General features: G+C 39.1%; 7 protein-coding genes across 12 annotated transcripts; 3 read left to right on the top strand and 4 right to left on the bottom strand.

Annotated features, from left to right (window-relative positions):
• The first annotated feature begins 16289 nt into the window (after positions 1 to 16289).
• ube3a (ubiquitin protein ligase E3A) lies at positions 16290 to 41310 on the top strand. Of its 3 annotated transcripts, XM_057840891.1 has the most exons (12): positions 16312 to 16457; positions 19480 to 19526; positions 19610 to 19851; positions 24220 to 25316; positions 27726 to 27870; positions 27962 to 28167; positions 30814 to 30978; positions 31892 to 32047; positions 32131 to 32204; positions 35588 to 35731; positions 35792 to 35928; positions 41203 to 41310. In XM_057840891.1, coding segments are annotated over exons 2-11 (2352 nt in total). In that variant the 5' UTR covers positions 16312 to 16457; positions 19480 to 19524; the 3' UTR covers positions 35913 to 35928; positions 41203 to 41310. The 3 variants fall into 3 exon arrangements, with proteins under 3 accessions (XP_057696875.1, XP_057696874.1, XP_057696873.1); XM_057840892.1 differs by lacking the exon at positions 41203 to 41310 and having other exon boundaries at positions 16290 to 16315; positions 35792 to 40637; XM_057840890.1 differs by lacking the exon at positions 41203 to 41310 and having other exon boundaries at positions 35792 to 40637.
• Positions 41062 to 324439, top strand: LOC130918806 (zinc finger protein GLIS1). Of its 2 annotated transcripts, none has more exons than XM_057840888.1 (10): positions 41062 to 41500; positions 151722 to 151914; positions 157143 to 158526; positions 253605 to 253766; positions 264528 to 264638; positions 275305 to 275446; positions 294843 to 295023; positions 318728 to 318867; positions 321794 to 321946; positions 323456 to 324439. In XM_057840888.1, exons 1-10 carry the CDS (start codon positions 41230 to 41232, stop codon positions 323590 to 323592), a joined length of 2874 nt encoding a protein of 957 aa, XP_057696871.1. In that variant the 5' UTR covers positions 41062 to 41229; the 3' UTR covers positions 323593 to 324439. The 2 variants fall into 2 exon arrangements, with proteins under 2 accessions (XP_057696871.1, XP_057696872.1); XM_057840889.1 differs by lacking the exon at positions 41062 to 41500 and adding an exon at positions 146360 to 146473.
• Positions 324440 to 327799: 3360 nt separating this feature from the next.
• On the bottom strand, positions 327800 to 348676 carry LOC130919345 (elongation of very long chain fatty acids protein 4-like). 2 transcript variants are annotated; one of them, XM_057841951.1, is made up of 9 exons: positions 347602 to 348676; positions 343121 to 343249; positions 342862 to 342926; positions 342153 to 342340; positions 337096 to 337176; positions 336964 to 337020; positions 336736 to 336850; positions 335029 to 335156; positions 327800 to 328451 (listed from the first exon to the last, which is right to left on the bottom strand). In XM_057841951.1, the coding sequence occupies exons 3-9, from the start codon at positions 342917 to 342919 to the stop codon at positions 328287 to 328289; spliced, it is 792 nt and encodes a 263-aa protein (XP_057697934.1). In that variant the 5' UTR covers positions 342920 to 342926; positions 343121 to 343249; positions 347602 to 348676; the 3' UTR covers positions 327800 to 328286. The 2 variants fall into 2 exon arrangements, with proteins under 2 accessions (XP_057697934.1, XP_057697935.1); XM_057841952.1 differs by lacking the exon at positions 347602 to 348676 and having other exon boundaries at positions 343121 to 343480.
• A 4469-nt stretch (positions 348677 to 353145) lies between these two features.
• LOC130918419 (elongation of very long chain fatty acids protein 4-like) lies at positions 353146 to 364366 on the bottom strand. Its single transcript, XM_057840103.1, has 8 exons — positions 364264 to 364366; positions 364018 to 364082; positions 363493 to 363692; positions 363183 to 363263; positions 363051 to 363107; positions 359984 to 360098; positions 358146 to 358273; positions 353146 to 355139 (listed from the first exon to the last, which is right to left on the bottom strand). The coding sequence occupies exons 1-8, from the start codon at positions 364266 to 364268 to the stop codon at positions 354975 to 354977; spliced, it is 816 nt and encodes a 271-aa protein (XP_057696086.1). The 5' UTR covers positions 364269 to 364366; the 3' UTR covers positions 353146 to 354974.
• Positions 364367 to 367684: 3318 nt separating this feature from the next.
• On the bottom strand, positions 367685 to 385443 carry mutyh (mutY DNA glycosylase). Its single transcript, XM_057842329.1, has 14 exons — positions 385236 to 385443; positions 384941 to 385071; positions 379119 to 379158; positions 378975 to 379048; positions 378857 to 378898; positions 378714 to 378785; positions 378495 to 378608; positions 378334 to 378431; positions 372168 to 372312; positions 371817 to 372102; positions 371577 to 371725; positions 371331 to 371480; positions 370166 to 370216; positions 367685 to 370037 (listed from the first exon to the last, which is right to left on the bottom strand). The coding sequence occupies exons 1-14, from the start codon at positions 385348 to 385350 to the stop codon at positions 369903 to 369905; spliced, it is 1602 nt and encodes a 533-aa protein (XP_057698312.1). The 5' UTR covers positions 385351 to 385443; the 3' UTR covers positions 367685 to 369902.
• Positions 385444 to 386727: 1284 nt separating this feature from the next.
• Positions 386728 to 404036, top strand: mpnd (MPN domain containing). Its single transcript, XM_057840476.1, has 13 exons — positions 386728 to 386950; positions 389494 to 389690; positions 393110 to 393331; positions 393397 to 393499; positions 393671 to 393749; positions 393821 to 393917; positions 393992 to 394064; positions 395216 to 395292; positions 395671 to 395839; positions 395909 to 395979; positions 400271 to 400360; positions 400429 to 400521; positions 400580 to 404036. Exons 1-13 carry the CDS (start codon positions 386947 to 386949, stop codon positions 400664 to 400666), a joined length of 1362 nt encoding a protein of 453 aa, XP_057696459.1. The 5' UTR covers positions 386728 to 386946; the 3' UTR covers positions 400667 to 404036.
• sh3gl1b (SH3-domain GRB2-like 1b) lies at positions 403359 to 453666 on the bottom strand. 2 transcript variants are annotated; one of them, XM_057840479.1, is made up of 9 exons: positions 453309 to 453666; positions 422340 to 422408; positions 421413 to 421485; positions 421175 to 421318; positions 420966 to 421099; positions 420737 to 420895; positions 420543 to 420646; positions 418433 to 418566; positions 403359 to 410018 (listed from the first exon to the last, which is right to left on the bottom strand). In XM_057840479.1, the coding sequence occupies exons 1-9, from the start codon at positions 453351 to 453353 to the stop codon at positions 409825 to 409827; spliced, it is 1056 nt and encodes a 351-aa protein (XP_057696462.1). In that variant the 5' UTR covers positions 453354 to 453666; the 3' UTR covers positions 403359 to 409824. The 2 variants fall into 2 exon arrangements, with proteins under 2 accessions (XP_057696462.1, XP_057696460.1); XM_057840477.1 differs by having other exon boundaries at positions 403360 to 410021.
• Between the last annotated feature and the right edge of the window lie 5046 nt (positions 453667 to 458712).

Consider the following 458712-nt stretch of genomic DNA (forward strand, 5'->3'; position numbering starts at 1 on the left):
GTTCAATCAGGGGGCCGGACCAAATGTGGAGGCAGGCCGTATCCGGCCCACGGGCCGTAGTTTGGGGACCTCTGATCTATAGCTTGCGATCTATCTCAGAAACAAAAAACAAGGCTCCAAACCCATTTTAAAGCAATAAAAATGGCCACTGGAGGGCAGTAGCGCATTTTACAAGAACCGCAACCTGATTCAACAGCAATGAACAGCCGGGCAGCACGGTTAGAGCGCTGGCGGCATGATGCCAGGCCGCCAGGTGGCGCTCGGACCGAACTAAACCAAGAGGACGCCTGGGAGATCAGGCGCTGGACGACCGAGCAAAACGAGTGGAACCCCCAGTGCAGCGGCTCGCCGAGCAGACCCCGCAGAGACGCAAAAATAATCCATCTTTGTGAGACAGACAACAATGAGGGAAAAGTTCACACGGCTGACGCAGCGACAACGGCGTCACCTCGGCGACAAAGCGCCATCTCTCAGTAGTCATGTGTAAATAAATTGTTACTTTGCTATCAAAATCTCTATTTGTCAGGTTGTTCATGGTATTTTGTAAAATGAAAACATTATTCAGATGTTTAGGATGTAACTAATGTAAAAAATAGCTTTGTTAATATCAAAGTTATGTTTGAAATGTATGCATTTACAAAAAGCTAATTTTCTCCGTTTTTTCATCAGAAATTGGAAAATTGCTCAAACTAAGCTATTTTCTAATGCTGATTTCTAAGGAATGGAAAAAGATATGAACTTACTTTTTTTCTGCTGAAAGAAGAGAGTCTAATCTTTCTTTTGGTGGGTTCTATGTATATATAGCAATAGAACAGAATTTTCTGTGGGCCTTGCAAAATCAGTCAAAATCCAGAAAAACGGCCAGGAGCGAAGGGCCTTGCTCTGGTGAAAATAGCTTGGAGTGAATGAGTTAAACAGTTGCTGTAGCAACTCATTGTAAGTGAGCAGCTTGAGTGGATTTGAGTGGACTCACTCAATGAAGCATTTAATAAAGACGGGCATTTTAAATTTTATTACTTTATTCTTGTTAAAAAATAATTTGGTGGGAAAAAATGTTTAAAAGTTATCATAATTGTTACATTTGAAGTGCTTAAAAACCAATTATCAAAATATATAAATTTACATAAAAGTTTTTTAAAATTATGCTTTGGGAAAAAAGTGAAAAATATATATTATATATATTTGATTTATCTCTTTCCTATATAAAATCCTGTCAAATCTAGTCCCCCCAATTTTTTTTTTTGGGGGGGGGGGGTGGAGGGGGTGCTACTTCGCGGTTTTTCACTTATCGTGGTGGGTTTTGGTCCCCATTAACCGTGAAAAACGAGGGATCACTGTATACAGTGTTTAACCCTTCAAGGGTTAAGGCTTAGCTAATGATAAACATTCAATAGAAAAAATTTAGATTGAATAGTTTTATGTTTGACAATTCAACACAAACAGCAGGTATGGTCGTAGCCGTTTTTGGCCTTTACACATACTATGGTCAAAACAGGTTATATACGGTGCAAAATAGTGAGAAAAAAAATTATGTCATCTAACACAAAAAGGGTTTGGAGGATATCGCTTTGTGAAGTTAGGTGTTGTATCCATCACCTTATCAAAAGTATATACCTACATGAAATCACGCTTCTCGAACACACATCTACATAAAAATGGAAAAGATTAAAGAAAAAACATATATAACATTGAAAAAAGTATTTAAAAAAATATTGACAAGTAGTTCAGTTCAATTCAAAATTTCCAGGCATGCGACCCAATAAAGTTTTTTTTTTTTTTTTTGCGCACTCAATAAAGCTTGAACAGGTCACGGAGCTGCGTCACACACAACGTCACACAGCCTACTCTTTCGCCGTTTGCGCGCTGCCGTCACCTCTATTCGCCGAGACGCCGACTAATGCAAAGAAAAAGACAACAAATACGGCTCATCTTCTTCCCTGAGTTAATGAAATAATGCATTAGCTTGCGCTAAATGTAGTTTTATATTCATTCTGCACGTTTCAAAGTCGCTCGCTCAAACCTACCGGCCGTTGCTTGCGTCGCATGCCTCCCTTTCATTAGTTGGCGCCTCGTTCGGAAATTTATTAAAAATGATCACATTCGGTTCGTCCTTCTTGACATCAGAACGGCTCTTGGGATGTGTAGTCTTTTGTGCTGCTTTCGGTTTTGAAAAAGGACAAGAAATGATGGAAATATGGAGATATATACATGGTCCATGCAGCGTTTTAATGCATATTTATGAGTGCAGTAAAACTATAAAACTCAGATGACATTATCTCCCGTTTTTCTTGGTCGATTGACTTCAAATAAAAACTGGTGTGGACATCAACTTCCGCACTTTCAATTGAGACCAACCAGCGGCACGTGGGTGACGTAATTACAGCGTGACGAAGCTTCAAAGACGATATGTGTAAATGCGTCGCTGCCGACACGTTCGGTGTTAAAGGGTTAACAGGCTAAACGACTCACCACCTTTTAAAGTTAACGCTCCCAAGCTTCTCTAGCAAGATCAAAGCAGCACCCTTGTCACTTATCGTTAACTTCAACAAGCTGCAGCTACATGCTGAGCAAGAAAAGAAGCAGGAGGGAGAGTCAGAAGCTGTACGTGATCTGATAGGGACATCGCTATAAAATACTGCTTTTTGTTTTTTAATAAAAAAACAATCCGCGATGGACTGACGGCTTGATGATTGAAGCGCGAAGCAGCAAGGGATCACTGAATTATGACTATGGATATTTTCAATCATTTATTGTTCATTTCATTTCTGCACCATTAAAGCAAATGGTCAGCTCACATAAGAAATCCCAAGCATTTTAGTTCGAAGATACAGTGCCTTGCAAAAGTATTCGGCCCCCTTGAACCTTGCAACCTTTCGCCACATTTCAGGCTTCAAACATAAAGATATAAAATTTTAATTTTTTGTCAAGAATCAACAACAAGTGGGACACAATCGTGAAGTGGAACAAAATTTATTGGATAATTTAAACTTTTTTAACAAATAAAAAACTGAAAAGTGGGGCGTGCAATATTATTCGCCCCCTTGCGTTAATACTTTGTAGCGCCACCTTTTGCTCCAATTACAGCTGCAAGTCGCTTGGGGTATGTTTTCTATCAGTTTTGCACATTGAGAGACTGACATTCTTGCCCATTCTTCCTTGCAAAACAGCTCGAGCTCAGTGAGGTTGGATGGAGAGTGTTTGTGAACAGCAGTCTTCAGCTCTTTCCACAGATTCTCGATTGGATTCAGGTCTGGACTTTGACTTGGCCATTCTAACACCTGCATACGTTTATTTTTGAACCATTCCATTGTAGATTTGGCTTTATGTTTTGGATCATTGTCCTGTTGGAAGATAAATCTCCGTCCCAGTCTGAGGTCTTGTGCAGATACCAACAGGTTTTCTTCCAGAATGTTCCTGTATTTGGCTGCATCCATCTTCCCGTCAATTTTAACCATCTTCCCTGTCCCTGCTGAAGAAAAGCAGGCCCAAACCATGATGCTCCCACCACCATGTTTGACGGTGGGGGTGGTGTGTTCAGGGTGATGAGCTGTGTTGCTTTTACGCCAAAGATATTGTTTTGCATTGTGGCCAAAAAGTTCAATTTTGGTTTCATCTGACCAGAGCACCTTCTTCCACACGTTTGGTGTGTCTCCCAGGTGGCTTGTGGCAAACTTTAAACGAGACTTTTTATGGATATCTTTGAGAAATGGCTTTCTTCTTGCCACTCTTCCATAAAGGCCAGATTTGTGCAGTGTACGACTGATTGTTGTCCTATGGACAGACTCTCCAAACTCAGCTGTAGATCTCTGCAGTTCATCCAGAGTGATCATGGGCCTCTTGGCTGCATCTCTGATCAGTTTTCTCCTTGTTTGAGAAGAAAGTTTGGAAGGACGGCCGGGTCTTGGTAGATTTGCAGTGGTCTGATGCTCCTTCCATTTCAATATGATGGCTTGCACAGTGCTCCTTGAGATGTTTAAAGCTTGGGAAATCTTTTTGTATCCAAATCCGGCTTTAAACTTCTCCACAACAGTATCTCGGACCTGCCTGGTGTGTTCCTTGGTTTTCATAATGCTCTCTGCACTTTAAACAGAACCCTGAGACTATCACAGAGCAGGTGCATTTATATGGAGACTTGATTACACACATTTGGATTCCATTTATCATCATCGGTCATTTAGGACAACATTGGATCATTCAGAGATCCTCACTGAACTTCTGGAGTGAGTTTGCTGCACTGAAAGTAAAGGAGCCGAATAATATTGCACGCCCCACTTTTCAGTTTTTTATTTGATAAAAAAGTTTAAATGATCCAATAAATGTTGTTCCACTTCATGATTGTGTCCCACTTGTTGTTGATTCTTGACAAAAAAAATAAATTTCATATCTTTATGTTTGAAGCCTGAAATGTGGCGAAAGGTTGCAAGATTCAAGGGGGCCGAATACTTTTGCAAGGCACTGTAATTACAGCCTCTTTTGATTGTGATTTATCATAAATCATACCATGTTTTCTTTGTGTTTCAGGCAGTCTCCTGCCTTTTCTGGTTCTATATTGAGACCTGGACTGTGCTGTTAATTTCCCAGTGAGTATTCAAGTTAAAATGGATAATAATGCAATGTGTAGTTCTTCACAGCCGCTTCATTTTTCTCTCAAAGTGCACGAAATTGATGCATTTTACAATAAAATGTAAAAAAAAAAAAAAAAAATTGCTCCCTTGGGGGTATGCCCCCAGACCCTCCTGGAGGGTCTGTGTTTCCCTTCCTACAGCGATTCTTGTTGTCGTATCTTTCCAGCAAAAACCATGAAAAAGCAAAACTGAATGCCGGACAAAGCTACAGTGACATCTGCCGTGACAGTCAACTCGGCGGTTTCACGCTAATATAAATGTTCCAGATGATAAATCAAAACTGCGGATTTTGTGTCGCAGGATGCTTGCAGAAACACATTTGCCACAGCTGGAAGAAAAGCCTCCTGGGCTTCGATCCCATCGAATCAGTCTGGACTATTCCAGGTATTTCCCTAATATGCAACAACTCCGTGTTGAGATTTTACAGACTGTTGCAGTTGGAAATCGTCCCGAAAAGACAACATGAAATATATTCAATACAAACATTAAATTATAAAACGCTAAGGAGCGATCCGTCAAAGGTTAATCGGAGAAATATTACAAATAAAAACGGAGGAGTTCTTCTCGGTCTGGTGAAGAATGCCAAATATCCCCTTGAGCGAGGTGCATGTGAGATATGATTCTGGCCTTGAAACGTCAGGAAAGAGAAAAATTGAGTTGTTGCTGTCAAATATAAGATAAGAAAAAACAGAAATTATACTCAGCAGTACAGCGTTTTAACTCATTGGCTGCCATACACGTGCATTGCTTTTGTTTTTTTTTTCCTGTGAATTTTAATTAGTTTATCACTAATAGACGTCCAATCCTTCTTCTCAAGGTGTAGGCAGTGGCGGACTTGGCAATTTTGGGGTCTAAGGCGAACATATCCAGGGGCCCTCTTCATGGGTCAGGGGTTAAAAAGGTGAGAAGGGTGTGAAGGAAATATGTTCAGGTACACTAGAGCAATCCTAAACGACAAATTTTCTCCTGATTAGTCAGCCGACTAGTTTTACGATTAGTCGACTAATCTAATAATGTTCTTTTTTTTTTACTAATTTAGCAATAAATTTTTTGTTGACGCTTATTAATTCACAAAACCATTTTGGAGCACTTAAATTCTTTTTTAAAGTACAAATAATCATGTAAATAACAATAATTAATCACAAATAAACAATGAGGTTAAATGCTGATAGCATTTACTAGTGCAAAAGAATGGAAAGTAATCAGATTCAGAACACTGACTTGCCTTGCCAACATTATTCAAAACAATTATTAAAAAAACAATTCTAACATTATTATTATAGTATACTGCTATATAGAGATGTCCCGATCGATCACGTCATTTTCAAAGTATCAGAATCGGCAAAAAAATATCGGCCATGCCTTTTTTTAATATATATATATTTTTTAATTAAATTGTTTTCTAATTGTATTTAACGTTACAGACATAATATGTTACACTTATCCAGAGTCTTTAGTTTAGGTTTAAGGTAGGCTTATCAAATTTATCCCAATAACAGCAGTAATTAAATTTTTAAAAAATATATCACGTTAAAATATTTAACGCAATTAATGTATGCGCTGCACATCCCACTCACGCATTGTCGCGCTCCATCTGTAATGGCGCCGTTTTGCCTATATAGAGAGCTAAAAGGCTGCGTAAAAATGAGTAGAGTGAATTATGGCAGCCTTTGGAGCCTTTTTTTTATTGGCTAAAGCCTTACAATCCCTCTCCCTACAATTAGAAATATCGTGGGAAGCAATTTGGGGAAGAAAGGTAGTAATTGATCTTTTTCTTAACACCCTGTTATTTCCCAACGCAGAGAAGATATATCAATTGGTACAACTTCGCACAGTCATGGTTGCACTTCCCATCATGCATTTGGGCAGAACAGTTAAATGGCTACAGTATCATTTACTGAAAGCTCAACAAATACACTAGATGGCAATATTTAGTCACAATATACAAAGTCACATTTATCCTTTAAGAATTACAAGTCTTTCTATCCGTGGATCCCTCTCACAGAAAGAACGTTAATAATTTAAATGCCATCTTGAGGATTTATTGTCATAATAAACAAATACAGTAGTTATGTACTGTATGTTGAATGTATATATTCGTCCGAGTTTTATTCATTTTTTTCTTAATGCATTGCCAAAATGTATTGTATATGATCGGGAAAAATTATTGGGCATGATTGGAATTGAATCGGGAGCAAAAAAAAAAAAGCAATCGGATCGATAAATATCGGGATCGGCAGATACTCAAACTAAATCGATCGGGATCGGATCGGGAGCAAAAAAACATGATCGGAACAACCCTAATGCTAACTCTGATGCAGGTCAGACTTTCAGTAGCAAAATTTGTGGTGTGTTCCCCACCTCCACAACATTGCCGTCTTTTTACATAACTTACAGTGTCTGCTGCTGCTGGCCGAAAAAAAAAAAAAATCTTAATATCCCCTCCTCTTTGAAGGGGGGCTTAGGAGGCGGCATGTTGTAGACATGTTGTATTTCTGTTAGGGCTGTGTGGTGAGTCATCATACTTGCATTTGAGGGAAAAATGGACTGGCACATTCAGCATGTGAAAAGGGATAAATGTAACTCTGAACATAATGAAAATAATTCACTTAAGAATGGTAGGGTCAATTCTATCCTTACAACATATGGAAAGACAATCTAAATGACCTATATAACCGCAGTCAATACACAATGTAAATAAGGTTGCTTAAAAGTTGATGGGGACAGTCTGAGCATCCTTAAAAGTTGCAAGTGTTATGTCCCTACCGTCCCTATGCAAACTTATGCCCTTGCTGCTACTTCAAATGGCCTAGACATCCGTCACTGTCAATGGCAGTCAATGAGTTAAATGAAGTAGTTGTCAGAACTCAGATTTTTCTGTCATCGGTGGAGAAAGAATTAAAAACTTGTCCTGTGATGATGGATGTGTCTACCAAGGGCGGACTAGGGGGGCGCAGTGGCGCGGGAGTCATTGAAAGACCGGCCCACTTCATGGACTGTTGGAAGCCATCCAGCCAGCAAAACAGAGAGGTCTACTACTAATATTTACCAACCTTGGCCAGAATTTATTCAGAACTGTAGATTTACAGTACAACAAAAATGAGAACTGTAACCAGATCAAACTCCAGATTTGAGGACATTTAATTCATATTTTCTAAGTATTAGTACAGCAAAAATACAGTTTTGAGTCTTGGAGTAGTCAGAGAGGTCCACTAGTAGTATTCACCATCCTTGTCCAGAACTTATTCAGAATTGTGCATTTACAGTACCACATAAATGACGACGCTAACCTGATCAAAGTATACACTGCTGACCAAAAGTATTGGCACTCCTGCAATTCTGTCAGACAGTGCTCAATTTCTCCCAGAAAATGATTGCAATTACAAATGGCTTGGTATTAATCTTCATTTATTTTGCTTGTGATGAAAAAACACAAAAGACAAAGGTACATTTTTTAAAATCATTATCATTTTACTAGGGCTGTCAAAATTATCGCGTTAACGGGCGGTAATTAATTTTTTAAATTAATCACGTTAAAATATTTGACGCAATTAACGCACATGCCCAGCTCAAACAGATTAAAATGATAGCAGTGCAATGTCCGCTTGTTACTTGTTTTTTGTTGTTTGGCGCCCTCTGCTGGCGCTTGGGTCCAAATGATTTTATGGGTTTGGGGAGTGAGCATGGTGTACAGTAATTATTGACATCAACAATGGCGAGCTACTAGTTTATTTTTTGATTGAAAATTTTGCAAATTTTAGTAAAACAAAAACATTAAAGGGGAAATGTGAACTAAGGTTGGCCAACCATGTTTTTGAATAATATCAATGGCTAAACAATTATAAGCATATTTTCTTTTTCTTTTTTAACGCAACCCTTCCAGATTCTTTGTTTAACCCATAGCAACGCCCTTGACAAAGAAAATGCTTTTCTTCGGCAATCTTCGGAAATCTTCGGAAATTACGTCCCACCTAGACGTGCGAGGGAAGTCCACCATAGAACAGTATTGTTTGTTGCATTGCTTCTCGGTAAGATGCCACAGCGGTGTGAGGCGATGTTTTGTTCTCGCTCAAACGAAAAGTTGTATGAGTGGCCAAAGGATAGCAGGGCACGTAAATGGACATCTTTCGTTCGCACGAAGCGAATGAATTTCACGCCATCATCGAGTAGTGTTCTCTTCTGCAAACACTTCGAAGATGCCTGCTTCCTTAACCGGTCTGCTTATGATCAAGTATTTGCCAAAAAGTAAGTGTGATTTTTGGATAGATGACTGATGACTTTGTCAAAGCAGAGCTGCCAACTGTGGAATGTACAGTAGAAGCTAGCGACGTTAGCCGAAAGCCAACTCGTGGCAATAGTTGTGGCATAGTTGTTGTTGCGTTCGCTAGTGTTGCGTCCCAAGGACGGCTCGCGAAGGGCGTAACATAAAACGAGCCACACAATTTCACAAGTGGCACAAATTTATTTACACAACAATCAAATTCGCAATGAATATGTACAAAATGTGGATGAAGCGCGGCTTCAGGGTAAGCCCAGGCCAAAACAACAAACAAAAGGAGTCTACACTTGAACCCCACCTGCTAACTAAACCCTGATCATGAAAAAGAACAAAGAAAAGACAGCCACTAACCTAGCTTCTTACACTAAACAAAACAGGAGAAAACGGGTTGAACAGAAATGGCGACTTACACGTATTGCTTCAGTGCTCTTATTTACTGTGGTGAACAAAAACAATCCAATAATGAATAAACACAAAAGACCTCACCGAAAAAGTGGGAGTGTATCAGACTAGCGATCAAATGCAAACGAGCGTGAATGGCGAGCAAACAGCTGGCGAGGAGGACCACGTGACCTGTGAAATGCGACCTCCCAGAGCGTTGACAGCGGCAGGTTTACACCGCCGGTGAGTTTGTGCACATTTATTTGTATTTGTATTATGTATTTCCACCTTCATGCTTCAAGCATTGCATTGCATTTGTAGCGGCGTTTCTTTCACGGTGATCGCTTGATAGCCTTCTAGTTTGTTTTTCGCAAGAGCCGCTGACAGGTGACAGCGAGCGTGTTGGCATTGAGTCAATCTCACAGCGAATCAGCGAGCGGCTCAAGTCACGCAGTGAATAATGGGAAATGTAGTCTCGGGACAACACTGAAGTGGTGCTTTGTAATCCGTTCGCGTGTTTCCTCACGCCATTAGACGCCACTTACTGCCGAGAGCCCCAGCTACTGTTAGCTCCATGTGTTGATAAAGAAATTTGTAAGCACGTCGTGTGTTCGATACCTTTGTCAACAAAACGCTCATAACAAGACACTATGCATGAGCCGTTTAAGAGACGCTGGGACTGGAAGTAGTAGCTGGTAGTACGAGGCGAGGCGGAGATGGGCGGGAAGCAAAACTTCGCGGTCGAATGTGGCGGCAGTCCGCTATTATTTTGTTTTCTTATTGTTGCCACAACAAAGTGGAGAAAGCCATCAACGACGCAACCCCCCCCCCCCCCACCCCCCACCCCAACGTTTTTGTATTATTATTTTATATGCATGAGAGCTGCCGGATCTGATTTTTATTTTTTTAAACAATGTCATCAGATAGACAAAAACATAAAATTATGTGCAAATGCCTGCATCTTCAAATCATGAAAATAATAACAGCCTATATCTTACCAATCTTGTAATCTCGATGGGTCTTGTCTCCATTCCATGTCAGGTAGTCGAGGCACATTGTTTGCATCCTGATTAGCGTCTGGCTAATACATGTACGACCCAACATAAAATTCCAACCTCCTCCTCCTCTTCCTCCAACTCTTCAAAAACTTGGGTCCCCTCACTTGCGCTTGATCTATCACTTATATCGCTGTTTGAAGCATTGTTTGAAGGGCTTTGAAGGGCGGCCGTATGGAGCGCTCCCATCGCTGTTCTCGGTGTGACGTATCACTTCCGGGTTCGTCCCCTTTCAGGCTCGAACTTCGGAAACGCGATTATTTTGTCAAATATACAACATATAAATTATTTTTTTCATGCTTTATTTGTTGGACAATGTTTAATTACTTTAATTGTGACCCTATTTGGCATGTTATGAAATTACTTCACATTACAGCTTTAAGAGGGGTTTTAATATAAAATTTCTATAACTTGTAGTAACATTATCTTTTAAGAACTATAAGTTTTTCTATACATGGATCACTTTAAGAGAAAGTTGATAATTGTAATGCCATCTTGTTGATTTATTGTTATAATAAACAAATACAGTACTTATGTACCGTATGTTGAATGCTTACATCCGTCTTGTGTCTTATCTTTGCATTCCAACAATAATTTACAGAAAAATCTGGCATATTTTATAGATGGTTTGAATTGCGATTAATTACGATTAATTAATTTTTAAGCTGTAATTAACTCGATTAAAATTTTTAATCGTTTGACAGCCCTACATTTTACACAAAACTCCAAAAATGGGCCGGACAAAAGTATTGGCGCCCGTTGAAAAATCATGCAATGCTTCTCTAATTTCTGTAATTAACAGCACCTGTCACTTACAGTACCTGTGGCACATAACAGGTGGTGGTAATAACTAAATCACACTTACAGTTAAAATGGATTAAAGTTGACTCAACCTCTGTCCTGTGTCCTTTTGTGTATCACATTGAGCATGGAGAAAAGAAAGAAGACTGTCGGAGGACTTGAGAAGCAAAATTATGAGAACGCATGGGCAATCTCAAGTCAACAAGTCCATCTCCCAAAGATCTGAATGTTCCTGTGTCATCAATAAGTGTAAAGCCCACGGCACTGTGGCTAACCTCCCAAATGTGGACGGAAAAGAAAACTTGACGAAAGATCTCAACGAAAGATTGTACGGATTGTGGATAAAGAACCTCAACTAACATCCAAACAAGTTCAAGCTGTCCTGCAGTCTGAGGGTACTACAGTGTCAAGCCGTACTATCTGTCGGCGTCTGAATGAAAAGGGACTCTATGGTAGGATACCCAGGAAGACCCCACTTTTGACCCAGAGGCATAAAAAAGCCAGGCTGGAGTTTGCCAAAACTTACCTGAGAAAGCCAAAACCACTTTGGAAGAATGTTCTCTGGTCAGATGAGACAAAATTAGAGCTTTTTGGGAAAAGGCATCAACATAGAGTTTACAGGGAAAGAAATGAGGCCTTCAAAGAAAAGAACACGGTCCCCACATTCAAACATTGCGGAGGTTCCCTGATGTTTTGGGGTTGCTTTGCTGCCTCTGGAACTGGACTGCTTGATCGTGTGAATGGCATTATGAAGTCTGAAGACTACCAACAAATTTTGCAGCATAATGTAGGGCCCAATGTGAGAAAGGTGGGTTTTTCTCAGAGGTTATGGGTCTTCCAGCAGGACAATGACCCAAAACACACTTCAAAAAGCACTAGAAAATGGTTTAAGAGAAAGCAATGGAGACATCTAAAGTGACCAGCAATGAGTCCAGACCTGAATCCCATAGAACACCTTTGAAGAGATCTGAAAATGGCAGTTTGGAGAAGGCACCCTTCAAATCTCAGACACCTGGAGCAGTTGGCCATAGAAGAATGGTCTAAAATTCCAGCAGAGCATTGTAAGAATCTCATTGATGGATAACAGAAGCGGTTGTTCACAGTTATTTTGTCTAAAGGCAAGTGAAAAGGGATAAATGTAAGTCTGACTTTAATGAAAATAATTCACTTAATAATGGTAGGATCTATTGAATCATTTCAATTAGAGATGTCCCGATCGATCGATCGATTGGGTCCGATCACGTCATTTTCAAAGTATCGTAATCGGCAAAAAAATATCGGACATGCCTTTTTTTAATATATATATATATTTTTTACTTAAATCGTTTTCTAATTGTATTTAAAGTTACAGACACAATGTGTTACACTCTTCCAGAGTCTGTAGTTTAAGCTTAAGGTAGGGTTATCAAATTTATCGCGTTACCGGCGAGAATTAATATTTTTTACATTTATCACATTACAATATTTAACGCAATTAATGCATGCGCTGCACGACCCACTTACGCATTGTCGCGTTCAATCTATAATGGCGCCGTTTTACCCATACAGTATATAGCGCTCAAAGGCAGCGTAAAATGAGTAGAGTAAATTTTGGCAGCCTTCGGAGCCTTTTTTTAAATGACTAAAGCCTTACAATCCCTCTCCCAACGATTAGAATAATCATGGGAAGCAATGTGGGGAAGAAAGGTAGTAGTTGATGTTTTTCTTAACACCCTATGTTATTGCCCAACGCAGAGAAGATACATCAATTGGTACCACGACGCACAGTAATGGTTGCACTTCCCATCATGCATTTGGGCAGAAGTTAAATGGCTACAGTATCATTTACTGAAAGCTCAACAAATACACTAGATGGCAATATTTAGTCACAATATACAAAGTCACATTTATCCTTTAAGAATTACAAGTCTTTCTATCCATGGTTCCCTCTCACAGAAAGAATGTTAATAATGTAAATGTCATCTTGAGGATTTATTGTCATAATAAACAAATACAGTACTTATGTACTGTATGTTGTATGTATATATTCGTCCGAGTTTTATTCATTTTTTTCTTAATGCATTGCCAAAATGTATATGAACGGGAAAAATGATCGGGAATGATTGGAATTGAATCGGGAGCATAAAAAAAGCAATCGGATCGGGAAATATCGGGATCGGCAGATGCTCAAACTAAAACGATCAGGATCGGATCGGGAGCAAAAAAACATGATCGGAACAACCCTAATTTATAATATATGGGAAGATAATCTAAATGACCTATAGAACTGAACTCTTTATATCATGCAAATAAGGCTGCTCAAAAGTTGGTGGGGACAATTTGAGTATCCTGAAAAGTTAGTAGTGTTATGTCCTTGATCAGAAGCTACCCCATTCTTGTCAAAATGCAGTCTGATGCACAATTTAGAGTTGAACAAGCAAATTGTTCCGAGAGCCTCTAATGATATCAGATCCACCTTAATTGGGAGTCAAATGATGGCCTAATGACTTCCAATAGGCTCTAATGCAATGTGGAGAAAAGATGATGAAGGGAGCCGCAGGGGAATGAAGACTGATGTTTGTGCCTTGCAATCAGACGTAGAATATGCAAAAATGTCACCGTATACACAAGATTTGAATGCCTATGCAGTATATACTATGATATCCTCAGAGGTTTAATTATCGTGTGTAGGGCGAGCCATCCTTCAATTTATCACTCGATAATAAATAAAATTTTTGCTTAGACTGACCTCTAGTGTTTGCATAGGATAGTGTAGCAGCAGGTATAATACATATTTAGACGCATTTAAACATTAAATTCAATTATCATGTCATCGATAAAAATATGAGGGAAAAAACAGATCATGACATGATTGATATTTTAAAAACGGTGAGGGTTTTGCTGTGCTTGTAAAGTATTTGTCATTAAATTTGCATAGTTATGCAAATGAATGTATACTGTAAAATAATTAAGGATATTGACTGCCCTAATTAATTCACACAAATAAGTGATAAGACAAAGTATAAGAAACATACATAATTAAACTTAAAACAAGATGTTAAAAAAATGTGATTTAAAAAATACAATTGAGGAATTAAGCAATTAAAATTAAATTACAGATAAAGCAAAACTTACTTTGTATATTTTTAATTAACATAATTTTCGGATTATATTTTCCCTAATTTTGAATCCTGCAGTTTATAGTCCAGCGCATTTAATTTTATTTTTTTTATTTTTTTTAATGTGGGTTAATAGGTCACCTTTTATTTGACAGTGGCGTCATAAGACTGTCATAAGACCGTCATAATTATGACATGACATTATCATGGTCATTACTGAATGCTTATTACAGATGTCATAAAGTGTCATGCGGCAAATTATGCCACTAACTCCATTTATGTCCAGCTTGGATCGTTTACATCCAATCAAAAGTGAGATAAAAATTAAATTACAGATAAAGCAAAATTTACTTTGTACATTTTTAATCAACATAATTTTCGGATTATATTTTTCCCTAATTTTGAATCCTGCATCTTATAGTCCAGTGCATCTTTTTTTAAAAAAAATTTATGTGGGTTAATAGGTCACCTTTTATTTGACAGTAGCGTCGTAAGACTGTCATAAGACTGTCATAATTATGACATGACATAATCATGGTCATTACTGAATGCTTATTACAGATGTCATTAAGTGTCATGCGACAAATTATGTCATTAACTCTATTTATGTCCAGCTTGGATCGTTTACATCCATTCAAAAGTGAGATAATTTGCCAGATGACACTAAATAACATCTGTTATAAGCATTCATTAATGCTCATGACAGTGTCATGTCAGAATGATTGTCTTATGACAGTCTTATGGCGCCACTGTCAAATAAAGTGTTATCAAATACCATAACTAGCAGTTAATCAAACAGTAACTGAAGAAATAATTAGCATAGATGATGAATTTTTATTGTTATTTACATATGTAGCGCTGCAATCCATGCTAAGAGGCATGTTGGACGACAACAGCGTTGACAGCAAGTGGCAGCAGAGGTTGACTGTCTCCCCCAAGGGAGCAGTGATAGCCAAATGAAGCTTCTTGAAGTAATGAAGCTAATTGCAGTTAATTGGTTAAAAGCTTCATGGTGGTTCATTTGGTCTTCTGACAGTCTTATTTTGTAGCTGTCAAATAAATTGTTAGCGGTTAATATCTTTTGGTGTAAATATCCCATAATACAGTGAAGACAGCTGCAACTTATGGTCCAGTGCGGCTTATCTATGAACAAATGTCGTTTTCGTGTCAAATTTGGTGTGTGGCGGCTTATAGTCCAGTGCGCCTTATAGTCCGAAAATTACGGTACATGGAATAATAAATAAATAAAATAAATAAAAAATTAAAAAAACCCACTAAATACTAAAATACAACACACACACACACATATACATGATCACAATAACTACACTGAAATATTTGCAATTAAATTATATGAAATGACATATATTTCATATATGACTATGACTGTCTCCCCCAAGGGAGCTGTGATAGCCAAATGAAGCTTCTTGAAGCAATGAAGCTAATTGCAGTTGATTGGTTCAAAGCTTCATGGTGGTTCATTTGGTCTTCTGACAGTCTTATTTTGTAGCTGTCAAATAAATTGTTACCGGTTAATATCTTTTGGTGTAAATATCCCATAATACAATGAAGACAGCTGCGACTTATGGTCCAGTGCGGCTTATCTATAAACAAATGTTGTTTTCGTGTCAAACGTGTTGTGTAGCGGCTTATAATCCGGTACGCCTTATAGTCCGAAAATTACGGTACATGTAATAATGAAAGTTTAGATTTAAAAAAAAAAAAAAAAAAAAAAAAACACTAAATACATACAACACACATATACATGATCGCAATAACTAAACTGAAATATTTGCAATTAAATTCTATGAAATATTAAACGCAATATCTAAATTTGATTAGAGAAAATTAGCTAATTACATATTTTAAATAAAAAAACATTAGATATTTTAAATAAAAAAACATAACCATGAGCGCTATGCAAAAAGGACCATTTAAATCGGGGAAATAAACATATAATTAAAATTAATTACATGATTTTTTCCAGGCTTGTGTCTATGGGAGGAGGGGGTGAGAATTGAGTGAGGGTCCTCGCGTTGCATGCCGGGATACTATCACGCTCTCTCTGACAAGATGGTAGAGATATTCTTGAGTTTTATTGACAAAAGTAGTTCACCTTGACGTTGTTGTCACTTTTTACCACTAGTTTCAATTCATCTTACTCGAAAAGTAGTGCTTATTTCGTTTAGGTTTTAAAACGGAACAACATAAATAAACAGTGAGTGGACGGCATGTCGCTAAAACGTGTGTTTTTGCAGCGTCACGGACACACAAATGCTCGTATTGCCTGTTCACCTTGAATGGTTGTTGTGGTAAAGTGTGCGTGTGTGTTCAAGTGTTTTTAATATTTATGAAGCCGGGGTAAATATGACATTTTTCGATATATTTTTGCCGGTAGAAAGTCGAGTGAACTGTCACATTGCCCGCGTGACGTCACTGTTGTTTGGGGAGGAGGTGGTTGTTCAAGACAAGTGTTATTAATTTATTTTAGACAAGTGTTAAAAAAAAAAAAAAACACTTGTAAAGAACAGAAATTGTGTCATTTTAAACCGTTTGCTATTTTTGCTGTATTTATTTTTTTTACTAACAGAAGGTGCTTGTCATCTCGCCATTTTTGCATTTTAAAATTCCATGTTTTTTTTGTTTTTGTTTGTTTTTTTGCTCATTTATGTTGTAAAACAACAAAAACAAATACAATACTAAGTACGTGTATTGCTAATGGTTAGTTTTTTCAACAGCCACCATAGAGCGCTTCTACAGTAGCCTACTAGTTAAATTAAAATGTAATTGTTCCCTGTGGTCAGCTGAGGTTATTGCCACTTATTAAAAATCCAAACTGTGTCATTTATCCTTTGGATTGCAGCAAGCCATTAAACGCCTCGTTCAGAGACTGAGAGCATTACAACGAATTGCACCAGTCTAAAAATAGATGGAAAACATAAAGTTTTGAGTCTAGAGCAGTGGTTCTTAACCTTGCTAAGGGTACCGAACTCCACAAGTTTCGCATGTGGATTCACCGAACCCTTGGAATTGGATAAAAAAAGCCTTCTTTTTTTTTTTCAAATTCAAAACCGATATATCTAAGCTAGCAAGCCAATCATTCAGCAAATTCCTGTTCAAAATTCTTTTCATTTTGACAGCATGTTTTATAAACAGGTCAAAATTTGAGACGACGCTGTCTGTTGTATCACTACATACCAAGTGCAAGTCAACCTTCCACTGAGCAAACCAGTGCCTCCGGCCATCAGATCGAGACTACAGTGGTATGAAAAAGTATCTGAACCTATTGGAATTTCTTACATTTCTGCATAAAATCACCATCAAATGTGAGCTGATCTTTGTCAAAATCACACAGATGAAAAAACTGCTTTAACTAAAACCACTCAAACATTTATAGGTTTTCATATTTTAATGAGGATAGTACTATGCAAACAATGACAGAAAGGGGAAAATAAGTAGGTGAACCATCACATTTAATATTTTTTGGCCCCCCCCATTGTTAGCAATAACTTAAACCAGACGCTTCCCGTAGCTGCAGATAAGTCTGGCACATCGATCAGGACTAATCTTGGCTCCACAAACCAGCTGTAGTTCAGTCAGATTCCCTGGATGTCTGGCATGAATGGCTGTCTTTAGGTCATTCCACAGCATCTCAATGAGTTTCATGTCTGGACTTTGACTTGGCCACTCCAGAATGTGTATTTTGTTCTTCTGAAACCATTCTGAAGTTGGTTTACTTCTTTGTTTTGGATCATTGTCTTGTTGCAGCATCCATCCTCTTTTTAGCTTCAACTGTCTGACAGACGGCCCCAGATTTTCCTGCAAAACATCCTGATAAACTTTTGAATTCATTCCTCCATTAATGATTGCAAGTTGTCCAGGCCCCGAGGCAGTAAAACAGCCCCAAATCATGATGCTCCCTCCACCATGAGGTGTTGATGTTGGTGAGCTGTTCCATTTTTCCTCCACACATGGCATTGTGTGTCACTCCCAAATAATTCAACTTTGGTTTCATCAGTCCACAAGATATTTTGCCAAAACTTCTGTGGAGTGTCCAAGTACCTTTTTGCGGTCATTAAACGAGCAATGTTTTTTTTTTTTTTTTTTTTTTTTTTTAGAAAGCAGTGGCTTCCTCTTTGGAGTCCTCCCATGAACACCATTCTTGGCCATAGTATTACATATAGTTGATGTGTGCACAGAGACATGGTCTGTGCCGGTGATTTCTGTAAGTCTTTACCAGACACTCTAGGGTTCTTTTTTTACCTCTCTGAGTATTCTGCGCTGAACTCTTGGCGTCATCTTTGGTGGACGGCCACTCTTTGGGAGAGAAGCAACAGTGCCAAACTCTCTCCATTTGTAGACAACTTCTCTGACTGTCGATTAATGAACATCCAGACTTTTAGAAATGGTTTGGTATCCTTTCCCAGCTGAATACAAATCAACAACCCTTGATCGCAGATCTTAACACAGCTCTTTTGACCAAGCCATGATGCACATCAGACAGTGCTTCTCGTCAAGACATTTCTTACCAGGTGTGTGTTTTTTAAGTGGGCAGAGCAGCTTTAAACTACTCATCAGTGATTGTGCACACACCCTACTGAAAATGTTTGGAGAAAAGTTGGTTTCAATTGCTCTTTAAGTCTCCTTAGGCAGAGGGTTCCCTTGCTTATTTTTCCCCCTTCTGTATTTGCTTGCATGCTATCCTCATTAAAATATGAAAACCTACAAATGTTTGGGTGGTTTTAGTTAAAACAGACACTGTATTTTCATCTGTGTGATTTTGACAAAGATCAGATCCCATCTGATGGTGATTCTATGCAGAAATGTGAGAAATTCCAAAAGGTTCAGATACTTTTCATACCACTGTAGCAGTTTAAAAAATTAAGTTGGGAGCAAACCAGTCCAAAACCTGGTCTAAAAAGCCACTTAGCCTTATTTAATCAGCGTACAAAAATAGGGCTCTGCGTTTCTTTACATTTGCCGAACCCTTAGACTTATTGAACCCCTGGGGTTCGATTGAACCCAGGTTAAGAACCACTGGTCTAGAGTAAAACAAATCTTTCCTACATTTTATGATTCAAGACAGTAAAACTACGGAGCCTTAAAAGTTTTTTTTGCGTGGCCAAAATGTCGTCAGAATATCGGTGCATTTTGCTATAAACTATTGAATTCTACCAAAGAACCAGGTACTAAATTCAAAACCAGCGAAAGTAATGTATTATGTATAATTTTTCTTTCAGGGGTATTGTCCACTGGGCCTTTGGAGGGTTTCCTAATCCAGCCGAATGTAAGTCATTTTGCATTGTTCTTAATATGCAAACAAATCAGACTAAACCCATCTAAATACTGTAAATATCTTTTTGGTAACAGGAACAGATCAACAGCAAAGAATCTCATAGAGCGCTACTTCCGGCAATTGACAGAAGGCTGTGGTAATGACGACTGCGACAATGAGTTTTGCGCTTCATGTCGGCATTTTAGACCACTGGATAAAAACATGGCGGCGGTCCGAGCGGTACGGCTGTGTAAGAGTAATGCCAAGCTTTGTGATGTCAAAGTGGCGCAGTCTGAATTGGACGTTGAACCATTGGATCAAAAGGAGGACTTTTCAGGTACTGTGGAACTGATTTTGACTCTTTAAGAAATTTAGAAGACATTTTTTGTAAACACTGTAGATTCCAGGTGTCAAACTGAAGGTTTGGAGTAGAGGTCGGCCAATAACGATATCTAAAAAAAAAAAAAAATTGATTGCACATTGCAGATATCCAAAGCCGACTTCGTCAGTCAGTATACTTTTACAACACATAGATTATGAAAGGCATTTTTTTAGAAAAAATGCTTCAACAGCTTCAAATTTACAATGACCTGAGACCTAAAGGATTGGTGTAGAGTTACCAAACCAACAAATGCACACTTCTTTTTATGATTATACACACTCAGCAAGAACATTACATTATTTTGAAATAATTAAACCCACCAGGATGTCACCACGAGGTGTAAAGAAGTGATACTTGAAGAGGATGCTTGCCATGCTAAAGCTAATGCTAACATGAATGCTGTCCTAACGCTATGAGTCACATTTAGAGTGTAAGGATCACTCAATAAACACCTAAAAAGGCTAAACCAACATTGCATATTGTCTAATGCAAGAAAAATGAAAATCTGTATATCAATATTTACAAAGCGGGCAAGCCTGATCCTTTCTTTAGTAGCCTGCCATCAAGCTGCTGTAGGGTCCTTCCGGGGTTGTACCATCAGTTAGCGGCGGCCACAGATGTCCACACAGATGCCTGGTCAAAATTAGAGATGCCGCTCGATCGGGTCCGATCACGTCATTTTCAAAGTATCGGAATCGGCAAAAAAATATCGGCTATGCCTTTTTTTAATATATATCCTATATATTTTTTAATTCAATCGTTTTCTAATTTTATTTAACGTTACAGACATAATATGTTACACTCATCCAGAGTCTTTAGTTTAGGCTTAAGATAGGGTTATCAAATTTATCCCTATAACGGCGGTAATTAATTTTTAAAAAAATGTATCACGTTAAAATATTTAATGCAAGTAATGCATGCACTGCACGACCCACTCACACATTGTCGCGCTCAATCTGTAATGGCGCTGTTTTACCTATATAGAGAGATAAATGGCAGCGTAAAATGAGTAGAATGAATTTTGGCAGCCTTTGGAGCCCTCTTTAAATTGGCTAAAGCCTTACAATCCCGCTCCCTACGATTAGAAATATCAAGGGAAGCAATGTGGGTAAGCAAGGTAGCAATTGATCTTTTCCAACGCAGAGAAGATATATCAATTGGTAGCACTACGCACAGTCATGGTTCCACTTCCCATCATGCATTTGGGCATGGCTACAGTATCATTTACTGAAAGCTCAACAAATACACTAGATGGCAATATTTAGTCACAATATACAAAGTCACATTTATCCTTTAAGTATTACAAGTCTTTCTATCCGTGGATCCCTCACAGAAAGAATGTTAATAATGTAAATGCCATCTTGAGGATTTAATGTCATAATAAACAAATACAGTACTTATGTACTGTATGTTGAATGTATATATTCGTCCGAGTTTTATTCTTTTTTTTTTTTAATGCATTGCCAAAATGTATATGATCGGGAAAAATTATCGGGAATGATTGGAATTGAATCGGGAGCAAAAAAAAAAAAAGCAATCGGATCGGGAAATATCGGGATTGGCAGATACTCAAACTAAAACGATCGGATCGGGAGCAAAAAAACATGATCGGAACAACCCTAGTCAAAATCCTTTTTTATATTTCATGAATACTCTTATTTTAAAAAGGGAATATTTTCAGATTTTTCCCATAGTTTTTTTTTTTTAAATAAAAAATTACAAAATGACTGAACCAAAGACAATGTTTTTTCCATTTTTTAAATTTTTTAAATTAAAAAAAATGTAAATGTTAAAAAATAACAAGAGAACATTTTTTCCTTTTTAAATAAAAACAAAACAAAATATGAAGAGAATATTTACTATAATGTAGTGAAAATTATATGGATATACAGTGATCCCTCGTTTTTTGCGGTTAATCGAAAATCTGCGAAGTAGAGGCGGAGTCTTTTTTTTTTTTTTTTTTTTTTTTTCAATTCAGATTTAGCATTGGAAAGAGATACATATAAAACATGTTTTTTCCCCTTTTCTACCCAAAGTATAATTTTAAAAAAAGTTTCAAATTTAAATGTTACTGTCCCACTGAATTATTTCTAAACAAGAATAGCGTAGCAAAATGCTTGTCTTTATTCAGCTTCATTGAGTGAGTCCACTCAAATCCACTCACACCGCTGAGACTAGCCTCTCATCACTCTCACTCTCTTGTCACAGCACATTATCGCTATTGTTTAACAAGCTAAACGATGATTGACACATCTGCGCTATTAAACTTTTTTCTGGGAAGATGAAACCAGCACCCCTGTCACTCATCATTAACTTTAACAAGCAAACTTAGTCTCCAGTTGCCTGCTGAGCAAGAAAAGCAGCAGGAGGGAGAGTAAGAGGCTGTATGTGATCGGATCGGGACATCTCTGTAAAATACTGTATTTATTTATTTGTTTTTTATTTGAAAAAAAAAATCCGCGATGGACTGAGGGCGCCAACTTTAAAGCGCGAAGTAGCGAGGGATCACTGTATATGTAAATCTAAAACGAATAAGGGAATATTTGCAAGTAAGAGTCTACCAAAATGAGAAATTTAGACAATTTTTATGTCAACAAAGTCATTCAATTCTTTTGACAATCAATTAGTTGTCAATTGATCGATTCATCATGGAAGCCATAGTTAGTAGAGCCGATCGATCGGGTCCGATCAAGTATCGGAATCAGCAAAAAAATATCGGCCATGCCTTTTTTTAAATATATATATTTTTAATTAAATCGTTTTCTAATTGTATTTAACATTACAAAAATAATATGTTACACTCACCCAGAGTCTTTAGTTTAGGCTTAAGGTAGGGTTATCAAATTTATCCTGACAACGGCGGTAATTAATTTTTTTACAAATGTATCACGCGTTGCTCAACCCACTCACGCATTGTCGCGCTCAATCTGTAATGGCGCCGTTTTATCTATATCGAGAGATAAAAGACAGCGTAAAATGATTAGAGTGAATTTTGGCAGCTTTTGGAGCCTTTTTTTAGTTGGCTAAAGCCTTTTTAAATTCCTCTCCTTACGATTAAAAACATCCTGGCAAGCGAAGTGGGGAAGCAAGGTAGCAATTGATCTTTTTCTTAACACCTTACGTTACTTCCCAACGCAGAGAAGATATATCAATTGGTAGCACTACGCACAGTCATGGTTCCACTTCCCATAATGCATTTGGGCGTGGCTACAGTACCATTTACTGAAAGCTCAACAAATACACTAGATGGCAATATTTAGTCACAATATACAAAGTCACAAGTCTTTCTATCCGTGGATCCCTCTCACAGAAAGAATGTTAATAATGTAAATGCCATCTTGAGGATTTATTGCCATATTAAACAAATACAGTACTTATGTACTGTATGTTGAATGTATATATTCGTCCGAGTTTTATTCATTTTTTTCTCAATGCATTGCCAAAATGTATATGATCGGGGAAAATTATCGGGATTAATTGGAATTTAATCGGGAGCAAAAAAAAGCAATCGGATCGGGAAATATGGGGATCGGCAGATACTCAAACTAAAACGATCGGGATCGGATCGGGAGCAAAAAAACATGATCGGAACAACCCTAGTCTGAACCATTTGTTAAGAACATTCTAAAAAAACTATTTTTTAGCATTTAAGCTAGCGGAATTTTACTATTTAAATCAGCCAAAAAAATATTCAAATTAAATTTTGTTGCTTCGAGTATTCGTTTAATTAAAGTGACGTTGTAATGGTTTATTTGGAAAGTGTTTGCATTTAGTTTTATTGATTAGGGTGGATACACTGCCCTACGGTCTGCCTCTTTTCACATGGCTGAACCCAACTGCTCACTGTTAAGGCCAACGTAAGCTAGGTTTTTGGTCGCGCTAATGTTTTTTAATGCATTCATAATTTAGTTCATATGTATATTTGTCTGAAACATATGTTAAGAGCATTCTAAAAAAACTTTAGTATTTTATAGCATTTAAGCTAACGGACTTTTTCTATGTAAGTTAGCCAATTGTTCTTTTGTTGTACATAGATCCTCATTTTTTAGAAAAAAAATATTATACCGTTTGAGGCTCAGCTCAGGTATTTTAATTTTTCATGTTCCTTATCGGATTACTCGATTATTTGAACTAACTAGGCCATCGATTAATCGACTACTAAAATATTCTATAGCTGCAGCCCTAATTTATTTACTTATTTATTGTGTTAATTGAAAAAAATACTTCCGCGATGGGCTGACTACCACCTCAATTTGAGTCAGGAAAACTGCTGATTAAAGCCAATCTTTGTTCATTTAGTTTTCACTTTGTTTTTGGCTCTAGATGTCCATTACTTCACAGAGAACACGGTTTGTATGATTCTCAGTTCGTGTGAAGAGGACGGCGACTACTCCGCCCTCATCCGCGTTGTCGGCCGGGTTTTCTCCAATGCCAACGCCCTGATGAAAAGTTTCCGTAAAGATGAACCAGACTCTGCCGGGGCTTCAGCTGAACTGGGCGCCTCTCTTGACATTGACTCTGTCCGGCGTTTCTACGAGCGACTCCAGACCATCGAGCTGGCCGAATCTGCTCTGGTCAACGCTCTCGTCTACCTCACTCCCAACGTAGAGCTGGACCTGGAGTACCTGGAGGCGTATGAGACCAACCCGGATTATTTGAACATCTTCATAATTCTGATGGAGAATACAAACCTCCACAGCCCCGAGTTCCTGGAAGTGGCGCTACCGCAGCTGTGCAAGGCAATGAGTAAATTACCAGTGGCCGCCCTGGCCCGGCTGTGCAACCTGTGGTCCGGATACGAGCTTCCGCATGTTCAACGCATGATGGAGACCTTCCAGCAGCTCATCACATACACCGTAGTTAGCCATGAGTACGACAGTGAGCACCTGGTCAACGACGACGAGACGGTAGTGGCCGCCTGCAAGTGTCTGAAGGTGGTCTTCTATGCCAGCCTAATCGGCGGCGAGGTCGATGTCGAGCACGACGACGAGGACGACTTAGACGTGGTCAGTTCAGATGAAGTTAGTGTACATGAACTTCTAGGTGAGGAACGGCTCTACAAAAAGGGTCCTCATGTGGACCTACTGGGGAAAGAACTAGGGGTCCGAGCAATCGACAGCAGGAAGCCCCTCATCCCGTTTGAGGACTTTGTCAATGAGTCTCTGAACGATGTAGTGGAGATGGACAAAGACTTTACCTTCTTCAAGGTGGACGCTGAAACCAAGTTCTCTTTCCAAACCTGCCCATTCGTCCTAAACGTGGTTACCAAGAATCAGGGGCTGTACTATGACAATCGGATCAGGATGTACAGCGAACGGCGCCTGACGGATCTTTACGGCTCTGTCCCGGGACAGCAGCCCAGCCCTTACCTCAAGCTCAAAGTGCGGCGAGATCACATCATTGACGACGCGCTCGTCAGGGTGAGCGATTAAATGTACCATATTTTTCGGACTACAAGTCGCACCTGAGTATAAGTCGCACCAGCCATAAAATGCCCAACGAAAAGAAAAAAAACATATATAAGTCGCACCGGAGTATAAGTCGCATTTTGGGGGGAAATTTACTTGGTAAAATCCAACACATAGAACAGACATGTCATCTTCAAAGGCAATTTAATATAAAAATTAGGGCTGTCAAAATTGACGCGTTACCGGTCGGTAATTAATTTTTAAAATTAATCATGTTAAAATATTTAACACAATTAACGCATGCGCGAAACGACCCACTCAAGCGTTGCCGTGAACAGACTAGAATGGCGGCGTTTGAAGTATATTGAGAGCTAACGGCAGAGACAAGCAAGTGGTGTGGACACAGGTGTTACCGGCACCCCCCACGGGGGCCGCTGTTGTTTTCAATGTGACCGGCATTGTCAGATTGAGCAGTGAGGAAGAAAGTGGTCGAGCGAGAGAGTAAGTGCGCAGTTAGCGCAGGCTCAAGTGCTGCGTCCCCCACATGCTTTTGTTTTGTTAATAAAAGTACCCAAAAAAAGCCATCCAATGCCTCTCGATGTTTATATGTACGAACCGAGCCAAACGACGACATTGAGCCAACATGAATCCGTCTATAGCACCGCCAATTACCAAGAAGGGTGAATTGGTAACCCAGGCATCTATTGGAGCAGCACTATTTAATGGAATAAGCGGTGGCATCTCTTCCACAACTGTTATAACTATTGTGGCAAGCAACATGGGGAAGAATAACTGGAAATGATTTTTTTCTTAACAACATGTATTGTACTCAATGCAGAGAAGATATACCATTTGCAGCAACCACTGTGACTCATGGTTGCTCAAATTCCCATCATGCATTTGGGCAGTTAAGAACATTTAAGTCGCTACAGTATCATTTAGTAAAAGCACAACAAAAGTAATATTTCCTATTTCCTATATTTCCTATCTCTCAAAAATAAAATAATGTTCACAAAAAGAAAAGCGCTCAATGCAAAGAGATCTGGCATTCCCAATCAAAATAGCTATGCAAAATAATACTCTATTCAAACATTACATTTAGCTCAACAAATACACTAGATGGCAATATTTAGTCACAATATACAAACTATTAAAATTACTATAACTTGTTTTCACATGTATCTTTTAAGAATTATAAGTCTTTCTATCCGTGGATCCCATTCACAGAAAGAATGTTAATGTTAATGCCGTCTTGTGGATTTATTGTTATAATAAACAAATACAGTACTTATGTACAGTATGTTGAATGTATATATCCGTCTTGTCTTATCTTTCCATTCCAACAATAATTTACAGAAAAATATGGCATATTTTAGAGATGGTTTGAATTGCGATTAATTACGATTAATTAATTTTCAATCTGTGATTAACTCGATTAAAAATTTTAATCGTTTGACAGTCCTAATAAAAATACAATAGAGAACAACATGCTGAATAAGTGTACAGCGTATACAGTGCATGAACAACGAAATGCGAATATACTGTCCTCACCAGGACGCTACGGCTCGGTCCTGGCTATTCAGCAGGCTAAACTCCCAAATGACGACACTTGGCGTCTGTATAATTTGCTGAATCAATATCGTCCTCGATTCCAAACAGGTTCACTTCAACGTAAATAAATGATAATTCGGTGCTTTTACAGCAATGAAAAAAACGCTTAGCATGCGTTCGCTAGCATTAGCACATCGTTCAAACAACAACGCAACTGGCTCTAAGTGTCCGATCGTGGGTGGAAAACACAACAACAACAACAACAACAGAAAAGATGATACACACAGGCGTTGTCTCTGTAGAGATATTTTACAAGCATAAACAATGAACGTAGGTTCGCAGCCGTGTTTCTCTCTCGCTAACTCGCCCACTCACTCAGAGCTACGTAGCTGTCGGTCTTCTTCTGGCGTGTGAGCGCTCTTCTTCACGTAAACAAGTGCGAGTGCGCCCTCACATGGGCGTGAAAGCGCCACAAACTAAAAGCATGCATTTCAATATAAAAAAGTCAATAATACAATTGAACACACATTGCCAAAGGCAGAATGCGAACGTGGCCATCGCTATTAAGAGTTATTCAGATAACTATAGCATAAAGAACATGCTAACAAGTTTACCAAACCATCAGTGTCACTCCAAAACACCAAAACAACATGTGAAATGATATCATAATGTGTTAATAATTTCACACATAAGTCGCTCCTGAGTAGAAGTCGCACCCCCAGCCAAACTATGAAGAAAAAAAACCTGCGACTTATAGTCTGAAAAATACGGTACACCTATTCAGTTTTAGAGTTTGTCATTCATGCCAGGATTAAAGTCCTTGCAGGGATTGCTCTACTATCGAAAAGTTTCTCATTACCTTTGTCGTAGCTGGAGATGATCTCCATGGAGAACCCATCCGACCTTAAAAAGCAACTCTTTGTCGAGTTCGAGGGTGAACAAGGTGTGGACGAGGGTGGCCTTTCCAAGGAGTTCTTCCAGTTGATCCTTGAGGAAATTTTTAATCCTGACATTGGTAAGACAGAAGTGTACAATCAACCAACAACTGATCTCATCGGTATTATATCGTAATCTAACTTATCCGCTGCTTTGACTTTGACTCATAGGAATGTTCACCTACGATGACGACACCAAGCTTTTTTGGTTCAACTCATCCTCCTTGGAGACGGAAGCCCAGTACACTTTAGTGGGCATCGTGCTCGGCCTCGCCATCTACAACAACTGCATCCTGGATGTGCACTTCCCCATGGTGGTCTACAGGAAACTCATGGGCAAGAAAGGCACCTTCTTGGACCTCCTTGACTCACATCCAGTACAGTTGCCTTTGCTTTTCTTCCATGTACAGTACACTCATTTTAGTAGGGCTGCAGCCATCGATTACTTTAGTAGTCGATTAATCGATGAACTAGTTAGTTCGAATAATCGAGTAATCGGATAAGGTACATAAAAAAATTAAAACACCTCAGCTGAGCCTCAAACGGTATGAAAACTAAATAAATGAGGATCTAAGTACTAAGGGTGTCAACAATAATCGATGCGGCGATGCATCCCGATGCAGGGCAGGGACGATTCGATTCGATGCGGGCAACACACTGAATCGATTCAGCGCATTTTAAAATATATAAGTACGTTCAAAAATCTTCCCTGCGCAATTCCGGTGATGCAATGGATTTGGTTTCCCCATTTGTATTGTTATTTTCATGTTTACCTGTAGAGAGAGCTACTTTACATTCAAAGCAAGCCAGAAGAGGTTAGATCGGGCCTAAAAAATTCCAGCCCAACCCGACACGGCCCGCTGGTATTGAAGCCCGACCGGCCAGATCAATTAACTATAGATTTGCATGCCCGAGCCGAGTGATGCGGAAAAAAAAACGCAGCAGCAGCAATTTATTTTCATTTCTTCAAGTTTTCTTACTGTTTAAATTGTCTACATATTTTTATAAGAGTTATAAAAGCATTTACACAACGAAATAACGCTGGGAAAGTTTAATATAAAAAAAAAACACGGTTTTGCAGACACACAGAGGAGAAGATTCGAAAGGATCACATTTGCCTTTGTGTGCATAAATAAAAGTGTCTTTCCTAACAAATTCTCAGTTGGCAGACAAAAAACGGAAGTTTACACAATATTTAAATAGTCTACATATTTTTAAGAGATTCATAAAAGCATTTACTCAACAAAATAACGCTGGGAAAGTTTAATATTTAAAAAAAAAACACGGTTTTACAGACACACAGAGGAGAAGATTCAAAAGGATCACATTTGCCTTTGTGTGCATAAATAAAAGTGTCTTTCGTAACGAATTCTCAGTTGGCAGAAAAAAAAAAAAACGCAAGTTTACTCAATATTTAAATAATCTACATATTTTAAAGAGATTTATAAAAGCATTTACTCAACAAAATAACGCTGGGAAAGTTTAATATTTAAAAAAAAAACACGGTTTTACAGACACACAGAGGAGAAGATTCAAAAGGATCACATTTGCCTTTGTGTGCATAAATAAAAGTGTCTTTTGTAACGAATTCTCAGTTGGCAGGAAAAAAACGCAAGTTTACTCAATATTTAAATAGTCTACATATTTTTATGAGAATTATAAAAGCATTCACACAACGAAATAACGGGAGGAGGAGAAGAAAAAGAGGGCTGCGCCACAGCCCTCTGCGCATTTAAAAAAAAAAAAAAAAAAAAAATTTATTAGTCCGGCGCGGCGGCCCGACCCGACCCACCCAAACGTGAATGCTTAACATTTTGGGTCGGGTCGGGTTCGGGCACAAGATCTAACCTCTATGCAGGGGGGACGAGGAACCCAAATCCGCTTCCTCACCGGAGTAACGTCACAGACAAGCGCAGTTGTAATCGAGAGAGCAGAGAGAAAGGACATAACATAACAATGGCTGAAACGGAGAAAGAGGGAGCGAGAAATATTATAGATATAAGATAGGCTTGGCCTACATTTTACTTTTGTTCTACATTGCAATTTAGTTGATGTTTTGTTTGCAACTGAACTGATCCCTGGATTGATATTGCGATAAAGATGCTGCTGCACTACAATATTTTCTTTGTCGTTTTCTTTAATATTTACTTGAATATTTTTATTGATGGGTCGTTGTGACTAAAATACTGTGACTGTTATTACTGATTTTGCACAGGAGTTCAGATGTTGCACTGTGTGAAAGGCTGCTACTGTGTGTAAAAAAAAAAAAAAGAGAAAGCCCTGGTCTCATTCAAAGCACCAATTAAATGCTGTGATCTTTTTTTTTTTTTTTTTTTTTTTTTTTTTTTTAATATATATCTGAAAGTATTTTCATTTGACTTCAACCAGGAGTGACACAAGAGCCAATAAAAAGTTGTTTAATGTCCGTCCGCTTGTGTTGGCTCATGATTCACGAAAAATATGCTTTGCTTTAGAATTTTAATGCATCCCAGGCTTTAATGCATCGCAATGCATTGCCGAATCGAACCGAATCGAATCGTGACCCTCTGAATCGAATCAAATCGAATCGTGGCCCTCCGAATCGTAATCGAATTGAATCGTGAGGGTAGTGTCGATGCACACCTCTACTAAGTACAACCAAAGAACAATTTGCTAATTTACATAGCAAAAGTCCGCTAGCTTAACTCATTCACTCCCAGCCATTTTCACCGGAGCAAGGCCCTTCGCTCCCGGCCGTTTTACTGGATTTTGACGGATTTTGCAAGGCCCACAGAAAATTTTATTCTATTGCTATATACAGTGGGGCAAATAAGTATTTAGTCAACCACTAATTGTGCAAGTTCTCCCACTTGAAAATATTAGAGGCCTGTAATTGTCATGTCATGTCATTGTCAATGTAACTATGTACGTGTAAATCCACATTTTTTTGTTCTTAAAAAACATTGGAGTAAGTCGTGTCTTATGTCAAAGTCAATTTAGCATTCTCAAGGACAAATCAAGTAACAGTCAACTTTGTGTTGCAGGTTCTCTACAAGAGTCTGAAGGAGCTGTTGGACTACACTGGCGACGTGGAGGCGGACATGTCGCTCACCTTCCAGATTTCCCATACAGATCTTTTCGGAAGCCCTGTGTTGTATGACCTCAAGGAGGAGGGCGAAGACATTCCTGTTTCCAAGGAGAACAGACAGGTAACATGAAACTTTTCAAACAAAATCTTGAGCAGGGCCAAAAACCAAAAGTGTTTTTTGCCATGTGGCATTTTTTTTTTTTGCCATTTGGCAATTTTTTTTGCCATGTTGCAATTTTTTTTTCCCATCTGGCATTTTTTTTACCATGTGGCAAAACTTTTTTGCCATGTGGCAATTTGTTTTTTGCCATATGGCTTTTTTTTTTTGCCATGTGGTAAAATGGATTTTGCCATCTAGCATTTTATTTTTCGCCATGTTTTTTGTTTGGTATGTGGCAAAATGCATTTTGGTTTGTGGGGGGTTATATGGCATTTTTGGGGGTGTATGGCTGTTTTGCAGGCCATACAAGTCCATGCCATTGACGGCTTCTGCACGTCCAAATTTTACTTTCATTTTAAATGGCAGAAAAACATATTTGGCTGTGATTTTTGACCATACACTTTACATTACAGCGTATTGACAACCATCTGACACTCAAGTCAGGCTATGCCATTTGGGACGGCTATGCACGTCCCAAATTTTCATTGATTTTAAATGGCAGAAAAACATGTGTGGCTGTGATTTTTTACCATACACTTTACATTACAGCGTATTGACAACCATCTGACACTCAAGTCAGGCTATGCCATTGACGGCTATGCACGTCCAAAATTTTCATTGATTTTAAATGGCAGAAAAACATGTGTGGCTGTGATTTTTGACCATACACATTACATTAAAATGCCACATGGCAAAAAAAATTTGCCACATGGCAAAACAAATGCCACATGGCAAGAAATGCCACACATCAAAAAAATCTTTGCCACATGGCAAAACCCATTTTGCCACATGTCAAATACCACTTTGGTTCTCGCCGTCTCTCAACAAATGTGTGAAAAATCATGCTAAATTACTCGACACATTTTTTTCACAGGAGTTTGTGGACCTTTACGCCGACTACATTCTGAACACAAGCGTGGGGAGGCAGTTCCGTGCGTTTAAGAAAGGTTTCCTCATGGTAACCAGCGAGTCCCCGATGAGATACTTGTTCAGGCCCGAGGAAGTGGAGTTGCTTATCTGTGGAAGCAGGGTGAGGAAGTACACTTTTATTATGTAACCTTGCTTTTTTTGTTGTTGCTCTTTTTATAATGTGTTTCCCTCATGGTATGACAGAAACTTGACTTTGAAGCCTTGGAGAAGACAGTAGAATATGACGGAGGTTATAGCAAGGACACACAAATTATCAAGTAAGGCATGTTTGTCACGCAGAATAGTTGTATCTCTATTGAAATGAATGAAACCAAACGACCCAAATTTGGTTTCGGTGGAATGGTTAAGAAATGGCTATGAGTGGGGCTGCCATGACTAATCAACAACTAATTGGCTGCTGGATTAATTGCTGAGGTTTTTGTTAGCAAATTGATTGTTTGGAGACATTATTGACCTAAAAATTTCCAAAGGGTTTAGGGTGTTTTTAAAGACTTGTAATTGTAACCATTCTTTGTTTTTAACTTCAATTTTTTTCCGTCTTTTTTTTTTAATTTCAATTTTTTAGTCTTTTTTTTTTTCCCCATGGAGATTTTCTATTGTTATCTGAACCTTGAGTCTGTTCCCTACCCTACCCTACCCTACCCTACCCTACGCCTACCCCAACCCCAACCCCGACCCTTACCCTCGTCTTCTTTTTTTTTTTTTTTAACTTCAATTAACTTCAAGTTTTTAGTCTTTTTTTCCATAAAGATTTTCTATTGTTATCGGAACCTTGAGTCTGTTCTTTACCCTACCCCAACCCCTACCCTTACCCTCGTCTTTTTTTTTTTACTTCAATTTTTTAGTCTTTTTTTTCCCATAGAGATTTTCTATAGTTATCTGAACCTTGAGTCTGTTCCCTACCCTACCCTACCCTACCCTACCCTACCCTACCCTACCCTACCCTACCCTACCCTACCCTACCCTACCCTACCCTACCCTACCCTTACCCTTACCCTTACCCTCGTCTTTTTTTTTTAACTTCAATTTTTTAGTCTTTTTTTTCCCCATAGAGATTTTCTATTGTTATCTGAACCTTGAGTCTGTTCCCGACCCTACCCTACCCTACCCTACCCTACCCTACCCTACCCTACCCTACCCTACCCTACCCTACCCTACCCTACCCTACCCTACCCTACCCTACCCTACCCTACCCTACCCGCTCAAAGAAATGAGAAACTTGAATGTCTGTCTAATTATATAATGTTAAAATTAAGAAAATAACTATTATTATATAAATATTCTAAAAATAAAAAATAAAAAATAAAATAAATAGTCCTTTAGGTAAGCCCAAACCCACAGTCACAGCTCAATATTATTACCATCAGAACAAAAACAATTGAATTACTTTTCATAAAAAGCACGTGCGTATGACTCGTATCATGCTTACATGATACACACACTCTCCCTCTAAACTCAGACAGTTTCGAGAGAGAAAAAAAGACACATTTTACCACCGCTAGACACACTAAACACGCTGGAGTTAACTCTCGTAGCTGGTGCGAAACGTTCATGACAGTGTTTGCTAACCTTTAATTTTGTATAAATGCGAAATCATAATGGAAGTATTGCCTCGAATATATACATTCAACATACAGTACATAAGTACTGTATTTGTTTATTATGACAATAAATCCTCAACATGGCATTTACATTATTAACATTCTTTCTGTGAGAGGGATCAACGGATAGAAAGACTTGTAATTCTTAAAGAATAAATGTGACTTTGTATATTGTGACTAAATATTGCCATCTAGTGTATTTGTTGAGCTTTCAGTAAATGATACTGCACCCATTTAACTGTTCTGCCCAAATGCATGATGGGAAGTGCAACCATGACTGCGTAGGGGCACCAATTCATATATCTTCTCTGGGTTGGGAAAGAACGTAGGGTGTAAAGAAAATGATTAACTACGACCGTTTTTCCCCACACTACCTCTCATGATGTTTTTAATTGCTGAGAGAGGGATTGTAAGGCTTTAGCCAAATTAGTGCTGCAACGATTAATCGATTAACGCGAGTATTCGATTAGACAAAAATATTCAAATTAAATTTTCCCGCTTCAAGTATTCGTTTAATTAAAGTGGCGTTGTAATGGTTTGTTTTGAAAGTGTTTGCCTTTAGTTTTATTGATTTAGGTGGATACACTGCCCTGTAGTCTGCCTCATTCACATGGCTGGATCCATTTGCTCCCTGTTAAGACCAACATAAGCTGAGTTATAGTTTGAGCTGTTTTTGTTCATGCATTCGTAATTTAGTTTAAAGGTATATTTAGCCAATTTTTGTAGGAATATGTGTCTGAACCATTTGTTTAACAGCATTGTATAAATATTTTTTTTTAAAAAGTTGGTATTTTTATAGCATGTAACCTAGCGGACTTTTACTATGTAAGTTAGCCAATTGTTCTTTTGTTGTGCCTCATTCACATGGCTGGATCCATTTGCTCCCTGTTAAGACCAACATAAGCTGAGTTATAGTTTGAGCTGTTTTTGTTCATGCATTCGTAATTTAGTTTAAAGGTATATTTAGCCAATTTTTGTAGGAATATGTGTCTGAACCATTTGTTTAACAGCATTGTATAAATAATTTTTTTTAAAAAGTTGGTATTTTTATAGCATGTAACCTAGCGGACTTTTACTATGTAAGTTAGCCAATTGTTCTTTTGTTGTACCTAGATTTTTATTTATTTATTTATTTATTTATTTTCTATACCGTTTGAGGCTCAGCTAAGGTATTTTAATTTTTTATGTTCCTTATCAGATTACTCGATTATTCGAACTAAGTAGTTCATCGATTAAGTGACTACTAAAATAATCGATAGCTGCAGCCCTAAGCCAAATAATAAAAGGCTCCAAAGGCTGTCAAAATTCTCTCTACTAGTTATACGCTGCCTTATAGCTCTATATAGGCAAGTCAAGGCAAATTTATTTATATAGCACAATTCAACACAAGGCAATTCAAAGTGCTTTACATCACATGAAGATCATAAAAATCACATTTAAATCAATACATCGTAAAAACCAAGACAAAAGATCGCATTTAATCACAAATAGAATAAAAATAAATAAATATAAATAAAACAGAGATAAAAATAAAACAAAAACTACTACTACTAATAATAATTTAAATCAGCAATGGAGAATATATAGATAAAACTGCACCTTTATAGATTGAAAGCGATAGTGCGTGAGTGGGTCGTGCAGCGCATGCGTTAATTAATTAACGTGATTAATTAGAAAACATTAATTACTGCTGTTAACGCAATAAATTTGATAGCCCTACTTTAAGCCAAAACTACTCTGGATGAGTGTCAGACATTTTGTCTGTAACGTTAAATACAATTAGAAAACGATTTAAATAAAATATATTTATAAATTAAAAAAAGGCATGTCCGATATTTTTTTGCCGATTCCGATACTTTGAAAATGACGTGATCGGACCCGAACGATCGGGATGCCGATTGATCGGGACATCTTTATTGATAAGTGTTTTATCGCCATATCGTGAGATCATCATTATCGTGAGCCTTATATCGCAAATCATATCACATGATGAGGTACCCAGAGGTTCCCATCCTTACTCATGATGTTTGCTGTTCTAGGGATTTTTGGGAAACGTTGCACTCATTTGGAGACGAACAGAAGAAGCTGTTCCTGCAGTTCACCACCGGCACGGACAGAGCACCTGTCGGCGGACTTGGCAAGCTCAAAATGATCATCGCCAAAAATGGCTCAGACTCCAGCAGGTATCCTATACCCCTCCCGATCCGAAAGATACCACATCACACCATGGTTTTGTCTCGCAGGCTGCCGACGTCGCACACCTGCTTCAACGCGCTTCTCCTTCCGGAATATTCCTCCAAGGAGAAGCTGCGAGAGAGACTTCTCAAGGCAATCACTTACGCCAAAGGCTTCGGAATGCTGTGACGTGGCTGTCGTGGAGGTATTGTTTTGGGAGTACCAACCAAGTATTCCTTCAATTCACTAAGGGGTGCCTACTTCTGCGAACCTGTGCCTCAACAAGCTTTACGACTTTGGAACTCTTTTTTTTTTTCTTCTTCTTTTTTTCTTTCTTGTTTTTTGAGTGATTTTCTTGTTTTTTGAGTGATTTTTGGTTCTTCACTGACTGCCGTTGGCGGCGATCGCTGCCAGCTCCTCCCAGTTCAACTGGATTGGACGGCTAACGCCATCATTGGCACTAAAACAATCATTCACAAGGTCAATTGCAGTGCAAATTTTCTGAATTCTGATCATTTGAAGTGAAGTGTTTAAGGGGATGTTCAGAATTTTTGACATCAGGCTTAGGTTTAATTAGTCGGTGGGAGTGATTTTAACAAATTCCGTGTAGTTTGTGAGTTATTTGTTAGTTTCAGGGCTCCAGAGTGGCTAAGCTAACACGAGTCAATTGGGCTGACTTAGCATGCCAATAAAAAACAACATATGCACACATTGTTGGCTATGTTTTCAGCTAAAGTTATTAAAACTTAGCTTTGCATGTCAATAAGTGCAGTATGAACAGAAACATTTGTAATCCAGCAGCTCTGCATAGGCGCAGAGTGGAGTGTTATCACCAGAGGTTGCGCTAGACTTTTTCGTTGTCTGTCATTTTGACTGACAGGGACATAAAAATCCAGTCATAATCTATTTTTACCCGTCACTTAAATTTTTAAAATGACTATATCTTGATGCAGTCACTATATCTATATACACAATAATACAATAATACTTTATAATATAAAGTAACTAACTAGTGCAGTCATGGATTACAGTAAGCAGGCCAGTACTGTGTTTCCAGATATATTTTTATTATATTATGTATATACAGGATATATATATATTTTTTTATTCCCCCAAGTGGGACCTTCCATGATCCTAATACATTTAATAATACCTAATACATTTACCGTAATTTCCCGAATATAAGGCGCACCCGTGTATAACGCGCACCCCAAATTTACTTGTAAAATCTAGGGAAAATTATTGTACCAGTGTATAACGCGCACCCTAATTTTAGCACCAATAAATAGAACAATACAAGAAAACAGAGCTCGTGTACAGATACAGAAATGTCATTTTACTGTCTGGTGAAACACAGCACAAGCATAGCACATTGGTAGTTAAAAACATTACCGTAAACTGACAAAATGTACAGTAATAATATGATCTGATAACTTCTTCAACTTACCGGAATCCAGGAGAAAACAAAACAGATATGACTTTTCTTTTAAAGGCTGCTGTATAATTTGCTCGTTTCATCATGTTGAATAAATGTTTCATCCACGGATTGATACGGTAAAATGAAAGTGAGAACGTTAGTCAGAAATCCGAGAGAGCTCATCGCTGTAGACACGACAGTAACAATAGAAACTATTGTTATTTGGGTTTGAGTTTCCCGAGGGACAGATACAGTTGACGGACACAGGAAGTCTGTGTTGTATTACGTTTGTTATGGTCCGAGTTGCGGAGCTGCAATAAACATTGACTCAGATGAGTTCAAGAAACTAAATTCTGTGCTTTATGAAGAGTGAAAAAAGCAGAATTTAACACAGACGAAATCATTCGACCGATCAGAGTGAAGTATTACCGAAAGAAAATAGTGACATCACGTACCGTAATGGTCGACAACGGATCGCCGCATAAGTTTCTTCAACACAACATGGCCGTGTCAATTAAAAACAAATCGGTTTTTATATATATGTAATATATATATATCTCTGTCTCCATCCATTTACCCGTGTATAATGCGCACCATGATTTTACAAGTTGATTTTGGGGGAAAAAAGTGCGCGTTATATTCGGGAAATTACGGTAATAATAATAAAATATTATATAATTCCATTATATATATATATATATATATATATTTTAAATTTATTTATTATTATTATTAAATAAAAATGCACATTGATACGACGCACATAAAGGCAACTTTCAATTTTAAAAAAAATCGTTAGAAAGTTGTATGGACTTACAATCCGCTAGCTTGTTGTTTCCTGTTGTCTTCCGAAATACACCTGGGTGACGTCGCGTCAAGTGTTCGTTCATAGCCGACGTGCTACCGTGGTATGCGAGCTCAGCTTAGCAAAAAGAGTACACACAGTGGTGGCACCCTCCATATTTTCCTTGAAATAATTTCAGGCTCTGGCTAGTCTGGTCCGCTTTTTTGGCTTTATGCCGCTTTCACCGTGTTACCAATTCTGCCCTTCTTGGTAATTGGCGGCGTTTTCAACTGCTCGCCGCAGTGAGGAGTGAACCGGCGATTCACTTGATTCGTTGTCATCCTTCACTGCATCAGTCCCTGTTTTTTCACCTCTTTTATCAACACCATCGTCGTTTTGGGGCTTTTTGAAGAAACTTCGGACACTCAGTTGCCTTGACATTTTTGCGAGTAAGGCCAACGACGTCATGCATCAAGAGAGACAATTAGCTAATTAATATGCTCACTCGCCACCCTGTGGTCTGGGGTGTGAATTGCAACCTGTCAAAATGACGGATTGACTTCAGTTTTTTCCGTCACCGTTGTAAAAAACCGGTCAACGACGGAAAATATTCGGTTAATGCGACCCCTGGTTATCACATCGTTTTTTTCCCCGCTTATTTTTTATGTCCTTGCCAGCAGTAAGTAACCAGTTTATATTATTCCCTGTTCTTCATAGAGAATTTGTGGAAGCTTTGCTTTGCCCTTTTCTTCTGTCTGTTTCCACAGCATCTTAAGGCACATTTCGCCATGTTGCCAGCTGTCAGTTAACTCAGCACACTGATGCTGCATCCGAGGAAGGTGGGAAGTCAGAGTTTCTAACCTCTGATCTGGAAAAATAACATCAGTACGCCTCTGCTATTTGATCGCTTATGAGAAATCAGGTTTGCTGGAGCTCAAAATCTCTTTTGATTGCCAAAATAAAAAACAACTTGTCGCGATCAGCCATCTTTGCTGTTCACATTAGCTTGGAACGCTTTGAGGTCACAACTGGTACCATCCGAGCGGCATAAGTCCGACTTCCCACCTTCCTTGAATGCAGTGTGAGCACGAGTGGCTGAAGCACTCCTCTCTATTGCGGTCGTATTACGTATCTAAAAAAATAGGCCTGCAGAATGAAATGAATTACGGCAGTTTGGTGTGATATTGTTTTGGCCGCATGGGTGTTTTGGAACAATCATCTGCAATATGAATTTTATTTGACTTTGATGGATCTGTTAATAGATCTGTATCATTTTTTATTGGCATGCTAAGAAGGGACCATTGACGCATGCTAGTTTAGCCACTCTGGAGCCCTGAAACTCACAAATAACTTCCAAACTGCATGGAATTTGTTGAAATCAACTCCACCAAATAGTTAAACACCCGCTAACTCAAAGATTAAGCCTAATGTCAAAAATTCTGAACTTCCGCTTTAAGGCTAAACCAAGTGTGTGTGTGTGATCAGATGGTGGACTCTTCTTCTGCTTGTTTGTGATGAAGTACCGTGATTTCCGGACTAAAAAGCGCACTGGACGAAAAATGAAAAAAATCAACAGAAACGCCGCACCTAACTGTAAGCCGCTGGTGTCCACGACTTGAACCTTGTTATATTACCGCGTTTCACCCATAAAATCCCCCCAAAATCCAGCTGTGGCCATTCACAACTGTGTCTTAACACTCAGTGATACATACTACATTGAGTTTTTGGATCGAAACAAGGTAAGTACGCGATAATATCTCGTTAAAGTCATGGCGTCTTTAATTCTGCTCTTTCATACTCTCACCTCCAGATAGGGTTTTGCTGTTTAAATTTAATTTTTTTTAAAATGCCATCTTGTTCAAAAATTTTCTTCCCCCAGAAAATTGAGATTTTAAGCTTTCCAATGATGTATCACACATGCATATCGGACAATTTTGAAAGTTTGCCAAATTGGGGGTCTCAGAGCAGAACTTCATGTCACATGAGTGTTTTCCCGCCATAAGCATGTTGAGTCGCTATCCAGCTTGTTTTCCATGTCTCCCTCCTTTAACACACCTGAATCAAATAATCAGGATTGTTATCAGGCTCCCACAGAGCTTGTTGATGAGCTGATGACCGGACTTGCAGACCCCCTGTTCTTTAGAACATAAATCCAACAGTGGGCAGAACACACGCACAAATACAGTAACACTGTGTATCTGTGGTTTTTTTTGTGTGTGTTCAATTTCACTGATCTCCAAAAAATATTGCAAAAACGCTTGTTCTTGAATAATTTTGGGATGCTGAATGCAAATCCGACTGTAGTTTTTTTTCTCCCTGCAAGTGAAGATTTTAAAAAAAAAAAAAAAAAATACAATTAAAAAATTATTGCAAGGCGGTATTTTTAACACAGCGGTTTTATAGCTGCCACTAAAAGAGAAACAATATGCAGCAAAATACCTGTAATTCCATGGTTTGACAACTGCAGAAAATATGAAAAGTGCTGTAAACGTCACTGCTGCCAATGTGCTCCAAATGTTGAAATCAGTCAGTTATGACAAACAAATGCTGACAACGGTTCAGAAAAAAGGAAACGTTAAATTAGTATTGGGTAAAAAAAAAAAAAAATAATATGAAGAAATGTTGACCAGTTTTTTCACAGCGTCAACTCTATTCTCTGGCTCAGTGTCCAAATACGCTATGAACGCTAGATGGTGCTGCAAAACAACATATGAAGACGAACGCTTGTTTTTACGATGAACTAAATTATGTTAAATCACAAAAATGCTGAAATACTTTACGTCATTTCGAGAATAAATGACATTTTGCCACTAAACCATTTTATTTACTATAATAAGACACTCACACAAAGGCCAAACTGAACTAAACTAACACCACATGAAATGTGTTCATATACTCTAGTTCTATTATTTTTGTTGTTAATTTATTATTTTAGTCGCTAAAATTGTTTCATCCAAATGTAGTTCATTTTTAAACGCGCGCACACACTCACACAAATCTCAGCCTTCGTCGTCATTGGTGCGCCCTATGGTCCGCATATCTGGTGTCAATCAGAACCGACTAGAGAGAGAGGGAGCGAAACCTTCAGAGAAAGGGAAGTGATGCTGATTTTCACACACAACAGAGGATGCTATCGATCAGCCTCCCACATCCTTCCAATTGACGGGCACATGCGTAAAAGCCCCCCACCTCCTTAAACCCTGACGATGAAGCGCCGATCGACGTACCCCACCTCGCCCCAAAACCCGAGCCCCAACTAACAGCTTCGCACCTCTCAGGTAACTCGTCCTTGGGAAAAGTTTCCGATGCAGAACTCCGCTCCAGCGCCGTCCGGGATGGTCAGCCACTGTCAGCCGACGTTCCCCGACTTCGGCGTCGGACGAGCGGACACGTGGGCGCGGCGCGCCGGGACCGTTGGCTTCGGAGGAGCTCACCTTTACCCCCAGCACGTCCACAACCACCACCGCGAGGACTCCGGCGCCAAGCGGCCGGTCGATGGCGCCGCCGCGCCGGCTGTCAAAGCGCATGTGGCCGCTAAAGCTCCGCGCTCCTGCTTCACTTTTCCTCAGCTGCAAGGTAGGAATACCGAGACGTCGGGTTCTGACCGTGACCAAAATGGATGGACAATTTGGGTGAATTTAAAAATTTGACAACATTTTAAGTAAATAGTGTTATTATATTAACCCTTTCAGGTAGTGGTCACCTCAAAAGTAGAAGACCTCTAACCGTTTATAGAGCAATTGACTATTTTTGTCAAGAAAACAGTAAATATTAGCAATTTTTATTTTGTTTTAAAAATTATTCATAATTTTAAATATACTGTAGTTACAAATAAACTCATTAACTAATATGTCAATAAAAGCCAAACTAATAGAATTAAAATAAATAAAAACAAATACACACTGGTTCAAACTGCCCTCAAGTAACACTCTAGATCCCCCCATCTCATTTCATGACATCGACGGCAATAGATGTCCAATTCCTTTAATTTGGGAGGACTGACCGTGAATGCTCCTCTTTCAGTGCCATAGATGTCGCTTGACTTTCAAACCAATATGACTGGAAGGTGATCATTCGATCTTCGCAGTCAAATTAGATTGGACGTCTACCACTGTCAATGGCCGCCAATGAGTTAATGATTGAAAGGGTAAAAAAAACAGTCATAAATTCGTGAATAAAAGGGTTAATACAATTTTAAAAACTAAGTTGTTGAGATTACAGCGTATTAACACTAAACAATAACACTAAAGTTGATTTTTTTTTTTTCTCTTCATAGTTCTCATTGCATGCCATTGATGGCAATAGATATCAAATTCATTCAAACTGGGAGACCTGGCCATAAATGGTCGTCTTTTTGTGACATTGACGGCACTTGACGTCCAATCTGACTGGAAGGCAATCAATCGCACTTCGCAGTCAAATTGGATTGGATGTCTAGCACCGTCAATGGCTGCCTATGAGTTAAATGATTGAAAGGGTTAAAAAAAAAAAGGTCATAAAATTATGAATAAAAAGGTTAATACAATTTTAAAAAGTAAGTTCTTGAAATCAAAACAGAAATGCACACTAGTTATAAAACATTAACACTAAACAATAACACAAAAGTTTTTTTTTTCTTTTCATACTACTTTTTGCATGCCATTGATGGCAATAGATGTCCAATTCCTTTAAACTGTGAGGACTGGCCGTGAATGCTCCTCTTTCAGTGCCATTGACGGCACTTGACGTCCAATCCAATAGACTGGAAGGTGATCAGTTGACATTCACAGTCAAATTGGATTGGACTTCTAGCACTGGCAATGGCAGCCTATGAGTTAAATGATTGAAAGGGTAAAAAAAAAATACATTTGTGAATAAAAGTTAGTAGAATTTTTGAAAAAACAAGTTATTGAAAATAAAATAGAAATACACTCTAGTTATACCACATTAACACTTACACTAAAGTTGATTTTTTTCTTTCATAGTCCTCATTGCATGCCATTGATAGCAATAGATGTCCAATTCCTTTAAACTGGGAGGAATGGCCGTGAAAGTTCCTCTTTCAGTGCCATTGACGGCGCTTGACGTCCAGTCCAATATGACTGGAAGGCTATCATTTGACCTTCGCGGTCACATTTGATTGGACGTCTAGCACTGTCAATGGCAACCAATGAGTTAAATGATTTTAAGGGTAAAAAAAAATTAACAAATTCTTGAATAATAGGGTTCGTACAATTTTAAAAACAAAGTTATTGAAAATAAAAACAAATACACACTAGTTACATCGCATTAACACTAAACGCAAAAGTTATAACAACCCCCCCCCCCCCTTTCATCGTACTCATTGCATGCCATTTGCGCCAATAGATGTCCAATTCCTTTAATTTGGGAGGACCGACCGTGAATGCTCCTTTTTCAGTGCCATTGACTTCGCTTGACGTCCAATCCAATACGACTGGAAGGCGATCAATCGACATTCGCAGTCAAATTGGATTGGACGTCTGTCACCGTCAATGGCAGCCAATGAGTTAAATGATTGAAAGGGTAAAAAAAACAGTCATGAATTTTTGATTAAAAGGGTTGATACAATTTTAAAATGTTCTTGAAATCAAAACAGAAATACACACTAGTTATAGCACATTGACACTAACATTGACCTGTTTTTACCATAACACATCCGGTGATGAAAGATTATTCGCGTAGTAGTAGTAGTGTAGTTCAAAAAGTGTTTTATATTCTGCACCCCAAAATAATTTAAAAACAGCCATCTGACCTAAAACATTAAAAATAGTGTTCCCTAGTGTAATATTTACCTTCAGAGATTATGAATATTGTTTATCACCGACTAAAAAAGTGTAAAATTTGAGAAAAGTCCCGTGAATCGTTTTCTGACATGTGAATCGTGTCACCACTTTAACTGTTATTGAGAAGAACACAAATCAACATTGAATTTTTCATGCATTTTGACCGCTTTTCTACCATGACTCACATCTCTGGTGATGAAAGGTTACTCGCGTAGTAGTGTAGTTCAAAAAGTGTTTTATATTCTGCACCCAAAAATAATTTAAAAACAGTCATATGACCTAAAACATTAAAAATAGTGTTCCCTGGTGTAATATTTATCTTCAAAGATTATGAATATTGTTTATCATCAACTAAAAAAAAACTTACATTTGAGAAAAGTCCTGTGAATCGTTTTCTGACATGTGAATCATGTCACTGCTTTAACTGAGAAGAGCACAGATCATCATTGAATTTTGAGTCCATTTTGACCTGTTTTTACCATGACTCCCATGTGGTGATGAAAGTTTTTTTCACGAAGTAGTAGTAGTGTAGTTCAAAAAATGTTTTTTTATTCTGCACCCAAGAATAATTTAAAACCAGCCATCTGACCTAAAACATTAAAAAGTGTTCCCTAGTGTAATATTTATCCTCAGAGATTATCAGTATTGTTTATCATCGACTAAAAAAACATAAATTTGAGAAAAGTTCCGTGAATCGTTTTCTGACATGTGAATCACGTCACCACTTCAACTGTAATTGGGAAGAACACAAATTAACATTGAATTTTTCGTCCATTTTGACCACTTTTTTTTTTTTACCATGACTCACATCTCGTGTTTATCATGGACTAAAAAAAATGTAAATTTGAGAAAAGTCCTGTGAATCGTTTTCTGACATTTGAATCAATTCACCTCTTTAACTGTAATTGAGAAGAACACACATCAACATTGATTTTTTTCGACCATTTTGACCTGTTTTTACCATGAATCACATCTCGTGTTTATCATTGACTAAAAAAATGTAAATTTGAGAAAAGTCCCGTGAATCGTTTTCTGACATGTGAATCACGTCACCACTTTAACTGTAATTGAGAAGAACACAAATCAACATTGAATTTTTCGTGCATTTTGACCGCTTTTTTACCATGACTCACATCTCAGGTGAATAAAGGTCACTTGCGTTGAAGTATTCGAAGTGCAGTTCAAGAAGTGTTTCATATTCTGCACCCAAAAATAATTCAAAACAGCCATCTGACCTAAAACATTAAAAATACTGTTCCATAGTGTCATATTTATCTTCAATGATTATGGATTTTTTCTTTTATCATGGACTAAAAAAATGTAAATTTGAGAAAAGTCCTGTGAATCGTTTTCTGACATGTGAATCACTTCCCCTCTTTAACTGTAATTGAGAAGAACACAAATCAGGATTGAATTTTTTGTGCATTTTGACCGCTTTTTTACCATGACTCACATCTCAGGTGAATAAAGGTCACTTGCGTTGAAGTATTCGAAGTGTAGTTCAAGAAGTGTTTCATATTCTGCACCCAAAAATAATTTAAAACAGTCATCTGACCTAAAACATTAAAAATACTGTTCCATAGTGTCATATTTATCTTCAGTGATTATGAATATTTTTTTTATCATGGACTAAAAAAATGTAAATTTGAGAAAAGTCCTGTGAATCGTTTTCTGACATGTGAATTACTTCCCCTCTTTAACTGTAATTGAGAAGAACACAAATCAGGATTGAATTTTTCGTGCATTTTGACCGTTTTTTACCATGACTCACATCTCTGGTAATGAAAGGTTACTCGCGTAGTAGTAGTAGTAGTGTAGTTCAAAATGTGTTTTATATTCTGCACTCAAAAATAATTAAAAAACAGCCCTCTGACCTAAAACATTAAAAATAGTGTTCCCTAGTGTAATATTTATCTACAGACATTATGAATATTGTTTATCATCAACTAAAAAAAACATAAATTTGAGAAAAGTCCTGTGAATCGTTTTCTGACATGTGAATCATGTCACCGCTTTAACTGAGAAGAGCACAAATCAACATTGAATTTTTCGCCCATTTTGACCTGTTTTTACCATGACTCCCATGTGGTGATGAAAGTTTTTTCACGAAGTTGTAGTAGTGTAGTTCAGAAAGTGTTCTATATAGCCTACTGCACCCAAAAATAATTTAAAAACAGCCATCTGATCTATACCATTAAAAAAATTGTGTTCCATTGATTAGTATTTATCTTCAGATATTATGAATATGGTTTATCGTCAACAAAAAAAAAAAAAAAAGGAAATTTAAGAAAAGTCCTGTGAATCGTTTTCTGACATGTGTATCACATAAACATTTTAACTGTAATTGACAAGAACAAAAATCAACATTGAATTTGTCGTGCATTTTGACCGCTTTTTACCATGACTCACATCTCAGGTGATGAAAGGTTACTCGCGTAGTAGTAGTAGTAGCAGCAAAGGCCTTGCGTCCCATTAGGCAAACTAGGCAATTGCCTAGGGCCCCCAGCCAGCAGGGGCCCCCAGATGGCCAACAGATTTAGCACACGCAGCTTTACTGCACTATCGCAGCAACAGGTGCGACAGTACCAGTGAAAGCCTTGTGTCTGAGTTCCATGATGGGGCCCCTTCACTCGCTCTACACCCCCCCCCCCCCCCCCCCCCCACGTGACTCAGAGTGAGAGTGAGCGGCAATTTGGCCTTTTTTTAATTGGCGTATATCCAAAATGAAGAGAAGTTATCCTTCTGGAAGCGACAAAAGAAGAAAAAAAAAAGCAGACGAGGATAAAAGGAAGCAAGACAGTGGTGAGTGTATTATGTTACTGTAGTTTTATGTCCTAATGTAGTAGAAGCCGGGCACTTTGAGTGTCCTAAAAAGCGCTCTATGAGACCGAGGCGTTATTTTACTTTTATTAAATATGCTATTGCTCTATGTCCAACTGTCCCCCTTACTTGCACACGCTCGAAGGGCCCCATGTTGCCTGGGGCCCCCGGAGACCCTTGCAACGCCTCTGAGTAGCAGTAGTGTAGTTCAAAAAGTGTTTCATAATCTGCACCCAAAAATAATTTAAAAACAGCCATCTGACCTAAAACATTAAAAATAATGTTCCTTAGTGTCATATTTACAGTATCTTCAGAGATTATGAATATTGTTCATCATCGACCCAAAAAAATTTAAATATAAGAAAAGTCCCGTGAATCGTTTTCTGACATGTGAATCACGTCACCACTTTAACTGCAATTGAGAACAACACAAATCAACATTGCATTTTTCGTCCATTTTGACCTGTTTTTACCATGACTCACATCTTGGGTGATGAAGGGTCACTCGCGTCACTCTCCACTCTGACGGCCTCCTCCCCGATTAAAACAGACCGCAGCACTACTACTGGCGAGTTGCACACATTCATCACTGTGACAAAGGTTGTAACCTTTTATAGTTTTGAAACAAACAGTTTATTTTCCACTCACTTTTCCCAACAGTGAAATGAGTATTTTCAGTGGAAAGCATGCATTCTGTGCTCCATCCTGAGAGAGCGGAGGTAATTACCTCGTCCTAAATCATGATTAGACAGAACAGACTTTTATATTAGCAGTCATCCTTGCAGCAAGAAGGGGAGGATCAACGTATTTGATTGTTGTTTCTTCTTGCTAAACACAAACCATATGTCCTCCCAACGTGTCTCCGTGTTTATTACCAGCTTCAGCGGGCCCGGGGCCCTCCGTCCCGAGCATGAATCGTCCCATTGTCCCGCTGCCGCTTTTGAACCGGACCTCCGTTGCGGATTATGCCGTGCGGATTAACACTGAGCAAGACGCGCGTGTGTTTGTGTACTGGTTTGTTTGTGGGATTGTTATTTGAAAAGTTCGGGTTTTCTTGACTAGACGACTTCTATCTCCCAACGAGCGCTGAGAAATATCACCGACATCTGCTTCCGTCATCAAAACATAACAATTTGGATGTCGTATATCTTACTGTTGTGCTGCTTCATTGTTGTTTTGCTGTGTTTAGCCCCTGTTCTTGATTGGAAGATTTTTTTTTTTTTTTTAAGAGCAAGAGTAAGTAAAACTGTTCTTGGTGACTTTAAGTCTTCCAGCAGCTCAATTCCCCAAAATATAAATTTTTATTTGTATGTCAAATCTCATAGAGATTACAAGATGTGAGCCATTTCGACGAAAACAACCACTTGGGTCAATAATAGAAAGATAAGATTTTCAGATGATTTCTGTTCTTAAATAATTTTGGGATCGTGAAGCATAACCTGACCTTAGTTTTTACTGTAAGCTCTGATTTTGTTTTTTAGTTTTGTTACAATGCAAACTTATTGCAAACCGATATATTTTTTAATAAGGTGGCTACAGTGCTAGCCAAAAGTATTAGCACCCCTGCCATTCGGTCAGATAATGCTCAATTTCTCCCAGAAAATGATTGCAATTCACTCTACTCATTTTACGCTGCCTTTTAGCTCAATATATAGGTAAAACGGCGCCATGATAGATTGAACGCGACATTGCGTGAGTGGGTCGTGCAGCGCATGCATTAATTGCTTTAAATATTTTAACGTGATTAATTTGAAAAATTAATTACCGCCGTTAACGCGATAAATTTGATAGCCCTACTTTAAGCCAAAACTAAAGACTCTGGGTGAGTGTACGACATTTTGTCTGTAATGTTAAATACAATTAGAAAACGATTTAATGAAAAAAAAAAATATATATATATATTAAAAAAAGGCATGTCCGATATTTTTTTGCCGATTCCGATACTTTAAAAATGACGTGATCGGACCCGATCGATCGGGATGATCTTTAGTTATTAGCAATTGCTTCTAGAAAAAGGATAAGCGACAAGACTTTTGTCAGGGACTGTAGTTAAATCCGGTAAAGTCCTTGCTAATAATTCAAGTACCAAATGCACGGTCCGCCACTGCTATGTGGCCCTCGGGCCGTATGGTTCACCACCTCTATTTTACTGTTTAGTGATCTTGTGGTGAACGTGAACATCGGTAAAGCCAATCCGAGTGCGCATCAGTCTTTTCTATCGTGCCTCATTTCACATTGATCATATTACTGCGTTCCCTTTGGGGCATCTCAAGCTGCAATTGAAACTGCAGCCCCTCAGCAGTTAGTTTTCGACTCACACTGACAGGAAACGCTAAAAAAACTTCGCCTGTCATGTTCATCCCAATGGAAGTGAGACAGTTGGATTCAAAGGCTTTATTGGCAGTTATGGACATAAATCAAAGCGATGGAATTCCTGCTTTGTCACTTATTACATCCAGTACCAGTGGTGGGAAGTAACAATTTCAAAATATTTTGTTATTGTACGAATCTTACTCAGACAAATACGTTTTATGGAGTTTAACAAATCGACGCTTGTGAATATTTTTCCAATCGTTCACCCGTTTGTGTTTTCTACAAAATTGTCTAACATTACTTTGCCCAACACGGAGCTATAAATATTAATAGCTACTCATAAAAAAATAAAAAATACCCGTTCCACCCCTTGAAAAAGAATTTCTGGTTTTGAGTGAAGCGTGCGCTCTCGCATCATTTGATACCTCGCTTGAGTTTTTCTGGAAAATGTTTTGAGGTAGAGCAGTGATTGGCTCACCTTTTTCCTCTCGGATGCATTCTGCTGTCTATTGACTGGACTTATGAGAGGATGACTAATGGATCTTTTTGGATTGGAGCTCTGTTGGCTTTTCCCATCTTCTTCCAGTTGATGCTTCCTGTTTCCCATGCCTGTTTACATACCATGTTAATGCTTGTAGTCTACTTTACATGGGTTGAAGTTTGAACTGAACACAGGCATTTATATTTACCATTCTGTACAGATGTAAAGTAAAAACTTATATGTGAGTAACTGACTCAAAAAGGATCATGATTATCTTTATGAATACTGTTGTGTGTTGAGAATTGTTTATTATATTCTGTAAGGCTGGGGTGTCAAATTCATTGTCGCGGGCCACAGCGTGGTTATGGTTTTCTTCGGAAAGCTAAAATGTCTGCCAATTATGGCTACATGTGATGAATTGTCTAATCGACCATTAAATGAATCGGCAACTATTTTGATCGACGAATAATTGTTTAGCAGCATTGTAAATCTAAAAATTAAAAACAAATATGTTTTTTTTTTCGTCAGTTTTTTTTTAATAAATGATTTTCAATTTTTCAAATGAAAGCAACACTAGGTAACTTTTCAACCAACTGTAATGTTCGCACTATAAGGCGCACCTGACTATAAGCCGCCACCCACCAAATTTGACACGGACACGACATTTGTTCATGGAAAAGCCGCACTGGACTATAGGCCAGGGGTCCCCAACCTTTTTTGCACCACGGACCGGTGTGATTTGGGTCTTTTTTTCATGGACCTGTGTCCTGTCAAATTTTGCAACCTTATAAAATTTTGCTCCCAAAGCTTTTGTGGTGGTGAAAAAAGCCCTCTTTTATATTCAGTTGGACTCTCAATGTTATCCAATGGTGCTAAAAAACTATTTACATCATAAACATACAAGTGCAACACAGAAATGGCGTAAATTAATGCTTAACGACACGGCGAAGTCATGGCAAACGTAAGTTAACCCTTTAACACCGAACGTGTCGGCAGCGACGCTTTTACCCATGTCGTCTTTGAAGCTTTGTCACGCTGTAATTACGTCACCCACGTGCCGCTGGTTAGTCTCATTTGAAAGTACGGAATTTGATGTCCACATCAGTTTTTATTTAAGTCAATCGACCAAGAAAAACGGGAGATATTGTCATTTGAGTTTTATAGTTTTATTGCACTCATAAATATGCATTAAAACGCTGCATGGACCATGTATCTATCTCCATATTTCCATCATTTCTTGTCCTTTTTCAAAACCGAAAGAAGCACAAAAGACTACATATCCCAAGAGTTGTTGTGATGTCAAGAAGGACAAACCGAATGTGGACAGTTGTTGGAAAAAAATAAATAGATAAATTTCCGAGCTAGGCGCCAACTAAGGAAAAGGAGGCCTGCTGAAGCAAACAACGGCCAGTTTGAGTGAGCGACTTTGAAACGTGCAGAATGAATCTAAAACTAAATTTAGCGCAATCTAATGCATTATTTCATTAACTCAAGGAAGAAGATGAGCCGTATTTGTCGTTGTTTTCCTGGGATGAGTCGGCGTCTCGGTGAGTAGAAGTGACCGGCTGCCAGCAGCGCGCAAATGGCGAAAGAGTAGGCTGTGTGACGTTGTGTGTGACGCAGCTCCGTGACTTGTTCATGCAGAAGCTTTATTGAGTTCGCAAAAAAAAAAAAAAAAAACTTTATTGGGTCGTATGCCAGAAAAATATGAATTGAACTGAACTACTTGTCAATATTTTTTTAAATACTTTTTTTCAATGTTATATATATTTTTCTTCAAGAGAATTTTTTAAAGATGAGTGTTCGAGAAGCTTGGTTGCATGTACGTAAATACTTTAGATAAGGTGATGGGTATAATACCTAACTTCACAAAGAGATATCCTCCAAACCCTTTTTGTGTTAGATGATATATATATATATATTTTCTCACTATTTTGCACTGTATATAACCAGTTTTGACCATAGTATGTGTAAAGGCCAAAAACGCCTATGACCATACTTGCTGTTTGTGTTGAATTGTCAAACATAAAACTATTCAATCTTATTTTTTTCTATTGAATGTTTATCCTAACAAGTAGAATAAATATTATCAGGCTTCAAAACGTTTGGTCAAGCATGTTTGGTTGTCAATGGGACATCAACATTACAAATTTTGAAAAAATATTTTGGGATTTTTTTGTCTTTTTGGGTCCAAAATGTGGATTATAATTGGTCAGTGAAGAAAACAACAGTTTGGACATGAAGTTCAAGGTGTCCTTAAAAAAGTGACCCAACTTGGCCATTGTGAACAATTTTTTCTTTGAAATATAAAGGCAACATCAAATGCATGCAAATTCGGACAAAATAGGGTTAGGTGTTAAAGGGTTAATATTCCTTTCTTTAAAGAAAGTTTGTAGTGTGTACTTTAGAATCGCTGCATTCGCGGTCCTTTTTAACGTTACGCGCATGCCAACTTTGTCAGAACACCGGCATTGTGTGGCAGAAAAATACAGCAAATATAAAATAGCATTTGTTTTTAGCCCCGTCGTTTTAAGTGCAGGGAAAAAATACAACTCACCCGCTGAATCAGTGGGAGGCCTGAGTTTGTTTCATTGAGACAAGATGGTCCCGAGATGGGAGAGTGAGAGAAGCTAGCATCACAAATACACGATGTTAGAAATTGTAGCAGTTTTCAGCGCGCTCCTAGCGATGTCAGGATATTCCGAAATGACTTCATTCCAGAACTTTGGAAGAGTCGTTGTCTCAAATGTATGTTTAAGTCGCCGTGATTTGCGATCTCTACAAGCTGATATTCCTGTTCCACAGACATGCTCGAATCACTCGGTTTATTCACATACGGGTCACGAATTCACTCCTTCGCAGTTCGTGGGTCTTTAGTGATTGGGAAGTAGCATAAATTTTGTTTTCTTCGAGGTTGTAGGCACATCTTCTGGCTCGTCAGGTTCCCTTTTCCCCGTAAAAAGTCTGTCCAAAGACGTCTGTTATTCAGTCATTCTAGTGTGGGGGCTAATTATTTCCGGGAAGAAATGTGATTGGCGACGACCTACGTCATACGTTATTATCGAGTCCAAGCGCGCATAGATATACAAAACGTGATTTAGTGCTAACAGCCCAATCAATGCATTTCTATGACGACATCCTATCCTGTAGTTGTATATCCAGAGTAGACAGGGATACAGTTGGTGCAGATTTGTCCGCTGCACATCCATGATGCGAATCTCCCGTTCCGCCACATCCCAAAGATGCTCTATTGGATTGAGATCTGGTGACTGTGGAGTCCATTTGAGTACACTGAACTCATTGTCATGTTCAAGAAACCAGTCTGAGATGATTCAAGCTTTATGACATGGCACACTATCCTGCTGAAAGTAGCCATCAGAAATTGGGTACATTGTGGTCATAAAGGGATGGACATGGTCAGCAACAATACTCAGGTAGGCTGTGGCGTTCCAACGATGCTCAATTGGTACCAAGGGGCCCAAAGAGTGCCAAGAAAATAATCCCCCCCACCATTACACCACCACCACCAGCCTGAACCGTTGATACAAGGCAGGATGGATCCATGCTTTCATGTTGTTGACGCCAAATTCTGACCCTACCATCTGAATGTCGCAGCAGAAATCGAGACTCATCAGACCAGGCAACGTTTTTCCAATCTTCTATTGTCCAATTTTGATGAGCTTGTGCAAATTGTAGCCTCAGTTTCCTGTTCTTAGCTGAAAGGAGTGGCACCCGGTTTGGTCTTCTGCTGCTGTAGCCCATCTGCCTCAAAGTTCGACGTACTGTGTGTTCAGAGATGCTCTTCTGCCTACCTTGGTTGTAACGGGTGATTATTTGAGTCACTGTTGCCTTTCTATCAGCTCGAACCAGTCTGGCCATTCTCCTCTGACCTCTGGCATCAACAAGGCATTTCCGCCCACAGAACTGCCACTCACTGGATATTTTTTCTTTTTCGGACCATTCTCTGTAAACCCTAGAGACGGTTGCGCGTGAAAATCCCAGTAGATCAGCAGTTTCTGAAATACTCAGACCAGCCCTTCTGGCACCAACAACCATGCCACGTTCAAAGTCACTCAAATCACCTTTCTTCCTCATACTGATGCTCGGTTTGAACTGCAGGAGATTGTCTTAAACCATGTATACATGCCTAAATGCACTGAGTTGCCGCCATGTGATTGGCTGATTAGAAATTAAGTGTTAACGAGCAGTTGGACAGGTGTACCTAATAAAGTGGTCGGTGAGTGTATATTTACTATTCTGTACAGCTGTATAGTAGAAACTGATATGTGGGTAATTGACGCAAAAAGACTCATGACTGTCTTTATGAATCTTTCGTGTCTTGAGAATTGTTCATTATATTCCGTAAGGCAGGGGTGTCAAATTCATTGTCGCTGGCGACAGCGCAGTTATGGTTTCCATTGGAGAGCCATTATGTCAGCCAAATAGTGCTGCCATGATGAATTATCTAATCGACTATCAAATTAATGAACTATTTTGATCGACGATTCATTGATTAGCAGCATTGTAAATCTAAAAATTAAAAACAGATATTGTTATGTTCTTCATTGTTTTGTTATAAATGATTCTTTTTTTTCAAATTAAAGCAACACTAGGTAACTTTTCAACCTACTGTAATTTTCGTACTATAAGGTGCACCTGAATATAAGCAGCCACCCACCAAATTTGACACGAAAACGACATTTTTCATTGATAAGCCGCATTGGACTATAAGTTGCAGCTGTCCTCACTGTATTATGGGATATTTACACCAAAGGTTTTTAACCAGTAACACTTTATTTGACAGTGGCATCATACGACTGTCATAAGACCAAATTAACCAACATGAAACTTTGAACCAATTGGCTGCAAAGCTTCATTACTTCAAGAAGCTTCATTTGGCCATCTCCCTTGGGGGAGACAGTCAACCTCTGCTGCCACCTGCTGTCAACAGTTATTGTCCAACATGCCTCGTAGCATTCATTGCAGCGCTACAAATGTAAATAACAATCAAAATTCATATTCTATACTTATTATTTCTTCAGTTACTATTCCAGTTTTTTCATTAAATGCTAGTTATGATATTTGTTAACACTTTACAGTAGCGCCTTAGTCATATTTTAGTCATTTCAAAATTTTACCCTCTTTGTCTAGTTTTAGTTGACAAAATCTCATACAAATTTTGTGTAGTTATAGTCGACAGGTACTCAAAACTTTTTTTTCTGTAAAATTCACACGTTTTAATCCGAAAATAAAGGTTTCCAATCATTTCGAATGAACATCGACAGACGACCATTGTAGCATCACCAGCAGGGTTGCTCATTGTTTTTTGCGCCAAGATCTACTTTTCAAGGAGACAACCTCCTGCGATCTACCTTTTTAAAATTTATGTATTTTAAATGTACATAGGTAATTATGTTGTGTGAGCAACATGTGAGGTTATGTTGCTCACACAACATTAATTATGTGCATTTAGCTACCCATATAGCGTTGCGATTGACTGGTCAAGGGGTGCCCAGTCTACTGCGTGCCCAGTCTACTGCGTTGCGATTGACTGGTCAATCGCAACGCAGTAGACGTACTGGGCACCCCTGGTCTACAGGGACAATGCCAAATTTGGAATGATAATAGACACTCAGCAGGAAAAGCAGTAGATTAGTTTCAATTAAACCCACTGAGAAGCAGTGGCGCCTCCAGAAATTTTTCATAGGGGTGGCCAGATGGGGCCACTTAAAATCTTGGGGTGGCCAAAACTAAAAGCCATAATTTCATGTTTTCATTATATTATTGCAGTAAAAGGGTCAGGGGAAAATTATCAGAAATACTTAAGGGCACGGCTACTGATATACTTTGGTGTATTGTGTAATATTTGATGTTACTAATGATTTAATGTGCATAGTCCATAACTGTCCAGTCAACATTTTGAGTTCCACAAAAATTGTTTTATTGTGTTATGTACAGTATATATTAGGCATAAATTTAACTAGGGCTGTCAAACGAATAACATTTTTAATCGAGTTAATCACAGTTTAAAAATTAATTAATTGTAATTAATCGCAATTCAAACCATCTCTAAAATATGCCATATTTTTCTGTAAATTATTGTTGGAATGGAAAGAAAAGACGGATATATACTTTCAACATACTGTAAATAAGTACTGTATTTGTTTGTTATAACAATAAATCCACAAGATGGCATCATTAACATTCTTTCTGTGAAAGGGATCCACGGATAGAAAGACTTGTAATTCTTAAAGGATAAATGTGTTTGTATATTGTGACTAAATATTGCCATCTTGTGTATTTGTTGAGCTTTCAGTAAATGATACTGTAGCGACTTAACTGTTCTGCCCAAATGCATGATGGGAAGTGGTGCAACCATGACTGTGTGTGGTGGCTGCAAATGCTATATCTTCTCTGTGTTGGGTACACTACTGGGTTTTAAGAAAAAGATCAACTCATGTCATTCTTCCCCATGTCGCTTCCCACAATATTTATAGTTACGGTGGGAGAGATGACAAAGCTTTTGCCAAATTAAAGCACGGCCCCAATGAATGCTTGTATCTACTCCACTCTGACTCTTATCTCTGTATGTAAGTAAAACGGCGCCATTGTAGGCTGTTTGCGGCAATGCGTGAATGAGTCGTACCGCGAATGCGTTAATTGCAATAAATATTTTCACGTGATTAATTTTAAAAAATTAATTACCGCCGGTTAACGTGATCAATTTGACAGCCCTATATTTAACAAAACAAAATAAATGCATTCATTTGGGATGAAATGCATAACTGATGGCACAACAATATAACGATATACTGGCAAGCGGGGTGGCCAGTGGGGTGGCCAACCAACTTATAGGGGTGGCTGTGGCCACCCCCTGGTGGCGCCACTGCTAAAAAGCCACGAACTGTATGTAGAAAAAAAAACAAACTTGTCCGAGCGTTCAAGATTATGCTCACCACGCTAAAGTATATGCTAATGTTGACACGAATGCTACACTAACGCGATCAGTAACATTTAGTGGGTGATGATCACTCAGCACAGACCTTTAAAAGCTAAAGCAACATGGCATATCTAGCCAAGATAAGAAAACATCTGACCATATGTTCCCAAATTAGCAAGATGGAGCGCAGCCTAGCTTGAAACACATCCTAAACTCCGGTGAGGAGAGTGAGGGAGAGGCGCAGCACATCTTACATGAGTGACATGATCCAAACACTGCTCCGATGCAAGCTGACATACTCCACGTACAATATGATAATGTCACGCATTGTGAACATATGACAGAAACTGTCGCATTTTTGTCTCGTTGTCATCTTGTCCGATGAAAAATGGCATTTATCTCATTATGTTCTAGTCCCCCAAGCCACATTTTAGCTCACACGTCACAGTCATGGAAAAATGGTAAATCGACAAAATATTTTTGTTAACGTCATTGTTGACGAAAACACCACTGGTTTGACATCTGTCGTCGTCAATAGCAGCCATTGAGTTAATCCTAAGAACCAGCTCAGCAATGATTTATGTTTCAAACATGCCAGTTGCTGCCCGGGAAGCACGTTAAATAGTGCTGCGTGTTCCGCTGATTCATAAAGGCCGCCTCACACTGATGATTCCTCAGCGGTATTCCAGTAAAAGTCTCACGTCTGGCGCAGCAGACGAGGGGGAACGCCGGGTAATGGAAGGAGAACGTCGCCTGAGTCAGAGCGGAAGGCGAGAGAGGAAACACCGCTGATCTAAGTGCTTGAATCACCTCAATCTTGCTCCAATACGTACTATAGCGATGAGACAAGCTCTGAGGGTTTAGCTTTTACCGTGGGAACAGTATCATCAAATGTAAGGCTGTACAATCTAGCCCAAAAATGATGACGGGTTTTTTTTTATATTGAACAACCACCATTATTTTCACATTTTTTACATTTTTATGTTTTTACATTTTTCAGATTTTTTTTTTTTTTTTTAATTAGTAAATTTTAAGAATCTGCAATTAAACATGAAGCTAAAGAGTTGGTAAACATTTTATTCACATATGAAGTAAAATTAGCATGAAATTAGCCCTCCACAAATTTTTCATATGGGTGGCCATATGGGGCCACTTAAATTCTTGGGGTGGCAGACAAAAACTAAAAGCCATTATTTCAGGTTTTATTATTTTGTGGCAGTAAAAAGACTAGAAGAAAAATGTCAGAAAGACTTAAGGACACGCCTACTGATAAACTTAAGTGTATTGTGTTATATTTAATGTTACTAATGAGTTAATGTACATCGTCCATAACGGTGCAGTCAATATTTTGAGTTCCACAATAATTCTGTTTTGTTGTGTTATCTACTACCCAAAAAGTCCAAAAATATTGTATTTTGTTTAATGATGGAGGATACACTGCCCTCTGGTGGCAGCGTTGGGTCTGGCTGGATTGTTGTCGTGTATGACTCAGGAGCAGACTCAGACGTCTGACATTGATAAAAGACAGCTGCGGTCTGGTTTGGCCCACATTAGGCTGTAAGTTGTTTCAGCTAATATATGTTAGTGTATTCACTTGTAATTAAGTTTAGAGCTGCAGTTTGTGGAGTTATATGTGAGCGACTTGCTATGAGAATTGTAAATACGTTAGCATTCGTAGCATTTAAGATAGCGGACCTTTGTTATGCAAGTTACGCTAATTTAATGTACTAAATTTACTTATTGATCAGACAACATGGACGTTCGAACACCAATTTTTTTTTGTGTCAAGTCTTTTGTTGTTAAAATGCGGGTCGTTTTGAACATAAGTGTGCATATGTGTTACCGCTTTACAAATTGTCAACCGAGAAGGAAGTCAAAAGCTTCAAAAAGCACAATTGTTCGTTTGCTGTCTGTCAAGCTGAACAACTTCACGAGGAGATGAGGATTTAACACGTCAAATTAATAAAGTAAAAAAAAAAAAAAAAAAGGATACTGTGAGGTACAATAATGTACTGTTTATGCGACCCCCCAAAAAAATGACTGGAGACAAAATGATGGATGAGACTCCGGCATCATAAAGTTGAAATTGCGTAAGTCGAGTCTGTCCTAACCCTGGGACTACCTGTATGAAATGTATCAGTGATGGTACTACAATCTAACGACATATTGGCAAGTGGGGTGGCCAACACATTTATAGGGGGGGCCTTGGCCCGCTCTTGCCAACCTGTGCTAGCGCCAGGGGAAATTAGCCTACGTCTTGCAAACAAAAATTCTCACGGTGAATATTTGAAACAGCAGACGCAAAATTACATACATACAAAAACAATAATACATAAAGTAGAGCTGAAACGAATACTCGAGTAACTCGAGTTTAAAAACTAATCCGATTAATTGTATTCACCTGGAGGAATCGCTAATTTTGCCAGCTCTAAGCATCGCATTTTGCCCGGGCTACTTTTAATGCGCTGACGTCACGAGCGTAGAGGAAGAAGCAATAAAAAAAAAAAAAAAAAAAAAAACTTACTGCAGCCGACAGCCGCTACAAACTACGCCGACGTTGCTAAAAACTACGCCTGCATGATGCTAATGTGGTAGCAGGTAGTGTCCGATGCGTCTCTTAGATATCGCATGCATTTAGAACTAGATGTGAAATGACAGACTCGGCCGCGTCTGGGCAGTGTTAGTAAATAGCCGCCATCTTTAAGCAGTAGACTTCCCACCGCTAATAAATTTAACGTTACTGTCACTCGCACACGTAACGTTAGCCCTTCGGAGGGCTAGGTTTCTATTGATTATGACCACTGTCGATGCTTTGCTAACGTGTCTTACATACAGGCTTTATCTAATCTGTAAAAACAAAGCGCTATAGAGTGATGAGGGTGTAAAACTAAAACATAATAAAGCTAACTGTCAATTTTAGCTCAGTAGTCATTGCTGAATAAAACACCAAGTATCACTGGTCCCTAATGTGCTCCAATACAGCAGGTATCATACATTTATTTTGAACACTGCAAAAACTCAAAATCCAATTAGTACTTGCAGTTTAGACTAACTTAAAACTTAACTAGAACTTAAAAATAGCTTGACACAAATGGAAATTAAATTGAAATACATGGGAAAAACACGTAGCTTTCAAGCGATGTGTGTTATCAAACGTAATTACATTTTTAGGTAAGAAATATATATTTTTTTTATATAAGATCTAGACGTTTTTTGAGTGAAAGCAGTGATTTTTTTTTTCTAGTCACATCTGAGATGCAATTTACAACAATGTACATCGGAAATAAAGACATTGATTGACTGAAAATGGTTCAATATTGGATTAAATGTCTTTTTTTCTCATGTATATTTATAATTGCTCTTTGCCTAAAAAAAAAAAAGTTTTATCCGATTACTCGAGTAATCGATAGAATTTTAATTACTCGATTACTGAAATATTCGATAGCTGCAGCCCTAACATAAAGTAAATGAAATTAAAATAAATACAGAAATACATAATAAAGAAATTCACTCAACAATGCAAGAAATGTTTTTAAAAAATGTATGGAACACAAATTAGGGATTTTTTTTTTTTTAACTAAAGAAAAAGAAATGAAAATGAACTGCAACATTCGGGATAATAAATAGATCCTCAATTGTAGAATTTTCCCTGGTCATGATTGTGCATGCACCTTGGCCAGTTGGAGAAGCACTAAACAGTAACAAAGTGTAGTAGAAGAATAGGTCCCAATATAGCTTTGTTGATCTAACTTGTTTTTGTCAGCATAAAAAGAGCGTTGGCCTGTGAATATTGTTCTATTTCTTGTCTATGAATGTTCCCGAAGCATTAATAAATGGCTTGAAACTTTGGACCGCCAAACTAATAAATCCAAGCTGCATTGGCTTGATTAAGTACGTCGCTGATATTCAGCTTCAATTTTGTCTTGATCAATGATCTTAAAACATTCCACAAGGCAGGTTAAATAGCATAACCAATACTTTCATCATTCTTCTCAACAGCCGTAATTTGACCTTTCAGTCATAAAATATGACGTTGCGAGAACTAAGCTGCTTGGAAGATGACAGGACACAAATGTAAAAGATGAAACCAGACAAAAAAAATGTCTTTTCCAGGAGCCGAATGTTCTTATGACTTTTTTGAGTTATTTTTGAGCTTCTGCCTGACCTAAGTTGTCATTTTTTTGTTATCATTAGGCACGGTTAACCAAAATCTCATTCTCGGCCCGTCAAGAAGGAAAACAAACAAAAAAATGATACTGTTTTGAATAAGTGCTGAAATGTCTCTGGAATAGCAAGTGAAAAAGTGCTGGAGGCCTCAAGTCTAATCAAGAAAACACTCCAGAGTTGGCTTGGAAGTGCGTTGTAAAAGATTTATTTTTAGTTCGCATCATGTCTAAAAGAAGTGCTTACACAAGCGCTTGGTACACTACACTTTTCACTGATGAGGGGATCAAGCTGCCAGGGTTTGGGAATTACAGACACGTGCACAATCTAGATGGAGCTTGGCTGCATGCAGAAGTTGCAAGAAAAGAAAGACTTCTAAGTTTAAATGCAAGTATTTTACTTACAGTAACTGTAAAAAGAGAAATTTAGTATGAAAGTAAAATTGAATGAATTGAATTGAATGAATTTAAAGGATTTCATCTGAAAAAAAAATATATATATATTCCCGAGGCTGACGGTTTGCCTATAGAGTACGAGATCTGTTTGATTTTTTTATTTTTGGGGGGAGGAAGTTGCCCGAAGCAAATCACTGCCAGTTCAAATATATTTGACGTACAAGTTCAAATTCATTACAAATTCTGTATATTGCCGTCAATGACAGTCAATTAATCTGTTGATATCTTCTTTAAATAATCAGTTAATTGGCCCTGAAACATGTTTATGAGCTGCCAGCTCTATAAGTTCAAATTCTTTAAAATACTGTATGTTGCCGTCAATGACAGTCAATTAATCTGTTGATATCTTCTTTAAATAATCAGTTAATTACTTAATTAATAATTAGGAACGATACATAATTTATTACCGTATTGGCCCGAATATAAGACGGCCCTGATTATAAGTAAGCTAGAGAACGATAAACCTTTACGACCGGATATCCGGTTTTACAGGTGAGAGATACAGCTGTATCGATAGTAAACTTACCATTCAACAGTAATTAGTAAAGATGTTCCGATCGATCGGGATGCCGATCGATCCGGTCCGATCACGTCATTTTCAAATTATCGGAATCGGCAAACAAATATCGGCCATGCCTTGTTTTAATATATATATATATATATATATATATATATATATATATATATATATATATATATATATATATATATATATATTTATGTATATTTTAATTAAATTGTTGTCTAATCGTATTTAACATGACAGACATAATATGTTACACTCATCCAGAGTCTTTAGTTTAGGCTTAAGGTAGAGTTATCAAATTTATTCCGATAACGGCGGTAATTAATTTTTAAAAAAATGTATCACGTTTAAATATTTAACGCAATTAATGCATGCGTTGCACGACCCACTCACACATTGTTGCGTTCAATCTGTAATGGCGCCGTTTTATCTATATAGAGAGATAAAAGGCAGCGTAAAATGAGTAGAGTGAATTTTGGCAGCCTTTGGAGCCTTTTTTTAATTGGCTAAAGCCTTACAATCCCTCTCCCTACGATTAGAAACATCATGGGAAGCAATGTGGGGAAGCAAGGTAGCAATTGATCTTTTTCTTAACACCTTACGTTATTTCCCAACGCAGAGAAGATATATCAATTGGTACTATTACGCACAGTCATGGTTGTACTTCCCATCATGCATTCGGGCATGGCGACAGTATCATTTACTGAAAGCTCAACAAATACACTAGATGGCAATATTTAGTCACAATATACAAAGTCACAAGTCTTTCTATCCGTGGATCCCTCTCACAGAAAGAATGTTAATAATGTAAATGCCATCTTGAGGATTTATTGTCATAATAAACAAATACAGTACTTATGTACTGTATGTTGAATGTATATATTCATCCGAGTTTTATTCATTTTTTTCTTAATGCATTGCCAAAATGTATATGATCGGAAAAAATTATTGGGAATGATTGGAATTGAATCGGGAGCAAAAATAAGCAATCGGATCGGGAAATATCGGGATCGGCAGATACTCAAACTAAAACGATCGGGATCGGATCAGGAGCAAAAAAACATGATCGGAACAACCCTACGAGCAGGTTTAATTTTTTTTTTCTAGAGCTGCTGCATATAATTAAAAAAATTTGTTTGTAAGATGTTTACGTTGAAAGTTTGCACTTCAATAACTTACCTCTTTTGTTCAAAACACCAGGAATTACAGTAATTGAATTACTGCACTGTATTGTTGTCTGTCACTGGAGTTTTATTTTATTATCAATCCCATCCAACAAAATGACGGTCATATAGTAAGCCTTTTTTTTTTCATAAAAAAATAAAACATAACATTGGTATGAAATTTTGTTGTTTAATTTTGCTATTAGAAATGTGCTCTTTTTTATATGTTTAAAATACTGTACGAACACACACAACAAATGTTTACTGTCGTATCGTTTTCACTCTGAATCGAACCGTATCGTTCTTAAACTGTATCGAATCGTATCGAATCGCTTGGCTTTAAAAATGTATCGTTTTTTTTAATCGAATCGTAACCTGTGTATCGAGATACATATCGAATCGGCTTCATGCCAGAGATTCCCAACCCTAATTATAAGATGACCCCCTGTTTTTCAGGACTCAAGTTTGAAAAAAGACTTTTTGAACGCCAAATTAATTTTTATACAGAAAATAACTAAAACATCTAAATATGTAAACTAAAGTGCAATCACTTTCGTAAATGAATGACTTCTGATTTTTGAAATGTAAATAAACCAAACCATTGTGATAAAACAACAAAATTGCAATAACTGCATTAACCATTAAATTGAAGTCTAACTGTAACTGTAGTCTTGAAACAAATCTGAAAAGGGAAAAACATTGCAATAAAATAATGCAAACTGGTTAACCTTGAGAGTAGCTGAGATCTGTCATGACAGAACATCGCTTCAATGATATCTGGCACCATCTAGCGTCGTGAATGAGGAGAGTAGCTGAGATCTGTCATGACAGAACATCGCTTCAATGATATCTGGCGCCATCTAGCGTCGTGAATGGGTATAATGTCTAGACCGCGAATATAAGACGACCCCCTCTTTCTCAGTCTTATTTCAATGCAAAAAACACTTATATTCGGGCCAATACGGTATATTTATTCACTTCCAAAATGGATTGCAAGGCTATTGCCACGAATGGCAGCCAATAATTTATTAATACAACTAAACTATCACCTCAAAGTGAAACATTATCATTTTCTCTCAGCCCTCCAAGTTGAAATGCATTGGACATCTATCACTGTCAATGGTTTAGAAATAGACTTTCACCTCAGAAACCTTCACTCGCGCTGGTCATTTTCTGTCAGCAACCCGCGGCTCGAGAGCCACATGCGGCTCTTTAGTGCTGTCAAAAATGTTTGAAAATGGAAAAATGTGGGGGAGGTGAATATATTTCTAGTTTTAATATGGTTTCTGTAGGACAAACATGACACAAACATTCTAATGCATTAATATTGTAATGAAGTTAAACTTGAGGCGGCATCATACAACAGAGTAATCACTTGATGCGTCATTTTCTATAGGATGCACTGCAGGAAAAATAAGCATTTACTGTATTTTCCGTTCTATGAAGCGCACCTTCAATGAATGGCCTATTTCAAAATTGTTTTCATGTACTGGACGCACCACTACAGTGCCTTGCAAAAGTATTCGGCCCCCTTGAATCTTGCAACCTTTCGCCACATTTCAGGCTTCAAACATAAAGATATGAAATTTAATTTTTTTGTCAAGAATCAACAACAAGTGGGACACAATCGTGAAGTGGAACAACATTTATTGGATAATTTAAACTTTTTTAACAAATAAAAAACTGACAAGTGGGGCGTGCAATATTATTCGGCCCCTTTACTTTCAGTGCAGCAAACTCACTCCAGAAGTTCAGTGAGGATCTCTGAATGATCCAATGTTGTCCTAAATGACCGATGATGATAAATAGAATCCACCTGTGTGTAATCAAGTCTCCGTATAAATGCACCTGCTCTGTGATCGTCTCAGGGTTCTGTTTAAAGTGCAGAGAGCATTATGAAAACCAAGGAACACACCAGGCAGGTCCGAGATACTGTTGTGGAGAAGTTTAAAGCCGGATTTGGATACAAAAAGATTTCCCAAGCTTTAAACATCTCAAGGAGCACTGTGCAAGCCATCATATTGAAATGGAAGGAACATCAGACCACTGCAAATCTACCAAGACCTGGCCGTACTTCCAAACTTTCTTCTCAAACAAGGAGAAAACTGATCGGAGATGCAGCCAAGAGGCCCATGATCACTCTGGATGAACTGCAGAGATCTACAGCTGAGGTGGGAGAGTCTGTCCATAGGACAACAATCAGTCGTACACTGCACAAATCTGGCCTTTATGGAAGAATGGCAAGAAGAAAGCCATTTCTCAAAGATATCCATAAAAAGTCTCGTTTAAAGTTTGCCACAAGCCACCTGGGTGACACACTAAACATGTGGAAGAAGGTGCTCTGGTCAGATGAAACCAAAATTGAACTTTTTGGCCACAATGCAAAACGATATGTTTGGCGTAAAAGCAACACAGCTCATCACCCTGAACACACCATCCGCACTGTCAAACATGGTGGTGGCAGCATCATGGTTTGGGCCTGCTTTTCTTCAGCAGGGACAGGGAAGATGGTTAAAATGGACGGGAAGATGGATGCAGCCAAATACAGGAACATTCTGGAAGAAAACCTGTTGGTATCTGCACAAGACCTGAGACTGGGACGGAGATTTATCTTCCAACAGGACAATGATCCAAAACATAAAGCCAAATCTACAATGGAATGGTTCAAAAATAAACGTATCCAGGTGTTAGAATGGCCAAGTCAAAGTCCAGACCTGAATCCAATCGAGAATCTGTGGAAAGAGCTGAAGACTGCTGTTCACAAACACTCTCCATCCAACCTCACTGAGCTCGAGCTGTTTTGCAAGGAAGAAAGGGCAAGAATGTCAGTCTCTCGATGTGCAAAACTGATAGAAACATACCCCAAGCGACTTGCAGCTGTAATTGGAGCAAAAGGTGGCGTTACAAAGTATTAACGCAAGGGGCCGAATAATATTGCACGCCCCACTTTTCAGTTTTTTATTTGTTAAAAAAGTTTAAATTATCCAATAAATTTTGTTCCATTTCACGATTGTGTCCCACTTGTTGATTCTTGACAAAAAATTAAAATTTTATATCTTTATGTTTGAAGCCTGAAATGTGGCGAAAGGTTGCAAGGTTCAAGGGGGCCGAATACTTTTGCAAGGCACTGTATATAAGGCGCAGTAGTAGTAGTGGTAGTTGCTGTAGTAGTGGTTGGCTTTGCGTTATGCATCCACAAGATGGAGCTGAGCTAAACGCAATGTCATGCCATGATTACCCAATATTGATTCATATATAGGGTATAACGGATTATAAGGCGCACTGTCAGTTTTTGAGAAAATTGAAGGCTTTCAGGTGCGCATTAGGCAAGGCAAATTTATTTATATAGCACAATTCAACACAAGGCAATTCAAAGTGCTTTACATCACATGAAGATCATAAAAATCACGTTTAAATCAATACAACGTAAAAACCAAGACAATCAAAATAGGAAATAAAATTATACATAAAAGTCGCATTTAATCACAAATAGAATAAAAACAAATAAATAAAAATAAAACAAAAACTACTACTACTAATAATAACTGAATTCAGCAATGGAGATAAGCAGAAGAGGAATAGAAAGCAAGTAGATTGAAATATATCGGCAGTTATGGATATGCAGTGCTAAACAAAAGCGTTTTTAGCCTTGACTTAAAGCAGCTAACAGTTTGAGCATACTTCAGACGTTCAGGTAACTTGTTCCAGAGGTGAGGAGCATAATAACTAAATGCTGCCTCACCCTGCTTGGTTCTTGTTCTTGAAACATGCAGGAGACCGGTTCCAGACGACCTTTGGGGTCTAGATATCTCATAGGAATCTAACAAATCAAGCATGTATTTTGGTCCAAGGCCATTAAGTGTTTTGTAGACGAGCAGTAGTATTTTATAGTCTATCCTTTGACTCACTGGAAGCCAGTGTAGCGATTTCAAAACCGGTGTAATGTGGTCCAGCTTCCTTACATTTGTGAGGACTCTGGCTGCAACATTCTGTACTAGCTGCAGCTTCCTGACTGATTTTTTATCAAGACCTGTAAATATAGCGTTGCAATAGTCCAATCTGCTGAAAATGAATGCATGCATAAGTTTTTCCATGTCTTGTTGAGTCAGAAGCCCCTTAATTCTGGTTATATTTTCTAGGTGGTAATAAGCAGATTTAGTGACAGACTTTAGATGGCTATCAAATTTGAGGTCTGAGTCAATAATTACGCCAAGGTTTCTGACTTGATTTGAGCTGTAAATGACATTGTGCTAAGGTGCCTACTTATCTTTGACCTTTCCTTTTTTGGCCCAAAAATGATCACTTCTGTCTTGTCCACATTTAACTGGAGAAAATTCTGGCACATCCATTCATTGATTTGATGAATGCATTTACTCAGGGAGACTAAGGCACTATAATCATGTGGGGACACAGAAATGTACAGTTGTGTGTCAACTGCATAGGTGTGATAGGAGATGTCATACTGTTCCATAATCTGAGCTAAGGGAAGCATACAGATGTTAAATAAGAGTGGTCCAAGAATTGACCCTTGAGGGACTCCACACGGGAATTTGGTTCGTTCTGACTAATGGTTTCCCACTGACACAAAGAAATCCCTGTCATGTAAATAGGATGTGAACCACTGAAGAATAGTGTCAGTAAGCCCTACTCACTGTTCCAATCGCTGAGTAGTATGTTGCGTAAGCCTTATTTTGCGAAAAATATGGTAATCATGAAGGCTCATTGTGTTTTTGCGGCCAACTTAGTCATTTTGATCGTACTCTAGTATAGATAATTTATATACATACAGCATTTGTTGCCTTTATGATAAGGCATATATATATTTCTTTTTTTTTGTGGCTCCAGACGTATTTTTTTGTTTTTTTGCTCCCATATGGCTCTTTCAACATTTTGGGTTGCCGACCCCTGCCCTATCCAGTTCCAATGCATTGGACGTCTACTGCCCTCAATGGCAGCTAATAAGTTGATGTCATGATTACATTTTTTGGACATATTTCTTGCTTCGTTTCAATGGATACTGCATTGCTTCCTCTGGTGCGCGCACATAGGCCACCAGGGGACGCGATACCACACACAAATTGATTTACATGATGACAACCCCTTAGTAAATTGTAGTAATACATTGGCTGCCTGTTGTGGACCTAGCAGCCACAGTCATAGGGCGGTTGGTGGGTCCTACACTTTTATTTATGGTGGGGCTCCTGGGGCGGGGACTCCTCTTCGTCTGTTGGGGTCGGGGCTCTGGTCCTGGACTGCCTCGCAGCGGCCTCTCGTTGTTCTCTTGCTCCCGTCTTCGTCTCTCTTTCATACCGCAACATCTTCCTTGGGCCCCGATGCAGATTGACGACTGAATACCGGCGGGGCGGCGGTGTATCGCCCCTTCCGCGTGGGGATCCTTTCCTACCTTGGGCCTCGTGGGTTGTGGGGATCCTGCGGTGTGCCGTGTCAGTTGGACGGTTGCAGCAGTGGCTGGGGGTCTAGGTGGGCGGGCAGGGGTGGTGGCGCATCCCTTTATCCCTTCCCTTAGGGCTGGTAAATGGGGGACCACCTGGGTGTCGGGGGATGACGGTGGCCCCTTTGCCGGGGCTGCGGGAGTAGGGGTGGGGCGTGCTTGCTCGCGCCCCGATCGCCTGGGACGATGTGTCCAAGCAGCTGAACAGGACACGTAAAAATAAAATGTCTTAAGATTAGTTGTTCTTCAGACATGATATAATAAGCCTGTGAATACTGTAATTTTGCCTGTCTACATGTGTTGCTTCACTCCTCACCGTTAAAGTCTTGCAGATAAAATAATCAAACAATTGAAAAAGTGCAATCCAAAAGTATTTGTACGTGGTCATCCCCCACCCCACAACCCCCCACTGACCGCATGTCTATAGCGACCGCATGACTCATGCATTTTTCAGACGGCAGCCGCTCAGCTCTGCGTGTGACTTAGCGAGCGCCTGGCTTTTGGATTTCCATCTGGCCTGTGCCACTTGCTTTTCTTGGCGCCGACGTCGCCGTGTTTCATCCAGTAAGAATCCGAGCGCGGCACTCGAGACGGCGCTGTCATGCGGCTGTCACCGCTGCCAAGTAACTGAGTACAAATACTGTACTTGACCTGTATATTTATTTTTAGGACAACCTTGTATTTGTACTTCCTACATTTGAAAACAGAGATCTCTGAACTTTATATTCCCTTACTTTGTCAAACCTTTTACTCGCAGTGAATGATGGAAATAATTGCAATGGTTTTGACTCTCGCTACATCAATTGACATAATTCTGTCTGACATGGCTTTTTATAAGCACCCTCATGTTTTTCATTAATCCAACTCTGGTTTCAAGCGAGCGGTCGCAAACAAACGACGTGAGCCGAGGTAGTTTTATGTCTTCATTAGAGCAGAAATATCCAGTTTTATTCTCACTCTTGTTCACGCGTTCGCTTTGCCAGGAAGCTACTACGGGGCAGTGCCCGGGGCTGCGTAATGCCATTGGTTGGCGCTGCCCTGAAGGACTTTGAAAAACATTATAAAGTCTATAGTACAGTTTATAATGGTTTATTAGAGCTTGTTAATGGAAAGCCAGCATTTCGAAGGAATGACTTATTCCTTATGTTGGTTCCAGTGCAACGCTTGGAGTGTATTAACTGTGTATCAAGTCTAGTAAGTTAACCCTTTATAAGGCACTCATTGAACTCATTGGTTGCACATTCAATTCAATTTATTTGTATAGGTTGTCTCGACTGCGTTAGACGTCCAATCCATTTTGACTGGGAGGGGCGAATGTTCGGTCACTGAAACATGAGCATTTACAGTAAGTCCTCTCAGTTGCAGTGTTGTTTTTGGCAATCCTTTTAATTTTTTTTTTTAGTCTTCGTTGTTTGGACCAAGGGCGTAGGTTTGGTCTCAACATTGGTAGGGACGATATAACAGCTTAACCTCCATGTACACTTTTTTCTGGGGACGGGACATGAATAAGACCAAACAGATTGGGTGAACGGGGGTCAGGGATACACTTCTTATGTAAGATAGTCCGATCACGTCATTTTCAAAGTATCGGAATCGGCAAAAAAGTATCGGACATGCCTTTTTTAAATATATATTTATTTTTAATTAAATCGTTTTCTAATTGTATTTAACGTTACAGACAAAATGTCTTACATTCATCCAGAGTTTTGGCTTAAAGTAGGGCTATCAAATTTATCGCGTAAACTGCGGTAATTAATTTTTCAAAAATTAATCACGTTAAAATATTTAACGCAATTAACGCATGCGCTGCACGACCCACTCACACAATGTCGCGTTCAATCTATCATGGCGCCGTTTTACCTATATATAGAGCTAACAGGCAGCGTAAAATGAGTAGAGAAAATTTTGGCAGTCTTTGGAGCCTCTTTTTAATTGGCTAAAGCCTAAAAATCCCTCTCTTAACAATTAGAACTATCGTGGGAAGCAATGTGGGGAAGAACGATAGTGGGTGATCTTTTCCTTAACACCCTATGTTACTTCCCAACGCAGAGAAGATATATCAATTGGTGCCACTACGCACAGTCATGGTTGCACTTCCCATCATGCATTTGGGCAGAACAGTTAAATGGCTACAGTATCATTTACTGAAAGCTCAACAAATACACTAGATGGCAATATTTAGTCACAATATACAAAGTTTGTCCTTTAAGAATTACAAGTCTTTCTATCAGTGGATCCCTCTCAGAGAAAGAATGTTAATAATGTAAATGCCATCTTGAGGATTTATTGTCATAATAAACAAATACAGTACTTATGTACTGTATGTTGAATTTATGTATTCGTCCGAGTTTTATTCATTTTTTTCTTAATGCATTGCTAAAATGTATATGATTGGGAAAAATTATCGGGAATCAATCGGATCGGGAGATATCGGGAAATATCGGGATCGGCAGATACTCAAACTAAAACGATCGGGATCGGATCGGGAGCAAAAAAACATGATCGGAACAACCCTACTTCTCATGAATATGAACCTGATCAATTGATAGGCTAAATGATCAATGCAAAATAAATCTGTATTGTCTTATACTAACTTTCATACAGTAGGGCAAATAAGTATTTAGTCAACCACTAATTGTGCAAGTTCTCCCATTTGAAAATATTAGAGAGGCCTGTAATTGTCAACATGGGTAAACCTCAACCATGAGAGACAGAATGTGGAAAAAAAAACTGAAAATCACATTGTTTGATTTTTAAATAATTTATTTGCAAATCATGGTGAAAAATAAGTATTTGGTCAATACCAAAAGTTCATCTCAATACTTTGATATGTACCCTTTGTTGGCAATAACGGAGGCCAAACGTTTTCTGTAACTCTTCACAAGCTTTTTACACCTGTTGCTGGTATTTTGGCCCATTCCTCCATGCAGATCTCCTCTAGAGCAGTGATGTTTTGGGGCTGTCGTTGGGCAACACGGACTTTCAACTCCCTCCACAGATTTTCTATGGGGTTGAGACCTGGAGACTGGCTAGGCCACTCCAGCACCTTGAAATGCTTCTTACGAGGCCACTCCTTTGCTGTGTGTTTGGGATCATTGTCATGCTGAAAGACCCACCCACGTCTCATCTTCAATGCCCTTGCTGATGGAAGGAGATTTTGAGTGAAAATCTCTTGATACATGGCCCCATTCATTCTTTCCTTTACACAGATCAGTCATCCTGGTCCCTTTGCAGAAAAACAGCCCCAAAGCATGATGTTTCCACCCCCAAGCTTCACAGTGGGTATGGTGTTCTTTGGATGCAATTCAGTATTCTTTTTCCTCCAAACAAGATTACCTGTGTTTCTACCAAAAAGTTCTTTTTTGGTTTCATCTTAACATAACACATTCTCCCATTCCTCTTCTGGATCATCCAAATGCTTTCTCGCAAACCACAGATGGGCCTGGACGTGTACGTTCTTCAGCAGGGGGACACGTCTGGCAGTGCAGGATTTGAGTCCCTGGTGGCGCATTGTGTTACTGATAGTAGCCTTTGTTACTGTGGTCCCAGCTCTCTGTAGGTCATTCACTAGGTCCCCCCATGTGGTTCTGAGATTTTTGCTTCTGGTTCTTGTTATCATTTTGACGCCACGGGGTGAGGAGGGAGTTGAAAGTCTGTGTTGCCCAACGACAGCCCGAAAACATCACTGCTCTAAAGGAGATCTGCATGGAGGAATGGGCCAAAATACCAGCAACAGTGTGTGAAAAGCTTTTGAAGAGTTACAGAAAACGTTTGGCCTCCATTATTGCCAACAAAGGGTACGTAACAAAGTATTGAGATGAACTTATGGTATAGACCAAATACTTATTTTCCACCATGATTTGCAAATAAATTCTTTAAAAATCAAACAATGTGATTTTCTGGGTTTTTTTCCCGACATTCTGTCTCTCATGGTTGAGGTTTACCCATGTTGACAATTACAGGCCTCTAATATTTTCAAGTGGGAGAACTTGCACAATTAGTGGTTGACTAAATACTTATTTGCCCCACTGTATGTAACGTGTATATGCAAGTGATACATCGTTCGATTCAAAACTTCCAGAATAAATGTCTGGATTTAAATGGCAATATTTGAACAGAATTTAAATTATATTAACATACACAATAATCTCTTAACTATCCATGAATGCAAAAAATAAACAATTGTCTTAGGACCACCCAACATTGTCTGTCGAAATAAAGAATTTAAATACGACTGAAAAAACATCTTAGTTAGCGAATACCAAAAATAAATAAAAATGGAACATTCTTTCAGGTAAAATACCACTGGTTTTGTCCACAAACACTACCAAACTCAACAACAACAAAAAAAGAAATCTCCTTTTGGCTGCTTTAGGACCACATAAATAAAATAAAAATAGCAAAATTAGTTGTGTGTTCCCTCCCTCCACTACATTGATGTATCTTTACATTACTTACAGCGGTTGCTGCTGCTGCTGCTGCTGGCCTAGATAAAATTCTGAAATCCGTCATCTTCGAAGGGGGCGGAGTAGGTGGTATGTTGTTGACATGTTGTATTTCTGTCTGGGTTGTGAGTGCGTGTGTTTGTGTGTGGGGGTCATCTCATCAGCCAATCAAATGTGTTTGAGGGAAAAAATTGACTGGCACATTCAGCAAGTGAAAAGGGGATAAGTGACAGCATGAGCATAATGAAAGTAACTCACTTAATAATGGTCGGGTCAATTCTATCCATACGACATATCGAAATACAATGTAAATGACCTATATAACTGAAGTCAATATATAATGCAAATAAGGTTGCTTAAAAGTTGGTGGTGGTAATTTGAGCATCCTGAAAAATTGTCATGTCCCACCGTCCCTACGCAAATCTACGCCCTTGGTTTGGACGATAATACTTGTTAGTCTTAATCATATTATAGTCATCTCAAAATGTGTTTGTGTAGTTTTTATTGACGAAAACTCAAGACTAGTTTTGTCTAATTTTAGCCGACGTTTACTAAAAATGTTTTAGTCTGTAAAATTAAAAAACATTACTCAAAAAAAAAATGTATGAATAAATTAGAGATGCCGATCGATCGGGTCCGATCACATCATTTTCTAAGTATCGGAATCGGCAAAAAAATATCAGACATGCCTTTTTTAATATATATATATATATATATTATTTTTTTTTTTTTAATTAAATTGTTTTCTAATTGTATTTAACGTTACAGACAAAATGTCTTACACTCATCCAGAGTCTTTAGTTTAGGCTTAAAGTGGGGCTGTCAAATTTATCGCGTCAACGGTGGTAATAACATTAAAATATTTAACGCAATTAACGCATGCGCTGCACTACCCACTGACGGATTGTCGCATTCAATCTATAATGGCACCGTATTACGTATACAAAGAACTAAAAGGCAATTTAAAATGAGTAGAGAGAATTTTGGCAGCCTTTGAAGCCTTTTTTAAACTGACTAAAGCCTTACAATCTCTCTCTCAACGATCAGAAATATCGTGGGAAGCATTGTTGGGAAGAAAGGTAGTAGTTGATTTTTTCTTAACACCCTATGTTATTTCCCAACGCTGAGAAGATATATAAATTGGTACCATTACGCACAGTCATGGTTGCACTTCCAATCATGCAAATTTGGGCAGAAGTTAAATGGCTGAATTATCATTTACTGAAAGCTCATAAATATCCACAAGATGGCAATATTTAGTCACAATATACAAAGTCATATTTGTCCTTTAAGAATTACAAGTCTTTGTATCCGTGGATCCCTCTCACAGAAAGAATGTTAATAACGTAAATGACATCTTGAGGATTTATTGTCATAATAAACAAATACAGTACTTATGTACTGTATGTTGAATGTATATATTCGTCCGAGTTTTATTCATTTTTTTCTTAATGCATTGCCAAAATGTATATGATCGGGAAAAATTATCGGGAATGATTTGAATTGAATCGGGAGCGGAAAAAAAAGCAATCGGATCGGGAAATATCGGGATCGGCAGATACTCAAACTTAAACGATCGGGATCGGATCGGGAGCAAAAAAACATGATCGGAACAACCTTAGAATAAATAAAGATTTCCAACTCCGTATTTCGAATAAACATTGACAGACGAGCACATATTGTATTGTCGACAACGCCAACTCTGCAGGAAATAAGTACATTATTTTATATAAGTGTTTGCATCAATGCAACAATTTTCTGTTGAAAATACAAAATGCTGTATCTCTAAATTGGAGAAATGTATGATTAAAATATGAGAATTTTATAATTATTACTATAATTCAAGAGTTGGGGTATCGGTTTGAAGTTTAAATCACTCAAGAAAGGAGGACTATGAAAGTAATCCTGTAAAATATCTCTGAATTTGTGAAACTTGAAAATTATAGACCTCTAATAAATAATTCTGTTTGCGTCCCGATGAGCAGAACACTTTCAAGACGTAATATTTTACTGTTATCACGCCCATCCCTCGTTCCCTCATTGTCATGAATTGAAAAACTGGCAAATTCAACAACAGGTCCTCATGCGGCGCAAATGTTCCCACACAATAAAAACAACATCACATCATGGGAAATTGCATCTTCTTATCTGCAGCGTGATCTTACTCAGCGGCCTTTCCTTTTGAATATCATCGTCTGTTCAAATAACCCCGAGCCATGCAGATCGCCGGACTGCCAGGGATCCTCCGAACTTTATTAACGGCTCCCGGCTCGCTGTATTTTCGATGTACAAGGAACGTGGACAGCGCATCTCGAAAACCTCTACATATTCACATTAGTCACACATACAAAGTAAAAAAATATATATACTCTTTGCATTTTAAATATGTCATGATTGAGCAATCCACACGAACAAGCAGACCTGCCTACACGCACAAAATAACAGCGTCACGAGCCCTTCTGGTACATTCACAGCGAGGGTGAAATCACAAAATCACTTAACATTAACTAAGTGATTACCATCTGTTTTTAGGACAGCAAAATCCTAACTGGCTACATTTAAATGGACACTTTTATTCTGATTAACAGCTTGATCGGAATAAAAATGCTTCGTGTACATTACACACCCAAATCGGAATATTCTAAGCCGATCCAGCCCGTTCCGATCAAGATTCTATTCTGAACGAAAAGGGTGTTTAATGTCGATTGATAATCCGATCGGTGCGCATGGCGGCAAGGCAAGGCTAATTTATTTCTATAGCACAATTCACCACAAGGCAATTCAAGCTACTTTACGTCATTACATGAAGATCCACAAACAGAGATAAAATGATTCATAAATATCGCAATAAATCAAAAAGAAAGTTAAAACCAAAGATAATTGAAACAGGAAATAAAATGACAGGTAGTCCCCAGGTTGATGTGCGAACTAAAGGAGTTCCAAATAATTGAATTTTTACATGCATCGCGATTCGACCCGTGACGATTTGATTACGATTCATAAAGGTCCAAAAACGATGATTTTTCCTCATAACTTTATGACAGCCGCTTGTAGCGGAACAAAATTCAAGACACGTCTGCCGCCCGGACACCGTTAATGGACGCACGCACAATTTTATTGTTGTCCTGGTTACTGGGAGAGAGATTTACTCCTTTTTAAAAGACTGGAAAATAAATTTGTGTATGAGACAGGCTGGAACAGAAGCGCTACCGGCACAACACCGGCAGTCGCGCTTTTGTGCGCAAGTTATTTTTTAGAGCGAGAGGGGAAGAGAGATAGTTCGTTGCTCCTTGTCTTTCAGATGTCCAGCAGTAGTTTTAAGGCATTTCAATTGAAAAATGTCCTGAGTGTGATGCTAAGACCTGTGTGCGTCTATAAGAGGTGAGTACACGAACCCTCTTGTACTTTTTAGCCTTTATTGTTGTTGTTTTTGAGATGTTAATTGTAAGCGCCGAGCGCTAAGCTAATGAGCTAATTTGCTAACGTGTATTTCATATGCAGAACGTGTAAAACCATGATTTAGTACAGCGGTAACACTACAAACATGTGAAATAGTAAAGAAATCTGTTGTTGCAAGTGCTGCCTGGGAGCCGACAGACCTGTGTGCGCGTGGGCGGGCAGGGAGGGAAGAAAGTGCGCGCACTGTAATGAGTGTGTGTGTGCTCAGCAATAAACGCCACAAGTTAAAAGTGATCCAGAGCAGTTGTGATTTCCACCTGTCACTCCAAGAGTTATACAAGAGAGGTAATACTACAAACAAAGCATATAGGTTAAAAGTCTTATTTCTAAAGTGTCTTGTTTGTGTCCAGAAAATGTGGAATTCATTCCACCAGTGTAAATTTTATTGTATTGTTGAGAGAAATAAGTACTCCCTTTAAAATGGTTAATGTTTTTGCACTTTCTTGTAAAAAATTTTGACGAAGATCAGATCACATGTGATGGTGATTTTATGCAGAAATGTGAGAAATTCCAAAAGGTTCAGATACTTTTTCATACCACTGTAGCTCCAACTTCTTGGCGAGGACAGTACAATGATGTATAATACATGTTTTTGGATATTTTTTTTATTTAGAGCAGGGGTGGGCAAACTATTCCACAAAGGGCCGCAGTGGGTGCGGGTTTTTGTTCATACCCATCATGAGGACAGCCTTTCACCAATCTGGTTTCTTACAAGTGCAATCAGTTGATTGCAGTCAGGTGCTTCTTGTTTCCACTGAAACCTCATTGGTTAAACTGTCTGTGCTGAATCAGTTGGAACAAAGATCAGGACCCACTGCGGCCCTCGAGGACCGGTTTGCCCACCCCTGATTTAGAGGGTGTTTAGAGGTACTTAAAGGGTTAATTCTGAGTTATGCGGAAATCCAGGTTTCATCGCCAGCGCAGGAATGGAACTCGTTCGTAAACCGGGGACTCCCTGTATACATAAAAATCACATGAAATCGTCAGAACTAAAAAAGAAAAAATTGAAATCGGAAAGGGAAATAAAACGCAAATGAAAACACTTTAATCCGAAATTTCAGGACAAACCGTCTTTATCCCGCATGCCTGTGACCAGTGTTGGGCACGTTACTTTAAAAAAGTAATTAGTTACATTACTCACTACTTCTTCCAAAAAGTAACTGAGTTAGTAACTGAATTACTCTATAGTAAAAGTAACTAGTTACCAGGGAAAGTAACTATTTCCGTTACTTAAAAAAAAACTTGTTATATGTCAAAGAATTTGAAATTTTCTGAGCAGTATTCGAGTCAGTGGAATAGAGAACAGACAGATAGTTAACTTGTTAGGTGCTTCAGCAGATTTGGATTGCTTACCACAGATGTCAACAAAAGCTTTGCCCCGGGACATAAATTACACATTACATGCAGGTTCTTTCCTTTAATTTCGACAAACTTGAAATAGTGTTTATATCTCCACCTCTTAAAGGACAATTTTTCTTCTGACTGCTCTGCCATCCCGACCCTGTGCATCTGTTTTGCGTGTGTGTTTGCCGCATGCGCTGTTCCGGTTTGCTTGTGAAATCACTGGCTCTGATTGGCTTACCACGACACATGACTCTAACCCTAAGCCAATCACAATCACTTCCATCGCATCTCTCGAGGGGCTGCATTCAGGTAGGCTAGTTTCCCGATAATTCACGTCACCTTCAAAGCGTCTGCCGTCCTCAAGATGGAAGCAGAATTATTGCTGGCTGACAGTGGGAGATGGGAACGAGGCTAGCATCAGGTGTAGCAAACACAGAAACGTTACCAAAGTTTGGAAAGCATTGTCTAATTGGAGTGTGTGCTATTCTCGAACCTGAACGCACCCCAAGTCTTGGATGACAAATCAACAGAGCAGAGAGTCGACTGGACACGGCTGGTAGTTTCTTCAATTTATTCAGAGTAAGTAACGCACCGCTTTTGACCGTTAGTAACGGTAACGGCGGAAAAAGTAATTAGTTAGATTACCCCGTTACTGAAAAAATAACGCCGTTACGTAACAGCGTTATTTATAACGGCGTTACTCCCAACACTGCCTGTGACGTCAGTATATGCGTTTCTGTTATTCCCGGAAGCTAGTAGAAGCAGAGCAAGCGGAGGACAGGTTAGGCGCAAGACTAAACTGGTCTGTATCTGAGACCAATATGTTGCTGGAGACGTTAAAAGATGAAAAAGTTGTTGAAAGAGAGAAAAATACACAAAATGAAAATCACACCCCATGTGGTATGTACAGTATGTAAGGGTTAACACTAGGGCTGTCAAAATTATCGCGTTAACGCGCGGTAATAAATTTTTAAAATTAATCACGTTAAAATATTTGACGCAATTAACGCACATGTCCCGCTCAGACAGTATTCTGCCTTTTTGTAAGTTTTACAGCAAGGCTTTTTGTGCTGTCTAACAGTGAACTCTTGTGGTCGCTTTGCGACATGGTTTATTGTTTTCTTGCCAGTTCAATATGGCTGCACGACGTCTCGGGCTGACGCCTACGTTGTAATGTTGTGCTTATATGATCCTTGGACAAGATTTGTCCGTAAGTATGGTTGTTGTAAAGAATGTACATATTATGTTAGTAAGCGAAATGTTATATTTTTTGTATGAGACGCTTTTTGTTTATGTTTAGTGAACCTGTATAGCGTGCTAAGCTAACATTGTTGCTAATGCAATGCTTGTGTACTTTTTTTTTTGTAGTTTTACGACGGTCTAAAGAGGACAATGCTTTGTGGCCATTTTATTAATAAATCAGATGAAAAAGGAAGAAGTCTGATTATTAAGGCGTCGTTCACTAGCTGTCTAACTTTGGAAAAAGTAGACGCTTCGGAGTGAGGACAGCATAGACAGATTTAAATGACAGTAGAGTGAAATGCCCACTACAGTCCTTATGTACTGTATGTTGAATGTATATATCCATCTTGTGTCTTATCTTTCCATTCCAACAATTTATTTTACAAAATATATATATAATTTACAGAAAAATATGGCATACTTTATAGATAGTTTGAATTGCGATTAATTGCGATTAATTACGATTAATTAATTTTTAAGCTGTAATTAACTCGATTAAAAATTTTAATCGTTTGACAGCCCTAGTTAACGCACTTGGTTTTTGCTCAGCACAAGCGAAATAGGTTTAAATAAGGAAACACGGTCCCACACTTAATCTTAGCAGCTGTAAATCAAAGAAAGAATGACTTGTGCAAGGGAAACAAAACTGCTTACAGAGGAATCATTTTCACGTTTATGAGGACAGGAAAAAACTGCCAAAGCACTGAGTTCCTTTTAGACACAATTTGATGTGGTTCATATAAAGCGGGTGAACGTGACCAGGGGATAGCAGATGTCTCTTGTGTTGCCAGTGGAAACTCTGGAGCAACAAATTCATCGGTGGCTTGTGTTTCTCCATTTCCAGCAGGTGAAATAAAGCACAGTTCCATAAGTCAACGTCATTTTTAAATTCGTTCAGCTTTCCAATTGGCACGCGCGCCGACAGCGAGCTGATATATGGTTTTGTGAATACAGAATGCTGTAAGGAGATTGTGTTTTTACTTAATTAACCCTTAATAGGGCACTCATTTAACTTCTTTACTGCCATTTACAGCGCTAGATGTCCAATCCATTCTTATTTGGAGGGGCAAATAAACATCTAGCGCAGTGGCGAATATTGGTCTTTCAAGGAAGGGACGCTCAAAGTGTGTCTGCCAATGAGAGCTTTGTGACGGTGGAGGGGCTCAGCGACACCTGCTGCTCGGTAGGGAAAGAAACCAGAGCGCCAGAAGTCAAGTCTCCAAACACAAGCAGCTACAATTTAAAAAAAAAAAAAAACACCAGAAATAAGTTTGTTTTTAACAAAGCAAGTGTCGCTAGGATGATTATAAAAGTCTTCGGTTCAACTCAGAACAGCAGAATGAAAATGTTAATACGACAAGATCACTGATTCGCTCATTTTGCTGTCGATCAAAAAGTTATTCAGCCTCAGACAGATCATCCAATCATCATGCAGAGAACCATGGCATCCGGGCCAGCTGAACCCCGCCAACTGGCCATAGACCCTCAGAGATGCACGCCGTCTGACGGGCGGGCTAAACCCAGCCTTTAACCAATGATTTGCTTTTGCTTTATTAACAAGACACTGGAAAAGCACAGTGTCCACATTGTTTAAAGGAATCTGTGAAGCAGCGCGAATGAATGAAAAGCAAACGCTATCGTAAGCAATGATAAAAAGCTAATTCTGAACAAAAATTGAGTGCGCTGTAGCCAGGGTTGGTAATCTTACTTTTAAAAAGTAATTAGTTACAGTTAAAAATTAATTCTCCCAAAAAGTAATTGAGTTAGTAACTCGGTTACCTCAATGTAAGAGTAATTACTTACTCAGCAAAGTAACTGATGTTACTTATCATGTTGTACAAGTTAATACATGATCCATTTTATAATGTCTGTCACAACAGATATGTTTATATTAACTGATTGAAATGAGCTGAACTGTATATTTCATTCCCAAAAAATAAGTGTAATGGTATACAAACTTTAACATTTAAATGCTGTGAGGAAAAAGCCTTTCTGGTTTTTTGTTGTTGTACTGAACTCGCACTTGTGTATACCAACATACCCCGAATGTACAGTTGTGGTCAAAAGTTTACATACACTTGTGAAGAACATAATGTCATGGCTCTCTTGAGTTTTCAGTTATTTCTACAACTCAGATTTTTATCTGATAGAGTGATTGGAAGAGATACTTCTTTGTCACAAAAAACATTCATGAAGTTTGGTTATTTTATGACTTTATTATGGGTGAACAGAAAAAAGTGATCAAATCTGCTGGGTCAAAAATATACATACAGCAGCGCTAATATTTGGTAACATGTCCCTTGGTCATTTTCACTTCAATTAGGCGCTTTTGGTAGCCATCCACAAGCTTCTGGTAAGCTTCTGGTTGAATCTTTGACCACTCCTCTTGACAGAATTGGTGCAGTTCAGTTAAATTTGATGGCTTTCTGACATGGACTTGTTTCTTCAGCATTGTCCACAAGTTTAAGTCAGGACTTTGGGAAGGCCATTCGAAAACCTTAATTCTAGCCTGATTTAGCCATTCCATGACCACTTTTGATGTGTGTTTGGGGTCATTGTCCTGTTGGAACACCCAACTGCGCCCAAGATCCAATCTTCGGGCTGATGACGTTAGGTTATCTTGAAGAATTTGAAGGTAATCCTCCTTCTTCATTATCCCATTTACTCTCTGTAAAGCACCAGTTCCATTGGAAGCAAAACAGCCCCACAGCATAATACTACCACCATCGTGCTTGACGGTAGGCATGGTGTACTTAGGGTTAAAGGCCTCACCTTTTCTCCTCCAAACATATTGCTGGGCATTGTGGCCAAACAGCTCGATTTTTGTTTCGTCTGACCACAGAACTTTCCTCCAGAAGGTCTTATCTTTGTCCATGTGATCAGCAGCAAACTTCAGTCGAGCCTTAAGGTGCCGCTTTTGGAGCAAGGGCTTCCTTCTTCCACGGCAGCCTCTCAGTCCATGGAGATGCAAAACACACTTGACTGTGGACACTGACACCTGTGTTCCAACAGCTTCTATTTCTTGGCAGATCTGCTTTTTGGTGATTCTCGGTTGAATCTTCACCCTCCTGACCAATTTTCTCTCAGCAGCAGATGATAGCTTGCGTTTTCTTCCTGATCGTGGCAGTGACAAAACAGTGCCATGCACTTTATACTTACAAACGTTTGCACTGTTGCTCTTGGGACCTGCAGCTGCTTTGAAATGGCTCCAAGTGACTTTCCTGACTTGTTCAAATCAATGATTGGTCAAGTCAATAATCACTCACAAGAAATTGCTAATTCGTGTTGCTGTATGTATACTTTTGACCCAGCGGACTAAGACCCACTTTTTCTGTTAACCCATAATAAAGTCATAAAAGAACCAAACTTCATGAATGTTTTTCTGACAAAGAAGTATCTGTTCCAATCACTCTATCGGAGAAAAATCAGAGTTGTAGAAATAACTGGAAACTCAAGAGAGCCATGGCATTATGTTCTTCACAAGTGTATGTAAACTTTTGACCACAACTGTATATACAGTGTATCACAAAAGTGAGTACACCCCTCGCATTTCTGCAGATATTTAACTCATTCCCTCCCAGCCATTTTCTCCGGTGCAACCCCCTTCGCCGTTTTACTGGATTTTACCTGATTTTGCAAGGCCCACAGAAAATTCTGTTCTATTGCTATATAAACATGGAACTCACCAAAAGAAAGATTAATCTATACTTTCAGCAGGAAATAAAAGTTCATATCTTTTTCCATTCTTTAGAAATCAGCATTAGAAATAGCTTTGAGCAATTTTCAAATTTCTGATGAAAAAACAGAAATTGAGCTTTTTGTAAAATCATAAATTTCATACACTTTAATATCACATGGAAATAGCAATCATGGAAAGAATGTTTTGTGTGGACTGGTCACAGTCCTTGCTGTTAACGTAGCAACGTGTAGTCAGAATTTTTGGGAGGCGCACATCAGGCTATAGACCCTACTCACATGACGTCACAACCACGCCCCGGCGCCATATTATCCGTCAACTCGTCGTGTTGATGCATTACCGCTACGTAAATTCCTCCTATTATGGCGTGTTTTTCTGCTCGTTAACATTAATAATCAAAATGGTGAAGGTGTGTGTGGCGGTCGGTTGCAATAACAGAGAAGATAGACGGAGAGACTTGAAGTTCTACCGTATTCCGAGAGACCCGTAGAGCAGAGCGAGATGGACTGCTGCAATTCGACGAGAAAACTGGGCTCCAAACGATTACCATAGATTATATAGTAGTCATTTTATATCTGGTAAAATGCATTTAATATATATTTGGAAGGTTTTGGGCTGACAACCACAATTAAGATCATTGCTAGGCTAATCGCCGACAACATACACTCAGACGTTGTGAATGAACTACCTGAAAATATATCATTATAAGGGGATAATAAGACATTTGTCATACAATTAATTTACAATTTCACTATTGAGGTCAAAAGCCAATAAATTCAACTAGGGACAATCTGGAGTAGTGCTATCGCACTTCATATTTATTACATATTATATATGTATGTAGTGAGAGTGCTATCGCTAAACCATATAAACATTAAAAGCCCTAGCTCCATTGACAAATGACATGAAATACATTAGACTTGACAGTGGATGTTAGCAAGAACAAAAGATTTTGAATTGAAAATTTCGTAACTCACCTTCCCGAGCACAAGATAGATTCCTGCCGAATTTTCGTGGACGAGGACCTGTTTCACCCAACCAGCAACGAAGTATTTATAAGCCTCCAAGGTCAAAGTTTTTCAAACTTTCGTGAGAATAAGCTGATTTTGTGTGGACAAGATAGTTGTAAATATCAGGGTCAGGCAAAAATGGCGAAGACAGCGGGTCGAAAAACATCGATTTTGGCATCAAATACGGATCTGGCGAATGGATAAACTGAAGCTTTTCCACAGAACGCCTTTTATGCAACGCATCCAATGAGTTTACAGCGTCAGATGACACCGGGGCTTCCGTGAATTGCTCTATAAATTGCACGACTAATTGAAACCATTGAGAATAGGGCTTAAAAATGACGGACAATATGGCGGCCGGATACAGCGACACGTCATTTTGTGACGTAGGGTAGTAGGGTCTATAGCATAGGATCCAAGCATGGTACTTCGTTGACGGCGTAGCTCTAACGCAGAAGCATTACAGCCCCTTCAGAGCAATTGCCTTTGGTCTAGCGCCATCAATGGTAGCCAATGAGTTAAACTTCCCATAAAACAAGCATTGTCTGCACAATCTACTCCTTCTCAGCAGTAAGCGTGTTGCCGAATCTGTTGCAAATTTAGAAGCGTTTAAACAGCTTTCTTCTGTCCTGTTGCGTTGCTTCGCTTTTCGGCGAATCTTGTTGATTAGAGCGGATAAAAAGCCCAATCAGGATCATTCAACTGGTTTGGACTCCCATGTAATTGCTTTGAAGATTGAAATATATTAGAACGCGTCAAAGTTGTGACAACCAGGTGCTGAGCACTTGGCCCGGCGCGCTTTTGCCTCAGCCAACTGGAACAAAAAAAAAATGCTCTTCACAATTTATCTGCTCCCTTCTCCCATGACAAATGATTTTATTGTTCCCTCACAGTTGTTTTTCATTAGATTTCTAGGACGGGACCATGTGGACTATTGTTGTTCCTTTATTTAGCGCAGATACAGACATTGGAGACCACATAAAACAGAACGTTCCTTGCTCACAACAAAGCAAAAATTGGCCAAGTTGACTTATTGCTCTTGATGAGACCCGAATAGTCTCTGCGGTAAGATCGGGGTTTCTGTCAAGCGGGATCACGCTCGCTTTTTACGAACGACATCTTTACTAAGTCAACTCCAAAGCCGGCTCCCCGAGCTTTTTTAATCTGATTATCCGGCTGCGTCTCACCGACCCGGACGAGCGGGCGTCGTGTTGCGAGATGAGCGGCAGATGGGAGCGATAGGGCTCAACCCGGCCTTGCACTTTACCTGACCCGCGCTCGCAACATCGGGACTCGCCGGCTAATCTTTTGCAAATGCCGCCGAGTCTCTGTGACCGGGCCCTCGCTGAGACGCTTAGTCAAAACAGCACCCCCGCCCCCGCCGCTCCTGAACGCAACCCCCGTCCCCTGGCTTAATTTAAAGGCTGATTAACTAACAAATACCTGCTGCTTGTTGTACAGCATTACACAGGCCGCCGCCTTCCGCGCCGCTCCATAGGCTTTGACAGTGTGTCTTGCCGTTCCACTCCACGACGCGCAGACATACTGTGTTATAGGCTTTTCACAATTTGTTTGTAAGATGATACTTGAAGTGCTAAGTGTGCCCGAGCAACTGCAGTCATTCAGAGTTTGTGGCTTGGATGATCTTAAACCAGCTGCATATTATGGAGGTGAATTTGGAGTGAAATTGACTTATTTTGGGAGTCGCTTTTTGTAATTGGAGCAAGAATAACATGTATTTGTAGAAAACTAAATGTAGTCAAAATTAAAAATTTACAGTTGAGGATAAGTTCGTCTTTAAAGGGAACCACGGACTTTAAGACTTGTAGGCTCTAATAAGCAGTGTTGTTAATTAACGGCGTTACAATATAACGGCGTTATTTTTTTCAGTAGTGGGTAATCTAATTAATTACTTTTCTCATCTTGGCAACGCCGTTACCGTTACTGAGGACGGAAAGGCATGCGTTACTATTCATTCATTCATTCATTTTCCATGCCGCTTTTCCTCACGAGGGTCGCGGAGGTGCTGGAGCCTATCCGAGCTAACTACGGGCAGTAGGCAGGGGACACCCTGAACTGGTTGCCAGCCAATCGCAGGGCACAAGGAGACATACAACCATTCACACACACACTCATACCTACGGACAATTTAGAGTGTTCAGTCAGCCTACCATGCATGTTTTTGGGATGTGGGAGGAAACCCACGCAGGCACGGGGAGAACATGCAAACTCCACACAGGAAGGCCGAAGCCTGGGATTGAACCCTTGATCTCAGAACTGTGAGGCAGACGTGCTAACCACTCAGCCACCGTGCCGCCGCATGCGGTACTATGCATTACTAAATTGGTCGAAAAGTCTGAGGGAAACTGACTCACCGAGACGACAGAGCAGAGCAGGAGTGGGGAGGAGGCAAGAAAGTTGTGACGCCGAGCAAACGCGATGCTAGGTAGCTCCAATAATACATGTTGTAGCCGATAGCCTACAAACTACGCCCGCATGTTATGGTAGATATGGTAGACATGGTAGATATCACATGTACTGTATATAGATAAAACTAGATGCAAAATGACAGACATGGCATTAAGCGCGTTAGTAGACAGCCGCCATCTTAAAGCAGTAAACTTTTTAGGACGGCTCTGTTGTAGAGAACCTTCCTAGCGAACCTAAGTAACTTTTTATCTAAAATACTTCTAAATCGGCAAAATCTTGACTTGAATCTATCTTTAAATGATGAAACAGTTTTAAAACTTTCATATGTCGAAAGTAGAGAGAAGGGAACTAATGCAATAATGGGAGCAATTTTAACAACTTTTAACAGTTGATTCAGGGCAAAGGGTAAATTAGGGTAAAGAATTGGGCTCGTGCCAATTGTACCAAAAACCTTCACAAAAAACTTCACATAGTGTGGCCAATGTTTTTTTTTGTTTGTTTGTTTTTTGAGGGGAAAAAAAAAAAAAGTAATTATCACCAATTACTTTGCCAAGTAACTAATTACTCTTACATTCAGGTAATTGAGTTACTAACGCAATTACTTTTTGGGAGAAGTAATTTGTAACTATAATTAATTACTTTTTTTCAGTAAGATTAACAACACTGCTAATAAGCCACAATTGGGTAACACTTTACAATAAGGGTCCTTTAGTTAAGATTAGTTAATGCATTTGTTGACAATAACTCATGTTTAAGTAACATGACAATAATTCATTGAATCCCTTATCTAACATTTATTAATATATTGACATGAGTTAATGCATTTTAAGACAATAATGTTCAAGTAACATTACAATAATTAATAGAAGTGCTTATCTAACATTTATTAATATATTAATTAACATGAGTCAATGCATTAGTTAATGCATTAGTTAATACATAACCAGACAGTAACTAATAGTTTGTTAAAATAAAAAATAGGCCTATATAGGGTTCGGGTTTAGAGTTAGGGTTTGTTAACTTAAGCATTTATAATTTCTTAGTTAAGGGACACATGTGCTACACTTTACAATAAGGGTCCGAAAACCATTCAGTAATGGTTAATAAAGGTTGGGGGTGGGGGGTTAAGCATTTATAATTTCTTAGTTAAGGGACACATGTGCTACACTTTACAATAAATGTCCAAAAAGCATTCAGTAATGGTTAATTAAGGTTAAGTAATACTTATGAGGTACATTCGGCGAGGACAGTACAATGATGTTTTTCGATAGTCGCCAAAGTATTTTTCTTCTGTTGCTTTCCGCTACTGGTAATATACAGTCCCTGACAAAAGTCTTGTTGTCCATTTTGTAGAAACAATTGCTAATAACCTGACTTTTAATTATTCGATTGCTTTCAGAAATAGCTCATATGAAAGCTAAGACCCTCCCAAATGATGTTGAATGTACAAAAATATATTTGTTTCACTGAAAAAACATCAATCATTTAATGAAGAGATAAAGGTCAAATTTTGGGAAGACGAAAGTTTTGTCGCCTACAGAAATTAGCGTGAAAATTGAACAAAAAATCTACTTCAAATACAAAAATATGTTACATAACGTAAGCGAATTAAGTAATGGTGCTGTGAAATCCAAATTTAACATTTTGTATGACTTCCATGGGCTTGAAGGACTGCATTCATGCGGTTCGCAAGGATTCATACAATTTATTGATGAAGTCATCAGGAACATCAAAGAAAGCAGTTTTGCATGCCTCGCAGAGTTCATCAACATTCTTGGGTTTCGTCTTCCATGCTTCCTCTTTCATCCTACCCATGTCTGATGACTGGGCTGGCCAGTCGTGGAGCATCTTGATCTTCTTTGCCTTGAGGAACTTTAAGGTAGAGATTGAAGTATGTGATGGAGCACCATCCTGCTGCAGAATTTGTCCCTTTTTATGGTTAGGAATATAAGAGATAGCTAAGATTTGTTGACTTTTCAGACTATTTATGTTGCCTTCCACCCTTCTGATCTCTCAGGGTGCAGACAATTAAAAAACTGTGTGGCATTTTCCAAGGCCCACAGCCTGACAAAAGGTGGATTTTTCAGATGAATCTTCCATTGAATTACACCACAGTCGCCGCAAATATTGCAGGAGACCTACCGGAGCCTGCATGGATCCGACTACTTGTCAGGTACGGTGGCAGAGAGGTGTCAGGCAAAATGCAAAGTCCAAACACTTTGCAAATAGAAAAAAGCACGAACCCAAATTGTAAACGCTTTGCAAAAGTAAAAAGCACGAATGCAAACTGCTACAACACGATCCCCAATTCCTAAAGCGCGATTGCAAATTGGCAAAAGCACGAATCCCAACTGCCACAACACGACAGCAAATGGCTCGTAGCACGAATGCAAACTGCCACAACACGATCCCCAATTCCTAAAGCGCGATTGCAAATTGGCAAAAGCACGAATCCCAACTGCCACAACACGACAGCAAATCGCTCGTAGCACAACAGCAAACGGCTCACAGCACAGCAGCAAAATCACGCAACACAACGGCAAGAGGATGACCCGGAAGTTAAAAAAAAAAAAGACACTTTATACACTTTATATGTGCTTTGTGACCATCTATACGGACCTCCATGAAGTTGCCCCCCCCCCATCAGACGCAAATGTATATGAAAATGATGTCAATCGTTTGTGCTGCAACGGTTTTGTTGATACAGTATTATGCTTTTATAAAGATATTAAATTCGAGTGGTGACGTCACTCGTAGCTTTTCCTCAGTTTAGCTCCCGCGGCTAATAGAGCGTACCAACTCTCTCAATAACAGAGGGGTGTCCTAATAACTAGCACGAGCATAGCACAAATTCGGGTCCATTTTGCAGTAAAGTGGGGGGCTTGAGATATTGATTTCGAGTGATGACGTCCCTCTAAGCCCCCAATTTACTGCAAAATGGACCCGAATTTGTGTTATGATCGTGCTAGTTATTAGGACACCCCTCTGTTATTGAGAGAGTTGTTACGCTCCATTAGCCGCGGGAGCTAAACTGAGGAAAAGTTACGAGTGACGTCACCACTCGAAATTAATATCTCAATAAAAGCATAATACTGTATCTACAAAACCGTTGCAGCACAAACGATTGACATTATTTTTATATAAATTTGCGTCTGATGGGGGGTGGGGGGCAACTTAATGGAGGTCCGTATAGATGGTTGGTCACAAAGCACATATAAAGTGTCGTCCTTTTTTTTTTTTTTTTTTTCATCCTCTTGCCGTTGTGTTGCGTGATTTTGCTGCTGTGCTGTGAGCCGTTTGCTGTTGTGCTACGAGCTATTTGCTGTCGTGTTGTGGCAGTTGGGATTCGTGCTTTTGCCAATTTGCAATCGCGGTTTAGGAATTGGGGATCGTGTTGTGGCAGTTTGCATTCGTGCTACGAGCCATTTGCTGTCGTGTTGTGGCAGTTGGGATTCGTGCTTTTGCCAATTTGCAATCGCGCTTTAGGAATTGGGGATCGTGTTGTGGCAGTTTGCATTCGTGCTTTTTACTTTTGCAAAACGTTTACAATTTGGGTTCGTGCTTTTTTTCTATTTGCAAAGTGTTTGGACTTTGCATTTCGCCTGACACCTCTCGGCCACCGTTGTCAGGGACTGTATATTCAAAATACATAAAGCAAGCACACACAAAAAAAAATCACTCGTTTTTAAGTACTGAAAACTTTTCCCCTTTATAGTACTAACACTCCTGAATTTCATGAATTCTCTCACAGCCGAGGCCACATTTCTGGCCCATTGTACTAACGCTAGTGAATCCAGTACTTACTTCACGTAAAGCTCCAAAAGTTTGTAGCAGATGACTTGGCACACCTGACGCTCTGAATAAAACATCACCGCTTGTCATCTTAGAGAAATGTCTAAAAGGCCCAAGTGTTTAGCATGAGTCAGATGTGCAGCCAAATCCATGTTTTCAACACTGCTTGAATGCTCTCAGCGCCGACTTGAAATAAGATGAATCACGTTGCCTTTGAGTGATGTTAATGTGCATTCGTGCTGCTTTCCTTATCTTGCCGCTCATATCTGATTCCGCACAAATGGCGGGAGTGTCATCCCGCTGCCAGTATTTGTGTTTTTTATTATTTGCAAATGTTCAACAATGATCTGATACACTGGGAACAATAAATATTCCCGACTTTTCCAACAGAACAGCTATTGTTGTTCAAAAGAAGTGTCCAATTTTTTTCCACATACATAAAAATGGGAGGAGGCATGCTAAAACCAATCCATCAAGTAATGTTATTTTTATTTCACATGTGTATATATTATAGTTATTTTGGGAGCACGAATGGATTAATCGACAACTCATGGATGACCAAATAAATCTGAACTGCTGTTTTGACAGTTCATGAATCGTTTCAAGACATTGTTGACCTAAAAATGGTTCAAATCGTCTTTTATTGAGACTCTTAACAGCAAATACAGTGGACCTCAAGATACGAGCACCTTACCTAATGAGTTTGTTATGAAATGAGTCTAATTATGCGAGCAAATTTTCACTATACGATTGCCAGAAAAGCTTCACTCTCTTTTGGCGTATCCTAGTGCCTGGGCATTCGGCTGGGCGGCATGCGAGCTGTTTCTTTCATTTTTGTGTAGTCTCCCCAAGTGTCTCGGTGTCCCACAAGGGGCCATTCGAGCATCTGCCCACCTCATCCTCATTATCTAATTTTGCATCAAAGCGCATCCAAAACATCTGTGCTTACAAGTGAACATTACCTACAGTGGGGTAAATAAGTATTTAGTCAACCACAAATTGTGCAAGTTCTCCCACTTGAAAATATTAGAGAGGCCAGTAATTGTCAACATGGGTAAACCTCAACCATGAGAGACAAAATGTCGGGTAAAAAACCCAGAAAATCACATTGTTTGATTTTTAAAGAATTTATTTGCAAATCATGGTGGAAAATGAGTATTTGGTCAATACCAAAAGTTCATCTCAATACTTTTTTATGTACCCTTTGTTGGAAATAACGGAGGCCAAACGTTTTCTGTAACTCTTCACAAGCTTTCCACACACTGTTGCTCGTATTTTGACCCATTCCTCCATGCAGATCTCCTCTAGAGCAGTGATGTTTTGGGGCTGTTGTTGGGCAACACAGACTTTCAACACCCTCCACAGATTTTTTATGGGGTTGAGATCTGGAGACTGGCTAGGCCACTCCAGGACCTTGAAATGCTTCTTACGAAGCCACTACTTCGTTGCCCTGGCTGTGTGTTTGGGATCATTGTCATGCTGAAAGACCCAGCCACGTCTCATCTTCAATGCCCTTGCTGATGGAAGGAGATTTTCACTCAAGATCTCTCCATACATGACCCCATTCATTCCTTCCTTTACACAGATCAGTCGTCCTGGTCCCTTTGTAGAAAAACAGCCCCAAAGCATGATGTTTCCATCCCCATGCTTCACAGTGGGTATGGTGTTCTTCTGATGCAATTCAGTATTCTTTCTCCTCCAAACACAAGAACCTGTGTTTCTACCAAAAAGTTCTATTTTGGTTTCATCTGACCATAACACATTCTCCCAGTCCTCTTCTGGATCATCCAAATGCTCTCTAGCGAACCGCAGACGGGCCTGGACGTGTACTTTCTTCAGCAGGGGGACACGTCTGGCAGTGCAGGATTTAAGTCCCTGGCGGCGCATTGTGTTACTGATAGTAGCCTTTGTTACTGTGGTCCCAGCTCTCTGTTGGTCATTCACTAGGTGCCTCCGTGTGGTTCTGGGATTTTTGCTCCCCGTTCTTGTTATCATTTTGACCCCATGGGGTGTGATCTTGCATGGAGCCCCAGATCGAGGGAGATTATCAGTGGTCTTGTATGTCTTCCAATTTCTAGTAATTGCTCCCACAGTTAATTTCTTTACACCAAGCTATATATATATATATATATATATATATATATATATATATATAATATTAGGGCTGTCAAAATTATCGCGTTAACGCGCGGTAATTAATTTTTTAAATTAATCGCGTTAAAATATTTGACGCAATTAACACACATGTCCCGCTCAGACAGTATTCTGCCTTTTGGTATGTTTTACAGCAAGGTTTTTTGTGCTGTCTAACAGCAAACTCTTGTGGTCGCTTTGTGACATGGTTTATTGCTTTCTTGCCAGTTCAATATGGCTGAACGACGTCTCGGGCTGACGCCTACGTTGTAATGTTGTGCTTATATGATCCTTGGACAAGATTTGTCCGTAAGTATGGTTGTTGTAAAGAATGTACATATTATGTTAGTAAGTGAAATGTTCCATTTTTTGTATGAGACGCTTTTTGTTTATGTTTAGTGAACCTGTATAGCGTGGTAAGCTAACGTTGTTGCTAATGCAATGCTTGTGTACTTTTTTTTTTGTAGTTTTATGTCGGTCTAAAGAGGACAATGGTTTGAGGCTATTTTATTAATAAATCAGATGAAAAAGGAAGAAGTCTGATTATTAAGGCGTCGTTCACTAGCTGTCTAGCTTTGGAAAAAGTAGACGCTTCGGAGTGAGGACAGCATAGACAGATTTAAATGACAGTAGAGTGAAATGCCCACTACAGTCCTTATGTACCGTATGTTGAATGTATATATCCATCTTGTGTCTTATCTTTCCATTCCAACAATTTATTTTACAGAATATATATAATTTACAGAAAAATATGGCATATTTTATAGATGGTTTGAATTGCGATTAATTGTGATTAATTACGATTAATTAATTTTTAAACTGTAATTAACTCGATTAAAAATTTTAATCATTTGACAGCCCTAATATATATATATATATATATATAATGTATTTACCTTTTTTAATAAACAAAAAGGTCGAAGTAAATATTTCCTTTTTTCATTTTTGACTTTTAAGTTTAAAAATATGAATAAGTAATTTTTTTTAAGTATTTTTATTTTTTCATAAAATAAAAAAAGAGATATATTAATGTAAATATTCCCCTTTTTGTAATTTAGAAAAAATATACGTGTACTTTTAAAAAATATTTTTATAAAACGAAGAATATAATAAATATTATCTGATACATGTACAGTATTCCTCAATTTTTCTTTTAGGATTAGCAAGAAACATGAAGTCGATGCATGTGATTTTCTTTGGTGGACCACACAAAATGATGTCAGGGCCCAGATCTGAACCCCGGGCCATGAGTTCTGTCATCTGTCACGACCAACGGCAGCTAATAAGCTAAAGATAAAAGATCAAAACCCATTGCGAGCCATAGTTTTGACACCCTTGTTTTAAAGAATTCTCAGTTTTTCCGCCCCAACAATCAAAACTGAATTGCCTGATTATTTCAAGGACGCACAACCATTCAAGGCATGGATAGCTTACGAAATATTTCATGTTCTTCTAACCACAATCCAGCTAAAGTCAACATGCCTTGTTATAGCCGTGTCCTTGATCGCTTTAGCTGTAAATGAAAATGCACAGTTGACCACATTACCCAGTTTCGCAGTGCCAAACCTGTCATTTGACGTGAAATTATTACCAGCGCTGGCCACCGTAAAAATGCCCGACATGAGTCCGGCGTGAGTGGATGTACACGCCGCCTGCCAAGGTACACTTATTTAACAGCACACTCTGAGAAGCCGCGTGTTTATTTTAGGGATGATGTCAAATGGCCAGAATCCATATTTCACATCGAATTGCTTTTAAGGATTTTTTTCTACACGCGAGGAAACAAACATTTGCATTTCAAAGCTCTTCAAATACAAAAACATAAACCGAGAGCAAACCCTTATGGTTTTGGAAGGACATGTTGGAAAATAGGTCAGGGTTAACATGAATAATTTGTTTATGGTGCCTCACAAATGAATGCCAGGTTATGTGAAAGGCGTGACACTTCATTTAGCTTCAACGTTCGCGGGCCGAGCGAAGCCAAGTACTACATGGCTAAGTCGGAGAATATGATTTCTTCATTTTCTGCTTATCATCATCTGATTTGCACTCCGGAATTCCAGCAAATCAAAATCAACCACTTTGTTTGGAATACAGGTCATGAGTTACGAACTAGTCACGTTCCAATGCTGGCGATGTAACTGTTAAAGTCGAAATTTACGTCAAAATACTGTAATAAATGGGGTTGCATGGATTCTTCAGATTCATTGCATGGAGGTAGATTTATGTCTTTATTATTCAATCAAAAAAAAAAAAAAAAAAAGTAAGTGCTTCAATCAAAAAAAAAATTCACTTCAAACCCCCCCAAAAAAGTGTTTGAATGCAAAAATAAAATTGAGGCTAAAAAAAGCACCTGAAAACTGTTTTTGTTTGATTGAATTATTATTTTTTGATTGAAGTGAGTTTTTTTGGGGGGGATTGAAACAACTTTTTTGATTGAAATAATGTTGGTTTGTGTTTGGACCAGATTTTGGCGAGGACATTTGTGTCTTTAGTATTCAATAAAAAAAAAAAAGTTGCTTCAATCAAAAAAAGTCACTTCAATCAAAAACAAATGTGTTTGAATACAAAAATAATATTGAGGCTAAAAAAAAAGCACCCGAAAACTGTTTTTGTTTGATTGAATTATTATATTTTGATTGAGGTGTTTGTTTTTTTTAATTAAAACAACTTTTTTTGATTGAAGTAATGTTGGTTTGCGTTTGGACCACATTTTGGCGAGGACATTTGTGTCTTTATTACTCAATAAAAAAAAAAAAAAAGTTGCTTCAATGAAAAAAAAAAATCACTTCAATCAAAAAAAAAAAAAAATGTGTTAGAATGCAAAACTAAATTTGAGACTAAAAAAGCAACAGAAAAATTTTTTCTTTGATTGAATTATTATTATTATTATTATTTGATTGAAACAACTTTTTTGATTGAAGGATTGTTGGTTTGCGTTTGGACCACATTTTGGCGAGGACATTTGTGTCTTTATTACTCAATAATAAAAAAAAGTCACTTCAATCAAAAAAACATGTGTTTGAATGCAAAAATAAAATTGAGACTAAAAAAGCACCTGAAAACTGAAAACCTGAATTATTATTTTTTGATTGAAGTGAAGTTTTTTTTTTTTTTTTTATTAAAACAAATTTTTTGATTGAAGTAATGTTGGTTTGCGTTTGGACCACATTTTGGCGAGGACATTTATGTCTTTATTACTCAATTAAAAAAAAAGTCACTTCAATCAAAAAAACGTGTTTGAATGCAAAAATAAAATTGAGACTAAAAAAGCACCTGAAAACTGAAAACCTGAATTATTATTTTTTGATTGAAGTGAAGTTTTTTTTTTTTTTTTTTTTAATTAAAACTTTTTTTGATTGAAGTAATGTTGGTTTGCGTTTTGACCACATTTTGGCAAAAACATTTGTGTCTTTATTACGCAAAAAAAAAGAAAAAATGTTGCTTCAATCAAAAAAAATCACTTCAATCAAACAACGAAAAAAATGTAAGAATGCAAAACTAAATTTGAGATTAAAAAAAGCAACAAAAAAAACTTTCTTTGAATTTATTTCTTTATTTATTTTTTTAAACAACTTTTTTGATTGAAGGATTGCTGTTTTGATTTTGGGCCACATTTTGGCTAGGACATTCGTGTCTTTATAATTCAATTAAAAAAAAAAAAAAGTTGCTTCAATTAAAAAAAAAAAAAAAAATCACTTCAATCAAAAAAAAAAAAATGTGTTAGAATGCAAAACTAAATTTGAGACTAAAAAAAAGCAACAGAAAACTTTTTCTTTGATTGAATTATTATTATTATTTGATTGAAACAACTTTTTTGATTGAAGGATTGTTGGTTTGCGTTTGGACCACATTTTGGCGAGGACATTTGTTCTTTATTTCTTTATTTTTTTAAACAACTTTTTTGATTGAAGGATTATTGTTTTGATTTTGGGCCACATTTTGGCTAGGACATGTATGTCTTTATTATTCAATTTGAAAAAATGTTTCTTCAATCAAAAAAAGTCCCTTCAATCCAAAAGAAAAAAATGTGTTAGAATGCAAAAATAAATTTGAGACTGAAAAAAAAGCAACACAAAACCATTTTTTTTTCTAACTGAATTATTATTATTACTTTTTTCATTGAAGTGAAGTTTTTTTTTTTTTTTTTGATTGAAACAACTTTTTTGATTGAAAGATTGTTGTTTTGCTTTTGGGCCACATTTTGGCTAGGACATTTGTGTCTTTATTATTCAATTAAAAAAAAAAAAAAAAAAGTTGCTTCAATCAAAAAAAGTCACTTCAATCCAAAATCGTGATCAGCCATTTTTGCTGTTTACATTCGCTTGGAACGCTTTGAGGTCGCAACTGGTACCATCCGAGTGGGATAAGTCCGACTTCCCACCTTCCTCGAATGCAGCGTGAGCCCGAGTGGCCGAAGCACTCCTCTCTATTTTAGTTGTATTACGCGTCCCAAAAAATAGTCCAGCAGAATTAAATGAATTACGGCAGTTTGGTGTGACATTGTTTTGGTTGCATGGGTGTTTTGGAACAATGATTTGCATTGTGAAGTTATTTGGCTATGTTGGATCTGTTCGTAGATCTGTATCGCATGCTAAGTCAGCCCAATTTACTCGCGCTAGCTTAGCCACTCCCGAGCCCTAAAACTAACAAATAACTTAGAAACTGCATGGAATTTGTTGAAATCAACTCCACCAACTAATTATTAAACCCCCACTAACTCGAAGATTAAGCCTTAAGTCAAAAATACTTCCACTTAAAGTCAAAGTACAGCAGTATAAAAATTTCCAGAGGATGAGCAGTCATTATTTTCACTATTCCCATCCCAGCGCGGTTTCCGATATTACATATGAAGCACTCAATTGCCCTTTTGCACTCGCCACGGTCTTTTCTTTCTGACAGGATTTTGCGCGGCTATTCGGTCAGACGGTTTCAAGAATCCAGATCGTTCTTCGTTCTATTGTGACCGTCCCGAGCGCGTCGTCCAGGCCGCGGTGGCAGCTTGAGATATTTTGGCCGCAAAGACAAAACCAGCGTCCCGCCTCGGCCGTAAACCCCCTAGCCGCCTCGTACGGTCGGCGCCCGAATCATAACAAAGGCAATCTTATTACAACCATTAAATAAGAGGAGGCAAAACACAGGAGGGCTTTAACGCCCGCATATCTAAAATGCTTACACTGTGAGAACGTATTTGCCCATAAAGCTCTTTGATGGTGGCCCTGTCTGTGTAAATAGCTGTATATTGACCACCTACCGCACAAGATTGAATGTGTTTCCATAGGTGTCACTCGGTAACGTTTAGGGCTTTTGAACAGAGCCCCGCTGTGCCTTAGTCACTGGAACCGCAGGAGCTTGCCGGTCCTGCCATCCCTTCGTGAGGCGACGGCGGGCTCATCTGGAGGTTAAAGAGGGATGGAGGGTCTAAGGGTGTTGTGCTCGGGGGGCTCGGCACTACCCAAGCATTTGCTGAGTGACGGCATCCCGCGTGGTAAAAGAGGGCAGTGTCTCAAGTTTGAAAACAATGTTTAAAAATGAAGAATGCCATGCAAATATATTGGCTTGCAAATGGTTAAATTACCTTGTTGATCAGCTTAATGAAAGCAGTTTAAGCTTTTATTCAAAATATTTGATATTCGAATTAAAGCCCATGTACAGTGGGGCAAATAAGTATTTAGTCAATTGTGCAAGTTCTCCCACTTGAAAATTAGAGAGGCCTGTAATTATCAACTTGGGTAAACCTCAACCATAAGAGACAATGTGTAAAAAAAAAAAAAACAGAAAATCACATTGTTTGATTTTTAAAGAATTTATTTGCAAATCATGGTGGAAAATAAGTATTTGGTCAACACCAAAAGTTCATCTCAATACTTTGTTATGTACCCTTTGTTGGCAATAACGGAGGCCAAGCGTTTTCTGTAACTCTTCACAAGCTTTTCACACACTGTTGCTGGTATTTTGGCCCATTCCTCCATGCAGATCTCCTTTAGAGCAGTGATGTTTTGGGGCTGTCGTTGGGCAACACGGACTTTCAACTCCCTCCTCACCCCGTGGCGTCAAAATGATAACAAGAACAGTGAGCAAAAATCCCAGAACCACACGGGGGGGGGGAACCTAGTGAATGACCTACAGAGAGCTGGGACCACAGTAACAACGGCTACTATCAGTAATACAATGCGCCACCAAGGACTCAAATCCTGCACTGCCAGACGTGTCCCTCTGCTGAAGAAAGTACATGTCCAGGCCCGTCTGCGGTTCGCCAGAGAGCATTTGGATGATCCAAAAGAGGACTGGGAGAATGTGTTATGGTCAGATGAAACCAAAATAGAACTTTTTGGTAGAAACACAAGTTCTCCTCTTTGGAGGAAAAAGAATACTGAATTGCACCATACCCACTGCAAAGCATGGGGGTGGAAACATCATGCTTTGGGGCTGGTTTTCCGCAAAGGGACCAGGAAAACTGATCTGTGTAAAGGAAAGAATAAATGTGGCTGGGTCTTTCAGCATGACAATGATCCCAAACACACAGCCAGGGCAACAAAAAAGTGGCTTCGTAAGAAGCATTTCAAGGTCCTGGAGTGGCCTAGCCAGTATCCAGATCTCAACCCCATAGAAAATCTGTGGAGGGACTGGGGGACAGCCCCAAAACATCACTGCTCTAGAGGAGATCTGCATGGAAGAATGGGCCAAAATACCAGCAAGTGTGTGTGAAAAACTTGTGAAGAGTTACAGAAAACGTTTGGCCTCCGTTATTGCCAATAAATTGTACATAACAAAGTATAGAGATGACCTTTTGGTATTGACCAAATACTTATTTTCCACCATGATTTGCAAATAAATTCTTTAAAAATGAAACAATGTGATTTTCTGTTTTTTTCCACATTCTGTCTCTCATGGTTGAGGTTTACCCATGTTGACAATTACAGGCCTCTCTAATATTTTCAAGTGGGAGACTTGCACCATTAGTGGTTGACTAAATACTTATTTGCCCCATTGAATAATTATTATAATTATAATACTACTATTATATATAGTAAACTATAATAATAATGCTAGATTTTTTTTTAAGAATTGTTTTGAATAATGTTGGAAAGGGAAAGTCAGTGTTCTGAATCCGTTTACTTTTCATTCTTTTGCACTAGTAAATGCTATCAGCATTTAACCTCATTGTTTATTTATGATTAATTATTGTTATTTACATGATTATTTGAAGTTTAATAAAAAAATGTAAGTGTTCTAAAATGGTTTTGTAAATTAATAAGCATCAACAAAAATTTCATTGCTAAATTAGTCAAAAAAAAATTATAGAAAATTATTAGATTTGTCGACTAATCGTAAAACTAGTCGGCTGACTAATCAGGAGAAAATTTGTCGTTTAGGACAGCCCTAGTGTACTGGAACATATTTCCTCCACACACTTCTCACCTTTTTAACCCCTGACCCATGAAGAGGGCCCCTGGATATGTTCGCCTTAGGCCCCAAAATTGCCAAGTCCGCCACTGTGTATAAATTAGTGAGTTCTTTGTCCTCACAAACAAAACAAAACAAAATCCAGCATACTCATAAAATAACTTAATATTTTTACTAGCATGTTTTGCACTACTAGTATAATACTTTGCTAAACTAGTAACCCTACTAGACACATACTGTAGGTAGTGTGTAGGAATGCCATAACAAAACAAAAAAAATTATAATAATACTAAGAAAATTAGAATTGTCCGATAACGACTTTTTAACCAATATCCCAGTATTGTCCAACTCCAAAAATTTGATACCGATATCAAACGGATACGGAGGGCTGAAATAAAATCATAATTCGTGCATGAAGGGATTATCCATAGACTTCACTATCACTTGACGGCACACAGGGCTCGGGGCTGGTCCGTATGGAGGAAGATTTGTGTCTTTATTAGGGCTGTCAAAATGATCGCGTTAACGGGCGTTGATTAATTTTTTAAATTAATCACGTTAAAATATTTGACGCAATTAACGCATTCACTAAATGACCCGCTCGCACATTGCCTCAAACAGATTACAATGAGGCCGTTTACGGACATTAAGAGTGAAGAGAATGCCACTGGCCGCTTGGGGGCAGTGCCGTTCCATACTCATGTTATTTCTTCTAAACGTGGGAGAATTAGTAGTTGTGAGACGTTTATGCTGTATTCATAATGCAATGCAAATTGCTATTTGTGCTCCACACATATTTCGGTAAGTTTTCTTTCTTTTAGTGGCAATTATGTGTCTCTTGTTGTATTTTGGGTAAGATATGTACAGATATATGTTATACAGTAAAGGCGAGTGGACACAGGCGTTCTTTGGACCGCGCCGTTTATTGGCATAGGCTTCTCCTTCACAACAAACATAAGTATCGTTTAGTGAAAGCACAACAAAAATAATATTCCTATCTCTCCCCCAAAAAATAATGTTCACAAAAAGAAAAGCACTTCAGTCTATAGTAATGAGGCCCTATTCTGACACACAGTTAAACAACAATGCAAAATGAACTGGCATTCCATATCAAAATAGCTATCCAAAATACACGTAAAACTTAGACTTTGGTCACTCTATTTTTATTATAGTTATTTTTATTTTTATTCTTATTATTATTATATTAACTCAACTTTTGATTGAAAATTTTACAAATTTTATTAAAACAAAAACATGAACAGGGGTTTTAATTAGGGCTGTCAAACGATTAAAATTTTTAATCCAGTTAATTACAGCTTAAAAATTAATTAATCGTAATTAATCACAATTCAACCCATCATAAAATATGCCATATTTTCCTGTAAATTATATATTTATATATATTCTGTAAAATAAACTGTTGGAATGGAAAGATAAGACACAAGATGGATATATACATTCAACATACAGTACATAAGGACTGTAGTGGGCATTTCACTCTACTATCATTTAAATCTGTCTATGCTGTCCTCACTCCGAAGCGTCTACTTTTTCCAAAGCTAGATAGCTAGTGAACAACGCCTTAATAATCGGACTTCTTCCTTTTTCATCTGACTTATTAATAAAATGGCCTCAAACCATTGTCCTCTTTAGACCGTCGTAAAACTACAAAAAAAAAGTACACAAGCATTGCATTAGCAACAACGTTAGCTTAGCACGCTATACAGGTTCACTAAACATAAACAAAAAGCGTCTCATACAAAAAATAGAACATTTCGCTTACTAACATAATATGTACATTCTTTACAACAACCATACTTACGGACAAATCTTGTCCAAGGATCATATAAGCACAACATTACAACGTAGGCGTCAGCCCGAGACGTCGTGCAGCCATATTGAACTGGCAAGAAAACAATATACCATGTCACAAAGCGACCACAAGAGTTCGCTGTTAGACAGCACAAAAAGCCTTGCTGTAAAACTTACCAAAAGGCAGAATACTGTCTGAGCGGGACATGTGCGTTAATTGCGTCAAATATTTTAACATGATTAATTAAAAAAATTAATTACCGTGCGTTAGCGCGATAATTTTGACAGCCCTAGTTTTAATATAAAATTACTATAACTTGTAACTATAACAATTAACTTTTAAGAACTACAAGTCTTTCTATCCGTGGATCACTTTAACAGAAAGAATGTTAATAATGGCATTTGTGGATTTATTGTTACAATAAACAAATACAGTACTCATGTACGGTATGTTGTATGTATATATCCATCGTGTGTCTTATCTTTCCATTCCAACAATAATTTACAGAAAAATATGGCATATTTTAGAGATGGTTTGAATTGCGATTAATTACGATTAATTAATTTTTAAGCTGTAATTAACTCGATTAAAAATTTTAATCGTTTGACAGCCCTAGTCTTTATTATTCAATCCCAAAAAAAGTTGCTGCAATTAAAAAAAAAGTTGCTTTAATCAAAATATTTATTTTCAATCATAGAAAAAGTCACTTCAACACACTCATTCAAAACTTGAAGCGATGGGGCTCCCGGCGCGGACGCCAGCGACTCGCCGGCAGTCCACTCGCTTACTGGGCAGGCTAGTGTCGGGCCACTCGCCGGCCACTCCCGTACCAGCGCCAACCATCACGTCAGACCCGGCTGCAGAAAGAAATTACAGGGGGGGCATTACATTTTTTGGGGGGGGGGCGACTTCTTCAACGTAAATTTAGCCGTAACAGTGGCATTTTTACCCGTTATATTTTCTGATGATATTGTCAGTCAGTGAAACTGCAGGAGGTGGCAGCGCTATCCCTTCATATTGACTTTCGGCCGCGTCTTTGCCATGGCTTGAGTGTTCGTCTTTAGTTTCTTGAAAAAAAACACGTATGTCCATTCCAATGTGAATTAGCAACGGAGGAGCCGCTCAATCGCCATTTCTGTAACTGGAGCAATCCCTATCCAATCGCAGTACCCAATGGCCGGCTACTCAGCCCGCCCCCCATATCTGTGATTGGCTAGAAATTGCCTACATTTGCTGCTCAGATTGGTTGAATTGAATGACGACAGATCAAGATAGGATGACTAGAGCAGTGTTTTTCAACCTTTTCTGAGTCACGGGACGTTTTTATGTTGGAAAAAATCTCGCGGCACACCACACGAAAATTACTTTCTATACAGTATATTAATTATAAAATAATTTCTCAGTATTTATACTTACTTTGTGTGAAACGTTTAGCAATTAGGCTTGAAAACCTATCAGACTGGGGACTTGAGCAATGTCTTTAAGCACATCAGGGCTGGTCGTCTCGCTGACAATGGCTTTGCAGGCAGGTAGTATTAACGTCTCTGCCACAGTTTGGGACTTTTGGGATTTAGCAACAAAGTAACTGGCTTTCAGGGCTTTCTTATTTACCTTTGTAGTTTTTCTCAAAAAAGTTGCCTATTTCTCTGTTTTCACGAAGGCGTAAAAAATAGTCCATCGACTTGTTCTGAAGCGACGGGCGTTCATTTGGAGATGACGTTTAAGCTTGTATGGCGCCATGGCGCTAGATAGACGCTCGTGTCGCGTTCAAGAACTGCTCGGATTTCTAGCCATCTCCCACCTTGCTGTCCTCGATAATGTGTTGGAATAAAACAAAGAGGGAGGATTAACAGTGGTCACATATGGATAAAATGTAAAGGACACTTTTTGTGTATATCGACACTTGACGAGTCAAATAATGAACAGTAGATGTGCTGAGGTCCACATTGTTGCGGAGAGCAAGGTGGCTGATGGCTAGAAATCCGAGCAGCTCTTGAACGCAACACAACTCCTCTGCAAACAACCGAGAACTTTTTGCCTACTCCTTCCTTCCTACTGCAACTTTGCCCGACGATGTTAAAAAAAAGCGACATTGGATAATTTCTCGCGGCTCACCTGACGATCTCTCACGGCGGCGGCACAATCGGTTGAAAACACTGGAATATAGGGTTCATTCTCTCCGTGTGTGTGTGTGTTTTTGTGGAAGATTAAAAGAAATTACACAGTACAGTTTAATCGAGCTAGGGCGGGCACAGCCGTCCCTCAGGGCGGGCCCGGCCCCCTAATGCCCGCCCACGCGCATCACGCCAGGGCAGCGGGTCAAGTTCCCTGTGTTGAATCACATTAAGCAGCAGGGCACCGAACCGTCGCCGGCACTCCGGTGAGATCCTGATGTCGCACCCCCGTACCGGTGCCCTATTTTCGACTTAGACTCAAGCAGAGTCCGAGGCCTGGATGGAGCCCTGGTGGACATTATTTTTGCTTCATGCTTTAATGCCATTGGCGTAGACACCTGCCACTCAAACGTGCCGGAAGTAGCGTTGAAGTTGCATCTTTGTGTCAAAATGATTCAATCGAAAAAAAGTGCCTTCGAAACTTTTTTCTACTTCAAAAAAAATTGTGCGTCCAAAACTTTTTCCACTTAAAAAAAAAAAAAAAAAAAAAAAAAGGAATTTAAAACTTTTTGCTTTTCAAAAAATTGACACTTAAATATATAAATAAATATTTAAAATAAAAAAATATTTTCAAAAGAATTATTTTTACAAGTGATTTTTTTCTTTGATTAAAAATAGTATTTTGATTGAAGCAACTTTTATTGGGATTGAATGATTTAGACACAAATGTCCTACGCATAATTTGGCTCAAACACAAAAAGGAATGCTTCATTCAAAGAAAACCTTTTGCAGTATTTAACAGTATATCACTTTAGAAAAAAACAATCAAATTGGACATAAAAGTACATTTATATTAATTCATTCCTGACACCTCATCCAGCACTCGAGTAAAAATGTTTTCGTTTTATGTTTGAACAACATATGGCTTTCATTAAAACATTTTCTCTTTTTTTACTGCAAACCTGTTTTAGTCCAAACCTGCTTAAATACAGGATTCTAAATACTCCATGCCTCCGTTTTTGCAGTTAAAGGCAAAATGAGCCCAAAATTTAGATGACTAATCCGAGCAAAACAACCGGAGTTACCCCGTCCGCCATTGCTGAAGTGTGTCGCCCGCAGCACATAGCCAATAGCAGCTAACGTTTCTGTTAACATTGACTGACGCTGGGCAGCTATAGGTGTGTAAACACCCCAGTAATGGCAGCCAACCACAAGAGAGCAACGTACACAAATCTCCACTCGGATTAGTCTAATGTTGTTGTTACTTCAGCAGACTGAAAGGCAATGCTGTTGGTCGCTGCCAACTAGTGGACGGGAGTAAGTGCTGCCACTGAATTGTTTATTTCCACCAAAAACACACGTGTAAGGAATTGCGTGTCGTAATATCGCGATATATCTTAGAATCGATTTTTTTTAACACCCCTAAAGTCATTCAATAACAGGTCAGGCCCAGCGTAGAAAGACTCCTCACTCCACTTTTAGTACATAACCTCAAGCAGCCCCATTTTGGAGCTCGGTTAACCTCACATGATCCTGATAAACTAATCCCGATTGTGGCCACTGTGACTAAAAAGAAGACATAAAAAGTTCAAGCTGTTCTGTATGTTTTGCGGCCGTATTGATTTCAAAGATAAGATCTGGTTATTGGTGCTGATGTAACATAGAAGTAGGAAGTGAAATCGGATTCCCTCCTATCGGTTCTCAAAACATCTGGTGTTTGGAGTCTTTTTTAAACAGCATCTCTCGAAAGAATTAAACATAATGCTGGGTTCATCCTGCCTCGAAATTTTATTTTTAAACAACGGGTCTTTGATAGCATCAACTGCACTTTGCTACACGGGCAGTTGAACTCTTCCAGTGCCAATTAATCACTGATTAGTTTTGCAATATTCGAAAATTCGGCTCATAGATGAATCACGTTTCATAATGTTATATAACTTAGGACTTAACATTTTAGCTTGAATGCATAATTCCATTAAAAAAAACAACACTTTTATAGGACAGGGGTCTCAAACCTGCAGCCAAAGGGCCAATTGTGGCCCACGGGACAATATTTTGCGGCGCACATTTGACATCCATCTGTAGTATTAGTGTTGCCTGCACGTCTTTTGTGATGGACAATTAAATTATATTTATAAAATAAATAGAAATAAGTAAATAAAATGAATGACTTCATTGAAGGATCAATTTTGGGAAAAAATTTTTTAATTGCAATAAAAAAGAACTTTTAAAGACTGCTAATTACAAAAATCCATGAGTAATTATAAATAAATAAAATTAAAAATGAAATGAATAATCCAATAAATTTAAACTAATTTTTAGTTGTAGCAAGGGAGAACTAGTAGAAGCAAAAAATTCATTTTGTGGTTCAAAAGAGTAAATTGTAGTGGTAAAACAAGGTACAGTCATGTGAAAAATTAGCATCCCATTAAACATTGGAATGGAATTTATTGTCATCATCATCGGTATCATTGATAATCATTGACAATTACAAAATGTGATATGATTTGCCCGAAGGAACCGAAGAAGAAGACAAAGGCGGACGGGATGAAGCATATGCTTATCAGTTTCCCGTCCCCCATACAACTAAAGACGCACATTCAGGCTTGGAACATACATCAAAAATGTACAATAACACAGTCAACAATCTGGCTTTAGTAACTCAGCGTCCAGTCAAGCAGCTTGATTAATTTCAGGGCGTACAAGGTTATGGCTTTGTCATGTCCCTGACATTTTTGCATGTGTTTGCTGTGGAACATTTTGTTGTGGCTATGTGTAAACATTCATTTGTTTATTAAGAAATGTTCACATATCATTGTCTGATCTTGTTTTTCTTTATCTCTGGAAAAGAAAGTGATTTACCGTATTGGGCCGAATATAAGATGGCCCTGATTATAAGACGACCCCCTGTTTTTCAAGACTCAAATTTGAAAAAAGACTTTTTGAACACCAAATTATATAATATATAATATAAAATAATCTATAATATATAATTATATGATATATAATAAAATAATTACAGTACATCTGAAACATGATTATAACAATATATTTGAGAGAAAAAGCATGTTATTTTGCCTCATTCTAATCTTAATATCTGAACATTTCAATATGTAAACTAAAGTGGAATCACATTCGTAAATGAATGGCTTCTGGTTTTTGAAATGTAAATAAACCAATCTATTGTGATAAAACAACAAATTGCAATAACTGCATTAACCATCAAAGTGAAGTAGAGATGTCCGGCGTCCCGATTGATCGGCGTCGCAATTACGTCATTTTCAACGTATCGGAATCGGCAAAAAAATATCGGACATGCCTTTTTTTAATATATATATATTTTTTAATTAATTCGATTTCTAATTGTGTTTAACGTTACAGACATAATATGTTACACTTATCCAGATTCTTTAGTTTAGGCTTAATGTTGGGTTATCATATTTATCCCGATAACGGCGGTAATTAATGTTTTAAAAAATGTATCACGTTAAAATATTTAACGCTATTAATGAATGCGCTACACGACCCACTCACGCATTGTCGCGCTCAATCTGTAATGGCACCGTTTTACCTATATAGAGAGCTAAAAGGCAGCGTAAAATGAGTAGAGTGAATTTTGGCAGCCTTTGGAGCCTTGTTTTATCTTGTTTTAAATGGCTAAAGCCTTACAATCCCTCTCCCTACGATTAGAAATATCATGGGAAGCAATGTGGGGAAGCAAGGTAGTAATTGATCTTTTTCTTAACACCCTATTTTATTTCCCAACGCAGAGAAGATATATATCAATTGGTAGCACTAAGCACAGTCATGGTTGCACTTCCCATCATGCATTTGGGCATGGCTCCAGTATCATTTACTGAAATCTCAACAAATACACTTGATGGCAATATTTAGTCACAATATACAAAGTCACATTTATCCTTTAAGAATTACAAGTCTTTCTATCCGTGGATCCCTCTCACAGAAAGAATGTTTATAATGTAAATGCCATCTTGAAGATTTATTGTCATAATAAACAAATACAGTACTTATGTACCGTGTGTTGAATGTATATATTCGTCCGAGTTTTGTTCATTTTTTTCTTAATGCATAGCCAAAATGTATATGAACGGGAAAAATTATCGGGAATGATTGGAATTTAATCGGGAGCAAAAAAACGCAATCGGATCGGGAAATATCGGGATCAGCAGATACTCAAACTAAAACGATCGGGATCGGATCGGGAGCAAAAGAACATGATCGGAACAACTCTAAAGTGAAGTCTAACTGTAACTGTAGTCTTGAAACAAATCTGAATAAGGAAAAACATTGCAATAAAATGGTGCAAACTGGTTAAACTTGAGAGTAGCTGAGATCTGTCATGACAGAACATGGCTTCAATGATATCTGGCGCCAACTGGGTCGTGAATGGGTATAATGTCTAGACCGCGAATATAAGACGACCTCCACTTTTTCAATCTTATTTCAATGCAAAAAACATCGTCTTATACTCAGGCCAATACGGTAATTGCAGGTAAACAACAAAAATTAACATCATTTTACTCATTAAACCATACATAACAACAAAAATGCATATTCTAACTGAGGAAAAAGTTAGGACACCCTACCACTTAATATTTCAACTTTATGACGCCGGAGTCTCGTCCACCACTGTATCCTATTTTTTTACTTAACTACAGGCCCGGATCTAGGTTTCCCCACCAGAGTGGGCACTAAGAAATCTTGAGGGGGCACCCACAATGCAGGCTTTTTTTTTACCCATGCACAGGTAAACATCCGTAGACAAACGTCTGAAATTCATATATTTCAGTTGTGTTTTGTGTCTTTTTTAAAAAAAAAAAACTTCTTAAAAATGACTTATTATTATCACGAGTCACTGCCGACAGACGCGAGGAGGCGATACAACTTAAAATTAGCATGTATTGGCCTGCAAATCTGCCCATACAAAGTCGCAGCTGATAGCTGGATAAACAATCCGAAGGAATGGCCTGCAGTGGCGTTCGGAAACATCTACAACTACCTCATAAAGTCACCCAGTAAGTTGACCTTTATCAATTACGTGGAATATGTACTGTGTGGAACTAAGAAAACTGGTATTATATACGGAGTGATTATTTCTGCCGTAACCGGTAATTCGCCTCCAAGCGTGTGAACATGTCACGGCAAAATAACCAATTCCCACCAGGCCAATAATATACCGATTGACCGATCAGAGCAGTTCACAGCAAAAGAAAAATAACTAGAGATGTCCCGATCGATTGGCGTCCCGATCGATCAGGTCCGTTCACGTCATTTTCAAAGTATCGGAATTGGCAAAAAAATATCGACCATGCCTTTTTTAATATATTTTTTAATTAAATCGTTTTCTAATTGTATTTAACGTTACAGACATAATATGTTACACTCATCCAGAGTCTTTAGTTTAGGATTAAGGTAGGGTTATCAAATTTATCCTAATAATGTCGGTAATTAATTTTTTAAATAATGTATCACGTTAAAATATTTAACGCAATTAATGCATGCGCTGTACGTCCCACTCACGCATTGTCACGCTCAATCTGTAATGGCGCCGTTTTACCTATATAGAAAGATAAAAGGCAGCGTAAAATGAGTAGAGTGAATTTTGGCAGCCTTTGGAGCCTTTTTTTAATTGGCTAAAGCCTTAAAATCCCTCTCCCTACATTTAGGAATATCATGGGAAACAATGTGGGGATGTATTTCCCAACGCAGAGAAGGTATATCAATTGCTAGCACTACGCACAGTCATGGTTCCACTTCCCATCCTACATTTGGGCATGGCTACAGTATCATTTACTGAAAGCTCAACAAATACACTAGACAGCAATATTTAGTCATAATATACAAAGTCACAAGTCTTTCTATCCGTGGAACCCTCTCACAGAATGTTAATAATGTAAATGCCATCTTGAGGATTTATTGTCATAATAAAAAAATACAGTACTTATGTACTGTATGTTGAATGTATGTATTCGTCCGAGTTTTATTCATTTTTTTCCTAATGCATTGCCAAAATGTATATGATCGGGAAAAATTATCGGGAATGATTGGAATTGAATCGGGAGCAAAAAAAGCAATCGGATCGGGAAATATCGGCAGATACTCAAACTAAAACGATCGGGATCGGATCGGGAGCAAAAAAACATGATCGGAACAACCCTAAAAATTACTATAACTTTTACTCACATTTATCTTTTAAGAACTACAAGTCTTTCTATCCGTGGATCCCTTTCACAGAAAGAATGTTAATAATGTTAATGCCATCTTGTTGATTTATTGTTATAGTAAACAAATACAGTACTTATGTACCGTATGTTGCATGTATATATCCGTCTTGTGTCTTATCTTTCAATTCCAACAGAAATTTACAGAAAAATATGGCATGTTTTACTGATGGTTTGAATTGCGATTAATTTCGATTAATTAATTTTTAAGCTGTGTTTAACTCGATTAAAAATTTCAATCATTTGACAGCCCTAGTTTTAATATAAAATTACAATAACTTGTACTAACATTTATCTTTTAAGAGCCACAAGTCTTTCTATCCATGGATCGCTTTAACAGAATGTTAATGTTAATGCCATCTTTTTGATTTATTGTTATAATAAACAAATACAGTACTTATGTACAGTATGTTGAATGTATATATCCGTCTTGTGTCTTATCTTTCCATTCCGACAATAATTTACAGAAAAATATGGCGTATTTTAGAGATGGTTTGAATTGTGATTATTCACGATTAATTCATTTTTAAGCTGTGATTAACTTGATTAAAAATTTTAATCGTTTGACAGCCCTTGTAAATACACGTCTTTGGCACTGAATGATGATATACTGTAAAAGGTGTCTGATAGAAAACGCTTAGCAGCCAATCGTATCATTCGGAGCATTCCGCGGGCACTCCGAACCTCGTCTTCTGTGGTTTGGCTGACGACTAAACGATTTGTGATTGCCTCTGATTAATCTTGGCAACTTCTCCGTTTCTGAATAAAATCCAGTTTTAATAGTAATTGTCAGATTACCGTCTTTTCATGCGGTTTGCGAAATGTGCACATTGTGAAATTATCTCCATTTGTATGATTACAATAATCAGGTTGGTTTTAGTGCAGCGTTTTTCGGCATTGACAGTAAATCCCAGCCTCAAAGCCAATAGAGAGGGAAAAAAACGACGAGCCTTAATTGCCACTGTAACTGTTGTGGTACCTTGACTTATGAGTTGAATCTTGATTGTGCTTATAAATTAATTTACTCATATATCAAATAGATTTGACTCATCGCAGTTAAACGAAATGCCATTAATCAAACAAAACATTAATTCATCAAATGTTAGACGATGTTGCGGTCTCATGATGTCATAATGGGAACATCATAAGAAGTGAACTAAATGAACCAAGAAACCAAGAAGCTGTTGTCAATTTAGCAAGTTAGCTCCTTGTTAGAGAGCAGCAAGTTGTGCAAAACCTAAAGAGTTTGACATTCAGAAGTTTAGATTGTATAAAATTTATTTTCACTGTAAAGTTCCCAGTGTGTTTTACGTTCATCCCAAAATTTTGATGTGATGTCACAAAATTTTTGTGAGTACTGTGAGTACTGAGCAGGATTACATGAAGGTTGCAAATCAACGTTTTCGTTGACAGTGGTCAGTACAATGAAGAACTCCTCGAGAGTTGGCAATTAAGACCTTAACCCATTTTACGCCAAGTGATTATTTTTTTGTCATTCAATAAACTTTATTTATCCCTTGGGAGAGTTCTCTTAGGGAAATTAATTTCCAGTGCCCATAATAACACAGATATATAGAGGTATAAGATATAAAAGTATAAGGTGCAGGATAGTAAAAAAATGCTAGAGTAAAAAGGATTAAAAAACATAAAATTAAGTAAAAAAAAAAACAACAAAAAAACAATGAAATAAATACAATATGCTACTACTTAAGAAGTACAATAAAAGGAATAACAACACCACGCAGACCGTAGCAGGAGAACCGAGCTACATTTGATTAAAAAAAACAAATAACAAGGACTATATATATGGTGGAAAACACAGACAAGACTGAAAAAGCAGTTTCTGCTCTTGCACCCCTCTTTAAAAAAACTGCTGTATTTTAAGCCAAAAGAACTGTTGTGTTCGATAGAACAATATGTCTATATGCTGCCCAGGGATCGCTTTAACCGAATATTTTCTGTCGTTGACCGTTTTTTTACAACGGTGACGGAAAAGACTGAAGTCCATCTGTCATTTTGACAGGTTGCAATTCACACCCCAGACCACAGGGTGGCGAGTGAGCATATTAATTAGCTATTGTCTCTCTTGATGCATGACGTCGTTGGCCTTACTCGGAAAAATGCCAAGGCAACTGAGTGTCCGAAGTTTCTTCAAAAAGCCCCAAAACGACGATGGTGTTGATAAAAGAGGTGAAAAAAGAGGGACTGATGCAGTGAAGGATGACAACGAATCATGTGAATCGCCGGTTCACTCCTCACTGCGGCGAGCAGTTGAAAATGCCGCCAATTACCAAGAAGGGCAGAATTGGTAACACGGTGAAAGCGGCATAAAGCCAAAAAAGCGGACCAGACTAACCAGAGCCTGAAATTATTTCAAGGAAAATATGGAGGGTGCCACCACTGTGTGTACTCTTTTTGCTAAGCTGAGCTCGCATACCACGGTAGCACGTCGGCTATGAACGAACACTTGACACGCCATCACCCAGGTGTATTTCGGAAGACAACAGGAAACAACAAGCTAGCGGATCGTAAGTCCATACAACTTTCTAACGATTTTTTTAAAAACTGGAAGTTGCCTTCATGTGCGTCGTATCAACGTGCATTTTTATTTAATAATAATAATTAAAACGAATATATATATAATGGAATTATATAATATTTTATTATTATTAAATGTATTCGGATCATGGAAGGTCCCACTTGGGGGAAAAAAAAAAAAATTACAATTACAGCTGCAAGTCGCTTGGGGTATGTTTCTATCAGTTTTGCACATCGAGAGACTGACATTCTTGCCCATTCTTCCTTGCAAAACAGCTCGAGCTCAGTGAGGTTGGATGGAGAGTGTTTGTGAACAGCAGTCTTCAGCTCTTTCCACAGATTCTCGATTGGATTCAGGTCTGGACTTTGACTTGGCCATTCTAACACCTGGATATGTTTATTTTTGAACCATTCCATTGTAGATTTGGCTTTATGTTTTGGATCATTGTCCTGTTGGAAGATAAATCTCCGTCCCAGTCTCAGGTCTTGTGCAGATACCAACAGGTTTTCTTCCAGAATGTTCCTGTATTTGGCTGCATCCATCTTCCCGTCAATTTTAACCATCTTCCCTGTCCCTGCTGAAGAAAAGCAGGCCCAAACCATGATGCTGCCACTACCATGTTTGACAGTGGGGATGGTGTGTTCAGGGTGATGAGCTGTGTTGCTTTTACGCCAAACATATCGTTTTGCATTGTGGCCAAAAAGTTCAACTTTGGTTTCATCTGACCAGAGCACCTTCTTCCACATGTTTGGTGTGTCTCTCAGGTGGCCTGTGGCAAACTTTAAACGAGACTTTTTATGGATATCTTTGAGAAATGGCTTTCTTCTTGCCACTCTTCCATAAAGGCCAGATTTGTGCAGTGTACGACTGATTGTTGTCCTATGGACAGACTCTCCCACCTCAGCTGTAGATCTCTGCTGTTCATCCAGAGGGATCATGGGCCTCTTGGCTGCATCTCTGATCAGTTTTCTCCTTGTTTGAGAAGAAAGTTTGGAAGGACGGCCGGGTCTTGGTAGATTTGCAGTGGTCTGATGCTCCTTCCATTTCAATATGATAGCTTGCACAGTGCTCCTTGAGATGTTTAAAGCTTGGGAAATCTTTTTGTATCCAAATCCGGCTTTAAACTTCTCCACAACAGTATCTCGGACCTGCCTGGTGTGTTCCTTGGTTTTCATAATGCTCTCTGCACTTTAAACAGAACCCTGAGACTATCAAAGAGCAGGTGCATTTATACGGAGACTTGATTACACACAGGTGGATTCTATTTATCATCATCGGTCATTTAGGACAACATTGGATCATTCAGAGATCCTCACTGAACTTCTGGAGTGAGTTTGCTGCACTGAAAGTAAAGGGGCCGAATAATATTGCACGCCCCACTTTTCAGTTTTTTATTTGTTAAAAAAGTTGAAATTATCCAATAAATGTTGTTCCACCTCACGATTGTGTCCCACTTGTTGATTCTTGACAAAAAAATTACATTTCATATCTTTATGTTTGAAGCCTGAAATGTGGCGAAAGGTTGCAAGATTCAAGGGGGCCGAATACTTTTGCAAGGCACTGTATATATATGAACTTCCGGTATCAATATCGACGAGCAGAGGAGTCGAGATACGGAGCGGGAGCAGGAGGGGGGAAATGAGCGGCACAGAGTAGATTTTTTTTTTGCTCAACATTATTTTCTGTGCTCAAATTCTACGATTGCTCGCTTAAAATCTTTAACTGCTCACTCAATATATTTTTTGTGCTCGAAATCTAGGTTATTTTTGCTCAATTTCCATTATTGCTTGTTCAATATAACCCCCATATATTTCCACCTAAATCCGGTGTTCGAACGCAGTGTGTGTTTGAGTTATCACAGTGAAAGCCAACTGAACGTTCTGCCTGGGTCGGCCCCCTATGGGAAGGCGTTCTTTACTTCACCTGCTGGAAATCCACTGTCAAAAAGCACTCACAGGGGGACACACTTTGTGCTTCCCTTCATTAAAAGACCAGCATCCGCCACTGAATAAAACACAATTTCTGCTAAAATGTCACTTTCTAGTCCTTGTTGTATAAGGCCTCACACGTCGCCATCGTCCCGCTCGTCTTCTCGCGTTTCGTCCAGAGGCCCTGAGCGCACGACGACATCAGAACAGGTCGCTTGTCCGTTACAGATGTTGCGTATTAAGGTCCAAAGCCCTTCCCGGCTTCTCCGAATTTCATAACTCGTGTCTGTATTTGTGTCTGCGGCAAAAGAGCTCCGGAACTTATTTGTTGGCTTTGTAATAGATGTATTATTGAAACAGCTCGGGGGTACGAGTAAATGAAAAATAACAAAGTCTCAAGGGAAAGCTCTTCTTTAAAGCAGGTGCGGGGGGAAAAAACTCGACGAATTGACTCGACGGCCGCAGAAATGTCGGGAGTTTTTTTACGGCGGCAGACATGAGAACTTTCATGGGGATCAAAATCAATTGGTTCAGCCACTCTCAAGCGGACGTCTTAACTCGCTCGATTTTTCTCATGGTCACTTGACCAGGAAAGAAAACTGTCAAATTAACAGCAAATACGAAAAATAAAAATTCTAAAATCATCCAGAAGCAGTTAATTGTTAGAAACTGGGCGGGAAAAATGGCAAACTCAAAACTTTCTTGATACAACCCCTAGCAAAAAGTATGGAATCACCAGTCTCGGACGAGCACTCTCACAGACATTTTATTATGTAGAACAAACTCAGATACAAAGCTTGTAAAAATAATGAATTAGTTCAAAAGTGCAACTCCTTGGCATTCATAAACACTAAAACAAATGAATAAAAACATTGTGGTGGTCAGTAAATGTTACTTTTATAGAGCAAGTGCAGGGAAATAAATATAGAATATAGAAATGGAAATCTCACTGGAACGGCACACAAAAGGTTTGGTGCCGTTCCAGTGAGATTTACAAATTACGTAGAACAAACTCAGATGAAAAGCTTGTAAAAATAATAAATTAGTTCAAAAGTGCAACTCTTTGGCATTCAAAAACACTAAAGGAAATTAATAAAAAACATTGTGGTGGTCAGTAAATGTTACTTTTATAGAGCAAGTGCAGGGAAATAAATATAGAATCACTCCATTCTGAAGAAAAAAATATGGAATCACTACATTTTGAGTAGAAAATACTGACACACCCAGTCAATTTCCTTTCCTTAATTGGGCCCCTGCCTCAGATTAGATCTGCTCGTTAGTCAGCAGTTAAAAACAGTGTAGTTATCACACCTTGGAGGGCTGCTGGACCAAGTAGATTCACAAGAATCATGGCTCCAACAAGAGAGATGCCTCTTGAGACCAAGGAGAGGATTATCAAACTTCTTGAGAAGGGTAGCGCTACACGTATGGTTGCCAAAGATGTTGGCTGTTCACAATCAGCTGTATCAAAAATCTGGACCAAGTACAAACAGCATGGCAAGGTTGTTAAATTTAAGCGTAATGGTAGACCGAGGAAGACATCCAAACGTCATGCCAAACAACTAAAGGCCATATGTCTTGAAAACAGAAGATGTACAACAAGACAAATGACGAAGAAATGAGAGGAAGCTGGAGTCAAGGTATGTGACAGAACTGTGCAAAATTGCCTAAAGGAAATGGGATTTTCATACGGGAAAGCTAAAAGGAACCCATCATTGACACTTAAACAGAAAAGAACAAGACTGCAATGGGCTAAGGTGAGGCAATCATGGACTGTGAATGACTGGATGAAGGTTATTTTCAGTGATGAGTCAAGAATCTGCATTGGACAAGGTGATGATGCTGGAACTTTTGTTTGGTGCCGTTCCAGTGAGATTTACAAAGATGACTGCCTGAAGAAAGCATCAAAATTCCCTCAGTCCTTGATGATATGGGGCTGCATGTCAGGCAAGGGCACTGGGGAAATGGCTGTGGTTAAATCTTCAATAAATGCACAAGTTTACATTAAAATTTTAGACAGCTTTCTTATCCCTTCAATTAAAAATATGTTTGGGGATAATGAAATCATTTTCCAAGATGACAATGCATCATGCCCCAAAGCTAAAACTGTTAAGGCATTCCTCGGAGAAAGACGTATCCAATCAATGTCATGGCCTGCAAATAGCCCAGATCTTAACCCTATTGAAAACCTGTGGTGGAAATTGAAAAAAAAATGTCCTGCAAGGATGATCTGGCAACTGCAATCATAGGGAGTTGGCACCAAATTGATGAAGAATACGGTTTGTCACTCATCAAGTCCATGCCTCAGAGACTGCAAGCTGTCATAAAAGCCATAGGTGGTGCAACTAAATACTAGAGATGTGTTTTGATTGTTATTTCTTTGTTTGTTTCTCATGATTCCATATATTTTTCCTCATATTTACCTGCACTTGCTCTATAAAAGTAACATTTACTGACCACCACAATGTTTTTTATTCATCTCTTTTAGTGTTTCTGAATGCTAAAGACTTGCACTTTTTACCTAATTCATTATTTTTTTCAAGCTTTTTATCTGAGTTTGTTCTACATAATAAAATGTCTGAGTGACTGCTCGTCCGAGACTGGTGATTCCATATTTTTTGCTAGGGGTTGTATAAGGCAGGGGTCTCTAAACAAGTCCTCAAGGGCTGTTGTGGGTCCTGGTTTTTGTTCCTACTGGTTGAGCACAGGCAGTCACAGGCACCTGACTGAAATCGGGCGAACCTTTTAATTTCTGTGTCAGTCTTAGTCGGACGAAAATACTTATTAGTCTTAGTCATATTTTAATACACGTAGTCCCTGGGTCACGAGCAGTGTTGTCAGTAACGCGTTACTGTAATCTGATTACTTTCTTCAGTAACGAGTAATTTAATGCGTTCCCTTTTCCAAGCCAGTAATCCGATTAAAGTTTGTTTCCCTAGTGCCTGTGCGTTACTATTTTGTTTTTGCCTCATAATGGATGTAGAATGAAAACTACTGTAGTCATGTATGAAGAGCATTTCTCATCGGGGGGAAAAAAAAAACGGTCATGTGTATTACGATGCTGTTTGAGGCTGTCTGCCACGGCGGTCAACAACATAGCATTCTGACGAGGCAGCGAGGCTAACAGTGAAAGGCAGGATATATACCGCAAATGGATGCCTTTGCTCACTGGAAATACATCCATTACTTCACATTTCTGTCCAGTAAAGATGACAAAAATATCTCCGTGCGTTGCAAACTTTACGCTGGCTGAAAAAGACTGTCGGCCGCTAAAAACGCTACATCCAATTCAACAAGGACGCACTTGGAATTACAGGACAACGCGACAAAACTCGAAACAAAGCCTACAGGTTACAAGACAGCCTGCACTTCTACAGTTTGTAACCAGGCTTTATGCACATTTTATTGTCAGTGTTTGTAACCGTAGGCGGAGTTTTACTTTTGTGGGGCTGGGGGCAAAGCATGTTGATGACTGAAACAAAAAAAAGTTTGGACACACCTAAACATTTTTACGTTTTAAATATTTTCCCTACTATTGTAAATCCTCTCTGAATACATCAAAACTATGAACGAACATGTGGAATGGCAAAAAAACTGAAATAAGTGAAAACAGGTTTTCTACATTCTTCAAAGTGTCTCACACAAAAATACACACGGTCCCAGGCTTCAACCGGGACCGTGTGCTTTGGCCAGATGAGACCAAGATTGAGCTTTTTGGCACACTCTAAGTGGGTCTGGCGTGCCACGAAAGATGCGGATGCTGAAAAGCACCTCATACCCACTGTGAAGTATGGGGGTGGGTCATTGATGCTGTGGGGCTGTTTCGCTTCCAAAGGCCCTGGGTGCATAGCATCATGGATGCTTTGAAATATCAGGACATTTTAAATCAAAATCTGTTGCCCTCTGCCCGAAAGCTGAAGATGGGTCGTCACTGGGTCTTTCAGCAAGACAGTGACCCTAAACATATGGCCAAATCTACACAGAAATGGTTCACCAGACACAAAATCAAGTTCCTCCCATGGCCATCTCAGTCCCCAGACCTTGTTTTGTTGGCAAAAGGGGGTTGTACAAAGTATTAACACCAGGGGTGTTAATAATTGTGACACACATTATTTGATGTCAAATAATTTTTTCTTTATGTGGGATTTTTTTCCCCACTGAATGAATGCACTTGAATTGAAGGTTGGATTTTTCTCTTTTTTTCCATTAGGGTCCCATATTATTTGAAAAAAAAAAAAAAAATTTGTTGTCATTTTTATGTTGAGGCAGCAAAAGGAGAAAAAATGGTAAAAGGTAACTGATAAGTTACTTTTAAAGTAACTTACTTACTTTGATGATAAAGTAATCGGTAAAGTAACTAGATTACTTTTTTGAGGTGTAATCAGTAATCAGTCATTAAATTACTTTTTTAAGTAATCTGTGACAACACGAGGCACGACGGACTCGACCTACTCGATTTCGACTTTACGACACGCGATGTGCTCATTAAAAGTAGTCCAGGCAAAACGTCGTGCTTAGAGCTGACAAAATTAAAAGATTCCTCGTGGCAGAGAAAATTCCTCGATCAATTTTTAACATCGAGTTACTCGAATTATTCAAGTAATCATTACAGCTCTAAACCTAACCTAACCTAACCTAACCTAACCGTTACTACCTATAATGAAGTAGATAATAGAACATAATGCGAAGGAAAAAAGAAAAAGTCTATATCTTACCTTTCGAGTGAGGCGAAAGTGTTACTGCTGTGCGCGCTTCCTTGATGGTGCCTATCTCACTTTTCCTGACACAAAAACGCGAGGAGACCTGTGCTGTAATATGCTACCAATGTCGTGAAACGTGTGTGACATGGGGAGACTTGTGCTCTTTTGGCAAAGACGTCGAGCCAGCTATCACAACAACACTGTCGCGCCTGTGTAAGTCATCATACTGCGACACCCAAATTGAAATGTCATCAACAATAGGCCGATAGGAGAGCAGAATTGCATTACCGAAGCATGATGGGAAAGATTATGACCAATAAGGCAGCAGGATCTTATGGCGCAACATTTAAAAGCTAAAAGTAGGAAGTGCATACCAGAGGTTGCGCTAGACTTTTTCGTTGTCTGTCATTTTGACTGACAGTGTCATAAAAATCCGGTCTGTCATTTTGACTGACAGTGTCATAAAAATCCAGTCATAATCTATTTTTACCCGTCACATTTTTAAAATGATAATAATGACATACAGTGCCTTGCAAAAGTATTCGGCCCCCTTGAATCTTGCAACCTTTCGCCACATTTTAGGCTTCAAACATAAAGATATGAAATTTAATTTTTTTGTCAAGAATCAACAAGTGGGACACAATCGTGAAGTGGAACAACATTTATTGGATAATTTAAACTTTTTTAACAAATAAAAAACTGAAAAGTGGGGCGTGCAATATTATTCGGCCCCTTTACTTTCAGTGCAGCAAACTCACTCCTGAAGTTCAGTGAGGATCTCTGAATGATCCAATGTTGTCCTAAATGACCGATGATGATAAATAGAATCCACCTGTTTGTAATCAAGTCTCCGTTTAAATGCACCTGCTCTGTGATAGTCTCAGGGTTCTGTTTAAAGTGCAGAGAGCATTATGAAAACCAAGGAACACACCAGGCAAACACACCAGGCAGGTCCGAGATACAGTTGTGGAGACGTTTAAAGCCAGATTTGGATACAAAAAGATTTCCCAAGCTTTAAACATCTCAAGGAGCACTGTGCAAGCCATCATATTGAAATGGAAGGAGGATCAGACCACTGCAAATCTACCAAAACCCGGCCGTCCTTCCAAACTTTCTTCTCAAACAAGGAGAAAATTGATCAGAGATGCAGCCAAGAGGCCCATGATCACTCTGGATGAACTGCAGAGATCTACAGCTGAGGTGGGAGAGTCTGTCCATAGGACAACAATCAGTCGTACACTGCACAAATCTGGCCTTTATGGAAGAGTGGCAAGAAGAAAGCCATTTCTCAAAGATATCCATAAAAAGTCTCGTTTAAAGTTTGCCACAAGCCACCTGGGAGACACACCAAACATGTGGAAGAAGGTGCTCTGGTCAGATGAAACCAAAATTGAACTTTTTGGCCACAATGCAAAACGATATGTTTGGCGTAAAAGCAACACAGCTCATCACCCTGAACACACCATCCCCACTGTCAAACATGGTGGTGGCAGCATCATGGTTTGGGCCTGCTTTTCTTCAGCAGGGACAGGGAAGATGGTTAAAATTGACGGGAAGATGGATGCAGCCAAATACAGGAACATTCTGGAAGAAAACCTGATGGTATCTGCACAAGACCTGAGACTGGGACGGAGATTTATCTTCCGACAGGACAATGATCCAAAACATAAAGCCAAATCTACAATGGAATGGTTCAAAAATAAACATATCCAGGTGTTAGAATGGCCAAGTCAAAGTCCAGACCTGAATCCAATCGAGAATCTGTGGAAAGAGCTGAAGACTGCTGTTCACAAACACTCTCCATCCAACCTCACTGAGCTCGAGCTGTTTTGCAAGGAAGAATGGGCAAGAATGTCAGTCTCTCGATGTGCAAAACTGATAGAAACATACCCCAAGTGACTTGCAGCTGTAATTAGAGCAAAAGGTGGCGCTACAAAGTATTAACGCAAGGGGGCCGAATAATATTGCACGCCCCACTTTTCAGTTTTTTTATTTGTTAAAAAAGTTTAAATTATCCAATAAATATTGTCCCACTTGTTGTTGATTCTTGACAAAAAATTAAAATTTTATATCTTTATGTTTGAAGCCTGAAATGTGGCGAAAGGTTGCAAGGTTCAAGGGGGCCGAATACTTTTGCAAGGCACTGTATTCAATAGTATTTAGTTTTCATTCATTTTTAATTAATATTCTGTCCGAACAAGGTTAACCAGAGGCAAACTGACAGCGGAGTGCACCAATCAGCGACGGGAAGACATGCCGTTAGCAAAGCGACGAGGGCAGGACGAGGGACTTGCGCGCGGAAGTAAACATACGAGGAGAACGGAGTTTATTCAACATGGCTAGCGCGACACAGACTGTTGTCAATATCTCGTGTCGATGTGTTTTAGCTCATTTAAAACTGAATTTACCGCAGATTGGAACATATTCTCGGCTCTCCCGCCATCCGTGTTGTTGTAGAGACGACTTTCGGCGCACAAGAGCGACGTTGCTCGTGAAGAACACGTCACGCAAATAAACAAATTGATTTGTTGATTGATTTTGTACCTACTCGAGAGGCTGTGTCCCAGATTTTTCTCTCAGTGTTTGAAAAATACAGGGAGAACAGTCTGGCCGTGCCAGGCAAACACTCAGTTGCCTTGACATTTTTCTGAGTAAGGCCAACGACATCATGCATCAAGAGAGACAATAGCGAATTAATATGCTCACTCGCCACCCTGTGGTCTGGGGTTTGAATTGCAACCTGTCAAAATGACGGATGAACTTCAGTTTTTTTCCGTCACCGTTTTAAAAAACCGGTCAACGACGGAAAATATTCGGTTAACGCGACCCCTGGTGCATACATATCTTTTATAGGCCTGTACTGTATTTTTTGCCTGTTGTATCATGAAATTTCTTTTGTAACAAGATGCAATATTTTTCACTTGAAGTGTGTCGTAACCTAAAAATTCAGTTTGTAGAGAGGTTCATAAGTAGAGGTACCACTGTGAACATAAATCGCCATATCACCCAGCTCTAATTTTTGTTTCATAATCCTGAATTAGTCAATCTTTGTCAAAGCTTGAATAGATTTTTATTTCGGAACGTGATCCCAATTCTTCTTATTAGCCGTTTACGTGCCGAATGTTGTGATTTGTGGAGCCAAAGTGGGACCGTTTGAGGTGTCACATTGGATTTCCAGACACATTTGTCTTGCGGTTTTGGCAGCTTGTTGCACTTCAGGTACAGATGTTAGCATCAAACTCGTGACATCCCCTTTCCCCGAAAAGGGGGGGCCCACTTGTGATGCCCCCCCCGCCCCCTTTTCCTCTCCTTCCAACCACCTATCCATCAGCACATCTGCTTTTCATTTGGACTGTACGTCTCCAAAGATTCGGACCTTTTAAACGCCAACACAAGCGCTCTCACTCCAGCACTTAACACAATGCTTTGGTGATTTAAAAGGGAGAGGTGAGAATTATAGAAAATGAAGTGTCACACCTGGAAAAAAAGAAAAAAAGATTACCTGCAATTACATGCAATAATAGCGTCCTGCTGTTGTCTGTGTGAATACTTCACCAATATATGACTAGATTAGCACACTAGCTGCCATTGACGGGAATAGACATCCGATCCATTTAGACTGGGAGGGGTCGAATGAACATTCGTTCATTCGCCCCCTCCCAGTCCAAATGGATCGGACGTCTATTGCCGTCAATGTTAGTCAAATATCATTCGTTTGAATTCAAAACAATAGTCGCCTTTTTAAAAAAGTACTTCATTGCTAATGCTGACATCAGCGACTGTTTGGGAAGATGAGCCAACATGTGTGTTGAATTTGCACCAGGTGTCTCTTGACAGTGTCCTGCCTCTGTCTTTCTGTAATATCCGTCTTCAACTTTCATCCTTGATCTTGCACTCTTGTACTATTGCCGCTAATTTTTCTCGTAAGAGCGCCTGGCTTCGTCTGTGGTCCTCGTTCACACCCAAATGAACCTTGAACGTTTAACTGTTTAACTGCAGCTTGACTTTGATACTCATAGCTCCGAAATACAGTAGTGCCTTTAGGCCTTGTTCAGACTGGCAGCCGAAATCCGATTTTTAGCCCGTCCAGATTGAATTTGTGTGAAATCAGTAGTCAAATCTGCCCTACGATCCGCCAAATCCAAATTATTCCGAAAGAAACACTGATTGGTGGACTACCGACCGCAATGAGTATTAAAATTGCTAATAAAATCGTTTAGTATAATAAGTATTTGGTCAATACCAAAAGTTCATCTCAATACTTTGTTATGTACCCTTTGATGGCAATAACGGAGGCCAAACGTTTTCTGTAACTCTTCACAAGCTTTTCACACACTTTTGCTGGTATTTTGGCCCATTCCTCCATGCAGATCTCCTCTATAGCAGTGATGTTTTGGGGCTGTCGTCAGGCAACACGGACTTTCAACTCCCTCCACAGATTTTCTATGGGGTTGAGATCTGGAGACTGACTGGGCCGCTCCAGGACCTTGAAATGCTTCTCACGAAGCCACTCCTTTGTTGCCCTGGCTGTGTGTTTGGGATCATTGTCATGCTGAAAGACCCAGCCACGTCTCATCTTCAATGCCCTTGCTGATGGAAGGAGATTTTCACTCAAAATCTCTGGATACATGGCCCATTCATTCTTTCCTTTACACAGATCAGTCGTCCTGGTCCCTTTGCAGAAAAACAGCCCCAAAGCATGATGTTTCCACCCCCATGTTTCACAGTGGGTATGGTGTTCTTTGGATGCAATTCAGTATTATTTTTCCTCCAAACACGAAAAAAAGGTGTATTTAGGTTTCATCTGACCATAACACATTCTCCTAGTCCTCTTCTGGATCATCCAAATGTTCTCTAGCGAACCGCAGATGGGCCTGGCGGGTACTGGCTTCAGCAGGGGGACACGTCTGGCAGTGCAGGATTTGAGTCCCTGGTGGCGCAATGTGTTACTGATAGAAGATATATCAATTAGTAGCACTACGCTCAGTCATGGTTCCACTTCCCATCATGCATTTGGGCATGGCTACAGTATCATTTACTGAAAGATCAACAAATACACTAGATGGCAATATTTAGTGACAATATACAAAGTCACAAGTCTTTCTATCCGTGGATCCCTCTCACAGAAAGAATGTTAGTAATGTAAATGCCATCTTGAGGCTTTATTGTCATATTAAAAAAATACAGTACTTATGTACTGTATGTTGAATGTATATATTCGTCCGAGTTTTATCCATTTTTTTCTTAATGCATTGCCAAAATGTATATGATCGGGAAAAATGATCAGGAATGATTGGAATTGAATCGGGAGCAAAAAAATTAATCGGATCGGGAAATATCGGGATCGGCAGATACTCAAACTAAAACGATCAGGATCGGATCAGGAGCAAAAAAACATGATCGGAACAACCCTAATATACAGTATATATATATATATATATATATATATATATATATATATATATATATATATATATATATTGTTTTTAATCATACTTTGGGGGGAAAAATTGAGAAGAAACATGTCTTATATGTATCTCTTTCCAGTGCTAGATCTGAATAAATACATTGAGCGCACACACACACATAAAAAACTGGGGGTGGGGTGGGGGTGGGGGTGGGGTGAGGTGGGGGGGATGCGCTACTTTGCGGTTTTTCACTTATCGTGGTTGTCACGAAGCGCGGGCGAGCAAGGTGGACCCAAATGCAGGGAAATGTAGGCGAGGCAGATAACGGTGCAAAAATGATTTAATTGAAGCCAACGAAAAACAAAGTGCAAACAAAGGCTGTGATAATCCAAAGAAGGCACTAAAGCAAACAAAAACTGTCACCAACAAAAGACTGCTTTTCAAAAACTCACTTGAACACAAGGGCTTGGATAGGCGTGAATACTGTTGATGAGAACTTGACATGGACTTTGACGTTGACATAGACATTTACATTGACAATGACGCAACAAGGGGTGACAAGAAACTGGGTCTTTATATACACACGCAGACAAGGGGTAACGAGACGAGGAACAGCTGGGTAACACAGGTGGATGCAGATTGCAGGATACACTGGGAGAACACACACAGGTGAAATCAATGGGTAATCACAGAGACAAGTCACACTAGGAAAAACCCAACACAAAACCTAACAGTGGTGGGTTCTGGTCCCTATTAACCGCGAAAAACGATGGAATACTGTACACTGTGGTCATGATGAGTCATCCAAAGTCTTTCCAAACAGCTATTCAAGTCATCTAGTAAAAATGTATTTAAAAAAAAATATATATATATATATATATATATATATATTAGGGCTGTCAAAATTATCGCGTTAACGCGCGGTAGTTAATTTTTTAAATTAATCACGTTAAAATATTTGACGCAATTAACGCATATGTCTCGCTCAGACAATATTCTGCCTTTTGGTAAGTTTTACAGCAAGGCTTTTTTTGCTGTCTAACAGCGAACTCTTGTGGTCGCTTTGCGACCTGGTTTATTGTGTTCTTGCCAGTTCAATATGGCTGCACGACGTCTCGGGCTGACGCCTACGTTGTAATATTGTGCTTATACGATCCTTGGACAAGATTTGCCCGTAAGTATGGTTGTTGTAAAGAATGTGCATATTATGTTAGTAAGCGAAATGTTATATTTTTTGTATGAGACGCTTTTTGTTTATGTTTAGTGAACCTGTATGGCGTGCTAAGCTAACGTTGTTGCTAATGCAATGCTTGTGTACTTTTTTTTGTAGTTTTACAACGGTCTAAAGAGGACGATGGTTTGAGGCCATTTTATTAATAAATCAGATGAAAAAGGAAGAAGTCTGATTATTAAGGCGTCGTTCACTAGCTGTCTAGCTTTGGAAAAAGTAGACGCTTCGGAGTGAGGACAGCATAGACAGATTTAAATGACAGTAGAGTGAAATGCCCACTACAGTCCTTATGTACCGTAGGTTGAATGTATATATCCATCTTGTGTCTTATCTTTCCATTCCAACAATTTATTTTACAGAATATATATATAATTTACAGAAAAATATGGCATATTTTATAGATGGTTTGAATTGCGATTGTGATTAATTACGATTAATTAATTTTTAAGATGTAATTAACTCGATTAAAAATTTTAATCGTTTGACAGCTCTAATATATATTTTTTTTTTTCATATCGCAATATATCGCAAACCCCAAAGAAATCGCAGCAATACTTTTTTCCAATATCGTTCAGGCCTACTAGCGAGATTTGCCAGATGACAGTAAATGACATCTGTCATAAGCATTCATTAATGCTCACAACAGTCTTATATCATAATCATGAGTCATGTGTCAGTACTCCTAAATACCAATCGTATTATTGAATGCCGTATTTGTACCTATACCGATATTGGTACCGTTACCTATACTATTATCAGTCTCTGTGCAACACTAGTTCAAACAATACTCGGCACAATTGTGGCTAGTTGCTGACAGCTAGCATGACTGTGTTCGAAAATGTGGCGGTGCTGAAAAACAGCAACTTTGAGTGAAAGCAGGGTCGCGCCTACCATCCCCTTGGTGATTATGCGCTGTTTATATTTCTTGCGTTGCCTTTTCTCCGCTTGTTTGCGTTGACGCCATGACTCACGTCACCGGCAAACCAGCGGGCGCAATCCAACGCCACAGGCTTGTACTGTACCAGTGCGCAATTCTGACGTGGCTCACAATGTCCTTTTGTTTTCTCTCCCCTCTTTTGTTAAAAAAAAGAAAGAAAAACCATCAGATTTTCCAGATTTTCGGTCTTAAACATTTACTCTACCTCTCCATCTGTTATTACTTCCACATTGGAGGTGATGTTTTCATCACAATGTGTTTGTTAGTTTGTCAGGATTACACAGAGAGTATTGGATGATTTAGTTTTACAAAAAAATTGTGGTGCAGCTAGTTATGGAGCAATGTGGAAACCATCAAATTCATGATTAATAGATTCATCATTTTGTGTGATGCATGCTTTTGTACGGTTTATTGTGCATTTTCCATTTTGGTCAAAATCTTGGAGCGAGTTTATGTGATTGTTTTTGATGATCTGCCGACACTAACTGACAGATGCTAATCGTTTGTGTGGATTGTTATTGCTGTATCAGCAAGTAGTTATAAACGCAAATTTGAATTGCTGTTATTAAAGATGAAACTGCTTTAATTTTGTTTTTATTTTAGTTTCAATCTGCAAGTGTTGATGTCACAAGCAGCTGAATAAAGTCAGCAAACCACACGGACGTTTGACATCGTCATTTCGGAGCTTAGCTCGCTGTTTAGCTAGGACTTAGTTCCAAACATCTTGGCGAGAATAGTACAATGACGTATAATACATGTTTTTGGATGGTCATTTTGAGATTTGAGGGGTATTTAGGTTTAATTCCGACTTACATGGAAATTCGGGTATGTCGTCAGCGTAGGAATGGGGACTACCTGTAAATTAGGATCGAAGTACAATAAAAGAACAATTGGCTAACCTGCGTAGCAAAAGTCAGCTAGCTTAATTGCTATAAAATGCTTTCTTTTTCTACTACAATGCTCTTAACAAATCGTTCGAACACATTCCCATAAAAATCTGCTAAATATACCTCTAACTTAAATCTCGAATGCATAACCAATCATATTAGCTCAAACAAAAACTTATAACCTTATGTTGGTCTTAACAAGGAGCAGATGGATTCAGCCATGTTAGACAAGTTGCCACTAGAGGGCAGTGTATCCACTCAAATCAACTGAAAAACCTGAGCTTAGCCTCAAACAGTATAAAAAAAGAAATAAATGAGGATCTCGGTACAACAAAAGAACAATTAGCTAACTTGCATAGCAAAGGTCCGCTAGCTCCAATGCGATAAAATGCAAACTTTTTTTTTTTTTAAAAAGCTCTTAATAAATCATTCAAACAAGTATTCCCACAAATATTAATATATATTATATATTATTATAATATTTTTTTAATACATTCATCATTTATTTTATACGTATATTCAGCTGTTTTTTGTGGGAATACGTGTTTGAACGATTTGTTAAGAGCATTGTAGAAAAAAAAAGTTAGCATTTTATATCATTTAAGTTATCGTACTTTTGCTATGCAATTTAGCGAATTGTTCTTTTGTTGTACGTAGATCCTCATTTATTTCTTTTTTTATACCGTTTGAGGCTAAACTCAGGTATTTCAGTTGATTTGAGTGGATACACTGCCCTCTAGTGGCAACTAACTTGCATAGCAAAGGTCCGCTAGCTCTTAACAAATCATTCAAACATGTATTCCCACAAAAAACAATTCATAAACAAACATAATAACTCCAACAAAAACATACCTTATGTTGGTCTCAACAGGGAGCACCAGGATTCAGCCATGTTAGACGAGTTATGAATATTCACTGTTGCCACTAGAGGGCAATGTATCCACCCAAATCAATAAAACTAAATTAAAATACCTGAGCTTAGCCTCCAGCGGTATAAAAATAATTATAATAAAGAAATGAGGATCTAAATACAACAAAAGAACAATTGGCTAACTTGCATAGCAAAATCTGATAGCTTGAATGATATAAAATGCTAACTTTTTTTTTCTACAATGCTCTTAACAAATTGTTCAAACACATCTTCCCACAAAAAATGCTAAATATACCTCTAAACTAAATTAAGAATACATGAACAATCGTATTAGCTCAAACAAAAACATACCTCGTGTTGGTCTAAACAGGGAACAGCGTGATTCAGCCATGTTAGACGAGTTATAGCATATTAACTGTTGCCACTAGAGGGCAGTGTATCCACCCAAATCAATAAAACTAAATGCAAACCATTATAACGCCACTCTAATTAAACGAATCCTCGAAGCAGCAAAATTTGATTCAAAGCTTTTTTAACAATTGAATGACTCGAGTTAGTTAATTAGTCATTGCAACACTAATTTTGTTCTTTCGTTCATGGACATACAATTGTAAAGTTTTATATACAGTATATACCGTACTGGCACGAATATAAGACAGTGTTTTTTGCATTGAAATAAGACTGAAAAAGTGGGGGTTGTCTTATATTCGCGGTCTAGACGTTATACCAATTCACGACGCTAGATGGCACCAGATATCATTAAAGCGATGTTCTGTCATGACAGAGCTCAGCTACTCTCAAGTTTAACCAGTTTGCATTATTTTATTGCAATGTTTTTCCTTATTCACATTTGAATGAGGCAAAATAACATGCTTATTCTCTCAAATATATTGTTATAATCATTTGTTTCAGATGTAAAAATTAATTTGGTGTTCAAAAAGTCTTTTTCCAAACTTGAGTCTTGAAAAAAATGGGGTCGTCTTATAATCAGGGCCGTCTTATATTAGGGCCAATACGGTATGCACTTTTAACTAGGGATGTCCCGATCCAGGTTTTTGCACTTCCGGTCCAATACCGATACTGGTCCATACCGATACTAGCCTATCTGAGCATGTGTTAAAGTTTAAAGTTATTTAGCCTCCTTACTTAGTTGTCAGACTCATGTTGAAAATAGTTTTAGTACTCTTGATAACAACTAGCCAGCTGAATTAGGTGAGTTTGAATAACCCACAACGGTTGGTAACAAGAAACTGACCTGTTTGTTCAGTGACAAACACAAAACATAAATAACAAACAGAAATGGCATAGTCAGTCAGTAAAACGTGCAAATAATATTGTCAACTGTCTTAAAAAAGCAAAACACGCAAACAACCTCAGTGGAAAATCCCACAAACCCCCCGGAGCTATTAGATGCTTTTAATGTTTCGTGCATTAGTTACAATAATTGTATAATAAGCCTCTCGGGTTTAAATAAACGACTATTTCAGTATCAAGTTAACATTTTAAAACGGTAAATAAAATACTCAAGTCCCCATTCTGTATCAGCAGCTTTAAACTACATTCAATTCATTTAATTATGCGAATCAACTGTTAAAGTTGTTAAAATTGCTCCCGTTATTCCATAATTTCCCTTCTGTCTACTTTCGACGTGTGAAAGTTTTAAAACTGTTTTGAAGATAGATTCAAGTCAAGATTTTGCCGATTTAGGAGTATTTTAGATAAAAAGTTAATTAGGCTCGCTTGGAAGGTTCACAACAACCTACTAGGGAAGTCTCCTGCTTTAAGATGGCGGCCCTTTACTAACGCATCTAGTTTTCCATACTTCAATGTTGCTAACGCTGTCGAGTCTGTCATATTGCATATACATATGATATGTATTATCTACAGTAAAACGATGTTGACGTAGTTTGTAGCGGCTGTCAGCAGCAGTCAGGTATTCTTGTGTTTTTTATCCAGCGGCATGAGTTGAGCTAAAGCCGTGAGTTGAGCATTGGCATTACCCGGGTCTATGACAAGCATGATGTTTATTCTCGGGACGCAATGCGGTCCGTTTCTCATTGCGTCCCAAAGACCGCACAGTGTATTAGTTCCGCTTTACTCGACATATTTCAATAATCGGAATTTGGATGTTTGTGAATCGTTCTAGAATCTTCCACGGCCGAATCGCTCAAGGATGTTATGACGGCTCGGCATGTTGTACCGTGGTTCTAAGTGTTGGATGGTGCGTCTTTACTCACGAGAGATAATGGCTCGTCATCCAGAATGAATTCTTCGGCAATGACTCTTGTTATTTCCGGGGCTTTGGGAATTTCGAGTGCCAGTTTGTCACGCATAGCAAAAGTTTCTGCCAGTGTTAGTTGCGTAGGACCTTTCTTTTTGTCTTCGGTTTTCCTAACATACTCCTTATATTGTTTGTGGTGGTATTTCGCTAAATGCCTGATTAGGTTGGTTGTATTAAAACTTCATACAGCTTGACTTTATCATGGCATATGTTGCACTCTGCCTCTTCGTCTTTGTCGTCCTTTAAGGTGAAATGATCCCACACAGCTGACATTTTTACCGATAAAGTCTCTCGGTAAATTGGGAGACGGTAATGTAGTGTGTTGAAGGTGTGCCGTAAAATGCGGACCGGATTTTAGGGAAACCGAAGCAAAAACTAGAATGGGATATGTAAATCGGTGCGCTGGGAAAACCCGGACCGGATTAAAAAAAAACTGGATCGGAAGTCTGGATCGGAATTTTTCCATGTCGGCCGATCTGATACCGATGTGCATTTTTTTGCCCATATCGGCGTCCGATCCGATCCAAATATCGGATCGGGACATCTCTACTTTTAACCTATATTTTCTTTTGCAGTTTTATAGTCTTACTACATACTTAAATCTCTTACACTGGTGACGTTATCCAGTTTCATGAAGCATGTCTTCATTAATATGAACTTCAGCGGTGGTAAACCTACTTAAACTGCTAGCAACCCACTGTTTCCCAACCACATTCTTCTACTTTGTAGGCTCTTGTCAATGAAGTGTGTCAGAGAGACTCCATTACTGCATGCGCGTGGTGCGCTCTGACAGTGCCGGTGACATCTTGAGAAGAAAATGCTGTTGCGAAATTGAGTTAGGCAAGCGGGAACTGGGGACACGTGGCGCCTTCCATTCCAAGTAGTGGCAAGGGGATATTGGCTTACCTTTTGTAAACATTTCCTCATTTAGTCCTCACTCTGCTGTCTCATTACTAATAATGTGGTGTTGTGGATATAAAAATGAGCATCTAAATGTGCGAGAGTTGGGGAAAAAAGAAGATTCATCCTGTCTTCCACACCATCTGATTATTTGCAGATGGGATTCACATATAAAAGCTGTTATTAATGATTGGAGGGTTAGGGGAAAATCCCGCCATCAATCATTTGGTGAATACTCAATTGGGCAAAAAAATAATGATTTACCTTAAAAGTGCAAACAGGATCAAGCATTGGTGTTATTTATACAAAATGACTTATTACATTGCGCTTGGCTGAATTGATTTTCCGGTCACATGTAATTTGAGTTTCCCTTGCTTGTACCAACATTAATATTGGATATTATTTGACATTACTTTGCCTGTCAGTAGAATTTTTTTTGCCAAATATTACCAAATATATCACTTAACAATTCGAACTGAGATGGGCTTGCAGTGAATAATCATATTGACAGCGATACACATCCAATCCATCGCTCCCAGTTCAAATGGATTGGACATCTATCACCATCAATGGCAGCAAATGAATTAAAAGGAACGTCGGACATAAAGGGTACCACAGATAGAAAGACATGTAGTTCTTAAAAAATAATGTTGTTGTTTTAATAAAATTTGTAAAATTTTAAACCAAAAATTTTAACTAGTAGCTCGCCACATGTCACATGGGTACGCTGCCGTATTTCCACAGTGTCACTCTATGTAAGTTAGTGATTGAAATACACCACAAGGAGTCAATGGCGAGTTTTAAATTAGAGATCAAGCCAATGAGTGCGTTTTGTCCCTCGACTGACGCTGTAGTTTTCTTTTAGTGCGGTCCATGGAGGAAGTCGGCGTGATGTCACGATGACGTCACCTCGCTTAGCAACATGTCGCCATTTTGCGAAAGGGGCACGCACATCTTAACATTCCATAGACAAACGTCTGAAATTCATATGTATTTCAGGTGTGCTTTGCGTCTTTTTTCATAAAAACGTCTTAAACATGGCTTACTATTATCACGAGTCACTGCCGACAGACGCGAGGAGGCGATACAATTTAAAATTACCGTGTATTGGCTTGCAAATTTGCCGATACAAAGTCGCAGCTGATAGCTGGATAAACAAAGGAATGGCCTGCAGTAGAGTTCGGAAACATCTACAACTACCTCATAAAGTCACCCAGTAAGTTGACCTTTATCAATTACGTGGAATATGTACTGTGCGGAACTGAGAAAATTGGTAGTATATACGAAGTGATTATTTCTGCCGTAACCGGTAATTCGCCTCCAAGCGTTATTTAGCCGTGAACACGGCACGGCAAAATAACCAATTCCCACCAGGCCAGTAATATACCGATTGACTAATCAGAGCAGTTCACGGCAAAAGAAAAATAACGCTTTGCGAGTTGCCGGTTACGGTAATAATAACCGCTGCCTAGTCTATTGAATCCTAGCTGCTAATTGGGGCAAAAATTAAAGTTTACTCACCAGTAATAAAATGTCGGCTGCAAACGTAAATGTGCTTGGATTTAGGTTCCCACAGGCGAAAATAGTCCACGGAACCGTCTTTTACTGTTCCTCGATTAATTGCTCTCAGCCATTTGTTTCTCCTTTTCTTCTCACGTGGAAGAATGAAGAACTTCAAATGCGGCTCCGAACTCTTCCTTGTGTGACAAGCCGCAACACAGCAACTTTTAGTCATTCCGACGGAAAAAAGACCGCAAATAAAATAAAAGTTAAACACATTTGTATTACAATGCACGACAGAGCAACTGCTTGTGACTTGTCTTTTGCCCCATTTTCAATATGGCGACGCTTTGTTGTGGCTGGTGACGTCATTAAATGCCCGGATGTCCGACTTCCTCTATTGGGCCTTACATTCATTTGTATGTTGTCTTCACGACATACGTACATGACTCCTAAGAATGGCTCCTAGCATCATGGTTTGTATATCGTGACTAAATATTGCCATCCAGTGTATTTGTTGAGCTAAACGAGTTGCTAAAATGTTTAAATGGAGTTTGACCAAGTCTGCATAAGTTTTATGTGTATTTTGTAGAGGAGTTCCAAAAAATCGATTATTACATGCATCGCGATTCGACACATGACGATTCGATTACGATTCATAAAGGTTCAAAATAGGGCTGTCAAACGTTTAAAATTTTTAATCGAGTTAATCACAGCTTAAAAATTAATTAATCGTAATTAATCGCAATTCAAACCATCTATAAAATATGCCATATTTTTCTGTAAATTATTGTTGGAATGGAAAGATAAGACACAAGACGGATATATACATTCAACATACTGTACATAAGTACTGTATTTGTTTATTATAACAAGAAATCCACAAGATGGCATTAACATTAACATTCTGTTAAAGCGATCCATGGATAGAAAGACTTGTAGTTCTTAAAAGATAAATGTTAGCACAAATTATAGAAATTTTATATTAACCCCTTAACGCCGAATGTCGCGATTCGGCATCATACCGTTCCCGCTTTGAAAGCGGCCAAAATATCGTCTGCCTTTGTTCACTGCCGGTACATTAATGTCAAACACATGCCTAGGAACCTTTTTCAAGCATTAGTTTCAGTCGTGTCCGTCCAGAGACAACACCGCTTCCTTTTCCGGACCGTGATATTCAAGATGAAAGCCACGTCGAAGTCCTGCGCACCAACTTGACTAATTCATTCAATTCAAGGTAAGTCAGCTAAAATAAAAAAATATGTACCGTCTTATTGTGTACTTGTGTTGCTAACACGATGAGATAGAGTTTCTATGATGAGTATTTTTGAAGCTCTATGACGATTTTGGTTTGTAGCGATATCGCTACAGCCGGCATCATCGGAAAAGCACCTCCCCCCTCCCCCGCCACCCCGCAAACGTAAATGCGTTGTTTGTCGAAGGTTTGCAACACTCGCACGCGTTTTATCTATAAACTATCACTCTCGTTATCATCTGTAAACATTACAAAAGTAATGTGTTGCATAAAAAAGGGCATTTGTGGTTACTATTTTTCTGTAGAACAAATAAATGAACGCATCCTTTATATGCAACGGTGCACACGGGTGCCTCCATGTCGTTCCACTTTTAGACACGTTTTATTCAGACATTGCCACACTTGTTGTCATCTGTAGACATAATAAACATAACGTGTTGCATAAACAATGTCATTGCTATTGATTTATTTTTCTTATTTCTATATAATGAAAAATGAACACAGCATGAGCTGATAACTACCAAACAGAAGCAAATGTATGTATGTTGATGGTTTTCAACACATTTTGTTTTGAAATTATAACAGTAATTTCTTTACCTTATTTTTCTGCAGAAATACAAATGAATGCAGCAGCTTTTTACGCAAAGCTAGCACACCGGGCCAAACCACCTCCTGTTGAGAGTGCTCTCAGTGAGAGTGAGGGCTGCGATGAGGAGTACAATCCTAATAAAGCAAGTGAAGGTGAGTTTGTGTCAAGTTTGAGCTTGTTTTACATCTATGGATGTAACTATGTGAACACACTGAAAAGATAAAAATGTTTGGTGTTTCCTAAAGTGATTTGTTATTTTCTGCACCAGGTGATGAAAGCAGCAGCAATGACTCTACAGTGGACATTAGCAGCAGTGAGGAAGATGATGATGATCCGCCTCATCCACCTCCAACCACCAGTGCTGCACCTGCAAGACTTGCAAGAGCTACATCAAGGGCAGATCGAGCCTAAAGCAATATATATTTAAAAAAAAGCCATACAAATAGGGATGCAAGATTTTTGTACTGTGCGACACAAGAGGTCTGGTGCACTCATTTGACATATTCACAGGGAAAATGGATCCGGTACCAGGCCAACCAGACATAGGAGCCAGTGGTAACATTGTGCTCAAGCTTGCACAAGTCATTCATCCTGCTGTTCTTTGATAACTGGTTCTCATCTGTAGATCTGTTTGTTGCTCTTGCAAAAAAGGGCATACCTGCACTTGGGACCGTGCAGCACAATCGCCTGCGTGGGTGCTGTTTCAGTGCGGACTCAAAGATGAAGAAGAAGCGAAGAGGGACATTTGAAGAGCAAGAGGCTCTTGTGGACAATGTCTGCATAAGAGCAGTCAAATGGTTTGACAATAGAGGGGTGATTGTTGCCAGCACATTTGCCAGTGCCCTGCCTGTTATGATAAAAATCATCTTTTATTACCTTGGTCTTTCCAAGGGAAAGAACAAGGTAATGTTATTGTACAACTTTATTATTACCTTGGTCTTTCCTATGGAAAGAACAAGGTATTGTTATTCTGCAACTTTATTCGCCTTATTATTATTATTTATTATATCTTCATCTTATTCTCCGCGTTTTTTCGGCGCGCCGCGCAGCCCGAACCGTACCACCGATCGGCACCGTTGAAGTATCGGCACGACCGGATTTTTCGCGCGACGCAGGGACTTTTTCAAAATCCCCCGAAAAATTTTCCGTTCGCCCGTAAACGGCAATTTTCCGAAAAAAAAAAAAAGTTAAAAAATGTATCTAGTCCTACAATTTTTGACCAAATCACATAATTTGGGTATCAAAAATTCCGGGACGATGAGGGGCATAAAAGTTGTATACAGAATTTGGCAAAAATTTACGGTTCCCCGGAAATTTGCCAAAAACTTTCCTATTCATTTTGAATGAAAAAAAAACGCACGCTGCACAGCCCGAACCGTTTGACCGATCGGCACCGTTCAAATATCGGCACGACCGGAATTTTCGCGCAACGATGGGAATTTTTCAAACGGACCCGAAAAATTTTCCCTTCGCCCGTAAACGGCAATTTTCCGTAAAAAAAAAAAAGTTTCAAAATGTATCTAGTCCTACAATTTTTGACCAAATCACACAATTTGGGCATCAAAAATTCCGGGACGGTGAGGGGCATAAAAGTTGTATACAGAATTTGGAAAAAAATTACGCTTCCTCGGAAATTTGCCAAAAACTATCCCATTCATTTCGAATGGGAAAAGTCCCATTCACTTCCAATGGGATTTCCAATGGAATTTACATTGCATTGATGCCATTGACGGCCATGCATGTCGAATCTACTGATGCCAATGTACTTGGATTCAATTGACTATATGGATGTCGATGCCATTGACGGCCATGGACGTCCAAAATTTTTCCCATTCATTTTCAATGGGGAAAAAACTAAATTTCCCCAAATCAACAGAAAATGACCAGATATCAATAGGACGTGTCCCCCAAACTTCCCCAATTCCATTGACGCTTATGAAGAGTGCCGCCATTGACTTCCATGGACGTCCAAAATTTTTCCCATTCATTTTCAATGGGGAAAAAACTAAATTTCTCCAAATCAACAGAAAATGACCAGATATCAATAGGACGTATACCCCAAACGTCCCCAACTCCATTGACGCTTATGAAGGGTGCTGCCATTGACGTCCATGGACGTCCAAAATTTTTCCCATTCATTTTCAATGGGAAATTTTTTTTTTCCCCAAATCAACAGAAAATGACTAGATATCAACTTCCCATTCATTTCCAATGGCATTTCTTCATGTTTGTTCATTCTATTGATGCCAATGTACTTGGTATCCATTGACGCTTATTTAAGTTGATACCATTGACGTCCATGGACGTCCAAATTTCCCATTCATTTCTAATGGCATTTAATTATGTTTTTTCATTTTATTGATGCCAATGTACTTGGATTCCATTGACGCCTATGTAAGTTGATACCATTGACGTCCATGGACGTCCAAAATTTTTCCCATTCATTTTCAATGGGAATTTATGGGACGTCGGCGTCATCCGCACGTTGGACTTCGTCGACTGGACGTCGGCGTCATCCGCATGTTGGACGTCGGCGACGTTTGCTAGTTGGACGTCATCACCGTCCGCTCATTGGACGTCGGCGCCGTCCGCTCGTTGGAAGTCGGCGCCGTCTTTATGTTGGATGTCGGCAGCGTCAGCACTTTGGACGTCGGCAGCGACAGCAATTAGGACGTCGGTGACGTCCGCTCGTTGGACGTCGCCAAACTTTGGACGTCGGCGTCGTCCACTCTTCTGACATCGTCACCATCCGCTCGTTGGACGTAAGACGGCGCATTCTGCACTTTTGACGTTTGCTTGTTGAACGTCGTCATTGTCCCACGTTGGACGTCGGCACCGTCCGCTCGATGGACGTCGGCAGCGTCAGCACTTTGGACGTCGGTGACGTCCGCTCGTTGGACGGCGCATTCTGCACTTTTGACGTTTGCTTGTTGAACGTCGTCACTGTTCCACGTGAGATGTCGGCACCGTCCTCTCGATGGACGTCGGCGTCATCTGCTCTTTTGACGTCTTGGACGTTGGTGACGTCCGCTCGTTGGACGTCGCCAAACTTTGGACGTCGGCGCCGTCCACTCTTTTGACATCGTCACCATCCGCTCGTTGGACATAAGACGGCGCATTCTGCACTTTTGACGTTTGCTTGTTGAACGTCGTCATTGTCCCACGTTGGACGTCGGCACCGTCCGCTTGATGGACGTCGGCAGCGTCAGCACTTTGGACGTCGGTGACGTCCGCTCGTTGGACGTCGGCGCCGTCAGCAGTTTGGAAGTCGGTGATGTCCGCTCGTTGGACGGCGCATTCTGCACTTTGGACGTCGGTGACGTCCGTTCGTTAGACGGCGCATTCTGCACTTTTGACGTTTGCTTGTTGAACGTCGTCACTGTTCCACGTGAGATGTCGGCACCGTGCGCTCGATGGACGTCGGCGTCATCTGCTCTTTTGAGGTCTTGGACGTCGGTGACGTCCGCTCGTTGGACATCGTATTCTGCACTTTTGACTTTTGCTTGTTGAACGTTGTCGGAGTCATCTGCTCTTTTGACGTCGGCCTCTCACGCTAACTTTTGACGTCGGCGCCGTTTGCTCGTTGGACGTCGTCACCATCCGTTTGTTGATCGTCGGGGACGTCGGCGTCATCTGCTCTTTTGACGTCTTGGACATCGCATTCTGCACTTTTGACGTTTGCTTGTTGAACGTTGTCACTGTCCCACGTGGGATGTCGGCATCATCTGCTCTTTTGACGTCGGTGACGTCAGCCTCTCGCGCTAACTTTTGACGTCGGCGCCGTTTGCTCGTTGGACGTCGTCACCATCCGTTCGTTGATCGTCGGCGCCGTCCTCTCGATGGACGTTGGCGTCATCCGCTCTTTTGACGTCGGCGACGTCCAATCCACTCTGAGGTATACGCATAAAGTAGGAAACTGACCGGGGATCGAACCACCATCCTCTCGTACCAAGGTCAGCGATATTAACACTGAGCTATCCATCTGCTAAATGCAGTGTTGTGTGATATGTATATAAAGTTATCATGTATGTGATACAGGCATTGACAAAAGCTAATTTGGTATTGACAGAGGTTCGATCCTACGACCTCCCGCATCAAAGTCATTTTCAATGGGAATTTTTTTTCCCCCCAAATCAACAAAAAAACGACCTGATATCAATAGGACGTGTCCCCCAAACTAGTCCAATTCCATTGACGCTTATGAAGGGCGCCGCCATTGACGTCCATGGACGTCCAAATTTCCCATTCATTTCTAATGCCATTTAATTATGTTTTTTCATTCTATTGATGCAAATGTACTTGGATTCTATTGACGCTTATGTAAGTTGATACCATGGACGTCCAAAATTTTTCCCATTCATTTTCAATGGGGAAAAAACTAAATTTCCCCAAATCAACAGAAAATGACCAGATATCAATAGGACGTGTCCCCCAAACGTCCCCAACTCAATTGACGCTTATAGAGGGTGCTGCCATTGACGTCCATGGACGTCCAAAATTTTTCCCATTCATTTTCAATGGGGAAAAAACTAAATTTCCCCAAATCAACAGAAAATGACCAGATATCAATAGGACGTATACCCCAAACGTCCCCAACTCCATTGACACTTATGGGGAGTGCTGCCATTGACGTCCATGGACGTCCAAATTTTTCCCATTCATTTTCAATGGCAAAAACAAAAAATGTCCCCAAATCAGTAGGAAATCACCAGATATCAATAGGACCTTTACCCCAAACGTCCCCAATTCCATTTACGCTTATGGAGGGTGATGCCATTGACGTCCATGGACGTCCAAACTTCCCATTCATTTCCAATGGCATTTCTTCATGTTTGTTCATTCTATTGATGCCAATGTACTTGGATTCCATTGACGCCTATGTAAGTTGATAACATTGACGCCCATGGACGTCCAAAATTTTTCCCATTCATTTTCAATGGGAATTTTTTTTTTTTCCCCAAATCAACAAAAAATGACTAGATATCATAAGGACGTGTCCCCCAGATGTCCCCGATTGCATTGCCGCTTATGGAGGGTGATGCCATTGACGTTCATGGACGTCCAAACTTCCCATTCATTTCCAATGGCATTTCTTCATGTTTGTTCATTCTATTGATGCCAATGTACTTGGATTCCATTGACGCTTATGTAAGTTGATACCATTGACGTCCATGGACGTCCAAAATTTTTCCCATTCATTTTCAATGGGAATTTTTTTTTTTCCCCCAAATCAACAGAAAATGACTAGATATCGTTAGGACGTGTCCCCCAAATGTCCCCGATTGCATTGCCGCTTATGGAGGGTGATGCCATTGACGTCCACGGACGTCCAAACTTCCCATTAATTTCCAATGGCATTTCTTCATGTTTGTTCATTCTATTGATGCCAATGTACTTGGATTCCATTGACGCTTATGTAAGTTGATACCATTGACGTCCATGGACGTCCAAAATTTTTCCCATTCATTTTCAATGGGAATTTTTTTTTTTTCCCCAATTCAACAGAAAATGACTAGATATCATTAGGACGTGTCCCCCAAATGTCCCCGATTGCATTGCCGCTTATGGAGGGTGATGCCATTGACGTCCATGGACGTCCAAACTTCCCATTCATTTCCAATGGCATTTCTTCATGTTTGTTCATTCTATTGATGCCAATGTACTTGGATTCCATTGACGCTTATGTAAGTTGATACCATTGACGTCCATGGACGTCCAAAATTTTTCCCATTCATTTTCAATGGGAATTTTTTTTCCCCCCAAATCAACAAAAAAACGACCTGATATCAAAAGGACGTGTCCCCCAAACTAGTCCAATTCCATTGACGCTTATGAAGGGCGCCGCCATTGACGGCCATGTACGTCCAAATTTCCCATTCATTTCTAATGCCATTTAATTATGTTTTTTCATTCTATTGATGCAAATGTACTTGGATTCTATTGACGCTTATGTAAGTTGATACCATTGACGTCCATGGACGTCCAAAATTTTTCCCATTCATTTTCAATGGGAATTTTTTTTTTTTCCCCAAATCAACAGAAAATGACTAGATATCAATAGGACGTGTCCCCCAAATGTCCCCGATTGCATTGCTGCTTATGGAGGGTGATGCCATTGACGTTCATGGACGTCCAAACTTCCCATTCATTTCCAATGGCATTTCTTCATGTTTGTTCATTCTATTGATGCCAATGTACTTGGATTCCATTGACACTTATGTAAGTTGATACCATTGACGTCCATGGACGTCCAAAATTTTTCCCATTCATTTTCAATGGGAATTTTTTTTCCCCCCCAAATCAACAAAAAATGACTACATATCATTAGGACGTGTCCCCCAAATGTCCCCGATTGCATTGACGCTTATGGAGGGTGCTGCCATTGACGGACATGGACGTCCAATTCTCCCAATCTTTTCTCATGGCTTTTACTTTGTTTAGTGCCATTGACTGGCATTATGGTCCATTCTATTGATAGACCTGAGTGGGGCTAAGATCTGTATCTCCACAGAGGAAAGACCAAGGTGTGTAATTTCTCCCGAAATTGCAGTTTCTAGTTATTATTCAATAATTCTCCGCGTTTTTTTGAGCCAACGCACAGCCCAAACCGTAGCACCGATCGGCACCGTTGAAGTATCGGCACGACCGGATTTTTCGCGTGACGATGGGAATTTTTCAAACCGCCACGAAAAATTTTCCGTTCGCCCGTAAACGGCAATTTTCCGAAAAATAAAAAAAGTTTCAAAATGTATCTAGTCCTACAATTTTTGACCAAATCACATAATTTGGGCATCAAAAATTCCGGGACGGTGAGGGGCATAAAAGTTGTATACAGAATTTAGCAAAAATTTACGGTTCCCCGGAAATTTGCCAAAAACTTTCCTATTCATTTTGAATGGAAAAAAAACGCGCGCTTCACAGCCCGAACCGTTAGACCGATCGGCACCGTTCAAGTATCGGCACGACCGGAATTTTCGCGTGACACAGGAAACTTTACAAATGGCCCCGAAAATTTTTACGTTCGTCCGTAAACGGCAATTTTCCGTGAAAAAAAAAAAAGTTTCAAAATGTATCTAGTCCTACAATTTTTGACCAAATCACATAATTTGGGCATCAAAAATTCCGGGACGGTGAGGGGCATAAAAGTTGTATACAGAATTTGGAAAAAAATTACGCTTCCTCGGAAATTTGCCAAAAACTATCCCATTCATTTCGAATGGGAAAAGTCCCATTCACTTCCAATGGGATTTCCAAAGGAATTTACATTGCATTGATGCCATTGACGGCCATGCATGTCGAATCTACTGATGCCAATGTACTTGGATTCAATTGACTATATGGATGTCGATGCCATTGACGGCCATGGACGTCCAAAATTTTTCCCATTCATTTTCAATGGGGAAAAAACAAAATTACCCCAAATCAACAGAAAATGACCAGATATCAATAGGACGTGTCCCCCAAACTTCCCCAATTCCATTGACGCTTATGAAGAGTGCCGCCATTGACTTACATGGACGTCCAAAATTTTTCCCATTCATTTTCAATGGGGAAAAAACTAAATTTCTCCAAATCAACAGAAAATGACCAGATATCAATAGGACGTATATCCCAAACGTCCCCAATTCCATTGACGCTTATGGGGGGTGCTGCCATTGACGTCCATGGACGTCCAAAATTTTACCCATTCATTTTCAATGGGAATTTTTTTTTCTTCCCCCAAATCAACAGAAAATGACTAGATATCAATAGGACGTGTCCCCCAAATGTCCCCGATTGCATTGCTGCTTATGGAGGGTGATGCCATTGAAATCCAGGGACGTCCAAACTTCCCATTCATTTCCAATGGCATTTCTTCATGTTTGTTCATTCTATTGATGCCAATGTACTTGGATTCCATTGACGCTTATGTAAGTTGATACCATTGACGTCCATGGACGTCCAAAATTTTTCCCATTCATTTTCAATGGGAATTTTTTTTTTTTCCCCAAATCAACAGAAAATGACTAGATATCAATAGGACGTTTCCCCCAAATGTGCCCGATTGCATTGCTGCTTATGGAGGGTGATGCCATTGACGTCCACGGACGTCCAAACTTCCCATTAATTTCCAATGGCATTTCTTCATGTTTGTTCATTCTATTGATGCCAATGTACTTGGATTCCATTGACGCTTATGTAAGTTGATACCATTGACGTCCATGGACGTCCAAAATTTTTCCCATTCATTTTCAATGGGAATTTTTTTTTTTCCCCAAATCAACAGAAAATGACTAGATATCAATAGGACATGTCCCCCAAATGTCCCCGATTGCATTGCCGCTTATGGAGGGTGATGCCATTGACGTCCATGGACGTCCAAACTTCCCATTAATTTTCAATGGCATTTCTTCATGTTTGTTCATTCTATTGATGCCAATGTACTTGGATTCCATTGACGCTTATGTAAGTTGATACCATTGACGTCCATGGACGTCCAAAATTTTTCCCATTCATTTTCAATGGGAATTTTTTTTTTCCCACAAATCAACAGAAAATGACTAGATATCAATAGGACGTGTCCCCCAAATGTCTCCGATTGCATGAACAATTATGAAGGGTGCCGCCATTGACGTCCATGGACGTCCAATTCTCCTGTTCATTTCTAATGGCTTTTTGTTTTGTGCCAATGACTGGCATTATCATCCATTCTATTGATAGACCTGAGTGGGGCTAAGATCTGTATCTCCACAGAGGAAAGACCAAGGTGTGTAATTTCTCCCGAAATTGCAGTTTCTAGTTATTATTATTATTATTCATCTTATTCTCCGCGTTTTTTCGGCGCGCCGCACAGCCCGAACCGCTGCACCGATCGGCACCGTTCGGATATCGAAACGTCCGGAATTTTTGCGCGACGATGGCTTTTTTAAAAAGGGCCCCGAAAAATTTTCCGTTTTCCCGCAAACGGCAATTTTCCAGATTTTTTTTTTTTTTTCAAAATGTATCTAGTCCTACAATTTTTGACCAAATCACATAATTTGGGTATCAAAAATTCCGGGACGGTGAGGGGCATAAAAGTTGTATACAGAATTTGGCAAAAATTTACGGTTCCCCGGAAATTTGCCAAAAACTTTCCTATTCATTTTGAATGAAAAAAAAACGCACGCTGCACAGCCCGAACCGTTTGACCGATCGGCACCGTTCAAATATCGGCACGACCGGAATTTTCGCGCAACGATGGGAATTTTTCAAACGGACCCGAAAAATTTTCCCTTCGCCCGTAAACGGCAATTTTCCGGAAAAAAAAAAAAGTTTCAAAATGTATCTAGTCCTACAATTTTTGACCAAATCACACAATTTGGGCATCAAAAATTCCGGGACGGTGAGGGGCATAAAAGTTGTATACAGAATTTGAAAAAAAATTACGCTTCCTCGGAAATTTGCCAAAAACTATCCCATTCATTTCGAATGGGAAAAGTCCCATTCACTTACAATGGGATTTCCAATGGAATTTACATTGCATTGATGCCATTGACGGCCATGCATGTCGAATCTACTGATGCCAATGTACTTGGATTCAATTGACTATATGGATGTCGATGCCATTGACTGCCATGGACGTCCAAAATTTTTCCCATTCATTTTCAATGGGGAAAAAACAAAATTACCCCAAATCAACAGAAAATGACCAGATATCAATAGGACGTGTCCCCCAAACTTCCCCAATTCCATTGACGCTTATGAAGGGTGCCGCCATTGACTTACATGGACGTCCTAAATTTTTCCCATTCATTTTCAATGGGGAAAAAACTACATTTCTCCAAATCAACAGAAAATGACCAGATATCAATAGGACGTATATCCCAAACGTCCCCAATTCCATTGACGCTTATGGGGGGTGCTGCCATTGACGTCCATGGACGTCCAAAATTTTACCCATTCATTTTCAATGGCATATTTTTTTTTTTCCCCAAATCAACAGAAAATGACTAGATATCAATAGGACCTGTCCCCCAAATTACCCTGATTGCATTGCTGCTTATGGAGGGTGATGCCATTGACGTCCATGGACGTCCAAAATTCCCATTCATTTCCAATGGCATTTCTTCATGTTTGTTCATTCTTTTGATGCCAATGTACTTGGATTCCATTGACGCTTATGTAAGTTGATACCATTGACGTCCATGGACGTCCAAAATTTTTCCCATTCATTTTCAATGGGATTTTTTTTTTTTTTTCCCAAATCAACAGAAAATGACTAGATATCAATAGGACGTTTCCCCCAAATGTGCCCGATTGCATTGCCGCTTATGGAGGGTGATGCCATTGACGTCCACGGACGTCCAAACTTCCCATTAATTTCCAATGGCATTTCTTCATGTTTGTTCATTCTATTGATGCCAATGTACTTGGATTCCATTGACGCTTATGTAAGTTGATACCATTGACGTCCATGGACGTCCAAAATTTTTCCCATTCATTTTCAATGGGAATTTTTTTTTTTTTCCCCAAATCAACAGAAAATGACTAGATATCATTAGGACGTGTCCCCCAAATGTCCCCGATTGCATTGCCGCTTATGGGGGGTGATGCCATTGACGTCCATGGACGTCCAAACTTCCCATTCATTTCCAAAGGCATTTCTTCATGTTTGTTCATTCTATTGATGCCAATGTACTTGGATTCCATTGACGCTTATGTAAGTTGATACCATTGACGTCCATGGACGTCCAAAATTTTTCCCATTCATTTTCAATGGGATTTTTTTTTTTTTTCCCAAATCAACAGAAAATGACTAGATATCAATAGGACGTGTCCCCCAAATGTCCCCGATTGCATTGCCGCTTATGGAGGGTGATGCCATTGACGTTCATGGACGTCCAAACTTCCCATTCATTTCCAATGGCATTTCTTCATGTTTGTTCATTTTATTGATGCCAATGTACTTGGATTCCATTGACGCTTATGTAAGTTGATACCATTGACGTCCATGGACGTCCAAAATTTTTCCCATTCATTTTCAATGGGAATATTTTTTTTTTTCCCAAATCAACAGAAAATGACTAGATATCAATAGGACGTGTCCCCCAAACTTCCCCGATTCCATTAACAATTATGGAAGGTGCTGCCATTGACGGACATGGACGTCCAATTCTCCCAATCTTTTCTAATGGCTTTAACTTTGTTTAGTGCCAATGACTGGCATTATGGTCCATTCTATTGATAGACCTGAGTGGGGCTAAGATTTGTATCTCCACAGAGGAAAGACCAAGGTGTGTAATTTCTCCCGAAATTGCAGTTTCTAGTTTATTTATTGATTTACATCATATGTCTTCTAGTCTGACTAAAAATGTGATGTACATCTGTGTTTAAACAAGAACAATAATTGTTTTTCAGAATTTCACAAGCAGTGAAAAAAGATGTTGCGATAAAAGTGTGTTCAGACCTGAGATGGGTATGTGCCTTTTTTGCCATTTGTTTTCCTTTATTGCCTGTTGTCGCTAATCGGCATCATACCTAAATGTACGACTATTTTATGGGCTATATTCAAATTAACACTTTCAATTTAATTTAGCATCTATTTGAAAGTAAAAACACACCCCAATTATTTTTTTTATCATTGGAAAAAAATTTAGGCATTAAGGGGTTAAAACCCCTCTTAATGTTATCGTTTTAATAAAATTTGTAAAATTTTCAATCAAAAAATAAAGTAGTAGCTCGCCATTGTTGATGTCAATAATTACACAATGCTCATTGTGCTTAAACCCATAAATTCAGTCACACCAAAGCGCCAGTAGAGGGAGACAAAAAACACAAGTAACAAGTGCACATGACACTGTGCTGTCATTTTAATCTGTTTGAGCGGGGCATGTGCGTTAATTGCGTCAAATATTTTAACGTGATTAATTTAAAAAATTAATTACCGCCCGTTAACGCGATAATTTTGACAGCCCTAGTTCAAAAACGATGTTTTTCCCTGATAACTTTATGGCAGCCGCTCATAGTAGAACGAAATTCAAGACTAGTCTGCCGCCGGGCACCGTTAACAGACGCGCACACGTTATGATGGATGCTTTTGGTTACTGAGAGAGAGACCTACTCCTTTTTAAAAGACTGGAAAATAAATGTGTGTATGAGGCAGGTCCAGAAGCGCAACCCGGTGGTCGCGCTGTTATGCACAAGTTATTTTTTTAGAGCAAGAGGGGACGAGAGATAGTTCGTTGCTCCTTGTCATTTAGATGTCCAGCAGTAGTTTTAAGGCATTTCAATTGAAAAATGTCCTGAGTGTGTTGTTAAGACCCGTGTGCATCTAAAAGAGGTGAGTACACGAACCCTCTTGTACTGTTTAGCCTTAATTGTTGTTGTTTTTGAGATGTTAATATTTAGCGCCGAGCGCTAAGCTATTTAGCTAATAGGGAATGGGACGTACTACGCCTCCATGCTGGCAATATGATTCACTTCCGGGCCGGCAGAGTCAATGCGGATTGTAACGTGTGGTAGTGCTAAGCTAACTCTTTCGGTGTTTTAGAAAGAAAATATGGGTGCTTATTGTTGCATTACGGGTGCAACAGCGTCTCCTACGACAAAAAAAGGGGTTAGGAAAAATGGACTCACTTTTCACCGTTTTCCTGCATGGAGGACCAAATATCAGATCACGAAGGTACGACGGATGGCTGGATTGCAGCGGTTCGTCGGAAAAGCATTTATGATCATATTTCTGCTGGAATGAGAGTGTGTTCCTGTCATCTCTACTCTTGTAAGTTGAACGCTTTATCCACTTTTGGTTTCAATACGTTTTTGTTTTTTTACACCGTTGTGTAAATCTGCCTCGGTAGCAATGCTCGCCTACTACGACTCACCTACCTGTTGTGTTCCTAGGTAAACCTGCTGACAACACATCCCGATTGGTCACCATCTCTCTTCTTGGATCATTTGACAAAGAAAATTTGTTCAATGGAGTGGTTCCATTTGTCCTGTGTCGGACTCAAACAAGCCCCTGCAGCAGACGCCATCTGGGTCTGCCCTTCTCGTCGATGAACTGCGGGCTTTTAACTTGTGAAAATGCAAGAACTTTAATGCACATATTTATTCTGCCTGGCTATTTAACTATGGCCAGTGACTTTTTTTTTTTTTTTTTTTTTTTTTTTAAACCACTTTGACAAAGACACGTTTCATTGTAATGTTGAATTTATATATTCTATTATTATTTTTAAATTATAATATTCTTATTTGCACTTATGTAGACTTTAGACTGTCAATTCAAATAGTGTTGGAAAAGTTGCAATACCTAAAATAGAAATGCAAGAACTGTAAAGTACATATTTATACACCTTTATTTACCTAAGGCCACTGGATGTTTTTTAACTGCTTTGAAAAATACAGGTTTTGTTGTGATCTTGTATTTATATAGTATATAGCTTTTTATAATGTATTATGTATTATGTATTATAATATTTGCTGCCCCCTGCCAGAGTGTGGGCCATTTTGTACTAAAAGGATTTTAAACTGTCAGTTCAAATACTGTGTTGGAGACTAGTACTTGCAATACTTAAAATGGAAATGCAAGAACTTTAAAGCACATATTTATCCTGTCTTGCAATTTACCCAAGGCCAGTAAATAGTGTTTTCAACTGCTTTGACAAAGACACGTTTATTGTGATCTTGTATTTGTGTATTACTTATAATTATATAATATTTGCTGCCACCGTCAGAGGGTGGGCCTTGTTTGCACTAATTTAAATATTTTAAACTGTCAATTCAAATATCGTATTGGAGAAATTGCATTACTTGAAATAAATCTATTGCAACTTATCAGTCCCAGTTCTTGTCTACAACACTGTCCAAAAATTGTCAATGCATATTCCAAATAGAATAACAAAATTAAGTCACCTGACTTTGTAATTATTACACCTGTTTATTATGAAGACCTGAAGTAAACAACAAGCAGTTACAGTTTGTCAAGAAGTTGTTCAAGTCATGTTTTGGTATTCATATTTTATTGACTTTTCACAACAACACTTGGGATCGTGTTTGTAAGAGCAGAGCAAACTGAAGTTTCAGCGTGCACTCTTCGCCTTTCCAACCTCTCATAACGCTCCGATGTGGTGCGCTTGACCTCAGAATAACCCAAGAAGAGATATGGTGACCAATCGGGATGTGTTGTCAGCATTTCATATGCAGGTTTTCCTAGTAACACAACAGGTAGGTGAGGAGGAGGAGAAGGTTAGCATTGCTACCGAGGCAGATTTACACAACAGTAAAAAAAAAACCCAAAAAACCGTATTGAAACCAAAACGGATAAATCGTTCAACTTACAAGAGTAGAGATGAGGGGAATACACTCTCATTCCAGCAGAAATATGATCAAGAGAAATGCTTTTCCAACAAACCGCTGCGCCCCAGCCATCCGTCGTGCCTTCGTGATCTGATATTTGGTCCTCCATGCAGGAAAACGGTGAAAAGTGAGTCCAGTTTTCCTCGCCCTTTTTTTAGTCGTAGGAGAAGCTGTTGCACCCGGTAACACAACAATACACACCCATAATTTCTTTCTAAAACACCGAAAGAGTTAGCTTAGCACGACCACACGTTACAATCCGCATTGAGTCTGCCGGCCCGGAAGTGAATCATATTGCCAGCATGGAGGCGCGTCCAAACAATGACGTAGTACGTCCCATTCCCTATTCGCTAACGTGTATTTCATATGCAGAACGTGTAAAACCACGATTAAGTACAGCGGTAACACTACAAACATGCGAAATAGTACAGAATTCTGTGAAAACAAAGTATATTGGTTAAAAGAAGTCTTGTTTCTAGACACCTTGTTTCCCGCAAATGTGGAATTCATTCCACCTGTGTAAATGTTATTGTATTGTTGAGAGAAATAAGTGCTCCCTTTAAAATGGTTAATGTTTTTGCACTTTCTTGTAAAAAATAAATAAATAAAAAAGCAGCTTAAGGGCAGCTTTTTGTTGTATGGGCATGTTTCCATGGTACCTATGGAAACATTAGGATATTTAAATAAATAATGGACATACATTTGTTTGGCTACTGTATTAAATAGTAATGTACGATGCATCGATAATCGTGATAACCGCGATCATAGTCAATACAGCGATCATCGTTTAATAATCGGATCGTAGCGCCCTGAATCGTAATCGAACCGAATCGTGGGGTGGCTAAAATGGCACACCCCTAGTATTTTGCATATTTATTTTGATTGTGAATTTGTGACAACCAGTTCTCTTTGCATTGTTGTTTAACTGTGTGAGAATAGGGCCTCATTAATACAAATTAAAGCACTGACTTAACACTGACTTCGCCTTTCCAACATTATTCAAAACAGTTCTTAAAAAAAAAATCTAGCATTATTATTCTAGTAGCTATACTACTATATATAATTATTATTCATTGCCATTTTTTTCATAAACGGTGTAATTTTAAAGCTATTCTTAGTGTAGAATCTGAATTCTGTTGTATTATAGTATTTACATATTGTAGTACTAATTCTGAAGTATGTGGGATTACCTCCAGAAACAGTTATTTATATGACGAACATGACGTGCTTTTATTTTGAAATGTTCACCGGTAGTACGTCCGCTAAACCGCTTACCGCAAGCTTTGCACTCAGATAAAAAAACACTTTTCGTCATGCTTGTGGTGTCACAAAAATATTTTTTTTTCATTTTTTCATTTGCAAATGCTGTTAAGCAGCGATTTTTCATGTTTGGAGTGTCACCTTTTAACCGGAAATTTGCGTTTTAGAGAAGACTACAAGTGTTTTATAGCAGGCTAAAGTAAGTTGTCTGTCTTTTTAGAGTCAATGTAGCAATGCTAACGTACAGTGTTTAATATGGATGTGTTTTCTTATTTTGTATGTCTGAACTGTAATTCTACAGCGTGTTGATGACCAATAAACATCTGCAAAAAGAACTGGAGTCGCATATGTTATCTACACGCACGCACAAATGTATGCACGCACGCACGCGGTGATAAAACACAGCCGTGAAAATTACCGCCCTCATTTTTATTTACCTTGCGATAAATGGACTCATTGCATACCGCGACAGGCTTAGCAACTTGTCGTATAGTAAAATAAAACATGTCGTTAGTAAGTTAGATGGACTTACGACCCCCCCCCCCCCCCTAAAAATGTTCTCCTCGGATGTACACAAATCACGTAGGTCACCCTTTTTGACTTCAAAACGGCGAATTTCGCCGAAAGGTGAGAGATTTTCATGCCTGAATACTTTTTGCATGTTTCCTTCTCATACTTTTAAGCATTGTGTTTTCCTGTGGTAGCTTTAAAGCAGATTGTTGATCTGTTGACCACATTAGTCACGTAGCGTATTTAAACCACCCTAATTTGATATTGCCACATTTAAGTATTTTCTTATTCATCTTTAGTATTTTCTGTCTGTATGCATCTAAACAAAATAAGCTGAAAGTGCACGGTAGTACTTTGGGTGTCAAATTTGCCTCTTGTAGGACGTTTTGCCGGTGTAGCACATTTTGGCAGAACACCGTTTTTTCCCCCTTACTCTCGTCTCATCCCGTCTTTCCTGTTCATTTTGCTTTTGCTGCTTGTTTTGTGAAATATCGACAGTGCTGTCATGACTCATTAATGTTCCTGTGAGGTTCAGAATTAAAAGGAATGAACAGATGACATGTTTATGTCACTAGAGTCATACTCTGGAGGTAGGGCTGCAGCAATCGATTATTTTAGTAGTCGATTAATCGATGCCCTAGTTAGTTCGAATAATCGAGCAATCGGATAAGGAACATTAAAAATTAAAATGCCTGAGCTGGGCCTCAAACGGTATTAAAAAAAAAAATAATAAATAAAATAAGTAATCAATGTACAGCAAAAGAACAATTGGCTAACTTACATAGCAAAAGTCCGCTAGCTTAAATGCTATAAAACGCTAAGGTTTTTTTTTTTTTTTTTTTACAATGCTCTTAACAAACGGTTCAGACACATATTCCCACACAAAAAAACGGCTAAATATACCAATAAACTAAATTACGAATGCATAAAAAAAAAATTAGCTCAAACAAAAACCTGGCTCATGTTGGTCTTAACATGGAGCAGCTGGATCCAGCCATGTGAAATGAGGCAGACTAGAGATTAGTGTATCCACCCAAATTAATAAAACTAAATGCAAACACAAAATAAACCATTACAACGCCACTTTAATTAAACGAATACTTGAAGCAGCATTTTAATTCGAATCTTTTTTTCTAATCGAATACTCGAGTTAATCGATTAATCGTTGCAGCACTATCTGGAAGCCTGGCAGTGTAACCCAGTGACACCACAGCCCTGCAACGTCAACAACAATGGTGACTTACTAGTTAAACTAATTTTACAAATTGTATAAAAACAAAAAGAAGGGTTTTCATATCAAATTTTTTTAACTCATAATAACATTTATCTTTTAAGAACTACAAGTCTTCCCTTTAAAATTTGTTAGGTGTTTTGGCTCTCTCGGCCAAAAAGGTTCCCGACCACTGATATACAGTAATCTTAAATCAAATTTTGGTTGATAATAGCGGTTGCTCTGGTTCCAGGTAACAGCGGTTACTGCTCGGACAAGAATGGCGACGCGGAGCTGGGTGGCGCCCAGGATACCATGATGCCATGTGGGCAGAGTTTGCCACTGCCCTTGGGGGGTCACCCAGGAGGGCTTTACCCGCAGAGCCTCCACTGTGACAGTCCTGCGCCTGATCTTCTCCTGCAAGACAGCCCGCACCAGGACGCGAGGTAAAACACCCTTTACCGATATTATTTCTCTTTGCCCTACTTGGAGTTAGCGGGTGAGGGGGTTGTATGTGGGACAAAGGCAATTCCTTCATCACGAGACAGCAGCCTGGAAAAAAAAGAGATCTTCTCACATCACTCAGGGGCTCTGCACAAAATCCATAATGAGCCAACTGACAGGAATTATTATGTCGGGGATGACGGCGACGCACGGGGAAATCCGACCGGGGTCCCCCATTCAACCGGGCAAAGATTCCCACCATAATACATGGCATTGTAATGAGCAAACCTTTCTGAGGCTGCAATTACGCCACCAAAAACAGGTGACTCCCGTATTTATCTCCAATCCTGGCTTGGGTTTAACCCCTATTGTGCCATCAAAGGATGTTAGATGGACACACTGGCCGGTTGCAGTCTGCCCCCCTTTTCTAATCTTAGTCGTAAATGCCCATTTATATTCTCGCATTACTAGATTTAGTTTCATCTATTGGGATGGATTTAAACATTATATGGACCTACACGTGAAAGTATAGATTATTATGTAAAGCAATAAAAGTTAAAGAAAAAGTAGAACAACTTTTCTGCAACAAAAAGTTTTTTTAAATTTACATTTATGTTATTATATTATATTATATTATATTATATTATATTATATTATATTATATTATATTATATTTAGGGCTGTCAAACGATTAAAATTTTTAATCGAGTTAATTACAGCTTAAAAATTAATTAATCGTAATTAATCGCAATTAATCGCAAATTTGCAATTCAAACCATCTGTAAAATATGCCATATTTTTCTGTAAATTACATATATATTCTGTAAAATAATTTGTTGGAATGGAAAAATAAGACACAAGATGGATATATACATTCAACATATGGTACATAAGGACTGTAGTGGGCATTTCACTCTACTGTCATTTAAATCTGTCTATGCTGTCCTCACTCCGAAGTGTCTACTTTTTCCAAAGCTAGACAGCTAGTGAACGACGCCTTAATAATCAGACTTCTTCCTTTTTCATCTGATTTCTTAATAAAATGGCCTCAAACCACTGTCCTCTTATTATTGAAATGGGACAAATCATGTACCGTAATGTTCGGACTATAAGCAGCTACTTTTTCCCACCGCTTTGAACCCTGCGGATTTTACAGGCCGATTAGGTGTGTGTGGGGTTTAATAGGGTTGTTAAAAGTATTGAATTGTATTGATACTGGAGTGTTGTATCAGGGTACGATGTTTGATTACTCAGTTATCTATTAGTGTTTGGGCTACCACAGGTTAAGAGAATTTTGTTGTCACGGCTCTTGAGAGTAATGAAGGATTAATTTGCATTTTCCTTGTTAGCTCATTGGCTGCCGTTGACTGCGCTTGACATCCAATCCATTTGAAGTGTACGGAGGCCCTAAAGGGACATTGACAGGAATAAAATTAATTTAAGCAATCTGGTGCGCAACAGAAACTATCTGGTAAACATTAGCATTCTATAGCAATTAAGCTAACAGACATTTGCTATGCAAGTTAGCCAATTGTTGTAAACATTAGCATTATATAGCATTTAAGCTAGCGGAATTTTTCCATGAACGTTAGCAGATTTTTGCATTGTTGCAATTAGCATTATATTGCATTTAAGCTAGCGGAATTTTGCTATGCAAATTAGCGAATTGTCGCATTGTTTCAATTGTCCAATTGTTGCATTTTGGCAAATAGCATTATATTGCATTTAAGCTAGCAGACTTTGGCTATGCAAGTTAGCCAATTGTTGCATTTTTGCAATTAGCATTATATTGCATTTAAGCTAGCAGACTTTGCTACACAAGTTAGCCAATTGCTGCATTGTTTCAAATGGCCAATTGTTGCATTTTTGCAATTGGCTAACTTGCATAGCAAACGTCCGCTAGCTTAAATGCTCTATAATAGTAATGTTTACAACAATTGGCTAACTTGCATTTCAAATGTCTGCTAGCTTAAATGCTATATAATACTAATCTTTATAATAATTGGCTAACTTGCATAGCAAATATCCGCTAGCTTAAATGCTATATAATGCTAATGTTTACAACAGTTTGCTAAATTGCATAGCAAATGTCCGCTGGCTTAAATGTTGTATAATGCTAATGTTTACAATAACTAGCTAACTTGTCTAGCAAATATCCTCTAGCTTTAATGCTATATAATGCTAATACTTACACCGATTAGCTAACTTGCATAGCAAATGTCCGCTAGCTTAAATGCTATGTTACGCTAATGTTTACAACAATTGGCTATCTTGCATAGCAAATTTCGCTAGCTGAAATGCTATATAATGCTAATGTTTACAATAATTGGCTACCTTGAATAGCAAATATCTGCTAGCTTAAATGCTATATAATGCTAATGTTTACAATAATTGGCCAACTCGCTTAGCAAATGTCCGCTAGCTTAAATGCTATAAAATGCTGATGTTTACCAGATAGTTTCTGGTGCGCACCAGATTGCTTAAATTTATTTTATTTCTGGCCATGTCCCTTTAGGGCCTCCGTAGAAGTGGGAGAGTTTCAAGCAAATTATTATTGATTCGCTGCCACCCTTCCAGTTCAAATGATTGTCAATGGCAGTGAAGGGGTTAAGAAAAAGTACACATTTATTTTCAGGGCAACAATACAAAAATTGCCAATATTACCAGTGTCATCATTTGATTTGATTCAAGAGCCATCATCAGACGCTAAATGCATTCGCATTAGCTCCAGAACGGCAAGCATCCTCTTTAAACTCTGGCCAGTCTAAAGCAGAACCACTTGGCTTTGACTTTAATAGAGCATATGACACGAGAAAAAAAGTCTAAAATGTCATTATTATGTGAATTAGAATCATATTTTGAGACGATTCGACTATATACAACAATTTAGCAAAGCACAGATGGCGAAAAATTAGTCTTTTAATCTGCCGGTTAGCCACGCCTACCATTATAGGGCTTTAGCGTCCCCAACAGGTGGATGACGTCAGCGGTAGACTTGGCTCATCGATTTTACTATTCAGCCCATTGAGGGGAAATTATTCAGAACGAGGAAAACGCGACGAAGAGAGCCGCAAAATGTCATTGTTTCAGTCTCTCTACTCCAATATTTTTACAGGATATTCTTTTTACCCAAGTATTTTTCCCCAATAGCTATATAAATGGCTTGAGAAGGACCAGTCAGCCCGTCGAGGGGGAACTATTCACAACGAGGAAAACGCGACGAAGAGAGCGGCAAAATGACATTGTTTCTGTCTCTTTACTTCAATATTTTTACAGGATACTCTTTTTATCCAAGTATTTTCGCCAATTGCTAAATAAATGGCATGGTCATGACAAATAACAGTCTTGTGCTGAATGGAATATGAAATAATAAAAATGCATTTATTCAGGACGACATGGCAAAATTACTCCATAATGGTCAAAACTGTCGACTTCACCTTTACTGTCGCACCTCCCGAACGATATTTTATGACACCTAAATCGGACATATGTCATTTCCCTTCCCCGGCTTCGGAGAATGTAAACAAACCAGAAGGCGTGACAGCTAGCCGACATGCTAACCCGAACCGAGTGATGTTTCAAAGTCTTCAAAGCGGAAAATCACACATAGCTATCCTGGATTATTTGACATGACGACCCGGTTGTCGAATGTCTTAGCGGATCGGCAAACCGCCCGGCGGAGAGCAATTTACAGTTCGTTCCCCGGAGGAGGGTGGCTGGAGCTAACGCAGCTAACGTGCTGCTGCTAATGCATTAGGAGAGCTTTTTACATGCCAATCAATGATCAAACGTAAGTAGTCCTTCATTTAAAGGAAGTTTGTAGTGTTTACTTTGTAATCGCTGTATTCGTATTTGACATAATTCAAAACAAGATGTTTACTCACTTCATCGTAAGTCCAATGGTCCCACAGTAAATATCCACGGTGAATGGGAACCTTTTGAAACTCCAAAAAGGCGCATACGCCTCTCCCTCATACAGAATGATTTTTTCGCAGCCGTTTGGCTGGCGTGATGCGAAAAATAAACGTATTAATCCGCAAAATCAGCTGAATCCTTCGTCCTCATACACAACAGTACACTGTAACGTGAAGAGGACGTCTTCTACCGTACACGTCACAGCGCCCTCCTCCTTAATGCAAGACCGAAGCCGGAAGTCACTCATTTTCCTGGCGCGGGATTCAAAAAACTAAATAAATATAGCGATCGCTTCCACACACATCCAAGCGGTCCATATCATTCAGGAGCATAAAATACCGCGTGTATTATGAAATAAACATGCTTTTTCGTGTCACAGGCACTTTAAGGTTAGAGGACTTTAAACGGACATTTTTTTAAAACATACAGTTCGTGGCTTCTAGGTAGGTTTAATGAAAAATGACGTACTGCTTTTCCTGCTGAGTGTATTATCATCACAAAGTCGGCGTTGTCCTTGTAGATGCTACAATATGTGCTCATCTGTCTATGTTGAAATTGTTGGAAAACTTTATTTTTGCAGAGGAAAAAAAATTTGAGTAACTAAAACTAGACGGAATTTGTATGAGATTTCGTCGACTAAAACCAGACGAAGACGAAAACATTTTGAAGTGACTAAAATATGACTAAGAATAATAAGTATTTTAGTCCAAAAAACTCAGACAAAAATTGAAATTGAGATAATGCTTATTCACCATTAGATGATTAAAGTGGTGCAATAAAGCCACTTTTTCCAGAACTTCAGTTGAATTTGTTGTGTTATTTTTCACAGAATGTTTATTTGGAAAACCTTGAACTTGTTACATTTATCATTAATAAAGCATCCAGTGGGGCAACACAATACAATTAGCTATAAAATGTTAAGTCCACAACCACACATATACTGTAGGTATCCTTTTGATATCTGATTTTTTGGAGTTGGACAATATCTGGATATCGGTTATCGGCTAAAAAGTCATTATCGTTCAACTCTAGTTTGGATCATTTGAAAATGTATGAAAATGGAAAAAAAGAACTGTAGAAAATTTTTTAAAACTCAAAATTTTCCCTTCATTTTTAACATTCACTGTCCCAGAAAGACACCAAACATTTTTCATGTACCCTTACATGGTAATTTCCCACCACTGCTAAATATTGCCGTTTGCCCCATGAGTTTCATTTCAATGAATGGAGAGATGAACCACCCTGTCTGTCAACAGTTACTAAGCTGATGGAGCTCATGTTCCTCTCTTTGTGATATCTCCCCCCCTCCCTGCAGATCATCCACTTTCCAGAGGACCCTAACTGAGGCCTCGCCCGGCCTAGGTCCGTCGTCTCTACCGTTTTCGATCAAAGAAGAGGACGCAATGGGCTACGGCGTGTCAGGCACGGTCCCGGGTGTCCAGACCGGGTATCAAGCCGGACTACTTTTACGCAGGGACGACGTAGGTCACGTTGGCAACGACGGCGGAGATAGCGTGTGCGCAGCGGCATCACGGGATGCGTCGCAAGCCTTTAATAATGAAGACGGCTCCTCCCCGTCGGCTTTGTCCCCGGCCAGCTCCCGTCAATCGGCGCGTCCGCTGAGCACCGGTGGCCTGAAAAGACGTCGTCTTTCTCCGGTGTCCGCCTCGGCAGATTCTCCGTCTGTGAGAACCGCCTCCGAGGAGATCAACATCACCGCAATCATCTGCGCGTCCTCGCAGATGTCCATGGTGGCTCGTGTCAACGGCATTCGCGCCAACCTCTCGCCCGGTAGATTCTCTTCGTCCTCTTCTTCCTCGGCCTCCCCTCCGACTGTTCCCTGCTCTCGGGAAGCCCCCCGCAAACCCTTGCAGCATCAAAGCCCTCAGCGGAACTGTCAACTATCAAACTCACCCGCCACCTGCCTGCTTTCCCTGTCCTCCTCTTGTTCCTCATCATCTTCCTCCGTGTCTTCGGTGGAGCCGGAGCAAGGCCGGGGGCCGTGCGAGGAGCAGGGCTCCATGCAACTGGGGCGCGGACCCGGACGAGCCTCCCTGGGGAACGCAGGCTCGGACGGGTCGGGGTTATTCATGCTCATGTCGGGGACTGAAACTGGGGCGCAACTGGAGAGGACTCAAAGATCTGGAGTGGAAACTGTGGCTTTGCTGGACAGGAGTCAAAGATCAGGGGTTGGAACCGGGGCTCTGCTGGACATGAGCCAAAGATCGGGGGCCGCTCTCAAGCAAGAACCCGCGGATGACTTCCCCCCTAGTGACGATGAACTCTTGCAGCACCGCTATCACGGGCACCTTCGTCACCTTCAGCACCCCCGCGCTGCCATGCCGCCGCCTTACCATCTGCACCAATATGCGGGGGGCAGCCTTGTGAATACCCATCCGTCCGCACCGGGCGCCTCTCTGGGACTCAAATCGTCGTCCGGCGGGCCACCCGAAAGCGAGGAAGTCGGGGCAACCCAGGTCGATAAACAGTCGTGTCGCTGGATCGACTGCTGCGCCGCGTACGAGCAACAGGAGGAGCTGGTGAGACACATCGAGAAGGTCCACATCGATCAACGCAAAGGCGAGGACTTTACGTGCTTCTGGGCCGGCTGTATTCGGCGGTACAAGCCTTTCAACGCTCGCTACAAGTTGCTCATCCACATGAGGGTTCACTCTGGGGAGAAACCCAACAAGTGTATGGTGAGTCAAGCTGGAAACACACTTTAGAAAAACATTTTAAAAAAAAGTAAAGGTCATTGCTTTAAACTCATTGGCTTACATTGACGGTGCTAGAGTTCCAATTCATTCAATCCAATTAATCAACGTTCGCCCCTCCCAGTCAAAATGAATTGGAATGTCACTATAAGTCAGATATGACACCTGAGATTCATTTTTTGTATATAAACTCTGACACCTGAAACATTCCCTTGAAAAGTCAAAAAGCTCTTATTTTGACAGCAGCTTTGAGAAAACACTTAAAAATGAAGCCGTAGTTTTATGTCCAAAATGGCGGCACAGTTGCTAAGAACTTTTGAAAGGCAAACATATCTTATTGTCTTTAGCCATTTTTAGATTTTTTTTCATCTTGAATTTCCTCAAATTTGAAGGAGAAAATGAAATTTTGCCAATTCTAATTAGATTTTAAATGTCTTTGAAGTTTTGGAACACTTGGAAGAATAATAGCAATGACTATAAAACTAATTTTGTCTGGTTTGGTAGGAATGGCTCAAACTAATACAGTGCAATCAACATATGGAATACATTCAGACCTAATAGCAGGAAATCCATAAACATTTTCAAGTTCTATATTTACGGTAGTTCTACGGAAGCGTTGAAGATGAATTGTGTTTTAACCATTTTTTTTTTTTACCATTCACTGATTCCTAATATTTTGGGGCTGAGCTAAAAACGCTTTACATTGGAGTACTGTGTCAAGGAAACCTCCGTGAAGTGGGCCCATCAGACGCAAATATACATAAAAATTATTTCAATCGTTTGTGCTACGTTTGTGCTGTAAAAAGTTTTGTTTGTGCTGCTACGGTTTTGCATTTATTACAAATAATGTTTTTTTTTAGGTAATCCAGAGTCCACCCACCCTTACCAACCCAACTCCAATCGACCCGGAAATGTTACCTTTAGTTAGAGCTGTGAAAACTGCCGACTGTGCTGCTACAGTTTTATAGATTATACACATTTATTTTTTTAATTGATGGCATGACCACCACAAACAAAGTTTTTGTACGTTTATGCTCATTTCATTCCATTGTATAGGGTGCTAGGCAGTGTAAATCATAAGGTGCCGGAATGCAAAGTACATATGACAGTGCAGGGATGACGAGACGGGCACAGGGCCTGGAACATACGCAGAAAATGGTGCTGAAAACAACACACAAATGCCCACTTACCATGCTGTGGGACTTACAAGCCTCAATTTCAGATAATATCCACGGTATAAATGTGATGACAGCAATTTACAATGATTTAGTTTATACTCTGCACAGCACGGGCAATTGCCCACATAACCACAGGTTGGGACTTACAGTAACATACAGTCTTTGCTAAAACATAAAAAAATAAAAATAAAAAAATCAGAGATTACAATAAATAACACAAACCCATTCTTTTGCAAATCTCATCCCCCCCGTCTTCTCTGGCCCCAAAGTTTCCACCGCCTCAAAAATTGTGCAGCCCAAACCTGAATTTCCCACAAGGGTACTGGCCTGTTGCTCCTGCTGGTGGTGGTCTGCTGGTGCTGTAGCTGGCCCCCACTCTGGGTGGCGCTGACCAGCTGCTGCCACTGTAACAGCCTCCTGCCCCTGCTTGGCTGGCTGTCCGTGAACCTAGCTAGCTGCTGCGGCGCTAGCCTCCTGCTGCACCAGTTAGCATAATTGCTGCAGCTCTATTCTATTCTATTCTATTCTATTCTATTCTATTCTATTCTATTCTATTCTATTCTATTCTATTCTATTCTATTCTATTCTATTCTATTCTATTCTATTCTATTCTATTTGAAAAAAGAGAGTAAATGCAATTGTCTTTTTTGCATGATGAAATACCGTTTGATCCTGGCTGCTTGCTCCCTAGAAGCTGCAATTTTATTAAAAAAAATTTATTTTCATGTCAGGGGCGTGATTTGTTGGTCCAGCTTCTCAGTGCATCAACAAATCTCTGACTTTTTCAAATGACAAATTTTTATAAACAACATTCAATTCTTGAGATTTGTTCTGTAAATGAATTTATGCATATTATTATTTCATTTCATACTGTAATGTCCGTAACTAAGCACGGTCCCTCTGAGAGACGCTGGGACTTGAGAGCTGTGAGGTAGTAGGAAGCGAGGGGGGACACGGACGAGAAGCAAAAGTTAGTGGTCGAATGTGGCGGCAGTCCGTTGTTATTTTGTTTATTGTTTTCTTATTGTTGCCACAATAAAGTGGAGAAAGCCATCAATGACCCCTCTCCTTCTTTCCCCCAATTCAGGGCTATTACAATACATTTTTTAAAAACGTTTTTATATTATCATTATTTTCTATATACGAGAGGTGCAGGATAGGCCCAAATAAGTCCCGGATCACAAGGAGGCCAAAACCAAGAGGGGCCGGGCAAAAACTGCAAAACCATGGCAGCGCAAACGAAACTTTTTACAGAACAAGCCATCACAAATGTATTACAAATGAACAGCACCTTTGCAGTTCGCGGTTCCATTCCGCCGTGGATGGAGGGCTTGGGGGGGGGGGGGGGGTGGTCTAATCAAAAGTATTATATCTACCAAACCATTGCAGCACAAACGAACATTTTTACAGCACAAACGTAGCACATACGAGTGGCACCATTGCAGTTCCATCCTGCCGTAGATGGGGGGTATACGTACGTGACCTCATCACTTCAAATCCAAAAATATAATAACTGCCCAACCATTGCAGTACAAATGACCTTTTTTACAGCACAAACTAGCACAAATGTAGCAGAAACGAACGGCACCGCGGTGCCATTCCGCCGTAGATGGGCGTTCTTCAAATTAAAAGCAGAATATCAATAAAACATAGCAGCACAAACAAACCTTTTTACAGCACAAATAAAGCACAAACTATTGACAACATTTTTGGCCGGTTTAGATCAAAATGTGGGGCTGGTTGGCCTCAGATAGACCCATAAAACAACTGTAAATATCTCAAAAACGATGGTAGCACAAACCAAACTTTTTACAGCACAAACTGGCACAAACGATTGACATAATTTTAATGTAAATTTGATAGGGGGCTAACTTCAAGGAGGTGTCTTGGAACGATCAGTTAAATTTTAATCGATTCATTGAGCAGCTCTTTTTCAGAGCGCCTCATTGTCAGCCACGAGTGCGCGCACTTCATAGAGAAATGGTTGGATTTTTCACGATTATTTGATATCGTGAAATCACGATTTAAATAGAAAATCTAGCTTCCGTTTGCAATCAGATACCATTACAATTCCCGTATTTTTTTTTGTGGAACATATTAAGCGAACATGTTGTTTTTGCGCACCAAGAGGTGAGCCGCTCCTCGAGTAGCACTACTTTGCGGTTGTGTGCTTTACAGGTAAAGCTCCAATTCCGCAAGTCAACACACTGATCAATGTCAAGCTGTCACTCGCCTACACCCCTTAGCAAATGGAAAAAGCCCTCCGACTGGAAGAATGATTTAGTCCAAATACACAATTAGTCCACAATTTGTGTAGGGCCAAGCCGTGTTTATTTTCACAAGCACTGTGTTTTGGGAGAAGGGATTGGGATCCCGAAAAGCCAACACATATGGTGAACATAACCAAACAATGCCTGCACTTGATCCTTTTAAATGGGGGCTTTACGCGTTTAGCCGTCCCACAAGTATTAAGTGAATTGGCCTCGTATCCAAGCCAAACATGAGAAATGTAGTAGTCTGGAGTTGCGAGCCACACAGGGATAGTTGCTAACGTTGCCGTCTTCACCCCGCGCCGCCGTCAGAAGTGGTGCTCCTCACGTTCGGGAAGACGTCCAGATATTAATGATTGACCGGTCTGCGGGATTACTACGACACCTGTTTCATCTTAAGGAGTCCATTTCTACAGGTTATTTTCAAAATAAAAGAAGTAGTGGGGCTAAAGTCACGTGACTTGACTTGAGTAACTCGGCAATTTTAAGGACTTGGCTTGGCTGCCATTGACGACGATGGAGTCCAGTGGTATGAAGAACTATCTGAACCTTTTGGAATTTCTCACATTTTTGCATAAAATCACCATCAAATGTGAGCTGATCTTTGTCAAAATCACACAGATGAAAAACAGTTTCTGCTTTAACTAAAACCACCTAAACATTTATAGGTTTTCATATTTTAATGAGGATAGTATGCAAACAATGGCGGAAGGGAGAAAAATAAGTAAATGAACCATCACATCTAATATTTTGTGCCCCCCCCCCCTTTTTGGCAGCAATAACTTCAACCAGACGCTTCAACTTCAACGCTTCCTGTAGCTGCAGGACTAATCTTGGCCCATTCGTCTCTACAAAACTGCTGTAGTTCAGTCAGATTCCTGCAATGTCTGGCATGAAACGCTGTCTTTAGGCAATGCCACAGCATCGCAATGGGGTTCAAGTCTGGACTTTGACTTGGCTGCTCCAGAACGTGTATTTTGTTCTTCGGAAACCATTCTGTAGTTGATTTACTTCTATGTTTTGGATCATTGTCTTGTTCCAGCATCCATCCTCTTTTTAGCTTCCACTGTCAGACAGACGGCCTCAGGTTTTCCTGCAAAACATCCTGATAAACTTGAATTTGTCTTTCCGTTAATGATTGCAAGTTGTCCAGGCCCTGAAGTAGCAAAACAGCCCCAAATCATGATGCTCCCTCCGCCATGCTTCACGGTGGGGATGAGGTGTTGATGTTGGTGAGCTGTTCCATTTTTTTACCACACGTGATGTTGTGTGGATATCATTTTGAAAAATGGAACCAACAGGTTGCTACCAAAATCTTCCATTAGAATAGTGTCTACGTTAGCTGCCATTGACAGTGCTAGACATCCAATTCATTTTGACTGGGTTGGACGTCTAGTGCCGTCAATGGCACTAAAACCAGAGAATTCACAGCCAGCCTTTCGTGGGCATTTACTGGTCACTTCCTGTTGATTTTAGGACATTTACATGTTACTTTCTGTTGATTTTGAGTCACTTCCTATTCATTTGGGAACATTCTTGGTGTTTCCGTAACCCAAAATCAACAGAAAGTGACCTGTAAATGGCCCAAATTCAACAGGAAGTGATCCGTAAATGTCCCAAAAGCAAATGAAAGTGACCGAAAATCAACAAGAAACGACGTGAAATGCCCCAAAATGAACTTGTTGCCTGGCATTGACTGCCATTGACGGCCATAGATGTCCAATCTGTTTGGAGTGGGAGGAATGACAGCGAAAGAACAATTCACTGTCACCCTCTCACTTTAATTGGATTGGACGTCTACTTTACCAGTGATAAACTTCAATTCATAGCAGAAGGATGAAAACAGCTGGGTTTTCTTTTTATGAGTTGTTTTGTAGAATGCTTTCCTGACCCATGTATCGATTATTGTTCTATTGCTATATCGTGAGATCATCGTTATCGTGAGCCTTGTATTGCAAATCGTATAGTATCGTGAGCTACCCAGAGGTTCCCACCCCAAAAATCAATTACAATCCATCTAAGCTTATTTCTACTCACGACCAGTTTTTCAATGCAATTCATTTCTTCTTTCTGTCCAATTAGTGTTTACATTTGTTTACCATCAAAACAATGTTATTTCTGTAGTAAAGCACTGTAGTAGCCTTGCCCCTTTTTAGGTGTGATGTATACAGGTAGTCCCCGGGTTACGACGTACCTGATTTACGTGATTTCGACTTTACGATGCCGAGTCTCATTCCCCATTTTGTCACCATTCGTTTTTTACACGAGTAAGAGCGCATATACACACGAAGAAGAACATATTTGTACACACGAAGAAGAGTGCACGACCACACAGGAGGAAGAGCGCACTTGCTCCCAGGAAGAAGTCGCGCAGCCGAGTAAAAGAGAGAGAGTGGGGAAAGAATACTACTACAAGACTGCGCGCTTGTTTGTTGCTTGTGACGCATCCACAGAGGCAACACATGTATATAACCCCTTTTGTACTGTTTATTGTGCGTTTTCAATTGTGGTCAAATACTTGGCGCGAGTTTATGTGATTGTTTTGGATAATGTGCAGACGCTAACTGATACATGCTAATCGTATGTGTGGATTGTTATTGCTGTATCAGCAGCTCGTAATAATCACAAATTTGAATTGCTGTTATTGAAGATTAAGCTGATTTAATGAGCAGCTGAATAAAGTCAGTAAACCACACGGATTTCTGACATTGTCATTTCAGAGCTTAGCTTGCTGTCGAGCTAGGAATTAGCTCCGTCTTGGCAATGACAGTACACTGACGAATAACACATGTTTTTGGTTAGTTATTTTGTATTTTATGAGGAATTTAGGGGAACTAAAAGGGTTCATTCCGACTTAAGCAGAAATTTGAGTTATGTCGCCAGCGTAGGAACGAAACTCGTTCGTAACCCGGGGACTACCTGTATATGGATTCTTTATTTCAATTTTGAGAAATTTGGGCTGCGTGGCTTATAGTCAGGTGCACGTTACAGTGCAGAAATTGACGAGCTTTTTCATTATATAAATAAATGTGTAAATAATACAATACAAATGAAAACTAAATGAATAAAATTAAAAATTAATAAGAACAAGACACAGTGGTTACGGGCCCATGTGACACTCTAAAGTAGATATTTTTCCCCTATAGTATTTAACTCATTGACCGCCATTCATATCAAGAGAGCCAATTATTTAAACCTTTTTATGGACAGTGGCTACTACAGAGTATGTGTTGTGGTAGTTGGTAAAAGAGAAATTAATATTTAAAACACTTATTGACGACAATACTGTAGACGTCCAATCCAATTCAACTGGGATTTCAACTACCAGTTAGAATGGATAAGACGTCTATTGACGTCAATGGCAGCCAAAAAGTAAAGTTATCTCAGGTCACAAAACAAAACAAATGAATAAAATTGTCAGAGAAAAATACACGTGGGCCAAACTTATTTTAATTGATGTTGTCATTCTTCTTCTCTTTTTCAATGTATTACCATTTGATTTAATTTAGTTTGTGAAGTTTTTATTTATATACATTTTGTTTAGAATTATCTGTATATTTTTCATTAAACATAGCTTTTTTAAATTCATATATATACAGTATATATGGTATATACAGTGCCCTCCATAATTATTGGAACCCCTGAAAAAGATGTGTTTTTTTAGCTTCTAATTAGGGATGTCAAACGATTAAAATTTTTAATGGAGTTAATTACAGCTTAAAAATTAATTAATCGTAATTAATCGCAATTCAAACCATCTATAAAATATGCCATATTTTTCTATAAATTATTGTTGGAATGGAAAGATAAGACAAAAGATGGATATATACATACGGTACATAAGTACTGTATTGCTTTATTATAACAATAAATCAACAAGATGACATTACCATTATTAACATTCTGTTAAAGCGATCCATGGATAGAAAGACTTGTAGTTCTTAAAAGATAAATGTTAGTACAAGTTATAGAAATCTTATATTAAAACCCCTCTTCATGTTTTCGTTTTAATAAAATTTGTAACATTTTCAATCAAAAAATAAACTAGTAGCCCACCATTGTTGATGTCAATAATTACTTACACAATGCTCATGGGTCTACACAGAAATGGTTCACCAGACACAAAAATCAAGCTCCTCCCATGGCCATCTGAGTCCCCAGACCTTGTTTTGTTGGCAAAAGGAGGTTGTACAAAGTATTAACACCAGGGGTGCTAATAATTGTGACACACATTATTTGATGTCAAATATTTTTTTCTTTATGTGGGATTTTTTCCCCACTGAATGAATGCACTTGTATTGAAGTTTGGATTTTTCTCTTTTTTCAATTAAGGTCCCATATTATTTGAATTTAAAAAAAAATTATTAGAAGCTAAAAAAACACATCTTAACCAGGGGTGCCAATAATTATGGAGGGCACTGTATATATATATATATCTCCCATATTTTTCGAAGAAACTTTACTTTTTTCCCCCAAAATGGATCGCTAAATTAATAAATTAATTTCTATTAAAATAAAATTTGATCAGCTTTTTATTTCCTATCAAAAAATACAGGCGGGCAACACTAACATTACAATTTTGGATTTCATGAGGGCCGCAAAATATTGTCCTGCGGGCTAAAATCGGCCCATTGGCCGTACGTTTGATAGCACTGTTCTGTATAAATGTACGTCTAGCGCCGTCAATGAGAGCCAATGAGTCAAATAATTTCTCTGTAACAGTTAAGCAAAAATCATAATTCATGCATGTAAGGGTTACTTACTAAACTAATTTCAACAAAAATGTTACATAGCGTAACATCAACATAATACAATCAAGTTCAATGGGAAATCTATCATTTGAAATGTGACGTCTGAAAGGCCCCCACTTGGCCATATTGAATTATGGATCCTCGAGCAAACGGATTTGAGTGCTGCCGCCTACCTTTTCGTGTTGGCCGCGGTCATAAAATGGTCAAAGACAGTCAAGAATGTGAGCAATTGTTATAGAGGAAATACATCAGACATTCGCAGGAGGAAAAGGACGACTAATCTCCTTTATTATCTTTCCAGCAGCAGATTCCATTGAACCCTTGTGAAGCGTAGGTCTCCACGTGTCCAAACATAACACTCCCCCCTTCCCTTTAAACATATAGTAACTGTACGGCTCTCTCGCTTGCTCTTTTCTTGGCAGATATAAATTGTTGGCTTGTGGCATGCTGTGTCTTGGCAGGAAAAGTCGTCATTATCGCAGGGCACAATTCATGTCCGACCCCCTCGCTACGCTGTCAGTGTTTTTAGACGGCTAATATTTTAAGAGATGCCATATGAAGCAAAAAAAATTACTGAGGCTCCTTCCATAAAGTTTGTGACTCGTGACATCGTTTTCACATGACAGATGAGAAAAATAGAGCATATTTCTCTCAAGATGTTGCAATCGACCGTACGTGACGTTAATGCTAAACGTGCCGTGCGGAGTTTTGCTAGCATTTACGAAGATTGTTGGATTTTAAAACAATTTTACTTGGGTTCTGACCAATATTGGCGATGCATGGACACTGTATTGAGATATATATGGCGGAAAACACTCAGGTGACTTGAAGTTCCGCTCTGAGACCCCTAATTTGACCAACTTTCAAAATTGTCTGATATTCATGTGAGGTATATCATTGGAAAGCTTAAAATCTCAATTTGGGGGGTTGGTCAAATTTTTAACAGGAGGGCATTGAAAAAAAAACCAAAAAAAAAAATTTAAACAGCGAAACCCTATTTGGAGGTGAGAGCATGAAAGAGCAGAATTAAAGACGCCATGACTTTAACGAGATATTATCGCGTACTTACAGTGGGGTAAATAAGTATTTAGTCAACCACCAACTGTGCAAGTTCTCCCACTTGAAAATATTAGAGGGGCCTGTAATTGTCAACATGGGTAAACCTCAACCATGAGAGACAGAATGTGCAAACCCCCCCAGAAAATAACATTGTTTGATTTTTAAAGAATTTATTTGCAAATCATGGTGGAAAATAAGTATTTGGTCAATACCAAAAGTTCATCTCAATACTTTGTTATGTACCCTTTGTTGGCAATAACAGAGCCCAAACGTTTTCTTTAATTCTTCACAAGCTTTTCAAACACAGTTGCTGGTATTTTGGCCCATTTCTCCATGCAGATCTCCTCTAGAGCAGTGATGTTTTGGGGCTGTCGTTGGGCAACACGGACTTTCAACTCCCTCCTCACCCCGTGGCGTCAAAATGGTAACAAAAATGGTGAGCAAAAATCCCAGAAGTGAATCTCTAGTGAATGACCTACAGAGAGCTGGGACCACAGTAACAAAGGCTACTATCAGTAACACAATGCACCGCCAGGGACTCAAATCCTGCACGGCCAGACGTGTCCCCCTGCTGAAGCCAGTACACGTCCAGGCCCGTCTGCGGTTTGCTAGAGAGCATTTGGATGATCCAGAAGAGGACTGGGAGAATGTGTTATGGTCAGATGAAACCAAACTTTTTGGTAGAAACACAGGTTCTCGTGTTTGGAAGAAAATGAATACTGAATTGCATCCGAAGAGCACCATACCCACTGTGAAGCATGGGGGTGGAAACATCATGCTTTGGGGCTGTTTTTCTGCAAAGGGACCAGGACGACTGATGGTGTTGGTGTTACACTTATATAGCGCTTTTCCACCTTTCTAGGCGCTCAAAGCGCTTTACACTATCTCACCATCCACCTACTGGTGACGCAGCACCAGGAGCAATGTGGGGTTCAGTGTCTTGCTCAAGGACACTTAGACGTGTTCATCAGGGCGGAGAATCGAACCCACAACCTCTGGGTTAGGGGACAATTACTCTACCACTGAGCCACGCCACCCCTGATCTGTGTAAAGGAAAGAATAAATGGGGCCATGTACAGTATCAAGAGATTTTGAGTGAAAATCTCCTTCCATCAGCAAGGGCATTGAAGATGAGAAGTGGCTGGGTCTTTCAGCATGACAATGATCCCAAACACACAGCCGGGCCAACAAAAGAGTGGCTTCGTAAGAAGCATTTCAAGGTCCTGGAGTGGCCTAGCCAGTCTCCAGATCTCAACCGCACAGAAAATTTGTGGAAGGAGTTGAAAGTCCGTGTTGCCCAACGACAGCCCCAAAACATCACTGACTGCTCTAGAGGAGATCTGCATGGAGGAATGGGCCAAAATACCAGCAACAGTGTGTGAAAAGCTTGTGAAGAGTTACAGAAAACGTTTGGCCTCCGTTATTGCCAACAAAGGGTACATAACAAAGTACTGAGATGAACGTTTGGTATTGACCAAATACTTATTTTCCACCATGATTTGCAAATAAATTCTTTAAAAATCAAACAATGTGATTTTCTGGGTTTTTTTTCCACATTCTGTCTCTCATGGTTGAGGTTCACCCATGTTGACAATTACAGGCCTCTCTAATATTTTCAAGTGGGAGAACTTGCACAATTAGTGGTTGACTAAATACTTATTTGCCCCACTCTAAATAAGTACGATTTTTTTTTTTTTTTAATTAAATGAATCCAGCGTCCGTTTTTTGGAGGGAAAAAAATAAAAATAAAAAATAATAATTAATTAATTAAATGGTAATGAATACATTTAAAATCTTTTTTCAAAAAACGACTTGAAAAATCATAATAAAAATGTTGAATAATGCTAAATATATTTTTAAAAAAAAATTTTTTTATTTAATGAATTGAAAAAAATGGGGGAAAAACTAAAATGCATTAGTTATACTCAAAAAAGCATAATAAAAGTTTTAAATAATTCTAAATGAATTAAAAATAATATGAAAATAAATAAAAATTGGAAAAAATTATTTGTGAAATAATGATAAAAATAAGGCTATAAATTCAAATAAGTTTCTGACCTCAAATATATATCAATGGCAGCCCACTCTTGGGCTCTCATTGACGGCAATATATGTCCAATCCAATCGAAACGATTGAATGAGTAAACAACTCACAAAGTTATAATGTACATTTACCCTTTTTTCTTCCCAATTTTATATTAAATTCCCCATAAAAAGTCAAGCATGATACAGAAATATATATATAATTTTTTTTATTAGAAGCAAATTTTCATTCGGTACTAAACTCACTCGAAATTTCATTAACATACTGTATGTGAAATTGTACATCCAACTAAATACACTTTAATACTTCCAGAGAGATTTTTTTTTCCCACCGTAAAAATAATAAACATCCTCGGGTTAAAGGCTTTGTTATCCGCACAACTTTCATTTTTAAATTCACCAAAAATCTTCCCAAAAAAATCTGCGGGATATCTTCAAATGAAAACTTTTTTTTCTTGATCTCCTCTAAAAGCGCTTTCAACTGAAAATCACTCTGGGTCTCCAATTAAAGATGGCCGTGGGCTTTGTGCGGTGCAAGGAGGGACACGCTGGCGAGAAGGAAACAACTTAATCTCCCCGCAATATCCTGTTGTGTTTCATGCCTAATTCGCTTGTTGTTTTTACGTTATTGCATTTTTCCACCCCCCCCCCCCCCCCCCTTATGTCTGCATAAATATTAAAAAAGAGATCCAGCAAGAGTAGCCCTGACATTGTCCCAGACTTTGATATTGTTCTCTCTAAAGCTGACCCTCGGAGCAAAAAGTGAAACGGACACACAAGTTCACATGGATTTTATTTACGACGCTTGTACTTTATTTGCCTCGTAGCCACGATTTGTTCGAACGAAACAATGCGCCGAGAGTATTATTAGGGAACGTTGCGGTATGTGCTGATGGATTAGTTCGGCGGTTTTCGGGGCTTGGAAAGAAGATCTGTGAAGCAGCTGTTTTTACAATTACTTCAGCTGAGTGTTTTCTAAAATAAAGGTACGGGATGACAGACGATGGGACGCAATGATAATATTTTACTCGGACAGTTTGGCTTCGGGTTGAGTTTGAACGCCTCCTTTTTTTTTTTATCTCGGCTCCCGAAATAATAGCGGTTTCCCCGAATGTAATCCAGTAAGTCGTTGCTCGTAATCATGATGTTTTACGGCCGAGTAACATGCTTGTTAAGTGACCGATGTTAATCAACAAATCACTCAAATCCCAAACATTTAATGACATGTTGTTTAGAGGAATGCTGTGAACTTCATTTTCCGCGGTTGGAGTTGGAGTGATGTGTTATGTAATAGAGTGTCGCCTCCCCTGTAATTTTGCGGCTCATTGAGAGAAGCATTCACACCAGATATCCCAGGAATTTTGCTTCTAAATTAACAGGAATCTTTTGGTTAAACGCTACGTCAATCCAAGGGTTCGCTTGCTGTTTTCTTCCTTCTAGGTCCATATTCACATGTTATTTACAATAGAAATAACACACAATGGTTGTCAGTTTCTTGACAGTATGACAGTGAGAATAGGCGTCAAGGAATGCTACAGTGGTATGAAAAAGTATCTGAACATTTTCGGATTTCTTACATTTTTTGCATAAAATCACCATCAAATGTGATCTAATCTTTGTCAAAATCATACAGATGTAAAAACAGTGTCTGCTTTAACAAAACCACCCAAACATTTATAAGTTTTCATATTTTAATGAGGATAACATGCAAACAATGACAGAAGGGGGAAAAATAAGTAAGTGAACCCTCTACCTAAGGAGACTTAAAGAGCTATTGAAACCAATTTTTACCCAACAATTTAAGTCATGTTTGTGCCCAATCACTGGTGAGTGGTTTAAAGCTTCCCTGCCCACTATAAAACACACACCTGGTAAGACTTGTCTTGATGAGAAGCATTGTCTGATGTGCATCACGGCTCGGTCAAAAGAGCTGTCTGAAGACCTGCGATCAAGGATTGTTGATTTGTATAAAGCTGGGAAAGGATACAAAACCATCTTTAAAAGTCTGGATGTTCGTCAATCGACAGTCAGAGAAGTTGTCTACAAATGGAGCGAGTTTGGCACTGTTGCCTCGCTCCCAAGGAGTGGCCGTCCACCAAAGATGACGCCAAGAGTTCAACGCAGAATACTCAGAGAGGTAAAAAAAGAACCCTAGATTGTCTGCTAAAGACTTACAGAAATCACTGGCACAGGCCAATATCTCTGTTTACACATCAACTATATGTAAAACTATGGCCAAGAATGGTTTTCTTCGGAGGACTCCACGGAGGAAGCCACTGCTGTCTAAAAAAACAGTGTTGCTCGTTTAATGTCTGCAAAAAGCCACTTGGACACTCCACACAGGTTTTGGCAAATATTTTGTGGACTGATGAAACCACAGTTGAATTGTTTGGGAGTAACAGACAACGTCATGTGTGGAGGAAAAATGGAACAGCTCACCAACATCAACACCTCATCCCCACCGTGAAGCATGGTGGAGGGAGAATCATGATTTGGGGCTGTTTTGCTACATTAGGGCCTGGACAACTTGCAATCATTAATGGAAGAATCAATTCAAAAGTTTGGCGGGAAAACCTGAGGCTGTCTGTCAGACAGTTGAATCTAAAAAGAGGATGGATGCTGCAACAAGACAATGATCCACAACACAGAAGTAAATCAACTTCAGAATGGTTTCAGAAGAACAGAATACACGTTCTGGAGTGGCCAAGTCAAAGTCCAGACTTAAACCCCATTGGGATGCTGTGTTATGACCTAAAGACAGCGATTCGTGCCAGACATCCCAGGAATCTGACTGAACTACAGCAGTTTTGTAGAGAAGAATGGGCCAAAATCATTCCCGATTGATGTGCAAGACAGAGCTGCAGCTACAGGAAGCGTCTGGTTGAGGTTATTGCTGCCAAAGAGGGGCCACAAAATATTAAATGTAATGGTTCACTTACTTATTTTTCCCCCTTCTGTCATTGTTTGCATACTATCGTCATTAAAATATGAAAACCTATAAATGTTCGTGTGGTTTTAGTTAAAGCAGACACTGTTATTTTCATCTGTGTGATTTTGACAAAGATCAGATCACTTTTGATGGTGATTTTATGCAGAAATGTGAAAAATTCTAAAAGGTTCAGATACTTTTCCTACCACTGTACATGTGTTTATGCTGGTCTTTCAGTGAGGGGAAGCTCATAGTGTGTCCGCCTATGAGTGCTTTGTGACAGTGGAGGGGCTCAGCAGCACCCTCTGCTCGGTAGAGAAAGAAACTAGAGTGCCAGAAGGCAGGTCTACAAACACAAGCAACTACAATAGATAAAATAAAAAGCAGGAATAAGATCAATTTTTCGCTCGTAATTTTTAACAAACCAAGTGTCGCTAGGATGATTATAAACATCTCCGGTTCAACTCAGAAATGAAAATTGAAAAATGCCTTCCGCGGATGTTAATACGACAAGATTACTGATTCGCTCATTTCGCTGTACTGTTGTTTTGGCAGCCTTTTTAATTTTCGTCTTAGTCTTTTGGACAAAAATAATACTTATTAGTTTTAATCATATTTTATCCATCCATCCAAGTATCCATCCATCATTTGCCGCTTATTCCGGGGTCGGGTCGGGGGGGGGGGGGGGGCAGCTTTAGCAGGAAAGCCCAGACTTCCCTTTCCCCAGCCACTTCAACCAGCACCTCTGGCAGGATCCCAAGGCATTCCCAGGCCAGCCGAGAGACATAGTCTCTCCAGCGTGTCCTGGGTCATCCCCGGGGCCTCCCGCCGGTGGGACATGCCCGGAACACCTCTCCAGGAGGCATCCGAACCATGTACTTTAACTAGCTCCTCTCAACGCAGAGGAGTAAGCTCGACACTGAGTCCCTCCTGGATTACCGAGCTTCTCAGGGAGAGCCCGGACAACCTGCGGGGGAAACTCATTTCGGGAAACTCTTTTTTTTATGCGGGATCTTGTTCTTTCGATCCCGACCCACAGCTCGTGACCATAGGTGAGGGTAGGAACGTACATCAACTGGTAAATCGAGAGCTTTGCCTTTCGGCTCAGCTCCTTCTACACCACTACGGACTGGTGCAGAGTCCGCATCACTGCAGACGCTGCACCGAGGTAAGAGTGTATTTATAGCTCAGTGGCTGCATTTGACGTCATCAGACGTCCAATCCAGTTTGAACTGGCAGGAGTAGCAGTAAATGATCATGTTTCAGTGCAACTGAAAGTTTCTGAGGTGAGAGTTTATTCATATGTAGCTCAATGGCTGCCATTGATGTCGATAGACGTCCAATCCATTTTGAACTGGTAAGACTAGCAGTAAATGACCTTATTTCCGTGCAAGTGAAAGTTTCTGAGGTGAGAATTTATTCGTAGCTTAATGGCTGCCATTGACATTGATAGACGTCCAAATTCATTTTGAACTTGCAAGACTAGCAGTAAATAATCTTATTTCACTGGAAGTCAAAGTTTCTGCGGTGAGAGTTTTATTCATAGTTCAATGGGTGCCATTGATATAGTTGTCCAATCACATTTTAGCTAGCAGTGAATGATAACGTTTCAGTAGAAGTGAAAGTTTGTGAAGTACAAGTTTTCTAATTTGAGTAGCTCATTGGCAGTGATAAACGTCCAATACATTTTGAACTGGCAGGGCTGGCAGTGAATGATCATGTTTCTGTGGAAGTGACAGTTTCTGAGGTGAGAGTGTACTCATAGCTCAATGGCTGCGATAGCCAGCGATGGACGTCTAATGGATTTTGAACTGGCAGGAATGTCAGTGAATTATCATGTTTCAGTGAAAGTTTCTGAGGTGAGAGTTTATTCATAGCTTATCCTGGCAGTTTGACTTTTTTTGACATTATAAATATTCAGATTTAATATTTTACTCAACAAATATTTAATATTATGAAGCTATGAGAAAACCCACATGTTTTTCAGTTTGGATTTTTTTTTTTTTAAATCATGTTTAAATGATGGCCAAATTAATGCATAAACTGTTGCATTTAGGTGAAGATTTAAAGAAAACTACAAACTAAAAATGTCAAAAAGATTTTGAGGGTCAGTTGAAAAACAGTTTAATCCCCAAACAGCACTAAAACACAGTTTGTGTGCATGTGTGAACCCCTTATAAAACTCTCATCCCCCAAGTGATGTTCAAAAGTTTGCTTCCCATAAAACATAAAAACAATTTGGAACAAACTGTACAAATGTGTGTTGAATTGTAATTTTGTATTTGCTCTTCCATGACGTGTTCCTGAGAATGGGCTGAAAACCAAAATTCCCATGTATGAAAAGTCCTTGAAGTGTAAGCACCACGTCAATGTCTGTACAATTGGCACGCATAACGAAAAACACCTAATCAAGCCCGTATACTCGCGGAGGTGGACTTCAAATACTTGATGGTCACACAGCGCCCCCTTTTAAACAACGCCAGATTTTAGCCTGACGCGGTTGACTTAATGAGTTCAACAGGTAGCTGGATAGTTCTAATTTTTTAACTGCGCAAACAAACACATCATCTTCCTCTCCTTTTGCCGATCCGCTCATGTGTGACATGAGTGTGATGAAACCACTGTTGCGCGCAACTGATGTTTTGGCAAACAAAACGATCAGCGCTGGACTTGTTTTTCCTGGTGGAGAGGAGCGAGGCCAGCTTCATGTCAGGGCGAAAAAGTTTCTCAGTCAATCTTTTGCAGTCATGTCATCCAACACTATGCATCCTTCCAAAACCACCCTCAACCCCAACGGGGCCCCTGCTACGGCACCCCCGCAACACTTGCTGCATCTGCACTGCTACAAGGTGCACACACGGCTATATTTAGGGGAGTTTACAGTATTAGAACCGACAACCCATAGATGACAATGTTCCTCAAATTGGTGCTATGAAATAGAACATGCATTATGATTATATTAGAGCTGAAACGAATACTCGAGCAACTCAAGTAACTCGAGTTCAAAAACTGATCCGAGTAATTTTATTCACCTCGAGGAATCGTTGAATTTTGCCAGCTCTAAGCATCACGTTTTGCCTGGACTACTTTTAATGCGGGACAACGCGCTGACGTCACGTGTGTAAAGGAAGAAGCAATAAAACAAAAACCCCAAAAAATTACCACAGCCGCTGCAAACTACGACGACATTGCTAAAAACTACGCCCGCATGATGCTAGTAGCAGGTAGTGTCCGATGCGTCTCATAGATATCGCATGCATTTAGGACTAGATGCAAAATGACAGACTCAGCCGCTAGGGCTGGGTGATAGGGCCTTAAGTACGTATCACGATAAATTGAGCAGATTTACCTCGATAACGATAAATGACGATAAATTTGCCCTAGCGGACTGTTAAATAATTTGAAAATTAGAATCAATGCATGGAATACAAATTAACCGTTTCTTGTTAAATTTATTTACCAGCTTTCAATTTAACAATTGCACATGCAGTCTAAACATTAAGTATTAAAAAAAATTCTAGTGTGAACATTTATAACAGCTTGTATGACTTGAAAAATGTACAACATTATAAAAATCAATGTGACGACTGTGCAAACATGTCATTCTAACACAAATGACTTGCAGCTTTAACAGTACACTTCAGACAACTTATTGGTAATGGCTGCTGTGATATAATTATTCAACACAAGTGTTTACGTCAAGGTTTCAGGTTTTTTTGTCCAGAACATTTTTTAATACATGCACCCCCCACACAGACACAACCAGATTAAAGCTGTATTGCTCTGATGCCAATGAAACATTCAAGATTTTATGATGGCAGAATAAAAAAAACACATACAGAAAAATAGCTGTGGCCATTAAACTGTCATATTATATATAGGCTTCACTGTTGGATTATACTTTATGCTGAGTGCTTTACCATCATGAAAGCTTTCAGAGAAATCACACAGAGATACCAAATAACGCGACATAATGATTGCTACATGAAGTCCATGCCCAGTCCACTCATTATTTTTAGCCGTTTCGACAAGGTTAGAACCGCTATCCGACTCCATCACGTTCATTTGTACCATTAGCTGCTAGCGTTAGCCTGTGGCTTGGCTACCAGAAGAAAGCACTGAAAGCATCCTCTCCTAAAATCGTGAGAACCAGGGAGGACAGCAGGTGAAAGCCCGTCTGGAACCTGCCAAGAGTTTACTTAATGTCGGGTGAAAGTTTGGCGAAGCTAAATTAAGCCCGACTCCATTCCGTTTACATGTAGCGTTAGCCTACCGGGCTTCTGTTTGTTTGGCGTCCTGAAAACCACGTGACTCCATACTAGTGTTGCACCGATACCATTTTTTGGGCCCGATACCGATACAGATACCTGGCTGTGCAGTATTGGCCGATACTGATACCATTCCGATACCACTCTGTTTGCAAAAAAAAAAATATATATATATATATTTATTGTGTGTGTGTGTGTGTGTGTGTGTGTGTGTGTGTGTGTGTGTGTGTGTGTGTGTGTGTGTGTGTGTGTGTGTGTGTGTGTGTGTGTGCGTATAACGGACGCAACTATACAGTTAAGTCACGGTTCTGTACGATTTTTGATACAATTCAATACATTTAATGCTCTGAAACAGAAAATACAACTGTTATTATTATTATTGGGGTTTTTTTTTTTTTTTTTTTTTTTTGCTAACAAGCAAAAATAACAGTGCCATCATATAAACAAGCATTTTAGTGCATAATATTTATGTGCTTACTTCTTACTGATCTGAAGAAAAATTTTGTATATAAGTGCTGAGAACAATTTTTACTGTTTGTAAAGTGGGTCACACTGTTGATTGCTGCAGCTCTCTTAGCAGCTATATTTAAACATCCTATTTGTGGTCCGAGTCCATCCGTAACATGTACTGAATTAACAGTATTTGCAGCATTATCTATAGTCACTGGTATGGGTTGGTTTGGCCTGCTTAACTTCCATTCAGTCATGGCGGTTTCTATTTAATCAATGTAGTCTATGGACTACGCGTCGCTCTGGGCTCACGCAGCTAATGGCATGGGATCTAATGTAGTACATCTAGGTTGCTATTTGATGATATCTAGTGTGTGCGCGCGAGAGTAGGCATGGGATCTAACATAGGACATCTAGATTGCTATTTGATGATATCTAGTGTGCGCGCTGCGCCGCTTGAGTGTTTTCTGGCAATAGAAGTCACTTCTGCTCATTACTGCACAACACCAGCATATTACAATCGACTTTCACAAACAGGACGAGTTTGAAGTACGGTGCTCTTAATTTGCCACTCATTGTTCATCATGAAACCATGAGTTTGCGGAGTCTCCCACAATCTTAACTTTTCTGATCCCATCGGCGGTCCAACAGCAAGCGTTAGCTTACGCATGCTAATGGTTTGTAAATACCATGTTAAATGCGCAGCGTAACATCGCGGAAATGTGTTGTAGTGAACATCCATAATATTGATGATGAAGGTGTAAGTTTCGTGTGGTAATTTCGAGACTAAGACACACGGAGGTTATCATTTGGGAAGTTAACTCGCGTGGGGAGGACAGTATATATGCGTTCAAATGATGCCAGATGGTATCGGCGCCCTAAATGTTGGTACTCGTCGATACTGATACCACCAATTCGGGCCGGATCGGCGTCCCCTGCCGATACTGGTATCGGTATCGGTGCAACTTTACGCCATACGTAAGCACACTGTCTGCTTTCTTACAGAGGAATTAACATGGCCGAACAACACAGAGTCAAAGCGGGATAAAAAGACTATATTTTCTTGTTTTATTAAATTACCGAATTTACTGACATGGTCAAAATTATGTCGGTCATCATGAAGAATTTCGGTAACGGTAAATTTTCGGTTTACCGCCCGCAGCATTAGTAAACAGCCGCCATCTGATTTTGGTAATGATTAGAGATTCGATCGATCGGTTGATATTTCAGATCGGATCTCTAATCATTACAAAAATCATGGTCTGGGGTTACATCCGGTATGGGGTGTGCGAGAGATCTGCAGGGTGGAGAGCAACATAAATAGTCTGAAATATCAACAAATCATAACTACCTGCCGATCGATCGGGTCCGATCACGTCATTTTCAAAGTATTGGAATCGGCAAAAAAAATATCGGCCATGCCTTTTCAAATTTTTTTTAATTTTTTTTATTTTTTTTTTTATTAAATCGTTTTCTAATTGTATTTAACGTTACAGACATAATATGTTACACTTATCCAGAGCCTTTAGTTTAGGCTTAAGGTAGGGTTATCAAATGTATCCCAACAACGACGGTATTTAATTTTTTGAAAAATGTATCACGTTAAAATATTTAACGCAATTTATGTATGCACTGCACGACCCACTCACGCGTTGTCGCGCTCCATCTGTAATGGCGCCGTTTTGCCTATATAAAGAGCTAAAAGGCATCGTATGATGAGTATAGTGAATTTTGGCAACCTTTGGTATCTTATTTTAATTGGCTAAAGCCTTACAATCCCTCTCTCTACAATTATAAATATCATGGAAAGAAATGTGGGGAAGCAAGGTAGCAATTGATCTTATTCTTCACACCATAAGTTATAATTAATCGCAGAGAAGATATATGAATTGGTAGCACTACGCACAGTCGTGGTTTCACTTGTCATGGTTCCACTTCCCATCATGCTTTGGGCATGGCCTCCAGTATCATTTACTGCAAGCTCAACAAATACACTAGATGGCAATATTTAGTCACAATATCCAAAGTCACAAGTCTTTCTATCCGAGGATCCCTCTCACAGAAATAATGTTAATAATGTAAATGCCATCTTGAGGATTTATTGTCATAATAAACAAATACAGTACTTATGTACTGTATGTTGAATGTATACTTTATATTCGTCCGAGTTTTATTCATTTTTTTCTTAATGCATTGCCAAAATGTATATGATCGGGAAAAATTATCGGGACTGATTGGAATTGAAACGGGAGCAAAAAAAAGCAATCGGATCGGGAAATATCGGGATCGGCAGATACTCCAACTAAAACGATCGAATTTATTGCTACGTTTTCCACATCAAATGTTAACAAGTAGTAAATTCCAACATCTAAACAATTTGTATTAATTGATTAATAATATTTACAAAGTAAATACTTAATAGCACAAAAATGCCTTTAAGAGGGGTTGAGGCGCAGGCGCAGAATTGGAAAAAACTGCATCGATTGCACACATTTGGAGGCTAAATCACTTATATGATTATCGGATTGCATTATTGGTTGCATTTTCTAAAAATCTGGATTATCGGTGTGATGTCATAATTGCCATTATCGGCCGATAATTATGGGTAACCGATATTATCGGGCATCTTTAATATATTCCTTTAGACGTCATGTTAAATTATACAAATGATAAATTATGAATTAGGATGTTGTTGTTTTTTTTAATCTTTCATTTTTTAAAAAAAATGCAAGGCGATTTTTTTATGATATCGTGAGTTTACAGTTGTGGTCAAAAGTTTACATACACTTGTGAAGAACATAATGTCATGGCTCTCTTGAGATTCCAGTTATTTCTACAACTCTGATTTTTCTCCGATAGAGTGATTGGAACAGATACTTCTTTGTCACAAAAAACATTCATAAAGTTTGGTTCTTTTATGACTTTATTATGGGTTAACAGAAAAAGTGATCAAATCTGCTGGGTCAAAAATATACATACATGGATCTGAAAAAGCGAATCATTGACTTGAACAAGTCAGTTGGAGCCATTTCAAAGTAGCTGCAGGTCCCAAGAGCAAAAGTGCAAACAATTGTTTGTAAGTATAAAGTGCATGGCACTGTTTTGTCACTGCCACAATCAGGGAGAAAACGCAAGCTATCACCTGCTGCTGAGAGAAAATTGGTCAGGAGGGTGAAGATTCAACCGAGAATCACCAAAAAGCAGAAGCTGCTGGAACACAGGTGTCAGTGTCCACAGTCTAGCGTGTTTTGCATCTCCATGGACTGAGAGGCTGCCGTGCAAGAAGGAAGCCCTTGTTCCAAAAGCGGCACCTTAAGGCTTGACTGAAGTTTGCTGCTGATCACATGGACAAAGATAAGACCTTCTGGAGGAAAGTTCTGTGGTCAGACGAAACAAAAATCGAGCTGTTTGGTCACAATGCCCAGCAATATGTTGGAGGAGAAAAGGTTAGGCCTTTAACCCCAAGTACACCATGCCTACCGTCAAGCACGGTGGTGGTAGTATTATGCTGTGGGGCTGTTTTGCTGCCAATGGAACTGGTGCTTTACAGAGAGTAAATGGGATAATGATGAAGGAGGATTACCTTCAAATTCTTCAAGATAACCTAACGTCATCAGCCCAAAGATTGGGCCTTGGGCGCAGTTGGGTGTTCCAACAGGACAGTGACCCCAAACGCACATCAAAAGTTGTAATGGAATGGCTAACTCAGGCTAGAATTAAGGTTTTCGAATGGCCTTCCCAAAGTCCTGACTTAAACTTGTGGACAATGCTGAAGAAACAAGTCCATGTCAGAAAGCCATCAAATTTAACTGAACTGCACCAATTCTGTCAAGAGGCGTGGTCAAAGATTCAACCAGAAGCTTGTGGATGGCTACCAAAAGCGCCTAAATGAAGTGAAAATGGCCAAGGGACATGTTACCAAATATTAGCGCTGCTGTATGTATATTTTTGACCCAGCAGATTTGATCACTTTTTTCTGTTCACCCATAATAAAGTCATAAAAGAACCAAACTTCATGAATGTTTTTTGTGACAAAGAAGTATCTGTTCCTATCACTCTATCAGAGAAAAATCAGAGTTGTAGAAATATCTGGAAACTCCAGACAGCCATGACATTATGTTCTTCACAAGTGTATGTAAACTTTTGACCACGACTGTAAGTGTATCTAACCATCCCTAGTACATAGGCTTTGAATGGACATCTGCTCTAGCAGTTGAATGTTTTCATCAGTTGCGCTAATACAGTAGCACTCCTTCCGCTACTTGCTTGTCAAAAACACATCCTGTTTTGAGAAACATGCCTTTGATAGCATTGGTTTAACTCCTCGCTTTTTAATGACCATGAAGCCTCTCAAAGAGCAGTTGATGACAGAAAATCTTAGTCCACCCTTTCATACTGTAAAACATTCTTAATCTAACATCAAATATTGTGCAAATGTCCAATTTAAGCCCCGAAAGGTCAAACAACTCCAGCTACCTCGTTTTCAACCTGGTAAGCAGTTCTCAAAGCGTGCAGGATTTTCACCGCTGTACAGCTTAATTGCATTTGCGTGGAATGCAATATTTGGAGTTCGCCTATTTCCTCAACGTTCAATGGCCCGCCTCGCGTCTGAAACCCGACGAGCCGCCGTCTTCGCTCGCATTGCACAGGGATTGTGTCATAATTGCAACCCATCCAAAACTCTAATCAATTTAACCTTTCTACTCAGCCAGATCGCTTTACGAATACATCGGAGATATGACAGCCGGTGTGTGTATGTGTTTTTGGGGGGTCTCAACTCTGTGTTTTTTTCAGCAGTGATTGCAACAGATTACCTCATTCACTGCCATTGACAGCTATGGACGTCCAGTCCATTTAAACAGCGCTCCCAGTTCGAATGGATTGGCCGTCTACTGGTGACAAACCAATTTAATAGATGTCCAATCAATTTGAATATGCAGCGGTCAAAGAAGTTGATGCTATTATTTTTTTGTGTCATCCTTATGAATCAGAGCTGCTACGATTAATTGACAACTATTGTTTGTCAAATTAATTAACTTTTGATAGTTTGTCAATCTTTTCGAGACATTTTATGACTATGACGATTCCACTTTTCGATTCCAAACGATTCTCGATTCCAATTGTTTTAAGAGGCAGGGTAAAAAAAATGGGGAAAAAAAGTTTGATTCCAAAATTTATCAGTTCATATAAATGTCTTAACTCCTTGATGACTTTTTAAATTACAGTGTATCACAAAAGTGAGTACACTCCTTGCATTTCTCCAGATATTTATGTATATCTTTAGATGGGACAACACTGACAAAATGACACTTTGACACAATGAAAAGTAGTCTGTGTTCAGCTTATATAATAGAGTAAATTTATTTTCCCCCCCAAAATAACTCAAAATATAGCCATTAATATCTAAACCCCTGGCAGCAAAAGTGAGTACACCGCATAGAAACTACATACATACCTAAATGTCCAAATTGAGTACTGCTTGTCATTTTCCCTTCAAAATGTCATGTGACTCGTTACGGGAGTGCTGCCAGCATTGCTGCAGAGATTGAAGAGGTGGGGGGTCAGCCTCTTACATGTCATCAACAAACTGTTTGCGGTAGGGTTGTTCCGATCATGTTTTTTTGCTCCCAATCCGATCTCGATCGTTTTAGTTTGAGTATCTGCCAATCCCGATATTTCCCGATCCGATTGCTTTTTTTTTTTTTTTTTTGCTCCCGATTCAATTCCAATCATTCCCGATAATTTTTCCCGATCATATACATTTTGGCAATGCATTAAGAAAAAAATGAATAAAACTCGGACAAATATATACATTCAACATACAGTACATAAGTACAGTGATACCTCAGCTCACGAACATAATTGGTTCCCAGAAAGTGTGTGTAAGGCGAAAAGTTCGTCTTCCGAACATTTATTTCCCATAAGAAACCATTAAAATGAGAATAATCCGTTCCCAGGTCCCCATAAAACATAATTTTCTACTAAATAAGCCTTAAAACTACACAAAAATATACCTTATTTTATGTATAATAAATGTGCTATTGTGTTATAATTAAAGAAATAAATTGTACTGTATAATAAAGTCGTTTTATTTACCTTTGTGATGGTAGTTGATGGCTTGATGGAATGGAGTGGGAGGAGGAGGGAGGGAGGGAGTTACTGTTTGGAAGGAGAGTGTTACCGGCAAAGTGCGCAGTTAGCGTAGACTCCACTGCTGTGCCCACCACATGCTTTTGGTTGTTAATAAAAGCCATCCGACGCCTCTGGGTGTTTGTATACACGCCGCCACCTTTCTGGAGAGGAAATCGGGCGAACCGAAGACAACCGACGACAACGAGCCAACGTGACTCGCCGGTCCACTTCTCACTACGGTGGGAAGCTGAAAGCACCGCCAATTACCAGTCGAGGGCGAATTGGTAACACGAGTCACCTTCCATAAGGACTGTAGGTAACTCTTTTTCGGTCCCATAATAGCAAAAGTACACTCAATATGGTCCAAAATCTCTATCAAACACAAACCACGTCCGCACTCAACGAAAGTGAGGGGACGAACTGGGACGCCGTGAGCGTGCGTCAGCTTCTCGTGGCGCTTTTCGACCGCGTGAATTGGTTCGTCCGCCGAAAACTAGTTCGTCAGCAGAGACTATATGCTCGCGAATTTAATGTTCTTGAGGCGAAAATTTCGTGAGCTTAAGCGTTCGTGAGCCGAGGTATCACTGTACTGTATTTGTTTATTATGACAATAAATCCTCAAGATGGCATTTACATTATTAACATTCTTTCTGTGAGAGGGATCCACGGATAGAAAGACTTGTAATTCTTAAAGGATAAATGTGACTTTGTATATTGTGACTAAATATTGCCATCTAGTGTAATTGTTGAGCTTCCAGTAAATGATACTGTAGCCATTTAACTGTTCTGCCCAAATGCATGATGGGAAGTGCAACCCTGACTGTGCGTAGTGGTACCAACTGATATATCTTCTCTGCGTTGGGAAATAACATAGAGTGTTAAGAAAAAGATAAATTACTACCTTTCTTCGCCACATTGCTTCCCACAATTATTCTAATCGTAGGGAGAGGGATTGTAAGGCTTTAGCCAATTAAAAAAAGGCTCCAAGGCTGTCAACATTCTCTCTACTCATTATGCGCTGCCTTTTAGTTCTATATATAGGTAAAATGGCGCCTTTATAGATTGAATGCGAGAATGCGTGAGTGGGTCGTGCAGCGCATTCGCTAATTATTTAACGTGATTAATTAAAAAAAAAAAAAAAAATTCCGCCGTTAATGCAATAAACTTGATAACCCTACTTTAAGCCAAAACTACTTTGGATGAGTGTAGGACATTTTGTCTGTAACGTTAAATACTATTAGAAAACGATTTACATAAAATATACATATATATACATATATATATATATATATATATATATATATATATATATATATATATATATATATATATATATATATATATATATTAAAAAAAGGCATGTCCAATATGTTTTTTGCCGATTCCGATACTTTGAAAATGACGTGATCGGCATACCGATCGATCGCAACATCTTTAGTTTGCAGGCTTTCTTGTGTACCGTCTTCAGAAGAGGATTCCTCCTGGGGTGACAGCCATGCACACCAATTTGATGTAGAGTGGGGCATATGGTCTGAGCATGAACAGGCTGACCCCCCCCCACCTCTTCAATCTCTGGACCAATGCTAACAGCACTCCTGTAACGAGTCACATGACATGATGTAATACAAAAACACTTTTAATTTATTTATTAAAGTTGACATTGTTACTTATTTATATTCTTTGATTTAAAAAAAAAAAAAAAAAAAAAAAACAATACATTTTCTCTGATTTCTGTGGTCGTCAAATCAAAACGACACGTTTGCAAACATCTGCTTTTGCTTTGAAAACCACGGTAATAATAACTCATAGTCAAATGTTTTAAGTTTGTTTTGACATTTGCTGCTATAATGTAAAGCCTAGAATAATATAAATTTAAATTACCGTAATTTCCCGAATATAAGGCGCACCCGTGTATAAGGCGCACCCCAAATTTACTTGTAAAATCTAGGCGAAATTATTGTACCCATTTATAACCCGCACCCTAATTTTAGCACCAATAAATAGAAGAATACAAGAAAACAGAGCTCGTGTACAGATACAGAGATGTCATTTTACTGACTGGTGAAACACAGCACAAGCATAGCACATTGGTAGTTCAAAACATTACCGTAAACTGACAATATTTACGGTAATAATATGATTTGACAACTTCTCCACCTTACCAGAACCTAGGAGAAAACAAAACAGATGTGACTTTTCTTTTAAAGGCTGCTGTATAACTTGCTCGTTTCATCATGATGAATAAATGTTTCTTCCATGGATTGATACGGTATAATGAAAGTGAGAACGTTTAAGTCGGAAATCCGTGAGAGCTCATCGCTTTTTACACGACAGTAACAATAGGAACTAGAGATGTATGCCGCTCGATCGGGTCCGATCACATCATTTTCAAAGTATCGGAATGGGCAAAAAAAATATCGGACATGCCTTTTTTTAATATATACAGTGCCTTGCAAAAGTATTTGGCCCCCTTGAACCTTGCAACCTTTCGCCACATTTCAGGCTTCAAACATAAAGATATAAAATTGTAATTTTTTGTCAAGAATCAACAACAAGTGGGACACAATCGTGAAGTGGAACAAAATTTATTGGATAATTTAAACTTTTTTAATAAATAAAAAACTGAAAAGTGGGGCGTGCAATATTATTCGGCCCCCTTGCGTTAATACTTTGTAGCGCCACCTTTTGCTCCAATTACAGCTGCAAGTCGCTTGGGGTATGTTTCTATCAGTTTTGCACATCGAGAGACTGACATTCTTGCCCATTCTTCCTTGCAAAACAGCTCGAGCTCAGTGAGGTTGGATGGAGAGTGTTTGTGAACAGCAGTCTTCAGCTCTTTCCACAGATTCTCGATTGGATTCAGGTCTGGACTTTGACTTAGCCATTCTAACACCTGGATACGTTTATTTTTGAACCATTCCATTGTAGATTTGGCTTTATGTTTTGGATCATTGTCCTGTTGGAAGATAAATCTCCGTCCCAGTCTCAGGTCTTGTGCAGATTCCAACAGGTTTTCTTCCAGAATGTTCCTGTATTTGGCTGCATCCATCTTCCCGTCAATTTTAACCATCTTTCCTGTCCCTGCTGAAGAAAAGCAGGCCCAAACCATGATGCTGCCACCACCATGTTTGACAGTGGGGATGGTGTGTTCAGGGTGATGAGCTGTGTTGCTTTTATGCCAAATATATCGTTTTGCATTGTGGCCAAAAAGTTCAATTTTGGTTTCATCTGACCAGAGCACCTTCTTCCACATGATTGTTGTCCTATGGACAGACTCTCCCACCTCAGCTGTAGATCTCTGCAGTTCATCCAGAGTGATCATGGGCCTCTTGGCTGCATCTCTGATCAGTTTTCTCCTTGTTGGAGAAGAAAGTTTGAAAGGACGGCCGGGTCTTGGTAGATTTGCAGTGGTCTGATGCTCCTTCCATTTCAATATGATGGCTTGCACAGTGCTCCTTGAGATGTTTAAAGCTTGGGAAATCTTTTTGTATCCAAATCCGGCTTTAAACTTCTCTACAACAGTATCTCGGACCTGCCTGGTGTGTTCCTTGGTTTTCATAATGCTCTCTGCACTTTAAACAGAACCCTGAGACTATCACAGAGCAGGTGTATTTATACGGAGACTTGATTACACACAGGTGGATTCTATTGATCATCATCGGTCATTTAGGACAACATTGGATCATTCAGAGATCCTCGCTGAACTTCTGGAGTGAGTTTGCTGCACTGAAAGTAAAGGGGCCGAATAATATTGCAAGCCCCACTTTTCAGTTTTTTATTTGTTAAAAAAGTTTAAATTATCCAATAAATGTTGTTCCACTTCACGATTGTGTCCCACTTGTTGTTGATTCTTGACAAAAAAATTAAATTTCATATCTTTATGTTTGAAGCCTGAAATGTGGCGAAAGGTTGCAAAATTCAAGGGGGCCGAATACTTTTGCAAGGCACTGTATATATTTTTTAATTAAATCGTTTTCCAATTGTATTTAACGTTACAGACATAATATGTTACACTCATCCAGAGTCTTTAGTTTAGGCTTAAGGTAGGGTTATCAAATTGATCCCGTTAACGGCAGTAATTAAGTTTTTTAAAAATTTATCACGTTAAAATATTTAACACAATTAACGCATGCGTTGCACGACCCACTCACGCATTGTCGCGTTAAATCTGTAATGGCACCGTTTTACCTATATATAGAGCTATAAGGCAGCGTAAAATGAGTAGAGTGAATTTTGGCAGCATTTGGGGCATTTTTTTAATTGGCTAAAGCCTTATAATCCCTCTACCTACGATTAGAAATATCGTGGGAAGCAATGTGGGGAAGAAAGGTAGTAATTGATCTTTTTCTTAACACCCTATGTTATTTCCCAACGCAGAGAAGATATATCAATTGGTACCACTACGCACAGTCATGGTTGCACTTCCCATCATGCATTTGGGCAGAACAGTTAAATGGCTACAGTATCATTTACTGAAAGCTCAACAAATACACTAGATGGCAATATTTAGTCACAATATATAAAGTCACATTTATCATTTAAGAATTACAAGTCTTTCTATCCGTGGATCCCTCTCACAGAAAGAATGATAATAATGTAAATGCCATCTTGAGGATTTATTGTCATAATAAACAAATACAGTACTTATGTACTGTATGTTGAATGTATATATTCGTCCGAGTTTTATTATTTTTTTTTCTTAATGCATTGCCAAAATGTATATGATCGGGAAAAATTATCGGGAATGATTGGAATTGAATCGGGAGCAAAAAAAAAGCAATCGGATCGGGAAATATCGGGATCGGCAGATACTCAAACTAAAACGATCGGGATCGGATCCTAAAACGATCGGGATCGGATCGGGAGCAAAAAAACATGATCGGAACAACCCTAATAGGAACTATTGTTATACTACAGATATAGTTGATGGACACACATAGGAAGTGTGTTGTTACGTTTGTGATGGTCCGAGTTGCAGAGCTGCGTTCAAGAAACTAAATTCTGTGCTTTATGAAGAGTGAAAAAAGCAGAATTTAACACCGACGAAATCATTCGGCCGATTAGAGTGAAGTATTACGGAAACAAAATGGTGACGTCACGTACCGTTATGGTCGGCAACGGGTCGCTGCATACGTTTCTTCAACATAACGTGGCCGTGTCAATTTAAAAAAATCGGTTTACATGTATATGTAATATATATATATATTTCTATCTCCATCCATGTACCCGTTTATAATGCGCAACATGATTTTACAAGTTGATTTTGGGGGAAAAAAGTGCGCGTTATATTCGGGAAATTACGGTACATTTTATTCGTACTGTGTTTAAAACGATTATTTAAAAAAACAAAAAAATAAATAAATAATATTTAATCTACAAATGATTTCAGCAGCGCTACAAAGAACACTAATTCATCACCAGCTAAAAAAGGCAGCCAGAAGTCTCCATGTGACAAGTCGCTCCTGCGCAAAACAAACACCAGAGGTGACCGGCCGCCCTACGTCGCAAGAGACGTGTGTTTAAAGTGTCAAGTTAAAATTAGGCACACGCCCTCACGCGGTTCATACGCCGAGGTTAATTTCAATGTTTAAGAGAAGACGTGAAGGCTTAAGTAAACACTACCGCGTTTTTTTCCTAGTGATGTCATCCAAAAGAATACGAGGGCGAATCATCGGGTATTATCTGTGACGAGTGATTAGGCATGCGCTCAGTGTGGCTTTTACAACATTTTTTAAGCATTAGCCCGGATGTTGAACACTTAAATTGAATGATTTTTACAGACCAGGAATGAAAGAATAAAAAAAAAAATCCAGGCCAAATATGGGCAATTTGCTCATATGAAAAGCAGGAAAAGTAGAGGCCATAGGAAAAAAAAAAGTAGGTACAGACACCAAAAAGAAAATCTCTCATTTTCATTTTTCGAATCATTTGTCCTTGCCAGTCAAAATTGATTGGACGTCGAGTGCTGTCACTGGTACGAAAACATCAGCTTGTCCTCCCAGTTTAAAATAATTGGACGTCTATCCTTGTCAATGGCAGGCAAGGAGAGTTTACTATAAATTAAAAAAAAAAAAAAAAAAAATCTATGTATCATTGAGGGCCATAACCAGAGTGTATCTCAGTTTGCATTCCTTTCAATATTGTAGTAATTTGTAATTAATATTTACAGTGGTATGAAAAAGTATCCGAACCTTTTGGAATTTCTCACATGTCTGCATAAGATCACCATCAAATGTGATCTGATCTTTGTCAAAATCATAAAGATGAAAATACAGTGTCTGCTTTAACCAAAACCACCCAAACATTTATATTTTTTCATATTTTAATAATGACGATAGCATGCAAACAATGACAGAAGGTGGAAAAATAAGTAAGTGAACCTTCTGCCTAAGGAGACTTAACCATTTTTTTACCAAACCTTTTATGTCAGGTCTGTGCCCAATCACCTGTGAGTTGTTTAAAGCTGTTCTGCCCACTATAAAAAACACACCTGGTAAGAAATGTCTTTATGAGAAGCTGAAGAGCTGTGCGATCAAGGATTGTGGATTTGTATAAAACTGGGAAAGGATACATAACCATCTTTAAAAGTCAGGATGTTCATCAATCGACAGTCAGAAAAGTTGTCTACAAATTGGAAATTTGGCACTGTTGCATCTGTCCCAAGAAGTGGCTGTCCACCAAAGATGACGCCAAGAGTTAAGCGCAGAATACTCAGGGAGGTAGAAAAGAACCCTAGACAGTCTGCTAAAGAAATCACTGGCACAGTCCAATATCACTGTGCACACATCAACTATATGTAAAACTGTGGCCAAGAATGGTGTTCTTCGGAGGACTCCACGGAAGAAGCCACTGCTGTCTAAAAAAACCCCATTGTTGCTCGTTTAATGTCTGCAAAAAGCCACTTGGACACTCCACAGATGTTTTGGCAAATATTTTGTGGACTGATGAAAAAAAAGTTGAATTGTTTGGGAGTAACACACAACGTCATGTGTGGAGGAAAAATTGAATAGCTCACTAATATCAACACCTCATCCCCACCGTGAAGCATGGTGGAGGGAACATCATGATCTGGGGCTGTTTTGCTCCCTCAGGGCCTGGACAACTTGCAATCATTAATGGAAGAATTGAATCCAAAGGTTTATCAGGATGTTTTGCAGGAAAACCTGAGACTGTCTGTCAGACAGTTGAAGCTAAAAAGAGGATGGATGCTGCAACAAGACAATGATCCAAAATGCAGAAGTAAACCAACTTCAGAATGGTTTCAGAAGAACAAAATACATGTTCTGGCCAAGTCAAAGTCCAGACTTGAACCCCATTGGGATGCTGTGTTATGACCTAAAGACAGCGATTCATGCCAGGCATCCCAGGAATCTGACTGAACTACTGTAGTTTTGTAGAGAAGAATGGGCCAAGATTAGTTCTGATCGATGTGCCAGACAGATCTGCAGCTACAGGAAGTGTCTGGTTGAAGTTATTGCTGCCAAAGGGGGGGGGGGCACAAAATATTAAATGTGATGGTTCACTTACTTATTTTTACCCCTTCTGTCATTGTTTGCATACAATCCTCATTAAAATATGAAAAACTATAAATGTTTGAGTAGTTTTAATTAAAGCACTGTTTTTTCATCTGTGTGATTTTGACAAATATCAGATCACATTTGATGGGGATTTTATGCAGAAATGTGATAAATTCCTAAAGGTTCAGATACTTTTTCATACCACTGTATATTCGTACGTATTTTTTCCATTTAAAAGTTACCATATTTTTCTGACTAATAAATTGCACCTTAGTATAAAGTAAGTGGCACCATCTAAAGAATCCACAATGAAGATGAAAAATGATCTTAAATAAGTTTCATGGGAGTATAAGTCACATTTTTGGGGGTCATTTTTTTTGTCTAAACAAATCATAACAAGTTTGAGGCTGTCAGAGAGTAAAATGCGCAAGTCTTAAAAAGTAGGAAAAAACTATATAAAAATATATAATGAGTGTAACGTATTTGTCATGGTATGGTCATTAGTTTATCGGAACGTGTATCGGAACAGCCCTGAATCTTATACCGGAACTGCGTTCCTGACCGTTCTGGCCCACTTTCACCCCTGAACAAGAGGTAATATTCCTCCCCCTGAGTCGTGTTGTAATCTGAAAATTCTGTATGTAGAGACGTTCGTAAATAAAGGTTCCGCTGTATATGATTTTCCCCCCCCCTTCCTTTTATCAAGACCTAAAAAATTCAGTTTGAAAAAGATCAAAATCAAATATTTACATGCATGCACATACAGTATAATATTTGAATGTTACAGTAATTTTGACAATGAGGAAGGAATATATCATTGTGATATTTCAGGCTAGAGTCCATAAAATAATGATTGATCTTCCTATTTTCCCTTTTTAAGCGCAAGATCCCCCGCCTGGAGACTGACGCAATTCTCTCGGAGCCCTCTCGATTTTCAAAACATGTTTTATGTTTATCCACATTTGTTCCGCTTTGGACTTATTTAGCATCAAAACCTCAGCCAGGTTTTCAATTCCAATTGTTTCAGAAAAAAAAGAATCAAATCTGTATTCTTTTGTTTTCTATTCAGCCATTTCTTTAATTGCACTGAGTCAGACGGTGACACCTCTTAGTTGTCATTTTGATCCCGATGTTGCCGTCAGCGCTCCGCCAAGCAATTTAACTTTGCCTATGCGTGACTGAACGAAAAGCCAGGAAATAAAGATGGAATTCCATGGGGAAAATATTACATTGCGATTTACCGTCACGCTAACTGACAAATCCTGTGCACAAATTGTACGGCGAAAAAAAAGCGCAAAGGAAATAATCCATGAATATGAAAAGTGAACACTAACTGTGACCAGCGGAATCTCGGGATCGTTGCCATCGGCGAGACGGTCGTTTGGATTGGAACAGGATGCGGTTTTTGCTTTCAAACTAATTCGGCATCGAGGCATGTAGAAGGAAATAGATCATTTAATATTGGGGAGAGTCGTATACGGAATTGATTATCGCGAGCTTGATTTGGCGTGTCGCAGTTTGATGAATTGCGGCTCGGCTGTGGAAAAGTCAGTGATCGGAAATGGCAAAGTATTTCTGGACTTTAGCGGGTACAAGTACTGAATTAAGACACATGGGTAAAAGAAATCAAAAATAAGATAGAGGGATCACGCTCCTCAGCCTCCCTGGTAAAGACTGGATAGGAGGGTCCGTCGGGAGGTTGAATCTCGGATTCAGCGGGAGCAGTGTGGTTTTCGTCCCGGCTGTGGAACAGTGGACCAGCTCTCCATCCTAGGCAGAGTCCTCGAGGATGCATGGGAGTTCGCCCAACCAGTCTACACATGTTTTGTGGATTCGGATAAGGTGTTCGACCGTGTCCCTCGGAGAGTCCTGTGGGGGGTACTTTGGGATTAGGGGGAACCGAGTCCCCTGGTAAGGGTTGTTCGGTTCCTGTACGACCGGTGTCAGAATTTAGTCCGCATTGCTGGCAGTAAGTCGGATTCCTTCTCAGTGAGGGTTGGACTCCGCCAAGGTGCACTTGATCGATCCTGTTTTTATGGACTGAACTTATAGGCACAGGTGAGGTGTTGAAGGGGTCCGGTTCGGTGGCCTCAGCATTGCATCTCTGCTTTTTGCAGATGATATGGTGCTGTTGGCTTCATCAAGCCATGATCTCCAACTCTCACTGGAGCGGTAGGCAGCTGAGTGTGAAGTGGTTGGGATGAAGATCAGCACATCCAAATCCGAGACCAAGGTCCTTAGTTGGTAAAGGGTGGTGTGTCCTCTCCGGGTTGAGGATGAGATCCTGCCCCAAGTGGAGGAGTTAAACCCTTAGATGCACAAGTTACTGGACCCTACACTCTTCCATAAGTGGGTCAAAAATGACCCATATTAGAACCAATGTGTTTTTATGCCATGATCCTGTTCAGTTGTCTGGGTCCTCATCATTAGAAATTTTGGACACTTGAGTCCAACGCCATCACTGCCTCGCCATCATCCAACATCTGTAGGACCATTTCAGCTGTAAATCTAGCAGCTATGACATTTTGGATAAGGAAACATAAGAGTAGTGTTTTCAATAGATCAATATGTAGCTGTATAAATAAATATACACACACACTATAATGTTAGCTAACCTAGGTTAGGTTCGAATACGATTTTTTCGTGTTTTTCCGACTCGAGTGAACAGGAAAAGTCGCATAAAAGTGGACGATTTCAAATTCGATCAAGGTCACTTTCGTATGTGGTTAAAATCCCATCGGGGGCACATTTTTCAAGAATGTGGCTGTGGTCCGAACTGTCAAGTCCCCCAAATTGGAATTCCTGCAGCAATTAACATCAGCAAAGAGCGAGGGAGACCGGGTGCTACGGTAGCGGTGCAGCTGTGCATTAGCATTAGCGCCTAGCTTGAAGGCAGCTTTTGAGGAAGGAGCGGGCTTGACAACAGTCATAAAAAAATAAAATGGGTTGAGGATAAGCCTGACAATGCTCGTTTTTTTCCCTGCTCCAATGCTCCTGCGCATGCGGGCCAGTTTGCTCAGCGCATCTAGGACTGTGAATTAGAGCGCATGTGTGATAGTTGAACAGGCTCAATGGACAAAGGCAGTCTGAACGGGTACGCCAAAAAAAACATATGACAAAAAAGCGGAAATGTGCATTAGGACCTGCAGTATGAACCTAGCCTTAGTTAGCTAGCTAGTTATGAAGTAGATTAACTTGTTGATAAATAATAATAAAAAGAGTCATGAAAGACACACACACAAAATACTCTGTGGACATAATACTTACAGTACACGTATCAGCTCATGCTGTGTAAAATAATCTTCTAAAGGGATGTCACTTTTTACATACCTAATATGTGTGGTCCATGGTAAATTTATTCCTGACAGCCAAAGTTGATAAGAATGAAAGATTCCCATTGGATTCCATAGAAAATGCATGTGGGTCATTTTTGACCTACAGTGCCTTGGAAAAGTATTCGGCCCCCTTGAATCTTGCAACCTTTCGCCACATTTCAGGCTTCAAACATAAAGATATGAAATTTAATTTTTTTGTCAAGAATCAACAACAAGTGGGACACAATCGTGAAGTGGAACAACATTTATTGGATAATTTAAACTTTTTTAACAAATAAAAAACTGAAAAGTGGGGTGTGCAATATTATTCGGCCCCTTTACTTTCAGTGCAGCAAACTCACTCCAGAAGTTCAGTGAGGATCTCTGAATGATCCAATGTTGTCCTAAATGACCGATGATGATAAATAGAATCCACCTTTGTGTAATCAAGTCTCCGTATTAATGCACCTGCTCTGTGATAGTCTCAGGGTTCTGTTTAAAGTGCAGAGAGCATTATGAAAACCAAGGAACCCACCAGGCAGGTCCGAGATACTGTTGTGGAGAAGTTTAAAGCCGGATTTGGATACAAAAAGATTTCCCAAGCTTTAAACATCTCAAGGAGCACTGTGCAAGCCATCATATTGAAATGGAAGGAGCATCAGACCACTGCAAATCTACCAAGACCCGGCCGTCCTTCCAAACTTTCTTCTCAAACAAGGAGAAAACTGATCAGAGATGCAGCCAAAAGGCCCATGATCACTCTGGATGAACTGCAGAGATCTACAGCTGAGGTGGGAGAGTCTGTCCATAGGACAACTACACAAATCTGGCCTTAATGGAAGAGTGGCAAGAAGAAAGCCATTTCTCAAAGATATCCATAAAAAGTCTCGTTTAAAGTTTGCCACAAGCCACCTGGGAGACACACCAAACATGTGGAAGAAGGTGCTCTGGTCAGATGAAACCAAAATTGAACTTTTTGGCCACAATGCAAAACGATATGTTTGGCGTAAAAGCAACACAGCTCATCACCCTGAACACACCATCCCCACTGTCAAACATGGTGGTGGCAGCATCATGGTTTGGGCCTGCTTTTCTTCAGCAGGGACAGGAAAGATGGTTAAAATTGACGGGAAGATGGATGCAGCCAAATACAGGAACATTCTGGAAGAAAACCTGTTGGTATCTGCACAAGACCTGAGACTGGGACGGAGATTTATCTTCCAGCAGGACAATGATCCAAAACATAAAGCCAAATCTACAGTGGAATGGTTCAAAAATAAACGTATCCAGGTGTTAGAATGGCCAAGTCAAAGTCCAGACCTGAATCCAATCGAGAATCTGTGGAAAGAGCTGAAGACTGCTGTTCACAAACACTCTCCATCCAACCTCACTAAGCTCGAGCTGTATTGCAAGGAAGAATGGGCAAGAATGTCAGTCTCTCGATGTGCAAAACTGATAGAAACATACCCCAAGCGACTTGCAGCTGTAATTGGAGCAAAAGGTGGCGCTACAAAGTATTAACGCAAGGGGGCCGAATAATATTGCACGCCCCACTTTTCAGTTTTTTATTTATTTTACTCAGAAAATACTACCAGTGACAATTTGTCAGACCCATCGGATTTTGGTGGACAACTCACATATATTAATTGGGTCAGGTAATTAATTTACTTTCAGTAGTTGTGAAACTTCTTTTTGCCAATGTAATGTGCATTATTATTGCCTGGTATTTTCCCCATCACATGAATTAATGGCATATGCGATCCACAGCTAATTTTGGAATTTTTTTGTGTAATGAAAGATCATGTTTCAGTGCCATTCATGGTGAAAGACTGTCCGATCGCTGCCAGCCCTCTCAGTTTAAATTGATTGTACATCTATCGCCATCAATAACAGTCTTTAGTTGGCAAAAATATAATTATTGGAACTCAATGTTTGGATTCTAGTTGACATGTTTTCCTGTCATTGGCACGAAAAGAAAAATAAGATTTAAGCGCACTGGAAGTTCCGAAGTGGAACATCTGGTTTGTGGAAGTGTTGAAATTTCCCCCCTCAATTAAAACTGCGGGCAGTGATGAACAAGCCCTCAAAGACGATATATCTGAGTTTGAAGGAAATTGGAAGTTCAAGTGTGGCGTAATTGCGCCTATACATTTCTGACGTTTGGTCAAGATCTGACCTTGTGGAGTTGATTTATTACAGTTTGATGTTCTATGGCAAGTCATCAAAACTTTGCCGCCCTACTTCGCCCGCACACAAACTGAAAACTTATGATTTTTTTTCATTTAACGTCGCCCATCTGTCTAGAATAAATACATCCAATTTGGTAGCAATCAGACAAAACCTCTTGTGGTTCATATTTGAAGGACCCCTGGAAATGGACGGAATGATTTTAAGCTAACATGGCGGACTTGTGTCTTATTGTGTGGATTCATTAGATTTGTGTTTGTATATTTATTTTAGTATTGATTTATATAGTATTTAGTAAAAATAAAATCAACTGTACCTTGACTTTTTAGCTTGCAATGGACGGAGTTGCCTTAAAAGATAGGGCAGGGGTTTTCAACCCAGTCCTCAAGGCACACTGTGGGTCCTGGTTTTTGTTCCAGCCGATCCAGCAGAGACAGTTGAACCAATGAGGCTTCTGCTAAAACAAGCCACACCTGACTGCAATCAACTGATTGCACTTGTAAAACACCAGATTGGGGAAAAAGTGTTGTCATCTTGTTTGGTAAGAATGAAATCCTGCACCCACAGTGTGCCTTAGTGGAATAGGTTGGGAACCCCTGAGATAGGGTGACCAAACGTCCTCTTTTGCCCGGACAAGTCCTACTTTCACGTAGTATCCTCGTCGTCCGGGCGGGTTTTATAAATTCATAAAAATGTCCGTTTTTAATGATTTTTCACGGGACCAATTTGAAGAGGATCCCTCCAGCCGCTGGGTGGAAGTGCCTGCCTGCGATGACATGGCTCCTAGCAGTAGGGAGGGAAGGAGTAGTTCTTCTTGTTTTTGTTGGCAGTTTACCCCTATCATGAGGCATTACCGCCATCTACTGGGTTGACGATTTGGCCACATCGCCTGAAGTTTTTTACGATAAATACGTATATAATGGCAACTGTTGACTTCTGTCGGAGCTTTGACTGTAAAATCACGTTTGCTGTCGCATCGTTGCGCTGCCAATGATTGTAAACTTTTATAGCTAAGTTTGATTTTTGCCTCAGCTAGCTATCAGTAAGCTAAACCACGCTAGGCATTATGGGAAACGTAGTTTTGAACTGCTACATTTGGAAACATGCTGGTTGAATAGTTTGTCAGTTTATTTCGGTTATTGTTCGTGTGCAATCTAGAACATTAAATGAGAATATCAATTGAATGGGAATAACAATTCGCCAAGGACAATTGTCGTGATAGTAATTTATAAAAATGTTTAGTTGGCATATAGCCTACTGTGTGTGTGTGTGTATTGACTGGACTACATTTCCATGGGTCTGCATTCTATATATAATATTATTATTATTATTTTTTTTCAAACTGCATTTTTCCACCCAGAGTGAGGGGGCACACTTGAAATATATTAAAGTGATATAGGCATCTTTGAGTGAACTTCGAGTAAAATTCAAGTATCATGAGGCCGGGCTGAGTGTCCTCTTTTTTGGAAATCAAAATATGGTCACCCTATAAAAGACCCGTAGTGCTTGATGAACTTTCGGCTAACGGCTGATAGCGCTAGCGTAGCATAGCACCTTCATCATAGCACACTGTAGATGTCCATTTGTTTTTTTAAATCTGTCAAATCACACATGGCTAACCTTAATGTTTTCTTCTGCAATGGTACCAAGTATCAGACAGAAAGTTCTTTGGCGATGAAAACCTGATAGTGTCTAACAAACTCAGCTATCAGCATGTTTGCAGACCTCGGACAAAACGCTGGATGCAGTGCTCGACGTCAGTTTGAAGCTAGCCGCCACAGCTTGCTGATTTCCACCCGAGGCTAGAACTTTCTGTGCGGCATCAAAAGTCGGACAGACCGCCTCGAAACCGTCTTCTGCGTCGCCTGCCCCTCAACATTTGTATGATCAACATTTATTCAATGTTGATGAGCTGAAGATACATATTCAAGCTGAAGAAATTCTGCCCCCCGGCCAAGCCGCCGGAACAGCGACAGCTGAACCAAATGGCGTTCCGCTGGCACCGCTCCCGCAAGTCGGCCGGGAGGGGCCAAAATCCCGCGCGTTCACTCTGGTGTTAACCCTTTGTACTGACTCCTTTTTGAACGGTTTAAAGAAGGCTCACTGAAAACAGGTTGACAATTTATTTGTCGACAATGGTCAAACACGAGGCAAAAACAGACGACAGAGAGGCAATGTAAATCCAAGGTCCGCAAAACAACGGATACATCGGAATGTCCCCGAGAAGCGACCCTTGTTCGCTAAAAGTTCAGTCTTTTGAAAGCTGCGGTGGAGTGGGCCGGGCGGAAGGCGTGCCTGGGTGTTGTCTTGGGATCCTCCCTCTGTGGCAGGTTTGGGCGGTCAAGTTCGTGCGTCATCCATTGTGGCTGGGACATGGTTGCCATGTCAACCAACACATGTCTTGACGTCCAAGGCGCTGCGCTATCAACATGTTGTCCTGGCAGGACGGGAGCGTCCTGACTAGAGCTGTCCCGACTAGTCGACGTAGTCGACGTCATCGATGACGTAAATCCGTCGACGAGCACAACATGCCGTCGACGGTAAATGAAGGGTTAAAAAAATATATGCGTGGAAAGTTAGAATGTCGGATGCTCTGTTTGCAAGCAGGGAAAGCGGCACAAAGCCAAAAAAAGCGCACCAGAGTGTCCAAAACATTGACTTATTTCAAAGAAACAAAGGAGAGTACACTCTTCTGTCCTGTCTCTTCAGTGCCAAGCTAAGCTGCACGTCGGCCGTGAATAAACACCTCAAGCGCCTTCACGCAGTTTGTAAGGTTTTTTTTTTTTTCTCTTTCATTTTTTGTACACCAGAGGGTGCTGTCGCCTTACTAAATAATAATGTTTCATTGACAATTGGCCTATAAGTGCTATTAGTATTGTTCTTAATGCTAATTGAAAGGTTTATTTCATGTTATGGTTTATTTTATGGTATAGAAAATTATATAAGGTTAAAAGGTCATAAATATATACAGTATATACAGTGATTGCACTCAAGGGAGAGATTGTCAATGATAAGGTAATAAGGTAAAGGCAATTCATATAGGCAATTCATTGATATATAAATAAGGTTTAAAAGGAAAAATGTGAAAAGTTTTTGTTAATTTCTAATTGTGTTGCTTTATTTGTGTGCGCCGTAGCTCTTACGGTGTGTTTACATCAAGGATGGAATAAAAGTTGTAAACCATCAGTTTAAGAGACCATCTTTTCAGTCGGGATGCTACACTAGTTAATTCTATCAGCATTTGAACTCATTGTTTATTTGTGATTTATTATTGTTATTTACGTGTTTATTTGTACTTTAATAAATGATTTGAGTGTTCCAATATGTTTTTTTTTATAATTGATAAGCGTCAACAAAAATTTCATTGCTAAATTAGTTAAAAAAATAATAATAATAATTATTAGATTAGTCGACTAATCGTAAAAATAGTCGGCTGACTAATCGGGAGAAAATTAGTCGTTTGGGACAGCCCTAGTCCTGACCCCTCCGGAGAACTGATGACGTTTTTTTTCTTCGCTTATCAGGCGAGGGCTGATAAGGCAATCAACTTTACTGTGTCAAATGGCATGTAGTAACATCTCCCTAACTGGTTTACTATAATGAATGTGTTAGACTAATGTAGACAATTATATGGTGTCTGCGAGAAAGGTACCTATTCCCTTCAAAGTGCATTGCATTGTTTATTTTTTTTTCTCTGTTAAACTAAACTAGAGGAAGTCAAAAAGCATGCCCCAGAACCGTACAAACATAACACCACACCCCTCTAGTGGCTTGAATGAATTACAGAGCAACGCGTTCCCTCACCGCAGAACTATCGAATGCTCATTGACGCCGTAGTCACTTTGCCGTCACCGCAACGAAGGAGCATAACTCGGGCTTAAGACTAATAAGTATTTTCGTCCAAAAGACTAAGATGAAAATTAAAATGGCTGCCAAAAACAACACGGTTTTGAAGTAGCGCTACTCTTACAAGAGTCAAATTTTTGGCTACTCTACCCACCTCTGCATTTCAGCCATAGTAACATTCACTCTCTCGTCATTTGATTAGGTAATTCTGTCTCACACCACTAGATGGAGCCGACGTAAATCACTGCTCTAACTAAACCCTTCCCTTACACTTCCACAATTCCCACCAAAAGCGCTTCTGGAAATGTACTTTAGACTTTGTGTATATTGTACATGCTGTGGTTTTAATGTTTAGCTTTTTTCTGTTGGGATGGCTAATGTCAGGATTTAATGTCAAAGTTGGGGAATCTTTCCAGACTTGCGGCAATGCCCGAAGAAGCCAACGTCTCCACGGCCAGCTGCCGCAAAATGAAACGCTGTCATGAGGCATGTTGTGTTTGAGTGACTGGTTTGAAAATCTGACAACATCCTCTCAACACTCGTCGAAATTGTTCATGTTTTTTCATTAAAAAAGACAAAGCGAATCATCACAATCCGTGTATGTAAGACAATATGTGTAGAAAGAAAATAGCTTGAACGCGGAACGGTGTGGTCGTGACATTGGTAAATCGCCAAAGTAAAGAATAAGGCAGTCATCGCATTGAATTATACTGGATTAGTGGTTGTCTAGCCTGACAGAAGAGTCGTAAAGTGGATCTGTTAAGTGTAACGTCGTGTCCATCAGTGTGCAGAAAACTGGGCGGCGGAAGAAGAAAGCGGATGCAGGTGCGAGTGAAACGTGCCGGACAGATTGATAAAAGCTTCGACGGGATCGACCGCCGGTAACATCAGATGGCGTTTTCATTGCGTAAGGGCCCCCGGTCTGTCACTTTCATGGCGGGTTTGGATTTCGTGAAGGGGTGCATAATTAATGGCTCGTCGTTCGCTAATGTGGCAGTGGAAGCATTGTGTTGCACTCTAATTAGGCCGTCAAACATGGATACGGTTGCTTCGGGAGGTTGCGCTAACCGTCGCGGGACAGGAAAATTGATGGGACTCGGCACATGAATACGTGGAATTTATCTTCGCATACATGGAATAGAATCATTGAGTGATTTGGGTTTTTATGATACGATGAATCTGGTCGGTTTCTGGTTTTGGAGTGATTTATGTGTCGGTTTGGAAACACTTGGCTCAAGGTTTCCTTTGTGAAAATTCATTTGTGCAAAAACTTATTTAAAAGGCCTAGACATTTTATAATAAATGTTTTTAAAAAGGCATCCACTGCCATTGGCAACGGTAGAGGTCCTAACCAAGTGGACTGGACCTTTAGCACAGTCAATGCCAACCAATGAGCCATAAATAAACTCTCACCTCAGAAACTATCACGTTAATTGGAACGATTCACAGTGTTGTTTTTGGCATTTTCATTTACATCTCAGTCATAGACTAGGTTCATACCGCTGGCCTTAATGCACGAATCTGATTTTTTCCATGTTTTTCTGACTCGAGTGAGGCCTTAACATGCCGGTCTGTACGGGAAAAGTTGCATAAACGTGAACCATTTCGTATCTGATCTAGGTCACTTTCATATATGGTTAAAATCCGATCTGGGACGCATTTTTCCAGAATGTGGCTGCGGTCTTAACTGTCAAGTCCCCCAAATCGGAATTCATTCAGCAATTTTGTCAGAAAAGATTGAGAGAGACAGGGTGCTTCGGTAGCAATGGAGCTATGCATTAGCTTTAGCACCGAGCTTGAACGAGGCTTTTAGGGAAGAGGTGGGTTTGACAACAGTCAGAAAAAAATAAAATGGGGGGATGGGTTGGTTTCCTGAGAATGTGCGGTTTTCTTTCTGTGCTCCAAATGACCAATATTTCAAGATTGCTTACACGACCCAGAGTCTGGGCAAACTGTCCGTATATAGACAGTATCAATCCATATGAACTTTGAATATAAGACTAAACTGGGATTATTTCTGTTATTTGTGTCCTCTTTTTGGAAATCAAAATATGATCACCCTAGATAGATGTAGAGCCAGCATGGGTAGTCATTTGTTTTGATGCTCCTGCTGATGCGGGTCTCGGACTGCGAATTAGTGCGCATGCCTGATACTTGAACGGGCTCAATGGACAAAAAAATGCCAAAAAAAAAAAAAAACACATACGACAAAAAAATTGGAATTGTGCATTAAGATATTAAGTATGAACCTAGCTTTAGTCTTTTGGATGAAAACACTTAATAGTCTTAGTCATATTTTAGTGATTTCAAAATGTGTTCGTCCTCATGTAGTTTTTGTCGAAACGAAAACACAAACTGTTTCCAACTATTTTAAATGAACATTGATAGATGAGTATATATTGTAGCGTCTACTAGGACAACGGCAACTATGGCATGATTATAAACACTCAGCAGGAAAATTATAAATTAAGTAAATTAAGTAAATTAAACAGTAAATTATTTACCATTGATTATACACTCCTGGATGCCACGAACTGTATGTATCAAAACAAGTTGTCCAAGAGTTTAAGAGGATGCTCGCCATGCAAAAGTTTATGCTAATGCTGACGCAAATGTGAATGCTACGCTAATACTATGAGTTACATTTAGTGTGTGATGATCACAGACCTTAAAAAGCTAAAGCATCATTGCATATTCTCTCTTGCAAAGATAAGAACGCAAATATTACCGTGCGTTTCAAAAGAAGCAAGCCTGGAGCATAGAGAGGACACCGGTGAATGTGTGTGGGGATGGGGCAGCACGTCATATGAGTGACACAACCAAACACTGCTATGATGCAGGCTGATAACACGCACAACAAGAAAATGTCACATTGTGAACATTGGCGCAAACTATGGCGCATTTTCGTCTCGTCAGACAGAAACTGGCATTCATCTCGTTATGTTTTGGTCTCCCAAGACACATTTTTATCTCATCATCAAGTCATCATCATGAAAAAAATTATTCGTCAATGGTATATTTTAGGGCTGCAGCTATCGAATATTTTAGTAATCGAGTAATCGACTGAAAATTCTATCGATTAATCGAGTAATCGGATAAAACAAATATATTTTCAGGTGAAGAGCAATTATAGATATACATGAGAAAACAAGACATTTTATCATTTTCAGTCAATCAATGTCTTTATTTTTTATGTATATTGTTGAAAACAGCCAACAATTGCATCTCAGATGTAACTAGAATTTTAAAAAATGACTAATTCACTGCTTTCACTCAAAAAACCTTTAGATCTTATTTTTAAAAAGTATATACATATATATATATTATATATATATATATATATAAACACACCTAAAAATGCCTTTACGCTTGATAACACACATCACTTAAAAGTTAGGATTTTTTCCCACGTTTTTCAATTGAATTTCTATTTGTGTCAAGCCATTTTTAAGTTCTAGTTAAGTTTTAAGTTAGTCTAAACTGTAAGTCCTGATAGGATTTTGAGTTTTTCACTGTTCAAAATAAATGTATGATACAGGCTGTATTAGAGCACATTAGGGACCAGTGCTACTTGGTGTTTTATCCAGCAATGACTACTGAGCTAAAATTGATAGTTAGCATTATTGAGTTTTTATTTGACTCCCTCATCACTCCACAACGCTATGTTATGTTAAAGCCTGTATGTAAGACACGTTAGCCACGCATCGAAAGTGGTCTTAATTAATTGAAACCTAGCCCTCCGCAGGGCTAACGTAAGGTGAGCTAGTAGTGACAGTAACGTTAATCTTATATATTAGCGCTTAGCGCTCTTTATTAGGGCTTAGCGCTCTACTGCTTTAAGATGGCGGCTGTTTGCTAACGCAGCCCAGACGCGGCCTAGTCTGTCATTGTGCATCTAGTTCAACATACATGTGATCTCTATGAGACTCATTGGACGCTACCTGCAACTAACGTAGCATGTGCGGGCTAGTATTTAGCAACGTCGGCGTCGTTTGTAGCGGTTGTCGGCTGCAGTAAGTTTTTTTTTTTTGCTTCTTCCTCTACGCACGTGACATCAGCGTGTTGTCCCGCATTAAAAGTAGTCCGAGCAAAACGTGATGCTTAGAGCTGTCAAAATAAACGATTACTCGAGGTGAATAAAATTACTCGGATCAGTTTTTAAACTCGAGTTACTCGAGTTGCTCGAGTATTCGTTTCAGCTCTAGTATATTTTCATGATCTTCATTGTTGACGAAAACAACAATGACTACCAAACCTCCCAATTAAAGGAATTGGATATCGTTGGCCAAATGTCACTCCCATTGAAACTTATTTATACACTGCTAGCCCCTCCCAGTTCAAAATAGATTGGACATCTATCGCAGTCAATGGCAGCCAGTGAACTATAAGCAAACTCTCACCTCAGAAACTTTTCACGTCCACCGAAACGTAATCATTCACTGCTAGTTCACAATTGATTGGGCATTTTTTGCTGTCAATGGCAGCCGATGAGCGTTGAGAAAACGTTCACCTCAGAAACTTTCACTTCCAACGAAGCGTAATCATTCACTGTTAGTTTAAAATTGATTAGGCATTCATTGCTATCAATGGCAGCCAATGAGTTAAATGAATAAACTCTCACTTCAGAAACTTTCACTTACAATGAAACATTCTGCTACTGCTAGTTCAAAATTGATTAGGCATTCATTGCTGTCAATGGCAGCCAATGATTTAAATGTTCACTGCCAGCTCATCCACTTCAAAATCGTCATCAGTGGCAGCCAATGAGTTAAAAGTGCATTCAACAATTATTCTTACCAATCTGTTGCTTAATTTTTAGCTATCAGTAAGGGAATAAAAGACATGCTCTCCAAAAAAAAAAAGATGTTTTGTACAGTATGTCTCATAATGCCGACCACTCGTCAAGTGAGTGACGTACGGAACCGAAATGTGCGTCCTATCAGACGCACGAACTAAGGGCAACATCAGGGGCCAATATACCATAAATGGGGGGTCTGCATGTAAATCAAAGTCCACGAATAAAAACACGGAGCGGGAAATGAACTTAATTGGTCCCCTTTGAGAATATCAATTCAGTGACAGTCGTAACTCTCTCCCTGACAAGCCCTCATATGGACGCTATTATAAAGTTGACCTCAGACGCGCAGACCCGAACAACTCACGCGTGCACGCAGCGAAGGTAAAATTCAATCTTGCACGGCCGAGGACTTGGACACGCGTTTGAAGGCGTCACCGAGGCATGAGACGTTTCCTTTCTTGTGACCCCTTTTCCCTCAACCCGGTGAACCGGTAAACCTGAGGCTGGCCCGTTTGGGAGGAAATCACATTTTAGTTCTCTAATCTGATGCAGGGCTGCGGAGCTGGTAGACATTTGAAAGAAAGCCTCAGCATCACGGTGAGTTAAGTGCTTCCATGAAGTTGCTGTGCAGGCCTGACTGTCCTGCGTTGCCAGGCAGGGAAGAGCGCATGGGAAGCACGGCAGTAGTGTGATTAAGTGCACATTTGTATATACAGTACCAGTGGCTATTGCTCTTAGACTGCGAAGGAAGCTGAGCTTCCCCCGAAATGTAAAAAAAAAGAGTGATGAAATGTAGAACTGCAGCCATCGAATATTTTAGTAATCGTGTATTCTACTGAAAACTCGAAACAGCAATTTCTGGAGAAATTACTCTGGGTCTTTGCTGTGTCGAGATACAGATCTTTGCCCCGCCCAGGTTGGTTTGGGGAAATTTCGGGGACAATAACATGTCGCATCCTGTTGATTTGGGGACATTTCTGGGATGTGTCCAGGTCATATCAGGTCATTTGGGGGACATTTGGGGGGCGTGGCCTAGTCATATCAGGCCATTTGGGAACATTTGGGGGCGTGGCCTAGTCATATCAGGTCATTTGGGGACATTTGGTGGGCGTGGCCTGGTATATCAGGTCATTTGGGGACATTGAGGGTGTGGCCTGCCTGGTCATATCAGGTCATTTGGGGACATTTGGGGGGCGTGTCCTAGTCATATAAGGTCATTTAGGGACATTTGGGGGGCTTGGCCTGTTCATATCAGGTCATTTGGGGGGTGTGGCCTGGTCATAACAGGTCATTTGGGGACATTTGGGGGGCGTGGCCTGGTCATTCAGGTCCTTTGGGGACATGACCTTTGAAAAATTCCCAGTGTTGCACAAAAATTCCGGTCGTTTCGATACTTGAATGGTGCCGATCGGTGAAACGGTTTGGGCTGTTTCCCATTAAAAATGAATGGGATTGTTTTTGGCAAATTTCCAGGGAGCTGTCCATTTTTTCCAAATTCTGTATACAACTTTTATGCCCCTCACCATCTCGGAATTTTTGATGCCCAAATTATGTGACGCGGTCAAAAAATGTAGGTGCGACCTTTTTTCCATTCAAAATGAATGGGAACATTTTTGGCAAATTTCCAGGGAACCGTAAATTTTTTCCCAACTCTGTATTCAACTTTTATGCCCCCACTGTCTCGGAATTTCTGATGTCCAAATTATGTGATTTGGTCAAAAATTGTAGGACTAGATACGTTTTGAAAAAAAAAAAATGTTTTCAAAAAATCGGTTACAAATCAATGTTTACGGGCGAACGGAACATTTTTCGGGGTCGTTATGTGAAAATTCCGGTCGTTTCGATATTTGAACGGTGCCGATCGGTCAAACGGTTTGGGCTGTGCGGTGCGCCGAAGAAATCCCATTCAAAACAACAACAACAACAAAAACAGAATAACACTATCAGGGTCTTTTCTAAAGACCCAGAATATTTCATCGATTAATCGAGTAATCGGATCAAATTTATTTATTTATTCTTTTTTAATGTAAAGAGCAATTAGAGTCACTGACAGCGATAGATGCCCAATCCATTTGAACTGGTAGGGTTTGCAGTGAATCTGGCAGTGTTTTTCTCAATTACTTTGGTATGGTTCTCAGATCAGACTTGCAATTCTCAAATCTAATTTGAACTAGAATGGGTGACTAATCCTGACAGCATTTGAAGTTTAGTTGTTCCGATTGTCTTATTTTCACATTTCTAATCATGCTTTATGTTAATATTTCTTTGTGATACTCAGTGCTGTCTTTTGCTTTCTGTATTGCAATGACATGGTCTGTAAAGGTTGTAAAAACAGTAAAAGTAAACTGAATTTTGTCCAGTCTCTTGCAATCAATCTCCCACACACATAGGGGTAATTTGGAATTTTCATCAAAACTTACGTACACCATCTTTAGCATCAGAGCCTTCCACCAGAGTAACTGTTCAATTTAAAGCACGACAAAGCAATTTGACTGACATTGTGACAGCACTGACATGTTTATTGACATAGAAATTTACAGTGGTATGAAAAAGTATCTGAACCTTTTGTCATTTTTCACATTTCTGCATAAAATCCTCATCAAATGGGATCTTTGTCAAAATCACACAGATGAAAAAACAGTTTTAACTAAAACCACCCAAACATTTATAGGTTTTCATATTTTAACGAGAATAGTATGCAAACAATGACAGAAGGGGGAAAAATAAGTAAGTGAACCGTCACATTTAATATTTTGTGGCTGCAGATCAGTCTGGCACATTGATCAGGACTAATCATGGCCCATTCTTCTCTACGAAACTACTGTAGTTCAGTCAGATTCCTGGGATGTCTGGCATGAATCGCTGTCTTTAGGTCATGCCACAGCATCTCAATTGAGATAAAGTCTGGACTTTGACTTGGCCACTCCAGAACGTGTATTTTGTTCTTCTGAAACCATTCTGAAGTTGATTTACTTCTGTGTTTTGGATCATTGTGTTTTTGCAGCATCCACCCTCTTTTTAGCTTCAACTGTCTGGAAGACGGCCTCAGATTCTCCTGCAAAACATCCTGATAAACTTTTGTATTCATTCTTCCATTAATGATTGCAAGTTGTCCAGGCCCCGAGGCAGCAAAAACAACCTTGAATGATAATGCTCCCTCTATTAAACGAGCAACAATGAATTTTTTAGACAGCAGCGGCTTCCTCCGTGGAGTCCTCCCATGAACACCATTCTTGGCCATAGTTTTACATATAGTTGATGTGTGCGCAGAGATATTGGACTGTGCCAGTGATTTCTGTAAGTCACTCTAGGGTACTTTTTTAACTCTCTGAGTATTCTGCGCTGAACTCTTGGCGTCATCGTTGGTGGAAGGCCACTTCTTGGGAGAGAAGCAATAGTGCCAAACTCTCTCCAGTTGTAGAGAACTTCTCTGAGTGTCGATTGATGAACATCCAGACTTTCAGATATGGTTTTGTATTCTTTCCCAGCTTTGTACAAATAAACAATCCTTGATCACAGGTCTTCAGACAGGTCTTACCGAGCCATGATGCACATCAGACAATGCTTCTCATCAAGACAATTCTTACCAGGTGTGTGTTTTATAGTGGGCAGGGCAGCTTTAAACCACTCATCAGTGATTGGGCACACACCTGACTTAAATTGTTTGGTGAAAATTGGTTTCAGTTGCTCTTCAAGTCTCTTTAGGCAGAGGGTTCACTTACTTACTTATTTCCCCCCTTCTGTCATTGTTTTCATGCTCCCAAATGACCCGATATGATCAGGCCACGCCCCCAAAATGTTCCTAAGTGACCTGATATGACTAGGCCACGCCCCCAAATGCTCCCAAACGACCTGATATGAATAGGCCACGCCTCCCAAATGTTCCCAAATGACCTGATATCATTATCCCAGGCCCCATAAATGTCCCCAAATAGACAGGAAGTCACCTAATTTTGTCCCCAAACCAACCTAGGCTGGGGCTAAGATCTGTATCTCCACATGGCAAAGACCAAAAGTAATTTCTCCCGAAATTGCAGTTTCTAGTTGTTTTCATGCTATCCTCATTTAAATATGAAAACCTATAAATGTTTGAGTGGTTTTAGTTAAAGCAGACATTTTTTTCATCCGTGTGATTTTGACAAAGATCAGATCACATTCAATGGTGATTTTATGCAGAAATGTGAGAAATCCCAAAGGTTCAAATACTTTTTCATAACACTGTAATTTTGAGCGATAGACAAAGTATTTTGCACAGAAAACTAGCTTTTGCAGGTAATCCATGTTGTTTTGCTACTTGTGCGAAATGTTGTGAGGATTGAACAAGTCGTTTTAAGAATTTCAATTCTGATCTGAGAAACGTACCAAAGCAATTGAGAAAACTGTAATCGTCAATTTTTTTACATGACAAAGTCCTAGCATCTGATTAGGAATGTGTAATCTTTTGAAATCCACTGTAAATGACAGGAAAAATAATGATTTACTACCCTCATATCGAAGTTTCATAACTTTAGCTTAAATACAGGTGTTGAATCGATGCTTCACGACTCTCCAAATTGCTGTAGTGCTACTTCAGTACTTTCTGGCAACTCTAGTGAAAGGAGAGATACAGCTGTGCCGCCTCATTATGCGAGCAGCCTCATTTAGTCATCTTAAGGGAGTGCTTCCTGTTGTGCCATCCGCATAATTTCTAATCGGGGCCTCCGGACCATTCAGGCACGAGTGTGCCAAAATGGCTGTTAAGAACAATTTCTTGAGTCATTTACATGAACGCTTCCTCCTACCAATTTATCTGCTCTCACTCCCTTTCTTTTTCATCCGCATCTGGAAAACACTCCCTGCTTCGCGTTCAGTCATTCAATGTGTGAGCATTCTCATCCCGACATTCGTGAATAAAGGCTGACTGATGTGCTAAGGGAAAGAATTACAAGACAATTTAGGCACAGTTTTGGATAAATAACCATTTGAAATAAAACACTTGAATGAAACTTGGTAATCAATCATTCGATTTTTAATTCGATTGTTAATTACCAGACGTGGGTTCTCTGTTACATTTACTTTAATCATGATGTAGCTGAAGATATTGATTGTTCTTCTATTGCAACAGGTTATATGTTACAATATTACAAATAAATTCATATTATTTTAAAAACTGAGTTTTATTTTTGTTTCATATAGTGCGGTATATACAACGTTGTAAGATTAGTCACCAATTTGTAAGGGCATATGTCGCTATTTGTAAGATTGCCAACGGCCTCGGGTTGACAGGTATGTGTATCACACATTCATATCGGACAATTTTGAAAGTTGGCCAAATTGGGGGTCTCGGAGCGCAACTTCAAGTCACCTGAGTAAGGCTGCAGCTATCGAATATTTTAGTAATCGAGTAATCGACTGAAAATTCTATCGAATAATCGAGTAATCGGATAAAACAAGTAATCGAATAAAACATTTTTAGGTAAAGAGCAATTGTAAGACACTTAATCCAATATTTAACCATTTGCAGAAAATCAATGTCTTTATTTTCGATGTTTTCGATTCAATTTTCACTCAAAAAAACTTCTAGATTTTAATTAAAAAAAAGAATATTTCTTACCTAAAAATTACCTAAAAGTAATTACGCTTGATAACATACATCACTTGAAAGCTACGTGTTTTTCCCCACGTGTTTCAATTGAATTTCCATTTGTGTCAAGCTATTTTTAATTTCTAGTTAAGTTTTAAGTTAGTCTAAACTGTAAGTACTGATAGGATGAGTTTTTGCAGTGTTGCCCTCGTGAGGAAAAGCGGCATGGAAAATGAATGAATGAATACCTGCTGTATTGGCGCACATTAGGGACCAGTGCTACTTGGTGTTTTATTGAGCAAGATACTGAATCCCGCATTGCTCCTGGTGCTGTGTCACCAGTAGGTAGATGGCAATGTAGTGTAAAGCGCTTTGAGTACCTTGAGAGGTAGAAAAGCGCTATACAAGTATAACACCATTTATTCAGCAATGACTACTGAGCTAAAACTGACAGTTAGCTTTATTATGTTTTAATTTTACACCCTCATCACTCTACAGCGCTGTTTTTACAGATTAAATAAAAACTGTATGTAAGACACGTTAGCCATGCATCGACAGTGGTCATAATCAATAGAAACCTAGCCCTCCGAAGGGCTAACGTTACGTGAGCGAGTGACAGTAACATTATATTTATTAGCGATGAGAAGTCTACTGCTTAAAGATGGCGGCTGTTTACTAACGCTGCAAATGGCAAGGCAAGGCAAATTTATTTATATAGCACAATTCAACACAAGGCAATTCAAAGTGCTTTACATCACATGAAGATCATAAAAATCACATTTAAATCAACACAACGTAGAAACGAAGACAAAAGATCGCATTTAATCACAGAATAAAAATAAATAAATAAAATAAAAATAAAACAAAAACTACTACTAATAATAATAATTGAAATCAGCAATGGAGATAAAAACAAGAGGAATAGAAAGCAGGTAGATTGAAATATATAGACAGTTATAGATATGCAGTGCTAAACAAAAGCATATTTAGCCCTGATTTAAAATAGCTAACAGTTTGAGCATACTTCAGACGTTCGGGTAACTTGTTCCAGAGGTGAGGAGCATAATAACTAAATGCTGCCTCACCCTGCTTGGTTCTTGTTCTTGGATCATGCAGAAGACCGGTTCCAGACGACCTTAGGGGTCTAGATGTCTCATAGGACTCTAACAAGTCAAGCATGTATTTTGGTCCAAGGCCATTAAGTGTTTTGTAGACGAGCAGTAGTATTTTATAGTCTATCCTTTGACTTACTGGAAGCCAGTGTAGCGATTTCAAAACTGGTGTAATGTGGTCCAGCTTCCTTGTATTTGTGAGGACTCTGGCTGTAGCATTCTGTACCAGCTGCAACTTCCTGACTGATTTTTTATCAAGACCTGTAAATATACCGTTACAATAGTCCAATCTGCTGAAAATGAATGCATGCATAAGTTTTTCCATGTCTTGTTGAGTCAGAAGCCCCTTAATTCTGGTTATATTTTTTAGGTGGTAATAAGAGGATTTAGTGACGGACTTTAAATGGCTATCAAATTTTAGGTCTGAGTCAATAATTACGCCAAGGTTTCTGACTTGATTTGTAGCTGTAAGTGACATTGTGCTAAGTTGGCTGCTTATCTTTGACCTTTCCTTTTTTGGCCCAAAAATGATCACCTCTGTCTTCTGCACATTTAACTGGAGAAAATTCTGGCACATCCATTCATTGATTTGATGAATGCATTTGCTCAGGGTGACTAAGGGACTATAATCATGTGGGGACACAGAAATGTACAGTTGCGTGTCATCTGCATAGGCGTGATAGGAGATGTCATACTGTTCCATTATCTGAGCTAACGGAAGCATATAGATGTTAAATAAGAGTGGTCCAAGAATTGACCCTTGAGGGACTCCACACGTGAATTTGGTTCGTTCTGACTGATGGTTTCCGATTGACACAAAGAAATCCCTATCATGTAAATAGGATGTGAACCACTGAAATGAATGTGATATCTATGAGACGCATCGGACACTACCTGCTACCACATTAGCATCATGCGGGCTAGTTTTTAGCAATGTCGGCGTAGTTTGTAGCAGGTGTCGGCTGCAGTAATATTTTTTTAAATTTTTTTTTATTGCTTCTTCCTCTACGCACGTGACGTCAGCGCGTAGTCCCACAATAAAAGTAGTCCGGGCAAAACGTGATGCTTAGAGCTGGCAAAATTAAACGATTCCTCGAGGTTAATAAAATTACTCGGATCAGTTTTTAAACTCGAGTTGCTGGAGTATTCGTTTCAGCTCTACACCTGAGTGTTTTCTGCCTTATATATTTTTAATAACGACCGTAGTTTCCCGAATATAAGGCGCACCCGTGTATAATGCGCACCCCAAATTTACTTGTAAAATCTAGGGGAAATTATTGTACCCGTTTATAACGCACACCCTAATTTTAGCACCAATAAATAGAAGAATACAAGAAAACAGAGCTTGTGTACAGATACAGAAATGTCATTTTACTGACTGGTGAAACACAGCACAAGCATAGCACATTGGTAGTTCAAAACATTCCCATAAACTGACAATATTTACGATAATAATATGATTTGACAACTTCTCCATCTTACCAGAATCTAGGAGAAAACAAAACAGATGTGACTTTTCTTTTAAAGGCTGCTGTATAACGTGCTCATTTCATCATGATGAATAAATGTTTCTTCCATGGATTGATACGGTAAAATGAAAGTGAGAACGTAAATCGGTAATCCGTGAGAGCTCATCGCTGTTGACTCGACAGTAACAATAGGAACTATTGTTATTTGGGTTTGAGTTTCCCGAGGGACAGATATAGTTGACGGACACAGGAAGTGTGTGTGCTTATGTTTGTTATGGTCCGAGTTGCGGAGCTGCAATAAACGTTGACTCAAATAAGTTCAAGAAACTAAATTCTGTGCTTTATGAAGAGTGAGAAAAGCAGAATTTAACACAGACGAAATCATTCGGCCGATTAGAGTGAAGTATTACCGAAACAAAATGGTGACGTCACGTACCGTAATGGTCGGCAACGGGTCGCCGCATACGTTTCTTCAACACAACGTGGCCGTGTCAATAAAAAAAATTGGTTTATATATATATATATGTAATATAGATATTTTTTTGTCTCCATCCATGTACCCCTTTATAATGCGCACCATGATTTTACAAGTTGATTTTGGGGGAAAAAAGGTGCGCGTTATATTCGGGAAATTACGGTAATCATTTTTTTCCTAATATATAATGTAACGTTTATAAAGTATAATTTAATATATATTTTATGAATGAATACATTTATAAAGTAATAAATTGTTACTTAACGGGTACCTTGGATAGAAAGACATGTAGTTCTTAAAAGATAAATGTTAGTACGACTTACAATAATTTGATATTAAAACTAGGGCTGTCAAAATTATCGCGTTAACGGGCGTTAATTAATTTTTTAAATTAATCACGTTAAAATATTTGACGCAATTAACGCACTAGGCCCGCTCAGACAGATTTAAATGTCAGTACAGTGAAAGGCCAACTTGTTAATTGTGTTTTATGGAGTTTTTCCACCCTCTGCTGGCGCTTGGGTGTGACTTGCATATGTTATGTGGCGTAATGTCGCCGTCTGCTGGCGATTCAGTGCAGCTGATAGTTTGGGTTTCGGCGCGCTTTTCTGACGTGATTATATGTCCACGCGAACTCACACTAATAGACAGTGCTCTTCAGACCAGCTAACGTCCGCATCCAGTATTCAGTGGCAGTTCTCATAGCCCCATCACACTGTTTGTGTCTAATACATGCATCACTTGTGAGTTATATTCCTCCTTTGTTTATATTCATGAGCATTAGATAGTTATTGATGATGTGTATTTGAAGTTGTTCACATATATGGTGAAATGCAGTTACATTGTTAGATGCTTGTGAGCTAATTGGCTAGTGCTACTGCTCAAATGGACACGTGTGTGTACATTTTATATTATTTTGTGATTTATGCAAGTTATTGACACATTGCCTTGTAATTTTCAGTTTTACAAAAATACAAGAAAGGTGCTCCTGTCAAAAAGAGATGACTTCAGTAAAGCCCATGCAACTTTGCCACACCGTCTGATTTCTTTTTGGAACTTATGTTCGCTATCTGTCAATTTGTGTACTCACACACATTGAGGACAGAATGGGGCTACTAGTTTATTTTTTGATTGAAAATTTTACAAATTTTATTAAAACGAAAACATTAAGAGGCGTTTTAATATAACATTTCTATAACTTGTACTAATATTCATCTTTTAAGAACTACAAGTCTTTCTGTCCATGAATCACTTTAACAGAATGTTAATAATGTTAATGCCATCTTGTTGATTTATTGTTATAATAAACAAATACAGTCCTTATGTACCGTATGTTGAATGTATATATCCATCTTGTCTTTTCTTTCCATTCCAACAATAATTTACAGAAAAATATGGCATATTTTATAGATGGTTTGAATTGCGATTAATTGCGATTAATTACGATTAATTAATTTTTAAGCTGTAATTAACTCGATTAAAAATTTTAATCGTTTGACAGCCCTAATTAAAACCCCTCTTAATGTTTTCGCTTTGATAAAATTTGTAAAAATTTTAAATAAAAAACTAAACTAGTAGCTCGCCATTGCTATTGACTTCGCACAGCGGTGACGTCACAGGGCCACACTGCCGTACATTACAGTGTCACTCTAAAAAAAAGCAAAAAACGTGTCACTCTTTTATTATGTTTTAAATGTTTTAATGATTTAAATACACCACAAGGTGTCACTGGGGAGTTTTAAATTAATAAGAGCTCAAAACAAGGATTGCGTTTTGTCCCTCGACTGACGCCGTAGTAGAGTCCGTCACGACAAACAGGACTTCCGATAATTGCTCCCAGCATCATAGAGGAAGTCGGACATCCGGGCATTTAATGACGTCACCAGCCACAACAAAGCGTCACCATATTGACAATGGGACAAAAGACGAGTCACAAGCAGTTGCTCTGTCGTGCATTGTAATACAAACGCGTTTAACTTTCATTTTATTTGCGGTCGTTTTTCCGTCGGAATGACTAAAGGTTGCTGTGTTGCGGGTTGTCACACAAGGAAGAGTTCGGAGCCGCATTTGACATTCTTCATTCTTCCACATGAGAAGAAAAGGAGAAACAAATGGCTTAAAGCAATTAATCGAGGAACAGTAAAAGAAGACGGTTCCGTGGACTATTTTCGCCTGTGGGAACCTAAATCCAAGCACATTTACGTTTGCAGCCGACATTTTATTACTTGTGAGTAAACTTTAATTTTTGCCCCAATTAGCTGCTAGGATTCAATAGACTAGGCCGTGGTTATTATTACCGTAACCGGCAACTCGCAAAGTGTTATTTTTCTTTTGCTGTGAACTGCTCTGATTAGTCAATCGGTGTATTATTGGCCTGGTGGGAATTGGTTATTTTGCCGTGACGTGCTCATGGCTAAATAACGCTTGGAGGCGAATTACCAATTACGGCAGAAATAATCACTTCATATTAGGGCTGCAGCTATCGATTATTTTAGTAGTCGATTAATCGATGAACTAGTTAGTTCGAATAATCGAGTAATCGGCTAAGGAACATGAAAAATTAAAATACCTGAGCTGAGCCTGAAACAGTATAAGAAAAAAATAAATGAGGATCTATGTATAACAAAAGAACAATTGGCTAACTTAGCAAAATTCCGCTAGCTTAAATGCTATAAAATGCTAACTTTTTTATTTAAAAAAAAATTTTTTTACAATGCTATAAACAAATGGTTCAGAAACATATTCCCACAAAAAAACGGCTGAATATACCTATAAAATAAATTACAAATGCATGAAAAAAGATAAAGGTCGAACAAAATCTTAGCTTATGTTGGTATTAACAGGGAGCAGATGGATAAAACCATCTGAAACTAGGCAGATTAGAGGACAGTGTGTCCACCCAAATCAATAAAACTAAATGCAAACACTTTCAAAATAAACCATTACAACGACACTTTAATTAAACGAATACTCGAAGCAGCAAAATTTAATTTGAATCTTTTTTTCTAATCGAATACTCGAGTTAATCGATTAATCGTTGCAGCACTACTTCATATATACTACAATTTTTTATATTTTTATAACTTGTACTAACATTTTTCTTTTAGGAACTACATGTCTTTTTATCCAAGGTACCCTTTAAAATGAAATTAATGCACTTAAAATTAATAACATAACAAAGTGTCAACTCTTTAAACTTTTTAAATTCCATACTATTTAACTCCTTCCCATTGACAACGATGACAAATTCAATTAAACTGAGAGGACTGACTGCAAAAGCTCATCTTTCACTGCCATTGACGGCATTAGACGTCACATTCATTTTGATTTATTCGCCCCTCCCTGGCGAAATGAATGGGACGTCTAGCGCTGTCAATTGCAGTTCAACAAATTCCCGAAGGATTAAATTCGCCATTGAACATGATATCGGTACAAAATGTTGCAAGTAGGGTTGTCAAAATTAACGCGTTAACGGGCAGTAATTAATTTTAAAAAATTAATCCTGTTAAAATATTTAACGCAATTATCGCATGCGTGGAACGACCCACTCAAGCATTGCAGTAGCGCCGTTTGAAGTATATTGAGAGCTAGGGGCAGAGACAAGCAAGTGGTGTGGACACAGGTGTTACCGGCACCCACCAAGGGGGCCGCTGTTGTTTTCAATGTGACCGCCATTGTCAGATTGAGCAATGAGGAAGAAAGTTGTCGAGCGAGAGAGTAAGTGCGCAGTTAGCGCAGGCTCAAGTGCTGCGTCCCCCACATGCTTTTGTTTTGTTAATAAAGGTACCCACAGAAAGCCATCAAACGCCTCTCGGTGTTTATATGTACGCCACCGTTTTCCTCAGGAGGAAATCGGACGAACCGAGCCAACCGACGACAACGAGACAACATGAATAGCCAGTCCATAGCACAGCCAATTACCAAGAAGGGCGAATTGGTAACGCAGGCTTTTATTGGAGCCATGCTATTTAATGGAATAAGCGGTGACATCTCTTCCACAACTGTTATAACTATTGTGGCAAGCGACATGGGGAAGAATAACTGGAGATGATCTTTTTCTTAACACCATGTATTGTACTCAACGCAGAGAAGATATACCATTTGCAGCAACCACTGTGACTCATGGTTGCTCAAATTCCCATCATGCATTTGGGCAGTTAAGAACATTTAAGTCGCTACAGTATCATTTAGTGAAAGCACAACAAAAATAATATTCCTATCTCTCAAAAATAAAATAATGTTCACAAAAAGAAAAGCGCTCAATGCAAAGAGATCTGGCATTCCCAATCAAAATAGCTATGCAAAATAATACTCTATTCAAACATTAAGTTTAGCTCAACAAATACACTAGATGGCAATATTAAGTCACAATATACAAACTATCAAAATTACTATAACTTGTACTCACATTTATCTTTTAAGAGTTACAAGTCTTTCTATCCGTGGATCCCTTTTACAGAAAGAATGTTAATGTTAATGCCGTCTTGTGGATTTATTGTTATAATAAACAATTACAGTACTTATGTACAGTATGTTGAATGTATACAGTGCCTTGCAAAAGTATTCGGCCCCCTTGAACCTTGCAACCTTTCGCCACATTTCAGGTTTCAAACATAAAGATATAAATTTTTAATTTTTTGTCAAGAATCAACAACAAGTGGGACACAATCGTGAAGTGGAACAAAATTTATTGGATAATTTAAACTTTTTTAACAAATAAAAAACTGAAAAGTGGGGCGTGCAATATTATTCGGCCCCCTTGCGTTAATACTTTGTAGCGCTACCTTTTGCTCCAATTACAGCTGCAAGTCGCTTGGGGTATGTTTCTATCAGTTTTGCACATCGAGAGACTGACATTCTTGCCCATTCTTCCTTGCAAAACAGCTCAAGCTCAGTGAGGGTGGATGGAGAGTGTTTGTGAACAGCAGTCTTCAGCTCTTTCCACAGATTCTCGATTGGATTCAGGTCTGGACTTTGACTTGGCCATTCTAACACCTGGATACGTTTATTTTTATAACCATTCCATTGTAGATTTGGCTTTATGTTTTGGATCATTGTCCTGTTGGAATATAAATCTCCGTCCCAGTGTCAGGTCTTGTGCAGATACCAACAGGTTTTCTTCCAGAATGTTCCTGTATTTGGCTGCATCCATCTTCCCGTCAATTTTAACCATCTTCCCTGTCCCTGCTGAAGAAAAGCAGGCCCAAACCATGATGCTGCCACCACCATGTTTGACAGTGGGGATGGTGTGTTCAGGGTGATGAGCTGTGTTGCTTTTACGCCAAACATATCGTTTTGCATTGTGGCCAAAAAGTTCAATTTTGGTTTCATCTGACCAGAGCACCTTCTTCCACATGTTTGGTGTGTCTCCCAGGTGGCTTGTGGCAAACTTTAAATGAGACTTTTTATGGATATCTTTGAGAAATGGCTTTCATCTTGCCACTCTTCCATAAAGGCCTGATTTGTGCAGTGTACGACTGATTGTTGTCCTATGGACAGACTCTCCCACCTCAGCTGTAGATCTCTGCAGTTCATCCAGAGTGATCATGGGCCTCTTGGCTGCATCTCTGATCAGTTTTCTCCTTGTTTGAGAAGAAAGTTTGGAAGGACGGCCGGGTCTTGGTAGATTTGCAGTGGTCTGATGCTCTTTCCATTTCAATATGATAGCTTGCACAGTGCTCCTTGAGATGTTTAAAGCTTGGGAAATCTTTTTGTATCCAAATCCGGCTTTAAACTTCTCCACAACAGTATCTCGGACCTGCCTGGTGTGTTCCTTGGTTTTCATAATGCTCTCTGCACTTTAAACAGAACCCTGAGACTATCACAGAGCAGGTGCATTTATACGGAGACTTGATTACACACAGGTGGATTCTATTTATCATCATCGGTCATTTAGGACAACATTGGATCATTCAGAGATCCTCACTGAACTTCTGGAGTGAGTTTGCTGCACTGAAAGTAAATGGGGCGAATAATATTGCACGCCCCACTTTTCAGTTTTTTATTTGTTAAAAAAGTTTAAATTATCCAATAAATGTTGTTCCACTTCACGATTGTGTCCCACTTGTTGATTCTTGACAAAAAAATTAAATTTCATATCTTTATGTTTGAAGCCTGAAATGTGGCAAAAGGTTGCAAGATTCAAGGGGGCCGAATACTTTTGCAAGGCACTGTATATCTGTCTTATCTTTCCATTCCAACAATAATTTACAGAAAAATATAGCATATTTGAATTGCGATTAATTGCGATTAATTACAATTAATTAATTTTTAAGCTGTGATTAACTCGATTAAAAATTTTAATCGTTTGATAGCCCTAGTTTCAAGATCTTGTTTTATTTTGGAGGTTAATATTTTTCACTCTGACTAAATGTACAATTTGACAAGCAAAATTCACACCTATTGCTGGATTTCCTGCTGGATTATTTGGAAATTTCATGGAGGTACTGAAATGACCCGTGTGTAAATATGTCTTGCCAAATCTTTATCATTTGAAATGTTCGCAACAGATGAGGTGGGCCAGCTAAAAGGCAGTGGAAATGATATGTGTAAACTATGTAATGCGAATGTTTTAGCCAAGCTGCGTTTAATTTGCTATCCTGACGAAACGCATGAGAAACCTGCCTCCCTTTAGCTGTCTCATTGAATCATGTGGATATAATTTCATCCATTTACGTGTTTTCTGCTCTTTGCTGTGGTTGCCACGGGGCATTTGGAAGCGGGCAGATTAAACGCACATGTTGGTCCCCATCTGCTACTCTCCCCTTCCGAAACAGATCCCAAAGTGTCAGCAGGTTTTCCCTGCGCAGAGAAAGACACCTTGTGATGAAGTAAAACCCGTTGCACTCGACCTGTTCGGGCTTAGAAAGTTCCACAGAACACTTTTTGAGCGCGGCGGCTTTATCACGGGTTTTTTTCAGCTGCTGTTTTTGTTGGCACCTTGAATTTCAGGGCTTCATCACGTCTGTCAGAACCTGTAGGGTAAAACTAATCATGGTGGAAAGATGATTGCTGAGCTCGCCGGGATTATTCAGGACCCTTTTACAGGGCGGTGGGCCTCGGAACATGAGTAATCGTGAATTTCATGCGAGTTAACAGCCGTGTGGTTCAATCACATCTCCCGGTCATTAGTCAGAGGCTTGATCTACAATTACCTGCGAGGGTTAGGGACGTACAGTGTTAGTGCTGGATGGTGATCAAAGCAGCAAGGAAGTCAAGAAAATCTTAAACGAAAAAAAAATTTTCAATAATTTGTCTTTTGTGCTTTTTAAGTCAAAATGTGACATTTTGATTGATAATGGGCTCGTTGACTAACAAACATATAAATTCTTTCTTATCTCTTTGGGCCGCCATTTTCCGACCTTTAACATTACAATGTTGTAAAGATTTGATGTGGTAAACCTAGCAAAAATGTAAAATTGCATTTTTCGGTCTATAAGCCACTACTTCTTTCTCTCTATATAAAGCAGGCGTGTCCAAAGTCCGGCCCGGGGGCCAAATGCGGCCCGTGGTCAAATTTCATCCGGCCCCCAGCCTCTGTCATAAAATCAATAACGTCTGGCCCGCACACACTTAATAAATTGGTCAGCAGTACAGCTACCAGCATATGAAGTAGCTTACACACTAAATGCTGCTCCTCATTGACCCACTAAAAGGCAGCAGCATTCTAAGCAACATTACCCCGTGTGATCCTTTACCTCAAATTTTTTAAAATAGCGACAATCAACAAAAAAAGTTGACTGCGAAGGCCGACACTTCAAGTATAGGTGGAAATTGGACTTTTTCTTCACTAATATACACAACAACTGTGTCTGCCTCATTTGCAAAAAGACAGTCGCTGTTTTTAAAGAGTTCAAAATATGAGACGATATTACCAAACGAGACACGCTGACATGTACGACCAGATTACAGGGAAGATACGCAGCGAAAAATTGGAAACAACTTGAAGCTAGTTCAATTTCACAGCAGCAGTATTTCGCAAGAGCCCGAGAGTCGAAAGCGAACCCCACAAAGGCTAGTTGCGAGATTGTTGAAATTATGAATTAAAAAAAAAAGTAAAGCAAATGTGACACACAGAATGGGTTGCTAAAATGCTTAAATATATTGTTCTACGTAAAGGACGTCAGCCAAGGTCGGCCCCCCACATTTTTACCACACCAAATCTGGCCCCCTTTGCAAAAAGTTTGGACACTCCTAATTTAAAGGGATCCTCTATTTTTAAGACAAGTAGTTCTTAAAAGATAAATGTTAGTATGAGTTATAATAATTTGATATTAAAACCCCTCTGAATGTTTTTGTTTTAATAAAGTTTGTAAAAGTATTTTAAGTGATAGGTCGCCATTCTTGTTACGTCGCAGCGTGTGACATCACCGGGCCCGTTGCCGAAATTCCAGCGTGTCACTCGTTAGCTTTCCCAACATGTCGTCGGTTCTACCCTTCCAATTTGAACCAGATCTGAAAAGTGAGGAGCAGGACAGCACTGTCGGTCGTTCACAAGACGAGCTTCAGGGAAAATTGCGTGCAGCAAATACCTGATAAGACAAAAGTTGGGCAAAAGTTGACAATGACAACAGAGCGAGAGAGCGTATCCTGTTGGGAACTCCGGTTTTATTAGCAGATATTCAAGGTAAGCATATTGCGTTTTCAAACTTATCCCAATATAATTATGTAGATTGGTAGCATCCAGAGCTGTCGTGTGCTTTACATACAGTACAGGCCAAAGAGCACACCTTGTGTAATCCATGTCTTGTACATTGTAATGCGTGGTAGGTAGGATACGTGTATAAAAGTACCAAAAAGGGGAGAAGCTTCCACCTATGCAAATTTTATTCACAAAAAATATTTCCACCTTGACCACTTTTCACTCGGGAGCTCAGCAGTACGCAAACATGCATTCCCTGACAAACTCCCAACATTGTTGTAAGGTCCATGTCAGAGTCACTGTCGTCACTGTAGCGTGCCATAGTGCTTTGATTATTTGGTGTGATTTGGGGAAAACTCCCACGAAGAATAGTCAACAAAAAAGATAGCAATAGTAATCCAAATCCGCGTTTTTTACTCACTCGAAGATCCAGGAATTAGACCGATCCCACGGCAATGTTGCAGCCGTGATCAGGCAGTCGATTCCACAAAATAGACTGATCCGAAAAGCCGCTGTGGGACCGACGAATAAAAAAAATAGACAGATCCGAAACCAATATTGCAGACGCAGTGGGACCGTCGGATCCAGAAAATAGACTGATCCCTTACTTAACTTAGGATCCAGGAAAAATGTTCGGACGCCAGTAGTAACGCGTGGTCAGAGGCGTCGCGTCCCATTAGGCAAAGCAGGCAATTGCCTAGGGCCCCCAGCCAGCAGGGGCCCCAAGAGGGCCAACAGATTTAGCACTTGCAGCTTTACTGTACTGTCGCAGCGACAAATGTAGGGAGTGTTTCAATACCATGGAATGGAAAATGAATGAATGAATGAATGAATCATTTGGCAGATTTTCTAACGATTCTGTTATCAATCCCAATCAGCACTAACCATCTCACGTAGATTATACATGTTGTAGAAAGTCCAATCAGCTATTAATACTACATGATTGTTTAAAGTGTGACTCACCAAGTACTCTCTGGAAAGTCCTTGCCGAGTTGTTTTACGTTGATTTTCACAGGCCACCTCTTTATTAATGTGACTACTTAAAGAAATGGTGATTTTTTTCCCAAAAAAAGTATATAAATGTATTCCTCGTCGAATACTCTATAATAAAAATACAACATATATGCATCTAAAATAATCCTAAACAATTTTATTAGCAAATTTAATACTCATTGTGGTTGGTAGTCCACCAATCAGGGTTTTTTACGGAATAATTTGAATTTGGTGGGTCATAGGGCCAATCTGACTGCTGATTTCACACAAAGGTATATACAGTGCCATCTGACCAAAGCACACGGTCCCAGGCTTCAACTGGGACCGTATCTTTGTGTGGGACCAAGATTGAGCTTTTTGGCAACAAACACTCCAAGTGGGTCTGGCGTGCAACGAAAGATGCGCATGCTGAAAAGCACCTCATACCCACTGTGGAGTATGGGGTGGGTCAGTGATGCTGTGGGGCTGTTTCGCTTCGAAAGGCCCTGGGAACCTTGTTAGGGTGCATGGCATCATGAATGCTTTGAAATACCAGGACATTTTAAATCAAAATCTGTTGCCCTCTGCCCGAAAACTGAAGATGGGTCGTCACTGGGTCGTTCAGCAAGACAATGACCCTAAACATATGGCCAAATCTACACAGAAATGGCTCACCAGACACAAAATCAAGCTCCTCCCATGGCCATCTCAGTCCCCAGACCTTGTTTTGTTGGCAAAAGGGGGTTGTACAAAGTATTAACACCAGGAGTGCTAATAATTGTGACACACATTATTTGATGTCTAATATTTTTTTCTTTATGTGGGATTTTTTCCCCACTGAATGAATGCACTTGTATTGAAGGTTGGATTTTTCTTTTTTTTTTTTCATTAAGGTCCCATTTTATTTGGAAAAAAAAAATATTCGAAGCTAAAAAACGCATCTTAACCAGGGGTGCCAATAATTATGGAGGGCACTGTACCTCCGCATCCGATGGTGGTATTTTTGTGTTGCTACTCTTTCTTCTATTGCTCCAAGTCCAACTGTCCCCCTTACTTGTACACGCTCGAAGGGCCCCATGTTGCTTGCTGCCTGGGCCCCCCGGGGACCCTTGCTACACCTCTGCGAGTGGTGGGTAGGATATGTGCATAAAGGGACCAAAAAGGGGGAGAAGCTTCCACTTATGCACATTTATTCACTAAAAATAATAATTCCACCTTGACCACTCACTTCACTCTCCTTGTTTCCATTTGACTGGAAATTGCATCCAAAAGCAGCACATCGTGGCATTTTACTTCGCGAGTTTAGGCAGCAATAAGCAATTGTTGAACACGCTACACATTTGGAAAGATCCCAATGACGTCATCACTGCGAGCCCGCAAAGCATGGCGCCAACTAACGGTCAAAATATGTAGTAAATATTATAAAATATTGCCATTGATTTAACATTTTATGTGTTTCTAACAACATATTTTAGTACAAGAGAACAATTGTGGTTTATTAGAGCCTACATGTATTTAAGGGAGATGATCACTTTATGACGAAAGAATTTTACAAGCTAACATATGAGTCTCATCGTTGCACTTAGTGAACGTTCGTTTAGCGGCCGCACTGACATTGCTACTTAGGTTGCATTCAGAATCTTTACTTACTTGCGCGACACGCTTTCTGAGTTTACGAGTGTAACAGCCGTCGAACTCATTCTTATCTTCATTTCCTAGCGATAGCATTTCTGTCGAGGCCATATATATATACAGAATCGTGCCGGCTTGTTAAGACGAACCTTGGTGCCACTACAGACAGCGAACCATGGGTGCATTGACATATTTTTATTTATTTATTTATTTTTTTTATGAATGGACATCCACAGTTTGCTACAGCATGTCTCCCATTTGCTAGCAGGGACAAAACTAGCCAATTTGTCCCACTTCATCAAACACATCTGGGAATTTTATTGATGAGGAAAGCTTGGTCCGACGCTTGTTGCCACAACAGAAGAACAATGTAAGGCTAATTTACGGTAATGTGTATCCACGGCGATGAGCATAACTATGGGTGGATGACATTATGACTACATTCAGACAGCAGGTCTTAATGCCCAAATTGGTCTTATCTGATCCTTTTTTTGAGACCGTTCAGACTTCCGTTTTCTATAATGACCCGAAAAATGTTCCGGATGGGTAAAATAGCTCGGGCCCGATCTGTTGGGGGCCTATTTTTTAGAAAACTTAAAATTCAAATATTTACAAAACCAAAGCCGCTAGCGACCTAGAACCAAAACAGGCACATCCCTTAGGTATATATGAATCTCATTGAGCAGCGACAATAAAAAATTCAAAGTCGTTCCCTAATGAAATCTCGATTAATTCATTTTTATTAGGGCTGTCAAACGATTGAAATTTTTAATCGAGTTAATTACAGCTTTAAAATTAATTAATCGTAATTAATCGCAATTCAAACCATCTATAATACATGTCATATTTTTCTGTAAATTATTGTTGGAATGGATAGATAAGACACAAGATGGATATATACATTCAACATACGGTACATAAGTACTGTATTTAATTATAACAATAAATCAACAAGATGGCATTAACATTATTAACATTCTGTTAAAGCGATCCATGGATAGAAAGATTTGTAGTTCTTAAAAGATAAATGTTAGTACAAGTTATAGAAATTTTATATTAAAACCCCTCTTAATGTTTTCATTTGAATAAAATTTGTAAAATTATCAATCAAAAAATAAACTAGTAGCCCGCCATTGTTGATGTCAATAATTACACAATGCTCATGGGTGCTTAAGCCCATAAAATCAATCGCACCCAAGCGCCAGCAGAGGGCGACAAAACTCCCAAAAACACAAGTAACAATTTGGCATTGCACTGTGCTGTCATTTTGATCTGTTTGAGCGGGCCATGTGCGTTAATTGCGTCAAATATTTTAACGTGATTAATTAAAAAATTAATTACCGCCCGTTAACGCGAGAATTTTGACAGCCCTAATCTGGTAATATCGTTTTTCATTGGCATGCTAAGCATATCCCATTGACTCACGCTAGCTTAGCATCTCTTGAGCCCTGAAACTAACAAAGAACTGACAAACTGCACGGAATATGTTGAAATCAACTCCACTGACTAATTAAACCACCGCTAACTCGAAGATTAAGCTTAATGTCAAACATTTTGACAAACAATTGAAATTTTGTTAAACACTGCAGGTACAATTACAAATAGCAATTACACATAGCATAAATTCGGAATAATAATAATAATGTAACAAATTGGGTTCTAATTTGGCTGTTGTGTTTTGCATGCTGACCCTGAACGCACCGTGTGAATGTCAAGAGAGTGAGGGAGGTGCGGCAGAGATTTTACGTTCTCGTTTCATGTTCTGTTGTGATTGCCGATGGCTACGGCGAACAGTATCAGTGTTGCATTGCACAAGTTCTGAAATAAATGATTAAAAACCTGACCAAGCTGGCAACTTCCCTGTTGTTGTTACAATAATAATAATCCTCAAGATCGTAGACATATTCCGACCGTATTGTCGAGCCAGTTCACTGACAAAATTATGTTTTAGCACATAAAAAATGGTGTCTCTGGCTATAATTCAAATGATTTCCCTTTTCTATGATTGATTTTACCTACCTTTAACCACCACTTGTGAAACTTGTTAATCTGCTACCTTTCTCGCATGTCAACTCCCCGATAGCAGTTCATAATGGCCCATTTGTTCGCATCCCGCGCAACTTTCAATCTCTTCACACTGCTTCCTTTTAGCCTCGCTTGACACTGTTTGGCGTTCTCCCTGCCAGTCAGGAGTCATTTCCCATGAAGGCCTCAGGCCATCGCCACCAGTCCGTCCTGATCAGCTGCCTTTCCAACCTCACCCCCCTTTCAGTCATATCAAGACCCCGCTGTCATCCCCAATGTTTACGGAGCGATTGAACCAAACGCCCCGCGCTCGGATCGAGGCGGCGCGTGCGGTTATCTGCCGGCTCGTCTCGGCCGGAGGTCCGGGAGAGAGAAACCAAACATGTTTGAAGCAATTCTAGTGATTAGAGCGGTCCGAACTGTTTTCACTGATAATATCGAAAGGCAAGATTAATCTAGTGTCACCGCGTTTCACTGTTTGTGGAACTTAAAACCCACGTGTCCATCACTTAGCTGCAGTCAGAGTTGATTCCAAGAGAGTGCATGACGTTTACCATTGAGTGCGGTTTTGGATCCTTCTGAGACTTTTTTTGCTTCATTGTCAGTCCAGTGGAAAATAGATGCCTCAGCAGCTTTTTACAATGCTTTTCAACCATTTCAATGACAGGAAACTTTATTTAACCTTACTGCAATGCTTGTTTTGTAACAAATTGAGAAGTAGAAAACATAACTTGGGGATGTATTTTGGTCAATTTGTTCAGGTAGCTACACCGCACTGAATCAGAATTAGAGCCAGGTGGTTTACCGAAGATTTATCGTTACCGAAATGGTTCACGATGATCGACATCATTTTGGCCATGTCGGTGAATTCAGTGTTTTAATGAAACGAAAAAATTAAGTATTTTCAGCCCGCTTTGACAATGTGTTGTTTGGCTATGCTCGTTCCCCTTTAAGTACAGCCAGTGTCCTTACTTGTGACGTCACATGACTATCAGGAAATCAAACAAACAAGCTAGAGATGTCCCGATCCGATATTTGGATCGGATCGGACGCCGATATGGGCAAAAAAATGCGCATCGGTATCGGCTCGGCCAACACGGAAAAATTCCGATCCAGACTTCCGATCCAGTTTTTTTTTCAAAGTCCAGTCTGAGTTTTCCAGTGCACCGATTTACATAATCCATTCCAGTTTTTGCTTCAGTTTCCCTAAAATCCGGTCCGCATTTTACGGCACACCTTCAACAAACTACATTACCGTCTCCCAATTTACCGAGGGACTTTATCGGTAAAAATGTCAGCTGTGTGGGATCATTTCACCTTAAAGGACGACAAAGACAAAGACACAGAATGCAACATATGCCACAATAAAGTCAAGCGTGGTGGTAAAGCTGTAAGAAGTTTTAATACAACCAACCTAATCAAGCATTTAGCGAAATGCCACCACAAACAATATGAGGAGTATGTTAAGAAAACCGAAGACAAAAAGAAAGGTCCTACGTAACTAAGACTGGCAAAAACTTTTGCTACGCGTGACAAACTGGCACTCGACAGTCCCAAAGCCCAGGGAATAACAGAGTCATTGCCGAAGAATTCATTCTGGATGACAAGCCATTATCTCTCGTGAGTAAAGACACACCATCCAACTATTAGAACCACGGTACAACATGCCCAGCCGTCATTACATCTTTGAGCGATTCAGCCGTGGAAGATTCGAGAACGATTCACAAACATCCAAATTCCAATTATTGAAATATGTCAAGTAAAGCGGAACTAATACACAGCGCGGTCTTCGGGACGCAATGAGAAACTGACCGCATTGCGTCCCGAAAGGAAACATAATGCTTGTCATAGACCCGGGTAATGCCAATGCTCAACTCACGGCTTTAGCTCAACTCATGCCGCTGGGTAAAAAAACACAAGAATACCTGACTGCTGCTGACAGCCGCTACAAACTACGTCAACGTCGTTTTACTGGAGATAATAGATATCATATGTATCTAGAACTAGATGCAAACGACAGACTCGACTGCGTTAGCAACATTGAAGTATTGAAAACCAGATGCGTTAGTAAACAGCCGCCATCTTAAAGCAGAAGACTTCCCTAGTAGGCTGTTGTGAACCTTCCAAGCGAACCTAATTAACTTTTTATCTAAAATACTCCTAAATCGGCAAAATCTTGACTTGAATCTATCTTCAAAACAGTTTTAAAACTTTCACATGTCGAAAGTAGACTGAAGGGAAATTATGGAATAACGGGAGCAATTTTAACGACTTTAACAGTTGATTCACAAATTTAAATGAATGTAGTTCTGTTTGTTATTCATAATGTTTATAATGTTTTGTGTTTGTCACTGAATAAACAGGTCAGTTTCGTGTTACCAACCGTTGTGTGTTTTTCAAGCTCACGTAATTCAGCCGGCCAGTTGTTATCAAGAGTACTAAAACTTTTTTCAACATGAGTCTGACAACTAAGTAAGGAGGCTAAATAACTTTAAACTTTAACACATGCTCAGATAGGTCGGTATCGGTATCGGCCAGTATCGGTATCGGATCGGAAGTGGAAAACAATATCGGTATTGGATCGGAAGTGCAAAAACCTGGATCGGGACATCCCTAAAACAAGCCCCTTGCTGTGAACTGGTACGCTAATGCTAACGCTACAAGTGAATGTGATGGAGTCGGATAATAGTGGAACAGCTACCGGTAGCCAGGCATTTCGAGTATAGCATTAGTCGATGCACAAAGTGTGGTGTTGGTGCCAAGATGGAAGTCGACGTCGGATGTATTGTGGATTCGAGAAGGACGACGAACCATGGAGCCCAACATGAGTTTAATGGTCCATTTCTTGACAACAAGTGGGAGTAGCGCACCCCGGTTTCTCGATACAGCCTATTTCGCAGATCACCACACGGGTGAATTGACCGCTTAGGCCCCGAAACAAATGCTCTTGACGTGGGATGTGAAGTCGCCACCACCGACAGCGGCGCTAACCTTGTCAAAGTGGCTGAACTTTAACTGAATGTCGTGTCAATATGTCGTGTTATTTTTGTATTTCTGTTCAGCATAAAGTATAATCCGACATTGTGGCCTATATATAATATGACCGTTAATTGGCCACACCTATTTTAATGTATGAGCTTGTTTTATTCTGTGTCATTACTGCCATCATAAAATCTTAAATGTTTCATTGACATTAGAACAGTATAGACAAGTTACCCTGAGCAAAACATGGGCGTCGCCATCTTTGATCATTTCTGCTCCGAACTTCCAGTTAAACAGAACAATTTGAAGTGCGGTTGAAGTAAGCACTGTGTTAAAAGTTAAAGTTTAAGTTAAAACTGCAAAATCAAACCAGAGGAACCCACGGAATCTCCAAAAATTGATTCAGCATGACATAGATGAGACTCCGAGACTTTCTGTGCTGTGCGTGAACTCCTGGAAGCGCCTACATATACGGTTGGAAGTGGAATGTTTTGATCAGCGACCAGCGATTAGCAACATTGCGACGGTGTGGATCTACCTCGCCATATGCCTTAAATCGAAACCAGCTGCAAACAACAAGTCAAGGATGTGCTTTAAACCTAAGGCTCTGCTGAAAGACTCTGTATGATTGATCACTTCATTGATCATTCATGGACAAAATTATAACAACCTCTGCGGCCTGTGATAACGTGAGATGATGATTGATACGCCGGCTACTTCAGTGACCAAAATGAGGTGAAATTACAAATAATATTACTTTTGTCGAATGCCGAAGGGCTAACACGGATTTTGTTTGTTTCAAGGAAATACGACAAGGTATGTACATATAAAAAAAAATTAGTATGCAGGGATGCATCTGGGCCGCGCCCTTGCGCCATTTACACATTTTGACAGCCACTGGCGCAACTTTGTAACTCCACTGCGCCAGCACCGGTGCAAGTCTATTACGATTGGCGCATATTGCTACATGATCTGCGCCACATATGACATACTTCTGTTAAAATAGCTAAAGAAATAAATTTAGTTAAACAGCAAATGAAAACTGTTCGTTTTCCTTCAGAGGTTTTAACTTTCGTCGTCTGCCATCTTGCCTTACCGATATCTAGCCTAGAGGTTAGATCGGGCCTAAAAAATCCAGCCCGACCCACACGGCCCGCTGGTATTGAAGCCCGACCCGACCCGTGCCCGATCAATTAACTAGATTTGCAGGCCCAAGCCCGAAAAACCCGATTTTTTGTTTGTTTGTTGAAGTGACGCGAATAATAAGGCATTGCAGCAGCAATTTATTTTCATTTCTTCGAGTTGGCAGAAAAACGCAAGTTTTCTTAATGTTTAAATAGTTTACATATTTTTATGATCATTATAAAAGCATTTACACAACGAAATAACGCTGGGAAAGTTTAATATAAAAAAAAAAAACATGCGGTTTTGCAGACACACAGAGGAGAAGATTCAAAAGGATCACATTTGTGTTGCCTTTGTGTGCATAGATAAAAGTGTCTTTCGTAACGAATTCTCAGTTGGCAGAAAAAAACGCAAGTTTTCTTAATGTTTAAATACCCTACATATTTTTTTGATCATTATACAAGCATTTACACAACGAAATAACGCTGGGAAAGTTTAATATAAAAAAAACATGCGGTTTTGCAGACACACAGAGGAGAAGATTCAAAAGGATCGCATTTGTGTTGCCTTTGTGTGCATAAATAAAAGTGTCTTTCGTAACGAATCGCAAGCGCCACAGCGGGAGGAGAAGAAGAAAAAGCGGGCGGCGCAAGCATGCACAAGCAAATGCACAATACAGAGAGCCTGCTCTCGGTTTTATCTCATTCTTTTCTATATAATTTATTAGTCCGGCGCGGCGGCCCGACCCGACCCAACCCGAACGTGAATGCTTGGGTCGGGTTCGGGCACGAGATCTAACCTCTAATCTAGCCATAATCACCTTGCATTTGTTTCGGTGCGTTCCAGTTAAATTAAAATTGAATTAAAATTGTTTGTTGATATATTAGAAAAATAGATTTTACTCAAATAATGGTTTTTCATTTGCAATTTAGAAATATCATGCTCCAATGAATGTATTTTGGTTTATTTCAATCAGGCAATCTAGTTAAATCGGGCCCCATCAATTTTAGAATTTGGCTCCCTTTTCAGACACAAGGGGGCCAACTGGCCCCTTTTTTAATTTCCCAGATGCATCCCTGAGTATGTAATTCTTTTTTATTGCAGTTGCATGTGTGCGTCCGTGTATTTCAGTAAATGCGCTAGGGAAAAAAACCTTGAAACCTTGAAGTAAACACTGGTGTTGAGTAATCTGTTCAAGTCCCTCTTGATGGAAATAATTTGTGTTACAATGACATTTTTGCACAGTGGCCATAGCATTGCACATTGTTCAAGTCATACAAGCCGTAATAAATGGATAGATATAGTTAATGTTTACACTTGTTAAATATGTGAAATTGAAAGCTACTAAATAAATCAACGAGAAACAGTTTGTTTGTATTTCATGCACTGATTTAGATTTTTAAATTATATAACAGTCCGCATAGGCAAATTTATCGTCATTTATCGTTATCGAGGTAAATCTGCTCAATTTACCGTGATAAGTACTTAAGGCCATATCGCCCAGCCAGCCCTAATCTGAATTGCTGAACTTCAATAATTTGAATTAAAAAATGAATTTGAAGTACCATACTTTCCTGATTATACTGTAAATCCAGTGGCGGATTCTGGTCTTTCAATGAGGGGAAGCTCAAAGTGGGTCCACTTATGAGTGCTTTGTGACAGTGAAGGAGCTTAGTGGCACCCGCTGCTCACTAGGGAAAGAAACTAGAGCACCACAAGTCAAGTGTCCTACACAGCCAGCAACAAAAAAAATACAAAAAAACATCATAAATAGAAGTTCAATTTTTCACTGGTCAATTTTAACAAAGCAAGTGTCCCTTGGATGCAAGGGCGGAGGTTTGGTCTTAATATTGGTAGGGACGATATAACAGCATAATCTGCATGTACACTTTTTGGTGGGGATGGGACATTAAAAAGACTAAACGTATTTGGTGAACGCTGGTCAGGGCTAGATTTCTCACCAATGTGAACCTAATTAATTGATAGGCTAAATGATTAATGCAAAATAAATCTGTATTGACCTATACCAACTTTCACACTGCAAATTATAACGTCTTAATCTGATAATTAAAAAAAAAAATCTAGTCAAATAATTTTCTCCATCTTTTTTTGAGTGTTAAAGGCTAGTTAAAAGATTAATGCGTCAGATTCTTCAACTTACTTAAAGTAAATATTACTACCGTAATTTCCCAAATATAACGCGCACTTTTTTCCCCCCAAAATCTACTTGTAAAATCATGGTGCGCATTATAAACGGGTACATGGATGGAGACAGAAATCTAATATATAACATATATATATATACAGTGCCTTGCAAAAGTATTCGGCCCCCTTGAACCTTACAATCTTTCGCCACATTTCAGGCTTCAAACATAAAGATATAAATATTTAATTTTTTGTCAAGAATCATCAGCAAGTGGGACACAATCGTGAAGTGGAACAAAATTTATTGGATAATTTCAACTTTTTTAACAAATAAAAAACTGAAAAGTGAGGCGTGCAATATTATTCGGCCCCCTTGCGTTAATACTTTGTAGCGCCACCTTTTGCTCCAATTACAGCTGCAAGTCGCTTGGGGTATGTTTCTATCAGTTTTGCACATCGAGAGACAGACATTCTTGCCCATTCTTCCTTGCAAAACAGCTCGAGCTCAGTGAGGTTGGATGGAGAGTGTTTGTGAACAGCAGTCTTCAGCTCTTTCCACAGATTCTCGATTGGATTCAGGTCTGGACTTTGACTTGGCCATTCTAACACCTGGATACGTTTATTTTTGAACCATTCCATTGTAGATTTGGCTTTATGTTTTGGATCATTGTCCTGTTGGAAGATAAATCTCCGTCCCAGTCTCAGGTCTTGTGCAGATACCAACAGGTTTTCTTCCAGAATGTTCCTGTATTTGGCTGCATCCATCTTCCCGTCAATTTTAACCATCTTCCCTGTCCCTGCTGAAGAAAAGCAGGCCCAAACCATGATGCAGCCACCACCATGTTTGACAGTGGGGACGGTTTGTTCAGGGTGATGAGCTGTGTTGCTTTTACGCCAAACATATCGTTTTGCATTGTGGCCAAAAAGTTCAATTTTGGTTTCATCTGACCAGAGCACCTTCTTCCACATATTTGGTGTGTCTCCCAGGTGGCTTGTGGCAAACTTTAAACGAGACTTTTTATGGATATCTTTTAGAAATGGCTTTCTTTTTACCACTCTTCCATAAAGGCCAGATTTGTGCAGTGTACGACTGATTGTTGTCCTATGGACAGACTCCCCCCACCTCAGCTGTAGATCTCTGCAGTTCATCCAGAGTGATCATAGGCCTCTTGGCTGCATCTCTGATCAGTTTTCTCCATGTTTGAGAAGAAAGTTTGGAAGGACGGCCGGGTCTTGGTAGATTTGCAGTGGTCTGATGCTCCTTCCATTTCAATATGATGGCTTGCACAGTGCTCCTTGAGATGTTTAAAGCTTGGGAAATCTTTTTGTATCCAAATCCGGCTTTAAACTTCTCCACAACAGTATCTCGGACCTGCCTGATGTGTTCCTTGGTTTTCATAATGCTCTCTGCACTTTAAACAGAACCCTGAGACTATCACAGAGCAGGTGCATTTATACGGAGACTTGATTACACACAGGTGGATTCTATTTATCATCATCGGTCATTTAGGACAACATTGGATCATTCAGAGATCCTCACTGAACTTCTGGAGTGAGTTTGCTGCACTGAAAGTAAAGGGGCCGAATAATATTGCACGCCCCACTTTTCAGTTTTTTATTTGTTAAAAAAGTTTAAATTATCCAATAAATGTTGTTCCACTTCACGATTGTGTCGCACTTGTTGTTGATTCTTGACAAAAAAATAACATTTCATATCTTTATGTTTGAAGCCTGAAATGTGGCGAAAGGTTGCAAGATTCAAGGGGGCCGAATACTTTTGCAAGGCACTGTATATATAAACCGATTTTTTTTTTTTTTTAAATTGACCACGGCCACGTTATGTTGAAGAAACGTATGCGGCAACCCGTTGCTGACTATTACGGTACGTGACGTCACCATTTTGTTTCGGTAATACTTCACTCTGATCGGCCGAATGATTTTGTTTTTGTTAAATTCTGCTTTTTTCACTCTTCATAAAACACAGGATTTAGTTTCTTGAGCTCATTTGAGTCATCGTTTATTGCAGCACCGCAACTCGGACCATAACAAACGTAAGCACACAGACTTCCTGTGTCCGTCAACTATATCTGTCTTGTCGGGCTGTGAATGGGGTTGTTTGGGGGGCGGGGGGGGGGTTCAAGTCATCAGCCAATCAAATGTGCGTTTCAGGGGAAAAATGGACTGGCACATTCAACAAGTGAAAAGGGGTCAGTGTAAGTGAACATAATGAAAGTACTGTAATTCCTTTAATAATGGTAGGACCAATTCTATCCTTACAACACATATGAAGACAATCTAAATGACCTATATAACTGAAGTCATTATATAATGCAAATAAGGTTCCTTAAAAGTTGGTGGGGATAATTTGAGCATCCTGAAAAGTTGGTAGTGTTATGTACCTACCGTCCCTATGCAAACCTACGCCCTTGCTTGGATGACTGTGAATGTCTCCGATTCACCTCAGAACAACGGAATGAAAACTGCAAAAATGTCTCCTGGGAAAGTTTATATGGCAAGATCACTGATTCGCTCATTTCACTGTCAATTAAAAAGGCATCCAGCCTTAAAAAGAACATCAAATCATCATGCAGAGAAGCAGACTGTCCGAGCCAGCCGAGCCCCGCCCACTGCCCATAGTGCCCCAGTGACGCACAGCTTCCGATGGGCGGGATAAACCCAGCCTTTAGCCAATGACTCATCTCATTTCGCTGTAGTGGAACAATCCACTCTCAATTCTGGAGATGCACAACGTTGTTTAAAAAGACTGTGCAGCTGCACAAATGAATGAAAAGCAAGCCACATCGTAACCAGTTTAAGAAGCTAATTCAGAACAAAAGTTAGGCGCAGTGTTGCGCATATTTATTCAGTACATGTACACCAGTGTTGTTTTCGTCAACGATGACTATAACGAAAATATTTCGTCAACGAACAAAATTTTCATGATGATGATGAGACGATAACAAGCTAAAAACGTGTTAATGGAGACTAAAACATAACGATATGAAAGCTAGTTTTCATCTGGCGAGACCAGAACGAGACAAAAATTCGCTATTGTTTACGTCACATGTTCAAAATGTGTGAGATTTTTTTTGTGTAATTAACCTGCATCGTAGCAGTGTCTGGTCGTGTCACTCATGCGACGTGCTGACGCTAATTGATACATGCTCTTGTTATTGCTGTGTCAGCAGCTAGTTATAACAGCAAATTTGAATTTTTGTTTGAAACTGATTTAATTTTTATTTTACTTTCATTCTGCAAGTGTCGATGTCATGGGCATGAGCTTAGCTCGCTGTCTAGACTAAGAAAAAGACGAAAATCAAAAGGGCTGCCAAAAACAACACAGATGTACACACAATGGTATACATTTAATCACTTATTTTTTGACATTTTGGGGGAAGCTGAGCGTCCCTTGCAGTCTTAGAGCAATCACCACTGTGTACGTAACTTGTTTTATTCTTTGACCAGGCCTGCGAATTAAAAGTATACTCACATACCTGTCAACCTCGGCCCAAGGTCGCTATAGAGTATAAGTCGCTTCTCCGGCCAAACTCTGAAAAAACCTGTGACTTATAGTCCGAAAAATACAGTGTATACTGTATGTCTCAATCATTTGCTGCTAATCCTCCTATATAAAATGAATTGGAAGTCTATCGCTGTCAGTGACAGTAAAACAATCATTCACTGACAAGTTTACGCACATAATGTGAGTACATTTTGCCACCTCTAGTGTAACCCTGCAATTAAACACAACAAAAGACCTCAGTGTACCATATAATTCTACATTGCAAGTTTCTTGGCTGAAGGTGACACGACCAATCACTTTTCCAGCAGCCTGGAAAAATCTCAGTCCATCTCAGTCCCAAATAACAATCCACTCCCAGCGATTAACACGTTTTCCTCCACGGAGCCCTAACTAGAATTTAGCCACTCGTTTGTTTTACACAAAAGAAAGCTTTGAAAGTGTGGTTTTGCTCCGCCTATGTGTAAATATACATATTTGGCACAGCAATAAGACCAGTGTTTGTTTTGCTATTCAACAGTCAGCAAGGCCCGCTGATCCGGCCGAAGTGGTGTCGATGTTCTTCTACGCTAAGATTTGCATTCGACTTTCAAACCGTTTTCCACCCCTCGGTTACATCTGATGTGACGGGCGGGAGTGTTGAAATGTATATTTCCACAGCGTGTGCGCTCCTCTAAATGTTTGCTCTAGACGTTTGCTAGTTTTGGCTGTTTCTGATTTATAGAGTTTAGTTAGCTGGCTGCTGATTGGTCTGAGTTAGTGTCAGTCATTTTTCGTGTTGTTTTCCTCAACGATGACTATCACCAAAATATTTTTTCATGATGATGGCAAGACGATAACGAGCTAAAAACGTATTTTAGTAAACTAAAACATAACAAGACGAATGACAGTTTTTGTCTGACGAGAGAAGAACAACAACAAAAAAAGCGCCATCGTTGCCGTCACTTGTTAACAATGTGCAACATTTTTATGTGTAGTTAGCCTGCATTGTAGCAGTGTCTGGTTGAGTCACTCATGTGACGTGCTGCGCACCCCCAACTCACAGATGTCCTCTCCAGTCTCCAGGCTTGCTTGTTTTGAAACACATGCTAAAATTTGTTTTCTTTTCTTGGCAAGAGAGAATATGCAATGTTGCTTTAGCTTTTAACTCATTTGCTCCCAAAAACGTATAAATACGTTCTATTTTTAATTGTTTCAGTGTCCCAAAGACGTATTTATACTTAAAAAAAAAAAATTCTTTCTTTCTTTTTTTTTTTTTTTCACAAGAGACATCTCTGGGTTCTGATTCAATTTAGCTCCAAAGCACAAAGCTGAAAATCCATTTTAAAACAATAAAACTGGCCACTGGAGGGCAGTAGCGCATTTAGTAAGACCCGCAACCCGATTCAACGGCAACGAACGGCCGTGCCACACGGCCGGGGGGCCGGCGGAAGACGATCGAATGGCGAACAACCTAGAAGACACCCGGGATGCCAGGCGCCGGACGACCGAGCAGAACGACCGAGACCACCAGTGCAGCGGACGATGACGTTGAGTCCGTGCTGCTCGCCGACCAGACCCCGCAGAGACTCAAAAAAATCCATCTTTATGAGACAGGCGGCAATGAGGGAAAAGTTTACCTGGCTGTCAGGTCGGCTGACAGCGTCATCTCTCAGTTAGTTATGTGTAAATAAATTGTTACTTTGCTACCAAAAGCTCTATTTGTCTTGTTGTTTATGTTATTTTGTAAAAGGAAAACATTATTCAGATGTTTGGGATGTAACTAAAGCAAAAAATAGCTGTGTTAAAGTCAAAGTTATGTTTAAAATGTATGCTTTCACAAAAGCTCAATTTCTCTGTTTTTCATCAGAAATTGGAAAATTGCTCAAACTAAGCTATTTTCCAATGCTGATTTCTATAGAATGGAAAAAGATATGAACTTTTTTTCCTGCTGAAAGAAGAGAGTCTTTCTTTTCTTTTTCTATGTTTATGTAGCAATACAACAGAATTTTCTGTGGGCCTTGCAAAATCAGTCAAAATCCAGTAAAACGGCCGGGAGCGGAGGGGGTTGCACCGGTGAAAATGGCTGGGAGTGAATGAGTTAAAGGTCTGTGCTGAGTGATCATCACACATTAAATGTAACTTGTAGCATTAGCATAGCGTTAGGCTAATGCTAACAGCAAGCATCCTCTTAAACTCTTGGACAACTATTTTAACATACAGTTCGTTTAATCAACTGCCTGAAAAGCATCAACATTTGACTTGATTTAGAGGGACTGTGTGACAAATCAGTGCATATGTACGTGCATATCGTTGATTTTATATAACACAGCTGAGTGACCTAAATATTTCACGATCTTCAATTATGATCTTAAAGGGAACCTCGGACTTAATAAGCCACAATTGTTCTCTGTTACTGAAATATGTTATGGGAAACACATAAAATTTACCATTGATTTAAAAATAATATATAGTACATGTTTAGACCTACGGAGGGCGCCATGTTTTATGCACGCAATGGACGCTCGGAGTGATGACGTAGTTTGTCACTGTCATTGGACGAACACTGTCGGTGTTCTGCAATTCCTTCATATGCGGCGAGATGTCTAACAAATGCGCACTTCGGTTAAAAGTGGTTAGTACTTACTATTTGTGTTTTTCTTGAGTCTTTTATTACCTTTTCATTGCCTCAAAATACTTGTTGCACGTACTGTGGCCGAGAAGTGTCAGGCGAAATGCAAAGTCCAAACACTTTGCAAATAGAAAAAAACACGAACCCCAATAAAAAATAGGACGACACTTTTTATAGTGCTATATGTGCTTTGTGACCAACTCTACGGACCTCCGTATAGTTGCAAATGTATATAAAAATGTTTTTTAAAAAGTTTTTGCTGTAAACGTTTTGTGCTACTTTCATTTTAGAGATATTTACAATTCTTTTATAGGTAAATTTGAGGTCAGCTAGGTTTTGTAGATACAGTATTTTTCTTTAACTGAGATATTAATTTCGAGTAGGGACATTACTTGGTTTGCTCCCCACGGCTAATGGAGCGTACCAACTCTTTCAATAACAAAGGGGTGTCCGGACAACTCGCACGAACGTAGCACAAAACAAATGGCAACACTTCGGGACCATTTTGGTGTAAATGGGGGGCTTAGAGTGACGTCATCACTCGAAAATAATATCTCAAGCCCCCCAATTTACTTTAAAATGGACCCGAATTTGTTTGATCGTACTAGTTGCTGGGACACCCCTCTGTTACTGATTGCCTCGGTACGCTCCCTTAGCCGCGGGAGCTAAGCTACGCATCACCACTCAAAATTCAAAAGAAGAATTGTAAATATCTATAAAAGCAGCACAAACAATGCACAAACGATGGACATCATTTTTATATAAATTTGCGTCTGATGGGGGGGGGGGGGCAACTTCACGGAGGTCCGTCACAAAACACATAGAGCAATAGATAAAGTGTCCTTTTTTTTTTTTTTTTTTAAACTTCTGGATCATCCTCTTGCCGTCGTGCTGCAGGATTTTGCTGTTGTGTGTTGCTAGCTTTTTGCATTCATGCTGCAAGCTATTTGCTGTTGTGCTGTCGTGTTGTGGCAATCGGGGTTCGTGCTTTTGCCAATTTGCAATCGCGCTTCAGGAATTGGGGATCGTGTTGTGGCAGTTTGCATTCGTGCTTTTTTTTCTTTTGCAAAGCGTTTGCAATTGGGGTTCGTGTTTTTTTTCTATTTGCAAAGTGTTTGGACTTTGCATTTCGCCTGACACCTCTCGGCCACCGTATGCACGTTCCCCTCTCATACCTTCAAGCATTGTGTTTTCTTTTGGCAGCTTTACAGCAGATTTTTGATCTGTTGACCACATTAGTCACGTAGCTTATTTAAACCACCCTTATTTGATACGTTAAGGTATGCATCTTAATGCATCTTCAGTATGTTCTGTCTGTATGCATCAAAACAAAACAAGCTGAAAGAGCACGGTAGTCCTTTGAGTGTGAAATTCGCCTGTTGTAGATGTTTCGCCGGTGCACATTTTGGCAGAACACCAGTTTTGTCTACTCTCATCTCATCCTGTCATTTCCTGTTCATTTTGCTTTTGCTGCTCGTTTTGTGAATAATAGACAGTACTGTCATACTCATTAATGTTCTTCTCGGGTTCAAATTGAAAGGGCTGAACATATGATATTTTTATTTCACTTGAGTCAGAGGCGTAGCAAGGGTCCCCGGGGGCCCCAGGCAGCAAGCAACATGGGGCCCTTCGAGCGTGTGCAAGTAAAGCCTGAGTTATACTCCCGCGTTACGGTGACGGCGCAGCGACTACGGCGTCATTCGACGTTCGATAGTTCTGCGGTGAGGGAACGCGTTGCTCTTTAATTCACCGCCAAGCCACTAGAGGGATGTGGCGTTATGTTTGTACGGTTTTGGGGCATGCTTGTTGACTTCCGCTAGTCGGAGAAAAAAAAAACAATGCAAGATTGAACTCTTGAAAGTAAATATTCTGCTCATCAACACTGAATAAATATTGAACATACAAATGTTGAGGGGCAGGCGACGCAGAGGATGGTTTCGAGGTGGTCTGGCCGACTTTTGATGCCGCACAGAGAGTTTTAGACTCGGGTGGAGAGAGCTAGCTGTGGCGGCTAGCTTCAAACTGGCGTCGAGCACTCCGTTCAAGGTCTGCAAAGCCCTCCAGCCCGATTTGTTTGCCGTGTCCTACAACCAGCCAGTGGGAAGCCATAGCAGATTTCTGGCGTGTATGGAACTTCCCAAACTGCGTTGGGAGCCTTGATTTTAACGTCATCATAAAAAGCACCGAGGCACTCTCAATCAGTGATGATGTATCGTGTGTGTGAACTGTCTGTTATTGAAAATTAAAGATCAAAACAACTCTTTTGACACCAAATCTGTGCCTTATTCTTCATATACTTGAAGTGTGACACGTAAATAAGTCACAGACTCATAGCAAACATATGTACACAATAAATGATGAAGTGCACCAACCAAAAATACGACATAAAGTGATAAAAAGTTGGCAGTTTTTGGCCGACTGGGTCACCACTTCGTGTGGCCACTCGATTCCGAACACACACGTCTCGGTGGTTCTTCCTTTTTTTTTTTTTTTTTTTTTTTTTTTCTTTTTTCAATCGCCGACCTTGCCATTTGGCAATCACAATAATGTCTTCGATGATACTCCCGTCGGCTTGGTCCATTTTTGCGTGTAGAAAATAATGTTTGATTCTATTCTACAATGGCGGTGATTTCGCGCTAAACCGGAAACAACAGCCTGAGTGGACCAATCACAGTCCGTTTTCGCCACGTCATACACGTCTACGTGACGTGAAGGTTAGAAAATTCGTGAGGCGCGCGTCAGGCTACGGCGTAGGGTCGTAACTCGGTTCTTCCTTGACGGCGTAGGTCTGACGCGGAAGTATAACTCGGCCTTAAGGGGGACAGTTGGACTTGGAGCAATAGAAGAAAGTGTAGCAACACAAAAATACCACCATCGGATGCGGAGGTATATACCTTTGTGTGAAATCAGTAGTCAGATTGGCCCTACGACCCACCAAATTCAAATTATTCCGTAAAAACCACTGATTGGTGGACTACCAACCGCAATGAGTATTAAATTTGCTAATAAAATTGTTTAGGATTATCTTAGATGCATACATGTTATATTTTTATGATAGAGTATTCGTCGAGGAATACATTTATAGACTTTTTTTTTTTTTGAAAAATCACCATTTCTTTAAGTAGTCACATGAATAATGAGGTGGCCTGTGAAAATCAACGTAAAACAACTCGGCAAGGACTTTCCAGAGAGTACTTGGTGAGTCACTCTTTAAACAATCATGTGGTATTAATAGCTGATTGGACTTTCTACAGCATGTATAATCTACATGACATGGTTAGCGCTGATTGGGATTGATAACAGAATTGTTAGATGATCTGCCAAATGATTCCATTGTATTGAAACACTCCCTACACTTGTCGCTGCAACAGTACAGTAAAGCTGCGTGTGCTAAATCTTTTGGCCCTCTTGGGGCCCCTGCTGGCTGGGGGCCCTAGGCAATTGCCTGCTTTGCCTAATGGGACGTGACGCCTCTGACTAGAGTCATACTGTGGAAGGCTGGCAGCGTAACCCAGTCACGTCACCGCCATGCGACATCAACAACAATGGCGAAATACGAGTTAAACTAATTTTACAAATTTTATAAAAACGAAAACATAAAGAGAGGCTTTAATATCTATTTAAAAAATGGTTAAAACCCCATCAAGTATTTGCTCTTGAGATGCTAAAATGGATTTTGAACAATATATCAACAATTTCTCTTCATTAGACAAAAATTCAATTATTTTGATAATCAATTAGTTGTCATTTAATTCTGGCAACTCTAGTTGACACAACAACAATTATTTTTATTTATTTTTTTTTTTTTGATAACCCCATGCTAAAAAACATAATTTATTTACCAAAATCTCAATCTGACTTTAAATCACTATCAAATCAGTCTTCATCTTCAGTATCGTTTCTGAACATCTTCGCCAACTCTTTTCAAACGAAATGTTATTTTTCATGTTATTTTGTTTTTCAACTCAACTAATGTGTTTTACAGAGCACATTAACAACAACCATAGCCAAAACAAACTGCGCTAAAAAAGCACAAATCGAACGCACGACAAATGAAACGTAACATGTTTATTATCTTTGCGGCAAAGTTGCATTATGTATTTTATTCTGCGTTTTCTGCTTGGTTTCACTTGCAAACCACCGAAAAAGGAGAAAAATGTCTCAGTTTTCCAAATAACGCCCAAACACTGTAGCTACTGGACTGCAGGGAGAGTTGCAAAAGCGGCGACGGATCAGAACTTGTCACCCGAAGCGCCCGTGCCGCCACGGGCTTGGGTTTCGTCGATATTAAATGGAGCGTCGCTGAATAGAACGTTCAGGACGTGCGCTGTGTGTGTTAGTGAATGAAGACGAGCGGGGATGAAGCAGCCCATTAGGCCATTGGTGTCACTCTCTCCTTGGCCGCAACCCGATCTCATTTAGACCTGCGCAGCTTAGCACTCATGCAGACACAATGTCAAGTAACCTTTTAAACTGTACAGTAAATACTCGTTTAATCATGAAGGGACAGAAAATTCAGGATATAGAGAGATTATTTTAAAAATTAAAAAAAAAAAAAAAAACCTAGGTCTGTCAAACAATTAAAATTATTTAATCGAGTTCATCACAGCTTAAAAATTAATTAATCGTAATTAATCGCAATTCAAACCATCTCTAAGATATGCCATTTTTTCAGGAAATTATTGTTGGAATGGAAAGATAAGACACAAGACGGACATAAACATTCAACATACAGTACATAAGTACTGTATTTGTTTATTATAACAATAAATCAACAAGATGGCATTAACATTATTAACATTCTGTTAAAGCGATCCATGGATTGAAAGACTTGTAGTTCTTAAAAGATAAATGTTATCACAAGTTATAGAAATTTTATATTAAAACCCCTCTAAATGTTTTCATTTTAATCAAATCTGTAAAATTTTCAATCAAAAAATAAACTAGTAGCCCGCCATTGTTGATGTCAATAATTACACAATGCTCATGGGTGCTTAAGCCCATAAAATCAGTCGCACCCAAGCGCCAGCAGAGGGTGACAAAACTCCAAAAAACACAAGTAACAAGTTGGCATTGCACTGTGCTGTCATTTTAATCTGTTTGAGCGGGGCATGTGCGTTAATTGCGTCAAATATTTTAACGTGATTAATTTAAAAAAATAATTACCGTCCGTTAACGCGATACTTTTGACAGCCCTCTTTATACCATATGTTAAATATTGGTATTGATCCTGAAAATACAGGTGATTATCTCTGCATTTGGTGATTTTTGTGCATCTAGCGTAAAATTTGAGAATTGTATAGCAATTTTAAGTTTTGTTAAAATTTTGTTTAAGTTTGTTAGTACTTGTATAAAAAAAAAAAAAAAAATTTTAACTAATCGGGATTTCATCAGGGAACGACTGTTTTGGTTTTAGGTTACTAGTAGCTTTAGTTTTGAAAGTTCAGATCAAAAAATCCACAAGATGGCATTATTATTATTATTATTTTTTCTGTTAAAGGGATCCACGGATAGAAAGACTTGTAGTTCGTAAAAGATACATTTGAGTACACGTTATAGTAATTTTATATTAAAACCCCTCTTAATGTTTTCGTTTTAATAAAATTTGTAAAATTTTCAATCAATAAATAAACTAATAGCTCGCCATTGTTGATGTCGCCGAGCGGGCAACACATGGGCCCCCTGCCGTTCTTCCACAGTGTCTATAACTACGTAAGGTAGTGATTGAAATACACCACAAGGTGTCAATGGCGAGTTTTAAATTAATTAGAGATCTAGCCAAGGCAAAGTCTAAGTAAGTTTTTTGTTTATTTTGCATAGCTATTTTGATTGGGAATGCCAGTTCTCTTTGCATTGAGCGCTTTTCTCTTTGTGAACATTATGTTTTTGAGAGATAGGAATATTATTTTTGTTGTGCTTTCACTAAATGATACCATAGCGACTTAACTGTTCCGCCCAAATGCATGATGGGAAGTTGGGGAACCATGACTGTCAGTGGTGGCTGCAAATGGTATGCAGTATGTTCTGCGTTGTGTTCAATTAGCGTGTTAAGAAAAAGATTTTCTCCTGTCATTCTTCCCCACGTCATTCGCCACAATACTTATATTTGTTGTAAAAGAGTTTCCAAAGTTTAAGCCGATTAAAGGCGCGGTCCAATGAACGCCTGTGTCCACTCGCATTTCTCTGCCTTTTCGCTCTCAATGTGGTAAAACGGCGTCATTGTAATCTGTTTGAGGCAACGCATGAACGGGTCATTCCATACATGCGTTAATTGCGTCAAATATTTTAACATGATTAATTAAAAAAAAACTAATTACCGCCCGTTAACGCGATAAATTTGACTGCACTAAAAAAAAAGCTTATTACATTTGAGCCATTCATGGCAGTTCATCAGTTGAGAATGAACCCTCACCTCAGAAACTTTCACTCAAAGTTTTGCTTCAGTTGTGTTGAAAGGGGCTATATGGGGCAATATATGCTTCTGTACCGGGGTGACGCCGTAGCTACGTCGTCAACAGCGTACCCTGCTTGCACCCTACGACTTTGATTGACGCGCACCTCCCAAAAATCCTGACTACGCGTCGTGGTGACGCGTTGCTAACGGCAAGGCCTGTGATTGGTCCACAAAAAACGTCATTTAAACCTGTTCTTTGCTTTGAATTGTTCAGTGGTCCGACAGGCCACCTCTGCAACTTTTGGAGTAAAGCAATTCCTTTCCGATTTCCATGAGCTCCAGCTGGAGAAACAGCTGCTCGGTCTCTGACATTAAAACCAAGGAGTGCTATTTGAAGTTCCGCGAAAGCTCGCGAAACCACACAAAGATAAGGACACACCCACCTCGTGACTGGGTGGCGCACTACAGCGTAATGCGTCACTTCTACGCAGAGCTTCAAATTCTTATCGACGTCGACGCAGAAGCACAAACCATGCATTCGAGTTCATTTAAAACCCTCTTCTATGCATGCTCCCTCTACCAATGCTCAGAGTAGTATACAGAGCCCTGAAATTTTAACTGAGACTGCCCCAAAAAGTCATTTTTCTTTTGCCTGGCACGGCCAGACTGTTCTCCCTGTATTTTTCAAACACTGAGAGAATAGTCTGGGACCCAGCCCATTAACGGCCTCTCGAGCAAGTACAAAATCAATCGTGAAATCAGATTTGTTTATTTGCGTGACATGTTCTTACCGAGCAACGTCACTCTTCCGCGTCGGAAGTCGTCTCCACAACAACACAGATGACGAACAGGAGAGCCGAGAATATGTTCCAATCCACGGTAAAATCAGTTTTAACATACCAAAAACACATCGACACAAGTCATTGACAACAGTCTGTCTCGAGCTAGCCATGTTGAATAAACTCCGCTCTCCTCGTATGTTTACTTCCCCGCGCAAGTCCCTCGTCGCGTTTCTAACGTCACATCCGCCCGTTGCTGATTAGTCCACTCCGCTGTCTGTTTGCTGTGGCTTGCTCCACCCTGGAAATTTTATCCGCTTAATGGTGGCCAGACTCAATAGCTGGAACAGCGGTGAGTCTGGAGTACCAGGCTAATTTTTCTTACCTTCAATAGAGAGGGTTCGGGTCGACTACTCTGGCAAACATGCGTCTGTGCACGTCCACGCATGTCCCCGTGGCAGCAGCGGTGTTTTACCAAGCCTTCGTCATGTCTCCACTTGTCCAGCCTACTGTCCCACCTAATTATTTTTAAACAAAAATAAAGAAAAAAAAAATGTTTGTCTTTATTAAATGATTCATTGAGTGAGTTCACTCAAATCCGCTCACGCTGCTTATTTAACACACAATAAGTTGCCAAAGCTACAGTTTAACAAGTGAAACAATGATTGACGCATGCGGCGCTTTGAAGTAAGCGTCTCTGGCAAAATCAAACCTTAAACGTCTGTCAATCATCGTTAACTTCAATTAGCAACTCTAGCGCACTGCCTGACCCAAAAAAGCAGCATGAGCGAGACTGAGAGACTACAAGATCTGATCGGGACAGCTCTATAAAATACTGCATTTATTTTCAGTTCAGAATTTTTGACACTAGGCTTAATCTTTGAGTTAGCATGGGTTTAATTAGTCAGTGGATTTGATTTCAACAAGTAGTTTGTCAGTTATTTGTTTCAGGGCTCCGGAGTGGCTAAGCTAGCGCAAGTCAATGGCACCTACTTAGCATGCCAATAAAAATGATATTAACAGTTCTAACATAGTCAAATAAATTCAAAATGAAGATTATTGTTCCAAATACCCATGCGACCAAAACAGTGTCGAACCTATTTTTTTATTTTTATTTTTTTTTAATGCGTAATGTGACCACAACAGAGAGGACTGCTTCGGCCACTCGTGTTCAGTCTGTTGGGAAGTTCCTTTCATTCCCACAAAATTAAATCAGCGGTGAAAAAACGATGTGCCCTCCACCCTGCTTGCCTAGACAGCCTGTTCCCTGCAGAGCTGCTGGATTACAAATGTTGCTGTTTATACTACATTATTATTGAAATGCAATGGTAAATTTTATTAACTTTGTCCTGAATACATAGCCGACAATATTGATTGCATGAGTGCATCAGTGATTCTCATGCGCGCATATGTTGCTTTTACATTGGTATGCTAAGCAGTAGAGCTGGGAATCTCTGGGCACCTAACGATTCGATTACGATTACGATTCAGAGGCTCCGATTCGATTATAAAACGAATATTGATGCACCGCCCTCCTTTTTTTTCCTTTTTTTTTTTTCAATGTTTTATACATTATTTCCAAAATTGTTCAAAAATACTCTCAGGCTAAACCACACTACTATTTCAGTATCAAGTTAACATATAGCAGTAAACAAATATACAAAAATAACATTAAATAAAAAACTCCAGTCCCCATTCTGTATCAGCAGCTTTACACTACATTCAATTAATTTAATGTTGTGAATCAACCGTTAAATTTGTTAAAATTGCTCCCGTTATTCCATAATTTCCCTTTTGTCTACTTTCGACATGTGAAAGTTTTAAAACTATTTTAAAGTTAGATTCAAGTCAATATTTTACCGATTTAGGAGTATTTTAGATAAAAAGTTAATTAGGTTTGCTTGGAAGGTTCGCTACAACAGCCTTGCAGGGAAGTGTACTGCTTTAAGATGGCGGCCGTTTATAACGCCCACATCTAGCTTTTTGTAGATGTGCTGTTAACACTACCAAATCTAAATTGCATCTAGTCCTATATAAATGATATCCACCGTAACATTATATGGATGTACTTGTAGGAGCTTTTCGGCAGCAGTCAGGTATTTTGTTGTGTTTTTTTATCTCGTTGCATGAGTTGAGCTAGAGCCGTGAGTTGAGCATTGGCATTACCCGAGGGGCCGGGTAATGGGAAGCATGATGTTTAGCTACTCTCGCTCCGTTCCGTCCCGAAGACCGCGCGGCGCGCTGAGTGTTGTGTACTTCCGCTTTACTTCGCATATTTCAATAATCGGAATTTGGATGTTTGTGAATCGTTCTCGAATCTTCCACGGCCGAATCGCGAATAATCTAAGAATCGGAAATTTTGCACACCTCTACTAAGCAGGCACCATTTACTCGTGCTAGCTTAGCCCCTCCGGTGCCCTAAAACTAACAAATAACTAACAAACTGCACAGAGTTGTTGAAATCAACTCCACCGACTAATTAAACCCCTGCTAACTCGAAAATTAAGCCTTATGTCAAAAATTGTGAACTTCCCCTTTGCGGCTGATTATATCAGTAGACACATCATAAGCGTTAATAACTTGATAAAACTTGTAAAAACATTAAAATTCAAACTTGCATGATTGAAAGGAAACCGCTGGCCATTTTCTGGGATTTTATCTTGAATTTTCTCAAATTTTCAGGCAAGGCAAATTTGTATAGTACAATTAAAATCACCAGTAAGTTACAGTAATCCGAAATAGACATTTAAAAATGAAACGAGAAAACTGGGTTTTACTTTGCTAATTCTAATCATACAGTATTTCAAATATTGATCACACTATATTTAAACTTGTTGTCATCAGACTGTCATAAACCGTTATAATTATGATATGACACTGTCATAAACATTAATGAATGCTTATGACAGATGTAATTTAGTGTCCTAACATAACACAGTTACTAAACCCAACCCAAACACATTTGAAATAATCTCAATATTGCATCAAGAGTGACATCAATAGTTTTCTAAATAACACTCAATGACATCTGTCATAAGCCCTCATTCATATTCATGACAGGTGTAATGTCATCATTATGACAGTCTTATGGCACTGAGTTCAAATACAGTGCAACATCAATTTTTTTTCCAGCTCTGAAAAGCACACCAAGAGTACTATAACAATAATTGAAAACCGAATTTTTCAATTTTTTTTAACCCAATTAGCTGATGGATTGGCTATTTTCTGCACAGTATATTGTAAAAACCCATATAAATTCACAATATAGTGGAGCAAAACTGTTCAGTGACGCTTTGAGACATCACTGACCTGACTTGCAACATTTTCCCAATAAGAGCTGTCATTAGGCCAATTCTTCGCTTAGATTTGTGTGATGAAAAATGAAGATATGAACAACTTAAGTGACATTTCTTGCCAGAAAAAAAGCCCATTTTATACGTGAATTGAAATTAATGAATAATAAAGAGAAGTTACAGCCCTATCCAAGGCTATACCATGTGGGATATGAAATTGTCCGTAAACGTGGCTGTGAACGTGAACAGGACAAGGGAGATGGATGAAATCTGTCCTCTGCTTTCCACGAGTTTCCTGATCGCTTGCACAGCTGTACGAGTTGAAACATTCAACACCGCCGCCTCGGGAAACAGAGGGTCGCTAGCGAAACACGGGCGCTACGGTTACAAATGCGTTCACCAGCACTGAGGCACATTATACGGACAAGTGACAGTGGCTGTAAACAAGCTCGGCCTATTTGATGCCGACCGTTCAGCCGATGAAGCCCGTAGATTTAGTAACGCATGAATGATTTAGGGGGGGCTTCTCGCATGTCCAGAAAAAAACTTCCAGTGTCAAGACTCACAAAGTGGGCACTCGAGAGTTCAGTGTTACTTATAGACATATGAAACGCATCCCATTGAGGGCAAAAGCGGCTCATTGACATTCATGTAAACAGACTTCAATGCCACATGAGATTCTCTTCGCTTTATGTTTGACAGCAAACGTCAAGTACTTCGATTGAGCGTGACAATCAACATGTTAGCAGCGATCATTCATTCATTAGCATCCAAGCAATGAGTTTCAATTACGATATTCTCAACAGCTACTTTATTGAATTTATTAGATACCATTGACGGCGTTAGATTTCCCATCTAATTTGAATGGGATATAGTTTGCATCTATCACTCTCAATGACGCTGAAATGACACTCGACCTTGATCACAGCTCTTATTATTTAAGAATTAACTATCACCTCAGAAACTTTCACTTCTGTTGAAATGTGATCATTCTCAGCCCTCGCAGTCAAAATGGATTGGACGTCTATCGCTGTCAATGATATTGAAATGATACTGATTACAACATACAATCTTTGATGATTTAACTCTTACCTTAGAAACCCTCCCGTCCGCTCAGGGGGTTAATTTGAGGCGGATTTTGCCGAAACAAGATCGGCCACCTCTTGATTCACCTCTTATTTGGGCAGATTCGGCACCTCTCGTGCATATATCCATCCATTAATCCATCCATTATCTTTCGCTTAGTCCGGGGTCTGGTCGCGGGGGCAGCAGCTTTAGCAGGGAAGCCCAGACTTCCCTCTCCCCAGCCACTTCAGCCAGCTCCTCCGGCGGGATTCCAAGGCGTTCCCAGGCCAGCCGAGCAACATAGTCTCTCCAGCGTGTCCTGGGTCGACCCCGGGGCCTCCCGCCGGTGGGACATGCCCGGAACACCTCTCCAGGGAGGCGTCCAGGAGGCATTCGAACCAGATGCCCGAGCCACCTCAACTGGCTCCTCTCAACGCGGAGGAGTAGCGGCTCGACACCAAGCCCCTCCCGGATGACCGAGCTTCTCACCCTATCTCTAAGGGAGAGCCCGGACACCCTGCGGAGGAAACTCATTTCGGCCGCTTGTATCCGGGATCTTGTTCTTTCGGTCACGACCCACAGCTCGTGACCATAGGTGAGGGTAGGAACGTAGATCGACCGGTAAATCGAGAGCTTCGCCTTTTGGCTCAGCTCCTTCTTCACCACAACGGACCGGTGCAGAGTCCGCATCACTGCAGACGCTGCACCGATCCGCCTGTCAATCTCCCGCTCCCTCCCATCCTCACTCGTGAACAAGACCCCAAGATACTTGAACTCCTCCACTTGGGGCAGGATCTCCTCCCCGACCCGGAGAGGGCATGCCACCCTTTTCCGGCTGAGGACCATGGTCTCAGATTTGGAGGTGCTGATCCTCATCCCAACCGCTTCACACTCGGCTGCGAACCGCCCCAATGAGAGTTGGAGGTCACGGCTTGATGAAGCCAACAGCACCACATCATCTGCAAAAAGCAGAGATGAAATGCTGAGGCCACCAAACCGGACACCCTCAACGCTTCGGCTGCGCCTAGAAATTCTGTCCATAAAAATAATGAACAGAATTGGTGACAAAGGGCTGCCTTGGCGGAGTCCAATCCTCACTGGGAACGAATTCGACTTACTGCCGGCAATGCGGACCAGACTCTGACACCGGTCATACAGGGACCGAACAGCCCTTACCAAGGGGCTCGGTACCCCGTACTCCCGGAGCACCCTCCACAGGACTCCCCTAGGCACACGGTCGAACGCCTTCTCCAAATCCACAAAACACATGTAGACTGGTTGGGCGATGACATTAAAAAAGAATTTGGGGAGCAAGCCAGATCAAACGGTATTTCAGCATGTCAAAAAGACAGTTGCATTTACTGTCTTTTTTCAAAAAGAAGGAAGACTGTTCAAAACAAGTCAGAAAAGCACAAAACAAAGAAAAAAAAGGAAAGTCCCAAAGCATGGCAAGTGGGCATTTGCGTTTTGTTTTCGGCACCATTTTCTGCATATGTTCCGGGACCTGTCCCCGTGCCGTCATCCCTGCGCTGTCATATGTACTTTGCGTTCCCGCACCTTATGATTTACAAATTAAGCACTGCCCGCTGAAACATGATCATTTATTGCCAGCCCGTCCAGTTCAAATGGATTTGACATTTATCACTGTCATTTTCAGCCAATTAGTTAAAAATAATCAATTAGATGCGTATTATACAATGAAAAACAACATTTATGCACCTCTGTGAAGTTGCCCCCTCCCCATCAGACCCAAATGTATATAAAAATTATGTTAATCATTTGCGCTGTAAAAAGTTTCATTTCTGCAACTATCGTTTTTGAGCTATTTACAGTTCTTTTATGGGTCAATCTGAGGTCAACTAGCCCCCCATTTTCATTACAAATGGCTAAAATGGTGTCAATCGTTTGTGCAGTTTGTGCTGATCGTGCTCTAAAAATGTGTTAGTGTTGCAATGGTTTTGTAGATATTCTGCTTTTAAGTTTTAGTGATCACGTCACGCAGCCCCCCCCCCCCCCCCATTCGGTTGTACTGTAAAAATCTTCATTTGTGCTGCTATTGTTTTATACATATTGAGATTTTCATTTTGAGTGATGATGTCACTAGAAGCCCCTCATTTACTGCAGAATGGACCTGAAGTGGTGCCATTTGTTTGTGCTAATTTGTGTTGGATGTGCAAAATTTTTCGCTTGTGCTGACATGGTTTTGAAGTTATTACAAATTATTGGGGGGGGGGGGGGGTAGCACAAGAGTGTTTGTGTTGGTGACATTATCACTACAACATTAAAAAAAAAGTGTAATATCCACAAATGGTAGCAGTGTAAACCAAAAGTTTTTAACACGACAAACAAAAGTACTATCAAGATCTTGAAACTACTATATTTAATTTTTTACTCATGGATGAATTTCGAATAATTTCAAGATGAAAATGGAGTCAAAATCCCACCATAACTGTTTATTTGCGCACCCACGCATTCCCACCCTAACGCTTTCCAATCTTTCCTCTCGTCTCGTCCACAGTTCGAGGGCTGTAACAAAGCCTTTTCGCGTCTGGAGAACTTGAAGATCCACCTGAGGAGCCACACAGGTGAGAAGCCGTACCTGTGCCAGCACCCCGGCTGCCAGAAAGCTTTCAGCAATTCCAGTGACCGCGCCAAGCATCAGCGCACTCACCTGGACACGGTCAGAAAGAAATCAGCGCACCAGCACACAATGACATCTGTTTTTCATTAGTTCTATGCCATTGACGGCGATAGGCGTCCACTCAATTTCGACTACCTCAATTTTCGCACTATAAGGCGCACCTGATTATAAGCCGCCACCCACCAAATTTGACACGAAACGACATTTGTTCATAGATAAGCCGCACTGGACTATAAGCCACAGCTGTCGTCACTGTATTATGGGATATTTACGCCAAAAGATATTAACAGGTAACACTTTATTTGACAGCGGCATCATAATCAATTGGTTCAAAGCTTCATTGCTTCAAGAAGCTTCATTTAGCCATCCCTGCTTCCTTGGGGGAGACAGTCAACCTCTGCTGTCAACACTGTTGTCGTCCAACATGCCTCCTAACATGCATTGTAGCGTTTCAGATGTAAATAACAATCAAAATTCATGTTCTGTGCTAATTATTTCTTTAGTTACTGTTCCAGTTGTTTCATTAATTGCTAGTTATGGTATTTGGTAACACTTTATTTGACAGTGGCACCATAAGACTGTCATTAGATTATCATAATTATGACATGACGCTGTCATGAGCATTAATAAATGCTTATAACAGATGTCATTTAGTGTTATCCGGCAAATTATCTCACTTTTGAATGGATGTAAAAGATCTGAGCTGGACATGGTTAGTGATATAATTTGCCGGATGACACTTAACGACATCTGTCATAAGCCTTGAGTAATATCCATGATAGTGTCACTGTCATGTAATAATTATGACGGTCTTATGACAGTCTTATGACGCCGCTGTCAAATAAAGTGTTACCAAATACCATAACTAGCAGTTAATGAAACAACTGGAACAATGACTGAATCAATAATTTGCACAGAACATGGATCTTGATTGTTATTTACATCTATAGCGCTCCAACGCATGCTAGGAGGCATGCGCTACCTATTAACCCAAATAAACCAGCAAATAAGCCGCACTGGACTATTAGCCGCAGGATTCAAAATTAAGGAAAAAAGTAGCGGCTGATAGTCTGAAAATTGCGGTATCAATCGACTGTCAGTCAAAATCAATTGGACGTCTATTGCAGTCAATGGCAGCACATGAATTAACTGATTCACTGCTCCCGTGTACTTATAAAAAAAAAAGTTAGGAGCTACTTTAATTGACTCATACTTACCTGGCTGGGTTTTGTTTATTTTCATTGGTGTTTATGGGTTTCCTTGTACAGAGCCAGAACATTAAGTAGCAAACGCATTAAATTTTGGCATTTGAAAGAAATGTTGGCTTTGGAGGAAAGATGCATTGGCACTGAAAAACATTGCAGAATTTTATGGATTTATCTTAGCGTGTTTTTGAATGTCAGTTTTTAGTTTTCCATTTTTTTCTCTCAGTGGTTGTGGTTTTCACATTCAGCTTATTTTTGTTTTTACGTCAATCTATCTAAATAACTTAATATTTACTTCTGTGATTTCATAATTCTTTTAACAATTGTGGAAGGCCTACAACATACAGAGGTTGGACAAAATAATGGAAACACCTTGAAAAATCAACAACTAATTTTATATGGTGTCGGTCAGCCTTTTGCGGCAATTACAGCCTTAATTATCCGAGGTATTTATTTATACAACTTGGAATTTTAAGCCATTCTTCAGTTAGAATACCCTCTTTTAAAGACGATTGCGGTGGAAATCGGCGTCTTAATTGAATCTCTGACCATAAATGTTCAATAATGTTGAGGTCTGGGGATTGTGCCGGCCATACGAGATTCATTAGAATGTTCCTCATGCCATTCTTTAACAATTATATTCAATTATTATGATGCCAAAATCTTGGGTGTTTCCATTATTTTGTCCAACCTCTGCATCTCACTGCGATTAGTTATGGTTCACTTAGGGCTGCAGCTATCGATTATTTAAGTAATCGATTAATCTATCAATTTAGTTAGTTTGAATAATCGAGTAATCGGATTACGAACATTTAATGCATTGCAGGAGATTTTAGGAGATGTTAAACAAAGGCTTGCTTTCTAAAGAACATTAAATGCGAATACAAAATAAAATTAAAAGTGTTTTTTTCAACAATGTAGAATTGCACTTTCATTTCACAAGAGAGATAAATGCATTTCAAAATAAACCTGAGTTTAGCCTCAAACAGTGATAAAAAAAAAAGAATAATAATAATGATAATAAATGAGGATCGAAGTACAACAAAAGAACAACTGGCTAACTTGCAAGGCAAAAGTCTGCTAGCTCAAATGCTATAAAATGCTACGTTTTTTGTTTTTTTTAACCAATGCTCTAAACCAGTGGTGCTTAACTGGGGTTCGATCGAACCCCTTGGGTTCAGTGAGTAAGCCTCAGGGGTTCGGTGAAGGTTAAGAAATGCAGAGCCCTATTTTGTAAACTCACAAAATCTGTGCTAAGTGGTGTTTTAGACCAGGTTTTGGACTGCCTTCACTTTTCAGGCTTTATTCCATTTCTTTCAACTGCTAGCCCTCTATCTAATGGGAGGACAAATCGGTTTGCTCAGTGGAAGATTGACTGGCACTTGGTATGAGAAAGTATAACAGACCTACAGACAGCGTAAACTGCGTAGATAATGAAAAAAAATTTAATTGCGTCATTTTACGCCATGAAAATAGTATGTGGTGCAAGGATGCGACAATAAAATGAGAATATAGACATGCACACCAAAAAATTGAAATGAAACATTTTATTTTCACATTTCACTTTACCAACATAAAAATCAACAGCAAAAGGTAAAATTATTTGTAATAAATTTGAAATTTGGAAGAAATTTGAACAGCAACTCACTTAGACCGGGGGTCAGCAACCCGCTGCTCATTAGCGCTGCCCTAGTGGCTCCCTGGAGCATTTTCAAAAATGTTTGAACGTGGCAAAAGATGGGGGAGGGAAATATATTTTTAGTTTTGATATGGTTTCTGAAGGAAGGCAAACATGACAAAAATGTTCTTCTAATTCGTTGAAATTGTAATGAAGTTAAACTGCAGGGAAAATACACATTTACCGTATTTTCCGTGCTATATTCCGGAGTTTAAGGCGCACCTTCAATGATTGGCCTATTCTAAAACTGTTTTCATGCATAGGGCGCATTGCATAATAAGGTGCAGTAGTAGTAGCAGTAGTAGTTATCGTGGTTGGCGTTGCGTTATGCACCCACAAGATGGAGCTGGACTAAATGGAATGTCATGCCATGATTAACCAATATTGATCCATATGTATATATAAGGCACACCAGATTATAAGGCGCACTGTCAGCTTTTGGTGAAGGCTTTCAGGTGCACCTTACAGTGTGGAAATTTCGGTAATCAGGAAGGCTCAATATGTATTTGTAGCCAACTTAGTCATTTTGATACTAGGCTAATATAGCTAATATTGATACATACAGAATTTGTTGCCTTCATGATTAGGCTTACATAAGGCTTTCAATTTTTGTGGCTCCAGACATTTTTTTTTTTTGCTCTAGTATGGCTCTTTCAACATTTTGGGTTGCTGGTCCCTGACTAAAGACCGAGTTATACTTCTGCATGATCAGACCTGCGCCGTCATGGAAGACCCGACGTGCGCCTCTCGAATTTTCCAACCTTCGCGTCGCGTAGACGCGTATGACGTGGCAGAAACGGACTGTTATTGGTCCGCTCAGACTGTTGTTTCCGGTTTAGCGCGAAATCACCGCCATTGTAGAATAGAATCAAACATTATTTTCTACACGCAAAAATGGACCAAGCCGACGGGAGTATCATCGGAAAGCAAGTCTCGTCAAGACATTATTGTGATTGCCAAATGGCAAGGTCGGTGATTAAAAAAATTTTTTTTAAATGGAAGAACCACCGAGACGTGTGTGTTCGGAATCGAGTGGCCACACGAAGCGGTGACCCAGTCGGTCAAAAACTGCAAACTTTTTATCACTTTATGTCGTATTTTTGGTTGGTGCACTTCATCATTTATTGTGTACATATGTTTGCTGTGAGTCTGTGACTTATTTACGTGTTACACTTCAAGTATATGAAGAATATAGCACAGATTTGGCGTCAAAAGAGTTGTTTTGATCTTTAATTTTCAATAACAGACAGTTCACACACGATACATCATCACTGATTGAGAGTGCCTTGGTGCTTTTTATGATAACGTTAAAATCAAGGCTCCCAACGCAGTTTGGGAAGTTCCATAGACGCCAGAAATCTGCTATGGCTTCCCACTGGCTGGTTGTAGGACACGGCAAACAAATCGGGCTGGAGGGCTTTGCAGACCTTGAACGCAGTGCTCGACACCAGTTTGAAACTAGCCGCCACAGCTAGCTCTCTCCACCCGAGTCTAAAACTCTCTGTGCGGCATCAAAACTCGGCCAGACCGCCTCGAAACCGTCTTCTGCGTCGCCTGCCCCTCAACATTTGTATGTTCAATATTTATTCAGTGTTGATGAGCAGAATATTTACTTTCAAGAGTTCCATCTTGCATTGTTTATTTTTTCTCTGACTAGCGGAAGTCAACAAGCATGCCCCAAAACCGTACAAATATAACGCCACACCCCTCTAGTGGCTTGGCGATGAATTACAGAGCAACGCGTTCCCTCACCGCAGAACTATCGAATGTCGAATGACGCCGTAGTCGCTGCGCCGTCACCACAACGCGGGAGTATAACTCAGGCTTTAGACGCTAGATTGCTAGGTTTTGAATTCGTTAAAAAATGGCTTTCTGAAATTCAGAAGGGTTCGGTGAATGAACCTGTGAAACCCGTGGGGTTCGGTACCTTTAGCAAGGTTAAGAACCACTGCTCTAAACAAATTGTTCAAACACATTTCCCAAAAAACTGCTAAATATACCTCTAAACTAAATAAATCTACTGTATTTTTTGGACTATAAGTCGCACCTGAGTATAAGTCGCACCAGCCATAAAATGCCCAATGAAGAGGAAAAAATATATATATAAATCGCACCGGAGTGCGATAAGCCGCATTTTTGGGGGAAATTTACTTGATAAAATCCAGCACATAGAACAGATATTTCATCTTGAAAGGCAATTTAAAATAAAAATACAATATAGAACAACATGCTGAATAAGTGTACAGTATGATAATGTTAGACGATGCATGAACAACAAAATGCGAACGTGGCCGATATGTTAACGTAACATAGCTATTAAGAGTTACTCAGATAACTATAGCGTAAAGAACATGCTAGCAAGTTTACCAAACCATCAGTGTCTCTCCAGAACACCAAAATAACATGTGAAATGAGATAATAATGTGTTAATAATTTCACACATAAGTCGCTCCTAAGTCGCACCCCCAGCCAAACTATGAAAAAAAACTGCGCCTTATAGTCCGAAAAATACGGTAAATGCAAACACTTTCAAAACAAACCATTAAAACACCACTCCAATTAAACGAATCCTCAAAACAGCAAATTTGCTTTGAAGCTTTTTTTCTAATCGAATTACTCGAGTTAATCGAGTAATTGTTGCATCACGAGAGTCACAATTTCTCTTTTTCATTTATAAAACCAACCCTACTCCTACACCATCCTATACTTAGAGAGAAAAAGGTCAACGTAATCTGACATTTATGGCTTTAATTTACATCATGTTGGCATCTTAACTAAACTGTCCCCATATTACTCTCAATTATATCTGAGAAAGTGAAAAAAAAAGTATTTCCTTACTATTTGACTGCTCCCCACCGTACGTTTGTACAATCACATTCACTCCCCACCACATAGGTACAATATTGAATGTGGCCCTGTGTTATTGTATCAGTCAAGTTTCCCACCACCCACTCTTTCCACAAGTAGGACAAATGATACAGCTGATCCGGGAGGGCGCTGCTTAGCGCTTCGCATTAACACCCTGCTAAAAGGCCAGCTCTGCCAAGAGCACTTTAGAGGAAAAGGATTTTTAAGCTTTAATGATATTTATTCTACACAGAAGTCACGCTTGATTTTGGTGACTGGAGGCGCCGCGTCGGGCTGCAAAACAAACACGGCCCAGATGAGTGGCACTGTAAGCGCCTCGGAATAACAAAACGGCTTATTTACAGAAGGCCGTCAACGTACGTAATAAAGACCTGGATCGACTTACACTTTAATAGGCATCTTATGTTCCGAAAGCTGAAGGAAGAAGGGGCGGGGGAGCGGGCTCGCCATACGACATGCAAGATGAGGAAACTCCAACTTTACACTTGTCGTTTGTCAAAGCTCAATTGGTCGCGTATTCAAAATTAGTGCGGCAATGATTAATCCAGTCGTTCTTAACCTTGGTAAAGGTACCAAACCCCGCAAGTTTCACGTGTGGATTCACCGGACCCTTCGGAATTAGGTAATTTAGCCATGTTTTTTAAATTTAAAACCAACATATCTAAGCTAGCAAGCTAATAATTTAACAAATTCCCGTTCAAAATTATTCTCATTTTGACAACATGTTTTATAAACAGGTCAAAATTTAAGACAACGCTGGCCATAGGTCTGTTGTATTCCCTCATACCAAATGCGAGTCAACCTTCCACTGAGCAAACCAGTTCCTCCTCCCGTCAGATCAAGGACTAGCAGTTAAAAGAAAAGGATTAAGCTTGTAAATTGGGAGCAAACCAGTCGAAAACCTGGTCTAAAAAGTAGGGCTGTCAAACGATTAAAATTTTTAATCGAGTTAATTACAGCTTAAAAATTGATTAATCGTAATTAATCGCAATTCAAACCATCTGTAAAATATACCATATTTTTATTTAAATTATTGTTGAAATGGAAAGATAAGACACAACACGGATATACTATACATTCAACATACGGTACAAAAGTACTGTATTTGTTTATTGTAACAATAAATCAACAAGATGGCATTAACATTATTAACATTCTGTTAAAGCGATCCATGGATAGAAAGACTTGTAGTTCTTAAAAGATAAATGTTAGTAAAAGTTATAGAAATTTTATACTAAAACCCCTCTTAATGTTTTCGTTTTAATAAAATTTGTAAAATTTTCAATCAACAAATAAACTAGTTGCTCGCCATTGTTGATGTCAATAATTACACAATGCTCATGGTGCTGAAACCCATAAAATCAGTCGCACCCAAGCGCCAGCAGAGGGCGACAAAACACCAAAAAACACATGTAACAAGTGGACATTACACTGTGCTGTCATTTTAATCTGTTTGAGCGGGGCATGTGCGTTAAATGCGTCAAAATATTTTAACGTGATTAATTTAAAAAATTAATTACCGCCCGTTAACACGATAATTTTGACAGCCCTACTAAAAAGCCTTGCCTGAATCATAGGTGGAGTTTGAGTTTTGGGCCGGGGGGGCACAACATGTTAATGACCCGAAAACGCAGTGTCAGCAATAAAATTAACGTACAAGAATATTGATAATAATAGGTTGAAAATGAGCATTTTTTTGTTTCCCATTATTCTTGAGGGGAATTCTAAATCAGGCTGCTTAGGACAGCTAAACTTTTCTCCAAGACCGTCATCCATTGAATATGGTATGCCTACCGGTGTCATGCCAATGTTGTTGCCCCAGTCAAAAATTGTATCCCCGGGGTGGAGCCATATGGAGGTAGGTTTGTGTCTTCATTATTGGATCAACAAATGTGTTTGAATGCAAAAATACATTTGAAATTTTAAAAAACTGCATTTGTAAGCAATTTTTTTTTTTTTTTTTTTTTTTTTTTTTTTTTTTAATTGAAGCATTGAAGCATTGACATTTGTGTCTAAATCATTCAATCCCCCAAAAAGTTGCTTCAATCCCAAAAAATATTTTCAAACAAAGATAAAAATCATTTGAAAAATGGAAAATGTATCATTTATTTATTTTAAATAAATGACCGTGTAAGGTGCTGGTCACATGATCTGTTTGAATTTTTTTTTCAACCCATTATAAAAATATCATTTTTTTATTCATTTTATTCATTTGTTGTTTGCGTTATTGTTTTACAACTTTTAGTCAAAGTCAATTACATGCAATGACACTTTTTGGCCACCGGGGGGGCTGGCTCCCCCTTACACTCCACTTATGTTAATCAGCGTGCGAAAATAGGGCTCAGCTTTTTTTTTTTTTTTTTTTTTACCTTCGCCGAAGCCCTTAGACTTACTCACGGAACCCCTGGGATTCGATTAAACCCAGGTTAAGAACCACTGGATTAATCGATTAACTCGAGTAATTCGATTAGAAAAAAAGATTCAAATTCCATTTTGCTGCTTCGACTAGTCTTTTAATTAAAGTGGCATTGTAATGGTTTGTTTTGAAAGTATTTGCATTTAGCTTTATTGATTTGGGTGGATACAGCGCCCTCTAGTGGCAACAGTGAATATGACAGAACTCATTTCAAATTGCTGAATCCAGCTGCTCCCTGTAAGACTCACATTAAGTTTTTGTTTGAACTAATGTTTTTTTTTTTTTTTTTTTTTTTTATTAATTGCATTCGTAATTTAGTTTATACAGTGCTGGCCAAAAGTATTGGCACCCCTGCAATTCTGTCAGATAATGCTCAGTTTCTCCCTGCAAATGATTGATATTACAAATGATTTGGTAGTTAGTATCTTCATTTATTTTGCTTGCAATGAAAAAACACAAAAGACAATGAAAACAAAAAATTAAACACTATCATTTTGCACAAAACTCCAAAAATGGGCCGGACAGAGGTGTTGGCACCCTCAGCCTAATACTTGGTAGCACAACCTTTAGACAAAATTACTGCGAACAACCGCTTCCGGTGTCCATCATTGAGTTTCTTACAATGCTCTGCTGGAATTTCAGACCATTCTTCTTTGGCCAACTGCTCCAGGTCTCTGAGATTTGAAGGGTGCCTTCTTTTCAGATCTCTCCACAGGTGTTCTATGGGATTCAGGTCTGGACTCATTGCTGGCCACTTTATAAATCTCCAGTGCTTTCTCTCAAACCATTTTCTAGTGCTTTTTGAAGTGTGTTTTGGGTCATTGTCCTTCTGGAAGACTCATGGCCTCTGAGGGAGACCCAGCTTTCTCACACTGGGCCGTACATCATGCTGCAAAATGTGTTGGTAGTCTTCAGACTATATAATGCATGTCACAAGGTCAAGCAGTCCAGTGCCAGAGGAAGCAAAGCAACCCAAAAACATAAGGGAATCTCCGCCATGTTTACTGTGGGGACCGTGTTTTCTTTGAAGGCCTCGTTTTTTGTATGTTGATGCCTTTTCTCTGAAGATCTACTTTTGTCTCATCTGACCAGAGAACATTCTTCCAAAATGTTTTTGGCTTTCTCAGGTAATTTTTGGCAAACTGCAGCCTGGCTTTTTTAAGTCTTTAAGTTTTTAAGAGTCCCTTTTCATTCAGACGCTGACGGATAGTACGGGTTGACACTGTTGTACCCTCGGACTGCAGGACAGCTTGAACTTGTTTGGATGTTAGTCAAGGTTCTTTATCCACCATCCGCACAATCTTTCATTGAAATCTCTCGTCAATTTTTCGTTTCCATCCACATCTAGGGAGGTTAGCTACAGTGCTATGGGCTTTACACTTATTGATGACACTGTGCACGGTAGACACAGGAACATTCAGGTCTTTGAAGATGGACTTGTATCCTTGAGCTTGCCCATGCTTCCTCACAATTTTGCTTCTCAAGTCCTCAAACAGTTTTTTGGTCTTTTTTCTTTTCTCCATGCTCAATGCGGTACACACAAGGGCACAGGATAGAGGTTGAGTCAACTTTAATCCATTTTAACTGGCTGCAAGTGTGATTTAGTTATTGCCACCACCTGTTATGTGTCACAGGTAAGTAGCAGGTGCTGTTAATAACACAAATTAGGGAAGCATCACATGATTTTTCAAAGGGTGCCAATACTTTTGTCCGGCCGATTTTTGGAGTTTTGTGCAAAATAATAATGATTTAATTTTTTTTTTTTTTTTTTCATTTGTATTTTTTTTCATTGCAAGCAAAATAAATGAAGATATTACTACCAAAGCATTTGTAATTGCAATCATTTTCTGGGAGAAATTGAGTATCATCTAACAGAACCGCAAGGGTGCCAATACTTTTGGCCAGCACTGTAGGTATATTAGCTGTTTTTTGAGGGGAATATGTATTTAACCCATTTGTTATGTTTTTACAACAACAAAAAAGTTAGCATTTTACAGCATTTAAGCTAGCGGACTTATCCTGTGTAAGTTAGCCAATTGTTCTTTTGTTCTATTTAGATCCTTATTTATTTATACATACCGTTTGAGGCTTAGCTCAGGTATTTTATTTTTTTATGTTCCTTATCTGATTACTCGATTATTGGAGCTAACTAGTTAATCGATTAATTGACTACCAAATAATCAATTGCTGCAGCTCTATTCAAAATCAATAGAGAATATGACAAAAATCGATATAAATCCGTTATTTTGACACAGAATCATATTTTCTGTTGTTATGTTGTACTGAAGCCTTTTCAACTCAATTTTGTTAAAAAGATAAAAAAATCAAAGTTATTTTTATAAATGAATTCTCAAATATACTACAGGATACAGTGCTACATAATAATCAGGCATAATCAGAATTGATGCTTATGTTAAATAAACTGTAGTCTGTCTTATTTTAATAAATGATCTTGTTTCCCTTCTTCCTTTTCCTTCACATTTCCTGTCTTCTTCTCAGCTATAAGGTAAGACTTCAAACCTTTCATTCTCCTACAAATCTAACTTCCTTCCACTTTGATCCCACCGGCATTCCCCCCGTCCCGCTTTATTCCCTCCGCTGTCTAAAGAGAACTACTCTGTGCCTCCTTACAGAAACCATACGCGTGTCAGATCCCCGGCTGCACCAAGCGATACACGGATCCGAGCTCCCTCCGCAAGCACGTCAAGATCCACTCGGCCAAAGAACAACAGGTGCGTAGAAAGGTAAGATATTTTTTTATTGTTGGCTAACTAAGGCTGAACTATGTCGCTGGGGACTAAATGGCGGCAGGGGCGGATCTAGAAAAATATGAATGGGGTGGCGAGGGGGTGGCAAATATTTCATGATGATATAATACATCATCGACTCTTTGGACAATGATACGATATTGTACGATTCAAAGGCCTTCGATTGAAGGAATACAAAATTATGAAGACATTTAACACAATCCTTTACAATTGACCTAAAGCAATAAAAAATACAAATTAGTTTTGATGTGTGTGGCAAGTTTTTATGTTCATTTGTTTTTACAAAACAGCATACCGAAAATATGATCATTTTGCATTTTGATCGAATTACGTTCAATTGTGCTTAACAATTGATATATTGACCCACATGGATTCATTGTGACATGTGTCAACGTATGGCAAATGAGGACACATATTGAATCAGAGTTTGCTAAGAAATCGTATGTAGACACTACAAAAAGGCACATTTACAAACTGATACGGCGAAACGTTGCTTAATATTTGTTTAATTAATGTTTTTACATTGTATATACAGTAAGTATATACAGTATATACACACTTATACTATATTGTGAGGAGCAGAAGTATTTGCACCCCGAGTGATTTTGCAAGTTCACACACAGATGTGAAATTCAATCATACATGCATTTCCACTTTTAGAGACATAGTCTTAAAAACAATCCGGTAGTCCCATTGTATGATTTTTCAATAATTTATTTATAATTTACTGGGGTTTATAAGTATTTGGAGCCCTAAGAATCAGCAATAATTATGACACTCAAAGAGTTTTCAGTCTACCTTTAAAAAAGTCCATTTACCCCATGAGCATAGCATAGCATTAAACGTGAATGCTATGTTAACGCTATGAGTTACATTTAGCGTGTAATGATCACTCAGCATAGACCTTTCGAGGCAAAAGCAACATTGCATATTCTCTCTGGCAAACATAAAACAACTCTAACTGTGTGTGCAAGCCTGGAGACTGGAGAGCCGCAGCACTTCACATGAGCGACACAACCAGACAGTGCTACGATGCATGCATTTTTGTCTCGTTGTCATCTCGTCAGACGAAAACTGGCATTAGTCTCGTTATGTTTTAGTCTCCCAAAACAAGTTTTTAGCTCGTTATTGTCTCGTCATCGTCATGAAAAAAATTGTATGCTGACAAAATATTTTCGTGATAGTCATCATTGACGAAAACAACACTATAGTCCCTGACAAACGTCTTGTCACTTATCAATTTTGTAGAAACAATTGCTAATAACCTGACTTTTAATAATTCAATTGGTTTCAGAAATGGCTCATGTTAAAGCGAAGACCCTCCCAAATGATGTTGAATGTACAAAAATATATTTGATTCACTGAAAAAAGATTTATCATTTAATGAAGACATAAAGGTCAAATTTTGGCAAGACAAAAGCTTTGTCGCCTACAGAAAGTAGTGTGAAAATTGAACAAAAAATGTACTACAAATACAAAAATATGTTACATAACATAAGCGAATTAAGTAGTGGTGCTGTGAGATCCAAAATTAATATTTTGTATGACTTCCATGGGCTTGAAGGACTGCATCCATGCGGTTCGGCAAGGATTCATACAATTTATTGATGAAGTCATCAGGAACATCAAAGAAAGCAGTCTTGCATGCCTCCCAGAGTTCATCAACATTCTTGGGTTTCGTCTTCCATGCTTCCTCTTTCATCCTACCCCAGACATGCTCAATGATGTTCATGTCTGGTGACTGGGCTGGCCAGTCTTGGAGGATCTTGATTGAAGTATGCAATGGAGCAACATCCTGCTGCAGAATTTTTCCCTTTTTATGGTTAGGAATGTAAGAGGCAGCTAAAATTTGTTGATATTTCAGAGTCTTCAGACTATTTATGTTGCCCTTCACCCTGCAGATCTTCCGCACACCCCCATACTGGATGTAACCCCAGACCATGATTTTGCCACAACTGTTTTGTTCAATTTTCACCCTACTTTCTGTGGGCGACAAAACTTTTGTCTTGCCAAAATTTGACCTTTATGTCTTCATTAAATGATAAATCTTTTTTCAGTGAAACAAATATATTTTTGTACATTCAACACCATTTGGGGGGGTCTTAGCTTTCATATGAGCCATTTCTGAAACCAATTGAATAATTAAAAGTAGGGCTGCAGCTATCGAATATTTTAGTAATCGAGTAATCGACTGAAAATTCTATCAATTAGTCGAGTAATCGGATAAAACAAATATATATATATATATATATATATATATATATATATATATATATACTTATACAGTGGTACCTCTACATACGATCGCTTCGACACACGAACTTTTCGACATCCGACATAAAATTTGACTCGCCATTTGTTTCTACATCCGACGACATGCTCGAAATACGACGACAATGGCAGCACCGCAGACGAATGCACGGCGGATTTTCTTGTGTGACAAATCAACACAGGTTTCAGAAAAGGTTGGTACAGGTGGTGAAACAGGGAAAAAGTTGACGCTTACCTTCTAAATGAAGGTGCAAATGACAGAAAAATATGAGCGTGGGGTGAAATGGCTCAACAATACATCTCCACGGTCCTCCTCCGACCATCGTTCGCCAGTCTTTATAAGTTAAGCTGACAATTCTTATTGTGGTAACATCTCCAGAGAAATTGCCAGCTTCGCCACGTTTTCATCATTTCTTTCACAACTGATTCAACACAAAACGCCTGCTGTCTGCCGCAATTGACGATGTTCTCCAGAAAGCATTGAAAGCGAAAGTAAACTCTCACCCGCTCCCCTCCCTCTTTGTCACGTGAGCCCCGCGGTGCCTTCAGGTACAGAAAAAAACGTCCGCCTTATTAGAACCCGTTTTGTTACACTATTACAGGAATTATTATTATTATTATATTATTAATCCGATTTTTATTTATTATTTATTTGTTTTGCTATATGTAATTGCCATTTGTAATAGTACCAGCAGTATTTTTTAAGGATTTAGTGCAGGTTTTTGGGCTGTGGAACGAATTAATGGAATTATAATGTATTCCTATGGGAAAATCCTGCTCGACATACGACCATTTCGACTTACAAACAAGGTCCTGGAACGGATTAACTTCGTATGTAGAGGTACCACTGTATATATATATATATATATATATATATATATATATATATATCTAAACTGTAAGTCCTGATAGGATTTTGAGTTTTGCAGTGTTAAAAATAAATGTATGATACAGGCTGTATTGGAGCACATTAGGGACCAGTGCTACTTGGTGTTTTATCCAGCAATGACTACTGAGCTGAAATTGATAGTTAGCATGATTGAGTTTTTATTTTACACCCTCATCACTCCACTACGCTATGTTATGTTAAAGCCTGTGTGTAAGACGCGTTAGCCACGCATCGAAAGTGGTCATATTTAATAGAAACCTAGCCCTCCGCAGGGCTAACGTTACTTGAGCTAGTGAAAGTAAGGTTAGTCTTATTTATTAGCGCTTAGCGCTCTTTATTAGCGCTTAGCGCTCTACTGCTTTAAGATGGCGGCTGTTTACGAACGCTGCCCAGACGCGCCCGAGTCTGTCAATTTCCATCTAGTTCAACATACATGTGATCTCTATGAGACTCATCAGACGCTACCTGCTACCAACGTAGCATAGTGCGGGCTAGTATTTAGCAACGTCGGCGTCGTTTGGAGCGGCTGTCGGCTGCAGTAAGTTTTTTTTTTTTTTTTGCTTCTTCCTGTATGCACGTGACATCAGCGCGTTGTCCCGCATTAAAAGTAGTCCGAGCAAAACGTGATGCTTAGAGCTGTCAAAATAAACGATTACTCGAGGTGAATAAAATTACTCGGATCAGTTTTTAAACTCGAGTTACTCGAGTTGCTCGAGTATTCGTTTCAGCTCTAATTAAAAGTCAGGTTATTATCGATTGCTTCTACAAAATGGATAAGCGACAAGACTTTTGACAGGGACTGTAGTTTTAAGTCTCCCAAGACGTTTTTAGCTCGTCATCGTCATAGAAAAAAAATGTTCGTTGACGAAGTATTTTCGTTATCGTCATCGTTAACAAAGATGACACTGATCTTGTAAGTAAATTCTTTCTGACACTGTGTTTCGGGGTCATCAACATCCTTCCAACAAAAGTCAAACTCTGCCTATGATTAATTGTTCATCACTGGGGCTCTTTAATATGTGCATTTTAACTTTTTTGTGTGTGTAACCTCATATAACTTTGTGACCTGGTCCATCCGTTTATTTTTTGTTTTTTGCCCGCCTTCGGTGCAGTGCAATTTCCAGTACATATGCTTGGTTTCCTGCCCGCCCGCGTAACCTTAAACAAGTCAAACATTGCATTTTGTGCATTATCACAGTTTAGTTCGAGTAATTTGGCTGGAGCTCGGGCCTGACTTTCATTTCGTCCACAATAGATCAGGTTGGAGCGCAATTCATTGTGTTCACGGTCAAAGGCCCATTCTTCTCCCTGACTGGAAATGAGTAAATAAGAGAGAATGGACTCATTGTTGTGGATAGCGGCGGGCCGCGTGATGTGTTCCGTTAGCCGCGGGCTCGTAAAGGGAAACACATGTGCGCTCGTAGCGTCGTTAATAAGCCGTAATGCGCCATCCCCTTGTGGCCCAGATGTTATGGACAAATGTCAAACACGAGCGCTCCTAACTGCGCTTTTGGAGCGCGCTCATAGACCCGCGCGTTTTTTGGCGCCAATTACGCCTGATAAATGTTTCTCGGGGACCGTTCCCAGGAGTGGCCGCGGCTTGTGTACGCGTTGACTTCGAGATAAACAACAGCGAGCGTTGAATTTGTGATGAGGGTGGTTGTAAAAAAAAGAGTGAATTCAGTTCTTAGCAATGAGATGATTGACACACGCGCCTGATTGGGAGGTTTGGATTGACGGCAACGAATGAAAACATCTTTTAAGTTGACCTTGTCGTGTATTGCGGCACATTTTGTTCATTTTAAACATATCACATTAAGTTAGCATCATGATTTGAGGGTAGAAATTAGGGGGAAAAACTGAATTTTAAAGCTGACAAGGCGAGAGAGTGGAGTGGTGGTTGGCATGTTTCCTGAGGTTCTAAGGTCGAATCCATTCGACATATTGGCTGCCACTGACAGCGATAGACGTCCAATCCATTTTGACTGGGAGAGGCAGGTAGCGAATAATTGCTGAACAAAGACAACGCCAATTTTGAGTTTGACTTTTGGTGTAGGAGGGGCACAGCATGTTGATGCCCCCGAAACGTAGTGTCAGCAATAAAATTAACTTACAAGAATATTTATAATAATAAGTTGAAAATGAGAGTTTTTTTGTTTCCCATCATTTTTGAGGGGAATTCCAAATTCCAGGCTGCAGTGGGGCAAATAAGTATTTAGTCAACCAATAATTGTGCAAGTTCTCCCACTTGAAAATATTAGAGAGGCCTGTAATTGTCAACATGAGTAAACCTCAACCATGAGAGACAGAATGTGAAAAAAAAAAAAAAAACAACAGAAAATCACATTGTTTGATTTTTAAAGAATTTATTTGCAAATCATGGTGGAAAATAAGTATTTGGTCTATACCAAAGGTTCATCTCAATACTTTGTTATGTACCCTTTGTTGGCAATAACGGAGGCCAAACGTTTTCTCTTCACAAGCTTTTCACACACTGTTGCTGGTATTTTGGCCCATTCCTCCATGCAGATCTCCTCTAGAGCAGTGATGTTTTTGGGCTGTCGTCGGGCAACACGGACTTTCAACTCCCTCCACAGATTATGTATGGGGTTGAGAACTGGAGACTGGCTTGGCCACTCCAGGACTTTGAAATGCTTCTCACGAAGCCACTCCTTTGTTGCCCTGGCTGTGTTTGTGGGATCATTGTCCTGCTCTCCTGCTGGCGTCAAAATGATAACAAGAACGGTGAGCAAAAATTCCAGAACCACACGGGGGACCTAGTGAATGACCTACAGAGAGCTGGGACCACAGTAACAAAGGCTACTATCAGTAACACAATGCGCCGCCAGGGACTCAAATCCTGCACTGCCAGATGTGTCCCCCTGCTGAAGCCAGTACACGTCCAGGCCCGTCTGTGGTTCACTAGATAGCATTTGGATGATCCAGAAGAGGACTGGGAGAATGTGTTATGGTCAGATGAAACCAAAATAGAACTTTTTTAAGCATCATGCTTTGGGGCTGTTTTTCTGCAAAGGGACCAGGACGACTGATCTGTGTAAAGGAAAGAATGAATGGGGCCATGTATTGAGAGATTTGGAGTGAAAATCTCCTTCCATCAGCAAGGGCATTGAAGATGAGACGTGGCTGGGTCTTTCAGCATGACAATGATCCCAAACACACAGCCAGGGCAACAAAGGAGTGGCTTCGCAAGAAGCATTTCAGGGTCCTGGAGTGGCCTAGCCAGTCTCCAGATCTTAATCCCATAGAAAATCTGTGGAGGGAGTTGAAAGTCCGTATTGCCCAACAACAGCCTCAAAACATCACTGCTCTGGAGGAGATCTGCATGGAGGAATGGGCCAAAATACCAGCAACAGTGTGTGAAAAGCTCGTGAAGAGTTACAGAAAACGTTTGGCCTCCGTTATTCCCAACAAAGGGTACATAAAAAAGTATTGAGATGAACTTCTGGTATTGACCAAATACTTATTTTCCACCATGATTTGCAAATAAATAATTCTTTAAAAATCAAACAATGTGATTTTCTGTTTTTTTTTTCCTCATTCTGTCTCTCATGGTTGAGGTTTACCCATGTTGACAATTCCAGGCCTCTGTAATATTTTCAAGTGGGAGAACTTGCACAATTCGTGGTTGACTAAATACTTATTTGCCCCACTGTATACAGTACTTTTCGCCAAGATTGTCATCCATTGAATATGGTACGCCCACCGGTGTCGTGCCAATGTAGTTACCCCAGTCAAAAATTTTATCCCCTGGGCGGAGCCACTGCGCTGCACTGATTTGCTTGATTTGCGTGTTTTGGTGATGTAGTTATCTACGAGGTTTTCAAACATGGCACATTCATCCAAAAAAAAAAACTTTTTCTCTGTCTTGTAACATACTGAACATAAAAAAGGCAATGTTTCACTGTTTTACTCGTAGGATGACCTATAACAGTTATTACTGTAATTCAAGTCCTCTATGGAGTTTCTCCAGTTTAATAAACATCAATGTCCAAAATATATAACGGTAGTTCTTTTCTGGCTTCAATTAATTCTAAGTCGACGTAACTCATAACTAATGTGTGTGTGTGCGCTCCCGCGGCCAGGGGGCACAATTTTTGAAGGGGGTAACTACATTGGCAAGACACCAGTGGGGGCTCTGTTGTACAATTAGCGTCTTTAGTGGGGCAAATTGAAACTCCGCTCCCCATTTGACGGTTGTCTCTAGCAAATTTCCACATTTTCAATCTTTGGTTCTTGCTCAGAAATGTTTAAATATGTTCTATTTTGAATTGTTTCAGTGTCCCAAAGTCTTTTACGTTTTTTTTTCACAAGAGACATCTCTAGGTTCTGATGCAACTTAGCTCCAAAGCACATTGCTGAAAATTCATTTTAAAGCAATAAAACCAGCCACTGGAGGGCAGTAGCGCATTTGGTAAGACCCGCAACCCGATTCAACGAAACGAACGGTTGAGCCGCACGGCCGGGGCGCCGGCGGAAGACGACCGAATAGATGACCAGGAGGCCAGGGACGGAAAGTCAGAGCAGGAAGACCGGGAGGACGCCGGGGATGCCAGGCGCTGGACGACAGAGCAGAACGACCGGGACCACCAGTGCAGCGGACGATGCCGATGAGTGCGTGCTGCTTGCCGAGCAGAGCCAGCGCCGCCTGTGCTCGGCTGCTCGTGTCCCCTGCTACCCTCCAGTGTCCCGCAACTCAGCCGGAAACGCGCACGGCCAAACCAGTTTCCCTCCAGAAACACAACATGCCCCACACAAGTTCCCCAGGCGAACTCCGCCACGAGGCAGTGGCCACCACAAAAGAAAGACTCCAAAAAAATCCATCTTGATGAGAACGACGGCGATGAGGGGAAAGTTTACCCCGGCTGTCACAGCCACAACAGCGCCATCTCTCAGTTCAATAGTTTAGTTATGTGTAACTAAATTGTTAATTTGCTATCAAAAGCTCTTTTTGTCTTGTTGTTTATGTTATTTTGTAGAAGGAAAACATTATTCAGATGTTCGGGTTGTCACAAAAGCAAAAAATAGCTGTATTAAAGTCAAAGTTATGCTTGAAATGTATGCTTTTACAAAAAGCTCAATTTCTCTGTTTTTTCATCAGAAATTGGAAAATTACTTAAACTAAGCTATTTTTTGTAATGCTGATTTCTGAGGAATGGAAAAAGATATGAACTAACTTTTTTTTCCTGCTGAAAGAAGAGAGTCTAATCTTTCTATGTAGCAATAGAACAGAATTTTCTGTGGGCCTTGCAAAGTCAGTCAAAATCCAGTAAAACGGCCGGTAGCAAAGGGCCTTGCTCTGGTGAAAATGGCTGGGAGTGAATGAGTTAATCAAAACGAAATTGAATCATGGCAAATTAGCAGCAGAATATCGGCAAATATCGGGTCGTCATTCAAAGAATCGATACGTTAACACCACTAAATTGATGATTTACACTTCGTCTTAGTCGTCCGTCAAAATAATCGCTTGTAGCAACCCTATTTTCCATACGTGCTGCCAAGTGAAATTTTTTATCATTTAGACACCAAAACAAAATTTTTTATTAGGTTCGTGTGATGACATAATTGCTACAACTGACACAAATTTTGATCCACAAGCCTACCAAATTGTCGTGAGAAAACTCTCCCGTTGCGCACCACACGGCGGCTCGCCGATTGTGTGTTTTATTAGCTGCCTCGCAACAATGTGAGCTTTACAGCACACACGAGACTTTACAAACAATATTTGTTTATAGTATTGGCTGGAAAGTATAGACTGATTGTTTGCTTGTGGGAGCTCGCTGACAATGAGAACAACATGGAATATGGCAACGCACGTGAAAAAAAATCTCAAATGGTTGCACGTTTGCGGCCGTTTGCACGTCTTCCTCGAGAGCCTGTGGCTGTTCAACAAACAGTGAAGCATCTCGGTTACTCAAATATATACTTTTTATGACTGCATGTTAAACAGTGGATACCGCTAGTGTATACAACAAAAGGCAGCTGTTGCACTCATCTTGTTTTGTTTTATTTTGGGGGTTTACAGGCCTCTACTCCATTTGTTTCTGCTCTGCAGTTAACTCATTAACTGCCTGTATAGTATTCATCTAATAAGTGCTTTGGTAGTCAGTAAAATATTAAAAAATATTATGTACAAAAAAACCTTCTTCTTTCCTTATATTCCTCTTTTCAACATCACTTTCTTTTTGTCCATAGTGAACATGAGTTAATAAACTCAAGTAGTGCTGCAACGATTAATCGATTAACTCGAGTATTCGATTAGAAAAATTGGAATTAAATTTTGCTGCTTCGAGTATTCGTTTAATTAAAGTGGCGTTGTAATGGTTTGTTTTTGAAAGTGTTCTCATTTAGTTGTATTGATTTGGGTGGATACACTGCCCTCTAGTCTGCCTCATTTTTCATGGCCAAATCCAGCTGCTCCCTGTTAAGACCAGCATAAGCTAGGTTTTTGTTTGTGCTAATGTTTTTTTTTTAAATGCATTCGTAATTTAGTTTAAAGGTATATTTAGCCAGTTTTTGTGGGAATATGTGTTTGAACTAGAGATGCCGATCGATCGGGTCCGATCACGTCATTTTCAAAGTATCGGAATCGGCAAAAAAATATCGGCCATGCCTTTTTTTAATATACAGTATATATATCTTTTAATTAGGGCTGTCAAACGATTAAAATTTTTAATCGAGCTAGTTACAGCTTCAAAATTAATTGTAATTAATCACAATTCAAACCATCTATAAAATATGCCATATTTTTCTGTAAATTTTGTATATATTCTGTAAAATAAATTGTTGAAATGAAAGATAAGACACAAGATGGATATATACATTCAACATACGGTAAATAAGGACTGCATTTGTTTATTATAACAATAAATCAACAAGATGGCATTAACATTATTAACATTCTGTTAAAGCAATCCATGGATAGAAAGACTTGTAGTTCTTAAAAGAAAAATGTTAGTACAATTTATAGAAATTTTATATTAAAACCCCTCTTAATGTTTTCGTTTTAATGAAATTTGTAAAATTTTCAATCAAAAAAACAAACTAGTTGCCCGCCATTGTTGATGTCAATAATTACTTACACAATGCTCATGGGTGCTGAAGCCTATAAAATCAGTCGCACCCAAGCGCCAGCAGAGGGCGGCAAAACTCCATGAAACACAATTAACAAGTGGGCATTTCACTCTACTGTCATTTAAATCTGTCTGAGCGGGGCATCTGCGTTAATTGTGTCAAATATTTTAACGTGATTAATTTTTAAAAATTAATTAACGCCCGTTAACGCGATAATTTTGACAGCCCTACTTTAAATATAACAGCACAATCTCCAACAAAACATTAGTATTTCTACTAATACTCCTAATCATTTCTTCAATCGCTGAGTTTCTACAATGATTCCGAGTGTTTTATGCCGATTGTCATATTCATGTATCAAAAAGTTGTTTTTGTGTGTGTGTTTTACAGCTGCGAGCGTGTCCTCACCTGGAGCAGGATGTTCTGAGCGACTGTCTGTCCGTGCAGCATCTCCAGAACTCGGGTCATACTCAGCATCTTTACAGCAACAAGGAAGGCTGCACAACGGGGCTCAGCCAGGACGTTTTTACAGGTTGGACACTGCTAGTTAAAAATAGATCATGTCAGTGCTATAGACGGCAATAAATGTAGTCTTGCACCGATACAATTTTTTGGCTCCCGATACCGATTCCCCTACCAGGGTGTGTGATATCAGCTGATGCACCGATACCACCATATTTTTTTTTCTTTTCAGTACAAAATTACAGCATACTCACTTTAATGAAAAAAAAATCGCTACTATGGCTTGCTCACACTGCTTAAAGGGATCCACACCAAGGATAGAAAGACTTGTAGTTCTTAAAAGGCGTTAAACGTTATCATGAGTGAGAATAACCCTCTTGTTGTTTTCGTTTTTATACAATTTGTAAAATTAGTTTAACTTGTAGGTCGCCATTGTTGTTGACGTCGCAGGGCGTTGACGTTACATGGTTACGCTGCCGGGCTTCCAGAGTATGACTTTAGCGACATAAACATCAGTTCTACCCTTTCAATTTAAACCCGTGCGGAACATTAAAGGGATCCTCTGTTTTTAAGACAAGTAATTCTTAAAAGATACATGTTAGTATGAGTTAAAATAATTTGATATTAAAACCCCTCTTAAAGTTTTTGTTTTAATAAAGTTTGTAAAATTATTTTAAGTGATAGGTCGCCATTCTTGTTACGTCGCAGTGCGTGACGTCACTGGTCCCGTTGCGGAAATCCCAGCGCGTCACTCGTTAGCTTTCCCAACATATCGTCAGTTCTACCCTTCCTATTTGAACCAGATCTGAAATGTGAAGAGCAGGACAGCACTGTCGGTCGTTCACAAGACGAGCTTCAGGGAAAAATGCGTGCAGCAAATACCCGATAAGACAAAAGTTGGGCAAAACTGGTGATGCGAGAGAGTCCTGTTGGGAAGTCCGGTTGGGAGCGAGAGTGTATGCTGTCCGGTTTTATTAGCAGATATTCAAGGTAAACATATTGCGTTTTCAAACTTATCCCAATATAATTTTGTTGATTGTTAGCATCCAGAGCTGTCGTGTGCTTACAGTACAGGCCAAACAGCACACCTTGTGTAATCCATGTCTTGTACATTGTAACGCGTGGTAGCTAGGATACGTGTATAAAAGTACCAAAAAGGGGAGAAGCTTCCACTTATGCACATTTATTCACAAAAAATAATATTTCCACCTTGACCACTTTTCACTCGGGAGCTCAGCAGTACGCAAACACGCGTTCCCTGACGAACTCCCAACATTGTTGTAAGGTCCACGTCAGAGTCACGGTCGTCACTGTAGCGTGCCATAGTGCTTTAATTATTTAGTATGATTTGGGGAAAACTCCCACGAAGAATAGTCAAAAAAAAAAGATAGCAATAGTAATCCAAATCTGCGTTTTTTTTTTTACTCACTCGAAGATCCAGGAATTAGACCGATACCATGGCAATTTCGCAGCCGCGATTAGGCCGTCGATTCCACAAAATAGACTGATCCGAAAAGCCGCTGTGGGACCGACGAATCAAAAAAATGGACAGATCCGAAACCAATATTGCAGACGCGGTGGGACCGTCGGATCCAGAAAATAGACGGATCCCTTACTTGACTGAGGATCCAGGAAAAATGTTCGGGCGCTAGTTGTAATGCGTGGTGGGTAGGATGCGTGCATACAGGGACCAAAAAGAGGGCGAAGCTTCCACTTGTGCACATTTATTCAGTAAAAATAATAATTCCACCTTGACCACTCACTTCACTCCCCTTGTTTCCATTTGACTGGAAATTGCATCCAAAAGCAGCATATCGTGTCATTTTACTTCGCAAGTTTAGGCAGCAATAAGCAATTGCTCAAGATACCAATGACGTCATCACTGCGAGCCCGCAAACCATGGCGCCAACTAACGGTCAAAATATGGACTAAATATTATAAAATATTGCCATTGATTTAACATTTTATGTGTTTCTAACAACATATTTTAGTACAAGAGAACAATTGTGGTTTATTAGAGCCTACATGTATTTAAGTTAGAGGATCACTTTAAGGAGCATGACAGCACTGTCGATATTTCATCAAACGAGCAGCAAAAGCAAAATGAACTGGAAAGACAGGATGAGATGAGACGAGAGGATGACAAAACAGAAGTTCTGCCAAACTGTGCTACACCAGCGAGATGTGCTACAAGAGGTGAATTTGACACCCAAATTACTACCGTGCGCTTTCAGCTTGTTTTTAGATGCATACAGGCAGAACGTCATAAAAATGCCTTAAGAAAATACTTAAACGAAGTACCGTATTTTTCGGACTATAAGTCGCAGTTTTTTTCATAGTATGGCAGAGGGTGCGTCTTATACTCTGGAGCGACTTGGGCCGACTTCTCTCTCGCTAACGTTTTTAAAAATAAATATATATTCATATATTTATACTAAAACGATGTATGGATGTTAAATAGAATAACTTGGATAAAACAGAGCGAACGCAGTGGCTTGGCTCTCTTTTCAATCATCCCGTATTCATCCCGTATCCTGGTATTTCCTTTTCGATATGGAGCAGCTATAGGAGTGAAAAACAAACTAAAGACAGGGGAACTGAAAAGAAAACAACTGGGGTAGGAGTGGGATATGGATAGGATTCAAATTGATTGTTGAAGATACGGAAACCTGTGTCGGCTTCGCTGAATGTAAATGAATGTGGCGCTTTGGTCTCACACGAGAAATATATTTAACAAACTTTTCCAGCGTTATTTTGTTGTGTAAATGCATTTATAATGATCATAAAAATATGTAGACTATTTAAACGTTTAGAAAGCGTTATTTTCCTGCCAACTTGAGGAGATTAAAATAAATGTCAAATCCACTTTCCGCCTGTTACAACAGACACACAAATATAAACATTAGACAATGCTTCTCATCAAGAAAATTTTTACCAGGTGTGTGTTTTATAGTGGGCAGGGCAGCTTTAAACCACTCATCAGTGATTGGGTAGACACCTGACTTAAATTGTTTGGTAAAATTGGTTTCAAATGCTCTTTAAAGCGGAAATGTGAAGTAAGGTTGGCAAACAATGTTTTTGAATAATATCAATGGCTAAACAATTATAAGCATATTTTCGTTTTTTTTTTTTTTTTAACGCAACAATTCCAGATTCTTTGTTTAACCCATAGCAACGCCCTTGACAACAAAAATGCTTTTCTTCGGCAATCTTCGGAAATTAGGTCACACCTAGAAGTGCGAGGGAAGTCCGCCATAGAACAGTATTGTTTGTTGCATTGTTTCTCGGTAAGATGCTACGGCGGTGTGTGGCGATGTTTTGTTTTCACTCTAACGAAAAGTTGTTTGAGTGGCCAAAGGATAGCAGGGCACGTAAATGGACATCTTTCATTCGCACGAAGCGAATGAATTTCACGCCATCATCGAGTAATGTGCTCTGCTACAAACACTTCGAAGATGCCTGCTTCCTTAACCGGTCTGCTTATGATCAAGGATTTGCCAAAAAGTAAGTGTGATTTTTGGATCGATGACTTATGACTTTGTCAAAGCAGAGCTGTCAACTGTTGTGGAATGAACCGTAGAAGCTAGCGACGTTAGCCAAAAGCTAACTCGTGGCAATCCCCGATCATAGTTCTTGTTGCGTTCGCTAGGTTAAGCATGTTTAAATTGTGCTTCATCTATGATCTTGTCCGAAAGGGTTAATCCACTGTCAATCGAGAAAGGGGTGTGGATGTGCAAGTAAGCGAGTCGGCGTCGCGGTAATTCACGGTCACGTTGCCGTAAGAGACACACACCGCCGTTGAGTTTGTGCACATTTATTTGTATTTGTATTATGTATTTCCACCTTCATGCTTCAAGCATTGCATTGCATTTGTACGGTTCGGCATTTCTTTCACGAGAGCCACTGACAGGTTACAACTAGCTTGTTGGCATTGAGTCAATCTCACAGCGAATCAGCGAGCGGCTCAAGTCACGCAGTGAATCATGGGAAATGTAGTCTCGGGACTAGACTGAAGTGGTGCTTTGTAATCTGTTCGCTTGTGTGAAAAAACTACATTTCTTCACGCCATGAGATTCCACTTCCTGCCGAGAGCCCCAAGCTGTGTTCGTACTGTTAGCTCCATGTGTTAATAAAGAAACAAAGTTGTCTGCACGTCGTGTGTTCGATACCTTTGTCAACAAAAAGCTCATAACAAGACACTATGCACGATCCGTTTAAGAGACGCTGGGACTGGAGAGCTGTGAGTAGTAGGAGGCGAGAGAAAGATGCGCGAGAAGCAAAACTTCGCGGTCGAATGTGGCGGCAGTCCACTATTATTTTGTTTCCTTATTGTTGCCACAATAAGGTGGAGAAAGCCATCAACGGCTCATCTCCTTCTTTCCCCCCAATGTTTTTATATTATTTTATATGCACGAGAGCTGCCAGATCTGCCAAAATGAACATGAAGTCTGATTATTATTTTTTTAAACAATGTCATCAGATAGAAAAAAAAACATAAAATTATGTGCAAATGCCTGCATCTTCAAATCATGAAAATAATAACAGCCTATATCTTACCAATCTTGTAATCTCGATGGGTCTTGTCTCTTTTCAATGTCAGGTAGTCTAGGCACATTGTTTGCATCCTGAATTAGCGTCTGGCTAATACATGTTAGGTCCAACATGAAATTCCAACCTCCTCTTCTTCCTCCAACTCTTCAAAAACTTGGATCCCCTCCCTTGCGCTCGATCTATCGCTTGTATCGCTGTTTGGATCATTGTTTGAAGGGCTTTGTATGGCGGCCATATGGAGCGCTGCCATCGCTGTTCTCGGTGTGACTTATCACTTCCGGGTTCGTCCCCTTTCAGGCTCGAACTTCGGAAACGCGATTATTTTGTCAAATAAACAACATATAACTTATATTTTTTCATGCTTTATTTGTTGGACAATGTTTAATTACTTTAATTGTGACCCTATTTTCCATGTTATGAAATTACTTCACATTTCTGCTCTAAGTCTCCTATGCAGAGGGTTTACTTACTTATTTTTCCACATTCTGTCATTGTTTGCACATTATCCTCATTAAAATATGAAAACCTATAAATGTTTGGGTGGTTTTAGTTAAAGCAGACACTGTATTTTCATCTGTTTGATTTTGACAAAAATCAGATCACATTTGATGGTGATTTCATCCAGAAATGTAAGGAATTCCAAAAGGTTCAGATATTTTTTCATACTACTGTACACAGTATATTGGCCCATTACCATACTAGTACAGTATTGGTATTGGTGCAACACTAAATAGAAGTCCAATCCAATCCCAGTCAAAATGGACTGGACTTCTAATCCTGTCAATGGCAGCCAAAGATTTAAGTAGTAAAGCAGTAGATATGTTTCCCACGTGGTTTCTGAAAGTTATTTTTGAAGTTTGGCATCTGTCACCAGTCAACAATAGCCAACCTCAAGCTTCGAGCCAGTACGCAGACGGTCAAAAAGTTGGACCGAGCCAGAATTTCTACACGAGACAATTGTCAAAAAACACTGCTTGCTGCTCTAAGCAGAAATTATTTTAGGTTCTGTTGTGCAAGCTGGAGCCGCTCCATTGTTTCCTTGTGTACGCTGAGGCTGTTTCTGGATCAAATTGGAGCTAAAATTCATTTCAGATTGAAAACATGAAAAATGATGGTAGTGGTGGGAATTTTAACTCGAAGTTTGAATTCATTCAGTGACCACATTGGTGACTGAAAACAGTTGTCTTTCAAAGTATTGATTTTTTGGCGGGGGTGGGGGGTACTTTGTCAAGAAAACACCAGCGGTCCCGCGTGTCGAGCGAGCCGACCGCGAAAGGCTGGCCGCGTTTCAGGCGGCGTTGGTGCCAGAAACTTCTAAGGACACCTGGTGGAGTCATTAGCAAGCTTGTCAGCGCGATGGATGTGTAAGACGGTCGTTGCGTGCGTCGGAACGCTGGAAATCCTACGATTAATGAAGATGAAGTGATTTGGAATGCAATAGGACAGACGGAATGCGGAGGAGGCGTCCACTCAACAGGTGACGCTGTAATATCATAGGCTGCCATTGACGGCGCTAGACTTCCAATTCATTTTTACTGTGAGGGGGCGAATGAACTTTGGTTCATTGGGATATGAGCATCCCAGTTTAACTGAATTGGACGTCCATCGCTGTCAGAGGCGGTGAGTGAATTACCGTATTTTTTCGGACTATAAGTCGCACCAGCCATAAAATGCCCAACGAAGAGAAAACAACCATATATAATTCGCACCGGAGTAGAGATCCCGATCGATCGGGTCCGATCACGTCATTTTCAAAGTATCGGAATTGGTAAAAAAATATCGGCCATGCCTTTTTAAATGTTTTTTTATTTATTTATTTTTTTTTTTTAATTAAATCGTTTTCTAATTGTATTTAACGTTACAGACATAATATGTTTCACTCTTCCAGAGTCTTTAGTTTAGGCTTAAGGTAGGTGATATCAAATTTATCCTAATAACGGCCGTAATTAATTTTTTAAAAAATGTATCACGTTAACATTAGGGCTGTCAAAATTATCGCGTTAACGGGCGTTAATTAATTTTTTTAATTAATCACATTAAAATATTTGACGCAATTAACGCAGATTACCCGCTCAGACAGATTTAAATGATGGTACAGTGAAACACCACTTGTTAATTGTGTTTTATGGAGTTTTGCCGCCCTCTGCTGGCGCTTGGGTGCGACTGATTTTATAGGCTTCAGCCACCCATGAGCATTGTGTAAGTAATTATTGACATCAACAATGGCGGGCTACTAGTTTATTTTTTGATTGAAAATTTTACAAATTTCATTAAAACGAAAACATTAAGAGGGGTTTTAATATAAAATTTCTATAAATTGTACTAAAATTTTTCTTTTAAGAACTACAAATCTTTCTATCCATGGATCGCTTTAACAGAATGTTAATAATGTTAATGCCATCTTGTTGATTTATTGTTATAATAAACAAATACAGTACTTATGTACCGTATGTTGAATGTATATATCCATCTTGTCTTGTCTTTCCATTCCAAAAATAATTTACAGAAAAATATGGCATATTTTATAGATGGTTTGAATTGCGATTAATTACGATTAATTAATTTTTAAGCTGTAATTAACTTGATTAAAAACTTTAATCATTTGACAGCCCTAGTTAAAATATTTAACGCAATTAATGCATGCGCTGCACGACCCACTCATGTATTTTCGCGCTCAATCTGTAATGGCGCCGTTTTACCTATATAGAGCGATAAAAGGCAGCGTAAAATGAGTAGAGTGAATTTTGGCAGCCTTTGGAGCCTTTTTGTAATTGGCTAAAACCTTACAATCACTCTCCCTACGATTAGAAATATCATGGGAAGCAATGTGGGGAAGCAAGGTAGCAATTGATCTTAATCTTAACACCTTATGTTATTTGCCAACGCAGAGAAGATATATCAATTGGTAGCACTACGCACAGTCATGGTTCCACTTCCCATCATGCATTTGGGCATGACTACAGTATCATTTACTGAAAGCTCAACAAATACACTAGATGGTAATATTTAGTCACAATATACAAAGTCACAAGTCTTTCTATCCGTGGATCCCTCTCACAGAAAGAATGTTAATAATGTAAATGCCATCTTGAGGATTTATTGTCATAATAAACAAATGCAGTACTTATGTACTGTATGTTGAATGTATATATTCGTCCGAGTTTTATTCATTTTTTTCTTAATGCATTGCCAAAATGTATATGATCGGGAAAAATTATCAGGAATGATTGGAATTGAATCGGGAGCAAAAAAAAGCAATCGGATCGGGAAGTATCGGGATCGCAGATACTCAAACTAAAACGATCGGGATCGGATCGGGAGTAAAAAAAACGTGATCGGAACAACCCTACACCGGAGTATAAGTCGCATTTTTGGGGGAAATTTACCTGATAAAATCCAACACTTAGAACTAGGGCTGCAGCTATCGAATATTTTCGTAATCGAGTGTTCGACTGAAAATTCTATCGAATAATCGAGTAATCGGATAAAACATTTTTTTTAAGTAAGGAGCAATTATAAATATGCATGAAAAAACAAGACATTTCATTTAATATTGAACCATTTTCAGTCGATCAATATCTTTATTTTTGATGTACATTGTTGAAAACAGCCAACAATTGCATTTTAGAAGTGACAAGAAAAAAAACACACACACACAAAAAACAAACTTTTTTACTGTTTTCACTCAAAAACTTCTAGATTTTATAAAAAACAATCTTATTTCTTACCTAAAAATTTCATGACGCTTGATAACACAGTAGGGCTGCAGCTATCGATTATTTTAGTAGTCGATTAATCAATGAACTATTTAGTTCGAATAATCGAGTAATCTGATAAACATGAAAAAATTAAAATACCTGAGCTGGGCCTCAAACGGTATAAAAAAAATAAATAAGGACTACATATGCAAAACAAAAAAACAATTGGCTAACTTACAAAGCAAACGTCCGCTAGCTTAAATGCTATAAAAAAAAAAAAAATTTTTAACAACGCTCTTAACAAATGGTTCAGACACATATTCCCACAAAAATTGGCTAAATATACCTTTAAACTAAATTACGAACGCATTAAAAAACATTAGCTCAACCAAAAACTTAGCTTATGTTGGTCTTAACAGGGAGCAGCTGGATTTGACCATGTAAAATGAGGCAGATTAGAGGGCAGTGTATCCACCCAAATCAATAAAACTAAATGCAAACACTTTCAAAAACAAACCATGACAACACCACTTTAATTAACCCTTTAACACCGAACGTGTCGGCAGCGACGCGTTTACGCATGTCGTCTTTGAAGCTTCGTCACGCTGTAATTACGTCACCCATGTGCTGCTGGTTGGTCTCATTTGAAAGTACGGAAGTTGATGTCCACACCAGTTTTTATTTGAAGTCAATCGACCAAGAAAAACGGGAGATAATGTCATTTGAGTTATATAGTTTTATTGTACTCATAAATATGCATTAAAACGCTGCATTGACCATGTATCTATCTCCATATTTCAATCATTTCTTGTCCTTTTTCAAAACCGAAAGCAGCACAAAAGACTATATATATCCCAAGAGCCGTTGTGATGTCAAGAAGGACGAACCGAATGTGGACATTTTTAATAAATTTCCGAGCGAAAAGCCAACTAAGGAAAAGGAGGCATGCTGAAGCAGGCAACGGCCAGTTTGAGCGAGCGACTTTGAAACGTGCAGCATGAATCTAAAACTAAATTTAGCGCAAGCTAATGCATTATTTCATTAACTCAAAGAAGAAGATGAGCCATATTTGTCGTTGTTTTCCTGGGATGAGTCGGCGTCTCGGCGAGTAGAAGTGACAGGCTGACAGCAGCGCGCAAACGGCGAAAGAGTAGGCTGTGTGACGTTGTGTGTGACGCAGCTCCGTGACCTGTTCATGCAGAAGCTTTATTGAGTTCGCCAAAAAAAAAAAAAAAAAAAAAAAAAAAAAACTTTATTGGGTCGTATGCGAGAAAATTAATTAATTAATTGCTGACTTTATTTTTGCCGTTGTTATGACACCATCATTTGAAGAGTGACACTAAAAATAGAAATAATACAAATCCATTTCGTCCTCGATACCAAACAGGTTCGCATCAACATAAATAAATGATAATTAGCTGCTAATTCAGCAATTACACGGTTAAGCATGCGCTCGCTAGCATTAGCACATCGTTCAAACAACCACACAACTGGGCTCTAAGTGTCCGATCGCGGGTGGAAAACACACAAAAACAACAGAAAAGATGATCCACACAGGGGCTGCCTCTGTAGATAAATTATACAAGCATCAACAATGAACGTTGGTTCGCAGCCGTGTTTCTCTTTCTCTCTCGCCTACTCGCTCAGACGCTGCGTAGCTGTCAGCCTTCTTCTGGCGTGTGAGCGCTCTTCTTCGCGTAAACAAGTGCGAGTGCGCCCCCACTTGGGCATGAAAGCGCCACAAACTAAAAGCATGCATTTCAATATAAAAAGGTCAATAATACAATTGAACACACATTACCAAAGGCAGAACGCGAACGTGGCCATAGCTATCAAGAGTTATTTTCAGATAACTATAGCATAAAGAACTTGCTAACAAGTTAACCAAACCATCAGTGTCACTCCAAAACACGAAAATAACATACGAAATGATATTATAATGTGTTAATAATTTCACACATAAGTTGCTCCTGAGTATAAGTCTCTCCCCCAGCCAAACTATGAAAAAAACTGTGACTTATAGTCCGAAAAATACGGTACCTGAAAGTAGAAAAAGCCGCCATCCAGTCACAAAGATCTCTAAAGTTCAATCTTGGTCTGACACAAAAATACACACGGTGCTTTGGTAAGATGAGACCAATATTGAGCTTTTTGGCAACAAACACTTTAAGTGGGTCTGGCGTGCCACGAAAGATGCGCATGCTGAAAAGCACCTCATACCCACTGTGAAGTACGGGGGTGGGTCAGTGATGCTGTGGGGCTGTTTCGCTTCCAAAGGCCCTGGGAACCTTGTTAGGGCACATGGCATCATGAATGCTTTGAAATACCAGGACATTTTAAATCAAAATCTGTTGCCCTCTGCCCGAAAGCTGAAGATGGGTCGTCACTGGGTCTTTCAGCACGACAATGACCCTAAACATATGGCCAAATCTACACAGAAATGGTTCACCAGACACAAAATCAAGCTCCTCCCATGGCCATCTCAGTCCCCAGACCTTGTTTTGTTGGCAAAAGGGGGTTGTACAAAGTATTAACACCAGGAGTGCTAATAATTGTGACACACATTATTTGATGTCTAATATTTTTTTCTTTATGTGGGATTTTTTCCCCACTGAATGAATGCACTTGTATTGAAGGTTGGATTTTTCTCTTTTTTTCCTATAAGGTCCCATATTATTTGAATTAAATAAAATATTAGAAGCTAAAAAAACACATCTTTTTCAGGGGTGCCAATAATTATGGAGGGGACTGTAAATGAGAGCCATAATAAAGGTTTAAACCCTAATCTTGGTTTGAAACCCAAATGTCTAACCCTAAACCTGTACCGAAACCTTCATTCCAACCACATCAAATCTAGCCAGCTTGACTTGAAGTGCCTGTGAAAGCATTAAAAAAAAAAATCTTAAACAGCATTATCATTATATTTTGAAATGATTCAACTATTTACAACAATTTGGCAAAGCGCAGATGAAGAGAAATTAGTTTTTTAATCTGCCGTTTAGCCCCGCCTGTCATTATAGCGCTCTAGCGTCCCCAGCTGGAGGATGACATCGGCAAGGTCACGATTTCATCTGATTTAGAATTCAGGCCATTGCAGAGGAACTATTCAGAACGAGGAACATGCGACGAAGAGAGCAACAAAATGTCATTGTTCCAATCTCTCTACTCCAATATTTTTACAGCATATTCTTTCTAAGTATTTTCTCCAATTGTTTGTCATGACAAGTAAGTCTTGTGCTAAATGGAATATGAAATATTAAATATGCATTTATGCATTTATTCAGTACGACTTGGCAAAATTACTCAATAATGGTCAAAACTGTCAACTTCTTTCACCTTCCAAGCGATATTTTATGCCACCGGAGTTATTCCGGCTTTTGTCATTTCCCTGCCCCGGCTTCGGAGAGCGTAAACAAACCAGGAGGCGTGACAGCGAGCGAGATGCTCACCCGAACCGAGCGGCGTTTCCAAGCCTAATTCTCGCCTTTCGAAGCGAAAAATCACACAAAACTACCCCGGATCATATCACACGGCAACCGGGTTGTCGATTGTCTTCACCGATCGTCAACCTCCCTGGTGGCGGGCAAGTTACAGCTCATCGTTCCCCTGCTGCAGGCAGGAGAGCTCGTTTTCCGGGAGAATGACCACCGGACAAACCGACCGACGTTGGAGAAGCCTGTAGCTGCCAGAGCCCAACCCGAGGATAGTGGTGTATTGCCGGGCACACGAAGAGGGCAGAGGGGGCAGAAAGTCTGGACGATATGGAGAACTGCACGAGCATAAACCAAGTATAGCACTCCCCCGGCAGGCACGCGAAGAGGACGGAGGGGGGATGTGCAACAAGCCGGTTGTCGGCCGAGTGGCTTTCTCGGTGGACAATCAGCCACAAAATGCAAGCCACCTCCATTTTAAAACGTGTGCCATGATCCAAGTATTTGACATAATACAAAACATGATGTTTACTCACTTTCTCGTAAGTCCAATGATCCCACAGTTGTCTGACTTGTTATGGCCAATATTTGCGGTGAACGGGAACTTTTTGAAACCCAAAAAGGCTCAGATGCCTCTCTCTGGTGCAGCAACAAAACCCTGCAGCACATTTGGCTGGCATGATGCGAAAAATGAACAAATTAATCCACAAAATCAGATGAATCCGCAGTCCATCTGCATGCTATAAAGCAATGCTGTATTGATAGATGCTGACCCAGGTGATGTCACATTCCTTCCTCAATCCAGGAAGTTATTTATTTTCATGGCGCGGGATTCAAAAAATTAATATATACTGTATATCGATAGCTTCTACACACATCCAAGCGGTCCATTTCATTCAGGAGCATAAAATACCGCGTTTCCGTATCAATCCATATTGTTGGTTAACAGTACACAGTATTCTTAATGCCAAAATAGCAATAGCAGTGTTTTGGCATCTTATTTGTGAAATGACACAAAACGTGAACATTTGAAAAGGTCCAAGTGTGGCTTCATTGAAATTTTTTTCTACTTCCCCTCTCGCCTTGATTCGCGGTGACAAGCAGCCGCCCTTTGTTTTTATTCCATCATTCGACCGCATCTCGTTATTCGAAAAAAGCTAGCCAAGGAAACGTTTATTCATCCTCACGCAGCCGTCGATTTTTCCATCAGCGGGCGTCAACACCGCTTTGGATTAGGACGAAGACAAATGCATTTTGAAGATATTAAAGACAAAGAGCGATTGCCTACGCAGGCCTCCCGCCTATTGGACACATCTGTCATTGTTTTGGGTCCGTACGCCTTCCAGAATCCCCGCCGTTCTTTTTTATTGTTGCTGGAACTCGACGCACTTTTGACAAGTGTGGACGCTCGGCATGTCCTTTGTGCGGCCAAAATGAGAGGCTAAAATCTGGCCGGTCTGGCTGGTCTTCAACTTTGCAGAACAAATTCACTGGCATTGACGGCAATAGCTGTCCAATCCGTTTGGTCTGGGAGGGGTTGGCAGCGATCAGTACGATGCATCCCTCAACTGATCAAAAATAGCAGTCAATGTTTCTAAGAAAGATTTTGATTGAAAAAAATAAAAAAGGGAAAAAACTACTATAACAACTAATTTTTATTTTTTTTTTTTTTTTTTTGTAAAAGTATGGCCTGGTAAAACTACTAATTTTTCTCAAAAAGGTAGTCAAGTAAATATACTAAGTAATATAACGCGTTACTACCCACCTATGATTACAAGTCAGCAGTTTTTCCTGGCAGTAGGGGTGCACGATATCCATTTTTAGAAACCGATATCGATAACTTCCTACGCCTCAAAGCTGATACCGATATCGATATCGATAACCGATAAAGGAGTTTTTGAACACCTGGAGGTTTTAAAAAAAAAAGAAAAAATAGTGGTGGATTCAACATAGATTTGCCTTTGATCCCACCAGATTTTTCATAATGACATGAACAAAACAGTGCGTTTCACTTCTGCACTGCCCAACAGACAAGAATGATTGCACTTCCATGGACCACAAGGCTTAGTCTTTTCCTGCTTTTACGGGAAGACACTCATCTTAATATTGTGAAAGTACAACAGAAAAATACACATATTCAATACTCAATATACAACAAACTGCACAATACACTCACAGTGCCTTGCAAAAGTATTCGGCCCCCTTGAATCTTGCAACCTTTCGCCACATTTCAGGCTTCAAACATAAAGATATGAAATTTAATTTTTTTGTCAAGAATCAAACACAAGTGGGACACAATCGTGAAGTGGAACAACATTTATTGGATAATTTAAACTTTTTTAACAAATAAAAAACTGAAAAGTGGGGCGTGCAATATTATTCAGCCCCTTTACTTTCAGTGCAGCAAACTCACTCCAGAAGTTCAGTGAGGATCTCTGAATGATCCAATGTTGTCCTAAACCAAGGAACACACCAGGCAGGTCCACTGTTGTGGAGAAGTTTAAAGCCGGATTTGGATACAAAAAGATTCCCCAAGCTTTAAACATGTCAAGGAACACTGTGCAAGCCATCAAATTGAAATGGAAGGAGCATCAGACCACTGCAAATCTACCAAGACCGGCCGTCCTTCCAAACTTTCTTCTCAAACAAGGAGAAAACTGATCAGAGATGCAGCCAAGAGGCCCATGATCACTCTGGATGAACTGCAGAGATCTACAGCTGAGGTGGGAGAGTTTGTCCATAGGACAACAATCACACTGCACAAATCTGGCCTTTATGGAAGAGTGGCAAGAAGAAAGCCATTTCTCAAAGATATCCATAAAAAGTCTCGTTTAAAATTTGCCACAAGCCACCTGGGAGACACACCAAACGTGGAAGAAGGTGCTCTGGTCATATGAAACCAAAATTGAACTTTTTGGCCACAATGCAAAATGATATGTTTGGCGTAAAAGCAACACAGCTCATCACCCTGAACACACCATCCCCACTGTCAAACATGGTGGTGGCAGCATCATGGTTTGGGCCTGCTTTTCTTCAGCAGGGACAGGGAAGATGGTTAAAATTGACGGGAAGATGGATGCAGCCAAATACAGGAACATTCTGGAAGAAAACCTGTTGGTATCTGCACAAGACCTGAGACTGGGACGGAGATTTATCTTCCAACAGGACAATGATCCAAAACATAAAGCCAAACCTACAATGGAATGGTTCAAAAATAAACGTATCCAGGTGTTAGAATGGCCAAGTCAAAGTCCAGACCTGAATCCAATCGAGAATCTGTGGAAAGAGCTGAAGACTGCTGTTCACAAACACTCTCCATCCAACCTCACTGAGCTCGAGCTGTTTTGCAAGGAAGAATGGGCAAGAATGTCAGTCTCTCGATGTGCAAAACTGATAGAAACATACCCCAAGCGACTTGCAGCTGTAATTGGAGCGAAAGGTGGCGCTACAAAGTATTAACGCAACGGGGCCGAATAATATTGCACGCCCCACTTTTCAGTTTTTTATTTGTTAAAAAAGTTTAAATTATCCAATAAATTTTGTTCCACTTCACGATTGTGTCCCACTTGTTGTTGATTCTTGACAAAAATTAAAATTTTATATCTTTATGTTTGAAGCCTGAAATGTGGCGAAAGGTTGCAAGGTTCAAGGGGGCCGAATACTTTTGCAAGGCACTGTATGTATCGCATAGCACACTTGCTTGAGCTACTAAAGCATTGGCTGGCTTCTATAGCACAACAACTTATGAAGTTCTGTACATATGACCCTTCACCACAGAAGTAAACATAAACATAAAATACTTACAGACATATATTTCCGAGGCTGAAACGTAACAGAAAGCATTCACGATTGTCAATGCTACCGCTAGACACTGCAATGTGTATGGGAACGAACCAAACTATTGTAACAAAAAATAGATGCAGCGAATTATTGTGACGAGCAGGTGGCAGCAATGCCCCGAAAACGGTCAACTGATTTCCCATACTAGTGTGTAAACTGTAAAGCCGGCACATAACATATTATCGGTCCTATTAATAATGTTATTGGATTTATCGGGATGACGTCATAATTCCTATTATCGGACCGATAATTATCGGACCAATAATTATCGCGTACCAGTACCTGGCAGCTGTCATTAAGCCAATTCTCGCTTTAACTTAAAGTGCCTATTACAGCAAAAAGCATTTTTATTTCATATTTCACACGGTATTTTATGCTCTTGAATGAAATGGACCGCTTGGATGTGTGTGGAAGCGGTCGTTTTATTTATTCAAATTTTTTAATCCCGCGCCATGAAAATGAGTGACTTCCGGCTGCAGTCTCGGGTTGTGGACGAATGCAAATGTAACGTCACCCGGGTTAGCATCTCACAATACAGCATTGCTTTATAGCATGCAAATGGACGTCATATTCAGCTAATTTTGCGGATTAATTTGTTTATTTCATGCCAGCCAAATGTGCTGCAGGGTTTTGTTGCTGCATCAGGGAAAAGCGTGTGAGCCTTTTTGGGTTTCAAAAAGTTCCTGTCAGTTCACCCCGAGATTGGCCAAAACAAGTCTGACAACTGTGGGACCATTGGACTAACGAGAAAGTGAGTAAACATCGTGTTTTGTATTATGTCAAATAGTGGGATCATGGCAAACGTTTTAATACGGAGGTGGCTTGCATTTTGTGGCTGACAATGCTCCTTGTCCACCAAGAATGCCACTCGGCCGACGACCGGCGGCTTGTCAGACACCCTACCGCTGGGAGAGCGCTATACTCAGTTTATGCTTGTGCGGTTCTCCATATCGTCCAGACTTCCAGCCCCCTTCGTGTGCCCGGCAACAGACCACTATCCTCGGGTTGGGCTTGGGTAGCTACGCGCTCCTCCGACGTCGGCCGGTTTGTCCGGTGGTCATTCTCCAGCTTCTTCCCCGGCAAACGAGCTCTCCTGTCTGCAGCAGAGGAACGACGAGCTGTAACTTGCTCGCCGCCAGCGGGGTTGCCGATCCATGAAGACAAACGACAATCCCGCCCTCGTGTGATATGATCCGGGGTAGTTTTGTGTGATTTTTCGCTTCAAATAGCTAGAATAAGACTTGGAAACACGGCTCGGTTCGGGTTAGCATGTCGGGTAGCTGTCACGCCTCCTGGTTTGTTAACACTCTCCGAAGCCGGGGCAGGGAAATGACAAAAGCCAGACTAACTCCGGTGGCATAAAATATCGTTCTGGAGGTGCAAGAAGTTGCTAGTTTTGACCGTTATGGAGTCATTTTACCATGTCGTACTGAATCATTTTATTTTTAAATATTTCATATTCCATTTAGCACAAGACTGTTATTTGTCATGACCATACCATTTATTTAGCAAAAGGGGAAAAATACTTAGATAAAAAGAATATCTTTTAAAAATATTGGCTTAGACAGATTAGAACAATGACATTTTGCTTCTCTCTTCGTTGCATTTTCCTCGGTCTGAATAATTCCCCCTCAGTGGGCTGAATTCTAAATCAGATGAAATCGTGACCCTGCCGACGTCATCCTCCAGCAGGGGACGCTAGAGCGCTATAATGACAGGCAGGGGCTAAACGGCAGATTACAAAATTAATTTTTCGTCATCTGCGCTTTTCCAAATTGTTGTATCATAGTCGAAATGTGGCAAAATACAATTCTAATTCACATAATAATGTATTTTAGATTTTTTTTATGCTGTCGCAGGCACTTTAAGAGCAATTTTGAGATGCAAAAACTTTACAGTTACGTTGAGCTCGACTCTTTTTGAGTTACGAAAATTAAATTTGTATTTCAAGGAACAACTGCACTATATTTTTTGCAATAATGTTTGTGTGCGTTGGTTTCATCAAGATCGGTAAACAATGTTAAATGATGCAGATGTGCGTTTATTTAACAAAAGGCAAACAAAGTCAACCTTATAAGCCGCTTCCTGTTCCTTTCCAATGTTCTGATGTTCGAGCACATGTAACATTTTAGTTCATTACGCAGTAATAACGATGAACAGCTGAAAGCGCAGCCCCTGTGGCGGTACTAAAAAGCCTACCTTCAAATCCAGACTTGACATGATTGGACAGAGGTTGTCAAAACAAAATGTTTGATTGCAACAGCCATTTTAGTACTCTCTCTCTCTCAGCTCTTTTACTTCCATTGACGTTGATAGATGTCCAATCATGTAGCATTTTATCATCCTTTTGCTGTGAAAGTTTATCACTAGTAGGGGTGCAACGGTTCAGTTAGCCCGCGGTTCGGTTTGAACCTCGGTTTTGGGATCACGGTTTCGGTTCAGTTTCGCTTCTGCGTTTTTCTTTTTTTTTTTTTAAACTGCCTTTATTTTGCTTTTTAAAAATTGAAATAAACACTTAAAATGTAAACATTTTCGAATGTTAAAATGCCTCTTAGCTCTTTGGCTAGTGTAGTGACTGACTACTGAAATACACACACAGTAGTAAAAAAGTTACTTGGCAAAGTAACTGGTGATACCTTTCATGTTTTTTTTTAAACATAGTAACCTTTGCTATGTTTGGAGGTCATTTAATGTTGTGAATCAACCATTAAAGTTGATAAAATTGCTCCCGTTTTTGCATTAGTTCCCTTCTGTCTACTTTCGACATGTGAAATTTTTAAAACTGTTTCATCCTTTAAAGATAGACTCAAGTCAAGATTTTGCCGATTTAGGAGTATTTTAGATAAAAAGTTGCTTAGGTTTGCTCGGAAGGTTTACTACAACAGAGCCTTTCTGAGAAGTTTACTGCTCTAAAATGGCGGCTGTTTACTCACGCTACCGAGTCTGTCATTTCGCATGTAGTTCTATATGCATGAGTTATCTAGGCGTAGATTGAATGCTGTCGGCTAAGTCAGGTAATATTGGAGGCTGAGCCACCTAGCCTAGCATCGCGTTTGCTCCAGCGTCTCAACAAACACTCTTCCCTCTCCGAGTCTCTGACTTTTCTCGCGTCATTCAACCAACATATTAACGAACATTGTCTCGTTGCAGAAACGGTGACCAAATCCGAACGGATGAAAAAAATAAAATGTAATGCACGAAAAACGTGCAGATTTTGAACGTAACGTACGGCATACACATTTAAAAATCAGTGCTCACTTGTACAGATTACGACGAGACCGTACAACTTGACAGGTATGAATTATAGTGGACCATCACAGTTAGGTAGTAGCACTGTGTAGCACGGGACGTCCAACTATCAGTGGTCAGGGCGAAACTATGTGCTTTAGCGAAATCATCTTCGATGGCTTTGCGTGCCATTTCATAAATGTCGGGGATTACGTTGTTGGAGAAATATGTCCGCGAGGAAACAATGTAAGGCGGGTCAAGCGTTGCAAATAAATTAACGAAGCCCGCCGTGTGTTTTCACTGGTGTCATCTTCGGAGTTGTGCTGCCCTGAGAAAGTGATGTCTGTGGGTGATGCTGGCTCAGGTGCCGGAGTCATGTTGTAAAAGTGTTGCCATTAGCATGGGGAACAAGCGCTGAGCAATGCTTGCAATTTTATTTATTTTTTTCAATATTTTCTCCCCCTTCGCCTTGTAGTCCACGGGGAAACCAAAATGTTGCCACACCGCAGATTTGAAAGAAGCCGGTGCTTCCTCAAAATTCGGTCTCTCCACTCCTCCGCTCGCCATAGCTATTTGTTTTCTTTCTTGTTTCACTTTCACTTCGCTCGTAATCCATATGTATACGTTCGTTCATTCGCTGCCACCCTCCCACTTCATATAGATTGAATGTCTAACCGTCAATGGCAGCCATTGCGTTAATTCTGACTGTCTTTTCAAGGCTTGTACGCCGGCTCCGCTACCCCTCATCACCACGGGGGCCCGGCTGAGCTTCTCTCGCCCGCCGCTGTCGCCGGTACCGCCGCTGACATGCCCGCCCGACAGCACTGCCTGGAACCGGACCTCAACAGTCCGCGTCATCTGTCGCCCATGGCCACCATGGAGAGCAACCGAGATGGCGGGTGAGTACAGTGGACTTTACATTACAGAATATTTACAGTGGACTGTGTCTATAACAGTTCATGGATTTCATTGTGTGATATGGACAGAAAATTATTGTGTTGTCCTGTAATTTAGTAAATTATTTCATTTGGGTGCCATAATACTGTCTTCAGTCGGAGCAACAATGTGCAAAAGCATGGTGAAATGACTTGTGAAATACATTTCGACAAAAAAAAAAAAAAAAACATTCAAAATGATCTCATTACATTTTGTATTTTAATAAATACGAGGGATGTCCGCGATCCGATCACGTGATCGGAAATCAGGGCGGATTTTAATACACATTTTAACTAGGGCTGTCAAAATTATCGTGTTAACGGACGTTAATTAATTTTCTTAATTGATCACGTTAAAATATTTGACGCAATTAACTCATACACTGAATGACCCGCTCGCATATTGCCTCAAACCGATTACAATGAGGCCGTTTATGGACATTAAGAGTGAAGAGAATGCCACCGGCCGCTTGGGGGCAGCGCCGTTCCATACTCATGTTATTTCTTCTAAACGTGGGGGAATTAATAGTTGTGAGACGTTTATGCTGTATTCACAATGCAATGCAAATTGCTATTTGTGCTCCACACATATTTCGGTAAGTTTTCTTTCTTTTAGTGGCAATTATGTGTCTCTTGTTGTATTTTGGGTAAGATATGTACAGATAAATGTTATACAGTAAAGGCGAGTGGACACAGGCGTTCTTTGGACCGCGCCGTTTATTGGCATAAGCTTCACCAACTCCTTCACAACAAACATAAGTATCATTTAATGGAAGCACAACAAAAATAATATTCCTATCTCGCCCAAAAAAAATAATGTTCACAAAAAGAAAAGCACTTCAGTCTATAGTAATGAGGCCCTATTCCGACACACAGTTAAACAAAAATGCAAAATGAACTGGTATTCCATATCAAAATAGCTATGCAAAATACACGTAAAACTTAGACTTTGGTCACTCTATTTTTATTATTGTTAGTTTTATTCTTCTTAATATTATATTAACTCTACTTTTGATTGAACATTTTACAAATTTTATTAAAAAGGAAAACATGAAGAGGGGTTTTAATACAAAATTACTATAACTTGTAACTATCAGGCATGAAAATCTCTCACCTTTCGGCGAAATTCGCCGTTTTGAAGTCAAAAAGGGCGACCTACGTGAATTGCGTAGATCCGAGGAGAAATTCTTTTTGGGAGGAGGGGGGGGGGGGTCGGGAGGTTTTATTAAATTATTATTATTATTATCATCATGTGATTAACTTAGTACGTAAACTGATCGGTTCTTTAAAAAAGTGACACGGACAGTCAGCAAATCCTTCTAGATGCTTCGCTGACGAGAACCAATCATCGGCCCAAGCTGCGGGCCATTATTCCAAACGCGCGCACTCCTTACGTGAAACAAGGAGTGCTCGGCGAGCCTTTGGTTGCATTGCAAAGCTGCGAAAACAAAAGAGCAGGCCTTATCCACACCGGGGCAGACCAGAGCGCAGCATACACACTTGCCTGTATTTGCCAGCAGATTGAATTCGGTGAGTAATGGTTTCAATCGTTTTCACATTTTGCGATATAAAAAAGTTAATGCCATTCGTTGCAGCTTGCGTTGAACACTGACAGAGCTAGCCAAATCTCCCATGAAAAATAATAGCTCCCGTTAAATTGGTGTCAAGCTTGTGTATTTAGCGGTAATATAAACGAAGAAACACACTGTTGAGTCAAATTAAGCGGCATTCTCTCGGATGGAGGGGGCGCCTCACATCGCTCCCGTCGTCTGCCGGAGACGCGTTATTTTCGGCTTGGATTTGAGCTGACGGCCGGTGTCGGCACAACAGCGGCCCGACGAGTGGTGGGAATGAGTCCTGCTTCTTAAAGCTTTTCAGAAATACAGGGATCCCTCGTTTTTCGCGGTTAATGGGGACCAGAACCCGCCGCAATAAGTGAAAACCGCGAAGTAGCGCCCCAACCCCCCCCTCCCCCCCCCCCCATTTTTTTTTGTGCGTGTTCAATGCACATTGGAAAAAAGATACATATACACATAAGACATGTTTTTTCACTTTTTTCACCAAAGTATCATTTATAAATGGTTTTCAAGCACATCAAAATGTAAGAATTATGATAAGTTTTAAACATGTTACTGCCCCACCGAATTATTTTTAAACAAGAATAAAGTAGTTAAAAAATGCTTGGCTTTATTAAAAGCTTCATACTGAGTCTACTCAAACCCTCTCAGGCTTTGTTAAACGGTGATTGACACATGTGCAAAGTTTTTCTTTTTATATATATTTTTTGTTTGAAGCAACTTATTTGATTGAATAATAAAAACACAAATGTCCCAGCCAAAATGTGTCCCAAATGCAAAACAACATTACTTCAATGGAAAAATTTGTTTCAATCAAGAAAAATAGTTTTCAAATGCTTTTTTTGTCTCAAATTTATTTTGCAATCAAAAACAATTTTTTTTATTGAAGTGACTTTTGGGATTAAAAGTATAACTGTATTTTGATTGAAGCAACTTTGTTTTTGATAGAAGTAACTTTGTTTTTTGATTGAATAATAAAAACACAAATCTACCTCCATCGTTATTGAGAGAGAAAGAAATTAAGAAAGCTTTAAAACTAAAAGCCACCGGGGAGTCTTTTTTTTTTTTTTTTAATATTTATATTTCATTACATAGACATGCCTCGTAGGGAAAGGAGATTGAGGGATAAAAAAAGGAGTTGGATGAAGCTGCTAAAGGCAGCGGATACCTCATCAGCTGGGTGAATAGCAGACCTGGTAAGAACAGGTTTGCAAGGATAGTCGGGTATTAAATACAATTATAAACACATTACAATGTTATTTTTCTATAAGATTTTATGTCATTGCTTTATTAATCATTAGGTGCTAGAGTTGTTAAGTATGGATAATAATGAAATAATAGTTTTGAGAAAACTGTGCTGTTGGTGGCTCAGTGACCATCTGATGTGGTTTGTTCTCAGATGAACAAGTTGAGGAAGGAAGTTTTGATGCAGAGGTTGAAGGAAGAAAAGAGCTAGACTGACTGAGTCACAGCCAGAAAGTGTGGATGACAGTTTGATTTCTATTCACTGTTGCCCCCTCCCAATTAAAGTATGTCACAGTCGCAGCCAATTATTATCTAAAGCTGGTTAAAATTGAAGTTATGTTGTTTTAAGGTGTATTAAATACTTGTTGATGTGCCCCTTTTGATCTACGAGCACCCGCCCCTCCACCGGTCTCTGCACGGCCCTGCTGAAACACAGTGTGGGTCGACAGAGCTCAATATTTTGTTGGGGTGTACAGTGTACTGGAACATATTTCCTCCACACCCTTCTCACCTTTTTAACCCCTGACCCATTTTCATGCCTGAACTATAACATTTATCGTTTAAGAACTACAAGTCTTTCTATCTGTGGATCACTTTAACAGAAAGAATGTTAATAATGCCATTTGTGGATTTATTGTTACAATAAACAAATACAGTACTTATATACAGTATGTTGTACGTATACAGTGCCTTGCAAAAGTATTCGGCCCCCTTGAACCTTGCAACCTTTCGCCACATTTCAGGCTTCAAACATAAAGATATAAAATTTTAATCTTTTGTCAAGAATCAACAACAAGTGGGACACAATCGTGAAGTGGAACAAAATTTATTGGATAATTTAAACTTTTTTAACAAATAAAAAACTGAAAAGTGGGGCGTGCAATATTATTCGGCCCCCTTGCGTTAATACTTTGTAGCGCCACCTTTTGCTCCAATTACAGCTGCAAGTCGCTTGGGGTATGTTTCTATCAGTTTTGCACATCGAGAGACTGACATTCTTGCCCATTCTTCCTTGCAAAACAGCTCGAGCTCAGTGAGGTTGGATGGAGAGTGTTTGTGAACAGCAGTCTTCAGCTCTTTCCACAGATTCTCGATTGGATTCAGGTCTGGACTTTGACTTGGCCATTCTAACACCTGGATACGTTTATTTTTGAACCATTCCATTGTAGATTTAGCTTTATGTTTTGGATCATTGTCCTGTTGGAAGATAAATCTCCGTCCCAGTCTCAGGTCTTGTGCAGATACCAACAGGTTCTCTTCCAGAATGTTCCTGTATTTGGCTGCATCCATCTTCCCGTCAATTTTAACCATCTTCCCTGTCCCTGCTGAAGAAAAGCAGGCCCAAACCATGATGCTGCCACCACCATGTTTGACAGTGGGGATGGTGTGTTCAGGGTGATGAGCTGTGTTGCTTTTACGCCAAACATATCGTTTTGCATTGTGGCCAAAAAGTTCAGTTTTGGTTTCATCTGACCAGAGCACCATCTTCCACATGTTTGGTGTGTCTCCCAGGTGGCTTGTCGCAAACTTTAAACGAGACTTTTTATGGATATCTTTGAGAAATGGCTTTCTTCTTGCCACTCTTCCATAAAGGCCAGATTTGTGCAGTGTACGACTGATTGTTGTCCTATGGACAGACTCTCCCACCTCAGCTGTAGATCTCTGCAGTTCATCCAGAGTGATCATGGGCCTCTTGGCTGCATCTCTATCAGTTTTCTCCTTGTTTGAGAAGAAAGTTTGGAAGGACGGCCGAGTCTTGGTAGATTTGCAGTGGTCTGATGCTCCCTCCATTTCAATATGATGGCTTGCACAGTGCTCCTTGAGATGTTTAAAGCTTGGGAAATCTTTTTGTATCCAAATCCGGCTTTAAACTTCTCCACAACAGTATCTCGGACCTGCCTGGTGTGTTTTTGGTTTTCATAATGCTCTCTGCACTTTAAACAGAACCCTGAGACTATCACAGAGCAGGTGCATTTATACGGAGACTTGATTACACACAGGTGGATTCTATTTATCATAATCGGTCGTTTAGGACAACATTGGATCATTCAGAGATCCTCACTGAACTTCTGGAGTGAGTTTGCTGCACTGAAAGTAAAGGGGCCGAATAATATTGCACGCCCCACTTTTCAGTTTTTTATTTGTTAAAAAAGTTTAAATTATCCAATAAATGTTGTTCCACTTCACGATTGTGTCCCACTTGTTGTTGATTCTTGACAAAAAAATTAAATTTCATATCTTTATGTTTGAAGCCTGAAATGTGGCGAAAGGTTGCAAGATTCAAGGGGGCCGAATACTTTTGCAAGGCACTGTATATCCGTCATGTGTCTTATCTTACCATTCCAACAATAATTTACAGAAAAACATGGCATATTTTAGAGATGGTTTGAATTGCGATTAATTGCAATTAATTACGATTAATTAATTTTTAAGCTGTAATTAACTCGAATAAAAATTTTAATCGTTTGACAGCCCTAATTTTAACTTTAGGGCCTGAGCACCAAGTGGTGCGAGAGCCCTATTGTAATGCAAAGAATTATTGTGTTTTTTTTTCATGGCAAATGAAAATGGCCAATTTGGAGGTCTTAACATGCTCGAAAACTCACCAAAATTTGCACCGACACGCAGCTCGTCGTAAATTTCGTGGCAAAATGGCTCAGTGGTGCCCCCTTGAATTTTTCAAAAAGGCCCATCCTATTAGGTTTTTTCAATTTAGAGCAATGAAATTTAGGGAATCAGTACCTTGTGCAAAACTGCTCCAAAAAGTCTTGCACCCATATTCCAAATCTAACAGGAAATCGGGTATTTTGGATTGAATGTGAATTTTGTATCCATTTACAGGGTGCACATTTGTCACCTTGTCACCTAGGGAGTTAGTTGAATCCTCCTCAAAATTGGTGAGACTGTTCATTCATATGAGATCTCAAGTTATCAAAATGGTGAGTTTTCATTCTGGGTGGGGTGCCAAAGTCGGCTATTTTAGGCAACACGCCAAATTCAGTAAATGACTAATAACTAGGGTTGGGCATCGATTGAAATCGAACGATTCCGATTCCACGCTTCGATTCCGGTTCTAAACGATTCTCGATTCTGATTATTTTAAGAGGCAGGGTAAAAAGAACTACAAAAAAAGAGGCAGGGTCAAAAAATTTAAACTTTAAAAAATTTATTTATAATTATTTAAACAATTAAAATGAAATTTATGAATTAGATGAACTTGTCACAGGGCTATTTTTAACTTGTATATAAAGATCAGTCTTTAAAATTGAATGTGATGACGTTTCTTTCCACAGGAGTGCACTATCACAAAGATGTTTATTTTTCAAAAACTCACGGAGAAAACATTTACACATATTCTTTTGCCATACATGTACCTTAGCTGGGAGCTACGATGAAGAATGAGTATAAATTGATTGAAATTGATTAAATTTCTATTGATTAAAATTTGAAGATCTTTTAATACTGTTGATTTTAACGGAGACATCTACTGCTTTAAGATGGCGGCTGTTTGCTAACGCCAGTGAGTCTGTCATTTCGCATCTAGTCCTCTATACATGTGCTAATGCTGCCGACTGCCATTTCGCATCTAGTTCTATATACCTGATATCCACCATAGCCCCACGTAATAATATGACTTATTCTCGTACTATTTCCATTAGAGATGTCCCGATCGATCGGCATCAGATCACGTCATTTTCAAAGTATCGGAATCGGCAAAAAATATTGGACATGCCTTTTTTTAATATATATGTTTTTTAATTGAATCGTTTTCTAATTGTATTTAACGTTACAGACATAATGTGTTACACTCTTCCAGAGTCTTTAATTTAAGCTTAAGGTAGGGTTATCAAATTTATCGCGTTAACGGTGAGAATTAATATTTTTTACATTTATCACGTTACAATATTTAATGCAATTAACGCATGCGCTGCACGACCCACTCACGCATTGTCGCGTTCAATCTATAATGGGGCCGTTTTACCCATACAGTATATAGAGCTAAAAGGCAGCGTAAAATGAGTAGAGTCAATTTGGAGCCTTTTTTTAAATGGCTAAAGCCTTACAATCCCTCTCCCAACGATTAGAATAATCGTGGGAAGCAATGTGGGAAAGAAAGGTAGTAGTTGATATTTTTCTTAACACCCTGTGTTATTTCCCAACGCAGAGAAGATATATCAATTGGTACCACGACGCACAGTCATGGTTGCACTTCCCATCATGCATTTGGGCAGAAGTTAAATGGCTACAGTATCATTTACTGAAAGCTGAACAAATACACTAGATGGCAATATTTAGTCACAGTATACAAAGTCACATTTATCGTTTAAGAATTACAAGTCTTTCTGTCCGTGGATCCCTCTCACAGAAGGAATGTTAATAATGTAAATGCCATCTTGAGGATTTATTGTCATACTTATGTACTGTATGTTGAATGTATATATTCGTCCGAGTTTTATTCATTTTTTTCTTAATGCATTGCCAAAATGTACATGATCGGGAAAAATTATCGGGAATGATTGAAATGGAATCGGGAGCAAAAAAAAAAAAAAAAACGCAATCGGATCAGGAAATATCGGGATCGGCAGATACTCAAACTAAAACGATCTGGAGTCGGATCGCGGGAACAGCAGAAGATAGACGCAATTTATTGTTTTACTTACCTTTCTGACTGGTTAGAGGACTGGCGTGGCGCTCAGCGATGCTACTCAGCATTTGTGTTCCATGAAGCCGGAGGTGTTTAATCATACTGGTCGTGCAGCCACCTTTGCTTGATATAGTTGTGTTGGAAATGTTGAACTGAGCTGACTGGTCTTTTTTATTTTGTAAAGTGAAGCCAAACTTTTGAGCCCCGCCGCACCGTGGTTGTAATCAAGTTGCAGTGCACTAACACGCGCCTCTTTTGGCTTCTTCTACTTCGTGGTTTTTGGCAGCAATTTTTTTCCGCTCAGCGGTCGGGGCATCGAAACATGGAGTCGAAATTTTAAAATTCGAACAGTTCCGGAACCATCGGAGTGTTAGAACCGAGTCCCATCGATGCGCGATGCCCAACCCTACTATTAATTCCATGATCCGAGGTGTTTTTCCTATCTGGCATGTATGAGAGGTATCCCAGCCTGAACACGAATGCATTGAAAAATTACCCATTAGACCTGGCGCCCCCTGCAGGGAACAGGAATCACCCTTTTTTACTAGACAGGCTCCTCCTCCAAGGGAAAAAAAAACAATTGACCTCAAACCTGCATCAGTGGAGTCTTAAGACATACGTTCAGGTGCCTGATGAAAAATATTGAGGTTTCGTTGAAGCAGAAGGGTCCAAACCGGAAATTGAAAATGACCGTCGCCATTTTGTCTCGCCACAAATTTTGAACAGTCATAACTTGGCAGACATACAACACATCTGTGCCAAACTTCTCGTGCTTGGTGAAAGTAGTTCTCTGAAGGGTCCTATAGGTGTTATTTGCATCAACTCTGCAGCGCCAACTAGTGACAACAGAAATTCACCCATTTTACTTATACATGTCCAGTTCTTTTCAGGTTGTTCATTGTAGTTACGAGACCTTTAGCAATACTACATTTTAAGGCCCATGTCCACATGTCTCTGTCTGTTGCCATGACGACCCTTTGTTCGCCATTAAAAGGAAGTAGAGTGGTACCTCGACATACGATCGATTTGACACACGATCTTTCTCGACTTACAAACAAGGTCCTGGAACGAATTAACTTCGTAAGTAGAGGTACCACTCTACATTTCTTCAGGGACTTAGGCCACAAAATTTGGCACACTTGGTAGATTGTATAAGCCAAAGTGTTCTTAATTTCCAAATACCAATGATGCCTTAATTACTGTTTCTCTGCAAGCATTTTCATTTCAATTTAGAAAAAATCATTTTAGTTTTCAATAAGGGAATGGCTGCACAGCTCAGTAGCGCCTCCTTTTTCTAGGACCCTCTTCACTAGAGACTTTTCATCCTAGGTGTATGAATGTATTTCTAATCCCTAAAAAAGAGGAGAGTTTCGAGCATGTTATGTTCCCTTGAGATGATGAGTGGGGGACGATCTGCCACCACCCTCACCTTCAATCCTGCTTGCAGGCCTTTGGATTTTGTTGCAATGTGATGAATTGCACATTTTACCTTTATAAGCTTTACAGTTTAAAGTTAAATTTCAAGTTATAATGTGATAAATTTAAGTTTTAAATTAGATGCTACAACAGGATCAATTATTAAAGCTTGATAACTAAATAAACTGTTTTCACGTGATAGTTTTCTTAACCGTAACAATTTGTACACATATCGTGCTAGCCACACAAAAGGTTCACATATTTTCTCCAGCTAGAAAAAGTGTGTAACCTGTTTCTGCCTGTGAAAAAGCAATATTCAGAGCATTTTGGTGGTTTTACAAGGGATGCGCTTTCAACTTGAGAAATCTTAAGAAATCTATGAATCACACTGATAATATTATGAGGGTCCCAAGTTTGTTTTCCAGCGATTTGTCATCCTCGCGGGGCGATCCCGTTCGGAGGATGAACCTACGGGCCCCGCTGACAAAAACCCATTTGGCCCTCGTTCCTGGAAGCGAGTCGCGTCCCCCCCGCGCCCCACGGGGACCGCGCTGGTCACGGCGAGGTCGGCGTGACACATGACTCGCTCTATTTCTGGCACCCGAGTCTGTGTTCATAATGTCCCCACGCGCGAGCCTCTCCTTGTTGGAAGTGATTCATGTGTTAATGAGAGCAAACTGTCAAAGCACCGTGCACGGGGGGCGGGAAGGTGCGGTCGTCTTTTTGCTAAACGCTCCTGGGAGAGGCGACCCGGCGAGGGTTCTGGAAGCAGAGCCAGAAAAGCTGGTTGTGCAATGGGCTTGTACCAACATGTCATTGACACCTCATTTGAACATCATGAGCACAAACAAGTGGGTGGCGGTCAATCGGACGCCGCAGGTGGTCGTTTGACTGGAAATACAATGGATTGGCATTGGTTTGGATGGAGGATGGAAGCAATAGTAAAATTGGCTTACTTGTGTAGTGCTTTTCTACCATTAAAGCATTCAAAGTACTTCGCCTAAAAGGCTCTCCTGTCATTCACCTGCTGACAATGTAGCTTCAGGTTCGGTATTTTGTTCAAACAGTGTTGTTTTTTGCAGCCCTCCTAATTTTTGTCTTAGTCTTTTGGAAGAAAAACTGATTAGTCTTAGTCATAGTTTAGTCATTTCAAAATGTATTCATCTTTGTCCAGTTTTAGTTGACGATTACTCAAAATGTTTTCGTCTGTAAAATTCAAAGGTTTTTGTTCAACCATTCCAAATGAACATTGACAGACAAGTACACATTGTAGCATCTACAAGGACAACGACAACTTGGTAATGATAATACCCACTCAGCAGGAAAACAGTACATTAATTTCAATTAATTAAACCCACCCAGACGCCACAAACCGCATCTATAAAAAGACCAAGAGTTTAAGACGACGCTCACCACCCTACATGCTATTGCTATGCTAATGCTACGAGTTACATTTAGTATGTGATGATCACTCTGCACTAGGCATGTCCCGGTATAAGATTTTGACAGTATGATAACCTTAAGCTAAAATACGGTTTCGCAATATCACGGCATTGCAATTATAGCTCTAAAATGTGTTATTTTGAGATGTATTGGCTAGTTTTATTTCAATTGGACAGGATTGAACATTTTTGCAAATTGAAACATAAACATGGATATAATGTTAAAATAAATTAATAACAAAAAAAATAACTGAATTATTTTAAATAAAATTTAAATAAATAGAACTTATAGACTAAACCCACAGCCACAGCTCAAGTTGCTTAACATTAGAACAAGAATCCTTGGTAATATACAGTAGAACTGGACTTAAACAGTATATGATCAAATTGATTTTACTACTATTAATTAGAGGTGTGCAAAATTTCCGATTCTTAGATTATTCGTGATTCAGCCGTGGAAGATTCGAGAACGATTCACAAACATCCAAATTCCGATTATTGAAATATGCCAAGTAAAGCAGAAGTACAACACACTCAGCGCGCCGCGCGGTCTTCGGGACACAATGAGGAACGAAGCGAGACTAGCTAAACATCATGCTTCTCATTACCCGGCCCCTCGGGTAATGCCAATGCTCAACTCACAGCTCTAGCTCAACTCATGCCACGAGATAAAAAAAACACAACAACATACCTGACTGCTGCCGAAAAGCTGCTACAAAGTACATCCACATAATGTTACGGTAGATATCATTTATATAGGACTAGATGCAATATACAATTCGGTAGCGTTAGCAGCACATCTACAAAAAGCTAGATGCGGGCTTTAGTAAACGGCCGCCATCTTAAAGCAGTACACTTCCCTGCAAGGCTGTTGTAGCGAACCTTCCAAGCAAACTTAATGAACTTTTTATCTAAAATACTCCTAAATCGGTAAAATATTGACTTGAATCTATCTTTAAAATAGTTTTAAAATTTTCACATGTCGAAAGTAGACAAAAGGGAAATTATGGAATAACGGGAGCAATTTTAACAACTTTAACGGTTGATTCACAACATTAAATTCATTGAATGTAGTTTAAAGCTGCTGATACAGAATGGGGACTGGAGTTTTTTATTTACTGTTATTTTTGTATATTTGTTTACTGCTATATGTTAACTTGATACTGAAATAGTAGTTTGGTATAGCCTGAGAGTATTTTTGAACAATTTTGGAACTAAAGTACAAAAAAAAAAAAAAAAAAAGGAGGGGGGTGCATCAATAATCGTTTTATAATCGAATCGGAGCCTCTGAATCGTAATCGTAATCGAATCGTTAGGTGCCCAAAGATTCCCAGCTCTACTATTAATATTAATTAGTTGAATATTGATGAAGAGCAGGAGTGCATGTGTTTGACTCGTATCATTATTTACACATTATACACACACACCCCTCCACCTTCTTTCAACACAGAAAGTCGGCAGAGAGAAAAAAAACCATAGGCTGTATTATGAAAATGTTATTTTGAACAGATGTTCACAATAGCGGAAGACTTCACAAAAGTAGGCTAATGATAGAGAGGAAACTAGGTAGCTGTATAGACATGCTAACTAGCGACGTTATCTGCCTCGTTAACAAACTTACGTTGTAGTATTTGTTTTACCATCGCTAGACATACTAATCACGCTGGAGTGAACTCTCGTAGTTGGTGGGAAACGTTCATGACAGCGTATACTTACTTGTTACATAGAAATTTTGTGTAAGATGATGGATGATAGTCACGTAAATGAGAAATCATGTTGGAGGTGTTGCCTCCCCTGACAACCACCCGCCGCAAGCATGTCGGCTGTCCTTCTTCCTCTAAGCCACGGGTCGGGAACCTATGGCTCGCGAGCCATATCTGGCTCTTTGGACGGCCGCATCTGGCTCGCAGAAATAATTATAAAAAATTAGTTATTAAAAAAAAAAAAAAAAAAAGCTTCGTTATACTCCTTTGCGCATTGCGCAAAACGGTGACGATCCCCGGCGACTAGAAAGGCTGTACGCAGTTATTTTAGTGGGAAAGTGGCAAACATACATGTCGTTGCGTCTATCTATTTATCTGTCTATCAATCGCTTTGGCAACGCAGATGAGGCAGACACTGATTGAGTTGGGTCGCCGTATTTTGCTGTCAAAAAGAGCGGCCGATGTGCGTAGTAAATTTCCCACGGTTTTAGTTTCGTTTTCCCCGCTAATTTTAGAAACCCCTTTGAGAAGATGGCAAAAAGAAAAAAAGACGAGGAGTATCGTACTTTCAGCAGGCATGGATAAAGGAATTTGCCTTTGTGGATAGAGCAGGTTCTACGGTGTGTCTACTATGCAATGATAAAATTGCATATATGAAAAAGTTAAATATAAAGCGGCACTTCAACACCCGCCATATAACATTTGTATCGAACTATCCGGCGTGGGACAACATGAAGAAAGCATGTCAAGAGCTTCTTAAAAGAGTGCAAGCTAGTCAGTCGCAACTCCGTATTTGTGCCAAACAAGGTGACTGGAATTCGGCTAGCTTTGCTAGCACTTTAGCAATTGTGAGAAACGGGAAGCCATTCACAGATGGGGAGTACGCCAAAGTATTCATGCTTGATGTTGCCGGTGAACTTTTTGACGACTTTTCGGATACAGACAAGATTATTAAACGGATAAAAGACATGCCCTTGTCAGCAAGAACTGTTCACGATCGTACCATCATGATGTCAAATCATATTGAGGTAACGCAAGTGAAGTACGTAAATTCGGCTCCATTTTTTTCTCTCGCTTTGGATGAGTCAACGGACGTAAGCAATTTATCACAGTACAGCGTGATCGCAAGGTATGTTGTCGGTGACACACTACATGAGGAAAGTCTGGCAGTTTTGGCTATGCAAGGGACAACAAGAGGGGAGGATTTATTCAAGTCCTTCATTGAGTTCGCTAAAGGAAAAAATCTATCAATGGACAAACCTGTTTCGGTGTGCACTGACGGTGGTCGTGTATGGTGGGAAAAAACAGAGGATTCGTGTCGCTTCTTCGTGAACATGAAATAGACGTATCCTAAGTTTCTCAATGCCTGCATGACGCTTAACCTCATCAAGTATCAACCAGACTACAAAGCCATCAGCAACACTATGCAGCACCAGAAGTCGCATTAATGGTAAGAAATACTCATCATTGATTAGCAACAGCATAACAATCAGTGTTGCACCGATACCATTTTTTGGCCCCGATACCGATACCTGGCTGTGCAGTATCGGCCGATACTGATACCATACCGATACCACCCCGTTTATATATATATATATATATATATATATATATATATATATATATATATATTTTTTTTTTTTTTCTTTATTTTTTTTTTTTTCCCCAAACAGCTACATAATTGGATGTAAAATCATTGCTATCAAGGCTTTGTCAGGCTGTTGCTTACCTTTGCAAAATAGGAAAAAGTACACTAAACCCTAGAAGACAATAGTTGAATAAACCTTTGGCTCTCAAAGGCCAAAATAGTGTTAAATTTGTGAAATGAATAAAACATGTATAATACTAGCCCAACAGTAAGAAAGTAAAAATAAATTCATAATAATAAACTCTGAATGAACTGAATAAACTTTTTTAAACCTGTCAAAGTCCAAACAGTGCAACTTTCATGAAATTATTGCCACATTCTGCTGCTGGTTAGATTGTGTTTTGTTGCTGGGCGTGGGGGCGTGGCACTTGAATCCAATGCAGGCTCATCAACGCAGCATTTAAGCACGGGTGATCTCAGAGAAGGCTGCCGAGATATTTGCCTTGCTGATCGCTATTTGACATCTGGCACAATAATCTCGCTACATTTGCTTGTTATGCCCCTGCATTGGGTTTTTCTGTTAGTGTGCTGCTCTCATTTGTAACCGCTGCCTATCGTCTTAGTTTGTCCGTCGACCTGCTGTCACGGACTCCTTTTGTTATTTCTACTATCCTGCGATCGCGTGTTATTTTTTGTTTACAATCATTAAACCCTTTTATGTTTCCCCCGCTTGTTGTCTGCTTCGAGGTTCAACCTTGTTTCCGCATTTGCGGACGCTAACAATTATAAGTAATAATAATTGACCACAGCATCCCGTCTCTCTTTTTTTTCGGGAGGTGGGAGTCCCTTATTTCTATTTCTGAAAGGTGGCAACAATACTTTGGAAACACTTCCCAAATTACTGCGGCATTTCTTTCAGTAAAAGACAATAAAAGTAAAGTAGACGAAGTGAACTGACCAGAGATTGTTGCTCCGGTCCAGCGGCCTTCTTCCTCTGGATAGCAGTCCTGCTCTTGCAGACTCAAACTCGTTGTGTACGTTCACGTTTCGTCTTCAAATGTTTTATCAAGTTCGAGGTATTGAAACTGGCCGATTTAACTCCACATCTCCAAACTTTCAGGCCGCAAATCTTGCATGCAGCCATTGATTTTAATCGACGGGATTTCTATTTGGAAATATTTCCCGACCGCCGCCATATTTCCTGGTTTGTTTTTCGTCCATATGAAAAAGCCCCCTTTTGATTGGTCAGGAGTGGCTATTGGCACGCTCTCATTGGTCTGGAGCAGGCCAATAGCGATAGCTGCTTGGTGTTCACGTGTCATCACACAACACAGAGACAGAGTGTAGTGAGCGCCAGGAGGAGAAAAAGGCTGTGGTCAAATGTTATAATAATGGATCGGTAAATGGTATCGGCGCCGTCTTTGTTGGTACTCGCCGATACCGATACCACCATTTCGGTACCACCATTTCGGGCCGGATCGGCGCCCCCTGCCGATACTAGTATCGGTATCGGTGCATCTTTAATAACAATGTTATTAAAAAGAATTCAGAGACTTGTTATATTTTAAAAATGTTGAAATTACCTAAAATGCACACATTATTCGTATTTTAAGTTTTAAACATATTGTATGGCTCTCACGGAATTACAAATTAAAAAATGTTGTGCTTATGGCTCTCTCAACGAAAAAGGTTCCCAACCCCTGCTCTAAGTCGTGGCCGTCTGTTTCTTTTCGGTAGCCGAAGTACTCCTATTCTATTGACTTTGTCTTTTTTGAGGGGAGAAAAGCTCAGGTGTAATGTCACCAACAGACAGATGCAGGACAGAGCAACAGCCGGAGGGGGAGGGTTGAGCGCTGCTGCGCCAAGCCACGGATGTCTCGCTACATTTTTGGGGAAATGGAAAATAGTTAATACCGTACTACAGCATGACGGAAAACTTTAATGGCTTTGAAACCTTGACGTTTTCATGCCACAGTAAACCTTGAAACCAGTAACTGGCACATGCCTACTCAGCACAGGCCTTTAAAGGCTAAAGCAACATTGCCTATAGATCTTGCTAAGATAAGAAAACAAATCTTAGCAGGTGTTTCAAAACAAGCAAGCCTTAGAGCGCAGCCTAGCTTGAATTACATCCTGACACTGGTGAGATTGAGGTTCACCCATGATGTCATTCATGTGACACGACCCAAACACTGCTACGATGCAGGCGGATGTACGAGACGAACAATAAAAAATGTTACGAATTGTGAACATATGACAGAAACTTTTATACATTTTGTCACAATTTGTCTCGTCAGACGTAAACTGGCATTCATTTCGTTATGTTTTAGGCACGTTTTTAGCTCGTCACGTCAGGTGAAAATTATTCGTCGACTAAATATTTTTGTTATCGTTGACGAAAACAACAATGTGCTCAAGGATATGAAGGCCACGCTTAGAAGACAACGATCTTACGCAATAACGCAGAAGTGGCATTTTGCCTTATTTTAATTATGCGGTAAATGGTAACTTTAGCTCAAACAAAAACTTCTTAACAGGGAGCAGCTGGATTCAGCCATGTTAAATGAGTTTTGTCATATTTACTGCTGCCACTAGAGGGCAGTGTATTCACTCAAATCAATAAAACTAAATGCAAACAATTTAAAAGCAAACCATTACAACCCCATTCCAATTAAACGAATCCTCGAAGCAGCCAAATTTGATTTGAATTTCTAGAGTTTGATGAATTATTGCAGCATTTTACCTGTGCATTAACTAAATTTCGAAACTGTATATAACAAACAAATCCAATTAAAAAAATAAAAAATAAAATCAATACAATAACTGTGAAGGCTGGCAGTGAATGATCATGTTTCCCTACCATTGACGGCAGAGACCTCCAAATCATTTTGACTGGGAGTGGCTGTCAAAAATGATTTGACGTCCATTGCCGTCAAAGGCAACCAATGAGTTAAACTTTTTGACGTGGTGACGTGCCATAAGCTAAATTGCTCGGAAAGAATCCAAAACATTGTCCGTACTTTACATTTCAATAGTTATCTGATTCCAAAACCCTCAACTAGGGTTGTTCCGATCATGGTTTTTTGCTCCCGATCTGATCCCGATCGTTTTAGTTTGAGTATCTGCCGATCCCGATATTTCCCGATCCGATTGCTTTTTTTTTTTTGCTCCCGATTCAATTCCAAGCATTCCCGAAAATTTTTCCCGATCATATACATTTTGGCAATGCATTAAGAAAAAAATGAATAAAATTCGGACGAATATATACATTTACCATACAGTACATAAGTACCTTATTTGTTTATTATGACAATAAATCCTCAAGGTGGCATTTACATTATTAACATTCTTTCTGTGAGAGGGATCCACGGATAGAAAGACTAGTGACTTTGTATATTTGTTGAGCTTTCAGTAAATGATACTGAAGGCCATGCCCAAATGCATGATGGGAAGTGGAACCATGACTGTGCGTAGTGCTACCAATTTATATATCTTCTCTGCGTTGGGATTTAACATAAGGTGTTAAGAAAAAGATCAATTGCTACCTTGCTTCCCCACATTGCTTCCTTCCCATGATATTTCTAATCGTAGGGAGAGGGATTGTAAGGCTTTAGCCAATTAAAAAAAGGCTCCAAAGGCTGCCAAAATTCCCTCTACTCATTTTACGCTGCCTTTTATCTCCCTATATAGCTAAAACGGCACCATTACAGGTTGAGCGCGACATTGCGTGAGTGGGTCGTGCAGCGCATGCATTAATTGCGTTAAATATTTTAACGTGATACATTTTTTTAAAAAATTAATTACCGCCATTATTGGGATGAATTTGATAACCCTACCTTAAGCCTAAACTAAAGACTCTGGATAAGTGTAACATATTATGTCTGTAACGTTAAATATAATTAGAAAATGATTTAATTAAAAAATATATATATTAAAAAAAGGCATGGCCGATATTTTTTTGCAGATTCCGATACTTTGAAAATGACGTGATCGGACATCCCGATCGATTGGGACATCTCTAGTCTGGAACGTATCTCCCTGCGCCGACCGGGGTTCGTTGTACTTCCACGCGTCCGATCGTCAGCCAGAGTCAACACGAGCGCCGCACTTGTTTTTCCCCGACGTCTTAGCGGGACAAGAACCATTTGGAGAAAGCGATCAAGCGTCGGCGCGGCGGCCTCTGACCTCACAGCTTAAATGTGTTTACCCTGACTCAAACGGCCCATTCACTTTGTGTCACTTTTCCTCCGCTAATATTCAAATATGCTCGGCGGACGACTTAGCGGCCGCGCGAACGTCCGCGGGTGGTAAATGTTGTCGTTGACTGCCGCGTATTGATATTAGAGCCCCTGAGTAAATATTGGCAGGAGGCGTTTTGATACCGCAGCAGTGATTGACACCGGCTAATTGAATTAGAGTGGCAAACTGCACGACATGAAGAGATCCTACTGTGAAACTTCATGCCGCGCGTACGTCCGTTTTTCCGCCAATCCACAAACATTTTTCATGTTTTGGCTCTTCCTTGGAAGTCTCAAAGCTTGCAATGTAGCAAAGCAGCCATTCCTTCAATGTATTTATTCAGATTTAGCATACACGATATACACTCACCGGCCACTTTATTAGGTACACCATGCTAGTAACGGGTTGGACCCCCTTTATGCCCTCAGAACTGCCTCATTTCTTCGTGGCATAGATTCAACAAGGTGCTGGAAGCATTCCTCAGAGAGTTAGGTCCATATTGACATGAAGGCATCACACAGTTGGTGCAGATTTGTCGGCTGCAAATCCATGATGCGAATCTCCCGTTCCACCACATCCCAAAGATGCCCTATTGGATTGAGATCTGGTGACTGTGGAGGCCATTTGGGTACAGTTTACAGATTCCAGCTTTATGACATGGCGCATAATCCTGCTGAAAGTACCCATCAGAAGTTGGGTACATTGTGGTCATAAAGGGATGGACATGGTCAGCAACAATACACAGGTTGGCCGTGGGGTTCCAACGATGCTCAATTGGTACCAAGGGGCCCAAAGAGTGCCAAGAAAATATTCCCCACACCATTACACCACCACCACCAGCCTGAAACGTTGATACAAGGCAGGATGGATCCATGGTTTCATGTTGTTGACGCCAAATTCTGACCCTACCATCCGAATGTCGCAGCAGAAATCGAGACTCATCAGAACAGGCGACGTTTTTCCAATCTTCTATTGTCCAATTTTGATGAGCTTGTGCAAATTGTAGCCTCAGTTTCCTGTTCTTAGCTGAAAGGAGTGGCACCCGGCGTGTTCTTCTGCTGCTGTAGCCCATCTGCCTCAAAGTTCGACGTACTGTGCGTTCAGAGATGCTCTTCTGCCTACCTTGGTTGTACCGGGTGGTTATTTGAGTCACTGTTGCCTTTCTGTCAGCTCGAACCAGTCTGGCCATTCTCCTCTGACCTCTGGCATCAACAAGGCATTTCCGCCCACAGAACTGCCGCTCACTGGATATATTTTCTTTTTCGGCCCATTCTCTGTAAACCCTAGAGATGGTTGTGCGTAAAAATCCCAGTAGATCAGCAGTTTCCGAAATACTCAGACCAGCCCTTCTGGTACCAACAACCATGCCACGTTCAAAGTCACTCAAATCACCTTTCCTCCTCATACTGTTGCTCGGTTTGAACTGCAGGAGATTGTCTTAAACCATGTCTACATGCCTAAATGCACTGAGTTGCCGCCATGTGATTGGCTGATTAGAAATTAAGTGTTAACGAGCAGTTGGACAGGTGTACCTAATAAAGTGGCCAGTGAGTATATATACCGTAAATATATATACCGTATATATATAGTGAAGTTTAAAGTCCCTGTGACACAAAAAAAAACATGTTTATTTCATATTACACACAGTATTTTATGCTCCTGAATGAAATGGACCGCTTGGATGTGTGTGTAAGCGATCGATATATTTATTAAATTTTTTTAAATCCCGCATTATGAAAATGATGACTTCCGGCCACTGTCTCGGATTGGGGAAGGAGGTGAATGTGACGTTAGCGGACTAACCATCTTCACAATACAGCCATTACTATCGTGTGCAGAAGGAGATGCAGATTTTGCGGATTAATACGTTTTGTTTTTTGCGTCACGCCAGCCCAATGTGCTGCAGGCTTTTGTTGCTACACCTGGGAGAGTAGTTTGAAGCTTTTTGGATTTCTAAAAGATCCTTTTCACCACAAATAATGGGCAAAAAAGTCAGAGGGACCAGATGAAAAACTGAGTAACCTACGTGTTTTATGTTATGTCAAATACTGGGATCATGGCAAACGGTTTAATAAGGAGGTGGCTAACATTTTGTGGGCGACAATGCTCCCTGTCCACTGAGAAGGCAACTCGGCTGACGACCGGTGGCTTGTCGCACACCATGGTCGCCGGCCAATAAAGGCATACCTTGGGTTGGGCCAGGGGAGCCCCCCGCTCTCGTCTGTGGTTCTTGATTGTGTCCAGAATTCCAACCCCCTCGGTCCTCTTTGCGTGCCCGCTATACTCGGCTCGGGCTCGGGCAGCCACGCGCTTCGACGTCGCCCGGTTTCTCCACCGAGAATGCACTATTTTCAGCCTTCATTCTCTTCTCCATCCCGGCGACGAGCTCTGCCTGCCTGCCGGGGCTGCAGCAGAACGACGAACCGAAACTTGCTCGCCGCCGGGGGCTGGCTGATCGGTGAAGACAATCAACCCCGCCGCCGTTGGTGACATGAGTCCAAGACTTGGAAAAGCCTCTCTGTTCGGGGTTAGCATGTCGCCTAGCTGTCACGCCTCCTGATTTGTTTACGCTCTGTCCTACATCTCCGAAGCCGGGGCAGGGTAATGACAAAAGCCAGACTTACTCCCGTGGCATAAAATACCGTTCGGGAGGTTTGAAAAGTCGGCAGGTTTGACCATTATGTAGTAATTTTGCCCTGTCGTACTGAATAAATGCATTTTATTTCATATTCCACATAACTGTTTTTTGTCATGACCATACCATTTATTTAGCAATCGGGGAAAAAATAATTAGACAAAAAGAATATGCTGTAAAGATATTGGAGTAGACAGATTGAAACAATGATGATAATTTAGCTGCTCTCTGTCGCATTTTCCTCGTTCTGAATCTTCCCCCTCAATGGGTTGAATTTTAATCAGCTCAAATCGTTACTCTGCCGACATCATCAACCAGCTGGAGGCGCTACAGCGCTATACCGACAGGCGAGGCTAAACATTGGCAGTCTCATTTCTCGTCATCTGCGCTTTGCCAAATTGTTGTATGTAGTCGAATCGTCTCAAAATATGATTTTAATTCACATAATAATGCTACTTAAAGCAGAAATGTGAAGTAATTTCATAACATGCCTAATAGGATCACAATTAAAGTAATTAAACATTGTCCAACAAATAAAGCATGAAAAAATAATTTATATGTTGTATATTTGACAAAATAATCGCGTTTCCGAAGTTCGAGCCTGAAAGGGGACGTACCCGGAAGTGATACATCACACCAAGAATAGCGATGGCAGCGCTCCATACATACGGCAGCCATACAAAGCCCTTCAAACAATGATTCAAACAGCGATATAAGCGATAGATTGAGCGCAAGGGAGGAGATCCAAGTTTTTGAAGAGTTGGAGGAAGAAGAGGAGTTTGGAATTTTATGTTGGACCTAACATGTATTAGCCAGACGCTAATCAGGATGCAAACAATGTGGCTAGACTACCTGACTTGGAATGGATACAAGACCCATCGAGATTACAAGATTGGTAAAATATAGGCTGTTATTATTTTCATGATTTGAAGATGCAGGCATTTGCACCTGATTTTATGTTTTTGTCTATCTGATGACATTGTTAAACAAAAAACAAATCAGACTTCATGTTCATTTTGGCAGATCCGGCAGCTCTCGTGCATATAAAATTATAATATAAAAACGTTGGGGGGAAAGAAGGAGATGAGTCGTTGATGGCTTTCTCCACTTTATTGTGGCAACAATAAGAAAACGAAATAATAGCGGACTGCCGCCACATTCGACCGCGAAGTTTTGCTTCTCGCTGATCTCCTCCTCGCCTCCTACTACTCCAGCGTCTCTTAAACGGATCGTTCATAGTGTCTTGTTATGAGCTTTTTGTTTACAAATGTATCGAACACACGACGTACTGACAACTTTGTTTCTTTATTAACACATGGAGCTAACAGTACAACACGGCTTGGGGCTCTCGGCAGAAAGTGGTGTCTAATGGCGTGAGGAAATGTAGTTTTTTCACACAAGCGAACAGATTACAAAGCACCACTTCAGTGTTGTCCCGAGACTACATTTCCCATGATTCACTGCGTGACCCGCTGATTCGCTGCCAGACATTAAAAGCAACACGCATGTTGTTGTCACCTGTCAGTGGCTCTCGTAAAACACAAACTAGAAGGCCATCAAGCGATCACCGTGAAAGAAACACCAAACCGTACAAATGCAATGCAATGCTTGAAGCACGAAGGTGGAAATACATAATACAAATACAAATAAATTTGCACAAACTCACCGGCGGTGTGTGTCTCTTACTGCAACGTGACCGTGAATTACCGCGACGCCGACCCGCTTATATGCATATCCACACCTCTTTCCCGACTGACAGTGGATTAACCCTTTCGGACAAGATCGTAGATGACGCACAATTTAAACACGTTTAAACTAGCGAATGCAACAACAATTATGATCGGGGATAGCCTCGGCTAACGTCGCTAGCTTATACTGTTCATTCCACAACAGTTGGCAAAAATCACACTTACTTTTTGGCAAATCCTTGATCATAACCAGACCGGTTAAGGAAGCAGGCATCTTCGAAGTGTTTGCAGCAGAGAACACTACTCGATGATGGCGTGAAATTCATTTGCTTCGTGCGAACGAAAGATGTCCATTTACATGCCCTGCTATCCTTTGGCCACGCACGTAATTTCCGAAGATTGCCGAAGGAAAGCATTTTCTTTGTCAAGGGCGTTGCTTTGGGTTAAACAAAGAATCTGGAAGGGTTGAGTTAAAAAACAATTACGAAAATATGCTTATAACTGTTTAGCCGTTGATATTATTCAAAAACATGGTTGGCCAACCTTACTTCGCATTTCCGCTTTAAGACTTTTTTAATCCTGTCACAGGCACTTTAATATGTAGAATAAAAATAGAAAAATGTAACGATAAGTGCCAAAGTAGCGGAGTAAGAGTAGCGTTTCTTCTTCACGTATGGCTTGGTAAAACCACTCTTAGGAGTACATTTTTCTCAAAAAAGTACTCAAGTAAATGTAACGCGTTACTACCCACCTCTGCAGACTAGTAGGTGGGCCGGCCGGCCGAGGAGGCAAACGCCAAGTCCACCTTGTCCAGAGGAGATAGAGATTCATGCGTCGTATGAAAGATTCTCCTCATTCCTAGCATGGGGGGTAGCTGCCAGTGATTGGCTTCTGATTCCTTTTAGCTACACATAGAGGCAGCTTGTCAAAATATGAAGTGTGGAACTGTTTCGTGAGTCGGTGCTGACAGCGGGAGGAGGAGGCCGGCGCAACCGTGCCAAGTCCACCAGGTGCCGTACAACACGGATGGCGTTTTAGGGCAAGTGCACGTTGGGCCTCATTCGGACAGCTTGATTGATTGATTCAGCTTTTGATTTCAACTTGCAGTCGGTAAATAAAAGGCGGCAGGGTGCTGGGTTTTTTCTCATACAGGGTGACTGTATACGTATTTTGAAGTAGTACTGAAGTACTAAAGTTTGATGCCAGTTGCCAAGATGTAGAGCAGAACCGCCATTTCCTGATGTTAAACTCCAGTCGACGACATGAAGAAAAAAAATACAAAAATAAACTGACTCTACATTCCTCGTTCGCGTGATGTCACTTGGCTACTTTCTTGGATAAACACCATTTCGGCATGTTTTCGAACGGCAACACGACGCAGGCCGGTCGGTGTGGCGCACGGTTGGAAGCTCCTGCGCAAGCTCACGAAAAGAATGTGACGGATTTGGATTGAACGGTGAGTTCAATTGACGTTTGTGTGTGTCTTTTAGGGTGTCGGCGCCGCTTCTCTCTCCGGGGATGAAGGGAACCGTCACTCCGCCTCCTGCTCTTGCGCCCCCCGTGTTGGACAAGCATCACGTTCAAGCTCAGCACAAGCAGTTCGTTCATTATCAACACCAGCACAATAATGGTAAGATTTGAGTGGAAGTTTCTGAGGTGAGAGTTTACTCATAACGTATTAGATGCCATTGACGTTTATTGCTGTCAATGGCAGCTAATATGTTAAGTAGGTTTAGTGGTCACTTTGAATGAAAACAACAAAAGAAATGATTACCTAATGTTATTTTTATTCATTCATTCATTCATTCATTTTCCATGCCACTTTTTCCTCACGAGAGTCGCGGAGGTGCTGGAGCCTATCCCAGCTAACTACGGGCAGTAGGCAGGGGACACCCTGAACTGGTTGCCAGCCAATCGCAGATGTTATTTTTAGGGTTGTCAAAATTATCGCGTTAACGGGTGGAAATTAATTTTTTGAAATTGATCACGTTAAAATATTTGATGCATTTAACGCACATGCCCCGCTCAAACAGATTAAAATGACAGCACAGTGTAATGTCCACTTGTTACTTGTGTTTTTTGGTGTTTTGTCACCCTCTCCTGGCGCTTGGGTGCGACTGATTTTATGGGTTTCAGCACCATGAGCATTGTATAATTATTGACATGAACAATGGCGAGCTACTAGTTTATTTTTTGATTGAAAATTTTACAAATTTTATTAAAACGAAAACATTAAGAGAGGTTTTTATATAAAATTTCTATAACTTGTATTAACATTTATCTTTTAAGAACTACAAGTCTTTCTATCCATGGATCTCTTTAACAGAATGTTAATAATGTTAATGCCATCTTGTTGATTTATTGTTATAATTAGTGATGCACGAGAATACATTTTTCAACCGATATCGATAACCGATCATTTCCTGCCCCTTCCACCCGATAACCGATAATGTCACGCCAATAATTCTTTTCAAATATGTACGGTATGTAAAATTTTAAAGTATACAAAGATCAAATGTTACTGTGCAAAAATGTAATTTAGTGCTATTTTTTTCCACATCAAATGTGAACAAGTAGTAAATTCCAACAACTAAACAATGGCAATGACGTTGTGTAATGGTAAGCTTTTGGCAACAATTGCTTAGAGAGTAAACACCCAAGTTGCACAAAAATGCCTTCAAATGTAAGCCATTCCTAACATATATCACATTACTACACTGCAAAAACACCTCCTTAAAACTAGCAGAATTGGACAAAACTGTTGATTGCGCACATTTGGAGGCTAAATCAAGTAGACAATTATCGGATTGCATTATCGGTTGAATTTCGTTTTATCTGGATTATCTGTGTGACCTCATAATTGCCATTATCGGCCGATAATTATCGGTGACCGATATTATCGTGCATCTCTAGTTATAATAAACAAATACAGTGCTTATGTACAGTACATTGAATGTATATATCCGTCTTGTGTCCTATCTTTCCATTCCAACAATAATTTAAAGAAAAATAGGGCATATTTTATAGATGGTTTGAATTGCGATTAATTACGATTAATTAATTTTTAAGCTGTAATTAATTCGATTAAAAATATTAATCGTTTGACAGCCCTAGTTATATTAAATCAAATACTATCACATATTGGCAGAATTTTTTTTCTTATAATTAATATTACTATAATCGTATTTTTTTAATGTAGAAACTGAAATTATAATAAAAGTGAGTATACACTAATTGTGTTTTTCTAGCAATGAAAGTAATAGCAAGTGTATTTGGCTGAAAATTGTATAATAAATGTGGTTAAATAAATCAATAATATGTATTACTAATTTAATAAAATGAGTGTGTTTTTTAAAAACAACTGTTTATAAATTTACTGTGAAATCGTTTCTCTAATTAGTTATTTTTAAATTATGTTAAACTAATTACAATAAGATATAATTGTAAGAAATAAATGTTTTTTTTTTAAATAACGTGTCTTTACTGATATGAAATTTATATGTAAAATGTTATTAGAGTATTCATTTATTTTGAAATTTTATTAAAATAATGAAAATTATTTGTATTTGATAATTAAATCCTAATAAATATTTGTTGTTTTTAAAGAAATAATGTGTCATTACTGAATGTATTTTTTCCCATGTAAATTACATTTGTTTTTGTTATTTTTTGTAAAAAAAAAAAAAAAAAAAAAAAATAGCTTTCCTGAAATTATCAAATCAAATTACAGTTAATTATTTTTTAAAAATGATTGAATTTAATTTTCTTTTTTTTAAATAGAAAAATTAAATTATAAATGAATAAATTTACAAGTAAATACTTTTTAATATGTATATTTTTTTCTTTTGAAACGATATTAAATTAAACTAATAATGTGTATTACTCAATGTAAACTTACATTTAAATTGTTTTTAATGTTATTTTGAAATATTAAATCAAATAAATTCATTTAACAAGAATTAAATAAGCAAAAAACATGTATTTTTTTTAACATTCAGTCATTGCTGAATAACATTGCTGTTATTTTAAAATGACATTAAATTAAATGTAATTAATTAAAATAATGTATTTTTTTGAAAATAGTTATATCATTACTATTACATTACATTATTATTTTGAATAAATATTCAATCGAATGAAAACATAAGATCAAAAAACAATTCCTCATTTTTATCACCTATATATTTTGACCTGAAATCACTGATTTACTAAATGTACACAGTCCAATCCTATTTGCAAACACTCTTCTAACATTTTTAGGGACAGATGTTTTCAAAAACACAAACCCACACACTGTGTCATGCTGTGCTCGAAACCCCTTTTCACGCTTTAAACAGCGTTTCCCCCACGCGCGTCAACACACGGACGCCTCGTCGCCGCTTTGCGGTCACCTCCACATGTTCCAGGAACACTTATTGTGACTCTTGTGGTCCACGTGCAATGAAAACACCGACAATGGCCAAGTCCAAGTTGAGATTTACAATAGCGTGCAGAATAGGACTTCTCCAAGCTTTTCGGGAGTAATTTTACTAAATAAATCTCACTTGTGCCATCAGAATTTCAAGGTAGCTTCCAGAGCTGCTTCCACTTCGCAGACACGTACCGGATGGAGCAAACGATGAGCGGCGGAGGAGATTCTCACGTCTACGCTTCGCACCAGCAGCACAACGGCTTCCACATGGCCACCAGCAACGCTATGGGTTCCGCAGGTAAGCCACCCCATATTGCACAAATGGAAACCACAGGTGTTAAACTAGAGGCCCGTTGGCCAGATCTGGGCTACCACGTCATTCTTTGCGGCCCGCGAAGGTAAATCGTGTGCAGTGATTTAATGTTTTTTCACTAAAATCATGTTTGAATAGACTTTTGGTTGTCCTAAAAAAAAATTTTTTTAAGTAAAAATTAAAAATATATTTACTGTTTTTTCCTCTATTTAAAAAAAAAAAAAAAATGTAAAAATAAAGATATTAACTTTTTATTCCTCTTCTGTTTTTGGTATTTTTTAAAAAAATAAGAAAAAAATAATATAAATAAAAATATAACTATAATAATAAAATAGTTTTTTGCTGTTTTGGTTTGGTGAAAAAACACCGAATGATTAAAAAATGAAAGCAAATATTGACTGGTTTTAACTGTTTTAATTGTTTAGATTAGAAAGATTCGAAAATAAAACAAGTGTTTACTGGTTGTACCCTTTTTTGTTTTATTTACATTATGAAGTTTGTTTTTTAACCTTACATATATATATATATATATATATATATATATATATATATTAGGACATTTGAAATTTCCTAATTGTTTTTCTCTACTTTTTTTTTTTTTTTTTTAATTCAAATTTTAACTTTTTATTTTATATATTATATATAACTAAAATAAAAAGTAGAAAAAATAAAATTGGAAAAAGGAGAGAAAACAGTAGAGAATTTTTTTGGGGGAAATTTATAAATTTCCTAATTTATATATATAGAAAAAAAATTGGAAATCTTTAAATTTATGTAGTCTTTTAAAGATCGAAGACTGCAAAAATCAGGTATTTAATTATTTTTTAACTATTAAAACAGTAAAAAAAAAAAAATAAATAGAATATTTACTGTCCCGCACTTTTTTTTTTCATTAAAAAATGGGAACATTTTAAAATTTATGTGGGATGACAGAAATCAAATATTTACTATTTTGATTAAATAATGAAATACAAATGATATTTACTATTTTTATTATTTTTTAAAAAATGAAAATCAAAGAAGGTAAAATAAGAAATTTAATATAAAATTTACATTATTTGTTTTGTTAATTAAAAAAATTATAAATCAATATTTAGTGTTCACCCCCTTTTTTTTATTTAATTAAAAAATTGAATTTAATAGAATTAAAAAATACTTAAATTGAAAAAATAGAATGAAGAACCATCCATCATCATTTGCCGCTTAATCCAGGGTGCCTGCCGCATTTAAAAATATTTGCGACTAAAAAGCTTAAAAAACAGGATTCAGACTATTTTTAGGTCAATAATCTAAAAAAATAAAATAAAATTAGTCAACTATGGAAAATAGGTTTTGATTACTATCACAACTCATAAATCGAATAACTTCCCTCATTGGCAGACAAAATGTCGCTCAGAAGGAAACCAGAACTACAAACTATTATCTTCAAAAATGAGTTTGACACCCCTGATTTAAATCAACATGACAGTGGCACCTGTATCTCGTATCTTCCAGGCTTCAACTTGAATCAGGAGCTGCAAGGCGGCACCGGCTGTCAGTTCTCCACCGGACCAGAAGATGGCGCCTTCTTCCAGGCGGCCGGCTTTGAGCGCGGCCTCAGCCACGTGTCGTCCGTGTACACCGAATCGTAAATAGTGTTTTCGCGATGACGTCAAACGTACTTTCAGAAGTGGAAGAAGACATAAGTCTTCATTTTTTAGTCATCACTTTAAGTAGTGGCTTAATTTCTGCTGCCCAAAAGTACTTTAGCGCTTGTTTTCGAACCATTTGAAAAAGTCAACACATAACTGCCTTGAGTCGTACAGAGATGTCGCCGCCATATTGGATTTGGCAGATAGGCTCATTTGTGGAAAATGCTTCATTTTATTTCCGAAAGCCATTTCTAATAATAATTTCTTCAACTCATTAGTTGTAATTGATGGCGATAGACATCCAATCCATTGGGACTGAGGGGGTTGGCAGCAATATAATTTTTAACATTAGCAGCCCCACTTAGTTCAAATGGATTGGACATTTATCACCGTCAATAGCAGTGAATGAGAAGTACTAGTCCCCTTGGATTAGTTTGAAGGGGACAAACTACGCCACATCCAATATGGCCGATGCACCGATATATCACGGCAATGGAAGCCTATGTATTCATGTCTGTTGTGGTAGCGCATTGACAAACTGACTCCGTCCCAAAGAATATGTAATATTAAAAAAAAATTATACTGTTGTATCAAAAATCTACAAATCTATTCTTTAATTTGAATACATTGAAAAATATTTTGTAAGTTCAGTCATTTATGGCGGTAAAAACAAATATAAATAATGCAATAAAACCAAAAAAATGATGCACACTGAAGAAATTTCAAATAAAATTTTGATCCAACAACTTTAATATTATTTAAAACTCATCTCACTTCATTAAAAATCACTTCTACATACAGTGGGGCAAATAAGTATTTAGTCAACCACTAATTGGGCAAGTTCTCCCACTTGAAAATACTAGAAAGGCTTGTAATTGTCAACATGGGTAAACCTCAACCATGAGCGACAGAATGTCGATTAAAAAAAAAACAGAAAATCAGGATTTGAGTCCCTGGCGGCGCATTGTGTTACTGATAGTAGCCTTTGTTACTGTGGTCCAAGCTCTCTATAGGTCATTCATTAGGTCCCCCCGTGTGGTTCTGGGATTTTTGCTCCCCGTTCTTGTTATCATTTTGACGCCACGGGGTAGGAGTGGGAACCCGGTTTGCGATACAAAGCTCACGTTAACGATGATCTGACGACATGGCGATACAACGATTATAGATACATTGGTCAGGAAAACATTCTAGGATAACTAATAAACAGAAAAACAAGCTTCTGCTGTGAATTGGAATGAGTTTATCACGAGTAGAAGACGTCCAATCCGTTTGAACTGGGAGGGATGGCAGCGAATGAACGAATGTTCATTCGCTGCCACCCTTCCAGTTCAAACGGATTGAACGTCTATGGCCGTCAGAAGCAGCCAGTGCCAGGTAATGAGGTAATTTTGGGCCATTTAAAGTGCCTGTGACACGAAAAAGCATGTTTATTTCATAATACACGCGGTATTTTATGCTCCTGAATGATATGGACCGCTTGGATGTGTGTGGAAGCGATCGTTATATTTATTTAGTTTTTTGAATCCCGCGCCAGGAAAATGAGTGACTTCCGGCTTCGGTCTTGCATTGAGGAGGAGGGCGCTGTGACGCGTACGGTAGAAGACGTCCTCTTCACTCTACAGTGTACTGTTGTGTATGAGGACGAAGGATTCAGCTGATTTTGCGGATTAATACGTTTATTTTTCGCATCACGCGAGCCAAACGGCTGCAGAAAAATCATTCTGTATGAGGGAGAGGCGTATGCGCCTTTTTGGAGTTTCAAAAGGTTCCCATTCACCGTGGATATTTACTGTGGGACCATTGGATTTACGAGGAAGTGAGTGAACATCTTGTTTTGTATTATGTCAAATACGAATACAGCGATTACAAAGTAAAAACTACAAACTTCCTTTAAATGAAGGACTACTTACGTTTGATCATTGATAGGCATGTAAAAAGCTCTCCTAATGCTCATTAGCAGCAGCACGTTAGCTGCACAACAACTCCAGCCACCCTCCTCCGGGGAACGAACTGTAAATTGCTCTCCGCCGGGCGGTTTGCCGATCCGCAAAGACAATCGACAACCGGGTCGTCATGACAAATAATCCAGGATAGCTATGTGTGATTTTCCGCTTTGAAGACTTTGAAACATCACTCGGTTCGGGTTAGCATGTCGGCTAGCTGTCACGCCTTCTTGTTTGTTAACATTCTCCGAAGCTGGGGAAGGGAAATGACATATGTCCGATTTAGGTGTCATAAAATATCGTTCGGGAGGTGCGACAGTAAAGGTGAAGTCGACAGTTTTGACCATTATGGAGTAATTTTGCCATGTCGTCCTGAATAAATGCATTTTTATTATTTCATATTCCATTCAGCACAAGACTTATTTGTCATGACCATGCCATTTATTTAGCAATTGGGGAAAATACTTGGATAAAAAGAGTATCCTGTAAAAATATTGAAGTAAAGAGACAGAAACAATGACATTTTGCCACTCTCTTCGTCGCGTTTTCCTCGTTGTGAATAGTTCCCCCTCGACGGGCTGACTGGTCCTTCTCAAGCCATTTATTTAGCAATTGGGGAAAATACTTGGATAAAAAGAGTATCCTGTAAAAATATTGAAGTAAAGAGACTGAAACAATGACATTTTGCGGCTTTCTTCGTCACGTTTTCCTCGTTCTGAATAATTCCCCCTCAATGGGCTGAATAGTAAAATCGATGAGCCCAGTCTACCGCTGACGTCATCCACCTGTTGGGGACGCTAAAGCCCTATAATGGTAGGCGTGGCTAACCGGCAGATTAAAAGACTAATTTCTCGTCATCTGTGCTTTGCTAAATTGTTGTATATAGTTGAATCGTCTCAAAATATGATTCTAATTCACATAATAATGCCATTTAAGACTTTTTTTCTCGTGTCATATGCTCTTTAAGGTTGATTTTCAGTTACTTCCTGTTGATTTTGGGGTATTTCATGGGTCACTTCCTGTTCATTTTGTGTTACAGAAGAGGAAGTGACCTGGGAATCACCCAAATGAAATAGCAGTGACTCAAACTCAACAGGAAATGACCTGGAAATGCCCTAAAATGAACAGCAAGTGACCTATAAATGCCCTGAAAATCTGACAGAATGACTGCGAATGCTCTGGTTTCAAACGTTCCCAGTCTAAATGGAGCTGGTGTCGAGCACCGTCAAGGCAGCCTTAAGAGTTAACTGAGACACTATTATAGTGGAAGATTTTGTAGCAACTTGTTGGTTCCTTTTTTTTTTTTTTTTTTTTATTTATTTATTTTTTTTTTTAAGACATTGACACCTTTTTAAAATGATATCTTGATTCTTGCAGGAGCATATCGATAACCTTTTGGGATACAAAGTATCATGATACATCACCATTTCGATATATTTTCACACCCCTACCACGGGCTGAGATCTTGCATGGAGCCCCAGATCGAGGGAGATTATCAGTGTTCTTGTATGTCTTCCATTTTCTCATGATTGCTCCCACAGTTGATTTCTTTACACCAAGCATTTTACCTATTGCAGATTCAGTCTTCCCAGCCTGGTGCAGGTCTACAATTTTGTCTCTGATGTCCTTCGACAGCGCTTTGGTCTTGGCAATAGTGGAGTTTGGAGTGTGGCTGACTGAGGTTGTGGGCAGGTGTCTTTTATACCGATAACGAGTTAAAACATTAATACAGGTAGCAAGTGGAGCCTCGTTTGAAGAAGTTAGACCTCTTTGACAGCCAGAAATCTTGTTTGTAGGTGACCAAATACTTTTTTTCCACTCTAATTTGGAAATAAATTCTTTAAAAATCAAACAATGTGATTTTCTGTGTCTCCCCCCCCCCCACACACACACACACATTCTGTCTCTCATGGTTGAGGTTTACCCATGTTGACAATTACAGGCCTCTCTAATCTTTTCAAGTAGGAGAACTTGCACAATTGGTGGTTGACTAAATACTTATTTGCCCCACTGTACTTCTTTGACATCGATTACTACTTTTCTAATGCACTTACAGTATTTTTCGGACGATAAATTGAAGGGTTTTTTTTTTTCCATAGTTTGGCGGAGTGTGCAACGTATACTCTGTCATAGCACTGTTAAGTGAATTAAGGAGCTCCATTTAGAGAAAACTAGTCCTTTACGACCATCTTGTGGCATTTATAGCTAATTACAATGACGGTATAAACCTTTTTTAGTGGTGTGTTCCAATAAAACCTCCAGAATTCTTTCACTTTTTATTGACCCAGTCAAAAAAGGGAAAAAAGTAGTCCTTGTTACAAAAAATGGCTATAATGTGAACACTTCCTCTCGTGCTTTTTCTTTTCTTCCTTTTTTAATCTCGGTCAGTCATCGACATCTGTTTTTAGACCGAAGCATAGAAACAAACGTATCGTGTTGCCGTGTTGTTTTAAGAACACGGGAAACAATGTTTGCATTCCTCCATCTTATTTTGTGGGTTTTGGGGTTTGTCTCTTTGCGGCAGTAAAGCAAAGCAAACCTTTTACGATTGTGTATAAATGTACAGTTTGTTTACAACACATTTGAATGTTTGCCATTTTCTCTATTCAAGAAATAATAAATATCTGAGTGAAACATATCATCTCTTGTATTTCCTGTCTTTTTTTTTTTTCATTGAGAACACGGACAGACAGTGCCCTCTGGCGGTAAGTATGCACATAGCAGCAAAGGATGTATTCCAAAGATTCCGTCTTACTTCTGCTTCCTTTTATCCAGGTAGCTGCGTCGGTAGAAGTTACCGAAGAGGATGATGAGGAAGATGGTGTAAAGAAACACTGCAACGTTGGTAATGACAGGGAAATCACATTGGACGAGGAGGTTGTAGCTTGTGTGGATGAGAACCAGGACAAACTGGAACTAAGGAGGAGAGTTAGGACTTAGTTGCATGTACAAAATTCTCAAGTGTTAACCCCTAGGTTGCCATTGACGACAAATTATCGTTGTCAGCCCTCCCAGTCAAAAAGGATTGGATGTCGATTGCCGTCAGTGGCAGTGAAGGAGTTACAAAATAATAATAATAATTAGAGATGTTCCGATCAATCGGGCGCGATCACGTCATTTTCAAAGTATCGGAATCGGCAAACAAATATCGGACATACCTTTTTTAACTTTTTTTTTTTTTTTAATTAAATCGTTTTCTAATTGTATTTAACATTAGAGAAATAATATGTTACACTCATCCAGAGTCTTTCGTTTAGGCTTAAGGTAGGGTTATCAAATTTATCCCTATGACGGCGGTAATTAATTTTTTAAAAAATGTATCACGTTGAAATAATTAATGCATGCGCTGCACGACCCACTCACGCATTGTCGCGCTCAATCTGTAATGGCGCTGTTTTACCTATACAGAGAGATAAAAGGCAGAGTAAAATGAGAAGAGTGAATTTTGGCAGCCTTTGGAGCCCTTGTTTAATTGGCTAAAGCCTTACAATCCCTCTCCCGACGATTAGAAATATCATGGGAAGCAATGTGGAGAAGCAAGGTAACAATGTTATTTCCTAACGCAGAGAAGATATATCTATTGGTAGCACTACACACAGTCGTGGTTCCACTTCCCATCATGCATTTGGGTTTAATGGCTGCAGTATCATTTATTGAAAGCTCAACAAATACACTAGATGGCAATATTTAGTCACAATATACAAAGTCAAGTCTTTCTATCCGTGGATCCTTCTCACAGAAAGAATGTTAATAATGTAAATTCCATCTTGAGGATTTATTGTCATAATTAACAAATACAGTACTTATGTACTGTGTGTTGAATGTATATATTCGTCCGAGTTTTATTCATTTCTTTCTTAATGCATTGCCAAAATGTATATGATCGGGAAAAATTATCGAGAATGATTGGAATTGAGTCGGGAGCAATAAAAAGCAATCGGATCGGGAAATATCGGGATTGGCAGATACTCAAACTAAAACGATCGGGATCGGATCGGGAGCAAAAAAACATGATCGGAACAACCCAAATAATAATAATAAGATGTGATTTTCATACTGTATAGCCCCTTTCACACACATATCCCGGTAAATTCCCGTGTAAGGTGACGCGAGATTTAGCCGTGTCATGGTTTTCACACATGGATAAATAGCATGACGTGGGTTGGACACTTTCACAGACTTGTCCCGTGTTGCCAACATGGCGCTCTCTGCCCTGGGAAGGGCAGCTGGCGTGATTTTATAATCTGGACATTACGTCATTTTTGGTCTGCATTGGCAACAAAATAAACCACACATTTCAAAAGATGGACTCTCTTCCTCGGCCCTCCGATCCAGTGGCAATTTAATTTTATTATGTTTTCAGTTAAATCCAGCTATTTCCAGCTTGCTACAGTGTATGACAAAAGTGAGTACACCCCTCGCATTTCTGCAGATATTTAAGTATATCTTTTCATGGGACAACACTGACAAAATGACACTTTGACACAATGAAAAGTAGTCTGTGTGCAGTTTATATAATAGAGTTCATTTTAGGGCTGTCAAACAATTAAAATTTTTAATCGGGTTAATTACAGCTTAAAAATTAATTAATCGTAATTAATCGCATTTAATCGCAATTCAAACTATCTATAAAATATGCCATATTTTTCTGTAAATTATTGTTGGAATGGAAAGATAAGACACAAGATGGATATATACATTCAACATACGGTACATAAGGACTATTTGTTTATTATAACAAATCAATAAGATGGCATTAACATTATTAACATTCTGTTAAAGCGATCCATGGATAGAAAGACTTGTAGTTCTTAACAGAAAAATGTTTGTACAAGTTAGAGAAATTTTATATTAAAACCCCTTAATGTTTTCGTTTTAATAAAATTTGTAAAATTTTCAATCAAAAAATAAACTAGTAGCCCGCCATTGTTGATGTCAATAATTACTTACACAATGCTCATGGATGCTGAAGCCTATAAAATCAGTCGCACCCAAGCGCCAGCAGAGGGCGGCAAAACTCCATAAAACACAACAAGTGAGCGTTTCACTGTGTACTGTCATTTAAATCTCTCTGAGCGGGGCATCTGCGTTAATTGTGTCAAATATTTTAACGTGATTAATTTAAAAAATTAATTAACGCCCATTAACGCGATAATTTTGACAGCCCTAGTTAATTTATTTAATTTATAACAGGAAGGATAAAGCAGGTAGTACTTCCGCACGCATGTACTCATGAAGAACGTATTTGCGCTAGGGGTGCAACGGTTTAGTTAGCCCACGGTTCGGTTTGAACCTCGGTTTTGGGATCACGGTTCGGTTTTGGTTTGCGTTTTGCTTTTTTTTTTTAAACTGCCTTTATTTTGCTTTTTAAAAAAAAAAAAAACACTTAAAATGTAAACATTTTCGACTGTTAAAATGCCTCTTAGCTCTTTGGCTAGTATAATGACTGATTACTGAAATACACACACAGTAGTAAAAAAGTTACTTGGCAAGGTAACTGGTGATACCTTTCATGGTTTTTTTTGTTTTGTTTTTTTTTTTCATTAAAAAAAAAAAAACAGTAACCTTTGCTATGTTTGGAGGTCATTTAATGTTGTGAATCAATCGTTAAAGTTGATCAAATTGTTTTTGCATTAGTTCCCTTCTGTCTACTTTCGACATGTGAAAATTTTAAAACTGTTTCATCCTTTAAAGATACTCAAGTCAAGATTTTGCCGATTTAGGAGTATTTTAGATCAAAAGTTGCTTAGGTTCGCTCGTAAGGTTTACTACAACAGAGCCTTTTTGAGAAGTTTACTGCTCTAAAATGGCGGCTGTTTACTAACGCTACCGAGTCTGTCATTTTGCATGTAGTTCTATATGCATGCGATATCTAGGCGTAGATTTTATGTTGTCGGCTAAGTCAGGTAATATTGGAGCCAGCTAGCCTAGCATCGCGTTTGCTGCAGCATCTCAACAAACTCTTCCCTCTCCGAGTCTCTGACTTTTCTCGCGTCATTCAAGTAACGCATTGTCTCGTTGCAGAAACGGTGACCAAATCCGAACGGATGAAAAAAAAACGTAATGCACGAAAAACATGCAGATTTTGAACGTAACCTACGGCGTACACATTTAAAAATGAGTGCTCACTTGTACAAATTACGATGAGACCGTACAATTTGACAGGTATGAATTATAGTGGACCGTCACAGTTAAGTAGTAGCACTCTGTAGCACGGGACGTCCAACTATCAGCGGTCAGGGCGAAACTATGTGTTTTCGCGAAATCATCTTTGATGGCTTTGTGTGCCATTTCATAAATGTCGGGGATTACGTTGTTGGAGAAAATATGTCCGCGAGGGAACAATGTAACGCGGGTCAACCGTTGCAAATAAATGAACGAAGCCCGCCGTGTGTTTTCACTGGTGTCATCTTCGGGGTTGTCCTACCCTGAGAAAGTGATATCAGTGTGTGATGCTGGCTGAGGTGCCGGAGTCATGTTATAAAAGTGTTGCCATTAGCATGGGGAACAAGCGCTGAGCAATGCTTGCAATTTTTTTTTTACTTCAATATTTTCTCTCCCTCCGCATTGTAATCCACGGGGAAACCGAAATGTTGCCACTGTTAGGGTGTGCGACGAGAGGGGATCCAAATGCAGACAAGCAGGGGTTGTGGCGAATAATATTTTATTGGCGAGCACAAACAATAACGTGGCGGGCGTAAGTTGTTCTGCTCGGTGTAGCTGAGCCGACACGGGGTGTGGAAGCTCGGAAGGAAGGCAGGCGTGGGATCCGATAGGTGCGCGCAAAGTCAGGACGTGGTAAAACAGACTAGTTGATCGGGCGACGAGGTGGTGGCGTCCCCTGGCTTATGAAGATGGCTGATTGTCATTGCCAGCAGCTGTGGCCGCTCCACCCGTCTGGCGTCCAACCTGCAAATCAAAAACACTCACACCTGCCCAAGGTGGGCCAGGGTTCAGGAGGGAGGGACTGAGGCCCTAACAGCCACGCCGCAGATTTGAAAGAAGCCGGCGCTTCCTCAAAATTCGGTCTCTCCACTCCTCCGCTCGCCATAGCTTTTTGTTTTCTTTCTTGTTTCACTTTCACTTCGCTCGTAAGCGAGAGAGGGCATTACTCGGCTTCTATTACACAGGTGCTTGATAGCGATGGGACATTTACTTGCGGGGCGGGAATTTCTCCGCAGCGGTGCTTCACGTCACACACAGGCACACAGAGCTCGATCAATTCATTCCACGAGCGTTCGGAATACATTATTTGCAAAAACGAAAAGGCGCGGTTCATAAAGGCGTATTGAATCATACAGGGTGAACCGAAAGGTTCGGCTTTGGACCGCAAACCGTTGCACCGCTAATTTGCGCACACGAAGAAGAGCACATTTGTTCCCACAAAGAAGTGGAGCAGCTGAGTGAGAGAGAGAGGGGAAAGATTATAGCTTAGCTCGCTGTCAAGCTAGGATTTAGCTCCAATGTCTTGGCGAGGACAGTACAATGACGTGTAATACGTGTTTTTGGATAGTTATTTTGAGATTTAAGGGGTAATTAGGGGTACTTAAAGGGTTAATTCCTATTTAAGTGAAAATTCAGGTTACGTCGTCAGCGTAGGAACGGAACTCCTTCGTAACCCGGGGACTCCATGTATACAGTACAATTACTGTATTTCTGATTATGTAAATAATACTAAAATGATTCATAGTTTTAAAAATATATACTGTACATAATTGTTTTTTTTTTTTAATGACCAAATATAGTCATTTGGCCCATAAAGGCTGAAAAGGTCTTAAGTGTCAACTTTTAAATAGCTGTCCACTCTAGTGACCACTTTCCCTGAAAGGGTTTAAACAACATGAAAGATCAATTTTGATTGGCTTTTGTCAAGCACATTTCAACCACCTTGTTTTCCCAAAATATGCTAATTTTCAGGCAATAATTCCGATTCATCTCTTCAGATGCACTTTTGCTTCACCTTCGGACATGTTGTCTTGTTTCAATATGTTTTCCAAGCAGAAGTGCATCAGGAAAAGGTCAAGGTCATGACATACAGTGGGGCAAATAAGTATTTAATAAGCACTAATTGTGCAAGTTCTCCCACTTGAAAATATTAGAGAGGCCTGTAATTGTCAACATGGGTAAACCTCAACCATGAGAGACAGAATGTGGATAAAAAAAACAGAAAATCACATTGTTTGATTTTTAAAGAATTTATCTGCAAATCATGGTGGAAAATAAGTATTTAGGTCAATACCAAAAGTTCATCTCAATACTTTGTTATGTACCCTTTGTTGGCAATAACAGAGGCCAAACGTTTTCTGTAACTCTTCACAAGCTTTTCACACACTGTTGCTGGTATTTTGGCCCGTTCCTCCATGCAGATCTCCTCTAGAGCAGTGATGTTTTGGGGCTGTCATTGGGCAACACGGACTTTCAACTCCCTCCGCAGATTTTCTATGGGGTTGACACCTGGAGACTGGCAAGGCCACTCCAGGACCTTGAAATGCTACTTACGAAGCCACTCCTTTGTTGCCCTGGCTGTGTGTTCGGGATCATTGCCATGCTGAAAGACCCAGCCACGTCTCATCTTCAATGCCCTTGCTGATGGAAGGAGATTTTCACTCAAAATCTCTCGATACATGGCCCCATTCATTCTTTCCTTTACACAGATTAGTCGTCCTGGTCCCTTTGCAGAAAAACAGCCCCAAAGCATGATGTTTCTACCCCCATGCTTCACAGTGGGCATGGTCCAATTCAGTATTCCTTAGCCTCCAAACACGAGAACCTGTGTTTCTACCAATGAACAATGAAATTAACAGTTCACCTGCTGTGGCCTGAACACAGTCTCACACCTTCCTTCTGGTGCGCATGGACTTGAATTGCGTGCCCGCTTGTGCAGTCCCTCTTTTTTCACCTCTGTTATCAACACCATCGTCGTTTTGGGGCTTTTTGAAGAAACTTCGGACACTCAGTTGCCTTGACATTTTTCCGAGTAAGGCCAACGACGTCATGCATCAAGAGAAAATAGCTAATTAATATGCCCACTCGCCACCCTGTGGTCTGGGGTGTGAATTGCAACCTGTCAAAATGACAGATGGACTTCAGTTTTTTCCGTCACCAGTTTAAAAAACCGGTCAACGACGGAAAATATTCGGTTAACGCGACCCTTGCATAACAAAGTATTGAGATGAACTTTTGGTATAAACCAAATACTTATTTTCCACCATGATTTGGCAAATAATTTTTTTAAAAATCAAACAATGTGATTTTCTGTTTTTTTTCCACATTCTATCTCTCATAGTTGAGGTTTACCCATGTTGACAATTACAGGCCTCTCTAATATTTTCAAGTGGGAGAACTTGCACAATTAGTGGTTGACTAAATACTTATTTGCCCCACTGTACATGCCACGCCATGTTTGATTGATCACCAAAATCAACCTCAAATTCCTCACAACAATATAAAATCACTCAGCCCTAATTTTAAGTATGAGAATTAGTTTGCTTACCAGCTGCAGGCAGGTGAGGTATGACTTCCACCACAGATACTTGTGCATGTGAGGACCAATAGCAGCCAGGCCGTAGTAAGTGTACATCACAGAGTGGACCAAAGAGTTGAGCATGCCTACAAAAAAGGCTGTAACACATGTTGGTAAGTGAAAAATCACATGACTATTCAATGGATATAAAATGAATAATGAAGATTGGACAATGTACTGCAAGACTCACACTTGAACCTAAAACTACAGTTGTGGTCAAAAGTTTACATACACTTGTGAGGAACATAATGTCATGGCTCTCTTGAGTTTCCAGTTATTTCTACAACTCTGATTTTTCTTTGATAAAGTGATTGGAACAGATACTTCTTTGTCACAAAAAACATTCATGAAGTTTGGTTCTTTTATGAATTTATTATGGGTGAACAGAAAAAAAGTGATCAAATCTGCTGGGTCAAAAATATACATACAGCAGCGCTAATATTTGGTAACATGTCCCATGGCCATTTTCACTTCAATTAGGCGCTTTTGGTAGCCATCCGCAAGCTTCTGGTTGAATCTTTGACCACTCCTCTTGACAGAATTGGTGCAGTTCAGTTAAATTTGATGGCTTTCTGACATGGACTTGTTTCTTCTGCATTGTCCACAAGTTCTCAATGGGGTTTAAGTCAGGAATTTGGGAAGGCCATTCGAAAACCTTAATTCTAGCCTGATTTAGCCATTCCATTACCACTTTTGATGTGTGTTTGGGGTCATTGTCCTGTTGGAACACCCAACTGCGTCCAAGACCCAATCTTCGGGCTGATGACGTTAGGTTATCTTGAAGAATTTGAAGGTAATCCTCCTTCTTCATTATCCCATTTACTCTCTGTAAAGCACCAGTTCCATTGGTAGCAAAACAGCCCCACAGCATAATACTACCACCACCGTGTTGACGGTAGGCACGGTGTACTTGGGGTTAAAGGCCTCACCTTTTCTCCTCCAAACATAATGCTGGGCATTGTGGCCAAACAGCTCAATTTTTGTTTCGTCTTGACCACAGAACTTTCCTCCAGAAGGTCTTATCTTTGTCCACGTGATCCGCAGCAAACTTCAGTCGAGCCTTAAGGTGCCGCTTTTGGAGCAAGGCCTTCCTTCTAGCACGGCAGCCTCTCAGTCCATGGAGATGCAAAACACGCTTGACTGTGAACACTGACACCTGTGTTCCAGCAGCTTCTAATTCTTGGCAGATCTGGTTTTTGGCGATTCTCGGTTGAATCTTCACCCTCCTGACCAATTTTCTCTCAGCAGCAGGTGATAGCTTGCGTTTTCTTCCTGATCGTGGCAGTGACAAAACAGTGCCATGCACTTTATACTTACAAACAATTGTTTGCACTGTTGCTCTTGGGACCTGCAGCTGCTTTGAAATGGCTCCAAGTGACTTTCCTGACTTGTTCAAGTCAATGATTCGCTTTTTCAGATCCATGTATGTATATTTTTGACCCAGCAGATTTTATCACCTTTTCTGTTAACCCATAATAAAGTCATAAAAGAACCAAACTTCATGAATGTTTTTTATGACAAAGAAGTATCTGTTCCAATCACTCTATCGGAGAAAAATCAGAGTTGTAGAAATAACTGGAAACTCAAGAGAGCCATGACATTATGTTCTTCACAAGTGTATGTAAACTTTTGACCACAACTGTACCTTACATTACATGTACTTGGATGATAACCTACACTGTCCGCCAGCTGTGTACTTGATAGCAAACCACCAATTTAAGACCATGGTGGCGTGGTGGAAGACATGAAGGAAAGTTAGCTGGTTGTTCTTCTTCCTGAGGATGAAGATGAGCTGCTCCAAATAAGAGAGCGGAAGGATAAAGAATGGGAGAATGTCAAACAAAATTTCATCCATCATCAGAAATACTCTGGTGCAGATTGTTAACAAATAAAAACTGTCCATACCGTGTCACTTAGCTCAATGACTTTAGAGAAGAAGAACCACCAGCACACCCGCGCCATCTATGGACATGTGCAGAATTTAATCATAAATAATCCAGCAATTTTCCGTCAAACCGATTTGGAAAGGTCTCTCACCCTCATAGGTAGCGGTGTGTCGCTGTAGTCCACCGGCTGACAGCGCAGGCTGTAGTTGGAGAGCCAGGAAGTTGCCAAGAACTAGTAAAAGGAGGCGAAAGATTTCCAATCCAAAATGGGCAAAGAACTCAGCTAAATAATTTTATTATTTAGCTGTTTTCACAATGTTTATCGTTAGAGTCTGCTTTCAAAAGAACAACAATTTAGGATGCAAACCTTGAAGTGAAAGTTTCAAATGTGAAAGTTTATTCCTAACAATCCATTTGAACTGGAACCTCCCAGTTCAAATGGCCAACTCATTCATTTGTTAATCTTGTCTACTAATTGTGCATTATTAGTAGGGCTGTCAAACAATTAAAATTTTTAATTGAGTTAATTACAGCTTAAAAATTAATTAATCGTAATTAATCACAATTCAAACCATCTAAAAAATATGCCATATTTTTCTGTAAATTATTGTTGGAATGAAAAGATAAGACACAAGACGGATATATACATTAAACAATACGGTACATAAGGACTGTATTTGTTAATTATAACAATAAATCAACAAGATGGCATTAACATTATTAACATTCTGTTAAAGCGATCCATGGATAGAAAGACTTCTAGTTCTTAAAAGAAAAATGTTAGTACAAGTTATAGAAATTTTATATTAAACCCCCTCTTAATGTTTTCGTTTTAATAAAACATTTTAAATTTTCAATCAAAATATAAACTAGTAGCTCACCATTGTTGATGTCAATAATTACTTACACAATGCTCATAGGTGCTGAAGCCTATAAAATCAGTCGCACCCAAGCACCAGCAGAAGGGGGCAAAACTCCATAAAACACAACAAGTGAGCGTTTCACTGTACTGTCATTTAAATCTGTCTGAGCGGGGCATCTGCGTTAATTGCGTCAAATATTTTAACGTGATTAATTTTAAAAAATTAATTAATGCCCGTTAACGCGATAATTTTGACAGCCCTCATTATTAGTAAATAAGACTAAGACGTTCCTGATACGCCTCTCAGTGTGAAAAAAAAATTAACATACTTAACTCATTTAAATTCACTGCCAAAACAAAATTTAAAAAGACATTTTTTTACCCAACATTAAACCTTTTGCACTGACATGAACCATGTATGATCCAAAACATAGACTTCATAATTGTATTGATGGGTCACATCCGTCAACCACTGCGCAATGCCTTCAAGTAGGGGGCCATCCCACACTCCGCGTCAGTTCTTCGCAGTCAGTCGCAGCGACACATGCAGCGATCCAACGCCGGATTTAGGCAGAAAAAGTACGAAATCTGTATCACTTACAAACAGGAAGGATTGTCCCAGGAGTGATTTGTTCGAGGATTCAAGGTAATTATTATATTTTTCGTGCCATGCATGCATTTTGAAACGTGAAAAAAATCAATGGAATTTGCCGCTACGGCATTGGCGTCATAGTTCGCAATATTTACTTGAAATAAATGCTAACTGCACTTTTTTTTTTTTTTTTTTGCTTTTGATCAAGAATCGAGACTGTTCTACATCCATAGCTATATAGAATTCAGGGATTTAAGCATTTATTCACAAGAATTTTCAGCGGAAAAAGCTCTGTTTACATAAGGCCGCCGCTACATTTCCTTACTGACTAGCATCATAGTTTGCAATATTTACGTAAAATCAATGCTCACTGCACTTTTTTTTTCCTTTTAACCAAGAATCGAGACTGTTTTACGTCCATATCTATAAAGAATTCAGGGATTTGAGCATTTATTCACAAGAATTTTCAACAGAAAAAGCTCTTTGTTTACATAAGGCTGCCACTACATTTCCTTACTGACTAGCATCATACAGTGGGGCAAATAAGTATTTAGTCAACCACTAATTGTGCAAGTTCTCCCACGTGAAAATATTAGAGGCCTGTAATTGTCAACATGGGTAAACCTCAAACATGAGAGACAGAATGTGGAAAAAAAACAGAAAATCACATTTTTATTCATTTTTAAAGAATTTATTTGCAAATCATGGTGGAAAACAATTATTTGGTCAATACCAAAAGTTCATCTCAATACTTTGTTATGTACCCTTTGTTGGCAATAATGGAGGCCAAACGTTTTCTGCAACTCTTCACAAGCTTTTCACGCACTGTTGCTGGTATTTTGGCCCATTCCTCCATGCAGATCTCCTCTACAGCAGTGATGTTTTGGGGCTGTCGTTGGCCAACACGGACTTTCAACTCCCTCCTCACCCCGTGGCGTCAAAATGATAACAAGAACGGTGAGCAAAAATCCCAGAACCACATGGGGGGACCTGGTGAATGACCTACAAAGAGCTGGGACCACAGTAACAAAGGCTACTATCAGTAACACAATGCGCCACCAGGGACTCAAATCCTGCACTGCCAGACGTGTCCCCCTGCTGAAGAAAGTACACGTCTAGGCCCGTCTGCGGTTTGCTAGAGAGCATTTGGATGATCCAGAAGAGGACTGGGAGAATGTTTTATGGTCAGATGAAACCAAAATAGAAGTTTTTGGTAGAAACACAGGTTCTTGTGTTTGGATGAGAAAGAAAACTGAATTGCATCCGAAGAACACCATACCCACTGTGAAGCGTGGGGGTGGAAACGTCATGCTTTGGGGCTGTTTTTCTGCAAAGGGACTAGGACGACTGATCTGTGTAAATGAATGGGGCCATGTATTGAAAGATTTTGAGTGAAAATCTCCTTCCATCAGCAAGGGCATTGAAGATGAGACGTGGCTGGGTCTGTTAGCATGACAATGATCCCAAACACACAGCCAGGGCAACAAAGGAGTGGCTTCGTAAGAAGCATTTTAAGGTACTGGAGTGGCCTAGCCAGTCTCCAGATCTCAACCCCATAGAAAATCTCTGGAGGGAGTTGAAAGTCTGTGTTGCCCAACGACAGCCGCAAAACTCTAGAGGAGATCTGCATGGAGGAATGGGCCAAAATACCAGCAACAGTGTGTGAAAAGCTTGTGAAGAGTTACAGAAAACCTTTGGCCTCCGTTATTGCCAACAAAGGGTACATAACAAAGTATTGAGATGAACTTTTGGTATTGACCAAATACTTATTTTCCACATTCTGTCTTTCATGGTTGAGGTTTAGCCATGTTGACAATTACAGGCCTCTAATATTTTCAAGTGGGAGAACATGCACAATTAGTGGTTGAATAAATACTTATTTGCCCTACTGTAGTTCACAATATTTACGTAAGATAAATGCTAACTGCACGTTTTTATTTTTTACTTTTAACCAAGAATCGAGACTGTTTTACATCCATATCAAAAAAAAAATCAGGGATTTAAGCATTTATTCACAAGAACTTTTGTCTGTGATTCCACTCTGGCAGCTTTGACGGCCATGCCAACAATGCAGGCCCCCTAATAATCGGCCCCGCGTCCCGTCAATACATTATGAAGTCTATGGAAGAGCGCATTTGCTCCCACGATGAAGTCGCGCTGCCAAGTGAGAGAGAGAGAGGGGAAAGATTACAGCTTAGCTCGATGTCTAGCGAGGACTTAGCTCTAATGTCTTGGTGAGGACAATACCATGACGTACTGTATAATACATGTTTTGGGATAGTTTTGTTGAGATTTAGGGGGTACTTAAGATTGACGCGGAAATTCGGGTAATGTCACTCTCTAGCATAGGAACGGAATCGGGGACTACCGGTATGCAGTAATTTAGTACGAAAATAAAAATATATATAATAATAAATAATAATAATACATTTTATTTCTAGAGCGCTTTTCAAAACACAAAGACTCTTCACAAGAGACATGGAATCACAGTACGATAAAAAGGTATTAAAAGGATAAAAAATTAAAAGCACAATTAAAAGAAGTAAAAATATAACAGAGCTAGGGGTTATGGTAGGTAAGAAAGTGTGAACAGGTGTGTTTTCAGTCTAGATTTGAAAAGTGATAGGGTAGATATGTTGCGAAGATCAGGAGGTAGGGAGTTCCAGAGCTGGGGGGCGCAATGACTAAAAGCTCTGGAACCAAAGGTGGAGAGGTGGACATGTCATATATATATATATATATATATATATATATATACAGTGGAGAGAACAAGTATTTGATACACTGCCAATCCATTGGCAGTGTATGAAATACTTGTTCTCCCCACTGTGTATATATATATATATATATATTAGGGCTGTAAAAATTATCGCGTTAACGGGCGTTAATGAATTTATAAAATTAATCACGTTCAAATATTTGACGCAATTAACGCAGATGCCCCGCTCAGACAGATTTAGATGACAGTACAGTGAAACGCTCACTTGTTGTGTTTTATGGAGTTTTGCCGCCCTCTGCTGGCGCTTGGGTGCGACTGATTTTATAGGCTTCAGCACCCATGAGCATTGTGTAAGTAATTATTGACATCAACAATGGCGGGCTACTAGTTTATTTTTTGATTGAAAATTTTACAAATTTTATTAAAACGAAAACATTAAGAGGGGTTTTACTATAAAATTTCTATAACTTGTACGAACATTTTTCTTTTAAGAACTACAAGTCTTTCTATCCATGGATCGCTTTAACAGAATGTTAATAATGTTAATGCCATCTTGTTGATTTATTCTCATAATAAACAAATACAGTCCTTATGTACCGTATGTTGAATGTATATATCCATCTTGTGTCTTATCTTTCCATTCCAACAATTTACAGAAAAATATGGCATATTTTATAGATGGTTTGAATTGTGATTAATTACGATTAATTAATTTTTAGGCTGTAATTAACTCGATTTGACAGTCCTAAAATATATATATATATATATATATATATATATATATATATATATATATATATGCTATCAAAATATGCAATATCGGTACAGTATCGGCTGATACCACCCAGAATCAGTATCGAGAGCCAAAAAAATGGTATCAGTGCAACATTAGTTAATTGTTTATATTCATATATGATACAATTTAAATGCCCCCCTCGTCACCTGAATCTTCCATAAGGTCATTAAGCAACTGTAACAAAAAATGAAAAATTATTTCAAGTCTTATTGTCCCACAAAGCACAGCACCGTAATTACCTCATGGAACATGTAGACCGACAAGCCCACCATAGCCAAGTTGTAAGGGATGAGAACCTTCCGTAGGTCAATGGGGTCCCTATGTTTCATCAACCGTGGGCCCGCCCACACCATGATCAAGTACATTATAATGATGACAACCACCGGGATGGGCGAGTAGACCAGCAGCCATGGGTCAGTTCTCTTGTCTGCAAACACGTAGTCATTTCAGTTACGAGCTTGACAGTACAGCATTCATTCAAAAGATATCCCAACCGTTTGAACTCATCCAACCAGTTTTTCTGAACGAAAACCATGAAGTCATTCACAGAGTCAAATGACAAGCAACCTAGATTTGAAACTTGTATACGCACACTGTACAATTAATTTGACCGTTTTCGATATGTTTGTCTCGTATTTCAGCTAACTGCAGTATCAGAAAAGATAAAGTAGTAGTTGAATCTACAACAGGGGTCTCCAAACCAGTCCTTGAAGGCCGCTGTGGGTCCTGATTTTTGTTCATACCGATCAAGCAATGACCTTTTAACCAATGTGGTTTGTACTAAAACAAGCAACACCTGACTGCAATCAACTGATTACGTTTATAAAACACCAGATTGGTGAAAAGGTGTGGTCTTGTTTTATTGGAGTGAAATCCTGTGTCGAATAGTTTGGAGACCACTGGCCTAAAGTGTCAAAAGTCAAAATAGGTTGAGGAAAAGATACCTACCTCCATTGTCCTCAAGGTACTGGTTGACAGACAAGATCGTCTTCCAAGCAGACGCCATCACCGGCCTGTCACGGACAACAAGATTCCACTAAATCCGACAACATATTTTACTATTTAAACTAAATCACTCCCATTAAGGTGATAGACATACAATCCATTTAAACAGGAAAGGGCTGGTAGCCCTCCCAGTTCTAATGGACTGGACGTCTATCGTTGTCAATGAATTTTACAAAATGAATCTATAAAGCATGCTGCAAACCTTAAGTTGAGGCGATTCCAGGAGCTCTTCCACCTCTGCCGGGAGGATGGCACACTCAGCAACTGCTCGCAAGTTTAAGTCAACAATGGAGAGGAATGCAGAGGAACGAGACTCGCATATTTGGCAATCCTAAAGAATAGGTCATGTTAGGACATAGTGTCTACACTGGGTGATGCTAAAGCTTTTTTTCTTGGAAGTACAATACTGGTAAGTTAAGAGTCAGGAAAAACACAAAAGTGTTATTTTGAAGTTTAATCTAAAGTGCCCTCCATAATTATTGGCACCCCTGGTTAAGATGTGTTTTTTAGCTTCTAATAACTTTTAAAAATTCAAATAATAAGGGACCTTAATGGAAAAAAGAGAAAAATCCAACCTTCAATACAAGCGCATTTATTCAGTGGGGGAAAAAATCCCACATAAAGAAATAATTACAGCGGGGAGAACAAGTATTTGATACACTGCCGATTTTGCTGGTTTTCCCACTTGCAAGCCATGTAGAGGTCTGTAATTTGTCAACTTTCAACTTTCTTCAACTCTGAGGGACGGAATCTAATACAAAAATCCAGAAAATCACATTGCATAATTTTTAAATAATAAATTTGTATTTAACTGCATGAAATAAGTATTTGATACATTACCAATTAGTAAATATTTCGGCTCTTAGTTCTTTTTTAAGAACCCCTCCTGTTCTCCATTCATTACCGGAAGTAACTGCACCTGTTTGAACTTGTTACCTGTATAAAAGACACCTGTTCACATGCTCAAACAAACAAACTCCAACCTCTCCACAATGGCCAAGACCAAAGAGCTGTGTAAGGACATCAGGGATAAAATAATAGACCTGCACAAGGCTGGGATGGGCTACAGGAAAAGAAGCAAGCAGCTTGGTGAGAAGGTAACTGTTAGAGCGATTATTAGAAAATGGAAGAAGTTCAAGTTGACGGTCAATCTACCTCGTTCTGGGGCTCCATGCAAGATCTCACCTCGTGGTGCATCACTGATCATGAGGAAGGTGAGGGATCAGCCCAGAACTACTCGGCAGGACCTGGTCAATGACCTGAAGAGAGCTGGAACCACAGTCTCGAAGAAAATCATCGGAAACACATTACGCCGTCATGGATTAAAATCCTACAGCGCACGCAAGGTCCCGCTGCTGAAGCCAGTGCATGTCCAAACACGTCTGAAGTTTGCCACTGACCATCTGGATGATCCAGAGGAGCAATGGGAGAAGGTCATGTGGTCGGATGAGACCAAAATTGAACTTTTTGGTCTAAACTTGGCTCATCGTGTTTGGAGGACAAAAGAAGGATGAGTACAACCCCAAGAACACCATCCCAACCGTGAAACATGGAGGAGGAAACATCATTTTTTGGGGCTGCTTCTCTGCCAAGGGTACAGGACGACTGCACCGTATTGAGGGGAGGATGGATGGGGCTATGTATCGCCGATCTTGGCTGACAATCTCCTTCCTTCAGTGAGAGCCCTGAAGATGTGTCGTGGCTGGGTCTTCCAGCATGACAACGACCCAAAGCACACAGCCAAGGCAACTAAAGAGTGGCTCCGTAAGAAGCATCTTAAGGTCCTGGAGTGGCCTAGCCAGTCACCAGATCTGAACCTGATAGAAAATCTATGGAGGGAGCTGAAAGTCCGTGTTGCCCGGCAGCAGCCCCAAAACCTGAAGGCTCTGGAGAAGATCTGCATGGAGGAGTGGGCCAAAATCCCTGCTGTAGTGTGTGCAAACCTTGTCAAGGACTACCCAGTGACGACCCATTTTCAGCTTTCGGGCAGAGGGCAACAGATTTTGATTTAAAATGTCCTGGTATTTCAAAGCATTCATGATGCCATGCACCCTAACATGGTTCCCAGGGACTTTGGAAGCGAAACAGCCCCACAGCATCACTGACCCACCCCCATACTTCACAGTGGGTATGAGGCCAGACCCACTTAGGGTGTTTGTTGCCAAAAAGCTCACACAAAAATACACACGGTCCCAGTTACACGGTCCCAGGCTTCAACTGGGACCGTGTGCTTTGGTCAGTTGAGACCAAGATTGAGCTTTTTGGCAACAAACACTCTAAGTGGGTCTGGCGTGCCACGAAAGATGCGCATGCATTCAAAATCTGTTGCCCTCTGCCCGAAAGCTGAAGATGGGTCGTCACTGGATCTTTCAGCAAGACAATGACCCTAAACATATGGCCAAATCTACACAGAAATGGTTCACCAGACACAAAATCAAGCTCCTCCCATGGCCATCTCAGTCCCCAGACCTTGTTTTGTTGGCAGAAGGGGGTTGGACACAGTATTAACACCAGGGGTGTTAATAATTGTGACACACATTATTTGATGTCAAATAATTTTTTCTTTCTGTGGGATTTTTTCCCCTACTGAATAAATGCACTTGTATTGAAGGTTGGATTTTTCTCTTTTTTTCCATTAAGGTCCCATATTATTTGAATTAAAAAAAAATATTAGAAGCTAGAAAACACATCTTAACCAGGGGTCCCAATAATTATGGAGGGCACTGTATTATCAAATCAGTTTCATTGAGCCCGATAACCGTCACCTGTTAATTAATGTTTTTTTGTATGTGAAAAATTATTGTTTTTCAAATTAATAGTTATATTTTATCCAACCCTGATTTAATTTGGTACAGGTAGTCCTCGGTTTACAAATGAGGTCCGTTCGTGCACTGGCGATGTAACCCAGATTTCAGCGTAAATCGGAATTAACCCTATCAATGCCTCAAAACACCCTCTAAATTAACAACAAAAAATACCCCAAAACATGTATTATAAAGAAGTCTTCTTCCGGCCTTCGGCTTCTTCTTCCTGCCTTCGACGGGGGCGGACGTGTTTCCACCCTGCTCCTGCTTGCTGGTATCTTCGTCAGTCTAGTCTGTCTTCTTTTTTGTATTTCCTCTGTGGATAAACTGTGCTGGTCTCTCATACGAAAACGGATCTGATTAGTTGGTCTCTCAGCACAATTGACAAGATTTTTTTCAACAAGGCACGGTGCAACAGGAGAGGCGTCTTGCCCTTATGGTACCTTCGCCGCTGGATACAATGGGGCAAATAAGTATTTAGTCAACCACCAATTGTGCAAGTTCTCCTACTTGAAAAGATTCGAGAGGTGGAACAAAAAAACAGTAAATCACATTGTTTGTTTTTTAAAGAATTTATTTCCAAATTAGAGTGGAAAATAAGTATTTGGTCACCTACAAACAAGCAAGATTTCTGGCTGTCAAAGAGGTCCAACTTCTTCTAACGAGGTCTAACGATGCTCCACTCGTTACCTGTGTTAATGGCACCTGTTTTAACTCATTATTGGTATAAAAGACACCTGTCCACAACTTCAGTCAGTCACACTCCAAACTCAACTATGGCCAAGACCAAAGAGCTGTCGAAGGACACCAGGGACAAAATTGTAGACCTGCACCAGGCTGCGAAGAGTGAATCTGCAATAGGTAAAATGCTTGGTGTAAAGAAATCAACTGTGGGAGCAATTATTAGAAAATGGAAGACATACAAGACCACTGATAATCTCCCTCGATCTGGGGCTCCATGCAAGATCTGACCCCGTGTCGACAAAATGATAACAAGAACGGTGAGCAAAATTCCCAGAACCACACAGGGGACCTAGTGAATGACCTACAGAGACCTGGTAACACAGTAACAAAGGCTACCATCAGTAACGCAATGCGCCGCCAGGGACTCAAATCCTGCACTGCCAGACGTGTCCCCCTGCTGAAGTCAGTACACGTCCAGGCCTGTCTGCGGTTCGCTAGAGAGCATTTGGATGACCAGAAGAGGACAGGGAGAATGTGTTATGGTCAGATGAAACCAAAATAGAACTTTTTGGTAGAAACACAGGTTCTCGTGTTTGGAGGAGAAAGAATACTGAATTGCATCCGAAGAACACCATACCCACTGTGAAGCATGGGGGTGGAAAAATGATACTTTGGGGCTGTTAAGCGTGGTTAAGAAAAAGATAGTCTCCTGCTCTGCCCAAATGCATGATAGGAAGTTGGGCAACCATGACTGTCAGTGGTGGCTGCAAATAATATACATTATGTTCTGCGTTGTGCTCAATTAAGCGTGTTGAGAAAAAGATCGTCTCCTATTCTGCCCAAATGCATGATGGGAAGTTGGGCAACCATGACTGTCAGTTGTGGTTGCAAATGGTCTACAATATGTTCTGCGTTGCTAAAACGGCGACATTGTGAACTGTTTGAGTAAATGAAATGAAAATGCGACTAACAAAAAAAAAAAAAAAAAATACAATGAAGCGATAGTTATGAGATAGATATCCGTGACCTTTTTACGGACGGCATTTTTTTTTCATTGTGACGTAATTTGTTTAAGTTTAAAATATGCGAGTGAATAATTTTTTTAAGTCGTTTTTTTAAACTAAATATTAGACATCAATTAATGATTCTAAGCTAAAAAAGACAGACATTTCGAATAATAAATATAATTACTTACCTTCTTTTTATGGCTGGGTTGAAACAAAAGCGGTTGCGCGATGTCTGTAAACGGGGGTTTCCAGGTTAAAATAGACAAATTAAAAATAGTTCGGGGGCTTAATGTGCCATGAATCTGCTATGGCAGCGTATAGACATATTGTTCTATCAAACACAACAGTTCTTTTGGCTTAAAATACAGCAGTTTCTTTTAAAGAGGAGTGCAAGAGCAGAAAATGCTTTTTCAGTCTTGTCTGTGTTTTCCGCCCTATCTATATGAGGGGTGTGACAGTACGCAAAGTCACGGTTCAGTAATACAGAAAAAAGTTTTTTTTCTCACAGCATTTGAAACTTAAAAGTTTGTATACCATTACACTCTTATATACAGTAGATTAAAAAAAATTAAATGTAAAAAGGGTGACCTATGTTTTTTTTTTTTTTTTAATGAAAAAGTTCAATTCAAACAGTTAATGTAAACGTACTTGATATGGAGGACGTTATAGAACGGATCATGTAATAACATGTAGAACATGAAAAGTAACTTCAGTTACTTTGCGAGTAACTAATTACTCTTACGTTCAGGTAACTGAGTTACTAAATTACTTTTTGGGAGAATTAATTTAACTGAAACTAATTACTTTTTTTAAAAGTAAGATTAACAACACTGATTATACGTCACTGTACTGTCCTCTCTAAGACGTTGGAGCTAATTCCTAGCTAGACAGCGAGCTAAGCTCCGAAACGACAGACGTCCATGTGATTAGCTGACTTTATTCAGCTACACACGGCATCAACATTCGCAGAATGAAACTAAAATAAAATGAAATTAAATTAGTCTCATCTTCACTAACAGCAGTTCAAATTCGCGTTCACAAGTAGCTGCTGATAAAGCTATAACAAAAGATTAGCATGTATCAGTTAGTGTCCGCACATCATCAAAAACAATCACATAAGCTCGCCCCAGGTGTTAAACCACAATTGGAAACGCACAATAAAGAGTACAAAAGGAGTTAAATACACCCGTCGAACAAATGTGCGCGCAGACTGTCACCTCGGTCGCTCGGCTGCCCTGTGTGCGTGTGTGGGGTGGGCGCATACATGCGCTCATCTCCTGTTCTATGCTTCCTGCGCCAGAATAAAAGCATGCATCACAAAACAAAAGTCAACATTAAAAAAAAACTAGGACTGTCAAACGATAAACATTTTTAATCGAGTTAATTACAGCTTAAAAATTAATTAATCGTAATTAATCGCAATTCAAACCATCTCTAAAATATGCCATATTTTTCCGTAAATTATTGTTAAAATGGAAAGATATGACACAAGACGGATATATACATTCAACCTAGTGTACATAAGTACTGTATTTGTTAAGACAATAAATCAACAAGATGGCATTAACATTCTGTTAAAGCTATCCATGGATAGAAAGACTTGTAGTTCTTAAAAGATAAATGTTAGTACAAGTTGTAGAAATGTTATATTAAAACTAGGGCTATCAAAATTATCGCGTTAACGGGCGTTAAATTTTTAAATTAATCATGTTAAAATATTTGACACAATTAACGCAGATGCCCCGCTCAGAGAGATTTAAATGACAGTACACAGTGAAACACTCACTTGTTGTGTTTTATGGAGTGTTGCCGCACTCTGCTGGCGCTTTTGTGCGACTGATTTTATAGGCTTCAGCACCCATGAGCATTGTGTAAGTAATTATTGACTTCAACAATGGCGGGCTACTAGTTTATTTTTTGATTGAAAATTTTACAAATTTTATTAAAACAAAAACATTAAGAGCAGTTTTAATATAAAATTTCTATAACTTGTACTAACATTTATCTTTTAAGAACTACAATTCTTTCTATCCAAGGATTGCTTTAACAGAATGTTAATAATGTTAATGCCATCTTGTTGATTTATTGTTATAATAAACAAATACAGTACTTATGTACAGTATGTTGAATGTACATATCCATCTTGTGTCTTATCTTTCCATTCCAACAATAATTTACAGAAAAATATGGCATATTGTATAAATGGTTTGAATTATGATTAATTGCGATTAATTACGAGTAGTTAATTTTTAAGCTGTAATTAACTCGATTAAAAATTTTAATCATTTGACACCCCTAATTAAAACCCCTCAATGTTTTCGTTTTAATGAAATTTGTAAAATTTTCAATCAAAAAATAAACAAGTAGCTCGCCATTGTTGATGTCAATAATTACACAATTCTCATGGTGCTGAAACCCATAAAATCAGTCGAACCCAAGCGCCAGCAGAGGGCGACAAAACAAAAAAACACCAGTAACAAGTGGACATCACACTGTGCTGTCATTTTAATCTGTTTGAGCGGGGTATGTGTGTTAATTGCGTCAAATATTTTAACGTGATTAATTAAATAAATTAATTACCGCCCGTTAACGCGATAATTTTGACAGCCCTAATTATTATGCAGTTTTTATTTCAAAATGCTGTTTTTTCATTTATTTAATTTGGACCCTTTTGGGGTTCCATACAAACTTGGATCCTTTGCTCATGGAAAGCCAACCGGTGTTTGGGAAGTAGGCATGTGCCAGTATGACATTCTGACGGTACGATAACCTGAAGCAAAAATATCACGGTATTGCAATTACAGCTCTAAAATTTGTTACTTTGAGAGATCTGGTTTAAAAAAAAAAAAAAAAAAAAAAAAAAACAAAAAAAACAACAAACATTTCCAATGAACAGGATTTTTATTTTTCAAAACATATTAGCAAATTGGAAGATAAGTATAATCTTAAATTAAAGTAATTTAAAAAATAACAAAATATTCTAAAGAAAATTCATACAGTGGGGAGAACAAGTATTTGATACACTGCCGATTTTGCTGGTTTTCCCACTTGCAAAGCATGTAGAGGTCTGTAATTTGTATCAAAAGCTCTCTTCAACTGTGAGGGACGGAATCTAAATACAAAAAAAACAAAAATTATGGTGTATGATTTTTAAACAATAAATTTGCATTTAATTGCATGAAATAAGTATTTGATACATCACAAAAATCTAACTTTATTTGGTACAGAAACCGATCCATGGATAGAAAGACTTGTTCTTAAAAGATAAATGTTAGTAAAAGTTATAGAAATTTTATATTAAAACCCTTCTTAATGTTTTCTTTTGAATAAAATCTGTAAAATTTTCAATCAAAAAATAAACTAGTAGCTCGCCATTGTTGATGTCAACAATTACACAATTCTCATGGTGCTGAAACCCATAAAAACAGTCGCACCCAAGCACCAGCAGAGGGCGACAAAACACAAAAAAACACAAGTAACAAGTGGACATCACACGGTGCTGTCATTTTAATCTGTTTGAGCGTGGTATGTGCGTTAATTGCGTCAAATATTTTACCGTGATTAATTTGATAAATTAATTACTGCCCGTTAACGCGATAATTTTGACCGCCCTAAAAACAAAACAAACAAAAAAAAAAACAAAAAAAAATGACGAGACGCAGGCTTTATAAAGTCAAAATTGCATAAGTTGAGTCCGTCGTAACCTGCAGACTACCTGTATTTTGAAAAACATCTGTGTTATAATCAGTGTTGGGAATAACGCCGTTATAAATAACGCCATTACATAATGGCGTTATTTTTTACAGTAACGGGGTAATCTAATGATTTTTTCCACCGTTAGAACGCGGTTACCGTTACTGACGGTCAAAAGCGGTGCGTTACTTACTCTGAATAAATTGAAGAAACTACCAGTCGTAGCGAGTCTACTCTGCTCTGTTTATTTGTCATCCAAGACTTGGGGTGCGTTCAGGTTCGAGAATAGCGCACGTGTTTTGTTTTGTGCTTTTTCTTAGCAAAGATATATCACACAGGACGTGCTGGCACTCTGTTTCTTTATTAGCACATATAACTTTAACATTAAAACAAACGTACGGCTCTCGGCAGGCCGTGTCTCTAACTCACTCCCGCGTCATGTGAGCAAAACAATATTGGCGCCGTGTGCACTTTAGGGTGCCTCGGATAATTCTGTATCAGAATATTACAGCATGTACCTGCTCATTCAATTAGACTATGCTTTCCAAAGCTTGCTAGCCTGAATGCTAGCCTCGTTCCCATCCACCACTGTCAGCCAGCAAGAACGCTGCTCCCATCTTGAGGACGGCCGACGCTTTGAGGGTGACGGGAGGAATAGGGGGACGAGGCTACCTGAATGCACCACCTGGATAGATCCTATGGAAGTGATTGTGATTGGCTGAGGGTTAGAGTCGTGTGTCATGGTAAGGCAATCAGAGCCGGTGTTTTCACACACAAACCGGAAAAGCGCGTGCGACAAACACACACACGCAAACCAGATGCAGAGGGATATGATGGCAGAGCATTCAGAGGAAAATTTGTCCTTTACGGGGTGGAGATATAAACACTATTTCAAGTCAAAATACTTAAAGTACAGTAGGCTATGTCTTCTTGACCAGTTGTGTCAGGTAGTGAGTTAGATTTAATTGATTAACCCTTTAAGGTCTGGGCCTATTTTGTCTGATTTTGCATGCCCTTGAAGTTGCCTTTATATTTCAAAGACAGAATTGTTTACGATGGCCTGGTTTGGTCCCTTTTTTTGTGACACCTTGAACTTCATGTCCAAACTGTTGTTTCCTTCACTGACCAATTATAAATCATAATTTTGGGCCCAAAAAGACCAAAAATTCCAAAATCATTTTGTCAAAATTTTTAATATTGATGTCCAATTGACAACCAAACATGCGTAACGAACCGTTTTGAAACTTTGTAATATTTATTCAACATGTTAGGATGAACATTCAACCAAAAAAATTTAGAATAAATAGTCTTTTATTTGACAATTCAACATAAACAACAGGTATAGCCATAGGCGTTTTTAGCCTTTATACATGCTCTAGTCAAAACAGGTTATATACAGCAGACCAAACAGTGAAGAACAGTGAAAAAATATACCATCTAACACAAAAAGTGTTTAGAGGCCATCTCTTTATGAGTTTAGGTATTGCGGCCCATCACCTGATGAAAACTATGTACACACAATCAAGCTTCTTGAACACACATTTATATACACAAATTGAGAAGACTGATTGTGGGGAAAAAAAAAATATATATATAACATTGGGGAAAAAAAGTCTTTTCAAAAATATTTACAATAAACAAGTTAAATTTTTTTCAGGCATGCCACTCCGAAAAGCAGTTTCGTCCTGGAATTAGGCACAGGGCTACATCACAGCCCACACTTCCATGGGGTGTCGGTCCTCTTTCCACCCTTCCATTTTCATTTCACTTTACTTTCATTGTCACTATAAATGTACATGAAACAAAAGTCAGTATTTATGAAAATAATAAAGTATAAAATAAAAATATATACAGCAATAAATAATAATGGAAATCTATATGTATGACAATAGAAAGAATACCGTAGCTGAATATGTGCTACATCCCTAATCTTCATATAGAAAGAAGACCACAAATTATACTTTGATCTGATATGCACATTTTATTATTACATACACAAACACGCACTTATATTGCATCAAAATTAACTTTGTCTTGCAATATCAAAAGAAACTTTTACAGCATTAAAAAAAAAAAAAAAAAAGCGAGTTGGCTTACCTCTGCTCGTCGATGGCGTCACCCACGTGTTCAAATCCGTCACTATCTTCACTCGAGGACTCTTCCGAAGAAGACGATGATGACGAATTTGGACCACCCTCTTCCTCAAGTTGATCAAAAAGCACAATTGCTTGCGCTAAATTTAGTTTTCCGTTCATCCTCAAAGTCACACAAAGTCGCTCGCTCGCTTGCTTGATTCAAACGGCCGTCGCTCGCCCCCTCGCTGCTTCAGAACACTCCTGCCTCTCGTTCGGTGGAACCTCGCACGGCAGTTATATTTATAAAAAAAAAAAAACGCATTTTGTGCTTCCACTGTGACTTCGAAAGGGTTCGTTTGATTTGTGTTTTTTTCATGGAGCTTCCGTTTTCAAAAAGGACAAGAAATGATGGAAATATAGACATAAACAAATGATCCATGCAGCGTTTTAATGTTTTTTTGAGAGGACAATAAAACTATAAAACTTAAATGACAATATCTCACGTTTTAGTTGGTCGATTGACTTCAAATAACAACGAGAGTAAACCGCAACTTCCGCACTTTAAAACGAGACCAACCAACGGCATGTGGGTGACGTAATTAAAACGCGAGGGTGCTTCAAAGACGACGTGCGCTGAGGACGCGCCGGCGCGTCCTTCGACTCTCAAGGGTTGAATTCACTTTACTATATTGTTTACTGTTTATTTTTGCTGCACTTCAAGTGTAGGATAAATCTGTTGCTGGTGAGGTGCAATAAATATAACAAGGTTCTATTACACAACTACCTGTCTGTTCATCTCTATTCAACTGACTCGAATACTGCTCAGAAAATTTCAAATTCTTTGACATACAACAACTTCTTTTTAAAGTAACGGAAATAATTACTTTCCCTGGTAACTAGTTACTTTTACTATAGAGTAATTCAGTTACTAACTCAGTTACTTTTTGGAAGAAGTAGTGAGTAACTATAACTAATTACTTTTTTAAAGTACCGTATTTTTCGGACTATAAGTCGCAGTTTTTTCATAGTCTGGCTGGGGGTGCGACTTATACTCTGGAGCGACTTATGTGTGAAATTATTAACACATTATTATATCATTTTACTTTTATTTACATTTATTTTGGTGTTTTGAAGTGCCACTGATGGTTTGGTAAACTTGTTAGCATGTTCTTTATGCTATAGTTATCGGCATAACTTAATAGCTATGTTACGTTAACATACAGGCCACATACGCATTTCGTTTTTCAATCATCATGTAACAATATCATACTGCACACTTATTCAGCGTGTTGTTCTCTATTGTATTTTTATTTTAAATTGCCCTTTCAAGATGACATATCTGTTCTATGTGTTGGAATTTATCAAGTAAATTTCCCCCCAAAATGCGACTTATATGTTTTTTTCCTCTTCGTTGGGCATTTTATGGCTGGTGCGACTTATGCTCAGGTGCGACTTATAGTCCGAAAAATACGGTAACGTGCCCAACACTGGTTATAAGAGTGTATCGAATTATATGTATTGAAATTACAATCATTTTTGGAGGCAAAAAAACAATAAAACAGGTATTAGAAGCACCAATAAACACAACACTTTTGAATGTTTGCCATTTTCTCCATTCAAGTAATAAATATCTGAGTGAAACATGTCATCAAATCTTTGTTGTTTTCATATTGTATCAGTTCAGATTCTTGATTTTCAAAGAAAACATCAGCCCTATAGTGGTGAATATGAACACATGAGACTTCATTCATTCTTTTTCCGTTCCCAGCAATGGCTTTACAAATGATTCTGTCTTACTTCTGCTTCCTCTTGTCGAGGTAGCTGCGATAATAGAAGTTAATAAAGAGGACGATGAAGATGCTGGTGTGACCAAGCATCACCAGATTGCTGATGGTCGGGAAGTCGCACCGGATGAGAAGGTTGTGGCTTGTGTGGATGAAAACCAGCACTAACTGGAACTGAGGAGGAGAGTTTAGTGTGAGAGGGTGTAAATCAGGGAACCTTTTTGGCTGAGAGAGCCATAAACACCACATAATTTTAAATGTGATTCAGTTAGAGCCATATAATATGTTTAGAACTAAAAATACAAGTAATGTGTGCATTTTGTGTCATTTCAACACTTTTGAAGTATACGTCTCAACCAGTCTCTGAATTCTTTTAAATAACACAGTTATGCTGTTGCTAATCAATGATGAGTATTTCTTACTATTAATGCGACTTGTGGTTCTGCGTGGTTTTGCTGATGGTTTTGTAGTCTGGTTCATACTTGCAGGCGTTGAGAAACTTATGCACGGAACACCATCAGTGCATACTAGGGGTGCAACGGTTCAGTTAGCCCACGGTTCGGTTTGAACCTCGGTTTTGGGATCACGGTTTCGGTTCGGTTTGCGTTTTGCTGTCTTTTTTTTTTTTTTAACTGCCTTTATTTTGCTTTTTAAAAAATGAAATAAACACTTAAAATGTAAACATTTTCGACTGTTAAAATGCCTCTTAGCTCTTTGGCTAGTGTAGTGACTGACTACTGAAATACACACACAGTAGTAAAAAAGTTACTTGGCAAAGTAACTGGTGATACCTTTCATGTTTTTTTTTTTTTCATCAAAAAAAACAAACAAGCAAACCCAAAAACTTAGTAACCTTTGCTATGTTTGGAGATCATTTTATGTTGTGAATCAACCATTAAAGTTGATAAAATTGCTCCCGTTTTTGCATTAGTTCCCTTCTGTCTACTTTCGACATGTGAAAATTTAAAAACTGTTTCATCCTTTAAAGATAGACTCAAGTCAAGATTTTGCCGATTTACGAGTATTTTAGATAAAAAGTTGCTTCGTTTCGCTCGTAAGGTTTATTACAACAGAGCCTTTCTGAGAAGTTTACTGCTCTAAAATGGCGGCTGTTTACTAACGCTACCGAGTCTGTCATTTCGCATGTAGTTCTATATGCATGCGATATCTAGGCGTAGATTTTATGTTGTCGGCTATGTCAAGTAATATTGGAGCCACCGAGCCTAGCATCGCGTTTGCTGCAGCGTCTCAACACTCTTCCCTCTCCGAGTCTCTGACTTTTCTCGCGTCATTCAACCAACGCATTGTCCCATTGCAGAAACGGTGACCAAATCCGAACGGATGAAAAAAAAAACGTAATGCACGAAAAACGTGCAGATTTTGAACATAACGTACGGCGTACACATTTAAAAATGAGTGCTCACTTGTACAAATTACGACGAGACCGTACAATTGGACAGGTATGAATTATAGTGGACTGTCACAGTTAGGTAGTAGCACTCTGTTGCACAGGACGTCCAACTTCAGTGGTCAGGGCGAAACTATGTGCTTTAGCGAAATCATCTTCGATGGCTTTGCGTGTCATTTCATAAATGTCGGGGATTACGTTGTTGGAGAAATATGTCCGCGAGGGAACAATGTAACGCTGGTCAAGCGTTGCAAATAAATTAACGAAGCCCGCCGCGTGTTTTCACTGGTGTCATCTTCGGGGTTGTCCTACCCTGAGAAAGTGATATCTGTGGGTGATGCCGGCTGAGGTGCCGGAGTCATGTTATAAAAGTGTTGCCATTAGCATGGGGAACAAGCGCTGAGAAATGCTTGCAAATTTTTTTTTCTTCAATATTTTCTCTCCCTCCGCATTGAAGTCCACGGGGAAACCAAAATGTTGCCACACCGCAGATTTGAAAGAAGCCGGTGCTTCCTCAAAATTCGGTCTCTCCACTCCTCTGCTCGCCATAGCTATTTGTTTTCTTTCTTGTTTCACTTTCACTTCGCTCGTAAGCGAGAGAGGGTGTTACTCGGCTTCTATTACACAGGTGCTTGACAGCGATCGGACATTTACTTGCGGGGCGGGAATTTCTCCACAGCGGTGCTTCACGTCACACACAGGCACACAGAGCTCGATCAATTCATTCCACAAGCGTTACAGTACAGTACTGTACTGTATGATTATTATTTGTTTATTATTATATCATTGTTATTCTGATTTTTATTCATATATTTTATGTTTTGCTCTTTGTAATTTCTATCCTGTAATTGCTTTACATCTATATTTCTAAAGAATTCAGGGATTAAAGCATTTATTCACAAGAATTTTCAGCGGAAAAGCTCTGTTTACATATGGCGTCCGCCACATTGACTGACAGACTAGTGAATAGACCAGACCTAACTATTCCACATCGGGCCTCTGTGGGGGCTGGATTTCTTTCCAACAAAACAGGACGAAACGTGTACCAATCTGGTGTTTTCCAAGTGTAATCAGTTGATTGTAGTCAGGTGCTGCTTGTTTTAGCAGAAACCTCATTGGTTAAACGGTCTGGTTTCGACCGGTAGGAACAAAAACCAGGACCTACAGGGGTCCTTGAGGACCGGTTTGGGAACCACTGGACTAGATCAACAATGTAGGCCCCCTATGAATCGGCCCCGCACACCGTCAATATCATTATGAAATCTATGACATAACTCATTCCACATGGCTGAATCCGGCGGCTCCCTGTTGAGACCAACATAATCTCAGTTTTTGTTTCAGCTAATGTTTTTTTAATTCATCCGTAATTTTGTTTATAGTTATATTTCGCCGTTTTTTTGTAGAAATATGTGTTTTAACCTTTTGTTAAGAGTATTGCAAAAAAAAAAAAAAAAAAAAAGAGAGAAGAAATGTTAGCATTTTTTAGCACTTAAGCCAGCAGACTTTTGCTTTGCAAGTAACCCCATTGTTTTTTGTTGTACTTAGATTCTTATTTATTTACTTATTGTTTTAAACCATTTGACTCGATTATTCGAACTAACTAGTTCATCGATTAAGCAACTACTAAAATAATCGATAGCTGCAGCCCTACTTCCAGGAATTACTGTACACTCACGAATAATCACCCAAATCGATCTCAAATTTTTCGCCATCAATGATCACAATAATTTCATCGCTCAGCCTTAATTCTCGGTATCAATTAATTTACTCACCAGCTGCAGAAGGGTGAGGTATGACTTCCACCACAGGTACTTCTGCATGTGAGGGCCAATAGCAGCCAGGCCGTAGTAGGCGTACATCACAGAGTGGACAAAAGTGTTGAGCAGGCCCATGAAGAAAGCTGAAATACAACATATTTGAGTGAAAGTCACAAGACTATTCAATGGAAAGTGAAAATAAAAGAGCACATACAGTGGGGCAAATAAGTATTTAGTCAACCACCAATTGTGCAAGTTCTCCTACTTGAAAAGATTAGCGAGGCCTGTAATTGTCAACATAGGTAAACCTCAAACATAAGACAGAATGTGGAAAAAAAAAAAACAGAAAATCACATTGTTTGATTTCTAAAGAATTTATTTCCAAATTAGAGTGGAAAATAAGTATTTGGTCCCCTACAAACAAGCAAGATTTCTGGCTCTCAAAGAGGTCTAACTTTTTCTAACGAGGTCTAACGAAGCTCCACTCGTTACCTGTATTAATGGCACCTGTTTTAACTCATTATCGGTATAAAAGACACCTGTCCACAGCCTAAGTCAGTCACACTCCAAACTCAACTGTGGCCAAGACCAAAGAGCTGTCAAAGTACACCAGAGATAAAATTGTAGATCTGCACCAGGCTTCGAAGACTGAATCTGCAATAGGTAAAACACTTGGTGTAAAGAAATCAACTGTGAGAGCAATTATTAGAAAATGGAAGACATACAAGACCACTGATAATCTCCCTCGATCTGGGGCTCCATGCAAGATCTCACCCCGTGGCGTCAAAATGATAACAAGAACGGTGAGCAAAAATCCCAGAACCACAAGGGGGACCTAGTGAATGACCTACAGAGAGCTGGGACCACAGTAACAAAGGCTACTATCAGTAACACAATGTGCCGCTAGGGACACAAATCCTGCACTGCCAGGCGTGTACCCCTGCTGAAGAAAGTACATGTCCAGGCCCGTCTACGGTTCGCTAGAGAGCATTTGGATGATCCAGAAGAGGACTGGGAGAATGTGTTATGGTAGAGATGAAACTAAAATAGAACTTTTTGGTAGAAACACAGGTTCTCGTGTTTGGAGGAGAAAGAATACTCAATTGCATCCGAAGAACACCATACCCACTGTGAAGCATGGGGATGGAAACATCATGCTTTGGGGCTGTTTTTCTGCAAAGGGACCAGGACGACTGATCTGTGTAAAGGAAAGAATGAATGGGGCTATGTATTGAGAGATTTTGAGCAAAAATCTCCTTACGTCAGCAAGGGCATTGAAGATGAGACGTGGCTGGGTCTTTCAGCATGGCAATGATCCCAAACACACAGCCAGGGCAACAAGGGAGGGGCTTTGTAAGAAGCATTTCAAGGTCCTGGAGTGGCCTAGCCAGTCTCCAGATCTCAACCCCATAGAAAATCTGTGGAGGGAGTTGAAAGTCCGTGTTGCCCCAAAACATCACTGCTCTAGAGGAGATCTGCATGGAGGAATGGGCCAAAATACCAGCAACAGTGTGTGAAAAGCTTGTGAAGAGTTCCAGAAAACGTTTGGCCTCCGTTATTGCTATCAAAAGGTACATAACAAAGTATTGAGATAAACTTTTGGTATTGGCCAAATACTTATTTCCCACCATGATTTGCAAATAAAATTCTTTAAAAATCAAACAATGTGATTTTCAGTTTTTTTTCCACATTCTGTCTCTCATGGTTGAGGTTTACCCATGTTGACAATTACAGGTGTCTCTAATATTTTCAAAACTTGCACAATTAGTGGTTGACTAAATACTTATTTGCCCCACTGTATAGTACAGTACTGCCACCTAAATCAACGATCGAGTAATTTGACAAACACCTACACTGTCCGCCGGCTGTGTACTTGACCACAAACCGCCAGTTTAAGACCATGGTGGTGTGGTGGAAGACGTGAAGGAAAGTCAGCTGGTTGTTCTTCTTCCTCAGGATGAAAAAGAGCTGCTCGAAACAAGAGAAAGCGGAATTTTTAAAAATGTAATCGTTTTGAGTATAAAGTTGTCCGACAATGACTTTTTAACCGATATTGTCCAACTCCAAAAATTTCGATATCAAACCAATACTAGCATGCAGTCATGGACTTAACATATTATGGCTAATTGTATTGCGATGCGCCACTGGATGCTTTAATAAGGATAAATGTAACAACTTCAAGGGTTTTCCAAATAAACATTTTGTGAAAAATAATAAAACAACTTCAGCTGAAGTCATGGAAAAAAAGCGCCTACAGTATATTGGACCACAATTTATTGTTGAAATCAAAATAGTGCAAATATCAGTTTTTTGGGGTAAAGTGCAGATGCAAAGTGCCAATACAGGTAGTGCCCGGATTACGACGTACTCAATTTACGTCATTTCGACTTTACGACGCGTGTCTCGTCCGGTGTTTTGTCTTCAGTCATATTTTTTCTTTTTTTTTTTTTTTTTTTTGTCGCGTAACAGTGTCTCGTCCGCCACCTCTCAGCATTGATGGTAAGTACTGTAAATTATTTTTTAATTTGTTATTTATTAGGTCTAATTAATATATATGGTTGATCTCTATAGTAATTGCTATAACTATCTGGTATTTCTTTATACAGACTTTTAAAGCCATTTTAAGTTGTGTTACTCTTATATAAAAAAATAATTAATCGGGATTTTATAAGGGAACGACTTTGAATTTTTTGATGCCGCTGCTCATGGAGACTCATATAGGGCTATGGTAGGTACCAGTTTTGGTTTTAGGTCGGTAGCAGCTTTGGTTTTGAAAATATTTCAAGTCTTTGAAAATAGGCCCCCTACGAATCTGCCCCATTTCCCGTGTCATGTCAATAGGTTATGAAGTCTATGATCAGAGTTAGCATTACATTAAACTGAACTTGCTAACCCGCAAAACTCCAGTAGGAAGCTGAGTATAAGTCAATACAGATTTAATTTGCATTGATCATTTAGCCTATCAATTAATTAGGTTCATATTCCTGTTTGGTCTAATTAATACCCAGTCCTCAGCAAAAAGTGTTCATGCAGGTTATGCTGTTATATCGACCCTATCACTGTTGAGACGAAACCTACACCCTTGTCTGATATCATCTTAAAATGCTTTTATCGACCGATATTTTCGGGTAGCCGATAATATTGGAGAACTCTAGTTTTGAGTACTTCTTGGGTTTATTCGGTTGTACAAACCAAGTTTTGTTTTGGTTTGTACAACCGAATAAACCCAAGAAGTACCAAGCACCAACTATACAGTGGGGCAAATAAGTATTTAGTCAACCACCAATTGTGCAAGTTCTCCTACTTTTTTTTTAGGTAGATTAGAGAGGCCTGTAATTGTCAAAATGGGTAAACCTCAGCCACGAGAGACAGAATGTGGAGAAAAAAAAAAACAGAAAATGACATTGTTTGAGTTTTAAAGAATTTATTTCCAAATTAGAGTGGAAAATAAGTATTTGTTCACCTACAAACAAGCAAGATTTCTGGCTGTCAAAGAGGTCTAACTTCTTATAACGAGGTCTAACGAGGCTCCACTCGTTCCCTGTATTAATGGCACCTGTTTTAACTCATTATCGCTATAAAAGACACCTGTCCACAATCTCAGTCAGTCACACTCCGAACTCCACTATGGCCAAGACCAAAAAGCTGTCGAAGGACACCAGAGACAAAATTGTAGACCTGCAACAGGCTGGGAAGACTGAACCTGCAATAGGTAAAACGCTTGGTGTAAAGAAATTAACTGTGGGAGCAATTATTAGAAAATGGAAGACATACAAGACCACTGATAATCTCCCTCCATCTGGGGCTCCATGCAATATCTCACCCCGTGGCGTCAAAATGATAACAAGAACGGTGAGCAAAAATCCCAGAACCACGTGGGAGGACCTAGTGAATGACCTACAGAGAGCTGGGACCACAGTAACAAAGTCTACTATCAGTAACACAATGCGCCGCCAGGGACTCAAATCCTGCACTGCCAGACGTGTCCCCCTGCTGAAGAAAGTACATGTCCAGACCTGTTTGCGGTTCACTAGAGAGCATTTGGATGATCCAGAAGAAGACTGGGAGAATGTCTTATGGTCAGATGAAACCAAAATAGAACTTTTTGGTAGAAACACAGGTTCTCGTGTTTGGAGGAGAAAGAATACTGAATTGCATCCGAAGAACACCATACCCACTGTGAAGCATGGGGATGGAAACGTCATGCTTTGGGGCTGTTTTTCTGCAAAGGGACTAGGACGACTGATCTGTGTAAAGGAAAGAATGAATGGGGCCATGTCTCGAGAGATTTTGAGTAAAAATCTCCTTTCATCAGCAAGGGCATTGAAGATGAGACATGGCTTGGTCTTTCAGCATTACAACGATCCTAAAAAAACAGCCAGGGCAACAAAGGAATGGCTTCGTAAGAACCATTTCAAGGTCCTGGAGTGGCCTAGCCAGTCTCCAGATCTCAACCCCATAGAAATCCTGTGGAGGGAGTTGAAAGTCCGTGTTGCCCAACGACAGCCCCAAAACATGACTGCTCTAGAGGAGATCTGCATGGAGGAATGGGCCAAAATACCAGCAACAGTGTGTGAAAAGCTTGTGAAGAGTTGCAGAAAACGTTTGGCCTCCGTTATTGCTATCAAAAGGTACATAACAAAGTATTGAGATGAACTTTTGGTATTGACCAAATACTTATTTTCCACCATGATTTCCAAATAAATTCTTTAAAAATCAAACAATGTGATTTTCTGTTTTTTTTTTTTCACATTCTCTCTCTCATGGTTGAGGTTTACCCATGTTGACAATTACAGGCCTCTCTAATATTTTCAAGTGGGAGAACTTGCACAATTAGTGGTTGACTTAATACTTATTTGCCCCACTATAAGTAGTATAGTGCGGATTGTTTACCAATATAATGATAAAAGGAATCCCTACCGTGTCACTGAGCTCGATGATTTTGGACAAGTAGAACCACCAGCACACCTGCGCCATCTATACGCACATGCAGAAGGTACTAATAAATAATACAGCAATTTTACACAAAATAAATTTGAAAAGGTCTCTCACTCTCATGGGTAGCGGTCTATCGCTGAAGTCTACTGGCTGACAGAGCAGGCTGTAGTTGGAAAGCCATGAAGTGGTCAAGAACTAGAAAAGGAGTTCAAATTGATATCACACATTCAGTGCCAATCATGTTAATTGATGTCCAATCCAAAATGGGCAAAGATGTAGCATAGTTGCCTTTTAAATAGGTGTCTTTAGTGTATTTCTATATGCACACTGAAACACAACTTTAGGATGCAAACATTGAAATGAAAGTTTCTGAGGTTAGGGGTTTATTCCTAACAGTAATCCTTGCTTTCATGACCAGAAGTACCTCATGGAACATGTAGACCGACAAGCCCACCATGGCCATGTTATAGAGAATGAGAAACTTCCGGAGGTCCACGGGTTCTCGGTGTCTCATGAGCCGTGGCCCCGCCCACACCATGACGAGGTACATTGTGACAATGGTGCCCATCTGGACTGGAGAGTAGACCAGCAGCCACTTGTCGGTTCTCTTGTCTGCAACCACGGCTGAAACAAAAATTACAAAAACGATCATTTGAGATAGGAGTGTTTCACGGTACAGGCTTGGTTATGGATGACTTCAACTCATTCGATGGGCGATAATGTAATTACTCATCCAACCAGTTTTCAAACCGAATGACATCATCTTTGCTACGAGCCAAGTTACGTATTGTCTAGCTTTTATAACTTTCATTCATTCATTTTCCGAGCCGCTTAGAATACAAAATATATATTTTTAACACATAGCTTGTATTTGGGTGTTAATCATGTCAGAAAACTAAACCAATATATGAATACACTTTATAAACAGTTGAATTTATAAGATGCTCACCTCCAATGTCCTCGAAGTTGTGGTCCACGAACATGATCTTCTCCCACACAAATGCCATTACCGACCTATCAGGGATAAGACTTGCATCATTCATTGTAACAGGTGTGCAGTGACAATAAATGATATTCATTCATTAAAAAGTACTTTTAAAAAAAGTCAATCACTGGGAGCTCCTTCCAGGTTAGATGACTGGAACATCTAGTGCCGTTAATAGTAGCCAAGAGTTGAGTGTAACGGTCTACAAACCTCATGTTGAGTTGGATCCCGGTGTTCTTCTACCAGTGCGTAAAGGATGCCACACTCAGCAGCTGCTCACAAGTTCAAAATCAACATTGGGGACAAGGAATGTAGAGGAACTAGGTTTGCATACTGTGCAAGCCGAAAAAAATACGTCATGGTAGGACAATGGTTCGTACACTGGGGGGTGCTAATTCTTGATCATCAAATTCTGAGATTGAAACGTGTGTTTTTTTTACCTTTGTCCGTCGGTGAAACCTTGACCAAACTATGCATGTAGAATTTAAATTTTCTAAATTTTGGTACACTAAAAATGCTTAACGTAATTTTCGAACTATAAGCCGCTTTTTTCCTTCATTTTGAATCTGGCGGCTGATAGTCCAGTGCGGCTAATTTGTTGATTTATTTGGGTTAATAGGCAACACATGCCTCCTAGTATGCATTGCAGCGCTACAGATGTAAATACCGTATTGATCCGAATATAGGACGGCCCTGATTATAAGACGACCCCCTCTTTTTCAAAACTCAAATTTGAAAAAATACTTTTTGAACACCAAATTAATTTTTATTCAGAAAATAATTACATCTGAAAAAAAATATAACAATATATTTGAGAGAAAAAGCATGTTATTTTGCCTCATTCAAATCTTAATATCTGAACTAGGGTTGTTCCGATGTTTTTTTGCTCCCGATCCGATCCCGATCGTTTTAGTTTTGAGTATCTGCCGATCCCGATATTTCCCGATCCGATTGCTTTTTTTTCTTCTCACGATTCAATTCCAATCATTTTCGATAATTTTTCCCGATCATATACATTTTGGCAATGCATTAAGAAAAAAATGAATAAAACTCAGACGAATATATACATTCAACATAGAGTACATAAGTACTGTATTTGTTTATTATGATAATAAATCCTCAAGATGGCATTTACATTATTAACATTCTTTCTGTGAAAGGGATCCACGGATAGAAAGACTTGTAATTCTTAAAGGACAAATGTGACTTTGTATATTGTGACTAAATATTGCCATCTAGTGTATTTGTTGAGCTTTCAGTAAATGATACTGTAGCCATGCCCAAATGCATGATGGGAAGTGGACCCATGACTGTGCGTAGTGCTACCAATTGATATATCTTCTCTGCGTTGGGAATTAACATAGTGTGTAAAGAAAAAGATCAATTACCACCTTGCTTCCCCACATTGCTTCCCACGATATTTCTAATCGTAGGGAGAAGGATGGTAAGGTCAATTAAAAAAAGGCTCCAAAGGCTTCCAAAATTCACTCTACTCATTTTACGCTGCCTTTTAGCTCTCTATATAGGTAAAACGGCGCTATTACAGATTGAGCGCGACAATGTGTGAGTGGGTCATACAGCGCATGCATCAATTGCGTTAAATATTTGAACGTGATACATTTATAAAACAATTAATTACCGCCATTATCGGGATAAATTTGATAACCCTACCTAAAGCCTAAACTAAAGACTCTGGATAAGTGTAACATATGTCTGTAACGTTAAATACAATTAGAAAACGACTTAAAGAAAAAGAAAAAAAATTTTTTTTTAAAGGCATGTCCGATATTTTTTTGCCGATTCCGATACTTTGAAAATGACGTGATGGGACCCGATCGATCGGGGGATGCCGATCGATCGGGACATCTCTAATCTGAACCTTTAAATATGTAAACTTAACTGTAATCACATTCGTAAATGAATGGCTTCTGGTTTTTGAAATGTAAATAAACAAATCTATTGTGATAAAACAACAAAATTGCAATTACTGCAATAACTATCAAAGTGAGGTCTAACTGTAACTGTAGTCTTGAAACAAATCTGAATAAGGAAAAACATTGCAATTATATAATGCAAACTGGTTAAACTTGAGAGTAGCTGAGATCTATCATGACTGAACATCGCTTCTATGATATCTGGCGCCATCTAGCACCGTGAATGGGTATAATGTCTAGACCGCGAATATAAGACGACCCCCACTTTTTCAGTCTTATTTCAATGCAAAAAACACAGTCTTATATTCGGGCAAATACGTTATGAAGGGGAAACGATATCGTCATCGCACACACCATATAACTGTTTGCATTAGTCTAACACATATATAGTCTAACACATACATATGGTACAGGTTTTCGTAGGCACCGTCTAACTGTTTGCATTAGGCTAACACACGTAATATAATTAATCAGGAAATGTGTATCATTTTCATATTTACGGTAGGACTACACTACTAATATAAAATAAATAGCACACCATAGTTTAATGAGAAGAAATAGAGATACACAATGCCGTCTTATCACAAGAGTGACGCACATACTCGGGGAATCTGCTCTCAGCAAACTCCAAGGACAAAGCGCTTTGTCCTAAAACAAGCACCACCAGCCCGGACAGCAAAGTTGATAGCGGGCGTCCCAATCCGCGCACGAACCTAAACCGCCCAAAACCGGCCACAGCGGGGGCGGCCCCAAAGCAACGCCCAGAAACGCCTTCGACGAGACCCGCGTCAGCAAAGACTTCAAAAAGACTGGACACTGAGATAAGACAGATTTTCTTCTGCTCGGAAACATGTAGCCTTGTTTTGGATCCAGAATTGTCCCTCCGTCGTCTGTTTTTGCCTTGTCTTTGACCATTGTCGACGAATAAATTGTCAACCTGTTTTCGGCGAGTGTTCTTCAAGCTTTTGAAACATGGAGTCAGTGTGCAAAGGGTTAACACAGGAACGCGCGGAGTTTAGCTTCCTCCTTTGCCTGGCTCCTCGGGGGAGTCAGCGACGGAGCACATTTCCGTTCTGTTGCCGGCCTCCCCGTGCAGTTTGGGCTGGGATGACTAAATTCCTTCAGTTAACAATCAAAATCCATGTTTTGTGCTAATTATTTATTCAGTTGCTGTTCCAGTTGTTTCATTAATTGTTTATGGTATTTGGAAACACTTTATTTGACAGTGGTGTCATAAGACTGCCATATTTATGACATGACACTATCATGGGCATTACTGAATGCTTATGACAGATGTCATTATGTGTCATCCGGCAAATTAAGTTACTAATTCCATTTCTGTCCAGCTTGGATCTTTTTCGTCCATTCAAAAGTGAGATAATTTGCAAATAACACTAAATGACGTCTCTTATAAGCATTCATTAATTCTCATGAAAGTGTCATGTCATCGTTGGGATTGTCTAATGAGGGAGGCATAGTGTATAAAAACAACACCTGGACACGTCGGATGGCTTCAGCATGGAGACTTTATTAACAAAAACAAACCAGTGGAGGACACCAAGCGACCCCTTGGCGATGTCGTTAACAATCAGCTCATCACAGCTCGTTCATGTAAAACGAGCCGGCCGGTTCAACACTCATCAAAAGAGCCAGATATGGCTTGTGAGACATAGGTTCCCGACCTGTTTTAGAGTGTTTTTAAGGGGGGGGGGGGCAGGTGGTCCAGGGGACCACTCTGGATCTCAGGGAGGGGGGGTTGGGAGGGATTGACGGCAGCCCCTTTGCTGGCGCTGCGAGAGGAGGGATGGGCTGCGCTGGCTCGCCACCAAACCCCGATTGGCTGGGGAAGGGCTGTGGCCCTGGGGCGGCTCCCGCGTAGCATTTCCACTTGTCTGGACTGTCACATGTCTGATGGAATCCCAGCATGAGTAGGTGCAATTAGACACACTCAAGTAGAGAAAGTGTTTCAGGATTAGCGATCAGGCAGCATAGAATAGGATGCCAACATATCCACACTCACAAGGGATTCACACAAACACTGGGTTCTACAACTCGCATGGCTGAGTACTGGTTTATGTACACTGTATCTCTCACGACCAGGGGTGAAAATGGTTAGAATTTCTTGCCGGAACTCCCTGGTGTGAAGGTCGCCACGGAGCCAGAAATTTTATTTTTTTATGGGGGGGGGGGGGTCAAAACTACTGAAATGCAAAGAAAACTGTTTTGGTTATTTATTTCTATAACATATACAAAAACTGATTTTCATTCAAAATTTTTTCAATGATTTGCAAAATAAAAGGTAACATAAACAGCAATAACCCCAACCTCCATCTCCTAATTTTTTATTTTTCGTTATTGCCTCACATACTAAATGCCAAATCTCAATTTTAACTACTTAAGAACACAGGATGTATATTAAAATTGAAGATAGTGTAAACATTTTTTGTTGTTGTTTTTTTTTATTTTTTTTTTTATGAAAAAGATATTTTTCTGAATGTATGTTACTTATAAGTACAAATGACATATTATGCAGAGTGAAATGGAATATATTTTGAAGATCGCGCAAACATTGACTTTTTTAAATCATAAGGAAATGAATAAGTAGCCTAACATAAATGAACAAATATAAGTCCAAAGTGCACATTGCCAGCTAAGATGTTCTGAACCTCCCCATCAGAGCAAATAAAACTAAATATGATACATAAGCCACCTTAACTCTTTCCTTGCTCTTAAAGATTTGATCAATTTTCTGTTGCATTGCCCTTTTTTTTTTGTTTTTTTTTTTTGGCGGTTTCAGAAAACATGCACTTTTGAACCAATCAGAGCTAACTATCTCTGGTGATCACATGTCAGTATGTCAGCCAATTGAACAAATAAATGAGTCCAGGCATTTAACTTTGTTGCGTGCATTCGCACATTGACGTGACTAGTCATCGTCAGACTCAGATAACTGCAGCAGCTGGTGAAACCTCCATGCCGTCCGTGGAAAAAAATAGTAAATATCGGTGGAAACGGATTACGCTACACAAGCACTTTATTATGCTTGTTGTTAACACTTGTGCATGTAAATCTGATGTTGGTAGATTGTTTTCTTCTTTGAGATTAAATGCATTTGTAGCAGCTTTGTATTATTATTTTTTTTTTACATAGCGTTTTGACAGATGCCGTCATATTTTTGGAATCAAAGCACCGCATACTGGAACAGCGTTCCGGCCCTGAATCTTATACCGGAACTGCGTTCCTGACCGTTCCCGCCCACTTTCACCCCTGCTCACGACATACTAACATGTTGCGGCACACCGGTGGAAAAACACTGGTTAACCAAAGGTTTTAATTTGGGTCTAATTGGGTCAAAGGTTACAGATGTCATAAAATGAAATTTGCGATGTGATAACGGATCAGTCTATTCAACTCAAATTTGCAGGCTAGGTGATATAAGAAGAGAAAGGGTCATAGCTCAAAGAAGTCAGAAATATGGCGACGCTTTGAATTTGGCTGTTTAGCGGAAGACTTCATGCCCAGAGTGCTCCTCTCATTGACATTTTATTTCTTGCAAGTGATAAAACATACATGTCATAAAATTAAATTTAGGACAGGAATATATTTTTTTTAACCTGTTATAAAAAGGTTTATGAAATGGCTACTTGTTAACATGCTTCTCCACTTCTGGTACAGGATTACCATAATTGGTTCTCTTCCAATACATCAACAATTGCTTAAAAGGGGTCCAAATTTGCTCATTTGCCCCATTTCCAACCAGTCTTTAATGGGATTGGGTGGCAAAGAGAACAATTCTGTTTAAACAAAAGTCTACATTTATGAGTGAAATGACCCCGAATTCTAAATTTGCATCACTACCTGTCATTACTTTAAAAGATTTAAAAGATCGTAGCTGTAGTGCATTTAAAATGGCGATCAAGGTTCCTGCTTGGTGGTCCTGAAGAATGACGTGAGTGAAAGTTGCTTGTTGCTTCCACTCGACGCCTTCATTTTGGCTTTATTTGTCCTGCGTGGTCTTATCACACTGTCGTTCTTTAACCTCTTTGCGTCCTGAGAGAGACAAGTTTGGAAAGCATTTGTGAGTTTGATGCTTTTCTAAAAGTTGGTCCATTTTAAAAATTGAACTGTAGGCCAGATGTAACGTTCACATGAGCAAGCAGAACCAGAGGGAGACTTACTGGAGAAGTCGTCTCTTTCTGAAGGCCAGCAGAGTCACAAAGCTTCAAAATCTGCATGAGAGTTAACATACAGTACTTAAAAAATACAGTATATACATGTAAAACATTATCTTAGCTCCGAAAGGGGCAGCTTATTAAGAAATGTGTGACACGGTTTTTCTTTCAGGCAAAAATTGGCAGTCAAGTGAAAATGAGCACAACCCAATTTATCCCCCCCAAAAAGCAGCTGTTCGGCAGATAATTAAAAAAACCCTTAAAAATTAGGCTTCCGCTGTTAAAATACAGTTCAAATTTATTGACAATATAAACCTTAAATTGAATTGTCTATATTCTACTGCCCCTTAGTGGCCAAGACGTGCACACCAGAAAGAGCAGCACTATGTCCATTGACTTGAATAAAAATTCATCTAAAGTTCATTACTGTATACTTTTATGAAGTATGATTGCTGTTTTTTTTTTTACCTTGTTACGAAACTATTTAAAAAAAAAAAAATTAACCCTTTTATGCAAGAATTATGATTTTCCCCCTCCCCCTAAATGGTTTTATTACATTCAAATAAGACAGAGGTCTCAAACTTGCATGAATGAAAATTCAATACTTTTTCAATAAACTTTAAAGGTATCATTTCCAAATTGATAAATTCAATGCTTTTAAGACCCCGCGGGAACCCTGCTCTCTGCGTGAGACGTGAAGTCGCCATCACCACCGACAGCGGCTCTAACGTTGTCGAAGTGGCTGAACTCAATGAGTTGATGCAGTAGCAGTGCTTTGGGCACGTGTAACCGGTCTGCATGAAGCCACACCGCCCCCTCGTCCAGGTCAGGACTGGCCTAACCCTCTTGAAGCCATCGAGAGGGAGGTTTCTACACACCACACACACCCGTTACACACGGACTGCAACAAGCAGTCAGTATGTCGCGCTATTTTGTATCACTGCATGTGTGTGTGACTTCTCTGATAGCTTCTGTGATGGTGTAATTTACAATGGATAAGCATCAAGTATCATCCAAGAGTGTAGCCTATAATGGCCATTTTTCTATATGTGCTTGCTTTATTCCGTGTCATTACTGCCATCATAAAATCTTAAATGTTTCTTTGGCATAAGAGTTAAAGCAGCATAGCTTAATGTATGCACATGCACAAACTACCTATGCCATAACTCGCCTTTTTGACTCCTGTAGATACAGCGGCCTCCTCCAGTGCCGATCTGTTGACCCACCGCACGTTTTCCCTCTGTGGCGGCATGTCGGTGTCTTGCATACGCAAAGTGTGAACTTCATACGTTTGGTGGATGTGGGAAAATAGGTGACGCACCTACGAACATGTCCGCAAATTCAGGAATGATCGTGTGTCATTGGCATGGATTTGACGTTTATCACCTTCAGTGGTAACACAATTTCAAGCACTTACTTCTCCCACATACTGAAGGGAGGTGTCAATCAGCAGCACTCCCATGAGCTTGTTAAATCGGTCGCACAGCGCCACCTTGTGTTTCTTTTCACATTTGTCCTCCTTTTCCAACACAAAACCAGGAAACTCCCACAATCCTGCAAGCAAACCTGACAAAAAAAAAAAAAAAACATGAGGATTTGTGTACAGATTATGAAAACATACTTTTTCAATGTACTTAAACACTAAAATTCATCTAACCTTGTTTTGGTCTTTGCATGAGGAGGAACTCTTCCTCACCATCTTCCCCATGTCGAGTCAGTACACATGTCCAAGTTCGCTCCACTCTGGGGGGCTTCTTGGCGGGCTTTCTTGGGAAGTTCTGAACACCCAATTCTTCATTCCAAGGTTCGGTCGGACACAGTGGGCATATTACACCGGCACCAGATGATGACCTACTACAGTCTTCAATGTCTGGAAGTGCGGGAGGCTTCGTGTCCTTTTTCCCCAACAGCCTTTTAGCATTTTGCTCTTGTTTGGCATGAACCTACACACAAAAACCATAACAATGACACCCACAACTTCCTGTATGTACATGCAACGTATCTGTACCTTGCGATAAGAATGGCAATGGGAGCGTACAGGACACTGCTTGCACAGGGGTCCTTTTGGAGTACAAACTCGGGCCCCCAGCTCCATCATAGCCTGGTTGAAGTCCCCCGCTCGCTCAGGGTCCACCAGCGTGTTGGCCAAAACCCTGGAAGACATTTTCTTAAAGCCATTTTGGCAATGCTCATGATGCCTGTGCTTTCAAAAGAAGACTCAAAACACAATTTCAGGAGGCAAACCTTAAAGTTTCTGTGGTGAGAGTTTATTCCACACTCGTATTTTTTGGACTGTAAGGCGAATCATCAATAAACGACTTTATTTTTATACATAAGTCATACCGGATTATACTGTAAGGTCCAATAGTACATTTGTTTATTCATATATTATTTATTTTATTTATGCTCTACTTAAATTAATAAGTTTACACTAGTAATTACTACTACTTGCCTACCAAATACTGGTGCACGATAATTATTGGTCCGATAATTATCCGTCCGATAATAGGAATTATGACGTCATCCCGATAAATCCAATAACATTTTTAATAGGACCGATAATATGATATGAACTGTTCTGGCTTTACATTATACACACCAGTATGGGAAATCAGTTGACCATTTGCGGGGCATTGCTCCCACCTGCTGGTCAGAATAATTCACTGCATCTATTTTTTGTTACAGTAGTTTGGTTCAATCACTTACACATTGCGGTGTCTAGCGGTAGCATTGACAGTTGTGAATGCTTTCTGTTACGTTTCCGCCTCGGAAATTAATGTAAGTATTTTATGTTTACTATAACATATGGATGTTCAATATATGTTTACTTCTGTGGTGAAGGGTCATATGTACAGAACTTCATAAATTGTGTTATAGAAGCCAGCCAATGCTTTAGTAGCTCAAGCTAGTGTGCTATGCTATACATATAATAGTTGTGTATATAAGTGTATTGTGCAGTTTGTTGTATATTGAGTATTGAATATGTGTATTTTTCTGTTGTACTTTCACAATATTAAGACGAGTGTCTTCCCATAAAAGCAAGAAAAGACCAGGCCTTGTGGTTTATGGAAGTGCATTCATTCTTAGCTAGCTGTCGGGCAGTGCGGAAGTGAAACGCACTGTTTTGTTTATGTCATTATAAAAAATCTGGTGAGATCAAAGGCAAATCTATGTTGAAACCACCACTAGTTTTTTTTTGTTTTTTTTAAACCTCCAGGTGTTCAAAAACATCTATACATTTAAAAAATTATATATTTATTATCGGTTATCGATATCGGCTTTGAGGAGCAGGAATTTATCAATATCGGTATCGGTTTCAAAAAATGGATATCGTGCACCCCTACTACCAAATAAACTACGTCAAACTACCAAAAATACTACTATTACTGTTTAAAATATTTTTTAATTGTAAATTGATTTATTCTTAAAGAAATGTTCTTTCGTACTGCAAGTAGCACTGTAAACGGCAATAATATTATCATTATAATGTCATTTGACTACGTTAGCCGTAACGCTCCAACAAAATGCTGTAAATTCGAACTTATTAAGCACAACCACGATTGTGTCAATGAATTTTTGGGAAAAGTAAAATATTTTAAGTGTGCCATTCAGGATGCCCATGTACATCTGGTCTAGGACTACAGATGAAAAGTAGCCTTTAGGCTAATTCTGGCCTATTTTACAGTGAGTTCTAATGTTAATATGCACTGTCCTTGTATATAAATAATTAAATCTGCCCGAGAGTATTATTTAAAAAAAATTAAATAAAACAAAACAATGTGCCATACATATTTGGAATAACCTGCATATATTCTTTATCCTCTGCAAAAATCGACTAATATTATTGCAGGTCGCTGAATCACTTTTCATTAATTGCTTCTTTATTGCCTTGATTAACAACATTATTCAGGGTCTCTGCAGGGTTAAACAATACAAATTTAAGACTTTTTAAGACCATAATGAATAAAAGTTAAGACCCATTTCACATCAATACTGGCAAAAAAACGTACAAAAGATTTTAAGGAAAATTGGAGGCCCGGAATTATTTGCAATTTGCAGTGTGCTTCATACGGGTTTTGAAATCATTCTGAAGCCAGAAATCATTACATTTGGACTTACCCATGTATGTAACTGCAGTAGTACCTCAACTTATGAAATTAATTGGTTCTGGAAGTAGTTTTGTAACTTGAAAATTCTGTAAGTAGAGACGAGTTTTCTATTTAAATGCCCTAATCCGTTCCAAACCCCCCAAAATTCAGACATAAATCTTTTATAATGCATAAAAATGAATCAAAACTAGGGCTGTCAAACGATTACATTTTTTAATCGAGTTAATCACAGCTTAAAAATGAATTAATCGTAATTAATCGCAACTCAAACCATTTATAAAATATGCCATATTTTTCTGTAAATTATTGTTGCAATGGAAAGATAAGACACAAGACGGATATATACATTCAACATACGGTACATAAGTACTGTATTTGTTTATTATAACAACAAACAAGATGGCATTAACATTTACATTCTGTTAAAGCGATCCATGGATAGAAAGACTTGTAGTTCTTAAAAGATAAATGTTAGTACACGTTCTAGAAATTTTAAATTAAAACCCCTCTTAATGTTTTCGTTTTAAGTGTGTAAAATTTTCAGTCAAAAAAATAAACTAGTAGCCCGCCATTGTTGATGTCAATAATAATTATGGTGCTGAATCCCAAAAAATCAGTCTCACCCAAGCGCCAGCAGAGGGCGGCAAAACACCAAAAAACATAAGTAACAACTGGAAATGTCATTTTATATCATGTCATGTCAGCTGTCATTTTAATCTGTTTGAGCGGGGCATGTGCGTTAAATGCGTCAAATGTTTTAACGTGATTAATTTTAAAAATTAACTAACGCCCGTTAACGCGATAATTTTGACAGCCCTAATCAAAACATGTAACAAATACATGTTACAATTAGATTATTGCACAATAAACATAAAATCAGACTTTTGCATAGTGTAAAAAACCAAGAATAAAGAATAACTGTTAATACACTCATGTAAAGCTGTCGGAACGCAAGTAGCGAATGAAGAGGATGCTGGGATACACACATACACATACTGTAGAGGTCCCTCTTAGCTAATTGGATGCCAGGAATGCTAGGCAATGACCAATGGCAGAGTAACTATAAGTATGTTACATTCAGTAAAATCTGGGAGCTGCAAGTACCAGCCAAACTGTATTTTTGCCTTTCATATCCTGAAATTTCCTTTTTAACAAGCAATATTTTATAACCTAAAAATTATGTACGTAGAGACGTTCGTAAGTCGACATATACCGATTACCGGTTTCAAGGTATACCATCATAATTTTCTGTCATACCGTCCCTAAGGTATTAGTTATTTTTTACGTCCCAAAAATGCTTGAAGAAACCCCTCGCTTACAGCCGCAAAGCTCAACCCTCCCCCACCGGTTGTTGCTCAGTGTCAGTGAGTCAGCTGTGCTACACGATGGCTGGAGAAGGTGAAACTCCTAAACTTTTTCCCCCACCGACGAAAACAAAATCGCTAGTATGGGAATACTTCGACTACAGAAAAGTTACAGACGGCCACGACTTAGAGGAGGACGGACAACCGACCTGTAAAACATGTTTGCAGAAGGTGGCTGCCGAGGAGGCAATACCTCCAATATGATTTTGCATTTATACAAAATTCAAGGTTAGTAAATATTATCATGAACGTTTACGTTAACTCCAACGTGTTTAGTGTGTTTAGCGGTGGCAAAACGTGTTTTTTTCCTCTCTGTGTTGAGAAAGAGAGTGTGTGTATAATGTAAACATGATACGAGTCATACACACGTGCTTTTTATGGAAAATAATTCAATAATTTTTGTTCTCATGGTAATAATGTTGAGCTGTGGCTGCAATTATTTTAATTTTATTTTGACTATTTTGTTATTTTTTAGAAATGTATGTTTCAATTTGCCAATCTTTTGAAAAATAAAAATCATGTTCAAAGGAAAAGAGTTCTTTTTTTTTTTTTTTTTTTAAACCCAGATATCTCAAAGTAATACATTTTAGAGCTGTAATTGCAATACCGTGATATTTTGGCACATACCTAAGCCTGTCGCAATATGCAATAATTCCATTTATCGCGTGATAAATAAAAATGAAGGCGGTAATTTTTCCGCTGCGATTTATCGCCTCGCGTGCACGTGCGTGCAGCAGACGTGCTGTTAAAAGTTCGGATTCCTCGTTACCAACTGCGCAAAATGCATCTTCGTTCCAGGTCCGGCAAAAACTAGCGCCGGAGCCAATTGTTCCCATTATATCCTATTGTTCAACGTATATCGGCCGCGTCAGTGCTCCGAAGTGACTGTGGACCATCTACGGCGCGCCGGTGTTGTGGACGTGTGAGCGCTCCCGTCAGGAGTGACATTTCACGCGTGGCGGCTATTTTTCGGCACAACGCCGGATATTTACAACGACGTCCGCCAAAACATTGTTACCGACTTGGCTGCTACGAACAACCTCGCTTTGACAACGGACATGATGAATGAAATGAAGAGCGCTGTGCTTAAAACTCATCCTGTTTATGAAAGTCGATTGTCATATGCTGGTGTTGTGTAGTAATGAGCAGACGTGACTTCAGCGGCGCTTGCTAACTTTTTTAATGCGCCCACACACTAGATATCATGAAATGGCAAACTAGATGTGCTACGTCCCATGCCATTGGCTACGTGAGGCCAGAGTGATTATGGGACACGTAGTCTATATACTACATCGATGAATTCTAAACTGTCATGACTGAATGGAAGTTAAGAAGGCCAAATCAATCCATACCAGTGACTATAGATAATGTAGCAAATATTGTTCATTCGGTACGTGACACAGATGGATTCGGACCACAAATAAGATGTCTTGCTCATGTAGTAATCCTAGCTGCTAAGAGAGCTGTAGCAATCAACAGTGTGCCCTGCCTCACTTTACAAACAGTAAAGATTGTTCTCAGCACTTTTATACAAATTTTTTTCAGATAAGTAAGAAGTAAGCACATAAATATTATGCACTAAAATGCATGTTTATATGATGGTAATTTTAAAATTGCTCGTTAGCAAAAAAAAAAAAAAAAAAACCCAAAAACAAACAAACAAACAAAAAAAAAAAACGAAACAAATTAAAAAATTTTTTTTTACAGAGCATTACATGTATTGAATCAGATCGAAAATCGTGTCCCCCGTATCAAAAATCGTACCGAACCGTGACTTAACTGTATCGTTGCATCCCTATGGAACACTGCAGAAGCTATGACGGGAAAAGTTTGCATTAGCCTAAATGCTTAAGTTATTAAGTGCAATTTTCTTTTTTATTTTATTTTATTTTATTTATTTATTTATTTATTTTTTTTTTAAAACACATTTTGTTTATTCTGTGTTTCTTGTGCAGTATTAATATTGCTTTTTTTTTTTACTTAAGAGGCATGGTCTATTGTTTTTAGTTGTGATTTCTTAAAAAGTATTTTTGAATTTAAGAGTAAATATTTATCGCGTTTAAATGGGTGAACTTGATCTATACTGTATTCTCACTGTGTTATTGTAAATTGGTTTAAAAAAAATTGGAGGTGGGGGGGCGCAATAATATCGCATATCGCAATAATTTATGACAATAATTATCGCACACTAAAATTTGTTATTGCGACAGGCCTACACATAACTATTCATAAGTAGAGGTACCATTGTACTGTAAATCAATTCTGTTTTCTCCACTATGACTATGCTAACTAAGCTGTCGACGCGCAACTGCGCTTGAACAGCAAAACCTGCTTGTTTTCGATAAATTCTGACCGGGCAGCACAGGTAGTCTTTGTATATACGTTATAGCGTCCACAAAAATCGAAACAATTAAAAGCCAGACTGAAATTTTAAGCATGTTCTAAATAAAGGTAACATCAACAGATTTTTAAGACCTTTCCAAATTGTATTTAATACTTTTTATGAAATTTTTGAACAATTTTAGACATTTTAAGGCCTTAAAATCAAATAATTGTATATAAGAATTTTTTAAAACACTTTTTAAGACCCCGCAGATACCCTGTTATTAGACTGCAAGTTGTTTTACAGCTAGAATGTATTAATGGAATGTCCATGCATTTCAATGATAATATATGCTAGCCAAAGAATGAACACACTCACCAAAGTGCCTCAGTGACTGCAGGACTCGTGCAGTCAGCCCCGATGGCTCTCATGCGACACAAGACACGAATGACGTTGCCGTCAACGGCTCCGGTAACCTAGGTGACAAGGGACCAAGTCATTTTCTGTCAATAAAGGCATGTGTTTGTGTGACGGCTGACTTGGCCCAGCGAGATGGAACCGATGGCCGCGGCAGTGTAGCGGCCCACTCCCGGTAGTTGCTTCAGCAGCTCATCCACCGTGTCGGGCATCCGTCCATCGAGCTCTGACACCACCTGTACACATAAAATGCATTTAGACAAGCAGCGTACATTTTTTAAAGATGTTTTTTTTTAATTGATAAAAAAAGATAGCATTTAAAATGTCAAAACAAAGCTCACCTTTTGAGCCCCTTCATGCAGACGCTTCCCTCGTGAATAGTAGCCAAGGCCCGCCCACATTTGATTTACCTCCTACACATCAAAATAATAATCACATTCAAACAGAATTCTTTCGGACGAATATTCAAGGCTTAGTTTGTCACCTCTAGTGTAGCCGCTGCGAGATCTGCAACCGTTGGCCAGCGCTGGAACATATTGACACAATTTTACAACCTCAAGAAATCAACAAAATTACTAAACCCCTGACTAAAACTAAAGTACCTTGATCCATTTTTTGTAATAATCTATCACCGTGGCAACCTGCGTCTGTTGCAGCATGATCTCTGACACCCAAACTTGAAAAGGGACAGACAAACATTAATTTAAGCAACTCAATTGCAGTTACATAAATCAGATTTATTGTACCTGCATATGTTCTTATGTTGACATCGGGCTCTGTTAGTGCCTGTCAGAGTAATACAAGCACATCAGACAATTTAAGTTGGGTTCTTTTCCTCGTAAAAGTACATTGTGTCTCCACGTTTTACTATTTAATGACAAAACAAACATGTAAAAAAAATAAATTTAAGAGTTAGTGAGCAATGCCACAACATTGTCATATGCATCTCACTAAGTAATACAGTATGTTCTCAGACATCTGTCTCAATTTGGGTACTGCATATGCAATATTTGCACTGTTATAGCATTTTTGCACTGTTAAATTAATATCTATCTACTGACACTGTTCTTCAGTGGTTCACATCTTACTTATTTCATAGGGATTTCTTTGTGTCAATGGGAAACCATCAGTCAGAACGAATCAAATTCACATGTGGAGTCCCTCAAGGGTCTATTCTTAGACCACTCTCATTTAACATCTACAGTACATGCTCCCACTAGCTCCGATCATGGAACAATATGACATCTCCTATCACACCTATGCAGATGAAACACATCTCTACATTTCTTTGTTCCCACATGATTATAGTCCCTTAGTCTCCGTGAGTAAATGCATTCATTAAATCAATGAATGGTTGTGCCATAATTTTCTCCAGTTAAATGTGGAGAACACAGAAGTGATAATCTTTGGGCCAAAAAAGGAAAGGTCAAATATAAGCACGCACCTTAGCAGAATGTCACTTACAGCTACAAATCAAGTCAGAAATCTTGGCGTAATTAACGACTCAGACCTAAAATTTGATAGCCATCTAAAGTCAGTCGCTAAATCTGCTTATTAACACCTAACAAAATATAGACAGAATTAAGGGGCTTCTGACTCAACAAGACATGGAAAAACTTATGCATGCATTCATTTTCAGTAGATTGGACTATAACATAGGCCTGTCGCGATAACAAATTTGAGTCGATATGCAATATTATTGCGCTCTCCCCCCCAAAAAAAAAAAAAAAAAAATTACAATTAACACTGAGAATACAGTATATATTAATAGATCAAGTACACCCATTTAAATGCAATACATGTTTACTCTTAAATTCAAAAATGAAAAATTAAAGAAATCACAACTAAAAACTAGACCATGACTCTTTTAAGTAAAAGACAACAATATTAATACCGCACAGAAGGTCCTGAAGGTCTGATGTGTGCTAAAAGTGTTAGCTCCTTTAAATCAGGGCTAAAAACGCTTTTGTTTATCACAGCATATCCATAAATGTCTACATATATCAAACTTCAAGCTATTTGCTTTTTATTCCTTTTCTGCTTTATTTCCATTTCTGGTTTCAATGTAATGTGATTTCATTCATTTTCATTTTATATCCTGTTTCGATTGCCTTTAACGTTCTTTTGTTTTTTATGACCTTCATGTGATGTAAAGCACTTTGAATTGCTTTGTGTTGAATTGTGCTATAGAAATAAAAATTTGCCTTGCCTATACACAAACTGTCATTTGCACTATAATTTCAAGTCAGCCATCTGCCTCGTAATCTGAGTACTGTAAATTTTCATATACCCACTGTTATATTACTTCTGCCTCACCATTTGCTGCTAGTCACTTATTCACTATATTTACAGTCTGTATACCCTGTAACCGTTGTTTTTATATTAGCTTATTGTACTTTTGTTTTATCTGATGCATGTTACGGTGAAACTTTATTGTCGTACTCCAGGGGCGTTACGGGGGGGCGGGGTGGGGCAGTGCCCACCCACGGACACGCTCTGCCCACCCAAAGAAAAGTGGATGTAGTCCTAACGGCAGTCTGGGCACCGCGTATGGTATCCCATTCATATAGTACTGATGTGGTCTAAATTTTAAACTTGTTACCTCCTCTTTCACCTTTAAAAAAAAAAATTAAAAAAAAAAATGTTGGTTTTGTTCCTAGGGGGCGCTATACACGTTTACGCATATGTATATATATATATATATATATATATATATATATATATATATATATATATATATATACATACACATACAGTATATATATATACAGTGCCTTGCAAAAGTATTCGGCCCCCTTGAACCTTGCAACCTTTCGCCACATTTCAGGCTTCAAACATAAAGATATAAATTTTTAATTTTTTGTCAAGAATCAACAACAAGTGGGACACAATCGTGAATTGGAACAAAATTTATTGGATAATTTAAACTTTTTTAACAAATAAAAAACTGAAAAGTGGGGGCGTGCAATATTATTCGGCCGCCTTGCGTTAATACTTTGTAGCGCCACCTTTTGCTCCAATTACAGCTTCAAGTCACTTGGGGTATGTTTCTATCAGTTTTGCACATCGAGAGACTGACATTCTTGCCCATTCTTCCTTGCAAAACAGCTCGAGCTCAGTGAGGTTGGATGGAGAGTGTTTGTGAACAGCAGTCTTCAGCTCTATCCAGAGATTCTCGATTGGATTCAGGTCTGGACTTTGACATGGCCATTCTAACACCTGGATACGTTTATTTTTGAACCATTCCATTGTAGATTTGGCTTTATGTTTTGGATCATTGTCCTGTTGGAAGATAAATCTCCGTCCCAGTCTCAGGTCTTGTGCAGATACCAACAGGTTTTCTTCCAGAATGTTCCTGTATTTGGCTGCATCCATCTTCCCGTCAATTTTAACCATCTTCCCTGTCCCTGCTGAAGAAAAGCAAGCCAGAACCATGATGCTGCCACCACCATGTTTGACAGTGGGGATGGTGTGTTCAGGGTGATGAGCTGTGTTGCTTTTACGCCAAACATATCGTTTTGCATTGTGGCCAAAAAGTTCAATTTTGGTTTCATCTGACCAGAGCACCTTCTTCCACATGTTTGGTGTGTCTACCAGGTGGCTTGTGGCAAACTTTAAACGAGACTTTTTATGGATATCTTTGAGAAATGGCTTTCTTCTTGCCACTCTTCCATAAAGGCCAGATTTGTGCAGTGTACGACTGATTGCTGTCCTATGGACAGACTCTCCCACCTCAGCTGTAGATCTCTGCAGTTCATCCAGAGTGATCATGGGCCTCTTGGCTGCATCTCTGATCAGTTTTCTCCTTGTTTGAGAAGAAAGTTTGGAAGGACGGCCGGGTCTTGGTAGATTTGCAGTGGTCTGATGCTCCTTCCATTTCAATATGATGGCTTGCACAGTGCTCCTTGAGATGTTTAAAGCTTGGGAAATCTTTTTGTATCCAAATTCGGCTTTAAACTTCTCCACAACAGTATCTCGGACCTGCCTGGTGTGTTCCTTGGTTTTCATAATGCTCTCTGCACTTTAAACAGAACCCTGAGACTATCACAGAGCAGGTGCATTTATACGGAGACTTGATTACACAACGGTGGATTCTATTTATCATCATCGGTCATTTAGGACAACATTGGATCATTCAGAGATCCTCACTGAACTTCTGGAGTGAGTTTGCTGCACTGAAAGTAAAGGGGCCGAATAATATTGCACGCCCCACTTTTCAGTTTTTTATTTGTTAAAAAAGTTTAAATTATCCAATAAATGTTGTTCCACTTCACGATTGTGTCCCACTTGTTGTTGATTCTTGACAAAAAAATTAAATTTCATATCTTTATGTTTGAAGCCTGAAATGTGGCGAAAGGTTGCAAGATTCAAGGGGGCCGAATACTTTTGCAAGGCACTGTATATACATATATATATATATATATATATATATATATATATATATAAGGGATGTCAAACGATTAAAATTTTTAATCGAGTCAATTACAGATTAAAAATTAATTAATCGTAATTAATCGCAATTCAAACCATCTCTAAAGTATGCCATATTTTTCTGTAAATTATTGTTGGAATGGAAAGATAAGACACAAGACGGATATATACATACAACATACTGTACGTAAGTGCTGTATTTGTTTATTATAACAATAAATCCACAAATGGCATTATTAACATTCTTTCTGTTTAAGTGATCCATGGATAGTAAGACTTGTAGTTCATAAAAGATCAATGTTATAGTTACAAGTTAAAATGGTAAATGGACAGTACTTATATAGCGCATTTATCTGCATGGTTACCATGCCCAAAGCGCTTTACAGTAGCACACATTTACCCATTCACGCACACATTCACACACCAATGGGGCTGCTGCCATGCAAGGCGCTGTCAACCCATTGGAGGCAAATCAGGGTTCAGTGCCTTGCCCAAGGGCACTTCGACAGTGGGCAGTCGTAGCCCGGAATCGAACCACTGACCCTTTGGTCCAAGGAGAACTCCAGATACCAACTGCGCCACAGCCGCCCAAGTTGTTATAGTAATTTTTATTATTATTTTATTTTTACTAATTTATTTTATTTTATTTTATTAATTTAATTTTATTATTATTTATTTACTATTTTTTATAGTAATTTTATATTAAAACCCCTCTTCATATTTTCGTTTGAATAAAATTTGCACAATTTTCAGTCAAAAGTAGAGTTAATATAATAATAAGAATAAAAATAATAATAAGAAGAAGAACTGAGTGACCAAACTCTGAGTAATGCCAGTTCACTTTGCATTGTTGTTTAGCTGTGTGAGAATAGGGCCTCATTACTACAGACTGAAGTGCTTTTCTTTTTGTGAACATTATTTTTTTTGAGAGATAGCAATATTATTTTTGTTGTGCTTTTACTAAATGATACTTCTGTTTGTTGTGAAGGAGTTGCAGAAGCGTATGCCAATAAACGGCGCAGCCCAAAGAACGCCTGTGTCCCCTCGCCTTTATAACAGATATATCTCTGAGCATATCTTATCCAAAATACAACAAGAGACACATAATTGCCACTAAAAGAAAGCAAACTTACCGAAATATGTGTGGAGCAGAAAGCAACAGCATAAACGTCTCACAACTACTAATTCTCCCACTATTAGAAGGAATAACATTAGTATGGAACGCCGCTCGCTGCGCTGCCCCCAAGCAGCCGGTGGCATTCTCTTCACTCTTAATGTCCATAAACGGCCTCATTGAAATCTGTTTGAGGCAATGCGAGAGCGGCTCATTCAGTGCATGCGTTAAGTGTGTCAAATATTTTAACGTGATTCAATTAAAAAATTAATTAACGGCCGTTAACGCGATAATTTTGACAGCCTTTATATATATATATATATATATATATATATATATATATATATATATTTTTTTTTTTTTTTTTTTTTTTTTTTTTTACATTCTATCAAAGTTTTCAGCAGTGTTCACCTGGCTATTGAGTTTGGTGAGTTTTGAAGCATTCTGAGGGGGTCAAAGTAGGGCTCAAAGCGTCGGCGGGACAAAGAATGACTGCTAGGGGGCGCTACATCGTGTATTTGGAATTTGTCTTTAAACGGTATCAAAGATTGCACCTGTCTTGACCTGCCTGCCGATTTTGGTGCATTTTGAAGCATTCTAAGCGGTGAAATTGAGCTCAAAAGGGCTGCGGAACAAAGAATAACTATAATAATAATAATAAAACCGAGGAACCACAATAGGTTACCTAAAAACAACATTGTCACCTGCATGTCCATACTGTTCAGTTATGGATGTGTTCTAAGTCAAATAAAATCAAATCAACTTTTATTTGTTTAGACCAAATCACAACAACAGTTATCTCAAGGAGAAAACAAAACATGTTTTAAGGTGCAGTAGCCCTACGACCTACTTGAGTATTGTAGCTTTTTTTTTTTTTTTTTGCCCCCCCCAGGTAAGACTAATGCCCACCCACACCTGGCATCCTGGTAGCAACACTATCCTACTCTATATAATGACAATAAAGGCTTTCCATTCTATTCTATTTGCAGTGTAATGGTGTATTATAATAATGTCATTCTATACCAGAGTCCTCCATGGCAGCTCTCTCTTTTCCAAGTCGTACCAGCTGAGAAGGTGAGTTCGCAGGAGACAAATCTCGGCAGGATCATGGAAGGTATGATAAGCTGAGGGTGACACAACTTCTGAGAGCTCTTCTGCAGGAGAGGCATAAAGTGATATGACAAAATTCAACATATGGATTTAGAGAAAATGACATTTTGTACTTAAATGAAATTTGAATGTCGAAACGTGGGATTTAGCAACACAATAAATTATAACACGAAATGTAGTATTTTTCCAAGTTATCGTGCCCTGTTACCGATTTTACCACGCGTCCTCTGCCTCTTCCGCTTCGGTTTCACGTCTTCCACAAGTTCGACAGCTTCTTTCTTAATCCTACGCATAGTTAAAAAACCAGACCGTGATGCACACATGCGAAAAAATCCAATAAAAGCGATTGCTTAGTTTTTGTAACAACAGTTTTTAAACAGGACCTGTTTACTTCCACTCGCGCCCCTTTTAAGAAACGCCCTCTAACATCGCTCGTCCAATCAGATGCTCATACACTAACGTCACTTCCGGTAGGAAAAATAAACACATCAGTTGTCAACGAAGTTGCGAAATTTTAATTAAAATAATTTGTTCCAAAACGGCACGAAACAAAAAATAACGTGTCTAAAATTTTAACTATTGTTATTTAAAATGTTATTTTATCAACAATTCTAACCATATGGATGTCTAACCAATAATTTATTAAAAATTTTTTTGTATTTATTTTTATGAAAATACCAAGTCTAAAATTTTAACCATGGAAATTAACCATGATTTAATGGTTACCATAGTTCTTTAAAACGTTATTTTATTAACAAGTTTAAGCATTAGATGTTTAACCAAAAATTTATCAATTACATTTTGGTTTCGAGCCGTTTTGGAACTAATTATTTTTAATTAAAACTTCGTTGACAGCTGATGTGTTTATTTTTCTTACCGGACGTGACGTTGATGTACGAGCATCTGATTGGATGAGCGCCAATAGGGGGCGTTTCTTAAATGAAGCGCGAGTGGAAGTAAATAATGCTTGTTGTGGTCTTGTTTAAAAACAGTGGTTACAAAAATTAAGCAATCGCTTTTACCGCAGTTTTTCCCCATGTGTGCATTGCGGTCTGGTTGTTTAACAATGCGTAGGATTAAGAAAGAAGATGTTGAATTTTTGGAACAATGTTGTGGTAACCATGGTAATAATTGTAACCATTTTATTTTAAACCACAATTGGTTGAATAGCAAGTCTTTAAGTCGGAGGATCCCTTTAAAGTATATCTGAGAGGAAAAAAATTGTCGTCTTCGTAAGTAAACAAATACTTTAACAATCCAGCAGATGTCGCTAAACTAAGATGCCCATGTCAAACCCGGAAAAGACAAATTTGCTGCCCTCTGCTGGCAGCTACCACAAACGTCAAAGTTCTTCCCTTCGAGAAAGAAACCACTGTCCTGTTGATGGAGAAGTCTTTCAATAATGCGAAATTTTCGGAATTTTCTGTGTGCCACTTTCTCGCTTAAAAAACAAACAAACATTAAAAAAACGAATCCTCAACGTCCTTTTCAATCTGGCGTTGATAAATCGTTTTTAAAATCACCATCGCAATGTTTACATTCACGGTGCATTCAAGGAAAAAACGGGAAAAAACATCCCAATTAATGTCGTTCTTAAACGGTGTTTTCTAAGTTAGAAAAATAATTTTGGCAAATAATACTGTCAGGGGGAGGTGGGTGGTCGTCGGCATGGCAGCTGGCGCCCAGGGAGAGAGTGACAAGGAGGAAGAAGAAAGGGGAGGGGAGCCGACATTTAAGCAGCACAACAAGGAAACTATCCTGGCGCAGGCTTCGTTTTACGCTTTTTAATAACAGCGCCGAGCCTTAGCGAACACGAGAGTCCAATCGAGAACCACAGACAAAACCTCCGTCCGGACTGGAAGCTCAAACGTCCGCTTCCCGAGCTGGAGCGACTCGTTCCCGGCGCCTTCGGAGCCATCATGGGTGAGGAGGATGAATGAAAGTGGGCTTTAAATGGTCAAGGGTGGGGTGATGAAGAAGGCAAGAGGGGAGCAGGCCGCTTTTCTTGCCATGTCCTGACGGGACGCGGAAACAAAGGCTGGCTAGAAGCGGTCCTGACGCGACAATGAACGGAAACGATCCATTTGGGGCTTGTTTTACCCCATTATAAACGTAAAACCAGAGAGGGAGACGCGATTACATTAGTGTGGGAAAAAGAAGCTTAAAAGTAGTCTGAAGGTCGAGGTGTACTCGTTACACTTGATTATAGTTTGTGAGGGGAAAATTGCTTCCATGGAACAAAACTGTAATACAGTGATTCCTCGTTTTTCGCGGTTAATGGGAACCAGAACCCACTGCGATAAGTGAAAAACCGCGAAGTAGCGCCCCCAATGCCCCACGCACATTTTTTTTGTTTGTGTGTGTTCAATGTATTTATTCAGATTTAGCATTGGAAAGAGAGATATACAAGGCATGTTTTTTTCCATTTTTTTCATCCCAAAGTATGATTTAAAAAATATGTATATAGCAGAAAACATAGACAAGGCTGAAAAAGCTATTTCTGCTCTTGCACCCCTCTTTAAAATAAACTGCTGTATTTTACGCCAAAAGAACTGTTGTGTTTGATAAAACAATATGTCTACATGCTGCCATAGCAGATTCATGGCGCATTAAGCCCCCGAACTATTTTTAATTTGTCCGTTTTACCCTGGAAACCCCCCCTTTACAGACGCGCACAACCGCTTTTGTTTCAACCCAGCTATAAAAAGAAGGGAAGTAATTATATTTATAATTCAAAATGTCTGTCATTTATAGGTTAGAATCATTAATTTATGTCTAATATTTCCTTATAAAACGACTTTTAAAAATTATTCACTTGCATATTTTAAAGTTTTAAACAAATTACGTCACAATGAAAAAAATGGTGTCTGTAAATAAGTCACGTTATCTACCTCATAACTATTGCTTAATTGTATTTTTTGTTACTGTCAAATTTTCCCCATTATTTGAGATAAGTAATAGATATAAACAAAGAAAAATTGAAAAAAATATTTTAAAGGGTAAATATATATATAAAAGAAAATGTCGACCACTTCTTGATGTCTGTGATTTCCGCATCGTGACCCTTGTTATATTACTGTGTTTCACCCATAAAATCCCCCCAAAATCTGGCTGTGGCCATTCACAGCTGTGTCTTGACATTTGGTGATGTTACATGGAGTTTTTTGATCGAAAAGAGGCAAGTATGTGATAATATCTCGTTAAAATTGTGGCGTCTTTTCTTATTCTTTCTCATGGTCTCACCTCCAGTTTGGGTTTTGGTGTTTTAAAAAAATGTTTTTTATTTTATTTTATTTTTTAATGCCCTCCTGTTCAAAATATTTCTTTTCCCAGAAAATTGAGATTTTAAGCTTTCCAATTATGTATCACACATGCATATAGGACAATTTTGAAATTTGGCCAAATTGGGGGTCTCAGAGCGGAACTTCAAGTCACCTGAGTGTTTTCTGCCATGTATATATTTTTTAATAAATGTTTTTAAGCACTTCAAATGTAATAACTATGATAAGTTTTAAATGATAATGTAATATCATAAGTTTTAGTTAAATTATTTAACCAAATTATTTTTAAACAAAAATAAATAAAAAAAAAGGCTTGTCTTTATTAAATGCTTTATTGAGTGAGTCCACTCAGATCCGCTGAAGCTGCTCACTTACACACAATGAGTTACCTTAGCAACTGCTTAACAAGTTAAACGATGATTGACGCATGCAGCGCTTTGAAGCCTCGGCTTCCAAGCATCTGTGGCAAGATCAAACATTAAAGGTCTGTCAATCATAGTTTAACTTTAATAAGCAACTCCAGTGCACTGCCTGACCAACAATTAGCAGTAGAAGGGAGAGTGAGACTACTTGGCCGGCTCGGGACAGCTCATCTGTATTTATTTATTCAATTTTTAGCTGAAAAAAAAAAATCTGCGATGGACTAAAGGCGCGAAATTTGAAGCGTGATGTAGCAAGGGATAACTGTAGTTGGTGAACCCTTTCATGCGCGATTTATAATTTAACTCAGTGGCTGCCATTGACGGCGCTGGGTGTCCAATTCATTTTGACAGGGAGGGGCTAATGAACGAATATCAAATTGAACTGGACATCTAGCGCCGTCAATGGCGCTGAAAGGTGAGCATTCACAGCCAGTCGCCCTGTTCAAATTGAATGTCTTCCTTCTGATGGTTCATTAGCTGACAGCCCGCCCTCCCACTTCAACTGGATTGGACGTTTAGCACAGTCAGTTGCAGTCACTGAGTAAATAGCAGATGCTTTGACATTGATATATTATCAGTTGAGAAGTAAGATAGCTATGACTTGATTTTAAGGTTAAACCATTGACTTTGATGGGAACGTTGCCCTTACCAACATGGCCGCCTGAGGCAAGATACGGGCAGGATGACATTTCCAATGTTAAAAATATTTGCCCCATTGATTGATGCAGTACTGTCACTTACATTGTGTTTGCACTCTGCTCAGAGGTGCCCGGTTCACCGCAGGTGGTGGAAGATGGCGGTGAGGAGGATGAGGAGGAGCTGAGCGGTGGCGAGGAGGCCGACCTGCGCTCCAGTACGGGCCGGGGCTCACTGCTCACACGGCGAGGCATCACGCTACGGGTGCTTCTCAAAGATGGCTTAGTGGAGCCTGGCGATGGCGTGCTGGCTATCCACTACCTGGTACGAAAATGGCGCCAAACAGCAGGCTTGTCTGCATTTTAACCTGTGCTTAAACGATGCAGAGGTCTAATCGTCAGGCAGCATGGGTTACGGGTAGAGTAGTTTGTGGCGTAGTGGAAAAGCTCTATACAAGGGAAGCCCATTTCCAATCACAGGAACAGAGAAAAGTCATATGCATTAAGGTGGTCTTCACTGTATTTGGACGAAATGAGTTTCTTTTTGGTCAACAGGTGCGCTTGCCTGATTTTGGTCAAATAATGGACTCTTCTATTGTTGGTCAAATGGACTGAAATGGCAGATTTATGTGTTTTCGGTTAAATTATGTACTTTGGTCGAATGGTGGACTTGTCGGTTTTTTGTGGTCGAATGGTGGACTTGTCAGTTTTTTGTTTTGGGTAAAGTGGTGGACTTGTCCGTTTTTGTTTTGGGTCGAGTGGTAGACTTTTCCGTTTCTTGGGTCGAATGGAGGACCAGTCTGTTTTTTGTGTGGAGTGGTGGACCTGTCCGTTTTTTTTTGGGGTCAAGTGGTGGCCCTGTCCGTTTTTGTTTTGGGAAAAGTGGTGGACCTGTCAGTTTTTGTTTTGGGTCGAGTGGTAGACTTTTCCGTTTCTTGGGTCGAATGGAGGACCTGTCTGTTTTTTGTGTGGAGTGGTGGCCCTGTCCGTTTTTGTTTTGGGTGGAGTGGTGGACCAGTCCGTTTTTGTTTTGTGTCGAGTGGTGGACCTGCCCGTTTTTTGGGTCGAATGGAGGACCTGTCTGTTTTTTGGGTCGAGTGGTGGACCAGTCCGTTTTTGTTTTGGGTCGAGTGGTGGACCAGTCCGTTTTTGTTTTGGGTCGAGTGGTGGACCTGTCCGTTTTTGTTTTGGGTCGAGTGGTGGACCTGTCTCTTTTTATGGGTGTCGAGTGGTGGACCTGTCTCTTTTTATGGGTGTCGAGTGGTGGACCTGTCCGTTTTTTTGGGGGGTCGAGTGGTGGACCTGTCCGTTTTTGTTTTGGATCGAATGGTAGACCTGTCCGTTTTTGTTTTGGGTGGAGTGGTGGACCAGTCCGTTTTTGTTTTGTGTCGAGTGGTGGACCTGCCCGTTTTTTGGGTCGAATGGAGGACCTGTCTGTTTTTTGGGTCGAGTGGTGGACCAGTCCGTTTTTGTTTTGGGTCGAGTGGTGGACCAGTCCGTTTTTGTTTTGGGTCGAGTGGTGGACCTGTCCGTTTTTGTTTTGGGTCGAGTGGTGGACCTGTCCGTTTTTGTTTTGGGTCGAGTGGTGGACCTGTCTCTTTTTATGGGTGTCGAGTGGTGGACCTGTCTCTTTTTATGGGTGTCGAGTGGTGGACCTGTCCGTTTTTTTGGGGGGTCGAGTGGTGGACCTGTCCGTTTTTGTTTTGGATCGAATGGTAGACCTGTCCGTTTTTGTTTTGGGTCGAGTGGTGAACCTGCCCGTTTTTTGGGTCGAGTGGTGAACCTGCCCGTTTTTTGGGTCGAGTGGTGGACCTGCCCGTTTTTTGGGTCGAGTGGTGGACCTGCCCATTTTTTGGGTCGAGTGGTGGACCTGTCCGTTTTTGTTTTGGGTCGAGTGGTATACTTGTCCGTTTTTTGGGTCGAATGGAGGACCTGTCTGTTTTTTGGGGTGGAGTGGTGGACCTGTCCGTTTTTTTTTTGGGTCGAGTGGTGGACCTCTCCGTTTTTGTTTTGGGTCGAGTGGTGGATCTGTTCGTTTTTTTTGGGTCGAGTGGTGAACCTGCCCGTTGTTTGGGTCGAGTGGTGGACCTGTCCGTTTTTGTTTTGGGTCGAGTGGTATACTTGTCCGTTTTTTTGGGTCGAATGGAGGACCTGTCTGTTTTTTGGGGTGGAGTGGTGGACCTGTCCGTTTTTGTTTTGGGTGGAGTGGTGGACCTGTCCGTTTTTGTTTTGGGTCGAGTGGTGGACCTGTCAGTTTTTGTTTTGGGTCGAGTGGTGGACCTGTCCGTTTTTGTTTTGGGTCGAGTGGTATACTTGTCCGTTTTTTTGGGTCGAATGGAGGACCTGTCTGTTTTTTGGGGTGGAGTGGTGGACCTGTCCGTTTTTTTTTGGGGTCGAGTGGTGGATCTGTCCGTTTTTTTTGGGTCGAGTGGTGAACCTGCCCGTTGTTTGGGTCGAGTGGTGGACCTGTCCGTTTTTGTTTTGGGTCGAGTGGTATACTTGTCCGTTTTTTGGGTCGAATGGAGGACCTGTCTGTTTTTTGGGGTGGAGTGGTGGACCTGTCCGTTTTTGTTTTGGGTGGAGTGGTGGACCTGTCCGTTTTTGTTTTGGGTCGAGTGGTGGACCTGTCAGTTTTTGTTTTGGGTCGAGTGGTGGACCTGTCAGTTTTTGTTTTGGGTCGAGTGGTGGACCTGTCCGTTTTTTTTGGGGTTCGAGTGGTGGACCTGTCTGTTTTTATTGGTGTCGAGTGGTGGACCTGTCCGTTTTTGTTTTGGATCGAATGGTGGACCTGTCCGTTTTTGTTTTGGATCGAATGGTGGACCTGTCCGTTTTTGTTTTGGGTGGAGTGGTGGACCTGTCCGTTTTTGTTTTGGGTCGAGTGTTGGATCTGTCCGGTTTTTTTTGGGGGTCAAGTGGTGAACCTGTCCGTTTTTTGGATTGAGTGGTGGACCTGCCCATTTTTTGGGCCGAGTGGTGGACCTGTCAGTTTTTTTTTTTTTTTTTTTTGGTGGAGTGGTGGACTTGTCTGTTTTTGTTTTTTTGATGGCCTTGTCCATTTTTTTTTTTTTTTTTTTTTTTTTGGCGGACTTGTCAGTTTTTGTTTTGGGTCGAGTGGTGGACCTATCCGTTTTTTTGGGTGTCGAGTGGTGGACTTGTCCGTTTTTTTGGGTGTCGAGTGGTGGACCTGTCCGTTTTTTTGGGTGTCGAGTGGTGGACCTGTCCGTTTTTTTTGGGTCGAGTGGTGACCTGTCCGTTTTTTTGGGTCGAGTGGTGGACCTGTCCATTTTTTGGGTTGAGTGGTGGATCTGTCAGTTTTTTTTTTTTTTTTTTTGGGTGGAGTGGTGGATATGTCCTTTTTTTGGTGGAGTGGTGGATATGTCAGGTTTTTTAGGTTTTTTTTTTCTTTTTTTAGGTCGAATGGTGGACATGTCTTTTTTGGGTCGAGTGCTGGACTTGTCCGTTTTTTTGGGCCTTCTGTTTTTGGTCAAACGGTGGACTCATCTGGTTTGATTAAATAGGGTTAGGGTTTAGGTTTAAACTGTGAAACTTTTCAAATGGCAGACTTCTTTATTAACTTTTTCTCGAACTAAAGTATTTCATTGGCGTGGTCTGGTTTTGTGATGAAATGAAACCTTTTTAAAAGACCTATTCACAAAAAGTTAGGCCATGTATCTTGGGGTAATTAGTGTAAAGTTCACCACTGACTGCCATAATGTTTGCTCCCCCTAATACTCCATCCTTCAGGGTAAGAACTTCATCGGGGACCTGCTAAACGACGGCAAAATCCGCTGGGTGGAGACGGGTCAGATCTTCAACTCACCTAGCGCTTGGGCCACCCACTGCAAGCGTCTGGTCAACCCAGCCAAAAAGTCTGGATGCGGCTGGGCGTCTGTACGCTACCACGGGCAGAAGCTGGCCCAGTACAAGACGACCTGGCTGCATAAGTACCAACCCAGTGCAGATATGGTAAGTAAAAACACACATTTATTGCGAGTACTCTTCAGAATGTTCCTAATTATGCTTGACTTCAGAGCCTCGTGAGTGAAGATGACGATGACGAGGATGAAGAGGAAGGAAAATCCACCATGCAAGCTGAAGAGAAGAACAGAAACAACAAACCTGGTGGATTACACGGTATTTTTTTGGTTAAATCTCTGCTCCCCAGCAATCTGTTTCCAATTTCAGGGACTGACAGAGGGAAGTTCTGAAACTCGACTGTCGTTTAGTTGATATTTTTTCTATTGGAGAATGGAAAAAGGCTTAAACTTTCTTCATCTGAAAGCGGACCTTTCATCTTCTTTTCAGATGCTTTAGCTCCAAGGAGAACGGACCGAGAAAGAATCCCGGTCAGATATTGCACTCTTGGTACTAGGGACGCTTCCAGGTACTTAATATATCTGTCAAGGTTTACAGACTCTACCAGAGAGCGCTAACAAGGCGACTTTGCGTCTTCAGAGACCCTCACACGCTGGTGGAACTGTCGGCCTTCTCGGCCATTAACAGGTTCCAGCCGTTCAACGTGGCAGTGTCTAGTAATGTCCTGCTGCTCATGGTAAAACGCTAAACTGTATTAGTTGTTTAACACTGCCTAAAAAACACACTCTATTGTGTGTATTCACTCACCAGGACTTCCATTGTCACTTGACCACCAGTGAGGTGGTTGGATACCTCGGAGGACGTTGGGACACAAATACACAATGTGAGTTTGACCTATAGACGTTGATAGATGTCCAATCCATTTGAAATCTCACACTTCAAATTGATTTGACGTCCATCACCTTTAGAGATGTCCCGATCAATCAGCATCCCGATCGATCGGGTCCGATCACGTCATTTTCAAAGTATCGGAATCGGCAAAAAAATATCTGACATGCCTTTTTTTAATATATATATATATTTCAATTAAATCGTTTTCTAATTGTATTTAACGTTACAGACATAATATGTTACACTCATCCAGAGTCTTTAGTTTAGGCTTGTCAAATTTATCCTGTTGACGGCAGTAATTAATTAAAAAAAAAAAAAAAATTATCACGTTAAAATATTTAACGTAATTAACGCATACGCTGCACGACCCACTCACGCATTGTCGCGTTCAGTCTGTAATGGCGCCGTTTTACCTGTATATAGAGCTAAAAGGCGGCGTAAAAATGAATGAGTGAATTTTGGCAGAATTTGGAGCCTTTTTTTAATTGGCTAAAGCCTTACAATCCCTCTCCCTACAATTAGAAATATCGTGGGAAGCAATGAGGGGAAGAAAGGTAGTAGTTGATCTTTTTCTTAACACCCTATGTTATTTCCCAACGCAGAGAAGATATATCAATTGGTGCCACTACGCACAGTCATGGTTGCACTTCCCATCATGCATTTGGGCAGAACAGTTATATGGCTACAGTATCATTTATTGAAAGCTCAACAAATACACTAGATGGCAATATTCATTCACAATATACAAAGTCACATTCATCCTTTAAGAATTACAAGTCTATCCGTGGATCCCTCTCACAGAAAGAATGTTAATAACGTAAATGCCATATTGAGGATTTATTGTCATAATAAACAAATATAGTACTTATGTACTGTATGTTGAATGTATATATATTCGTCCGAGTTTTATTCATTTATTTCTTAATGCATTGCCAAAATGTATATGATCGGGAAAAATTATCGGGAATGATTGGAATTGAATCGGGAGCAAAAAAAAAAAAGCAATCGGATCGGGAAATATCGGGATCGGCAGATACTCAAACTAAAACGATCGGGATCGGATCGGGAGCAAAAAAACATGATCGGAACAACCTTAGATATAATCAGTGACACTGAAACATGATCATGTTGCTTTTTTTTTAGTGCTGACAGTCTTACGGGCGTTTCCATGTCGAACGAGACTGGCAGACAAAGACGCTGCTTCTGCTGTCGAGGAGGAGGTATTGCAGTGCCACTTTTTTGTATTCAAGAGTATCATAAGGGTTATTCCAGAATTGGATGACATTTTATGTCTCATTCTTGGTATTTTAAACAATCCGGGTAAATGTAGGTACTTGACCTAAGACCAAATTTTAAATAAAATGAAATAAAAAGAATGCTTAAAATATTTTTTAAAATACCAAAAAAAGTCTGGAGTACCCCATAAAACGTTTTCTTATTTTTTTAGTAAACCCAGTATTTCAATTTTTGGGGGGTAATATGCTTTACATATAATATACAGTATTTGAACACAATTACCAATTTAGCATGGTAGAAGGATACAGTGAATCACATACGCTAGTTTTTTATTTTTTTTATTTTTACCCAACTACATCCAGATTTGCCAGAACTTGTTCATGCGCGGATTGTCGTTGGTGGGCTGGTACCACAGTCACCCGCGAGGGCCGGCCCTGCCATCTCTGCAGGACATTGATTCGCAGATGGACCACCAACTGAGGCTGCAGGGTTCCAACAATGGCTTCCAACCATGTTTAGGAGTCATCTGCGGTATGCTACCCTCACTCTTTGATGTTGTATTATCCAATAATACCGCTTTTTTTTTTTTTTTTTTTGCAGGACCGTACTATCACGGTAATCAAGGCGTGGCCTCCACGATCACGCCGTTCTGGGTTGTTCCGCCACCCGAGGTGAGCTCGCGGCTAGATTAAGGAATCCTTAATCCAGCCATGCAAACTGGTTAGGGGTGAAAAAGGTGACAAAGTAATATGGACACGCGGCATGTGCGGAAAAGTGCATTTCATAGTGCAACCAGAGACAACCAGAGAGGAAATTGCAGCAAGGTTTTCAATGCTCTCGTAGCGATGTCAGGATATTCCGGAATGACTTTAATCCAGAACCTCGGTAGAGTTGTTGTCTCAAATGTATGTTTAATAAGGTCGCTGTCATTTGCGATATCTACAAGTTGATCCTCCTGTTGCACAGACATGTTTGAATCCCTCGGTTTATTCACAAACGGGTCACGAATCCACTCCTTTACCCTTCATGAGTCTTCGAGGTTGCAGGCTTATCAGGTGCCCTTTTCGCCGTAAAAATATCTCCAAAGACGTCTGTTTTCCAGTCATCGCTCGTGTGGGGGCTAATTATTTCCGGGAACAAATGTGCTGTGCCCGCGGCATAGTAATACGTTATTATCGAGGACAAGCGCACATAGATATATTATATACACAAACAAGATGTACTGCTAGCAGTTAAGCCTGAACGATATATTGTTTAAACATCGCCATCGCCATGTGTGCGTGCGCGATAGTCCCATCGCAAGGACGTGCGATAGTTTTTATTTTTTTTAATCCAAGTACGCCCTGTTTTCTGCTCTGCGCAGAGCCTCACACCCTCCCTCTCCCAGCTTGTTGAACTTCACAGTCACTGCAGCACTTGCTTATTAAAGTTAACGATGCTGGTATCTTTGATCTTGCCAAAGAAGCGGACATCACAGCGCAGCAGCTGTCAATCATCGTTTAAATGGTAAATGGTAAATGGTGTTATACTTATATAGCGCTTTTCCACCTTTCAAGGCGCTCAAAGCGCTTTACACTATCTCGCCATTCACCTACTGGTGACGCAGCACCAGGAACTTTTTAAACAGTTTCTGCAAGGAAGCCACTTTGGAATGAATGTGTGGACACGTTTGAGACATATAAATTAAATGCCAGAAGTGATCATGAGGAGTTTCTAATTTCTACATGTCCACCAAGAGTCACAGCTAAGGTAGATAAATAGAAGTATTTAATAAAGCCAAGCATTTTTCGACTACGGTACTTTATTCTTGTTCAAAAATGATTTGGTTGGACAGTTATATTTAAAACTGATCATAATTATTACATTTGAAGTGCTTAAAACCATTTATTAATATATATATATATTTTTTTTTAATCATACTTTGGGGAAAAAGTGAGAAAAAAACATGCCTTATATGTATCTCTTTCCAATGCTAAATCTGAATAAATACATTGAGCACACACACAAAAAAATAAAAATTTGTAGGGCGGGGTGCGCAACTTCGCGGTTTTTCACTTATCGCGGTGGGTTCTGGGCCCCATTAACCGCGAAAAACTAGGGCTCACTGTACACTGGTCATTGTGAGTCATCCAAAGTCTTTCCAAACAGCTATTCAAGTCATCTAGTGAAAATTTCTTAAAAAAAAAAAAAAAAAAAAAAAAAAAATTTTATATCGCAATATAAAATCGCAAACCCCCCAAAAATCGCAGTAATAGTTTTTTCCAATATCGTTCAGGCCTACTAGCAGTCCAATCAATGGATTTCTATGATTAAATTCTAATCTATCCTGTAGCATTATATCTAGAGTAGACAGGGATATTGGTGTGCTAAGCAGGGGCACAGGGTTAATTCGGCCAGAATGCGGTCGTTATTAAATTATTATTTCTGTGCGGCCCGGTAGCAAATGTGCACCAGAACCAGTCCGCGGCCCGGCAGATGGGGACCCCTGGACTAGAGTGTAGTTGGACTACGGTTTTGAAGTTAACGGTTTCACTCGCTCTTTCTAAAATACTGTACTTCAAATACTCTTCTGAAATAACAAGTGACGTCAGCGCCGAAGAAATGCTTTGCTAGGAGTAGGACGTGACGATTCGGGTCAAAAACACCCCACAAAGAACTTAAACGTTATGTCAATGTTTTCACAGTCTTAAAACAGAAATTTAACTTCAAATGCCTTTCTGTGGATTTTTCTCCTGATCGCCATCTCTGCGCCGAGCCAACGTACCAGCTGCAAGCTTTCAATAGAACATATGCGCTTTTCAAAATAAAGCGTGTAAAGAACAATTTGTATTTGAGGTGCTATTTCAGATGACTTAAGCTAAAAAGTGCGTACAAATGAGGTTCATATATTCATTTAGACGTCATGTTAAATTATACAAATTATCAATTAGAATGGATCTTTAAATCTTAATAAAAAATCTCATTTGCAAAGCGTGGCGGCTTTTATCTTGGTGTGGCAGCCCGCCACGATATTTATATGTAGGGGAAACACTGTGGATATAGGACAGCTGCCCTGTCGTTTGGCCCACATAAAGCTGTAAGTTTTTTCAGCTAATATGTTTGTGTATGCATTTGTAATTAGGTTTAGAGTTGCAGTTTGTGGAATTGTACACTCACCGGCCACTTTATGAGGTACACCATGCTAGTAACGGGTTGGACCCCCTTTTGCCTTCAGAACTGCCTCAATTCTTCGTGGCATAGATTCAACAAGGTGCTGGAAGCATTCCTCAGAGAGTTTGGTCCATATTGACATGATGGCATCACACCGTTGGTGCAGATTTGTCGGCTGCACATCCATGATGCGAATCTCCCATTCCACCACATCCCAAAGATGCTCTATTGGATTGAGATCTGGTGACTGTGGAGGCCATTTGAGTACAGTGAACTCATTGTCATGTTCAAGAAACCAGTCTGAGATGATTCCAGCTTTATGACATGGCGCATTAACCTGCTGAAAGTAGCTATCAGAAGTTTGGGTACATTGTGGTCAAAAAGGGATACTCAGGTAGGCTGTGGCGTTCCAACAATGCTCAGTTGGTACCAAGGGGCCCAAAGAGTGCCAAGAAAATATTCCCCACACCATTACACCACCACCACTAGCCTGAACCGTTGATACAAGGCAGGATAGATCCATGCTTTCATGTTGTTGACGCCAAATTCTGACCCTACCATCCGAATGTTGCAGCAGAAATCGAGACTCATCAGACCAGGCAACGTTTTTCCAATCTTCTATTATCCAATTTCGATGAGCTCGTGCAAATTGTAGCCTCAGTTTCCTGTTCTTAGCTGAAAGGAGTGGCACACGGCGTGGTCTTCTGCTGCTGTAGCCCATCTGCCTCAAAGTTCGACGTACTGTGCGTTCAGAGATGCTCTTCTGCCTACCTTGGTTCTAACGGTTGGTTATTTGAGTCACTGTTGCCTTTCTATCAGCTCGAACCAGTCTGGCCATTCTCCTCTGACCTCTGGCATCAACAAGGCATTTCCGCCCACAGAACTGCTGCTCACTGGATGTTTTTTCTTTTTCGGACCATTCTCTGTAAACCCTAGAGATGGTTGTGCGTGAAAATCCCAGGAGATCAGCAGTTTCTGAAATACTCAGACCAGCCCTTCTGGCACCAACAACCATGCCACGTTCAAAGTCACTCAAATCACCTTTCTTCCCCATACTGGTGCTCGGTTTGAACTGCAGGAGATTGTCTTAAACCATGTCTACATGCCTAAATGCACTGAGTTGCCGCCATGTGATTGGCTGATTAGAAATTAAGTCTTAACGAGCAGTTGGACAGGTGTACCTAATAAAGTGGCCGGTGAGTGTATGTGCTACAGCTTTACAAATTGTCAAAAGTGAAGTAAGGAAAAAGCTTCAAAACCAATATTGCCTTGTTTGCGGTCTCTGAAGCTGAACAACTTTACTTTTAGTGAAGACAGAACACGTCAAATTAATAAAGTTAAAAATAAGATACTGTTTGGTACAATAAGGTACTGTTTACGCAGCTTAAAAATGACTGGAGACAATGGCGGACGAGACCTGTATTGTAATTTTCTGCTTTGTTTGTGGTTTTAATTAGCAAAGTTACAACAAGGAACTGCTTGTCAATTTGCGTGTAATGGCTCAATAAAACTTGGTTTCATCTTTTATGTTAAATTGCCATAATAAAGTACTTGGTTAATAATATAGTTTTTCGAGTATTACTGTATTATGTGCGTCGACTTCGTATTTCTTGCTAAAGTAATATTTATATACAATTTCTGTAGTCCTCAATTACAGAAATCAGAAAATAGTTTTTTAATATGTTTGTGATATGAAGCTCAAAGTGGTTATTAAATTTGGGGGCAATACGGTCGATGGTCAGAATTTTGTGATAAACAGGCTAATCTGTGATCAAGCTAATTTGAAATTTGCATTATTTTTTTCGCTCACAGCAAAGGCCAAACGATTACGGCATCCCCGTGGCTGTGGAGGTCACCTACGTCCAAGACAACTTCCTCACCAGCGACGTCCTCAACGAGATGGTGAATGGAGAAAAATGGAACTAGTTAGGAAAATATATATATATATGAATTCTGAGCCTTTTTTGCAGGTTCTGTTAGTGGATTTTTACAAGTCCGCCCCTGATCTCGTCCATTTTAACCAGTACTGGTGTCCGGACACCACCATGATGGACAAGATTAAGGTGAGAGCAATAACGACACATCTCTTTGGCAGCTAATGAGTTAATATTTTCCTACCAGGGCTCGTTGAGTTGCCACGCCCCTAAGGACCAAGCGTACTCGCAGATTTTGGAGCACGTCTACAGCCAGCTGAGTGGCGTGCAGTGAGATGTACAAATGGAGCCGTCGATGCCGCATTTCATTTGCCTTCGTTGTCATTTGGAGTCTTTGAGAACTGTTGGGGATTCCACTGTACCTACTAGAAAAGTTCTCAAACTGTGAAAGTTTGAAGTTCAGAATTTTTGACATTAGGCTTAATGTTCGAATTAGCGGGGTTTAATTAGTGGAGTTGATTTCAACAAATTCCGTGCAGTTTGTTCGTTATCGATTAATTTCAAGGCTCCGGAGTGGCTAAGCTAGCGCGAGTCAATGGTCCCTTCCGAGCATGCCAATGAAAAACAATATTAACAGATCTAAAATAGCCAAATAAATGCAAAATTCAGATCGTTGTTCAAAATACCCATTCGGCCAAAATAATGTCACACCAAACTGCCGTAGTTCATTTATTTCTGCAAGACTATTTTTTTTAGATGCGTAATGCAACCACAATAGAGAGGAGTGCTTTGGTCACTCGTGCTCATGTTGCATTCGAGGAAGGTGGAAAGTTGAATTTATCCCACTCGGATGGTACCAGCTGTGACCTCAAAGCGTTCCAAGAGTTTTTTTTATTTTTGCTGTCAAAAGACATGTTGACCTCTAGCGACTAGTGTCTCCCTGTTCAAGTGGCGTTCCAATCTTATTTTTCCTGGTCGGAGGTTGAAAACTGACTTCCCACCTTCCCCGAATGCAGCATCAGTCTGCAGAGCCTTGATTCAAGAATGGCAACATAGTGAAACGTGCATTTAGAGGCTATGAAAACAGACAGAGGAAATGGGCAAATGAGAGTTTCCACAAATTCCCTATGAAGAAAGAGGAACAATACAAGCTGTGAATACTTGCTGCTGGCTACGACAAACACACTAGTGGAAAAAATATCACTCTGCTCTGCAGCATGATACCTACAGAGCTGCTGGATGACAAAGGTTGCTGTGTTCATACTAGTTATTGACATGCAATGCTAAGTTTTAAGAACTTCATCCTGAAAACATAGCCAACACTATTGATTTCATGGGTCATCAGTGATTTTCATGCGTGCATATGTTGTTTTTTATTGGCATGCTAGGACGGGCTCATTGACTCGCGCTAGCTTAGCCAGTCAGGAGCCCTCACACTAATTAATAACTAACTGCACGGAATTTGTTCAAATCAACGCCACCGACTAATTAAACCTCCGTTAACTCAAAGAATAAACCTAATGTCAAAAATTTAAGTCCAGGGGGCAGATTATGATTACACTGAGGAATAATTTTTAAAAAATTCTGTTGAGTTGGATTTTTATGCTGATCAAATCTAAAATTGGCATGCTGATTCCCAAATGGCACCATTTTTTTGGTCTCCACCAGAAAACAAGCAAAGCCTGGTGGGCCTCCAGGCTTCTAAAGGTACTGTTCAAAAAGTCATATCCTTTGTAAAAACACCATTGTGTTAAACATTGTAGTTTTGCCTGTTTCTTGCACATTTCATTGTATAACAATGTAGGAACCTTTTTGTTAAGCATGTTAAAGTACAGTATTTTTCACTTTTTTAAGGGAGAATGAGGATCCTATAGTTTAAAAAAACCTGAAAAACAGGTCAGTTTTGGATTCTACACTCAAAAATGAGGTATAAACAGCTGTCAGACCCAACTCAACAAAATTTGTCTTCCTCAATGTTATAATTTTGGGTAGGGGACAACAAAAAAACACTTTTCATTTTTCACTTTTTACATTCACCATGACTTTAAATAGACACAAAGATGTAAAAATCTAGCAAACATTTTTTTTGTTGCTTTTGTTAAAAGCAGTTAAAGATGAGCAGTTCTGCTAATATGCTCCAAATTATGCTAATGCTAATACATACAGTGGGGAGAACAAGTATTTGAACCAATGGGTTTTCCCACTGGCAGTGTATCAAATACTTGTTCTCCCCACTGTAGACTTCGCTATCAGTTGACGGGAAACGGAGCGTTCAAAAATTGAAATATTTACAAAACTAAAGCCACTAGTGACCTAAAACCAAAATAGGCCCCTCCCTTAGTTATATATGAGTCAAAAATTTCAAAGTCGTTCCCTAATAAAATCCAGATATTTTTATATCGCAGTATAACATAACTTAAAATGGCTGTAAAATTCTCAGATTTTATGCTAGAAGCACAAAAATCACCAAATGCAGAGATAATAACCTATATTTTCAGGATCAATAGCATTATTTAACATATCATATAACTTATTGCCCAAAATAGCAACTTCAATGTTTTTTTATTTAGTGCAATTTTGACATTTGAAGTTTTCAACAGGTATATAAATCACTAATTTTTCACATCAGAATCTTAATACCTGATGAAAGCATGCAAAATTTTCATTTTTCTATATACAATCAATTTATTGAATTCCGATGTCACTATTGCCTCAGCACGTCTTGCCGGCTATCTGGCCCACATCATTTTTAGATTGAAATGTTACATAAAATAGAACACGTAAAAGCTGATTTTTTTTGTTTGGATGCAGAAAAAGCAAAAACGGATCGTTGGCCGGAATTACCTGATTATTTGAATGTAAAGTTACACTATTATGTATAGATACAAAATCCAACGTGGCGGCCGTCACAAAACAAAGAGCTTTTTATTTTGAAAATTCTTGTAAATAATTAAGTAAATCCCAGAATTTCTATAGAAATGAACGGAAAACAGTCTAGATTCTTGGTTGAAGGCAAAAAAAAAAAAAAAAAACCTTGGCAGTTAGCATTCATTTTACGTAAATATTTCAAGCTTAAGTTATGCTTTTTTTCCCCATTCATTTGTTTTTTTCACGTTTCAAAGTGTATGTATGGTGCTATTTGATAAAATATTTACCTTGAATTCTTGTCCAAATCCCTCTCGAGACGATCCTACCTGCTTGTATGCACTAAAACTTTCGTGTTTCCACCTAAATTAGGTTTTGGAACGCGGCGTATGTTTATCGCAGTAAAAGGCGGAGACGATCTGCCTGGCCCTGCCCCCTACGGGACGTCGTGGCGCAATATCTGTAGGAGCCGTTCCGTCAACTGATTGTGAAGTCTATGGCTAATATTATTATTATTTTTTTTAAATCTTGAAAGATATACATTTTGTTAAATTATACCCATGCAGGGATGTCACATTTTTTATCCTTTTTTAAAATATACAATACCGCACTTTATTTCAAAGACCCCCAGGTTCACAAGACACACCCCAGTTTGAGAACATCTGTATTAGCCTCATAAAAAGTTTTTAATTTATTGAGTGCATGCATGAGTACAGTGATGCCTTAAGCCTGCTGATTGCTGATCCACGAAACATTTTACCAATACACACTGGATATATTTAAAATAGCTGATTCTTTAGTATTTTTTTCCCCATGAAAATAAATTTCACATTCTTTTAGGATTATCTTTTATTGAAAGACGTGTGGGAGGGTCAAGAAAGAAGCACATACAAATAAAATGATAAAAGAAAAGAATTGGTGGTTAAATTCAGTTCTCATAGCAAAAGTAAAAAGGTGACTTACATCTAACATTCACAGGGTACATCAATAATTAATATAAGGACTACATGCATTTTTTAAAATGAGTTTGTATATAAAAATAATACTATAGCGAGCCTGAATCCGTTTAATGAGATTCTGTAGAATATTTAAGACCGACTAAAACAGAACATAGCGCTTCACACCAGGAAATGAATAGGACTTTTCCCAAAAATATCTATACACATATGCAAAAAATTAACAAAAGTTATCCATTTGTGTGTGGAAAAACAGCCTGTAGTGTTGTCAATGTGCACACGCGCTAAAGTGCCGCCGGTTCAAAAAGAAAAATAAGAAATTGAGGACCACTTAAGTAGCAACTGCGTTAGTTTTTGGTTTCCTGTTCCAAAAAGGCACTCGAAACTAATTAAAAAAAAAAAAAGTCCATCCACAGTGCGTGTAAACATATTAGAAAAGGCCCAAAACACAATAAGGTTTTGGGAGGGGGGCGCTAAATGAGACAAACACTGATTTAAAAGTTAAAAATATTAGCAAATCAAAGCATTCCCTTGATTTGTTCCCTTAGCTGTGGTGTGACTCTTCGACCATACACGAATGAATTCTTGCACGGTGGAAGCTCTAAAGTGGTACCGTCAAGCCCAGCTCCAATTTTATCCCACTTGTAGGAACAGTCTAAATGCACCGAGGGAAAAAAAAACTGCAGAGGGAAGCGTGAGTTTCACATTACAGTCGGAAAGACCGAAGCGCTGCCAGCAGCGTCGTACTTTCAGGCACTGCGTGGGTTAAATGGGCTTTAAAATGGTGCGGGTCTTAACAATGAAATAAAATGGACAATGTTCACTGGTGTAATGAAGCTAGCATCGCTAAGATACTTTAAAAGGACAACACATTGAAGGCTAAGCGGTTGCTATTGTTAGCCCTGTGTGGATTTATTCCATATTTATATCCAGTTTAAGGTTCATGTACCAGAAAAACCTCAGACTAAGCCAATGTAGAGCATATTGACAGATCTTGGGTTGTATTAAAATGCAGACGACATAATATTATGCTGCCTTTATTTGGCGATACAACAATTACCGATATGCGGGTCCGGAAATAATTCAATTGTTTTACAATACCATGATTTTCGGACTATTAGGCGCACCTGACTAAGCCGCTACCCACCAAATTTGACATGAAAACGGTATTTGATCATAGATAAGCCGCACCGGACTATAAGCCGCAGCGGTCCTCACTGTATTATGGGATATTTACACCAAAGGATAATAATCGGTAACACTTTATTGGACAGCGGCATCATAAGACTGTCATAAGACCAAATGAACCTCCATGAAGATTTGAACCAATTGACTGCAAAGCTTCATTATTTCAAGAAGCTTCATTTGGCCATCACTGCTCCCTTGGGGGAGACAGTCAACCTCTGCTGCCACCTATTGTCAACACTGTTTTTTCCAAAATGCCTCCTAGCATGCATTGCAGCGCTACAGATGTAAATAACAATCAAAATTCATGTTCTATCAATCCATCCATCATCTTCCGCTTCCTCCTGGGTCGGGTCGCGACAGCAGCTGCTTTAACAGGGAAGACCAGACTTCCTTCTCCCTAGCAACTTCAACCAGCTCTTCTGGCAGGATCCCAAGGCGTTCCAGGCCAGTGAGAGACATAGTCTTTCCAGCGTGTCCTGGGTCGTCCCCGGGGCCTCCTGCCGGTGGGACATGCCCGGAACACCTCTCCAGGGAGGTGTCCAGGAGGCATCCGAACCAGACGCCTGAGCCACCTCAGCTGGCTCCTCTCAATGCGAAGGAGTAGCAGCTTGACGCAGAGTCCCTCCCGGATGACCGAGCTTCTCACCCCATCTCTAAGGGAGAGCCCGGAGTGTAGGAACGTAGATCAACTGGTAAATCGAGAGCTTTGCCTTTCGGCTCAGCTCCATCTTCACCACTACAGACCGGTGCGGAGTCCGCATTTCTGCAGACGCTGCACCGATCTGCCTGTCGATCTCCTGTTCCCTCGTGAACAAGACCCAAAGATACTTGAACTGCTCCACTTGGGGTAGGATTTCATTCCCGACACCCTTATCAGACTAAGGGCCATGGTCTCGGATTTGGAGGTGCTGATCTTCATCCCAACCGCTTTACACTCGGCTGCGAACCGCTCCAGCGAGAGTTGGAGGTCACGGCTTGATGAAGCCAATAGCACCACATCATCTGCAAAAAGCAGAGATGCAATGCTGAGGTCACCAAACCGGACCCCCTCAACGCTTCAGCTGTGCCTAGGTATTCTGTCCATAAAAATTATGAACAGAATCGGTGACAAAGGGCAGCCTTGGCAGAGTCCAACCATCACTGGGAACAAATTCGACTTACTGCCGGCAATGCGGACAAAACTCTGACACCGGTCGTACAGGGACCAGACAGCCCTTACCAAGGGGCTCAGGAACCCGTATTCCAGGTGCACCCCCCACAGGACTCCCCGAGGCACACGGTCAAACGCCCTCTCCAGATCCACAAAACACACGTAGACTGGTTGGGCGAACTCCGATGCACCCTCGAGGACGCTGCCAAGTGTGTAGAGCTGGTCCACTGTTCCACGGCCGGGACGAAAACCACACTGCTCCTCCTGAATCCGAGATTCGACTTCCTGACGGACCCTCCTCAAAATTCATGTTCTGTGCTAATTATTTCTTCAATTAGTGTTCCAGTTGTTTCATTAATTGCTAGTTATGGTATCTGGTAACACTTTACTTGACAGTGGTGCTATAAGACTGTCATGAGACCATCATAATTATGACATGACACTGCCATGAGCATTAATGACTGCTTATGACAGGTGCCATTTTGTGTCATCCAGCAAATTATCTCACTTTTCAATGGATGTAAAAGATCCAAGCAGGACATAAATGGAGTTAGTGACATAATCTGTCATATGCATTTATTAATACTGGTGCACGATAATTATTGGTCCGATAATAGGAATTATGACGTCATCCCGATAATTCCAATAACATTTATAATAGGACCGATAATATGTACTGTTCTGGGTTTACAGTTTACACACTTGTATGGGAAATCAGTTGACCATTTGCGGGGCATTGCTCCCACCTGCTGGTCAGAATAATTCACTGCATCTATTTTTTGTTACAGTAGTTTGGTTCAATCACTTACACATTGCGGTGTCTAGCGGTCGCATTGACAGTCGTGAATGCTTTCTGTTAAGTTTCCGCCTCGGAAATATATGTAAGTATTTTATGTTTACTATAACATACGGATGTGCAATATATGTTTACTTCTGTGGTGAAGGGTCATATGTACAGAACTTCTTAAGTTGTGTTATAGAAGCCAGCCAATGCTTTAGTAGCTCAAGTTAGTGTGCAATGCTGTACATATAATAGTTGTGTGTATAAGTGTATTTTGCAGTTTGTTGTATATTGAGTATTGAATATGTGTATTTTTCTGTTGTACTTTCACAATATTAAGACGAGTGTCTTCCCATAAAAGCAAGAAAAGACCAAGCCTTGTGGTTAATGGAAGTGAATTCATTCTTAGCTGGCTGTCGGGCAGCGCAGAAGTGAAGCGCCGGGTTTTGTTCATGTCATTATAAAAAATCTGGGGAAATCAAAGGCAAATCTATGGTGAATCCACCACTAGATTTTTTTTTTTAAAAAAACCTCCAGGTGTTCAAAAACTCAGGTTATACATTAAAAAAAATATATATTTATTATCGGTTATTGATATTGGTATCGGTTTCAAAAAATGGATATCATGCAGCCCTATTTATTAATGCCAATCAAAGTGTCATGTCATAATTACGACGGTCTTATGGCAGTCTTATGACTCCACTGTCATAATAAGTGTTACCCATCAACCCAAATAAATCAACAAATAAGCCGCACTGGACTTTAAGCCCCAGGATTCAAAATGAGGGAAAAAAGTAGCGGCTTATAGTCTGAAAATTACAGTACAAGTAATGAACAGAAAAACAAGCTCACTTCATCCTTCTGTTGTGAATTGAAATGGGTTTATCATGAGTAGACGTCCAATTCATTTGAAGTGGGAGGGACGGCCAAAATAATCTCTCTGCCTTTACACCCCACTGTGGATTAAAGGAAAACTACAGCATCAGTCAAGGGACAAAACGCACTCATTGGCTTGGCCTAATTAATTTAAAACTCGCCATTAACACCTTGTGGCGTATTTAAATCACTACATTACATAATTAAAGGGTGACACGTGGAATTCCGGTAGCAGGGCCATGTGACGTCACCGCCCTGCGACGTCAACAACGATGGCGACCTAATAGTTAAAATAATTTGTAAAATTTTACTGAAACAAAAACATTAAGAGGGGGTTTAATACCAAAATATTCGTACTAAGATTTAGCTTCTAAGAACTACATGTCCTTCTAGCCGTGGTTCCCTTTACGGAAGACTGCGTTTCCCATGAGGACCACAGACATCCGAACAGTGTCGTAAAATCATCATTGAAACAAAAATCAATCAACCGGTCAGATGGGTAGGACAAACAGTAATAAGGTAATAAATCCAGTTTTCAGGGTGTACCCCGCCCACTACCCATTGTTAGTTGGGAGAGGCTCCAGGACCCCCGCGACCCTCGTGAGGACAAGCGGCTCGGAAAATGAATGAATGAAAATTCATCCAGTTGTGGCTAATCAATAGCATATGGCAACTGTGTGGCTTAGTGTGGCTACCCCTCCACCCCCACCCTAGTGAGGGAAAGCTGGGCAAATGTTTATTCTATATATCCTGGTAGCCTCTTTTTTTCCCTCCTCAGACAAAACTTTTTGCCTGTTTTGATGCTCTGCCATCTTTGCAGCATTCGCTCGAAAGCTTTCGCATCGACTTCCGTCTTTATAATGAATGGGGAAAGGGTGAAGTATGTCATAAAGCACTCAGCACACTTGTAGTTTTTTTTTCTGTGGCAGGATTCCTGCCACCCTCCTCAAAGTTAATTAGTGCTGGTGAAAGCGATACAGACGCCTTCAAGATATAAAAAAGCCGTCAGTCGACATATCATCACAAATGTTATGAAAATAATTGAGTAGGTGTTGCTTTAACTCATTGGCTGCATTGACAGCGATAGACGTCCAATCCATTTGAAGTGGGAAGGTGCCAGCAAATGAAAGTTCGTTATTCGCTGCCACCCTTCCACTTCAAATGCATTTGACGTCTACAAGTGATAAACTCCTTTAAATTCCAGTTTACTTAGAACGTTGAGTTCACAGCATTAACTTGTTTTTTCTATTAAAAAAAACTTATAAATCTTTCTGCTAAACCTCCCAGTTTCAATGAATTGGACAATATATTATGAATTGGCAAATACAGTAATAATGAGCGCAAAGAGCCTACTAGTACGTGAACCTTACGCCGGACATGGAATAAATACTTCAGGATGGGACAGTGTGGTTTCAAACCTCAGTCAGCTAAAAAAGGCAATTGTCAGGATGACCAGCAGGTGTCATTACAGAGTCGCTCAGATTTGAAATGGGGGGAGTGTGAGTAACGGTACAACCTGAGCTTTGCGGTTTACTTTTGTCAAGGTCTTTATAAAAAAAAAAAAAAAATCAAAGAGAGGTTTTAAAAGTCCGTCCTCCAGTTTCTAGCTCGGAACCGTGGCGGGTTTGTCCGAGCCCTCGCTCCCTACCCGCCCTCACCCACAAATACTCGATGCCTTAGTGGGGCAAGGGAACCAGCACCTCCACGTAGTTGAGTGGAAAAAACCCCGACTGGCTGTTGAGCATCCCCTCATACCAGTTCTCGTCGATCTGATTGGTCAGCGTGATGATGTCGCCCTCGCGGAAGCCCAGTTCGCCCTCATTCTCAGGTTCAAAGTCGTACAGCGCCTTGCAGCTGGGTTGCTCCGGGGCTGCTGTCAGAGGGAGGAAAGTGGGACTTTTTCAGTATTTTTAGCAAAACATTGGTAAAACATACACATTAACTTTCTAGTTCTTTAATTTAACTCATCATACATCTTTGCTGAACTAAAGCCAATGTTCATACTGCTCTTTTTTTTTTTTTTCGCACAAACTAGGATGGCCAAAAAAGACTGGGAAAATAAGTTTACGGAAAATGACTAAGCTGAAGTGGATCCGCAGATTGACTGCAGGCTTATATTATCTTCAATGGTTCCGAAAGAGTGAATAAATACAAATCATTTTACCATTGTTAAGAAAAATTGATGTGTTTTTCAGGAGTAGGACATTGACTCATCAGTTATGTTTAAAAAAATAAAATAAATAAAACTAGAGCTGGGAATCTTTGGGCACCAAACGATTCAATTACGATTACGATTCAGAGGCTCCGATTCGATTATAAAACGATTATTGATGGACCCCCCCCCCTTTTTTTTTGTGTTTGTTTTGTTTTGTACATTAGTTCCAAAGTTGTTCAAAAATCCTCTCAGGCTAAACCAAACTACTATTTCAGTATCAAGTTAACATATAACAGTAAACAAATATACAAAAATAACAGTAAATAAAAAACTCCAGTCCCCATTCTGTATCAGCAGCTTTAAACTACATTCAACTAATTTAATGTCGTGAATCAACTGCTACAGTTGTTAAAATTGCTCCCATTATGCCACAATTTCCCGTCTGTCTACTTTTGTCAAAGTTTTAAAACCATTTCATCATTTAAAGATAGATTCAAGACAGGATTCTGCCGATTTAGGAGTATTTTAGATAAAAAGTTAATTAGGTTCGCTACAACAGAGCCTTCTAGAGAGGTCTACTGCTTTAAGATGGCGGCTGTTTACTTACGCCGGAAAGTCTGTCATTTCGCATCTCTGTTCAATAATACATGTTCTAACACCGACGTCGTCTCTCATTTTGCATTTAGTTCTACATATATATGATATCTACTGTAGCCGTATGTTTGTAGCAACTAGGTGTTGTTTGTAGCGGCTGTCAGCCGCAGTCAGGTATGATTTTTTTTTTTATCTAGCGGCATGAGTTGAACATGATATTTACTCTCGATCCCAAAGACCACGCTGACTGTGTTTTACTTCCGCTTTACCTGGTATAATTCAATAATCGGAATTTGGATATTTGTGAATCGTTCTCGAATCTTCCACGGCCGAATCGCGAATAATCAAAGAATCGGAAATTTCGCACGCCTCTAAATAAAACACACAAAAACTTTTTTTTTTTTTTTTAAACTCGTTTTGTAAAAGAGAAGGTCCTGAAAGGTCATTTTACATTTAGCCTGTTCAATATTTAAGGCTGCAACAACTAATCGATTAAATCTATTAATAAATTAGTTGCAAACGAATTTGATAATATATTTTTTTGCCGGCCAAAAGTATTGTATCGGGTGCCAGGACCAATACTGGGTATCGGATCGGGATATCACTACTTCATTGCAAAGTGTTCGGACTTTTGCCACCTCCATTCACACCCCCACCTCCTGTTGTCACTGATCTGAACTGGAATCAGCAGAGCATACATGGGAGCTCCCTGCACAAACTACACAATTGTCTCCAAACAATTGGCTCTTTGTGCGGCGTCACTATCGAGCTCGAGAAGCGCAAAGAGTTGATCACTACTTCTGTTTGCAACAACACGTTACGTCTCGAAAGGTATTTTATACTGACACGTCCATTCATAGGCAGATGAATTAGTTTTTACATTTATCACACAGTAATTATGGCACATTACTATTTACAACACTGAATCTAAGGCAACACATCAACAATCTCCCTATAATTCTAACGGCTTTATTTTTGCATACATTAACTTAAAGGCTAGCCTTGATGGCAATGGATGGACAGGGTCAGATGATCGCTCTCAGCCCTTCCTGTCCAAATGGACAGGACGTTAATCACCGTCAATAGCACTAAAATATGATGACTCAATGCTAACCACTGCGGTTAAAACGGATTTAATGCCCATCACTGTCGGTGGCAATGAATTAGTTAATATTTTATACATTGAGATATATTGGGGACATTCCATTTATCCACACTGAACTAGAGACATACAGTGGGGCAAATAAGTATTTAGTCAACCACTAATTGTGCAAGTTCTCCCACTTGAAAATATTAGAGAGGCCTGTAATTGTCAACAAGGGTAAACCTCAAACATGAGAAAATGTGAAAAAAAAAAAAAAAACAGAAAATCACATTGTTTGATTTTTAAAGAATTTATTTGCAAATCATGGTGGAAAATAAGTATTTGGTCAATACCAAAAGTTCATCTCAATACTTTGTTATGTACCCTTTGTTGGCAATAACGGAGGACAAACGTTTTCTGTAACTCTTCACAAGCTTTTCACACACTGTTGCTGGTATTTTGGCCCATTTCTCAATGCAGATCTCCTCTAAAGCAGTGATGTTTTGGGGCTGTCGGTGGGCAACATGGACTTCCAACTCCCTCCACAGATTTTCTATGGGGTTGAGATCTGGAGACTGGCTAGGCCACTCCAGGACCTTGAAATGCTTCTTACGAAGCTACTCCTTTGTTGCCCTGGCTGTGTGTTTGGAATCATTGTCATGCTGAAAGACCCAGCCACGTCTCTTCTTCAATGCCCTTGCTGACGGAAGGAGGTTTTCACTCAAAATCTCTCGATACACGGCCCCATTCATTCTTTCCTTTACACAGATCAGTCGTCCTGGTCCCTTTGCAGAAAAACAGCCCCAAAGCATGATGTTTCTACCCCCATGCTTCACAGTGGGTATGGTGCAATTCAGTATTCTTTCTCCTCCAAACACGAGAACCTGTGTTTCTACCAAAAAGTTCTATTTTGGTTTCATCTGACCATAACACATTCTCCCAGTCCTTTTCTGGATCATCCAAATGCTCTCTAGCGAACCACAGACGGGCCTGGACGTGTACTGGCTTCAGCAGGGGGACACGTCTGGCGGTGCAGGATTTGAGTTCCAGGCGCCGCATTGTGTTACTGATAGTAGCCTTTGTTACTGTGGCCCCAGCTCTCTGTAGGTCATTCACTAGGTCCCCCCCGTGTGGTTCTGGGATTTTTGCTCACCGTTCTTGTTATCATTTTGACGCCACGGGGTGAGATCTTGCATGGAGCCCCAGATCGAGGGAGATTATCAGTGGTCTTGTATGTCTTCCATTTTCTAATAATTGCTCCCACAGTTCATTTCTTTACACCAAGCATTTTACCCATTGCAGATTCAGTCTTCCCAGCCTGGTGCAGGTCTACAATTTTGTCTCTGGTGTCCTTCGACAGCTCTTTGGTCTTGACCATAGCGGAGTTTGGAGTGTGACTGACTGAGATTGTGGACAGGTGTCTTTTATACCGATAATGAGTTAAAACAGGTGCCATTAATACAGGTAACGAGTGGAGCCTCGTTAGACTTCGTTAGAAGAAGTTAGACCTCTTTGACAGCCATAAAATCTTGCTTGTTTGTAGGTGACCAAATACTTATTTTCCACTTTAATTTGGAAATAAATTCTTTAAAAATCAAACAATGTGATTTTCTGTTTTTTTTGTTCCACATTCTGTCTCTCATGGTTGAGGTTTACCCATGTTGACAATTACAGGCCTAATATTTTCAAGTGGGAGAACTTGCACAATTAGTGGTTGACTAAATACTTATTTGCCCCACTGTATTATAATGCAAGAGTTTTCAATGAGGCTAAAATGCACAAAACGTGAAAGAAAACCTAACGATACTTCTATTTACATTATTTTTGCAAAAGGGATCCTCTCTGTTCCTTAAATTAACCTAAAGTAGAACTTAGTGTGAAACAAATGCCTCATTGTAAAGTAATGGAACTCAACAAATTCGGTTTACTTGAAAATGATGTACTGCTTTTCCTGCTGATTGTGTATCACGCTCGCTACTTCGCGCCCTCAGTCCATCGCGGATTATTTTCCAAAAAATTAATAAATAAATAAATACAGATGAGCTGTCCTAATCCGATCACGTCGTCTCCCTCCTGCAGCTTTTTTTTTTGGGTCTGGCCATGCTTATTGCTTATTAAAGTTAAAGATGATTATGTTTATTTTTGATATTGCCAGAGAAGCGGCGCATGCGTCAACATCGTTTAGCTTGTTAAACAGTTGCTGTGGCAACTGTTGTAGGTGAGCAGCTTGAGTGGATTTGAGTGGACTCACTCAATGAAGCATTTAATGAAGACAAACATTTTTCTACTTAATTCTTGTTTGAAAATAAAATCGGCGGGAAAGTAGCATGTAGTGCTGCAACGACAAATCGATTAACTCGAGTATTCGATTAGATAAAAATATTCGAATTAAATTTTGTTGCTTCGAGTATTCATTTATTAAAGTGGCGTTGTAATGGTTTATTTTGAAAGTGTTTGCATTTAGTTTTATTGATTAGGGTGGATACATTGCTCTCTGGTCTGCCTCTTTTCACATGGCTGAATCCAACTGCTCCCTGTTAAGACCAACGTAAGCTTAAAAACGTAAGTTTTTGTTTGAGCTAATTTTTTTTTTTAGTGCATTCATAATTTAGTTTATAGGTATATTTAGCCATTTTTTGTAGGAATATGTGTCTGAACTATTTGTTAAGAGGAGGGCTGTCAAAATTATCGCGTTAACGCGCGGTAATTAATTTTTTAAAATTAATCACGTTAAAATATTTGACGCAATTAACGCACATGTCCCGCTCAGACAGTATTCTACCTTTTGGTAAGTTTTACAGCAAGGTTTTTTGTGCTGTCTAACAGCGAACTGTTGTGGTCGCTTTGCGACATGGTTTATTGCTTTCTTGCCAGTTCAATATGGCTGCACGATGTCTCAGGCTGACGCCTACGTTGTAATGTTGTGCTTATATGATCCTTGGACAAGAGTTGTCCCTAAGTATGGTTGTTGTAAAGAATGTACATATTATGTTAGTAAGCGAAATGTTATATTTTTTGTATGAGATGCTTTTTGTTTATGTTTAGTGAACCTGTATAGCGTGCTAAGCTAACGTTGTTGCTAATGCAATGCTTGTGTACTTTTTTTTTTTTTGTAGTTTCACTACGGTCTAAAGAGGACAGTGGTTTGAGGCCATTTTATTAATAAATCAGATGAAAAAGGAAGAAGTCTGATTATTAAGGCGTCGTTCACTAGCTGTCTAGCTTTGGAAAAAGTAGACGCTTCGGAGTGAGGACAGCATAGACAGATTTAAATGACAGTAGAGTGAAATGCCCACTACAGTCCTTATGTACCGTATGTTGAATGTATATATCCATCTTGTGTCTTATCTTTCCATTCCAACAAATTATTTTACAGAATATATATATATATATATATATATATATATATATATTAGGGCTGTCAAAATTATCGCGTTAACGGGCGTTAATTAATTTTTTAAATTAATCACGTTAAAATATTTGACGCAATTAACGCACTAGGCCCGCTCAGACAGATTTAAATATCAGTACAGTGAAAGGCCAACTTGTTAATTGTGTTTTATGGAGTTTTCCGCCCTCTGCTGGCGCTTGGGTGTGACTTGCATATGTTATGTGGCGTAATGTCGCCCTCTGCTGGCGATTCAGTGCAGCTGATTATTTGGGTTTCGGCGCGCTTTTCTGACGTGATTATATGTCGACGCGAACTCACACTAATAGACAGTGCTATTCAGACCAGCTAACGTCCGCATCCAGTATTCAGTGGCAGTTCTCATAGCCCATCACACTGTTTGTGTCTAATACATGCATCGCTTGTGAGTTATATTCCTCCTTTGTTTATATTCATGAGCATTAGACAGTTATTGATGATGTGTATTTGAATTTGTTCACATATATGGTGAAATGCAGTTACACTGTTAGATGCTTGTGAGCTAGTTGGCTAGTGCTACTGCTCAAATGGACACATGTGTGTACATTTTATGTTATTTTGTGATTTATGCAAGTTATTGACACATTGCCTTGTTATTTTCAGTTTTACAAAAATACAAGAAACGTGCTCCTGTCAAAAAGAGATGACTTCAGTAAAGCCCATGCAACTTTGCCACACCGTCTGATTTCTTTTTGGAACTTATGTTCGCTATCTGTCAATTTGTGTACTCACACACATTGAGGACAGAATAGGGCTACTAGTTTATTTTTTGATTGAAAATTTTACAAATTTTATTAAAACGAAAACATTAAGAGGCTTTTTAATATAACATTTCTATAACTTGTACTAATATTCTTTTAAGAACTACAAGTCTTTCTATCCATGGATCACTGGAATGTTAATAATGTTAATGCCAACTTGTTGATTTATTGTTATAATAAACAAATACAGTCCTTATGTACCGTATGTTGAATGTATATATCCATCATGTCTTATCTTTCCATTCCAACAATAATTTACAGAAAAATATGGCATATTTTATAGATGGTTTGAATTGCGATTAATTGCGATTAATTACGATTAATTAATTTTTAAGCTGTAATTAACTCGATTAAAAATTTTAATCGTTTGACAGCCCTAATATATATATAATTTACAGAAAAATATGGCATATTTTATAGATGGTTTGAATTGCGATTAATTGCAATTAATTACGATTAATTAATTTTTAAGCTGTAATTAACTCGATTAAAAATTTTAATCGTTTGACAGCCCTAGTTAAGAGCATTGTGTAAAAAAAAAAAAAAAATCTTTAGAATTTTATAGCATTTAAGCTAGCGGACTTTTTCCATGTAAGCCAATTGTTCTTTTGTTGTAAATTGATCCTCTTTTTTTTTTTTTTTTTCAAAAAAATGTAACTGTGAGGCACAGCTCATATATTTTAATTTTTCATGTTCTTTATCTGATTACTCGATTATTCGAACTAACTAGTCCATCGATTAATCGACTACTAAAATATTCGATAGCTGCAGCCCTAGTAGCATGTTTAAAACTTATCATAATTATTACATTTGAAGTGCTAAAAAACTATTTATTAAAATATATACATAAAAGTTTTTTTTAAATTATACTTTGGGGAAAAAAGTGAGAAAAACGTCATATGTATCGCTTTTCAATGCTAAATCTGAATAAATACATTGAACACACACACACACACACAAAAAAAAAGTTCTACTGCTACTTCGCGGTTTTTCACTTATCTTGACGGGTTCTGGTCACCATTAACGGCAAAAAACGAGGAATCACTGTATTCCCATCTGTCTATGTTCATTCAAAGTTGTTGGAAACCTGTATTTTTGGACTAAAACTTTTAAATTTTACAAACAAAAACATTTTGAGTAACTGTCGACTAAGACTAAACAAAATTTGTATCAGATTTTGTCGACTGAAACTAGACAAAGACGAAGGCATTTTGAAATAACTAAAATATGACAAAGACTAATAAGCATTTTCGCCCAAAAGAGTCAAAAATTAAAAGGGCTGCCAAAAAACAACGCTGTTTAACACGCTCAAAATATAACTCTATAATTACAGTTCATTTCAGACTATCATAAATCACTTTCTTTTTAGCGTGTTTTTTTTTGGGGGGGGGTGGGGGTGTGAACACTTCTGTTGGGAGGCATAGAATACACTAAAAGGAAGCTACAGGTCATGAAACCTGAAATCAGCTGACTGACGTTAAAATAAACATAAGTTCAAAGGCTCATATTACACAAACAGTACATTATAGCATGCAGCCTAAAAGCCTGGGAACCTCAGTAATTTTTATTAATGAGCGTTTTTTTTTTTAAACCCCAAATCTCACATGCAGGTTAATAAACCGTTAGGCATGTTTTTGCTAAAAGTTGACTGTTACTTAAATGATGTGCTAATGCAAAGACCAGCAATATTTCAACATATACTGTACACCACATGATTGAATTTACAGCGATTTGAGTTAGTTTAAAAAAAAGTGCTTCTGTTCAAAACAGAGGAAGTGGATTGATTTCACCACGTGCAACGTTAGCAATGAAAACATGAAGTGATTGCATATGTTGAAATTCCCCTACGAATGAGTTTTAATTTCACAAAATACAGTGGAAAAAAAACGCAACCCAAAACAAACACTCAAAACCACAAGAGGCACAAGCTCCTCCCATTCCGACTCACACAACGTTGGCTTCCGAAATGACAATCTGGCCCAGTGAATTGACGGCTCTGGTGATGTCACGGGAAAGAGGAACAACAAGGTCAGTCGGACAATGGTCGGCCAAACGATTCGCGCGCACGCGAGTGTGCGTGCAAACACTCGGGATGTGGTTGACATATTTGTGCTGCGGCGCACTGACTCATGCAGGTCTTGTGCAATCATGTTGGAAACGGCTGGAATGTTTGTTAGTGCACTTTCACAGGAACACGCCGTTAAATCGATTTTCCGCAGAACTGTCGGACGGAGTAAAAAACATTTATTGACGAGTCCCTCACCTGAGTTGCGAGAAGGGGGTGGTGCCATTGAAGTGGAGTAGCCCCCGTTGGAGTGGTTGTCTTCCCCGAAGTCAAACAAAGGTTTGGGCTTAGGCGTGTATTCGCGTCTCGGTCGGGACTGCGCCTCAGTCATCCTGTTCAAAGAGATAAGCAAGTGACCGTTTTTCACTTGTTGACTGCCAACACTGCAACTTAATGGCTTTAACGTAAGAAAATGAATAAATGAAGTAAGCGGCAATAGCAGGGGCGTCAAGCTCATATTAGTTGCGGGCCAAATCAGAGTTATGGTTTCCTTCAAAGGGCGGATTTGTCCCTTTTTGAGCCTCTTAATAGAAAACATTCTTATACGTTTTTTAAATTTATTACTGCGACCGCAATTTTCGGACTTTAAGCCGCCACCCACCAAATTTACCACGAAAACGACATCTCTTCATAGATCAGCCGCACTGGACTATAAGCTGCAGCTGTCCTCACTGTTTTATGGGATAGTTACACCAAAAGATATTAACCGACGGCACATTATTTGACAGCAGCATCTTAAGACTGTCACAAGAACAAATGAAATGAACCACCATGAAGCTTTGAACCAATTGGTTACAATGCTTCATTGCTTCAAGAGGCTTATTTGGCCATCACTTCTCTCTTGGGGGAGACGGCAACCTCTGCTGCCACCTGCTGTCAACACTGTTGTCGTCCAACATGCCTCCTAGCATGCATTGCAGCGCTACAGATATAAATAAAAATTAAAATTCATGTTCTGTGCTAATTACCTCTTCAGTTACTGTTCCAGTTGTTTCATTAATTGCTAATTATGGTATTTAGTAAGACTTTATTTGACAGTGGTGCCATAAGACTGTCAAAAGACCATCATAATTATGACATGACACGCCATGAGCATTTATGAATGCTTATGACAGATGTCATTTTGTGTCATCCGGCAAATTTTGTCACTTTTTAATGGATATAAAATATCTGAGCTGGACATAAATGGAGTTAAAGACATAATTTGCCGGATGACACTTAATGACATCCGCACCGGCATTCATTTATGCCCATGATAGTGTCATGTCATGTCATAATGGTGTTATGGCAGTATTACAATGCCGCTGTCAAATAAAGTGTTTGCCTATTAACCCAAATGAGTTAACAAACGAGCCGCACTGGACTGTAAGCCGCAGGATTCAAAATTAAGTATGAGAAAAAAGGAGCGTATTATAGCCCAAAAATTGCGGTACTTTATTTTTTAAAAATCTTTTAATCTTAATGTTTGTTTTTTTTTTTAACAGAAAATTGTCGTCTATTTAAAAAAAAAAAAGTAAACTACTGTAATTTATATTTCATTTAAAAAGGGGCAAGAACAGTAAATATTTATTTTTTTATATTTTTATTTTTAAATATTAAAAAATCCTGTAAATATTTTTATTTTTAAAAATCTTGTATAATCTTATATGACAAAATTTTCTACATTATTTCCATTTTAAAATAACGAAGGGGAAAAAAAAAAAAATATTTTTGTATTATTTTAACTGAAATAAAAAAACAATCTTTTAAAAAGTTTTTAAAAAGTGCTAATCTAAATAATATCGTTATGGGGGGACAGTATTTTCGAATTTCTGTAGTCGATATTTTATTGAGAACTACATTTTTTTAAGGAAACATGAAGCTGATGCTCATAAATTATTTTTGAGGAACAAACAAAATCATGTGGGGTGCCAGGTCTAGCCCCCCGGCCTTGAGTTTGACACCTAGAATGTTATTAAAATTCTCAAAACCAATAAAAATTTTCTTTTTACTTATTTTTTAAAGGTTCATTTTGTTTGTTTGTTTGTTTGAACACTTGTTTTCAAAAAGGCGGATTTTTTTTTTTAATTTAAAGGTCAATAGACTAGAATGATTTACTTTTACTGGCACACAATGTGACGTGGCTGGCCAAATCTTGCCAACGAATGTTGGAAAAAATTAAAAGTTACAATTTTATGTTATGCAGAGCACTTTGAAATTTAAAACCCACCTGACAAAATTCAATGCCTTTTTATAACTTATGAAGGTGAGTACCTTTAACTCTGTATAACATAAATGCCCAAGTTAAGTCCTTTCAATGTCAGCGCACCTTTCTCCAAGCTTGTCAGAAAGCTCTTCCAGGACCTGAACCGCCTGCTTGTGGTACTGCAGCTGGGACTCCACCAGAGACGATAGCTGGCTCACCTGCTCAATCTGCTCGCCAAAACAAAGCAAAAAAAAATTGTCGTCGAGCCAAGATCCACGAACACATCGCACTAAACCCTCCAAATCAAATGTCCTCACGTCTGTCTCCAGCAAGTTGTACATGCTCGTCTCGGCGACTTCCTTCGACTCGTGGAACTTCTCCAGGGCCTGTCGGATGTCCTCTTCCGGAATTTTGCCTTGCCGCTTTTTTTTGTAGTCGTAATCCAGGCGGCGACCTTCCAGTTTTTTGAGGTGGTGCTGCAAAAGAAAAAGTTGCGTTTCAAAGGAGTGTTCTCATGAAATAAGACTCGTAATGTCGTGTAAAAACCTGAATCTCTCGGAGGTCCTTGTCACAGAGTCCTTGCAACGGGTCAATGAAGTTCTGTTTGACGTCAATGTCCAGCGAGTCTTTGACTTCTGCCATTCTCCTCATGGCTTCACCGACTTCCACCAGCGCGCCACCTGGAGATTTGAGAGTTTTTACATTAAACCTCATTTAAAAACACATGATTATTCAAATTCCAGCACGTGTCTTACCAAAGTTGGTCTCCTCTCCGAGTTCTCTTCCATACTTGGTCATGCATTCTCCCAGAAGCCCCTCGGCCTGAGGGTAGCCGGGGTTCTTCACCTGACCACGGATTTTGGACATGGTGTTCAACATGGATAGTTTGGCCCTTGATGCTGTGGGAGAAGTAGGAGTTGATGATTTATTTCTACATATTCATAATACAGAAATTGTAAATGAGAAATCATTTCTCCTTCTGCCTAATCTCACCAGGGTTGGGCTGGAGATATTCCGAAGTTTTAGAGATCACCTCCGCAACGGCTTTACTGGTCACGTCCACTTTCTACAGGGACACAACAAGATTGCCCAAATTAAATTGGATACACTCAACTTACCACAGAATTGTATAATTATTGACTTGAACGGGGCTCCTCATTGCATCATCCGTTTGAGAACATTTTGACTGTAATATTTAAATTTCTGACTAACTAAACTTGGAATGCTGAGTTGTGTGAACTTGTATTTACAGGGTTCGTACACCTTTTTAATGGGCAAATTCAAGCACTTTTTGAGGACTTTCAAGACAAATTTTCCAGTTTTTCCAGTACCTTTAAACATTATACCAATGTGTGTTTTTTATTATTTATTAACATTTCCGCAAAGGTTTTCCAAAATGTTCTACGACGCCAGAGATTCCTGAAATTTAGTTTGAAAGGAGCCGATTCTGAAACTAGACATGTTGAACGTTTATGTCCGTCTTGTGTCTTATCTTTCCATTCCAACAATAATTTACAGAAAAATGTGGCATATTTTGGAGATGGTTTGAATTTCGCTTAATTACGATTAATTAATTTTTAAGCTGTGATTAACTAGATTAAAAATTTTAATCGTTTGACAGCCCTACTTGAAATTCCGAGTTCAGCCAACTTGTGTGCGTATACATGTATAAAACAATGTCTTATCTATCCTCACCCTTCATGTCACTTTTGCTATGATTCTTGGGCGTGTTGTAACTGAAAACTGAATTTCCTCATTGTGGGATTGATAAAGTATGACCATAACCACAATACCAAAACCCAAATTTTGTATTTGTGATGGAATATGAGACTGGTGTAATAATTTAAAAAAATGTTAAATTCTATTAATTACTGTTCCCAAATTCTATGCAACTCAGCTGGTGACTGTTCCAACTCTTACCCGTTCTAGATCTCTGAAGTCATCGTCAAGCTTGGTTCCCTCTGCACCTCCGACTTTCTCGCTCACCATCTAGCGGCAGAGAGGAAGACAATGAGCAACAGTGGTGGGGGGAGGAAAGGGAGTACAAAAGGGTGAGGTCATTTAATGAGGCACATAAGGTTTTCATAGACATCCACACGCCTGTTTGACAACCAAACACCGCCATTTGCTTAAATGCATCTTTGTCACAGGCCAGATCATAGTTGGACTTTCAGTGAACCGTTATATCATGCAACCAATCGAGTATTAAATGCATCTACAACTATTCTGATAGTTGACAATTTTTTTTTAGAAACACTGTTGACATAGTAATTCATCCCTTTTTTGAGCCTTGAGATGCAAATGTTCTCTTAATTTTTCGTGTCTTTTTTTTTTTTTTAACAGAGCAATTAAAAAAACAATAGGGAAAATGTTAATCTTGTATTATTTGTTAAATGTTATTTTTTTAATTTTTAAAAATTAAATGTTCATGTAATTTTTTTTACTTATTTAATCTTTTTAAATTTTAAAAAAAGAAAAAAAGGGTTGCAAATAATGTTCTCCTTTCATTGTGTTTTTAGGAGGTAAAAACAGTTAATATACTCATATAATTTGCATTTAAAATGAGATGGTTTTTTTTAAACTTATTTACATCTGTAATATAAAAAAGTAAATATTTTTTATTTTAAATTATTTTTTCGATTTTTGGAATATTATTTTTTTACTCATAATGTTTAATAAATATTTTAAAGCAACACTAGGTAACTTATCAGTTTGTCGATTTTAGGACCCTACTGGACAAAAGCGGCAGTGTTTTCCCTAAAGAAAACCGTTTCCCATGAGGACCAGCGCACACCCGCACAGTGTCGTAAGATCACGATCGCCCGGTCGCCTTCAGATCGACTAAATGACATTTCTGTTTCCTGCGGCTGTGTGAGGGATGAATAGTAACTCATTTGCTCCCAAAAACGTATAAATATGTTCTATTTTTAATTGTTTCAGTGTCCCAAAGACGTATTTATACGTCTCTCTTTTTTATTTTTTAAAAATTTTTTTCAAGAGACATCTCTGGGTTCTGATTCAATTTAGCTCCAAAGCACAAAGCTGAAAATCTATTTTAAAGCAATAAAACTGGCCACTGGAGGGCAGTAGCGCATTTTGTAAGACTCGATGACCCGATTCAACGGCAAAGAACGGCTGGGCCTCACGGCCGGGGCGCCGGCAGAAGACGACCGAATGGACGTCAAGGAGATGGACGACCGAGCAGAACAACCTAGAGGGCGTCCGGGATGCCAGGCGTTGGACGACCGAGCAGAACGACCAGGACCACCAGTGCAGCGGACGATGCCGTTGAGTCGGTGCTGCTCGCCGAGCAGACTCCGCATAGACTAAAAAAAAATCTTTATGAGACAGGCGGCGATGAGGATTAAGTTTACCCGGCTGTCACGGCCACAACAGCGTCATCTCTCAGTAAATAAATGTAAATAAATTCAATTCAATTCAATTCAATTTTATTTGTATTGTTACTTTGCTAACAAAAGCTCTATTTGTCTTGTTGTTTATGTTATTTTGTCAAAGGAAACCATTATTCAGATGTTTGGGATGTCACAAAAGAAAAAAAATAGCTGTGTTAAAGTCAACGTTATGTTTGAAGTGTATGCTTTCAGAAAAAGCTCAATTTCTCAGTTTTTTCATCAGAAATTGGAAAATTGCTCAAACTAAGCTATTTTCTAATGCTGATTTCTAAAGAATGGAAAAAGATATGAATTCACTTGTTTGGTGGGTTCCATGTTTACATAGCAATAGAACATAATTTTCTGTGGGCCTTGCAAATCAGTCAAACTCCAGTAAAACGGCCGGGAGCGAAGGGGGTTGCACTGGTGAAAATGGCTGGGAGTGAATGAGGTAATAAGGTAAAGTTGTGGCAAAGCAATAGCATATTGTTAGCAACCATGTGGCTTAGTAGAGGCATGCGAAATTTCCGATTCTTAGATGATTCGCGATTCGGCCGAGAAAGATTCAAGAACGATTCACAAACATCTAAATTCCGATTATTGAATTATACCAGGTAAAGCAGAACTAAAACACAGTCAGCGCGGTCTTCGGGACGCAATGAGGAACGGACTGAGAGTAAATATCATGTGCAACTCATGTCGCTAGATATAAAAACAATATTACCTGACTGCGGCTGACAGCTACTTCAAACAACGCCCAGTTGCTAAAAACATACGGACACATACGGCTATAATAGATATCAAATATATGTAGAACTAGATGCAAAATGACAGACGACGGCAGTGTTAAAACATATAAAGAGAACTAGATGCGAAATGACAGACTTGCCGTTTAGTAGTTGCCGCGTTGTAAACAGCCGCCATCTTAAAGCAGTAGACTTCTCTAGAAGGCACTGTTGCAGTGAGCCTAATGAACGTTTAATCTAAAATACTCCTAAATCAACAAAATATTGACTTGAATCTATCTTTAAATGAAGAAACAGTTTTAAAACATTGACATGTCGTAAGTAGACAGAAGGGAAATTATGGAATAACGATAGCAATTTTAACAAGGGTTGATTCACGTAATAAAATTAATTGAATGTAGTTTAAAGCTGCTGATACAAAATGGGGACTTGAGTATTTTATTTACTGTTTCTAACTGTTAACTTGATAATGAAATATTAGTTTGGTTTAGCCTGAGAGCACTTTTGAACAATTTGTGAACTAATGTACAGTGCCCTCCATGATTATTGCCACCCCTGGTTAAGATGTGTTTTTTAGCTTCTAATATATATATTTTTTAAATTCAAATAATATGGGACCTTAATGGAAAAAGAAAAGAGAAAAATCCAACCTTCAATACAAGTGCATTTATTCAGTGGGGAAAAAATCCCACATAAAGAAATAATTATTTGACATCAAATAATGTGTGTCACAATTATTAGCACCCCTGGTGTTAATACTTTGTACAACCCCCTTTTGCCAACAAAACAAGGTCTGGGGACTGAGATGGCCATGGGAGGAGCTTGATTTTGTGTCTGGTGAACCATTTCTGTGTAGATTTGGCCATATGTTTAGGGTCATTGTCTTGCTGAAAGACCCGGTGACGACCCATCATCAGCTTTCGGGCAGAGGGCAACAGATTTTGATTTAAAATGTCCTGGTATTTCAAAGCATTCATGATGCCATGCACCCTAACAAGGTTCCCAGGGCCTTTGGAAGCGAAACAGCCCCACAGCATCACTGACCCACCCCCATACTTCACAGTGGGTATGAGGTGCTTTTCAGCATGCGCATCTTTCGTGGCACGCCAGACCCACTTAGAGTGTTTGTTGCCAAAAAGCTCAATCTAGGTCTCATCTGACCAAAGCACACGGTCCCAGGCTTCAACTGGTTTATAATATTTCGATTTATAATCGAATTGGAGCCTCTGAATCGTAATCATAATCGAATCGTTAGGTGCCCTGAGATTCCCACCTCTATGGCTTAGTGTGGCTAATCACGCCAACCCCACCCGAACATGTCGCCGATGACGGCTGAGGTGGGAGGAGGAGGAGGCGGGAAAATCACACCAGCGGGTGAAGGCCAGGCCAATGTTTTATCCCTGGTAGCCTCCCTCCTTGGACAAAACTTTTTGTCTCTTTTGTTGCTTTGCCATCTTTACAGAATTCACGTGAAAGCATTCCAACTTTTAATGAAAGGGGGAAGTAACGTATGCCGTGATGCAGTCAGAAAATTTTTAGTTTGCTTGTGAGGCAGGGTTCCTGTCACCCTCCTCAAAGTTAATTAGTGCCGGTGAAAGCAATAAAGACCTCCTCTAGATATAAAAGAGGTGTCATTCAACGAGTTTTCAGTTGACATAACACAAATGTTGCGAAAATACTTCATAAAGGTTGAAAAGTTACCTAGTGTTGCTTTAAAATTTAAAAAAATTAAAAAAAAATTGGGCTGGGGTTCAATTAAAGATCAAGGGCTATTGCAATTTTAATTTCGCGAGAAAACATGAAGATGGACTTACCGTAATTTCCCGAATATAGCGCAAACTTTTCTTTCCCAAAATCAACTTGTAAAATCATGGGTGCGCATTATACACGGGTACATGGATGGAGACAGAAATATATATATTATATACATATCTAAAGACAGATTTTTTTTTTTTATTGACACAGCCATGTTGTGTTGAAGAAAACGTATGCGGCGATCCGTTGCCGACCATTACAGTACATGACGTCACCATTTTGTTTCGGTAATACCACAGTGACTGCTCGAATGATTTCGTCTGTGTTAAATTCTGGTTTTTTTCACTCTTCATAAAGCACAGAATTTAGTTTCTTGAACTCATTTGAGTCAACATTTATTGCAACTCGGACCATAACAAACCTAACACAACACAGAGTTCCTGTGTCCGTCAACTATATTTGTCCCCAGGAAACTCAAACCCAAATAATAATAGTTCCTCTTGTTACAGTCCACAGCGATGCGCTTTTTCCGTTTTCCGACTTCAGTCCCCACTTTTATTTTACTGTATCAATCCATGGAAGAAGCATTCATTCATCATGATGAAACGAGCAAGTTATACAGCAGCCTTTAAAACAAAAGTCACATCTGTTTTGTTTTCTCCTGGATTCTGGTAAGTTGGAGAAGTTGTCAAATCATATTATTACCGTAAATATTGTCAGTTTATGGTAATGTTTTGAACTACCAATGTGCTATGCTTGTGCTGTGTTTCACGAGTCAGTCAAATGACATTTCTGTATCTGTACACGAGCTCTGTTTTCTTGTATTCTTCTATTTATTGGTGCTAAAATTAGGGTGCATGTTATAAACGGGTACAATAATGTCCCCTAGATTTTACAAGTAAATTTGGGGTGCGCCTTATATTCGGGAAATTACGGTATTTTAGCAGGCCACAGAAAAAATTAAGTGGCGGGCCGGATGTGGCCCATGAGCCTTGAGTTTGACACCTGTGCTTTACCATACTGTCCTGGAAATAAACGGCAAAAATTCCATCTCTATTCACAACCATAAACATTTAATCCTGAGAGGGCTGGGTAACTTGTGAATGACCGATGAGTTGGGATTTAAACACCGTCTGAGTACGGATGACACGTCAATGGCACAAAACAGGCTGCAGAAGACAATTCCAACCCACAAGTACATCCTCGAGAACGTCAAATTAAAAGTTTCATGTGAAGTGTGACCCGCTAAGAGCAATGTAGAGCCGTGCCTTTATTTAGTAACGACCTAGACTACTTTGACTGTGCGTTTTCTCATTCCAAGCAAGCTTCCAAGGACGTGCTGTCAGCCGCGTGGAAATGAAATAAAACAACCATGTGTGTATACGTTTGTTCAGTTCGGTCTCAAGTTCCTGAAACACCAACATAGATAACAGTGATGATTTACTGCATCAGTTTGCAGAATAACTACTTGACCCACTTTACAAGCACAATAAATACACTCAGTTTTGACCCTCACGCCATGCTAATACTGATAAGCAATTTATCTTGTGCTTTAGCATTCATGAACCAAAAGTAGTAATTAACACACCTAAAAAAAAATCCAGGCTGAACCAAAAATAGTTTAAAAGATCAGTACACTTGAACCAAAAATAGTTTAAAAGATCAGTAACACTTGAACTGTTTTTGTCATAACATGAAAATAATGAGTGCATCATGAATATTTATGCAAAAAGGCTAAGGTTGAAATATAGCCTTGAGGCAGCCATGTCACAAGATACTGATTTCCACCCTTTGCTGACTTTGCATAAAACAAAGGGGGGAAAAAAAACATTTATCTTCAGGCAAGATTCAATTTCTCTTATGTATCTAAGAGGCTTTAACCTGCCTTAAACAGCTTTGTAAAAAGGAAATAGACTTTGGTAAGCCTTTATTTACACAATTTTAAATGTTTAATTGTTTTTTTTTTTCTTAAGTGTCTTAAGTGGCACAATTTGTACACTTTAGATTAGGGCTGTCCCAAACGACAATTTTCTCCCAATTAGTCAGTCTACTATTTTTTCGATTAGTCGACTAATCTAATAATAAATACATATTTTCTTTTACTAATTTAGCAATGAATTTTTTGTTCACGCTTATTATTCCACAAAAAAAATTTTTTGGAACACTTAAATTCTCTATTAAAGAACAATCACGTAAATAACAATAGTAAACCACTAATAAACAATGAGGTCAAATGCTGATAACATTACTAGTGCAAAAGAATGGAATGTAAACAGATTTAGAACACTTACGTCGCCTTTCCAACATGATTCAAAACAATTCTTAAAAAAATATTTAGCATTAATATTAGAGATGTCCCGATCCCATATTTGGATCGGATCGAACGCCGATATGGGCAAAAAAATGCGCATTGGTATCGGATCAGTCGACATGGAAAAATTCCGATCCTGTTTTTTTTGTTTTTTTAAAAATCCGGTCCAGGTTTTCCAGCGCACCGATTTACATAATCCATTCCAGTTTTTGCTTCGGTTTCCCTAATATCCGGTCCGCATTTTACGGCACACCTTCAACACATTTACATTACTGTCTCCCAATTTACCGAGAGACTCAATCGGTAAAAATGTCAGCTGTGTGGGATCATTTCACCTTAAAGGACAACAAAGACGAAGAGGCAGAGTGCAACATATGCCACAATAAAGTCAAGCGTGGTGGTAAAGCTGTAAGAAGTTTTAATTCAACCAACCTAATCAAGCGAGGGGTGAGGCAGCATTTAGTTATTATGCTCCTCACCTCTGGAACAAGTTACCCGAACGTCTGAAGTATGCTCAAACTGTTAGCTCCTTTAAATCAGGGCTAAAAACGCTTTTGTTTGGCACTGCATATCCATAACTGTCTATATATTTCAACCTACCTGCCTTCTATTCCTATTGTGCTTATCTCCATTGCTGATTTCAATGATTATTAGTAGTAGTAGTTTTTGCTTTATTTTTATTTTTGTTTTATTTTTATTTATTTATTTTTATTCTGTGATTAGATGTGATCATTTGTCTTGGTTTTTACGTTGTGTTGATTTAAATGTGATTTTTATGGTCTTCATGTGATGTAAAGCACTTTGAATTGCCTTGTGTTGAATTGTGCTATATAAATAAATTTGCCTTGCCTTGCCTTGCCTTAGCGAAATACCACCACAAACAATATGAGGAGTATGTGAAGAAAACCGAAGACAAAAAGAAAGGTCCTACACAACTAACACAGGACGTGCTGGCACTCTGTTTCTTTGATAGCACATATAACTTCAACATTAACACAAACGTACGGCTCTCGGCAGGCCGTGTCTCTAACTCACTCCCGCATCATGTGAGCAAAACAATATTGGTGCCGTGTGCCCTTTAGGGTGCCTCGGATGATTCTGTATCAGAATATTACAGCACGTACTTCTTATGACTCCTGGCTGTTTGTCCCTGCTCATTCAATTAGACAATGCTTTCCAAAGCTTGCTAACGTTTCTGTTTTTGCTACACCTGAATGCTAGCCTCGTTCCCATCCCCCACTGTCAGCCAGCAAGAATGCTGCGTCCATCTTGAGGACGGCAGACGCTTTGAGGGTGACGGGAGGAGTAGGGAGACGAGGCTACCTGAATGCACCAACTGGATAGTGGAAGTGATTGTGATTGGCTGAGGGTTAGAGTCATGTGTCATGGTAAGCCAATCAGAGCTGGTGTTTTCACACATAAACCAGAACAGCGCGTGCGGCAAACACACACACACGCAAAACAGATGCTGAGGGATATGATGGCAGAGCATTCAGAGGAAAATTTGTCCTTTACGAGGTGGAGATATAAAGACTATTTCAAGTCAAAATCCCTAAAGTACAGTAGGAGTTGTCTACTTGACCAGCTATCTCAGGTTGTGAGAGTTTGATTTAATTGATTAAACTCACTTTATATTGTTTACTGCTGATTGTTATTTTATTATATTGTTTACTGTCTATTTTTTTTGCACTCCAAGTGTAGGATAAATCTGTTGCTGGTGAGGTGCAATAAATATTACAAGTTTCTATAACACAACTACCTGTCTGTTCTTCTCAATTCAACTGACTCGAATACTGCTCAGAAAATTTCAAATTCTATGACATACAACTTTTTAAAGTAACGGAAATAATTACTTTCCCTGGTAACTAGTTACTTTTACTATAGAGTCATTCAGTTACAAACTCAGTTACTTTTTGGAAGAAGTAGTGAGTAACTATAACTAATCATTTTTTAAAGTAACGTGCCCAACACGGATTGTAACACAAATGACTTACAGCTTGAACAGTACACTTCATACAGACAACTTATGGTTAATGGCTGCTGTGACATATAGACATGTGCCGGTTACCGGTTTCACGGTTTACCGTGGTGTGAAAACGTCTCGGTTTCAAAACCACTAAAATTTTCCGTCATACCTTAGTACGGTATTCGCTATTTTTCATGTGCCGAAATGCAGCCGAAGTGGCTTGGTGCGGCACCGCTCACCCCTTCTCGTTTGTTGCCGTGAGTGTCACTAAACAGCCAGCAAACCCAAAAACAAATCCTCCAAACACAAGGCGTACTTTTCTTCAATTTATTGAGCTCTCAAATCGTGGTGAAATATACAAATAAATACATTTAAAACGCTGTACAATTGTATTTTTCCACGTGTGATTAGGTTCAACAGGATAGCAGTAGCTCCATTAAAAAGTTCGCCAAAAACAAAACACACATTTTCCTTTCAAATTCAATATACAAACTAACTAAAACTTACAAAGACGAATGTTAGCCTAGGCTAAACTGGGAGAGCAGCTTCTTTTATGTCTCACGGCCGCTGAGTGAGAGAAAAGCTTGAATGAAGGGGGAAAAGAAAAAGAATAGCGTCAAAGATCGCTAATTGAGAAAGGAGGTCTCACTCCTCACTTTTTCTTTTTTTTTTTTTTAGATGAAACCTTTCCTCAACAATATTTACATTTTAACTAATTTATAAAACTAACTTATACATTTTTAACTAACTTATTTACTTATGAATTCTTTGTTCTTTTTAACACAAAGGCATGGCATCATTTAGACTAGAGTTGACACAGTGGCTGAAAATGGCGAAACTTCACTTGAGCTTCCCCCCTCAAAAAAAAAGTCATACAGTATATATTTTTAATTTTATTTAGAAGTGTTTTTACTTTTTAAAGCAATTATTTTGTTCTTACTCTAATATTGAGCAACTTGAGCTGTGGCTGCGGGTATAGTCCATGTTCTATTTATTTTAATTTTATATAATATTTGTTATTTTTTGTTAATTTATTTATTTTCACATTATATTCATGTTCCAATTTGCAAATATGTTTTGAAAAAATCCTGTTCAATGGATTTTATTTTTTATTTTTTTAAACCCATACATCTCAAAATTTTGGAGCTATAATTGCAATACCGTGATACCGTGAAACCGCGGTATTTTTGCTCACGGTTATCGTACCGTGAAAATCTCATACCGGCACATGCCTAGTGACATACTCAACACAAGTGTTTACTTAAAGGTTTTATGTTTTTTTTTTCCCCAGAGCATTTTTTAAAACATGCACGCACACATGCACCCCCACACAGACACATTAAAGCTATATTGCTCTTCTGCCAATGAAACATTTAAGATTTAATGACAGTAACGCCACAAAATAAAGCAAGCACAAATAGAAAAATGGCTTTGGCCATTAAACAGTCATATTATAGGTTTCACTGTTGGATAGTACTTTATGCTGAATGCTTTACCATCATGAAAACTATCAGAGAAATCACACACACAGAGATACAAAATAACGTGACATACTAATTGCTGGATGCAGTCCGTGCACAATCCACTCATTAAGTTCAGCCATTTCGACAAGGTTAGAGTTGCTATCCGACTCCATCACAAAGCACACTCTCCTGAAATCGGGAGGACACCGAGTGAAAGCCCATCGGGATGCCGCCAAGAGTCTACTTAATGTTGGGTGAAAGTTTAGCGAAGTTCCCTTAAGCCACACTCCATCACGTTTACTTGTAGCGTTAGCCGCTAGCGTGAGCCTACCGGGCTTCTGTTTGTCTGACTTCATGGCAACCACGTGACTCCATACGTAGGCAAACTGACAGCTTTCTTAAAGGGGAATGAATGCACTAACATTGGAACCCGTCTTTTCTCTCACAAGAAATCCGCTGTGCGTTCGTCTTCCGGCAAAACAAAGAAACTGCGGCGCTGTCACAAATCGTCGTATTTTGAGCATGTCGTCGGATGTAGAAACAAACGGCGAGTCAAAATTTACGTCGGATGTCGAAAAGATCGTGTGTCAAGGAGATCATATGTTGAGGTACCACTGTATTACGAAGTGTGGAGAGTTAGATTGTCTTTTTTGTTGTTAGATCCAGTGTGTCGCTGTCAGAAGTAAGTAAATAAAGCCATTTGTATTGTTGTATTCTTTGTTGATGAGATGTTACTACTTAGCATGGAGCGCTAAGCTCGTTAGCGATTATATTAATCAGTAGAGGCGTGCAAAATTTCCGATTCTTAGATTATTCGCGATTCGGCCGCGGAAGATTCGAGAACGATTCACAAACATCCAAATTCCGATTATAGAATTATACCAGGTAAAGCGGAAATAAAACGCAGTCAGCGCGGTCTTCGGGACGCAATGAGGAACGGACCGAGAGTAAATATCATGTGCAGCTAATGCCGCTAGGTTAAAAAAAAACAATAATACCTGACTGCGGCCGTCAGCCGCTACAAACAGCGCCCAGTTGCTAGTTGCTACAAACATACGGCAACATACGGCTATGGTAGATATCACATATATCTAGATGTGAAATGACAGACTTTCCCGCGCTAGTAAACAGGCGCCATCTTAAAGCAGTAGACTTCTCTAGAAGGCTCTGTTGTAGAGAACCTAATTACTTTTTATCTAAAATACCACTAAATCTGCAAAATCTTGACTTGAATTTATCGTTAAATGATGAAACAGTTTTAAAACTTTCACATGTCGAAAGTAGACATGAGGGAAATTATGGAATAACGGGCGCAATTTTAACAACTTTAACGGTTTATTCACAACATTAAATTAATTGAATGTAGTTTAAAGCTGCTGATACAGAATGGGGACTTGAGTATTTTATTTACTGTTTTTAACCGCTAACTTGATACTAAAATAGTAGTTTGGTCAATTTAGACTGAGAGGATTTTTGAACAATTTTGGGGCGAGGAGGGCATCAATAATCGATTTATAATCGAAATGGAGTCTCTGAATCGTAATCGTAATCGAATCGTTAGGTGCCCAAAGATTCCCACCTCTATTAATCAGTGTCCTAAGTGTCCGTTTGTATTGTCTTAGAAGGGCATATTAGCACTAGAGTTACTGTTAGATAGTAAAGTCGTCTCATTTCTTTTTATAAAGAAACCACACACATAAACCCATTCATAAAACAGCTTAGATCTCTTTCAACACAAACTCCCATTCAATTGTAAATTGTCATACAAGAGACTGTGCTTTGAAATTAGATTTAAATTTGTTTAAAGAAAATAAATACGTCATTGACACAATTTATATCAGCACTTTGCCCACATGAAAAAAATAAATGTCACACAGCAGAATATTTTTATTTTTATTTAAATGAACTGGACTTTTGTCTGATTTGTGTACTAAGAAATTCTTTTTTATACCTAGAACCTTGATTAAAAACGAACAAGTTTCATGTACTTGAAAAAGCACAGTTGTAGACTACAATTAAGTTCAGCTGTAATAAAATATAATATTTGAAGGAAACAGTCATACAGTTTTTCTTCATTGTCACTTACAACATGCCTAAATCAACTTCAAGTTAAATTGTGAAGGTAATTGAAAAAGTGATTAATTGTCTGATTAATCCATTATAAAAATAATCATTAATTGCAGCTCTAATGTGAGCACTCCTGGTACCTCTTATTTACAAATATTATCTAATGATCTTTTGCTATTATTGGTTTCAAAAGAGAAGCAGTCCCACACAGCAGGCATGTTTGCCTCGTGGTATGATTTACAGCAGCCAAAACATACTAAATCTGTTAGGATAATTTTGTCCTTTTCAGGGATCAAACACTGACAAAGTGATTAATATTCAAAAAATGTGACAGTGTTTTTAGCACCAGCGCTGCTTAGTACTTTTTAAAAAATATCAGGACACATTTTCGATTTTAAACAGAGAAAAGGTCCATCAACTGACCAAGTCAAATGTACTGTTTTAAGTCTGCTGAGAAAAAAAATACCAAAATACGACGGGAAAACCAGCAACTTCAAGCCATTTCCAACCCTAATTGCACGCCACGCTGGCCTGGAATCAAAATAAGTCTGTCAACAGTCCCGCCTCACTTAGACAAAGAGTAAAAAAAAAAAAAAAAAAACAGTCTGCTGGAGATATTTTTTGCAAAGGATTTACAGTCGTATTCCTTAACTCCCATCTGTTTTGTATTTTGAACGTCGTCTAAGTGACCAATGTCAGCCAATGCAGGCTGAATAAGCATAATAACAAAGAAAGAAAGACAAAAAAACACTATACAATAAAGTGTGCTATGTTTAGTTCCAACCTCCCAACATACAGTATTAGTCATCGAGTTATGAGTCATTGAAAGGTGAGTTTAACGCTTGGTCAAAAAACAAAGTTCAGTCATTAACTAGGTTTTTAAGGTCAAAGTTCAGTTCGTATTTGGTATCGTAAGAGGGGAAAAATGTAGAATATGAAAGTGATTATTTTTTGTGCAAACAGGAATGGATCCAATAACATTTCCAATAAAATGTAAACAATAGAAACCTGCTTCCAGTTTCTTTCTACTCCAATCATGGAAAGACTCACAAACTCATGATTATTTAATAATTGTTCTGCATAATAGCAACTATTGTCACGATACTTACATTTTCAATTTGATATTGATACTCTAAAAAATAATCGATACCATTTTTAATACTACTTAATACTGTGGTAATGTCTCGGAATGTTCCGGATCCGATCACGTGATCGGAAATCAGGCCGATTGCGCAACTTTTCAGGGGTTTGGGAATTCGATGAAAAGGATCGTTTTTTTTTTAATTTTAAAAGTTTTTATTTTTCTATTTTTGAAGGGCTAAAAATATCAAACTGCCAAAAGTAATAAATTATATATTTCTAATCCTATGCAACACTCCAGATAAAAGCGAAAGAGGAAGTACTGTAAACAGCACAGTATTGTAATAATTTTGGAACTTGGAAATTCAAAAAAAAAAAAAAAATTTTTTTTCAAGCCTTGTTTTTTTTCCCAATATCGGGTCGGGACTCGGTAAGGGCAGATTCTCAAAATCCGGTGACTTGGACTCTGATGCAAAAATATGCAATCGGGACATTCTTAGTAATGTCATTTTTTTCCCAATATCGTTCAGCCCTACAACATAAATACAAATAAAAATTGTTTTGATGAACTCTAATAGTGTTTCTCCATTGGTGGTCATCATTTGTGACAAAAACTAAAACTAAAAACGTTCTCAAATTGCGCCAAAATTAATAGGAAAATGACCCAAAATGTACAGGAAGTGACATGGAAATTTTCTAAAATAAACAGAATGTGACACGGAAATTAGAGATGTCCCGATCCGATATTTGGATCGGATTGGACGCCGATATGGGCAAAAAAATGCGCATCGGTATGGGATCGGCCGACACGGAAAACTTCCGATCCAGACATCCGATCCAGTTTTCTTTCTTCTTCTTTTTTTCCCCCAAAGTGCGGTCCGGGTTTTCCAGCGCACCGATTTCTAATCCTTTCCAGTTTTTGCTTCGGTTTCCCTAAAATCCGGTCCGCATTTTACGGCACACCTTCAACACACTACATTTACATTACCGTCTCCCAATTTACCGAGAGACTTTATCGGTAAAAATGTCAGCTGTGTGGGATCACTTCACCTTAAAGCACGACAAAGACGAAGAGGCAGAGTGCAACATATGCCACAATAAAGTCAAGCGTGGTGGTAAAGCTGTAAGAAGTTTTAATACAACCAAACTACTCAAGGATTTAGCGAAATACCACCACAAACAATGTGAGGAGTATGTGAAGAAAACCGAAGCCAAAAAGAAAGGTCCTACGCAACTAACACTGGCAGAAACGTTTGCTATGCGTGACAAACTGGCACTCGACAGTCCCAAAGCCCAGGGAATAACAAGAGTCATTGCCGAAGAATTCATTCTGGATGACGAGCCATTATCTCTCGTGAGTAAAGACGCACCATCCAACACCTAGAACCACGGTACAACATGCCCAGCCGTCATTACATCCTTGAGCAATTTGGCCGTGGAAGATTCGAGAACGATTCACAAACATCCAAATTCCGATTATTGAAATATGTCAAGTAAAGCGGAACTAATACACAGCGCGGTATTCAGGACACAAATAACTAATAAAATAACTTTAAACTTTAACACATGCTCAGATAGGCCGGTATCGGTATCGGCCAGTATCGGTATCGGATTGGAAGTGCAAAACAATATCGGTATCGGATCGGAAGTGCAAAAACCTGGATCGGGACATCCCTAATAAAAATGCCAAAAAATCAACAGGATATGATTAAAAATGTACAGGAAGTGTCCCTGAAATGCTCTGAAATGTACCGGAAGCTACCCAAAATCGACAGGAAGTGACACAGTACAAGGGAGTTCGAAAAAAATCAATAATTAGATGCATTGCCATTCGACACGTGACGATTCGATTACGATTCATAAAGGTTAAAAAACGATGACTTTCACTCATAACTTTATGACAGCCGCTCGTAACGGAACGAAATTCAAGACAAGTCTTCCGGCCGGACACTTTTATCGGACTCACGCCTGATGGATGCTGTCGGTTACTGAGCGAGAGATCTATTCCATTTCAAAAGACTGGAAAATAAATTTGTGTATGAGACAGGCAGGCACCCAGCCGTTATTTTTTAGAGCAAGAGGTGAAGAGAGAGAGATAGTTCGTTGCTCCTTTTCTTTCAGTTGTCCAGCAGTAGTTTCAAGTCATGTCAATTGAAAAATGTCCTGAGTGTGTTGCCAATCCACGTGTGCGTCTATGGGAAGTGAGTACACGAACCTTCTTGAACTGTTTAGCCTTTATTGTAGTTGTTTTTGAGATGTTAACAGTTAGCGCTGAGCGCTAAGCTAATTAGCCAACGTGTATTTCATAGAACGTGTAAAACCATGATTAAGTACAGCGGTGACACTACAAACATGCGAAATAGTACAGAAATCTGTGAAAACAAAGTATATTGGTGAAAAAAGGTCATTTCTAAAGACGCTTTCTTTCCAGAAAATATGGAATTCATTCCACCTGTGTAATATTTAGTGCTGCAACGATTAATCGATTAACTCGAGTATTCGATTAGAAAAAAGGATTCAAATTAAATTTTTGTTGTTCCGAGCATTCGTTTAATTAAAGTGGGGTTGTAATGGTGTATTTTCAAAGTGTTTGCATTTAGTTATATTGATTTGGGTGGATACACTGCCCTCTGGTCTGCCTCATTTCAAATTGGTGAATCCAGCTGCTCCCTGGTAAGACCGACATAAGCAAAGGGTTTGTTTAGGCTAATTTTTTTTTTTTTTATGCATTTGCAATTTAGTATATAGGTATATTTAGCCATTGTTTGTGGGAATATGTGTTTGAACCATTTGTTAAGAGCATTATAAAAATATAAAACGTTTGCATTTTATGGCATTTAAGCTAGCTGACTATTGCTATGAAAGTTAGCCAATTGACCTTGTTGTTGTACATAGATCCTCAATTTTTTTTTTTAATACCATTTGAGGCTCAACTCAGGTATTTTCATTTTTCATGTTCCTTATCCGATTATTCGAACTAACTTGTTCGTCGATTAATCGACTACTTAAACCATCGATAACTGGCGCCCTAGTACATTTTCTTGTATTGTTGAGAGAAATAAGTACTGCCTTTAAAATGGTTCATGTGTTTGCACTTTCTTGTAAAATCAAATAATAAAAAAGCAGCTTAAGGGCAGCTTTTTGTTGAATTGGCATGTTTCCATCGTTCCTGTTGAATCATAAGAATATTTTAAATAAATAATGGACATAAATTTGTTTGTCTACTTTACTAATTAGTAACGTACGATGCATCAATAATCATGATAACCGTGATAACTGTGATCATCGTCAATACCGCGATCAACGTTCAATAATCGAATTGTAGCACCCTGAATCGTAATCGAATCAAATCGTGGGGTGCCTAAGATGGCATACCCCTAATATGTAGAGTAAAGAGGAAAAATGTAACGACCCTTGTGTAGCCCAAAGTAGAGGCGTAAGAGGAGCGTTTTTTCTTCACAAATCTGCTCAAGCAAAAGTAAAAAGTATGGCTTCGTACAACTACTCTTAAAGAGCATAAAACAGGAGAAAAAAAGTCTTAAATAGCATTATTATGGGAATTACAATCATATTTTGAGACGATTCGACTATACACAACAATTTAGCAAAACGCAGATGACGAGAAATTAGTCTTTTAATCTGCCGGTGAGCCACGCCTACCATTATAGGGCAGTTCGTTCCCCGGAGGAGGGCGGCTGCAGTTGTTATGCAGCTAACGTGCAGCTAATGTGCACGAGGAGAGCATTTTACATGCCTATCAATAATCAAACGTAAGTAGTCCTTTATTTAAAAAAAGTTTGTAGTGTTTACTTTGTAATCGCTGTACTAATATTTGACATAATACAAAACAAGATGTTTACTCACTTTCTCGCAAGTCCAGTGGTCCCACAGTAGTAGGGCTTGGCCAATATTCACGGTGAATTTTGAAACTCCAAAAAGGCGAACACACCTCTCCCTCATAAAGCAAGATTTTTCTGCAGCCGTTTGGCTGGCGTGATGCGAAAAATAAACGTATTAATCCGCAAAATCAGCTGAATCCTTAGTCCTCATACAAAACAGTACGGCTGTTTAGTGAAGAAGACGCCTTAACCCGTACACGTCACAGCGCACTCCTCCTCAATGCAAGACCGAAGCCGGAAGTCGCTCATTTTCATGGCACGGGACTCAAAAAACTAAAAATAAATATAGCGATCGCTTCCACAAACATCCAAGCGGTCCATATCATTCAGGAGCATAAAATACCGCGTGCATTATGAAAAAAATATGCTTTTTCGTGTCACATGCACATAAAACCAGTATTAGGGTTTCAAACTAGGTTTTAAAAACAGTATTAGGGTTTCAAACTAGGGTTTAAAACCAGCTTTAGGGTTTCAAACTAGGGTTTAAAACCCGTTTTAAGGTGTCAAACTAGGGTTTAAAACCTGTTTTAGGGTTTCAAACTAGGTTTTCAAAGCAGTTTTAGGGTTTCAAAGCAGTTTTAGGGTTTCAAACTAAGGTTTAAAACAAGTATTGGGGTGTCATACTAGGTTTTAAAAACTAGTTTTAGGGTTTCAAACTAGTTTTTACAACCAATTTTATGGTGTCAAAGTAGGGTTTTAAACCAGGATTAGGGTGTCAAAGTAGGGGTTTACACCAGTATTAGGGTTTGATACTAGGATTGAAAACCAATTTTAGGGTTTCAAACAAGGGTTTAAAACCAGTTTAGGGTTTCAAACCAGGGTTTAAAACCAGTATTAGGGTTTCAAACCAGGATCTCAAACCAGTTTGAAACTAGGTTTTAAAACTAGTATTAGGGTTTCAAACTAGGTTTTAAAACTAGTATTAGGGTTTGAAACTAGGGTTTAAAACCAGTTTTAGGGTTTGAAACTAGGGTTTAAAACCAGTTTTAGGGTTTGAAACTAGGGTTTAAAACTAGGATTAGGGTTTCAAACTGGGGTTTAAAACCAGTATTAGGGTTTGAAACTAGGGTTTAAAAACAGTTCTAGGGTTTGAAACTAGGGTCTAAAACCAGTATTAGGGTTTCAAACCAGGTTTTAAAACTAGTATTAGGGTTTGAAACTAGCGTTTAAAACTAGTATTAGGGTTTCAAACTATGTTTTAAAACCGGTTTTAGGGGTTCAAACTAGGATTTAAAACAAGTTTAGGGTTTCAAACCAGGGTTTAAAACCAGTTCCGGGTTTCAAACAAGGGTTTAAAACAGGTATTAGGGTTTCAAACTAGGGTTTAAAACCAATATTAGGGTTTCAAACCAGGGTTTAAAACCAGTTTAGCGTTTCAAACTAGGGTTTCAAACCAGTTTTAGGGTTTCAAACTAGGGTTTAAAAACAGTTTAGGGTTTCAAACCAGGGTTTAAAACCAGTATTAGGGTTTCAAACTAGGTATTAAAACAAGCATTAAGGTTTCAAACTAGGGTTTAAAACCAGTTTTAGGGTTTCAAACTAGGGTTTAAAACCAGTATTAGGGTTTGAAACTAGGTTTTAAAACTAGTATTAGGGTTTGAAACTAGGGTTTAAAACTAGTATTAGGGTTTCAAACTGGGGTTTAAAACCAGTATTAGGGTTTGAAACTAGGGTTTAAAACCAGTTTTAGGGTTTGAAACTAGGGTTTAAAACCAGTTTTAGGGTTTGAAACTAGGGTTTAAAAAGTTCTAGGGTTTGAAACTAGGGTCTAAAACCAGTATTAGGGTTTTAAACTAGCGTTCAAAACCAGTATTAGGGTTTCAAACTAGGTTTTAAAACCGGTTTTAGGGGTTCAAACTAGGATTTAAAACAAGTAGGGCTGCAACTATCGAATATTTTAGTAATCGAGTAATCGACTGAAAATTCTATCGATTAATCGAGTAATCGGATAAAACAAATATATTTTTAGGTGAACAGCAATTATAAATTCATTCATTCATTCATTTTCCATGCCGCTTATTCCTCACGACGGTCATGGAGGTGCTGGAGCCTATCCCAGCTAACAACGGGCAGTAGGCAGGGGACACCCTGAACTGGTTGCCAGCCAATCGCAGGGCACAAGGAGACACACAACCATTCACGCACACACTCATACCTACGGACAATTTAGAGTGTTCAATCAGCCTACCATGCATGTTTTTGGGATGTGGGAGGAAACCGGAGTTCCCGGAGGAAACCCACGCAGGCACGGGGAGAACATGCAAACTCCACACAGGAAGGCCGAAGCCCGGGATTGAACCCTTGATCTCAGGTTCGATCTCAGAACTGTGAGGCAGATGTGCTAACCACTCAGCCACCGTGCCGCCGCAATTATAAATATACATGAGAAAACAAGACATTTAATCTAATCTTGAACCATTTTCAGTCAATCAATGTCTTTATTTTCGATGTATATTGTTGAAAACAGCCAACAATTGCATCTCAGATGTAACTAGAATTAAAAAAAAAAAGACTAATTCACTGCTTTCACTCAAAAAACTTTTAGATCTTATTAAAATATATATATATATATATATATATCTTACCTAAAAAATGCCGTTACACTTGATAACACACATCACTTAAAAGTTAGGACTTTTTCCCCACGTTTTTCAATTGAATTTCTCTTTGTGTCAAGCCATTTTTAAGTTCTAGTTAAGTTTTAAGTTAGTCTAAACTGTAAGTCCTGATAGGATTTTGAGTTTTTGCAGTGTTCAAATTAAATGTATGATACAGGCTGTATTGGAGCACATTAGGGACCAGTGCTCCTTGGTGTTTTATCCAGCAATGACTACTGAGCTAAAATTGATAGTTAGCATGATTAAGTTTTTATTTTACACCCTCATCACTCCACAATGCTATGTTATGTTAAAGCCTGTATGTAAGACACGTTAGCCACGCATCGACAGTGGTCATAATTAATTGAAACCTAGGCCTCCGCAGGGCTAACGTTACGTGAGCTAGTAGCGACAGTAACGTTAATCTTATTTATTAGCGCTTAGCGCTCTTTATTAGCGTTTAGCGCTGTACAGCTTTAAGATGGCGGCTGTTTACAAACGCTGCCCAGACGCGGCCGAGTCTGTCATTTCTCATCTAGTTCAACATACATGTGATCTCTATGCGACGCACCAGACGCTACCTGTTACCAATGTAGCATTGTGCGGACTAGTATTTAGCAACGTCGGCGTCGTTTGTGGTGGCTGTCAGCTGCGGTAAGTTTTTTTTCCCCCCCTTCTTCCTCTCCGCACGTGACAGCGCGTTGTCCCCCATTAAAAGTAGTCCTAGCAAAACGTGATGCTTAGAGCTGTCAAAATAAACGATTACTCGAGGTGAATAAAATTACTCGGATCAGTTTTTAAACTCTACTTACTCGAGTTGCTCGAGTACTCGTTTCAGCTCTAAAAACAAGTTTAGGGTTTCAAACCAGGGTTTAAAACCAGTTCCGGGTTTCAAACAGGGGTTTAAAACAGGTATTAGGGTTTCAAACTAGGGTTTAAAACCAATATTAGGGTTTCAAACCAGGGTTTAAAACCAGTTTTAGGGTTTCAAACTAGGGTTTAAAACTAGTATTAGGGTTTCAAACTAGGATTTAAAAGCAGTTTTAGGGTTTCAAACCAGGGTTTAAAACCAGTTTAGGGTTTCAAACTAGGGTTTAAAACTAGGATTTACAACCCGTTTTAGGGTTTCAAACCAGTTTTAGGGTTTCAGACTAGGGTTTAAAACCAGTATTAGGGTTTGAAACTGGGGTTTAAAACCAGAATTAGGGTTTCACATTAAGTTTTAAATCTAGTATTAGGGTTTGAAACTAGGTTTTAAAACCAGTTCTAGGGTTTGAAACCAACATTAGGGTTTCACACTAGGTTTTAAAACCAGTTTAGGGTTTGAAATTAGGTTTTAAAACTAGTATTAGGGTTTGAAACTAGGGTTTAAAACCAGTATTAGGGTTTGAAACTAGGGTTTAAAACCAGTATTAGGGTTTGAAACTAGGTTTTAAAACCAGTATTAGGGTTTGAAACTAGGTTTTAAAACTAGTATTAGGGTTTGAAACTAGGTTTTAAAACTAGTATTAGGGTTTGAAACTAGGTTTTAAAACTAGTATTAGGGTTTGAAACTAGGGTTTAAAACTAGTATTAGGGTTTCAAAACAGTTTAGGGTTTCAAACCAGGGTTTAAAACCAGTTTAGGGTTTCGAACCAGGGTTTAAAACCAGTTTTAGGGTTTCAAACTAGGGTTTTAAACTAGGATTAGGGTTTCAAACTAAGCTTTAAAACAAGTATTAGGGTGTCATACAAGGTTTTAAAAACTAGTTTTAGGGTTTCAAACTAGGTTTTACAACCAATTTTATGGTGTCAAAGTAGGGTTTTAAACCAGGATTAGGGTGTCAAAGTAGGGGTTTACACCAGTATTAGGGTTTGGTACTAGGGTTTAAAACCAATATTAGGGTTTCAAACTAGGGTTTAAAACCAGTTTTAGGGTTTCAAACCAGGGTTTAAAACCAGTTTAGGGTTTCAAACCAGGGTTTCAAACCAGTTAAGGGTTTCAAACAGGTATTAGGGTTTCAAACTAGGGTTTAAAGAGCATACGACAGGAGAAAAAAAAAGTCTTAAATAGCATTATCATGTGAATTAGAATCATATTTTGAGACAATTCGAGTATATACAACAATTTAGCAAAGCGTAGATGATTAGTCTTTTAATCTGCCGGTTAGCCACGCCTACCATTATGGGGCTCTAGCGTCCCCAAGGGTTTAGGGTTAGGGTTATATCGCAAAACCCTCAAAAGTCTCTATGTCATTTTTTTCCAATATCGTTTAGCCCTGGAAGGAAATGTCCCAAAATTAACTTACCATTGACAACAATAGACATCAATCCAATTTCAACTGGAAAAAATGCTCATCTTTCAAAGTGTTCATTTGCCCCTTCCAGTAAATATGAATTGGACGTCTAGCGCTGCCAATAGCATCTAAATAGTTAACAAGGAAAATGCAAAAATATCTTCAATTACTATCATTAGTACTGCAAAATCAAATTTACCCCATGACAACTAATTTCTGGTGACGTGTGGTAGTGCAAAACCAAATAACTGAGTCTTCAAACTTTTGGAATCAAATGTTGCATCTGTATTGACACTTCAATACTTTTGACAATAGCTCCAATATTCACTTTTATGAACACACCTGATGATCTCTCACTTCAAAGTAGAAAAGCTGCTTTAGAGAACAGTTCTACCCTCGAGCAACTCTCGCTGTCAAACGTCCAAAGGGTGTGATTTTGTTTGTTTGCCCTTTTAGTTTCAATGTGTTTGGAGTTGACCATGATATAAAAACAAGGATGTGCGCACTGTTGGGCACTGATATCCAGTCCCACTTCCTGTTTGCCCACAGTGAGGAAAATCTGAGCTGTCAGCTGTTATTGAGAGGGGAACGGGGTGCAGTTATAATGAAAAAAAAAAAAAATGTAGGTAGCATGGTACTTTAATACAGTGGTTGGTTAAGCAATGATTCAATCAAATTGGTCCAAACGCAAAACACTGATCAATATTGGTCATCTTTTTCCTAGGGCTGTCAAACGATTACAAATTTTAATCGAGTTAATCACAGCTTAAAAATTAATTAATCGTAATTAATCGCAATTTAAACCATCTCTAAAATGTGCCATATTTTTCTGTAAATTATTGTTGGAATGGAAAGATAAGACAAGACGGATATATACATACAACATAAGGTACATAAGTAATTTATTTGTTTATTATAACAATAAATCAACAACATGGCATTATTAACATTCTTTCTGTGAGAGGGATCCACGGATAGAAAGACTTGTAGTTCTTAAAAGATAAATGGTATAGTTACAAGTTATAGTAATTTTATATTAAAACTAGGGTTGTTCCGATCATGTTTTTTTTGTTCCCGATCGTTTTAGTTTAATTATCTGCCGATCCCGATATCTCCCGATCCGATCGCTTTCTTTTTTGCTCCCGATTCAATTCCAATCATTCCCGAAAAGTTTTCCCGATCATATACATTTTGGCAATGCATTAAGAAAAAAATGAATAAAACTCGGACGAATATATACATTCAACATACAGTACATATGTACTAGAGGTATGCAATATTTCTGATTCTTAGATTATTCGCGATTCGGCCGTGGAAGATTCGAGAACGATTCACAAACATCCAAATTCCGATTATTGAAATATGCCAAGTAAAGCAGAAGTACGACACACTCAGCACGCCGCGCGGTCTTCGGTACGCAATTAGGGACGGAGCGAGAGTAGCTAAACATCATGCTTCTCATTACCCGGCCCCTCGGGTAACGCCAATGCTCAACTCATGGCTCTAGCTCAACTCATGCCACGAGATAAAAAAAAAACAACAACATACCTGACTGCTGCCGAAAAGCTGCTACAAGCCACATTATGTTACGGTAGATATCATTTATATAGGACTAGATGCATTATAGCTTCGGTATCGTTACCAGCACATCTACAAAAAACTAGATGCGGGCGTTAGTAACGGCCGCCATCTTAAAGCAGTACACTTCCCTGCAAGGCTGTTGTTGCGAACCTTCCAAGCGAACCTAATTAACTTTTTATCTAAAATACTCCTAAATCGGTAAAATATTCACTTGAATCTATCTTTAAAATAGTTTTAAAACTTTTACATGTTGAAAGTAGACAAAAGAGAAATTATGAAATAACAGGAGCAATTTTAACAACTTTAACGGTTGATTCACAACATTAAATTAATTGAAAGTAGTTTAAAGCTGCTGATATAGAATGGGGACTGGAGTTTTTTATTTACTGTTATTTTTGTATATTTGTTTACTGCTATATGTTAACTTGATACTGAAATAGTAGTTTGGTTTAGCCTGAGAGGATTTTTGAACAATTTTGGAACTAATGTACAAAACAAATTAAAAAAAAAAAAAAAAAAAAAAAGGAGTGGGGTGCATCAATAATCGTTTTATAATCGAATCGGAGCCTCTGAATCGTAATCGAATCGTTAAGTGCCCAAAGATTCCCAGCTCTAATAAGTACTGTATTTGTTTATTATGACAATAAATCCTCTAGATGGCATTTGCATTATTAACATTCTTTCTGTGAGAGGGATCCATGGATAGAAAGACTTGTGACTTTGTATATTGTGACTAAATATTGTCATCTAGTGTATTTGTTGAGCTTTCAGTAAATGATACTGTAGGCATGCCCAAATGCATGAAGGGAAGTGGAACCATGACTGTGCGTAGTGCTACCAACTGATATATTTTCTCTGCGTTGGGAAATAACATAAGGTGTTAAGAAAAAGATCAATTGCTACCTTGCTTCCCCACATTGCTTCCCATGATATTTCTAATCATAGGGAGAGGGATTGAAAGGCTTTAGCCAATTAAAAAAAAGGCTCCAAAGGCTGCCAAAATTCACTCTACTCATTTTACGCTGCCTTTTAGCTCTATATATAGGTAAAACGGCGCCATTACAGATTTAGCGCGACAATGCGTGAGTGGGTCGTGCAGCGCATGCATTAATTGGGTTAAATATTTTAACGTGATACTTTTTTTTTTAATTACCGCCGTTATTGGGATAAATTTGCTAACTCTACCTTAAGCCTAAACTAAAGACTCTGGATGAGTGTAACATATTATGTCTGTAACGTTAAATACAATTAGAAAACTATTTAATTAAAAAAAAAAAATGTATTAAAAAAAGGCATGGCCGATATTTTTTTGCCGATTCCGATACTTTGAAAATGACGTGATCGGACCCGATCAATCGATCGGGACATCTCTAATTAAAACCCCTCTTCATGTTTTCGTTTTAATAAAATTTGTAAAATTTTCAATCAAAAGTAGAGTTAATATAATAACAATAAAAATAAAAATTATAAGAATAAAGTGACCAAAGTCTGAGTAAGTTTTATGTGTATTTTGCATAGCTATTTTGATTGGGAATGCCAGTTCACTTTGCATTGTTGTTTAACTGTGTGAGAATAGGGCCTCATTACTACAGACTGAAGTGCTTTTCTTTTTGTGAACATTTTTTTTTTGAGAGATAGGATAGGAATATTATTTTTGTTGTGCTTTCACTAAATGATACTTATGTTTGTTGTGAAGGAGTTGCCGAAGCGCGGTCCAAAGAACGCCTGTGTTCACTCGCCTTTATAACACATATATATCTGAACATATCTTACCCAAATACAACAAGAGACACATAATTGCCACTAAAAGAAAGAAAACTTACAGAAATATGTATAATCCAACAGCATAAACGTCTCAAAACTACTAATTCTCCCACTTTTAGAAGGATTAACATTAGTATGTAATGGCGCTGCCCCCAAGCGGCCGGTGGCATTCTCTTCACTCTTAATGTCCATAAACGGCGTCATTGTAATCTGTTTGAGGCAATGCGTGAGTGGGTCATTCAGTGAATGCGTTAATTGCGTCAAATATTTTAACGTGATTAATTTAAAAAATTTATTAACACCCGTTAACGCGATAATTTTTACAGCCCTACTTTTTACTCATTCACTACTAGATCAGTGCAAGCATAGTATTCACAGAGTGGTTTGTTGTAGTTAATAAAAGAAGAAAACTTACATTAAAATGACTCATTAGCGGCAATAGAGGTCCAATTCATTTTGACTAGGAAGGATTGTTGAAAGACTCATTGGTAAGCAAATAGGGGTGTCAATGGCTTGAAGTTACTGGCTTCCCCATCGCATTTTGTTTTTTTGGCAGCAATTTTAAACAGTACATGAGCCTTGTTCAGTGTTTGGACCTTTTCTGTTGTTAAAATCTTAATGTCCCAATATCTGCTTTTGTGTTTTTGAGGCACAGCACATCTCACATGAGTGACATGACCAAAATACTGCTACACTGCAAGCTAACGTAATCCGCGTACAATATGAAAACGTCACGCATTGTGAACATATGACAGAAACTATGTTGCATTTCCGTCTCGTCAGACTAAATCTGGCATTCGTCTCTTTATGTCCTAGTCTCCGAAGCTACGTTTTTAGCTCGTCGTGACGTCACTGACATGAACAAATTGTTCGTCAACGAAATATTTTCGTTATCGTCATTGTTGATGAAAACAATGCTGGGAGCCGTAATCAGAGTGTATCATGCTCATTTTCATTTAATTTCATAGAACTCATAAATGTATTTATCCGTTAAAAAAAAAAAAAAAAAAAATTGGGGCTGTCAAAATTATCGCGTTAACGGGCGGTAATTACATTTTTAAAATTAATCACGTTAAAATATAATGTGCAATTAACGCACACGCCCCGCTGAAACAGATTAAAATGACAGCAGTGTAATGTCCGCTTGTTGTTTTTTGGTGTTTGGCGCCCTCTGCTGGTGCTTGGGCCCAAATGATTTAATAGATTTCAGCACAATGAGTGAGCATGGTGTAATTATTGACATCAACAATGACGAGCTACTAGTTTATTTTTGGATTGAAAGTTTTACAATTTTAATAAAATGAAAACATTAAAAGGGGTTTTGATATAAAATTCCTATAACTTGTACTAACATTTATCTTTTAAGAGCTACAAGTCTTTCTATCCATGGATAGCTTTAAGAGAATGTTAATAATGTTAATACCATCTTGTTGATTTACTGTTATAATAAAAAAATACAGTACTTATGTACCGTATGTTGAATGTATATATCTGTCTTGTGTCTTATCTTTCCATTCCAACAATAATTTACAGAAAAATATAGCATATCTTATAGATGGTATGAATTGCGATTAATTATGATTAATGAATTTTTAAGCTATAATTAACTCGATTAAAAATTTTAATCGTTTGACAGCCCTACATAAAATATATACAGTGGTAGCTCGACATACGATCGCTTCGACACACGATCTTTTCGACATCCGATGAAAAATTTGACTCTCCATTTGTTTCTACATCCGACGACATGCTCTAAATACGACGATTTATGACAGCGCCGCAGTTTCTTTGTTTTGCCGCAAGATGGACGCACGACGGATTTTCTTATGGGAGAAATCAACACAGGTTCCAAGAAGGTTAGTGCAGGTGGTGAAAAAAAGGAAAAAGGTGACGCTTACCATTGAAATGAACATGGAAATGATAGAAAAATATGAGTGTGGCGTATGCATCCGTGAACTGGCTTGACAATACGTCCGTAGAATGTCTACGATCTCGACCGTCCTCAGACCTCCGTTCGCCAGTCTTTATAAGTTAAGGTGACAATCATTATTGGGGCAGTTTTGTCAGGTTTTCAATCATTTATTTCAGAACTTGTGCAACACAACATGCTAATTGTCCACCGCAGTTGACGCCAACAACAAAACACTAAAAGAGAAAGTAAAATCTCTATCACACCTTTCTCAGTCTTTCATGTCAGCCCCGCGGTGCGCTCTGGTATAGCACGCAAAATACGTCTGCCACATTGGAACCTGGTTTGTCACACTACTACAGGAATTATTATTATCATGCCGATTTTTATTTTTAAGGTGCACCTGACTATAAGCTGCCACCAGTCAAATTTGACACATAAAAGACATTTGTTCATAGAGCCACACTGGACTATAAGCCGCAGCTGTCCTCACTCTATTACATTATTATTATTACATTATTATATTATATATTACATTATTTATTTACAAGAAAAGATATTAACCAGTACCACTTTATTTGACAGCGGCATCATATGACTGTCATAAGACAAAATGAACCACCCTGAAGCTTTGAACCAATTGGCTACAAAGCTTCATTGCTTCAAGAAGCTTCATTTGGCCTTCACTGCTCCCTTAGGGGAGACAGTAAACCTCTTCTGCCACCTGCTGTCAACACGGTTGTTGTCCAACATGCCTCCTAGCATGCATTGCAGCGCTACAGAGGTAAATAACAATCAAAATTGATGTTCTGTGTTCATTATTTCTTCAGTTACTGTTCCAGTTGTTTCAATGATTGCTAGTTATGGTATTTGATAAAACTTTATTTAACAGTGGGGCCATAAGACTGTCATTAGACCAGTGCTTCTCAATTATTTTCTGTTACGCCCCCCCAAGGAAGACGTAAATGTTTCGTGCCCCCCCAAAGTCTCTGCCGCCACTGTAAATAGTATCATTTGTCTATAAAATTACTATTATAAATACGCATCTGCCTAACATTGTCCTTTTTTTCTAATAAAGAAAAAAAGTAAAATAGATCAACTTATAATAAAGTATAACTTTATTAACATTGTTTTGTTTGTAACAGAGAAGACGACGCGCATCAATTTGCCTGAATTTCCAAAAAAAGTCACATCCAAACTGTAAAACATACATGCAAGGTTCATTTTTGACCATTTGATACAGAAAAATAAAATGTAATAAAATCAGTAAATAGTAACAAATTCAAATTGATTAGATACATTCACTCATGAGGACAATATGCCAAAAAATTTGATCGAAAAAACAAAACTGAATAAAAGAAAAAAAGTGTCCTTGGACAGAAGGACAGTTTTTATTTTTGCTGCTCACAGTATTTACCTCCTTTGCAATGGTGTGGAGTTATTTTGCAATGAGCATGCTAACAATGCTCACTGGTTTACTGATATAAGACTGAGAAAGCAGGACGATTGTTGGCAATATTCTGCACGTTTTCACTGAAAAACAATCAAGCAGCTTATCAATGAGATCGGGGTCTAATGTCTTTAAGTGGCGTCTTAATTGATTTGGCTTCTGGCTGTCCGCTATAATTATTTTTAGACACAGTAAACAGTGGTCTTTCCTCATCACCCACTGTATTAAAAGTCAAAGCTAAAAGGCAAACGGCACGAAAAAAGCGCATTCTCGGCGGCCGAGGTAGAACTGTAGGTGAGGGCGGTCGTCGTGACGATGCCAAGCCGAAAATGGCACTTCTCGGGCGGCGACGTGAGAACCGGACAAGACAGTGGGTCGCTGCGTGAGTGAGTCCGGTCGGAAAACGGCTTTCGAAAACGGCGGCGGCACACTGCTCTTCATATCTGTTTTCTGTGTCCTGAGTGCTCTTCCTTAGTTCAAAAAGTACGGTGTGCACTCTGAAAATGAGAGCGCCACTGCCATCCACTGAGTGGATGTGCAAGTACACTTTATTCCAGTACGGCCAAAAAAAAAACATCTTCCCCGAGGTCACATGCGCCCCCCCCCGGCATCGCTCTGTGCCCTCCCAGGGGGGCGCGCCCCACTATTTGAGAAGTACTGCATTAGACAATCACAATTATGACACTGTCATGAGAAGAAAAATAATTCAACTAATGTGTTACCTATTAACCAAAATAAATGAACAAATAAGCCGCGCTGGACTATAAGCCTCAGGATTTAAAATGAAGGAAAAAAGTAGCGGCTTATAGTCAGAAAATTACGGTATTCAATCATTAAAAAACATAAATAACGTAAAAGTAAATATAACATTTTTAAAAATTATTATTCATCATTATTGTATTTTTCATGATTATAAAAAAATATATATAAACCAATACAATGTTAATAAAAGCTAAACGAATATAATAAAAATGAATAAAAACAGATATACACTCTGGTTTAGTGCTGCAACGATCAATCGATTACTTGAGTATTCAATTAGAAAAAAAAATGTTCAAATTAAATTTTGTTGCTTCGAATGTTTGTTTAATTAAAGTGGTGTTGTAATGGTATATTTTGAAAGTGTTCGCATTTTGTTTATTGATTAAGGTGAATACACTGCCCTCTGGTCTGCCTCATTTCACATGGCTGAATCTAACTTCTCCCTGTTAAGACCAACCTAAGTTTTTTTGAGCTCATTTTTAAAATGCATTCTTAAATTAGTTTATAGATATATTACGCAGTTTTTTTGTGGGAATATGTGTCTGAACAATTTGTTAAGAGCATTGTTAAAAATTTTTTTTTTTTTTTAAGTTACCATTTTATAGCATTTAAGCTAGCGGACATTTGCTATGCAAGTTAGCCAATTGTTCTTTTGTTGTACATAGATCATCTTTTTTTTTTTTTAATACCGTTTGAGGCTCAGCTCATTATCATTATTTTAATTTTTCATGTTCCTTATCCAATTACTCAATTATACGAACTAACTAGTTAATCGATTAATCGACTTCTAAAATAATCGATAGCTGCAGCCCTACTCTGGTTACAGCACCAAGTAAGACTGTGAAATACTTTTTTCGCCATATTATTTAAGTCAGTGAATGCCATTAACGGCGATAGACGTGCGATTCATTTAAACTGGGGGAACTGGCTGCGAATGCTCATCTTTCAGTGCCATTGACAGTGCTAGAGGTCCAATCTCAAAATGGATTGGACGTCCAGCACCGTCAATGGCAGCAACTGAGTTAAATGAATGCAGGTGTTTGCAGGGTTAATTTCTTATCTGGTCAAATGATTCTAAAACCATTCAGTAGTGAGACTCCCAAATCAAGCCATATAAAGTTAGCCAATTGAATCATTTCACCCCTACTTCTATTTACCATCCATCTTCTGCTGTTTACACACGAGCTTCTCTGCCATTGCAAAACATTCTAACCGTCGGGGATCTGAACATGTTCCTCACAGGAAGCCGGAGGCTCAAACCAAATGTCTTTCCTGCTTAGATCAGCAGGGGTGGTGAGGAAAAAGACATTTTTTTACAGCATCCCCGCCCAGATTTGAGTCGTAGTAGAAAAAGAACCACGTTAAAAAAAATAAACAAACAGTACTTAAACTCATCAATTGTTTGATGAAAGACGTCAGTGGGGGTCCACAATTGACCTGCTTGAGCAAAAAAACAACAACAAAAAACTCAACACAGCACAGCTGGAGTAGAAAAGTGGGTCAGCGGGTCTTTCAGAAGGCTGACACATTTTCACAAGCTTTCAAAAGTTGATTTCTTCCAACTAGATTTCAAACGGCATTTTATAACTAATTTATGACCTACTATCTTATGCTGGAAGAATCACCTCCACTTTAATTAGCTTGGGGGTGGGGAGAAAAACACGTAAACACAAAAAATAAACTCACAAAAGTAAAAACAAACCAAAAAAATACCATGCTAGCTTTACATGATAACCACGCAAATTAAAAAAAGGAGAAACTAACAAAAAATTGCCATTAGCACAAACTAAATGGCGTTAGCTTCAATGCTACACCAAGCTAGCTAGACGAGCCGAAGTGCATTGGCGTTGTGTTAGGAAAAGTTGAACAAACCTGGCTAGCTTTGTAAAACTGCTTCTTCAACCCCGCCACGGACATGTTGGAGATGTCTTCAAGAACTTCTCAGCGAGTTGGTGGCGTTAACGTGTCCCAAGTTGGCCGCGCGGCGTTAGGGGGGAGGGGGGCAAAACGAGTAAAAATGTGTCCGAGGTATCATAGGACTGCTCAGCCTTCAGTCAATTGCGTCGGGACACGCCGACTGACCACGTCCACGTCCGCGGGGGAGTCGTCCCACTGTCACCGGACATACACGCCCGAGGCTGTCCCGTAAGGTTAATTTGGTGAAGGCTGAGCGAGCAAGCCGGAGGTGAGCGGTGTCTGCTTTCCACGTATTCAAGCAAACAATCCTGTTGAGGAATGAAATGATTCGGTGCCAGCTTCAGTATGGAGGCATTCTTTCATTTGCTTATGCCGCCCCCTGGATGGTTGTGTGAGGAAGTGCAGGCCAAGTCACTTGGCCAGATGTTTTCATTGCGTTTACGTAACAAGCGTAAGATATTAAAGCTAAAGCTAAGAAAAAAGTTTTATACTTTTACTTAAGTCACAATGCGGTCCAACCGTCAAATTTGCACAGTATTTTCCACGTCTTGGCTCTACGACAACATCAAACGTGATTAATAGTGACAAATCTTTCCTTAGATGTCATATATATATCTAGATGTAAGATGCGCGCCATGAGCTTTTGGGACAAGCGTCATGACGAATCGGCCATTTTGCATCGGGGCAATTATTAACAAACCATTACACTACAGTCAATAGAGCGTTTACGTTTAAATTAGGGCTGTCAAACGATTAAAATTTTTAATCAAGTTAATTACAGCTTAAAAATTAATTAATCGTAATTAATCGCAATTCAAACCATCTATAAAATTTGTCATATTTTTCTGTAAATTATTGTTGGAATGGAAAGATAAGACACAAGATGGATACATACATTCAACATACGGTACATAAGTACTGTATTTGTTTATCATAACAATAAATCAACAAGATGGCATTACCATTATTAACATTCTGTTAAAGCGATCCATGGATAGAAAGACTTGTAGTTCTTAAAAGATAAATGTTAGTACAAGTTATAGAAATTTTATATTAAAACCCCTCTTCATGTTTTCGTGTTAATAACATTTGTAAAATTTTCAATCAAAAAATAAACTAGTAGCCCGCCATTGTTGATGTCAATAATTACTTACACAATGCTCATGGGTGCTGAAGCTTATAAAATTTGTCGCACTCAAGCGCCAGCAGAGGGCGGCAAAACTCCGAAAACACAACAAGTACACCTTTCACTCTGCTGTCATTTTAATCTGTTTGAGCGGGGCATTTGCGCGTTAATTGCGTCAAATATTTTAACGTGATTAATTTTAAAAATTAATTACCGCTCGTTAACGCAATCATTTTGACAGCCCTAATTTAAATTAGGGCTTTCAAACGATTAAAATTTTTAATCGAGTTAATTACAGCTTAAAAATTAATTAATCGTAATTAATCGCAATTCAAACCATCTATAAAATTTGCCATATTTTTCTGTAAACTTTTGTTGGACTGGAAAGATAAGACACAAGATGGATACATACATTCAATATACGGTACATAAGTACTGTATTTGTTCATTATAACAAATCAACAAGATGGCATTAACATTATTAACATTCTGTTAAAGCGATCCATGGATAGATAGACTTGTAGTTCATAAAAGATAAATGTTAGTACAAGTTATAGAAATTTTATATTAAAACCCGTTAATGTTTTCGTTTTAATAACATTTTTAAAATTTTCAATCAAAAAATAAACTAGTAGCCCGCCATTGTTGCTGTCAATAATTACACAATGCTCATGGGTGCTTAAGCTCTTAAAATCAGTCGCACCCAAGCGCCAGCACAGGGCAGCAAAACCCCCAAAAAAACACAAGTAACAAGTTGGCATTGCACTGTGTTGTCATTTTAATCTGTTTGAGGGGGGCATGTGCGTTAATTGCATCAAATATTTTAACGTGATTAATTTTAATAATTACCGCCCGTTAACGCGACAATTTTGACAGCCCTAATTTAAATAGCTATAATTTTCACCGTTTTCAACTGATTTTCAAACGGATTGGTTTTCATTAACGTCATAGATGCAGAAAATTAATTAAATACTTGAAAATAAAAACATTTTCAACACCGTTTATAATTACGAATTTAGCGAGTTGAGTACACACCTAACACATCAACCAATAGATAGCTCTACAAACAAAAACAGGAACATTTTGCAAACTTTAACGAAACGTTTACAGTTTTCAATCGTTATAAAATCTCAGTCTGAGACCAACCTGCGAATAAAAACTCTATGGTTGTATGGAGGTAGATTTGTGTCTATATTATTCAATCAAAAAAAGTTGCTTCAATCAAAAAAGTCACTTCAATCAAAAAATAAAAAATAAAAAAATGTTTGAATGCAAAACTAAATTTGAAACTCAAATAATGCGTTTGAAAACTATTTTTCTTTGGCTGAAATTTTTGTCTTTTTTTGATTGAAGTAATGTAGTTTTGCGTTTGGGCCACATTTTGGCTAGGACATTTGTGTCTTTATTATTCAATCAAAAAATAAGTTGCTTCGAAACAAAAAATATATAAAAAAAAAAAAAAAAAAAAATCAATCATAGAAAAAAAAGCCTTTTCTCTGTTCCGTTGGCTCCGACCTGCAAGGATGTTTTGGCAACAGCAATCGAAGAGAGTTGGCACCAATTTGATGAAGAATACTCATGAAGTCCATGGCTCAGAGACTGCAAGCTGTCATGAAAGCCAGAGGTGATGCAACTAAATACTAGAGATGTGTTTTGTTATGTTTGTTTCTAATGATTCCATATATTTTTCCTCAGAATGGAGTGATTCTGTATTTATTTCCCTGCACTTCCTCTATAAAAGTAACATTTACTGACCACCACAATGTTTTTTATTCATTTCTTCATTTCTGAATGCTAAAGAGTTGCACTTTTGAACTAATTATTTTTTTTTCAAGCTTTTCATCTGAGTTTGTTCTGCATAATAAATTGTCAGAGTGAGTGCTCGTCCGAGACTGGTGATTCCATACTTTTTGCTAGTGGTTGTATCCAACCTACAAGCACCCGAATGTCATTTATGGTCGTTATTTTGCCTTTATTATTAACGTTTATTTGGTCACTGATTCATATGCGAACCACCAGAGGGAGCCCGCGTAATACCAAAGAAGTAAGTACGTCATGCTAACAGCTAGCAGAATTTGATGGGACTTAAATGGAACAAGTTTAGTAAACATAGATTTCTACCTGTATGTGGTTTCGTGAGGGACAGTCAATTTTAAAATCACAACCAGCACGTGTTTTAATTGAAAAAAGAATTTTATTACATTCTTAAATCCACAAAGTATATCACCATTGTGCAATAACACTTTCTCGTGTTAATAACCGCTCTGGCTTTTTATATCCATGACATGACATAAATTACTTTTCATTTAAATCTATTATGATTCAAGAGTAATAATAATAATAATCTTCAAATAGAACATATCATAAACAGAAGGATCATGACAAAAATGAGAGAAAGTAGCACGGAGACATTTAAAAATGCTCTTTTAAAAAAAAAATAGAATTACATCTCTCCGCAAGACAAGGACACTAAACTGAAAATATCATTGTACATATTAGGACAAAATTGAAGATCACATCAAAACCAAGACAAGGATCAGAGATTATAATTCATATTTTATATGCATTTTTTTCTTTTTTCTCTTTTCGATATCCTATTTCATCTATGACGCTGACAGTCTTTCGCTAACAATAATAAGGGTTCAAATCTTTGATACTTTCTGCAATTATCCACAAGAACATGTACTGTACACAGTGACCAAGGTTCAAAGGTCGTCTACAGCGGCGCCTCGTAGACAACGTGACAGGACAGAGAGCAGAGTTATCACCCTGAGGAACTTGAAGGATTGCAACCATTGAAAAAAAATATAAATCAGCGTGATTAAACATTCTACGACAAAGTATTGCACCTTGTTACAATCCAGCCGACCCTGCGTGGGAGTCGTCTGTGAATTTGTCGTGTTAAAATCGAAAAAGCTTTTAAAACTACAAAAAAAAAAAAAAAAAATCTATGCTACTTTAAATGCATGGCAACAAAGGCCCGATTGCACAATCCCGCTGTGCCGCGAAGTACCCAGCTCATTAATTTATTATTTATTTTCCGCTACTTGAGATCATTTGCTGTCTCGCTAACAGCACTGTCCCAGCAGTGCCGAGTGAATTTTTTAACACCTGATGTATGATTGTCTTAGTATGCTGCAATAACAGCAAAATTGTGTGTTGTGTGGGCCTTTAAAAAAAAAAGGACAAGGAAAAAGGGCACTACGCAGTATGGGGCGCCGTTTGTAAAGCAGCACATGCTGAAAATTACGACATTTTCTCACATTTAGCGCAACATCAGTGTTTAAAATGTGGTGTGAAAATTTGTCTTTTTTTTTTTCACATTTACAACATTATTTAGCACTTTCTTATTATTTCAAAATAAATATTTAGACTTAAATGTATAAATCCAGAACTAAATATTTAATTCTTAAATGTAAATCTAAATCTTTCATATATCTCTTAAATATAAATGTTACATCTAAATTCTTAAATCTAAATGTTAAATCTAAATCCATAATTTAAATGTTAAATCTAAATCCTAAAAATAAATCTTAAATCTAAATGTTGAATATAAATCTGAAATATAAATCTTAACTATATATGGCGGAAAACACTCAGGTGACTTGAAATTCCGCTCTGAGACCCCCAATTTGGCCAAATTTCAAAATTGTCCGATATGCATGTGTGATACATCATTGGAAAGCTTAAAATCTCAATTTTCTGGGGAAAGAAAATTTTTGGACAGGAGGCCATTTACAAAAAAAAAAAAAAAGTTTTTTAAACAGCAAAACCAATCTGGGGGTGAGAGCACTCAAGAGCAGAATTACAGACGCCATGACTTTCTCGAGATATTGTTGCGTACTGATCTTGTTTCGATCAAAAAACCCCATGTCGCATGTATCACTGAGTGTCAAGACACAGCTGTGAATGGCCAAAGCTGGATTTTTGGGGGGGATTTTATTGGTGAAACATGGTCATATAACAAGGGTTGCAATGCAGAAATCGCAGACATCAAGGAGTGGTCGAGATGTTCTTTTTCATATATTTACCCTTTTACATGTTTTTCAATTTTTCCTTAGTTTGGATTGATTATTTATCATCTAACATGTCAGAGAAAATGCGACAATAACAAAAAAACATACAATTTAGTGATAGTTATGAGGTAGATGTCTGACATTTTTTTCTATTGTGACGTAATTTTTAAAAAAAGTTTAAAATATGCGAGTGAATAATTTTTTAAAGTCGTTTTTT

The sequence above is a fragment of the Corythoichthys intestinalis genome, chromosome 7 (assembly GCF_030265065.1).
Source record: "Corythoichthys intestinalis isolate RoL2023-P3 chromosome 7, ASM3026506v1, whole genome shotgun sequence".
Lineage (NCBI taxonomy): Eukaryota > Metazoa > Chordata > Actinopteri > Syngnathiformes > Syngnathidae > Corythoichthys > Corythoichthys intestinalis.

Coding starts and splice junctions, on each gene's coding strand:
- ube3a (XM_057840892.1), top strand. Junction 28,168..30,813: donor ACCTCCTTGACTCACATCCA/GTACAGTTGCCT, acceptor TTTGTGTTGCAG/GTTCTCTACAAGAGTCTGAA. Junction 30,979..31,891: donor TTTCCAAGGAGAACAGACAG/GTAACATGAAAC, acceptor TTTTTTTCACAG/GAGTTTGTGGACCTTTACGC.
- LOC130918806 (XM_057840888.1), top strand. CDS start 41,230: ATGCAGAACTCCGCTCCAGCGCCGTCCGGGATGGTCAGCCACTGTCAG. Junction 151,915..157,142: donor AGCCCGCACCAGGACGCGAG/GTAAAACACCCT, acceptor CCCTCCCTGCAG/ATCATCCACTTTCCAGAGGA. Junction 264,639..275,304: donor AACAACAGGTGCGTAGAAAG/GTAAGATATTTT, acceptor TGTGTTTTACAG/CTGCGAGCGTGTCCTCACCT.
- LOC130919345 (XM_057841951.1), bottom strand. CDS start 342,919: ATGGCGTCTGCTTGGAAGACGATCTTGTCTGTCAACCAGTACCTTGAG. Junction 337,177..342,152: donor CGGTCTACATGTTCCATGAG/GTAATTACGGTG, acceptor TCCTTTTACTAG/TTCTTGGCAACTTCCTGGCT. Junction 328,452..335,028: donor ACCTCACCTGCCTGCAGCTG/GTAAGCAAACTA, acceptor TCTCCTCCTTAG/TTCCAGTTTGTCCTGGTTCT.
- LOC130918419 (XM_057840103.1), bottom strand. Junction 360,099..363,050: donor TCATCGAGCTCAGTGACACG/GTAGGGATTCCT, acceptor TGTTTCGAGCAG/CTCTTTTTCATCCTGAGGAA. Junction 355,140..358,145: donor ACCTCACCCTTCTGCAGCTG/GTGAGTAAATTA, acceptor TCTCCTCCTCAG/TTCCAGTTAGTGCTGGTTTT.
- mutyh (XM_057842329.1), bottom strand. CDS start 385,350: ATGTGTGCATCACGGTCTGGTTTTTTAACTATGCGTAGGATTAAGAAA. Junction 378,786..378,856: donor TCGCAGCGGCTACACTAGAG/GTGACAAACTAA, acceptor TTTGATGTGTAG/GAGGTAAATCAAATGTGGGC. Junction 370,217..371,330: donor TATCTACAGGAGTCAAAAAG/GCGAGTTATGGC, acceptor ACTCTCATGCAG/ATTTTGAAGCTTTGTGACTC.
- mpnd (XM_057840476.1), top strand. Junction 393,500..393,670: donor CAAACCTGGTGGATTACACG/GTATTTTTTTGG, acceptor TCTTCTTTTCAG/ATGCTTTAGCTCCAAGGAGA. Junction 395,980..400,270: donor GGGTTGTTCCGCCACCCGAG/GTGAGCTCGCGG, acceptor TTTCGCTCACAG/CAAAGGCCAAACGATTACGG.
- sh3gl1b (XM_057840477.1), bottom strand. CDS start 453,353: ATGTCCGTGGCGGGGTTGAAGAAGCAGTTTTACAAAGCTAGCCAG. Junction 421,486..422,339: donor ACTTCAGAGATCTAGAACGG/GTAAGAGTTGGA, acceptor GTGTCCCTGTAG/AAAGTGGACGTGACCAGTAA. Junction 421,319..421,412: donor ATATCTCCAGCCCAACCCTG/GTGAGATTAGGC, acceptor CTTCTCCCACAG/CATCAAGGGCCAAACTATCC.